The sequence below is a fragment of the Doryrhamphus excisus genome, chromosome 11 (assembly GCF_030265055.1).
Source record: "Doryrhamphus excisus isolate RoL2022-K1 chromosome 11, RoL_Dexc_1.0, whole genome shotgun sequence".
Classification (NCBI taxonomy): Eukaryota; Metazoa; Chordata; class Actinopteri; order Syngnathiformes; family Syngnathidae; genus Doryrhamphus; species Doryrhamphus excisus.
This window is the reverse complement of record NC_080476.1, coordinates 15,864,199-16,440,914: the sequence shown is the minus strand read 5'-3', so window position 1 is coordinate 16,440,914 and position 576,716 is coordinate 15,864,199. Positions and strand designations below refer to the sequence as shown.

Below are 576,716 nucleotides of genomic sequence, written 5' to 3'. Positions count from 1 at the left end.
AGTAATGTGCCGAGAAATGTGATTTTTCTTTGCGGTTTACAGACTTGTAAAAAAAGGCAGGAGTTCCAGAACCGGGCAACGTAGGAATTGTTCACTTCATTTGACTTCAAATCAACAAACTCACAAACATTTCACAGTCTTGCTTTTCATACATCACATTTGACTTGACACAAAAACGGCTTCAGTCCAAAAAAAAAGTGTTCTAGTTCCGGGGGAATCCAAGTTTCTGGATCTGTATGTCTTTTATGAAAATATAATAACAAGATCAGAAGGTTAGATGGAACAAGTTCTGGCCTCTGGTCAAATGTAAGACACATCACTTGGAAAAAGTATTGTTAGAATTCGGTCTCGGTGAAATACTCTGTTGCTTATATGTAAGCTTTTTTTCGGGACTTCATACATTGTGCAAAAGATCTGTAGTCGTGTCTACAAGGCCACCGGGTGTCATTCTGCTTGACAGCGCGCTCCCTTTGCATGTCCAGTGATGGCGTCTTGAAAATAGGTTCAGTTTTTCCACACAAAGAAACCAAACAGCACAAAAAAAAACAGCCTTGGATGTCAGAAATTTATGGCAAAAAGGAAAAAGCAACAAAAGTCTTTTCCAGCTCCCAACTTTTCTAAAATACAACACATTGCCAGAACATCTACGATATGTAAATAAATTGATCATAAAGTAGTTTGAAGACCAAAAAAAAAAAAACCCAAACATATTTACCCGGATATAAGACAGCCCTGAATATAATACTTTGTTCACACACTGCAGGTTATGATGCCCTTTTTTTGTCTTTCAATGTCAAATACGACTTATACAGTCCAACGTTATGCAAGTAAACCCCAATTCATGGTCTCAGTCTAATTTCAAGAATTTTGTCAACATTTTCTAAACCAAATTATTAAGTTACTACGTCTTTAAGTACCTTTTCCCAAGTCTCTGCAAAACAAGCCTTTCTTTCTGACATATAGGTTGGATATACAGTCCTAATATATTGTGGTTAGAATAGCAAAATATTGAAAGACATGTTATATTTAATATTCATAGACATCAGAGACATGACGTTAGATGACATGACCTTTCGCTCTGCATAGAGATTGGCTACAGAGCCAACATGCCATGGCTGAGATCGGGTGAAGACAAGGTTCTCCTCTGAGTCCGTGTGGAAGTGGTAACTTTTTGCCCTTCTTTGTCCTTCTTTCGGTTTGAACAAGTAAATTGGAGAGGCTAATGAGTTAGCTCTGTAGATTACGTACTGTGATTTATAGCCACATACGAAGGTTGTGTTTGAAAATGGTACTGTTTGCAATGACATGAAAAAAATCAAAGGAGCAAAAAAAAAAAAAAAAATTGAAATCGATCTGCTGTGTGAACTTGGCCAACCCCTCATTTTCAATACTTGTTTTTGGAAAAATATTTGTTTTAGACAAAATATTTCTTAGCTGGTGCCTGCTGTGTTGTTTGCTAACTTGCCAGCAACCTTTGACACACTTTCATTTCACTGATGAGTGGGAGTGCCAGGCAGAAAAGCTTTGACTTGCTTGCCGAGAAGTTGTTAAGTGTTTCTCAATACAAGACAACCAGTCTTTTTCAGACTTCTTTCTAAGGAATAAATAAAATTCTTAAATTTTTGTGTCATTCCGGTATGTGACGGATTGAAGAAATAAACATTTTAATCATTGAGACAATAAAAAATTCTCAATAATGATTTTTTTAATGATCCGACATGATGGTGGTATCCAGTCTAGAGCAGTGTTTTTCAACCTTTTTTGAGCCACGGCACGTTTTTTACCATTGGAAAAATCTTGTTGCACACCACTAACCAAAAATGTTCCAAAATGTCACCACGACCTCACACGTGCATCAATAAGTCTATCGGAGGAACAAGGTAGGTGTTGCCACACGGACCAATATTACATTGCTCTGCCAGTCTTTACACCACAGACACTCCACAGTAGCCACGTTTTTACATCACCACTTTTTCTCTTTCCGAATGACCTTTCGGGAAACAATGGTATCCATGGAAAGGAATATTCCAATCTCTTGTCTACATGCGCCGTGAAAATCAACCAGAATAGTCAATGGGTCATGCACGGTAAAACGTAAACATCAACATCACGTGATACCGACTTCCCCGAGTTTTTCTTTCACTTGTTGGAATAACTCCGTATTGCCAGTTTTTCGTCTGTCCAGTCTTGAAATTTAGTTTGAATCAAAAAAAACTTTGCTTAGTCCAGTGCCGATTGCTGGCCTCCATTTTTAAAACCGAAGAACGTCTGGATCTGCGTGTTACGTCATATCTGAGCATGCGCTGAAAGAACGCACCCGGGATCAATTTAAACAGGAAAAGATCAAATTCAATCTTGCTAATATTTTATAATTAAACTCAGGACATGTTTTATATAGATATATTTTTTCTTTTTTAATAAAACTGGACTTGTGAATAAAGTATAGAAGGGTTTAGATTCTGTTTCACAGATGCCGCTAATGCACACGAAAGCTGCTTGCCAACCGCCAATAAAAAACAGAAGAAGAAAAACACCACGAAGAAGAACGCACCCTGACAACTTTCCGTTTGAGCGGGTACAAGATACCTCAATCGGATTGGTTAAAGGAATATTCCATCCCTGTTCAATTCTTTCCGTTTGAGCAAATAAACCAAATGCAATTGGAATATTTGGGTCCATATATTCATGGCTATTGACATAATATTTGCAAATGATGATTAATAAATGTTAATTATAAAAAGTGATATTGGATAATTCCTCACGGCACACCTGACGGTTTCTCAAGGTACACTAGTGTGCCGCGGCACAGTGGTTGAAAATCACTGGTCTAGAGTATGGCTTTAATCCATTGGGGGGGTGTTAACACCCTTAAATCCTTTTCCTACCGGTATTTCATAACATCTTGCACAGTAAAACATCTATTTGATGGTCAAAATCAAGAGATTCTGCCTCGTTCAGTCGGTAATGTTGTCTTTATTGCACACGTTCATGATTTGGATGATTGTTCGGATGTTTTATGTAATGATTGTAGCAGCAGTATCCTGTCCTAAATGGCCATATTTAGGAATAGATTTCCTTTGTTTGCTTTTAGCTAACAAAATTATGTGAAAATGTGTCTTTTTTTTTGTTTTTATATATTTTTTCCCCCTCAATTTCTCAGTGAGAGATGGTATTGAGATGTAAAATGTTTTACCGATGCATAGCCATGGAGGAATTCTACGCTTTTGTTTTGTGCGTTAACGCAAATTGAACAACACTGCCTCACATTAAGCGCTGAGGAACAGCGTCTATACTGAGATTTGTTTTCTTGTTTATATTAACACCCTTGATGTTCCGTTCCTGGGATGTTGTCATTGGAGACTGTTTGTCATAAAACGTGCTGCATCGCCTGAAGCCACGATTGGCCTTCCTTTCACCTCCATTATAACACAAACTAATACCTGTAAAATGACTTTTTATGTAACCAGCTTGCCAAGGAATTAGTTCATAAAATACACAAATTGTGTTGCAAATGACAAATCATAGGAATGAAATGCATTTGTTTGATGGCGTGTGCTGCGCTGGTTGCCTATTTAGCTAGGTAGCATGGATAGATTCTAATATGTGCTGCATTTAGTCACGTCGAATGATCTTCATTTATTCATTCATTCATTTTCTACCACTTATCTTCACGAGGGTGCTGGAGCCTATCCCAGCTGTCTCCGGGTAAGAGGCGGGGTACACTCTGGACTGGTGGCCAGCCAATCACAGGGCACATATAGACAAACAACCATTCAGAATCACATTCATACCTATGGACCTCCAACGACCTTTGGAGTCGTTGGAGTAATTAACCTAGCGGTCGAGTGGTTAGCGCGCAGACCTCACAGCTAGGAGACCAGGGTTCAATTCCACCCTCGGCCATCTCTGTGTGGAGTTTGCATGTTCTCCCCGTGCAAGCGTGGGTTTTCTCCGGGTACTCCGGTTTCCTCCCACATTCCAAAAACATGCTAGGTTAATTAGTGACTCCAAATTGTCCATAGGTATAAATGTGAGGATTATTATTGTTATTATCATTATCATTATTATCATTATTGTTATAATCTTTATCATTATGACCATCATTATAATCATCATTAATATTACCATTTCCATCATTATAGTTAACAATTTTTGGATTTTATTTTTTAATCATTTAATTTTACGGACTTCATTGCTTCTCATAGAGTGCTGTATCATTCCATCTGTTGTTTTCTGAAATCCGCAGTATTTGTGCTTTTATTGTCAATTTATTAGTCCACTTTTTTTGTAACATTTACATATCATTTTCTGGATTGCATGTGTCTAATCATCTACTTAATCTATTTAATCAATCTAACTTAATCATCTATTGAGGAAATTTAAGCCGATAACAATAACTTTTGGCTTCTCAAGACCAATAACGATAAGTAATTATAGATGTAGTTTGTTGACTCCTAGTGGTAAGTACGACTCAAAGAAAGTTGGATTTGACAAATTGTAATTGAAGTACAAACCGCGTGGCTCAAATGGGCGTACTTGGCGACAAAAGCCGGTATCTTTAACACTAACAAAGGGGTTGGTTATCCACCAGCATTGGCTTTGGCCCTCTGGTTTCTGGCAAACATTTCCAATGCAGCGGCGATAGGAACAAGCCCTGGGCTTGGTTTGATGTGTTGACTTGAATTTTTTTTTGTACTCTTTATGGAATGTTTGCCGAGCATTTGGCTAAATGTCTTTAGTCCCACATGATTGACGACATGTTTGTTTACAACATCAGAGGAAGGCACAATAGCCGTTTGTAGCACGTCACTGAAAGCTTTTTTTTTTAATGTTATCGGGTATGATGTCATAATGCCTCACATCGGCCCGATAATTGGACATTGAAAAATTCAGCGTAACAATAGCATAGCTGACCTTGACCTTACAGTCTTTCCCAACTATGAGTTTTTCCTAGCTCTAATGACGACTTTTGTGATTCCAAGGCACGAGAAGGCTGCTGAGCATGACAAGTATGTTTTGTGGTAGATTGATGTGTTTGTGTTGTTGTTTTTTTTTTTTTGTATGTCGCCATGGAAGCTGGTTTCATTCAGAATGCATTTTTTGGTTTAAAGAAAAACAAGTTTGACAGCACTTCAATGCACGCTGACTGACAGTAAATGCATCATTCCCTCCCTTCCTTCCTTCCTTCCTTCCTAAATGTGCATTCGACACTCAAGGTATTCCGAATGAAAACAGCTTCTCATATCCGTTTGAGTATCAGTGAACTGTCAGCATATTCCAGCCTGACCGGAACACTATTTCAACCGGTTCATGTTTCATACATACAGTATACCACAGTAGTATATGTGATACAGTAGTTTAGGGGGGGGGGGGGGGGGTGTTTTATATTTCCCCATGCATCCTTGATGGAGCAACATAAAAAAACTACAATGATGAATGAGTCCTATATACAATAAATCTGGGTATTATGTACATATATAATACATTTAACATGGTTACATGTATGGTGTTTATTTACATGTGATACATTGCTAAGAGAAATCAAACCCAAGCTAAAAACACAAGTGATAATTACGGACCTTTTTGATAAATTTAAACATTATGGACAAAATAAGCATCCTTATTACACTAAAAGTCAGTAGGTATAAAAAATAAGTTTTATTTTCATTCAATAATTTGTATTAACATAGTATTGTCTTTTTTTAAAATAAGTATTTAATTTTGTGCTTTTTAAATATATTAAATGCTTTTCATAGGTTTTATTAAATCATTTCATTAAAGTAAGCCTGCGTATTTTATGCTAATGAGCTGTGTTTTATACATTTGACATATACGCTGTAAATCCGCTACGGTGCTAACATTACACTCACATCATGTTGGGTTAGCCTATTTGCTGGGGGGGCTTTACAATTCCCATACCTGCCGTTGACTAAAGGATAGTTGGCAGAGCTAGAGGCTTTATTTTAGAAGTGTAGCGAAGCCTGTTGTATACATGGGGTGGGCTCATCTAGTAAGGGGCAGCTCAAAGGCGATGTCGAAACACATGAAAGATCATAAACCTTGCAATCTACGTAAACTCCATCCTACTTTTTCAGCGTCACTCATTAGCGCCGATGACTTGGATGCTTATTTTCATCGGAGATCAACAATCTGACAAGAAAGACCGTAAACCTTGCAATCCTACGTAAACTCCAACCCTACCTTTCCAGTGTTACTCGTTAGCGCAGATAACTTGGATGCTTATTTTCATCGGAGTTTAACACTTCAACATGAAAGACCATAAACCTTGCAATCCTACGTAAACTCCATCCTACTTTTCTAGCGTTACTCGTTAGCGCAGATGACTTGGATGCTTTTTTTCATCGGAGTTCAACAATTCAACATGAAAGACCGTAAACCTTGCAATCCTATGCCGGCGACTGGACGCTTATTTTCATTGGAGTTCAACAATTCAACATCTGATCAAACTTACTTAAGATTTGTCCGATCAAAACACAATCACGACATATTAGCATCCACTTCACTACTTCCTGAATCTGCACTCTAAGCATCATGGGAACTGTAGTTCCTTTAGCCATCACTTAGCCTCATCATTGTTCAAAAAGTAGTCTGGAATTTTCAGTACTCGTTCCGTCGATAGGGGTTCTGGTCAGGTTCATTAATAACTGTAAACAAGAACCACATATCAGTGTTGCCACCGGAGCCCCTCATCAAGAACTATTGATCATCTTGTCAGTAGAGAACATCAGCGTATGCGCCGGTAACGCTAGCAAGGGTTGTATCTTGTCTAAAGTGTTGTTGTACAAATGTTTTAATGGCTTAATGAATCCACAGTCTTTATTTGAGCTGCTGATGATGTAATAAACACATGTAATATAAAGTGAAACATTTGTGTGGGTGCGCTCCATCAGAGCTTTTATTGAACTTGTGTATTTCTCTGTGATTTGACCATCAAAACCTTCACTTTATTGCCCATCTCGGAAATTGCTCTGCAGAAGCCAAAGCAATTCACAGCAATGTGATTCACTCGGGGGCGCCTTTTGCAGTAGAAACTCATATTGGAAAAGGGGTGGGGGTGGGGGGGGTGTGGGTATTCATTTGTGCGCTGATGAAATTGCAGCAATTCCATTCCTTCTGATGTAAGCAAATGCAAATAAATACAATCAAATAAAATAGTAACATGTACCCACGCGGCACTATTCATAGTAAGACCACCAAGGTTGACCTATAGGCCCCCATAGCTAACCACTTCACACAAAGGGGTGACAATAATTAAAAACCTGCATGCTGACAATTTGCTTTCTATTATTTTTCTGACAATTTCCCAAAATCTTAGATTGACTTGGAATTTTTCAAGCAACTCAATTCGCTTTACAAAACACCCAATAGCCACGTTTACATGAGTTTTTCTCTTTCCGAAAGACCTTTCCGAAAGCAATGGTATCCATGGAAAGGAATATTCCAATCACGTGTCTACATGCGCCGCTATAATCAACCAGAATGGTCAATGGGGCATGCCCAGTAAAACGTAAACATCAACATCACGTGATACCGACTTCCTTGAGTTTTTCTTTCACTTGTTGGAATAACTTCGTATTGCCAGTTTTTCCTTCGTCCAGTCTTGAAATTTAGTTTGGATCAAAAACGTCTCTCGAGCTGCGTGTTACGTCATATCTCAGCATTCGCTGAAAGAACGCACCCGGGAACAGGAAAAGATAAAGTTTAATCTTGCTAATATTTTATAATTAAACTCATTCATTCATTCATTTTCTACCGCTTTTCCTCACGAGGGTCGCGGGGGGTGCTGGAGCCTATCCCAGCTGTCTTCATTACTAACGGTACTAAATTCATCACACAGCAATTTAACAAAATATACTGTATGTAAATTTTCATCCATTTCTTATGCCGCTAATTCTCACTAGGGTTACGGCTATGCCGGAGCCTATCCCAACTTTTTGTACACCCTGGACTGGTGGCCAGCCAATCACAGGGCACATATAGACAAACAACCATTCACACTCACATTCATACCTATGGACAATTTGGAATCGCTAATTAACCTAGCATGTTTTTGGAATGTGGGAGGAAACCGGAGTACCCGGAGAAAACCCACGCATACACGGGGAGAACATGCAAACTCCACACAGAGATGGCCGAGGGTGGAATTGAACCCTGGTCTCCTAGCTGTGAGGTCAGCGCGCTAACCACTTGTCCACCGTGCAGCCCACATGTATTATATAGATATATATTTTCTTTTTTAATAAAACTGGACTTGTGAATGGCGTATAGAAGCGTATGGATTCGGTTCCATAGATGGCGCTAATGCACATGAAAGCTGCTTGCCAACCGCCAATAAACAACACAAGAAGAAAAACACCACAAAAAAGAACGCAGTCTGACAACTTTCCATTTGAGCGGGTACAAGATACCTCAATCGAATTGGGGAAAGGAATATTCCACCCCTGTGAATCTGATTATATATTCATTCGGAGTGGCACTTTTCTTTCGGAATGAGGTTAGATTCTTTCCGTTTGAGCAAATAACCCGAATGGAATTGGAATATTTGGGTCCATGTATACGTGGCTAATGTTGCCTGCTATTATTTTTCTTGGACAAATTCCCCCAAATCTCACATTGACTTGGAATATTTCAAGCAACTCAATTCGTTTTACAAAACACAAACTGTAACCAAAATTTGGTAGACAACTTTAGGGGCTGCCATCACAGACTTTTGTTGAATGATGACAAAACATTGTCGTCATAGTGGTTTGTTTTGTGTGTGTTGTTATTTTACATTTAAGCTAACTTTTGAGTTATTATTTAGTATAACTGCATTATAATTTACTTTAACTAATACAGATTATTGATTTAACAGTTTGTCCAAAAAATACTGTTACCCATGTGATTCTTTTTGCTGCTGCTTTTTGTGACGTGAGAGGAAATGATGATGCATTCGTGTGCTTTTCTGAGTAACACTCCAGCGTCAACATTAGCGAGTCGTTCTCCCGGTTCGTTCGTCTTCTCGCTTGCTTTGGTCCTCTGGTAAATTATTCAAAGAAGTGAATGGTTGAGCGAGATAACAGCACATATTGAAGAGAGTGGCTTGGAAGTAAATGCACACACATACGTTACATACATACGTTACGTCAATAAGAGAACAGTCTGGTTTTTAATGTTTCTCTCGAGCTTCGCCGTGTTGTAGCTGTTCAACCGACTGGTATAAAGGTGAGTGAGTGATTTTAATTATCTCCGTCTTTTGCCGTCACGAGGAAAATAAACGTGTAAACAGATCCTTTGGCCCTCGAGGGTGCGTTTGCAGTGTGCTCAGAGACGATATTTTCTCAACAAGTCCGCCTGCCACATGTACTTCCTCTCGGGAAACCTCTCAGGGATTTTGATCTTACGGAAGTCCTGAATGCACTTTTGCAGCTCTTCTTCTACCGTCAGCTTCTCTTTGGGCGGCCTCTTCTTGCACGCGTTGCTGTCACGCGAAGTCGACGTCAGCGTACGTAGAAGATCGCTTTTCCTTCGTTGCTCCGACTGCTGGAGCCTGGCGACCGGGCCCTTTTTCAGCGGCCTGTCCAGGGTTTGGACGTTAGCGTGAGGGTGTGGTTGGCGGCTGACGGGGCCGCAGATGACCGTCCCCTGCGGCGAGCTGGCCTCAGATTGGCTCTCCGAACTGGAGGTGGAGAGCTCGTTGAAAGACGTGCCGCTTTCGCCGTCGCCTTCGCCTTTGTGGTTCTTACAGCAGCAGTCGCAGGGAGGGGACGACCAACGTGATGGACCACCTGGAGACCCAAAAAGAAGACATTTAAATGTCTGCTATTATGCACACTGAACTTTCTAATGATATTCTAACAGTAGTATGTGGCCGATAAATGAAAAAGAAGACGATATGTTTGATAACGTGTCTGTTTTCCTCGTCTCTCGCCTCGAAACAGACAAGAAGAGAGTTCATTGTGTATTGGATCAGCACCTGGAAGCCCCATAGAACAATGGCGAACAGAGTGAGCCCTTCTGTCAGTCATACAGTCGTGGAGGGAAGTGGGGCCGCTAGCGTACACACACAGCAAATGAGTGTTGCAAGGTAAAGTATTAAAAGTTAGGAGGGAAAAAGATGTTTGCTAAGCCAAATTCCATAACCTCCGTGTGGGAATATTCTGGGCATATGAAGCCCATCGACACAAACGAGCTAATATGTCAAATGTATTCAAAAATGGTAGCAACATAAAGGGCAACAAATCAAACCCGGCCAGACCCAATTCACCCAAAAAAACAACACATCAAGACAATCACTGAGACAAACAACCATTCACACTCACATTCATACCTATGGACAATTTGGAGTCGCTAATTAACCTAGCATGTTTTTGCTAGGAAACCGGAATACCCGAAGAAAACCCACGAACGCACAGGGAGAACATGCAAACTCCACACAGAGATGGTCGAGGGTGGAATTGAACTCGGGTCTCCTAGCTGTGTGGCCTGCGCGCTAACCACTCGACCCGCCGTGCAGCCTCACTGAGACATTTGGTAAATAAAAATATAATAGCGCTAAATTGTGTGTAAGCACAGAAAGACATCGCAAAAGAAAAGCCAGTATTTCAAGAAATGCTGCAAACGTTGGAAAGCACAAATTTCCTGTGAGAAAACACACATCACAAACGGCAATATTATGATATAATGTAAAACTATTGATTTATTTACCAAATAAATCATTCATTCATTCATTCATTTTCTACCGCTTTTTCCTCACGAGGGTCGCGGGGGGTGCTGGAGCCTATCCCAGCTGTCTTTGGGCGAGAGGCGGGGTACACCCTGGACTGGTGGCCAGCCAATCACAGGGCACATATAGACAAACTACCATTCACTTTCACATTCATACCTATGGACAATTTGGAGTCGCTAATTAACCTAGCATGTTTTTGGAATGTGGGAGGAAACCGGAGTACCAGGAGAAAACCCAGACGCACGGGGAGAACATGCAAACTCCACACAGAGATGGTCAAGGGTGGAATTGAACTCGGGTTTCTTAGCTGTGTGGCCTGTGCGCTAACCACTCGACCGCCAGTGCAGCCTCACTGAGACATTTGGTTAATAAAAATGTAATAGCGCTAAATTGTGTGTAAGCACAGAAAGACATCGCAAAAGAAAAGCCAGCATTTCAAGAAATGCTGCAAACGTTGGAAAGCACGAATTTCCTGTGAGAAAACACACATCACAAACGGCAATATTATGATATAATGTAAAACTATTGATTTATTTACCAAATAAACCATTCATTCATTCATTCATTCATTTTCTACCGCTTTTTCCTCACGAGGGTCGCGGGGGGTGCTGGAGCCTATCCCAGCTGTCTTTGGGCGAGAGGCGGGGTACACCCTGGACTGGTGGCCAGCCAATCACAGGGCACATATAGACAAACAACCATTCACACTCACATTCATACCTACGGACAATTTGGAGTCGCTAATTAACCTAGCATGTTTTTGGAATGTGGGAGGAAACCGGAGTACCCGGAGAAAACCCACAAACGCACGGGGAGAACATGCAAACTCCACACAGAGATGGCCGAGGGTGGAATTGAACTCGGGTCTCCTAGCTGTGTGGCCTGCGCGCTAACATACATACATTTGGTAAATAAAAATGTAATAGCGCTAAATTGTGTATAAGCACAGAAAGACATCGCAAAAGAAAAGCCAGCATTTCAAGAAATGCTGCAAACGTTGGAAAGCACAAATTGCTTGTGAGAAAACACAAACGGCAATATTATGATATAATGTAAAACTATTGATTTATTTACCAAATAAATCACTGTTATATATATATATATATATATATATATATATATATATATATATATATATATATATATATATATATATATATATATATATATATATATATAATTTTCCAAAGTTTGAAAAGTTTCCAAAAATGTTGACAATATCGGTTTGTGGTCCAATAAACATTTCCAAATGCACCTGTATTATTTTGTTACACTTCCAGTCAAATTGTTTTTCATTGTAAACTTAAAACTTTACTCTTAAAAACTACAATTCTTGGAAGAGTTTTAGTTTTGCACAGCACACTTGCTCATCGAGAACCAGACAGCAAAAGAAAGTAAGAAAGCAGACAATGAGAAAACAGTCATTGCATCCTTCTCAAACAAAGTGACCCAAACATCAGGGAAAACTGGCTTTCTTCCAGTTTAATCATAGCAGGGTGCAGGCTGGCAAGCTTGTATTGTTGGTAAAATTGCAATCATGTATCTATGTTGTCATCGGAAATCTCTATAAAAACTGTAATACTAGCCTGTAAATGGAAGACATCATGGAGGTGGCTTCATTTTTACAAACCGAAGCACTTTTAGAAAAAAAAAACTCTTTTGCATTTTTCCGAGTTTTGCTTGAAAAATAAAATGTTTAATTGAAGAAACAGTCCCACGACACAGTAACTTTTATTAATGTTACGCATATTCAGTGGTTTGACTTTTATGGTAGAGAGAACACATCCATTTCCTTTTCGACTTGAAATTAGATATTGCAAAGTTTGTTATGAAGATAATTTTTAATGAACAAAGCACTCAAGAGTATGAACAATATGTGCTTTGCATAATTTAACCACTGCTGGGGTTGTGATAACATTTCAGAGGGGGTGTGAAATATGAGTGATACAATTACGATTGGACCTTTTTTTTATGTTTAAATGAATAATAAGTACTCTATCCTAAATGATAGGAGTGTAACTGTAAATGCACATATCATTTGGAACAAATATAATACATCCTTTGACGGGAGGTTTGTGATAGTGCCAAGGAGAAGCCAGTACTTGAAAACCCCCTTCCGTGGTTAAATTTTATTATCTGGTAATGGTAATGGTTTAATTCCATTTGAACATGCATCAGATTACAATTGAATGCATCACATAATCAGTTCAAAAAGCTTATTAAATCCTACCCCTCCATCTGGTACTTTTACAATCAGTAACTGTTACATTTGTTCACTTCCTGCTTTCCATAACACAGTTTAAGTTTAAAAAAAAAAAAAATTTACCTCGTACCGAAGTACTCATTCATATTGTCCAAATACAGTGGTCCAAATATTGTCCAAATACAAATACAGTGGTGCCTTGGTTAACACCATTAATCCGTTCCAGAACGTACGACTTTAACCAAAACAGACTCTAACCAAAGCAAACAATGTAAATCCAACTAATCCGTTCCAGACACCCAAAAACGACACTCTGAAACTGTAAAATTCTGAGCCTTTTGTGTGGTCTGTGTGTGTTATGTTGTGTATCTCCCTACAACTTTGATATATAAACAAACATGTCGTCTTGTTCTAAGAGTGGAACCAGCGGCCCACGTGTGTGATTATGGCGCCATAAAAACACAAGCAGGCAAACGTAAGCCAAGGCAAAATCTTTGCAAAGATTTTGGATGTTAACCAAAAAAAAATGTGCTAACCGGGGCGGATGTTAACCAAAGCATTGTAATATATGAATAAATAACATAACAAACCTGTTTTTGTCCCGTTTATCAGAATCTGTTTGTTTTTTTTAATTTTTAAATTTTGTAAATTTTTTGTCCCGTACCGAAATTCAAGGTGATATGACCATACAATGACATTATGATCTGTGATATATTAATATTAATAGTCCAAAAATTATGATACCATATCATGATATAGTAAAGGAAATATTGCACTATCATCGTTCACTCTGTGAAGTTGTGGAATTTTCCGTTTGTGAATTTTCTTGCAGGCCATTCATACTGTCTGTGAAACATTTGCAGCATTTCTTGAAATGAATTCTTTACCCCGCCTCTCGCCCGAAGACAGCTGGGATAGGCTCCAGCACCCCCCTCGACCCTCGTGAGGATAAGCGGTAGAAAATGAATGAATTCATGAAAAAAATGTCGCGACCATAAGCAGCGTCAATCCGAAAATCAACTCTGAACCCCCGACATCACTTCCTGTCCGTCCTCTCATCTGGCCACTAGGTGTCACTAATAACATGCACCAGACTTGACCACCAATGGTTATGGTTGGTTTATTCTTATATGATTATTTATCTCACAACAGGCACAGTAATAACATAATAATAATAATTATAGTCATCATAATAATGATACAGGCTACTGTTGAGGCCGTACCCGACGCCACTTCCTGTCCACAAATCGGGAAAATATTTATAATTAACAACCTTATTTATGTCTTAAATGGCTTAGTTTTTCTAATTATATCAACTTTATTGAGTAATATGAGTGTAAATGTGACTGTAGGGGTGTTATATTGTGTCTAGAAGGCTCTAGTAATTTTTACAAAGTCATAAACAGGTTTTATGAATTCTAACGCACTTCAAGCAGTTTTATCGTTTGCATTTTGTTGCCTCACTGTACTGAAAATGAACAGCGAGGTATGTACCAAACCATAATTATTATTGTTGAAAAATATTCCAATATGGGACAAGAGTTTTCCTTCCTTCTCAATCATAATTTACATTTTGACAACTGCTTGCTTCCAACTTTGTGGGAACATATTGAGGAAGGCTCTTTTCTTTTTCTTACACATGGTTGAATGAGTTTTTGACAAAGAGTCTTTTTCTGCATGGACCCCCCCCCCCCCCCCCCCTCAAAAAAAAAAAAAAAACACAGAAACTTTCCAAAATCTTGTCTCCCCAGCTGAGTGGATGCTGCATATTTTTGTTCTATCATTCATTCCCCGACTGTAAAATCATTGGGCGCTGTTCTCTCCCTGACGCATCCAAACACGGCTTTCCATGTTAATTAAACCGCAGCGATCAAAGGCGGCGGCAGCGCTCGCTGACTCTATTTAATTAGTACAGACAGTTACAAACAACCAGGAAGAACCTTAGCGAACATTTAAATATTATGAGATGAAGGCTGGGACACGCCCAATGAAAAACATGTCAGTCTTATAATAAACGACACATTAATTAATTGTATCGTGAAAGCAAAGTTCCATGAGTAGAGCGATGCCTGCTTTGTTTCGGATGTGTGATGTCCGTTCCGGCCCTCTGCTCGATGTACTGGACCCACGTAATTGCTCTTTGAAAAATGGGCTTTGGAAAAGTTAAAACTGCCAGGCGCCAATTTGCTTGTCCGGATGAAAATGAATAGGTTGGGATTTGCCACCCGTCGATAACAAACTTGATGAATGTCATTGTGATTAAGCTCGAGTGCAGAATGATTACACTCAGCTCTTTAGTTTAACTCTCGTCAATTCTGAACGTAAGGCTCGTGAGGTGGATTTCCCCATCAAAGCTTTAGTAGATTCTTGACAAATTGACTGGAAATAAATTCAATCTGAGACATTTGCAGGAGCGTTAAATCTAATCGGCGCTAACTGAGGTAGGTGAGAAAAAAAATCCAACTGAAAGTTTTATGCATCCCTGTGCTGCTACACGGGTGTAATTAGGACTCTCATCATCAGTATGCAGTGCTGATGCATCATCATAGCGCATCACGTCAGCGGTAAAACCAATTTACCCTGCTAATTGAAGTCAGGGGCGAACACACACCAAAAAAAAAAAGCATGTGAATGTCTGCAAGCTTTCTCCTCCGCTGTGTACACAGTACATTTATAATAACTGGCTAATTGAAGTGCAAATTAGGTGACTGTGTTTGCTTTAATTATTTACCTTTCGGGTTTCTCATTGCCCTGCAAGGTAAGATATCAGTTCAAATCAACAAAAAGCTACATTGATATTAATCATTAAATGTTCCACTATCTCCTCCAGCTCCTTTATAGCAACCCCTCAGGAAAATAGGAAGACAAATATTTACCATCGGGCTTTCCTCAAACTTTTAGAGAAGGACTTATAGAATGAAATTCCGGAATTTAGACAGTCTGCCGTTTAAGTCATTAACTTTGAAATATCCACCAGAAGAAACACGTTAATGTAATGACATGCTATACGTCCACTCGGTACCATCAAGTCGGGTTTCTGAGCTCCACGGCACCAACAGTGCCTCTGACAAAGTGTGTCCAACATTGAGTGCTGCACTGTTAAATTCATAATAACTGGCTAATTGAAGTGCAAATTAGGTGACTGTGTTTGTTTTGATTATTTACCTTTTGGGTTTCTCATTGCCCTGCAAGGTAAGATATCAGTTCAAATCAACAAAAAGCTACATTGATATTAATCATTAAATGACTCCGGAGAAATTTTGTTCCACTATCTTCTCCAGCTCCTTTCTAGCAACCCCTCAGGAAAATCGGAAAACAAATATTTACCATCGGGCTTTCCTTAAACTTTTAGAGAAGGACTTATGGAATGAAATTCCGGAATTTAGACAGTCTGCCGTCGAAGTCATTAACTTTGATATATCCGCCAAACTGCCAAATATCCACCAGAACAAACACGTTAATGTCAGACATGCTGTACGTCCACGCGGTACCATCAAGTCCGGTTTCTGAGCTCCACGGCACCAACAGTGCCTCTGACAAAGTGTGTCCGACATTGAGTGCTGCACTGTTGAATTCATACACTTTTCAATTAGACTTCATTTGTTTATTATCAACTCCTATACCCACTTTAGTAGAAAGTGAGGTTCGTTCATAGTTAGGAAGCACTTTGAGCGTGCGCCCAAGCCTTTGCCCCGGAGGTGGGCCATGGGTGGAATAAATTCAAACAAACCGTTTTGTCAGGAAACACAAATCCAAGGAAATACAGCTGGAATAGGTGCATATTCTGGAAGATCTAGAACAGGGGTCAGCAACCCGCGGCTCCAGAGCCGCATGTGGCTCTCCAGCCTCTTTGTTGCGGCTCCCTTTGCAATGCTTGAATATTTTTTAGCACCCGTGTGGTGAAAATGCACGTCTTTGTTATGAGTTTACAAAAATCCAACTTTGTGTGAGACCATGAATGCATCCTGACTGAGTTCTGACTGGTGACTGAATGAGCAGACAGGATGCTATCCAGTTCTCTCTGACAGGTTAACATGAAGGGAAATGAGTAATACTTTGAGTTATTAATTATTATTAATGAGTTATTTGACGATTCTAAAAAATAAATTAGAGCTCATTTAAAAACAAAAGTTTATCTCCAGTACTAGCAAGAGTACTCCAACTCGTCTTTTTTTTTCCCTCCAATGTTGTTTTAAACATACAACGTTTTGCGGCTCCAGGCTATTTTTCTTTAGTGGGCAAGTGGGTGAAATGGCTCTTTTCATAGTAAAGGTTGCCGACCCCTGATCTAGAATGTTTACTGTGCCGGTTAGTTCGTTAGTCAACAACTCAATGCTCAAGGATTAGCATAATAGGTCTCCGTTAAATAGCGTGCCTCCATACCGCCACTGAAATACAGCTGGAATAGGTGCATATTCTGGAAGATCTACAACTTTTACTGTGCGGGTTAGTTAGTTAGTCAACAACTCAATGCTCAAGGATCAGCATAATAGGTCCCCGTTAAATAGCGTGCCTCCATACCGCCACTAAAATAAGCCAAAGCTACTACAAAACAAAACATAAAGTATAAATGTCTCCTACACAGAAGATGGAGGTTTTACCTTCATCACAACATGGAAACCTGCAACTTGAAAAATGATTAAATGAAGCATAAAAAAAAGGCCAAGGAGGGGACCTTTGACAAACCCACACCAGTGAAAAGAAATTTCTGCATAGAAAATCACAGAGTCGGTGCTGCTTTGAGAATCTCAAGTGTTAAACATCATTTCATGCTGCATCGTGATGGTCAAATTATACTCTTAGCATGAAAAATACTTTCATTTTCATATCACTTAAATCAGTGTTTTTCAATGTTTTTTTGAGCCACGGCACGTTTTTTTTTTTACATTGGAAAAATCTTGTGGCACACCACTAACCAAAAATGTTACAAAATGTCCAAAATATTTTCTTGTTGTTCGAGTGGTTAGCGTGCAGACCTCACAGCTAGGAGACCAGGGTTCAATTCCACACTCGGCCATTTCTGTGTGGAGTTTGCATGTTCTCCCCGTGCATGCGTGGGTTTTCTCCGGGTACTCCGGTTTCCTCCCACATTCCAAAAACATGCTAGGTTAATTAGCGACTCCAAATTGTCCATAGGTATGAATGCGAGTGTGAATGGTTGTTTGTCTATATGTGCCCTGTGATTGGCTGGCGACCAGTCCAGGGTGTCCCCCGCCTCTCGCCCGAAGACAGCTGGGATAGGCTCCAGCACCCCCCGCGACCCTTGTGAGGAAAAGCGTTAGCAAATTAATGAATGAATGATGTCTTTAATCTACGATGGCATCAGGGAAAAACCACGGCACTTTATGTTTTAATGCAAGTTCATAGTAGAAATAAAGGGGGCCTATTATACTTTTTCCACTTTTCTGACCTATAAATGTAGTTAGAATGTCGTATTCTCGTGTTAAACCATGCCAAAGTTTCAGTTAATGAGGTTTACGCATTTGGAAGTGATGGCTCAAAATGCTGTGTTTCAAAAGGCGTGGTTAAACTGCCCCTTTGTGATGTCACAGAGGGGCGGATTTCCTTATATGATTCGTTATGAGTCATCAGCATTTTCTGCATGCATTTTAAAATGTTGATACTTATATGTTGGTATGAAACTTCTGTGTGTTTCCCAATGAACTCATCACCAGTACTGCTATTACAACATTGGTTCTGTTGCGGCTGCGCTGTGCTAATAATACACTCGCTAATAAATAATAAAATAATAATGTGGTTATAGGTACTTACGTTTTTTGGAAATAACAGCCTCTGTTCAATTATCTCCCTATCCTCGTTAAGGGAACAAATTGCCATAGCTATAATTAGTGTTTTTTTTTATGGTAATACAGTATTATATCAATTATATTATATCAATTCCACCTCTGTAGTTCTCAAGTCAAATCTTTCCCTGGTCATATTGTGACACAATGTGAATGATCCCATGCTTATGCAGTGTTGACAATGAGGCTTAAACAGACAGCTTGAGGCTTACATTTTTATCCATTATGCTTATTTCACTCCCACCCCCCAGCCCCCACCCCCACACTCACACATACCCCGTTTAAGCACGGTCACCTAATCCTTGCCGCCCTATGCAGCGCACAGTGACGTGAAGACTGAAAATAGGGAATTATTTTTGGCATGACGCAGAAAAAAAAAGCAAAGGCAGATGGTGGAAATGTATGCAGACTAGCAAAAAGCAGACGAGGCAAGCTTTAGACGGTCTAGAAACGTAAACAAAGCGCATTTCTGTCATATTGCCTGCAAGTTCTTATCCTAACCAATTCCGTTGGTGTCATCTTCATTCACGGCTCGTCAGACCTCTAAGCTAAAAGGCTAAAGTCATTTTCTCATGCTTGACAAGCAGCCGGGATGAAATGATGCTTCCCATCAAGACCACTGTTACTGTTCTTGGCGTCTTCTTGTTATGACAGACACATTGTTCTGATAAAACTGTTGCTGCGCCAAGAGCACAGGAGTCACCTTAGTGCTGGTTTTCCCTCCCAAAAACTGTAAAAAGGCAAGTAACATGGTAGGACTATTATAGATCTACTATGTTCCTTTCCGGCCCTTTGCATTGAGTTGTGGACACCTATAGAGCAGCTACACACAATAACCCGCACAGAAAGATTTCTAGATCTTCCGGATTCTGCACCTCTTTCTGCAGTGTCACACTCCCAAGCGCTCCCGAGGACTTCCTGATACATATAGGTCCATGTTTGCTGAGTGAAGGCAATCTGCATGCAGCCAGCCAATCACAGGGCACATATAGTCAAACACTCACATTGGCCAATTAACCTAGCATGTTTTTGGAATGTGGGAGGAAACCGGAGTACCCGGAGAAAACCCACGCATGCACGGGGAGAACATGCAAACTCCACACAGAGATAGCTGAGGGTGGAATCGAACCCTGCGCGCTTACCACTCGACCACCGCGCCGCCCCCACAGTAAAACAGTCATTTTATATTTCTTACAAAATTCTAAGGTCAATGGAACCAAATCATCAACTATCAAACTTACCACTTCCGAGTTGCGCAAAGAGATGAATGAGAAAAATGAATGGTCAAGTAGTGATGGATAGGAAGAGGATTTATCTGCTTTTTGGGGGGTATCATTTATCCCCGATCAACAAGGCGAGGTTGCGTGACAAAAATCAATCAAGAAGCCAATCATCCATATACTTCCACTGATGCACCCTAAGCAATCAATGCCGCCTTAGAGGAGAGCTGGAAGAAGGAAAGGTGTGCTCTGTATAGTGTATATATATATATATGTATATATATATATATATATATATATATATATATATGTGTGTGCATAAATAACATGACATAATGGAGTGCATCTTATAGTTTCCGTTGAACAGTGTGGTGTGAGTAAAAGTGATAAATGGAGGATTGATTCCTTCCAGATATAAAACTGGTCTTTGCAGTCGTTTTAGTGAGCCCATTCGGAAAAAAAGATGGAGCGCACACGGCGGATGTTACTGCTGAGATCAATACATCAGAGCCTGGAGCAGCTGTCAGGACGTATTGTGTGTTTGTTCGCATCTGTGTGTGTATGTGTGTGTGTGTGTGTGTGTGTGATATAACGTTTGACAGTCATTAGACTTCAATCAGGCCTCCTGCCAACCACACTGAGGGAAACAACATGAGCTCACATGAATCAGATACGTATGCACACTAAGAAAGATGGCGACCAAAGGGGGGGTGTGGGGGGGGGGGGGGGGGCAACAGTCTGACACCTCTGATGACAGGAACAGGAACCCTAACTGACGCCAGCCTCTTTCTACCAGCCCGGAGGCGTGCAGATAATAGTGGGTCGGCCAATGTCACATGCACACTGGGGGGTGGCTAGGGGCACACACACACACACACACACACACACACACGGGACACTTTATTAGGTACCCCTTCACAGTTAGAGATCAAACGTGTCCCTTATTTAGTCTTATATAGTCATTCAGCCAGCCAATCACAGGGCACATATAGACAAACAACCATTCACACTCACACCACTCGTCTAACCACTAGACCGCCGCGCAGCCCCCCGTCTTTCATCAGAAAAAAAAAGGTTTAGTCATCAGCAAAATAACATAGTTAAGTTTCAGGAAAATATCCATTCCTGACTAAAAAAATTAGAAAAATACAGACAAAATACAATACAAATACATTTCAAGCATTAGAGCCCTCTAAATTTGAAATAACACCCCCATAGTCACTTTTCCAATGACCATTCACACTCACATTCATACCTATGGACAATTTGGTGTCGCTAATTAACCTAGCGTGTTTTTGGAATGTGGGAGGAAACCGGAGTACCCGGAGAAAACCCACGCATGCATGGGGAGAACATGCAAACTCCACACAGAGATGGCCGAGGGTGGAATTGAACTTGGGTCTCCAAGCTGTGAGGTCTGCGTGCTAACCACTCCAGCCCATTGTAAGATATACTGAATGTAAATTTTCATCCATTTCTTATGCCGCTAATCCTCACTAGGGTTACGGCTATGCTGGAGCCTATCCCAACTTTTTGTACACCCCGGACTGGTCGCCAGCCAATCACAGGGCACATATAGACAAACAACCATTCACACTCACATTCATACCTATGGACAATTTGGAGTTGCTAATTAACCTAGCATGTTTTTGGAATGTGGGAGGAAACCGGAGTACCCGGAGAAAACCCACGCATGCACGGGGAGAATATGGATGATGGATGACACAGAGATGGGCGAGGGTGGAATCGAACCCTGATCCTCCTCGCTGTGAGGTCTGCGTGCTACCCACTCGCCCGCCGTGCCGCCCCACAGTAAAACAGTGATTTTATATTTCTTACAAAATTCTAAGGTCAATGGAACCAAATCATCAACCGGCAAACTTACGAGTTGTGCAAGGTACTATAGTCACATTTATACTCCTTTTATTTACAACATATTGCGCAACTGCAGGGTCTTGAGACACATGCTAACTCGCAAACGAGAGAGCTAGCGACCTAAAACGGTATTCTTCAAGTTATTTCCTTTAAACTTAAATAGCCCAAAACTTACAACTTCCACACGGATAGGGAGGATAACTATTAACAGTTATTTAACCTTTAACATGAACATTAATCAAACGTAATAATAATTTTTTCTGGGTACATGATACCATACAGCATCCATATCAAACTTGCGCGGGGCCGCACTAACATTAAACTTTTATATCATGGCGGGGGCCTCAAATTAGTGTCCTGCGGGCCACACTTGGCCCGTGGGCTGCATGTTTGAGACCCCTGCTGTAGCCCAACTTTCCAGAATGTGCCGTGACATGTTGACAGTTTTTATTCTTCCTTTCAACTCTTCTTCTGTATGAATGTGTGTGTTATTTGAAGCATCGTGTAGTGCTATGTGTATATACTGTACAAGGGGATGCTCGTGGGGATTTAGAAAGAAGTATAAATGTAAATGTGAAACTATTCATCTTGTACAGCCATAAGAAGCATAAGTAACTGGGAGTAGTGCTCAAGGAGCAAGATGAAGAGGGAATACTGACTGCAAAAATAAAATAGCTCCATATTAAAGAGTTCCTTGGGTATGTGCAGTAAGTGCGGAATAGCTTTAAGAAAATGTCCAATTATACATGAACCTGGTTTGCCCCGTCTCTAAATGTGCAGTGCAGTTTGAAACACTTCAAATATGGAGGCACTCAAAAACTTGTCTGGGACTTTATATCTGCAAAGGTGGAATTGAGGCATCTGGATTGGATCCCTCTGATTGGTAATCAAGACTCATTTTAGTTCTTTCTTTTACAGTCTGGCTCTCTTTTACTCCGATTATTCACGTTCCTTTTGCTCTCTCAATTCATCCATAATAGCTAGCAGCTAGGAGACCAGGGTTCAATTCCACCCTCGGCCATTTCTGTGTGGAGTTTGCATGTTCTCCCCCGTGCATGCATGGGTTTTCTCCGGGTACTCCGGTTTCCTCCCACATTCCAAAAACATGCTAGGTTAAGTTGCTGTGTGATGAATTTAGTGCTGTTAGTAATGTGTTCTTTGAATGGTGACACAGTGTGACCTCTTGAGATTTTCGATGGGTTGACAATTTTTGACTCCAATTTTTTTTACTTCAAATTGTCCATAGGTATGAATGTGAGTGTGAATGGTTGTTTGTCTATATGTGCCCTGTGATTGGCTGGCCACCAGTCCAGGGTGTGCCGCGCCTCTTCCTGCGCTCTTCCCCCAATGTTTCCAGTGACGGCCGCCGCCCTCCTCCCACCTACGCCCAACCCACCCACATGGGGCGGCACGGCGTTCAAGTGGTTAGCGTGCAGACCTCACACCTAGGAGACCAGGGTTCAATTCCACCCTCGGCCATCTCTGTGTGGAGTTTGCATGTTCTCCCCGTGCATGCGTGGGTTTTCTCCGGGTACTCCGGTTTCCTCCCACATTCCAAAAACATGCTAGGTTAATTGGCGACTCCAAATTGTCCATAGGTATGAATGTGAGTGTGAATGGTTGTTTGTCTATATGTGCCCTGTGATTGGCTGGCGTGTACCCAGGGTGTACCCCGCCTCTCAGCTGGGATAGGCTCCAGCACCCCCCGAATGAATGTAGAACAATCCTGACATGGATCAACATCAAATTGTACTACATAATAATGAGTTTTGTCATTAGGATTTATGCATTATTCATTTTGAAAATGCAGGAAAAATTCCAATCTTGCAAGCCTCTTGTTCCTCATAATCCTACCAAACAACTGCGTCCTCAGAGAAGGTAATGAGATGAAAATGACACCACATTCTAAGTGCTGAGTCAACTCGTAGGATGAGCAATGCATGCCGATTCATGTCAGCGCACACTGCGTAGTGTCACAGACCAACACTGCAAAGGCCACACATTGCACACTGGCTATTGATGACTTATCTGCAGTCAGCACAAACAAAACACAACGTAACAACCCGCGTGTCGCCATTATCACTCCCCTGCAGAGTGCTCGCCAACTCGCTATCTCTGCCCTTTTGTCACACGTATTATTATTCGCTTCTTGCACACAACAGCAAAATGGAATTAAGCTTAAAGAATACAGAAGATGTGCCACGGCGGCGTTGCTGACACGGATTCTTACACTCACATTGCATCGCATCTTGTTCTGCATCAATCATAAGGCACTCGTTGTGTCATGTGATCTCGCCAGCTTGAGGTCCTTAGAAGTAGTCCGAATAATCATCACTTGATTGATTAATCCCATCGAGAAGCAACTCGGGCAAAAATAATGCACTTAGCAAAGGCATCTACTAGCACCAGCATTGAAACAGGAGTTCAGAACATTTTTCCGTACCACCAAACTAATATTTAAAAAGATCGATGACATTCCCAACTAAATGTCCGATTTGTATTTAACCCAAAATGAAAAAATCACTCTTATGCATTATTTATTCCCAAAAATCTTTCAAAATTTACAAATTCAAATGTAAAAAATTTCCACCTTTTTTTGCATAAAAATGCCAAAATCCTAACAAATGTGTCATGTCTACTGAAAATGCTTTCCTGCCTTTAGTTTTCACTCAGAACACTGTGCAAAATCTAATCCACTGTAAAACATGTTCAAATCCAATGTCAAATTGGTCAAAGTAATTTGTCAAATCTCATGGGAATGCAAAATCCTAAAAATAAATTTAAAAATCTTATGAAAATGTATCCCCCCAAATTTTACAAAATGCATTCCACCTAATACATTCTAAATCCTAACAAAAATTGCACAAAATCCCGGTTGTATTCTATTTTTTTAGTGTGTGCAAAATCCTAGCTAAAATTTCACAAAATCTTCTAAAAATGTATGCTACTTAAATTCCCCCTAAAAATTAACAATATGCATTCCACCTATCGAAATGTTTTGGTGAAAATTGCATTCCCAGTTGTGTTCAATGTTTTTTGTGTTCAAAATCCTCAATAAAATTTTAAGGCTTTCCTGCCTTTAGTTTTCACTCAGAACACGGTGCAAAATCTAATCCACTGTAAAACATGTTCAAATCCAATGTCAAATTGGTCAAAGTAATTTGTCAAATCTCATGGGAATGCAAAATCCTAAAAATAAATTTAAAAATCTTATGAAATTGCATCACCCACCCTCTTCTATTTTTTTTTAGCAAAATTCCCCCCTAAAATGTACAAAATGCATTCCACTTATTAAATTGTTTTGGTGATGTTGCAAAATCCTCCATAAAATTGCATTCCCAGTTGTGCTCAACGTTTTTTGTGTGCAACATCCTACATAACATTTGTTCAAAATCTTATGAAATTGCATCCCACCCGCTTTTGTTTTTTTGCAAAATCCTGCCAAAATTTACAACATGAATTCCATCTATTTAATTTATTTTACGCTGTTGCAAAATCCTCAATAAAATTGCAGTAAATGTCTTACTTACTTACGCAGTTTTTAGCCTTGACTTGCTTGACTTGCTGAAAACTACTTTGGGTCCATCAGAATACCGGAAGAGTAGCCTAGTTTTTTTTCTCCCCCTTGAAGCTGTTATTGAAGTACCTTGTTCAAGTTAATTAAGACACCCATCTTGTGCCATGTAATGTACTTTAAATGAGGCTCTTTGCCGCATCTGCGTCAATTACGCTGTGACTGAGCTGACTGTGGCGACAAAGAGGCGTAATAAAGCAGTTGCTTGCTTTGATGAGCGATAACTCATCAAGAGGCAAATCCAGTGCTTTATTTTTTTACTTGAGATGATGGAGTCTTATGGAAATAATTCATATTTGCTCGGCGGCTGCTTCTCAAAAGGGTGGAATGAAATGCAGAGATGAATTTCACTGTACTGTGTATATACTGTATGTGATAAATAAAATCAAATTATTATTATGATAATATTATCACTTACTGTGATGGGCTGCACGGCGAGTGAGTGGTTAGTGCGCAGGCCTCACAGCTAGGAGATCCAAGTTCAATTCCACCCAGGAATTCTCCGGGTACTCCGGTTTCCTCCCACATTTCAAAAACATTCTAAGTTAATTGGCGACTCCAAATTGTTCATAGGTATGAAAACATTAATACAATAATAACTCAACAAGATTTACACCAAAAGCTGGTTTTCTGTCTTTTTTTAGTCGGGAGCTGATATTTTCCTGAAAGTTAGCTATGTTGTACTGCTGATTACTAAAGAATGGAAAAAGGTAGCTCCAAATGCTTTTTTTCTGATGAAAGATGGTAATCTAATCTATCTTTTGGTAGGTTCCATGTTTATATAATCATAGAACACAATATTTTGTGTGCTTTGAAAGATCAGCCAAAATGGAAGGTAGCTGTGAATTAATAAATAAATGATGTTTGCACATTTTTTTAAGATTGGATTATTTTTAAGATTGTTTTTCCCAATATTTTTATATTTATTTTATATACGTATATATATATATATATATATATATATATATATATATATATATATATATATATATATATATGTATATATATATATATTTCTTATAATATTAGTTATTTTTTATATTATTTTTTATATTTTATATTATTTTATATTCATTCATTCATTTTCTACCGCTTTTTTCTCACGAGGGTCGCGGGGGGTGCTATTCACCATATAAGGAAGTCCGCCCCTCTGTGACATCACAAAGGGGGCAGTTTAACCACGCCTTTTAAAACCGAGCGTTTTGAGTCTTCCCAAACTTCTTCTTCATTTTCTACTGCTTATCCTCACGAGGGTCGCTGGGGTGCTGGAGCCTATCCCAGCTGTCTTCGGACGAGAGGCGGGGTACACCCTGGACTGGTGGCCAGCCAATCACAGGGCACATATAGACAAACAACCATTCACACTCACATTCATACCTATGGACAATTTGGAGTCGCTAATTAACCTAGCATGTTTTTTTGGAATGTGGGAGGAAACCGGAGTACCCGGAGAAAACCCACGCATGCTAGCTGTGAGGTCTGCGCGCTAACCACTAGACCGCCATGCCGCCCCATTATTTTATATATTTTATATTTGTTATATATTATATTTATTATTTACATTATTGTTATATATTTATTTATATATATATATATATTTGTATATAATATATATATTATATATATATTTTTCCCGTTTCGTGGCCTATGCCTTCACTGTAGTTTTGATTTGAATTTACAATGGGTGTGTATTTTTGAAGAGTGGACTTGTACCATTTAGTGTCAATACCGCCTTCACTATTTACTCATTGATTGTACCGTTGAAGCCTCCATATTTTTCTTAATCTAATTTCAACCAGAGGCACTTTTTTTTTTTTACGTTAACAAGGCTATGCATTATTATATCAGATACACAGCACCGATACTTCATAAAAGGGTCCAAAGCAGTCCTTATGCAACCATAAGGATTCTCCAGTCAGGCTCCTGGCACTGATTTCCCTTGTGGAATATACCTGATGTACAGCTTCTAAAGGAAGTGTATTTCTTTTTCTTTCCTGTACTGCCATATCTGATCAGGCTCATCTATATCAGAAACAAACATGGTGGGGAGATGCATGGTGGGCGAGTGGGCTGATGGAATGATTTGATGACAGGCGGGGGGGGGGGGCATTGACTGACGCTCTTGTTGAAAGATGTCAGATCAATGCAGCCGTATCGGTGTGTTACTGTTATTTACCGTGGCCCCCCCTTTTTGAGCTTGTCCTCCTTTATCACTCATTCAATCGTGCTGTGTTTTTTTTTTTCCCTCAATATTATCTTGTGTGGGTTCTTTGTATTTCATTAAAGCGGTTAGCCTGTCGGTATGCTTCATATTCAAACTGGATTTTATACATCGTCTTGTATGGATTTGTCTCTCTCCAATGCAAAGGTGTGACATCTTGTTTTCCATTAAGCTGACATGTGAACCAGAGACTACTCACCTCCGAGCGCTTCACTGTGGAGCTTCTACTCCACTAAATCATTTCACCTGAAGTGACTCCTCACATTTCAGCAAGCGTTTTCATTTACAGTGGTGGTGAGCATCATGGTGCTGGGGCTGCATGATTGCCGTCGGATACTGGAGAGCTACGGTTCAGTGAGGGACTCGTGAATTTCAACATGTATCCGTAGTAGTTCCAGACTCCGATGTACTCCGATTCTTTATTCATAAAGTGAATATTTTCATAATTAGAGCACAGAAAAGCTATCTGTGACCTTCTAAATACAGTTTTTAAATACGATTAGAGCCCTCTAGACATGAAATAACATCCCTATAGTCACCTTTACACTTGCAATACCCACTATAGTAGAAATATTAAATGACATTTAAAGCATAAATACATTCCATTCTTTATTCATAAAGTGAATATTTTCATAATTAGAGCCTAGAAAAGCTTTCTGTGACCTTCTAAATACAGTTTTTAATACGATTAGAGCCCTCTAGACATGAAATAACATCCCTATAGTCACCTTTACACTTGCAATACCCACTATAGTAGAAATATTAAATGACATTTAAAGCATAAATACATTCCATTCTTTATTCATAAAGTGAATATTTTCATAATTAGAGCCTAGAAAAGCTTTCTGTGACCTTCTAAATACAGTTTTTAATACGATTAGAGCCCTCTAGACATGAAATAACATCCCTATAGTCACCTTTACACTTGCAATACCCACTATAGTAGAAATATTAAATGACATTTAAAGCATAAATACATTCCATTCTTTATTCATAAAGTGAATATTTTCATAATTAGAGCCTAGAAAAGCTTTCTGTGACCTTCTAAATACAGTTTTTAATACGATTAGAGCCCTCTAGACATGAAATAACATCCCTATAGTCACCTTTACACTCGCAATACCCACTATAGTAGAAATATTAAATGACATTTAAAGCATAAATACATTCCATTCTTTATTCATAAAGTGAATATTTTCATAATTAGAGCCCAGAAAAGCTTTCTGTGACCTTCTAAATACAGTTTTTAATACGATTAGAGCCCTCTAGACATGAAATAACATCCCTATAGTCACCTTTACACTCGCAATACCCACTATAGTAGATATATTAAATGACATTTAAAGCATAAATAAGTGTTGCTATAAATATGTTCCGCTGCTAGGATAGCAGAGTGGTAGATGGACAGGAAGTGATATCAGTGGTTCAGAGTTGAGTTTTAGCTTGCCATGGGTTACAGCCACAACAGTTATCCATGTTTTTGTAAAGGATTTTGACACCTATGGAGTGGAATACTACATATCATACAAATATCGTACAAATACTACATATCATTTAGCATCTTCTGAATACCTTATATGTATATTTATTTATTTTGTCCTTCTTTCGCTTCTATCTCTCTTTCTCGTTTAGATACTTGAGCTGTCACAAAACGTGAAAGTTATGCTTGAAATGTATCTTCTTTTTTTTTAGTTGGGAGCTGATATTTTCTTGAAACTTACCTTTGTTCTACTGCTGATTACTGAGAACGGAGAAAGGCAGAAACTTTAAACTTTAATTTTTCTAATTTTATGATGATCATTAATATTTATGCTACTAAAATGATGTAATTTTCCCTAATATTACAACATTATTCTTGTAAAATAATGATTTTTTTCTGTATTTTTTGTAAAATTACTGCAGTTTTTTTTGTTTTTTTTACTCTATCATGTTGGACATGGACATAGCTGACTACATGCAGTGTGAAGAACCCCGTGTTTAGTTGTTTAGATATTTGAGCTGTCACAAAAAGTGAAAGTTATGCTGGAAATGTATCTTTTTTTTAGTTGGGAGCTGATATTTTCCTGAAACTTACCTTTGTTCTACTGCTGATTACTGAGAACCTAGAAAGGCAGAAACAAACGTTGATCATTACCGGATTACCGTCTGGTAAAAAAAAAATATATATATATATATATTTTATATGTTTTATTTTTATTTTATTTTATATTATTTTATTTTTTTATATATATTTTAGTTCATTTATCCACTTTTATGTTTCAACATGCTTAATTTAGGCCAAAAAATACATAAAAAGTTCCTTGAATATGTTTTTTTTTCCCCCACTTTTTACTGATAATTCAATAATTCAACCACAAAACGGCTACAATTTATTCCTACATTTAAACAAATCACAATAGAGTGATTTTTGTTTGCACTGGAAATGTGATTTTGACATTGAAGCTGACGATTGGAGGCGACTTGAGAGCTATGCAATAATCCTCGATAGCCAAAACAACTCAACTCACACACCACAAATAGCTTTACAATCACTTTTTCCCCTACCTTCCTGCAGTCTGTTATGCATTTATATGACTGTTTTTTTTTTTGTTAAGGCACCAACACCTCTGTGGGGAAAATGGCAACATTTAGGCACTTATAGTTGTCTCGCTGCATCATTCATCAGCGGCTGCTCGTATACGTTTGTGTGTGTGTGTGTGTGTATGAAAAAAGGCTGCGTATCATAAAATAAGCATACATCACGTAATGTGATCGCTGTTTGAGGTAGAAAATGTGTGATGCCATATGGGGCGTTTGTCAGAAGTGTGGAAAAAAAATGGATAATTTATGGTGTCACAGCACCGATCTGTTTCGCTGTGTCGGATAGGATAGACTTTATTTATCCCACACTGGGGAAATTCCATGGTTGCAGTGTAACATTTGCATACAGTATGAAGGGTACAGTATAAACAAGACTCAATACAACAAATATAAAGAAATAAAAAAAAAACAATCACACATCAGAACGTGTATACTGCCCACCACAAAAAAGGACTCCCATGTCTACAATTGCGTGTTTTAAAGTTTAATGGAATGACCTGTGCTGGCCTTTTGCTGCTCGATGTTGTGCAGGGGTGTCAAATGGTTTGCCCGTTATGGATATCATCTTAGACCTCATCAGTAGGTGGGTGTTTTGTTTTGTTTTTCCTCTTCACAAGCTATGTGAAACGACTCCACGGCACATCCAACAGATGAAAGTCACAACTAACTGAAGCTGTGACGCTTAATGACACAAGGCGGAGAGAAAAGACGAGAAATTAATTAACCAAACACCTCGCAACAATTAACCTCCCCTCCCCACCATTTTTTTTTCTTTGGAAAAGAGGTTGAATATAAACAATTCTGATTTAATCCAACAATTAAAGGACAAATATGCCCCGAAAACACGCAGAAGATCTGAAGATCCAACTGCAGTCACGCGTGATGTTCACATACATGTGTGTTTTTTACATTTTTGGGGGGGGTTTGGGGTTGGCAAGGGTCAGGGTGAGGCAGCTGATTTTTTTTATTTTAAACCCGTATTGGTACTTGTATATTTGTTCTTGTATATTTCTTAGCTACCTTTTGAGTGTTAAGTTACTGTGTGATGAATTTAGCGTTCTTTGTAAGATGTGTGCAACAATATACAATTTTATGACTTGGGCATTTTCGGCTTATGTATGTACAAATCTCTGTAAATTTAGTGGGTGTGGCTTAAACACAGGTGCTTCTTCTATACCGGTCATTAATATTTATTTTATTTTTTTGTTTTGTTTTTATTTATTTATTATTTTTTTGTTTGTTTTTATTTTTTGTTATTATTTTTATTTTTTGTTTTTTGTTTGTTTGTTTTAATTAATAATTGATATTTAGTAATCAGTTGTATTAGTGTTACATTGGCATACGCAATAATAACTTTAGCATGTTACCTCATTGCTTCTGTGGTTGACTGAGCTGAAGTCAAGTTTTGTTCAACTCGGCGTATTTGTCCAGAAAATGCGGCTTGAAGTCCAACTTGTCCAACTTTTGAGCCCCTTGACGTTCCGCTTTTCTCCATCGTGATTCCAAGTGTCACACATCACAATTACTTCAGTGCAAAGTCATGCTCCGAGGCTCTGTCACGGCACATATGAACCACAAGTAGAGAGGCAGCATATGTGTGAGAGTAAGAGAGCGTGAGTGATTGCGTTGCTAGTAGCCGTGGCACACTTCTTTATCTCCACTCCTCCATCATGCAAAGTCCTTAATGAGGCCCAGGGGAAGTTGCTTCGGAGTTTCTCCACATCTTTACCGCTGCTCCACCAATAATAAAAAAAAAGCTTTTGCCTTCAAGCCTGCAACCACCTTTGAACTGCCAGCTGTCCAAAAACTCTCTCTGTCATCTTTATTGATGACGATTGCGGCCGATGTCTTCTGACGGGTTTGGTTCCCATCGGAGTTGTCCTGCATTGGTGGACGCTTCCTTGTCATGTACTATGCTCACTTTAACAAGTTGACAACTTACTCCCACAATACGGCATTGCTTTGAAGTTACAACGCCTCAAATGTCACATTATCATGTTTATGTAGCTTTTTCTTGAGCTTTTCGGAATACTTTCAAAGGCAAGATGTTTAGCACCGTTTGTGGTTTTGTTTTGGCCTGTTTCTACTTTCAGTTTTGTTCCCGTCTTGGCTTGATAGAACGTATCGAGCAGCTGCACAGACAAGTGGTTAGCGAGCAGGCCACACAGCTAGGAGACCAGAGTTTGATTCCACCCTCGGATATCTCTGTGTGGAGTTTGCATGTTCTCCCCGTCCGTGCATGCGTGGGTTTTCTCTCACATTCCAAATGTGGGTCAAATTTTTGAATTTTCAGGAATTTTCCATGTTGGCTGCACGGCGGTCGAGTGGTTAGCGCACAGGCCTCACAGCTAGGAAACCAGGGTTCAATTCCACCCTCGGACATCTCTGTGTGGAGTTTGCATGTTCTCCCCGTGCATGCGTGGGTTTTCTCCGGGTACTCCGGTTTCCTCCCACATTCCAAAAACATGCTAGGTTAATTAGCGACTCCAAATTGTCCATAGGTATGAATGTGAGTGTGAATGGTTGTTTGTCTATATGTGCCCTGTGATTGGCTGGCCACCAGTCCAGGGTATACCCTGCCTCTCGCCCGAAGACAGCTGGGATAGGCTCCAGCACCCCCCGACCCTCGTGAGGATAAACGGTAGAAAATTAATGAATGAATGAAAATTAAACCATACCGTTTTGGCAGAAAGCAAATTTTAAAAAAAAGCTGGAATAGGTGCAGATTCTGGAAGATCTAATAAGTTTTTTGTTCGGGTTATTGTGTGTAGCTCCTCTATAGGAGTCCACAACTCAATACAAACGTCGAAAAAACTACGCAATTCATATCAGAAAAGGAGTAGGAAGAAGCAGCGTGGGTTTTTTCCGGGTACTCCGGTTTCCTCCCACATTCCAAAAACATGCTAGGTTAATTGGCGACTCCAAATTGTCCATAGGTATGAATGTGAGTGTGAATGGTTGTTTGTCTATATGTGCCCTGTGATTGGCTGGCGACCAGTCCAGTGTATACCCCGCCTCTCGCCCAAAGACAGCTGGGATTGGCTCCAGCACCCTAGCGACCCTCGTGAAGATAAGCAGTAGAAAATGAAGAAGAAGTTTGGGAAGACTCAGGTTTTAAACGCTCGGTTTTAAAAGGCGTGGTTAAACTGCCCATTTGTGATGTCACAGACGGGCGGACTTCCTTATATGGTAAATAGTAAGGCCGCACTTTGGTCATGCGTAGAGGCGGGCCGTGGGTGGAATAAATGAAAACAGACCCATTTTGGCAGGGAGCACAAATCAAAGGAAATACAGCTGGAATAGGTGCAGATTCTGGAAAATCTAAAAGGTTATTGTGTGTAGCTGCTCTATAGGAGACCACAACTCAATACAAAAGGTTGAAAAATGAGCAAAATTGGTCCCTTTAAAAACTTGAGGCATACATTTTTGAGATTACCAAGGTTCTAATTGTATTTTTATGGAGCTAATGTAGTATCTTGCAAGAAAAAATATACTGCAATTTCTCGTTTCTGCACCAAATGTTCGCGGACACCATTTTTGTTCACTTAGCATTCACACAGCGATGAGGATGAAGAAAGAAATTAGTTTTGTACACACAACTGGGAAATCTACCGCAAATCCCCTGTTTTTTTTTTTGTTATTTCTAATTGTTAACAACGCGTATGTTGCCTTTTTTTTCCACATCGTATTCCCACTTATAGTCCCAAGCACAATTCCCCTACCATGCTTCATCCATCCAGCTGTCTGCAGGAGATACTACACCTGCTTGCTTAATCTTCTATTTGCTAGCTTTAGTCCAGGCCATTACCTCGGCAAACACTGACTGGGAGCACAATGCTAAAAAACGACAGTGTTTTCTGTCTGTATTACGGACTCTTATCACCACCTCTTGACCGTATCCACGGTAACAGCTGCTGGTGAAATGAACAACATTTGGAGTATTTCCCAAATGTCCATTTCATATGGAATACTGGGAGAGCTTTGTCAAATGTATTTTTTTTATTTTTTTTTTTATTTGTGCGCTGTCAGTTTAGAGGTATTCAGTGGAAGCCTGTTTTAGTCAATCAATGCCGCTAATTTCCACCGTGGCTTGCAATCATTCACCGCTTCTTACACACAATACGTTGATGAACTGCACAGTGGTGCCCGCTCGACTATAAAAAGGATCAAAATAAATAAATAAATAAACAAAACGACCTCCCGGAGAAATTAGCATTCAACACAAACCCCAGAAAATGAATACGCCAACTGTGGAGAATTGTGCAGGATTGAAAGAAATACCCATTTGATGCCCCCGCGGTGAGTGGTCTCAGTAGATTATTCTCCCTAAGAGGAGTCACAAAAAAAAAAAAAAAAAAAATGGCAACAATCAGTGATTTGAGAAGCTAGGGCAAGAACTTCATAAAGCCTCGTCATGCTCCAGCAAATAGCAGTAAGCAGCACAAATAAAGATGATGGATGCCCTCTTGCGTGGCACCAAATGGAAAAAAAAAAAACACGCACCACACGGAGAAGATGGAAAATAGCGCAGAGGCAGGGGAAGCATTTATGAACTTTATATAATGTTTTTTTTAATGTATCCAGGACTGCTGGTGTCAGCATAGAACGTACTCAAGTATCATGTGAAATGTCATAATTGCTATGAAAATAATGAAACAACAGCACCTCTGCTGGTTGCAGCCAAGTAGTGCATCCCATTTGTGCATTTTTTTTTATTTTTATGTATTTTCTGGACTCCGGAGTATAAGTCGCACATGGCCAAAAATGCATAATTAGGTATAAAAAACATACATAAGTCGCATTGGAGTATAAGTCGCATTTTTTGTGGGTAATTTATTTTATAAACTACTTGACCAAAACAGACATTACGTCATCTTGGAAGGCAAGTTCTAACATTAATAAAATAATATAGAACAGGCTGAATAGGTTTAATATATGCTAACACAATGGTTATTTAGCTACACAAAAAATAAACATGAACAGAAAAGGTATTTATTTATTATTTTTCATTTATAAGTCGCTCTGGAGTATAAGTTGCAGGAACAGCCAACCTAGGAAAAATAGTGTCACTTATAGTCCGGAAAATACGGTCATCTGTTCCACAAAATCAGAAAAAAAGTCTTGTTCCTACCTTTTTCTATTCTTTAGTCATCAGCAGTAGAACATAGTTTAGTAAACATCAATTTCAGCAAAAAAACTGCTTATTGTGAAATTATACGCTAGCCCTTTATTCTTTATTCATGTCACTTACAGTACAGCAGTACAAGCAAAATAGTACAATCATCCGTCCATACATATACAAATTACTATGCAGTGAGACAAGGATAAATGATACATCTAAAGCATGACTTTCACTTTCACACATATTTTGCCATATATGTATATTTAGCCAAAATGTCTTCACAACTATACCGCAACATAAACACAAAACAGTGGATGGTATTCATCATTGTGATGTTACCGCTTGTTTTCGCTCATCACTCGTGAAATTGCATTGCAAAATGGTACAGAAGAAATTATTATATGTTTATTTTATGGATAGTTCAGGTTGGATTATTATTATTTTTTTGTGCAATTGCGCATGTGTGCAGTTGAAATGGAACATTGGTTATAATGCCCATCACTAGTTTTTAACAGGACACACCCACCAAGCCATATTATTTATTATATATATAATATATATAATAATTATATTATATATATATATATATATATATATATATATATATATATATATATATATATATATATATATATATATATATATAATTTATTATATATTATAATAATATATATAATTTATTATATATTATAATAATATATATAATTTATTATAATATATATATATATATATATATATATATATATATATATATATATATATATATATATATATATATATATATATATATATATATATATATATATATATATATATATATATAAAGTCAAAGTGGATGTCTGTATATCTGTCAGTATAAAACCATGTGATGTCTCCCAGCCAATTAAAGGGAAAGGTAATAATTACGAATGCTCCATATAGAACAATGGCGTTAAAGGTGTGAGACCATGTAAACATATACATATGTTATATGTATGTGCATATGGGATTGTAATATTTGAGCAGCAACCATGACATATTGTGAGCTATTATGTGTAGTGTCATGGTAAAGAATCAGCAAATAGTATTGTAGTAGTATGTGGCGTCCACATACAAAAGAGTTTTCTCCCAGGCTGATGGATGAAATGTCCTGCCGAGGACATGAGGGGTTTGACATTGATAGAAAAAAAACACAAACACTCTTTCTTAACTCCTCCATCTTCTTGTTTTCTCACTTCAGCTCTGACTCTGACTCATCTTTTTGTCTCATTTTGGTCATCACACTTCTCGTTTCATTCTCACCTCTTTGGTGGATTCAAACTGTTCTGCACCAGCATAAAACTAAAAAAAAATATCTCTCCGATTCTCTCTCTCTCTGTCATTGCTGATGCTGCACTATGTCCTTGTTGGTGCTGCACTCCCGAGTGGCATCCTAGCTAACACACACACACACACACACACACAGATCCCCCTCATCCTTGCACAGATAAACAGATAAGGATGACAGGTGAAAATACAACACAAGATAAAACATTCTAACATAGTAAGTACGTTTCTCATTTCCATTCATTTGTCAGTTGCTACAGCTTGTGTTAGGTACTGTTATGTCCTCCATAGCAAATCATGGAATTACTGCGGAACCTCCTTTTGTTTATTCATTCATTCTAAAAGGTCAGACAAAAACTTCAATCCCAGGCAATTTTTCTCATCAGAAAAATGTAAGTCTCATTAATCTGTTCCAGACAACCAAAATTATTAACAAAACTACATTTAATAGAGAACAATTGTACTTTTCCATGCAGAAAACAATGTGACATAATAATAATATAACAATAATAATAATAATCGTTTAATAATTTATTATTATTATATAATAATAATTATATAATAATAATAATAATAATAATAAATAATAATAATTATAATAATAATTGTTTAATAATTTAATAATAATAGCAATAATAATAATGTTTAGTAATTTATAATAATAATAATAATAATTGTTTAATAATTTAATAATAATAATAATAAATTATTAAACTATTATTATTATTATTATTATTATTATTATTATGTCACATTGTTTTCTGCATGGAAAAGTACAATTGTTCTCTATGAAATGATAGATATTATATATACATATATATATATATATGTATATATAATTGTTGTTATTATTATAATATAAATTATATATATATAATTATATTCTTATTCTTATTATTGTAATTATAATAATAATATAATTACTATTAGTATATAATAATATAATATAATAATATGCAGTGAGACAAGGATAAATGATACATGATATATTTATATTATATATTTATTATACATTTATATATTTATATTATATTATTATTAACAATAATTAATAATAATAATAATAATAATAATAATTATTATTATTATTATTATTATTATTATTATTGTTATTGTTATTGTTATTGTTATTGTTATTGTTATTGTTATTGTTATTGTTATTGTTATTGTTATTGTTACTGTTACTGTTACTGTTGTTGTTGTTGTTGTTATTATTATGCATTATGGAGGGAACATATTGCTGGTGTGTGGTGTGTACTTCCCATACATCCAAGCATCTCGTTTCCTGATGGCAGCCATCCGTCAAATGCCATAAAAAAGCCAAATAAAATTCTTGTGTGGTATTCTCAGTTAATTCATTATGAATTTGGAAGTATTCTGTGACTTTAAAGGGATATTTTCCCCTTTTAAAATGTATTACTTTGTGACAGTATATTGAATCACAGAACCTCATATCATCTCATAAAGGATTCTGCTTTAAAACCGCCTGAAGCTCACATTGGTAATAAAAATTGTAGCAGCGAGACAAAAAAATAGCTTGAGGGAAAATGACGTTATTGTAGTAATTGTTGTAATTACAGAGTAGGCCCACATGATTTTAATACACTTTTTCCATCGCAGCCACGATGACTCATCCAACAACTTAGCAGCTCTTCATTGATATTTTTAGCTTCAACACCAAAGACACACAATTGTCCTCCATGACAACAATGTCTAATTATCCAATTTTTTTTTAATTTTATTAACATCACTCTTGGCAGTTTGGGATGTCCAAAAGTTACAAGTTAATTTATAATTCATGGCTATGACTATAATAACGAATAATGAATGTAGCATGCTCACTCCCTCTCTTATGAAGCTTCCAGGGGTAATCAAAATGAGAGCTGCTTCTTCCTACTTCTTTTCTGATATGAATTGCGTAGTTTTTTTGACCTTTGTATTGAGTTGTGGACTCCTATAGAGCAGCTAACCGGCACAAAAACTTCTTAGATCTTCCAGAATCTGCACCTATTCCAGCTTTTTTTTTTTTTTAAATTGCTTTCTGACAAAAACGGTAAGATTTAATTTTCATTCATTCATTCATTTTCTACCGCTTATCCTCACAAGGGTCATGGGGAGTGCTGGAGCCTATCCCAGCTGTCTTCAGGCGAGAGGCGGGGTACACCCTGGACTGGTGGCCAGCCAATCACAAGGCACATTTGACAAACAACCATTCACACTCACATTCATACCTATGGACAATTTGGAGTCGCTAATTAACCTAGCATGTTTTTGGAATGTGGGGGGAAACCGGAGTACCCGGAGAAACCCCACGCATGCACGGGGAGAACATGCAAACTCCACAGCTGGGATTGGTGGGATTGAACTCGGGTCTCCTAGCTGTGATGTCTGCGCGCTAACCACTCGACCGCCAACTCGCAAACTAGAGAGCTAGCGTCCTAAATGGTAAGTTATTTCCTTTAAACTTAAATAGCCAAAAACTTACCACTTCCACACGGATAGGGAGGATAACTATTAACAGTTATTTAACCTTTAACATGAACATTAATCAAATGTAATAATTTTTTCTGGGTACATGATACCATACAGCATCCATATCAAACTTGCGCAGGCCGCCCTAACAATAAACTTCCTCAAACTAGTGTCCTGCGGGCCACATTTGGCCCGCGGGCCGCGTGTTTGAGACCCCTGTCAATAAAATAATAAACCATAGTAACAACACTGACCTTAAACAACCCCAAACGTCTCTGGGTCCAGCTAGCTATTACGTTACGTTAACACTAAATGCCTCGATTAGACATCCCTGTAGAGAGCTTTACATGGCAGCTTTATATTTGGGGGGGGGGGGTGGGGGGTCTCATTATGACTCCATAAACCGTGCTACCTGTGAACCAGCTAAACACCCATAGGTGTCTGGTGTGCATAAATGCTTTGCAAACACACTCATAAAGTCAAAAATGGATGCGCTGCAGCTTTAAATGGACGCTAATTGCTCTGTGTTGATATTAATAATATATGTGTGTGCAATTGCAGCAAGTTCTCCTTAAGCTGCTGTAATTAAAACACGGAGTACGGTCGAGGTGGTGATGTTGACAGTTTGAAGTTGCGCGACCGTATTGAACCCGCCCTCCTCATAACCTTCACGCTTCCTTTTCTCAGCCTCCTCCTATATCTTCTTTTTACTTTCCATTACTCCCATAAGCCTATGCATCATCTCTTCTTAATTCCTCTACCACCGCTACGGATTATTTATTATAAATCACGTTGCACCAAAGAAGTGGAATTTACTTTAGTAAACCCTGAAGACCGTGGTGACACCTGAGCTTTTTATGCTTTTAAGTGTGAAACCCATGGAAGTCTTTGTGCATAGTGTAGACGCTGGAATATGGTACAAACAGGCCGAAAAATGAAAGTTTTATGATTTGAACAGCACTGGAATAAATACGTACATGCAATATTGAAACAAGACGATAAGTGAAGTAATCTGTTGGGATTGTAGAATGATGTAACATATTTAAATGTGTGATTCAGGATGGAGAAGAAGTCGTTTATCATTATACTGCATATTGCTACAGCATACTCTACTAATCCCTAATTGGGTAATTGGAAGAACACATAAACGTATTCAGCAAGCATTTTTGTTACGGGATATCTTCCCAAGGGATGATAGGGTGCACACGTTCAGGATAATACTGTTGAACTTGCTGTACTTTAGAGAAGACAGTACTGATTACAGAGTACAGCAGTACTGATTTAGTATTCACTGAAAATGAGTCAACACAGCCATTATTGTCTAAATAGCTGGCAAAGTCGTAAGATAAATGTGTATTGGTGCATGGTCTCAGGCTGCCTGAGTGCTGCCAGCATTGGGGAGCTGCGGTTCACAGAGGAGAAATATGAATTATAGCATTCTTATACTTCAGTGTTACCCGCCCTTTTTGTCTTGTGTACCATACATCCATCCATTCATCCATTTTTTATACCGCTTATCCTCATCAGGGTCACGGGGGTATGCTGGAGCCTATCCAAGCTGAGAGGCGGGGTACACCCATTTTTATTTTCATTTTCATTTTTATTTCTATAATAATAATAATTTATTATTATTATTATTATTTTATAATAATAATAATAATGATAATAATAATAATAATAATAATAATAATAACAATGATATTATTATTATTATATATTATTATATAATCATATAAATCACTAGTTTCCTGTGTGTATGCTAGTGGCCCCGCCTCTCTTCCTACCTGTTTGGAGGCAAGAGATAAGCAAAACAAACACACTTGCACATGGCAATATATGGAGGCCGGCAAGATTATGGAGTTGATTTTTTATTTATCATGCGATTCATTAATTAACAGGAACACCCCTACTCCTTTTTTTTTTTTTATAGAAGATTAAATAAAATGCTTGCTTGCAAGCCGAGTGAAGTTTAAAAAAGTAATTTCCGGTCCAACCTCACTCAGCAACTTTTCCTCAACCCCCTTAGTGTTTACAACCTTCATTTGAAAAAATCCTTTAGAATTGAGTTGAAAACCTCCCTGAAATTTTGCCGACTTGGAAGCAGCGGGGAAACTTGGGAATTAGCATAGCAAAGATGTCAATCAAAGATCCTTGTAACGGCATGACTCCATTTGAGAGTTGTCAGCTACTCTCAGATTTTTTTTTTTTTTATTATTTGTCGACGACAGCAACAGCTAGCCTGTGGGAGCAGAGATGGCTTTGAGGCCCTGCTCGGCGTCGTCGTCGTCGTCGTCACCTATCTGCACACGCACGTACCAACTGGTAGAGAATATGGATGGAATAGATTAAAACGGGACAGACAGTGAGAAATATGGAGCGTCTTTATGAGCCAAACGAGAGCATGGTCGCATATATAACAGCAGCCATTATGGTCATTAGTCTTTTACTCCAATCCACTTGGCTCACATTCCATCCACGCTATCGTGCCAGCCTTCACTAAAAGCCTGAAATAGCCTTCTTCTTAGATTATGCACGGGGACATAAATAGATGGCAGCGGGACAATTCCTTCACTGGTGCTGACACATCGGATGGTTTTCAAGACGGGAATCAATGAATTGGAACATTTATCAAACAAAAGTTCAAGAGAAAGTCAAATATTTTACAGTGAGACCATTTTTGGAATCTTAAAAATGTTTGATTGGACATTTCGACTGGACACGAGGAAGGCATCATTACAATTATTAGGAAAATGTCATTTTAGGTCAGTGGGTGCAGTAACCAGTACTTTCTAAAAATATTTTTTAAAAGCTACGGAAGATAATAAAATGGAAGAAAATAAGGTGTGAAAAACTAATAACTAATTACACAAGTTAAGAAAATTTTTTTTGCATAATTATACTTTTAATTATACTTTTCTATAAATGTGGTTAGAATGTTGTATCCTCGTGTTAAACAATGCCAAAGTTTCAGATAATGATGTTTTCATATTTGTAAGTGAGCCCTGGGATGGCTCAAAACGTTTGATTTCAAAGAGTTTTTTTCAACACCGGCTCCCTGTGATGTCACAGTGAGTCAGACTTCCTTATATGGGCGTTCCCGAATCCAAGCTGTAGAACTGCCCTCTCCCCACTCTGCTGGACTGTGAAGATTTCACCATGTTAGAATGGCACCGTTTTGGAAATACAGCTGGAATAGGTTTAGATTCTGGAGGATCTAGAAAGCTGCTAGAAAGCTGCTCTACAGGAGCTGTCGAAAGCTGTCGTAGCTGCTCTACAGGAGTCTACAACTCAATGCAAAGGGTTGAAAAATGAGCACAATAGGTCCCCTTTAATTCATGCACATCATGGCAAGCTAAGTCAGATAGAGGCACAGTGTAGCATCTCCACAGTCACACAGCCTGACTTGAACGCATCAACAGTAGTAGTAATTCCAACACCATTAATCATTTGCCATCCTTTGTAATTTTACTTTTTTTTTTACATGTCACTGAGAGCCTTTAAGGGCACCGTGTATTACGTGTATTGTTAGCTAGCTTATACTAACTTGTTTTGAATGGCCATATTTCACACATTATTGCAAGTGGTGATTAATCACAATTGATTAAGTTGATTAAAACATTTAATCATTTGCCATCCTTTGTAATTTTACTTTATTTTCTATTAATTAAATCTATTTAATTTAATTCGAATTGTTCAAATTATTTATTTCATTCAAATTATTGTTAGCTAGCTCATACTAACTTGTTTTGAATGGCCATATTTCACACATAATTGCAAGTGGTGATTCATCACAATTGATTAATTTGATTAAAATATTTAATCATTTGCCATCCTTTGTAATTTGACTTTATTTTCTATTAATTAAATATATTTAATTTCATTCAAATTGTTCAAATTATTGTTAACTAGCTCATACTAACTTGTTTTGAATGGCCATATTTCACACATAATTGCAAGTGGTGATTAATCACAATTGATTAATTTGATTCAAACATTTAATCATTTGCCATCCTTTGTAATTTGACTTTATTTTCTGTGAATTAAATCTATTTAATTTAATTCAAAGCTCCCTGAGTGATGATTTGGTGGTCAAGCTAACCTACTGGTGTGACGACGATGATGATGATGATGATGAACATACTGCGTAATTAGACAGAAGTCTCCTCACGTTCGTCTTCCCGTCTTTGAGTTTCCGACCTTGCAAGGTCAGCGTGATATTAATACATGTCACTGAGAGCCTTTAAGTACAAGCGAGGAATGTGTTGTTGCCGCAACACACAGCGAGGAAGGTTGAGCTTGATGGTGATGATGATGATGATGATGATGATGGTGAAGCTCGCTGTAAATGACACATGGTGTGGTGGAAAAAGATCGACCTTGGACTATTGTTTCCTTGGTTATCTCTCTTTCTTCCTGATCAGTATTCACTGCAGCTGAAAACAAACCCCTCGCTGATTGTGTGTATGTGTGTGTGTGTGTGTGTGTGCTGACTAAAAATGTACTGCAAATAATAACATAGCCCCTTTACGTTTTTGGCCTTTTATCCTAAGGCGGTCATATTCAGGATCAATTTTGAGAACATTTATGATACAAAAGAAAATATTTTTCCCATAAGACATCATGTAAATCCAATTTATCTGTTCCAGACATCAACAAATAGTCACAAAAGATATGATTTATATATTTAAATGTAACATTTAACACCATGTGTGCAATGTTTATATGTCATGCTTGAGCTGCTTGAAGGACATCGAGTGTACTGTTTAATCTATTGACCACATATTATTAAACTCACCTACTTAGTGTACTCGGTGTACTACCCATAAAGGTCCCAATGGACTGCACACCATTTAAAAAAAAAACCTATTTATAGATAAAAAAACGTATTGCTGCTGAAACTTGTTTTGTGCTGGCACACCATGTTATTTTGCCCTACTTCAAGCTCCTGCACTTTTACGTGTTTTCATCAAAGGAACTGTTTGCAACCGCCTGAAAAAGACACCGCCAGAGCTCAGCAAAGGGCTTCTGTGTGTGTTACCTGAAACGTAGTTTACATGCTCGGAGCAGGAATGGGGGCGGGATATAATGCTTGCAACGCATTTGAAAGTTAGCGCCCTTTAGGCAGCCACATAACAAATTGAAATAAATAAATGTAATTTTGGTACGGTGGTTGAGTGGTTAGCGCGCTGACCTCGCAGCTAGGAGGACTAGGGTTCGATTCCACCCTCGGCCATCTCTGTGTGGAGTTTGCATATTCTCCGGGTACTCCGGTTTCCTCCCACATTCCAAAAAACATGCTAGGTTAATTAGCGACTCCAAATTGTCCATAGGTATGAATGTGAGTGTGAATGGTTGTTTGTCTATATGTGCCCTGTGATTGGCTGGCCACCAGTCCAGGGTGTATCCCGCCTCTCGCCCAAACACATCTGGGATAGGCTCCAGCAACCCCCCCCCCCATGACCCTCGTGAGGATAAGCGGTAGAAAATGAATGAATTACTGTTTTGTGGTTGAATACAACCCCAAAATATATTAATATTAATAGTCCAAAAAATTATGATACCATATCATGATATAGTAAAGGAAATATTGCACTATCATCGTTCACTCTGTTGTGAAGTTGTGGAATTGCCGTTTGTGACACGTATTTTCTTGCAGGCCATTCATACTGTCTGTCAAACATTTGCAGCATTTCTTGAAAGGAATTCTTTATTATTAGACTATTAGCCACTGGTTAATTAGCGACTCCAAATTGTCCATAGGTACATAGGTATGAATGTGAGTGTGAATGGTTGTTTGTCTATATGTACCCTGTGATTGGCTGGCGACCAGTCCGGGGTGTACCCCGCCTCTCGCTCGAAGACAGCTGGGATAGGCTCCAGCACCCCCGCGACCCTTGTGAGGAAAAAGCGGTAGAAAATGAATGAATGAAGGATAAATGTAATTTTTAAAATAAATAGGATATTGACTGTATTTTTCAGTGTAGGCACTTATTCTTGTCAGGTACTTGCTTTGTGTGTGTGTGTAGGTATCTGTCTGTCAGTGTGATAGATTACTTGGTGAAGGCCAATCGACTGGCTGCATAAGACGGCGTAAACCTGCCACTTTGTGATCTTGTCTTCCCTCTTGAGTCATTTTCCGTATGTTCTCCTCTCTCCACAGCTTGGGTCCATACTCTCATCTCTCACATCCGGCGGACCTGCAGTCCAGCTGCTGGCACCACATCTCCCCCCCCCCCCATGCTACAGCTACATGCTACGGTACACCTGCAGGACATTTCTTCTCATTGTTCTCCCGATAATTGTGTCATTGCACACAGAACAACAGACTGAGTAGGTGTCCAGTATGTTAATATAACACATGAACAGTTATTCAGCTCCACAATAGCATAAATAACTGTAATAACTTGGAAATTCATTCATTCATTTTCTACCGCTTATCCTCACAAGGGTCGTGGGCGTGCTGGAGCCTACCCCAGCTGTCTTCGGGTGAGACTGGACTGGTCGCCAGCCAATCACAGGGCACATATGGACAAACAACCAGAGTACCCGGAGAAAACCCACGCATGCACGGCGAGAACATGCAAACTCCTCACAGAGATGCCCATGGGGGGAATTGAACCCGTATGTCATAAGCCTGCGCGCTAACCACTCCTCCAACATGCAGCCCACCTTTGAGGTTGAATAGGCTAAATTAACATAGCAGACGGCTTCACGGCAACTGAGTGGTTAGCACGCAGGCCTCACAGCAAAGAGACCCAAGTTCGATTCCACCCTCAGGCATCTCTGTGTGGAGTTTGCATGCTCTCCCCGTGCATGCGTGGGTTTTCTCCGGGTACTCCGGTTTCCTCCCACATTCCAAAAACATGCTAGGTTAATTAGCGACTCCAAATTGTCCATAGGTATGAATGTGAGTGTGAATGGTTGTTTGTCTATATGTGCCCTGTGATTGGCTGGCGACCAGTCCAGGGTGTACCCCGCCTCTCGCCCGAAGACAGCTGGGATAGGCTCCAGCACCCTCCTGTGACCCTTGTGATGATAAGCGGTAAAAAATGAATGAATGAATGAGCAAATTAATCATTTGAGTGTTAAGTTGCTGTGTGATGAATTTAGTGCTGTTAGTAATGTGTTCTTTGAAAGATGACACAGTGTGTCAGACCGTTGACCTCTTGAGATTTTCGATGGGTTAACATTATTTGGCTCCAAATTTTCCATAGGTATGAATGTGAGTGTGAATGGTTGTTTGTCTATATGTGCTCTGTGATTGGCTGGCGACCAGTCCAGAGTGTACCCCGCTTCTTGCCCAAAGACAGCTGGGATAGGCTCCAGCACCCCCCTGTGACCCTTGTGAGGATAAGCGGTAGAAAATGAATGAATGAATGAACAAATGAATCATTTGAGTGTTAAGTTGCTGTGTGATGAATTTAGTGTTGTTAGTAATGTGTTCTTTGAAAGATGACACAGTGTGTCAGACCATTGACCTCTATATGTGCCCTGTGATTGGCTGTCGACCAGTCCAGGGTGTACCCCCCCTCTCACCCGAAGACAGCTGGGATAGGCTCCAGCATCCCTGTGACCCTTGTGAGGATAAGCGGTATAGACAAACAACATATAGACAAACAACCATTCACACTCCAATTGGTGACAATTTGGAGTCGCTAATTAACCTAGCATGTTTTTGGAATGTGGGAGGAAACCGGAGTACCCGGAGAAAACCCACCCATGCACGGGGAGAACATGCAAACTCCACACAGAGATGCCCGAGGGTGGAATTGAACCCTGGTCTCCTAGCTGTGGGGTCTGCGCGCTAACCACTAGGCCGCCGTGCCGCCCAAAGGTCAACATGTAGTACAAAAAAACCACCTTATGTGTTCGTCCACTCTTGTAAGAGACGCCTCGTTTGTATCACTCCTCTACATCCTCTTTAAAAACAGCCCGTAACTCCTTGCTTGTAACCCCATGGCGGCTTTCATCATATCTCCTGTCAAAAACAACCACCTCCAACACCGGGACCACACATCAATGACAAACCTTCTTATCGATGGCCTAAAAAAAAAAAAACGAGCGGAGCAGGCCAGCACCAAGGACAGCTGCAACAGCAGGAGGCGGCGGTCATGGTGGTGGGTAGTGTCGCTGAGAGAAAAACGACAAATGTGTGACTGCCAGGATATCGACCCAGAGAAGGAGAGAAAGAGCGATAGAGTGTCCTGTGTGTCTGACATTTCTGGAGCTGCTGTTTTTTTGCCGTGTGGGGAGAGTTCAAATTGAAGAACATCATTTAGAACATTTGTCTTGGGGCATCTTGGGGGGTGCGGCTCTTACTTATTTGGACCAATAAAAGGGGACGCAGGGGTGATGGCTTGTGGCTCCGAAACAGCACAGGAGTGAATGAGGGAGTGAGAAAGAGATTCGTACTCTTTTCTACTTTGTCTGTGGGGCGCTTTGCTTTTCATGCACCAGTTGATCTTCATTCTAGTTCAGGGGTCTCAAACTCAATTTACTTGGGGGCCACTCGAGCTAGGGTCTGGGCGAGGCTGGGCCGTATCAGGTTTTACAAAAAAAAAAAACGTATTTATTAAAAACAGAAAAATGAACAAACTTTGCTTTGGTTCCGATTTTCTACAATAAAAGCTCTGATAAAACATTCCACTGTTCTCAAATATCTTACTTTTTATTTTTCTACACAAAATAAGATGAAAAATAAATAAACAAATCAAGAATAAAGAAAATCAATCAATCAGTAATAAATAAATAAATATAATAATAACAATAAAACAGCAAATAATAAAAACTTAAGAAACCACATATAGTTGGTGTGTAGACAAATTTTTTTTTCAGATTAAAATGAACAAAGCATTATTAGAGCCCTGTAGACATGACAAAACACGACTATAGTCACATTTATACTCTTTTTATTTACAACATATTGCACAACTGCAGGGTCTTGAGACACATGCTAACTCGCAAACTAGAGAGCTAGCGACCTAAACGGTAGCTTTCAAGTTATTTCCTTTAAACTTAAATAGCCAAATACTTACCACTTCCACACGGATAGGGAGGATAACTATTAACAGTTATTTAACCTTTAACATGAACATTAATCAAACGTAATAATTTTTTCTGGGTACATGATACCATACAGCATCCATATCAAACTTGCGCGGGCCGCACTAACATTAAACTTTCATATCAAGGCGGGGGCCTCAAACTAGTGTCCTGTGGGCCACATTTGGCCTGCGTTGAATTCACAGCTTTTGATTTTTGATTTCCGAGCAGACTTAATGCAGCAAATACGTCCGCAGACAACACATGGGTGCTGTTATGATTTTCAGTGTCACTGAATGCACCTCGCTATAGTCTAGCGCAGGGGGTCAGCAACCCACGGCTCCAGGTTGTGGAGGATTTCTGCTGTTTTTGCTGTGTGTTTGTTGCCGCAGTTTGGGTTTGCGTTGCTTTTGTGGCTTTTTTATTTTGTGATCAAACTACAGTATAACTTTATTTGGCTTGTTGGCTTCCTGTCGCGAGCGAGCCACGGTGGTTGAGTGGCGAGGAGGAGTGTTTTTTTTTTTTGGAGGTACACATGAAGCACATTGTTGCTTGTGTGGTGTGTGCTAGCATCTTCGGGTTTTCAGGGACTGAGATCAACGCTGGTACTTTCGGGATCTCCCTGCAAAGTCCCAAAAATCGCTGATCAGCGATTCAACGATTTGATGCAGTTGATTCAACAATCAACAATCGTCAAATTGTAAAAAAAAAAAAATGTCACATGATCAAGATTGTACCATTCTGACTTAATGCCACGACCCAAATATTTGTTGGAAAGTAACAATGGTAACCAAAAGTTACCAAATACTTTAGTTCTGAATGTTTACATAAGCTGAAATACCTGACGGCATTATTCCAACCATGTTCCTCAAAGGTTTCCTAAAATCAATGTTCAGTATAATTACCTGGAGGCATTCATGATGTATCATCGTTGCCGCCCTCATACTCGACTCCTAGCTGTTGTCTTTGTATCATCATTATGCAAACAATGTGCTGACAGTGATGAATAGCCACGCCGTGAAATTGCCCTCTCCCGATAAAGTTGATGTCCTGTTTTTAATTTTCACCCCCCCTCGCCCCCTCCTCTCTGCTTACATATGTGTGGCCTCAGCCGAGTAAAATATGCTCATGGAGACTGAGAGTTGAAAAGGTCATCTACGGACCTGGAAGAAACGTGGCGGAGTGCAGGACTGGCTGCTAAATGCCAGGCACCGGCTGGACGGGTGTTAGAACGCATGGCCGCGGGCGAGGTCACGAGGTGCGATTCAAGCATATCCATCACTTCATCGTCCGCCCGGGTAAAAGGCCACAAAGAACGCCGACAGGGCTTCTGAGGGTCACGTCAGCGCGCGCGTGCGAGAGAGAGAGAGAGAGACAGTGAAAGATGGACGGGAATGAAAGGAGATTGGGAATGTGATTGTGTTTTTTATGCTGGAGGAGTGATGGTGAAACATGTCGGAGATGATTGGGAGAGGCAGGATGAAGAGGGATGGTGGGAGATGTCTGTGATTAGAGCTCTCTATCAAGCTCACTGCAGCAGGAAGACAGGAATGACGTTCCATAAAGAGCATGAACAACTTGGGATGGGCTCTTGACTTGATTTACTTGATGGACGAGTTGAACAATCAATGCCTCAATTAATTATTTTCCTTTTTTAATCCAATGGAAAAACTCTGCATTGATAGCGTTGTAGTGGTTGCTAGTTAGAGAAGTTGTGCACTGGACGTCTAGTTGACAGTACGGCTTTTAGCTCGACAGTTACCACTCAGAATTCCAGGACAAAAAACACTGCTGAACAAAAACAACATTCCCAGCAAAACTATGATTTTCGCATAAGTGTCCTTTGGGAAAATACTCTGAGGTGTAACAGGACAAAAGTAAAATTTTTGGAATGTGTGTCCCATTACATCTGACGTAAAAAGCCCCGTGAAACACCCCATTTGAGAAAAAAAAAACCATCATACCAACAGTAAAATATGGTGGAGGTAGTGTGATGGTCTGGGGCTGTTCTGGTGTTTCTGAACAAATGACAAAATAGAACCACGCATTCTGCTGTTTACCAAAAAAATCCTAAAGGAGAATGTCCAAATATCTGTTCGTGACCTGAAGTGGTCATGACTCCACATAAGAAAGACACGGAGCAGGACAGAATTCCAAGACAAAAAACACTGCTGAACAAAAAGAACATTAAGGCTTGTCTCAATTTTGCCAGCAAAACTATGATTTTGGCATTAGTGTCCTTTGGGAAAATACTCTGAGGTGTAACAGGACAAAAGTAACATTTTTGGAATGTGTGTGTCCCATTACATATGACGTAAAAAGTAACACTGCATTTGAGAAAAAAAAAACATCATACCAACAGTAAAATATGGTGGAGGTAGTGTGATGGTCTGGGGCTTTTCTGGTGTTTCTGGACAAATGACAAAATGTAACTACACATTCTGCTGTTTACCAAAAAAATCTTAAAGGAGAATGTCCACATATCTGTTGGTGACCTGAATTCCAAGACAAAAAACACTGCTGAACAAAAACAACATTAATGTTTGTCTCAATTTTGCCAGCAAAACTATGATTTTCGCATGAGTGTACTTTCGGAAAATACTCTGAATACTCTGGAGTGTAACAGGACAAAAGTAAAATTTTTGGAACGTGTGTGTCCCATTACATCTGACGTAAAAAGTAACACCGCATTTGAGAAAAAAGACCATCATACCAACAGTAAAATATGGTGGAGGTAGTGTGATGGTCTGGGGCTGTTCTAGTGTTTCTGAACAAATGACAAAATGTAACCACACATTCTGCTGTTTACCAAAAAAATCTTAAAGGAGAATGTCCACATATCTGTTGGTGACCTGAATTCCAAGACAAAAAACACTGCTGAACAAAAACAACATTAAGGCTTGTCTCAATTTCCCAAGCAAAATGAAGATTTTCGCATGAGTGTCCTTTGGGAAAATACTGAGGTGTAACCGGACAAAAGTAACATTTTTGGAATGTGTGTGTCCCATTACATCTGACGTAAAAAGTAACACCGCATTTGAGAAAAAAACATCATACCAACAGTAAAATATGGTGGAGGTAGTATGATGGTCTGGGGTTGTTCTGGTGTTTCTGGACAAATGACAAAATGGAACCACGCATTCTGCTCTTTACCAAAAAAATCTTAAAGGAGAATGTCCAAATATCTGTTCGTGACCTGAAGTGGTCATGACTCCACATAAGAAAGACACTGAGTCGGACAGAATTCCAAGAAAAAAAATGTGTGTGTCCCATTACATCTGACGTAAAAAGTAACACCGCATTTGAGAAAAAAGAACATCATACCAACAGTAAAATATGGTGGAGGTAGTGTAGATACAAAGTATCTTTTATCTTTAGCTAGCAAAATTGAGCAAATACCTTCAGTGGCAAGACCTTAAAAATACTGGAAAATCCCTCCAAAGTGGCTGAATGATAACAATTCCTCCACAGTGCCGTCAGATATGCTTGATTGCAGTTGTTACTGTTAAGAGTGGCCCAACCAGTTATTAGGTTTGAGGGCAATCACTTCTTCACACGGGGCCATGTTGCTTTGGATGTGTTTAATTGTTTTGTCCTTGAATCATATTGAAATTTTCTTAATGATCTGAAACATTTTTTTTTTATTTTGAAACAGTTTCTTGTATCATGTAAATGGTCTGTCATCACTCATGTGGTAAAGAACGGAGACCCGTCGCCACACACCGTCACAATAAGAAGCGCAGATGACAACATCCCGACAGGATTTTAAGGGGGGAAGCAAAAACGCCTTGTCAAACATTGTTGTAGAAGCAAGAGGAAACAGGAAAGGACAGAAAGCCAAAGACGTAATTATGAAGCTAGAAAGCCAGCCAGGCAGAGATACGAAGCGAGGCGGTGAGAGGAGTAAAGATAGGCTAGCTGGGTGAGGGTTGGGGACGCAAGGGTCCGCTAAAGCGCTAAAGAGGCTGAGCGGGAAAAAGCAATTCAGAGCTCTGATCAGATTGCTATTGAATGTGCACGAATTAGACCTTGGCCTCCAAGTCGTCTTGGCGTGCAGATCTGTTTCTAACGGCCCACACAGAACATGCCAAAACCCAAAATCCAATGTGCACTGTGGTTCCGTCACAGTTTGAGACAACAACATGTGGATGTAAGGCAGGAAAATCACTAAATTAGGATCAATTACTGTTTTGGATATGGGAAGGAACGATCGTCTTGTTGTGTTTGTGTGCACACATAGGTACTGTTATGGTTTTCAGTGTCAGTGAATGCACTGGTAATGAATGGAATGGTAATGGTAATGGTATTATTTCATTTGAACATGCATCAGATTACAATTGAATGCATCACATAAACAGTTCACAATTCCACATGTCCAAAAGGAGTAGGAAGAAGCAAAGCTTATTAAATCCTACCCATCCATCTGGTACTTTAACAATCAGTAACTGTTACATTTGTTCACTTCCTGCTTTCCTAAGGGCAAATAATAAAAACTTAAGAAACCACATCTAGTTGGTGGGTAGACAAATTATTTTTTTCAGATTAAAATGAACAAAGCATTATTAGAGCCCTGTAGACATGACAAAACACGACTATAGTCACATTTATACTCTTTTTATTTACAACATATTGCGCAACTGCAGGGTGTTGAGACACATGCTAACTCGCAAGCTAGAGAGCTAGCGACCTAAACGGTAGCCTTCAAGTTATTTCCTTTAAACTTAAATAGCCAAAAACTTACCACTTCCACACGGATAGGGAGGATAACTATTAACAGTTATTTAACCTTTAACATGAACATTAATCAAACGTAATAATTTTTTCTGGGTACATGATACCATACAGCATCCATATCAAACATGCGCGGGCCGCACTAACATTCAACTTTCATATCAAGGCGGGGGCCTCAAACTAGTGTCCTGCGGGCCACATTTGGCCCGCGGGCCGCGTGTTTGAGACCCCAGTTCTAGTTCATACCCAAGGTGTTTGGGGGGGTTGAAATGGTAATGGTTTTATTTCATTTGAACATGCATCAGATTACAATTGAATGCATCACATAATCAGTTCACAGTTCCACATGTCCAAAAGGAGTAGGAAGAAGCAAAGCTTATTAAATCCTACCCCTCCATCTGGTACTTTTACAATCAGTAACTGTTACATTTGTTCACTTCCTGCTTTCCTAATATAGTTGGAGTCCTTGGTCCAGGACTCCAGTCTTAGGACTCCAGCCCTGAGTGTATAAAAGACCGGACGGGGAAGGGAAGGGTGCTTTTTTTGCAGCTGCGCTGTAATAAGACCTGCTTACTTGTAGGCATACAGGGACTGCAGATAAGCCTGGACGTCTGTATTAGGTATTGTTGTCAGGAATAAATAATCTGGTTCTCATTCTATAATTTGGTTCTTTAAGATTCCCTTATCCTCTATTCGAAACCCACTTAGAGTCCTCAGGGGGAGGATTTCTACAGTACTTTCGGGATCTCGCCGCAAAGTCCCAAAAATCGCCGTGTCGATTTGCGATCGACGGGTTGGCGATAGATTGTTACATCACAAGTTTCTGACACAGTTTAACACAACAATGGTGTTGCTGCTGTGGGAGATTATTGCGGATTATATTAATGTGGTTTGCCCATTTGTACTGCTTAGTGCTGCTGATAAGATGCTTGCTATTGAGTACAATGGTCATTGTTATCAATATTAGACAGGGATCCCAGCGTATTGTGTTGTTGTAAAGAGGCAATGCAAAGCGCTGTTGTTGCTTAACACAAAGAGTATTGTACAGGATTGACACTCAGCCCATGCAGGCAGGGAGACGAGAACATTTTCAAGGAAGGAGCCTTTGAATGATGTCGTTTTTTTTCCCGCCATTCTTGTTTAACCCCTTAAATCCTGGGATCGAGACGCTCGTTAGAAAAAGACATATGCAAATGAAATAATATGCATCAAAGTAAAAAGGAGACTTTGATGGTTGCCGTAAATGTCAACATGTACACATCTATTCTAATTCTGCTGGAGAGGAGTAAATGAAAAGGAAAGATACAGTACTTTAATGATAGTGGTAAACGGTGTTTGTAGTTTCATGACGTCATTATAATCAATACATCAATTAATTGCACTATTAATACAAACAAATTTGCTAATTTTGCCAGCCTCAATATATTGACGTGTGGTTTATTTTCCTATTTTACTTTCTCTCCACAAAACAGAATGGATGACAAGAGGGTTCACTCTGTGATTTTGTTTCTCGGCAATAATTTGTAAGAAAAATATTTGTTATTGTGACAGACCCATCTTCAATGTTTGCCCATTTCATTGCTTATGGTTTGAATTATCTTCCAGGCCTGTGGATATTCTATTCATCACAGGCAAAATCATCTGACACATTTGTAAGTTAAATAAAAGGCAAATAAAGTAAAGAATTTACGAAAAGTACATATAACGGCATTCTGTTTTATTATATTTTAAAAAATGTTTTTCGTTTCAATGCAGATCCAGTAGGTCTGAAGTTGGTAACCCATAACAAGATGGTGTTTCGAGTGTATGGTACTGGATCATGTCTACCAAGATTGAAGTGCAAACGGAACGCTCGTTGTGTTGAAGTTACAGATTCGTTTGTTTTGCTAAACGTTTCCACAATGAAAGTGTGATGATGCTCACCAGTCCGATTCATGGCAGAAATAAAAAACAATGGCATTGTAAAGAAAAATGGCATTATATGAAAAAAATGGAATTACCTTATTTTCCGGCCTATAAGTCGCTGCGGAGTATAAGTCTCACAAGGCCAAAAATGCATAATTAGGTCGACAAACAAACAACAAAAACAAAATAAACAAAAGGTGTCCAGTGTTTATGTAACATAAACACTTTTTTCATTTATAAGTCGCTCTGGAGTATAAGTGGCAGGAACAGCCAACCTAGGAAAAAAAAGTGCGACTTATAGTCCGGAAAATACGGTATTTGGACGGTAATGATTCTTTTTTCAGTTGATTACCGTATTTTCTGGACTATAAGTCGCTCCGGAGTATAAATCGCACAAGGCCAAAAATGCATAATTAGGTCGAAAAAATCATACATAAGTCGCACTGGAGTATAAGTCGCATTTTTTTGCTGGTAATTTATTTTACAAACTACTTGACCAAAACAGACGTTACGTCCTTGTGGAAGGCAAGTTCTAACATTAATAAAAAAAATCGAGAACAGACTGAATAGGTGTAAGATATGCTAACACAATGGTTATTCAGCTACACAAAAAATAAACACAAAAGTGCTTTTATTTATGTAACATAAACACTTTTTTCATTTATAAGTCGCTCTGGAGTATAAGTCGCAGGAACAGCCAACCTAGGGAAAAAAGTGCAAGTTATAGTACGGAAAATACGGAACATGTACTTTTCGAAAATAAAAGCACTTTTTTGTTTCTTTACTTTATTTGCCTTTTATTTAACGTACATTTTGCCTGACCCTGTATTCTCAGGGTATTGAATTTATAGCAACTAGACTCTTCAGGTTCAAGGCTTCATCAGTTCCTGCTCAAAGACTAGGTGAGACACACACCAGTCAGACTTGATAGGACAGCTGTAGACTGAGAACAGGAATGGTTTTGTGGTTTCAAATGGAGTGCCAACAATCGTCGTTTAGGTGGTATCGCTTTCATTAGCCGGGCTTTATTTTAAGATGTGTAGCAAAGCCTGATTTTTTTTTTTTTTTTTTAAACGAGGCTGCCCTCCCAAATTTACGGCTATTGCCTTTTATTTCCATGTCCCTCCTGCGTGGCATTGTCATAGCCTTTAGCCTTACCACTTATTAACTCTCATTCATACAGGAGCACTCTCCGCTTTCCCTTTGTGTTCCTCTACAACAAGTGGAGTGGACTGTGCTATTTTCACTGCTCCGGGCCTCTTGTCTATTTCTGCCCTTCCTCTTCTGTATCTGCCCATTTGCCTTTTTTCCTCCTGCGGCAAGAGCTGCTGTGATTCTGCCCTCTCTCTTGTTATTATTTCCTTTCAGTGTTTCGTCTTTATCTCTGTGGTTCTTTCTCCTTTTTGGTTGCATGTGTCTTTTAGTCCTTTTTCCCTTCCCTCGTGACTTGCTGTGGATGTCAGAGATCTTGTACTCATGCTACACTGTCAGCACATTAGCCATTTTCACTTTTTTCCACAGGTATGAGCAATGGGAGCAAGAGTTAGCCGCACAGCAAAGAAAGCTTTCTTCTATTAAACATACATCAAATAAATATGTAGCCTAACTCGGTGTACGTATGGTTCGCTTAGACAACTGTAAATAAAGAGTGCAGGAAGGATGTGAGCCGTATTTAAGTGTGTCTGGCTGCCTCATTAGACGCCACTGCCTGGGAGTCAAATGAGAGAAAAATTAGGTTGAAAAATGTTTTTATTCCAGCTATATGCAGTGGTGTGAAAACATGTTTGCAGCCCTTCCTGTTTTTTTTTTTTTTTTTGCATGTTTGCCCCACTTAAATGTTGCATTGAGTCTCAGGATTGGCCCACTCATCTTTGCAGAATTGTTGTCATTCAGCCACATTGGTCTATTTGAGCATAAACCGCCTTTATAAGGTTATTCATCTCAATAGGCTTCAGGCTAGGATTTTGACAAGGCCACTTTTTTCTTCAGCCAATCAGAAGTGGACTTACTGGTGTGTTGTGGATCTTTGTCCTGATGCAGAACCCAAGTTGGTTTCAACTCGAAGTCACCAAGAGATTTTTGTTAGACAGCAGAATTCATGGGTGCACCGGCCGTCGAGTGGTTAGCGGTTAGGGTGGTTAGGGTTCGATTCCACTCTCGGCCATCTCTGTGTGGAGTTTGCATGTTCTCCCCGTGCATGCGTGGGTTTTCTCCGGGTACTCCGGTTTCCTCCCACATTCCAAAAACATGCTAGGTTAATTAGCGACTCCAAATTGTCCATAGGTATGAATGTGAGTGTGAATGGTTGTTTGTCTATATGTGCCCTGTGATTGGCTGGCAACCAGTCCAGGGTGTACCCCGCCTCTCGCCCGAAGACAGCTGGGATAGGCTCCAGCACCCTCCTGTGACCCTCGTGAGGATAAGCGGTAGAAAATGAATGGCAGCACGGTGTATGAGTGGTTAGCGCGCAGACCTCACAGCTAGGAGGACCAGGGTTCAATTCCACCTTCGGCCATCTCTGTGTGGAGTTTGCATGTTCTCCCCGTGCATGCGTGGGTTTTCTCCGGGTACTCCGGTTTCCTCCCACATTCCAAAAACATGCTAGGTTAATTAGCGACTCCAAATTGTCCATAGGTATGAATGTGAGTGTGAATGGTTGTTTGCCTATATGTGCCAAGTGATTGGCTGGCGACCGGTCCAGGGAGTGCCCCGCCTCTCGCCCGAAGACAGCTGGGATAGGCTCCAGCACCCTCCTGTGACCCTTGTGAGGATAAGCGGTAGAAAATGAATGAATGAATGAACAAATTAATCATTTGAGTGTTAAGTTGCTGTGTGATGAATTTAGTGCTGTGAGTAATGTGTTCTTTGAAAGATGACAGTGTGTCAGACCGTTGACCTCTTGAGATTTTCGATGGGTTGACATTATTTGGCTCCAAATTGTCCATAGGTATGAATGTGAGTGTGAATGGTTGTTTGTCTATATGTGCCCTGTGATTGGCTGGCGACCAGTCCAGGGTGTACCCCGCCTCTTACCCGAAGACAGCTGGGATAGGCTCCAGCATCCCTGAGAAAATGAATGAATGGTTGCTTTTATCACAGCAAGTCTCCCAGGTCCTGAAACGGCAAATCAGCACCAGACCATCACACTACCTCCACTATATTTTACTGTTGGTAGCGACACTAACATTAACATGTATCCTGAAACACTGCAATGATGGCGGCAACAAGAGTGGTTTACGTAGCCAATACAGTATCGCTAGCTGACTAGCTGCTAGAAACCGGATGGGAAAGCACCAATAGGTACCCTAGAGTGGGAAACAATAACGACTAGAAGGGTATATAGCAACGTTAATTTCAAGAGTTTGTCTCTCTTCACATTGTGATGTTAATTTCCATCTTTATCTCCGTACTTCTCCCCATATGATGGTCTTTCTTCTTCCTCTTCATTATCTCAAAGCAGTTTTGTCGTCCCCCAAAGGCAGTGTACTCTGCAAAACAATCTAATCTTCTTTGATTAGCTATTGTTCTGGAAGAGCGCTACCACACTACGTTGTCGCGTCTGTAAAAAAAAAGCTGCTCCAACTTGAACCGTGGCCTTGAAAGCGTCCTTTAGCCCTTGACATAGCAGAAGCAATGCATTTTGGGTACTGGAGAATTCTCTCATGCACACATAAATGCCTGATGCAGAAAATGCAGCAGAAGCAAATTATGCAGTCGGACGGTCGTTTCCACTCCCATGGCCTCCGAAGCTTCCCTGGGGAATCAGGAAACATTTTTCCAGGATGGGATTTGTAATCCCTTTAGGAGGCTCCCAGGTGGACCTTGGGTTTCAAATCAGTTGGATGTGCCCGGAATATCTCCGGAGCGGACGTCCCACTGGCATCCTGATCACATGACTATGACTTTAAATTGGTTTTAATGCAAAGTGTTTCATGTGAAGCTCTAAGAATAGCTTTGGAAGAACTTTAGTGTGCACATTTTGCACTTATTCTTTCGAATTTTATATCTAAAGTCAAAACTATTGGCTGTTAAAAATGCACTTTATTATTTATTTTCTAAATGCGTGAATTTATTATTATGTAGTTGTAGTATGAATTTTATCTCAATGAGTTATTTATTTTTCTTATCTTGTTTACTCTATTTTCATTGCTTTCTCTGTATGTGTGTTTATTTTATCCTTTCACTTCTTGCTCCTCACGGACTTCCGTAGTTGGCCCCAGCTTTGGTAGCACTTCCTGTCTTTGCCACACAACATGGTTGGCATCGACGGGGGTAAGTTCAGTTAAAGAACTGCAGATAAAATGTGTCGTTTAGTTTAAGATTTGGTCATCTGTGTTGTGTATATTGTTTTTTATGTCGATATATTTGTAATTTCAAGTGGTTTTATGTTATTTTGATCGTTGGTTTTAGTAAAAAATGGCTTCTTTTTATTTACAATTCTTCGTTACATTAGGCCCGTAGTGGTTTTTGTTACAATTACTAATGACTAATTTATGTCCCGTCTGTGTAGGGTGCAGAAGTGGAGGAAAAAGAACTTTATTTTCATTCTTTTGTCCATCCAGGTATGTGTTTTTCATTTTTATAATCATAATACTTTTTCGCGTGTCATTAATTGCTCCTTCTCCTTCTCTTCCCCCACTCCGTTACTTATGTTGGCCACTAGTCGGCAGTGTTGTAAAACATTGTAAATATAAAATCTTGTGTTTTGTTTACCATTAAAACAAGTACTTCTCTACTATTTAACATCCATGCACGTTAAATAGTAGCCTGCAAAGCAAATTCTTAAGTCAGAAATCGCTGTGTAATTCTTCAAAACATGATATTAGCTGGCACTTCACTCATACGCATCACTACTTCCTGAAGCTGCTCAAAGCATCATGGGAAATGCAGTTTTCAGCTCAATTCAGCAACATTTTACAGAGCATAGAGAGATATAGAATCTACCAAAGTTCTCATGTCAGCAGTTTCAACTACCTCTAACAATTACTGCAAAACTGTACAGCAGGAACTTCACGTCACCTTTTTTTTTTTTTTTCTCCAAGCCCCAGAAATCGTCACCGACCTTGACTGTTCATTTGCCTGTTAAATCGAGAGTTTTGCTTTTTATGCTGGCGGCAAACTAGCTAGCTTATAGAAGTGCTGGCTCAGCAAAGAGCGGAGATGCGGCTCACGGGCCATAAAGTGGACAATCGCCTCGACCTGACTGAGCCTTACGGTGAGCTCCATTAAGCACACGGGATGTACAAAGCTGAGTGGCACAGCACCTGGATGCTTTTCACCTCGGAAAGTTTTTTTTTTTTTTTTATTAGAGGAAAAACTGAGATGGCATGAAAGTGTTTAACATCCCGTCATTTCAGCATTTTCACAACAAGTATTGCAGTTGGCTTCTGCTTTAACTGCCCTTTTATTTATGTGCAAGCTTTTGTGATGAGTTGTGTTGCTGTGTGCAGTCTTTCTCTGTTGCTAGCAGCTTTCTAATATTGTTTGGACTATTTTTCTGCCATTTTGAATCATGTCTCATTAGTGTTTTGGATGTATATTGTTCAAAATCTAGCCTGGATGCTGGTTATTTAGAGCCGGGGCCTCAAACTAGTGTCCTGCGGGCCACATTTGGCCCCTGGCCACATGTTTGATATTAGTGCGGCCCGCGCAAGTTTGATATGGATGCTGTATGGTATCATGTACCCAGAAAAAATTATTACGTTTGATTAATGTTCATGTTAAAGGTTAAATAACTGTTAATAGTTATCCTCCCTATCCGTGTGGAAGTGGTATTTAAGTGGCTATTTAACTTTAAAGGAAATAACTTGAAGGCTACCGTTTAGGTCGCTAGCTCTCTAGTTTGCGAGTTAGCATGTGTCTCAAGACCCTGCAGTTGCGCAATATGTTGTAAATAAAAAAAGAGTATAAATGTGACTATAGTCGTGTTTTGTCATGTCTACAGGGCTCTAATAATGCTTTGTTCATTTTAATCTGAAAAATATAATTTGTCTACCCACCAACTATATGTGGTTTCTTAATTTTTAATTATTTGCCGTTTTATTATTATTATATTTATTTATTACTGATTGATTGATTTTCTTTATTCCTGATCTTATTTTGTGTAGAAATATAAAAAGATATTTGAGAGCAGTGGAATTTTAAACTATAGAGCTAGCGACCTAAACGGTAGCCTTCAAGTTATTTCCTTTAAACTTAAATAGCCAAAAACTTACCACTTCCACACGGATAGGGAGGATAACTATTAACAGTTATTTAACCTTTAACATGAACATTAATCAAACGTAATAATTTTTTCTGGGTACATGATAGCATACAGCAAACTAGTGTCCTGCGGGCCACATTTGGGCCGCATGTTTGAGACCCCTGGTATAGAAGTTGTATGGCGATGTACGGTGTTCATGCAAAGCATGACAAAGTGCTAACTAGAAGTGTCATTGCACTCTTAGTAAGTGAAACCTGCTTGTGTTTTAATTATACATGGTTTATTCTTGGGTGTGTGTGAATCCTCTCTGAGGAACACCAAGGCTGTTATCCCTCCACAATCCAAAAAAAAAAAAAAAACAGCCGCCATTTATCCAGGAAATTAATTCTAATGTTCCTCCTCTTGTTTTGAGTCCTCCAGTCACCTCGGGGGAGTTCAGCAGGACCGTCGCATCAACCGAGCCGTGCTTCATCGGCATAATTATGGGCTGTTGTTGTTTGCTCAGGGGCACATCGAGAGGCACACGACAAACCACCTTCAGGCGGCACCCCCCGGCTCATGCGATATAAATGCAAACATTGGGAGACATTTTTGGAAGTGGATGGAAGTCTCATCATCACGTTTGAGTTTTGATTGACATTGTTTTGGAGGTAAAAATTCAATGTTAGTTATTTATTTAGCTAAATGAGAAAATAATTACCTGTATGTTAATTGTACTACTATAATTAAAACTAAATGAAAGCTAATCTAAACCCTATGAATAATCTGTAACTTTCATGCAACTGTATTTATGTTTGCGTGAGCTAACTCTTCTATTATTCTTATTCTATTAGTCTCATTTGTCAAAAAAAAAAGCAGAATCATCACCAAATTTGGTACACAGCTAGCCAAAGTTTGAGGAAAATTGGTTGAAAAACATGGCCGTCATCATGTATGGGAAGGAATGGGTGAGAATTATGGGTAAAAAAATTGCCCTTAATTCATGAGCTATTTAGGTAATGATTATACAACTCTTAGCATATATGTATGTGCTCTGTTCCAAAGCATTTTGACCTCTGGTGAGGATAAGCGGCATAGAAAACGGATGGATGGATGGATGGGTCCCACAGGGCAGTGATTTTCAACCACTGTGCCGCGGCACACTAGTGTACCTTGAGAAACCGTCAGGTGTGCCGTGAGGAATTATCCAATATCACTTTTTATAGTTAACATTGATTAATCATCATTTGCAAATATTATGTCAATAGCCATGAATATATGGACCCAAATATTCTAATTGCATTTGGTTTATTTGCTCAAACGTAAAGAATTGAACAGGGATGGAATATTCCTTTAACCAATCCAATTCAAAAATTTGTCAGGGTGCGTTCTTCTTCGTGGTGTTTTTCTTCTTCTGTTGTTTATTGGCGGTTGGCAAGCAGCTTTCGTGTGCATTAGCGCCATCTGTGAAACAGAATCTAAACCCTTCTATACTTTATTCACAAGTGCAGTTTTATTAAAAAAGAAAATATATATCTATATAAAACATGTCCTGAGTTTAATTATAAAATATTAGCAAGATTTAATTTGATCTTTTCCTGTTTAAATTGATCCCGGGTGCGTTCTTTCAGCGCATGCTCAGATATGACGTAACACGCAGATCCAGACGTTCTTCACTTTTAAAAATGGAGGCCAGCAATCGGCACTGGACTAAGCAAAGTTTGTTTTTCATTCAAACTAAATTTCAAGACTGGACAGACGAAAAACTGGCAACACGGAGTTATTCCAACAAGTGAAAGAAAAACTCGAAGACGCCGGTATCACGTGTTGTTGATGTTTACGTTTTACCGCACATGACCCATTGACTATTCTGTTTGATTTTCACGGCGCATGTAGACAAGAGATTGGAATATTCCTTTCCATGGATACCATTGTTTCCCGAAAGGTCATTCGGAAAGAGAAAAAGTGGTGATGTAAAAACGTGGCTACTGTGGAGTGTCTGTGGTGTAAAGACTGGCAGAGCAATGTAATATTGGTCCGTGTGGCAACACCTACCTTGTTCCTCCGATAGACTTATTGATGCACGTGTGAGGTCGTGGTGACATTTTGGAACATTTTTGGTTAGTAGTGTGCCACAAGATTTTTCCAATGTAAAAAAAACGTGCCGTGGCTCAAAAAAGGTTGAAAAACCCTGCCATAGGGGGCAGAAGAAAAACAAATGGCAGTTACAACAGCATAAAAACTACAAACGCAATAATCAGCTATTTTCTGCTTAAAGGTTCTAAAAAGGATGAATTAGAACGTGGCTAAAACCATTCAATAAGACTAATGTCCAACGTTTTCCAAGCTGTGACTTTTTTTGCATTAAAATAGTTTCATAATAATTCCAAGATAGTTGATAATGAGTTGAAAAAAATGATTTACAAGTGCCCGCAGCCTCCTGGGGGGGGAGGATTGACAGGCATGCACATTATGCCGTCTTTGGTGACAGCTCTTCTTGATGTTGTCAGGTTGTGCACTAAATCAAGCGGGACAGGATGATGACATAGGAAGGCGGCGGAGAGTAATGTACCTTAAAGGACATCCACCTTTCACCTTTGCTCCATTGTAGGTGTAATGCGCTTTGACACGGCTGCGGTGAAGTTATCATGATGAATAGGCTTCAGCAGTTATGACATCCACTGCCACACAAGACAGGCTTCACTACGCATCTTAAAAATAAAGCCTGGAACTCATCTATCCAACATGGGTGCGGTAAGTTTGCTTTGTTTTGCTTCATGGAATAGGCTAACATAGCATGATTATATGTCTCTCTCTCTATATATATATGTATGTATATATATGTATGTATGTATGTATGTGTATATATATGTATGTTTATATATGTATGTATATATATGTATGTATGTATATATATATGTATGTATGTATATGTATGTATGTATATATGTATGTATGTATATGTATGTATGTATATATGTGTGTATATATATGTATGTGTATATATGTATATGTATGTATATATGTGTGTATATATATATGTATATGCATGTATATATATGTATATGCATGTATATATATGTATATGCATGTATATATATATGTATATGTATATATATGTATGTATATATGTGTGTAAATATGTATGTATATGTATGTTTGTATATGTATGTAAATATGTATGTATGTGTATATATATATGTATGTATATATATATATATATATATGTATTTATTTATATATATGTATGTATATATATATGTATTTATTTATATATATGTATGTATATATATGTGTGTGTGTGTATATATATATATATGTATGTATATATATATATATATGTATGTATGTGTGTATATATATATATATATGTATGTATGTATATATATATATATATATATATATATATATATATATATATATATATATATATATATATATATGTGTATGTATATATATGTATGTATATATATGACTATAATGTTAGCAACTTTAGTAGTATTCCTCCTGTCCAATTTGTCAATGTTAAGTTATATGTATGTATGACGGGTGGCACTGGAGGAGGTCGTCCAGAAACCGTAAGGTTGGCGGTTTGATCCTCACTCCCTCAACCCAGTCACTGTTATTCTGCCCTTGGGCAAGACACTTCACCCACCTTTTCACCCAGCTACGCTTCCGTCAGTCTACCCCAGAGCAGCTGTAGCTATAGTTTATAGATTACCACCGCCAGTATGAGAAGTGAATGAATAATGACTTCCCTGAGAAACACTTAGTGGACATTGAAAAGTGCTAAATAAAATATAATCCATTATTAGCATTTGTATTATTCCGTGAGATATGCCATCTATTTTACGTTTTTTTTAACATTATTAGAGGACTCTAGACATGAAATCAAAACTGTCAAAAACACTGTCATCACCTTTATACATGTATTAGACATTCATTCATTCATTTTCTATGCCGGCCAATCACAGGGCACATATAGAAAAACAACATTGGAATTGAACTCTGGTCTCCTAGCTGTGAGGCCTGCACGTTAACCACTCGCTCGCCGTGCAGCCTAGCACATAATTATTCATACACATAATTATTATTGCTGGAGCCTATCCCAGCTGTCTTCAGGCGAGAGGCGGGGTAACACCCTGGACTGGTTGCCAGCCAATCACAGGGCACATATAGACAAACAACCATTCACACTCACATTCATACCTATGGACAATTTGGAGTCGCTGATTAACCTAGCATGTTAGCATGGTATCATGTACCCAGAAAAAATTATTATGTTTGATTAATGTTCATGTTAAAGATTAAATAACTGTTAATAGTTATCCTCCCTATCCGTGTGGAAGTGGTATTTAAGTGGCTATTTAAGTTTAAAGGAAATAACTTGAAGGCTACCGTTTAGGTCGCTAGCTCTCTAGTTTGCGAGTTAGCATGTGTCTCAAGACCCTGCAGTTGCGCAATATGTTGTAAATGAAAAAAAAAGTATAAATGTGACTATAGTCGTGTTTTGTCATGTCTACAGGGTTCTAATAATGCTTGGTTAATTTTAATCTGAAAAAAATAATTTTCAGTTTGAGACCCCTGCTGTAGCATGATCATCGGTGTTGCGCAATGTGGTGTAACAAAGAATAATAGTGGGAATTCAGAGGTCCTCAATAATTAATTGTAATTCTCCAAAGATCAGAATTTTCCTTTAGGGCCAGTGTTGTTAAATGATAATAACAATATATATAAATATTACTATCAAGTTGACTGGCATTTGGACCCCAGCCTTCTTGTCTTTACCCACTGAGCTATCCAACCAATTTACACTTGACACTTTACATACCTGCTTGGACAAAAACCTTCATACAGTCTTCATAATGAATGAATGAAATGAATGAGTGAGGGTATTTAAACCCTTTTAGTCAGCTCATAAAGTACTGTACTAGTGTAAAGCTTCTTATTATACAGACCGTATGCACACAGCAGTCCATTATGTTTGCAAACAAGCAGCAACGCCCTCTGCAATGCCAACATCTCGACAGCACAGTCCTCTGTGAGCGGCACTCAATAATTCATTACCCCGCGAATAGTAAATAGCGCTTGAGATGGGACGATAAAGGAGCACCGTCGACAAATCGTTGTTTCGGTGGGTGACAGAAGACAGTCGCTTGCTGCAAATTCTTTAAATCTAAATCATTAAACATTTTTTATGCTTCTGTTAAAAGTGTCGAAAAAAATGCTAATTTTGCTTTTACCATACCCCGTAAAAGCCTTTATTCCACTTGTGCTGCACATACTGTAGATCCCCCGCTACGTAATTTATGATAATATACTGTATGAACTTCACCTCGCAGCACAGGTTTGAAGACCGGATTGACTGTAGAAGCTTTTGCTCCACAGTCAAAAAAAAAAACATTTGAGTTTCACAGCAGACACCTACGTTCCATTTTTCACGCCGAACTAAATGTGAAATCTCAACGCTTTGCAAAAAACTGTGGAACTGTGAACTGATTATGTGATCACTCAATTGTAATCTGATGCATGTTCAAATGAAATAAAACCATTTCCATTACCAAAAACATTATCAGCACGGTTTGACATCAGGCATTATTGAGAACCGAGACTAACATTCCGATCCACCTGAAATCTTTGATTCTTATCAGCACGGTTTGACATCAGGCATTATTGAGAACCGGGGCTAACATTCCGATCGACCTGGAATCTTTGATTCTCCTAAATTCGGTGATTGACCAGCCCAAAAATGCTCTATAACACCACCGAAGAAGAAGCGTCAGGCAGTGTTTGTGTTCATCCATATCAACCATGGACAGAGTGCAATGGTGCTCAAAGTCCAGCATCATGCAAAGGACGGTGCACCATAAGTGTGCAGAGCAGTCACTAAAAATGCTTAACAAAAGTGTACATTTCACGAAGATGCATTAAATGTGCATTAGAAATACCACATACATCATAACATCATAACATGACTATTTTTTGGAATATTTGACATTATAAATGACCTCTAATACCTCTAATCACTCTATGAATGCGAAATATATCAATGAAAACCAAAACACAACAGGAAATATGAAGGGGAGAAACTGGCAACAATAAAAGACCACTCTGAAACATGCAATCCATTTTCTATGCCGCTTATCCTCACTAGGGCCGAGGGTATGCTGGAGCCTATCCCAGCTGTCTTTGGGGGGCGAGAGGCGGGGTACACCCTGGACTGGTGGCCAGCCAATCACAGGGCACATATAGACAAACAACCATTCACACTCACATTCATACCTATGGACAATTTGGAGTCGCTAATTAACCTAGCATGTTTTTTGAAATCTGGGAGGAAACCGGAGTACCCAGAGAAAACCCAGGGAGAACATGCAAACTCCACACAGAGATGGCCGAGGGTGGAATTGAACTTGGGTCTCCAAGCTGTGTGGGCTGCGTGCTAACCACTCCAGCCCATTGTAAGATATACTGTATGTAAATTTTCATCCCTTTCTTATGCCGCTAATCCTTACTAGGGTTACGGCTATGCTGGAGCCTATCCCAACTTTTTGTACACTCTGGACTGGTGGCCAGCCAATCACAGGGCACATATAGACAAACAACCATTCACACTCACATTCATACCTATGGACAATTTGGAGTCGCTAATTAACCTAGCATGTTTTTGGAATGTGGGAGGAAACCGGAGTACCCGGAGAAAACCCACGCATGCACGGGGAGAACATGCAAACTCCACACAGAGATTCCCAAGCGGAGAATCGAACCCAGTTCTCCTGACTGTGTGGCCAACATGCTAACCGAGGCACTGTTGATTCAGACTAACTTGCTCTGTAAATAAGCTAGGCAGCTAAGGCACTGAAACAGGAGTTCAAAACATTTACAGAGGGCTTCCCCCAACTAGGCGACGAATGAAATGATAATCAAATGTTTTAAAAAGTCAACTTTAAAAAATAAAAAATTTAAAAAAGTACATTAATGTGCCAGGATAACGTTGTCGGGCCGAAAACAAATAGATGAAAAGCCATTCCTGGTGGCCCCTAATAAGAAAAAAGCCATTATATATTTCCATGAGCCATCAAAGATGACTTTTTCCAGTCATTTCCTTTGGAGATAATTTCCCCTGGTGTTAATTTCCTCTGGAGTTGCCACATTAGTGCCCCTTGGTTTGTTAAGGGACATAAAGACTTCATTGGTGCTCGGCAAATGAAACGCCGCTGATATGCTCATGCACCGGGAAGCCATAACCCACCGTGGAATGAAATTAGGAGCCGTACGGCCATATGCTGCTTCAAGCTGCGTGAGTGACAATGGTGGGGTTCTAATGAGGAAACGAGAGTGATTTCAGACACGATCAAACCAGGGGAGGGAAGTTTCTTCTTCAAGTAGGAGTACTAATGGTCTGAGGACTGACCAGCTGTTTCATCAGTCACGCTAGCGTCAGGCTAAAAGTTTCTCTTTAAAGTTTTCAACACGCGCTTGCATTGAAAAGACCCGTGGGATTGGGTTTCTATAGATTGGCTGACAAGCTAAACGAGGATGCTTATATTAGTAGCACAGGACTCTTATCAGATTCCTAAAAATGCCACATCATTCCTGTTGTATAGAGCAGTGATTTTCAACCTTTTTTGAGCCATGGCATGTTTTTTACATTGGAAAAATGTTGTGGCACACCACTAACCAAAAATGTTCCAAAATGTCACCACGACCTCACACGTGCATCAATAAGTCTATCGGAGGAACAAGCTAGGTGTTGCCACACGGACCAATATTACATTGCTCTGCCAGTCTTTACACCACAGACACTCCACAGTAGCCACGTTTTTACATCACCACTTTTTCTCTTTCCGAATGACCTTTCGGGAAACAATGGTATCCATGGAAAGGAATATTCCAATCTCTTGTCTACATGCGCCGTGAAAATCAACCAGAATAGTCAATGGGTCATGCGCGGTAAAACGTAAACATCAACATCACGTGATACCGACTTTTTTCCGAAGTTTTTCTTTCACTTGTTGGAATAACTCCGTATTGCCAGTTTTTCGTCTGTCCAGTCTTGAAATTTTAATTTGAATCAAAAACAAACTTTGCTTAGTCCAGTGCCGATTGCTGGCCTCCATTTTTAAAAGTGAAGAACGTCTGGATCTGCGTGTTACGTCATATCTGAGCATGCGATGAAAGAACGCACTCGGGATCAATTTAAACAGGAAAAGATTAAATTCAATATTGCTAATATTTTATAATTAAACTCGGGACATGTTTTATATAGATATATATTTTCTTTTTTAATAAAACTGCACTTATATAAATAAAGTATAGAAGGGTTTAGATTCTGTTCCACAGATGGCGCTAATGCACACGAAAGCTGCTTGCCAACCGCCAATAAACAACAGAAGAAGAAAAACACCACGAAGAAGAACGCACCCTGACAACTTTCCGTTTGAGCGGGTACAAGATACCTCAATCGGATTGGTTAAAGGAATATTCCATCCCTGTTCAATTCTTTCCATTTGAGCAAGTAAACCAAATGCAATTGGAATATTTGGGTCCATATATTCATGGCTATTGACATAATATTTGCAAATGATGATTAATAAATGTTAATTATAAAAAGTGATACACCTGACGGTTTCTCAAGGTACACTAGTGTGCCGCGGCACAGTGGTTGAAAATCACTGGTATAGAGGATCTTTGACTAAAAAACAACAGAGTTAACTTGTTATACAGAACAGTGGTTCTCAACTAGTATGGCTGTGAGAACTAAATTGCTAAATTAGTCCCGTGAGGCGGATTTTGGTCAGTTTTTGTTGTGGTGGAAAATAGTTGCGGGTATGGTATGGTATGGTTGTCCATGGTGCTATATGACATGGATAGTTTCTGGACCGGTAATATGATCTGCAACCATTATAGCACCGCTGCTTAACACATGGGCGACATGGAGCCTGCGACCACCTCAGGAAGAATACACAGTCAAGAGTCAAAGATTACCACGAAACGGGCTGATGGACGGCGAGCACAGGAGCGAGTCGCCAAGGGCTTAAAGGGGGGGGCTTGTTGTTGACTCACGGGTAGCTTCACGACCTACCCCACCTTTTCTCCTCCCTGCACATTGCTGCTGTATCCTCCAGGGGCCCCGGGGGATTATGGGAATCTACACTACCTAGCTACACTAAGCTTCCTGGGGGAGAAGGTCAAGAGGAGGCAAGGAAAAAACAATCTTCTTTCCTTATGACCTAGTTGGCTTCTGTCATTTTTTTTTTCTTTTATGGCTGACTTTCTTGCAGTTGTTCCTTCACGTGAAACTGATGTGACCTTGCATGCTGAAATCAGTGGAAACACCAGTGGAAGATAATACTACAGTAAACCTCGGATATATCGGATTCAATTGTTCCCACTGGTTTTGTCCGATGTAAGCGAAATCCGTTATTTGCGTATACCGGAAAATGTCCGTTTTACGCATATATCAGATTTATATCCGGTATATGCATAAATCGGATTTTATCCGTTATAAAAAGGCACTTCCTTGACTATGTTTCCAATGTACCTGGACGCGCAGGCAACGCTGCAAATGACGTCGTATAGCGGCCTGTCACGATTCGGCGAATCGGAGCACCACAATGCGGCCATCCGATATATGCGAGGGAAATTTAATGGAAATGCATTGGAACGGGACTGGAGATTTTGTCCGAAATAGGCGAAATCCGTTCTAAAAAATCCGATATATGCAATGAATTTTTATTGGAAATGCATTACAGAAAAATCGGTTCTTTTTTATCTGTCTGTTGTGAGCGAATTTCCGATATATCCGAGTCCGATATATCCGAGGTTTACTGTAGACAGGGTGTACCTTCATAGTAAGCCCTAATATAGTCATAAATAGTCATACATAAAACAGATGCAATATGTGTACACTAGTCAAAGATCCTCTATGACAGAAACTCTGTTATCCTTCAGACCAACTACAAGAACAACAGGAACCTTATACTATTTTTTAACTGCAAAAAACATTAACCGTCAAAGATCATCTATTAAACAGAATGCTCTGCTATTCTTTGGAATCTGTGGCAAAATTATATATTTTATTTGGAACATTGGCAAGAAATGGCAACTTTATTATCAATATTGACAATATTCATTCATTCATTTTCTACCGCTTTTTCCTCACGAGGGTCGCGGGGGTGCTGGAGCCTATCCCAGCTGTCTTCGGGCGAGAGGTGGGGTACACCCTGGACTGGTGGCCAGCCAATCACAGGGCACATATAGACAAACAACCATTCACACTCACATTCATACCTATGGACAATTTGGAGTCGCCAATTAACCAGTGGCTAATAGTCTAAAAATAAAGAATTCATTTCAAGAAATGCTGCAAATGTTTGACAGACAGTATGAATGGCCTGCAATAAAATATGCGTCACAAACGGCAATTCTGCAAAAAAGTGCAATATTTGCTTACTATATCATGATATGGTATCATAATTTCATAACACAGTGATGGCCGAGGGTGGAATTTAACCCTGGTCTCCTAGCTGTGACGTCTGCGTGCTAACCACTCGTCTGCCGTGCCGCCCTATTGACAATATATGTCACTAAAATTATATAGTATAAGATGCCTAATATCTTGAAGAAAAGTTATCAGTTCACTTGTTGCATGCTAGTTATGTCGAAAAATAATCAATTGTTTGATGGCTTTGCTTTGCATCATGAACTCCACTATAGAAATGCGTGTTTTTCTACACTTCCGCTTTTAAATTATTTCATAATAAATTGGAAAAAATTGTTGTTGAAATCTTATGAAAATGTTGTCTTGACTTCGGCTGCGTTGTTTTTTGCATAATCATTTTCATTTCTTGCATATCGGTAATGTTTGATATTAAATGGTAAAAGTGTGTGCTTAATGAATGCTACATGCTAGAGTTCCATACTTTGCACTTTACTTTTATTCTCATACGGATGTTTGTGCCACATAGAAATGTGACGATTGTATCGTTAACAGTATTTTTTTTATTGGATTTTTATTGTTAATATCGGTAAGAAAGCCAATATTGAGCACTTATAATATACCACCAAGTGTTTGTTGCACCATTGCATTAATTTTTAAACAGAATGGCCCTCAGAGGACTTTATAGAAAATGAAATGGCCTCTGAGAGCATAAAAGCTTGGCTTTAAAAGTAGCAAGTATTGCTTGATAAAGTGCTACAATACAAGTAATATTTGGATTAGCGACACAAACAGCAGTAGTAGTATTCCTGCGGAGGATAATTGCATGCTTTTTGTAGCGGGAACCGCAGGAAGCTGTAGTCACCGCAGCCGTAGCATTAGCAAGAAGAAGAAGAAGAAGAGTGATGTTCCATGTTCTACTCTGGGAGCCTGAATAATGCACAGTTGTGGCGTGGAGCGTTAAAACTCCCCCCGCTGAGATGAGGCCAGGGGTAGCAGCTGTACCTATCAAGACTCTCCTCAGAGCTGTCATGGCCTGTCTGCTCCTTGCCTAATCACTTCCTACGGGCCTGCAGCGTGGGACCGCCACTGCTAATGTTGTCAGCCATTGCAGGGCCAGCGAGAGATCACACGCTTTGGTACCACATCGAGTATATACGTGCTAATTTAGCTACTGGGTCTGTATTAAATATAACATGCCTTTTTGGAAGGAACTGCATAGACTACTGGGGCCCTCTGGAAGTAATTCGAGTGAACTGACTCGAATATAAGACGACTGATCGACTCTTGCATTGCAATTTAATATCTCATTTCAATACTTTTTTGCCGAATTGCTGTTTGTGACATATTTTCTTGCAGGCCATTCATACTGTCTGTTAAACATTTGCAGCATTTCTTGAAATGAATTCTTTATTTTTAGACTATTAGCCACTGGTTAATTGGCGACTCCAAATTGTCCATAGGTATGAATGTGAGTGTGAATGGTTGTTTGTCTATACGTGCCCTGTGATTGGCTGGCGACCAGTCCAGGGTGTACCCTGCCTCTCGCCCGAAGACAGCTGGGATAGGCTCCAGCACCCCCCGTGACCCTCATAAGGAAAAGCGGTAGAAAATGAATGAATGAATCATAATATAGTAAAGGAAATATTGCACTCTTGCCGAATTGCCGTTTGTGACATATATTTTCTTGCAGGCCATTTATACTGTCTGTCAAACATTTGCAGCATTTCTTGAAATGAATTCTTTATTTTTAGACGATTAGCCACTGGTTAATTGGCGACTCCAAATTGTCCATAGGTATGAATGTGAGTGTGAATGGTTGTTTGTCTATATGTGCCCTGTGATTGGCTGGCCACCAGTCTAGGGTGTACACCGCCTCTCGCCTGAAGACAGCTGGGATAGGCTCCAGCACCCCCCACGACCCTCGTGAGGAAAGCGCTAGAAAATGAATGAATGAATGAATTTTATTTGTACAATAAAAAACAAGCGTGTCGCGAATGGCCCCCGGACCGCGCTTTGGATGCTCTTAGTTGAAGTCTCATATGGAGCATTTTTTGTATAGAAAATTTCCATCCCCATTTTCTATTGTGTTGAATAGTGGAATTTGAGACGTATGATTGACAGGAAGCAAAGAAGAAGGCATCAAAAATGAGATGAGGACATGAAAAAATGCAGAGCGCACATTAGAACGGTTGGAAGTAATGGACAGCTCAAAGGTCTCTGTCCTCCAGAAAACCCTTTTGGGAGTGTGACCAGTTATGCATTATTCCTGTCTTGCATCCAAACGCAGCATATTATATGTCAGAATAGAAATCAGCCCCGCTTTTTAAAGCGTCTTTGTGTCCCTCCATGCCCGTACCTATTTTGCTCGCCAGACATCTGGAGAAGCGGGCAGCGAAAAATGAAAGCGCCCGGTTAGATGTTCGTCCTTTTGATCTGCAAAAAAAAAAAACGTTTTTTCCTATGAATATGAAACAGGAGCGGCACTTCATTACGTCTGCTAAAAAGTAGCTCGCTCATTCTGCTTGCATTCCGAAATGACTTGCAAACGGGGACAGAATAGGAATTTTTTTTTGAATTAGCATAGCTGCTACTGCTGGAAATTGGGGCCCACAATGCCTGCTACTAACAGCGTGTGGCTGCCCAGTCAAACATAAAGAATAAATAAGCCTATTTGGTGTTCTCCACTTGTCAAAAGAAGATTTTAGGAATAAAAAAAGCCTGCAAAAGCTTATTCAAAACATCAACTGCATACATAGCAACAGTTTTCATATAAGGAGGACATTTATTAAAAACAAAAAAAATTAAAAAAACTACAAGAAAAGCTCTGATAAAACATTCCACTCTTCTCAAATATCTTACTTTTTATTTTTCTACACAAAATAAGATGAAAAATAAATAAATCAAGAATAAAGAAAATCAATCAATCAGTAATAAATAAATATAATAATAATAATAAAACAGCAAATAATAAAAACTTAAGAAACCACATATAGTTGGTGGGTAGACAAATTATTTTTTTCAGATTAAAATGAACAAAGCATTATTAGAGCCCTGTAGACATGACAAAACACGACTATAGTCACATTTATACTTTTTTTCATTTACAACATATGGCGCAACTGCAGGGTCTTGAGACACATGCTAACTCGCAAACTAGAGAGCTAGCAACCTAAACGGTAGCCTTCAAGTTATTTCCTTTAAACTTAAATAGCCAAAAACTTACCACTTCCACATGGATAGGGAGGATAACTATTAACAGTTATTTAACCTTTAACATGAACATTAATCAAACGTAATAAATTTTAACATTAAACTTTCATATCAAGGCGGGGGCCTCAAACTAGTGTCCTGCGGGCCACATTTGGCCCGCGGGCCGCGTGTTTCAGACCCCTGGTCTATAGAATGCCATGAATTATTCCTCTGGATTATTTTGCAGCTTTAATTAAGACTTAAGGGTCTCTTAAGGTTACGACCGCTTCTTCACCATCACTTGTTTTAGTTCTGTGCCTGATCTCGCTGTGGCTGCTAAAAAGTGGACGCCTGCCAACAGAGAAAGAAGAGCCAGAAGGATTTGCTAGAAAGGGAAAATGTTCTCATCCTGGATAAATTCAATGGCTGCAACACAGGATGGAAGTCAATGTAGTTCTATTGATTATCCCAACACAGGCTGAACTGTAATCCATATTGTGTAAGCCCATCAGTTTCATACAAAAATCACCATCTATAAGGAAAAGAACTAAGTGCATTGTGACGAGATTCCTTGTTTCTTAAGTTTATTGATCCATTTTAACGCCTGGTACCATATTGATAGCTTATTGATTATGAGTTAAATTTAAAGGGGAACTGCACTTTTTGGGGAATTTTGCCCATCATTCACGACCCTTGTGTGAAACATGAACACATATTTCTTTCCCTTTTCTGTGCATTCTAGTGCAAGAAAATTAGTTAATATGAGTTAGCTAACAATGGACGTCATGGGAAATACCTATTTTGACGCTAAAAAAAAATAGAAAACCTGTTTACAACCTTCTAAATATGTTTTTTCAACATTTTAGAGCTCTCGAGACCTGAAATAACACCCCTATAGTCATCTTTACACCTGTATTACACAACATAGTGACATTCATTCATTCATTCATTTTCTACCGCTTATTCTCATGAGGGTCGCGGGGAGTCCTGGAGCTTATCCCAGCTGTCCTCGGGCGAGAGGCGGGGTACACCCTGGACTGGTGACCAGCCAATCACAGGGCACATATAGACAAACAACCATTCACACTCACATGCTGACATCAAGCAAATTCCATGGCTTTGTACATCACTTTTTGGGGAATTTTGCCCATCATTCCCAATCCTTATGCGAAACATGAACACATATTTCTTTCCCTTTTCTGTGCACTCTAGTGCAAGAAAATGAGTTAATATGAGTTAGCTAACAATGGACGTCATGGGAAATGTGTATTTTGACGCTAAAAAAAATAACCTAGCTAACTCATATTAACTCGTTTTCTGGTCTTATAATGCACAGGGAGGGAAATATGTGGTCATGTTTCACATAAGAATTGGAATGATGGGCAAAATCCCCCCCCCCCCAAAAAAAAAACGTAGTTCCCATTTAAGAGCTGACATCAAGCAACTTCCATGGCTTCCTACATCAATAGCAATAGCATTTTACTGTCATAAAATTAAACTCGTATGAACTATTTTTATTGTCATTATTATATTTATTGAAATTGAAAATGTACCTTTAGTGGTGCCAGGCATTAAAATGGACAAGAAAATGAAGGGTTTTCCAATATTTTCTTTCTATAACTATATTATTATTACATATATTATTATATACATATTCTGGTCCAGCCCAAAAAGACACAATCAAGAACCAGCACCAACCCAAAAGGCCCAAGTCTGTGATCCAGTTGTCATGAAACTTGAAATAGAATCGGGTCAAACTCAAATGGACCAAGCTTAAATTTGACCATAAGGGACCGGACTCAACCCAAAAGGGACACAAAACTGTATCTGACCCAAAATAGCAAAACTTGTATCAATCACAACAGAACTACTGTAGGTCCTGAACGTCCCAAACTTGTGTTAATACAGAACCAGGTGAAATCCAAAAGAAACAAAGTCCAAATGCAAAACAAAACCCATAAAACCAAGCCATACAGTTACCAGGTCCAGCCCAAAAATACCAGTCTCAGCTTAGGTCACAGTATAACTGATGTGATACAAAACCAGTATTGACGCAAAAGTACTACACTTGGGCACCGTATACTCAAACACAAGTGCAGGCCAAAAGGACCAAAGTTGTTTTCGACATAACCAAGTAGCCCAATCACCATGACAACCAACCATGACAAAGCAGGACCCCCCTTTGTGTGGTGACTTACGGTAGAAGACGTATTCGGTGTAGCTGGACCAGACCTTATCCTCAGTGTGCTGACTGACAAACGAGGCCGTCACTGACGAGTTGCAGGCCACCATTTGGAAGCTGCACTCCGACAGCATGTCGAAGGCTCTCTCCAGGTGCTTGAACTTCAGGTAAAATCTAGAAGTGTAGCGATCCGGGGTCCTGTTTGGGTCCCGGCTTTCATTTAGGGTCTCACCGAAGACCTCTTTCGCTAGGGCAACACGTCCGCAAATAAGGATCCGTGGGACTCGACGGAACTTTGCGTCGCTCTGAGCTTCTCGGCTTGTCGTGCACGAGCCCCGGTAGCCCACCGTGATGAAGCCGCTCTTCCGGTCCGCTGGCACCAAAGACGGCGGCGGGCACACGCGAGGGTCGCTGTCTTCATAGTCACTTTGGAAGAAGTCATCCGGGCTGTGTTTCAGCTCATCGGGGCTCAGAAGCTTCACAAGGTCAGGGAGCTGGAAGTACTCTGCCTCCTTTTTGAGACGACCCTTCTCCGGGAAGTGGTCTGGGAGAACCACATTCTTATCACGGAGGTAGTCCAGCACGTAGCGGAACAAAAAGCCATCCCGGTCTATGAAATAACGACCTTTGAGGTCTCTGGCCAAGTCGTTAGAGGCGTCCTTTTTAGAGAACAACTTAGCCAGCAGCGAACTAGGAGTACCCACTAGAGTGGAATACCGAGTGTAGTAAACCTGGCCGCCCACATTTAGTTCCAGAACATCGGGGAAACTGTTTTGGACTGACGCCTGCTCTTTAGGGTTAGTCCTGCAGTTCACACTAAGCGCCATGCTGGGACGGAAGCTGCAAGGAAACCTTTGAGAAATATTATGTGAAGAAAATGGAGAGGCAAAAGTTCCCCGAAGATGCTGGCATCATCCATCAATCATCTTTCAGTCAAGGTGTCCGTTTAAAAAAAACATATTAAAGGGTTCTCTTGGTACCATCCTGGCCAGAACCAATAGAGGAACCCAGTTGCATTAAAAACAATAGAAAGAAAAACTCCATGTAAAAACTTAACATCCAGCTTCTTCCACCCTGTGTGGGGGCTTCCAGTGCAGAACTTGAACCCAGCCAGAACGCTTGTCAAATCACAGCAGACGTGTTATTAACCCTGCAGCTTCACAAAATCATATTTGTCATTATTAAATAACACAATTTAGAATTTAGTCAATTTGAAAGCAGAAGTAAGCCAACCTGCTTCCACCAAGGAGCTGTCCGCGGTTCTGATCCACCAGCCACCCGCCCCCCTCCCTTCCCTTCTCTTCTCTCAAACCTCCCCTCCCACCCGCTTGCACCGCCCCTTTCTTCCACAGAGCAGGGTGGTGTCCTCACTTTCATTCTATACGGACGTCACTCCGACTGACGTGCAAAAAAGGTGGAATTTGTTTCCCCTTTTTTTTCTATTATTCTAAATTATTCCCTTTACATACACATTGAATTTGCATTTATTTATTTTTCCACGCTGGCATAACCATTAATATTAATCTGGTACCTTAGTGTACCTTCGTAAATGTAATAAATTACAGTAAATAAACGTAACGTGGGTGAGCGTTCGCTTGGGAAAGTGAGCAACAGCGCCCTCCACTGTTCTTAAATATGAACACAAGCTCCACATCCAATGGTGCCAAAGCTGTTAGGATCAATTAAGTGACATTTTTTAATAGCAGCTGTTTGTCAGCATAAGCAATTAAATACTAATTGAAGGCAGTTTTACTGCACACACGTGAACACAATATTTGGTGTGTCTACTCAGAGCCAAATTCTTCATTTTTGAGTAGTATTAATACAATATTTTGGTTTCTTTTTTTGCAGGGTTGCAAAATACTATTATATTCATTCATTCATTTTCTACCGCTTTTCTTCACAAGGGGTGCTGGAGCCTATCCCAGCTGTCTTCAGGCGAGAGGCGGGGTACACCCTGGACTGGTGGCCAGCCAATCACAGGGCACATATAGACAAACAACCATTCACACTCACATTCATACCTATGGACAATTTATATTTATTTAAATTTTATTTATTTATTTATTTTATTTAATATTCCATTATGTGACAAAAAAATTAATTCATTCATTCATTCATTTTCTACCACTTATTATTTATAAATGGAATAATTTTAGAGTTCAAGCATAGAAAACCTGTTTACAATCTTATAAATATGTTTTTTCAACATTTTAAAGCTCTCAAGACCTGAAATAACACCCCTATAGTCATCTTTACATGTGTATTACACAACATAGTGACGTTCATTTATTCATTCATTTTCTACCACTTATTCTCATGAGGGTCGCGGGGGTCCTGGAGCCTATCCCAGCTGTCTTCGGGTGAGAGGCGGGGTACACCCTGGACTGGTCGCCAGCCAATCACAGGGCACATATAGACAAACAACCATTCACACTCACATTCATACCTATGGACAATTTGGAGTCGCTAATTAACCTAGCATGTTTTTTGGAATGTGGGAGGAAACCGGAGTACCCGGGGAAAACCCACGAACGCATGGGGAAAACATGCATGGCTGAGGGTGGAATTGAACCCTGGTCTCCTAGCTGTGAGGTCTAACCACTCGACCGCCGTGCCGCCTACTTATTATATTATATCATATAATTATTATATTTCTTGCACACGTGTGTACATGTTCGTCTAATGAGATTCAATACTATACAAACTTTGTATTTATTGCATTTATTTGCATTATTTCTATATTTCCATGTACTTTTGTATTATTTATTTAATGATGCAATCAAGCAGAGTTGGCATTGAGTGTTGGGGTAAAAATGGTGCAAAAAGTGAACAATAGATAAAGATTTGGTGCTGCGGCTGGCCGAGACCTGAGCAGTCACCCAGAAGTAGGCCACGTCAGTAGCTTCATCATAAATACATGGAGCCTCAGCACTGCTCTGCTTTACTGCTCTACTCTTGCACTGCACTCGCTGCTATTTAAAGAACACGCCAGGAAAACAGCAGTTAAACCTGTTAGGGTCAACAACATTCCTTCCAAGTCAGCACAAAAAAAAAAAACAATCTGATGTGGTTTTAGCTTGCAGTGATGTAAAACTGTACTAGGCTGGTCCACTTCTGATTCAATCCACTTTCTGAATTTTTCCCATTATTTTAGGAAATAATAGTGAAAAATACCCATTCTAGTATCGAGCCTTTCTTGAAAACATTTTTGAACACTTTCAACAACTTTTCATTTAGTTAAAGCGCTAAGTGCTACCATGCTAACTGTTAGCATGTTAGCATTTTGGATTTTTTTTTTTACTCCTGTGTAAAGGCCAATATAAACATGGCATGATGTTGGAATGCGTTCAGGACAGTCATGGTGCTTTTGATGCTAGCATGCTAACTGTTAGCATGTGAGCATGTTGGCTATTTTACTCATGTCTGAATTCAAATACGCACATGGCAAGAATTATGGACACTATAGAACTACCTTGGCACTTCCTACATTAAGTTCTATCTTGCTAGGTGCTGCCATGCTAACTGTTAGCATGTTAGCATTTTGGATTTTTGTTTTACTCCTGTGTAAAGGCCAATATAAACATGGCATGATGTTGGAATGCGTTCAGGAGAGTCATGGTGCTTTTGATGCTAGCATGCTAACTGTTAGCATGTGAGCATTTTGGCTATTTTACTCATGTCTGAATTCAAATACGCACATGGCAAGAATTATGGACACTATAGAACTGCCTTGGCACTTCCTACATTAAGTTCTATCTTGCTAGGTGCTGCCATGCTAACTGTTAGCATGTTAGCATTTGGGCTTTTTTTTACTCCTGTGTAAAGATGTATATGTATACACATGGTGCGATTTAGGAATGCTTTAGGACAGTATTGGCACTTTGGATGCTAGCATGTTAACTGTTAGCATGTTAGCTCATTTTGGCTATTTTACTCATGTCTGAATTCAAATACACACATGGCAAGAATTATGGACACTATAGAACTGCCTTGGCACTTCCTACATTAAGTTGTATCTTGCTAGGTGCTGCCATGCTAACTGTTAGCATGTTAGCATTTGGGCTTTTTTACTCCTGTGTAAAGGCGTATATGTATACACATGGTGCGAATGCTTTAGGACAGTCTTGGCACTTTGGATGCTAGCATGCTAACTGTTAGCATGTTAGCTCATTTTAGCTGATTTCCTCACATCTAAAGGCAAACAGACATGGCATGATGCAGGCATATCATATTTGGCATTTTTGCTATTGAGTGCCATTTGCTAGGTGCTAGCTTGCTTACTGTTAATTAATTCATTCGTATAGACTCAATAGCGCCACTGAACTTTTCAACTAATCATTTTTGTTATAATAACTGTTACAATTTGCTGTTATATATAACGGCAAACCGAAAGCAAACAAGTACCCACACTAGATGTGAATACTAGATCTCTGTATGGTGCCTGTTGAAGTTTGATGTGATTTAAGAAGATTTTTCCCCCCAAAAAATATTCTCTAATTTGAAACAGGTTCCAGCATATTCAAAGCATCTCTCTATATGAGTCAGTTCTACAGCACTACAAATATGAAACTCACTTTCCTATCGATGTCATGACAAATATACATGATGAAATATTAACTCCGCCGCATGTATTATTCAGCCAGAGATGCAAATCAGATCATTTATCATTTCTTTTTAGCGCCCGCCAGAAATCCACTTCACGAGCACATCAACCTTCCTGACATGCATCAAGTAGCTTCTCCATCATTTGCTTCCCTTCCAAGTGCATTGAAAACTATTAGTCTTCTTCCAGCTTTTTTTTTTCCTCCAGCGTCACTGTTGATTGGAATGAAGAGCTTACTCTGTCGTGACAGTCAGACTGAATGATGTCGGACTTCAAGTGAGGATTTGTATTTACTAAAACAACTTTGTGAATAACCAAAGCCTGGTAACTTTTAATGATGACATCCATCATATCTATACTGCAAGTTATATTAGTTTAGGGGGGTGTCAAACTCATTTTTCAAACACAGTTTTATTTGGTGTAATTATGACATTGTTGACAGTCCCTAACAGGACACCATCATATTAAAAAGGTTTGTAAAAATACCTACCATTTAAGTCAAATAATGATTATTAACAGTGTAAAAATAAGTTAACCACTTCATAGTATATATATATAGTATATATACAGAGAATCACTGACATGATGCCAGCTGGTCCTTTTGTGGCAGGGCTGAAATGCAGTGGAAATGTTAATTTTCATGACAAAGAGGGACTAATTTGTGTCATTCTCAAAAATGTTAGCTATCACTATAGATTTCCACTGTACAGCAAAAGCTTTACAGCAATGCCATGACATATTTTCCCATGGCGTCCGCCTTGTTTACATCAGCATTGGCGTCCATTTTTGTCTCCAAAAGCAGTCACACAATTGCTGATGTTATCTTTCTTTTGGCTTTCATGTTATGCACAACTCTGCTTGTTGCAGATTAGGTCCACTGTTGTGTCCATTTTGACCGAGCTTTTTAAGGGGGGGGGTCGCTATAGAAAGCTCCTTGTGCCATGATAAATAGAAAGCCAACAAGAGCCTTTAAAGCAGGGGTCTCAAACACACAACCCGCGGGCCAAATGTGGCCCGCAGGATACTAGTTTGAGGCCCCCGCCTTGATATGAAAGTTTAATGTTAGTGCGGCCCGCGCAAGTTTGATATGGATGCTGTATGGCAGAGGTAGGGAACCTATGGCTCGGGAGCCAGGTAGGGCTCTTTTGATGACACTATCTGGCTCTCAAGCATTTCTTACCACAATAAAAATGTATTTTTGCTAACATTTTAAAGTAAACATCACAGAAATCACTGTTAAAAATAATATTAAAAATCAAAACTTTCTTTTTAATTTGAATTTTAATCCGTCCATCTATTTTCTACTGCAATACGGCTGACCATATCTATCTTTCCTGATGATATTTTCCAGGTCAAACACCAAAACTCGATTATTATTGGATAATGCGGTAGTCTACCTCGGTCATTGAGATGTCAACATGTAAATGTAAACTTTCCTCCTTTAGTCAAATAGCTAAAGCTGCAGAACCAAGCCTTCTGACGAAGATGGCCAAAAGAATGAAATATACGGAGTACGGTGCAAAACCATGCCGCAGCAGAAGTTGCATTAATGGCAGCAAGTATTTGATTTATTATTGGACACTGCGCTGCTCACGAAAGTGTGCTGGCCACACCCCATTGGCGTGGGGTAGTGTGCCTGGTCTACATAATTAGAGCCCATTATATCTAAAACTGTTGGTCTTACATAAAAATGCACACATTTTATTGCATTCAATGTTTAAAAAAATGTATATGGCTCTCACAGATACACATTTTAAAATATCTGGCCTTCATGGCTCTCGTAGCCAAAAAGGTTCCCGACCCCTGCTGTATGGTATCATGTACCCAGAAAAAATTATTACCTTTGATTAATGTTCATGTTAAAGGTTAAATAACTGTTAATAGTTATCCTCCCTATCCGTGTGGAAGTGGTACTTTAAGTTAAGTAAGGTCTGCGCACTAACCACTCGTCCGCCGTGCCGCCTACTATTATATTATATCATATAATTATTATATTTCTTGCACACGTGTGCACATGTTCGTGTAATGAGATTCAATACTATACAAACTTTGCATTTATTTGCATTATTTCTATATTTCCATGTACTTTATATTATTGTACATTCATTCATTTTCTACCGCTTTTTCCTCACGAGGGTCGCGGGGGTGCTGGAGCCTATCCCAGCTGTCTTCGAGCGAGAGGTGGGGTACACCCTGGACTGGTGGCCGTCGTGTTTTGTCATGTCTACAGGGCTCTAATAATGCTTTGTTCATTTTAATCTGAAAAAAATAATTTGTCTACCCACCAACTATATGTGGTTTATGTGGTCAACTGTACTGTGTGTGTGTGTGCTTGCTAAGAAAAGTTAGACCTCCTAAGTATGAATGATCAGCTTGGATTGACAGGTTTATTATAGTAGTTTGCAGCATTCCATTTCCAGACTCCTTTGCCCCTTCCATAGCAAAAAAAAATGATGGGAATAACATAGTTTCTCATACTCTTGCTGCTTGTTTTATCATGGGAATAAGTCCATTTGCACACTCGTCACTCAGTCGCTGGCGCTGCTTGATTCATTCTGCACCATGTGGGCCTGAGGAAGCAGTTGGCCAGGCAAGTCAGTGGGTGTTAGTGGAATCTGACAGATTCACACTGGGGAGGAACAAGTGTTCATTTGTTGAAGACCAAAAAAAAAAAAAAAATGGAGATGTAGATGAGACAATACTTTTCTGATTCGTGCTGAATGATTCCCATATTAAATGTTATCACATACTACAGTATTAATTGTCCCTGTACCCTAGAAAGCGCCCATGAATGATACGTGAAAAGGCCAAAATGATACTGTGTCAAAGCCCAGGGCAGTGATACTGATAAAATATAGAGTTTTTAACCATGTCCAGTATCAGCCCCCCGTAGCTGTCCACTCAGAGCGCGCTGCTCTGGTATCGTGTCCGTGAAACAACCAATCGGAGAACAGCACACGAGTGCTTAGTGCCTAGTGCTTCTCCAGTCACCAAAAAACCCCAAACTTAATTAATGGAACTTTAATTGTCAGACATTGATAAGATAAGACTGTTGATAAAATATTATTGTTGAAATATTTTTTTGCAATTATTGTGTTTACACTGTTTAGATATAATACATGTAATAAACTGAACATTTTCTGGAAAACAAAATGGTCTTTTGATTAAATAGTACGTGATAATAAGCTCATGATTAAATAGTATGTGATAATAAGATCATCACATGGTTTGTCTGGTATCAGGCACAGTATCAATTTTCCAGAAAATGTTCAGTTTATTACATGTATTATATCTAAACAGTGTAAACACAATAATTGCAAAAATATTTCAACAATAATATTTTATCAACAGTCTTATCTTATCATTCATTCATTCATTCATTTTCTACCGCTTTTCCTCACGAGGGTCGCAGGGGGTGCTGGAGCCCATCCCAGCCGCCTTCGGGCGAGAGGCGGGGCACACCCCGGACTGGTCGCCAGCCAATCACAGGGCACACACAGACAAACAACCATTCACACTCACATTCATACCTATGGACAATTTGGAGTGGCCAATTAACCTAGCATGTTTTTGGAATGTGGGAGGAAACCGGAGTACCCGGAGAAAACCCACGCATGCACGGGGAGAACATGCAAACTCCACACAGAGATGGCCGAGGGTGGGAATTGAACCCTGGTCTCCTAGCTGTGAGGTCTGCGCATTAACCACCAGACCGCCGTGCCGCCCTTATCTTATCAATGTCTGACAATTAAAGTTCCATTAATTAAGTTTGGGCAGCAAAACAAACGCTGTGTGTTCACGCTTGTGCGCTAGTCTCTGATTGGTTGTTTCACGGGCACGATACCAGAGCAGCGCGCTCTGAGTGGACAGCTACGGGGGGCTGATACTGGACATGGTTAAAAACTCTATATTTTATCAGTATCACTGCCCTGGGCTTTGACACAGTATCATTTCGGCCTTTTCCCGTATCATTCATGGGCGCTGTCTAGGGTACAGGGACAATTAATACTGTAGTATGTGATAATATGATCATCACATGGTTTGTCTGGTATCAGGCCCGGTATCATGCCCCCAAGTGTCAGTATCAGCCCGAGACCGAAGGTCTGATTCTTTCAAATCAAAATTCAACTCTATGGTATAATAGATAATAATGATAATAAGCTCATGATTAAATAGTATGTGATAATAAGATCATCACATGGTTTGTCTGGTATCAGGCCCGGTATCATGACCCCACCTTCGGTCTCGGGCTGATACTGACACTTGGGGGCATGATACCTGTCCTGATACCAGACAAACCATGTGATACCCTATAAGTATATAACCCCACCCTCCAGTAAAAGTGGTGGTTGTATATGTGCTGAGTTTAATGGCGCCTTTGGATGCTTTTAAAATGGAAACGCATTAAAGTGAAGGCAGTGCTGCTGTGTGAGCTGCATTTCAAGACGCTTTTTATTGTTTTAATTTGCAGCGCATTTGCATGTTTGGGGTTTAATACAGAGGAGATGACTGAGGTTTTTTTTTTTCATTTCCACAACAAAGTACATTTACATCACTGATCACATGTCAGTGTTAGTTCACAAAGAAAACAGGTGACGTTCTTTTCTCTCGGAACCAAGTCGGAGTTGTGGCAGCCTGAAGGGTTGTTGACATTGTTGATTTGGCACAGCGAGCAGATGAGATGTTGCTTAGCAGCCTCTCTCCATTGTACCGATGGGGAAAGGCCGTTTGGGAACACAGTGGAAAGGCACATAGCTGGAGCTCGACATAACGACCATTACTGGTGCTCCTGAATAACACCATTAAATACCACATAAATAGATCAGTAGACTTGACAAATCATACCCATACTAAGATTACATTTGGATCCAAAATACAGCTGGGGATCTGGTTGAACATTTTTTTCAAGAAGATACAGTGGAACCAGCTTATCTCCAAACCCCTCCGACCAGGGACTGACGTTGACATATGCGGTTGTCGACATCGCTGAAACCGAAGCACATTTACTTGTGACTTTAGGAATGTTTGAATTGATTTTAAAGTTGCATACAACAGTGATTTTCAACCACTAGTGTACCTTGAGAAACCGTCAGGTGTGCCGTGAGGAATTATCCAATATCACTTTTTATAATTAACATTTATTAATCATCATTTGCAAATATTATGTCAATAGCCATGAATATATGGACCCAAATATTCCAATTGCATTTGGTTTATTTGCTCAAACGGAAAGAATTGAACAGGGATGGAATATTCCTTTAACCAATCCGATTGAGGTATCTTGTACCCGCTCAAACGGAAAGTTGTCAGGGTGCGTTCTTCTTCGTGGTGTTTTTCTTCTTCTGTTGTTTACCACTAACCAAAAATGTTCCAAAATGTCACCACGACCTCACACGTGCATCAATAAGTCTATCGGAGGAACAAGGTAGGTGTTGCCACACGGACCAATATTACATTGCTCTGCCAGTCTTTACACCACAGACACTCCACAGTAGCCACGTTTTTACATCACCACTTTTTCTCTTTCCGAATGTCCTTTCGGGAAACAATGGTATCCATGGAAAGGAATATTCCAATCTCTTGTCTACATGCGCCGTGAAAATCAACCAAAATAGTCAATAGGGCATGCCCAGTAAAACGTAAACATCAACATCACATGATACCGGCTTCCCCGAGTTTTTCTTTCACTTGTTGGAATAACTCCGTATTGCCAGTTTTTCGTCTGTCCAGTCTTGAAATTTAGTTTGAATCAAAAACAAACTTTGCTTAGTCCAGTGCCGATTGCTGGCCTCCATTTTTAAAAGTGAAGAACGTCTGGATCTGCGTGTTACGTCATATCTGAGCATGCGCTGAAAAAACGCACCCGGGATAAATTTAAACAGGAAAATATCAAATTCAATCTTGCTAATATTTTATCATTAAACTCAGGACATGTTTTATATAGATATATATTTTCTTTTTTAATAAAACTGGACTTGTGAATAAAGTATAGAAGGGTTTAGATTCGGTTTCACAGATGGCGCTAATGCACACGAAAGCTGCTTGCCAACCGCCAATAAACAACAGAAGAAGAAAAACACCACGAAGAAGAACGCACCCTGACAACTTTCCGTTTGAGCGGGTACAAGATACCTCAATCGGATTGGTTAAAGGAATATTCCATCCCTGTTCAATTCTTTCCGTTTGAGCAAATAAACCAAATGCAATTGGAATATTTGGGTCCATATATTCATGGCTATTGACATAATATTTGCAAATGATGATTAATCAATGTTAACTATAAAAAGTGATATTGGATAATTCCTCACGGCACACATGACGGTTTCTCAAGGTACACTAGTGTGCCTCTCTTCTTAAAGTAATACTTCATTCTGTTTTTTAATGTTGCCTTCATTGATTCAAGCTCCTCACAGTGACCAAGGATCGTTTCTCCGGGTGTGAAGGAGAAGAAAAGCGAACATGTAGCCAGTTTGACGTGATGCATTTTGAAGGTACATAATTAAACGTGCACTAGGTCTCCCTCGCCCCTGTCATCCATAATCTCATCACAAAGAAGACTGACTTTTATAAGGCTTCCATGCACACACTGTCCTGTCTCTAAAGATGTTTTGTGTGTTTAAATGTCCTTTTTTTTTTTTTTACTTTATCACCAACAAATCTCTCAATGATGAGAAATAAACCATGTTGGAAATGAAAATTCACACTCCCTTTCGGCGCTTGGCCTCAAGGAAGTGTCCTTATTCATGGCTGCCATAAAAGAAGGAATTTATATCTGCTTTGATGACAACTTTAATAATCCGCCATTGCTGCGCCGCCTCCGCACAGTCTAAGTAAAATGGGTCTGTCACTTTTTTTTGCGCTGCCGCCTTGTGAAGGGAAGGTAACAAGGTCAAAGTCTGTTCTCAAAGGAGTTGACATCATTCATTCTCATAAAGACACCATGAGTTGGAAATAAATAGTGCGGGTTCAAACACAAATAAAAAAAAAGCTTGGTTGACACAGTAAAGCAGATGACAATATGTTTTGTTCTTGTGGTTATTTGCTGTAGCGTAGAACTCAACTCCACACAGAGATGGCCGAGGGTGGGGAAAGACAAAATAAGAAGCCAAAAAGTTACCGCTTCCACACAAAATAGGAGGAGAACTCATTCATTTATTTTTTACCGCTTATCCTCACGAGGGTCGCGGGGGGTGCTGGAGCCTATCCCAGCTGTCTTCGGGCGAGAGGCCGGGTACACCCTGGACTGGTGGCCAGCCAATCACAGGGCACATATAGACAAACAACCATTCACACTCACATTCATACCTATGGACAATTTGGAGTCGCTAATTAACCTAGCATGTTTTTATGGAATGTGGGAGGAAACCGGAGTACCCGGAGAAAACCCACGCATGCACGGGGAGAACATGCAAACTCCACACAGAGATGGCCGAGGGTGGAATTGAACCCTGGTCTCCTAGCTGTGAGGTCTGCGCGCTAACCACTAGACCGCCATGCCGCCCTCAATTCTATCATTGCCCGCTAATTCTGGTAAATATTTGTCGTTTTCTAAGTGGTGGTGAGACCAGCCATGTTTTTTGATCTAGAGGAGTGATTTTCAACCACTGTGCCGCGGCACACTAGTGTAGCTTGAGAAACCGTCAGGTGTGCCGTGAGGAATTATCCAATATCACTTTTTATAATTAACATTTATTAATCATCATTTGCAAATATTATGTCAATAGCCATGAATATATGGACCCAAATATTCCAATTGCATTTGGTTTATTTGCTCAAACGGAAAGAATTGAACAGGGATGGAATATTCCTTTAACCAATCCGATTGAGGTATCTTGTACCCGCTCAAACGGAAAGTTGTCAGGGTGCGTTCTTCTTCGTGGTGTTTTTCTTCTTCTGTTGTTTATTGGCGGTTGGCAAGCAGCTTTCGTGTGCATTAGCGCCATCTGTGAAACAGAATCTAAACCCTTCTATACTTTATTCACAAGTCCAGTTTTATTAAAAAAGAAAATATATATCTATATAAAACATGTCCCGAGTTTAATTATAAAATATTAGCAAGATTGAATTTGATCTTTTCCTGTTTAAATTGATCCCGGGTGCGTTCTTTCAGCGCATGCTCAGATATGACGTAACACGCAGATCCAGACGTTCTTCACTTTTAAAAATGGAGGCCAGCAATCGGCACTGGACTAAGCAAAGTTTGTTTTTGATTCAAACTAAATTTCAAGACTGGACAGACGAAAAACTGGCAATACGGAGTTATTCCAACAAGTGAAATAAAAACTCGGGGAAGTCGGTATCACGTGATGTTGATGTTTACGTTTTACTGCACATGACCCATTGACTATTCTGGTTGATTTTCACGGCGCATGTAGACAAGAGATTGGAATATTCCTTTCCATGGATACCATTGTTTCCCGAAAGGTCATTCGGAAAGAGAAAAAGTGGTGATGTAAAAACGTGGCTACTGTGGAGTGTCTGTGGTGTAAAGACTGGCAGAGCAATGTAATATTGGGCCGTGTGGCAACACCTACCTTGTTCCTCCGATAGACTTATTGATGCACGTGTGAGGTCGTGGTGACATTTTGGAACATTTTTGGTTAGTGGTGTAACACAAGATTTTTCCAATGTAAAAAAAAACGTGCCATGGCTCAAAAAAGGTTGAAAAACACTGATCTAGAGACAGTGCCACTGAGGAAAAGACAGGAAGCAGAACTGGAGGTAGCAGAGATGAGGATGCTGAGATTCTCATTGGGAGTGACCAGGATGGATAGGATCAGGAAGGAGTACATCAGAGGGACAGTTCATGTCAGAGGCCTTGGAGTGGCCAGAGTGAGATGGTTGCGACATGTCCAGAGGAGAGATAGTGAATATATTGGTAGAAGGATGCTGCGTTTAGAGTTGCCAGGTAGAAGACCAAAGAGGAGGTTTATGGATGTAGTGAAGGAGGACATGAGGGTAGTTTGTATGAGAGAGACAGATGCAGAAGACAGGGTTGGATGGAGGCGACCCCTGAAGGGAAAAGCCCAAAGAGACAGAAGAATTTTTCATTTTTAAGTACCGGGACGTCTTGGCTTCTCTGCTTCGGCTGCTGACACGATCCGACCTCAGATAAGCGGAAGAAGATGAATGGATGGATGGATTGATTGAAAAAAAAGCACTGAAGCCCTTTGAGAATGGTTGCTAGGGCAGACGTTGCAATAAAAAAATTGCTTATTAGCACTTCTATACGCAAGCAAATTGACCATGGAATGACTGTTGATGCCAGAATCAATCCAAATTGATCCTTGCGTCAAATAAGGCAAAGAAGATGGCATGGATTGTAATTTAAAGATGTTGATCCTACATTATAGAAAGCCAACTCCCGAGATGCCAACATAATACGGAACGATCATCGACTTTCCTTCACGTCATCTCCGATAACAAATGAGTCCAACATTAAACCGCTGAGCTGAAACTAATGCGAGTCAAAAGAGCAAACAAGCTGCTTTTCTTGCGTCGATAGAGAAACGACAAATTTCATTCATTCAAAAAAACATGTTTATTTTATTGATACTCTTTATTGGTAGGGATAGAAACTTCATTGCAGACATGCGGGTCCCGATCAAAAGTACATTAGAAAAAAACATCATTGTTGTCCATGGTAATGGTAAGTACATTATTAAACGTTCCAATGTTTCCAGAAACAACCTGTGTCACCATTATGGGGCACCTATTATGCGTTTTCCCTTTTTCTGACCTATAAATGTACTTAGAATGTTGTATTCTTGTGTTAAACCATGCCAAAATTTCAGATAATGAGCCTTGCGCATTTGGAAGTGAGCCCTGAAAGAAGTTTAGAAAGCTCAAAACGCTGTGTTTCAGAAGGCGTGGTAAAACTGCCCATTTGTGATGTCACAGAGGGACTTCCTTATATGGTTCATAGTTAAGAAGCACTTTGGCCGGTTATTAAAATCACAGCCACTAGGGGGCATATTAATATGGTGCTTTGGGATTGCTATGTGCTCATTTAATAAATAATAACTGTGTGGCCAACATTGTAACCACTCAACCACTGTGCAGTCCCTAATTTAATACATCTTTTTTTTATTGTGCGCCTCATTCGAGACATAAGAATGACAAAATTTTTACACGTTTATGAATATAAATATAAATATAAATATAAATATAAATATAAATATAAATATAAATATAAATATAAATATAAATATAAATATAAATATAAATATAAATATAAATATAAATATAAATATAAATATAAATATAAATATAAATTCATTTTCTACCGCTTTTCCTCATGAGGGTTATAAATATAAATAAATATAAATATAAATATAAATATAAATATAAATATAAATATAAATATAAATATAAATATAAATATAAATATAAATATAAATATAAATATAAATATAAATATAAATATAAATATAAATTCATTCATTCATTTTCTACCGCTTTTCCTCATGAGGGTTATGAATATAAATATAAATATAAATACACTCGGGGGTTCCGTCCCAGACCCATCAGTGAATGGTGAAAATCCAGGATTTTTGACACATGGTTCGCTTCTACACATCCAAACCCTTCTGCTAGCCTGACGTTGGCATTTTCCTCCGATTTTGCATCACCATTTGCAATAAAAGTGATCTTTATTACTGAATTATAAGTTTTCGATCCAGCTACAGGATCCTCTCTGCAGTTGCCATTCATGGGCCAGGACGGGAGCTAAAATGCTAAATGACTGTGATGCTGCAAGGTATCTAGGGATTGCTATGATGTGCTGTGATGCAGTCCTATCAAAGGACTGCAAGGACTGGGAGTGTAATTAGAGGAATTAAAAAGGATGTAACCGTATAAATGTACTCAAGGAATATGAGCACATTGGTCTCCACTTAAGTAAAACTGTTTGATCCTTTTTGCTTTTTTTTCCTCTTCATTTGATCTGAGCTAGGCGGGGAGAGAAATTTTAATTGAGGGTATATGGTAGGCTGCAATAAAAGAAATTTTATATTTAAATCCACTCATCCGGTCAGGCGGCGACAGCAGGATTACAGCAGCGCTGCTGCAAAAGAAGGCAATTATGAAAATACAAGGCCCAAAATTCAATTACCCTCTGCAGTACTTTCATTTTTTTTTTTTTTTTTTGGTTATTAAGAGTATTAAGAATACATAAGGCGGGCTCCTCGAGTGTGAGAGATGATTAAAAGCGTGACCAAAGATGAGAGGCATACAACTGTAATGGTGGGTAAATGTTCTTTTGTCCCCCTTTTTTGGCTGAAGTCAGGTGATGGGGCAAAGGAGTCAAATGTTATTGCTCCCTTCAGGCCGCACTTACTGTATTGTAGGAAGAAATAGAAGGGTGATGGTCTCCTTTCGCAGAGTGATTAACCTTTATGCTATGAGGTCATCATATGGCCATGCCTGGGTTCGGTCACTTTAACCAAAAAACGGGTTAAAAAAATGCCAAAAGACACCAAAAGCTCATCTCATGCAATCTTGTAGGTGTATAATAATACAAGACTTGAGGACAAACTAATAAAGAATTAATTTGTCAATTGTATACACAGTATAGTGTTAATTTTTTCATATTTTTTCTTAATTTTATATATTTTACACTAATTGTAGCGCCTACTGTTGCATTCATAGATCATACTGTTTATAATTTATATACAATCTGCAATAGCCATACTCTAGTCACTTCATTGCAATACTGTACATATTACTGTTATTATATATTGTCACATCCATACTGCGCATACTGTTTATAATCTGCAATAGCCATATTATAGTCATTTATATCCCTGTATACATATCCTCACTGTATTATAGTCATAGCCTGTTATAGTTTGTACATAGATCTGTCCATTTTTCTACATTTACTTACTACTAAGGTACTTATAAAATTGCACTTCTGGTTGGATGCTAACTGAATTTTGTTGCCCTGTACCAGTGACATGAGCAATAACAATAAAGTTGAATCTAATCTAATCTAATCTACTGTACAGCTCGCTGGTTATGAAAGATATTCAGAATGTAGTGTAACATCACCTTTTGCCTCTAGAGGTCGCTAACGGATTTCACAAAAATATACTTTCGGTCTAAAAGCGTCACTTCCGGTAGGGAGTTCTTTCTCTCCTGACACGTAGCAGCAGTTTCTGAGTTGGCAGCTTCCTAGCTACTGTTGTCAAACATCAGAGGTTGGTATTTTGATGTTTCTTCACACTCGTATGCTTTTGCACGAGTTGCTTAAACTGAAAGCGAAAGGTGACATTGACGTTTAGCAGGCGGAAGTGCTTTCTCTTTAACTTGCAGCGCGCTTAAGCTAGCCAACTGCTAGCTAGCTAAGTTAACGGTACGCGAGCTACACAAGGATAAACAGTTTTTTTTATGTTCTAGTTTGGAATTAGCTGAAACTGAGTGAATGTACCAGAGCTGGTACGCTAGTTTATAGACCAATGCGGATAATACACGAGAAAATAGCAGTTGTGTCCAGTTAACAGTAGGAAAATAATAGCTATAATACAGTTAGCATATGTGACTCGGAGCTGGGCGTTTTGAAACTACATTTGACTTTATCTTTATGCCTACTATTAAAAGTATCCACGTCCAAAATGAGCGAGATTTTTATCTTGGCTAGTTCCAAATACAATGCGATTAATTTAAACTCACAGCCTTAGAAAGAATTCGAAATAACAGTCACTACAAATTCCCTTAACTCATTTTATGTCAGCCATTTTTAAAAGCTATATTTTTGATGATTTTCGAATGAGTTAATTCTGATGTGTTATTGCGTGCATGAGCCATATTTGTGGTAATATGCGATTAAAAAGAGAGAAAAAACTACTTGTGTTAAAAATGTGCTACTCTGCCCCATCCTATTTGACAGTGAGAGATGTCGGGGTTTGACAACCTCAACACAGACTTCTACCAGTCCAGTTACAGTGTCGATGACCAAAACCAGGCTGGCTATGGATACAGTAATGAAAACCCTTATAACAAGTACGTGACAAAAGTCACTAATTACTAATTAATTGTCCCGCTGTTAAGTCCCCCCCCCTCCATTTCAATTATGTTTGCTCCACAGGCAATATAGCCAGTATGACTATTCCCAGCAAATGGGCTACCCCTCCCCCGGAATGATGCAGCCCCAGCAGCCATACACAGGACAGATCTTCCAGCCCACACACACCTACACCCCGTCCTCATCACAGTCCATGTATAGCAGCAGCTTTGATGATGAGCCGCCGCTACTGGAAGGTATTTCGAGCCAAAGAGCCTCAATTGCGTTCAGAAGCAGTTCTTACATGATTTGTTTTTTCTGTGTTTTAGAATTAGGCATCAACTTTGACCACATCTGGCAGAAAACATTGACGGTCCTGCATCCTCTCAAGGCAGCAGACGGCAGCATCATGAACGAGACGGACTTAGCTGGCCCGATGGTCTTTTGTTTGGCCTTTGGTGCAACACTCCTTTTGGTGAATCAACCCTCGGATTTCTATCATTCATATCAACAAGGCTATTTTAAATAAGCCATGCCTTTTTGAAGCAGTGGAGGCAGTGTGGATTTTATTTCTATGTAGCAGTGTGTTCTACCTGCACAGTAAGAAAGCATAGCAAGTGCAGGAAAAAAAAAAGTTTATGCAATACAGATTGGTCGATTTTGACAAGACAAACAAGGTGTGAAAATTACAACTTTTTACAGGTAGTGCAACATAACGCCGTTATATGCCCCTTTTTTTGTTGTTGTTTGCGCCTGAAACGTACTCTTCTTGTATGAACTTAAAACACATTTTTATCTCATCTAGTCGACAGAGCATCAAAACTGTCAACAAAAAAGGTACACTTGATTTGATTTTGGATAGATGGTACTTGTATTTTGGTGCACATAAGAATTAGACTATGCATAGGTAATGTTATTTTTGTTTTAATTGGACCCGTTGACGGGCGGCACGGCGGTCGAGTGGTTAGTGCTCAGACCTCGGTGTACCCAGCCTCTCGCCCGAAGACAGCTGGGATAGGCTCCAGCACCCCCGCGACCCTCGTGAGGAAAAAGCGGTAGAAAATGAATGAATGGACCCGTTGACCACCATGCCCCACAATGTCTTCAGTTTGTGGAGCTGCTTATAGCAAGAGCTTAGTGTAAGGCTGTTAACGCTTCCTGCAAAAGTGGAACCAAGCCCACGCCTGCAGAGGCCATGCAATGCAGTGTTGTATAGTAATGGAGCGTGTGGATACTTAACAATTGATAAAGTTTTAGTAATTAGTTATTTCTTGAATTCAATAGTGTTTCAAGAATTGTCTTCAGTGAAGGTAAACGTAACCTTAAATGTTCATTCATCACTTATAAAACTATAATTGTAAAACAAAAAAATGTGTTATGGCTTCCTGGAATGGATTAATTAAATTTACTTTCATTTAAAATTGGTTCAGTTGTTTTGGTTAGAGTCAGACTTAATGGTACGCATGAGTTCCGCTAACCAAGGTCTGCCCTGCTGTCATGCTTTAATTTGTTTTCTCTTCCTCCGCAGTCCGGTAAGATCCAGTTTGGCTACGTGTACGGCATCAGCGCAATCGGCTGCCTAGGCATGTACTGCCTGCTCAATCTCATGAGCATGACTGGCGTGTCCTTCGGCTGCGTGGCCAGCGTGCTGGGGTACTGCCTCCTTCCCATGATCCTCCTGTCCAGCTTCGGAGTCATCCTCTCGTTACAGTGAGAGCCCAGTTGCAGAATCAGATATGATCACCCACGGGTTTTTTTCCCCCCCCTAACTCCATCTTGGCTTGCTCGTCCTCCTCAGGGGCATGATGGGAATCATCCTGACGGCGGCCATCATCGGCTGGTGCAGTTTATCGGCATCGAAGATCTTTATCTCTGCATTGGCCATGGACGGGCAGCAGCTCCTGGTTGCATACCCATGCGCACTTCTCTACGGCGTCTTCGCTCTCATCTCTGTCTTCTAGAGAAAGCGTTTCACGCAGGTTTGACATAACGGTTCCTCGCTTTTTCCTGTGATTGCCGTGTAATTAGGCGTCTGTGCCATGATTACCTAATTACACCATTTATAGTCACAGGACTTTAAGATTTTCTTTTGTTCGTTTTCTTTTTACCATCCGCTAACTGTCTCCACATTCCACTGGGACGATCTGCAGCGTTTTGTTTTTTTTTTTGCCCATTTTTGTCTTCCTACATGGAGCCAGAAGTGCACAAGAATGAAATGTGGGACCTTCCTCAATTGAAACAGCATAAGCTTAACATTTGAGCCAGTGGGAGACGCTGTGGACTGTGCAAGTGCGAGAACTTGCGGAAACTTCACAGGACCTCTGAACCCCCGGAAGACAATCTGGACGTCCGAGGCGCTTCTCGAGATTTACTTCATTTGCATTTCTCAAAAACAAACAAACAAAAAAAATCCAGTTTGTGCAAAAGCTTTTCTTTCAAAAGGCATCTAACTCCATTTTGCACAATTGATTTCTTCAAACACGCCTCTCAAAAAGATCTTCTATTTGTTCATCAATGTTTATTTTAGCGTCCACAACACTTTTGTATACTTGGATGTGTCCCGTGTTGTTCGTGTCAATGTGGTTTTTAAGGGGTACACTCATGCACACGTGCTGTATGTTTAATAAATAAGAGACTGAGAAAAGTGACATAGCTTCTTCATATGTGTGGCACACAACCCTAATTTGACCCAAACCTACTTAAATATATGCGTTTCTCATATTAAAACCAGAGTACATCATAAGACTTGTATATGTCTGACTGTACTTGCCTGAATTAGTCCTTAATAGCTATAATTGTTTTTGGTAAAGTGTTGCACACCCATTTAATTTCACCATAGGTATTGATTGGAATAATAAGCAACAAGTGGTGTGTTAATGGTCTTTTACAGTCCTCGTAAATCACACAAACATGGCATGCGCACGTGTCCCTTAATGCATCTTACCCACCTCCTAGTTATAAATAATTCAGCAATAAACAAGCACTCTTTCATTCCCTTAAGAACAACACCATGGGGATGTTTAGTATTTGGAGCATACAGAAGCATCACACATTATACTGTGTAATGTTTTGTAACGTTTTAGTGTGGATGTATATTTGCCTTTTTTCAGCATTTTATTTAAGTTTTTCAAGGCCTGCATTGCTTCTGGGGGGAGAACTTTTCAATCACGGTAAGTGTACATTGTTTTGCAACATTAAGGAAAGTCATTATTCAAATGACATGGAGATGTTTGGTTTGTGTAGGTTAAGGATCCAATCGTTAAGAGACAGACTGAGTGGAGCTTCACTACATTCACTTGCAGCAAGATGGCGGTGTTGAGTGATAAAAGTATGTGTGACTCCCCTTGACTGGGTAAGTAAATGTCAATACATGCTTTCGACTTTAAATGATTTAAATAATTAGTTTCATGTTCATTCATTTTCTACACAAAATAAGATGAAAAATAAACAAATCAAGAATAAAGAAAATCAATCAGTAATAAATAAATATAACAATGAAACAGCAAATAATAAAAACTTAAGAAACCACATATAGTTGGTGGGTAGGCAAATTATTTTTTTCAGATTAAAATGAACAAAGCATTATTAGAGCCCTGTAGACATGACAAAACACGACTATAGTCACATTTATACTCTTTTTATTTACAACATATTGCGCAACTGCAGGGTCTTGAGACACATGCTAACTCGCAAACTAGAGAGCTAGCGACCTAAACGGTACCCTTCAAGTTATTTTCTTTAAACTTAAATAGCCAAAGACTTACCACTTCCACACGAATAGGGAGGATAACTATTAACAGTTATTTAACCTTTAACATGAACATTAATCAAACGTAATAATTTTTTCTGGGTACATGATACCATACAGCATCCATATCAAACTTGCGCGGGCCGCACTAACATTAAACTTTCATATCAAGGCGGGGGCCTCAAACTAGTGTCCTGCGGGCCACATTTGTCCCGCGGGCCGCGTGTTTGAGACCACTGCCCTAAACGTTTGCATGAACACAAAAGCAACAGTTGACTACTTAAAAACAAATAAAAAGGAACTTTGGTGACTCAGTTAAAGAACGTCATCAGCATTAAAAATCAGTAGTTAGAGGCCCGACATCACCTTAATGTGAGTGCAAACAGCAGCTGGATGGAAGGGGAGGGGAGGACAGATGTTTCCTTTGTGCTCTCCATTTAAAAAAAAAAAAAAAAGCCTGGCAGCACTGTTGCCGGTTAGCTTGTTATCTTTGAGTTGACAGGTCGAAAATGCGACAATTGGTATTCAGTGCAAGGCAGCAACAAGCGTTGTCTCTCCTAATGCAGCCACAAACGCCAACAACATATGAATATTCACGCCAGAGGCAGCACAGCACTGAGTGTGATTTGGCTCTCCACTTCATTAGGCTAATTGCCACACGCCGCCCTCCTACACCTGCACTGCACTTCACTGTGGACTCTTCTAATATCTAATCCAGGACCGAATGAACAAAGGCAAACATGGCGAGGGACGTGTGAGTGCACGCATGCATGAGCACAGGTTGATATTGGATGCATAGGCCTCTCGGCCGCATATTCACTTTCCTGTATACATCCAAGGACATAACATATACTGTATATGCAACATCCAATACAAGGATATAGCACTACATCATACTAACAACCTTGCCTTCTAGGTGACAATTAAATAATTATACTTCATACACTCAGCTTGCCAAACGTCACCCATATAATGTCAACCAACTATAGAAGTGCTTGTCCGTGCAGTACTTCCTCCACTCTGCAGTAGTGATGTGTGGCTCAATACTGTGATACTTCCGATGCTGAAAGGTCTTCATGCTGGATGCTGGAGCCTATCCCAGCTGTCTTTGGGCGAGAGGCGGGGTACACCCTGGACTGGTGGCCAGCCAAACACAGGGCACATATAGACAAACAACCATTCACACTCACATTCATACCTATGGACAATTTGGAGTCGCCAATTAACCTAGCATGTTTTTGGAATGTTGGAGGACCCGGAGAAAACCCACGCATGCACGGGGAGAACATGCAAACTCCACACAGAGATGGCCGAGGGTGGAATTGAACTTGGGTCTCCAAGCTGTGTGGGCTGTGTGCTAACCACTCCAGCCCATTGTAAGATATACTGTATGTACATTTTCATCCATTTCTTATGCCGCTAATCCTCACTAGGGTTACGGCTATGCTGGAGCCTATCCCAACTTTTTGTACACCCTGGACTGGTGGCCAGCCAATCACAGGGCACATATAGACAAACAACCATTCACACTCACATTCATACCTATGGACTATTTGGAGTCGCCAATTAACCTAGCATGTTTTTTGGAATGCCGAGGGTGGAATTGAACCCTTGTCTCCTAGCTGTGAGGTCTGCGCGCTAACCACTAGACCACCGTGCCGCCCGTCCAGGTGTTGCTGTTCTGGAGTTTTTTCCCTAGTTGCAATTGGAGATTAAAGTTGTTATATTTTTAGAACAATTTGTTACGAGAATAAAGTTATATTTTTTTCAATTTAAAAAGCCAGAATGTAATGAGTACATGAGTCTCACATATTGAGAGTAATCTTATTTCTTCAAGAGAAAAGGCATATATTACCAGAATAAAGTGGTCCGAGTCCCAACGCCAACCCTGTCATAAATATACATTAAAAACCCATAAATGACCACATGTACATAACACCGGTATTTTCTAGTAATGATTTAACTATCCCCAAGACGATCGGAAAAGAAATGATTCAAAATCTCATTGTGCATCACAGCATAAGAATAACATAATGATTGAATTCATGAACTATTCAACAACAGGTTAGATAAATTCATAAATAAGAACAAATTATTCACAGACAGTAAATAGCTTAGCACAGCTAATATAACTGAAATAACGGAGGAAATTACCAACGCCATATTTCATACAGAGTGTTCAGTTGAGGCAATTATGGATTTGACAACAGCATTCAATCACAATTAATCACGCTATCTTAATTAAACTAGAAAGGTATGGAATCAGAGGGTTAGTCTCAAAATGGGTAAAAAGCTACCTAGCAAACAGGAAGCAATATGAGAAGCGAAAATATGTATCTGCATGTTTAAATGTATATCATGTGGCGTGCCCCAAGGATCACTATTGCGGCAAAACTTTTTGGTATTATTAATAATAATCATAATAATTATTAGCTAGTAAAGCAATATATATTTTTTGTAATCATTGTAATCAAACACAATGTAATTTCTTTATTTGCGTCAACAAGATACATACAAGAAGAAGAAAAAAAGGGAAAAAAAGAATAAAAAATAAAAAATAAAAAATAAAAAATAAAATATAAAATATAAAATATAAAATATAAAATATAAAATATAAAATATAAAATATAAAATATAAAATAATAATAATAATAATAATAATAATAATAATAATAATAATAATAATAATAATATTATAATAATAATAATAATTAATAATAATAATAATATTATAATAATAATAATAAGAATAAATAAATAAAAAAAGAATGATTATTTAACATTGCAAAGTAGCCCACTCTACCACTATAAAGACCTCTGTGCTGTCTCTCCAAGGAAAGACTAGAGGCAAAGGAAAAGCAGAACGTTCTTTGCGGTCTTAACTCTTCACCAAAGAGCCATGGAAAATATCACGGTGGCGTTTGAAAGGCCAGGAAAAGACAGGAAGCGTAAATGACAGAGAAGTAAATCACAAAGTCTTTTTTTTTTCAACAGAGTATAAGCGGTGAATGGTTCCGTCTGTGTTTTTCTCATCATGCCGCCACTGCAGGTCTAAATACCTTTAGAAACCTGTTGGTTTGGTTCTGATTGGGTCCACGTTGTGTTCACTGTCACTGCTGCTTTAAAACATCCCTTAACATGTCATAACAACCAATACAGATAACATATCCTTGCATCCGGCTGTGTTACAATACTTTTGAACTAAAGTCATCATTTTAAAAGAATACATTTTTCAAGAAGAAAGTTTAAATACCTCGTGACCAGGCCAGAATGTACCCCACCTCTTGCCACAAAAAAGACTTTTTGTGCAGAGTGATTAAAGCCCAGGTCACAAACGGGGGGGAAAATAATGTGACATAGTCAGGATACTTTCAGGGTATCCAGGTATTCATCTCTCAGCGTTCATGTAGACGTTCCCAAGTGTTGTATTTGCTCTAAAGCCCCCTAGAGCTACCTTGTAATCATATATATTATCTTACAGGGGATATACTGTAACCATAACTACAGCATTTTAAAAACATGGAGGCACCAGAGTGGCACGTTGCACGCAATCAGTATTATGGCCCATGAGCTTCTCAATAGGCCCTTTACACATATCAGAAAAATACTTTATTATTGAAATTATTGAATTATTGAAATGTCCAAAATAACAATAAGGGTTGTCACAAGACCCTCAGTTGACGAGACGATACGATACACAAGATTGGGTGTCCAATTTTTAAGAAAAGTACAAATAATAAATATGATATCGCAATATACTAGGGCAGGGGTCTCAAACTCAATTTACTTGAGGGCCACTGGAGCTCGGGTCTGGGTGAGACTGGGCCGCATCGGGTTTGCCAAAAAAAAAAAAAACGCATTTATTAAAAACAAAAAAATGTAAAGAACTTTGCTTTGGTTCCAATTTTCTACAAGAAAAGCTCTGATAAAACATTCCACTGTTCTCAAATATCTTACTTTTTATTTTTCTACACAAAATAAGATGAAAAATAAATAAACAAATCAAAAATAAAGAAAATCAATCAGTAATAAATAAATATAATAATAATAAGAAAACGGCAAATAATAAAAACTTAAGAAACCACATATAGTTGGTGGGTAGACAAATTATTTTTTCAGATTAAAATGAACAAAGCATTATTCGAGCCCTGTAGACATGACAAAACACGACTATAGTCACATTTATACTCTTTTTATTTACAACATATTGCGCAACTGCAGGGTCTTGGTCATGCTAACTCGCAAACTAGAGAGCTAGCGACCTAAACAGTAGCCTTCAAGTTATTTCCTTTAAACTTAAATAGCCAAAAACTTACCACTTCCACACGGATAGGGAGGATAACTATTAACAGTTATTTAACCTTTAACATGAACATTAATCAAACGTAATAATTTTTCTGGGTACATGATACCATACAGCATCCATATCAAACTTGCGCGGGCCGCACTAACATTAAACTTTCATATCAAGGCGGGGGCCTCAAAATAGTGTCCTGCGGGCCACATTTGTCACGCGGGCCGCATGTTTTAGACCCCTGTACTGATTTCAGTATAATAATGTGAGATCGATATCAGTATCAGATTTTTTCCCAATCATGAAAAACGATATTTAAAAAAAATGCCGTATACAACACATATGTGTTCATTCCACCACAGGAGATATGTCATATTACACGTATCGGTATCGGAAATTGAGAGTTGGCCAATATCGGCATATCGGTTTTCAGCAAAAAAAAAAAAAAAGCCAAAATCGGACGTCCTTACAATATAATTTCTACTGCGTTACACACTGTGTGCCACCCACAAAGACAAAGTGTATAAAACTGTACGCCACTGTATGTCAGGAGACAAGAAAAAACATACACGCATACACATGGCAATACATTGAAGCGGCAAAATTAGCAACTTCATTTTTATTTATCATTTTTCTGAGCGAGAAATTTTGTCACGTTTTATTCTTGTGAGATCTTGTGATGCCCCTAAAAATAATAATATTTGTATTTGATATATTCTTACTATGAACCATCTGTGGCTGAATTGTGTTGCGCCTTCATCATAATAACTGTGTTCAAATTGGAGAAGGCAATGGAACATTGTCACTGGCTGCATGCTGATTGCACATTTAAACACCGTGGCTTAAATGAGTGCAAATTGACACGTCTAATTGATCTTCCTAGATAAACAAGCTCCATATTAGTGCAACAATTAGGCTCTTAATGAAGCCCTTGATTTTGGATGTCTTCCCAATGTCATAGCTGATCAAGCAAAGGGACAGATCAAGAAGACATAGATGTCTCTGTACAAAGTGCGTATGAGGAACACTGCGGTTTTATTTGTTCATTCTTCAGTTGTTAGCAGGGATTTAATCACCGTTACATTTATAAAATGGCAACACATAAGGACACGGAAGGCAGAATCGTGTACCATTGTACCACCATGGAGCTTCATGGAGCTTTTTGGTTTTATTGATGCAGCTTTTATTGCTGTTAACGGGGCTGAAATAATTAAACCTACCAGATATCACCACAGGAGTCTATGCAGGTAGGCGGGGCTGTGCCATGCTCTAAATCAGGGGTCTCAAACACGCGGCCCGCGGGCCAAATGTGGCCCGCAGGACACTAGTTTGAGGCCCCCGCCTTGATATGAAAGTTTAATGTTAGTGCGGCCCACGCAAGTTTGATATGGATGCTGTATGGTATCATGTACCCAGAAAAAATTATTACGTTTGATTAATGTTCATGTTAAAGGTTAAATAACTGTTAATAGTTATCCTCCCTATCCGTGTGGAAGTGGTAAGTTTTTGGCTATTTAAGTTTAAAGGAAATAACTTGAAGGCTACCGTTTAGGTCGCTAGCTCTCTAGTTTGCGAGTTAGCATGTGTCTCAAGACCCCGCAGTTGCGCAATATGTTGTAAATAAAAAGAGTATAAATGTGACTATAGTCGTGTTTTGTCATGTCTACAGGGCTCTAATAATGCTTTGTTCATTTTAATCTGAAAAAAATAATTTGTCTACCCACCGACTATATGTGGTTTCTTAAGTTTTTATTATTTGCCGTTTTATTATTATTATATTTATTTATTTATTACTGATTGATTGATTTACTTTATTTTTCATCTTATCTTGTGTAGAAAAATAAAAAGTAAGATATTTGAGAACAGTGGAATGTTTTATCAGAGCTACCCAGTTTCACCCAGACCCGAGCTCCAGTGGCCCCCAAGTAAACTGAGTTTGAGACCCCTGCTCTACATGTACAGTATGTGCTTTTTATTTTAATTCATGTCTCAAAACAGGATGGAACAACAGCAGTTTCACAAAAACTGTCTTACATAAATAAATTACATTGTAAGATTTGATTTAATGCTTATCATGCACAAAATAACCAAACTATATTTTTCAACATACGTTTTATCTTACAGAGTGCTAATATCATCACACTGCAACTTAACACTCAAAAGTGAGCTAAGAAATATACAAGCACCAGTATGAGTTTTAAATTAATCCAATAATTTTGTATCGTCCCAGCAAAACATTCATTGGTTATTGCTGCCGGGGGAACTGCGTTGATGTCAGCCTCCTGCTGAGCTCATCTGGCTCCTTCTGGTGGACAGAGGCAGCATTTAAACTGCTATAAAAACCACGGAAAGTGCGATGAAGTGTCATTTGGAGATGGTACATCATCGTCAACATCATCATCGCGGTTTACTGGTTTTCCGTTGGGCGTGTGCACAAAATGTTGTAATTGGGCAAATACTTCTGTCAACACTTACTTTTAAGTGACACACACACACACAGCTAATGATATGCATTGGAGAGCAAACACGTCTATTTACACATGTAGAAATAGCCTGGTTTTATTTAATCAAAATATATTCTAATTATTGATAAATTCTCATAAATTGAATTAGTCCGTCACTGGTGTTTTTAGCATTAAAGCACATAAAACATCCTTCCCTGACTTCCCAAAGCTATAATTTAATAATGAAAAAAATATGAATGAAGAAGCAATATACTGTAGATCTCAAGCAGGGTGTCTCTATCTTGTGGAGATGAAGGCCGAATCTTATGACTCACAATTTTTTGTTGTTGTCACGCCACATGCAAACTCACTCCCACGTCATCATCACTCCTCTTGAAGGCTTCCGCACTTCACTCTCTTAAAATGCCTCCGCTTCACGTCAGATGCGTAAAAAGATCTGATGACGGGATTCTGTGTTGCTGAGGGAATACACACAACGTTATTCCTCATGATGTAACATTATGTTTATGACTGATGATTGATTGATGATTGGCTTCTTGTTTATACCATCTGGCGGCACGGCTCAAGTGGTAGAGTTGTTGTCTAATCAGTAGGTAAATATGCTAACAGTATACAAGTGAAAGACCATTCACCTAAAATTTACAGGTCAATTTCAGCACTGTTCACAGAGAACAGCGACACGGCAAAAAAAAAAAAAAAAAGCCAGCAAAAAGACAATGGAAGTGCGAAAGGGGTTAGAGCAGGGGTCTCAAACATGCGGCCCGCGTGACAAATGTGGCCCGCAGGACACTAGTTTGAGGCCCCCGCCTTGATATGAAAGTTTAATGTTAGTGCGGCCCACGCAAGTTTGATATGGATGCTGTATGGTATCATGTACCCAGAAAAAAATTATTACGTTTGATTAATGTTCATGTTAAAGGTTAAATAACTGTTAATAGTTATCCTCCCTATCCGTGTGGAAGTGGTAAGTTTTTGGCTATTTAAGTTTAAAGGAAATAACTTGAAAGCTACCGTTTAGGTCGCTAGCTCTCTAGTTTGCGAGTTAGCATGTGTCTCAAGACCCTGTAGTTGTGCAATATGTTGTAAATAAAAAGAGTATAAATGTGACTATAGTCGTGTTTTGTCATGTCTACAGGGCTCTAATAATGCTTTGTTCATTTTAATCTGAAAAATCTAAATCTAAAGTCTACCCACCAACTATATGTGGTTTCTTAAGTTTTTATTTGCTGTTTTATTATTATTATTATATTTATTTATTACTGATTGATTGATTTTCTTTATTCTTGATTTGTTTATTTATTTTTCATCTTATTTTGTGTAGAAAAATAAAAATTAAGATATTTGAGTTAACAGTGGAATGTTTTATCAGAGCTTTTATTGTAGAAAATCGGAACCAAAGCACTGAAAAAGTTTGTATGTTTTTCTGTTTTTAATAAATGCGTTTGTTTTGTTTTTTTTGGAAAACCTAATGCGGCCCAGCCTTGCCCAGACTTTAGCTCCAGTGGCCCCCAGGTAAATTGAGTTTGAGACCCCTGGGTTAGAGCTATAACCGATGGGGGGATGCTGCCCCACGGTCACCATTTGAATTTGCAAAGCTCTGCTGAAATATGACAAAGGTTAACGTGTGTTTTGGTGACAGCAACAAACCTGAGTCCTTAGCAACCACTTCTCACACGGACGGTTGATGCCGAAAAGGTCGCAAACGCAGCGAGTATCCATGGCGACAGCTTCCCCAATAGAAAAATGATCCTCGTCTATAGCTAGATAAGCACGCACGCACCATTTTTTTAGTAAATAGTCAGCACTTTATAATAAATACACATGGAAGAGGGGGGGGTGTCGTTTGTGACAGTCTATGATGTTGTTGTTGATCACCGTCACAGAGTCTCATTACAGGCAAGCTGAGTCACCATGGTTACAGTTCGCCGTCCGCATTGCAAAAAGCGACATAGATCCAGGATGAGCACATACCGTATATACTACACGCTAATTTTAGCAGTTAGATTAATTAGACGTTAGACAAATGTCACGCAAACAAAACAAACACACGCATGTTAATTAAATATCTTCTATTTTGCAGGAACAGGCAGTGGCTGACTCGTTCGTTACCTTATCCCCAATTATTTCTTGCATAAATGCAATGGGATCTCTTTCATGTCAGATGCTTGTGTGAGGGAGTGAGTCACCTCGCTAAATAGAACATCTGTGCGCTGGGCATTCATGGGTGCAAACAACAGCTGGCCTAAACAACATAAATACACACGCAAAAGGCGAGAGGCGGGCTAATCAGGGCTAATCATTAATTAATGGTAACGGTCATGGCAATGGTTTGGTTTCTTTCAACTGTGCAAGACGGTTTATATAGCATGACATCATGTTTACACTCGCACGCTTCAACATGGCCGAAGTGGAGTAGGAAGTGGCAGATTTTAGTTTCGTTTTTCAAGGGGCTGCACGGTTGACTAGTGGTTAGCGTGCAGACCTCACAACTTGGAGACCAGGGTTCAATTCCACCCTTGGCCATCTCTGTGTGGAGTTTGCACGGTCTCCCCGTGCATGCGTGGGTTTTCTCCCACATTCCAAAAACATGCTAGGTTAATTGGCGACTCCAAATTGTCCATAGGTATGAATGTGAGTGTGAATGGTTGTTTGTCTATATGTGCCCTGTGATTGGCTGGCCACCAGTCCAGAATGTACAAAAAGCTGGGATAGGCTCCAGCATAGCCGAAACCCTAGTGAGGATTAGCGGCATAAGAAATGGATGAATATTTACATACAATCCCTGGATTATTGCGGTCTTATTATTAGAAGGACCTTAGCACCTTCCGTTTTGGGCTGCACGGTGGACGAGCGGTTAGCATGCAGGCCTCACAGCTAGGAAATCCGAGTTCAATTCCAGCCTCGGCCATCTCTGTGTGGAGTTTGCATGCGTGCGTTTTCTCCGGGTACTCCGGTTTCCTCCCACATTCCAAAAAACATGCTAGGTTAATTAGCGACTCCAAATTGTCCATAGGTATGAATGTGAGTGTGAATGGTTGTTTGTCTATATGTGCCCTGTGATTGGCTGGCCACCAGTCCAAGCGGTAGAAAATGAATGAATGAAACTGTCTTAACATTGCACAGTGAATCGATGATTACCAGGTACAGTCTGGATAAAACTAACATAAATAAACCAAAAAAATGTAAATAAAGTAATGAATTTGCCTTCACTTCTTATAGTGACTGGATAGATAGAAGACGGATGGATTTCCACCAAAATCTTGCCTTGGTTTTCAGACGCTTACTTGGTTATTGTACAGTATTACACGTAACTAAGTGTTGTATTTTAGTATTTGGTACGTCGATTCATTACCATCATTGCTTGTTATTCACTCATTAATCATTATTCTGATTTTTGGTATCCAACCTGTCTCAGATGGAAGTAAGCTGGGATAGGCTCCAGCTTACCTGTGACCCTAATGAGGAAAAGCATTGATTGGATTAATGGATTTTGGGATGAATTGGATTTTTCTTATTAAAATGCATTGGGGGCGGCACGGCGGTTTAGTGGTTAGCGTGCAGACCTCACAACTAGGAGACCAGGGTTCAATTCCACCCTCAGCCATCTCTGTATGGAGTTTGCATTTTCTCCCCGTGCAGGCGTGGGTTTTCTCCGGATACTCCGATTTCCTCCCACATTCCAAAAACATGCTAGGTTAATTAATTGGTGACTCCAAATTGTCCATAGGTATGAATGTGAGTGTGAATGGTTGTTTGTCTATATGTGCCCTGTGATTGGCTGGCCACCAGTCCAGGGTGTACCCCGCCTCTCGCCCCAAAGACAGCTGGGATCGGCTCCAGCACCCCCCGCGACCCTCATGAGGAAAAAGCGGTAGAAATTGTTGAATTTGGGATTTGACAAGCAGCATGTTTATTTTTTTACACAACATGTGGAACATATTCTTTTCTAGAGTCCAAAGTAACTTTTACTGATTCGACTCGGGGATTTCCAAAAGTAGCCACGCACACACACAGAGTATAATTACAAGGGTTTGTCGTCACGTCAAACACATAATTTTCTTTTGTTTAGTAAGCTACTTCAATGCCAAAGCACAATGTTTACTTTCATTTCTATTTCTTTATCACACATAAAATCATCCACATTATAGGCCACATCATTCGATGAACCTTCTCAATCTAATGTGATTCAAAAATATATAATAATTTTTTTACAATTACCAAAGGTTGGATGAATGCGTGTATGAAACCGCACAATTAAAATATTGAAAGATAAGTTACATGTAGTGTTCTGTTCATTTAGCATCAGCAATGTTACACTAACCATGCAATAAACCGTGCAATAATTTGTGGCTTGATCAACATGTACACAGCTCTATATAATGCATATAACTTTTTGATTTGTATTACCTTGTTTTTGTCTGCAGTCTGACATGACGTAGTGAAAAAAAGTTATCCTCCCATTCCTTGTGGAAGTGGTACTTTTCGGGCTTCTTACTTTGTCCTTCTTCCCCACTCACTACCAAACCTATTTAATGGTTTTGATGGTAATCAGTGCGAATCAAGTTGTGTAAACAAAGCTACCCGTATTGTCGGAGTCTGTCTATGTATGTCAGATGAATGCTAGATTTGCTGTCCTTTACACTGTAGAAATCAATATACATAAACAGATACTTTATTAATCTCCATGAAAATCGTCCAATGCTAAATTCACAAACATTTTCAATATCATGTCTGTGCCTCCCACAAATAAACATGTTCATAATTTTTGAGAATATAACGTCATTTTAGTAAAATGACAGATGATGCGCTACAAATACGCAAGTCTTAGATGTCAATGTCTCGAAGTAACGTTACTACTAGATACTTGTGGTGAAACCACAACAGGGAAACCGTTTCTTTACTCATCACCACTTTTTTTTTCCCACCCAAATGTTGAGAAGAGCAGTACCAGATGTCTGTAAGCACAGCACACACACACAAACACACATCTTGTATTTTCCCATTGGCTCTTCCATTTACTCCGGATGTCATCCGCCAGTGGCTGTTTGGACCGGATGCACAAACCTGCATGGTTACACACAACTATATAAAATGTACACTGAGATCGTAGTGCTCCATAGTTCTGTTATAGGAAAACAAAAAGGAGGGCAGCAAGGTGGTCTAGTGTTTAGCGCGCAGACCTCACAGCTAGGAGACCAGGGTTCAATTCCACCCTCGGCCATCTCTGTGTGGAGTTTGCATGTTCTCCCCGTGCATGCGTGGGTTTCCTCCCACATTCCAAAAACATGCTAGGTTAATTAGCGACTCCAAATTGTCCATAGGTATGAATGTGAGTGTGAATGGTTGTTTGTCTATATGTGCCCTGTGATTGGCTGGCGTGTGGCAGCTCAATGAAAGGATTATGCGCCGGCAACGGGCAATTTATTGTTCTGAACCATCAAATAGGTTTGGTAGTGAGTGGGGAAGAAGGACAAAGTAAGAAGCCCGAAAAGTACCACTTCCACATGGAATGGGAGGATAACTTTTTTTCACTACGTCATGTCGGACTGCAGACAAAAACAAGGTAATACAAATCTAAAAGTTATATACATTATGTAGAGCTGTGTACATGTTGATCAAGCCACAAACGAGTTATTGCACGGTTTATTGCATGGCGACCAGTCCAGGGTGTACCCCACCTCTCGCCCAAAGACAGCTGGGATAGGCTCCAGCACCCCCGCACGACCCTCGTGAGGAAAAGCGGTAGAAAATGAACGAATGAATGAATGAATGAAAACAAAAAGGAGAATGGCACACTGAGATGCCCAAACGGGGAATCGAACCCAGGTCTTCCCGATATCCTGACTGTGTGGCCAACATGCTAACAAAGTTAACTTTGTATTGTCATGATTTGGACTGCACAGTGCACAGCAACATATACAACACATAGTTTGACAGGGGACACAAAAATGAAACAAAACGTACATTTAAGATTTGCGATTAAAATATGTGATGTTGATTGGCATGACATTATAGACAATACATTTTTGAATGATAAAAGTATAATAAAATCACTAAAACCACCAGCAAAATACAGCATTTGAGCAATCCAAATTGCAGGTGGAACGACTTGACTTTTATTTATCCGTGTTTGTGAGGCTAATGTCCTCTAAAACCCCCATTGGCCGCTAATAGATCAGATGTCTCTGTCGGCCATTGAATCCAAAGGTCAGTGCGGTCGGTTAATTTTAAAGGTTAGCTTCGTGTTTTTTCGATTTCTATGGCGCACACATGCAAGTCATGACTGTCTTGCTTTGCTGGGGTTTTGTCATTGGTTCAATATAAAATAGCATCAATAAAGTTAGAATAAAGAGGTAGAATTTTCTTTCCTAAAATTACAAACTTTTTCAACTTCTTCAGCTTTTCCAGTATCAATTAGTACTTTATTCTTTATTTTCATTTTAATTCCAATTTAATTTTAATTCCAATTCCAAATTAATTTAATAATTAATATATTAATAATAATTAAATATATATATAATATAAATAAATAATAGATTATATATATATTATTATTATATCTTCTTATATATATATATATATATATATATATATATATATATATATATATATATATATATCTTAATATATTTAAAATATATATATAATAAATAAAAAATATTTAATTAATGAATATTAAATATAATAATTAAAAATTACATTAAAATTAAATTCAATATTAATACAAAAAATAATTAATTCCAAATTCCAATAAAAACTCCAATATTTTTCTCAAAACTGAAACTGACGTGGGCCCGGTGGACGATTCATTAGCATGTTGGGCACACACTCATGAGATCGGAAAGACCTGGGTTCAAATCTCTGTGTGGAGTTTGCATGTTCTCCTCGTGCATGCGTGGGTTTTCTCCGGGTACTCCGGTTTCCTCCCACATTCCAAAAAAAAACTTGCTAGATAAATTAGCGACTCCAAATTGTCCATAGGTATGAATGTGAGTGTGAATGGTTGTTTGTCTATATGTGCCCTGTGATTGGCTGGCCACCAGTCCAGGGTGTACCCCGCCTCTCGCCCCAAGACAGCTGGGATAGGCTCCAGCATACCCGCGACCCTTGTGAGGATAAGCGGTATAGAAAATGTATGGATGATTTTGTGGCTTTTTTTTTCATGTAAATTCCAGCTTTTTCTTAAAATATTACAATGTCATTCTTGCAAAATTACAACTTTATTTATGACATGACATTTTTTAATATTACAACTTTATTCCAAATTATTATTCCAATTTTTGTCAATTTATGAATTTTTGAAACATCCCAACTTTTTTTTTTATTCAAATTTGACAACTTTATGCTTGTAATATTACTACTCCATTCTTGTAAAATTACAACTTTATTATTGTGAAGTTACAACGTCATTCTTCAACTGTTACTTCTTTTTTTCCCTAAAATATTACAGCATTCTTCTTGTTAAATTACAGCTTTATTCGTGTAAAATTACAACTTTATTATTGTGAAGTTACAACGTCATTCTTCAAGTGTTACTTCTTTTTTACCTAAAATATTACAGCATTCTTCTTGTTAAATTACAGCTTTATTCCTGAAATATTATAACTTTATTCGTGTAAAATTACAACTTTATTATTGTGAAGTTACAACATCATTCTTCAACTGTTACTTGTTTTTTTCCTAAAATATTACAGCATTATTCCTGAAATATTATAACTTTATTCGTGTGAAATTACAACTTTTTTTTCAATTACAACTTGTTTTTTTTTTACACTCTTATAAGATTAGAGCTTTTCACATTATGGCTGTATTGTTTTGAGAGTAATGTGTATTTTCCGTTAATAGCTTTCTTCTGGCTTTTGATTGGCTAGAACAAACAATGGGGTTGGTTAGAGATTTAAAAAAGACCAGAATATGGAATAGCTTTGTTTTAAACAAAATATATATGCCTGGATTTAAGCCACATGATAATAATTATAGTTGATATTTGGGTATATAGGTACCTAATGTAACTAGATGATTATATATTCATGACAAACAGAGTGATGCAGTGTTACGCAAGCACACCATAACATATGTACTGTATGTAATCCGTCCATGCCGTCCTGTGCCTTAGTGGTAAATAGGACCATCCCTGGCTATCATCGCCCTCACCGTGTTCCCTGCGATGTTTTGAGAACAACGTGGTGGGTTTTTTTTCTCGGGCCCTTGGGGAGCTCCGGCTCCTCTCCAGCTACGCTTACCTTTTTAATGAGACATCTACATGCACGCCACATACTCTATGCTCCCTCTAATCGAATGACTCGCATGGAGGTCCACATACCCAACAACCCTGTCCAAGACCACCGCCAACTCCCCCCCCGCTCTCCTCTCCATGCCTGTTCTTTTCCTCCATCTTCTTCTCGCTATTGCTAGCTCAGATGTGGGCAAATGAATGGTGCTTGGGTCATATACAGACCAGCAGAATCGAAGCCGAGATGTCATAGTACATCTTGGAATTCATCTTTCCCTCTTTGAACCGCAGCTCCCCAGTGCGGGTAGCACTCATGCAGCCCCGGACCGTGAGGCTACTACAACACAAGACACAATTGTCTTGCTACTCACTTGTGTAAGCCAGTTGTTGAGACAATAATGGCGACTTCTTGCTGAAATATGAGATACTCGAGTGGTTAGCGCGCAGACCTCACAGCTAGGAGACCAGGGTTCAATTCCACCCTCGGCAATCTCTGTGTGGAATTTGCATGTTCTCCCCCGTGCATGCGTGGGTTTTCTCCGGGTACTCCGGTTTCCTCCCACATTCCAAAAACATGCTAGGTTAATTAGCGGCTCCAAATTGTCCATAGGTATGAATGTGAGTGTGAATGGTTGTTTGTCTATATGTGCCCTGTGATTGGCTGGCCACCAGTCCAGGGTGTACCCCGCCTCTCGTCCGAAGATAGCTGGGATAGGTACCTCGCCCGGATGTGGGGTACCGGGGCCTCACCCTGGAGCCAGGCCCGGGGGGAGGGGCTTGCAGGCGAGCGCCTGGTGGTCGGGCCTTCACCCGTGGAGCCCGGCCGGGCCCAGCCCGAAGAAGCCACACGGGATCTCCCCCCTCGTATACCCACCACCTACGGGGGCAAGCATAAGGGTCCGGTGCATTGGGTGTTGGGTGGCGGTCAGGTCAAGGGCGGGTGCGTAGGCGACCTGGTCTTCGGCGGGCAAATCTGGTTGAGTTTCCTCCGTAGGGTAGCCGGACTCAGCCATCCGGGAGGGGCTCAGAGTAGAGGAGTCAGTTGAGGTGGCTCGGGCATCTAGTCCGGATGCCTCCCTGGTGAGGTGTTATGGGCATGCCCAGCCAGGAAAAGGCCCCCGGGGCAGACCTAGGACACGCTGGAGGGACTATGTCCTCCCGGTGGAGCTGGAGGAGGTGGCCGGGGACCGGAAAGTCTGGGCTTCCCTACTAAGACTGCTGCCCCCTGCGACCCGGACCCGGATAAGCGGAGGAAAATGGATGGATAGTGTAGTACAGTACAGTACAGTACTGGAGTAAAACTCTATTCTTCAATCCCAAAGTTATGCTGGCAGTCCTTGGCGTATGGTCATGAATATGATCATTTCTGGCGTGGGTTAAATCCACGTGTTTCCTTTTAAAATCACAGGAAACAGGAACAGCCGATTCTAATCACTTAATTTCACGCTACTTTGTGGTCTTCTTTTGTAAGCACAGTGACCCCACAAGCTATATAAAGAAAAAAAAGAAAGAGAGAGTTTTTTTTGATAGTTTATTAAGTGTTTTTCAAAGCTCGAAGGAGTGGGCTACAGCGGATTCCACAGTGGACGACGAGGAAGACACGTTTTGACAGATTCCTCAGCAGCAAGGCAAGAAGGGGCGTTCACCCGCAAGTGTCAAATTAGACGGATGCGTCAAGTTAATATTGTACACCGACTCTCACAGGAAACCTGTTGAACGACGAAAAAAAGAAAGAAAAAAAACGTTAAAACTCATCGACTGCAACTTTACGCTTAATTAGTTATGTTGTATGTTTTGAAAGTGTACCAATAAGGAACGCTGTATTTTTAAAAATACCGGCAAGCCGCGCAGAGTTGAAACACTTCCGGTGGTTGCTTTTGCTTTGAAAAGCACTAAACGGAAGTGCTTATATATTCCTCCAGGACCTTGACACTACTAAACTAACTGTCCGCCCAGCTTGGCGGAGTTTGCAGCATAGTGCTGCCGAGCTGGTCGTCGCCCTTATATAACTTTAATGCCTCCAGCTTGCATGACGCATTGGCGACATTTATTCAAACGAAGAATCCGTCGACAGTTTTTTAAAATTCACACTAGCATATAAACGAGTACTTTTCTGTGAGTGTTTTTATACGCGCGTTTCCTTTAATGATTTACACCTCTTGAGTGGGGGAAAGTGGAGCAGGCGAGACACGGGAGGCTTCGACTCGGATCTGCTTCCTCCTCCTCCGTCGACATTGTTTACTTTAGTTGCTAAATAGTTAGCTCTCAGTCGGATTATTTATTCGAGCATAGGAGAAACATTGTGGTGTCGTCAACTGGACGGTATGTTTTTTTTTTATTTTTTTTTTTAAATCTGTCTGGACTTTGTGTTTGTGACTCATTTTGACTGGAGATGACTTAAACGACAAAGGTGGCATCTTCTTCTAAAACAACAGGTAAGATTCACTTTCTATTAATGCATTCACTTTGTAATGGCGCTGATTGTTATACACATCTGAGGAAGCCTGGAAATGACCTATTTGTGTGTTGTTTGGGAGTTAAAAAGCAATAGCATCCTTGTCAAGAAAAGGGCGATAAAGTGCAGTTAATCCAGGCAGCCAACAGGTTGCACTAATGTCGCGCTCTCTTTTAGGAAAAAATGCAAAAAAAAAGCTTGGAAAACACGACGTTTCCATCTTAAAACATTCCAATCTGTGACATGCTTTTTTTTTGCGTTTCAAAGTGCACGAATGCATGTCTTGAGAGGAGGTGTCTTGCATTAAGTACGTTAAGTGCAGTGCATGAGTGCTCACAACTTACTTATACTCGCATTGCTACACTGAATAAAAAAACAAAACAAAACAAAGATAATAATGCAGAGTTTTGATAGAGAACGTCATAAGGAAATATTATACAAATATTGTTTGTTTTTGTAGTTTCCAGTGGCCTAGAAGTGCATCATACTGAAAGCATATTTTGGTTGCCTTAGTAATAAACCACATAAAAGAGGTGGAAATATTAGGAACTTCATGTTTTCCAATGTCTTTACTCTACTGTTTTTGCATTATTGTTGATGAAAATTCTATTTTTTGTGTAATATTGCTTGATTTGATATATTTAATGAAATGAAATGTAAATTGTACATCATTAGGTACACCATCACAACCCAAAAATACTGTAAATGTCATTTACATTGGTGTAGAGCTGCATTGGATCACACTGACAGCTGTTTCCATTATGCATTATGTATATATGATTAAATGTACATTGATTAGTTTAGTATGAATTATATTAAATATATGTATTATAATGATAAATAGGATAAATACAATTCTCATGTTTAGAATATGTACAAAAAATGATAAAGCCAACCAAAATGTGTTTATATTTTTACAAATAAGACACATGAATAATTGTAATAATATATTATATTAATATATAATATTCTATTTGTTGTTATTACAAATAGTAGACATGATTACAAATTAGAAATGTCCAAATTTTAGGAAATTAAACATTTGGAACTGTTTTCAATGTAGTGGTAAAGTGGAAAAAGTAACATTCTTTTTCAAAAATATATTCTTATTATTCATTTTATTAAATATTATACACTTTCTAATTCAGGGGTCTCAAAGATGCGGCCCGCGGGCCATATGTGGCCCGCAGGACACTACTTTGAGGCCCCCGCTTTGATATGAAAGTTTAATGTTAGTGCGGCCCGCGCAAGTTTGATATGGATGCTGTATGGTATCATGTACCCAGAAAAAATTATTACGTTTGATTAATGTTCATGTTAAAGGTTAAATAACTGTTAATAGTTATCCTCCCTATCCGTGTGGAAGTGGTAAGTTTTTGGCTATTTAAGTTTAAAGGAAATAACTTGAAGGCTACCGTTTAGGTCGCTAGCTCTCTAGTTTGCGAGTTAGCGTGTGTCTCAAGACCCTGCAGTTGCGCAATATGTTGTAAATAAAAAGAGTATAAATGTGACTATAGTCGTGTTTTGTCATGTCTACAGGGCTCTAATAATGCTTTGTTCATTTTAATCTGAAAAAAATAATTTGTTTACCCACCAACTATATGTGGTTTCTTAATTTTTAATTATTTGCTGTTTTATTATTATTATTATTATTATATTTATTTATTACTGATTGATTGATTTTCTTTATTCTTGTTCTTATTTTGTGTAGAAAAATAAAAAGTAAGATATTTGAGAACAGTGGAATGTTTTATCAGAGCTTTTCTTGTAGAAAATTGGAACCAAAGCAAAGTTTATTCATTTTTCTGTTTTTAATAAATGCGTTTTTTTTTTTTGGAAAACCTGATGCGGCCCAGTCTCAACCAGACCCTAGCTCCAGTGGCCCCCAGGTAAATTGAATTTGAGACCCCTGTTCTAATTAATATCTTCACCCCTTATGTCCGGTAGTTAATTAAGCCAATCCTAACTATATGATAAAATAATTCAGAGTTTTTTGTTCCTGATTGTGTATGAAGTGTCCTATACATTTTTTTTTATTATTATGAAACATGAGTTTTTCTCAAGTTTGGCTCATTTGAGCATCATAACAACAACAGCAGTATCAGTGCAACAAACGGCTGTTCTTATAGTTCCAAAAGTCCCACATGTGACAGGCCCTTAAGGTACAATTGCATGCAAATATTTGCCCTCCTACAAAGCAGGTGCCCTCTGGCTATGGTTGTATCTTATGGGCTTTTTGTTGGTCTCATTTTGCACTTTCTTGCGAGTGAAGACAGTGTGTGGCCCCGAGGGCCCGTGTGGGGGTTAATTTGCATTGACAGGAGAACGCGGTGGACGTGTTTTAGCACAGAAACTCACTTCAAAGGCAGAAATAACATTAGCAGACAATTACACTTATTTATGTCCTGCAGTCGTCAACGTCTGTCTTTGTTTAATTCAGGTCAGAGTGATGTGTGTGTGTGTGTGTGTCATTTGTGAGCATTTGTGGGCGTTCTTAAAGAGAGGAAATTGCCTGTTTGATGCTGTTGATGTTTCGTCAATGATAGGTAGATAAGAAGCTAAGATAAGAAGTAATGCATCTTTGTTGTAGTCACTTCTGACATCTCCAGATGTGGGGTGTGTTCACACTTGTCATTTTTGATCCGGTTACAACGAAATCTGTTTGCTCTGCCAATATGGTTACATTGGTTACATGTAAAAAAACACAGACCTTAATCCAGGACTGGATCAAACAGGCAGGCCAAGACCACCTGAGGGGATGCCTTTTGGACTCCATCTGACCGCCTCCAAAAATCGGAATCTATGTCTTTTAAATGCGAACAAACCCGACATCTATACATCCATTTTTTAACCGCTTATCCTCACAAGGGTCGCGGGGGGTTGCTTGAGCCTATCCCAGCTGTCTTGTACACCCTGGACTGGTGGCCAGCCAATCACAGGGCACATATAGACAAACAACCATTCACACTCACATTCATACCTATGGACAATTTGGTGTCGCTAATTAACCTAGCATGTTTTTGGAATGTGGGAGGAAACCGAAATACCCGGAGAAAACCCACGCATGCACGGGGGAGAACATGCAAACTCCACACAGAGATGGCCGAGTGTGGAATTGAACCCTGGTCTCCTTGCTGTGAGGTCTGCGCGCTAACCACTCGCCCCATATTATGTGTTTTTTAACAAAAATAAATAAATAAAGAACACTAAGAAACCTAATCAGCAAACTGAAAGACAGTCTGGTCCCGATGTGCTAACTTTGCTAGCCAGTGTGTTAATTTGAATAATTTGCTAAACGCTGTATATCGGGTGTAGGATGTCATGTCGATGGCGAGATGATGAGTTCAGCACTTGGCCTGGTTGAATCCAAATAGTACACTCCATTTTGCCTCACAGGCCACATATAGACAAACAACCATTCACACTCACATTCATACCTATGGACAATTTGGAGTCGCCAATTAACCTAGCATGTTTTTGGAATGTGGGAGGAAACCGGAGTACCCGGAGAAAACCCACGCATGCACGGGGAGAACATGCTAACTCCACACAGAGATGGCTGAGAGTGGAATTGAACCGTGGTCTCCTTGCTGTGAGGTTTGCGCGCTAACCACTCGACCACCGTGCCACCCCATATTAAGTGTTTTTGAACTCCATTTTGCCTCGGTTGCTTTTGAAGACACAATGCAGCTCGAATTTTCCACTTCATCCCGACTAATGTCATATCCTCTTTCTTTCCATGTGCCGGGAATCAACCCTCGAAGAATAACAAAATGGATCGGGGTGGACCGAATTGCAATGGTAATCCAGACGGCCGCCTGTCATTTGCAGAGTCTGGAGTATGCGGAGATGGGGGTAACGTGACCCCTGCCATAGCCCCACATGGACGGGGTGGAGCCAAAGACCAGGTGGAGCTAGGAAGTCTTTTTGACTCCCATCCGCAGGTCATGTGCGAAGGGTCTGATATGAAACCGGGTAAAATGATCAGACTCGAGAAACAGGATATCGGTGTGTTCAACATCGAGGATGACTTGGCGCTCCTGAATCAGAATATTGCAGAACTGGACAACACGTCCACGTCTGTCCTCCCACTGCCAGACCTTTTCCCCCAGCACATCAAACAGGAAGGCGACTTCTCATTGGATAAAGAATTGGGTCCCTGCGGCGGACACGCAGGTGCTACTTCCTGTGAATTGACAGGGACTCGCCTGATTGAGGAGAGCGAACTTTGGAAAGACCTGGACCTTTCCGGATCCCTGCCGGAGATCGGCGAGTTTGATTTGGGTTCGGAAGTAGCTCACTTGGATAACATCCTGCACGATAGCAGCATCGTCGGCGGACCCATCGGAGGTTTACCAAAAGTAACAAAACCGCCCGTGAATAACGGCAGGAGCTGTCAAGACTCGAACGACGCAAGCCAGCAACAACAGCACGCCGTCCTCCACCATCCTCACCAGCAACATCACCTTCTACAGCTTCACCATCAACCATCACTTCTGTCCAGCGTCGTCATCAAGGAAGAACATCAAGACAACGCATTCGTACACAATCCCGGTGCGGTCAAGTCGGAGAAGCAGGAACGGCTTCCCTTCTGCCAGTCTCAGTGTCTCCAAGGCAGCATGGGGTCACTCCACACCGAGGCCCCGTTGTCCTCGTCCATGGACTCGATTCCTGACTACTGCTACAGAACCAACCCGACCCCCAGCATCATAGACCGAAAGCCCTTTGGCATGTACTCAAACCCAACCCCGGTCGGAGAGAGCTGGATGCGAGGGGATGGGTATGGCAAGGTCCAGGTGGTTCCGAGGGCCAATGACGGACTCTCCACCACGACTGCTTTGACCTCGTACCCTCTCAGCTTCTCAGGGTAGGTAACATTTTTCGTATATTTGAAGTCGCTGTATTGCTGTTGGTTTCAGAACCGGCTTTGTCTTTGGTGAGCTTGACCGGGAATCTGTTTTGCTGGATTTTTGTTGCTCTTTTCAATTCGACTCAAACCTAGATCAAATCTACTTTCAGACCCAACTGAAAATTTCCTAAAATTATGTGTAAGAATCTGATTGATTGATCTCAGTTGATGTTTAAATACAGATTCCGAATCACATCTGGGTTAAATTAAAGTTAAAATTTAAATTTGGATCAGATCTGGATTAAAGTCGGTTCAGATGCAAGGAAAAATTGAAAAAATCTGAACCTGTTGAACATGTTCAGTGTTTTTAATGATTTCGTTGTGTGTTTTTAATGAATTTGGTTTCTGACTAATTGGGTGAAAATATGACAGAAATGCAAACATAACAATAAATGAGGTTTTCCGTAATACATTTAAAAATGTGTTGACTGTAGAATTTGATCTGGATCAAATTTGGTTTTGAATCACAAATATGAAAACAAATATGGACAGTGATGGAGCACCAGTCAAAAGTTTGAATATTTGTATATTTGAAGTCGCTCTATTGCTGTTGGTTTCAGAACCGGCTTTGTCTTTGGTGAGCTGGACCGGGAATCTGTTTGCTGGATTTTTGTCGTTCTTTTCGATTTGACTCAAACCTAGATCAAATCTACTTTCAGACCCAACTGAAAATTTCCTAAAATTAGATGTAAGAATCTGATTGATTGATCTCAGTTGATGTTTAAATACAGATTCCACATCTGGGTTATTGGATTTTCTGTCAGAAAATTTAAATTGTGAAAAACAGAATCTGTATCAGATCCATTTGAATTTTAAATCCATTTTTTAAACACAGCCCAAAACCAAATTTAATCTCGATCTGATCCACATTCCACGTCTAAAAGGAATTTTAATTTTTATCATAGAAAATCCAATTGAACAGGTTCAGATTTTTCAATTTTTCCTTGCATCTGAACCGACTTTAATCCAGATCTGATCCACATTCCACATCTAAAAGGAATTTTAATTTTTATCATAGAAAATCCAATTGAACAGGTTCAGATTTTTCAATTTTTCCTTGCATCTGAACCGACTTTAATCCAGATCTGATCCAAATTCCAAATTCTAAATATATATATGTAACATATATATACATATATATATGTAACACTCGACATATATATACATAACGTATATAAATTTCAATCTCTCAAATGTGAATATTGTTTCATTTTCTTCATCATCTGTGAAAATAGAATAAATTTTTGCTTCCTCTCTGGTATGTTGTGGACCAAACCATAACTGTTTGTAATTGGTTTATATTGATTAGGTCTGTGTACGGCCTCGCCAATAACTCTATTAATAGAACGTTAGTTGCAGCCCGAATCAAACCACTATGAATTTGGTTTCTGAATTTGACAGTCACGCTACAGTACAATGGGAATGTGTCACCACACAGGAAGTGGCCGCTTGGTTGTTTTATAGTGTAGAGTCCTGTGGGAAAGTGGCTTTTCTTGCAGCACATGGAGAATGCTTGACTTTCCGGAACAAGTGAAGTTTTGAAGGAAGGGAAATTTATATTTTACTTTTATGAGCTCTTACGAAAGGGTCAGATGTGAAGGTGTTTCTGTTCAGCTCACTTTGTAAACAAGTGGATCATAAGCAGAGGTCTGGGTTCTTATCTTCCCACTAGTGCAGGGGTCTCAAACTCAATTTATTTGGGGGCCACTGGAGCTAGGGTCTGGGTGAAACTGGGCCGCATCAGGTTTCCCCCCCCCAAAAAAAAAAAAACACATTTATTAAAAACAATAAATGTGTTTGGTTCCAATTTTCTACAATAAAAGCTCTGATAAAACATTCCACTGTTCTCAAATATCTTAATTTTTATTTTTCTACACAAAATAAGATGAAAAATAAACAAATCAAGAATGAAGAAAATCAATCAATCAGTAATAAATAAATATATTAATAATAATAAAACCCCAAATAATAAAAACATAAGAAACCACATATAGTTGGTGGGTAGACAAATTATTTTTTTCAGATTAAAATGAACAAAGCATTATTAGAGCCCTGTAGACATGACAAAACACGACTATAGTCACATTTATACTCTTTTTTTATTTACAACATATTGCGCAACTGCAGGGTCTCGAGACACAGGCTAACTCGCAAACTAGAGAGCTAGCGACCTAAACGGTAGCCTTCAAGTTATTTCCTTTCAACTTAAATAGCCAAAAACTTACCACTTCCACACGGATAGGGAGGATAACTATTAACAGTTATTTAACCTTTAACATGAACATGAATCAAACGTAATAATTTTTTCTGGGTACATGATACCATACAGCATCCATATCAAACTTGCGCGGGCCGCACTGACATTAAACTTTCTTATCAAGGCGGGAGCCTCAAACTAGTGTCCACATAGGGCCACATGTTTGAGACCCCTGCCCTAGCGCATTCCTGTTTGCCGCTGTCATTCAATGTCTCCTTAGTTGCATTTCATGCTTGAAGAGAACAAGCGACTTGATTGTTACGTCTGTATCTTGAAACTCCCACTAGTTCCCGGAGTCCCATGGGGTGTTTTTAAACGCAAATAGGGAATGCAATAAAAGGCCTAACATGAGTTAAATGTACATCCTCTAGCTGTGGATCTACAGTATATGTGTACAGAGACGCTGTGGGGGCCACCTGTGGTGATATATATTTTGGTGTGTCTCTCCACTGTCCCTTTTCTACTCGCCTTATGCGCCCCTTGAAAGCTTTGCTCTCCTTTTGCTGCAGTTAGTATGAAATAAAGTTTGCTTCTGCATTCAAGCGTATGTTTTATAAACGGTGAGCCTCATAGCACCGCCGTACATCTACAAATAGTATTCTTACATTGTGCAGTGATATTTGTCAAAGTGTACTGGAATTGCAAGTTAAAGGCGCCATCTCCACATAACATAATATTTGGTAAGACTGTTTCCACACCTCTGTGGGCGTTGCTGTTGAAATGGCATGTTAGTAAAGTTAATATCTGCTTTTGTTCCTGAGTGGGGAAAAAAAAGAGGCATCCGTTAGAGTGATGGCTTTTACATGTTTGTTGTTATATTGTTATCATGATTACCACAACAGTTATTTTCTCCTTGAAAAATAACATTGATACTAATTTCCTGTGTTAGACGTGTGCTTGATTGTTGAAATATTTATGTATATATATATGTATATGTATATATATATATATATGTATGTATGTGTGTGTGTATATGTGTGTGTGTGTATATATATACATGTATATAATATATGTATGTATATGTGTATATATGTGTATATATATATGTGTGTGTGTGTATATAATATATGTATGTATATGTGTATACATATGTATGTATATGTATGTGTGTATATATATATATATATATATGCATGTGTGTATATACTACATAAAAATATACATAAAAATACATACATATATTACATAAAAATATTACATTGAGTTTCGAATTTGGGAGAAAACTTTAATTTTCTTGCAAACATTAGCTCGCACTCTTTGCTACGTAAGACATGAAAGCCCCGTCTCTCAACCACAACAGGAAGCGAAAAACCCCCGTCCCTTGCGCCCACCCCTCCGGGTGGCAACCCCTCCCCTATCGATTGTTCCGGGGTGAATTATGTCCCGGTAACCCTACCACTACAACATAAAATATTGCATAAAAATATGTAAAATATTACATAAAAATATACATACATACAGAGCCAGGCAAAATGTGGAAACTTTTTTTTTTCCATTTTTCTATATATATATATATATATATTTTTTTTTGTTTGTTTTTCTACAGTGTGCCGCATTTTGGACACCCTTGATATATGCAGCATGTACCTTGTGATTGCCTGGTTACCATTGCAGGGCGTCTCCTCTCTCACCCACTTAATAGCTTTCCCCGGTGTTGGACGTATTGCTATGAGAGCTTCTCCACTGACAAGCATTCAATGTTTCAAAGGTCTTTTTTGCAATTTGCTCTTTCGCCTCATTCCTCTGAAAAAAACTGGAACTGTATTCTGCACGCTACATTACAATTCATGCATGGCTAAAGTGATTGTTGCAACTTAAGTGTGTCCAAATTTGGTATTGTTGTTAAAAAAAAGGCTGTGCACATGGAACTGGAACTCTGTTCTTTTCAGCAGCCAAGATTGTATTTTATATTTTATGTTCAGTTTGCGTTGACAGAGCTCAGACATGGCTGGGGGGTGGGGGGTGGGGGTTAAAAACCTCAGCTCCCACAATTAAGAGACACAATTACAGGTCATTATATTTTTCTTAACACCTATTTACACACAGCTTACACTATTTTGGATTTCAGACTGGTGGCCTAAAGGCTTGTGTGTGCAGGCTCCACCCAGGCTACAGTAAATGTACATATTATGTCATCTAATCCACACTCCAACATTTCACTTCATTGGGCCAAAGAGAGAAAGTTACAACATTGTAACATTTGTAAACAATGGCTGCCACCCAAACAACTCAATTAAATACTAGTAGCAGAGCATCAAATCATCAGTATTGGTGCCATCCAGTATGCATTAGCGCCATCTATGAAACAGAATCTAAACCCTTCTATACTTTATTCACAAGTGCAGTTTTATTAAAAAAGAAAATATATATCTATATAAAACATGTCCCAAGTTTAATTATAAAATATTAGCAAGATTGAATTTGATCTTTTCCTGTTTAAATTGATCCCGGGTGCGTTCAGTGTGTTCAGATATGACGTAACACGCAGATCCAGACGTTCTTCACTTTTAAAAATGGAGGCCAGTGAATCGGCATTGGACTAAGCAAAGTTTGTTTTTGATTCAAACTAAATTTCAAGACTGGACAAACGAAAAACTGACAATACGGAGTTATTCCAACAAATGAAAGAAAAACTTCGGAAAAAAGTCGGTATCAACGTGATGTTGATGTTTACGTTTTACTGCGCATGACCCATTGATTATTCTGGTTGATTTTCACGGCGCATGTAGACAAGAGATTGGAATATTCCTTTCCATGGATACCATTGTTTCCCGAAAGGTCATTCGGAAAGAGAAAAAGTGGTGATGTAAAAATGTGGCTACTGTGGAGTGTCTGTGGTGTAAAGACTGGCAGAGCAATGTAATATTGGTCCGTGTGGCAACACCTACCTTGTTCCTCCGATAGACTTATTGATGCACGTGTGAGGTCGTGGTGACATTTTGGAACATTTTTGGTTAGTGGTGTGCCACAAGATTTTTCCAATGTAAAAAAACATGCCTTGGCTGAAAAAAGGTTGAAAATCACTGAATTAGACGATGTTGGCAGGGATGCCATGATAGATGTTTTGGTAGTCAAACGATCGCTGATTGGTTGATCGCGAACAAGAACGGGTGTGGGTAAAACTCGGACTGTGGACTACGGACCGCGGTCTAAATAAACGATTCTGATTGGTCCATTTCAAGATTTGCAAGGATTGGTTTGCAAATTACCACCGTGTTTTACCAACACCCAACAAGAACCGCTTTAAAAAAAAAAAAAACTCTTGGCAGTATGGCATGCAAAGTGCACTTGCCCGACGGGAATGGATTTACTTGCCCGAATTTTGTTTTAACTTGCCCCGGGCCATCGGTACATCGTTATTGTCGAGCCCTGCGGATGTCATACAGCATCCATCTTACATTGACTTTAGTCAATTACAGCCTTAACGCCGTACCTTCTGGCTGCCCCTCATCTCACAATACAGCTTTTCTCTAAACAAGAAACATCACATTTGAATCTTGTGACACCCCCTTACAGTATGATATTGATGAAAACGGCTATGAAGTTGGTGTGTCGAGACAAACGGAGCACTACTTAGGAAATACTTTTGCATTGTGTGTGTGTGTGTGTGTGTGTGTGTGTGTGTGTAAAAGAATATGATGTGTTGAGACTTGTTTTGATGAAAGCGCTGATTGCTTCCTGGTGATAATCTGCCTCTCGTCAGAAACCAGTAGCATACTTTAATAGTGATTGTACTGATGAGCATTCATTAAAAGCAACCTTTCTTTAATCTCATATTTCCCATGTCGTATTCAGCATTTGTTCCTTCTTAACTGTGGTTTTATTACTTCCAGAATAGGTATTAATTAATTAATTAATTTCCATGTCAGTGTACATTTTTCCTTAACTCATTAGCAAGTTATGCAAGAATCATCATGAGAAAACTGAAGGATAGGCGGTGTCGTTATTGTTCGCTAATGATTACCAGACATTCTCTCTAGTCTATTCATCACATGCAACAACGTGACTTTTAAGGAGTGGGACAGTGTGACACAAATGTTAGCAACACTAGCAATAGCTACGTTAGCTCACATATTCACAACAACATCACAACATGATTTAAATGTAGACCTCTCACCTCAAGTCATTGATAGTTGATAGTTGCTCTGGGCTTTATTTTAAGATGTGTAACGAAGCCTGCTTTTGTGTGGCCGCTTGTGCACGGGCTTATTGGAATTGAACCTTTTTTTTTTTTTTACTGATCTTTAATAACAATATATTTACAACTATAATTACAATTCACTTTCCCTGCACGCCTCCATGCTTGCTTTACCACTTCCTCCATACTGTGGAGGACTTTAATACATGGAAAAGAGCCATGTCAAGCTCTTATAAAATGCACTTCTGCCACCTTGTGGTCATTTTTACGGCTTCAAACTGCACTGAACATGAGCTCTTTTGTTGTGTACTTGCATCATCACCTCTATAATACGTTTTTTGGATTGGGCAGTCAGTTTGAAAAATATATATACAAGTACGTCTTTGGTAGCGAATGAGTATGAGGACTTTATTCTGCTGACTTCCACATTGGCGTGGAAACACGAGGCGGAAAACATGAGTTCAATTACTGGATACAAATTATTGCCCGAGGGCCCTTTTCATAATGAATTACACATGAAAGGAAATGGCTTTTAGAAAATGTATTGCTATACAAATATTTTCATATTTAACATTTGTCTTCATGTTAGCAAGGTTGCATTGACTGTCGGCGAGGTCACTTGATCACTGTGCCTCCTGCCTACTTTGTGCTGACCCTTTCCTTAAAATAGCTATGCCCTCGTGTCTGCACCTCGTTTATTTCCGTCATGGCTACCGCTAAGGCTAGGCTACTATTTTTAAACACGGCGCAGCTCGGGGATGAAAATACTTAACCGGGGTGTGCTAAATTTATGAAAACGCATTTGTCACTGAATATCAATCTTAATACACTTAACTCATAATATGCAATTGTATACTGGTTTTGTTGACATTTTTTTGAACATATTTCCCAAATAATAGAAGAAACCTTTACAGTTTTTGTGTGCCAAACATGCTCAACAGGTTAACCGATTACCGCATGTCAGTATCATTGTGTCACTTTCACTTAATGATGGCGACGAATAGAAACCAGGCTGTGTGAGAATGAGAGAGACTCTGAAGTGGGACACTCGTCGTCCTTAGACACTCTGAAAATAGTTTCCTGTTTTATACTGAGAGTCTCCTGTATTTAAAGTATAGTCCCACTGAATATATTGTATGATGACCTCTCTTTATAAAGTTTTTTTGATAGGCTGAACTAACAATAAGAGTACTTCCTGTTCTTCGTACTTCTTTTCGTCCCCCTTTAAAACCAAAACGGCCAACTGGAACAGTCGCCATATCTGTGGTGACATAGCAGTGCCACTCGGTGGAAACTCGGCATCCGAAGCCCCCCGTCTGTATTGCTTTCAAATAATCAGACACGGAAGCCACAGCCGGTCGACTTCCTCTCCGCTTCCTTCAATCTCTTGGGTTGAGAATAGCGTCACGCTTTGGCCGCTGGCCCAGCGCTGCTTTGTGTAGTGAGCATTCAAGTCCAGACAGCTAGATTAGCTCTGGTTACATGACGGTATGCTCCTTCACTCTATGACCCCGAAGGCCTCCATTGCCTCGCAGTGCTGCTCTCATGCTAATTTGTGTAGTGAAAATGGGATGTCATGTGGAAGCAGCAAGGATTTTAATGCTTTTGCGTCGTCATTTTTTTTTGCACTCGCCGTGCATTTTGACCCTCGATTCGGCTTCTACACTACGCATTTTGTTGAATTTGACCTGTTTGTTTACTTTTGAATTCAGTTTGTGAAGCCTGGATTGCGAATAACCATGTTTTTATTGGTACAGAGGCATTGTAGTGCTTCTGTCCGTATAATCTTGTGACTGCAATAATAATGTAAAAGTTTTAGCCCTACAATTAATGGGGTACGACTGTGGAATGATTTGGAGGCAGAATTGAAACAATGTCTAAATATAAAACTATTTAAATATAAGTATAAATTAAGTATAGTGGAACGTATAGTGAAGGGTAATAATAATGGTTGTTATGTTAACAGGATGTAAATATATAAAACAGAGCCTGGTCATGTGTTGGCATCAAGGAAATGGACTGAAACGGAATTGTGGAATTGTGGAATTGTGGCAGTGAGATCTTTACTTTTACTAGTCAAGCAATTACAATGTTTTTGTAGTAGTAAGACTCAAATGTGATTATTTAATTTGAGGTATTTTAAAGAATATTTTTGTTTTTTCTCTCACATTTATTTTTTAATCTCACTGAAACAATACCGTAACATTGATGTTTTTTTTATATCCATGTTAGTTTGTGATGACTGGTGTGGTGACTGTATAGTTGGAGTGGTTTTATTCTTTTTTTTCTTTTGTACTGGACTATGTACGATACGATGACTAGTAATGAACTGGTTGCTCTTGGCACGTAGTTGGGTGCCTCAAGCTGGGTGAGGGTGGTTGGATGTGGGGTTTTCATTCTTGTAGACAAGGAATAATATATGTTTTGATGAGATGAGGTTGGAATCTGGGTGGTTAGGTGGGGGTGGGACTAGATAAGTCTTGACTTCTTCCCATTCCTTTTCGAACATGTGTACGTTTATATATACATAGGTATTTTTATTTGGGTTGATTTATGTTTGGTTTGCTGTGCTTTGGATGATAAAGAAGGAAAAAAAATGTATGTTTTGCAGTGCCTTTTGTGTGTGTACACATACCAGGTTATTACGTCATGTCGCTGTTTTGTGTAATCCAAAACAAAACACTATTAATTACCTGGGATACGCCTGTTTTTTGTGGTAGATTGAAGTTTGAGCTTCATTTTTTGAGAAAATTACACTTCAACGGCACATCTTATGATTCTTCAGCTCAGTGTGTATGTTGTTCCTGTTGTTTTCCGCCTGATCTATTCTGCTGATTGTGTGTCTCACCGAATATTACAGTAATATTACTGACAACTAGTGGCCAATTTAGGTGTAATGATTTTTATGCTTCCATCCATTTTCCGGTTCCGGGTCACAGAAGCAGCGGTCTCGGTCCTCGGCCAACTCTTCCAGTTCCACTGGAGTACACCAAAGCATTACTAAACTAGCTGTGAGACATAATCCCCTTCTCTCATCTGGGCATGCCTGGAACACCTCACCGGGGAGGCGTTCAGGAAGCATCCGGCTCCTCTTGATGTGATGGAGGCGTCCTTGAAAATGCTTCATTTAAAATAGCAAAATATATTTACAATTTGCTTCAATATGACTAATTATGGGCATGATTTATTTATTATAAATATTTTTGAAAAACTGTGATAGTCAAGCAGTGAAATTCGAACCGCAAAGTATTATAGCTTATCAATAACTATTTTTAGAACCTGCAAGAGCCAATAAAAATGAACCCAGGTTTCATTTTGGACACCCCATAAACAATTAATACATATTTTTAGGTTATATAATATAATTTATTGATATACTTGTGTGAGAGTAAAAAACAGGATAACTAGTTCTACAGCAAACCGGGCTTCAATTCAGCCAGGTCCTAAGTCTGTCTGGATCTTATCACCCGACCTTTGCCCTCCTCATTTCTGTTTGCTTGCTGCTATAAAAGTCTCCCTCGCTCTAAAACTACTGTAATTTTCCTTCCCGCCACACCTTTTTTTTTTTTTTTTTTTAATCAAACATAGTTTCCTCTTTGGCAACTGTTGTAATTTCCACGGCTTCTTATGCAAGACTCAGCTTTCTTTGTCTTCTCTGTTCGGTAAAAAAAAAAAAAAAAATCATGTTATTGTTTCACCGCTGCGGATTGAAAATTCCCCTACGAGATTTATCTTTGCCATATTTAAACCATTGACCTCTTTTCAGATTTTGGAGCAGCTATCATGACACACTAGGTGATTTATTACCGTAGTATTGAAGATGAATTCATTACGAGAGAATATCTGACTATCATTGTGTTGATTTTATGACTTGTTTTTGTGCTCTCAAATACACCATGCAGGTATAATTTTCTTTAAAAAAGATGGAATAACGCGGCACAGCGGTCTAGTGGTTAGCACGCAGACCTCACAGCTAGGAGACCAGGGTTCAATTCCACCCTCGGCCTTCTCTGTGTGGAGTTTGCATGTTCTTCCCGTGCATGCGTGGGTTTTCTCCGGGTACTCCGGATTCCTCCCACATTCCAAAAACATGCTAGGTTAATTGGCGACTCCAAATTGTGAGTGTGAATGGTTGTTTGTCTATATGGGCCCTGTGATTGGCTGGCGACCAGTCCAGGGTGTACACCGCCTCTCGCCCAAAGACAGCTGGGATAGGCTCCAGCACCCCCCCGCGACCCTCGTGAGGAAAAGCGGTAGAAAATGAATGAATGAATGTAGATGGAATGACTGCGTTTGAGTGTTTTTTGAAGGCTAATACTGTTAATGTGACTAATGTATGCTTTATGCGACTATGCTGATGTGAGTCACTTGTACAAGTGTGGACTTTGTTGTTTGTGTCCCAACAAGACTCCCGTGACTATACCTCATCTTCTGCACACTCACAGCAACAGCAAGTAACTCCTTCCGGGTCATTTGTAATATTTGATTTTCCACTTGTTAGATTATTGATGAATTCACAGCAGACACACTCGAGCGTTGCCAGCACTGAACACTTATTTGTTGCCTTCCTTCTTCCTCCTCCGAGGACTGTATTTTTAGCCTCTAACATGTTATTACGCTGAAAACAGTCACTGAGTTCATTTTGAGAAAATCAAAAGCAATTTGAAATTAAGTGGTAGGTGTCCCGAGGTAGATGTGCAGTGGACTAATCTTCTTTTTCTTTTCTATTTCGCCTTTTTCCACTACAGGGGTCGCCACAGCAAATCAACCGTCACACCAACACACACCAACTACCCTCATGTCCTCCTTCACTTACCATCCATAAACCTCCTCTTTGGTTTTCTTCTATGCCTCCTACCTGGCAGCATCCTTCTATCAATATATTCACTATCTCTTCTCTGGACATGTCCCAAACCATCTCAGTCTGGCCTCTCTGACTTTATATTCGAGGCCTCTAACATGTAATGTCCCTCTTGTACCTGATCCTATCCATCCTGGTCACTCCCAATGAGAAGCTCAGCATCCTCAGCTCTGCTACCTCCAGTTCTGCTTTCTGTCCTTTCCTCAGTGGCACTGTCTCTAGACCAAACAACATGGTACCTGATCCTATCCATCCTGGTCACTCCCAATGAGAAGCTCAGCATCCTCATCTCTGCTACCTCCAGTTCTGCTTTCTGTCCTTTCCTCAGTGGCACTGTCTCTAGACCAAACAACATGGTACCTGATCCTATCCATCCTGGTCACTCCCAATGAGAAGCTCAGCATCCTCATCTCTGCTACCTCCAGTTCTGCTTTCTGTCCTTTCCTCAGTGGCACTGTCTCTAGACCAAACAACATGGTACCTGATCCTATCCATCCTGGTCACTCCCAATGAGAAGCTCAGCATCCTCATCTCTGCTACCTCCAGTTCTGCTTTCTGTCCTTTCCTCAGTAGCACTGTCTCCAGATCAAACAACATGGCTGGTCTCACCACAGTTTTGTATACCTTTCCTTTCATTTTAGCTGAAACTATTTTCGCTGATCCTATCCATCCTGGTCACTCCCAATGAGAAGCTCAGCATCCTCATCTCTGCTAACTCCAGTTCTGCTTTCTGTCCTTTCCTCAGGGACACTGTCTCTAGACCAAGCAACATGGCTGGTCTCACCACAGTTTTTATACCTTTCCTTTCATTTTAGCTGAAACTCTTCTATCACACATCACTCCTGACCTTTTTCTCCACCTGTTCCATACTGCCCTGCACACGCTTCTTCACCTCCTTTTCACAATCGCCATTGTTCTGAATTATTAAAATTAACCACCTTCTGTATCTCTTCTCCCCGTAACCTCACTCTTCCACTCGGGTCCCTCTCATTCACACACATATAATCTGTCTTGCTGCGGCTAATCTTCATTCCTCTTCTTTCCAGGGCAAACCCCCCACTCTTCTAGCATCTTCTCCACCTGTTCCCTACTCTCGCTACAAATCACTCAATCATTGTCAATCACACTCATGCTATTAGGTGTAAAAAAGTCCATTGTCCTGCTTAATAGCAGCTGATAATTGGATTCACACCCAGATAAAAGGACAGAAAGTACGCATGTTCAGGTCAAGTGTGTTACACTTTTTCACAGTTCAAGCAATTCAAAACAGTTTCGACGGGTTGGACTTTTTATGCGGCAAGAAAATTCAAGCCAAAATGGTTGACAGCAAAGCAATAGTTGCCTATATTGCGTGAGGAGGCATATTATTTTATGGTATTTGTAGATCAGGGGTCTCAAACTCAATTTACCTGGGGGCCACTGGAGCTAGGGTCTGGGCAAGGCTGGGCCACATCAGGTTTTCCAAAAAAAAAACAACGCATTTATTAAAAACAGAAAAATATACAAACTTTTTCAGTGCTTTGGTTCCGATTTTCTACAATAAAAGCTCTTATAAAACATTCCACTGTTCTCAAATATCTTAATTATTTTTCTGCACAAAATAAGATGAAAAATAAATAAACAAATCAAGAATAAAGAAAATCAATCAATCAGTAATAAATAAATATAATAATAATAATAAAACGGCAAATAATAAAAACCTAAGAAACCAAATATAGTTGGTGGTTAGACAAATGATTTTTTTCAGATTAAAATGGACAAAGCATTATTAGAGCCCTGTAGACATGACAAAACACGACTATAGTCACATTTATACTTTTTTTATTTACAACATATTGCGCAACTGCAGTGTCTTGAGACACATGCTAACTCGCAAACTAGAGAGCTAGCGACCTAAACGGTAGCCTTCAAGTTATTTCCTTTAAACTTAAATAGCCAAAAACTTACCACTTCCACACGGATAGGGAGGATAACTATTAACAGTTATTTAACCTTTAACATGAACATTAATCAAACGTAATAATTTTTTCTGGGTACATAATACCATACAGCATACGTATCAAACTTTAAACTTTCATATCAAGGCGGGGGGTCTCAAACTAGTGTCCTGCGGGCCACATTTGGCCCGCGGGCCGCAGGTTTGAGACCGCTGCTGTAGATTGTTGCAAATTAAACTACATGTCAGAAAGAAATGCAACCCTAAATGTGACTTTATCAAGCAGCTGGCCAAGAAATGATTGTGGGTTTTCTTGCTTCCAGTGAGCTGGCTGTCTGCAGTAAAATAAAAACACTGTGAGAGAGCGACAGCCGCGCTTAGTCACGCTGTTCTCTTAGCGCCGTTGCCATGGCATTGAACTCCAGGGTCAGTTTATTCTCCATTTTCTCAAAGTCTGATACATTCTGATGCATCATTCTGGGATGAAAGTAAACGTACCACAAATCTGAGATGGAAGATTGGCAGTGGAGTGATGGTATTTTCATGCTGGAAAACAAAAATACAAAAAACGCCTACTCGGGCTCGCAAAGCTTTTTCCTAGACAGCGTAGGTCCTATTACTGGGTCGTAAAGAGAAATTACGAAATGCTGTTCAAATCTTAGGTTGTAAAGGAGAGAAACATTTCTGTCTAAAAACGGTCCCAGTAATCACTCAAAATTGGTCACTTTCACTTTCAAAAGTCCTCTGCAATCAACCCTCATTTATCGTGGTAAATCGGTTTCAGACCCGAACATGAATAAGTCCGCTAAATTTCCACTGAGTAGTATTCCTAAATTAGAAATACAAACAATTTACCACCTTCTAAATCATTAGAGCACTCTAGACACGAAACAGCACCCCTATAGTCACCTTTACATTCATATTACCTAGGCCGGTTACGATAACAAATTTATCCGATATCCCATAATTTTGATTTTTTTTTTTAAGATCATTCAAAGATCATTGTATTATGTCATGTCACGTTTGAGCCACTAGATGGTACTCAGGTGTAGTATACCTGTGTGAGGAATACCATATGAGCCACACAACAGATAATACACTACCAACGTATAATGCAGAATATTAACCAACTACTATTTGAGCTCTAACCATGTGCTTTCCAGCCTTGTTTTTACAAAAAACTGTACAGCAGAGGGGCGACACGGCGGTCTAGTGGTTAGCGCGCAGACCTCACAGCTAGGAGACCAGGGTTCAATTCCACCCTCGGCCATCTCTGTGTGGAGTTTGCATGTTCTCCCCGTGCATGTGTGGGTTTTCTCCCACATTCCAAAAACATGCTAGGTTAATTGGCGACTCCAAATTGTCCATAGGTATGAATGTGAGTGTGAATGGTTGTTTGTCTATATGTGCCCTGTGATTGGCTGGCGACCAGTCCCGGGTGTACCCCGCCTCTCACCCGAAGACAGCTGGGATAGGCTCCAGCACCCCCCGCAACCCTTGTTAGGAAAAAGCGGTAGAAAATGAATGAATGAATGTACAGCAAAGCACTCTGGGAAGCAGGGAGTACTCCCAAATTGATAAATGCAAAGTAGTATCATCAGAGAAAATACATAAGTAAGTCCTAAATAAGTATCGACTCACGTTGGCATTGGGAGTTCCTTTTTTTTACTTCCTGTGGTGGCTACTGTCTTATCAATGGATCATTACTGACACCTTGTGACCAGTGTAGAATACTACATATCATCGTATCTTTGAATTCGTCTTATGAATGCCTTATATTTGTATTTTTGTTAATTTAACAATGTTATGCCTGAAAATGCTTAAGCTCATTCGTTTTAAAGTGACAGACACATAAAATGGCATGTTCTGAGTCGGGCTTACTGAAATGGATTTCAAACTGTCTAAATATCAGCTTCAAGGCGAGATATACGCTTCCAATACATTAATGTGGGACTACTGTAAAATGTCTGAAAAATACTATAACGTTGCACCATTAAGACAGTACTTTTCAAGGTTGTCGGTGTTAATTAATAACGATCTGCTGCTTCACACGTTTACATTTTCTCATTCACATTGTGACATTATTGTTTGAACTTAAAGGGAAAGAACAAAAAAATTGGCAACTAATGGTTTTGTTTACCTCCATGAAAGCGCTGCTGCGGATGTTGTTTTTTTTTTCCTGCACGCTTGGCCGGCGGGGAGGAAATTTGTGGCGATTCAGTGTTGCTAATATTACCCCGTTGCACCAAAACATTCAGGGAAGCTGTTAAGAGACAGAACAGATAATTTCGCCGACCTCGTCATATGCTGTTTTGTCGTATCTTGGCTAGAAATGGGAGCAGAGCGCAATGAACCGCATCACCCCTGCGTAGCTCACGTGTTTCTACCATTCACGCCTTTTGCTCTTCAAAGATGCCAAAACCGGGATAAAACGCTATATCCATCCTACCAAGTGCGTGTTTGTGTGTGTGTGTGTGTGTGTGTGGTTCTACCTTATTATATAGCATAAGCTTTTATAAGGATTTTTTTTTAAATCTTTCAAAGATTCCACTGTGGAGGAAAAAAAAGGCTGCAGGCAACTTGGATCAAAACCAAGACACATAAAAAGTTATATAAATTGTAAAATGCATTCCTGGATCATGTGTACTGAACTGGAAGTAAATTTTTAGTAATTTGACCTGGACGGTGCTGAATTGGCTAGCATGTAGGCTACGCAGTCAGGAGATCGGGAAGAGCTGGGTTCGATTCTCCCGTGCATGTGTGGTGGGTTTTCTCCGGATACATTCCAAAAACATGCTAGGTTAATTGGCAACTCCAAATTTTCCATAGGTAGGAATGTGAGTGTGAATGGTTGTTTGTCTATATGTGCCCTGTGATTAGCTGGCGACCAGTTCAGGGTGTACCCTGCCTCTCGCCCAAAGACAGCTGGGATAGGCTCCAGCACCCCCGCGACCCTCGTGAGGATAAAGCAGTAGAAAATGAATGAATGAATGAATGAGGAATGTGAGTGTGAATGGTTGTTTGTCTATATGTGCCCTGTGATTGGCTGGCGACCAATCCAGAGTGTACCCCGCCTCTTACCCGGAGACAGCTGGCATAGGCTCCAGCACCCTCGTGAAGATAAGCGGTATAAAATGAATGAATGAATAAGTGAAGATCATTCGACGTGACTAAATGCTAACAGCACATATTAGAATCTATCCATGCTACCTAGATAGGCAACCAGCGCATGATAAATGCAATGCATTTCATTCCTATGGTTTGTCATTTGCAACACAATTTGTGTATTTTATGAACTATATCCTAGGATATATCGGGAATTCGCTCACAACGGACAGATAAAAAAGAACCAATTTTTCTGTAATGCATTTCCAATAAAAATTCATTGCATATATCGGATTTTTTATAACGGATTTCGCCTATTTCGTACAAAATCTCCAGTCCCGTTCCAATGCATTTCCATTAAATTTCCCTCGCATACATCGGATGGCCGCATCGTGGCGCTCCGATTCGCCGAATCGTGACAGGCTGCTATACGACATCATTTGCAGCGTTTGCAGCGTTGCCTGCGCGTCCAGGTACATTGGAAACATAGTCAAGGAAGTGCCTTTTTATAACGGATAAAATCCGATTTACGCATATACCGGATATAAATCCGATATATGCGTAAAATGGACATTTTCCGGTATACGCATATAACGGATTTGGCTTATATTGGACAAAACCAGTGGGAACAATTGAATCCGATATATCCGAGGTTTACTGTATAAAGGAAGGCCAATCGTGGCTTCAGGCGATGCAGCACGTTTTATGACAAACAGTCTCCAATGACAACATCCCGGGAACGGAACATCAAGGGTGTTAATATAAACAAGAAAACAAATCTCAGTATAGACGCTGACTAAGAGTCCTCCTCATGCCTAAAGACAGCTGGGATAGGCTCCATCACAGCAGCGACCCAGCGAGTTAGGATAACCGACATAGAAAATGGATGGATGAACTTTGCCGCACACAAAAAATGACCAAAAATCATTAATTTCAAGACATGAAGGTAGCTATAAAGGTTAAAAACTCATTAAAATGTATTTTCACAGACTGCGGTCCAATGTGACCGTAGCTCTCTCTTACTAAATAACGCGAGAAACACATCAGCAGTGTTCCATTCACAATCTCACATTAGCAAAATGTGCTAAAGTCAGAATGATACCAAATATAGGACGTTATGCTTCATGGTTCGACACTTGTCATGTTCCTGTCCGGCATGACTGGATGCTAAATGACAGTGCATCCATGAAAGACTGTTTAACTAATGTCCTTGTCCACTCCACGCTGTAGGTCAGGTTGCACCGCTACTGTTGTGCAATTGTTTATTTTATTGTGATGAATGCACTTGGACCTTTGACTGTCAAAAAAAAAAAAAAAAAAAAGAAGCAAAAAAACAATTTGAATGTGTTGAGTTGACTAACCCAGGTTTCGGTTTTGTGGTCAGTGGGTTTATGTCTACTGTCATGCCTAATTTAGAAATGAATTTTTATTTTTTAATTTGTGTCGTCAGGGTTCAATTCCACCCTCGGCCATCTCTGTGCGGAGTTTGCATGTTCTCCGCCGTGCATGCGTGGGTTTTCTCCGGGTACTCCGGTTTCCTCCCACATTCCAAAAAAAACATGCTAGGTTAATTAGCGACTCCAAATTGTCCATAGGTATGAATGTGAGTGTGAATGGTTGTTTGTCTATATGTGCCCTGTGATTGGCTGGCCACCAGTCCAGGGTGTACCCCGCCTCTCTCTCGCCCGAAGACAGCTGGGATAGGCTCCAGCACCCCCTGCGACCCTCGTGAGGAAAAAGCGGTAGACAATGAATGAATGAATTTGGGTCGTGCGGTGTCCTAGTGGTTAGCATTTTGGCCCCAGATCTGGGTTTGATCCCCAGATCTCTGTTGGGTATCTCTGGTTTTCTATGGGTACTCCAGCTTTTTCCCACATTACAGAAACATGAATGCTCGGTTAATTGGCGACTCCAAATTGTCCGTAGGTATGAATGTGAGTGTGAATGGTTGTTTGTCTATATGTCAATCAGGGATGTCCTTCTGCAAATTAACAGCATTAAAACAGTTCATATCGGTATCGGTTTTTCTGTCAATCATGATTATCAGTGTGCGAGTATTGACGTGCTCCATATACTAACAACAAGCTTCCTATCTCAGTATGTAGTCTTTGGTTTGTGAATACTCAATTTGCAATGAAAGCGTTGCTTACTATATGTGGGCGGGCCTTTCATACTTCTAATCAAATATGTCCAAGTCATGTTGCGTTCATGCGTGATGTGGTGAATGAGCACAATTATGGTGTCAAAACAGCGGCAATATTTAGGCACATAAAAACCACAGTCCACGGTCTGCATGCTCGCGGTCATTTTTTGGGGCCTTCTACGTGCTCGTCTGTGCTGAGCTTTGGCACTCAGACGGCCCTGCAACCTCCCCTCCCTTTTCATTGGTCAATTTCAACATCTGATGTCTTCAGGTGAGAGCCAATCCAAGGCAGAGGAGGGTGGGTTATCACCGTCTCCTTTATTTATTTATTCACTTGAATATCGGCACTGTATTGACATCAGTTTATCATTTCACTGTGATCTGTATTAGACTAGAGTTTCATACTTTGCACTTTGTTCTGATACGGATGTTTGATGTTTGAGTTCAATTTTTGACTTTTGGTCATGATTTTTTTTCATGACTATTTGGCATCACAGTAAAATAAGCATAATGTGGTCATTCATTGCACGAGACTTGACTTTGGTTTGGGTGAAGAGCTATATCGATATCGGAATCGGTAATGCCAATATCAGTATATAGAACAGTGATTTTCAACCACTGTGCCGCGGCACACTAGTGTACCTTGAGAAACCGTCAGGTGTGCCGTGAGGAATTATCCAATATCACTTTTTATAATTAACATTTATTAATCATCATTTGCAAATATTATGTCAATAGCCATGAATATATGGACCCAAATATTCCAATTGCATTTGGTTTATTTGCTCAAACGGAAAGAATTGAACAGGGATGGAATATTCCTTTAACCAATCCGATTGAGGTATCTTGTACCCGCTCAAACGGAAAGTTGTCAGGGTGCGTTCTTCTTCGTGGTGTTTTTCTTCTTCTGTTGTTTATTGGCGGTTGGCAAGCAGCTTTCGTGTGCATTAGCGCCATCTGTGAAACAGAATCTAAACCCTTCTATACTTTATTCACAAGTGCAGTTTTATTAAAAAATAATATATATATCTATATAAAACATGTTGTGAGTTTAATTATAAAATATTAGCAAGATTTAATTTGATCTTTTCCTGTTTAAATTGATCCCGGGTGCGTTCTTTCAGCGCATGCTCAGATATGACGTAACACGCAGATCCAGACGTTCTTCACTTTTAAAAATGGAGGCCAGCAATCGGCACTGGACTAAGCAAAGTTTGTTTTTGATTCAAACTAAATTTCAAGACTGGACAGACGAAAAACTGGCAATACGGAGTTATTCCAACAAGTGAAAGAAAAACTCGGGGAAGCCGGTATCACGTGATGTTGATGTTTACGTTTTACTACGCATGACCCATTGACTATTCTGGTTGATTTTCACGGCGCATGTAGACAAGAGATTGGAATATTCCTTTCCATGGATACCATTGTTTCCCGAAAGGCCATTCGGAAAGAGAAAAAGTGGTGATGTAAAAACGTGGCTACTGTGGAGTGTCTGTGGTGTAAAGACTGGCAGAGCAATGTAATATTGGTCCGTGTGGCAACACCTACCTTGTTCCTCCGATAGACTTATTGATGCACGTGTGAGGTCGTGGTGACATTTTGGAACATTTTTGGTTAGTGGTGTGCCACAAGATTTTTCCAATGTAAAAAAATGTGCCGTGGCTCAAAAATGCTTGAAAATCACTGATATAGATATATTATTAAGAATGCCAACATTGAGCATGTTTATTTCAAATGTTGCCTCCTATTTTTCAATCAACCACTTGAACTTGGACTGAAACAATTCCCAAAGGTGCTCCATTAGACTCCTGAGCACAAAACCTTTGGAGGGCCCTAATCCTATTTTCTAACGGTATTTTTACCTCAGCCAACTAAGGTCATGTTTTCATCGCAGTTTGTTAGTGAGCAGGATTATGCAAAGACTACTTAATCTGGATGGGATTTAAAAAAAATACCAACTATAAATTGTGAGCATGTGTAGCCATTTTCTTTCATTCATCAGTAAATTATACAGGTATTCAGGTATTTACAAGGGATGCTCCGACCAGGGTTTTATTCTTCCAATACTGATCAACCGGGAATGAAATCTACCAATACCGATCATATGGACCATACAGAGAACGAGACACCTTCTCTAAGGAGACTCTAGATATGAGAGTGAAAATGGCCGGTCATTTCATCTGATCAATTATTTTTGGGGTTACTTGCTCAATCTTTGTCTGCACGGTGAATTAGTGGTTAGCATGTTAGTTACACAGTCAGGAGACCAGGGTTCGAATCGTTTGTGGAGATGCTTGTTCTCCACCTTGTTATCTCCGGTTTGCATGTTAGGTTAATTGGCAACTCCAAATTGTCCATAGGTATGAATGTGGGTGTGAATGGTTGTTTGTCTATATGTGCCCTGTGATTGGCTGGCGACCAGTCTAGGGTGTACCCCGCCTTACGCCCGAAGACAGCTGGGATAGGCTCCAGCACCCCCCGCGACCCTCGTGAGGAAAAAGCGGTAGAAAATGAATGAATGAATGTTTGTCCATATGTGCTTTGTCTATCTGGTGAGACAACCGGAAAGACAACTGGGATAGGCTCCAGCATATAAGTGGCATAGAAAATGGATGAATGAACTACCACCAGTGAGATCGTTTTCATGGCATGTGTTGGCAGTTAAGTTCCGCATGGTAGACTTACAGTCAAGGCATAAAATTTGTTTGGCAAAAACGTCTGCATTTCACAGGGCGTATAACATGTCAGCGCTCGCTCGCTCTTACTTGTGCACCAGGAACTTCTCTTCACCAAATATTTGAACGTTTGAAGTCCGAGCCACACTTTAGTGCTTGTGCTCTCATTGCTTCTCTGCTACTGGTACAGTAGCTATTCTATCTTGTCATCTATTTACATACCTTTTAAACAAGCATTTTTTTTTATTCCTAACGAAGACCAGCAGTAGATTCCTAAAACTTGTTATGTAGAACAAGAGTCGCTCAACCACTTGGCCATGGACCAGTACCGGTACATGGCTGCAGGAAACAGGTTTGTTAGATTAGAAGTTTTCATTCATTCTTTTTCTACCGCTTTTTCCTCACGAGGGTCTCGTGGGGAGGGGGGGTGCTGGAGCCTATCCCAGCTGTCTTTGGGCGAGAGGCGGGGTACACCCTGGACTGGTGGCCAGCCAATCACAGGGCACATATAGACAAACAACCATTCACACTCACATTCATACCTATGGACAATTTGGAGTCGCTAATTAACCTAGCATGTTTTTGGAATGTGGGAGGAAACCGCAGTAGATTATAAGTTTTGACTTACTAAATTAAATTAAATTGATGATTTTAGCATTTTTGCTTTTTTCTGTTTTCTGAAATGATATTCTTACAATGCACGGGCCAGTAGAAAAACAGCCAAAAATGGCACCACTACTTTAGCATTTTTTGCTGTTGCTTCCTATAAACCGCCGAAGACTTCTTTTGTATAGAGGATCTTTGACAAGAATTTCTGGAGTTGTCTATTCCTAAAAACGAAGGATCGGCCGATGTATCGGGCCGATATTTGCGTTTTTTCCTTGAATCGGTATCGGCCGATACACGCGTGGATTCACCAATATATTTTCCTCCGCATCATTTACAGTCAGGCAAGACTTTCACAAAGAAGATCTTTCACTACAGTAGCAGTAGCAGTGGATTCCTACCATCAGAGGAATACTACTGTAATTCAAAGGATCTGTGATTTTTGCAGCAGGTCCTTAAAAAACAGCAGTACGCTCCTGTCATAAATAGGATCTTTGATGAGCATTGATTGTCACATCAACACAACAATCCCTTTATACAGTGTTTTTGCAATGAATGATCAAAACAGTAGGGTACTCCTGTCATATATGGGATCTTTGACTGACGTTTTTTTTTCCGAGTACAATCTATGTCAAATCTGTCTGTGTATATTCATTAGTCAGCCTGGGTCATCACTGCTGACGTTAATTACAAATACTCCCGCCCCCACCCGTGTATGTACACTATGTTACTTTCCACCCTCATTCAGCATGTCGATTGACTTTACTGACAACAGTCAGTCTTTAGCACACGAACACTTCCTGGTCTGCCTCATTTACTCCATAAACTTCCATGGCGGTCGGGTGCACATATCCCGTGTCACGTCCTGCTGTTTTTACTGACATCCTACTCCTTCTCCTGACTGGCTGCTATGTTGAAACCAATGTAGGCCAAACCGTGGACCTCGCTTGTCTTTTTGTGTAGGCCTCGTAGCAGGTGTCCAAGTGTTGCATTGACTCACATCATGTCGTGACACACGATGCTGTTTTTTTTTTATTTTTTATACAAGGTATTTAAAATGCGGAATGTTTATTTAATTCGTATGAGATGTTTATGGCCGTCATGAATATTAATTTCAGATGCCATGGGATTCCTGCCTTGTGTGCAAAGAAAGTCAGCAAAAACACCACCACCACCATCGTGACAGCATTTTTATATTTATGGTGTTGCAACTTGAAACTCGGCAGCACGGCGGTCGAGTGGTTAGCGCCGCAGACCTCACAGTTAGGAGACCAGGGTTCAATTCCACCCTCGGCCATCTCTGTGTGGAGTTTGCATGTTCTCCCCCGTGCATGCGTGGGTTTTCTCCGGGTACTCCGGTTTCCTCCCACATTCCAAAAACATGCTAGGTTAATTAGCGTCTCCAAATTGTCCATAGGTATGAATGTGAGTGTGAATGGTTGTTTGTCTATATGTGCCCTGGGATTGGCTGGCAACCAGTCCAGGGTGTACCCCGCGACCCTCATGAGGAAAAAGCGGTATAAAATGAATGAATGAATGAACTTGAAACTCCTCTCATATAGAAGATCTTTGATTCGTGTCACTAGTGTCCATATAGAGGATCTTCGACTCGTTCTTTCTTTCAGTGGGACATTTTTCTTTTGGTCGGGCATTCTTCCTTGGTCCACACATGATAAATGGTAGGATTTTGCGACACTGGAGTGTGTGTGTGTGTGTGTATGTAGGGTACTAAATGAAAAGTAAATGAAAGCTAATAAGGACACTGGGGGAAATGGATGCAGTGCGCCTCAGGCCTCAGCTATCCATCTGATTTAAAACACACAATGTGTCAGCAGCAAATTGGATCTGGCTGGAGCAAGAAGGTTGCCTGACACACACAAACATGCACTCAAACAAGCACACACACACACACACTAATGCCGCATGTCAAAAGTCCATTTTTATTGAAATGTATGCAGAAAACCTGAGGAAGTAAATTCATATCAGTGGACATAGATGTAGTTGTCACAACGTCCACACCCACTGTAGTTCTTTCTGGCTTTACCAGACCAGTTTTTCCATTGCAGATTTACATCAATCCTAGAGCCTAGACCTAAATCCAACTGAAATTCAGGACTTACAACCCTTCCCCCCCGTTATAATTCATAGTGGTTTTTTTAAATGATGTGGTGTTTAACAGACGGAGGTTGTGCAGACATTTATGCTAACAATTTTTATCAAATTTGTCAGTCCCCTAAAGGTGTCCAAAATGTGTCCCGGGGCCCATTTACGACTCGTGGCCCTTTTTTCATTTGCACATTCTAAAAATACAATTGAACAAGAAAAGTCATATTACGGAAATAATAACAAAATATAAAGTCATCCTATTAAGAGGAAAATATAGAATAAAAATTATAGAAATATCTAAATATTAAAGATGAAAATATGTATTTTTTATATGAGGACCAGACAAACCGATTTTTAAATTTTATGTTTCCTTTTAACAGATTCGTTGAAAAGGGAATTATACGTTATAATTCATAGTGGGTTTTTTTTTAAATGATGTGGCGTTTAACAGACAGAGGTAGTGCAGACATTTATGCTAACAATTTTTATCAAATTTGTCAGTCCCCTAAAGGTGTCCAAAGTGTGTCCCGGGGGCCATTTACGACTTGTGGCCCTTTTTTCTTTTGCACATTCTAAAAATACAATTGAACAAGAAAAGTCATATTACGGAAATAATAACGAAATATTAGGAGACTAAAGTCATCCTATTAAGAGGAAAATATAGAATAAAAATTATAGAAATATAGAAATATTAACAATGAAAATATGTATTTTTTATATGAGGACCAGACAAACCGATTTTTAAATTTTATGTTTCCTTTTAACAGATTTGTTGAAAAGGGAATTGTACGTTATAATTCATAGTGTTTTTTTAAAATGATGTGGCGTTTAACAGACGGAGGTTGTGCAGACATTTTGCTAACAATTTTTATCAAATTTGTGTGTCCAAAGTGTGTCCCGGGGGCCATTTATGACTCGTGGCCCTTTTTTTTTGCACATTCTAAAAATACAAGTCATTTAACGGAAATAATAACGAAATATTAGGAGACTAAAGTCATCCTATTAAGAGGAAAATATAGAATATAAATTATAGAAATATTAAAGATGAAAATTATGTATTTTTTTACTTGAGGACCTGACAAACCGAAGAATTAAGTTACATTGGGTAAGTTACAATAAGATCATAGCAATAAGCTGTATTACATATGTGAATACAAGAAAAAAAATGTACAAGAAGACAGTTGGAAAAAGTAAAATAAAGACAACAAAAAAGGAAAATTAAGCAAAAAAAGTGCAACATTCATACTAATAATACACTTTGTCACCAATAACGCATAACTGAAACGCAGGCACTTTTTTTTTTTAATATAAAAAAAAATGTCTGCATCTCTACATGGGTTGGTGTAAACAATGTGAAAGTATGCGGCCCTTAATGGATAGAGCACATTCTGCTGTTGAGAAATTTGAAGTAAACTCAAAAAGTATACACAGATTTTGTTTGTATGGTGTCGTGTGGCTTGATTTCGGATATTTTTAAAACAAAATATCACCTTTGTTACAAAAATGTACCTTCCCATTTTACCTTTACTCTGTTTCCTCTGGATAAAATAAAAGTAGATTAGATGTAAAATGGCCATCTAACCAGTACCATTGAACTTCTAGTATGCTTGTATCGATTAAAAATAGATTGTGTGGTTGACACCTCTCATCCCGACTCTCCGTGTGGTTTCTTTCCATCGTTTTCTATAAAGCACCGCATTCCGATAGAGCATAAAGTCACTTCCCTGGAGGGCTTTAATCATGTGACTTCAAGCCTTTTTCTGTGTGTGGTTCTCTGCTTGCCACATGACTGAAAGCATAATACTATAGGAAAGCTTACATAATATACACTCCATGATACTACAGTGGCAATCTCCTACAATATGTACTTTCTGATATTGTTATCATTTGCTTAATTGTCCACAGTATCTTCAATATCGGAAAATGATGATATTGATGATCGGAAAGATGATATTATGCAACCTTCGAAGATCGGATCAGGACATCTCTTATGATTAGTAGTACCCTAGTAGTACCATAGTAATAACATAGCGTCCAGTCCATTCATACAATTAATATACGATCTTATGTACCAGTCGTATTTACCTCTGCAAAGGTCTGAAAAGTCCACCATTCATTCATTCATTTTCTACCGCTTTTTTTCCTCACGAGGGTCACGGGGGTGCTGGAGCCTATCCCAGCTGTCTTCGGGCGAGAGAGCAGGGTACACCCTGGACTGGTGGCCAGCCAATCACTGGGCACATATAGACAAACAACCATTCACACTCACATTCATACCTATGGACAATTTGGAGTCGCCAATTAACCTAGCATGTTTTTGGAATGTGGGAGGAAACCGGAGTACCCGGAGAAAACCCCCCAAAAAAGGTTTAGTCATCAGCAAAATAACATAGCTAAGTTTCAGGAAAATATCCGTTCCTGACTAAAAAAAATGGAGAAAAATACATTACATTACAAATACATTTCAAGCATTAGAGCCCTCTAAATTTGAAATAACACCCCTATAGTCACTTTACCAACATTCATACCTATGGACAATTTGGAGTCGCTAATTAACCTAGCATGTTTTTGGAATGTGGGAGGAAACCGGAGTACCCGGAGAAAACCCACGCATGCACGGGGAGAACATGCAAACTCCACACAGAGATGGCCGAGGGTGGAATTGAACCCTGGTCTCCTAGCTGTGAGACGCGCTAAGCACTAGACCGCCGTGCCGCCCGAAAAGCCCGAAAAGACCATTGACCCCAATAATCCCACTAAGGCTAATGTTAAAGTTAGCCAAAGCGGCCCGCGGTTAGCGCTTATGAGCGTGATGAGGAAAATTATGCAGAATAGACAAAAATCATTGCATAAATGTACGAAATCGCTAACCAAAATGTTTAAAATCAAATAGAAATATTATTACTTTACCGCTTTATTGCCAATGTTGCTGAGCTCGGAAGTTCCTAGCCTTCTGCCAAACCGAGAGTTCAAATCCTCCGCAAATTTTTCCTCACGGGCGTCCTAATTGTTACTCAGCTCTGCAACAATGGACTCGAGAAGACTGACATCAGCTTTTATATGCCTAACAGCAATTTCAATTAAAGGACTCTGTAGTGACCGAGATAATTGACCTTAGTGAGCATCCTTGATAAGTACCACTACTTATCAAGAGGACTCATAAAGACTTATAAGGAGAACATTTTACACCTCTTCAGTTGGAAGAGATGAGTCATACTGTTCGTCAAACCACATTTAGAAGCTAATTTACAGAATCAAGGTTGTTTTTCTTTTCTTTTCCTTTTTAGTTTGCATGTTGCCACGGGACCTTGTCCATAAGCACTCGCAGCTTGTGTGTGTGATGATGCAAAAGTGAAAAACCTATTAAAAAAAGGGGGAAAAAAAACTCTCTCGTAAAGAACTATATTGGTTATGAGTATAACTGCAAAAATGCTAACAGTTGACAGCCTAACATATAACCCAAAAGCCTATTGAGGTAATAAAGATGCTAACATCTATCGTGTCAAACGTTCATTGAAGTTAGGAACTACCCTTTAAAGTCACAGAAACCACATATAGTTGGTGGGTAGACAAATTATTTTTTTCAGATTAAAATGAACAAAGCCTTATTAGAGCCCTGTAGACATGACAAAACACGACTATAGTCACATTTATACTCTTTTTATTTACAACATATTGCGCAACTGCATGGTATGAGACACATGCTAACTCACAAACTAGAGAGCTAGCGACCTAAACGGTAGCCTTCAAGTTATTTCCTTTAAACTTAAATAGCCAAAAACTTACCACTTCCACACGGATAGGGAGGATAACTATTAACAGTTATTAACCTTGAACATTAATCAAACGTAATAATTTTTTCTGGGTACATGATACCATACAGCATCCATATCAAACTTGCGCGGGCCGCACTAACATTAAATTTTCATATCAAGGCGGGGGCCTCAAACTAGTGTCCTACGGGCCACGCTTGGCCTGCGGGCCGCGTGTTTGAGACCGCTGTGTTAAGTGCTATCTGGAAAATGCTAGCAAGCCAACAACTCATATGCTAACATTGTAAAAACCTAATGTGAGTTATAAAAGGCTCACATGCCAACAGTTGTCATGTTTGTGTGTTTATATTATGTGCTATTTCAGAATCCTATTGATGTTGATAAAATGCTAACATATCAAGAGCTAGGATGCTAGCGAAGCTGTGTGGGATACATTTAAGCGCCGTCTACAAAATGCTAACAAGCAGTTAGCTGATCTGCTAACTTGTTAAAAAACTAAAGACTATGGTAGCCACGATCTTGAAAACCTAATGTGCCACATTAAAGGCTCATATGCTAATAGTTGTCGGTTATATTACGTACTCTCAGAATTCTATTGATGTAAACAAAATGCTAACATGTCAACAGCAAGAATGCTAATTAATGTATGGGGGCTACTTTATTAAATACGATAGGGGAGATAAAATTGTTGAAATGCTGAGTTTAAGGCCTAAAAGTGTCCGAAAAAAATGCTAACATGCCAGTGTTTGCTATGCTTGTTGGATTAAGTCATGCTAGGTCGTTAGCTAACAGTATCAGAACAGTAACCGTAGCACCAACACAACATAAAAGTCCTCCAATCAGATTTTTTACCACTGTAAAAGCAGATCTAGGATCGCCCTGGCAACCGCTGTCCTCGATACAAGCAGTTGATGCAAGTTAGCATTACCCCATATTGTTGCTTTAATGAGACGTACAAGAAAACACTATGGGTGAACGTGTCCAGAATGATTCCAAAAGTGTCACATCACGGGAGCACAAAGGAGTCCAGTGGTGCGAAATGATGCTTGAAGTGACAGCGAGTAAGATGAAAGGGTGGGCCCTGGGGGAAGTCAAGGCTGGGGGTCCGGACAAGAGGGGACCGTCACACAATCACATGATGGCCTCTGAAACAAGGGACGCTTTATGTCCTCTACTCAGTGACTCCAAAGATCACATCTACACAAACACAGGGGGGGGGGGGAAAAACCCTGTGCTTGTCTCCGGGTAGGTGAGTTGGATAATCCTATGAATCGCCTGACCTCCTCCATACACCCTGTCACCCCATTGGCTGATGGGGGGAGGAGGCGGAGGAAGGAAGGAGGCGGGATGGCAGCACTAATATTATTATGTAACCTTGACAGATGGGAGTGGAGTGTTGTGATGCAGAAAGAGGAAGTGCAAGCAGGGAAAGACAGGAAGAGAAAAAAAAGGTGAAATGATGGCTCATATTTCCTGATTGAGCATAAACAAACTATATCTGTACATGAAGGCGTCGTGGCATTGAAACATCCAAATGTCATGCATGGGACTTTTAGGAAATACATCAACGGGCCATGAAATAAACCAATAAAAATGTCAAGAAATTATTTTTATTTTATTTTTATTTTTATTTTTATTTTTATTTTTATTTTTATTTTTATTTTTATTTTTATTTTTATTTTTATTTTTATTTTTATTTTTATTTTTATTTTTATTTTTATTTTTATTTTTATTTTTATAAACTATTTGAAATATAATCGCGCCTTTACTGGAGATTAGCATTCCAGTTAACTGACAGGTGGTCTGCTCTGCGATTGGCTAGCGACCAGTCCAGCGTTTACCCCCCCCCCCCCCCCCCCCCCCCCTCTCGGATGGCGTCATCTGGAATAGGCTCCAACACGCCCCCCGCGACCCTAGTGAGGATAAGCGGCATAGAATTGATGGATGGACGGATGACAGGTGGTTGTTCCACAATGTTGTGTACATCCATGTTTATGTTCCATCATCCATCTTTACTCATACTGTAAATCAGGGGTCTCAAACTCAAATTTGCCTGGGGGCCACTGGAGCTAGGGTCTGGGCAAGGCTGGGCAGCATCAGGTTTTACAAAAAAAAAAAAAAAAAACGCATTTATTAAAAACAGAAAAATATACAAACTTTTTCATTGCTTTGGTTCCGATTTTCTACAATAAAAGCTCTGATAAAACATTCCACTGTTCTCAAATATCTTAATTTTTATTTTTCTGCACAAAATAAGATGAAAAATAAATAAACAAATCAAGAATAAAGACAATCAGTAATAAATAAATATAATAATAATAATAAAACGACAAATAATAAAAACTTAAGAAACCACATATAGTTGGTGCGTAGACAAATTATTTTTTTCAGATTAAAATGAACAAAGCATTATTAGAGCCCTGTAGACATGACAAAACACGACTATAGTCACATTTATACTCTTTTTATTTACAACATATTGCGCAACTGCAGGGTCTTGAGACACATGCTAACTCGCAAACTAGAGAGCTAGCGACCTAAACGGTAGCCTTCAAGTTATTTCCTTTGAACTTAAATAGCCACTTAAATACCACTTCCACACGGATAGGGAGGATAACTATTAACAGTTATTTAACCTTTAACATGAACATGAATCAAACGTAATAATTTTTTCTGGGTACATGATACCATACAGCATCCATATCAAACTTGCGCGGGCCGCACTAACATTAAACTTTCATATCAAGGCGGGGGCCTCAAACTAGTGTCCTGCGGGCCACATTTGGCCCGCGGGCCGCATGTTTGACACCCCTGCTGTCAATAAACACCCCATTGGCTACTTTTATAAGAGCGTTCAATGCTTCACATGGATGATTGTGTCCATTAGTGTTTCAACATTTCAGCAGACTTGATACGTATATGTTTACTGCTGTCCACAGCATGTGCTTGTATTTGTTAACATGTGAAAGCCTGACTGGTGTGTCTGTGTGTGTTTAAGTATTTGACAGATGGAGTGCATAGAAGGAGTTCATACAGTTCAGAACAGGCTTCTCCTAATGAGGCTTGATCCCTCATCCAGTTAGTTTCTAGAGCTGTGGGAGGGTGAGTGATAGCGGCGCACGTACGTACGGTATATCTAACACCACCCCGTTGGCTTTTTATGACAGTTTGCACGTGTGGATGCATATATTCATTTTCTATCTTGCTGGAGCCTATACAAGATGAGTATTTCTATGTGTTTTTGTGTACAAACGGCACATAAGTTCCACCCATATTCCGTGAAAACTGGCCAACAAGCATTTTATACGTCATTAAATAAATACAAATACTGTACATAAAGCAACCATTTCATAAATACATTTGTATTGAAGTGAATCAATCAATTAAATAAATTAGTTCAACATTTCTGATTTTTTCCAGTTAAGTTTATTTTATCCCATTTTATTCATTCATTCATTCATTCTCTACCGCTTTTTCCTCACAAGGGTCGCGGGGGTGCTGGAGCCTATCCCAGCAGTCTTTGGGCGAGAGGCGGGGTACACCCTGGACTGGTGGCCAGCCAATCACAGGACGATGAGACAAAAGGAGGGACTTTAGTTTATATTCCTTTTATGACGAACAAAACAACAAAGACTTTTGGACAGCAAATTAAAGACAACATAACGTCTCCTCCTACTGGTGTATGTGGGACTGACAGGAAGAAAAGCTCTGACTTGCTTGGGAAGAAGTCGTACCTGCTGGTTTGCAAATATAAATCCATCCATTCTCTATCCTGCTTATCTTCACCAGGGTCATAGGGGTATGCTGGAGCCTATCCCAGCTGACTTCGGGCGAGAGAGCGGGGTACACCCTGGACTGGTCGCCAGCCAATCACAGGGCACATATAGACAAACAACCATTCACACTCACATTCATACCTATGGACAATTTGGAGTCGCTAATTAACCTAGCATGTTTTTGGAATGTGGGAGGAAACCGGAGAAAACCCACGCATGCACGGGAAGAACATGCAAACTCCACACAGAGATGGCCGAGGGTGGAATTGAACCCTGGTCTCCTAGCTGTGGGGTCTGTGCGCTAACCACTGCCGTGCCGCCCTATCCCATTTTAATTAATCATAATAATGTTTGTAATTCATTATGAAATAAGAAAAAAAATAATCTGTGTATGCTGCATACATATACATACGTATATATATGTGTGTATATATATGTAAGTATATATATATATATATATATATAGATATTGTAAGTGTAAATGTGAGATACATTAATGTAACATAGTATGCATGTCTGAAATAAATTAAGAAGAAGAAGAAAAAAAAAAGGCATAAATAAATGTAAGCCGCTATTGCCAGATCGCTTCGGCATCTGGTCGGCTTTTTCATCTCAGCATGTCGTGCTCTCCTTTCCCGACTCTCAGAACTGAACCTCCTGCTCCCTCCCCTACACCACCCCTCCTCTGTGTTTACACAATCTCCCCAGGATTTGTATATTGTCAGATTCCTGGCATCCCAATCGTCCTTTCCCCCCCCCTTGGCGCCTGGCTGCATACCCTTGGAGGGATCCTTAGCGACTTGGCTCTTAAGCTAACCTTCTTAATTGGGTCTCTTCCAAGGTGCAATACCGAGGCCTCAGTTTAATGTGTTGTAAGCCACACTTGGCCGTGTCCTTCCTTCGGGGGTTACCGTGAGGTGTTATGTGCATATGCATGTACCTGGAGGCCATTCTTGTTTGGGGAGACGTTCGGTTGACAGGTTAGCTGAATATTGATTCAAACCTACTCTAACACGATATGTATAGTATAATGAATGCTGAATAATGGAGCTGCATGCAAAATCGTTATGACGCTCAGCAACATAGACAAGAGCCAAGCTACTGTGGAAGCCGTCCCTTTCATAGTTGACAGGAATGTGTGACATTGACATAATAGCTTTTCATGCAACGTACAGTAGCTCCTACCTGACATACTTTCTGTATATGCTGGCACTTTGCCAACAATATGCCGAGTTCAGCTCGCTTCTAAATATAGGATGGAATTGTGTATGTGTGTGTGGGGGGGGATTCTGAAGGTCCTTGTTGCACAATTGGAGATTTAGCTTAGCCTGTGCAGACATTTAGTGAATTTCCATTATTTCTTATGGGGAAAAATGGATTTGGTTAGTGTCCGTTTCGGTTAGAGTCTGCCTTTCTGTAACAAATTAATGACGCTAACTGAGGTTCCACTATAGTACACAATTTAATGCCGTCTGCTGGTTTGAATACTTATGCTACATTTTTATATTTTACCAGCTTCAATTCCATGAAAAGCTTCTACAATATACTGCTGTCTCACATTTTCGTATGTTTTTTTTTTTTTTTTTTTTGCTGTCATACTCAGAATCAGAATCAGAAAAGGGTTTATTGCCAGGTATGATCAAACACATACTGGGAATTTGTTTTGGTGAAGTAGGTGCAGACACATCTATTAAAAAAAGAATGAAAAATACAAAATATACAGAATAAACAGTAAAAAAATATATGTACACAGTCTGTTTTTTCGTGTATTATTCCGGAAGTGCAGTCTTTTTCCAAAACTGGGCGTTAATGTAACGCATATAGTGAAAATATACTCCTATTCCGTGTGGAAGTGGTATATTTTTTTGTTTCTTACTTTGTCCTTCTTCTCTACTCCGTTTGAAACCCTTTTTTTAAAGGGGAACTGCAAACTTTATGCAAACATGAATGCATATATCTTTCTCTTTTCTATGCATTATAACACGGGAAAACTAGTTAATATGAGCTAGTTAACAACGCACTTCATTGGGATTTTGACTATGAACACAGACTGTGTACATATATTTATACTGTTATTCTGTATATTTTGTATTTTCATATTTTGTATTTCATATTTTGTATTTTTCATTCTTTTTTAATAGATGTGTATGCACCTACTATACCAAAACAAATTCCTAGTATGTGTTTGATCATACATGGCAATAAACCTTTTCTGATTCTGATTCTGATTCTGATGAAGGCTTCTAAAATTGATTTACAAAACAATGGTAGCCGAAAGCAAAGAATAACAGGCGTGTAAATGTGACTATAGGGGTGCTATTTCATGTGAGCAGGGCTTTAATAAGTAATTAACTGGTTTTCTATGCTGCAACTATGAAAGTGTTATATTATTCATAGCACAGCAATGGGCATCAATGTCATTCATTCATTCATTTTCTACCGCTTTTCCTCATGAGGGTCGCAGGGGGTGCTGGAGCCTATCCCAGCTGTCTTGGGGCGAGAGGCGGGGTACACCCTGGACTGGTGGCCAGCCAATCACAGGGCATCACTGTATCTCTTTGCAGTCAAAATGCCATCAATAAACTTCAACCTGTTCCACATTTATTTCCACACTTTCAAAAGTCATACTGTATATTCTTTCTCTTCCAGATCATCACCTAGAGCGGCAGCAGTGTCCAACAGTTCTGTGGTGGTGCAGGGCCAGTCCAAACCCAATGGACAGGCCCACAAGGTGTGTTTGGTGTGCTCGGACGAAGCCTCCGGATGCCACTACGGGGTGGTAACCTGTGGCAGCTGCAAGGTGTTCTTCAAGAGGGCCGTGGAAGGTTAGTGTTTTATTCTGATAACACAACACGCGCCATGTTTACATCGAGTGTTACGGTTTGGTTCACGGCTTGGGGGGGCAAAAATGTCCCACTTGTAGTGTGTCCCACTCTATAACACACTTTAGTGAATAGTAAAACACCCAGTGTAGTAGTTAGCACTTTTTATTCTGTGAATTAGAAATTGACTTAACTGATTAATCGATTGGCGGCACGGCGGTCTAGTGGTTAGCGTGCAGACCTCACAGCTAGGAGACCAGGGTTCAATTCCACCCTCGGCCATCTCTGTGTGGAGTTTGCATGTTCTCCCCGTGCATGCGTGGGTTTTCTCCGGGTACTCCGGTTTCCTCCCACATTCCAAAAACATGCTAGGTTAATTAGCGACTCCAAATTGTCCATAGGTATGAATGTGAGTGTGAATGGTTGTTTGTCTATATGTGCCCTGTGATTGGCTGGCGACCAGTCCAGGGTGTACCCCGCCTGAAGACAGCTGGGATAGGCTCCAGCACCCCCGCGACCCTCATGAGGAAAAGCGGTAGAAAATGAATGAATGAATGAATGATTAATCGATTAATTTTCCCATAATTGATCAAGCCTCATTCCTAAGTGGAATTTGTTTCACAATCCGAACTGAAGTTTACCACCGAATGGAAACATGGCGTCTTCGGTGATTGTATGTATGGTCTGAGGGCGAGGCATCGAACTTGTCCCTTGGTCATGCATGTTTAGTGGCGGAATATGTGACCTCAGCAGGTTGTGACCTATGTGGGGGGGCCTTAAGCCTCCATGATCCAGCACCTCCACCTGACAGGACAAACATCACATACTTTTTAGCTGTGCTAGCTTGCATATAGCTGTGGTTTTCAGCTTTGGTCCATGAAGTTTTTGCATGACTACACATTTTCTCTTTTGTCGTCTTTTGGCTGCACGAAAAAAAAACATCACTAAAGAAATGTCTTTGTTTCCACACACCTTAACTAGGCCGCATTACTGCAACTCAACTTGAAGGCCTTTTTTTTTTTTTTTTTTTTTTTTTTACTTTTCTCAGAATGTTATATCTGTTATTTTTTGTTTGTTTGTTTTTCTCCTCCCGCCCCCGCTCTCAAACAACCCACCTCCGCTCTCCATTTTGTGGTCGTTGTCTCATTGCTGAAGGATGGAGAGCACGACAAAAGACAGATGGTAAATAAAAGCACCTTTAATAATGCTAATCATGCTGCTGATAATCACAATATGATGCTCTTTATGATCATTTGTCCCTGTAACTCTGCTTGTCATCATGCTCAGCCTCTTCTTCTTCTTCTTCTTCTTCTTCTTCTTCTTCTACTACTAATGCATGCAATTGTTCATTCAAGCCTTCAAATGATGTGTGAGGGATTTTTACACTCTTTGCTTTTGATTTGGAATGAACCACTTGGTCATTCGGACAGGATTCCGAACATGTGGCTGCTTGACTACCATGTTCAAATTTCCCAACAATTGTCTCATAGGAAACACATTAAAGGGAATAAATTCATTCCAGATCATATCCAGATTATAAAACCAGTTACAAAACTACACATATTACTGCGATACTGTCGCTTAGAGACCTTTTAGAAGTACTGCCAGGGTTTAATTAGCAAGATAGCGTCTTCTGAGAGATGCCGTAGACCAGGGGTCTCAAACTCAATTTACTTGGGGGCCACTGGAGCTCGGGTCTGGGTGAGACTGGGCCGCATCAGGTTTTCCAAAAAAAAAAAAAAACGCATTTATTAAAATTTTTATCCAATTTTCTACAATAAAAGCTCTGATAAAACATTCCACTGTTCTCAAATATCTTACTTTTTATTTTTCTACACAAAATAAGATGAAAAATAAACAAATCAAGAATAAAGAAAATCAATCAATTGGTAATAAATAAATAAATATAATAATCATAATAAAAGGGCAAATAATAAAAACTTAAAAAAACACATATAGTTGGTGGGTAGACAAATTATTTTTTTCAGATTAAAATGAACAAAGCATTATTAGAGCCCTGTAGACATGACAAAACACGACTATAGTCACATTTATACTTTTTTTATTTACAACATATTGCGCAACTGCAGGGTCTTGAGACACATGCTAACTCGCAAACTAGAGAGCTAGCGACCTAAACGGTAGCCTTCAAGTTATTTCCTTTAAACTTAAATAGCCACTTAAATACCACTTCCACACGGATAGGGAGGATAACTATTAACAGTTATTTAACCTTTAACATGAACATTAATCAAACGTAATAATTTTTTCTGGGTACATGATACCATACAGCATCCATATCAAACTTGCGCGGGCCGCACTAACATTAAACTTTCATATCAAGGCGGGGGCCTCAAACTAGTGTCCTGCGGGCCACATTTGGCTCGCGGGCCGCGTGTTTGCAAAGGTAAAACTTTTCATTTTAAGTCACGATGCAGAAATGGCACCGGGGAACGATCCACTCATCACACTGCAGAGTCCATACGCTCTCTAATCTATGTATTATTTATGTTTCTGTAGCAAATATGCAGAGATGTTGATTATGTAAGCAGCGGGTCCTTTCGCTTGTACTCGGGGGTTAAGAGATTTAGTGTGCGAGTTTTCCTTCATATTTAATGTGCCGGTGGTGTTGTGGGCCCTGTTAAGTAGACGTAGCGGAGCAGAGAGTATTGGACTGACTAACTGAGCTTCAGCTGCTACTTTTTGACACCACAGATGGCGGTTTTACGCCATTGGTGTTTTTTGCGATGACTTCCTGCAAAATCACAGAGTTTATGTAGATTGGATGTGGTTGTTTTGTACGGACAGTTTTGTGACTGTCAAGTGATTTATTGTAGTCATGTCATGTCAGAAGCAAACAAACACGTGAAAACATGATGAGCTATTTTTGTTTGGAGATATTTTTGTTTGCAGCCAGAAGCCAATCAGAACGTGAACTATGGCATCGCTACTTTGAATTATAATACAGTAATATGAAAGTGGCAGTGTGCAATGTATTATTGTAAACTTTTTTTTTTTGTCATTAAGTTGTATGACATCCCCATTAACAGTGACTTACGCCCCCCCCACCCCGCCACTTAAAGGGGAACTGCACTGTTTTCGAACTTGACTTATGTGAAACATGAACGCATATTTTTGTCAGTTTTCGGCGCATTCCGGCGCGAGAAAACAGGTTAATATGCGCTAGCTAGCAAAGGACATCATGGGGAAAACATTCATTTTCTTTTTATTTACAACATATTGTGCAACTGCAGGGTTTTGAGACACATGCTAACTTGCAAACTAGAGAGCTAGCGACCTAAACGGTAGCCTTCAAGTTATTTCCTTTAAACTTAAATACCACTTCCACACAGATAGGGAGGATAACTATTAACAGTTATTTAACCTTTAACATGGGGAAAACATTCATTCATTCATTCATTTTCTACCGTTTTTCCTCACGAGGGTCGCGGGGGTGCTGGAGCCTATCCCAGCTGTCTTCGGGCGTGAGGCGGGGTACACCCTGGACTGGTCGCCGGCCAATCACAGGGAACATATAGACAAACAACCATTCACACTCACATTCATACCTATGGACAATTTGGAGTCGCCAATTAACCTAGCATGTTTTTGGAATGTGGGAGGAAACCGGAGTACCCGGAGAAAACCCACGCATGTACGGGGAGAACATGCAAACTCCACACAGAGATGGCCGAGGGTGGGGAAAGACAAAATAAGAAGCCAAAAAGTTACCGCTTCCACACAAAATAGGAGGAGAACTCATTCATTAATATTTTTACCGCTTATCCTCACGAGGGTCGCGGGGGGTGCTGGAGCCTATCCCAGCTGTCTTCGAGCGTGAGGCGGGGTACACCCTGGACTGGCGGCCAGCCAATCACAGGGCACATATAGACAAACAACCATTCACACTCACATTCATACCTATGGACAATTTGGAGTCGCCAATTAACCTAGCATGTTTTTGGAATGTGGGAGGAAACCGGAGTACCCGGAGAAAACCCACGCATGCACGGGGAGAACATGCAAACTCCACACAGAGATGGCTGAGGGTGGGGAAAGAAAAAATAAGAAGCCAAAAAGTTACCGCTTCCACACAAAATAGGAGGAGAACCCATTCATTCATTTTTTTCCGCTTATCCTCACGAGGGTCGCGGGGGTGCTGGAGCCTATCCCAGCTGTCTTCGGGCGTGAGGCGGGGTACACCCTGGACTGGTGGCCAGGGGAGAACATGCAAACTCCACACAGAGATGGCCGAGGGTGGAATTGAACCCTGGTCTCCTAGCTGTGAGGTCTGTGCGGCGCTAACCACTATTCCACTGTGCCGCCCTGGGGAAAAATAAAAAATAAAAAAACATGTTCCAGTTACATAACTGACATGTATATCAACCAAGCTACAGTGATATTATTATTATTATTGAAACAGCTGACATGAAAAATTATTTTTATCTTTAGCGAGCTAACACGACGCCTCGCTAAACGCTCGTCTCAGCATCATGCACAGACGGAGGAGTAGATACCTCGCTCTCAATTTCACTACAAAGATGCTCGTTTTCCGTTAGCATTTTTTTTTTTTTACCTGAGGACTGGATTGTGAAAAAAAATAGTGCAGAAATCATTGCTGCGTGCAGTGGCCTGTCCATTGTTGTATATACAATGTATGAAGTGCCACCATGCAGTTATAACGTCTTCATATGCACGCGAAAAAATCCCCCCCCCCCCCATCAAGCAAAGCCTAATAATTTTAAGAGGAAGCCCTTTTCGGGAATACATTGTTTTGGGATGACGGCAAAAAATAAAATCCATTAGTCGAGCTTGTGACTCTTCCAGTAAATCCATTGAGGCTCCATACATTTATACACGGTACTCGGAGTAGCAGGCTCAGGAGGACTCCATTGTGTCATTCACAGTCCATGGAGTCTTCTGTCTGATGCTGACCCAGATAGAGATTCATGTGACGCTCACACAAGGACGACATGTGCATTAAAAACATTTCTCAAAACAAAGCACATTATGATGCATTCATAATGCTGTCCATAAAGCGTAAAGGTATTAAACATGCTAATCCTTATAATGTCATAAATGTTTATATGCCTTTATTTAAGGTGGTTTTAAGTCTATGGAGCTCATGGATGCATCAAGTAGTGAAAGTGGACATGATGATCACGTGTTGTTTTACAATTGAATGCAGCACTTTGTCACCATTGTTATGCAGTACTAAAAGGGCAGAGAGGTAGTGAGGTCGATACCAAACTATCGATTCCTGACATAATGATAACACATCTTAATGCTGTATGATGGATTCTATGAAAATGTTGATATTTTGATACTCCAGTCCTTTGAGGCGACTGCAGTCATTGTACTTAATTAGAACGATAGAACTTTTAAAATCGACCAGATACATGAGATGTATGGTATCAGCTTTAAATAGTATTTATATAGTATACTTTAGTATTTTTTTTTCTCGTTGACTTGTGGATTCCTATGTTTTTCACCAAAATCAAGCTCGCTAAAACGGCGTGAATATTTTAAGTGTTACAGCATAGAACACCTGTTTACGACCTTGTAAACATGTGTTTAACATTATTAGAGCCCCCTAGACATGATATAACACCCCTATAATTAACTTTCAAGTCAAATTACTCGATAAAATATTTAAGAATAAAAAGAACTGCTCAGATGGAACTGAGAGGAGCTCAGAGAGGGAAGGAGAGGAAGTGATTCAAAGTTCAGTTTCACCCTTGGCTTGAGTTACAGTCTCAACAGTGTTTTTTTTACGACTAATTGGCTGCATTCAATTATTATTTTTTTTCAATTTATATATTTTGAAAAAGAAAGAGGGTTGGCACGGCGGTCTAGTGGTTAGCGCGCAGACCTCACAGCTAGGAGACCAGGGTTCAATTCCACCCTCGGCAGCCATCTCTGTGTGGAGTTTGCATGTTCTCCCCGTGCATGCTCCGGTTTCCTCCCACATTCCAAAAACATGCTAGGTTAATTGACTCCACTCCAAATTGTCCATAGGTATGAATGTGAGTGTGAATGGTTGTTTGCAGTCCAGGGTGTACCCCGCCTCTCGCCCAAAGACAGCTGGGATAGGCTCCAGCAACCCCCGCGACCCTCGTGAGGAAAAAGGGGGTAGAAAATGAATGAATGAGTTCTCCTCCTATTTTGTGTGGAAGCGGTAACTTTTTGGCTTCTTATTTTGTCTTTCCCCACCCTCGGCCATCTCTGTGTGGAGTTTGCATGTTCTCCCCGTGCATGCGTGGGTTTTCTCCGGGTACTCCGGTTTCCTCCCACATTCCAAAAACATGCTAGGTTAATTGGCAACTCCAAATTGTCCATAAGTATGAATGTGAGTGTGAATGGTTGTTTGTCTATATATATATAATCTTTAGTTTTTGCACTGTATTAAATTTTATTGACACACTTATTATTATTACAGATAAACACCAATCCCTCTATTCTGTTTTCTCTCTCTCTAACATTCTCTGTCTCTCTATCTTGCTCAAGGCAGACAGTCGCACCCAGGTTTTCCTCCCTGACAGGGTTTTTATTTCCTTTTCTTCTGTGCTTGCTCATGTAGGGTTTATTGGGTTGTCATACAAGTATGAGGAATGCTGACCTTATATCTATGAAATCATGTACGGTTGAGAGGGAGTGGGTTCATTATGTCTGATTTTCAGCTGAAGTATGATCAACAATCACATACAAGCTCGTTCTGACAACTGCAGTACCAAGAGGTGGTTTGTGGCTGTGTGCCCCCCCCCCAATGTCAATACTGCTACACATCGCTTTTTCTGTGTTTTTAAAATAGGTCAGCACAACTACCTATGTGCCGGGAGGAACGACTGCATCATCGATAAGATCCGCAGGAAGAACTGTCCGGCCTGCCGCTTCCGCAAATGCCTTCAAGCTGGAATGAATTTAGACGGTAAGCAAATAGAGCCAACTAACTCGTAGCTTAGTCCTACAAAATTCTCCCATCAAATTCCTCACCTCCAAAGTGGATCACAATTTGTGTGAATGAAGTGAATAAATTAACTCCAAGCAGGATTTATTATATCTCATTGCCAGGAAGAGTGAGTTGCAGGAAGAAAAGCTCTGACTTGTTTTGGGAGAAGTTGTTTGATGCCACCCATTGGTTTACATGCTCTGGACCAGGGACGCCCCAAACTTTCATCATCTCTTTTTGGTTGAATTTTATTTCTACACTATTCTGCAGGCCACAAATGCCCCCCAGGCTGCACCTTGGACACCCCTTCTCTAGACCTCTGGATCTCTTGGTCTCAAATATTCATTCATTCATTCATTTTCTACCGCTTATCCTCACGAGGGTCGCGGGGGTGCTGGAGCCTATCCCAGCTGTCTTTGGGCGAGAGGCGGGGTACACCCTGGACTGGTCGCCAGCCAGCCAATCACAGGGCACATATAGACAAACAACCATTCACACTCACATTCATACCTATGGACAATTTGGAGTCGCTAATTAACCTAGCATGTTTTTGGAATGTGGGAGGAAACCGGAGTACCCGGAAAAAAACCCACGCATGCACGGGGAGAACATGCAAACTCCACACAGAGATGACCGAGGGTGGAATTGAACCCTGGTCTCCTAGCTGTGAGGTCTGCGTGCTAACCACTAGACCGCCGTGCCGCCATCTCAAATATTAGTCCAAAAATATTGAAAACGATGAAGATTAGATTACCTTCTCACTGCATGTAGTCAGCCATGGCATGTCCGACATGACCTAAATCTCCTACTGCTTCTACTCCACTTCTGTGTGGAAGTGGTAAAGTTCTGGCTTTTTACTTCTTCCTCACTACGTTTGAAATTCGTTCTTAAATGTATCCATTTTCTATACCGCTTATCCTCACTAGGGTCACAGGCGTGCTGGAGCCTATCCCAGCTGTCTTCGGGCGAGAGGCGGGGTACACCCTGGAATGGTGACCAGCCAATCACAGGGCACATATAGACAAACAACCATTCACACTCACAGGGAACAAATTTAGAATAAGTAAATTACAGATGCTAACTAGTTAGCTTGGTAGCTTGCATATTTAGAATGTCATAAACAGGTTTTTATTATGCTCTAACTATGACAATATTTAATTTATTAATATTGAATGCTTCTTGGCGGAAATGTCCTTATCGCGGTCAGGTCTGGAATCAATTAATCGCAACAAACAAACAAGGAACGACTGTATCGTATCGGTGAAATGCAACAGAGAGCATCTCTATAATTCAGTGGGAGCTGAGTGGGGACTGAAGACGGGGACTTGAACACATATCGGGGTTAGCATGGACACACATTTACACTCTTTTCCACCTTTAATTTCCACTCCTGGCGTTTCCATGGCAACTAAGAGCTACACTTACAGCACTGCTGTCCATCAAATCCCTTGACTGAGTTATTTTCTTTTCTCCGACGCTCGCCACAGTGATTGCATGTAATCTCTGACAAGTCCCGATGGATCAGCCAAGGAATGACACAACACATCTGTCTAAATAAAAACATCAGTGTTGTCCTCATTAACCTACATAGATATCCACTGAGTGGTACTGCTGTGTGGACATTCACACAGAACTAAAGGAAGACGCTTTATTGAAGACGTATTTATACACATTTTACATTATTTTTGCGCTAGAAGCAAAAAAGAGGTGATGATGCAACAACAGAATAAAAGAGAATCGGCCATCTCTGTGTGGAGTTTGCATGTCCTCCCCGTGCATGCGTGGGTTTCCTCCGGGTACTCCGGTTTCCTCCCACATTCCAAAAACATGCTAGGTTAATTGGCCACTCCAAATTGTCCATAGGTATGAATGTGAGTGTGAATGGTTGTTTGTCTATACAGTGAAGAAAATAAGTATTTGAACACCCTGCTATTTTGCTATTTCTCCCACTTAGAAATCATGGAGGGGTCTGAAATTTTCATCGTAGGTGCATGTCCACTGTGAGAGAGATAAACTAAAAAGAAAAATCCAGAAATCACAATGCATGATTTTTTAACAATTTATTTGTGTGATACAGCTGCAAATAAGTATTTGAACACCTGTGTATCATCTAGAATTCTGACCCTGAAAGACCTGTTAGTCTGCCCATTAGAAGTCCACCTGCACTCCATGTATCATCCTGAATCAGATGCACCTGTTTGAGGTCGTTAGCTGCATAAAGACACCTGTCCACCCCATACAATCAGTAAGACTTTAACTTGTAACATGGCGAAGACCAAAGAGCTGTCCAAAGACACCAGAGACAAAATTGTACACCTCCACAAGGCTGGAAAGGGCTACGGAGCAATTACCAAGCAGCTTGGTGAAAAAAGGTCCACTGTTGGAGCTATCATTAGAAAATGGAAGAAGCTAAACATGACGGTCAATCTCAATCGGAGTGGAGCCCCATGCAAGATATCACCTCGTGGGGTCTCAATGATTCTAAGAAAGGTGAGGAATCAGCCCAGAACTACACGACAGGACTTGGTCAATGACCTGAAAAGAGCTGGGACCACCGTTTCCAAGGTTACTGTAGGTAATACACTAAGACGTCATGATGTGAAATCATGCATGGCACGAAAGGTTCCCCTGCTTAAACCAGCACATGTCAAGGCCCGTCTTAAGTTTGCATATGACCATTTGGATGATACAGAGGAGTCATGGGAGAAAGTTTTATGGTCAGATGAGACCAAAATAGAACTTTTTGGTCATAATTCCAATAAGCGTGTTTGGAGGAAGAAGAATGAAGAGTACAATCCGAAGAACACCATCCCTACTGTGAAGCATGGGGGTGGTAGCATCATGCTTTGGGGGTGTTTTTCTGCACATGGGACAGGACGAGTGCACTGCATTAAAGAGAGGATGACTGGGGCCGTGTATTGTGAGATTTTGGGGAACAACCTCCTTCCCTCTGTCAGAGCATTGAAGATGGGTCGTGGCTGGGTCTTCCAACACGACAACGACCCGAAGCACACAGCCAGGAAAACCAAGGAGTGGCTCCGTAAGAAGCATATCAAGGTTCTAGCATGGCCCAGCCAGTCTCCAGACCTGAACCCAATCGAAAATCTTTGGAGGGAGCTCAAACTCCGTGTTTCTCAGCGACAGCCCAGAAACCTGACTGATCTAGAGAAGATCTGTGTGGAGGAGTGGGCCAAGATCCCTCCTGCAGTGTGTGCAAACCTGGTGAAAAACTACAGGAAACGTTTGACCTCTGTAATAGCAAACAAAGGCTACTGTACCAAATATTAACATTCATTTTCTCAGGTGTTCAAATACTTATTAGCAGCTGTATCACACAAATAAATTGTTAAAAAAATCATGCATTGTGATTTCTGGATTTTTCTTTTTAGTTTATCTCTCTCACAGTGGACATGCACCTACGATGAAAATTTCAGACCCCTCCATGATTTCTAAGTGGGAGAAATAGCAAAATAGCAGGGTGTTCAAATACTTATTTTCTTCACTGTATGTGCCCTGTGATTGGCTGGCGACCAGTCCAGGGTGTACCCCGCCTCTCGCCCGAAGACAGCTGGGATAGGCTCCAGCACCCCCCGCGACCCTCGTGAGGAAAAAGCGGTAGAAAATGAATGAATGAATTAATGAATGTTCGGTGCACCGGCGGTCGAGTTGTTAGCGCGCAGACCTCACAGCTAGGAGGACCAGGGTTCGATTCCACTCTCGGCCATCTCTGTGTGGAGTTTGCATGTTCTCCCCGTGCATGCGTGGGTTTCCTCCCACATTCCAAAAACATGCTAGGTTAATTGCCGACTCCAAATTGTCCATAGGTATGAATGTGAGTGTGAATGGTTGTTTGTCTATATGTGCCCTGTGATTGGCTGGCGACCAGTCCAGGGTGTACACACCCGAAGTCAGCTGGGATAGGCTCCAGCATACCCCTACGACCCTTGTGAGGATAAGTTGGATAGAGAATGGATGGATTTATATTTGCAAACCAGCAGCTACGACTTTTTCCCAAGCAAATCAGAGCTTTTCTTCCTGTCAGTCCCACATGCACCAGTAGGAGGAGATGTTATGTTGTCTTTAATTTGCTGTCCAAAAGTCTTTGTTATTTTGTTCTTTAAACTAAAGTCCTTCCTTTTGTCTCACCAGCAAGGAAAAACAAGAAGTTGATGAAAACGATGAAAACAAAGGAGGGCCCTCCATTACCGCCGGAGCACGTCCCCTCCATGCAGGTGGCGGTCATCCCCGCCTGCATGCCCCAACTGACACCCTCCATGCTGTCGGTGCTCAAGGCGATCGAGCCCGAGATCATTTACTCGGGCTACGATGGCACCCTGCCTGACACGTCGTCACGCCTCATGTCCACGCTCAACAAGCTCGGCGGACAGCAGGTCATCTCTGCGGTCAAGTGGGCAAAGTCGCTGCCAGGTAATGACAAGCCCGCTTCACCCTTGCTTGGCATTTCATTTGATGCTCGACTATAGAGCTTGTGGTCGCGTTCACAGCTTGTCATTGACACCGAAGGAGGACAGCCTGGCCACAAAAGTCAGTTATTTATTTACATGGCGGACGGACAAACAACTTGGACTCCAAAGGGAGCTGTTGTATAAGGCAAGGAACCATATACGTATGTGGGAAGTTAAATAATAATAATAATAATAATAATAATAATAATAATAATAATAATAATAATAATAATACATTTTATTTGTATAGCGCTTTTCAAAATACTCAAAGACACTTTACAGAAGAATTGAGTTGAGGTGAGGAGGCGGGCAGCACAGAGTTCTGAATATATTGTAGTTTGTTGAGGGTTTAGATCAGGGGTCTCAAACATGCGGCCCGCAAACGTGGGGGAAAATAATGTGACATAGTCAGGATACTTGCAGGGTATCCAGGTATTCATCTCTCAGCGTTCATGTAGACCAGGGGTCTCAAACACGCGGCCCGCGTTCCAAATGTGGCCCGCAGGACACTGGTTTGAGGCCCCCTGCCTTGATATGAAAGTTTAATGCGGCCCGCGCAAGTTTGATATGGATGCTGTATGGTATCATGTACCCAGAAAAAAAATATTACGTTTGATTAATGTTCATGTTAAAGGTTAAATAACTGTTAATAGTTATCCTCCCTATCCGTGTGGAAGTGGTAAGTTTTTGGCTATTTAAGTTTAAAGGAAATAACTTGAAGGCTACCGTTTAGGTCGCTAGCTCTCTAGTTTGCAAGTTAGCATGTGTCTCAAGACCCTGCAGTTGCGCAATATGTTGTAAATAAAAAGAGTGTAAATGTGACTATAGTCGTGTTTTGTCATGTCTACAGGGCTCTAATAATGCTTTGTTCATTTTAATCTGAAAAAAATAATTTGTCTACCCACCAACTATATGTGGTTTCTTAAGTTATTATTATTTGCTGTTTTATTATTATTATTATATTTATTTATTACTGATTTTCAGTAATAAATGGGTGGGGTCCAGGTTGAACTGTTGACGATTGCTGAGGTATGATTGAATGATTGATTGTTAAGCTGAAACAGAAGCCACATGCGCTGTAGGTCTTCGCCATCATCATCATTACAAACATCATCAAACATTAGAAACTGCTTGTTTGCCCCCCCCGCAGATACTAAAAGGTGCTTCAATTGGCGCTTTGGCCATGCGAGACGGAACACCGGCAGGATGATTAGCTTTGAAGAGGCACTTGACATGTACGGTGCGACTGTTAGCTCATCATGTAAAAACGCTAAAGGACACATGAAGGCTCCTTTTTATGCAGATGACCGCTTATTGAAAGGAGGCATTCTAAAATGTAGCAATCCAAAACGGGCCAATAAGAGCAGGTGATGGCGACATGCTTTTTTGAGATGCGTGACATTGTCAGAATCACAGCATGAGTCATGAGGGAGAATGAGAATGAGAGATCGAGCTTGAGAAAATGCCCAAAAACATGACAACACAGAAGCGTTGTGAATCGAAAGCGCTGCTTCGTGATCATGAGAAAGAAAAGCACATGACCTGCTAATCTCTGCAAAAATCTCTCTCGGGGTTATTCCCGCTTTGATTGGCGAGACAATAACTTCGGATCATATTTCTTTGACGTAGAAAAACTCAAATCAGCCCCATGGTTTCCCCATGTAACTCCAGATTTTTGTTCTTTGCATTTCCTTGTTTTTTTTTGTGTGTGTGTGACTGTGCTTTGTCCCAGCTGGCATCTTTCCACAGTGATAGCGAAGGCCGACTCGTAGTGGGTGGGGGTGGGGGGGCTCTTACATAACACAGCTACCCTTTGAAACAAATGACTCAATTTGATACCGACTTATATTTGTATGTGTGTGTGCCAAAGGTTGAGTTAAAGTACATTTTTATTTCATGAATGTTTATGTTTTTGCAAGAAATTATACACTAAAGTGTTCGAATGCTGTAAAAAAGTTATGTTAGATGTTAAATATTGATATTTTCATTGACATTTTCACCAAAATGTCTAAAATGATTCATTATTTTAGTTTTTGTACAATGTAAAAATACTAGGGAAATTAAATATAATTGATTTTTCAGTCCTCTTTAACAAACACAGCAGTTGAAGATACATACTAAATGCTAACCATTGATATTTTCATTGTTATTTTCACCAAATTGTCTAAAATTATTCATTATTTCTCACTATACGCATATAAAATTGTACATGTGTACTAGCAGGATGATGTAGAAGTTTGCGTTCCCTCACATTTGATTAAGATTAGAAGTATGAATGTTTTTCTACAATGTAAAAATACTAGGGAAATTAAATATAATCGATTAAAATACTGATAAACTGGATAATATGCAAGTTTTCTTCAAACAGCAGTTGAAGACACATACTAAATGCTAACCATTGATATTTTCACTGTTATTTTCACCAAATTGTCTAAAATGATTCATTATTTGTCACTATATGCATATAAAATTGTACATGTGTACTAGCAGGATGATGTAGAAGTTTGCATTCCCTCACATTTGATTAAGATTAGAATTATGAATGTTTTTCTACAATGTAAAAATACTACGGAAATTAAATATAATCTATTAAAATATTGGATAATTTGCAAGTTTTTTTCAGTCCTCTTTAAAAAACACAGCAGTTGAAGCCACATACTAAATAAATAAATAATAATAAATAAATGCTAACCACTAATGACGCTTCACGCCATTCTGTGGCGTTAATGAAAACGACATTCCTACAGTCCCACATCGTAATAGCACGATGCATAGATCGTGGAACGATGGTGTTAAATTGATTAGAGCCATTAAGTGGATGTCGGAATTTAAGACTTGCTATTTGTCCTCTCCAGGCTTCCGTAACCTGCACTTAGATGACCAGATGACGTTGCTGCAGTGCTCCTGGCTCTTCCTCATGTCCTTCAGTCTGGGCTGGAGGTCCTATGAGCAGTGCAACGGGAGAGTGCTCTGCTTCGCGCCCGACCTCGTCATCAATCAGTATGTCTTCTAATAATATTTGATTAACCAAGTCTCAGGCCGCAACATTAGGTACAGTTAACACAACCACATCGAAGAAAAAAAACCACCTGATCCACTTCAGCGGTGCAAAGAGTGGAAATAAAAAAGAAAAGAAAAACACCAATCTATGTTGTTGGCACGAGGAGTCACAATAGAACCTCAACGACCTCTGAAGAGAGAACTATTGATCTTGGAAGTAGAAAATGATGCAGCTGTGGCTTTCGTGGAAATTAGCTTATTTTCTTCCAGTTTGTCTTTCTCCTGCAGCACTTCTCTCCTGCTGGGCAGCGGAGTTGTTGCAAATTGGAAAAACAAGATGAATGAATGAACAGCTTCCCTTTTGTGCTTTCCTCATCACTAGGGGGGTGGAGTCACAAGCTCAGTTCCCATGATTAGGGACCTATGAAAAATGACATTTTTACCATTTTGAATTCAGCATACTTTTTGTGACAGTAAATAAAATGCGGCTCCAGGCCTGATCCAGCATGGCTTGCTGCAAAAAAAAAAAAAGTTAGACCCCCCAAACTTAGACCCTTTTCCTTGTTGGAGCTAGTGTGAACCTACAACAGGGATTTCAATCTTGCGGAATCTTGTGGTCAGCCTCTCTATATATATTCATTCATTCATTTTCTACCGCTTTTCCTGGAGCCTATCCCAGCTGTCTTCGGGCGAGAGACGGGGTACACCCTGGAATGGTCGCCAGCCAATCACAGGGCACATATAGACAAACAACCATTCACACTCACATTCATACCTATGGACAATTTGGAGTCAAAAACTGTCAAAGAGGTCAACAGTCTGACACACTGTGTCATCTTTCAAACAACACATTAACAGCACTAAATTCATAACACAGCAACTTAACACTCAAATGATTCATTCATTTTCTACCGCTTATCCTCACGCGGGGGGTGCTGGAGCCTATCCCAGCTGTCTTCGGGCGAGAGGCGGGGTACACCCTGGAATGGTGGCCAGCCAATCACAGGGCACATATAGACAAACAACCATTCACACTCACATTCATACCTATGGACAATTTGGAGTCGCTAATTAACCTAGCATGTTTTTGGAATGTGGGAGGAAACCGGAGTACCCGGAGAAAACCCACGCATGCACGGGGGCGAACATGCAATCTCCACACAGAGATGACCGAGGGTGGAATTGAACCCTGGTCTCCTAGCTGTGAGGTCTGCGCGCTAACCACTCAATATATAGTGCTACAAAATCCTCAATGCCCACGCTTGGTGGTTAAAGGAGACCTATTATGCTCATTTTCAACCCTTTTGTATTGAGTTTTGGTTTCCTATAGAGCAGCTAGCAGCTACACACAACAACCCGTACAGAAAACCTTTTTAGATTTTCCAGAATCTGCACCTATTCAGCTATATCCTCTGATTTGTGCTTCCTTCCAAAATGGTTTGTTTTAATTTATTCCAACTACGGCCTGCCGCCGGGCATGCCCACTCCACTGTGATTGGTCACATATAAGGAAATCCTCCACTTTGTGACATCACAAAGGGGGCAGTTTTACCACGCCTTTTGAAACTGAGTGTTTTGAGCCATCCCAAAACTTTTTTCAAGGGCTCATTTCCAAATGCGCAGACCTCATTATCTGAAACTTTGGAATGGTTTAACACGAGAACAGAACATTCTAACTACATTTATAGATCAGAAAAGTGGAAAAACACAACAGGGTGTAAAACCGCGCACACACAGCCTCTCTGGCATTGACAATGTAGGAGTTTTTCCGCCAACTTTCGCTGGTGTTTCAGGTCAGAGTTGCATTATTGAAATATCTCTCACCATGTGACCTCACTTCCTCAGAGAGCGCATGAAGCTGCCCTTCATGACGGAGCAGTGCGAGCAGATGCTGAAGATCTGCAACGAGTTTGTGCGTCTGGAGGTGTCCTACGATGAATATCTGTGCATGAAGGTGCTGCTGCTGCTCAGCACAGGTAATTGCACTTTAAAGCACACGCTTCTACATCAAAGGTGGTCTTAAATAGTCTAAAATTATACATTAAGTGAGCAACAGCCCTCCCGAGTGAATCTTCCCCCCTTTTCCGCCTCACTGGGGATGATTGACAGGCTTAAAGATGCACTTAGAAAAAGGCAAAGAAAGCGCTGCACAGGGAAATGACATTTCCACCATGGTGACTGGCAGCATTTCAGCTATTTTTATTCTGTATTCCTTCAGGGAGGGAAAAATGATCAGGTCAGGACAACTTTGGTTGGAGCTCTTGAATGTTTTTTTTTTTTTTTTACTGCAGGCAAAATTGGATTCACGATGAGCAACTTTATTTTCAACAGGCTTAATATGAATTCAATGAATTTTCAACTCTTTACTTGATTGATGACGTGGAATTAAGGTCAAATATTAATTGAAAGTATTGTATATACCTTTTTACATCCATTATACTCAAAACAGTCTGGCTCACGGTTTCAGATTAGATAGAAGGCTAAAATCATCACACTGTAACTTAACACTCAAAATGTAGCAAAGAAATAAATAGAGAAATAAATCAACTATTTTCACCTTTTCCCATCATGCATTTCTTCCCAGCACATCAGTTCATTGTCCTCGGCAGCAGGGGAACTGCAATGATTCATTGAGTTTCCTGCGTCCACCAGGGGGAGCCCATGAGCTAACTGTTCTACTGGGTAAAAATGCATGATGGGAAAACGTTAAAATAGTTTTTTATTTTAAATTTGTATCGGTACTTAAATATATACTTAAATATATTTCTGAGGTGCCCTTTGTAAGCTGCTGTGTGATGATTTTAGCCTCATGACCTGCTGTGATTTCTGCTCATTGTGAGTCCCTGTTCAAAATACTACTGTATTTATTTTTTTACTCTGAGGAAAAAAATACATTTTAGTAGTTTTTGAGATAAATTATTTTTGTTTAATTTTTTAAGCCATACATTTATTTTTTTATTATTTCTTTTTTATTTTTTCATTCATTCATTCATTTTCTACCGCTTTTTCCTCACGAGGGACGCGGGGGGTGCTGGAGCCTATCCCAGCTGTCTTTGGGCGAGAGGCGGGGGACACCCTGGACTGGTGGCCAGCCAATCACAGGGCACATATAGACAAACAACCATTCACATTCATACCTATGGACAATTTGGAGTCGCCAATTAACCTAGCATGTTTTTGGAATGTGGGAGGAAACCGGAGTACCCGGAGAAAACCCACGCATGCACGGGGAGAACATGCAAACTCCACACAGAGATGGCCGAGGGTGGGTTAAAATAGTTTTTATTTTAAATTTGAATCTGTACTTTTGAAATATATTTCTGAGGTAACTTTTGTAAGCTGCTGTGTGATGATTTTAGCCTCATGACCTGCTGTGATTTCTGCTCATTGTGAGTCCTTGTTCAAAATACTACTGTATTTATTTTTTACTCTGAGGAAAAAAATACATTTTAGTACTTTTTGAGATAAATTATTTTTGTTTAATTTTTTAAGCCATACATTTATTTTTTAATCTATTTTTTATGTATATATTATTTTTTTGTAACATTATAAATTAAGCCACTTTACAAGTTATATAATGCATTTTTTGTAATTTTAATTATGAGAACTGTCATTTTACAGGAAAGCACAAAAAGTGGTATTCCTTTCAAACCAAAATAAGCTCATATTTGAAACCCTCCACTAACTAACTATCCTTGTTGTGTGCGTTCCCAAAGTTCCTAAAGATGGCCTGAAGAGTCAGGCGGTGTTTGACGAGATCAGGATGACGTACATCAAGGAATTAGGAAAAGCCATCGTGAAGCGAGAGGAGAACACCAGTCAGAACTGGCAACGCTTCTACCAGCTAACTAAGCTACTGGACTCCATGCAAGAGGTACATTTTGTCATGTTGCTGTTGCAACTAGACTCACTACCATGTTATGATTTATAAAATTATATATACATAATTATCTAATTTATTTACAAAGGTGGTTACAAATAACGATTATTAGTATTATTATATCATATTATGCATTCATGGATTTGCTACTAATTATTATGAGAAACAAGTCAAGTGGTGATGATTGAAATTTATTAATAATGTCAATAAAGTTTTAAAGTCGTTTAAAAGTTAGGTTGGTAGTATGTTGATGACTGTATTGACCCGAATATAAGACGCCAAAAAATGTTTTTTCAAGAAAATATGCTCCTATAGCTGCATTTCTTACTAGTGTGTGTGTGTGTGTGAGTGACTGGAAGAAAAGCTTGACTCTCTTTGGGGAGACCTCAGTTTGAGTACCTGCTTCATTAAGGCGTAATGTTAAAATGCACACATAATTACAACCATATTGTGACAGTAATGCCTTATTTTGAAACTTCTAATTCCTGTTTTTTTCAGAGTTCCTTGAACTATGCACCTGCATAGAAAGCAACATTGAGTATTTACTAATGTGTGTGTTTCCGTGTTGCAGATCGTGGAGGGGCTGCTCCAGATTTGCTTCTACACGTTTGTGAATAAAACCCTGAGTGTGGAATTCCCAGAGATGCTGGTGGAGATCATCACCAACCAGATACCAAAAGTCAAAGACGGGAGCGTCAAGCAGCTCCTTTTTCATCAGAAGTGACCGCCTTAAAATTCTATAGCCATGCCTTAAAAAAAAAAAAAAAAAAAAAAAAACACACACACACACAAATCCTGACTGTCTTTTTGCTAAAGTGTGTGTGTGGGCTTAATTATTATTATTATTATTATTGGCATTGGATGGACCTCACAGCGTCAGAAGCCCCGCCTCCTCATCTACTCTCAGGTTTGCGAGGACTTCAGAGAACAGATTTTGCCTCCTCCTTCCATCCTCCTGCGACTTAATGCTGTTTATATCACGCTTTCACCTTGAGACATCCTCAAATGTCTTTGCCCCAAACCCCCCCCCCCCCCCCAACCCCCAAATCCATGCCAACTGTTTGTCCCCTCGTGCCGCCTAACCCTCGGAATGTAGTCATTTCCATGTGAGTTTCTACACACCTATACCACCTAAATGACAAAGTACACCCCCCCATATAAAGACAATATTGTCCACTGATTGTATGCACATTGTCCATTTAGCATTTAGCAACAACAGCATGTATGTGACAAGGGGAACGAGTGCCTTTCAGCTTGCTAAGCTCCTCAGATGTTTGTTTTGGTTCTTTTAAGTACACAATATTGCTACTAGTTTGATTACCAGAAAGAGGAATCACAGCTTTTGCAACCTTAACAGATTTTTTTTTTGATGAAAAACACAATTTTAAGAAAAAAAAACAAACAACAACAACAACAAAAAAGTTGTGATGTTGCCAGAGTAATGCAATTTTACGAGAAAAAGTATGTTGAAATTTTAGGGAAGGGAAAAAATATTTGTGCTTACATAACCAAATAAAAAGGGCGCTCTTAGTGCAGTATTTATAAATGACCGTAATTTTCCGCTTCTTTTTTCTCAGTGAGGACACGTTAGCTAAAATGGAAAATCACGACAAGCTTGTCAACCCATCGGAAATTGTTGGAGGTTATTACTCAATATAAAAGTCTGACTCACTCTGTAATCCTAAAAAAAGAAGACTAAAATCATCACACAGCAACTTAATATCATATCCAAAAACCAATACAGGTTTTGAAAAAAAACAACTATTTTAATGGCTTCAACTGGCTCTGGTGGATTGAATAAATATTATATATTCCTTAGCTACCTTCTGAGTGTTAAGTTGCTGTGTGACGACTTTATAAATCATGATTGGCTCCATTTAAATAAAGAGCTACCTGGTCCTCACGGTCTCGTTATTACTCAATATAAAAGTCTGACTCACTCTAATCCTAAAAAAAGAAGACTAAAATCATCACACAGCAACTTAATATCCTATCCAAGCACTAATACAGGTTTTGGGAAAAAAACAACAACTATTTTAATGGCTTCAACTGCCTCTGTCCACCAGGAGGCTGGCTCTGGTGGATTGAATAAATATTGTATATTCCTTAGCTACCTTCTGAGTGTTAAGTTCCTGTGTGACGACTTCATAAATCATGATTGGCTCCATTTAAATAAAAAGCTACCTGCGCTTGCCACAATATGTCTTTTTATGACGTGTGGTTTATGTATATGTAGGTACAAATCTGTTTTTCCCTCTAAGAAATTACGTGAAAAAGTGGCTGTGCAGGCAAATACAAGTACAAGTACGCAAAGGATGCAGTTTGATCCCGGGGTAAATGTTGAATTTGACATAAAAAAAAAATGTTAAATCTTCCCCAGCATCCATCTTTATTTCATAATGTGTGAACCAGTTAAAAGACACATATGAACAGATATTGTATGTACTGTAATATTTTTTTATTTCATTTGGTACAGTGTAAAAAGAAGAAAAAAAATGTTGAAAACCCCATGAAGCTCTATTCTATATTACAGGTACAAAGCTCAGGCTCGGTCACTGCAGGTTTGACATCATGAATGGCTTCTTCTTTCAAATGTGTGTTGACGCAGTAGCGGCCATTAGCTTCAGGGTGCTCTTCATGATGAGATTGTCACACCAGCTTCAAAAGTACTGCAGGTAAACTGATGGTAGCCTCTCCTAGCTCTTTTACTTCAGATGCATAACACAACTTGTATTTTTGCAAAGGACAGAAAATGTATTTTTATTGCCCCTATGCAGGCTCTTCTAGGTACATTTTTTTGCATACGAAAAAAAAAAAAATACAGTGCCTGATGAAACTGTGCTACAAATAAGCCCCTCCTCCCTTTGCTTACTTTAATGTGGAACACATTGATTTCAGTGCTCCAAGCTCCGAATGGCAGTTAACAGAGCAGGTAGTGAGTGTTACCATGGCGACTGGTCATTTGTGTGTGTGTGTGTGAGACTTGGAACTCACAGCACAGCAGGCCTCTTGACACACACATACACTAGGTGAAAGGTTGGGAATATTTGTGTTTGGCAGATTGGGACGATGCCGGTAGCTTTTATGCTTTTATGCTAAATTGTGAGACACACAAACACCAGACCCGATCACAACAAGCACAACAATCCCTCTGGGCTGTTGCTGCAATAACCCACACTAAGCTAAAATCGAACTCTGAACCCTCGACATCACTTCCTGTCTGCCCGCCACGCCACCCCACTTAGGAAAAACATTTCTATCCACACGCACAAATTTTTATTTATCTTTTAAGTTGTTTATCTACTCTTGATTCTGTCTACTATATTGGGCAATATAAAATGTGTCTATAGGGGTGCTATTTCATGTGTAGAGGTCTCTAATAATAATATTAAAAACCATATTTAAAAGTCCGTAAAACGATTTTCACTTATCACAGTTGTGATAAGCACAACCAATTAGTAGTGATAAACGAGGGATTACTGTATTGCTAATTAATTAATTAATGAAAGAAAAAAATTGTAATATAAGAGTTCAGATATTTTACGTGAAAAATGTCGGCGTTTTACAGGGTAAAACGTTGAACAAAAATTAATTTGTGACTTTAAAAAAGCGTTAAAATAACAAAACATGAAGTAGTAATTGTAAGAACAATTGACAAAGGTCGAATTTGTGATTTCTTATTAATGTATGAAAAATATTCAGATTTTATGAGGAAAAAGTCGTAATTTCAAGAGCTAAATTGTAACTTGAAACGGTAAAGGTATTTCATACCATTACATAATATTACAGTGTTCCATGTGAAATCCATATATGAGTTTTAAGGCTGTAAAACCCATCCACTTTATACTTTTTATACACTTTTCTCAGACAGGAAATAACATTTTTCGCAATTTTTGTCTTATTTAAACACTTTCAAAAAAGTTCAAACCTTCGTTTCAATTTTAATCATCAACCTCCAGGTCGGACACAAGAAATTATTAAGTCGCTCAGGCATATTTTTCCACTCCTATGGCCTTGCCTTTTCTTCCTGAAGCCGTTCCACTGTGCTGTAGGATTTCTGTATCCTTGTTAAACTATATTACTGCAGTACTCCTGTTGGTGTCCACATCCTTTCAATTGAAAGGTCATTGACAAGGGAGCAAGGAGACACGGCAGGATGTCACAAAGGAGATTGATTGGCAGAAACAATGGGCGGTGCAAACAGACGGCAAAGGGAAGTAGGAGATTTCACAATGCAATTCTTCTTAAACGGCCAGTAGCAGTGAAAAAAAATTCTGCAAAAAGGTGAACCGCGATAGAGCGAGGGAACACTGTGAAGATGAAAATAAAGTTTTACAATATTATACTCACAGCAAAACAAGGAGAACGTCACACTTAAAGTCAACCCTGCAACGAGACCCACCCAGCTGTGGGATTGCAGTCCAACTCCAGCTGTTTTGTAAATTTATTTCATCCCAAAAAAATTGTTTCTTACAAATGAGACATCGTTTAAAAGGGTAAGAATGTGGCTTTTCAGCGGTATAAAATGTATTAGCAAAAAGACATTTTACAACCCAGAAAAAAAAACACACATTTCCCAACTTTAGCCACCATTTTAGGCATTTTCAGCCAAATACAGAGAGCCATAGTACACATTTTTGGTGATTGTTCAATAGAATAAGAATAATATATTTTAAGAGGAGATATTTTAGAGAGTAAATATTTGATCCCACACCGGGGGAGGGCTTAGTCTGTGAATGGGAGGTGGGGGGTGCCGATCAAATGTTGTGGTTTTATCAAGAGTGACCAAATAAAAAAATATGACAGACGTGTTCAGTTACATTTTTAGTAGCATCTCTATTTTATTTTCTTATCTTTTTTTTTTTTAACGTCCAAGCTTTGGCTTTCTTCTATATTTGCTGAGAGGATAAACTGGTCACTTTAAAAAAAGAAAAATATTTTAAAAAAGGAAGGACTCCACGTGTAAATCTAGCAGAGCCGGATGAAACTCCACCACACTGAAAAAAAAAAAAAACTGTTGTATGAAATCTATTTTGTATAATAAAATAAAATGTTATCTTTAAAGATTTTTAAGGGCGGATCAAGTTTGGCTTAGTCTTGTTTGGTTCATTTTAATGTCATCTGATGTAAAGACAAACACAATGTATGTTTGTTTGGAGCGGGGAGGGTAACAAAAAAAAAATCTCTAACTTGTGGATTACACCTCCTCTGTCGTCCTTGTCGATATTTTGGCCTCTTTGATTCAATGTTGAATTATCTGTTCTTGTTGTTTGGTTGACTGGGAAGAAGTGATTTGAGTTGAGGCGTATTACACAATAAAGTCAACTGTTTTTTCCAACCATCGCTCTTTGTCAGTGACTGGATGTTTTAACAAGTACTTCAAATCAGGGTGAGGAGCTCCGTCATCCGTCATTTTATACACTTGCTCATGATTCACTTTCCTGTCAAAAATGAAAATGGAAACCTCACACACACTCAACAGGGGACCCAGAAGCATCCAAAAATGGCATAAAATGCCAGATTTTGAATTTGGAGATTTTTGACAAAAAACATAAGTTAGTATGTCGTTTTTTTCATTTTTTTCAACTTGCTTTTAAAGCACTTTTCTGTCAAAAATAAAAGTGGAAACCTCACACACACTCAACAGGGGACCCAGAAGCATCCAAAAATGGCATAGAATGCCAGATTTTGAATTTGGTGATTTTGTCGTTTTTTTCATTTTTTTCCAACTTGCTTTTAAAGCACTTTTCTGGTCAAAAAAAAAAAGGGGGAAACCTCACACACACTCAACAGGGGACCCAGAAGCCTCCAAAAATGGCATAGAATGCCAGATTTTGAATTTGGTGATTTTTGACAAAAAACGTAAGGGGTTGGTATGTCGTTTTTTTTTTTCATTTTTTTCCAACTTGCTTTTAAAGCACTTTTCTGTCAAAAATAAAACTGGAAACCTCACACACACTCAACAGGCGACCCAAAAGCATCCAAAAATGGCATAAAATTCCAGATTTTGAATTTGGTGATTTTTGACAAAAAACGTAAGGGGTTAGTATGTTATTTTTTCTCACTTTTTCAACTTGCTTCTAATGCTCTTTTCTGTCAAAAATAAAAGTGGAAACCTCACACACACTCAAAAGGGGCCCCAGAAGCATCCAGAAATGGCATAGAATGCCAGATTTTGAATTTGGTGATTTTTGACATAAAACGTAAGGGGTTAGTATGTCGTTTTTTTTTTTTTTCATTTTTTTCAACTTGCTTTTAAAGCACTTTTCTGTCAAAAATAAAAGTGGAAACCTCACACACACTCAACAGGGGACCCAGAAGCATCCAAAAATGGCATAAAATGCCAGATTTAGAATTTGGTGATTTTTGACAAAAAACGTAAGGGGTTAGTATGTCGGGGTTTTTTTTTTCATTTTTTTCAACTTGCTTTTAAAGCACTTTTCTGTCAAAAATAAAAGTGGAAACCTCACACACACTCAACAGGGGACCCAGAAGCATCCAAAAATGGCATAAAATAACAGATTTTGAATTTGGTCATTTTTGACAAAAAAGTAAGGGGTTAGTATGTCGTTTTTTTTCATTTTTTTCAACTTGCTTTTAAAGCACTTTTCTGGTCAAAAAAACAGGGGAAACCTCACACACACTCAACAGGGGACCTAGAAGCATCCAAAAATAGCATAAAATGCCAGATTTTGAATTTGGTGATTTTTGACAAAAAACGTAATGGGTTAGTATGTAGTTTTTTGTTTTTTTTTTTCATTTTTTTCAACTTGCTTTTAAAGCACTTTTCTGTCAAAAATAAAAGTGGAAACCTCACACACACTCAACAGGGGACCCAGAAGCATCCAAAAATGGCATAAAATGCCAGATTTAGAATTTGGTGATTTTTGACAAAAAACGTAAGGGGTTAGTATGTCGTTTTTTTTTTTTTTTTTCATTTTTTTCAACTTGCTTCTAATGCTCTTTTCTGTCAAAAATAAAAGTGGAAACCTCACACACACTCAAAAGGGGCCCCAGAAGCATCCAGAAATGGCATAGAATGCCAGATTTTGAATTTGGTGATTTTTGACAAAAAACGTAAGGGGTTAGTATGTCGGGGTTTTTTTTTTTCATTTTTTTCAACTTGCTTTTAAAGCACTTTTCTGTCAAAAATAAAAGTGGAAACCTCACACACACTCAACAGGGGACCCAGAAGCATCCAAAAATGGCATAAAATAACAGATTTTGAATTTGGTCATTTTTGACAAAAAAGTAAGGGGTTAGTATGTCGTTTTTTTTCATTTTTTTCAACTTGCTTTTAAAGCACTTTTCTGGTCAAAAAAACAGGGGAAACCTCACACACACTCAACAGGGGACCTAGAAGCATCCAAAAATAGCATAAAATGCCAGATTTTGAATTTGGTGATTTTTGACAAAAAACGTAATGGGTTAGTATGTAGTTTTTTGTTTTTTTTTTCATTTTTTTCAACTTGCTTTTAAAGCACTTTTCTGTCAAAAATAAAAGTGGAAACCTCACACACACTCAACAGGGGACCCAGAAGCATCCAAAAATGGCATAAAATGCCAGATTTAGAATTTGGTGATTTTTGACAAAAAACGTAAGGGGTTAGTATGTCGTTTTTTTTTTTTTTTTTCATTTTTTTCAACTTGCTTTTAAAGCACTTTTCTGTCAAAAATAAAAGTGGAAACCTCACACACACTCAACAGGGGACCCAGAAGCATCCACAAATGGCATAAAATAACAGATTTTGAATTTGGTCATTTTTGACAAAAAAGTAAGGGGTTAGTATGTCGTTTTTTCTCACTTTTTCAACTTGCTTCTAATGCTCTTTTCTGTCAAAAATAAAAGTGGAAACCTCACACACACTCAACAGGGGCCCCAGAAGCATCCACAAATGGCATAGAAACCAGATTTTGAATTTGGTGATTTTTGACAAAAAACGTAAGGGGTTAGTATGTCGTTTTTTCATTTTTTTCAACTTGCTTTTAAAGCACTTCTCTGGTCAAAAAAACAGGGGAAACCTCACACACACTCAACAGGGGCCCCAGAAGCATCCAAAATTGGCATAAAATGCCAGATTTTGAATTTGGTGATTTTTGACAAAAAACGTAAGGGGTTAGTATGTCGTTTTTTTCATTTTTTTCAACTTGCTTTTAAAGCACTTTTCTGTCAAAAATAAAAGTGGAAACCTCACACACACTCAACAGGGGACCCAGAAGCATCCAAAAATGGCATAAAATGCCAGATTTAGAATTTGGTGATTTTTGACAAAAAACGTAAGGGGTTAGTATGTCGTATTTTTCATTTTTTTCAACTTGCTTTTAAAGCACTTTTCTGTCAAAAATAAAAGTGGAAACCTCACACACACTCAACAGGGGACCCAGAAGCATCCAAAAATGGCATAAAATGCCAGATTTAGAATTTGGTGATTTTTGACAAAAAACGTAAGGGGTTAGTATGTCGGTTTTTTTTTTTTCATTTTTTTCAACTTGCTTTTAAAGCACTTTTCTGTCAAAAATAAAAGTGGAAACCTCACACACACTCAACAGGGGACCCAGAAGCATCCAAAAATGGCATAAAATAACAGATTTTGAATTTGGTCATTTTTGACAAAAAAGTAAGGGGTTAGTATGTCGTTTTTTCTCACTTTTTCAACTTGCTTCTAATGCTCTTTTCTGTCAAAAATAAAAGTGGAAACCTCACACACACTCAACAGGGGCCCCAGAAGCATCCAGAAATGGCATAGAAACCAGATTTTGAATTTGGTGATTTTTGACAAAAAACGTAAGGGGTTAGTATGTCGTTTTTTTTCATTTTTTTCAACTTGCTTTTAAAGCACTTTTCTGGTCAAAAAAACAGGGGAAACCTCACACACACTCAACAGGGGACCCAGAAGCATCCAAAAATAGCATAAAATGCCAGATTTTGAATTTGGTGATTTTTGACAAAAAACGTAATGGGTTAGTATGTCGTTTTTTGTTTTTTTTTTCATTTTTTTCAACTTGCTTTTAAAGCACTTTTCTGTCAAAAATAAAAGTGGAAACCTCACACACACTCAACAGGGGACCCAGAAGCATCCAAAAATGGCATAAAATGCCAGATTTAGAATTTGGTCATTTTGACAAAAAAACGTAAGGGGTTAGTATGTCGGTTTTTTCTCATGTTTTCAACTTGCTTCTAATGCTCTTTTCTGTCAAAAATAAAAGTGGAAACCTCACACACACTCAAAAGGGGCCCCAGAAGCATCCAGAAATGGCATAGAATGCCAGATTTTGAATTTGGTGATTTTTGACAAAAAACGTAAGGGGTTAGTATGTCGTTTTTTTTTTTTCATTTTTTTCAACTTGCTTTTAAAGCACTTTTCTGTCAAAAATAAAAGTGGAAACCTCACACACACTCAACAGGGGACCCAGAAGCATCCAAAAATGGCATAAAATAACAGATTTTGAATTTGGTCATTTTTGACAAAAAAGTAAGGGGTTAGTATGTCGTTTTTTTCTCACTTTTTCAACTTGCTTCTAATGCTCTTTTCTGTCAAAAATAAAAGTGGAAACCTCACACACACTCAACAGGGGCCCCAGAAGCATCCAGAAATGGCATAGAAACCAGATTTTGAATTTGGTGATTTTTGACAAAAAACGTAAGGGGTTAGTATGTCGTTTTTTTTCATTTTTTTCAACTTGCTTTTAAAGCACTTTTCTGGTCAAAAAAACAGGGGAAACCTCACACACACTCAACAGGGGACCCAGAAGCATCCAAAAATGGCATAAAATGCCAGATTTAGAATTTGGTGATTTTTGACAAAAAACGTAAGGGGTTAGTATGTCGTTTTTTTTTTTTTTTCATTTTTTTCAACTTGCTTTTAAAGCACTTTTCTGTCAAAAATAAAAGTGGAAACCTCACACACACTCAACAGGGGCCCCAGAAGCATCCACAAATGGCATAGAAACCAGATTTTGAATTTGGTGATTTTTGACAAAAAACGTAAGGGGTTAGTATGTCGTTTTTTCATTTTTTTCAACTTGCTTTTAAAGCACTTCTCTGGTCAAAAAAACAGGGGAAACCTCACACACACTCAACAGGGGCCCCAGAAGCATCCAAAATTGGCATAAAATGCCAGATTTTGAATTTGGTGATTTTTGACAAAAAACGTAAGGGGTTAGTATGTCGTTTTTTTCATTTTTTTCAACTTGCTTTTAAAGCACTTTTCTGTCAAAAATAAAAGTGGAAACCTCACACACACTCAACAGGGGACCCAGAAGCATCCAAAAATGGCATAAAATGCCAGATTTAGAATTTGGTGATTTTTGACAAAAAACGTAAGGGGTTAGTATGTCGGGTTTTTTTTTTTTTTCATTTTTTTCAACTTGCTTTTAAAGCACTTTTCTGTCAAAAATAAAAGTGGAAACCTCACACACACTCAACAGGGGACCCAGAAGCATCCAAAAATGGCATAAAATAACAGATTTTGAATTTGGTCATTTTTGACAAAAAAGTAAGGGGTTAGTATGTCCTTTTTTCTCACTTTTTCAACTTGCTTCTAATGCTCTTTTCTGTCAAAAATAAAAGTGGAAACCTCACACACACTCAACAGGGGACCCAGAAGCATCCAAAAATGGCATAAAATGCCAGATTTAGAATTTGGTCATTTTGACAAAAAAACGTAAGGGGTTAGTATGTCGGTTTTTTCTCATGTTTTCAACTTGCTTCTAATGCTCTTTTCTGTCAAAAATAAAAGTGGAAACCTCACACACACTCAAAAGGGGCCCCAGAAGCATCCAGAAATGGCATAGAATGCCAGATTTTGAATTTGGTGATTTTTGACAAAAAACGTAAGGGGTTAGTATGTCGTTTTTTTTTTTTCATTTTTTTCAACTTGCTTTTAAAGCACTTTTCTGTCAAAAATAAAAGTGGAAACCTCACACACACTCAACAGGGGACCCAGAAGCATCCAAAAATGGCATAAAATGCCAGATTTAGAATTTGGTGATTTTTGACAAAAAACGTAAGGGGTTGGTATGTCGGGTTTTTTTTTTTCATTTTTTTCAACTTGCTTTTAAAGCACTTTTCTGTCAAAAATAAAAGTGGAAACCTCACACACACTCAACAGGGGACCCAGAAGCATCCAAAAATGGCATAAAATAACAGATTTTGAATTTGGTCATTTTTGACAAAAAAGTAAGGGGTTAGTATGTCGTTTTTTCTCACTTTTTCAACTTGCTTCTAATGCTCTTTTCTGTCAAAAATAAAAGTGGAAACCTCACACACACTCAACAGGGGCCCCAGAAGCATCCAGAAATGGCATAGAAACCAGATTTTGTATTTGGTGATTTTTGACAAAAAACGTAAGGGGTTAGTATGTCGTTTTTTTCATTTTTTTCAACTTGCTTTTAAAGCACTTTTCTGGTCAAAAAAACAGGGGAATCCTCACACACACTCAACAGGGGACCCAGAAGCATCCAAAGATAGCATAAAATGCCAGATTTTGAATTTGGTGATTTTTGACAAAAAACGTAATGGGTTAGTATGTCGTTTTTTGTTTTTTTTTTCATTTTTTTCAACTTGCTTTTAAAGCACTTTTCTGTCAAAAATAAAAGTGGAAACCTCACACACACTCAACAGGGGACCCAGAAGCATCCAAAATTGGCATAAAATGCCAGATTTTGAATTTGGTGATTTTTGACAAAAAAGTAAGGGGTTAGTATGTCGTATTTTTCATTTTTTTCAACTTGCTTTTAAAGCACTTTTCTGTCAAAAATAAAAGTGGAAACCTCACACACACTCAACAGGGGACCCAGAAGCATCCAAAAATGGCATAAAATGCCAGATTTTGAATTTGGTGATTTTTGACAAAAAACGTAAGGGGTTAGTATGTCGTTTTTTTTTTTCCATTTTTTTCAACTTGCTTTTAAAGCACTTTTCTGTGAAAAATAAAAGTGGAAACCTCACACACACTCAACAGGGGACCCAGAAGCATCCAAAATTGGCATAAAATGCCAGATTTTGAATTTGGTGATTTTTGACAAAAAACGTAAAGGGTTAGTATGTCGTTTTTTCATTTTTTTCAACTTGCTTTTAAAGCACTTCTCTGGTCAAAAAAACAGGGGAAACCTCACACACACTCAACAGGGGCCCCAGAAGCATCCAAAATTGGCATAAAATGCCAGATTTTGAATTTGGTGATTTTTGACAAAAAACGTAAGGGGTTAGTATGTCGTATTTTTCATTTTTTTCAACTTGCTTTTAAAGCACTTTTCTGTCAAAAATAAAAGTGGAAACCTCACACACACTCAACAGGGGACCCAGAAGCATCCAAAAATGGCATAAAATGCCAGATTTAGAATTTGGTGATTTTTGACAAAAAACGTAAGGGGTTAGTATGTCGTTTTTTTTTTCATTTTTTTCAACTTGCTTTTAAAGCACTTTTCTGTCAAACATAAAAGTGAAAACCTCACACACACTCAACAGGGGACCCAGAAGCATCCAAAATTGGCATAAAATGCCAGATTTTGAATTTGGTGATTTTTGACAAAAAACGTAAAGGGTTAGTATGTCGTTTTTTCATTTTTTTCAACTTGCTTTTAAAGCACTTCTCTGGTCAAAAAAACAGGGGAAACCTCACACACACTCAACAGGGGCCCCAGAAGCATCCAAAAATGGCATAAAATAACAGATTTTGAATTTGGTGATTTTTGACAAAAAAGTAAGGGGTTAGTATGTCGTATTTTTTATTTTTTTCAACTTGCTTTTAAAGCACTTTTCTGTCAAAAATAAAAGTGGAAACCTCACACACACTCAACAGGGGACCCAGAAGCATCCAAAAATGGCATAAAATGCCAGATTTAGAATTTGGTCATTTTTGACAAAAAACGTAAAGGGTTAGTATGTCGTTTTTTCATTTTTTTCAACTTGCTTTTAAAGCACTTCTCTTGTCAAAAAAACAGGGGAAACCTCACACACACTCAACAGGGGCCCCAGAAGCATCCAAAAATGGCATAAAATAACAGATTTTGAATTTGGTGATTTTTGACAAAAAACGTAAGGGGTTAGTATGTCGTTTTTTTTTTTTTCATTTTTTTCAACTTGCTTTTAAAGCACTTTTCTGTCAAAAATAAAAGTGGAAACCTCACACACACTCAAAAGGGGCCCCAGAAGCATCCAGAAATGGCATAGAATGCCAGATTTTGAATTTGGTGATTTTTGACAAAAAACGTAAGGGGTTAGTATGTCGTTTTTTTTCATTTTTTTCAACTTGCTTTTAAAGCACTTTTCTGGTCAAAAAAACAGGGGAAACCTCACACACACTCAACAGGGGACCCAGAAGCATCCAAAAATGGCATAAAATGCCAGATTTAGAATTTGGTGATTTTTGACAAAAAACGTAAGGGGTTAGTATGTCGTTTTTTTTTTTTCATTTTTTTCAACTTGCTTTTAAAGCACTTTTCTGTCAAAAATAAAAGTGGAAACCTCACACACACTCAACAGGGGACCCAGAAGCATCCAAAAATGGCATAAAATGCCAGATTTAGAATTTGGTGATTTTTGACAAAAAACGTAAGGGGTTGGTATGTCGGGTTTTTTTTTTTTCATTTTTTTCAACTTGCTTTTAAAGCACTTTTCTGTCAAAAATAAAAGTGGAAACCTCACACACACTCAACAGGGGACCCAGAAGCATCCAAAAATGGCATAAAATAACAGATTTTGAATTTGGTCATTTTTGACAAAAAAGTAAGGGGTTAGTATGTCGTTTTTTCTCACTTTTTCAACTTGCTTCTAATGCTCTTTTCTGTCAAAAATAAAAGTGGAAACCTCACACACACTCAACAGGGGCCCCAGAAGCATCCAGAAATGGCATAGAAACCAGATTTTGTATTTGGTGATTTTTGACAAAAAACGTAAGGGGTTAGTATGTCGTTTTTTTCATTTTTTTCAACTTGCTTTTAAAGCACTTTTCTGGTCAAAAAAACAGGGGAATCCTCACACACACTCAACAGGGGACCCAGAAGCATCCAAAGATAGCATAAAATGCCAGATTTTGAATTTGGTGATTTTTGACAAAAAACGTAATGGGTTAGTATGTCGTTTTTTGTTTTTTTTTTCATTTTTTTCAACTTGCTTTTAAAGCACTTTTCTGTCAAAAATAAAAGTGGAAACCTCACACACACTCAACAGGGGACCCAGAAGCATCCAAAATTGGCATAAAATGCCAGATTTTGAATTTGGTGATTTTTGACAAAAAAGTAAGGGGTTAGTATGTCGTATTTTTCATTTTTTTCAACTTGCTTTTAAAGCACTTTTCTGTCAAAAATAAAAGTGGAAACCTCACACACACTCAACAGGGGACCCAGAAGCATCCAAAAATGGCATAAAATGCCAGATTTTGAATTTGGTGATTTTTGACAAAAAACGTAAGGGGTTAGTATGTCGTTTTTTTTTTTCCATTTTTTTCAACTTGCTTTTAAAGCACTTTTCTGTGAAAAATAAAAGTGGAAACCTCACACACACTCAACAGGGGACCCAGAAGCATCCAAAATTGGCATAAAATGCCAGATTTTGAATTTGGTGATTTTTGACAAAAAACGTAAAGGGTTAGTATGTCGTTTTTTCATTTTTTTCAACTTGCTTTTAAAGCACTTCTCTGGTCAAAAAAACAGGGGAAACCTCACACACACTCAACAGGGGCCCCAGAAGCATCCAAAATTGGCATAAAATGCCAGATTTTGAATTTGGTGATTTTTGACAAAAAACGTAAGGGGTTAGTATGTCGTATTTTTCATTTTTTTCAACTTGCTTTTAAAGCACTTTTCTGTCAAAAATAAAAGTGGAAACCTCACACACACTCAACAGGGGACCCAGAAGCATCCAAAATTGGCATAAAATGCCAGATTTTGAATTTGGTGATTTTTGACAAAAAACGTAAAGGGTTAGTATGTCGTTTTTTCATTTTTTTCAACTTGCTTTTAAAGCACTTCTCTGGTCAAAAAAACAGGGGAAACCTCACACACACTCAACAGGGGCCCCAGAAGCATCCAAAAATGGCATAAAATAACAGATTTTGAATTTGGTGATTTTTGACAAAAAAGTAAGGGGTTAGTATGTCGTATTTTTTATTTTTTTCAACTTGCTTTTAAAGCACTTTTCTGTCAAAAATAAAAGTGGAAACCTCACACACACTCAACAGGGGACCCAGAAGCATCCAAAAATGGCATAAAATGCCAGATTTAGAATTTGGTCATTTTTGACAAAAAACGTAAAGGGTTAGTATGTCGTTTTTTCATTTTTTTCAACTTGCTTTTAAAGCACTTCTCTTGTCAAAAAAACAGGGGAAACCTCACACACACTCAACAGGGGCCCCAGAAGCATCCAAAAATGGCATAAAATAACAGATTTAGAATTTGGTGATTTTTGACAAAAAACATAAGGGGTTAGTATGTCGTTTTTTTTTTTTCATTTTTTTCAACTTGCTTTTAAAGCACTTTTCTGTCAAAAATAAAAGTGGAAACCTCACACACACTCAACAGGGGCCCCAGAAGCATCCAGAAATGGCATAGAATGCCAGATTTTGAATTTGGTGATTTTTGACAAAAAACGTAAGGGGTTAGTATGTCGTTTTTTTTCATTTTTTTCAACTTGCTTTTAAAGCACTTTTCTGGTCAAAAAAACAGGGGAAACCTCACACACACTCAACAGGGGCCCCAGAAGCATCCAAAAATGGCATAAAATAACAGATTTTGAATTTGGTGATTTTTGGCAAAAAACGTAAGGGGTTAGTATGTCGTTTTTTTCATTTTTTTCAACTTGCTTTTAAAGCACTTTTCTGTCAAAAATAAAAGTGGAAACCTCACACACACTCAACAGGGGACCCAGAAGCATCCAAAATTGGCATAAAATGCCAGATTTTGAATTTGGTGATTTTTGACAACAAACGTAAAGGGTTAGTATGTCGTTTTTTCATTTTTTTCAACTTGCTTTTAAAGCACTTCTCTGGTCAAAACAACAGGGGAAACCTCACACACACTCAACAGGGGCCCCAGAAGCATCCAAAAATGGCATAAAATAACAGATTTTGAATTTGGTGATTTTTGACAAAAAAGTAAGGGGTTAGTATGTCGTATTTTTCATTTTTTTCAACTTGCTTTTAAAGCACTTTTCTGTCAAAAATAAAACTGGAAACCTCACACACACTCAACAGGGGACCCAGAAGCATCCAAAAATGGCATAAAATGCCAGATTTAGAATTTGGTGATTTTTGACAAAAAACGTAAGGGGTTAGTATGTCGTTTTTTTTTTTTTTTCATTTTTTTCAACTTGCTTTTAAAGCACTTTTTTGTCAAAAATAAAAGTGGAAACCTCACACACACTCAACAGGGGACCCAGAAGCATCCAAAAATGGCATAAAATAACAGATTTTGAATTTAGTCATTTTTGACAAAAAAGTAAGGGGTTAGTATGTCGTTTTTTCTCACTTTTTCAACTTGCTTCTAATGCTCTTTTCTGTCAAAAATAAAAGTGGAAACCTCACACACACTCAACAGGGGCCCCAGAAGCATCCAGAAATGGCATAGAATGCCAGATTTTGAATTTGGTGATTTTTGACAAAAAACGTAAGGGGTTAGTATGTCGTTTTTTTTTTTTTTCATTTTTTTCAACTTGCTTTTAAAGCACTTTTCTGTCAAAAATAAAAGTGGAAACCTCACACACACTCAACAGGGGACCCAGAAGCATGCAAAAATGGCATAAAATGCCAGATTTCGAATTTGGTGATTTTTGACAAAAAACGTAAGGGGTTAGTATGTCGGTTTTTTCTCACTTTTTCAACTTGCTTCTAATGCTCTTTTCTGTCAAAAATAAAAGTGGAAACATCACACACACTCAACAGGGGACCCAGAAGCATCCAAAAATGGCATAAAATAACAGATTTTGAATTTGGTCATTTTTGACAAAAAAGTAAGGGGTTAGTATGTCGTTTTTTCTCACTTTTTCAACTTGCTTCTAATGCTCTTTTCTGTCAAAAATAAAAGTGGAAACCTCACACACACTCAAGAGGGGACCCAGAAGCATCCAAAAATGGAATAAAATGCCAGATTTTGAATTTGGTGATTTTTGACAAGAAACGTTTTTTTCATTTTTTTCAACTTGCTTTTAAAGCACTTTTCTGGTCAAAAAACAGTGGAAACCTCACACACACTCAACAGGGGACCCAGAAGCATCCAAAAATGGCATAAAATGCCAGATTTAGAATTTGGTCATTTTTGACAAAAAACGTGAGGGGTTAGTATGTTTTTGTTTTTTTTTCCATTTTATTCAACTTGCTTTTAAAGCACTTTTCTGTCAAAAATAAAAGTGGAAACCTCACACACACTCAACAGGGGACCCAGAAGCATCAAAAAATGGCATAAAATGCCAGATTTTGAATTTGGTGATTTTTGACAAAAAACGTAAGGGTTTGGTTGGTATGTCGTTTTTTTTTTCATTTTTTCAACTTGCTTTTAAAGCACTTTTGTATCAAAAATAAAAGTGGAAACCTCACACACACTCAACAGGGGACACTGGAGCATCCAAAAATGGCATAAAATGCCAGTGTTTGAATTTGGTGATTTTGTGAAAAAAAAAGGTATAAAAAAGGGAATGTGGAAATGATGCTTGGCAGGCCGGATGTGGCGGGTAAGTCGCAGTTTCTAAACAGTACTTCTGAAGGATTTGAACATTTCAAGCCTCTGACTTAAGACTTGACTCGACCTTTCACTTGAGACCTACAAAACCCTGACTGTCGGTAATAAGCGTGAGCAACAATTAAAAAAAGATCCAGAATCCAAAAAGCTCCAGCAACATTAATCTTTAATTCTGCAAAATTCCAACAAAACCTCTCAGATGATTTTTTTTAAGGCTGTAAATAAACAAAACACATCAAAGATGGAGTAAAGAAAGTTAATATGCAAAGAATAGAAATAGAAAAAGGGTGTGTTTATTAAAAATTAGCATATAAAGTCAAATAAAACACCTCCCTTCAGATTACATCTTCAAGAATGTCTCATAAATAAAAAGTAGTCTCGTTTCACATTGACATTTCGTGTTTAGGCTCCTGGTTGAAAACCTGGGAGGGCAAAGGTCAGGTTCATACGGCAACGTGGCAGAGCAGCTCGGATTTCTTTATTCGGGACATTTGACACAGAATTCAAAGTTAACTTCATATATTCTTAGCGTTATGGAAGGATGTCTGTGACAATAATAATAATTAACAATAACAAATAGCTTATTAGTAGTATTGTGCTGTAAATGTGTTCATTGTATGTCAATATATTTGAAAAGGACATGTATTTTTTTAGGAATATTTATTGTGTGTAAAATTACAAGTTGTAAAAGTAAAACATGCACATATGACTATTAATTATTATTATTTTCATTTTGTCACAGAAAACCTTTCAAACAGAAATTATTAAAAAAAAAAATGAACTACCCCCTTTCACACAGCAGAGATGATTGCTTCCAATCCTTAAAAAAAAAAAAAAAAAGACGCTTGTTTGAAAAAATTGATGACCTCCTGCTGCTCTGCCATGCGCCAGCGCCCTTTGTCACACAGCAAGGAGGGGGCGGTTGGGGGGGGGGGTGGCACTGGATATTGCCCAATTTCTGAGAGAAGATCTTGATCAACAGTGCAGTTTCAAGAAGACAGGAAGGAGGAAGAACAAGCTGACGTAAAGTATATCACCCCCCCCCAAACACACACACACACACACACACACACACACATTCCAGGCTTATGACATCTTCACAAAGACTTGGGAAGCCATCCAAACTAATCCAATAACAGCTGGAACCAAAGAGGATCCTTTTTGTTTGCTTTTTTTTTTTTTCCACTTTCAGTGCAACACCAGGATGCCGTTCCACTCCATCCAGTCCCAGCCAAAGTCAAATCCCACTAATAGATAAGGTCTTTTGGGGGTATGCCTCCTTTTGCAGTCCAGTTTTGCGTCTTAATCCAGTCCAGTGTGGTCCCTGCACTATAAAAACTCCACATAGTTTTCCGGTATGAGTCCTATTCGACCATCCAACGTTCCTTCCAGCCAGCCCGGCTCTCTGGAGGTGTGAACTAAAGAGTCAGAAGAAGAAAAGTATGGAAGTTACAAGAAATCAAGTGAAGAAGAAGAACGAGGCGTGACTCACCGTTGTCAAAGATGGTGCCCGCGATGAAGGACAGTTCGGAGTCGTGCTCCGCCTTGCACGCGTACAGCGCTCGAGCTCTCTTGCCTGAGCTACTGCACACAATGACAGCAAGAATGAATGTTAGCGAACGCTACTACTAAGCATTAGTGTTGGAAGGTAAGGTTCCACTGGTTCCAATTAGGATTCAATAGAAAACCTGTTTAAATGCAGTTTTGACCATTATTAGAGACCTATAGACATGAAATAGCACCCCTATAGTTCTCAGTACTCCCAGGTCAACTTCAGTATCCCAGGTCGACTTCCACATTATGATGTTGTTATAACCCAGGGGTCTCAAACATGCGGCCCGCGGGCCAAATGTGGCCCGCAGGACACTAGTTTGAGGCCCCCGGCTTGATATGAAAGTTTAATGTTAGTGCGGCCCGCGCAAGTTTGATATGGATGCTGTATGGTATCATGTACCCAGAAAAAATTATTACGTTTGATTAATGTTCATGTTAAAGGTTAAATAACTGTTAATAGTTATCCTCCCTATCCGTGTGGAAGTGGTAAGTTTTTGGCTTTTTTTTTTAAGTTTAAAGGAAATAACTCGGAGGCTACCGTTTAGGTCGCTAGCTTTTTAGTTTGCGAGTTAGCATGTGTCTCAAAGACCCTGCAGTTGCGCAATATGTTGTAAATAAGAGTATAAATGTGACTATAGTCGTGTTTTGTCATGTCTACAGGGCTCTAATAATGCTTTGTTCATTTTAATCTGAAAAAAATAATTTGTCTACCCACCAACTATATGTGGTTTCTTAAGTTTTTATTATTTGCCGTTTTATTATTATTTTTATTATATTTATTTATTACTGATTGATTGATTTTCATTATTCTTGATTTTTTTGTTTATTTTTCATCTTATTTTGTGCAGAAAAATAAAAATTAAGATATTTGAGAACAGTGGAATGTTTTATCAGAGCTTTTATTGTAGAAAATCGGAACCAAAGCACTGAAAAAGTTTGTATATTTTTCAGTTTTTAATAAATAAAAAAATAATAAATAAATAAAAAATAATACATAACATTTTTTTTTTTTTTGGAAAACCTGATGCGGCCCAGCCTTGCCCAGACCCTAGCTCCAGTGCCCCCCAGGTAAATTGAGTTTGAGACCCCAGTTATAACCCAATTGACTGTTCTACACCACGATCATCGTAAACCAACCTGATTGGGGAGGAGTCACTAGAGGCTGAGGATATAGGTTGAGGACTGGACGGCGCCGAGAACATGGGCCAGGAAGGAGAACGTGGTGAGTTTGGACTGGAGGATGATGCACTATGGATAAGTGGATATTATTACAAACAGTCCTACACTGTTAGAGTTACCATAAGGAAATACAGACTTCCTTACCAGGCTGGTATACTGCAACGACTTTTGGGGTTCAACCTGAAAACACAAAACAACAAAGTGGTAATCTCATACGGAATCATTTTCAAATCAAAATTTGTTATTGTTACAAATGTGGCTACTAGCTTCCTTATTCTTGAACAGATTTCCTTTCAGGTGAAGACAATTTTCAGAGCTGATTGGATCAAAGTGATGTCCTATCTGCTTTACTGACAAGACTATCAGTCAACTTGCAGAGTGGAACACGCCCACACGTACCGCCATCACACTTCCACTTCATTTGCCGCGTTGACCATATTAGCGGGCTGCCATTTGCCCCTAATGACAGCATGTATAGGATAAGGAATGGAAACAAGCCTCACAGGGAGAATGAATCATGTTTTTATCCACGCGACTGGCAACCACGTTTTCTTTACTGCAGCCATGCTGCTGTATTTTCATAGCTTTCCCCAATATTTATTCATTTTCTACCGCTTATCCTCACAAGGGTTGTGGGGGTATGCTGGAACCTATCCCAGCTGTCTTTGGGACGGGCGAGAGGCATGGTACACCCTGGATTGGTTGCCAGCCAATCACAGGGCACATATAGACAAACAACCATTCACACTCACATTCATACCTATGGACAATTTCTCCTAGCTGTGAGGTCTGTGCGCTAACCAGTAATAAAATTATTTTTCATATTGAAAAAATGTAATAAAAATAAGTAAACCAATAGAAATCAAAATACATCTAAATTGATATTTTAAGTATTTTTTTTAATTATTATATATATAAAGTCAGTGTTTTTTGTAGATTTATTTTTTGGCAATATTCATTAATTCATTCATTCATTTTCTACCGCTTATCCTCACGATGGTCGCGGGGGGTGCTGGAGCCTATCCCAGCTGTCTTCGGGCGAGAGGCGGGGTACACCCTGGACTGGTGGCCAGCCAATCATAGGACACATATAGACAAACAACCATTCACACTCACATTCATACCTATGGACAATTTGGAGTCGCTAATTAACCTAGCATGTTTTTTTTGGATTGTGGGAGGAAACCGGAGTACCCGGAGAAAACCCACGCATGCACGGGGAGAACATGCAAACTCCACACAGAGATGCCCAACGGAGATTCGAACTCCCGATCTCCTGACTGTGTGGCCAACATGCTAACCACTCATCCACCGTGCGGCCCCATTATTAAGCATATTAATTCATTTATTTTCTACTGCTTATCTCACGAGGGTCGTGGGGGTATGCTGGAACCTATCCCAGCTGTCTTTGGGACAGGCGAGAGGCGGGGTACACCCTGGATTGGTGGACAGCCAATCACAGGGCACATATAGACAAACAACCATTCACACTCACATTCATACCTATGGACAATTTGGAGTCGCTAATTAACCTAGCATGTTTTTGGAATGTGGGAGGAAACCGGAGTACCCGTAGAAAACTCCACACAGAGATGGCAGAATTGAACTCGGGTCTCTTAGCTGTGAGGCCTGCGCGCTAACCACTCGTCCACCGTGCAGCCTTTTCGCAATATATGTGCAGAAATTCTTTGGTTATGCAAAAATATTTGGATCTTCGAAGATGAAGATGTACTGCCAAATTCTCCGAAATGGGCAACAGCTCTGGTGGACACCCCTGCAGTCTGTGTGATATCTGTGGCATTGTGCTATGTGGAAAAAATTACATTTTGGAGAGGCCTTTTATTGGGGCCAGCCTAAGGCACACTATAACAATAACAATGCTGTCTAATACTGATATGCCTCACGTAGAAGGACTATCTCCGCACAGGAGAAGTGATGTGCTTCTCTTCAACTTTCAAACAAGGACAAGCAGCGTTTTTTTGTCTGTGTTGCCCATAATTTCAAGTGGGAACACAAATCCACATTCATGACATGTGTATCGTGGCCCCCCGGTCCCATAAAGGAACTCATTCAACAGATATTGCATTTAGGGGGCTGCCGGTCACTGAACGGAAGTCTATCTTTTCTTATCTCCCACTTCTGGAAAAATCTAATCTTTGGTCTTTGATGGTTGCGGTTTAAAGAACAATATCAAGACACACCTACGATGTTTTGATAACAGCTGGAGGCAAAAGAACACATTAGAACCTGCTGACTCTGAAGTTGGTTTCATTGAAAACATCTTGTTACTATGGAGATTCTTTTAGTTTTACTTTTAATTTTGGTTTGGTTTGGCTTTATCATTGTCTGAACTTTCTTTTTTTTTTTCTTCTTAAATGGCATAAAAAAAAAAACAAGCTGCCCCGGGTGAGAACAGAAAACCACAGCATTTTTTCAGCAGTTCAGAAGAGTTCATTTCATAAATCCGTCCAAGCATCTGATACACTGCATAAAAGCATAAAAGCATAAAAGCATAAAAGCTGTAGTTTCCCTCTATTTTCTCTTTTATGTCTTGATGTAGCTTATGTAAAACACCCCACTGGCAAGAAAAACACGGTTCTTCCTTCAAAGAGTTAACATTTTGCAGGGAAAATATTAAGAAACTAGTCATTTTATAAAGTAAATTAAAAAAAAGCAAATGCTTAAATGTCTCTGAGTTAATTAGCATTGCTTTAGTATTGTTAAAAAATAAATACAGTACAATAATAATAATAATAATAGCAAGAAAAACATGTTTCTTCCTTCAAAAAGTTTACATTTTGCAGGGAAAATATTAAGAAACTAGTCATTTTATAAAGTAAATTAAAAAAAGCAAATGCTTAAATGTCTCTGAGTTAATTAGCATTGCTTTAGTATTGTTAAAAAATAAATACAGTACAATAATAATAATAATAATAGCAAGAAAAACATGTTTCTTCCTTCAAAAAGTTAACATTTTGCAGGGAAAATATTAAGAAACTAGTTATTTTATAAAGTAAATTAAAAAAAGGAAATGCTTAAAAGTCTCTGAGTTAATTAGCATTGCTTTAGTATTGTTAAAAAATGAATACAGTACAATAATAATAATAATAATAGCAAGAAAAACACGTTTCTTCCTTCAAAAAGTTAACATTTTGCAGGGAAAATATTAAGAAACTAGTTATTTTATAAAGTAAATTAAAAAAAGCAAATGCTTAAAAGTCTCTGAGTTAATTAGCATTGCTTTAGTATTGTTAAAAAATGAATACAGTACAATAAAATAAAAATAAAAATAAAAATAAAAATAAAAATAAAAATAAAATAAAAATAAAAATAAAAATAAAAATAAAAATAAAAATAAAAATAAAAATAAAAATAAAAATAAAAATAAAAATAAAAATAAAAATAAAAATAAAAATAAAAATAAAAATAAAAAATCATAGCAATCCCCAATTACCATGCTAATTCGCCTAATATTAATAATCATTTGGGTTCCTGAACTAGCAACCCACAAAGTAGTGCTGAGCAAAAAAGCAAATGCTTAAATGTCTCTGAGTTAATTAGCACTGCTGTGCTGTAGTATTGTTAAAAAAAATAATACAGTACAAAAATAAAAATAAAAATAAAAATAAAAATAAAAATAAAAATAAAAATAAAAATAAAAATAAAAATAAAAATAAAAATAAAAATAAAAATAAAAATAAAAATAAAAATAAAAATAAAAATAAAAATAAAAATAAAAATAAAAATAAAAATAAAAATAAAAATAAAAATAAAAATAAAAATAAAAATAAAAATAAAAATAAATCATAGCAATCCCCAATTACCATGCTAATTCGCCTAATATTAATAATCAGTTGGGTTCCTGAACTAGCAACCCACAAAGTAGTGCTGAGCTCAAACCTTCAAACTTCAGTCATTATTTCTGCGGCACTCACAGTGAGCTGGGCCGGATCTGCCGAGCGCTGTGTTCTCCGTCGTTGCTGATCAGGCTGTGTCTGGGCGTCCGACCTTGGCTGCTGCTGCCGCTGCTGCTGCTGCCGCCGCTGCTGCTGCTGTTGCAGTTGCCGGTCGATAAGACAGCCGGCTGTTGTTCGCCCGCCGCAGTGATTACAAAACTGTCCCTCTTCTCACCTTCCCCGGCCAACACGGAGTTATTATCTGTGAGTCAGAAAAAGGTGTGTATCAGGTTTGCTATATTTTGGTTTTATTGTAGAGCAGCTACATTCTGGAGCTAAAATGTGAGTCTGTCTGTAAAAATCAGAAATAAACTAGTTTGAGCCTAATTCCGTTTACATTACTATCGATAGGAGAATCCGTTTTGAAACTGGAACAACTTGTCGACCAGAGTAAAGAAGGTTCCAAGTTTGATCTTGTAAGTCAAATTTTCACACGTTGTACTGACTCAGACCAAATGTTATCCAGTTCTGATCTAGATTGAGCAATATGATCTTTATATTCATGGAATTTTTAGGTGAGGCTGCACGGTGGGCGAGTGGTTAGCGCGCAGACCTCACAGCTAGGAGACCCAAATTCACTCCGGTTTCCTCCCACATTCCAAAAACATGCTCGGTTAATTGGCGACTCCAAATTGTCCATAGGTATGAATGTGAGTGTGAATGGTTGTTTGTCTATATGTGCCCTGTGATTGGCTGGCCACTAGTCCAGGGTGTACTCCGCCTCTCGCCCGAAGACAGCTGGGATAGGCTCCAGCAACCCCTGCGACCCTCGTGAGGATAAGCGGTAGAAAATGAATTAATGAATATTGCCAAAAAATAAATCTACAAAAAACACTGACATTACATATATAATAATTTTTAAAAACACTTAAAATATCAATTTAGAGGTATTTTGATTTCTATTAATTTACTTATTTTTATTACATTTTTTCAATATGAAAAATAATTTTATTACTGGCTGCACGGCGTACGAGTGGTTAGCACGCAGGCCTCACAGCTTGGAGAAATTGTCCATAGTTATGAATGTGAGTGTGAATGGTTGTTTGTCTATATGTGCCCTGTGATTGGCTGGCCACCAGTCCAGGGTGTACCCCGCCTCTCGCCCGAATGCAAAAAAGTAGGAAATGACTCATCCAGCTCACCTTTGAGGGAATGTGTTGGTGTCTGGAAGAGCGTGAGAGGTCGTTCGCTGCAGGACGGAGCTTTACTGTCGGTGCTCCTCCTCCTTGAAAGGTTGGCCTGCATGTTGGTTGAACCTCCAGAAGAAGTCGGCACGTCCTTGAATATCTGCATGACGTTTGAAGATGCTGTCAATCTCTGTGGTCTTTTAGTATTGTGCACATGTATTACGTGTGACTGCGTGTGACTGTGTACACGGTGTGCAATCCACTTGTGTGGTTTAGTTTGTGTCTTTCAGCAGAGAAGCAAGACGTGCGCGCAATGCTGTGTCTTATTTGTTGCTTTGTGTCGTTGCTATGGCAACACCTGTAAGCAGAACCTCGAAGCAGGAGAGAACAGCGCTACGACACTTGCATCGACTGAACAAAAGCCTTTACTAGAAATGTTGTTATAAAGGGCTTGTTTTCTTGCAAAACTACATAAAAAAACACGTCAAAGGATATAAGACGACCCTGATTGTAAGACGACCCCTATTTTAGAAAACATGTTTTTTAATCATGGTTTCAATATCAATGAAATAAGTGATAGATTTCACTAAAAATAATTTCATAATTCTTAACTATTTTCCAATGTGTGTGTGTGTGTGTGTGAGTGACAGGAAGAAAAGCTCAGATTCTCTTGGGGAGAAATGAATCTCACCACCAATCTTACCCTCTCATGATGCTCAATGAGGATCTCCACTACGATGTTCTGGAACTTGATGTCCATTATGGCCGCCACCGTCTCCTCCTGGGGGCGGAGGAGAGTTGGGCCAAAAACCACGCCCAGATTGGCGACCGTCATCAGGTTCTGCTGGTGGTGATTGGCCACACTGTTGAAAATATCATATTTTTATTAAGGCCTGTTATTGGGGTTTGTGGGATAATTAGCATGATATTATATCACTGAAGTATATGGGGCATATTTGGAACACAAATATGAACGCATGTGATAAACACATTCACCATGCTGCCAACATCACATAATGCCTGTTATAAATAGACTATTCTCTCTGAATGGCCTACAGCAGGGGTCTCAAACTCAGGAGCTCGGGTCCAAAAAAAAACCCCCAAAAAACGCATTTATTAAAAACAAAAAAATTAAAAAAAACTTCGCTTTGGTTCCAATTTTCTACAAGAAAAGCTCGGATAAAACATTCCACTGTTCTCAAATATCTTACTTTTTATTTTTCTTCGCAAAATAAGATGAAAAATAAATAAACAAATCAAGAATAAAGAAAATCAATCAGTAATAAATAAATATAATAATAATAATAAAACGGCAAATAATAAAAACATAAGAAACCACATATAGTTGGTGGGTAGACAAATTATTTTTTTCAGATTAAAATGAACAAAGCATTATTAGAGCCCTGTAGACATGACAAAACACGACTATAGTCACATTTATACTCTTTTTATTTACAACATATTGCGCAACTGCAGGGTCTTGAGACACATGCTAACTTGCAAACTAGAGAGCTAGCGACCTAAACGGTAGCCTTCAAGTTATTTCCTTTAAACTTAAATAGCCAAAAACTTACCACTTCCACACGGATAGGGAGGATAACTATTAACAGTTATTTAACCTTTAACATTAAACTTTCATATCAAGGCGGGGGCCTCAAACTAGTGTCCTGCGGGCCACATTTGGCCCGCGGGCCGCATGTTTGGGAACCCTGGCCTACAGTATTGAACACAGCAATGGCTTTGTGTTTGAATCCATTTTTTTTTTTTTCCACCTACTTGGATAGATGTTTGGTGAGCATCTCCAACATCTGCCTGTTCTTCTCAGGCAACCGGTGCACCAAAGCATGGATCTCTTTCACTCTGGCTTCTGGGTTGTCCAACTCTGGAAAACACATGGGCGGGAGAATAAATAATAAATACTCGGAATGGAAGTTGAGATCTTTTCTTGCTGTCCAAGTGAACACAGCATGAGGATGTGTCCACTACTCGAACACTTAGAAGTGTCTACCTATAAATACCATTGGCATAACAGCTGTGGCTGTAGGCGACCTCCTGATGTATATTTGATTACCTCTACAATCATATCATATCTCCCTCTCTGTGTGCTTTAAAATGTTGGTTAGGCTCCTCGTATATATTTACGATGTTGTTTTTTGACAATGAACTCATCACTGGTACTAATGCTAAATTACGTCCATATCGCTATTACAACATCGGTTCTCTTGCTGGTGAGCAATGTACTTATAGTATTAATATGGTTTTCTGGTTTCTCATGCACTGAAGTCATTATTAAAATCAATTTACATGAAAACTTACATATAATGAGCTGGAATGAACTACTGTGATACTTTGGTTCAACCCGATGGTCCTCAAGTCTGCATGGAGCTCCTGTTAAATAATGTGTACTCTCTTGTGTGCGTCTTTGACAATATTTGTTAACAAAGTCCATGAAAAGGCGGCCAAATCGAGAGACAGACTAGCTGCTGTTTTATAACGTCTTTCTAAATGACCCACTTATTTCTGACCTTTTTTTTCCACTACAGCAAGCAGCCCAACGCATATTAGGGAAGTCATAAAACACTGTGAGGTGGAATGATCCGCCTTTGGTTTTTGTTGGAAATGAGGTATGAAAGTCAACTGTCGATGATTTTAACATGAGGGAACATGAGAAATGCAGAATACTTTTTTACTTTTTTTAAGCGAAGGTCATATAAGTCGATTCCCATCGAGAGTGAGGCAACAAGCCGCTGTTCCTAAAGTCACGATTTGGCGGCAAGATCAACACGTCTTCTGTAGATCTTGTGTGTGAACATTAGCACAGAGTTTGTTTGGCTGTGGATCTGTCGTGATGGCAAAGGATAACGTCATAACTGCCCACAAACGTCATAAACCACAAACTTAATACAAATCTGCAGCTTTGAATGTAATAATCCCGCAAATGTAATAAATTTCCCACAAACGTAATAAAATTTGCCCACTGCAAACGTAATACTCAATTTATTTCTGAAATGATCACATTTTGTTTGTGGGCGTACATGTGCGTTTTAGTTACAGTATATTATTGTATGTGTGATTTTGTGTGTATATGTGTAAGAAATAATCAAAATAATAAAATATAATAATGATAATAATCACAATTATGTTATCTTTTTTATTTAAAATAAATTATAATTCAATAATTAAAGATTCCTATAATGTGTTCAAATGATACTCTTTGAATAGACATCTTCGTTGATGGTGAAAGTGTATTATGTATATCAGGGGTCTCAAACACACGGTCCGCGGGCCAAATGTGGCCCGTAGGACACTAGTTTGAGGCCCCCGCCTTGATATGAAAGTTTAATGTTAAGTGCGGCCCGCGCAAGTTTGATATGGATGCTGTATGGTATCATGTACCCAGAAAAAATTATTACGTTTGATTAATGTTCATGTTAAAGGTTAAATAACTGTTAATAGTTATCCTCCCTATCCGCGTGGAAGTGGTAAGTTTTTGGCTACTTAAGTTTAAAGGAAAGAACTTGAAGGCTACCGTTTAGGTCGCTAGCTCTCTAGTTTGCGAGTTAGCATGTTAGCATGTGTTTTGTCATGTCTACAGGGCTCTAATAATGCTTTGTTCATTTTAATCTGAAAAAAATAATTTGTCTACCCACCAACTATATGTGGTTTCTTGAGTTTTTATTATTTGCCATTTTATTATTATTATTATATTTATTTATTACTGATTGATTAATTTTCTTTATTCTTGATTTGTTTATTTATTTTTCATCTTATTTTGTGTAGAAAAAAAAAATTAAGATATTTTGTTCTGATAATGTTTTATCAGAGCTTTTCTTGTAGAAAATTGGAACCAAAGCGAAGTTTTAAAAAATTTTTTTGTTTTTAATAAATGCGTTTTTTTTTTTTTTGCAAAACCTGATGCGGCCCAGTCTCACCCAGACCCGAACTCCAGTGGCTCCTAAGTAAATTGAGTTTGAGACCCCTGATGTATATTGAATGTGTATTTATAGAACTGTTTTATGCATGTCAAAATGATAAGAAACTAGAAAAACGTGTTTTGCGTGAACAGTTTTAGTTTTCTGGAAGCGGATTAACTCGGTTGGCATCGGTTTTCGGTGAAAGTGGGACCTTCTGTAACAAATGTCCCAATACTTTTGCAACACAGCACACCTCTGGCAAGTATCCAGGTGGCTCCACCCATTTTTTCCCCACCAGCTCTCTCTTCTGCTCCATTGGACTGTTTCACCTTTTTAGCTGGCTGCCCATTGCTGACATTGAAACGCAGTTAAGCGTGGCCCGTGTGAAACTCGAGGAGGAGAAGAAAGAAGCCAGATGTGGGCCTGTGGGCTGAGTGGGGAGTGGATGTAAAACAGGAGGAGGAGCCAAGGCTGAGAGTTCACCCCAGGATACCTATCCGGATATGACTTGCTAGTGAAAATAAAATATATACGGCTATACGTTGGGAGTGGAAAAAAAAGCGCCCTTGAACACCACAGCATGAATGTAAACAAAATCAGACACAATACCAGAAGTTTCACTTTAGCCGAGTTAAAAATGTATTTAAAAAATCTGCTGGCAGCCACATTTACAAATGGAATGATTGCTACAAAACCCCTAAAAAGTAAGATTGTTTGGCGTTGTTTCACTATGAACACCCGCCAGCACTTTTTTTTTTTTCTCCCCCATTGCCGGAGACGCTCTGTCATTTCCTGGACTCCCTTTCTCTTGGTAGCTTAGAGCAACTTTAGCCACAGAAAAAACGGGAAAACAAGTCACTGACTTTTTCATTCATTCATTCATTCATTCATTCATTTTCGACCACTTTTTCCTCACGAGGGTCACAGGGGGTGCTGGAGCCTATCCCAGCTGTCTTTTGGCGGGGTACACCCAGGACTGGTTGCCATTCAATGACAGGGCACATATAGACAAACAACCATTCACACTCACATTCATACCTATGGACAATTTGGAGTCGCCAATTAACCTAGCATGTTTTTGGAATTTTTGGGAGGAAACTGGAGTACCCGGAGAAAACCCACGCTTGCACGGGGAGAACATGCAAACTCCACACAGAGAGGGTGGAATTGAACCCTGGTCTCCTAGCTGTGAGGTCTGCGCGCTAACCACTAGACCGCCCCCACCTGAGCTTTTTGAAGAATAAAAACACATTTTACGATACTTAACATAGACATTATATCATGACTGATCTTCTATAGCTATATGAACGTGGAAGCGACCAACACAGAGATTAGACTCTTGTCTTTCATCAGGAAAAAAAAGACCTCTATAGATCTATAGACTCCTTTCTACCTGTTTCCGTTCTTTAGTAATCAGCAGTAGAACATAGGTAAGTTTCAGGAAAATATCAGTTCCTGACTAAAATAAAACACTTCAAGCATAACTTTCACTTTGACACTTTTTTTTTTTTTTTGCTTTTGTGACAGCTCAAATATCTAAACAACTATAAAAAGTAAGTAAATAAATACGTCTTTGGTATTGAAAGAGTCCAGATGTGTAGTGAAGCCTCTCTTTTCTTTTGGTAAGTGTATAGTACACATCAGCCTCGTCTAGGTACTAGAAAGGATGAAACCCTGCACACGTTGACGTGCCTCTTAAATGAACTCAAGTACAAATATACGGGATTCAGAATACATACAGTACTATACTCACACATTCAAACACAAAGGCCTGTGTCCAAAGACTGACTGTGTATGTGTAATTATAATGTACATAAAGTACACAAGTATTACGACTATATAAGTATGTAGTAAGCATGCCAAGTCAAACAAACTTAGACTTGGGGTATGTGCGTCCGTGTTGCCAGTGAGTGTCTCGCTCACATGAAACTTTACAAAAACAGTCAGCCAAAGTCGCTTATAATAATCAAACATGGCGTGTGTGAGTCTCTTACTATATCTTATGTCTTATTTTCTGTTCCTATATTAGGTAATATGAGTGTAGCGTTGACTATAGGGGTGTTATTTCACGTCTAGAGGGCTCTAATAATGTTAAAATGCATATTTAGAAGGTCATAAACATGTTTTCTATGCTCTAACTGCAAACATTTTTGATATATGAATGTGGTACCATACCGGAAGGGTACAATGAAGTTCTTTTTGTGTGTATTATTTTTATTATTATTAACAAAACTGAATGTACATATACAATGGGCCCTCCAAAGTCAAAGACCCCAAAAGTAGTAAACGTGAGAGTTCAATCAGAATTTAGCGTCAAATATGCGTCAAATTAAATTAAATTAAATTTAAAAAAATTAAATTAAAATAAATTTAATTTAATTTAATCTAGAAATATAGAAATATAGAAATATAGAAATATAGAAATATTAGAAATATTTATTTCCCATGGGAAAGTATGTCAAGGTACACTTAAAGACAAATTAAATTAAATTAAATTAAATTAAATTAAATTAAATTAAATTAAATTAAATTAAATTAAATTAATTTAATTTGTCTTTAAGTGTACCTTGACATACTCTCCCATGGGAAATAAATATTTTGAATAGTTGAACTCAGTGGGTTCTGGTCCATTGTAAAATAAGATGTACAGGTAGTTCACCTTATAGCAAACTGACTCAAGTACACAACACTGATGACAGAGTGACATTTAAGCCTGTGAAGGATGAACACTCACTGGCAGCCTTGATGAAGCTCCTCTGGTACTGATATGTCATGAGAGGGCCGGGGAGCATCCTTCAAAAAAAAAAAACAACAAAGAAAAAAAAAAGTGGAGAATGTCAGGTGAAATTGAAGAATGAGATAAAGGCAGAGACGTGCTGGTCTGAAAAGATGGCGATGCTAATATTAACAAGCTGACATTAAATCTGACATTTGACTGTTGTCTTATATAAGTCAATAACATAGATTGCATATTGCGAGAAGATATATTCTTCCTATACTAAATTTAAAGCAGCCTTGTTGGACCTCTTACACGGGCCCTTTTGACGCCTACCTGAGATAGTGCTTGATAGCGCTGGTGATGGTCTTAATCTCCCACTCTGGGTTCTCTAGCTCCACATCAGCACACGTTTTTGGATCTGGCAGACAAACAAACACAAACAGCATTACAATTGGAGGCTGTCATTTCATTTTAATGATGATGATTTATTCATTTGGAGAGCATGAGACAGCGGTCATTTAATAATGAGTACATTGCAAAACAGCAGCAACAGAACCGATGTTGTTATTGCCATAAGGTGTAAGTTGCTGAGGCAACATTAAACAGTACGGTCAGTTTAATATGCATGGGTTTTACACAAACAGGGCTCTACATTAAAAACAAAAATTACCTGCCCATGGGGAATCCTTAAGGTGAGAACTACTTGCCCGAACTTGCCCCATGTAAAATGAAAAGACCGCCATAATGATATCATCTAATTTTTGTGGCATCACATGAGAATCTCAAATAAAGATGAAATGATTATCATTTCTTGTGGTTGTTTTCCTACATAGATCATGACGTTGCATGGAAATCTGGATTGTCAAGAGACTTCTAGGCACTTTGCCTTGATAAATAAAAGTACATTTGTGATTGAATAAACATTGTGCTTAAAAAAAAAATTGTGTAGATGTAAGTTAACATGGCATGCCATACTACCTTACACATGGTAGTCGTAGTAAGCAGTGATATTTATAAGTTGTGCACCACAATGAAACATTATTGAATAGACACATTTGTGTACTAGTAAAGTGTTTTTAATCCAGAAAAAAAGCTCAATGGTCAAACAATAATTTGTGAAGCAAAGGCGAGAAAAATACAGAGAAATGGAAGCGCTAGATTTTGTAGCTTGTGCAAAATCAGCACTTTGGTATTGGATCTAATCGGTGGTGTTTTATTGTGAAAAATTCAAATTGTCACAGCAATGTGATTCACTCACCTGTGCCATCATTTGATTTGCTGCCGCTAATAAAATACTTGTTTAGGAGGCACTGTTTCATCACTTTTTGCTGTTTTTTTTTCAGAAGTTGTTGAAGAATTAGACCATGTTGGCAGGGCCGCCATGATAGATGTTTTCCTAGTGAAACCATCGCTGATTGGTTGATCGTGAACAAGAACGGGTCTGGGTAAAACGCGGGCCGCGGTCTAAATAAACGATTCTGATTGGTCCATTTCAAGATTTGCAAGGATTGTTTTGCAAATTACCACTGGAATTACGCAGTCCGTGTTTTACCAACACCCAACAAGAACCGCTTTTAAAAAAAACTCTTGGCAGTATGGCATTCCAAAGTGCACTTGCCCGACGGGAATATCACTGATTGGATGTACTTGCCCCAATTTTGTTTTAACTTGCCCCGGGCCATCGGTACATCATTATTGTCGAGCCCTGACAAATAGCTTGCACAACACAGCGGCAACAGAACCAATGTTGTGATCACCATGAGGTGCAAGCTGATGAGGCAGCATTCAACAGCATGGTCAGTTTAACACAAACAGCTGAGTAGCCATATTTAAAGCGCATGCAGAGGTAGATAAAGCCACTGGGTGCTGACCACAATTAAGCAAGCTTCAATGGTACATTTGAAATGTAATCACTAATGACTGATGGACCACCAACAGTTGGAGGAAGACTTCTTCATACACTTTCAATAAAAAGGTTCGATGTTGATGAGTTGTGGTGTGTAGTTGTGTTTTAATGTTCACACACAAACAGGCAAAAAGAAGACACCATTGTGTATGAAAGTGGGTGTTCTTTGCGCTTACCCATAGCGAGGTTCAATAGTTTCTGAACGCGGGAGCTGACGCCGACGATTCGATACAAGCCCTGCTCGTCGATACCTGGGAGAGGAGTGAAAAGAATTCTAAAAGCGAGCATAAAAGCATTTTACTCAACATATTTCACAAGAATACACAGTCGAGGTCCACGCTGGATTTACTGGAATATCAGTTTGTATTCCTTCTGCAAAAACTCCAATAGCTGCATTAGACTGGGGGCTCAATGCCATACCAATGTAAAGCTATTCTATAGGCTGTGTTGCTTATAGCATGGGTTGTACTCTACCTCGAGTCTCCACTGCATAAATGAATTTTTTCATCACGTTGAACCCGATCACATCCAGCTGGGCCACTAGTGAAGAGAAAACCAGGGCAGGGAAAAAGAGAGGGCAGTGAATACCAACAACAATTATACAATCTATAGGCTCCCTATAGCTCCCTATGGCTTCCCTTCTTCGCTTCCTCATTCGGCTCCTCAGTAACTACTGTATTTTTGTCTACTTTATCGTAAAGTAAAAATATTATTTATGAAAACATTATAGCACATTGACATATTATTTAATTAATATTATTTAATATTGAATTTGTATTAGTACACTATCTTGCTATGTGTCACCATGCTAACTGTTAGCATGTTGGAATTTTGGCTATTTTAGTCCTGTTGTAAGGCCTATATATACATGGTATGATGTAGGAATGCTAACTGTTAGCATGCTAGCATTTTAGCTGTATACCTGTTAGCATTTTAGATGTATTCCTCACATCGAAAGATTGGAATGCTTTCTTGGTACTTTTGGTACTAGCATGCTAACCGTTAGCATTTTAGCTGCATTCCTCACGTCTAAAGGCCTATATATACATGGTATGATGTAGGAATGCTAACTGTTAGCATGCTAGCATTTTAGCTGTATACCTGTTAGCATTTTAGCTGTATTCCTCACATCTAAAGGCCTATATGTACATGGCATGATATAGTAATGCTTTCTTGTCACTTTTGGTGCTAGCATGCTAACCATTAGCATTTTAGCTGTATTCCTCACGTCTAAAAGCCTATATATACGTGGTATGATGTAGGAATGCTTTTGTGGCACTTTTGGTGCTAGCATGCTAACTGTTAGCACCTGCTAACTGTTAGCTAACTGTTAGCATGCTAGCATTTTAGCTGTATACCTGTTAGCATTTTAGATTTATTCCTCGCATCTAAAGGCCAATGTATACATGGCATGATATAGGAATGCTTTTTGGCACTTTTGGTGCTAGCATGCTAACTGTTAGCATGTTAGCATTTTTCCTGTATTCCTCACGTCTAAAGGCCTATATATACATGGCATGATGTAGGAATGCCTTCTTGGCACTTTTGGTGCTAGCATGCTAATTGTTAGCAGGTTTATATTATTGTTTTATTGTATTGTATTATTGTACAGTTTTCTTTATCTATTGTGTTGTATTATGTATTATTCATTTTTTATGTTTTAAATAAAAAAATACATTAAACTAATTAAAAGTTAAATTTTTTGTAGGGTCTCACTTTAAGTACAAGGTACACAAAAACACAGTCGTTACTGAGGAACTAATGAAGAACGAATGAAGAACTAAAAATATGGAGTAATGTTTTCACATATTACAACAACAACAACATTAAAAGTCAAATTAAGGATATACAAGGAAAGTTAGAAAGGTTCTTACTTCCTTCTGTGTGGTTGTCCCTATTGAGATTGTACACCTACAAAAAGAACATAAATCATCTTTAGAGATTTCAAAAATATATATAATAATGGATGCAGCGAGATTTCACCATTCCACTTCTGAAGCTTTAAATTCTACGACATCAATTTAGCTAATTTTAACTTAAAATGCACTAATGCACTCACTAGGGTTTAGATAATGCAAAAAAAAAAAGGTAAAGCCATTAATGCCACTTTCTTTTATTGCTGGCAGTCTTTTTAACTTCAGTTGCCATGGAAATGGAAAGGTTCTGGTGTACACACATCACTGAGTGGCTACAAATACTGTAGTAGTTGTTTTAACCAGGCATGGTAAATCCTGTCAACTGCTGTACGTGCGATACATAATGTGTTTTTTTTTTTACTCCATAAAATGTTCATTTTAGGATGTTCATTCAAGGGATGTTTCGTCCCGCTATATCTCATCTCAATATCTGCGTCATATAAAAACACACTGGTAACCTTGGCAACGTACCGGCTCTCTCCCATCCATGGCCTCCATCCACAACCTGCGGTCTTCCTCGGATAAAGCTTGCATGGTGATCATTCCCGGCCTTTAAACACCAAATTCAAATGGATTAGCACAAATAATATTAAACAAAATATCATTCAACTCAATCATATCTAAGCAATGGCCAACGTGACAGCAAAGTCTCTCACCAGACCTCAAAACAATCAGATTGTCACCACCCCCTTGTGTCTATTTGGTGTAATTACACTCTCACCTGTCCACAGCTTCCACGTCAAAGCAGAACCGTTTTTCAATTGAGTCTGTCTTCCTCCTGGTGCAGGACTTAAGGATGAAGGTCTCTTCTTCACCCTGAAGAACAGAAGACTCAGAAATTGGTGCTTTACCAATGTGAACCCACAAAAACAGTTTCAAAATAAATTCATCTCCAAAACCTAGGAATTGTCACAACTTACTTTATATTTGTACATCTATTTTAGACGTCATAAAATATACATACAGTGGGTATCAGTGGGCTACTGTGGGTATCTGCTTGCTAAAATCAATTTGTGCATGGAAGTTCCACTGTTTGTCGCAGGAACATTCCACTTTTGGAAGTTTTCTGTGACTTCCCAGCTTAATTTTTAGAGTCGCCAATTAACCTAGCATGTTTTTGGAATGTGGGAGGAAACCGGAGTACCCGGAGAAAACCCACGCATGCACAGGGAGAACATGCAAACTCCACACAGAGATGGCCGAGGGTGGGTAATAAAAAAAAACAAACATGACACTTAGCTTAGCACACAGCTTAAATGATATTGATAGTGTTCCTTAGGTTAAAAATTAGTTGAGCCTTGCCTTGAGCGTCAACTAAATAAACCTTCCCAACAAGGCTTCTGGGATTTGAACCTTTTACACCAGGGGTCTCAAACTCAATTTACTTGGGGGCCACTGGAGCTCGGGTCTGGGTGAGACTGGGCCGCATCAGGTTTTACCAAAAAAAAAAAAAAACAAGAAAAAACGCATTTATTAAAAACAAAAAAATTAAAAAAAACTTCGCTTTGGTTCCGATTTTCTACAAGAAAAGTTCTGATAAAACATTCCACTGTTCTCATATATCTTACTTTTTATTTTTCTACACAAAATAAGATGAAAAATAAATAAACAAATCAAGAATAAATAAAAGCAATCAATCAAAAGTAATAAATAAATAAATGAATATAAATAAATAAATAAATAATAATCATGAAACGGCAAATAATAAAAAATTAAGAAACCACATATTGGTGGGTAGGCAAATTATTTTTTTCAGATTAAAATGAACAAAGCTTTATTAGAGCCCTGTAGACATGACAAAACACGACTATAGTCACATTTATACTCTTTTTATTTACAACATATTGCGCAACTGCAGGGTCTTGAGACACATGCTAACTTGCAAACTAGAGAGCTAGCGACCTAAACGGTAGCCTTCAAGTTATTTCCTTTAAACTTAAATAGCCAAAAAACTTACCACTTCCACACGGATAGGGAGGATAACTATTAACAGTTATTTAACCTTTAGCATGAACATTAATCAAACGTAATAATTTTTTCTGGGTACATGATACCATACAGCATCCATATCAAACTTGCGCGGGCCGCGCTAACATTAAACTTTCATATAAAGGTGGGGGACTCAAACTAGTGTCCTGCGGGCCACATATGGCCCGTGGGCCGTGTGTTTGAGACCCCTGTTTTACACAGTCCTATCTTTCTGAATCTTTCCACACACTGTTCTTCAGAAATCAGGCCTAAACATGCTTCAGCTGCGTCTCATCCGGTGCGTGGGTGAAAACCGACCACAGTTTGGAATCATGCCCCGCACGTACTGTACATACTGTACAGTATTTATGTTCTTTCAAGGCTGCTGTTTTGGATGATTGTCGCTTTTGAATGGGTCTCTACAGGTATGTGTGTACACCACACCACACCGCGCTGCATGAGTCAAAGTTTGACATTTTACTGCGGATGAGTCGACGCTTTTGCTTGTGATGCTGTGGTATTGTGACATGCACGGAAGAGGAAAAAAAAAAACCTTACTCACCATTTTTCCACCTGATTTGGGGTCAAATAGAACCATAGTGACACGCTTTGGCTCCCGATGGTACGTACAGTAGTACTTGACCCAGCTTGACACAAATGAACCTGAAGGGAAAAACATTGTGTTTAAAAGCGGGAAAGTGGGCAGGAAATCAAACAATTTGTGGACAAATATCCTGTCAGATTATGTTAGAAGAAGTACAGTATATGACTTCGGACTACAACTGTATGTATTTGTGTGTGTGTTGGTACGTACGCTTCTCCTGCACAAAGAGGTATCCCTCCATTGTGTGTTGGCTGATGCTCTTATGTTCATGTGGATTCTCCTTCATCTTCCTCATCAGACACTCCACCTCGGATCGAGTGCTCTCAAAACGATTCCTCGTCTGTGGAATACAAAAGAGAATGAAATGAGCATAGCGTATTTGTTGTTGGATGTTTCATACAACCATTCACACTCACATTCATACTTATGGGCAATTTGGAGTCGCTAATTGACCTAGCATGTTTTTTTGGAATGTGGGAGGAAACCGGAGTACTCGGAGAAACTGTTCCATGTTTATACAGTCATAAATAGACATAGACATTTCTTTATTGTCATTGCACAATAACACAGCAGTGAAATTGTCAACGAAATGTCGTTGTCTGGCTCCCGTGTAATAATAAATAATAAATAATAGATTGGTCATATATCTCATCTCGTTTCATATTATATACATACTGTATTGTATATAACTCTGGGAAAAACTGTGGATTTTGTTAATACTTGGGTTGTTTATATTTATTTTTCTATGTTGTGTATTTTGTACTGCTTAACTGACTCTGTACTCTTGCTGCTATGTAAAACAAATTTCCCCACTGAGGGACAAATAAAGGCATATCTTAATAAATAATAAATAATAAATAATAAATAATAAATAATAAATAATAAATAATAAATAATAAATAATAAATAATAAATAATAAATAATAAATAATAAATAATAAATAATAAATAATAAATAGGTGGCACGGTGGTCGAGTGGTTAGCGCGCAGACCTCACAGCTAGGAGGACCAGGGTTCGATTCCACCCTCGGCCATGTCTGTGTGGAGTTTGCATGTTCTCCCCGTGCATGCGTGGGTTTTCTCCCACATTCCAAAAACATGCTAGGTTAATTAGCGACTCCAAATTGTCCATAGGTATGAATGTGAGTGTGAATGGTTGTTTGTCTATATGTGCCCTGTGATTGGCTGGCGACCAGTCCAGGGTGTACCCCGCCTCTCGCCCGAAGATAGCTGGGATAGGCTCCAGCACCCCCGCGACCCTCGTGAGGAAAAGCGGTAGAAAATGAATGAATGAATGAAAAAATAAAAAATAAAAAATAAAAAATAAAAAATAAAAAATAAAAAATAAAAAATAAAAAATAAAAAATAAAAAATAAAAAATAAAAAATAAAAAATAAAAAATAAAAAATAAAAAATAAAAAATAAAAAATAAAAAATAAAAAATGTGGAGAATAAATAGATTACATCAAATATGAACAACAATATACAGCGTAAAGTAATTTGTATAAATAATTCAAATAATTTAGAATAAATAACAATAATTCATTATGTGTGCTTTGAAAGATCAGCCAAAATCTAAAATGGCCGATTCTGGAGAGGTTGTTTTTGGAAAATGGCTGGCAATTAAAAAGGGGAAAACATAAAGCAGGCGGCAAAGGGAAAAGATAAACAATAAATGACCCCGTGCCATACATGCCAAAAGAGCAAAACCTTCTACATTTTTCTAGATGCATGGGAGACCTTACGTTTTGTATGCTGATCGTGAGGTCCGTCTTGAAGTGGTTGAAGTCCTTTGCTAGCTCGTAGCCGTGGTGATAGTAGGTGAAGAGGCCTTGAAGGAAGGCCAGCAGCTGAGGGAGCAACAAACATGGACAACCTTGATGCATCATGTACCCATTTTTGTTTTGCAAAGTGACACCCACAGTTGAGCACCAAAAGTTTGGACATACTTGTTGACGCTATTGAGTAATAAAGTGTACAAAATGAAGATTCTTACCGGCTCCACAAAGTCAAACATCTTCCTCTCTTGGACCTCCTGCACTTTGAAGACATACTCCAAAGAGACCTCATAGAAATGCTGCCGGACATGATCGACCTGGTTGTCCGCCTGCAAAAAGTATAAATAAATATTAGTACCCTTAAAATATCAGCTACCACGCAACATTTTACCTCATGCAGATGGGACTCTTTCTTTCTTGCTGAAAGACTCAGGTGCTTCTCGAGTACTGCACAGTACTTCTCCGTCTCTTTGTCGTATTTTTTCTTGGCTTCCTGAAACAGAAGATAAACAGTCTGACATGATGTGACCTCACACACGGCAAACTCTTTGTCAACTTAGCTCCGTGTGTGATTGAAACAAAGTCGCAGCCGCATCTTTACAAAAGCGGAATTTGTACAGGGAGGTGTACCTAAAGTTGTGGCCAGAGAGTTTAGTGACTAAAAAAGTGGCAGATTCTGCAATCCTGAGGAAGAGCGTAAGATACATTTGGATGGGCTGCTATGTGATTTACTACGCTTTGCTCCTCGGGGGAACACAGCTGCCTATTAAATAATGACTGTGTCATGAATGCTGCCTTTAACTGACGGATGGATGATAAAGTCTACAGACACCAGAATGTAAGAGAACATATCATACAGTATTGCAGTATTGCATTTTACAATATCATGAAATCTGCAGGCTGCATGGCGGTCGTGTGGTTAGCGCGCAGACCTCACAGCTAGGAGACCAGGGTTCAATTCATTCCACTCTCAGCCATCTCTGTGTGGAGTTTGCATGTTCTCCCCGTGCATGCGTGGGTTTTCTCCGGGTACTCCGGTTTCCTCCCACATTCCAAAAAACATGCTAGGTTAATTAGCGACTCCAAATTGTCCATAGGTATGAATGTGAGTGTGAATGGTTGTTTGTCTATATGTGCCCTGTGATTGGTTGGCGACCAGTCCAGGGTGTACCCCGCCTCTCGCCCGAAGACAGCTGGGATAGGCTCCAGCACCCCCGCGACCGTCGTGAGGATAAGCGGTAGAAAATTAATGAATTAATGAATGAAATCTGCACCTCCAAGTCCAAGTCTCCGAGTCTATGGTTCATCTCCCAACTAGAGGACTTTAAGTACCTCCGGGTCTTGAGAGGAGCCAGATGAGGTGGCTCCTGGACGCCTCGTTGGGGAGGTGTTAAGGGCACCTCAAGGGTACATCCTGTACATTCTATTTGCTGGCTCGGATATACATTATTGTCCACGGAAACAAAATACAAAAATCCCTAGGTCAAGCCAAGTCAAAGCAATAAAATGACGCCATGCAATTAAAACATGTATTGTATCCCAAGTCGATTTAACAGGAGGAAGAAGAGGCTCGGACAACAGCTGGAGAACACATTACTACTATGGAGATAATCATATATAATGAAAGGCAGACTAAGATTAAAGAGTTGTCATTTAGTTAAAATGAAATGGGATTGAATTTGCTGTACTTCCAAAATCAGGCAACAGGGGGCAATGTCTTCCTAGACTGACTTCATTACTCCTCCAATTACTGGAGTATGCTGACTAAACACAGGGATATAAAGGCTAGAAAAAAGCTGAGTTATTTGGTTTAGTTGTTAAGGGGAGGTGGATATTTCCTTTAAAAATATATTTGGACACCAGCACTTTTTCCTGAAAAAACAACAGGTATACGTATAAGGTATAAGGTATAGCCAAGTGAGCCTAACTCAATAAATACACCACAGGTGTCCAAATACTTTTGTCCAATATTTGTGAGAGATGATCACCACTTACTATGTTGGTACAGTCGTTCCTAATTTATCGGTGTTCATTGCCCTGCTGGGAAAAACCACCATAGACCAGCATACCAGCACAAAAACAAACATATGCTGGTCTATGCTTGTCGCTAGTCTATACTGTTTTTTTCCATCAGGGTGGTTCCAAACTGGACAGCAATAAGTAATAAATATTTTAGTAGTTATGGCACAGAAAATCTAATAATTCAACCCATCATGGCTCATAATAACGCGTTTAAAATGTGATTCACATGTTCTGCTGCTATTAAAGAGGCTGCTGTTGGGTGAACAGCTCATTTAGAGCTGTTAATACATACAAATATATATATTTAATATAATATTGTATCCAGTCATTTGGGTTTTTGTTCATTAAATGCAGTAGAACGGCATATTTCTACTTTTAAATGGCGATTAATCCAAAAACAGATTAATTTGATTCCATTTTTTTTTTATCATCAGCCCTACTTTTTACATTAGCACGGCGGCTAATGATGTTAAAATGTGATAGAAATCTAATGAATTCACCTTGATGCAAAATAGTAAATATGTTTAGCATCAAATGCATCCATTCATGCTGCAAAGGTCGGTGGGGGTGGGGTGGTGGGCGGGAAGAGGCGTTATAGAGCAAGGTGAGAAGTGTGCCAGGCAAAGATGTCACTTCTTTTCGGGCTAAACTCGGATTAGCGTTCACAGAGATTACGTGCGATGGCTTCTTAATCTGACCGCTGACGTCGCAATCAAAAGAGGGTGCTGTCTAACCGTATACGCTATATGAGGAACCCCCTGCGGTGACTCTTCTGGGTCACATTGCTAATGAGCATAGAAGAGTAACTGAAATAGGGGGCGGGGGGGTATGAAACATGTTTCTGCAAAGGCAAAGCAGAGCACCATTAAAAATAGCTAATTGTCAGTGCCAATCCTGTGTAATGTTTTAGAGGACACAATGATGTATACTTACTAGGGATCGACTGATATGGTTTTTTTGGGGGGCCGATGCCGATACCGATTTTTTTCCATCACCCTTAGCCGATGGCCGATTTTGCTTGGGCCGATATTTGTGGCCAATACTGCTTTTGATCCCTCAATTTACATGAAATAAATGACCATGATAACAAATATTCCAGGTCTTATGTTTAAACAAATATGTATTATTATTATGTATTATTATATGTAAACACTGAACACAGTAGGATTCAGCTTTCTTAAACACACATTTAAACGGCATTATCAACTTTAAAAGGAATAAATATTCAACCATGTGCAAAACATTTCTGTCGTAGTTTAAATTTACGCTCCTCCGCAGCGTGTGTTGCGGGGTCCTCTGCGATGCCTGGCTGTAAATCATGCGGTGGAAAAATACATCGGCGAACCCACGCGCGTATCAGCCGATACCGATACTACGAAAAAACGCAAATATTGGCCCGATATATCGGCCGGCCGATGTATCGGTCGATCCTTAATACTTACTATGACAGGATGTCACCAATGAACAATTATAAATATACTAATCATTAAATAGATGAACAAAAATTAATGAAAAAAATAAAATAATGAATAATACACACAAATAAACATAATATCTTATCTATAATTGTAAATAGTTAATAATATCTTGTATCTGTATGTTATTTCTTTTCAATTAAATAATGGCCATATGCATATTCTCTTTACTAGGTCATAGTCAACTAAAAAATATAAATAATTTATTAATAAATAAAAAAAATATAACAACAGTGATGGTGCGATATTCAAACTGCACAGTGGGCGAGGGACTGTATATATTTGTTTACATACATATAAAACGAACAATTATAAATATACTAATCATTAAATAGATGAACAAAAATTAATGAAACAAAATAAAATAATGAATAATGCACACAAATAAACATAATATCTTATCTATAATTGTAAATAATTCATAATATCTTTTGGACCAGCTCATGAAAAATTGCACCACACGGCATTTAATTATATAAAAGTCATTTTCCTGCCCCCAAGTGAGTGTAAAATAACCTAAATTGCATTTTGTTATGTAAAAAAAACAACAACAGTGATGGTGCGATATTCAAACTGCACAGTGGCGAGGGACTGTATATATTTGTTTACATATATATAAAATGAACAATTACAAATATACTAATCACCAGGGATCCCCACCCACCACCACCACCGCCATCATCATCATGGAATTACTGGGTTACTATGACAACATTGTGTTGTTATTTCATCTCCTAAGCAGGTCATGTTGTGATGCTTTCATTGAGACCACTGGAGGTCGGATGGGTATCTTATTCATATGGGCTATAATCCTACACGTTTTCTAATTCTCTTTACTTACATTTAAATTTTGTGGTGGGTATCGAAGGCCACAGTAAACTCCTGCTTACTACAGTAAACCTCGGATATATCGGAAATTCGCTCACAACGGACAGATAAAAAAGAACCGATTTTTCTGTAATGCATTTCCAATAAAAATTCATTGCATATATCGGATTTTTTATAACGGATTTCGCCTATTTCGGACAAAATCTCCAGTCCCGTTCCAATGCATTTCCATTAAATTTCCCTCGCATATATCGGATGGCCGCATCGTGGCGCTCCGATTCGCCGAATCGTGACAGGCCGCTATACGACGTCATTTGCAGCGTTTGCAGCGTTGCCTGCGTGTCCAGGTACATTGGAAACATAGTCAAGGAAGTGCCTTTTTATAACGGATAAAATCCGATTTACGCATATACCGGATATAAATCCGATATATGCGTAAAACGGACATTTTCCGGTATACGCATATAACGGATTTCGCTTATATCGGACAAAACCAGTGGGAACAATTGAATCCGATATATCCGAGGTTTACTGTACCACCTTACATAACAATATTAGCAAAAGCGGATGTCAGGTCAGGTTTCCAACAGCGGAAAAGACTAAAAGGGTGTTTTATTGATTTGTTGATGAATGAGATGGACGCTGATGTACAGTACAAGTGTGCGTGTAGCAGCAGTAAATGTTATTGATGGGGGGGAAAAAAGGCCTCACTGTCTTACCTTAGCGGCACTGATCTGCTCTTTCCTGAACCTCTCCAGAGGCATAATGAGCACATCGTTGGCGTTCTCAATCTGAGGACACACACCGTGCAAAAAGCAAGCATGCAAATCATGCGGCAAAACCAATGAATAAGCACGCATCGTCTGTATTCGTCGAATTGGGGTGACCTACCATCCGTGTCCTCTCGTCTTCCAGGTTTTGTAGAACTGCTGCAAACTCCTGGAGAGATTTAGCTTTGGGGTGAAAAGGAAAGAGGGATAGAATTAATGAAATTTGCAAACACCAAAACCTGTTAACGACCTTCTAAATGTGTTTTAACATTACTAGAGCCTTCTAGACATGAAGTAACACCCCTATAGTCACCAACAGTATACACTCAGCATTTGGGACCAAGGAAAAAATACAGTATAAGTCTATCTGTGCAGTGTTGGCACACGCACACGGCTATGGTGCGTTCAAGGACCGTCAAACAAAATGGGATATGGAAAAACATGTAATAAACATGCAAAAAGAGTGGGATTTGGAGCTGTATGTTATTTCTTTTCAATTAAATAATGGCCATATGCATATTCTCTGACTATTACTAGGCCGTAGTCAACTAAAAAATTGAAATTATTTATTAATAAATTAAAAAAAAAACAACAACAGCAATATTCAAACTGCAGTGGCGAGGGACTGTATATATTTGTTTACATACATATAAAACAAACAATTATAAATATACTAATCATTAAATAGATGAACAAAAATCAATGAAACAAAATAAAATAATGAATAATACACACAAATAAACATAATATCTTATCTATAATTGTAAATAATTCATAATATCTTTTGGACCAGCTGTATGTTATTTCTTTTCAATTAAATAATGGCCATATGCATATTCTCTGACTATTACTAGGCCATAGTCAACTAAAAAATATAAATAACTTATTAATAAATTAAAAAACCACAACACCAGTGATGGTGCGATATTCAAACTGCACAGTGGCGAGGGACTGTATATATTTGTTTACATACATATAAAATTAACAATTATAAATATACTAATCATTAAATGGATGAACAAAAATTAATGAAAAATAAAATAATGAATAATACACACAAATAAACATAATATCTTATCTATAGTTGTAAATAATGAATAATATCTTTTGGACCAGTTCATGAAAAATTGCACCACACGGCATTTAATTATATAAAAGTCATTTTCCTGCCCCAAAGTGAGTGTAAAATAACTTAAATTGCATTTTGTGATAATAACATTAATTTTGAGGTGTGATAAAATAATTGTTTATAAAAGAGAAGGCACACTAACTTTTTTTTTAAGTGAAGGCCTGCAAGCTGTTGAGGGAAGATACTGCAGCTAGAGATAGTCAAACAACAACAGTGTATGGTTGCGCACACACACACACACAGGGTGTGGTGACTAGTGCTTGCATGTTTCCACAGACACCAAAAGCGACCTTGGTGAGTTCATGAAATGACTAATTATGTCATTCTTCAGCAAAACAATAGCATTGACATTCATGTTTGTCAGAGTTGGATCCAACTCAGCCGGTTTTTCCAGATTTTCATTCTAAAGAATCAAATAAGTCAGGAATTTTGACTGTTTGGATACAACAACTGTACAAGTGTACAGTGTTAGAACCCACCTATGCATATCTCATCATCCGTCTCGGCATCCCCGATGCACTGGAATTTAAAATCATTCAGAGAGTCGGCAAACTTCCTCTTGGCCGTGGACAGACCTGGAACAACGGAGAAGAAAAGGGACAAGTTAGGATGAATTGGCATGGAAGACGGCCCTTAATGATCCAGACTAACTTTTTTTTTTTTTACTCTGCTTGCACAGTGGCCCCTAACTTAAAGTTGTAGGGTTGCTAGCTTCTGCGAAAAAAATTAAAAAGGTACACCTTGTTGGCTGGAAAGGGGGGGGGGGGTTGTTACCTTTAATTGTGTAATTTGATGTCTGTAATATTAAATACTAGAAAGTGGTGAAAAAAATGGTTATTTTGGGTACAATAGAAGAGAAGCTACGGAGAGATGTTTCATATTTATAAGATTCTGCTCATTCAGCACTTTTCTAACATCAAAAACACAACATTATAATAACATTTTTCCACATACGAAGCAAACTCTTTGACCATGTGTTCACTGCACATACAGGAAGTGAAAACATTTGAGTGGTCAAAGGTCACAGATGTTGAACCTGAGATAGGACCTGCTGACCATGCATCCCATTAAGATGTGTGATTGGACTCGTGTGCAAGTTGTTCCACACCAAACTCATCTAAATATGCTTTTATTGACATTGGTTGGTGCACTGGGGAACAGAGGAGAACCTTCCCCAAATTGTTCCCTACAAGACGCAAGGATCCAATTATTGAAAGTCTTGCTAAGATGAGGAGTTCAAAATTGGGTGTCTATATTTCATTCATAATTCCAAATGATAGAGTCAATGCCTACCGTATAAAGATAGCAGCATGCTAGATATGTTATGGTTTTAATATTGTTTGTTCTTTTTAGGCTTCCCTTCCATAAAAAGTCAAGACGAGGTCACCTTCACTGCAGTGCTTTCCTGTTGCCAGTCACATGACAGGAAGTTGTTGCAGGCCAGGATGCTCCTGTGTGTTGCCGCAACGCTTTTTAGACCAGGGGTCTCAAACACGCGGCCCGCGGGCCAAATGTGGCCCGCAGGACACTAGTTTGAGGCCCCCGCCTTGATATGAAAGTTTAATGTTAGTGCGGCCCGCGCAAGTTTGATATGGATGCTGTATGGTATCATGTACCCAGAAAAAATTATTATGTTTGATTAATGTTCATGTTGAAGGTTAAATAACTGTTAATAGTTATCCTCCCTATCCGTGTGGAAGTGGTAAGTTTTTGGCTCTTTACGTTTAAAGGAAATAACTTGGAGGCTACCGTTTAGGTCGCTAGCTCTCTAGTTTGCGAGTTAGCATGTGTCTCAAGACCCTGCAGTTGCGCAATACGTTGTAAATAAAAAGAGTATAAATGTGACTATAGTCGTGTTTTGTCATGTCTACAGGGCTCTAATAATGCTTTGTTCATTTTAATCTGAAAAAAATAATTTGTCTACCCACCAACTATATGTGGTTTCTTAAGTTATTATTTGCCGTTTTATTATTATTATTATTATATTTATTACTGATTGATTGATTTTCTTTATTCTTGATTTGTTTATTTATTTTTCATCTTATTTTGTGCAGAAAAATAAAAAGTAAGATATTTGAGAACAGCGGAATGTTTTATCAGAGCTTTTATTGTAGAAAATCGGAACCAAAGCACTGAAAAAGGTGGGTTCAAGTAAATGCTGTTCAATAAATATCCTTTATCTAATTTTCATATGACTCTACACTAAACATTGATGAATACACTCATGCTAACACCACATGAGAGATGCCCTGCCTGGTCCAGCAATTATAGCGCACTCAACGAGGTGATATATGAGTCCAATGGAAAGAACACTCATGCCTCCTCATTTCAAGCTAGTGTATACTATGTTTATTTTCCCATCAGGTTATTACATATTGTTGCTTTAAAGCTCTTGAGCAAATGATGCTTTCCTGTACATCTGTTGTTTCCTGTTTTGCCAACAAATTGTCATGAAACCTATTGACAGGTTAGAGCAGGGGTCAGGATAGAAGCCATTAAAATTATGGTTTCATTACTTTTTTAGCAGGAAATATAAAAGTCCCCCGCTCCCCTTTTAGTGCCTTTTTGTGAAGTTCAGTTCTCACGTTCTGCTTAGCTGCTGGGGCTAGCAAATGAAATCTACCATTGTCCTCATGGAAGGGTTATGTTGGTGTGATTGTGTGTATAAGTGAGGGTCTGTGCTACACTGCCTTGTTAAAAAAAAAAAAAAGTTTCTATTCACATACTGCAGAGTTGGAGCCACTGTTGGACATCCTGTTGATGTCAGAATGTCACACAGACCCATTCTTTTGACTTCTGGTGTGTGTGTGTGTGTTAATACACACGGTTGTACAGTGTACAGTGTGTAATTGTGTTGCCTTCTTTGTCTGTGTGTGTGTGTGTGAGCAGGACACCTCATTCCACTCACTCAAATGTCCTTCACATGTCATTGCTGACAAATGGGGCTGCCATGTTCACGGCTGTGATTATATGGATACCACCGGGGGTGCTAAATTAAAACTAAATAAAATTAAAAACTGCTATAAATTATAATTTTAAGTGAAATTTTAATTAAAGAAATGTTTAAAACAATGTAAGTTTTTACAAATGGGGCTGCCATGTTCACGGCTGTGATTATGGATACCACCGGGGGTGCTAAATGAAAACTAAATAAAATTTAAAACTGCTATAAATTATAATTTTAAGTGAAATTTTAATTGAAGAAATGTTTAAAACAATGTAAGTTTTTCAGTACCTCATTACGCTGCATGTCAAAACAACAAGTTCACTGTTTTTTTTTTCCATCGCCATTGAGTGATGCAATCAAGATCTCAGAGGGAGCACAACAAAGTCGTAATTCACGGTGTTGGTAACAAATGGAGATGAACATGCTGATGTTGTGGAATAGTACTTATACAGTGCTCTCACTGTATACATCAACAACACAGTAATTATACACTTACAGGCCAAAACATTAGGCAAGAGACAAAAAAAATAACAAATTCTACCTTTATAAAGATAATGCTCATTTTTGACGGACAAGGGATACTCATTTAGCAGACGTAAGGTAGACATAAAGAAAAAAAAGGTACTTTCTGCTCTTGTGGCGCTGAGAGGAGCTGTCACTGACAGGAAACAGAAGATGAAGCAGTTAAGAGATAGCGGCCAAAAAAAAAAAAAAAGCAAGCTTTTGGGGGACTGGAGTGAGGAAGATGTATTGTGTTTCTCAGTTATTACATCAGCCTTGCAAGAGGTCGCCCAAATGTCCTTACCTGAAATACGGCGGGAAAAGTTCAAGTTGAGGTCAACAGCCTTTGACACAGATATTACAACTCTCTTTTTTTTATTTTTTTTAATGTTAATACAGGTTGCTCATGAAGACAATAACCAAAAGAATAATTCACTTTGGTTAAAATGGACCTATAATACTCATGTTCTGCCCTTTGTATTGAGTTATGGACTCCTATAGAGCAGCTACACACAATAACCCGCACAGAAAGCTTTCTAGAGCTCACAGAATCTGCACCTATTCCAGCTTTTTTTCCTTGTATTTCCAAAATGGTCTTTTTTAATTTATTCCACCCACGCGCCGCCTCCAGGCACGCCCATCCGCGTGTTTGAGACCCCTGGTTTAAACCATAGTTCATTCTGAAAATTCCCAAAGAATGTGACTGATGAAATATGGGCCGTTTTTGTGAAGCACCGCCTTGGTCTAATCAGGTTAGGAGGTGAAAAGGTCACCCTTGGTTTCATCTATTCTGCCCAGTCAGCTTTATGGGAGTCGGCTGGGTCGTTGCACATCGACAAACAAACAACAGTCTTCTTGTGACCACAGTGGAGACTAACATGTCATCAATGATGATCCTGTTACACAGCCATAAGTCAAGAACTTCATCTGGCTATAATGTGATGCAGAAACACAGCTGGAGAACAGCAGAATGACTCGGAAATGTTTACTTTATTCCCTCATTCTAGTATGGCTGTGCCAAGGTTAAAGGTGCATGACAAGAGCGCCTGTTTAGCCTGTGATATATTATGGCATGGCAGGTGTTACCCACATGGTATAAAAGGATGCATTTCAGAAAGAAGAGGTCACTTTAATAAATTACTGTGCCGCAAGAGAAACCTTATCCATGCCCTCCGAGCACATCGTAAGCTTTAGTTGGCTCAAGACGCAATAAAATCACTTTAGGAGCTGAGAAAGCAAAGAAATGAGGAGCGGGAGAGGGGAAATTTTTTACTTCATCACCTTCCAGAGTTGAAAATGGTGCAATAAATATGTCATCAAGACTAGTTGCCGCCAAACACACACGTATATACACACGCAGCAGAAACAGCTGAGCGACAATTTATCAGCCGAGCCGTCAACAGAACATCCACTCTAATGTTGTTTACTAGAACATCTGGAATTTTGGCTTGCAACAGAATCACAGTTTTTATAGGGCAATGACGAAAACTATCATGGTTATATATCATCATATTATACACGCTATCATTACTATGTGTGAGTAAGTCAATAATAACTGGGAGGCATAATCGGGAATGGTTGAATGTCAGACCTGAAAGAAACTGCAGTACATTACATTTTATGGAACGCAGTAGCAGCTCATGCCATGTTACTTTAATACTCACAAAAGTAAGTACGCCATTTCAGTAAGCATTTTATTATATCTTCCCAAGAGACCATACCATAGTAGGTAAACGTGGATATATTTTGGAGTTGTCCGTGCACAGCTGGTATGTCAGTATATATAGGATTTAATATCCAATGAAAAATATTTGACAACGCAAATGAGTACCAAAATAGTTGTCACGAGTCAAGCATGTGGTAGCAGTTTGAATTGGGGTTGCATGAGTGCTGCCAGGACTGGGTAACTGTGGTTCTGGTTGAAGGCTCCAAGTTAGCTTTAGGGTGTATAGAAAACTATGATTCCCACATTAACTAGCCAGTAAAAAGTTGGAACTGCACTGCATCTGCGACTACATTTTCCTTAACCACAAGCATGAGCATTAAAGTTGCAACATTCATTCATTTTCTACCGCTTATCCTCATGAGGGTCGCTGGGGGGTGCTGGAGCCTATCCCAGCTGTCTTTGGGTGTGAGGCGGGGTACACCCTGGACTGGTGGCCAGCCAATCACAGGGCACATATAGACAAACAACCATTCACACTCACATTCATACCTATGGACAATTTGGAGTCAAAAAAATTGGAGTCAAAAATTGTCAACCCATCGAAAATATCAAGAGGTCAACAGTCTGACACACTTTATCATCATTCAAAGAACACATTACTAACAGCACTAAATTCATCACACAGCAACTTAACACTCAAATGATTCATTCATATATTCATTCATTTTCTACCGCTTATTCTCACAAGGGTCGCAGGGGGTGCTGGAGCCTATCCCAGCTGTCTTCGGGCGAGAGGCAGGGTACACCCTGGACTGGTCGCCAGCCAATCACAGGGCGCATGTAGACAAACAACCATTCACACTCACATTCATACCTATGGACAATTTTGGAGTCGCCAATTAACCTAGCATGTTTTTGGAATGTGGGAGGAAACCGGAGTACCCGGAGAAAACCCACGCATTCATAGGGAGAACATGCAAACTCCGCACAGAGATGGCCGAGAATGGAATTGAACTTGGGTCTCCTGGCTGTGTGGCCTACATGCACACCACTCACCCACCATGCAGCCATGTGCAAGTTGTATCAGAAATCAACTATAAGAGGTCAATTACTGTGCATGTCTATTGCATTTGTCATGACACGATTCGGCTACAGTTATTAAATAACAAACAAAATGAGGTAATGGGACTTTTCCTCTGAGCCCATCTTCAATCACATGTGGAACCGAATTAAAAGGAATAAAGATGCATTTTAACGTTTAACCATGACAAGTAAATTTGGAGCATGTGGCTTTAAAAATGGTTGTATTTTTTATATTGACAATAACAATGGTGTGAAAACTGTTTGGTAGTTGTGGGTGTGTTAAACCATGATAGTAGAAAAACAGAAAAACAGAACAGACAGTATGACCAAACAGAAGCACAAAAATGTCCCACATTTGGATTCACTTATAAACGTAAACAGAGGCCAACACATGACACAGCATGTCGGTTGACAAAGCAAATCTAACACACACACAATGGAAACACTCCTTTTATCTGTGCAGCAGATGGCTCCCATCACATCTGGGTGGAAAGTGAGCAGGTTGCTATGATTTGTTATTGTTGCATTTGCTTCATCAAGAAAGAACAATCTACATTTGGAGCGCGCACACACCACAGAGAAGAATGAATGTCATACTTTGGTTACCCTCAACTCAATAAATGGCGGTCACAAACCAACACAACCCGATTGAACAATGAGCATAAAAAGCTGGAAAACAAAAAGTGGCCATAAATGACAAAAAAGTCCTAAATAGAATGAACTGGGGGCAGGAATTGTGTCAAAAACAGGCGGAAGCTGGAGAGGTAGTGAGTTACACCAAGTGAGGGACAGGGGTGGTGGGGGGGTCATGCATCCAAAACAAACCTGGGAGGCCACCACAAATGTCACAGGGGATTTATGGCTCTTGCTCCTGTGAGAGTTTTACTGTTTCTCCAAGGTTAAAAATGTTCAAGTCAAGCGACACTGGATGCCTCTGGGAAATTTGTTCCGCCTATTTACTGTGTTGATTTTCTGAAAAAAAATAGTATGAGACAACAAGAAATACTCACTTCTCTTATGCTGTGGTTGAAAAATATTGTCCCTACCCCACAAGTTTATACATAACACCAAAACAGGAAACAAGCTATCATGTTGCTGTATGAAAGTACACACAGCTGCATAATGTAGAATATTTAGCACGCTTTGGTGAGTCCGGTATAATAGTTATATAAATGTTAGCTCTACTAGCTTTAACGTGGTACTTTTGCAAGAAGCTATGTACATTCCACTCCGTATTGTACTGAGCAGCAAAGACAGAGAGAGGGAGCCAGAGGGGCCCAAAAGGGAGGCTGACGTCATTGCAGAGCCCCCATAGGCACCAATGAATGCACTGCTCAGATGCAGTGCATTATGGGAAAACGTTGTTTGTTTTTTACTCGTATTGGTATATGTTTGTATATTTATTAGGTGTACTTTTTATGTGTTAAGTGTGAGTTTAGCGGTCTTTTCAAGATCAGACTGTTATATTGATATCCAATGAACTGAGAGCAGGGGTCTCAAACTCAATTTACTTGGGGGCCACTGGAGCTAGGGTCTGGGCGAGACTGGGCCGCATCAGGTTTTCCAAAAAAAAAACAAAAAAAAACACATTTATTAAAAACTGAAAAATGAATAAACTTTGCTTTGGTTTCGATTTTCTACAAGAAAAGCTCTGATAAAATATTCCACTGTTCTCAAATATCTTACTTTTTATTTTTCTACACAAAATAAGATAAAAAAATAAATAAACAAATCAAGAATAAAGAAAATCAATCAATCAGTAATAAATAAATAATAATAATAATAATAATAATAATAATAATAATAATAATAATAATAATAATAATAATAATAATAATAATAATAATAATAATAATAATAATAATAATAATAATAATAATAATAATAATAATAATAATAATAATAAAACAGCAAATAATAAAAACTTAAGAAACCACATGTAGTTGGTGGGTAGACAATTTTTTTTTTTTCAGATTAAAATGAACAAAGCATTATTAGAGCCCTGTAGACATGACAAAACACGACTATGGTCACATTTATACTCTTTTTATTTACAACATATTGCGCAACTGCAGGGTCTTGAGACACATGCTAACTCGCAAACTAGAGAGCTAGCGACCTAAACGGTAGCCTTCAAGTTATTTCCTTTAAACTTAAAAAGCCAAAAGCTTACCACTTCCACACGGATAGGGAGGATAACTATTAACAGTTATTTAACCTTTAACATGAACATTAATCAAACGTAATAATTTTTTCTGGGTACATGATACCATACAGCATCCATATCAAACTTGAGCGGGCCGCACTAAAATTAAACTTTCATATCAAGGCGGGGGCCTCAAACTAGTGTCCTGCGGGCCACATTTGGCCCGCGGGCCGCGTGTTTGAGACCCCTGAGCTAGAGAGTTCACTGATTTGGCTCCCGTCAAAGAAAGAGCTACTACTACTATCATTAGTAGTACTTCTGAAGTAAAAAAAAACTTAGCCACAAATTAGCTGCACCGCTGTAAAAGCTGCAGTGTTCTAAGTTTAAGAAAAAAGTAGTATATTATACACCGGGAATTAAGGTAATGATTCATTTCTCAAGGCAAAGCAAGTATATATAGTGGACTTGAGCCGTGTTTGGGACTTATGAACTATGTCATTGAGTATAGCAAATAGACATTATCTGCAGTGGGAGTGAATGGGGGGAAAAAAACATTGTACATCATTGAGGCTTTTATGTTCTCCCTCCTCTTGTCCCAGGCCAAATAACTCTGGTATCCTAGCAACGGGCACAAAGAGGCCATGACACCACAAGTAAGAAGGAAGTTTGCTTTCTGTGGCTCATTTTTTTCTTTTTCTGTTTATGTTATGTAAATACAATCTACATTGGTCTACACATTTCTCTTTGTTTTCTATCAACTTGTGTGTCGTTTGTTTCCACACTATCACCACACCCCCCGCTCCCTGCCCTGATCTATTCTCTTTAGCCCCCTTCGACCTCACTCTCCCGCCCTCATTTTGGAATTTTCTGCCACGCCTGCTGCTGACACAGCCAACGCAGACAACAAGGGAGGGTTTTCCTTTTTTTTCCTCTCTCTTCTCTTTTAGAAAAGAGAAGCCTATGGGGTAAAATCGGCCCGCGGACCGCCAGCTGCCTCTGGAAAGATCCACAGCAGGAATGCGGGATGATCTCACTTGGCCTTCAAGTGAACGACCATGTGCCAAAAAGTGGCCTACAAGTGATCTTGTCATTTTGAGAAAAATTACCAAGAAAAATATCCATGATGTAAAACATCATCAGTTGAAATAAAGTTTATAGTGCTTTACATGTCAATATCTTTTGTCAACGGCGGCACAGTGGTTGAGTGGTTAGTGCGCAGACCTCACAGCTAGGAGACCAGGGTTCAATTCCACACTCGGCCATCTCTGTGTGGAGTTTGCATGTTCTCCCCGTGCATGCGTGGGTTTTCTCCGGGTACTCCGGTTTCCTCCCACATTCCAAAAACATGCTAGGTTAATTGGCCACTCCAAATTGTCCATAGGTATGAATGTGAGTGTGAATGGTTGTTTGTCTATATGTGCCCTGTGATTGGCTGGCCACCAGTCCAGGGTGTACCCCGCCTCTCGCCCGAAGACACCCTTGTGAGGAAAAAGCGGTAGAAAATGAATGAATGAATGAATCTTTGGTCAACATCAATCCCATGCCAAGTCTCAAAAGCTGCTCAAATGTTCCGGTATGGATGGGCTAATTTTCCAAAATCGACCATATTTGAAGAAGAAGGTATTCTGGACAGTTCCGCGATGTAAAATTATGAATGTTTTTAGTTTTTACTGAATGATATGGGCAGAGCACGGTGCTAAAGTTTGATGATTCTACATGATACGGCTCAGAGCTGCATCATACTTTTGATAAAGGTTGCACACACATTGCAGATCCATAAATATTATTGTCCATTCATACATTCATTCATTTTCTACCGCTTAACCTCATAAGGGTCGCATGGGTGCTGGAGCCTATCCCAGCTGTCTTCGGGCGAGAGGCGGTGTACACCCTGGACTGGTGGCCAGCCAATCACAGGGCACATATAGACAAACAACCATTCACACTCAACCTAGCATGTTTTTGGAATGTGGGAGGAAACTGTAGTACCCGGAGAAAACCCACACATGCACAGGGAGAACATGCAAACTCCACACAGAGATAGCCGAGGGTGGAATCGAACTCGGGTCTCCTAGCTGTGAGGCCTGCACGCTAACCAGTCTTCCGCCATGCAGCAGATTATTGTCCATATTAAATCAAAATTATGTGGAACAGTACTTCTCCTAGGGGACCTTTTACATGCTATATATCCTCATAATGCAGATTGGCTCATTTTCATGTTGTCCCATATAGTCATAGCCTGCTAAGGTCCCACTCAGTTGTACACATTACCAGCATCCATGGCATAGTGTCACAGAGAGAAGCGAGTGAGAGCGTGGAAACCACAATAACCAGATTAGAGCCAGTCTCCAAAATAGCCTCCATCCACTTCCTCCCCATCACCCAACATAAGCCTGAACGCTGTCCCAGACAGCGCGCACAAAAAATACAGCAAAACGATTCAAATAACTGGTGGCGACACTGAATCCCTGTAAAGTACACAGTGCTGACTGACCAGATTAAATGTGAGGGAGGCAATTGGCAGCGGTTGGTTCACAGCGCTAACACAGGATCATGTTTGATGGAGAAGCTTCACAACAAACAGCACTGTGGCTGAAACTAATAGTGAGACATATAATTCATTAGGAATTTGACCAGACACTACAATGATAATTCAATACTGTCAACATTCCATTCATTCATTCATTTTCATTCAAAGAACACATTACTAACAGCACTAAATTCATCACACAGCAACTTAACACTCAAATGATTCATTCATACATTCATTCTTTTTCTACCGCTTATCCTCACAAGGGTTGCAGGGGGTGCTGGAGCCTATCCCAGCTGTCTTCAGGCGAGAGGCGGGGTACACCCTGGACTGGTCGCCAGCCAATCACAGGGCACATATAGACAAACAACCATTCACACTCACATTCATACCTATGGACAATTTGGAGTCAAACAAATTGGAGTCAAAAATTGTCAACCCATCGAAAATCTCAAGAGGTCAACAGTCTGACACACTGTGTCATCATTCAAAGAACACATTACTAACAGCACTAAATTCATCACACAGCAACTTAACACTCAAATGATTCATTCATTCATTCATTTTTTACCGCTTTTCCTCACAAGGGTCACTGGGGGTGCTGGAGCCTATCCCAGCTGTCTTCGGGCGAGAGGCGGGGTACACCCTGGACTGGTGGCCAGCCAATCACAGGGCACATATAGACAAACAACAATTCACACTCACATTCATACCTATGGACAATTTGGAGTCGCTAATTAACCTAGCATGTTTTTGGAATGTGGGAGGAAACCGGAGTACCCGGAGAAAACGTACGCATGCACGGGGAGAACATGCAAACTCCACACACAGATTTCAACTAAATCAAATTAAATCATCTATATTAGATTCAATTAGTGATCTGACACGTCTAACAAAACCACAGCCTGTCTGCATATTTGTTTTTACTGATCACAAGTTGGTGACCTGCAGTTCCACTAAATACTCTGCAATAAAACACTCAAAATTGGTTACATCTGCTGTTATGTCTGTGGCGTTGCACACTTCTAAAGAGTTCAGACTTGCACTTGGCAATTTTAGTTATTTTTTTTTTTTGGATGCAATATGAATCTGATGTGCCAGGTTCAAACAGGCCTTGATGGATTATCTGTGAAAAGTCGAGTGTTTTTAAGTGTTTTGTCTATACGTACATTCATTTATTTGTGGCGACCTGCCATGAATAACATTCACTGCTACCTTTTTTTTATTATATTTTTTAGCCCTCCTATTTAACCCTCCCTTACAGTATAATAAGACTGTGTAGCTTCTCAATGCAACCCAATACAGTAGATTACATTGTAACTACGTATTAATAAACCTCATACACAGAAACCTGAACTGACTTGGTTGTAGACATAGGCCAGTATAAGATTCTGACAGTATGATAAACAAAATATCACCTGACCTACTCTCCAAGACATATTCATATGTACTTTAAAACAAGACTAACACCAAGAGGTGATGATGTAACTCCACGATAGATGAGATCTTGTTTGGTGAAGTTTAAACAGCCACAAGAAACACGGTCTGCATTTTGCCTTGGAAAAAAAAGAGTGCTATGCAGCGGAAACCATGAAATCATACAAACCAAAAAGCTCTAGAGCAGGGGTCTCAAACTCGCGGCCCGCGGACCAAATGTGGCCCGCAAGACGCTAGTTTGAGGCCCCCACCTTGATACCAAAGTTTAATGTTGAAATGACAGCTCAAAGCTGTGTACACACCGGACATAATTAACATGATTTTGCCCCGCCCCATACTGTTACCCTACCCTGTTACCCCGCCCTGTTTTGCTTTGGATTAGCAATGAAGCTAAAGGCTTATGACGCTGGGTTACAAATAAATGCAGGAAATGATTTGGAATCAAACGGAAAATACACGTCAAGATAAAGCATCTCATCAAACATGTTGTTAAAGTTACGACGCTGCTCCCAGATGGAACTGAGTACGATGCTAACTTGCTAATTGGGTCAAATGATTAAGTTTCATTAATGTTCACGTTAAAGGTTAAATAACTGTTAATACTGTACATTTGTATCTGAAAAAAATAATTTTTCTACCAACTGTATGTGGTTTCTTACGTTTTTCTTATTTGCTGTTTTATTATTATTTTACTTATTTATTACTGATTGATTGATTTATTGTCTTTATTCTTAATTTGTTTATTTATTTTTTTATCTTAGTTTGTGTATAGAAAAATAAAAATTTGAGAACAGTGGAATGTTTTATCAGATATTTTGGTGTGGAAAAACTGAACCAAAGTACTGAAAAAGTGTAGGGTATAGCAGAAGCAAAAGCATTGAAGATAATTTTTTATTGATTTTTTTTCCAGTTTTTAATAAATGCGTTTTGTTTTTTGTTTTTTTAAAACCTGATGCGGCCCGGCTTCACCCAGAACCTAGCTCCGGTGGCCCCCAGGTAAATTGAGTTTGAGACCCCTGCTCTAGAGTTTTTGAAAATGTCCAAGCTCACCAGTTTTGCATCATAGCCAATTATGTAAATGAGACAATGACATCTCCCCACCTTCCCGCAACCTAACACCACAAGTAGATTGCTGTACCGTGGGAGACACAGAAACCCTCACTCCAAACTTGAATAAACCTTTATTGTAATGTCGGCCAGCAGGCAGCCCAAGCCCCACCATAGCTGACTGAAAACGTCTGTACAGTTCTCAGAAGTTATCAGAGAAGACAAAAGGAAGAAGGACTGTCACCTTGTGAATCGATTTACAAGACACAAGAAAGAAGGCGCAAAAGCTGTAAAACTTGGAAACTTGGAAGAAAAGTTGCCTGTCTTAGGGACTCCTGACAGCATGGAAGACAAAAAGACATATTTTTTTTTCAGCTTGGCCGACACAACGGCCGTGGTAGAAAGGAATGTGACATCCTGTTCCACTTTTTCATGTCTTTAAATAGCTCAATATAATGACAAGTAAAGTGATGAACACTGTCAGTGAAATAAAAGCACATGTGAGAATGTGAGCACTCTTTCATGACCCTAGTTTGATGTACGGGTGCGGCATTCAAAGTCCAACACGATCCAATTCGTTCTGTGATACGAGCTGACTTCCAATATGTCCTACAATAAATAATGTAACATAAATGCATCAGTTCCAGACTGCAACTGTGGCTTCATAAAACCGGTATTAAACTGTATCAGCAATGGTTTGAGTAATATTTTAACATTGTTAACTGCACCTAAAAAGGATTGCATAATAAAATGTAATAAAACTAAAATACACTAACATGACTGACCCTGACACCAACACATTCAAAAAGCCAAAGAAAAACTGAGCTGAAGGCAAAATGAAAAATGAAAAATGAAAAACACTGGCATTAACAGATGCGGCTGGAGGAAACCTCCATGTGTCATTTTGGCAGTCACTACATTACATATGCTCATCATCCAGCAGCTTTATCTGCCTCTACGTGTGCTTCAAAATGTTAAAGCTGGCTAAGCAGTTTGCTCCTTGTCGTGATAACAACATTGGTTTGTTTACTGCCATGTTGTGTGATATATTATTTCATAAATCGCGGCGCATGGGCCAAATGTGACCCGCAGGACACTAGTTTGAGGCCCCCGCCTTGATATGAAAGTTTAATGCTAGTGCGGCCCTCGCAAGTTTGATATGGATGCTGTATGGTATCATGTACCCAGAAAAAATGATTACGTTTGATTAATGTTCATGTTAAAGGTTAAATAACTGTTAATAGTTATCCTCCCTATCCGTGTGGAAGTGGTAAGTTTTTGGCTATTTAGGTTTAAAGGAAATAACTTGAAGGCTACCGTTTAGGTTGCTAGCTCTCTAGTTAGCATGTGTCTCAAGACCCTGCAGTTGCGCAATATGTTGTAAATAAAAAGAGTATAAATGTGACTATAGTCGTGTTTTGTCATGTCTACAGGGCTCTAATAATGCTTTGTTCATTTTAATCTGAAAAAAATAATTTGTCTACGCACCAACTATATGTGGTTTCTTAAGTTTATTATTATTATTATTATTATATTTATTTATTTATTTATTCCTGATTGATTTTCTTTATTCTTGATTTGTTTATTTATTTTTCATCTTATTTTGTGTAGAAAAATAAAAAGTAAGTATTTGAGAACAGTGGAATGTTTTATCAGAGCTTTTCTTGTAGAAAATCGGAACCAAAGCAAAGTTTATTCATTTTTTTGTTTTTAATAAATGCGTTTTTTGTTTTTTGTTTGGAAAACCTGATGCGGCCCAGTCTCACCCAGAGCCTAGCTCCAGTGGCCCCAAAGTAAATTGAGTTTGAGACCCCTGGTCTAGAAACAGTGCCACTGAGGAAAAGACAGGAAGCAGAACTGGAGGTAGCAGAGATGAGGATGCTGAGGTTCTCATTGGGAGTGACCAGGATGGATAGGATCAGGAACAAGTACATCAGAGGGACATTACATGTTAGAGGTCTTGGAGATAAAGTCAGAGAGACCAGACTGAGATGGTTTGGGACATGTCCAGAGGAGAGATAGTGAATATATTGGTAGAAGGATGCTGCGTTTAGAGCTGCCAGGTTGGAGACCAAAGAGGAGGTTTATGAGGGTAGTTGGTGTGTGATAGAGACAGATGCAGAAGACAGGGTTGGATGGAGATTGATTTGCTGTGACAATCCCTGAAGGGAAAAGCCCAAATAGAAAGAAGAAGAAAATATATAATGCGTTTGGAACTATCGGCATCTCTTTAATTATTGGCCACTTTAAACACCGCATTGTCTTTGAACATCGAATAACCATCCCGGCTATGATTAGAGAAGTAAGGATAAGCGTACAATATGAGCATTTTTTTTGCTCCCTTGTCACTTTCTTTGTCCTTGGGAAGTATGAAAACTGGAAGTCCTAAAACAAGAACAGGATGAGGAAGTAAATCCCACATCCCAACATTAACACAGAATGGGAACACTGCTGAAACAAAGGCAGAGGATATAAACAGTACTTGTTGACGGGTAGCTAATTAATTGGCTAACATAAAAACTGCAAATGGTGACTTCTGTGTGCGTGCATTCACTGCAATACATGGAAATCACGCGGTGGCCTAAAAGCCAGCAGTACAGTATCTGCTGACTGCACACTGGCAAGGCATCAGTTTCCAATGCCATCTGACATTTGCCAGTCTGCCTAGCAACCCACCAGACGGAAACTGGACATGGGTTGATATTACTAAATTAGCAATATAACTACACTGTATCATACTTGTTGGGATGTTTTGAGGTTAGATTTGGCACTTGTTTCCCTTGCGTCTACACAGTCAATTCCACAGCAAATGTGTGCCTCAGCATGTGTGTGTTCACGCTTGTGTGCACACTCATGCATGCATGAGAACGGGCTGTCTTCGACACCTGCTGCAGCTCCAAGCGAAGAGCGACAAAGCTGTCGAGAAGCACAGTTGACTGTATAAAGATATTCATGCTCAGCTATGAGAGCGCTGTCTAGAAATATTCATTCAACTATGTTCTATTACAATGGCAACAAAGAATAGTGCACAAGAGCCCAACAGGAGCCGATTAAACTACTATTAATTAGCTGGTTTTATTACTACATCAAATTTATGACATGTACAGCCCCCTCCTCTAATTCATGCTCTCAGAGGGAGGCTCAAAGCTGCCCTGAAGGCACCATCGCACGCCTCGTTAGGATGCAGTCACCACACACAAGCGTATTGTACAAGACTATGCTGCATAGTCTATCTCCCTATAGCGCCATTAGCTGTAACTGTGTCACTTTAAATCACTGCAACCCCCGGGGCATCTGGACCAGGAGCTGCTGCTCGCTGGCTCAAGTCTGTGCAATGGAGGTCCTTTCAGAAAAAAACAGGAGATACAAAGTCCAGCATGCGTCAGGAAACCCTGAGTGGGACATGTTAGCAGTACAACTTAGTGAAAGATGGTAATTAATTTAACAAAGACAGGGCTCTACATTAAAAACAAAAATGACTTGCCCATGGGGGATCCTTAAAATGAGAACTACTTGCCCGAACTTGCCCCATGTCAAATGAAAAGACCGCCATAATGATATCATCTAATTTTTGTGGCATCACATGAGAATCTCAAATAAAGATGAAATTATTATCATTTCTTGTGGTTGTTTTCCTACATAGATCATGACGTTAAATAAATATGATAAATATGATATGATATGATATAATATGATATGATAAATATGATAAATAAAAGTACATTCTTGATTGAATAAACATTGTGCTTATTAAATAATAAATGACAACACAAATTATTGGGTGATTCAATGTGATTCACTCACCTGTGCCATCATTTGATTTCCTGCCGCTAATATAATACTTGTTTAGGAGGCACTGGTTCATCACTTTTTAGTGTTTTCCTTCAGAAGTTGTAGACCAAGTTGTAGAATTAGACCATGTTGGCAGGGACGCCATGATAGATGTTTTCCTAGTCAAACGATCGCTGATTGGTTGATCGCGAACAAGAACGGGTATGGGTAAAACACGGACCGCGGTCTAAATAAACGATTCTGATTGGTCCGTTTCAAGATTTGCAAGGATTGGTTTGCAAATTACCACCGGAATTACGCAGTCCGTGTTTTACCAACACCCAACAATGAATGGTCAGAACTGGGTCAAACCTAACCATTCTATACTAGAATAGGAGAAGACTGTACTGCAATATTGGGACTAGTACCCCACGGAAAGTATGCAGATACTGTAAATAACTTGGGGTTGGTTTGGGAATTGTCTTAGGATTTGGTTTATGGTCAGAGTTTTGCGTTTGGTTTGGGGAAGGGATTGGGTTTTGGATTTGTGAAATGGTTAAGGTGGCAGGGATCGGGTTATGGTTAGGTTTGAGGTTACAGTTCGAGGTACGTCTTGACTAAGGGGACGGTTTTGGAGTTCGGCTTGGGGAGAACAGTCAGGAATTAGTTGAGGGTTTGCCATCTAGATTGGATTAGATTTAGGGTAATGGTTTAGGTTGTGGTTAAGGTTTTGTTGGTTTTTACGGTCTGGGAGGGTGGGTTTTAGGTTAGGGTTTGTTTAAAGTCTTTGGCTCGGGTTTAGGACCAGGTTTTAGGTTAGGGTTTAGTGGTCAGCAACCTTGAGCATCTAAAGAGCCACTTTATCACCAAATAGAAACTCAGTTGGGAGCCACTAAACCAGTATGACCACGAAACTGAAGGTCATGATAAATATATAATTTCCTTAAGCGAACTGTCCTGTTCCTTTTCTGTCTCAAGAGCTGCGACTCAAGAGCTGTGGGTTGCAAACCCCTGGTCTAAAAAGTTGGGAAAATGATATTTTGACATTTGACATTCTAGCCTATCCCACTTAGTACTGGGTGAGATATACCCTGGACAGATGGAATTATAACCATAAAGTACTTGGTGGAAAGTGGTTTTAACACCTCAAGAGAGACTGGCCTCATCTACCGGAGTACAGGTGCTCTGCACACAAACAGACAAATGTGGCCATTTTATCTTAGTAGTTCTTGCAGTATCTCAAATATCAACCTCAATCATGCAGAGCCAAAAAGAAACCGACATTTGATGGTCCATTGAGCTCACTGCCAAATCTTGACAAATGGTCATCACTGCTCTGTTTCCATCACTATTTTTCATAACTATTAATCCTTTTTGGCTTTTTGGCCATGACCACATTCTCACGTGAGTTTAACGCCAGCAAAGGCATTAAAACCACAAAACTCATAAGTTATGTTCCAGCTCTGGAATGGTTTATCAAAAACAACCTGATAAATTCCAAGGGGGGAAATATATATATGCAAATCATTCATTTATATGAATAAATAATAGCACAAACCTCCCCCTACACATTATTAAAGGACCCCCCAGCCCCCGTACTCCATCAAAGCAATGCTGCTTTGCCCACCCCCCAACATCACCACACACTTCCACCAGATTACACCATTAAAACTGAGCTGTCTGGATTTACATCACCACCCTGAAATGAACCCTGCATGAACGTACATATATTTATGTGTGTGTGTGTGTGTGTGAATGTGAGGGGGTGTGATAAGGCAAAGTAGATGGTGTGGTAAAATGGGGATTAAATATTCTTAGCAGGCGTTATTTTAGGAGCAGGCGGGACAAAACGGATGGACACACACACACACGCATACACACAATGTAGGCCTCCATGCCAGTGGGTTGCGGTTTGTTTGGGTTGGCCTCTGGCAGCAGCGGGGACGCGTCTTCCCTTCAAGCCCACCCGGCGGGCACGTGCTCAGTCTGATTTAGTCACAGTCAAACGCGTGTTATTTGCTACCACTACCAACACAAAGCCTGTCAAGGGGAGAAAATAAGCAAAAACACTTCAACACTTATAAATACTTATATTACTGCTGTCCAATGAAAAACATGCATGTCCATGTTTTTTTCCACAAAATATACAACATAAACAACCCATTGACACTAATTTAAGGCAGCATTAAGGTCTTACATTCTTTGTCTAGAGATGTATACACGTAATTCAACAAATGGTGTCCAAACTTCTCCAAGCTTTTCTTCTGGTTGTTCACACACGCTCGCGACATTTTTTTATTTAAAGTGTCTCAAAGGTTGTTAGCAAGTTAGCAAACAACATTGGAGTTACAGTGAGTTACAGTGAGTTACAGTGATCAATGCCGCACTTAGCAAACAATTGTCAAGAAGCTTCAGAGTCAGAGGCTTTTCGCCCTCCCACTCACACAGACCAATGACCTGAATCACATTGAGCGTGCCGCAAAGGTTATAAGCAAGTTAGCAAAAAACAGAGAGGCTAAATTTTAAATAATGGTGATCAACGAACCAGTTATAAGAAACCGAATCAGAGCTTTTCTTCCTGTCACTCACACAAACGAATGACTCGACCCACTTGAATGTCTCAAAGGTTGTTAGCAAACAACAGAGGAGTTACAGTGAGCAATGACGCAGTTAGCAAACAATTGGCGAGAAGCTTCAGAGTCAGAGCTTTTCGCCCTGCCACTCACACAGATGAGTGACCTGAATCAATTTGAACGTGTCTTGAAGGTTTTAAGCAAGTTAGCAAAAAAAAAACAGTGAGGCTAATTTTAGGATAATGGTGATCAACAAACTAGTTTTAAGAAACCGAATCAGAGCTTTTCTTCCTGTCACTCACACAAACGAATGACTCGACCCACTTGAAAAAAGTGTCTGAAGGTTGTTAGCAAACAACAGAGGGGTTACAGTGAACAATGACGCAGTTAGCAAACAAGTGGCGAGAAGCTTCAGAGTCAGAGCTTTTCGCCCTGCCACTCACACAGACCAGTGACCTGAATCAATTTGAATGTGTCTTGAAGGTTTTAAGCAAGTTAGCAAAAAGAAAACAGAGAGGCTAAATTTAAGATAATGGTGATCAACGAACCAGTTATAAGAAACCGAATCAGAGCTTTTCTTCCTGTCACTCACACAAACGAATGACTCGACCCACTTGAATGTCTCAAAGGTTGTTAGCAAACAACAGAGGAGTTACAGTGAGCAATGACGCAGTTAGCAAACAATTGGCGAGAAGCTTCAGAGTCAGAGCTTTTCGCCCTGCCACTCACACAGATGAGTGACCTGAATCAATTTGAACGTGTCTTGAAGGTTTTAAGCAAGTTAGCAAAAAAAAAACAGAGAGGCTAAATTTAAGATAATGGTGATCAACGAACCAGTTATAAGAAACCGAATCAGAGCTTTTCACTCAATGCTAATATTAAGATCATGGTGGCCAAAGAAGCAGAGACAGCCAACAACTTTCGGGAAGGTAAAACGCGAGTTGAGCTTTTCTCCCTGTCACTCACACACAAACACAAAAGTGTCTCAAAGTTGTTAGCATGTTAGCAAACCAAGGGGTTATGATGCTCACCAATGAAGAAGTCATTCACACAACTGTCAATGAACGTTTGGACACACCTTCTAAAAATCCAAAATGTGGTTGTAATCGTTTGTTTTTTCACTGACTTGGGTTGAACTTTTGTTACCATTAAGAGCGAGTTTAAGATTGTACACTTTAGTTACCACGGCGATAAGTCGTGAAAGCATTTTTTTGCTGAATTGTAGCATAAAGATCCTGCAAAATTGCCATAAAAGAAAACCGTTCCCACGCAAATTTGAAGCATTTTAAAGTCCATGTCAAAGCGGCTCTACTTTGATGTGGATGGAAAATGATTATTATTGTTTGCATGTGAGTACTTGTTGTGCAGTATTTGTGTTCCATCCAAGCCCCACCTGCAGAGCTTTCATGGGAATGTATGCAGGTTAGAGATACTCTTGTTGCAAGTCTGGGCAATCAGCTCTCAAACTGGCCTGAGGTTTTCTTTCCTTGCATGCAGATGAGAGCCGCACCTTCTCGCTTCTTCACTGGAGGCTGAGAGTTTTCTCATTTTCTCTTTGCACCTGCGGGCTTTGACGGGCAAGGCAGCAAAATCAAAGGGTGAGAGGGGCCAGATAAATCACCTTGGCTTCCTCTGCTGTCTTTTTACAAGCTGTAGTATAAAGTAAGCGAGTCTACTCATAGTCGTGAACGCAAGGTGAACGCATGCGTGTCAAAGTGTGACTCGCCCATGCTGGAGCCTATCCCAGCTGTCTTTGGCAGAAAAGCGGGGTACACCCTGGACTGGTCGCCAGCCAATCACAGGGCACATATAGACAAACAACCATTCACACTCACATTCATACCTATGGACAATTTGGAGTCGCCAATTAACCAGTTGCTAATAGTCTAAAAATAAAGAATTCATTTCAAGAAATGCTGCAAATGTTTGACAGACAGTATGAATGGCCTGCAAGAAAATACGTGTCACAAACGGCAATTCCACAACTTCACAGCGTGAACGATGATTGAGTGCAATATTTCCTTTACTATATCATGATATGGTATCATCATTTTTGGATAATTACTATTAATATATTTTGTGGCCGTATTCAACCACAAAACAGTAATTCATTCATTCATTCATTTTCTATTGCTTATCCTCACGAGGGTGGCAGGGGGTGCTGGAGCCTATCCCAGCTGTCTTCGGGCGAGAGGCGGGGTACACCCTGGACTGGTGGCCAGCCAATCACAGGGCACATATAGACAAACAACCATTCACACTCACATTCATACCTATGGACAATTTGGAGTCGCCAATTAACCTAGCGTGTTTTTGGAATGTGGGAGGAAACCGAGAAAACCCACGCATGCACAAGGAGAACATGCAAACTCCACACAGAGATGGCCGAGGGTGGAATCGAACTCGGGTCTCCTAGCTGTGAGGCCTGCGTGCTGACCACTTGCATACCGTGTAGCCCTATCGTAAATCAGTCATGTATAAAATTATCCAGAAAACAAAGTCTTGTGACACTTTGACAACATACGGATGGAAGGTAAAACCAAACACATATGCTCATGCACTTTGCAGTAACCTTTGACCCTACCAGTGGTTAAAAAAAAAAAACTCACACAAATGGCAAACATAAATAGACAGAAAGTGGAAGCAAAGGGAAAAGCATGTCGTGTACATATAATCCTTTTACCAGGTTCTCTGTTGTCTCACTTGTGGTAAAACGCAGAAACGGCTGAAAATACTATCATGTTAGTAAAGTACACTAAGTACACTCATTTTGCCAACCACCAATTTAACAAGAAGCACCTGCAATAAAAGTGCAGCTGAATGTTTTTTATGACCAAACTGTAGCCATCAGCTGACTAGGGACCACCAATTAAAAATGAGTAAAGTGCTGACGTCGCTATATGGTTGCTGTGGTAACAAGGTAGGCATGATTAGCTATGTGCACTGAAATGAGAGCATGTGGAAGTGGCTGAGTCACTGTCACAGCACTAGGTTTTTGGAATTGAATATGAGCACACAAACTGAAATATTTACTAACAAGATGATATAACGGCGAGATGTCCCCAAGGACTTATTTGTCCATTTTTGGCTTCTCTTTTGCTCATAAATTTAGTTGTGCAACTAAAAAAAATAATTCAATAAAATAATTTTTTTATTATAATTTTTTAATCTCTAAGGTCACCAGGCCAAATGTGTATATACAGTCATGGAAAACAATATTAGACCAGCCTTGTTTATTCAGTTTATTGATCAATTTTAATGCCTGATGAATTTGTTTGGACAGATATAATGATGAAAAGTTGATATCCAGCAACTTCCAATGTTTTTTTTAGAATACATCATCAGCATTGTACTGCCAAAAAAATAAACTATTATGAGCTATTTCTGTTGTCATCATTATATTTGTCCAAATAAAGGTACCTTTAGTTAATATTTTTTCCCATGACTGTATAGTCACTCATTTTGTATGTATTTTTCATAATAAAAACAGTGGCATCACTGAATCAAATTGGCATTTAGAGGGTTAAAATCATACAATTATTATGTTTGTTTTATTTTTTTTATTAGAATTCAAGGTGACTGAGAGATCTAAGCAAATAAAGTTGAAAAAAAATACAAATCTGTTATGTTTTTATAGTAGTTTTTGGGACCCCAGTTTAAGTGGATGAAGCATACTCAAACTCAATGCACATCAGGAATCAAACCGAGAACACAAGCATAATACCACTACACCAACGTCACAGGAGGTATCATACCACATTTAAATAATTGATCATGCAACCAAACACCTATGAGTGCCTTTTTTGCAGCAATAATATCAATTAAGGAAATATGTGCAAGTCTTTCTATTGATGCTGGTCATTTTAAATCATTTTTTATTCTTCTTTTGGGAATAAATCACCATTCAGAATTGGTTATTTTCTTCCACTATTATTTGCATGTGCACCAGAATGAGCTCATTTCATCACATTATGTGTGTGTGTGTGTGTGTGTGTGTGTGTGTGTGTGTGTGTGTGTGTGTGTGTGTGTGTGTTCACAAATACAAGGCAACAATAGCACCAGCTCAGGGCTTAGTAGTGCCCTATTTTCTTTCTCCTGCAGAGTACGTCACATAGAGGAAGACCACCAACCCCCCACTGCAGTGACGACACACACACACACACGTGAAAAACACATGCATGCCTACAGTGACTGCACATTTTTATTATAATAAATGCACATACAGTGGGAAGAAAATTTAAGATCTTGCTTGAAATTTGGAATATTACTCTTTAAACCCACACACACACACACATACTGTAGATACACACACACACACACACACAAACACCCTTTCCTTTTCTTTCCTCCACAGCAACCTAGATTCCTTACTCCCTCAAAGGATGAAAAATAAATCCATGTTATCCTTGTATTCTTTCTTACATTTGCCCCACAGGGTGTACTATTTTGCTGGGGAGCACCTTTAAAAAAAAAAGACTCCTTCCAGCCGCCATAATTAACAATTGGGTATGGTGCAGTGTGCATGAGTGTGCAAGGCCCTCATCCATCACCACGGATGACAGTTGCACTACTCATTGGTTGCTATTAGCCTCCATATAACTCACCAACTAGCTCAGTGGGTGGCTGCTGAGAAACAAAGGTCTAAAAGTCCAGAGGGAAGGTGAGAGGTGGTGCACGAGGAGTGCAACAAGGGCACAGAATTCCCCACCTCCTTCTTTCTTACCTTGGTCATTTACACTCAAGTCAACCGTGCTCAGAAGTTCTTAAAAGGTTCAGTCTGAAGTCAAGAGTACGGACCAACAAGGCAAAGCCATTATCAAGACAGTGTTAATGGCCGGCTGGAGGGCTGTTTTTAAACTGGCCCGCAAGCAAAGGTGCACAAGTGCCGCAAAAATGTGTGCACAGAAACGCTGTATGCTGTAATTGAGGTTCTTGTAATTAAAGGTCCTGGTGTATACATTTCGCAAATGTCAACTATTCTGACAGTAGCTTCAACTCTTGAAGAAAAATGTGGTAGAACAAGTAGCTGGTTTGTATGCTGACCAATGAGCCTCACAAAAAAAACAAGTTGCACCACCCTGGGACTCGAACCCAGGTCACTACACCAATGACGGAGGTGGTACACAGTGGAAGAGTATAGTCCCTAAATGGGCCTAAATGCTGTATTTATTCTTATTCTGTCTGTTATATTAGATAGTACCAGTGTAAAACTGACTATAGGGGTGTTAGTTAATGTCTAGCCCAGGGGTCTCAAACTCAATTTACCTGGGGGCCACTGGAGCTAGGGTCTGGGCAAGGCTGGGTCGCATCAGATTTTCAAAAAAAAAAAAAACGCTTTTATTAAAAACAGAAAAATATACAAACTTTTTCAGTGCTTTGTTCTCAAATATCTTAATTTTTATTTTTCTGCACAAAATAAGATGAAAAATAAATAAACAAATCAAGAATAAAGAAAATCAATCAGTAATAAATAAATATAATAATAATAATAAAACGGCAAATAATACAAACTTAAGAAACCACATATAGTTGGTGGGTAGACAAATTATTTTTTTCAGATTAAAATGAAAGTTATTTCCTTTTAACTTAAATAGCCAAAAACTTACCACTTCCACACGGATAGGGAGGATAACTATTAACAGTTATTTAACCTTTAACATGAACATTAATCAAACGTAATATTTTTTTCTGGGTACATGATACCATACAGCATCCATATCAAACTTGCGCGGGCTGCACTAACATTAAACTTTCATATCAAGGCGGGGGCCTCAAACTTAGTGTCCTGCGGGCCACATTTGGCCCGCGGGCCGCGTGTTTCAGACACCTGGTCTAGAGGGCTCTAATAATATTTTTAAAAACTCCTGACAAAGGTTGTAAAAAGGTTTTCTTTGCTCTAACTACAAACATATTTGATGTATTTCCTACTTCACAGATATTCATTTATCACGATCAGGTATGGAACCAATTAACCACAATAAACATTATTATCCATCTTAAGGCGTTGTTCCATTTACTTCACTGAGGGTCAACACACACACACAGCCTTAGCACTCATAAGAAAGGCCTTAGGAATGCACTCTAGTCATATTTACAACATGTGTGCATGAATGTGCACGGCATTACAAACACGTGCAGTCCCAGATGAAGACAAAGCAGCACTGACCTAGATTGGGTCCAGAAAACACAATTTAAAGATGTAGTGGCAATAAAGTATGTGGAAAAGCTAAGACTGAGGCTACTATGTAATCCCATGGTGGGAAATGATACACAACATGTTTGCTGACCCTGCCAGAGAAACAGAAAAGCCACAATGGCCGCTCGTTCTGGATTTTCCAGATCTCACCGATGAACAAACAGGAAAGAAAGAACACAGCTGGAAAGTTCAGTTTTATGTTTTTGAATGGAGTGAGGTTCCCCTTGGATAGCAAAGTTAGCATGTTGACACCACCTTTGTTAGTAAGTAAGCTGTTAAAACCATGTGGGATTCACAATATAAACATGCATGACATTTACACTGCTCTACAAATTGACAAGTCGACATAGAAATCCACTTCGAAGAGCAATTAGCAGCTCGTTTGGAGCTCAAACTCTATTGACATCTGACAGAAACTCAGGCTTTCTACACTCTCCCGCACATACCAAGCACTCATGAACATCTGATATCCAGAGCCGATGTCTCCGTGGAGGAGAAGCTGATGGGAACGCATACAGTACACGCCGACAGCTCGTCAAAGAGACACAGCGATCGCTCGCATTCTGACACCTTCGATGCTTGCAAGAGCACTTAAGACAAACTCCCACACTCACATGAGCGGACACTGTGGCATCCCATCTGCCTTATAATGTACTCTCACTGGCCACAACATGACATACAGTCCAAAGACTGCACCTTCTGACTGTAATAGGAAGCCCCCAAGAAGAGAGAACCTGTGGTTAGAAATATTCAAATACTCTATACACCTACAGCAGAAACTAGTATTGGGTTTGAGTGTAGTTAGCAATCATGATATGTATTTTGTACATGATATCATGCTCATTCTTCAACATGAAGCGCTTGAGCTCTGAACCTCAGGTTTCTACCAGAAGACGAAGAACCCTTGATCCATGATGTTGTGCTTATTTTTCTGCACAACAATCACAGTGTAACATCTACATTAATTGGTTGGATTTTGTCTTTGAATGTTAAGATGTTAGCTCTGAACCTCAGGTTTCTACCAGAAGACAAATAACCCTTATCCAAATGAGTGTATTATGTGTATCAACTGTGGGAAGTTGGTGGGAAGCTTGGATGTGCCCCTGAACATAAAGACGTTTATAGCTTTGAGCCTCAAGTTTCTTCATAATTGGTAGCAAGAATTGAGAAAACATCCCCCCCCCCCCCCGACTTGCAAAGCTAGCATACCAAACGATACCAACGGTATATGTTGTATTGTATATGTAATATGATGTTGTGCTTATTTTTCTTCACAACAATTGCAGTGTAACATCTACATTAATTGGTTGGATTTTGTCTTTGAATGTTAAGATGTTAGCTCTGAACCTCAGGTTTCTACCAGAAGACGAAGAACCCTTATTCAAATAAGTGTCTTATGTGTATCAACTGTGTGAAGTTGGTGGGAAGCTTGGGTGTGCCCCTGAACATAAAGACGTTTATAGCTTTGAGCCTCAAGTTTCTTCAGAATTGGTAGCAAGAATTGAGAAACACCCCCCCCACCCCCCCACCCCACCCCCGACTGGCAAAGCTAGCATACCAAACGATACCAACGGTATATGTTGTATATGTTGTATTGTATATGTAATATGATGTTGTGCTTATTTTTCTTCACAACAATCGCAGTGTAACATCTACATTAATTGGTTGGATTTTGTCTTTGAATGTTAACATGTTAGCTCTGAACCTCAGGTTTCGACTAGAAGACAAAGAACCCTTATCCAAATGAGTGTATTATGTGTATCAACTGTGGGAAGTTGGTGGGAAGCTTGGATGTGCCCCTGAACATAAAGACGTTTATAAGCTTAGAGCCTCAAGTTTCTCCAGAATTGGTAGCAAAATTTCAGAGAATTGAGAAACATCCCCCCTGACTGGCAAAGCTAGCATACCAAGCGACACCAACAGATTATCTGCTTTTATATGATGTTGTGCTTATTTTTCTTCACAACAATCGCAGTGTAACATCTACATTATTTGGTTGGATTTTGTCTTTGAATGTTAAGATGTTAGCGCTGAGCCTCAGATACGTCCACTGTCTTACTGTTTGTGCTTCCTGTTTGTTTGTTTTTACTTAATAAAAGTTCTATTATAATGTAGTTCAGTATATGAACTTGCCTACACAACTGCCGGACATTGAATGTGAAGAGGTTTAGCTCTGAGCCTCAGGTTTTTTTTTAGTATTACCTACATTATTGACATATTTGTAGAAAAAAACAGCACTTGTGGATTGGATGGTGTACCTAATATTGTGCTAATGAATGTAAACACCACCTGCCCACAAAGTAATGAGGATGTAAATGATTCATGGCTTCTAACTACGATCATCACTTACTTTTCAGGGCCTGGATGAGCGCTTTGCCGTCCTTGATGAGCTCCTTTATGAACTTGTTGGTCTTGTCCAGCTCCAGTTCGTGGGATTTGAGTCTCTCCCTGAACTGTGGACTATCCAGGTAGCAGTCGCTGAACTCCAGGGCGGGCAGTCCCATCTTCATTTGCTTGGTGAGGCCGGCTAGAAAAGCTCAGAGCGATGGGGACCGGGAGGAACAAGGAGGAGTGATCCCTTGCCGTGGGCTTGCTATAGGGGCTGCTGGGAGTGATGTAAAATCCGATTAAACAACGTGGCGAGGGGAATGTTATCCAATGAGGTGGGGGGGGAGCCTACCTGCATAACCTTTTATCTCCCAAGATAATATCCGAAACGATTCAAGATCCTTGAGAGTCCAACATCCAGTGAAAGAACATGCAAAAGTTAAGTTTCTGTTTGGCAAAATAGAGTCCAGATGCTCATGTAAACCGGTGGTGCATTCCTCCTCTCGACCGAGTCATTTTGGACCGGACAGTCCGATAGAGGCGACGAGGGCGGGGAGGGAGGCTGCCACTAACACGACAAGACTGGGACCCGTCAATGTGGAGAAGTGCTCCTTGCAGGCTTTGCTTCAACACATCGCGGTCAACCTACCGCTACGCTGCAAATCGTTTGATTGACGTCTCTCGTGTCCAATCGGATAGCTTTGACAAGCTGGCGGAGGAGGGTTGCTTGTGACAAGAGATGCAAAGCATGTGAAGAACGCTCACTCTGATTGCATTTTTCTAGTATTTCCGCAATTATACTGTTATAATAATATATATTAACTTTTCTCAACAGCCTATTTTAGCCTGGTGTTTGTCAGAATGACAAAAGTATATGCTACAATTCGCGACATATGGCTATACAGTGTAATATAAAGAACTATTCAAAAGTCAACTCGATCAAACGAGAGCTTTGACTCATCATCCTCATGACGATCATCATTCTAGACCAGGGGTTTTTAAAGAGGATAATAAGGATGGGGGGCTTCCCGAGCCCCTACTCTCGACTGCTGACTTTCTTTATTCACTCAATGTATGTTTTGCTGAACAGTTTTTTTTTGTACGTTTTTCTTAATTTTTCTTAAGCTGTACCATCCCTGAATACTGTGTCCTTGTCACTGTCACATGGTTGAAGGCCTCCTCAACTATTCTGGGCTTTAAAATAACATTATTTCATTCCCTAAATATAAAACACTAAACAGTATTTTTCTCTTTGAAAAGGACTAACATTTTATTGTTTGCCCCCAACGTCCATTCTGTCTGAAACAGTAAACATCGGGTCTATTTTTGTCATTGTTGCTAAATAACAATTGCAATCAAAACAACCACAAGTAAGTAACAATATTATATACTCGGTTTGTTACGATGCACAGTACCAAACAATAATCATCCATTTCATGGTAATTCCAGCTTCTTATGCAGAGACAATCTCTGCCCACAGTGGGAAATCCACTTGTTATGGGAAGGCAATGATGACGTCATAATAGCCAAAGCTAACAGGTTCGGTCTTGAGCGTCTTTACAGCTATGTGGCACCATCTATTGGCAATAAGACGACAAAACGCTTTTAATATTATTCATTCCGTAACAGTGACACACACGGATTTACGGCATAAATTACTGAAATTGAAAAAAAAAGTATTTTACTTTTGAGTGGTTATTTCGGCTTCTGGTCGATAAATTGGGGATAAAGGAAGAGCTTTGCTCACCTACACAGAGAGGATGTCTATCTGGTGTGTCAATCAATATTGTTACATTTGTCACTAAGCGATGCTTGATCGGTTCTTAGCATGTTCGAGACCTACGTAATACTCTGAAACATAATGTGCTGTATCTATTTTTTTAATGAACATCAATGTTGGATAACCACGCTTCATATATGTAATATATTGGGTGACTATTACATATAAAAGATGTCGCTAGCATAGCAGGCTAATAAGCTAATAGCGTCTTTATTCACCAAGTGTGACCCTACGTAAAAACCGACGCAATACACGTACCGCATGCGCAGATGTGCCACAGTCATAAACGTCATATCCGGTTAAGTATAAGATACGTGCATTAATAAATACAAATACAATAAACCATAAACATGAAAACACGAAGGACTGTGATATTTGAATGTTAACAACTATAATCAAACAGCAATACTGTATTAATATGGAGGATTTTATTCAAAAAAATAGAAATACAATTCATCCAAACATATCTTGCTAGCAAATGCCTGTCTGTATTTTTTCAGTGGCGTAAAAACATTTAACAAAAGCAAAAAATGCCAAAAAAAAATAGATCCATTGCAACAAACCTATATAAAAGTGGACCTTCAATACAATACATATATTAATATGTATTGTTTTTTTTATTTCTCCCTTTATTGTAGTGTTTACAGTTACACAAGATAAGTATTAGCTTAGTATCTATTTGTAGCAAATGACTGGCGTTGCATTCTTGCACCGACTTCCCACCCTTTTTGACGATTTTCAAGCACCTCTTAGTTAGAATGATGACTAAGCACGAGAAAGGACGTGAGGTGAGTTACGCATTAAGCACCAACATTTATTTTCGGACTAATGAAACTAATCCTCCTACACTGATATCCGATATGATCACAGCAGCTGTTGATGGGATTCTGCTCCAAAGTATGCAGTGATAAAGGCATTGGTGGTGTTCTGGGGGGGAGGAATTGTGGGAAATGGAGTCAAAGTCCTAGTGCCAAATGGTTCTATTGTGACTGCTCACCAAGGGCAGAAAGAATGTGGCAGCACCCAGTCAGACAGGCGGCGCTGCACTGGCCTGCTTGAGTCACGCCATGTCGGAGTGCCTCTCTCTCTTCTGCCGTGGTCATTTTTAGTCTTTGACGTGGACTTGTTAAACTGAGCGCTTGCAACCTAAGAAGAAGGTGAGGTGTCCACTCCAGACGCTTCATTTCTGTCATGTAGAAGGACTATTAGGAATATTATTACAATGCTGGCTCACCTGGAGCTCCATTGTGTAACTTTCTCACAGGTAGGACATATGTATTTGCATGGATGTGGTGCTTTTGTTAGCTTGTGCTAATTTGTATCAAATTAAAACACAGGTTTTTAAAAGCTCAGCCGCTTTAAAATACACAATACTCATAATGGGACTCGACAAAGTGGACGTAAGTAGAAAATAAGTAGACCCTGATGCTTCAAGCTCCAAGACCGGATGTTGTTCAAAATCAGCAGTCACCAAGTGGCAACTGACCTTTGACCTAAGCTACCAGAAGTAGGATTCTCGGGTTATAGCTATCACAAAACACAGCAAAAAATAAAAATAAAAAAATAAAACATACCTACTATAACTCAGAAGTTTTTTTTTTGGAGCCAAAGGAATTGAACATTTCCAAAGAACTGACTTTTGGTTAGGATATTATCCAAAATTGATAGAACTCATGAACATTTTGAGGAAGATTGGCTTGAAAAAAAACACACCCTGTTTAACTCATTAACTCATTCAATCCCAGCCATTGTTCAAAAGACAACACCTCCATTACCGGCCATTTTAGATGATTTGGACTGACTTTTCAAGGCACGCAGAATACTTGTGTTCTGTGGCTATAGCAACATGGAACCTACCAAAAGAAAGATTAGACTCTCATCTTACGTCACAAAAAAAAAAAAACACTTTTCTGTTCTTTAGGAAGAACATAGCTTAGTTTCAGGGAAATATCAGTACCCAACTAAAAGGGGGAAAACCAACTTTTTGTGAAAAGATAAATTTTAAGTATAATCTCCACTTTAGGGCGGCACAGCGGTTGAGTGGTTAGCGTGCAGACCTCACAGCTAGGACACCAGAGTTCAATTCCACCCTCGGCCATCTCTGTGTGGAGTTTGCATGTTCTCCCCGTGCATGCGTGGGTTTTCTCCGGGTACTCCGGTTTCCTCCCACATTCCAAAAACATGCTAGGTTAATTAGCGACTCCAAATTGTCCATAGGTATGAATGTGAGTGTGAATGGTTGTTTGTCTATATGTGCCCTGTGATTGGCTGGCCACCAGTCCAGGGTGTACCCCACCTCTCGCCCAAAGACAGCTGGGATAGGCTCCAGCCCCCCACGCGACCCTCGTGAGGAAAAGCGGTAGAAAATGAATGAATGAATGAATTACTGTTTTGTGGTTGAATACGGCCACAAAATATATTAATATTAATAGTCCAAAAATTATGATACCATATCATGATATAGTAAAGGAAATATTGCACTCAATCATTGTTCACTCTGTGAAGTTGTGGAATTGCCGTTTGTGACATGTATTTTCTTGCAGGCCATTCATACTATCTGTCAAACATTTGCAGCATTTCTTGAAATGAATTCTTTATTTTTAGACTATTAGCCACTGGTTAATTGGCGACTCCAAATTGTCCATAGGTATGAATGTGAGTATGAATGGTTGTTTGTCTATATGTGCCCTGTGATTGGCTGGCCACCAGTCCAGGGTGTACCCTGCCTCTCGCCCAAAGACAGCTGGGATAGGCTCCAGCACCCCCGCGACCCTCGTGAGGAAAAGCGGTAGAAAATGAATGAATGAACTATACTACTATGTTATTCAATGGGAAGATGTGTCAAAACCTTTGACATGCATTATGAGTCAAAAGTTTGTAGACACTTTCTAATGTTATTCAATGAAAAGATGTGTCAGAACTTTTGACTGCTAGCTGGAAAAGTAAATGGAGTGTAATGCCTTGTCATGTTTGCTCAGAATTTAAAAAAAAAAGATAGAAAAAGATTGCACAACGTTACAACATTTTCACTTTGTGGTGTCGTGTCTGGCCCTTTTAACTAACTTTATGTGAAAGTTACATCACTCCCATCTGGAACTGTTCTATTTGTTTAGTTATTTATTTATCTGGGGAATGTTCATCCAGGAGGGCAAAAAAGGAGGGAGACGCTAACCCAAAGAGGCAGGGGAGAGTACTGCTGCATAAAAAAAGGAGGTGTTTATCCTAACTTCCTGTTTTGTCTCAAACGCGCCCCCAGGTGACATGAGCGCCGTTGGAGGGTGTGCGTCTACTCTGGCAACATCTCAGCCGCAGGAGCACCACTGTGTCTCAACTGAGCCACGAAGCTTGGAAAGGATGTCTGACAAGGACGTGATAGCGCTGCCTAAACCTTCTCTCGACATGTCCAGGCAAGGGACCCGGACCCTGACGAGGCTGTACTGTAGGAGTGGAGGGCACCAACTGAGGATCTTGCCTGATGGGAGTGTGAATGGAGGCAGGCAGGACAATGACCCCTATGGTAACGTTCATTATTTGTTATGTATTTGTATTGTTAGGTAGTTATATCTGTACTAACGTACACTAATTGCCCATGGGACACACTTTAGACATCCCTATTTTAGGTGTCCCAATACTTTTTCCATAAAAGTGAGTTTGTGACAGTACATATCGGAATGTTTTCCTCAATGAATCCGCATTGCGGCTCTAGACTATGATGTCATCACAATTATTTATTTCGACAATAATAATGGTGTTGATTTACTTCCAGTGTGAGTATTAATTTTTCCAAATTGTTGCGTCAAAGTAGATTTTCCCTAGAAAACGAGTCATTCGGCAACTTCAATCAATCAAACTTTATTTGTAGAGCACTTTTCATACATAGAATGTAGCACAAAGTGCTTTACATGTTTAAAAAAAGAGAAAGACAACAACAAGACACATATACACACACACACTCGCACAGACACACACACACAAAAAGTTTGTTTGCCTGAGTACAGAGGAACCAGTTCAGGAAGCACTCCCATCTGCGCTGGGGGCTGCCCACAACCCAGGCCATGATGCCGCAACTCAGGGGGGGGCCACCACACAACAGGTAGGCAGGGGACCAGCAGCGCTGCAGTGGGGCACCGCCACAGAGCTCCCAGCCACCCCAAGTCGGTAAGCCCCCACGAGAGGAGACACCCCAGCCCCCAAGGACAGCCCCCCAGCGCAGAGAGCCCCCACTGAGGAAAAATATAAGAAATATAAAAACATAAAATAAGATTATAGAAAGTATATATAGAAATAAACGTTCATTCATTTTGTAAAATAAAGAATTCATTTCAAGAAATGCTGCAAATGTTTCACAGACAGTATGAATGGCCTGCAAGAAAATACGTTTCACAAACGGCAATTCCACAACTTCACAGAGTGAACAATATTTCCTTTACTACATCATGATATGGTATATGGGGGGTGCTGGAGCCTATCCAAGATGTCTTTGGGCGAGAGGCGGGGTACACCCTGGACTGGTCGCCAGCCAATCACAGGGCACATACAGACAAACAACCATTCACACTCACATTCATACCTATGGACAATTTGGAGTCGCTAATTAACCTAGCATGTTTTTGGAATGTGCGAGGAAACCGGAGTACCCGGAGAAATCCCACGCATACACGAGGGTGGAATTGAACCCTGGTCTCCTAGCTGTGAGGTCTGCGCACTAACCACTAGACCGCCGTGCCGCCCTAGATATAAACATAAAAGATAAAAAAGACATAAAAATGAAATATATAAGAACATTAATAAAAAACTAAAATAAGCATGTATAAAACTATAAAAACATTTGGTTAAGATCCAAAATAAAAGGTATAGGGTATAAAATAATCATTAGATAAAAGTCAAGTTCAAAAGTTAAAAAAAGAGTATAATAGGATCAAGAGTTAAAAGCTAAATTAAATGAGTGGGTCTTTTAAAAATGTCATATGTCATATGTCAAATATTCTACCTGTTGTGCAGACATCCTGAGGCTGAAGGCTGTGAGTGCCGGAGTGGTGGTGGTGACAGGTGAAAACACGGGAAGGTACCTGGCCATGAACACTAAAGGGAGCCTCTATGGATCAGTAAGTCAAACAAAGTGTTGACTTCTTATCTTTTTGCAAAAGTTGTCACACTCCAATATTTCAGATCATCAAACTCATTTAAATATTAGTCAGTGCCAACACAACTGAACTCATAATGCACTTTTTAAAGAGGATCTATTATGCTTTTTTCCACTTTTCGGACCTATAATTGTAGTCCTAAGTGTAGTTTTTAGATTGGCATGGCTCAAAACGCTCGGTTTCAGACGGGGGTTCGAAAACTGGCGATTTGTGATGTCACAGATTGGCTGGCTTCCTTATATGGGCATGTGCTGTAGGCCAGATATGAAGTGTTTCTTTGTGTGTAAGAGAAAGCTACATTTGTTTACAATTCTTTACGGGGGTAAAACATCAGACACACATGGTTGGAGTTTGTGATTCCCTACCAGAAAAAGAAGAATATTTTAATATGTTAATGTTGTTGAAGCGCAACACCTTTTCAATGTCACTTGATCACAAGATCTTTAAGAAAATACTTTTTGGAAGGTGTGTGTCCCATTACATCTAACGTAAAAGTAAGGCCGACTTGCTGTGGTGAATGGAACCATGAATTCTGCCGTCTACCAAAAAAATCCTGAAGGAGAATGTCCGTGGACTAGTCCAAATCCTGACATGAACCCTATTGAGATGCTATGGCATGACGGTAAAGCCTCCAATGTGACTGAATGACAACAATTCTGCAAAGATGAGTGGGCCAGAAATCCTCCACAGTGCTATAAGACAGGGATTTTCAACCACTGTGCCGCGGCACACTAGTGTACCTTGAGAAACCGTCAGGTGTGCCGTGAGGAATTATCCAATATCACTTTTTATAATTAACATTTATTATCATCATTTGCAAATATTATGTCAATAGCCATGAATATATGGACCCAAATATTCCAATTGCATTTGGTTTATTTGCTCAAACGGAAAAACTGCGTTCTTCTTCGTGGTGTTTTTCTTCTTCTGTTGTTTATTGGCGGTTGGCAAGCAGCTTTCGTGTGCATTATCGTGTGCATTATCCGTGGAACAGAATCTAAACCCTTCTATGCTTTATTCACAAGTACAGATTTATTAAAAAAATATATACGTATATCTATATAAAACATGTCCTGAGTTTAATTGTAAAATATTAGCAAAATTGAATTTGATCTTTTCCTGTTTAAATTGATCCCGGGTGCGTTCTTTCAGCGCATGCTCAGATATGACGTAACACACAGATCCAGATGTTCTTCACTTTTAAAAATGGAGGCCAGCAATCGGCACTGGACTAAGCAAAGTTTGTTTATGATTCAAACTAAATTTCAAGACTGGACAGACGAAAAACTGGCAATACGGAGTTATTCCAACAAGTGAAAGAAAAACTCGAAGAAGCCGGTATCACGTGATGTTGATGTTTACGTTTTACCGCGCATGACCCATTGACTATTCTGTTTGATTTTCACGGCGCATGTAGACAAGAGATTGGAATATTCCTTTCCATGGATACCATTGTTTCCCGAAAGGTCATTCGGAAAGAGAAAAAGTGGTGATGTAAAAACGTGGCTACTGTGGAGTGTCTGTGGTGTAAAGACTGGCAGAGCAATGTAATATTGGTCCGTGTGGCAACACCTACCTTGTTCCTCCGATAGACTTATTGATGCACGTGTGAGGTCGTGGTGACATTTTGGAACATTTTTGGTTAGTGGTGTGCCACAAGATTTTTCCAATGTAAAAAAACATGCCGTGGCTCAAAAAAAGGTTGAAAAACACTGCTTTACAAGACAAGTACCAATACGAGTTTATATATTTTTTCAGCTCTCTTTTGAGTGTTAAGTTGCTGTGTGATGGTCACACAGTAACTCAGACTGTTATATTGAGTAATGACCTCTTGCGATTTCTGATGGGTTGTGAGTAGACTCGTTTGCAATATGTTATGTATACCGCAATATATATTTTTTTGATGATGTGGACATAGTCCATAACCGCTCATATATGTACAAATCTGTTTTCCTTGTGCATCTTCAACACTCGTGTCTAATCCACCGGAAATTAGGCTAATTAGATGTAACCAATGTGATCCAATTATTATCCAATCAGTGTCAGGAAGAGAACTACTGTATTATGATCATCATAACATACATGAAGAAGTTGGCCCGCCATTTATGTTTTCCACAAACGTCCAGCAGATATTATGTCTAATTCCAGGCATGTAATTAGCGTGTAGCCAGGGTGGCCTGTCTGGGTCACTACATGAAAGTGTGTTTTGTGTGTGTAGTGTGTAGTGTGTAATAGGTGATGTTAGCCAGCAGTAGATGGACTTACCTTGTTCCTCCGATAGACTTATTGATGCACGTGTGAGGTCGTGGTGACATTTTGGAACATTTTTTGGTTAGTGGTGTGCCACAAGATTTTTCCAATGTAAAAAAAAACGTGCCATGGCTCAAAAAGGTTGAAAAACACTGCTATAATAGACTCATTGTAAGTTATCACAAATCCTTGATTGCAGTTGTTGCCTTGCAGGTTATTAGGTCTATCACTTTTTCACTCAGGGCCATGTAGGTTTGGATGTTGGATGTCGTTGACTAATATTTAAATGTATTTGGTGATATGTGTACATAGTACAGTACATAAACTAGTATGACACCAACAGGATGCTATTTTCTAAGTTCATACTAAGTCATCCATTTCTGTATACACTGTGAGTAACTTGATGACAAGTATAGTAATAATCGCTGATGTTTATCCTCCCTGTCTGGTGATTGCAGCTCACCCTCAACGATGAGTGTTACTTTCACGAGAAATACGAGGAGAACAATTACAACACGTACTGCTCCAAGAAATACAACTGGTACGTGGCGCTGAAGAGGAACGGCAAACCTAAACTGGGACCGAACACCGACCAGGGTCAGAAGGCCATCCTGTTCTTGCCCTTGTCGGCGGACGCGAGCAATGACGTCAATGACGGCGGCGTGTGTGTCTGCTCGCCGCCCATGTTCCACGGAAAAGACCCTCAGGATCAGCCAGATAAAGAGTCAACATAAGATAAATTCAATGTATTTTCACAGTCATGTTTCTTTTTAACCCACAAAAATAAGTCAAAACACAGCAGAAGTGGTACAATTTGGACGTATTTGTGGTCCTTTTGCACAAAATGTGATGATAACCACAGAACCATTACTTGAACTAAAGCAGACACAGGAAAGGTCCTGGCGACTTAGTACAAATAACAATCATACATTGTTTTGACCCAAGCAAAAAGTAATGTGAATAGCATTTAGCATTATGGCTAACGATGGCTAAAATATATGTAAAATATATGTTAGTTTGATTTTCTTATGTAGTGCTTAACTTCACATTCTGCTTCTTACGACAACTTCAAACAAAATGTGGTTTTACTGCTTTTGTGTTAGTTAACAATATACCCACTCTTCAATGGTTCAAAATACAGCATTACTGTAAGTGTACAGCTGCTACATACAGCTGCTTCTTCTGTATTCGTTTCAACACAACAGAGCATAATTATACAATAATAATGATATTACAATAATATTTTATGATATACAGATCTGCAACATTTATTTAAAAGTGTTCAAAAGGCTCCAAAAAGAATCGTGAATAGTACTTTACTGTGACATTATAAAAATGTGTTTTATTTATAATATTAATTCGTGACTAATAAAAGTTTACACGTTTATTTTTTTCCACTGTACACGTTTTTATTTAACTTATATTGTGCTGTAGTGTAGTATTTGAATACATTAATAAAATCTATGCGAGTGCAGCGAGTTTCCTGTTTTTTTCTCTGACCACCAGAGGGCAGCATTGCCTTAGCTTAAATTGCCAAGTGCCCCATTTCAACCTGTTACGAAACTTCTAACTTTATCTTTTATACTCGTGAAAAGATTTACACTAATATGTTGTTTGCGGTGGTGAACACACAATCACACATAATACACGCAGTAGTACCACACACTTAAGCTATGTAGGTAAAAATGAAACCGATGCAAACAGGACAAACACACTTTAAGGTTTTATGCAGCTTTAAGGATCAGCTCGTGAAAGATGGCTTCTTTGATCTGTTTTTGTACACAATATATCATATCATATATAATATCGGTCATGTAAACTTATTACAGATGATTGCATGCTAAGAGACAAAGCAAGTGACCTCTGTTCACCCCTGCTAGGAATTCTTCACAGCGCTTTTTGGAAGCACAGCCTTTTTTCATCGAATCCACACTTAATGTGGAACAGCTGAAAGAGAACACGGCCTCAAACTGCCAGGAAAAAGACTGAGGAGGAAATGCTGTGACGTTGTTTAGAGATGGTTGGAGGTTAGATGCACTTTAGCATATAACATATGTATATATATATAAAACATATATATAAATTTGTCATAGATATTTTATACAAGTACATGCAGTTTGTTGGATTTGATTATACACATAAGGCACCTTAAGTACTTTACAATGAAGTGAACCCCTACTAGGGCTGCATGGTGGTCTAGTGGTTACCGTGCAGGCCTCACAGCTAGGAGACCAGGGTCCAATTCCACCCTCGCCCATGTCTGTGCGGAGTTTGCATGTTCTCCCCGTGCATGCGTGGGTTTTTTCCGGGTACTCCGGTTTCCTCCCACATTCCCAAAAAAACATGCTAGGTTAATTAGCGACTCCAAATTGTCCATAGATATGAATGTGAGTGTGAATGGTTGTTTGTCTATATGTGCTCTGTGATTGGCTGGCGACCAGTCCAGGGTGTACCCCGCCTCTCGCTCGAAGACAGCTGGGATAGGCTCCAGCATCCTCGCCCGCGACCCTCGTGAGGATAAGCGGTAGAAAATGAATGAATCATTTGAGTGTTAAGGTGCTGTGCGATGAATTTAGTGCTGTTAGTAATGTGTTCTTTGAAAGATGACACAGTGTGTCAGACTGTTGACCTCTTTGACAATTTTTTACTCCAATTTTTTTGACTCCAAATTGTCCATAGGTATGAATGTGAGTGTGAATGGTTGTTTGTCTATATGTGCCCTGTGATTGGCTGGTGACCAGTCCAGGGTGTACCCCGCCTCTCGCCTGAAAACAGCTGGGATAGGCTCCAGCACCCCCCCCCCACGACCCTCGTGAGGATAAGCGGTAGAAAATGAATGAATGAATGAATGAATGAATTACTGTTTTGTGGTTGAACATGGCCACAAAATATATTAATATTAATATAGCCACACACCGATGGTGGTAAACTACACCTGTAGGCACAGCTGCCCTGATGGAAACACCTATTCATACACTATTGTGGGCAGCACCGGAGGAGAAGTGGACACATCAACAGTCACTGGCATCGAACCGCCAACCTTCCAGTATCTGGATGACCTTTTCTACCTCCTGAGCCAATAATTATGAATGTGGACATTTGATATGATTAGCCAACAAGTACAAGGTGAATCCATCCTATATGAGGACACTGTGCCGACATGCTGCTGTTGGTTGACAAACATTGACTGTTATGCAACCTGTGACCTCTCCCTTAGAAGACAGGGCCCCAACACACACACACACACACACACACAAATGTAGGTTGGCCGTTGGCCTGTGGGTCTGTGCAGGGCAGGAAGGGAATCATACACTGTAAACTGAACAAGGGCCGACTTCCTCTGGGAGTCCCGTAGCCTGACGGCAGCCAAGAACCAGGCAACTGCAACCACTCTAACAGACACGCACATGCATGCACACACACACACACACACACACACACACACACACACACACACACACACAAAGACATTCTCTCATCTGTTACTGCTCTCTCTTTCCTCATTTCCATCTTTCTTTATTCGTCCTTCCTGTCTGTCTGTCTGTCTGTCTCGCTGCTTTCTCAAACATCCGTCTGTCTTTTTGCTTTGCTCCTTTTTGGTCCTCTCAGCAATCCACTACCAAATCTTTGCACCTGTCTACTTGGGTTGCGGGCGTGCTGGAGCCTATCCCAGCTGTCTTCAGGCGAGAGGCGGGGTACACCCTGGACTGGTGGCCAGCCAATCACAGGGCACATATAGACAAACAACCATTCACACTCACATTCGTACCTATGGACAATTTGGAGTCGCTAATTAACCTAGCATGTTTTTGGAATGTGGGAGGAAACCGGAGTACCCGGAGAAAACCCACGCATGCACGGGGAGAACATGCAAACTCTGGGATTGAACCCTGGTCTCCTAGCTGTGAGGTCTGCGCGCTAACCCCTAGACCACCGTGCCGCCCCCAAGTATGAACATCCATCCATCCATTTTCTACCGCTTATCCTCACGAGGGTCACGGTGGGTGCTGGAGTCTATCCCGGCTGTCATCGGGCGAGAGGCGGAGTACACCCTGTACTGGGCCAATCACAGGGCACATTTAGACAAACAACCATTCACACTTACATTCATACCTATGGACAATTTGGAGTCGCTAATTAACCTAGCATGTTTTTGGAATGTGGGAGTACCCGGAGAAAACCCACGTATGCACGGGGAGAACATGCAAACTCCACACAGAGATGGCCGAGGGTGGAATCGAACTCGGGTCTCCTAGCTGTGAGGCCTGTGCGCTAACCACTTTATTACCATTCAGTCGATAGTGTCAATTTAAAGGAAAACACAACTGTATTAATTAAGCATTCAAATTTAGTGCCTTCACTTGACGCTGACCTATTATTAACCAGAACAATATACATTTTAAAGCAAATTTGACATATTCTTAGCCCAAATTAAGCATTTTCAAACGTAAAAATGATGATGCATTCAAAGACATATGTAATGTCAGTAATGTGACATTAATGAGACAATAGCCACAGTCCGGAAAACTCTCCCAATGCTAACATGTGAGTCTATGTTGAATCTCATTGCTGTCTAATATGTCTTATTTACTGTTATTGTATGTACTATGTACTATGTACTATGTACTATGTTCTCTGCCCTGGCTACACAAATATTCACCTATCACTGCCAGGTCTGGTGATAAATGAGGGATGACTGTATTGCCCAACACAGCAGCAAAAGAACCGATGTTGTAACAGCGGTAAGAAGTAAACACCTCAGCCAGTATGAATACCGTGAATGAGTTCCTTGAACACAACATGTGTATTTAACATGTATGACCGTGCATAAAGTTATTCTGCTTGATTGTTTTTCTATTTAGGTATACTATTTTTATATTATTAATATATTTTTTATATTATATTATTTTTTTCTATATTTTTAAAGGGGTGGACACACTTTGTACTTTGTAGGAATCTTACGTCTTGTGTTCCTTTTTTTTTATTTTTATCACCTTGGCTGTTCCACTGCGTCACCCCCAGAGGTCAACAGACAATGGGCCACTTGAAAAGGCCACTTTGCATCAGACATTCCGCTTTACAATTATAGCTGCTCCTCTAGTCTACACACACACACACACACACACACACACACTCATAAGAGGAGGATGTGGCCTAAAAGAGTCAGGAAGTGGAGCAGTGACACATTCAGGGCCACAAGTCAAACAGTGCGGCCTATCTGGGGATGCCTGGAATGAGAGCTATTGGCCTTAAAATAGTCATCCACACTGTTTGTTTAGTGATCTATGTTTCCCTTCTACTTCCTTTTTTATTTTCATCTTCTGAATGACAGGAAGAGGAAAAGGAAGAGGAAGAGATAAGAGGTTAAACCTGGACCTTTCTTTCTTTTTTTTCACCTTATAAAGGAGACTACAAGACAGAGTGGACTATGTGTCAGGGCTTTGCTGACGTCATCATGAGGCCAAAGTAGGACTTTATTCCATGGAAAGAGAATCACATCCTTCCCCCAAAGAGGGGTCACGGTCGGAATTGTGTTTTACAAGATGACAGATCTGTCTTGTATGTTACGTTATGTAAACGCATCTTGCCAACACATCAACTGTTATGAACAAGTTAGACGGCTATGGTTAATATAATAATATATTATTATTATATCATAATATAATAATAAAAATATATATTATATAATAATATATAATAAAATATATAATAATATAATAATAATTGCATTATTATTATATATATAATAATATAAAATAAAAATATAAAATATAAAATAAATTAATATAAAATTGTAAAAAAAATTGTGATAAAATCACTATAAGCAGTCAGGGGGTGTGTCTGGCCCCTGCTTGAAACACAAGAAAAATAAAATAATGATTGATTATATACAATATACAATATAAAAATATGTTTTCAACTTTTTTTTCAAATTTTGTTCAAAAAGTAATACTAGAAATACATGAACATAAAAAATAGTATAATATAAACAATATTAGTTAAGTACATTGTAAGTAAGTAATTATGGTGTAACTGTAATGAATAATATATCATAATTCTAAAATATTACAATATTTTAAATAATATAATTAGTATTATAATAATTATATTAATTATTATATTAACAATATATAGTTCCAAAACTACTTATATAATACTACTTATGATACAATATATCATCTAAAATATGAAGTGTTATATAAAAATCCATTGCTGTTTTTATGTGATGTAAAATATTGCATTAAATATAATGCTATATATAATAATTCTAATTATGATAATTATAATAATTACAATAATCCCCAAATAGTTCTTCTTCTATGGGTCAGATTGTTTTTTATTTGGATAATAATAATAATAATAATATTGTAATAATAATAATAATTATATAATATATTATATAATAATTATAATAATATTATATATAATAATAATATAATAATTATATTAATAATTATTATTATTATTATTATTGTTATTGTTATTATTATTTATGATGAGTATTACCGTCGTTGCTGTTTTCAGCAGCAAGGATTATATCATTTTATTTATGAGTACATTTTTATTTTATAATACTATATTATATATACACTATACTATACGACACAACACAATACTATACCATACTATACAATACTACAATATATATACTATAATACAACTAATGATATTACTACCACTAGTAATATCAATGCAATGCAAAAATGATACTATTCATAATAATTGGTTATTTTTTGGTTATGGGCTGGGATTTGATGGTCCAAGTCCATCTCTTAATTGATAACTGATGATCATGTGTCCCAAGACTTTGAATCCATACAATGCTGCCATGTTTACTATTTTAGCCGAGCCAACATGTTTAACACACACCAGCCTCCCAATCAAGACATAAAGGGTTAGCAAAGCTGCTCTTCATCAGTAAATGGAAGCACAATGGAGACGTGAATCTGCTCTCGGTTGTTTTTGGCCCTTTTGCTTTGTTTTGCTTTGTTCAGCCAGCGCTTGGCTCACATGCTTGCATGTCCATTTGATGCCACTGTGGAATGGCAGCGGTGCCTGAATGAGTGCCATGTGCGCAAAGTCAAACATCTGGTTCACTCTAAAGCAGGGGTTTTCAAACTGGGGACGCGCCTCCTAGGGGGCGGCCCGGCACTAACATGAACACGCTTCATTGTTAACCCTTCAAGAAAATATTCAGTTTTGAGATATTATTTCTAAAGGTTGTAGCTTGAACGGTAATAGATAAGCGGCAATTATCATTAGCAAATGGCAAGAGGAGCGACCATACTTTGACCTCTGATTTAGTATGTATGTTGAGTGCATGCTTGAGCAGCCATACTGTGAACCTTTGATTTTGTGGATTATTTGGGGTTTTTCTATTCATTTCTATTATAAAAGGTGGCAGTTATCATTAGTAAGTGGCAGGAGGAGGGACTGCATTCATTATATGACATTTGCGTCGCGTACCCAACCATACTGTGAGCTTCTGAGTGTTATTTTATGCCTTTCCATTAATTTCTATATAAAAGGTGGCAGTTATCATTAGTAAGTGGCAGGAGGAGGGATTGCATTCATTATATGACATTTGCGTACCGAACCATACTGTGAGCTTCTGTGTATTATTTTACGTCTTTCCATTAATTTCTATTATAAAAGGTGGCAGTTATCATTAGTAGGTGGCAGGAGGAGGGATTGCATTCATTATATGACATGTATGTTGAGTGCATGCTTGAACAACCATACTGTGAACCTTTGATTTAGTGGATTATTTTAAGTTTTCTATTCATTTCTATTATAAAAGATGGCAGTTATCATTAGTAAGTGGCCGGAGGAGGGATTGCATTCATTATATGACATGTATGTTGAGTGCATGCTTGAACAACCATACTGTGAACCTTTGATTTAGTGGATTATTTTGGGTTTTTCTATTCATTTCTATTATAAAAGATGGCAGTTATCATTAGTAAGTGGCCGGAGGAGGGATTGCATTCATTATATGACATGTATGTTGAGTGCATGCTTGAACAACCATACTGTGAACCTTTGATTTAGTGGATTATTTTGGGTTTTTCTATTCATTTCTATTATAAAAGATGGCAGTTATCATTATTAAGTGGCCGGAGGAGGGATTGCATTCATTATATGACATGTATGTTGAGTGCATGCTTGAACAACCATACTGTGAACCTTTGATTTAGTGGATTATTTGGGGTTTTTCTATTCATTTCTATTATAAAAGGTGGCAGTTATCATTAGTAGGTGGCAGGAGGAGGGATTGCATTCATTATATGACATGTATGTTGAGTTCATGCTTGAACAACCATACTGTGAACCTTTGATTTAGTGGATTATTTGGGGTTTTCTATTCATTTATATTATAAAAGGTGGCAGTTATCATTAGTAGGTGTCAGGAGGAGGGATTGCACGCATTATATGACGCGTGTTGTGTGCACAACCATATTTCTGCTTCTGTGGATTATTTTACGTATTTCCATTCATTTCAATTATGAAAGGTGGCAGTTATCACTCGTAAGTGTATGGAGGAGGGATGGCACGCATTATATGACGTGTGTTGTGTTTACAACCATATTTCTGCTTCTGTGGATTATTTTACGTCTTTCCATTCATTTCAATTATGAAAGGTGGCAGTTATCGTTAATAGAGCTAATGAAAAATGAGCTGCGGCAGCACTTTGGACACCCGTGGTGTAGGTGGTGTGCGCGCCCATGCGTGATGGAAAGTGGGAGCTTTAACTTGACCTCCTTTGCAAATGTATTTAAAAAAAAGCAACATAAGGAAAACACGGGGTTCTGGTTGTTTTGAAATTCCACAAGTTTTCCACTGCACAAGCCGGACGGCCCGAGCAGAGCAAACCAGCTTAAAACAACTCGGAGTTTGTCCTTTAAAGTGAAGCATCCATGCCGAACACGGCTTTATTCTTGTTGGAGGGGACAGCTCCACATGATGGCGCTTCAAAGTGCAGCTCCGAGGCTCGGGACTGCAGCGCCAGCATGCTATTATGTTTGATTTATAAGGGAACCGCTCCGGGCACACTCTCAATGTTATTTTACGGCTTCATGCTGCTTCCACCGTCCCCCCCCCCTTCGCCACCCCCGGGGGCTGAGGGTACAGGCGGGTCTTACATGGACAACAGGAGGAGGAAATCTGCCCCCTTTCTTTTTTTTGTCCCAGGGATTTAGTTATTTTCAGACTCCATGTTCCAGTATGTTCTGTAATTTGACTAAAAATGAATGCCACAAACTTCCGCTCAAATGAAATAACACGTCTTGTGCCGTAACACAGCAGTGGGACCGTCGCCCACTCACTGAAACCACAAAGAAAACAGCACAGTCTTCCTATTATTTATCATTTTAGACACATATCACACACTTTTGATGGGCGATAACATAACAAGTGAAGACTATGTATCTGCTATTTGTTGTTCCCTAATTAGAGGACTACATTTCCCATGAGCACCCATGACAACTTCACGCAAATGCATAGAGTTGGTAGCTATTACCTTAAATCAGTCGTCTCAAACACGCGGCCCGCGGGCCAAATTTGAGGCCCCCGCCTTGATATGAAAGTTTAATGTTAGTGCGGCCCGCGTAAGTTTGATATGGATGCTGTATGGTATCATGTACCCAGAAAAAATTATTACATTTGATTAATGTTCATGTTAAAGGTTAAATAACTGTAAATAGTTATCCTCCCTATCCGTGTGGAAGTGGTAGGTTTTTGGTTATGTAAGTTTAAAGGAAATAACTTGAAGGCTACCGTTTAAGTCGCTAGCTCTCTAGTTTGCGAGTTAGCATGTGTCTCAAGACCCTGCAGTTGCGCAATATGTTGTAAATAAAAAGAGTATAAATGTGACTATAGTCGTGTTTCATCATGTCTACAGGGCTCTAATAATGCTTTGTTCATTTTAATCTGAAAAAAATAATTTGTCTACCCACCAACTATATGTGGTTTCTTAAGTTTTTATTATTTGCCGTTTTATTATTATTATTATTATATTTATTTATTACTGATTGATTTTCTTTATTCTTGATTTGTTTATTTATTTTTCATCTTATTTTGTGCAGAAAAATAAAAAGTAAGATATTTGAGAACAGTGGAATGTTTTATCAGAGCTTTTCTTGTATAGAAAATCGAAACCAAAGCAAAGTTTATTCATTTTTCTGTTTTTAATAAATGCATTTTTTTTTGTTTTTTTTGGAAAACCTGATGCGGCCCAGTCTCGCCCAGACCCTAGCTCCAGTGGCCCCCAGGTAAATTGAGTTTGAGACCCCTGCCGTAAATAAACACTATATTGTTGAAATAGTAAATATTAAGTACCCGGAGTAACCATTAAATAAATGATTTAGAATGAAAATTGATTCATCTTATCCTCACTAGGGTCATGGGGGTATGCTGGGCAAGAGGCGGGGTCCCCACCTGGACTGGTGGCCAGCCAATCACAGGGCACATATAGACAAACTCTCACATTCTAACCTATGGACAATTTAGAGTCGCCAACCTAACATGCATGTATTTGGAATGTTCATACAGAGATGCCCAAGCGGGGATTCGAACCCAAGTTTCTTGACGTCCTGTGTGGCCAACATGCTAACCACTCATATTTGTAAAGTTGCGATTTGTTTCTTGCATTATTGCAATGATACTCTCCTGATATTTTTCATATTTCAACCTTCTTCTCACACAATTACGGCTTTATCGTTGTAGCATTCATATTTCAACTTAATACTTGGAATATTCTGATGTTTTTTCTTGTAATATTTATCATAAAAACACTTGTTACAACACACACACAACAGTCACTGTTATGGCCAAAATGGCCCAGGCACACAGTGTACAGTTACTCACATCCCCAGGAAGCGGAGGTATGACATCACCTTATCATCTCCTGTGGGCCCATGGGAAGACTGGAGGGTGAGGGGGGGTGCTTGCTGTGAGAGAGGGAGGAGGGAAGGGATGGAAAAAAAAAGATAGGAGAGAATAAGATGATGACATCACATCACTTCCTGTGACACACACACACACACACACAAGCTGTGGCTGTCACTCACACTCACATACACACACTCTGTTAACATGGCGTGCGTTAGAAACAGACCTTCACCGCGGTGGGTGTTTTTAATTCCGTTAGGCCGACTCTCGGAAAAAGAGGTCAGGCTGAGGAAATATACGCTGTGCTGGCGTTTTTATTATGCACACATGAGCGACGCTCATTTCTTAGCGGGAGTGACACGCCATCAGACAATACACGTATTCAAAATCGGTCCTTTGTAAAGACAATCATGCATAGAGGTCACGGAGGTTATTCTTTTATTGTAAGTTGCAGTCGGGATCCTACATTTTCCTCACGAGGGTCGCGGGGGGTGTTGGAGCCTATCCCAGCTGTCTTTGGGCGAGAGGCTGCGTACACCCTGGACTGGTGGCCAGCCAATCACAGGGCACATATAGACAAACAACCATTCACACTCACATTCATACCTATGGACAATTTGGAGTTGCTAATTAACCTAGCATGTTTTTGGAATGTGGGAGGAAACCGGAGTACCCGGAGAAAACCCACGCATGCACGGGGGAGAACATGCAAACTCCACACAGAGATGGCCGAGGGTGGAATTGAACCCTGGTCTCCTAGCTGTGAGGTCTGCGCGCTAATGATATCGGTCATCAAATGATTTTTTTAAAATCTTTGTTAAATATTGAGGCTTATAGCATTTAGCTCAGGGGTCTCAAACACGTGGCCTGCGGGCCAAATGTGGCCCGCAGGAAACTAGTCTGAGGCCCCCGCCTTGATATGAAAGTTTAATGTTAGTGCGGCCCGCGCAAGTTTGATATGGATGCTGTATGGTATCATGTACCCAGAAAAAATTATTACGTTTGATTAATGTTCATGTTAAAGGTTAAATAACTGTTGGGTAACTATGTTGGGTAATATGAGTGAGAAGATGACTATAGGGGTGTTATTTCATGTGTAGGGCTCTAATAATGGTAAAAATAAACAGGACTGAATCCTACTTTTGGCTGTGCGATTTCTGGCATTTTCCAAATTGTTGCGGGTTTTCTTTTTTGGTTCATGACGAACGTAGCGCATAAAACTCAACTCTGAATCCCCGACATCACTTCCTGTACAGATGTCCGGAAGACATTTATTCAACCACACACAAGCAAAATTCTTATTTATGTCTAAAATGGCTTATTTTCTCAGATTATATCTGCTATGTTGGGTAATATGAGGGAAAAGATGACTATAGGGGTGTTATTTCATGTGTAGGGCTCTAATAATGGTAAAAATGACAAAACACGACTATAGTCACATTTATACTCTTTTTATTTACAACATATTGCGCAACTGCAGGGTCTTGAGACACATGCTAACTCGCAAACTAGAGAGCTAGCGACCTAAACGGTAGCCTTCAAGTTATTTCCTTTAAACTTAAATAGCCAAAAACTTACCACTTCCACACGGATAGGGAGGATAACTATTAACAGTTATTTAACCTTTAACATGAACATTAATCAAACGTAATAATTTTTTCTGGGTACATGATACCATACAGCATCCATATCAAACTTGCGCGGGCCGCACTAACATTAAACTTTCATATCAAGGCGGGGGCCTCAAACTAGTGTCCTGCGGGCCACATTTGGCCTGTAAAAAAAAAAAGAATGAAATGTTTACACGACATAAGCTGAATCAAAGTAAATAATCAAAGTTAAAAAATAAAAAAAAACTTGTCAAAAGTCCTTGAATGACAAATGCACTTCTGTATTACTATTTATGAGCCGCCCACGTTGTGTAACAAAAAGCTATACACGTCACACACACAAAACAAAGAGCAGAAAATAACTCTTATTCACGTCACTTGGGGTGGAAATAGAAATACAGTACATGTTCACAGGAAAATTCATCAGCCGGAGTGAATTGTGTTTCAATGACAATTGCGTGTTTGCTGGCTGGGGGGGAAACAATGGGAGGAAATGAGGATGTTTGAGTGTTGAGTCAGTCACACTCTCGCTGGTCACGCTGGCTGGGAAATGACTGACAGACCGTAATACACTCATACTGGATGCAGCTATTGATAAGCTGTTGATAACATTAGGATATTTATACAAGTGACTATGTAAATTGGGAATCCTTGACACAGGATGGAGAACTTCAATGATCGGAAAATACGCCTTCACTAGGGTCAGGATTCCGACTTCTTATTCAAATCCGATTTTCAATTCCGATGTTTTTAAGAGGCAGTGTCGTAAAAGTTTGCATGGTTTACATTAAGGGTCTTAAACATGCGGCCCATGGACACTAGTTTGAGGCCCCCGCCTTGATATGAAAGTTTAATGTTTTCGGGCGAGAGGCGGGGTACACCCTGGACTGGTGGCCAGCCAATCACAGGGCACATATAGACAAACAACCATTCACACTCACATTCATACCTATGGATAATTTGGAGTCGCTAATTCACGTAGCATGTTTTTGGAACGTGGGAGGAAACCGGAGTACCTGGAAAAAACCCACACATGCACGGGGGAGAACATGCAAACTCCGAGGCCGAGGGTGGAATTGAACCCTGGTCTCCTAGCTGTGAGGTCTGCGCGCTAACCACTCGACCGCCGTGCCGCCGCACATCAAATTAATTTTTTAAAATCTTAGTTAAATATTGAGGTTTATAGCATTTAGCTCAGGGGTCTCAAACGCGCGGCCCACGGGCCAAATGTGGCCCGCAGGACACTAGTTTGAGGCCCCCGCCTTGATATGAAAGTTTAATGTTAGTGCGGCCCGCGCAAGTTTGATATGGATGCTGTATGGTATCATGTACCCAGAAAAAATTATTACGTTTGATTAATGTTCATGTTAAAGGTTAAATAACTGTTAATAGTTATCCTCCCTATCCGTGTGGAAGTGGTAAGTTTTTGGCTATTTAAGTTTAAAGGAAATAACTTGAAGGCTACCGTTTAGGTCGCTAGCTCTCTAGTTTGCGAGTTAGCATGTGTCTCAAGACCATGCGGTTGCGCAATATGTTGTAAATAAAAAGAGTATAAATGTGACTATAGTCGTGTTTTGTCATGTCTACAGGGCTCTAATAATGCTTTGTTCATTTTAATCTGAAAAAAATAATTTGTCTACCCACCAACTATATGTGGTTTCTTAAGTTTTTATTATTTGCCGTTTAGTGGCACTATATCACTGCAGCACTCAAGTACGAAAACACACACCGGCACCAGGTAGCCTGTGTGTCTGCACAGGAAGTGACATGAAACAAGCTGGATGTGTTATTTCATATCACAATAAAGCTGTGAAAGGAAGCCTATGTTTCTTCCCACAGCATACAATTGTTGATGTATAGGAACATATGCATCAATGCACACATCATAAAGAGTCATCAGAGGTCACAAGGGCGCAGGACAGGAAGGCGCTAGCGCACTTCCAAAACGTAGCACTGGGAAAATAAGCAACATGTTCCAAAAAGACATCTTTATTGGAGCTAAGTTGAATTTCCGTGTTTCTTGTTTCTTCTTGCCGGAATGTTGTCTAAATAAAGATTATTTCTGGACATTTTAAGTGCATTCTAAAGATTCTGAGTGCATTCCAAATATTTGGGCCCATTCATGTGGTCCGTCAGAATGTTCTGAGGATGCTAAGAAAATTTAAGGTGGATTCAAAGTGGAAAAATTTGGGATACCAAGGGATATCCGATGTAAGCTTTGTGGACCAAAACCGATATACCGATATCCCAATATTGTCAAATTCTCAATTTCCGATACCAATATCAGCCAACACCGATATGACAAATGTACCGATAATGATCAAAATCGCATTTTTATGCTGATATCGGTCCGATAATTATTGGTACCGATAATCATTGGTATTACATTTTTATGCTGATATCGGTCCAATAATTATTGGTACAGATTGGTACTGATAATTATTGATCTCACATTTTTATGATGATATCGGTACACCCTGGACTGGTGGCCAGCCAATCATAGGGCACATATAGACAACCATTCACACTCACATTCATACCTATGGACAATTTGGAGTAAAAAAAATTGGAGTAAAAAATTGTCAACCCATCGAAAATCTCAAGAGGTCACACTGTGTCACCATTCAAAGAACACATTACTAACTGCACTAAATTCATAGCAACTTAACCTAGCATGTTTTTGGAATGTGGGAGGAAACCGGAGTACCCGGAGAAAACCCATGCATGCACGGGGAGAACATGCTATCTCCACACAGAGATGGCCGAGGGTGGAATTGAATCCTGGTCTCCTAGCTGTGAGGTCTGCGCGCTAACCACTAGACCACCGTGCCGCCCCTACAAAGGAAACCTATCCTATCCTATAAATTCCTTGCTTTTGAGCCTTGGTTGAGTGTAAGGAGATTGTGTAAAAACATCCAAGGTTGAATCACCGTTTCTGGGAGACATAATCCTATTTCCAGTGACAGCTATTGACTGAGACATGTCATCCACACTCGGCATCACAACGTGTCACCAGGCTATAAATGGATGCATGTCTATTTATAGCATCGTCGGATCGGATGGTGGGCGGGCGGAAAGCACTGGCCGCCTGACACAGTGAAGCATGTTTCCCGATAAGGATGGATGGATGGATGGATGGGGGGCGGAGGTGGCTCATAAATCTCTCAGAGTGTTCTTGACCCCAAAATGTACACTACCCTAATTACCAGGAATGACCCAAACTGCACATAGTGTACAGTAGAAAATTGAATATTCAATAAGACGACGCTAAAGAGGGTGTGTATTTATCTGCGTGTGTGTGGAAGAGAGGGGGGAGATTATGTCAGTGTTTAGCTAAATATAGCTTTGTTTCCCTGGTAACACCTGAAGATCATAGTAATAGTGTTAGCGTGTTAGCTCCATGGGCATTTTTCTCAATGAATGAAAACACACACACTGATGAATGAATATTACATTATTTCATTTCTAGTCTTAGGGGGGCTCTCTCTTCAAGCAATGCCAGCTCCCAAAAATGCATAAATCAAACATGGGGGGGGGGGGGGGGGGATAGGGAGGATAACTATTAACAGTTATTTAACCTTTAACATGAACATTAATCAAACATAATATTTTTTTCTGGGTACATGATACCATACAGCATCCATATCAAACTTGCGCGGGCCGCACTAACATTAAACTTTCATATCAAGGTGGGGCCCTCAAACCTCAAATCCATGTGGAAGTGGTAAGTTTTTGGCTATTTAAGTTTAAAGGAAAGAACTTGAAGGCTACCGTTTAGGTTGCTAGCTCTCTAGTTTGCGAGTTAGCATGTGTCTCATTTTTCTGTTTTTAATAAATGCGTTTTTGTTTTTTTGTTTTTTGGAAAACGTGATGCGGCCCAGCCTCACTCAGACCCTAGCTCCAATGGCCCCCAGGTAAATTGAGTTTGAGACCCCTGATTTAAAGTGTGTTTTAATTGGTACTTGGGCTTTTGTCACAGGCGCTAATGTAATGTGGAGCTTTATAGACTTTATGGATCAGGCCCACAAAAAAGCATAGAATCTGGATATCAGTTTGAACACTTGGGTTCTACTGACCAACTGACTGGCGGTGGGATGGAAGCTGGTGGAGCAAATGAAAAATACGAGGGGAATAGACGAATGGAAAGGAAAGCGGTGGTGTGGGGGGGGGGGTGGCAAATCAAGCAGTCGTACGTCCGTCCGGTGATCATTTTACAGGCTGAGAGGAAGTGTTCCTGGAGAGGGAAAGGAGCCAGACAAATGAGTGAATGAGAGCTAAGTGGGTGGTAGCACTGTGGCCCATTAAAGCCCTGCAAGCCTACACGCCATAATCACAGGTACATGGATGGTGGACAGGCAAACAGGAACTTCATCTTCAGTGAAGTCGGAAAAATTGAACCGTAAAGTAGTGAGGGACGACTGTAATTGGATTATTTTGTTGATACTGTGGGCGGCACGGCGGTCGAGTGGTTAGCGTGCAGACCTCACAGCTAGGAGACCAGGGTTCAATTCCAATTCTCTCAGCTATCTCTGTGTGGAGTTTGCATGTTCTCCCCGTGCATGCGTGGGTTTTCTCCGGGTACTCCAGTTTCCTCCCACATTCCAAAAACATGCTAAGTTAATTAGCGATTCCAAATTGTCCATAGGTATGAATGTGAGTGTGAATGGTTGTTTGTCTATATGTGCCCTGTGATTGGCTGGCCACCAGTCCAGGGTGTACCCCGCCTCCCGCGCAAAGACAGCTGGGATAGGCTCCAGCACCCCCGCGACCCTCATGAGGAAAAAGCCGGAGAAAATGAATGAATGTTGATACTGTTTCATTGTCAGGCTGCACAGTGGTCGAGTGGTTAGTGCACTGGCCACGCAGCTTGGAGACTCGAGTTCAATCCCACCGTTGGCCAATTCGGTGTGGAGTTTGCATGTTCTCCCCATGCATGCCTCGGTTTTCTCCGGGTACTCCGGTTTCCTCCCACATTCCAAAAACATGCTAGGTTAATTGGCGACTCCAAATTGTCCATAGGTATGAATGTGAGTGTGAATGGTTGTTTGTCTATATGTGCTCTGTGATTAGCTCGCAACCAATCCAGGGTGTACCCCGGCTTTCGCCCGAAGACAGCTGGGATAGGCTCCAGCACCCCCCGTGACCCTCGTGAGGATAGTCTGTAGAAAATGAATAAGTGAATGTTTCATTGTATTAAATTTTCTACGCCGCTGATCCTCACTTGGGTCGCGGGTATGCCGGAGCCTATCCCAGCTATCTTTGGGTACACCCTGGACTGGTGTCCAGCCAATCACAGGGCACATATAGACAAACAACCATTCACACTCACATTCATACCTATGGACAATTTTTCTTCCCGATTTCCTGACTGTGCTAACCATGCTAATCACTCATGTGGCCATTGTGTTAAATATTGTTCACAAATAAAGGTTGATATATATATGGGTATCAGCAATAGTAGCTCAGTACTTACTTAGTATCAGACCATATCAGACCGATACTACCATTTGTAGTATCGGTGGAGTCCAAAGTTCTCGTAACGTTCAGTTGCTTTTTTTTAGTAGAATAAGCTGCAGGACAATAAAAAATAAAACACAAGCTGCGAGACGCAAATGGCCCCCAGGCCGGACTTTGAACACCCCTGTTTTTGGGATGCTTTAATTCATCCCCAGTGATGGTTTTTCCGGGAAATCTTGGGAGCATTGAACACTCTTGGCTTCCTTTGCCCAGATCCTTCAACATCAGTCTCTGTAATAATAACCAGGACACTGATTGTGTACTATTAAAGTAAATAATAATATTTCCATGTGCTCACATGAAAAATGTCAGTGTGCGCTTTGAGCACATTTGTTGGAGAATTCCAAGATTCGAGAGCCAGCACGATCTATCATATAAAGGCAGATGGTGCGGCCCAGAGGTGACTGTACAATATGAACAGGAAGTAAGACCAATATGACCCAGATGGTCATTTATGGACTAATCTCTCACCCGGCACCTTTTGCATATTTGCACAAGGGGGACATTGCATCCAGATCCAAAAGTCACTTATCTTCCGTTTTTCCACTTGCATGTCTTTTGTTCTCTGTCAGCCATTGGCGTATTTTCAGATTTCTTCACTTCTTTGGAAGTCTCAGAAGACATGATGTCTAATCCAGCTACGATACAAAGTTCAACATCAGACCACGGCCAATGAGGTGTGCTGAAGATGACAGGGAGAGTCAAGGCTCAAGGCTCAAGGCTAACTCTGATGTGGCTTCCACTGTGCGGTGTATAGGTTGGATCGCTTTAATTGGACATGTAGACCTGATCAAAATCTTATGACCGGTTTTAATATGAGCTACAATATGCAAAAGCAAGAAGGGGGAGTGTGACAAAATTATTGAAAACAACAATTCAACTCTGATAATTATTGGTACTGATCATTATTGATGTCGTGTTTTTATGCTGATATCGGTCTGATAATTATTGGTACCGATAATTATTAGTATTACATTTTTATGCTGATATCGGTCCAATAATTATTGAACCAATATCATCTCCGGTACTCCGGTTTCCTCCCACATTCCAAAAACATGCTAGGTTAATTGGCGACTCCAAATTCTGGGACAATTTTGGTACTCCGGTTTCCTCCCACATTCCAAAAACATGCTAGGTCAATTGGCGACTCCAAATTCTGGGACAATTTTGGTACTCCGGTTTCCTCCCACATTCCAAAAACATGCTAGGTTAATTGGCGACTCCAAATTCTGGGACAATTTTGGAGTTATTAACCTTTTTTACCGAATTAACCTAGCATGTTTTTGGAATGTGGGAGGAAACCGGAGTACCCGGAGAAAACTCCACACAGAGATGGCCGAGGGTGGGATTGAACCTGGGTCTCCTAGCTGTGAGGTCTGCGCGCTACCCACACAACCGCCGTGCAGCCTCTACCAAAGACATATTTATATTTTTTTGTTGAGAACTGAAACTTTCCTATGTTCTTCTGCTGATTACTCGCAAACTAGAGAGCTAGCGACCTAAACGGTAGCCTTCAAGTTATTTCCTTTCAACTTAAATAGCCAAAAACTTACCACTTCCACACGGATAGGGAGGATAACTATTAACAGTTATTTAACCTTTAACATGAACATTAATCAAACGTAATAATTTTTTCTGGGTACATGATACCATACAGCATCCATATCAAACTTGCGCGGGCCGCACTAACATTACACTTTCATGTCTAAAAAGCCCAAGAACACAATATTCAGATTGCCTTGAAAAATCTGTCAAAATCATAAAAAAAAAAAATGTCCGGTGCTGAGACGCATGGCTTTTTAAAAATGGCTGGGATTGAATGAGTTAAAGAGTCACACAGGAGGCCGTCAATTCCACTCCTTTATCATGTGAGGAACCATACTTTTTCTCTTTTGGAAACGATGGAGTAAGGGACTGATTTCAGCTGACATTATTTGCGACTTTGGGTCTGCTTATTGGCAACAGGGACCATGAACCTCCAAAAAAAAAAACGTCCCAAATCACATTTACAAGCCTTGCAAAGTGTATCTGAATCCATTTGTATCGCTGCCTGTCAGCGCTCTGATGCATGTTTGTGTGTGTGTGTGTGTGTATGTGTGTGTGTTGTGGGGTCCTGCAAGGCCCCTGGTATCCAGCAGAGGAATGCAGCGGTCTCTTGAAAAGTAGTTATCAACTAATGAGAATTCCACTCAAAGCAGGAAGGAAGGGCTTAGAATGCGTGTCCCTCAGCGAATTGGAGCGAATGTTAATCACAATGCCTTTAAGTGTGCACACACACACACACACACACATGTGCTAGCATGCAGGGCACACAGGGAATCGGGAGCATGCAGAGATCTGCAGAGGCTGACACATGAATGGATGGATGGGAAGAGGAAGGACGAGGATGTTTTGTAAAAACTCGTGTTGTCTTCGTGGTTTGGAACTAATTGGTTTCAGATGAAAATCAGCGCACGCAAACTTGAGAAGACCCTAATGTGTTGTTTTTCGTCTTCTTGGCTCACCACTCGTCCCCTTTCTGTCCTTCCTTCTGCTCTCCCGATTCCTCCTGGCTCTGCCTGGCCTCCTGATCGTTTAATGAAGTGCTACATGGAGGTCAATGGGATTGCATGGAACGGGACGAGCTTGCATTTTGTCAGTGGTCATTGAAATGTATGTGAAAAAAAATATGAGGACACCCCCTATGGTGTCCCCTATGTGTTGTGGTCAAAATGTTTTGGAGGACATTACAGCATTTTTCCAATACCATTAAAAATTGTCTAATCCAGGGGTCTCAAACTCAATTTACTTGGGGGCCACTGGAGCTAGGTTCTGGGCGAGGCTGGGCCGCATCAGGTTTTCAAAAAAAAAAATGCATTTATTAAAAACAGAAAAATGAATAAATTTGCTTTGGTTTCGATTTTCTACAAGAAAAGCTCTGATAAAACATTCCACTGTTCTCAAATATCTTACTTTTTATTTTTCTACACAAAATAAGATGAAAAATAAATAAACAAATCAAGAAGAAAGAAAATCAATCAATCGGTAATAAATAAATATAATAATAATAATAATAAAACGGCAAATAATAAAAACTTAAGAAACCACATATAGTTGGTGGGTAGACAAATTATTTTTTTCAGATTAAAATTAACAAAGCGTTATTAGAGCCCTGTAGACATGACAAAACACGACTATAGTCACATTTATACTCTTTTTATTTACAACATATTGCGCAACTGCAGGGTCTTGAGACACATGCTAACTCGCAAACTAGAGAGCTAGTGACCTAAACGGTAGCCTTCAAGTTATTTCCTTTAAACTTAAATAGCCAAAAACGTACCACTTCCACACGGATAGGGAGGATAACTATTAACAGTTATTTAACCTTTAACATGAACATTAATCAAACGTAATAATTTTTTCTGGGTACATGATACCATACAGCATCCATATCAAACTTGCGCGGGCCGCACTAACATTAAACTTTCATATCAAGGCGGGGGCCTCAAACTAGTGTCCTGCGGGCCACATTTAACAGTCTGACTCACTGTGTCATTGTACAGACAGCGCTAAGCTCATCACACGGCAACTTAACACTCAAAAGACTGAATGAATGTCTTTGGTCGCGAATTAGTTCATCAGAAGAAGCAGAGAAAAATCTATCAACACTCTTGCTTCTTTAGTCCATGTGTGTGTACCGCTTCACAGAGGACAGCTTTGCAATAAAGAAAAGCAGGCTTTGCTACACATCTCAAAAATAAGCTCCAGACGTAAGCGGTGTTAAGTTAAAACTTGTCAACCCATTGGAAATGGCGGGTGGTCGTGACTCAATATAACAGTCTGACTCACGGTGTCATGATACAGACAGCGCTAAGCTCATCACACGGCAACTTAACACTCAAAAGCTACAGTTAAATATATAATCATATCCCAATATGAGTTTAAAAGTTTACAAATGCATTTATAAATGACAAATGGATGGAACTTATTGTTGTCTTCTGAAGGACACCAGGCCTCCGGAGAACTCCTGTCCCTCAGGAAGAGCACTGAACCCCCCATCACTACCTCCCTCCCCACCGTCATCCTTCTGTTTTTTCATAACCTATTATTTATGTCTGACAGACCTCCTCCAGACAAATGGCTGCCATATGGAGAAAAAGGTAGAGGAGAGGAAGGAAGGGAATGAAAACTCTCTCTGCTTCTGGAGAATTCCTTTCGGTTGCTTTTTAGACCTTTGAGGCGCCGCGCGAGCTATGTCAGGATGACCGACTGGTTTGCTTCAGTGGGACACCCGGAGAGAACCCAATGGAGAGATCCGTGATGTCTTCTTGTGAAGAGCTATGGCTCTTATGGGCTGTCAAGTACTCTGAGAACAGAACATGATACTGCATACGTATGTCATATATCATCACATATTCTGTACACGTCCACAATGAGTCTACATGCATTGAATCTTACTGGGAGGTGCTCATATTATGCCACTCTTATGCTGCTAAATAGTATATACTGTATGTAGTAGAGGGCGGCACGGTGGTCTAGTGGTTAGTGCGCAGACCTCACAGCTAGGAGACCAGGGTTCAATTCCACCCTCGGCCATCTCTGTGTGGAGTTTGCATGTCCTCCGGGTACTCCGGTTTCCTCCCACATTCCAAAAACATGCTAGGTTAATTAGCGACTCCAAATTGTCCATAGGTATGAATGCGAGTGTGAATGGTTGTTTGTCTATATGTGCCCTGTGATTGGCTGGCGACCAGTCCAGGGTGTATCCCGCCTCTTGCCCGAAGACAGCTGGGATAGGCTCCAGCACCCCCTGCGACCCTCGTGAGGATAAGCGGTAGAAAATGAATGAATGTATGAATGAATCATTTGAGTGTTAAGTTGCTGTGTGATGAATTTAGTGCTGTTAGTAATGTGTTCTTTGAATCGTGACACAGCGTGTCACACTGTTGACCTCTTGAGATTTTTGATGGGTTGACAATTTTTGACTCCAATTTGTCCATAGGTATGAATGTGAGTGTGAATGGTTGTTTGTCTATATGTGCCCTGTGATTGGCTGGCGACCAGTCCAGGGTGTACCCCGCCTCTTGCCCGAAGACAGCTGGGATAGGCTCCAGCACCCCCACGACGCTCATGAGGAAAAAGCGGTAGAAAATGAATGAATGTTGATACTGTTTCATTGTCAAGCTGCACAGTGGTCAAGTGGTTAGTGCACAGGCCACGCAGCTAGGAGACTCGAGTACAATCCCACTTTTGGCCATTTCTGCGACCCTCATGAGGAAAAAGCAGTAGAAAATGAAAGAATGAATGAACAAATCAACTGGGTGGCACGGTGGTCGAGTGGTTAGCACGCAGACCTCACAGCTAGGAGACCAGGGTTCAATTCCACCCTCGGCCATCTCTGTGTGGAGTTTGCATGTTCTCCCCGTGCATGTGTGGGTTTTCTCCAGGTACTCCGGTTTCCTCCCACATTCCAAAAACATGCTAGGCTAATTGGCAACTCCAAATTGTCCATAGGTATGAAGGCAGTCTGTATCATCTCAAGCGTCTGTAGAAAAGTAGTATGACCTAGAACTCTTTTTCAAATAGATATTACTATCCTGGATTCCTTCCCATGAATATGATTTTTTCTTTCCTGTTTATCCTTCCTCAAGCCTCTCTAGAGTCAACTCTTCCTGTCCAGAATTAAAGTGTCTCTCATGTTTGGTCCCTGAGGGAGCAGCTGGCCAGCTAATCCCCCACTGGGCCTTCTTCTTCTCCTCCTCCTCCTCCTCCTCTTCTTCTCACCGCCCCCTTCCTGAATCTCCCTTCCTTCCTTCCTTCCTTCCTCCATCTCTTGTGTAATAGCTCCCTTGTTCCCGCTGGCTGGACAAAACAGCACCTTTGTGGCCTCTTTTGCCTTTCTGCCCAGCTCTCTGAGGCACCACCACCACCACCACCACCACCCACATCTCACCATGGTCTCTCCCTATAGCTCAGAAGCATCAAACACTGGAAGCAGGAACAGGGAAATTGTAAACAGCAGGATTTTGGAGCCTGGAGGCCGAGGCTAAGTCCAGGCCAGGGTCCGCATCCAGCAGAGCAGAGAGGCAGGTCTTTGTTACGGAAGGGGAGGAGGGGGGGTTAGTTATTAGTGAGGTGTGGGGTAGGTTGCCACCTCCAACACCCTACCTATACACACACACACACTAATTAACAGCAGTTGACACACTCATAAAATGAAGCAAATGTCCACTTCCTGTTCTTATGGGCAAGATCTAGTAAGTCTACAGCCAGGGTATTTTTTACTTAATTATTAACAAAACATACTTAAAACATTTAAAATAAGAAATAATATTCAGTAACATTCATTAATTCATTCATTTTCTACCGCTTTTTCCTCGCGGGGGTGCTGGAGCCTATCCCAGCTGTCTTCGGGCGAGAGGCGGGGTACACCTTGGACTGGTGGCCAGCCAATCACAGGGCACATATAGACAAACAACCATTCACACTCACATTCATACCTATGGACAATTTGGAGTCGCCAATTAACCAGTGGCTAATAGTCTAAAAATGAAGAATTCATTTCAAGAAATGCTGCAAATGGGTGACAGACAGTATGAATGGCCTGCAAGAAAATCCGTCTTCAACCACAAAACAGTAATTCATTCATTTTCTACCGCTTATTCTCACGAGTCACAAGGGGGGTTATGCTGGAGCCTATCCCAGCTGTCTTCAGGCGAGAGGCGGGGTACACCCTGGACTGGTGGCCAGCCAATCACAGGGCACATATAGACAAACAACCATTCACACTCACATTCATACCTACTTTCTAGTTATTATTATTATTATTTTACTTCCACTTTACAGTTTGAGTCTACAAAGAAGTACAGCACCATCGCCATCTTGGCTTTGCAACAGAAGAGGAGGTACTAACTAAGTAAATATGAAAAAGCAGATAAATAACAGAAACACAACACCAAACCAGTGATCAGCCATTGTATCGCTTTTGTAGGTGTGGACAGTATTGGTATTATACTGTACACAATATACTGTATATACTGTAGTATAAAAGGTGTTGAAATAAGACAAGCAGTGCCATTTTGCCATTTTCAAACCTTCTTCTCCTCGTCTCCGAAGTGCTGAGCTGTGCTGGAAGTATTTCTCATTGAGAAAGCAGCTAACGACTTGAGCAGAAAGATGCTTCAAACAGTCCACCGCCTCCACCGTCTCCATCGTGGCCAGAGGTTGGCAGATGTTCTGAGCTGCCTGTCAGTCGTTTGGCATCGAGGTCTGTAGAAGTAGATCAAGCATCTTTTTTAGTAGCACGACGAGATGCTAACGACGGGATGTTCTGACATTTAAGTTACAGTCATTGGTCCAAAAACAAGTTTTTTTTTTTGTTTTTTTTTGGGGGGGGGCATGATGTGTTTTTCCCATCATGTTTTATTCATTCATTCATTCATTCATCTCACAAGGGTTGCGGGGGTGCTGGAGCCTATCCCAGCTGTCTTCGGGCGAGAGGCGGGGTACATCCTGGACTGGTGGCCAGCCAATCACAGGGCACATATAGACAAACAACCATTCACACTCACATTCATACCTATGGACAATTTGGAGTCGCTAATTAACCTAGCATGTTTTTTTTGGAATGTGGGAGGAAACCGGAGTACCCGGAGAAAACCCACACATGCACGGGGAGAACATGCAAACTCCACACAGAGATGGCCGAGGGTGGAATCGAACCATCATGTTTTATTCATTGAGAAATTAAGGGAACTGTAGGAAACTGTAAGAAATATTCAATGATTAGCATCAAAATGTAAACAATATTTTTTTGGTCCGTGCCTCTCTCGTTTACATTGGTAGCAGATACGATGTTTTGTGGCAGATTTGAACATTTGAACATTATATACGGACGGCGTCACGGCGGTCTCCATCCGTGGAACACGCACACAACAATGGTTGGTTGAGAGGTCTGACTTTTTTGTTTGTTTGTTTGTTTGTTTGTTAATGATGCAAATGTATTACTCTTTTGAATGCATATCGTTTTGAGAAGCCAAACTCTACTTATGTGAACTCTACTCATTGGATTGAAACAAAAGGGGGTAAGTAACCCTTGATGCACTACACTGCTGATGGAGATGTCATACAACTTCACTATCCCTTTAACTCAGTTTCAATTTTGCCCTCATTCTCCTCTTGGGTAAAGACAGGAAAAGGGTAAACGAATTGAAAGTGGCCCCCTCACGTCCTTGAATTTTTCTTTGTATGCAGTCCCCGGTGGACAAGGTTTGGACCCTCCTGCACCAAAAAAAAACTAGTACACATCCATCTCAGGTCCACCTGTTGAAGCCATGATTCTAGTTCACTCCAAACATCTGCTTTCCGGGACGCAAAGGGTCATAATAACACAACGTTTTGACACATTGGCTGCCTTGCAAAACGAACTGAAAGTCATCAAGACCGGCTTTTCCGTTTCTCATTCCTGCCAAAGCAGCACAACTCTGAGGTGATGAGAAAACCTCTCTCTTCGAGGAAGTCAGTATCCCTTCGCTTCCACTTTCAAGTCCACACTTAAATGTGCAAATTTCATCGAATAAATCTGCATTATGACACTATGATTAGCGACTTGCGTTTGTATGGATGTCATGTAAGACGATATTCAAACAGTAGCAGCTAAGAGTCTCATCCCGCAGGTTTACAAGCGGATCTTGTTTGCACCCCCAAGTTTTTACAGCATGGCTTGGGTTTCTACCGGGTATTCCAACACTGAGAAGATCTTTGTTCCATTGTGAACTGCGAGCAATAAGAGGCTCTTGGAAAAACTGGAACCTGACTATTCTCCCAGGATCCTGGAGAATGAGTAGGAGAAAGAGGAGGTAATCCAAGGGGTCTGACAGAAACTGAATAAACTACTGTATGATATGTTGCAACTCGGAAATTTTCAGTACCATAAAAGCCAGTAGGAGCTTATCAGTGGGGGTTCGGTATCAGTGCCTACGTGCATTGCCTCCAGTTAAACTAATCAATAGGCTGCTGGGTCAACCCAGTAGAAGAAGAATGGAGATGTTTCTGACAGGAATTAAAATAAAAGCATCAGAATAGTAGGAAATGTGGAAAATATATATATATACGTATATATTTTTTTTTTTTTGAGAATCAGACTGTTTTGTTTTAAGTTGTTGCGGATGTTATCTCAACTAATCAGGTGATTATGTGCAGAATATTGGTGCCATAAACTCATAAATACGTACAGTAAACCTCGGATATATCGGATTCAATTGTTCCCACTGGTTTTGTCCGATATAAGCGAGATCCGTTATATGCGTATACCGGAAAATGTCCGTTTTACGCATATATCGGATTTATATCCGGTATATGCGTAAATCGGATTTTATCCGTTATAAAAAGGCACTTCCTTGACTATGTTTCCAATGTACCTGGACGCGCAGGCAACGCTGCAAATGACGTCGTATAGCAGCCTGTCACGATTCGGCGAATCGGAGCGCCACAATGCGGCCATCCGATATATGCGAGGGAAATTTAATGGAAATGCATTGGAACGGGACTGGAGATTTTGTCCGAAATAGGCGAAATCCGTTATAAAAAATCCGATATATGCAATGAATTTTTATTGGAAATGCATTACAGAAAAATCGGTTCTTTTTTATCTCTCCTTTGTGAGCGAATTTCCGATATATCCGAGGTTTACTGTATTATCAGGATCTCTATAGTGTTTCAATTCAGGAGTGCCTGGATAAATTTCCGTCCCAATTTCCGTCCATCCAAATATCACTAAAATTAGTACACACCTCATATATTAGTAAGCAATTCATTATAGTATTTTTAGTTATGATCAGTTTATGTTTTTGCCCGTGTTTATCTTGTTTGTGTTCAAAATAACTTAAAAGGTTCTTAATGGATTTGGATGAAATTTTCAGGAATTGTCAGAAATTGGATATGGAAGAATTACATGATTACATTGTGGTGGTGACCATGATCACCGTCTGTATCCAGGATTCTTCAACATTGCCAGATTGGACCATTTTCGGCATAAAAACGAAAACGGAAAAAAAAATACAGCAACAATATGTTTTAACAAGGATACAAAAACACTTCAGCGAAGAGGCAGATGGGTGAAATACGCACCAGTCACTTAAGTTTCCAACAGGTTTCCGCAAACTTCGACAAAAGTTCGACAAAATATCAAAGACTGATCCAAGAAATACAAAGTTATTATTTTGGTGTAAATATCAATATCCAGATAATAATGGACTAATTCCAAATACTATGATCCGGAATCAAAGGAAGACAACAAATGATACTATAAACATGCAACAAACACCAGTATCTATCGCCAGGACATGTGGAATCTGGAGTGTGTTTTAAAAAAAAAAAACAACACTCATCCACTTTCCATTGTTTCCTACGCCATAGGAAATAAGGACTTATAGGAAACACTGTTTTTAATATGTGACTTTCGCTGTAGTTCCTGTGTCAGTTTTAAGCTGCAAGACCACACCAGCTTTTGGTCAAAAAGGCCCCTACACACATGGAGAACAAAGTGGGAGCATCGTCAGGGTCAAGGATGCGAAACAGATTTGTTGGGCGAGCTGCCTGCGCTGACATCATCACCATCACCATCACCATCACCATCATCATCATCATAAGGCCTGTTAAACTAGTTTGATCATGAATCCGTTTTCTTGCTGAGTGATTCTTCCACTCTTTGATGTTAACTTGTGTGAGTGTTTTTTTGCGGGATATTCCTTCAAGTTCAAGTTGGGTTAAGGTGAGGATTAAAGGATTGAGGAGATGAATGGAGGGCAGCACGGTGGACGAGTGGTTAGCATGCAGACCTCACAGCTAGGAGACCAGGGTTCAATTCCACCCTCGGCCATCTCTGTGTGGAGTTTGCATGTTTTCCCCCGTGCATGCGTGTACTCCGGTTTCCTCCCACATTCCAAAAACATGCTAGGTTAATTAGCGACTCCAAATTCGTCCATAGGTATGAATGTGAGTGTGAATGGTTGTTTGTCTATATGTGCCCTGTGATTGGCTGGCGACCAGTCCAGGGTGTACCCCGCCTCTCGCCCGAAGACAGCTGGGATAGGCTCCAGCACCCCCTGCGACCCTCGTGAGGATAAGCGATAGAAAATGAATGAATGTATGAATGAATCATTTGAGTGTTAAGTTGCTGTGTGATGAATTTAGTGATGTTAGTAATGTGTGCTTTGAATGGTGACACATTGTGTCAGACTGTTGACCTCTTGAGATTTTCGATGGGTTGACAATTTTTGACTCCAATTTTTTTGACTCCAAATTGTCCATGGGTATGAATGTGAGTGTGAATGGTTGTTTGTCTATATGTGCCCTGTGATTGGCTGGCCACCAGTCCAGGGTGTATCCCACCTCCCACCACGCCCCGAGACCCTCATGAGGATAAAGCGGTAGAAAATGAATGAATGTTGATACTGTTTCATTGTCAGGCTGCACAGTGGACACGTGGTTAGTGCACAGGCCACGCAGCTAGGAGACTCAAGTTCAATCCCACCTTTGGCCATTTCTGTGTGGAGTTTGCATGTTCTCCCCGTGCATGCGTGGGTTATCTCCGGGTACTCCGGTTTCCTCCCACATACCAAAAACATGCTAGGTTAATTAGTGACTGTCCATATTGTCCATAGGTATGAATGTGAGTGTGAATGGTTGTTTGTCTATATGTGCCCTGTGATTGGCTGGCGACCAGTCCAGGGTGTACCCCGCCTTTCGCCCGAAGGCAGCTGGGATAGGCTCCAGCACCCCCCGTGACCCTCGTGAGGAAAAGCGGTAGAAAATAAATGAACGAATGAAATGAATGGGGGGCAATGTAATGTGTTCGGAAGTGATGGCAGCCCATCTGCACGTGTGTGTGTGTGTGTGTGTGTGTGTGTGTGTGTGTGTGTGTGTCTAAATAAGGGATGTAAATCACCCTGTGCAAAGTGATCACTGTGAAAACATCCTGTAGGCATGCTGTGAACCCAACACACACACACACACACACAAATACAAGAGCTATGACGGAAAGTCAAACAAAAGCAAAAACATCTCATCTTTCAGTTGCATTTTTCGTTGTGTTTTTGCAACGCTACATGACTCGTTTCCATCTTCTTCCACTCTGAAACTGCCATGTCATGATGCAGCAGGCAACCCAAGAGGGTTCCTCCACTACACGGCTAAATATAACACACGAAGAAACATCTGTGATAACAAAGCTTTGCAAAATCATGCACACGAGCATGATGCAAACTACTGTACACAGCGCAATCCAACGAGGGGTAAGGAACCTATGGCTCCGCAAGCCAGATGTGGAACTTTTGATGACTGCATCTGGCACTGAAAACATGACAGTAATCTCATTGTTAAAAATAACATTCAAAATTATAATATTATAATTATAATAGGGCGGCACGGCGATCTAGTGGTTAGCGCGTTAGACCTCACAGCTAGGAGACCAGGGTTCAATTCCACCCTCGGCCATCTCTGTGTGGAGTTTGCATGTTCTCCCCCGTGCATGCGTGGGTTTTTCTCCGGGTACTCCGGTTTCCTCCCACATTCCAAAAACATGCTAGGTTAATTGGCGACTCCAAATAGGTATCCATAGGTATGAATGTGAGAATGAATGAATCATTTGAGTGTTAAGTTGCTGTGTAATGAATTTAGTGCTGTTAGTAATGTGTTCTTTGAAAGATGACACAGTGTGTAAGACCGTTTAGTTATTTTAGCTATCTGATTGGATAGGGGATCTTACTAGATTAATATTAAAAACCACTCAGTATGATGCGGTTATATACCAAATACTAATGAACCACAACTGTTGTGTCATTTGAAATATGTCCTTCTTATTTAAAAGGCAGGTTTTATTGCTGTCTGTGATGTCCTAAAAATAGTCGAGTGCTTTGATGGCTGTCAAAGAGCAATCAAGTCATGGGTCAATGGGTCACATAGCAACAGGTTGCCAAAGGCCACGCTGCATGGCAGCGCCCCAGAAAGAAAGAAAGAAAGCAGCAGGGGAACGACAAATGCTGATCGCTTGACCGCCCCTCGTGTCGATGGTGCCATCTCAGACTGTCGCCACCTTGAGTGACACACATCAGTTGTCCCTCGCCACATTGCGATTTGAATTTCACGGCAATCGCCGTGATCCTTGAGACTTTATACTTGGATTTTTAAATGTGAAGTTGGTGATTCATGCAAACGGGGAAATAATTTGTCTTGCTGACTGTACTGCAACTTTTCCAAATGACTTTATATCACCAGTCAAACCAGACGAAGCAAGCAGACAAAAATAAAAACACTGTCAGTGATTGATGCACGATCATGCCTCGATCGTGTGAAATGCATCGTGTAAGTTACGAAACAAGTTTAAGATCGCAAGGTGCATACTGCAACGTATTGAGACGGGTGTAATATTTTAGCATGCTTATGTCTGCCATACATGCAGACGAAGCAAACAGACAAAAGAGTCAGTGACTGATGCACGATCGTGCCTCGATCGTGTGAGTTACGAAACAAGTTTAAGATTGCAAGGTGCATACTGCAACGTATTGAGACGGGTGTAATATTTTAGCATGCTTTTGTTAGCCATACATGCAGACGAAGCAAACAGACAAAAGTGTCAGTGATTGATGCACGATCGTGCCTCGATCGTGTGAAAGTTACGAAACAAGTTTAAGATTGCAAGCTGCATACTGCAACGTATTGAGATGGGTGTAATATTTTAGCATGCTTATGTCAGTCATACATGCAGACGAAGCAAGCAGACAAAAATAAAAACACTCAGTGATTGATGCACGATCGTGCCTCGATCGTGTGAAATGCATCGTGTAAGTTACGAAGCAAGTTTAAGATTGCAAGGTGCATACTGCAACGTATTGAGACGGGTGTAATATTTTAGCATGCTTATGTCAGCCATACATGCAGAATGTCTGTGACTGATGCACGATCGTGCCTCGATCGTGTGAAATACATCGTGTAAGTTACGAAACAAGTTTAAGATTGCAAGGTGCATATTGCAACGTATTGAGACGGGTGTAATATTTTAGCATGCTTATGTCAGCCATACATGCAGAATGTTTGATGCCGCTCTTGTGCAAGTGTACCTAATGTTATGGCAACTTGTTGTCTGCCAATGTCTATGTACTGCTAACTGAAAATTTACAAAATTCTTATATTGTAAGTAGCAGGCCTGACAAAAACACATAATAAAAAAAAGTGGTCTTGCTAACCAAAATGAGTTGTTGAGTGTCTTTAAATTCTTTAAACAAGAATACGGATAATGGCGAGATGTACTCATTTGATACTTGTATCTGGCAAAATTGCATTATCTGTTAATCCAAGTATCCGGCTCATTCCTAGTAAATACAATTAGAGGGAATTCAGAAAACACTTAGCATTCAAAGTGTGAATGATATGTAGTATTCTACACTGGTCATTAGCTGTCAGTAAGGGTACGAAAATACAAAAAAATTAATTTGACATAATAAAAAGATATATAAATTATTTGAAAATAAATTAACAAAAAATTGACAAAAATTAAATATAAAACAATTAATTAAAAAGAAAAAAAAAATTCATGCGAGGTTAATTGGCGACTCCAAATTGTCCATAAGTATGAATGTGACCCTAATGAGGATAAGCGGCATAGAAAATGGATGGATGGACGTCTGGATAGGTTTGTGCGTACAGCTATGCAGAGCTTCATTAAATGTTGATGAAGGTGGCGGTGGGGGGGGTTGGGGGGGGGGGGCGCAGTGTGAGAATGAGGCATAGGTAGGTGGCACGGCAGTAGGTAGGTGGCTGGCGGTTAGGCTTCTGTTAGCAGGAGGATGCTGGAAGTGAAGCGAGGAGGTGACTGACACTTAGGATAGAGACCACTGGCAGGGGGTGCTAGGAGGTGGTGGGCGGGGGGAAGAATGGCGGCAGGATGCGGGTGTGGTGTGTGTACGCGTGTGGGTGTGATCCACTTAGGGCAATGCATGGTCCCCAGTCAATGTTTTTTCAGGTGTCCACACCCCCACCAGTCAACTTGTAGGCCCTGGAGGAAGAAGTGGCAGCTCATTAGCCTGATCAAAGACACAACTTCAACACACACACACACACACACACACACACAAACACACACAATGTTTACCAGGTAAATCCCATGCTAATCTGCCTTATAGGCAAAATGTGAGGGCCTCAATTAAAGGAAATGAAGGTGTGCAAGTGATGAAGGGTGGAGTGGATAAAAGAGAGCAAAGGTTTTCAGGTCATCGTAAACTGAATTGAAAACACTGAGGGGGGGGGGGTCTGTTTTCACGTCAAAACAAATATATCTTTTGTCTCATACTCCTGAATGACGACATAAATACAATAATTTGAATGCTACAACAAATAAAAAAATGTAATTCACCAAAATAAAGCCATTAAATGCTGTAAATAATAGAAAACTACTAATAAATAAATAAAAATCATGAGGAAAAAGCGGTAGAAAATGAACGAATGAATGAAATATAGGGAAATACCAAGAGCATATATTGAGGGGGGTCTGTTTTCGCGTCAAAACAAATATATCTTTTGTCTCATACTCCTGAATGACGACATAAATACAAGAATTCGAATGTTACAACAAATAAAAAATGTAATTCACCAAAATAAAGCCATTAAATGCTGTAAATACTAGAAAACTACTAATAAATAAATTAAAATCGTGAGGAAAAAGCGGTAGAAAATGAACGAATTAATGAAATATAGGGAAATACCAAGAGTATATATCGGGGGGGGGGGGGGGGGGTCTGTTTTCACGTCAAAAAAAAAATATCTTTTGTCTCATACTCCTGAATGACAACATAAATACAATAATTTGAATACTACAACAAATAAAAAATGTAATTCACCAAAATAAAGCCATTAAATGCTGTAAATACTAGAAAACTACTAATAAATAAATTTAAATATAGGGAAATACCAAGAGGATATATTGGGAGGGGGTCTGTTTTCGCGTCAAAACAAATATATCTTTTGTGTCATACTCCTGAATGAAAACATAAATACAAGAATTTGAATGCTACAACAAATAAAAAAATGTAATTCACCAAAATAAAGCCATTAAATGCTGTAAATACTAGAAAACTACTAATAAATAAATTAAAATATAGGGAAATACCAAGAGTATATATCGGGGGGGGGGGGCTGTTTTCGCGTCAAAAAAAATATATCTTTTGTCTCATACTCCTGAATGACAACATAAATACAATAATTTGAATACTACAACAAATAAAAAATGTAATTCACCAAAATAAAGCCATTAAATGCTGTAAATACTAGAAAACTACTAATAAATAAATTAAAATCGTGAGGAAAAAGCGGTAGAAAATGAACGAATTAATGAAATATAGGGAAATACCAAGAGGATATATTGGGGGGGGGGGGGTCTGTTTTCACGTCAAAACAAATATATCGTTTGTCTCGTACTCCTGAATGACGACATAAATACAATAATTTGAATGCTACAACAAATAAAAAATGTAATTCACCAAAATAAAGCCATTAAATGCTGTAAATACTAGAAAACTACTAATAAATAAATTAAAATATAGGGAAATACCAAGAAGATATATTGAATAATTGATTAAAAAAAAAAGAGTAAAATGAAGTATCCGCATTCATGATGTATAACAATTATAATAAATGTGTGATAGCTACTGTTATGAGTCATATTGGGATGGATGAAACGGGACTGAGAGGTGCGAGAGTCGCACGTTTGACAGTTTACACGTGTAGACGTGTGACTTCTTCATCCGAATATAATAATAACAATTACCGCTAACTGAGCTCCCGGAGCTGGAATGAATCATCCGAGTGAAAATTGTCATGTCAAAAATAGCTCCAAGTCATTTATTTTTCGCGTACTGAATCAGAGCGCTGATTCATATCCTGGAGTGGTCGGGAGCCTTACTTGTTTTTGCTTAGGACGGAAATTGGCCCACCTCATCGTCCGTCACAACAAAAAAAGAGGCGCTGAGTCAAATCGTCACGTTTGATGCCACATCCTCATAAGTCACGCTGTCCTATTGTGTTCATCACTGTAAAGTGGATCAAGTGACGTTGTACTTACATCCTATTTTATACATTATGGGTTGTCATGGCGGACTCACAATCATGTTTTTGCTTGTCGGGTTAATGCATTTTCATGTTCATCGGACTCTATGACACATTGGAGTTGACACATAAAAAATGCCATTTGATGCCAAATGGTCATTTTCTGACCTACAAATGTACTTGGAATGTTGCATTTCCGTGTTAAACGAGGCCAAAGTGTCAGATTTTGATGTTTGCTAATTCGGAAGTGAATAATAAAAGAAGTTTGAGATGGCGAAAACCGCTCGGTTTCAAAAAGGCGTGGTTAAACTGTATCTTTGTGACATCACAGAGGGTCCTTATATGGTTCATAATTAGGGAAAAGGAGGTTACGCATTGAAGATACATTTTAATGCAAGAACACGCATGCGGGTGAATGCGTTTGCATGCACACAGAGCTCAGTTGTAAAATTTGAAAATTGTTTATAGTTTATAGTTTATGGTGTTACATTTGAGAGAAAAAAAAATGATTTTCATGTTAAGTTGTGGCGTCAAACAAACGAAAAAAGAGAAAAAAAACGAAAAAACAAAAAAAGTTGAACTTTTTTGAAGTGACTGGCGTGTATTTCAATATCTTCGCTGAAGTGTTTTTGTACCCTTGTTAAAACATGTTGCTGTCGCCCCATGTTGTGGCATCATTCTTTAGATATTTGGCTAAATATATATGGCTAAGTTTGTTTCAAAGTGAATGCTTGAAATTTCATGCTTGAAATTTATCTTTTCACAAAAAGGGTTTTTTCTCCCTTTTTTATTGAAAAGTAATATTTTGCTGAAACGTACCAATGTTCTACTGCCGATTACTAAACAAACGAAAAAAGAGGAAAAAAAATGAAAAGAAAAAAAAACAAAAAAGTTAAACTTTTTTTAAGTGACTTGTGACTGATTTCAATCATATGCCTCTTTGCTGTAGTGTTTTTGTACCCTTGTTAAAACATGTTGCTGTTGCCCCATGTTCCTCCTCCTCCTTCAAACCAAAAAATCCTCAAAAGTTAAAAAGTTACAAAGAACGAAAAGAAAAAGAACAAAAAAAGTTGACTGGTGCGTATTTCAATCATATGCCTTTTCGCTGTAGTGTTTTTGTACCCTTGTTAAAACATGTCACCCCATGTTCCTCCTCCTCCTTCAAACCAAGATTCATTTATTACCAAAGTTGTTCTTGTCATCTGTCCCACCACACCTGCCACCCACACACTCTGACGGGGGTGTCTTCTGAAAAACGTCATTTAGTTAAGAAAATATAGTTTTCTCTCGTTTGCACAAAATGCTTAAAATTGCCACAAATGTGTTAAGAACACACACAATCTTTACTTGCGTAGACTCTATCAAACATAATATAAAAAATGATATTGTTTTGGCGTCTACGTCACGGTCTAAACGGGGGAAGCGCCCCCCCGCTGGGCGAAGAGGGCGGAGGGGAAGTAAAGGAGAGCTCCGGTGGAAGTTGACCCCTGACCTTCCTTCAGAGGAGCGACAGGACTCCCAACTGCACTCTGACCCTCGAAGGGGATGAGGGGGGGGCAACCAATCGGTGAAGCGTGACCTGCCAGGAGGGGGGCGTGGCCTGGCGGACCCTCGACAGCTCTCGCATTCTGGGCATTCCAAAGTGTCGCAGTGAGCACATATCATCCAGGCACCCCGGGTGGAACGAGGGGAATATTTAAAAAATAATAATAATGGGATGCTTTGGAGCCTTGGCGTGCCGTATAGAGTCCGTGTGCTGCAGGTTTGTTACACCATCCAAATATAATCACTCATAAATACACAATAGAGACATTTGACGTCAAGCTCTCTTGCTCGGTGTGCTTAGTTTGGCCCACTCGTGCGCTTTAACGTGTGTTTTTTTGCGGTTGTACTTTATGCTATTTATGCTATTTGTGCGTATGACAAGCCTCAGACGGACGTTAATGTGTTTTTTATTTTTCCTCCCCCCCCCCCCCCCCGTGTGTGGTTTGCGCTCCAAGTGGCACAGGCCGCAACCCATCTACTGCTGGCTAACATCACCTATTACACACTACACACACACACACACAAAAACACACTTTCATGTAGTGACCCAGACAGGCCACCCTCGCTACACGCTAATTACATGCCTGGAATTAGACATAATATCTGCTGGACGTTTGTGGAAAACATAAATGGCGGGCCAACTTCTTCATGTATGTTATGATGATCATAATACAGTAGTTCTCTTCCTGACACTGATTGGATAATAATTGGATCACATTGGTTACATCTAATTAGCCAAATTTCCGGTGGATTAGACACGAGTGTTGAAGATGCACAAGGAAAACAGATTTGTACATATATGAGCGGTTATGGACTATGTCCAAATCGTCAAAAAACATATTGCGGTATATATAACATATTGCACACGAGTCTACTCACAACCCATCAGAAATCGCAAGAGGTCATTACTCAATATAACAGTCTGAGTTACTGTGTGATCATCACACAGCAACTTAACACTCAAAAAAGAGCTGAAAAAAATATAAACTCGTATTGGTACTTGTCTTGTACCGCTTTTCCTCACGAGGGTCGCGGGGGTGCTGGAGCCTATCCCAGCTCTCTTCGGGCGAGAGGCGGGGTACACCCTTGACTGGTCGCCAGCCAATCACAGGGCACATATAGACAAACAACCATTCACACTCACATTCATACCTATGGACAATTTGGAGTCACCAATTAACCTAGCACGTTTTTGGAATGTGGGAGGAAACCGGAGTACCCGGAAAAAAAACCCACGCATGCACGGGGAAAACATGCAAACTCCACACAGAGATGGTGGAAAGGGTGGAATTGAACCCTGGTCTCCTAGCTGTGAGGTCTGCGTGCTAACCACGAGACCGCTGTGCTGCACATTGCAGTATTTGTCTTATTTTGCACATAGTGTTTTATTGTGAAATACATCCAGTCGTTACACATTAGTTTGAAGGAAAATCAGTTTGCAAATAATAAGCACTTTTACTCAGATCTGCACCAAAATATGAAGATCTCATCAATTTCTTCATAAGAAATACTAACTTTAAAACACAACCTAATTGTCTGTGTCTTAGGAGTTCATACCCATTACAATGCTTGTTTATACGCCATGACAGTCCAGAGCACTCAGTAGCATTAAAGCTGAGGGCATCACTGCAGTCAAGTCTAGAGGCGGATTTCCAGCACCGGGCCAGGTAGCTATTTAACTCCTCAAATATTGACTTCCTTCCTCATTGACCAGCCTGCTTGGGACGGAGGTGTGTTTGTATGCTTTGGAGTGTAAAAAAAAAAGGGGGGGGTGTGGGTGGTAAGCTGCATGTACCGCCTGAGTGTCTAGAGCCATCAAAATAAAGTGCTACATGGCTCAAAGCCTGCCCCCTAAGGTACTATAATTGGATTTTATTCACTTAAAAGTACTCTCACAAACCACAGTTAAATTGAAATGAATAATATGGTTATTTACTCAGGCATAAAGGAGGCAAAACTCCTTTAAAGTTGTCAACGTTGGAGTTGAACCAGAATTTTTCCAAGTCAATAAAACTCTGATTTTTTGCCTTCTGCTGCACATAAAATGGGTACCGGTAATGACACAGATGAGGTGTGACGATAACCATAGAACCAGAAATGGCACATACAAATACAATACAGGGCGGCACGGTGGTCTAGTAGTTAGCGTGCAGATCTCACAGCTAGGAGACCAGGGTTCAATTCCACCCTCGGCCATCTCTGTGTGGAGTTTGCATGTTCTCCCCCCGTGCATGCGTGGGTTTTCTCCGGGTACTCCGGTTTCCTCCCACATTCCAAAAACATGCTAGGTTAATTAGCGACTCCAAATTGTCCATAGGTATGAATGTGAGTGTGAATGGTTGTTTGTCTGTATGTGCCCTGTGATTGGCTGGCGACCAGTCCGGGGTGTACCTCGCCTCACGGCGGAAGACTCCAGCACCCCCACGACCCTCGTGAGGATAAGTGGTAGAAAATGAATGAATGAATGAATCATTTGAGTGTTAAGTTGCTGTGTGATGAATTTAGTGCTGTGTTAGTAATGTGTTCTTTGAAAGATGACACAGTGTGTCAGACCGTAGGCTCCAGCACCCCCCTGTGACCCTTGTGAGGAAAAGCGGTAGAAAATGAATGAATGAATGAAAGGTTTCACACCTTTCGAGTTCATCCGATAAAAATGGGAGCAGTGTTGCGACGTAAGACAATTAAATGTACTACAGTGTTTTATTTGGATGCGTCAATGAATCCCAACTGACAGATTCTTCCATTGCGTGTCCACACCAAAACAGGAAGTTCAAGAGTCAGGGGGTCAGCGACAGAGCAGCACCCCCCCTGCAGCTGACACGCCGTTTTCATGTGAGAGCTTTTCGGGCGGGTACATGCTTGTCAACATGGAGGTCACGGACCGGAAAATATAGTCCGCCTGACCCCCGGGGGGCGGGGCGGACACATGTTTCCAGGCTATGGGTTGTATTGTATTCATTTCTACCGCTTTTCCTCAAGAGGGTCATGGGGGTGCTGGAGCCTATCCCAAGTGCAGCTGCCAGCCAATCACAGGGCACATATAGACAAACAACCATTCACACTCACATTCATACCTATGGACAATTTGGAGTCGCTAATTAACCTAGCATGTTTTTGGAATGTGGGAGGAAACCGGAGTACCCGGAGAAAACCCACGCATGCACGGGGAGAACATGCAAACTCCACACAGAGATGGCCAAGCGTGGAATCGGACTCGAGGCTCCTAAATGTGAGGCCTGCACGCTAACCACTCAACCATCGTGCAGCCACATACACATATTTTGGCTAAATATATCTATATTTGTGTCAAAGTGAAAGATATTGTTGAAATGTAGCCATTTTCCTCCATTTTCCAATCGGTTGGTTTGGTTTATTTTATTGAAACGTACCTATGTTCTATTCCTGATTACTACAGAACGGAAAAAGGCAAGAATTGGACTCAGGATGCACTCTGTGTCCCTTCACTAAGCTTGAGAAAGGCTAATGGAGAGAACACTGTGATTATACCTCGCCTCAGACACAGGCCTGACCAAAAAGGTAGAATAAGATTGCTAAATGTTGCCTTACAACACAAATATTTACAGGAAGTAAGCTCTGCCAACTTGCAAGGTCAGTAAATAAAGTGATCTTTTGTGTGTGTGTGTGTGTGTTTTCAAACAGGCATGTGCTTTTTAATTGCTACTTTAGTGCGGAACATTTTGTACTTTAAACTTGGTATGACATTTTCAATGACTGTTTTGGACATGCATGGTCCTGGGATTTATTTGGGGAAAAAATAAAATAAAGAAAGGATGAGCAAGAAAAGCCATGCATAAACAAGAAGGAAGTTATGTGTAGACCAGGGGTCTCAAACTCAATTTACTTGGGGGGCCACTGGAGCTAAGGTCTGGGTGAGACTGGGCCGCATCAGGTTTTCCAAAAAAAAAAAAAAAAAAACGCATTTATTAAAAACAAAAATGTTTTAAAAAGGTCGCTTTGGTTCCAATTTTCTACAAGAAAAACTCCACTGTTCTCAAATATCATACTTTTTATTTTTCTACACAAAATAAGATGAAAAATAAATAAACAAATCAAGAATAAACAAATCAAGAATAAAGAAAATCAATCAATTAGTAATAAATAAATAAAATAATAATAATAAAACAGCAAATAATAAAAACTTAAGAAACCACATATAGTTGGTGGGTAGACAAATTTTTTTTTTTCAGATTAAAATGAACAAAGCATTATTAGAGCCCTGTAGACATGACAAAACATGACTATAGTCACATTTATACTCTTTTTATTTACAACATATTGCGCAACTGCAGGGTCTTGAGACACATGCTAACTCGCAAACTAGAGCGCTAGCGACCTAAACGGTAGCCTTCAAGTTTATTTCCTTTAAACTTAAATCGCCAAAAACTTACCACTTCCACACGGATAGGGAGGATAACTATTAACAGTTATTTAACCTTTAACATGAACATTAATCAAACGTAATAATATTTTCTGGGTACATGATACCATACAGCAGGGGTGGGCAAACTACGGCCCGGGGGCCACATGCGGCCCACCAAGCGTTTGAATCCGGCCCGCCAGTTGCTTTCTAAGTAACTTCAACTTTTAACATACAAACTGGCAACATGACTTGCAAGTCGGATGTCTGATTTAGTCAAAAATAAACAACAAAACTGTCAAATTAAATGACATAGTTTGATGTGGTGTGATGTTTAAAGTGCTCCTAAAAAAGGGACATGAGAACATACAACTGATATAGGATAACACTTTTACAGATAAAATTAGACAAATAATTCAAGGAAAATGATAAGCATAAAATAGTGTGTGTGTGTTAAATATATGTTCTGGCCCCCCAGACAATTTTGTTAACTCAATGCGGCCCTCGAGTCCAAATATTTGCCCACCCCTGCCATACAGCATCCATACCATACCATCCATATCAAACTTGTGCGGGCCGCACTAACATTAAACTTTCATATCAAGGCGGGGGCCTCAAACTAGTGTCCTGTGGGCCACATTTGAGACCCCTGGTGTAGACGCTAACTTGACAGTGTTGCCATCGTGAAGAACAAAAGACAGCTAAGAGGTGGTGTGAATTGCAGTCTAAAGTCCTTAGAAAAACTTAATGGGCCTGAGAGATGCGTATTGCCGATGACTTAACCTGCAATAGGAAGCTTTTGATGAATGTGCTCGTTTGCATTTAAGCACTAAAGACACCTAACAAGGGAAATGACCCACATGTTGTTTTGGGAGTCTGACAAAACACCTTTTGATGAGTGGAATTAGTGATGCCTTTTAGACGTTGTAATTTGATTGAGACTGTGTGTGTGTGTGTGTGTCGTCGTCTGCGTTGAAAATTTTTAGACACAGGAAGTTATGCTTCCCGTATTGGATCGTGGACAGAAAAAAAAAACGTCATAGAAAGCTTGTTCCAAGAGCAGATGGAGCTGTCCGTTATAACCTAAAAACTCACAGCAGTGGGGAGCAGATGTGGCCGGAAGGGGTGGTGGTGGTGGGGGTGAGGGGGGGGGGGGGGGGGAGACTGGCGTCTAGGGATGGGAGACCCCGAGGTCCCCCCCACCCCCCGCCCCTTGTGCGTGCATAGAACGCCTGGATGATCACATCAACATTGAAAGGAGAACTCCATGTCAGTCGCTCATGCAGCTGCACTGGTTATATGATGTCATCGCTTTGCTGCATCTGTCTCCTTTCTGTCATCTTTATTCTTTTAAAATTACCACTTTTTTTTTTTGCCACTCCGGTTTCCTCCCACATTCCAAAAAAAAACAATCTAGGTTAATTAGCGACTCCAAATTGTCCATAGGTATGAATGTGAGTGTGAATGGTTGTTTGTCTATATGTGCCCTGTGATTGGCTGGCTGGCGACCAGTCCAGGGTATACCCCGCCTCTCACCTGAAGACACATTCAGGTGACAAATTTCTCACATTTTTATGTTGATATAGGGCCGATTATCGGACATACCTAATATTCATATGTAAGAAAATGACGGGAAAACAAGTACTAAAATAGATCTATCTAGTACAGGGGTCTCAAACACGCGGCCCGCGGGCCAAATGTGGCCCGCAGGACACTAGTTTGAGGCCCCCCGCCTTGATATGAAAGTTTAATGTTAGTGCGGCCCGCGCAAGTTTGATATGGATGCTGTATGGTATCATGTACCCAGAAAAAATTATTACGTTTGATTAATGTTCATGTTAAAGGTTAAATAACTGTTAATAGTTATCCTCCCTATCCGTGTGGAAGTGGTAGGTTTTTGGCTATTTAATTATTATTATTATTCAATTTGGAGGTGTTCTTGTTACCATGGTGATGTATACACAGTGATAACCTTTGACTGGTTAAAAGCCTCTATATATCTGAAGGAGAGGGAAAGGCAGCACAGGAGAGGGAGGGGGTTGCAGCAAGGAGAAACTCACACACACACACACACACACACACACACACACAAGGATGTCAAAAGAGAAAAGGAAATTCACACTCATTTCCTCCGTGTGGTTTCGTACAAATCAACAACATCCTGTCCTTTTGTGAATCCTGCCTGCCCTCATGCTGGTTTGCCCCCCCACAACCACACACACACACACCCCTCCTCCCACCCTAACACACACACTAAAACCTCCTCCCACTCTTTGTATATGTGTCTTTTCACACTCAGCCTCGGTTATAAGAAGTAAGAACATGCAGTTCCAAGTGTGTGTTCTGCTTTTAACGTGAAAAACGCCACACGACAATACAGTATTGCATTGAGGATTTCACGAACAAAAGAAAAAACCCCACTTCCGGGAGTCCAGCCGCCATTATATGCACCGAGAGCGACATGCATGGATAAATAAATTAAGGGGATTTAAACGGCGTGGGACTCTTTATGTAAATCAGACCTGACATTGCCCTTGTGACCACAAAACACACACACACACACACACACACACACAACCCTCTCCCTCCGTCGCCATTTCTCCCCATTCATAAAAAAACGAAACCTTACCAATGCGCATGCGCATTTCCAGTAGGAATCCTCCCCATTCATAAAAATGTAACCTCCCGAGTCTCAGTCCCTCCCATTCACAAAAAAAACCCCAACCGAGACATCTGCGCAACTCTTCCTCACCCTCCCATTCATAAAAACTCAACGCCCTCCCCCTTTTTTCCCTTTTTTTTTTTTGGAGGCGATTGCAACATCACATCCAAAAGCTGCTCGTCCACAACCGCAGTCGCCTTTTTACGCACCACGGAGCTTGGAGGATAGACCTCTCTCTCTCTCTTTCTCTCTCTCGCTCTGCTACATTTATCCTCCTTTATTTCTGTATTCCCTTCTTTATTGGACTTAACACTTTTGTGGGAGCTACTCAGCACACGACTGGGACTAATACAGTAAATATAGATGACGTGTTGCGCAACAACGATGATGACGTTTTTACCCTGAATGCATCGTAAGTACGCTTTTCCTTTAAGAAAAATCTAACAAGATTGTTGGTTGCGATGCTTCGTTTTTTGCTAGTCTTTTGCAACAAATTTACCCCCCCCCACACACTTACGCCTCCAAGCGCAGTCGTGTTTGCACTTGGAGTCAATATTTAACCACCGTTGAAGCAAAAGTTGAGGGCGTAGGAAAGGGGAAGTTGTGAAGCTTCCAAGCGGAATTAAATACCCATAAATAACAAACAAGGCAGCGTATTACTCTTTTTTTTTAAATGCTTTGGCGCCTTTGATTTGATTTAATCGCTATTCTGTGCTGTTTTCCCCCCCTCACTGTTTGGGAAAGAACATTCATTACTGACGGTTAAATATACATTTGATGCTTTTTTTTAGGCGTCATTTTTTATGCAAACCTGGCAACCGGATCTGGCAACCTACCTGTCCCCCAACCCGATCAAGGTTATTACATTCTGTCGTCATTTGCATACATTACATGCCTTTTTTTAAAACAACTATTTGAATATGTATGTATACAATATATATATATATATATATATATATATATATATATATATATATATATATATATATATATATATATATATATAAGACAAGACAACGTCCGCCTCCGGTTTTTATGACTCAGTCCATTCATATATCGAAGGAAAGGAGGGGAGGGGGGGAGTTGCGTGCGCACACACATACACACACAAGCACATGAAGCTCACGCACGCACAGTTCCGGCTTATAATGATCCAGATTTGATCACAGTGCCAAAGCATTAGTGCAACAACAGGTTTTTTGTCCTTGCACAATCCCTGATAGGGAAAAAAAATGTGCACATATTTTTTTTATCCTATTAAAAATCACTAATAATTGCACGGAATGTGATTTAATCAATCATGAAAATATGTTTTAGTTTGAATGCTTTATGAAGAGAATAAGCATGCTTGGTTGCAAAAAAAAAAGGGATCATCATCATCATCATCATGACTGCTGCAGCGCTTTGAGTCATGCTTGCAACAAGCCAGTTGCAGCCAAGCAGCGTTCATTCACATGGAAAAGCTGCAACTGCAATTGATAAAAAAAATACAAAAATATATTCTATTTGAAGCATTCGGAGGGATTATTTTCACAAGTAATGCCCGGATAGTGATGACTAAGAGGTTGAAATGATTCTTTTTGTGTCTTTTCTTGTACTTTGTTTGTATCTTGGGAGTCTTTTGCATGCAAATCCAGCTCTGTGTTGCTTCCTGGTCTTTGGAAGCCAGGCTAAAGAAAGCCCAAAACATACATTGTTCTAATGTCAGAGTTAGAACACAAGGAGCGACCCATGAGAGAAATACTAAAATATTCCAGTTTGCATGAAGTAAACCAGAGATACTGCAACCGAGAGTTTGAAATACCCAAATGGAACAAAAAGTAAAGGGTTTCCAAATGTAGGTTTAGGACCCTAAATGGGTCGCACGCGACGACAAAAAATAAGTGTCTTGAATTTGCAATTGAATGAATCTTTAAATCAGGGGTCTCAAACAAGCGGCCCGCGGGCAAAATGTGGCCCGCAGGACACTACTTTGAGGCCCCCGCCTTGATATGAAAGTTTAATGTCCGCGCAAGTTTGATATGGATGCTGTATGGTATCATGTACCCAGAAAAAAATTATTATGTTTGATTAATGTTCATGTTAAAGGTTAAATAACTGTTACTAGTTATCCTCCCTATCCGTGTGGAAGTGGTATTTAAGTGGCTATTTAAGTTTAAAGGAAATAACTTGAAGTCTACCGTTTAGGTCGCTAGCTCTCTAGTTTGCGAGTTAGCATGTGTCTCAAGACCCTGCAGTTGCGCAATATGTTGTAAATAAAAAAAAGTATAAATGTGACTATAGTCGTGTTTTGTCATGTCTACAGGGCTCTAATAATGCTTTGTTCATTTTAATCAGAAAAAAAATAATTTGTCTACCCACCAACTATATGTGGTTTCTTAAGTTTTTATTATTTGCTGTTTTATTATTATTATTATATTTATTTATTACTGATTGATTGATTTTGTTTAGTCTTGATTTGTTTATTTATTTTTCATCTTATTTTTGGACAAAACAGTGGAATGTTTTATCAGAGCTTTTATTGTAGAAAATCGGAACCAAAGCACTGAAAAAGTTTGTATCTTTTTTTAATAAATGCGTTTTTTGGGTTTTTTTGGAAAACCTGATGCGGCCCAGCCTTGCCCAGACCCTAGCTCCAGTGGCCCCCAGGTAAATTGAGTTTGAGACCCCTGCTTTAAATCATCGATTTAGTGAGCTTCCCCTTAGGGAATAATAATAATAATAATAATAATAATAATAATAATACAACAGTGGCCTCCGCTACGCAACCCAAAAACTGACTTTTGGAGTATATTTTGTGGAGTTTTCAACTCGCACCTTGCCTTTGTTTGCTTCGCAGGTTCAAAAGTTCTGTTTTTATTTATTTTTCTCATTGCCATGCCTCCCTTGAAGTGTCAGCAATACGTGTTTTTTTGGCTCATTTTGAAGAAATCATATTCCAAATTTGGGTCTTGGGTTGAAAAAGTTGAGGGCAAACATGCCAATGTGCCACCTAGTGGCATAGGAATGAAATGACAATAACGAGAGTCGCGCAATTGCTTTTCAGTTCATAATCTTCTTGTAGTAATAGTCCAAATATTTGTGTTTTTGGAGCAAGTCGTTGACGATTCACCCAAAATGAGTCGTTCAGATTAGAGAATGAGAAAAATATTCCTATGAACAAGTTCTAAGTGTCCTTTATATTTCTTCACAGTTGTACTAAATGCTGCTTTAGAGTGACCAGTGCCAGGCACCAGCCTACAGATGGAGTCCAGGGTCCCCCACCACATCCCCGGAGTGTCCTCCTCCATCATATCCCAGCCCCTGCTGGACAGTCGAGTGCCCTACGGCCGCCTGCAGCACCCCCTCACCATCTACCCCATCGATCAGATCAAGTCCTCGCACGCGGAGAACGACTACATCGACAGCCCCGCCATCGTCTCCCAGCAGCCCCCGAGTCAGAAGACGTCGAGCAGAAGGAGCAACTGTCACGGTCACGAGGGGTTCGTGGGCGCCAACCACAATAACCATCACAATCACCAGCACCAGGGTAGGTGCGAGCCTCACCACGACACCACCACGCACCCTTGGATCTCCTTCAGCGGGAGGCCCAGCTCAATCAGCAGCAGTAGCAGCACGTCATCGGACCAGAGGCTGCTGGACCACGCGGCGCCCACACCAACCGTGGACCACCACCCAAACCTGCACCCTCACCAGGGCCTCGTGAACACAATCGCCACTCGAACTCCAGGCTGCTTGGCTCTCTCTGAACCTAAAGTCCTCACCACCTCCTCCTGTAACTCCTCGTCTAAATTGCTGGACGTCAAGTCTGGGAAACTTCCTTCAGGAGGCCAGCAGGGGTCGACCCCGATCCCGTCGTCCCCAGCTGAGAAGAAGCACCTCCTCCTCTGCGAACACTGCAGCAAGTGCCGATGCACCGAGTGCACCCTTCCGCGGACCCTGCCCTCCTGCTGGGTGTGCAACCAGGAGTGCCTGTGCTCCGCTCAGAGCCTGGTGGACGCAGCCACCTGCATGTGCCTGGTCAAGGGGATCTTCTACCACTGCACCGAGGACGAGGACGACGAGGGCTCGTGCGCGGATAAGCCCTGCTCCTGCTCGCAGGCCAACTGCTGTGCACGCTGGTCCTTCATGGCCGCCCTCTCGGTCGTCCTGCCTTGTCTGGTGTGCTACCTGCCGGCTACCGGTTTGGCGAAATTGGGACAGAAGTGCTACGACAATGTCAGCAGGCCCGGTTGCCGGTGCAAGAACTTGCAAGTTGGCGTCCCGGCGTGTAAAAACGGAGGCGTGGAAGCAAAAGCGGGGACACTTGAGAAGCAACCGCAACTGGGGTCATGATACCCAGAACTTCCTGTCAGGTGTTGCGAAAGAGAAACTGGACCGCACCACAGTACTTGTTCAATCTCTAGGGAACCCTTAACCAACCACAATAATCTGCCGGAAGATGTAAAACAAAAAAAAGGTACTTATAATATCTTCGTAACCTGACAACAGAAGGGTCGGCAAGTTCTCGATGTTCTCTGGTTCCACCCTGGTTCCGGAGTTGGGCTTGTTCTGAGACGACGACTGATACCGACACAAAAAAATCAGCTCGTTTTGTGACTAACCGTAAAACCGGTTTGTAGGGATAATATATCAAATATATAAGTTAAACTACAGATGCTAAATATCTATACACCACTCCCCCCCCCATAAGCACAGCCCCCGCCAACCTGATTATGAACACCTATAGTTGAAATATGCTAGCTTGGTAATGCTAATAATCCATCCAAACAAGTGAGACTAATTCGTTCTCAATCTGACGGTTGATTCTGGATCGATTCCGACGTAGTGCATGTCATGATGACCTGCATGCTACACTGTGCTAGAAGTAAGTCAATATGTTGTAGAGAAATGTGTTTTTTTTTTTAAACACCAACAAAAAAAAAAAAAATACAAAAAAAAAAAAATGAAACGCAAACCTTCTCAGGGACTGTCCTCTTTAGAATCTGCTGCGTTCATAAGTAAAGAAGTCGGAAATGTTCAAGGTATGAACTCAATTGGGTTGAAGGCAATCGTAAAAAAAATGAAAAAAAAAAACATGGCTGAACTCGTAATTGAATCCCAGTAAAGTTGGATGACTTTTTTTCGGAAAATTTCCTACTTCTCAAACTGCCGACGAACTCAATCTATTTCCTCTTTGCACAGAAATTCGGGGGCGAAGAGGCGACAGTAACAATAAAAACTCATACGAGGTTTAAGCTAGCCTTTTTTTTTTTACCTCGGATACGAGGCAGGGTTTAAGTGTTAAAGTGCGGAGTCTTGCCTTAGCCCCTTGCACAATTTTTTTTAGGTTGACGCTAGCCCCCCTTAAAGATCGTAATAAAGCACAGTATCAAGGTAGTATATGCGCTGCTTTTTTTTAGAGCGTCTTCGTCGTCATCATTAGAGCTGCGTTTTATTCCGAAAAAAAGTCTTATTTTCGTGGCTTGCATGAGGACTTTTTTTTTTCTTTTTCCGGCCATCTCTGTGTGGAGTTTGCATGTTCTCCCCGTGCATGCGTGGGTTTTCTCCGGGTACTTCCTCCCACATTCCAAAAACATGCTAGGTTAATTAGCGACTCCAAATTGTCCATAGGTATGAATGTGAGTGTGAATGGTTGTTTGTCTATATGTGCCCTGTGATTGGCTGGCGACCAGTCCAGGGTGTACCCCGCCTCTCGCCCCAAAGACAGCTGGGATAGGCTCCAGTATCCCCCCGCGACCCTTGTGAGGAAAAGCGGTAGAAAATGAATGAATTAATGAATTACTGTTTTGTGGTTGAATACGGATTTTCTTGCAGGCCATTCATACTGTGTCAAACATTTGCAGCATTTCTTGAAATGAATTCTTTATTTTTAGACTATTAGCCACTGGTTAATTGGCGACTCCAAATTGTCCATAGGTATGAATGTGAGTGTGAATGGTTGTTTGTCTATATGTGCCCTGTGATTGGCTGGCCACCAGTCCGGAGTGTACCAGGCTGACCACAACATTCCGCAAGATTGAAATCCCTGTTGTAGTCTCACACTAGCTCCAACAAGGAAAAGGGTCTAAGTTTGGGGGTCTAACTTTTTTTTTTTTTTTTTGCCAAAGGAAGCAAACTTACAATAGTACGTAGTCACAATCCGAAGAGGTTGATTGTGGTTTTTCTCCCCCAAAAATAACCGAAAAAAGCATGCTGCCCTTTAATACCGAAGGCCTTTTGTGTTTGTAGTGTTGTAGTTTGGACGGGGGGACGGGTTCTGTCTTTGTTGCTCCATGTTCACCTTCAAGTTCCGCTAACATTTGTCTGATTACACACTGTCTTTATAGCATTAATTGAATGTAAATGGGAATAATGGAAACAGTGGTGCCAAAAAAAAAAAAAACAGAAGATCAGCCAAGCTTGTATGAGCAAAATATATATTTAGTAATAGATGCTATGCAGGTTCTTATTTGCTGTAAATACTTTCAAAACATTTGTGTTCTTTAGAGGAGAACATGTCCTTGAAAGGTTGCATGGTACACTATAATAACTACCGTTTAAAAGAGAATATATTAGATATCTATTTTTGAGTGTAACGAGGGGGAAGCACTTGATTTGAAATAAAAATAGTGTGCCCGGTAATAAAAAAAAATCTATTTAAAAAGTCTTACTAGCAGGCTAAGCTAAATTCCCTTCCACTGTGGATTCACTGAGTGCACAGAAGGGAACACAATCCACCCGTGTCCGGAATCGACCCATTTCCTGCCGCTGTGTTTCTTTTTTTTTTTTTTCCTCGCTCTTGACTGACAAACACAGCTGCCGTGCATACATTTTGTGTCACGGCTCAAGGTTGTGTCGCCCGCCTGTTTCGCCTCGTCCGATGCCGGTTTTTCAGTCTTTTTTTCTCCACTTTGCTTTTTTCCTTTTCCACGTGCTTAGTGTAGCATAATCCTCAACAGTTCCGTGATTGTTTTTTTTATTTTTCTCTTTCTCTGCAAATGCTGTGACCGTCTGCACACTCACCACCACCAGTATCGCTCACTTGACGTTCTATCCTCAAATCCCATTTTAGCTGAATGACGCTACTCCATGCCTTTGCAAATGTTTTGGGGAGCGAATGAATCTGTGCTTTTTTTTTTTCTTTGTTTTTAGATATAACGGAAAGGAAAAAAAGCTCTCATATAAAAGTTTCCCTTTATAGATATATTTATTTTGAAGTTCTATTTTATATAGTATTTATTTAGATTGCCAACTTTCTGTTTGTGAAGAAAGCCTATGTTGAAATGGAATGTACAACGACAATGGAAATATATATATTGTTAAATATAAGTCGCTGATGTGTTGTGTCTTTTGTGACTGGGTCCTTCGTATAACACGCAACATGAACACAGAACTTACATACTTACGTAGATTTATTTATTTTTTTAAATATCTACTATTTTTTTTATTAAAAATTAATTTTAATTTTATTTTTTTTAAATATCTACTATTTTTTTAAATTAAAAATTTATTTTAATTTTATTTTTTTTTTAATATTTAAATTTTTAAATATTAAATTTTTTTTTTTTTAAATATTTAAATACCTATACTAAGTAAAGAGCTTTGATTGATTGACAAGCTAGCTTTCTTAACTTGACAATAGCCTACCATGCAAATAAATATAAGATAATATAAGATAAGATATAGATAAGATATATAAGATAATATAAGATATGCCATTATTCGTCCCTCAGTGGGGAAATTAAATATAATTAAATATATATATAGGCTACACTGGAGAGGCTAATTAGCTAGCTAAAATGTATAAACTACATACTTATCATGGATAGATAGCTAGCTAAAATATGTATACTAAATAGATATGATAGATAGATGATATATAGTAACTAATAGTGTACTAAAACTAATAATGTATACAATATAATATATATGCAAAGTATGTTTAGCCCTATGTCGATCAGTCCTAGCCAGGAAGCTAAAAGCCCTAAGCTAAACTCGCAGATATGCGCTATGCTAACTACTATACATCAAAAAAACAGTAACATTGAAGTATTTAGTATATGTAGAGAAACAGGCCAACTGTAAACATGTAAATGTAAAAAATAAAAATATATGCTAAGTAGCTACCATTTCAAGGTAACTATATGGCTAAAAATAGATAGTAGCTACAGTAGATAGCATTAGGTAAGCTAATTGGCTAATTAGATCGCTCTTGCTACAATATATACATTATATATACAGTCATTTATTCACAAAGGGTGCTGGAGCCTATCCCAGCTGTCTTCGGGCGAGAGGCGGGGTACACCCTGGACTGGTTGGGCCAGCCAATCACAGGGCACATATAGACAAACAACCATTCACACTCACAAAGGACAACTACTGAATGTGCTCAGTGGTGACTATTGATCATCGCGATGCTAGCTTATTGAAAATATAGCTTGTTAAGCTACACAGTTGCTAAGTACCAAATAAATAGTGTTGCTAAAATGTAATTTAATTTAATTTAGAAAAAATAACTTTGACTACAGGGCAGCACAGCGGTCGAGTGGTTAGCGCGCAGACCTCACGGCTCGGAGACCAGGGTTCAATTCCACCCTCGGCCATCTCTGTGTGGAGTTTGCATGTTCTCTCCGTGCATGCGTGGGTTTTCTCCAGGTACTCCGGTTTCCTCCCACATTCCAAAAACATGCTAGGTTAATTAGCGACTCCAAATTGTCCATAGGTATGAATGTGAGTGTGAATGGTCGTTGGTAAAGTGACTATGGGGGTGTTATTTCAAATTTAGAGGGCTCTAATGCTTGAAATGTATTCGTAAGCCGGTTTTCTCAATTCCTTTAGTCAGGAACGGATATTTTCTTGAAACTTAGCTATGTTATTTTGCTGATTACTAAACCTTCTTTTTTCCTCCCACATTCCAAAAAAACATGCTAGGTTAATTAGCGACTCCTAATTGTCCATAGGTATGAATGTGAGTGTGAATGGTTGTTTGTCTATATGTGCCCTGTGATTGGCTAGCGACCAGTCCAGGGTGTACCCCGCTTCTCGCCCGAAGACAGCTGGGATAGGCTCCAGCACCCCCACGACCCTCGTGAGGATAAGTGGTAGAAAATGAATGAATGAATCATTTGAGTGTTAAGTTGCTGTGTGATGAATTTAGTGCTGTTAATGTGTGGAATTGCTGTTTGTGACACGTATTTTCTTGCAGGCCATTCATACTGTCTGTCAAACATTTGCAGCATTTCTTGAAATGAATTCTTTATTTTTAGACTATTAGCCACTGGTTAATTAGCGACTCCAAATTGTCCATAGGTATGAATGTGAGTGTGAATGGTTGTTTGTCTATATTTGCCCTGTGATTGGCTGGCGACCAGTCCAGGGTGTACCCCGCCTCTTGCCCGAAGACAGCTGGGATAGGCTCCAGCACCCAATGAATGAATGAATGAATGAACTTTGACTACAAGCTAGAAGCGCTACACGTAGATGTGCCTGGATCGTTCCGTGTGGAAAGGACCCCAAGTTCCTGAGTCCCATACTTCTTATGTGTGTGTGTGTGTGTGTGTGTGTGTGTATGAATGGATCTCACTTTATAAAACAGTGGCAGGCCCACTAAGGCCAAATAAAGCTCGCACTGAATGGGGAGCGTTACATAAGTCTCAGGAAATGGTTGTCAGGCTTCCCGCGGACCACGACGCTCGCTAAGTTGTTGTGTCGAGCACACAGGGTTGCTTTGTGACAATCTGGATGTGTCACATTCTTTTCACGCTAAAACTTCCTGCAATCACCTGCGAGGCTTGTTACCTGAGGCTGCACTCCCCCACCCCCCCCAAATCCCCACCAACACTTAGGTGTTTCCTGGGTGTTTACCTGAGCGCACCTGGACGGGATGGGAAGGGATGTGTGAGATGAGGCAAGGAAGCCTGAGAAGAAAAAGATAAAGTCCAACACCGAGAAAGAACGAGAGGCCCTGCAGGCAAAACCATGTCTGCTCTGACTGGAAGATCACACTGCCTCCTGTTTACCTGCACGCCTCTGTCAGCACACACACACACCTGAATTTTGACTTCCTTCACACCTACACTACCATCTACCCACACACCCCTGGCCTGTATACATATCAACACAGGAAGCTCAAGGCAGCAGAAGAAGACACTGTTTATTATCAGCAACATTCTATCCAACTAGTCATCAAATAACTAAATCTACTAATGTTTTGCTTGGAAATTCTACCAAAAACTATTTTTTTTAGCAGTCCACCATGTGGTTGGACTTCTTCTGAATGCATGCAGAGCTCTACATTAAAAACAAAAAATTACTTGCCCATGGGGAATCCTTAAGGTGAGAACTACTTGCCCGAACTTGCCCCATGTAAAATGAAAAGACCGCCATAATGATATCATCTAATTTTTGTGGCATCACATTCATTCATTCATTCATTTTCTACCGCTTTTTCCTCACGAGGGTCGCGGGGGGCGGGGGGTGCTGAAGCCTATCCAATCACAGGGCACATATAGACAAACAACCATTCACACTCACATTCATACCTATGGAAAATTTGGAGTCGCCAATTAACCAGTGGCTAATAGTTTAAAAATAAAGAATTCATTTCAAGAAATGCTGCAAATGTTTGACAGACAGTATGAATGGCCTGCAAGAAAATCCGTATTCAACCACAAAACAGTAATTCATTCATTCATTCATTCATTTTCTACCGCTTATTCTCACAAGGGTCACGAGGGGGGGGGGGGGTGGTGGTGCTGGAGCCTATCCCAGCTGTCTTCGGGCGAGAGGCGGGGTACACCCTGGACTGGTGGCCAGCCAATCACAGGGCACATATAGACAAACAACCATTCACACTCACATTCACACCTATGGACAATTTGGAGTCGCTAATAAACCTAGCATGTTTTTTTGGAATGTGGGAGGAAACCGGAGTACCCGGAGCAAACCCACGCATGCACAGGGAGAACATGCAAACTCCACACAGAGATGGCCGAGGGTGGGTGACATCACATGAGAATCTCAAATAAAGATGATCAAAATGATTATCAATTGTGGAGATGTATGTATATTAACATGGCATGCCGTACTACCTTACACATGGTAGTCGTACTAAGCAGTGATGTTTATAAGTTGTGCACCACAATGAAACATTTCAAGGCAGGGGCCTCAAACTAGCGTCCTTTGGGCCACATTTGGCCCGTGGGCCACCAGTTTGAGACCCCTGACTTACAGTAAGACAGAAAAAGGGGAGATTCTAATGTGTAAAATGGTTATTATTTATTTTTTATTATTTATGATTTTTATTCATGATTTTTATTTATTATTTTCATTTATTATTTTCATTTATTATTTAGGATTTTTATTTAGCATTTATCATTTATCATTTTTCATTTTTCATTTTTCATTTTTTATTTTTTATTACACGGGAGCCAGGCAACGACATTTCGTTGGCAATTTCACTGCTGTGTTATTGTGCAATGACTATAAAGAAAATCTATGTCGAGTCTATGTCTATTTTGTCCCAGTAAGCATCTGTGTGTAAAATGTAAATGCACATATGTACTTTTTCCTGCAAGTGGAACCTTGTGATGTCCACACCTGTGGAATGCACGCATGTTGTTTGCCTTTACAAATACACAGACACGGACGCATGCACTCACACATAGTATCTGCTATGCTTCCGCTCCCCACCCCTCCTCTTCTTCCCTCAGTGGAATTCAAAAGTAAAATGAAACCGAGTGTGACAGGACGGCTTCAGCTGCAGGAAAAACACACATTTCAACACTCGGGGCTGCTGGGACAGTTGGAGGAGAACAGGGAGCAGTGGAGGTGTGGGTGTGCAGCATGCGGCCTCAGTCAAATAAATGGGACGGTGGAACGTGTACTGCGGGGGTCTCAAACACGCGGCCCGCGGGCCAAATGTGGCCCGCAGGACACTAAATTTGAGGCCCCCGCCTTGATATGAAAGTTTAATGTCAGTGCGGCCCGCGCAAGTTTGATATGGATGCTGTATGGTATCATGTACCCAGAAAAAAGTATTACGTTTGATTAATGTTCATGTTAAAGGTTAAATAACTGTTAATAGTTATCCTCCCTATCCGTGTGGAAGTGGTAAGTTTTTGGCTATTTAAGTTTAAAGGAAATAACTTGAAGGCTACCGTTTAGGTCGCTAGCTCTCTAGTTTGCGAGTTAGCATGTGTCTCAAGACCCTGCAGTTGCGCAATATGTTGTAAATAAAAAGAGTATAAATGTGACTATAGTCGTGTTTTGTCATGTCTACAGGGCTCTAATAATGCTTTGTTCATTTTAATCTGAAAAAAATAATTTGTCTACCCACCAACTATATGTTGTTTCTTAAGTTTTTATTATTTGCCGTTTTATTATTATTATTATATTTATTTATTACTGATTGATTTTCTTTATTCTTGATTTGTTTATTTATTATTTTATTATTTTTTTTTAGTTTGTTATTATTTGAAGAAATATCACAAAGCTCGAGGCCAATATGTTGTATTGTGAATAAATTTATAGAAATAAATTCATATTCATATCACACTTGGAGCTCCTAAGTGCATTCTACTGTAAGGTAAACAAAAAACTGATGACCTCAATAAGCGTGTTGTTTACGATTAGGGGTTAAATGGAGTTATACTGAAAACTGGTATGAATCCTTGTGACATAATTGCAGCAAAACATGGCGACCACCGAAAACGACAACCTAAAATAAATACAGAGATTTCAATATGTTTGTTAGTAGTAACTTATATTAATAATAATCATCATCATGAAACCTATTTTTATTGCAGTTTTCTACATACTGACAGACGTTAGAAGAACCAAATACGTTACACATATGGAGTTAAATATTTCCCACTTCACAGCTCAAGTGTCACTTTGAAGCTAAGGTGAATACGGAAGAAAAAAAAAAAAGAAAATAAGCACCCCAGAAAAGACAGATTAGCTGCCATTTTTTTTCCCATCCAGGCTTGCTTGCCTTCTCCCATGCAAGTCATGCAAGGCAGTCAGCATGTCCACCATGGAGTCAGTCAACCCAGGCAGCAAAACAAGCCAAGCGCTCCGCTTCTTTTCAGCAGGGCCACTGGCACGGGACCAAGTCATGCCACCAAACAAAGAGCTAGTGTCTTGCATCACTTCCCCTCAGAGAGGCCATCCAGGCCACAGCGGCTCTTATCACCAGGCACTGCCAGTCCGCGGCCAGGCCTCCAGCACAGTGGCCTCTTTTTGCAAACGTTCCCACATTAGGTATCACCGTTAAACTGCTGTGCTAATGTCATATGTACTACTAATGTAGTACTAATGTACCCGAAGAAGCGTAGTATGGAAAAGGAACCCGGATTTGAAACTCACAACACCATACAGTATTACCCAAATACCTCATTTATTATGGTAATTGGTTCCAGACATGACTGTTACAAGCGAATTAGGAGCAAAGTATGATTCCTTATTTATACATAGAAATAGGTTTTTATCCATTAAAAAAACATTTTATGTGGAAAAAAAATGTCAGTTGATTAAAATATTTGATCGTGATTAATCACATTTGTCCACAGTTAACTCACAATTAATCACAGATAGAAATAGGTTTTTATCCATAATAAGTAAGGATAAGCAGCATGGTGAATGAAAGGTTGCTTCGTTAGTGAGCTGGACTCAGAGATTAATTTAGACATTTATGTGAAAAAAAATGTCAGTTGATTAAAATATTTGATTGTGATTAATCACATTTGTCCACAGTTAACTCACAATTAATCACAGATAGAAATACGTTTTTATCCATAATAAGTAAGGATAAGCAGCATGATTAATGAAAGGTTGCTTAGTTAAAGAGCTGAACTCAGAGATTAATTTAGCCATTTTATGTGAAAAAATGTCAGTTGATAAATATATTTGATTGAGATTAATCACATTCGTCCACAGTTAACTCACAATTAATCACGTTTAATCACAGATAGAAATAGGTTTTTATCCATAATAAGTACGGATAAGCAGCATGATTAATGAAAGGTTGCTTCGTTAGTGAGCTGGACTCAGATTAATTTAGCCATTTTATGTGGAAAAAATGGCTGCTGATTAAAATATTTGATCGTGATTAATCACATTTGTCCTCAGTTAACTCACAATTAATCACATTTAATCACAGATAAAATCGCAGTTAAAACAAAATTGGGGCAAGTAAATCCAATCAGTGATATTCCCGTCGGGCAAGTGCACTTTGGCATTCCATACTGCCAAGAGTTTTTTTTTTTTTTAAGCGGTTCTTGTTGGGTGTTGGTAAAACACGGACTGCGTAATTCCGGTGCTTCACAAATTATTGTTTTGACCATTGAGCATTTTTTTCTGGATTAAAAACTAGAACACAAATATGTCTATTCAATAATGTTTCATTGTGGTGCACAACTTCTAAATATCACTGCTTACTACGACTACCATGTGTAAGGTAGTACGGCATGCCATGTTAACTTACATCTACACAATTTGATGTATTTAATCATGATCTATGTAGAAAAACAACCACAAGAAATGATAATCATTTAATCTTTTTAGATCCTATTATTTTCTTATAGCGATAGTTAAGCAGTGAAAGTCTGGAATCTTAATGGGCAGCTTTGCTCCTCAGTCTTGATAAGTATTCCGACGGTGTAGTTTGATACTTCCTTCCATGCCACAACCTCTATATATGTGTGTGTGTGTGATGGTTACGTGTCTGTTTTCAACAGGCCCCTTGACTGCCTAAGGGGGGGTGGGGGGTGGGGGGGTGGACATGTGCAGGGAAACAGTTGCATTCCTTTCAGATCGTCCCCTCACACACACACACACACACACACACACACACACACACACATCTTTGCTTCATTCACATCTATTCACGATAGTGCATACGAAACACACTAACGCTCTCCTCCTTCTCTCTCTGTTTCTCAACAACCCCCCCCCCCTCCTCCCCGTCCCACAAAAAAAAAACCCAAACCAACCAAACTTGGCTTCCGACCCCGGAGCATTGCCACGCCCACTTGGCGGCAGCCTGCAGTGCATTCCTGCTGAGAGCATTGTCAAAGCCAAGCACTTCCTCTGGATGTGGGCCAGCGTCGACACAATAACATTGCAAACATTCATCCCCTGGCTCTTACACTTCATGAATGACACCACACACACACACACACACTCACACACTCACATATACAAAACTGTATTGCAAAACACTGTTTGCAAACCCTTCTTTGACTCACACTTGGTGCAAAATAAAAAGGGGTCTGGAAGCTTCTCAGGACCTCTCTACCTAAATCCGGCAGTCCTCAGGCCTAATTCAGCCCATAAATCAGGGGTTTCAAACTCAATTTACTTGGGGGCCACTGGAGCTAGGGTCTGGGCGAGACTGGACCGCATCAGGTTTTCAAAAAAAAAAAAAAAAACATTTTATTAAAAACAGAAAAATTAATAAACTTTGCTTTGGTTTCGATTTTCTACAAGAAAAGCTCTGATAAAACATTCCACTGTTCTCAGATATCTTAATTTTTATTTTTCTGCACAAAATAAGATGAAAAATAAATAAACAAATCAAGAATAAAGAAAATCAATCAATCAGTAATAAATAAATACATCTAATAATAATAAAAGGGCAAATAATAAAAACTTAAGAAACCACATATAGTTGGTGCGTACACAAATTATTTTTTTCAGATTCAAATGAACAAAGCATTATTAGAGCCCTGTAGACATGACAAAACACGACTATAGTCACATTTATACTCTTTTTATTTACAACATATTGCGCAACTGCAGGGTCTTGAGACACATGCTAACTCGCAAACTAGAGAGCTAGCGACCTAAACGGTAGCCTTCAAGTTCTTTCCTTTAAAATTAAGTAGCCAAAAACTTACCACTTCCACACGGATAGGGAGGATAACTATTAACAGTTATTTAACCTTTAACATGAACATTAATCAAACGTAATAATTTTTTCTGGGTACATGATACCATACAGCATCCATATCAAACTTGCGCAGGCCGCACTAACATTAAACTTTCATATCAAGGCGGGGGCCTCAAACTAGTGTCCTGCGGGCCACATTTGGCCCGCGGGACGCGTGTTTGAGACCCCTGCTCTACAGTTATTCACTGTGCATCATGATTTTGTTCAGGGGCGGGTTTCCAACAAGGGGAGTCAGAATATGTAGCACATATTAGTGGCATGTCTGATATGTGTGGTCAGGCCCACAAAGCCCCTCTGGCTCTGGAGTATTGATTATTGATTGATTATACATTATAAGGCTTTCCAACCTTCTTGAGTCTAGGAATCAGCTCATTTGTGTCAGACATCTGATGGACTGGTGAAAGCCAGAGCTGCGTTCCGGACCTTGTAGTAATCTAATGCTCATGTCATCTACCAATACATTAATACTGAAGGTTCTGAGAAGTACTGGTTTGAGTGATGAAGCGCTGGACGTCAGAGAGCAAGATACCTAAGTAATCTAAGTAAGATACCGGAACTCTTAGTACGCTGTTTTGCAATCTAGCCTTACCGGGGAGACGCATGACCTTTTATGAACAAAGAACACATGACAGGATCTTGAGAGGAAGCGAAAAGGTCAGCTAACAGGAACATGAAAAGCAAAATGGAATCATGGTGGGACATGCCATGATGTGCCCCCCCCCTCCACTCACCCCAAATACCCACCACTCTCACATATCTGAGGAAACGTGACTTGACCCTTTCCCTCCTCACCTATAGGACGCTGGTGTTCGGAGACGCTGTGTTGTTGTTGTGTGTTGCCATGGCGATTTTCCTTGTTGCTTACGATATTGAATAAACAGATGTATGTTAACAGCGAGGGGGCGAGTGTTGGGGGGGGGGGGGGGCATTCCGAGCTCGCAAAGAAGATGTGACCATGTGAAATTTACAAGTTTTCCCAAGAGCCTCGTCAAAGCAAGATAGCGTGCTGGCACGTTGGAAGGGGAGCAACAGATGTGAGCACATCGCCGCCGTCTTCCGTTACGTTGTGTCGTAACGGAAATATAATAATAATAATAAAACAGCAAATAATAAAAACTTAAGAAACCACATATAGTTGGTGGGTAGACAAATTATTTTTTTCAGATTAAAATGAACAAAGCATTATTAGAGCCCTGTAGACATGACAAAACACGACTATAGTCACATTTATACTCTTTTTATTTACAACATATTGCGCAACTGCAGGGTCTTGAGACACATGCTAACTCGCAAACCAGAGAGCTAGCGACCTAAACGGTAGCCTTCAAGTTATTTCCTTTAAACTTAAAAAGCCAAAAACTTACCACTTCCACACGGATAGGGAGAATAACTATTAACAGTTATTTAACTTTTAACATGAACATTAATCAATCGTAATAATTTTTTCTGGGTACATGATACCATACAGCATCCATATCAAACTTGCGCGGGCCACACTAACATTAAACTTTCATATCAAGGCGGGGGCCTCAAACTAGTGTCCTGCGGGCCATATTTGGCCCGCGGGCCGCGTGTTTGAGACCCCTGCATTACACACACACATTGGTATTATGAATTGAGATGCATGCTTGTGTTGTTGTGCAGATTCAGGAAGAAGTGAATTGTAGTAGAAAAGCACACAGCTAATGCCATCCGACACGTATCCGACACAACTGTACGGATATACGCGAGTGAGAACGTCCATATTGGTTTCCGCCATGTGTGCATGCAGCAGGTTGTTTATAGCGTGATGAAGCAGTGTCTCGGCATGTGTACATATCCGCAAGGAAAACGTTCCCATAAAGCGCCTGTTTCCAGTCTGATGTGGATATATTTACCTCTCTTTCCACCATCTGTCCATCTTTAAGCCTGGAAAGTGTGACTTGGGTGTTGGGTGGGTGGGTGGGTGGGGGGGGGGGGGGGGGGTGTTAGCATGGAGGCATTGCTAAAGCTTGAGGGGAGTATCTCCTAACATTTTGTATGCCTCGCACCTCCAGACTAAACTCTCCATATGTTCTCACCGTTGTCATTGTACAACAGAACTGAAACACTATTCTTATAATTTATGTCAATTTTATTCATTTATCCTTCATCTTGTAGAAAATCAAAACCAAAGCAAAGCTTATTCATTTTTCTGGTTTTTTTTTCGTTTTTTTTTTTTAATTATTATATATGTAATGTCAGTGTTTTTTGTACTTTTTTTTAGCAATATTCATTAATTTATTCAGTCATTTTCTACCACTTATCCTCACAAGGGTCACGGGGGTGCTGGAGCCTATCCCAGCTGTCTGGTTGCCAGCCAATCACAGGATCAATCATAGACAAACAACCATTCACACTCACATTCATACCTATGGACAATTTAGTCGCCAATTAACCTAGCATGTTCTTTGGAATGTGGGAGGAAACTGGAGTACCCGGAGAAAACCCACGCATGCACGGGGAGAACATGCAAACTCCATACAGAGATGCCCGAGGGTGGAATCGAACCCGGGTCTCCTAGCTGTGTGGCCTGCACGCTGGCAGCCTGTTAATATTATATGTAATTATTTCTTTTGAGTACAGTAAAAATGTGCATATTCCAGACCTAGTGGCAAAAGGTGATTAATTGTGATTAATTAATTTAATCGACGATTAACTGCATTAAGATTTTTAAGCATTTGACAGCCTTAGTTGTAATATTGTGAGAATATAGCAAAACAAAACAAAATTAGTTGGTGGAAAAAGTGATAATATTACGAGAATAAAGTCAAAATATATGGGAATAAAGCCATAATTATGAGAACAAAATGTACAAGAAGACAAGAGAAATACTTGAGGGGGGAGAAGGGGGTGAACGATTGAGAAAAATTGAGGCACCTGCTCAGCGACCTCGGTCCAAACAAAGGCGCCTCTGTCCCGTAATGACATGCTGGACTTCCTGTGTCTATTGGGTCCAACTGAACAAATTAGCCATTCTATTCTATTCAAACACGCATTCAATTAGTTTTTTTTCTTTTAGATATTTGGCGTTCTTTCCCTTCGGGGTTAAAAACTTAGAAAGATAAACACGATACCAGCATCACCTTGGAAACAGCTGAAGGTCACAAAGACGACTACTGTAGTCATCAAGTCGTACACGGGATAAAAATAGAAGTTTCTTGCATAAAATGTTTCTATTTCTATCACAACGGTTGTTTGCCTGCACATTTTTATCAAACAGGTCAAATGTAAGAAAACATCAACGTAAAAATCCTACAAAGTTGCACGCTGGCCCTCATGCATAGATAGAAAAACCACACATCATAAACAGCAGTGTCAGAAGAAGAAGAAGAAGAAGATGGCTCCACAAATGAGCGCCCCTCTGAGCCAATTCACCATCCACAAACCAAAAAGTGGATGTGGCCAAACTGTGAAATGACTGCAGAGCCAAACCACAAGGAAGTAAAAGTAAGGGGGTATAATTATGGTAAAGATGGTAAAATAATTGTCTAAATTAGTGTTTCAGAAAAAAAAAAGTTAAGCAATAAATAAAAACCTGTGGACCACCAACAGCAGGGGTTCTCAACTGGACACATTTTCCACCAGGTCGGCCCGAATATCACCTTCATCTTTATTCTACTTCAATACACATACTGATACTGTAAAGTACTTTTCAGAGCATGACTAGCATGCTAGCATACATGTAATACAGATATCATCAATGTTATATTATCATTATTAGACAGATGGTCAATAAATTCAGGTGTCATCAGTTGACCCCTGTAAGGTAGTAGTGGGCAAAACCGTTCATTTCAGTCAACCGGATCATTCTGGTTCATTCAGTAAAAAGATCCGTTCATTTCGGTCAATTGGTGGTTCATATCATAGACCCGGTCAGCCGTGTCGAGTCAGTCCGTTCACTCATGTTCACATGTGCAGTGCCGTGTCGGTTGACGAATCTCTCGATCTCGGTCTTTCAGTCAGCTAACCCCACCCACCCACAAACACACATGGGGGTCAAACATTGGAGTCAGAACTGTGATAGCACAGGTAATGGTTTTATTTCATTTGAACATGCATCAGATTACAATTGAATGCATCACATAATCAGTTCACAGTTCCACATGTCCAAAAGGAGTAGGAAGAAGCAAAGCTTATTAAATCCTACCCCTCCATCTGGTACTTTTACAATCAGTAACTGTTACATTTGTTCACTTCCTGCTTTCCATAATACAGTTTAAGGTTGTTTTGTTTTTGTTTTGTTTTTTTAAATAATGTACCTTGTACCGAAGTACGAGGTGAACATGCAAACTCCACACAGAGATAGCCGAGGGTGGAATCGAACTCGGGTTTCCTAGCTGTGAGGCCTGCGTGCTAATCACTATTCATTCATTTAATTCATTAATTTTCTACCGCTTATTCTCACGAGGGTCACGGGGGTGATGGAGCCTATCCCAGCTGTCGGGATTCGGGCGTGAGGCGGGGTACACCACGGACTGGTGGCCAGCCAATCACAGGGCACATATAGACAAACAACCATTCACACTCACATTCATACCTATGGACAATTTGGTGTCGCTAATTAACCTAGCATGTTTTTGGAATGTGGGAGGAAACCGGAATACCCGGAGAAAACCCACGCATGCACGGGGAGAACATGCAAAATTTTTTATTTTATTTTTTTGGAAAACCTGATGCGGTCCAGCCTTGCCCAGACCCTAGCTCCAGTGGCCCCCAGGTAAAATGAGTTTGAGACCCCTGTACTAGACTGTGTGTGTGTGTGTGTGTGTCCTCTGGCTCCATTGCCCAGCAGACACACACACACACACACACTATCCTGCTCACTCCATAACAAACAGCAAGAGCCAGGGGGGCCCCCGAGGCTTCCTGTGTCCTAAACACAGGCAGCAAATAAACACAATCACATTCATTCACATGTACTACCTAAATAACTTTCTAGTATTTCTTAACAATTTCTCTTCTGTGAAAATCCACTATTTCTGTCAAAATTCCATCACTCTATCACTTTATATTTTTCTATTATCCACCACATAACAACAACAACAACAACTTTTTGTAAGCAGTACCACGAGAACAATGCGTCCTGAGCCTGTTGTGATTAGGAGTAATCTAACCCAGTAAGAGCAGGGTTAGAGAAGTGGAATAAGGGGGAGGGGGGGTGGGGGTGTAGAATTTGGGAGCAGGGTCGTTTGAGTAATTTACACCAGGAAGTAATTATGTAAATTCTAAAGCCGGGTCCTTCCAGTTTACAGGCCGGCTATAAAGCAACTGTCATGTCTGGCTGGCAATAAACATTATTTATTTCTTTGTTTATTAATGCTTCCATTGCTACTCGCCCCCCCCCCCCCCCCCCGAAACATTACTGTGTTGCTTTTTTGAAACAAAAAAAAAAAAGTAGTTTAAAACCCACAAGATTAATGCGGAAATGCTGTAAAGTCTCAAAACATAAATCAAATAAATAAAAAAGCGGGTTGTGTTAGTTATTTTTATGAACACAAATCCTTCATGTGGTTTTGTTACATGTGGTTTTTATGTGTTTCGGAATGGAAAAGTTTGGTTTCAAAGTGGCTTCTAAGCACATTCGAATGACCACAAGACAAAGAAAGTGAAATTGTGTGTTTACATGCACTTTTCGGTGCGTTGGAATCATTTGGGAGGAGTTATCTTCTGTGTTTGTCTTGTTGTGGTTGTTTGCGAGACACAAAATAAAAAGCAGACCGGTTTTAGAGACATAGTCTCTCCAATATTTCCTGGGTCCTCCCCGAGGCCTCCTACTGGTCATCCCAGAGACACAATCTTGCAGCCACCCAACCGGATCGTCTCAACGCCCAGGCTGCACCTAGAAATTCTGTCCATAAAAGTAATGAACAGAATCGGTGAAATAATGGCTGCACAGTGGACGAGTGGTTAGTGCGCAGGCCTCACGGCTAGGAGACCCGAGTTCAATTCCACGCATGTTCTCCCCGTGTAATGCGTGGGTTTTCTCCAGGTACTCCGGTTTCCTCCCACATTCCAAAAACATGCTAGGTTAATTGACGACTCCAAATTGTCCATAGGTATGAATGTGAGTGTGAATGGTTGTTTGTCTATATGTGCCCTGTGATTGGCTGGCGACCAGTCCAGGGTGTACCCCGCCTCTCGCCTGAAGACGGCTGGGATAGGCTCCAGCACCCCCTTGTGACGCTCATGAGGATTATTGGTAGAAAATGAATGAATTAATTACTGTTTTGTGGTTGAATATGTCCACAAAATATATTAATAGTCCAAAAATTATGATACCATATCATGATATAATAAAGGAAATATTGCACTATCACTGTTCACTTGTGAAGTTGTGGAATTGCCGTTTTTGACCAGTATTTTCTTGCAGGTCATTCATACTGTCTGTCAAACATTTGCAGCATTTCTTGAAATTAATTCTTTATTTCTACACTATTAGCCACTGGTTAATTGGTGACTCCAAATTGTCCATAGGTATGAATGTTAGTGTGAATGGTTGTTTGTCTATATGTGTGCCCTGTGATTGGCTGCCCAAAAACAGCTGGGATAGGCTCCAGCACCCCCACGACCCTCGTGAGAATAAGGGGTAGAAAACGAATGAATGAATGAATGAATGTGTGAACTACAAATAACACGGTTTTACCTGTTTATCTTACCAAATATGGCAGCTATAACGAAAATGCTGCATAGCATGGTCAACAACTATTACCTCGTGTTCCATAGTCTCCCAAAAAGTAACAGAAATGAAAAAAGTGGGAGGGCACAGTTTTGTAAAACAATGACGCAAACTAGAAACAAAGTTAAGAGCTAGGTATTTACTCCCATGTTTCTTCAACAGATAAGCGCTTACAAGAAATCCCAAAAGTCACGTGAGGTCAAAGCGTGGGGGGGTCCGATGGGAAACGATATGTTTTCAAGCTCCAGAGCAATATTTGGGGTGTCTTTTCCCTGATAGTGAGTACCTTGTCACAACATCTGCACAGCACCGTTGTTGCCAATAAGTCCAGAGAGTCCCGGCAGATTGTTTTCCACTGACAGGGAGGCGGAATTCCTCAATGACATGTTGTATCCCATCCTAACTGTAACATCCTCCCCACAGGGTAAATAAAAAGCTCTACATCAGTGTGTGTGTGTGTGTGTGTCTAAGAGAGAGTGTGATGTTGTGTTTCTGTGTTTGTGTGGCATCACTGTTGAGAACATTAATTAAGTATCCATCATTTTTTTATGTAAAAAGTACACCCTGGACTGGTGGCCAGCCAATCACAGGGCACATATAGACAAACAACCATTCACACTCACATTCATACCTATGGACAATTTGGAGTCGCTAATTAACCTAGCATGTTTTTAGAATGTGGGAGGAAACCGGAGTACCCGGAGAAAACCCACAAATGCACGGGAAGAACATGCAAACTCCACACAGAGATGGCAGAGGGTGGAATTGAATCCTGGTCTCCTAGCTGTGAGGTCTGCGCGCTAACCACTCGCCCGCCGTGCCGGCCACATGTAATTCAGATATCCTCAAATTTTTATAATTATTCAACAAATGGTCAATGGCAATTTGTCGCCATTTTATAATTTGCAGACATTTTGTTTGTCAAACAATGCGCAATCAATGTTATCAACCCATTGGAAATGACAGGAGGTCATTACTCACTATAGACAGTCTGACTCACGGTTTGGTCTTACAAAACAACCAATTAAACTCATCACACCGCAACTTAACACACATGAAGAGTTAGCTAACCAATATATACAGTCATGATCATTATGATATGGCCTCCTCCGAAGAAATAAGCTGAACCCTAGGTATGAATGTGAGTGTGAATGGCACATATAGACAAACAACCATTCACACTCACACCACTAGTCTAACCACTAGACCGCCATGCAGCCCCCGTCTTTCATCAGAAAAAAAGGTTTAGTAATCAGCAAAATAACATAGCTAAGTTTCAGGAAAATATCTGTTCCTGACTAAAAAAAAATGAGAAAAATACATTACATTACAATACAAATACATTTCAAGCATGAAATAACACCCCCATAGTCACTTTACCAACAACCATTCACACTCACATTCATACCTATGGACAATTTGGCTTGAATGAATGGTTGTTGGTAAAGTGACTATGGGGTTGTTATTTCAAATTTAGAGGGCTCTAATGCTTGAAATGTATTTGTATTGTAATGTATTTTTCTAATTTTTTTTAGTCAGGAACGGATATTTTCCTGAAACTTAGCTATGTTATTTTGCTGATTACTAAACCTTTTTTTTTCCTGATGAAAGACGGGGGGGCTGCACAGCGGTCTAGTGGTTAGACTAGTGATGTGAGTGTGAATGGTTGTTTGTCTATATGTGCCCTGTGATTGGCTGACAAATTTAGTTTTTAGAAAAGTTAAGTAAGACCCAGAAAGGAAATGGGAAAGGGGGCATGGGTATTTGGGCTTGTATGCGTGTACGCACAGTGCAGATAGACCTTCGTGTTTATTTAGTTGGAGGTGACAGCAGGAAGGAAGGCAGGTTAACGAGCTGCCGGCTCCAGGCACTAAGAGGCACATGGTGATTACGCAACCCCAGTCAACTCCTCTCATACACACACACACACACACACACACACACACACACACTGATGATGAACTCACCTGGGTGAGGAAACAGGCACCCTTGCAAGTTATATGCGAGCACATTTTTACGGCTCTTACACTAGCATTTACCTCATTGACATAGAATAGAGGTATGGTGGCTGTGACTTCACATTAACTCGGAACACTTCCCTTCCCTGTGGTCACACCCGCTGGGTGGCAAGCTAACCAGGCCCCCGTGTGGTGGAGGGTTCAGTCATGCTTGTGTGCCACAAAAACACATAAACCACATCTAAAAGCCGGATGGGGGGGTGGACAGATCATCAGCCTCATCGCCAGTCCATACAACTTTATAGTATAATGGATTCTTGCCTACTTGGAATTCGCATTTTCGCACAATTTTCGGTCAACGCATTTTTTGTTTTGTTTTAGAAAAATAGTTGAATTTTTTTCTGCACTACATGTCTCATTCACCCCAAGTCAGTAAAATGTAGAAATACACAATAATACACTGGTATACTATATATATATATATATATATATATATATATATATATATATATATATATATATAAAGTATACAGCTCACAATTTTTACATCTTTATGGCTCAATGCTTGTCGGGGGGGGGGGGGGGGGGCACGACTTGCTTATATTGAATATGTCCACAAAATATATTAATATTAATAGTCCAAAGCCACTAGCCACTGGAGCTAGGGTCTGGGCGAGACTGGGCCACATCAGGTTTTCCAAAAAAAAACGCATTTATTAAAAACAGAAAAATGAATAAACTTTGCTTTGGTTTCGATTTTCTACAAGAAAACTCTGATAAAACATTCCACTGTTCTCAAATATACTTTTTATTTTTCTACACAAAATAAGATGAAAAATAAATAACAAATCAAGAATAAAGAAAATCAATCAATCAGTAATAAATAAGTAAATAATAAAAATAATAAAAACTTAAACCACATATAGTTGGTGGGTAGACAAAATTATTTTTTTCAGATTAAAATGAACAAAGCATTATTAGAGCCCTGTAGACATGACAAAACACGACTATAGTCACATTTATACTTTTTTTATTCACAACATATTGCGCAACTGCAGGGTCTTGGGACGCATGCTAACTCGCAAACGAGAGAGCTAGCGACCTAAACGGTAGCCTTCAAGTTATTTCCTTTAAACTTTAAATAGCCAAAAACTTACCACTTCCACACGGATAGGGAGGATAACTATTAACAGTTATTTAACCTTTAACATGAACATTAATCAAACGTAATAATTTTTTCTGGGTACATGATATCATACAGCATCCATATCAAACTTGCGCGGGGTCGCACTAACATTAAACTTTCATATCAAGGGGGCCTCAAACTGGTGTCCTGCCGGCCACATTTGGCACGCGGGCCGCGTGTTTGAGACCCCTGTCCTATAGACTTGGTGATGTTTTCCAACATGCCGTGACTTGAAAAAAAGGTTGAAAAACACTGCATTATACTTCTACTCCAAATGTGGTCCCAGTGATTGAGCCTGAACCACATGTGTACACCATCATGGCTGCCAGGTGCAGCATCAGCATTGTGGTTTGGTATGTCTTGGAGCATCCAATAAGCGTATGTGCGTGTGTGTATGTGGCAGTGATGGTCATCCATGCAGAAAGGACCCCCCACATCATCCATTAACACAGTCTCACCTTTGACCTACGCCCCCCCCACCTCCGTTACATGCATACTCCGCCGAAAGGCCCGGCATGCAAAACAAGACAACAGAAATGATTCCAGGCAGTTTACATAACAGACCTCTATTTGTAAAGTGATGTGCAAAAGAGCTTGTTTTGCATGTGTTAGAATTAATAAATGCGTACAATTGAAGACCGCCTGCTATTTAGCGGTGAGGCCAGAGGAAGTCATTCCATGGGACACTGATCATTTTGGTCAGAATGCCGGCCTATAAATACTGTTCATTCCGCCTTCCTCTCCATGAGCCAGCCCTCCATCACGGCCCGTAAATGAAAAACTGGTGTGCAGCATGAAAACAAAAGCAAAAAGGCATGCTGGGATTTGTTTTTAACCTTTTTTTTTTTTTTTTTTTTTTTTTAAGAATAGCTAACTATCCAGTCTTTCCCCCCACATGTGTGCACATGCATAAACAGCTTCATGCAATCGTTTGTTAGGAAATAGCTGATTGCTGTGGTATGATATACGGCTAGTATATGTGCAAAGTTTTTTTTCTGTCAACAAAACCCCTGACGTATGTCGTTTTTTTTTTCCAGATTTTTCAACTTGCTGCTAATGCACTTTTAAGGTCGAAAAAACACAGAAAACCTCACACACAACAGGGGCACCAGGAGGACCCAAAAAGGGCATAAAATGAGAGTGTAAAATTTTGTGATATTTGACAAAAAACGTATGTCGTTTTTTCAGATTTTTCAACATGCTGCTCATGCACTTTTCTGGCAAAAAAAAAAACACTGGAAACCTCACACACACTCAACAGGGGCCCCAGGAGGACCCAAAAAGGGCATAAAATGAGAGTGTAAAATTTTGTGATATTTGACAAAAAACGTATGTCGTTTTTTTCAGATTTTTCAACTTGCTACTATTGCACTTTTCTGGTAGAAAAAACACGGGAAACCTCACACACAATCAACAGGGGCCTGAGAAGCATCCAAAAACGGCATGAAATGCCAGTGTTAAAATTTTGTGATTTTTGACAAAAACGTAAGGGGTTAATGTCGTTTTTTTCAGATTTTTCAACTTGCTTTTAAAGCACTTTTCTGGTAGAAAAAACACGGGAAACCTCACACACAGGATCCAAAAGGGGCATAAAATGCAAGTGTAAAATTTTGTTATTTTTGACAAAATTGTAAGGGTATGTGGTTTTTTTCAGATTTTTCAACTTGCTGCTATTGCACTTTTCTGGTACAAAAAACATGGGAAACCTCACACACACTCAACAGGGGCCCCAGGAGGACCCAAAAAGGGCATAAAATGCGAGTGTAAAATTTTGTGATTTTTGACAAAAAACGTAAGTATGTCGTTTTTTTCAGATTTTTCAACTTGCTGCTAATGCACTTTTAAGGTCGAAAAAAACAGGGAAAACCGCGGGCCGCGAGTTTGAGACCCCTGCATTATTGTGTCAGGTGTAAGTAAACGTATTTATATTTTGTAGCGCATTTAACCCCCCCCCCCCTTACAGTACGTCAACTGTGCTTAGTCGCTATCTTTTCTCTCAATCAACCCCCGGTTTCGTCCTGGGATTTTATTCCCCCCCACCCCCCACGCCCCCCACCCGCAGGCAACATCGGAACTCTCTGTTTACCCATCCCATAATAAGGCTCACTCAAGCTCAGGACATCTTGATTAGGTTCTGTTGAGCGTCTGGTTCTCATTTAGCGTGGAGGATGGACTCAGGAAGAGGAAGAGGACTCATCGAGAGGTCAGTGGAAACAAAATCAAAGCAAGGCTTTGGAATCGGAGACCAGGTCAGCTAATGAACTATATATATATATATATATATATATATACATATATATATAAAACTATATATATATATACATGAAGGTTATGGAGGGAGAAAAGTTCATCGGAATTGCTTCTGATTTGGTACAAGCCCATATGAGATGACCTTATCTTGTTTATACAAGACGAGTTTACCTCAGTTCCCCTTCGATGCCGATAACGGGCTGTCCTGGGAAAAGTTGACATAGTTTGACAGAAACTGGATGGAATACCGCTGAGAGAACAGCACTGGAAAGCTTGGATGCGATGCAATGCAATGCAAACAAGCAAGATAGTATGACCCGTGTACAAGCGGGGAACTTGGGACGCACTGAAAAGGAAACAATATAGCAGTATTATGAGAACAAAGTAGACCTGGGTTCAATTCCACCCTCGGCCATCTCTGTGTGGAGTTTGCATGTTCTCCCCGTGCATGCGTGGGTTTTCTCCGGGTACTCCGGTTTCCTCCCACATTCCAAAAAAAAAAATACATGCTAGGTTAGTTGGCAACTCCAAATTGTCCATAGGTATGAATGTGAGTGTGAATGGTTGTTTGTCTATATGTGCCCTGTGATTGGCTGGCCACCAGTCCAGAGTGTACCCCGCCTCTCGCCCGAAGACAGCTGGGATAGGCTCCAGCACCCCCGCGACACTTGTGAGGATAAGCGGTAGAAAATGAATGAATGAATTACTGTTTTGTGGTTGAATACGGCCACAAAATATATTAATATTAATAGTCCAAAAATTATGATACCATATCATGATATCGTAAAGGAAATATTGCACTATCATGGTTCACTCTGTGAAGTTGTGGAATTGCTGTTTGTGACATCTATTTTCTTGCAGGCCATTCATACCATCTGTAAAACATTTGCAGCATTTCTTGAAATAAATTATTTTTAGACTATTAGCCGCTGGTTAATTGGCGACTACAAATTGTCCATAGGTATGAATGTGAGTGTGAATGGTTGTTTGTCTATATGTGCCCTGTGATTGGCTGGCGACCAGTCCAGAGTGTACCCTGCCTCTCGCCCGAAGACAGCTGGGATAGGCTCCAGCACCCCCCGCGGCCCTCGTGAGGAAAAAGCGGTAGAAAATGAATGAATGAATGAATGAGAACAAAGTTGTAGTAGTACCAGAAAAAAAGTAGGAACTGTACATGGACATGACACTATCATTCCCAGCAAATGACACACCCAATCGCAAAATATATACAGTTACTTTTCAAAATACAGAGATACTGCAAATGCTCTCACGGTATTTATGTGTGGAAAGTGTGCATAGCCAAATATGCAACACACACACACACATATACAGCACCTCAGAGTAGAGTTCATGTAAGAGATACGACACGCAAGAGTCAACAGTCAGTGTAGATAACCTGCTGATAGCGTGTTCACTCGCTTCCGCCGCCCTTTTTGTTTACCTAATGATCCCGTGGATCCTGTGGTGTTTGTGTGCAGGGACGCATTGCATGACATACAGTATGACTTGCGCAACACTCAACTCTGAGTCATTGTGTTCACATCCGACAACCTAATTTACGGAAAAAAATGGAAAGTCAGAGATTGACTGAAATACTGTATATCCTCCAATCATCTATTCAATTGGAAACTGACAGTGTATATTCAAAACAAGCAAACGCTGGAGAAAAAACCCGGAGAAAACCCACGCATGCACGGGGAGAACATGCAAACTCCACACAGAGATGGCTGAGGGTGGAATTGAACCCAGGTCTCCTAGCTGTGAGGTCTGCGCGCCAACCACGACACGGTCAGCTACTGTATGTGAAGGGGTAGTTGGCTTTTTGACTGAGTGGCTCCTTAAGTAGATGACTTGTTGGCTGTGGAATGCAGCAGGTGGTTCGGAATCTGAGTGGACTTTGCTTGTGAGAATGTACGCACGTATCTGGAGTGCCTGTATTTTTTTCCCATGGCTGAAGCCAGGTGGAGTGTTTTATTTATTTATTTTTTTTCGCCATGTCGTCCTTCAGATTGCATCCCTAATCTTGTCTTGTTTCGCATTCCTGATTTCCCCTTGCTTGTTTGTGAATCTCCTACTCGGGTGACTTCGCAGAGAGTGAAATCCAACAATGTGCAGTCCCTCTGGGCTCTGTCCTTAGCCCAATACAGTTTTCAATGAAACTATTAAAACATACTATGAACATAAATGTGTTTTTGAGAAAAATAAGATATTTAACAAAAAGGGGGAAATTACTTTAATAGAATTACATAAGATGTTGTAATTTGGGGGTTGGGGTGGCTTGGCTTTTTCGGAAGGTGATGGTGTGCTCTGGTTTCGTCCCGGGATCTGGCCTGTCACCACTTAGATGAACCATTTTTTGACTGTTTTCTAGGGTACAAACACCATCTAATATTCTGGTCAATATCTATAATTGTTTACTTCTGGGTTCTTGCTGGATTTTTGGGGCGTGTTTTAGATGTTCTGCTGAATTGATCACTTGAACATACATGTAATACGTGCCTGCTCTTTAGCCGGCCCGTCCGCCACCCACACTTCCGAGGAGCCGGGACAGGACAAGAGCAGAGGAAGAGGTCATTATGGAGGAAGCCCGGGAGTCTTAAAGCCATTATATGCCCCTCAGAGAGAGGCAGTCGGCGTACCACGGCTGACTGAAGCGCTTCAAAGCAGGGGATGGATTGGGGGGGGGGGGGGGGGGGTTGCTAAGTCACTTCCACCAGCCTTGCATGTTCAAGGGGAAGTGAGGAGTTTACAGGGTGACACGGGGGTCACGGGAGGAGACACACAGGGGGCGTTTGGATGAGCAAATCTGATTATCTTGGATTTGTTTTGATTGGACATGTAGATTTGTCCAAGCGTGACTAAACAGGAGGCTTTAGAAATGTTTTTTTTTATTTCCAGGGATGGCCATTTTGTTGTTATCTGCTGGCGATGTCATTCTGTTGGCGACTGTGGTTACACATATATATGCATTCAAGTTTCCTCTTTGACAGAAATTACATTAGTATATGGATTAGTAATACTACCCCGTGTAGTCTCCTGTGGCCATTCATTATTACAGATTTCTGTCCTTTGCTTAAATGTGCATTTTGCTTTGCTTTAGCTGTCAATTGTTTTACTGTTTAAGCTTTTCGACTCCGTTATTAGCTTAAAAACAGGTACAGTCAAACTTCAATTTTCGTACACCCCGGTTTCTGTATGATTCAGTACCCAAACAAAGCACCCTACACATTGTTGGCACACTGTCTGTGTATTTTGTATTGAGTACAACTGCTAAATAACCCACCATGGGGCCAAGGAAAGTTGGCAATTTGATCAAATTTGCCATAATGAAGAGGAAGTTCATCCATTCTTTACGTTTAATTATTTTGCATTGTTTTTCACACTATAATTATTATTTAATATGATTATTTATTTATTATTTGTACAAAAATATGAACAAATAATACATGATTATTTATTTATTATTTGTACAAAATATGAACAAATAATACATATGTACAAAAATATGAACAAATACATGATTATTTATTTATTATTTGTACAAAAATATGAACAAATAATACAAGATTATTTATTTATTATTTGTACAAAAATATGAACAAATAATACATATTAAATAATAATTATAGTGTGAAAAACAATGCAAAAATAATTAAACATAAAGAATGGATGAACTTCCTCTTCATTATGGCAAATTTGATCAAATTGCCAACTTTCTTTGGCCCCATGGTGGGTTATTTAGCAGTTGCACTCAATACAAAATACACGGACAGTGTGCCAACAATGCGTAGGGTGCTTTGTTTGCATACTCGACTTGAACGAAAACTGAATAATATGTATTATTTGTTCATATTTTTGTACAAATAATAAATAAATAATCATAATAATATATATATATATATAATAATCATATTAAAAATAATAAACAAATCATATTTTGGGGTATCTGGAACAGATTTACATTATCTTAGGCTTACTATATGGTATAAATTACAGAAATACGTAATTCTCCATAGCTACAATGAGAGCATATCTAATTGTTATCTAAATCGAAATAAGTGTGCGCATCTTCAGCAAAACTGAACAATTGTTCTAAATGAAACATGCAATGAAAAAAAAAAATAGGACTGGGCTAAGGACAGAACCCTGGGGAATCCCATATTAGGACTCAAGTGGCAGCAAGTGTGTTTGCAGTGTGTAGATTTTTTTTGTAACTCATGAAGTCCATTAAAATAGCAAAAGAAGCCTGAGTAGTAAAACACAAATTGGGGCGAAGGACAGAACCTTGAGGCACTCCACAGCACTGCTTTAATCCAATACAAGGCGAGTATGATTGTAGATGACATGCTATCTGAAGGCCACTTTATTCTCTCATCTGTTTTTCCATCCCTCACTCTTTTCTTCACGCTACCGCCTTCTCCTTCCTCTTTCCTTTCGTTACTCGTGGCCCTGGCCGCCTCCTCCTCCTCTCTCCAACACCTGTGCCCCTGCGGAGGAGGAGTTTCCGGAGAGGAGGAAGCCCCCGGGGGCAGCGAGGCACCTCACAGATGGTTAGCAAATTACACCTTCATTACCTCTCCACTACGCTTCCTCTGGTCAGCGCCTTCACAATGACTCGCTGTTCCTGTCACATCTGCCAGCATGTTGGCCTGTGGCAATTAAAAGGAAGTAATAATAACCCCCCCCCCCACGGTTGTTTGTTTGTCGCTGAGCCTATTATACAATACGACTCTATCATTTGGACATGTATAAAGATGATAGAATCTTCTGTTTTCAAATCTATAACCTTGAGGTTTACTCACTGCACAAATAGATGATAATCTAATAACGACAAATTCAATGTGGAGAACCAATGTTCTACTCAGTTAACATCTTTGAACATGATCTTATCCCTTTACAGCAGGGGTCTCAAACACGCAGACACTAGTTTGAGGCCCTCGCCTTGATATGAAAGTTTGATATGGATGCTGTATGGTATCATGTACCCAGAAAAAATTATTACGTTTGATTCATGTTCATGTTAAAGGTTAAATAACTGTTAATAGTTATCCTCCCTATCCGTGTGGAAGTGGTAAGTTTTTGGCCTATTTAAGTTTAAAGGAAATAACTTGAAGGCTACCGTTTAGGTCGCTAGCTCTCTAGTTTGCGAGTTAGCATGTGTCTCAAGACCCTGCAGTTGCGCAATATGTTGTAAATAAAAAGAGTATAAATGTGACTATAGTCGTGTTTTGTCATGTCTACAGGGCTCTAATAATGCTTTGTTCATTTTAATAATTTGTCTACCCACCAACTATATGTGGTTTCTTAAGTTTTTATTATTTGCCGTTTTATTATTATTATTATTATATTTATTTATTACTGATTGATTGATTTTCTTTATTCTTGATTTGTTTATTTATTTTTCATCTAATTTTGTGCAGAAAAATAAAAAATAAGATATTTGAGAACAGTGGAATGTTTTATCAGAGCTTTTATTGTAGAAAATCTGAACCAAAAGCACTGAAAAAGTTTGTATATTTTTCTGTTTTTAATAAATGCGTTGTTTTTTTTTGGGGGGGGGGAAACCTGATGTGGCCCAGCCTTGCCCAGACCCTAGCTCCACTGGCCCCCAGGTAAATTGAGTTTGAGACCCCTGCTTTACAGCCCTGATATGCCATTTAAAAACAAAATCACATCTTGGTTTCCTTCCCCTTGAGAAATAAATGAAGTGAAAGCAGAAACACTGGATACAATGGCAGGTGTAGTACCGTAAACTAGTGTTGTATGGTTCAGTACTGAAATACTGAATTACAATACCAGCTCAAATTGATGTGATTTTTTAAAATTTTGTTTAAAATAGATAAAATGCATAAAATGGTTAAAGTAAATTAACATTTTCACACATTTATCGCGTGAAAATGCTCATTTTGTTTATTGTTTATCCATACTTGATCGCAATAAGTGAATTTCTGCAATTTAATATGAACAAATTGAGTATTTTCATAGTTACGGCATCAAAAAAAAACATTTTAAACATCATTTAGAGCCCCCTAGACATGAAATAACACCCAAATATATCACTTCTCCATGTGTATTACTCAATATAGTATATATAATCATAGAAGATAAGACATATACATAAATGACAGCGTGTTTCCAGGGGTGGCTATTGTCTCATCAATGTGTTGTAATGGCAGCTTCAAATGGCATTAGCCAATATAATGTAGTAGACATAATAAGAGTAAATAGCTGGACCTTCTGGAATGAATTAATGACGCTAAACAAAGTTCCACTGTAGTAGTAAACATGCTTAAAGATGAAGAATATTTCATTCTGTAAAGCACTGCTATACAAATAAAGTTGATTTGATTTGAATATAACTTACCAAATGTTGAAAAACAATCCTTTCCGTGAGTGTTACATGACACAAACGTTAGCAAAACAAGCTGTGAAGGTTCGTACATCCAGGAGAAAGTCATAGTACTAAATAGAACGTTATTAATTAGGCAAAAAGTCCTCATTTTAATTTCACACCTGTTGCTGCTATCGCAGGAAGTGAAGCAGATCACATGACAGGGGAATCAGGAAGTGTACTCAATCCAGGGGAGAAGAGGTGGTTGCCGTTCAAATTGAATACTTTGAGCTAAGAATTGCTTAATTGTAAGGTTTTTTTAATTAATATATATCTCAAATTAGAATTCTCATGAGTTGAGGTACAGTATATTTTAATTAATTTATGTGAAGTTTTAGTTAGAATGGGATATTACACCCACACCAGAAAATGGTACAGTCCAACTTTTGGGACCCTATAGGTCAGAGGTAGGGAACCTATGGCTCGGGAGCCAGGTAGGGCTCTTTTGATGACTGTATCTGGCTCTCAAGCATTTCTTACCACAATAAAAATGCATTTTTGCTAACATTTTAAAGTAAACCATCACAGAAATGACTGTTAAAAATAATATTAAAAATCAACAACTTTCTTATGCATTTTAATTCGTCCATCTATATTCTGCTGCAATACGGCCAACCTTTCCTGATGATATTTTCCAGGTCAAACACCAAAACTTGATTATTACTGGGTAATGCTGTAGTCTACCTCGGTCATTGAGATGTCAAAAAAACATGTAAATGTAAACTTTCCTCCTTTAGTCAAATAGCTAAAGCTGCAGAACCAAGCCTTCTGGTGAAGATGGCCAAAAGAATGAAATACGTGTACTGAATACGGTTCAAAACTATGCAGCAGCAGAAGTTGCATTAATGGCAGCAAGTGTGCTGGCCACACCCCATTGGCGTGGGGTAGTGTGCCTGGTCTACATAATTAGAGCCCATTATATCTAAAACTGTTGGTCTTACATAAAAATGCACACATTTTATTGCATTCAATGTTTAAAAAAATGTATATGGCTCTCACAGATACACATTTTAAAATATCTGGCCTTCATGGCTCTCTTAGTCAAAAAGGTTCCCGACCCCTGCTATAGGTTGTCCCTCTCCACAACACGATTTAAACATTGCGCCCTCACTCAATTGTATTTTTAATTAATTAAATTAGTTTAATTAATTAATTATTTTTTTAAATATGCATATTAATGGGGACCTATTATGTTTGTTCCACTTTTCTGAGCTATAAATGTACTTAGAATGTTGTATTCTCGTGTTAAACAATGGCAACATTTGCACATTTGCGCGGCGGTCTAGTGGTTAGACTAGTGGTGTGAGTGTGAATGGTTGTTTGTCTATATGTGTCATGTGATGGGCTGGCGACCAATCTAGGGTGTGCCCTGCCTCTCACCCTAAGACAGCTGGGATAGGCTCCAACACCCCCCGCGACCCTTTTTGTACTCAAAAGCGGTAGAAAATGAATGAATGAATGATTGGAAATGTGTTATTTTGGCATATGATCTTTTTATGTACGCCTTTATTCTGGTGTACCTAATGAGGTGTCCAAAGAAAAAGCGAAAAACAAGAGCAGCAGAAGAAGCATGGGGAGAAATTCCAAAAACATGCTAGGTTAATTGGCGACTCCAAATTGTCCATAGGTATGAATGTGAGTGTGAATGGTTGTTTGGTAAAGTGACTATGGGGGTGTTATTTCAAATTTAGAGGGCTCTAATGCTTGAAATGTATTGTAATGTAATGTATTTTTTTTTTAGTCAGGAACGGATATTTTCCTGAAACTTGGCTATGTTATTTTGCTGATTACTAAACCTTTTTTTCTGATGAAAGACGGGGGGCTGCACGGCGATCTAGTGGTTAGCATGCAGACCTCACAGCTAGGAGACCAGGGTTCAATTCCACCCTTGACTTTGCATGTTCTCCCCGTGCATGCGTGGGTTTTCTACGGGTACTCCGGTTTCCTCCCACATTCCAAAAACATGCTAGGTTAATTGCCGACTCCAAATTGTCCATAGGTATGAATGTGAGTGTGAATGGTCGTTGGTGAAGTGACGATGGGGGTGTTATTTCAAATTTAGAGGGCTCTAATGCTTGAAATGTATTTGTACTGTAATGTAATGCATTTTTCTCAATTTTTTAGTCAGGAACGGATATTTTCCTGAAACTTAGCTGTCATTTTGCTGATTACTAAAACCTGCGCGCGCGGCGGTCTAGTGGGTTATTTTGGCATATGATCTTTTTATGTACGCCTTTATTCTGGTGTACCTAATGAGGTGTCCAAAGAAAAAGCGAAACAGAAGAAGCAATTGTGGCCACAAGTCATCCACTGCAGCAGCATCAGGAGTGACAACGAAGAGAGAAGAGCGAGTGTGAGTCATACACAAAGCCCCTCCCCTCATCCCCCCCCCCCCGTCGTCGTCCATGTAGCCAGGTTACGTCCACCCTGACTCATTCATTCGTCGCTGCGCAGTCTTACGCCCACTTTTGCTTAAGTGGCTGCTGTGGGCCTTCATTCACAAAAGACACTCTCCATTCACAAAAAAAAAAAAAAAACGTGTCTTTCTACATCATGTGTATATGCACAGGGATGGACGCCCATGCATGATGGACCACTTCCTTATTTGGTGGTTCTTTCAGCCAAGGCCACCCACACTAGTAGCCACTGACTGACACACTAAATCAAACGGTCTGATGTGTGTGTGTGTTGATTTTTACCCACTTCCTCCTGGAGCTGCATCTTCATCCTCTCTGGTTAGCTCATCTCGAGACAGTCTGCTTCCCAGGCAGCTAATTATAGGCCACCTCCGTGTAGCCGTCATGCTGGGGCCCGGATGTGATTGTGTACTCTGTGTGCACACATTTGCGTTTTAAAATCATACATGTTATATGTCGTTTTTTTTTTCTCACCCATTTTTTTTTTGTGTTGCTCTCCAATAGATGCGTTTTGTGGACGCATACACAAGCCCAACCCCTCCCACACTGTACTGCAGCTCTGACTCATACAAGGTGGAGGCTGAGACAACCAGGGGTCTGATGACTGGCAAGGAGCGTGCACGCGCACACACGCGCACACACACACACACACACACATGCAACATATGTCCGTGGCTTCATATGTATGGACATCAAAAGAAAAATAACAATAATAATAAAGCACTGTAAGTAACACTCCAAGAGTAAAAAGAAGTTAGCTAATGCAGTCAATGATCGGTGGCAGCCCGCCACTGATACATTGGGACCGCCACAGATAAATTTGGCAATCAATTTAGCGATAGGGCTGCACGGCGGTCGAGTGGTTAGCGCGCAGACCTCACAGCTAGGAGACCAGGGTTCAATTCCACCCTTAAAAAAAAATCTTAATGCAGTTAATCATGGATTAAATTAATTAATCACGATTAATCACCTTTAGCCACTAGGTCTGGAATATGCACATTTTTACTGTACTCAACAGAAATAATTACATATAATATTAACACGGCGGACGAGGCCAACATGCAGGCCACACAGCTACGAACCTAGGTTCGATTCCACCCTTGGGCATCTCTGTGTGGCGTTTGCATGTTCTCCCCCGTGCATGCGTGAGTTTTCTCCGGGTACTCCGGTTTCCTCCCACATTCCAAAAACATGCTAGGTTAATTGGCGACTCCAAATTGTCCATAGGTATGAATGTGAGTGTGAATGGTTGTTGGTAAAGTGACTATGGGGGTGTTATTTCAAATTTAGAGGGCTCTAATGCTTGAAATGTATTTGTATTGTAATGTAATGTATTTTTCTCAATTTTTTAGTCAGGAACAGATATTTTCCTGAAACTTAGCTATGTTATTTTGCTGATTACTAAACCTTTTTTTTCTGATGAAAGACGGGGGGCTGCGCGGCGGTCTAATGGTTAGCGTGCAGACCTCACAGCTGGGAGACCAGGGTTCCTGCCCTGTGATTGGCTGGCCACCAGTCCAGGGTGTACCCCGCCTCTCGCCCGAAGACAGCTGGGATAGGCTCCAGCACCCCCGCGACTCTTGTGAGGAAAAAGCGGTAGAAAATGAATGAATGAATTTAGCAATACATTTTTTTTTACATTAAACGTTAGGTTGTCCTCGTTCAAAAACACATTCCAACTCGCGATGTAGCTTGTCGCTACAACAACGTACTGCAGATGGCATCGTAACACTGCTTCTTAACTCATTCGCTAGCTCCCAAAGATCTTTTGTTGTTTACGCGAGAGTCACAAAGAGGTGATGATGCAACTCTACAACAGAAGAGCTCATGTTTTGTTGGCTCTGTTGTTTGCTATGCACTACGAGCAGCGGCTGTCTCGTAAGTCCCTGCAGTGATCCTGTAGCCTCTGCTTTAGCACAATACAGCGGAAACAAATGACTATAGGGGTGTTATTTCACCTCTACAGGGCTCTAATAATGTTAAAAATGGTATTTAGAAAGGCATGAAGAAGGTTTCTAGGCTCTAACTATGAAGTGTATTGCTACTAATAATATCTACATATACTAAAACACTCTTAATTTTAAAGATGAAGCAACTTGTGAGGTTTTGGTTCTTACTGGAAATAAAAAAACAAGTTTAAAGTTTGAAGCTTTATGGTTTGTTCGACTTTGTTTTGGTTGTTAACACTCATTCAAGTGACAAAGTTAACTACTAAAACTGTTATTGTAATGCTACATGTATTTGGCTACAAGTGAAAAAATAAGCTAGGCTTTGTTCACCTTTTGAGACCAAAATTTCAGAGGGATTAAGTTCTTGGAACTAAATCTCCTGAGAATTTTTGCATCTGAAAACGTGTTTTGATTTTTTTGATGTCATTGACGGCAAAGAGGAAAAGTGTGATGATAACCATAGAACCTAAGTACTGGTTTATACGCATATTTTATGTGTTTATGTGGTATCCCATGTGCATTAATGTTTACGTATGATGACAATGGCCATAAATGGCATATTAAAAACATATTTGGCTTCATAATAAAGGTTGTGTTTGCCTGAGGAGGAAGCACAGCTGAGCTTGTTCTCATAAAGACAAGATGAAAGCCAGCAGTGGAAACGTTTCCCTTCCTGTTTTTTTTTTTTGTCTTGTCATAAGATGGAACACATTTGGACCATCTTGAAAAGAAGATGCTGATGGCTTCCTGTGTGACCTAGCAAGCGCTGATGACTAGCTCACCTGTATTACATCATTGCGGAGAGAAGAGAGGGGGGGGGGTGAGACTCCGCCTCCCCCTTCCTCCCTTCTCGCTGTCTCCTCCATCATGCGCCCTCCCTCCCTCCCTCCCCATCCTGGCGGTATGAGTCACAGACAGGTCCCTTGATACACTGCAGAAGCGTCATGTGACGTAGCCACCACCGCTCATTCATTCATTCATTCATTCATTCAGCAATTCTCCATTCATAAAAAAAAAAATCTAGCTCTTATCAAGTATATTGAAATAACATAAATATCCTTAGTGTATAGCAATGAGTGTGCTGCCGCACTTAGAAGGTTTTATTGTTGCCATGGTGACATCATGGTAGGTATGCAGCATGCATGGACTGAATGCCAACGGATTTGAGGGTAACTGAGCTGTCACACAGTAATAATATTACGTCTCAAATGTAATGTTATTGTGGCATTCAGCATGCTTTGCAGTGTTACATAACACACTCCGTAGGTACACGTGCACCGTGAAAATATTCATTCAACTATAGTATGATATATTGTAAATTTTCCTAATATTGCAACACCACTATAGTAAAATTAGGACATTTTTCCATACTCATTTATTCATTCATTTTCTACCGCTTATCCTCACGAGGGTCGCGGGGGGTGCTGGAGTCTATCCCAGCTGTCTTCAGGCAAGAGACGGGGTACACCCTGGACTGGTGGCCAGCCAATCACAGGGCACATATAGACAAACAACCATTCACACTCACATTCATACCTATGGACAATTTGGAATCGCCAATTAACCAGTGGCTAATAGTGTAAAAATAAAGAATTTATTTCAAGAAATGCTGCAAATGTTTTACAGATAGTATGAATGGCCTGCAAGAAAATAGATGTCACAAACAGCAATTCCACAACTTCACAGAGTGAACGATGATAGTACAATATTTCCTTTATGATATCATGATATGGTATCATAATTTTTGGACTATTAATATATTTAATATTTATTAATAATTATATTATAATTATATTATAATATTTATTAATATAATACAATTATATTTATACATACCTACGGACAATTTGGAGTCGCTAATTAACCTAGCATGTTTTTGGAATGTGGGAGGAAACCGGAGTACCCGGAGAAAACCCACGCATGCACGGGGAGAACATGCAAACTCCACACAGAGATGGCCGAGGGTGGAATTGAACTCGGGTCTCCTAGCTGTGTGGCCTGCGTGCTAACCACTCATCCTTTTTTCTGTAATTTTGATTCTTGAGGTAACAATTAATATTTTCGACTTTGTTTGTTTTTTCTTTCGGGTTTTTCCCTGAGTACCGGGTTGCCACAGCGTGTCTTTTAGGTCTTTGATTTTTGGCTTGAGCCCTTTATTTATTCTGGATGCCCTTCCTGATGAATATTGATAATGCTTACTAGTGGCGATTCGAACCTCCTAAGTCCAGATCAATAAAAAAATATATGTGTATATATATGAAATGGTTGTTTGTCTATTGGCTGGCCACCAGTCCAGGGTGTATCCCGTCTCTCGCCCGAAGACAGCTGGGATAGGCTCCAGCACCCCCGTGAACCTCATGAGGAAAAGCGGTAGAAAATGAATGAATATATATATATGAAACAAAATAGAAATAAAGGCAGATTGTATTGGGTTATACTGTGTACTTGTACCTAATGAAGTGTCCAGTGAGGGTACCCAATGGCGGTCAAAAGGATCATTAGATGTATACAATGTAACGCAATGATGTTAAAAGCACATTGCAGCTTTATTGTTGGTTTTTGTGAATGAACCGCATTCAAGTTCACCCTGGGGGGAGGGGATGGGAGGGGGGATACGGGGGACGTACCGTATGAATCACCACAACAAAGTGTTGGATGGGGGGGGTGCAGCGGACGGGGCGGGGGGAGGTTTGGTGATGTCATTGATGATGGTGGGGGAGTCAGTCGTGAGTCAACGACAAGTCGAAGAAGAGGAGGAAGAGGAGGGAGGGAGGGAGAGCACATGGGAAGGTGCATGGTGGCGCACCTGCTGTGTCTGAGCCGCGCTAACAGGCCGCACCGTGCATGACTCACCACCGCTTTATACACACACACACACACACACAGGCGTAGCATCATTTAAATGAGACACCTAAAACACATGACGTGCAATGGAGGGGAGGGGTCAGGATGACTCACGCATCAATGATAAGTCCCTCCCCCATCACCACACACAGGAAGCACATATCATTTGGATGCAGCTAACGTCCTCTCCTCATTTTACACACAATTTATGTCGGATAAATCTATATTACCACTTATATTCATCAGTAATGACATTTATTCAATAAAACTTAAATTTGCCTCATTTTCATACTTACCATAAATCAATAAAATTGCTTCTGGTAATGTCACACATTTGTGCAAGGATTTGTTGCTAGGCAGAAATGATGAGACTCAAGCACAGCTCTCCTTATAGGCCAATGACAAAACAGCTGTATAAACTCATACCAGTTAAACAATCAAAGATGTTGTGTATTACGCTGTAGGAATTTAATTTTCAACCAATGCCATTTTTTACATCATATAACTAACACTGAATAATATAACTAAATAAAAGTAAAAAAAATTAAGAATTATTCACCAAAAGATGACATCTGACGCTTTTACTCTCACGCTAACTTCCATTTCTGGTTCTGTGGTTATCTTCACCTCCATCAGCTGTGACATTACACAAAAAAAGAAAAAAAAAAACACTCGTTAACACCAAAAATAAGCATCATTTCCCACTTTTAATTCCCAAAGCGGTTTTGTGTTCTACACAAAAGAGCATGCCGAGTTGCTCCGTTTCAATATTTTCACTGATTGCTAAAATAACAGCAACTCATACAAACTGACTGATCAATCATAACGAGGCTAATTAAAGAGGTTAAAAGCAATAGCTCATGATTTTTATATTGTGTGAGCTCACCCGCGCACACGTCTCTATGTACAAATGATCTGGCCGTATATTTTACAAACAACACTGCCCTCTGGTGGCACTGGGCAGTGCATGCCAAGCGTATGCAATGACAGTAAATAAGGCAGAATACATCACTTCAGAAATCAGCAATCAGCACTTTTACAAGTCAACAATAACAAGGATTGTTTTGTAGATTTTACACCAAAAAGAGGACAAAAGAAGAAGCGTCCTCGTCGTGTCAAGCAGAGGAATGAATGTTACATTTCTGGGGGTGGGGTGGGGTGGGGTGGGGTGGGGGGGGGGTGTTGAAACGGTAGGATTTTAAGCTCAGTAGATGAAAAGGACTCGGGTGCGGGGCATCGTGGAGAAGGTGTCGGCCAGCTTGCGGATTCTGGTGTAGTTGATGAAGCCTCGGAGGAAGAGCAAGAAGCCTGGGGGTAAGAGACAAAATAGGATGAAAACAATCCATTTATTGTCTTAAAAGGGCAACTTTTTCATTGGTAAAGGGATGTTCAGCTGGAAATTACACACACACACACACACACACACAATATATATATATATATATATATATATATATATATATATATATATATATATATATATATATATATATATATATATATATATATATATATATATATATATATATATATATATATATATATATATATATATATATATATATATATATTTTTTTTTTTTTCCCCGTCATAAAGTCTTTTTTGTCAAAAATAAAATATATATATATTTTTTTTGTGTGTGTGTAATTTTTGTGTGTGTGTGTGTGTGTGTATATATATATATATATTCCCCCATCATAAAGTCTTTTTTTGTCAAAAAAAATATATATTTTGTGTGTGTGTGTGTAATTTGTGTGTGTGTATATATATATATATATATATTTTTTTTCCCCGTCATTAAGTCTTTTTTGTAAAAAAATAAATATATATCTATATATTTTTTTTGTGTGTGTGTAATTCTTGTGTGTCAATATATATATATTTTTTTTTTTTTTCTCCCCTGTCATAAAGTCTTTTTTTGTCAAACGAAAACTACTCCCAAAAAGTTGGGAATATTTGTATGCTGTTAATACCGTGCCAAAACCTCAAACACACAGTACCGGTTTCACTCCCTAATGATTCACAAGCAAACTTGGTGTGGTTTGCAAATACAAAACATCATTCACAAAATAATGCATTATGCTTTGCAAACAAATACATCCTGTTTTAGAAAAAAAAAGTACAGCATGCTTTAAAAAAACAAATACAACTTTCTTCCATTGCAAAAAATATCCTTCAAATTCAAACTAAAATCTTTCAAGGAGAAAAAAAAAATTCTACAACTACAAAAACCTGTCACATGACCTTTGCCAATCATTTTCATGTGTTTTTTGTTTTTATTGTGATCGTTAGTGTTATCGTTTTTTTCGTGATGCTTACACTAAGGATACCTTCAGTGTATATTTATGAATAAAATTAAAAATATACATTTCCAACTGATATATGGAATACCTAAAGAAATAATGACTTTGCATCATGCTGGTCTGATACAGGACAATAGTAATACATACTTACCCAACACTAGGAACACCCACCAAAGCCAGTACTGACCATCAAAGTAACCAGGAAAGTATGTGGAGAACTACAAACACAACAGGCACATGAAAATGGCCGGTTAGAGCAAATATGGACTTTGAGTATTACGCACAGAGCAGCCAACCACTACAGAAGATACACAAATGTTTGTGCACGCATAAAATAACACACACTTGTGTGTGTGTGTGTGTGTGTGTGTATGCATACCCTGACAATGAGGACCCATTTGATCAGGGACAGACCAAAGCCAGAAACAGCCCCATAGCGGCCAGCCGCGGAGGTTGTCAAACAGAAGGACAAGAAGAAACCGATCCAGTTGAACAGGAATGCCACTGAAAAAAAGAAAAAAAAAACAATAAGCATTATGGACCAAAAAACAACATATCCATAAGTTTAAGGTACCATCGTCTGGTGAAGGAAAGGCCTGAAAGTGTAAAGTAATGATTAACAAAGAAAAACAAAAGTCTATTTTCAAAAAAAGTTAATTTAAAGCTGATTTTGAAGTGGATATTTTATGGGACTCTATTCTTAACACAAATCCATAAAACGACAATAAATAAATTGTATGATGTACTTCAATGTACCTTTGTTATGAATCTTGGAAATAAACAAAAAAACTGGGGATCGCAATAGATGAAAATATGAGCTGGAAACCTCATATTACTAATATACAACATAAGGTGGCCAGAAATATTTCAGTATTGAACAAAGCAAAACTTGTTCTCAATCAGAAATCACTCCACACTCTTTATTGCTCTCTGGTTTGACCATATCTTACTTATTGTGTGGAAATATGGGCTAATACAAAAGCAATCTTCACTCGCTAAATGTACTGCAAAAAAGGTCAGTAGGGATAATTCATAATGCCGCCTACAGAGAAAATACTAACTCCTTATTTCTGAAAACACAAATACTTAAACTTGCTGATGTAGTTAATTTCCAAACAGCTAAAATAATGCATAAGGCTAAAAACAACCAATTAGCTAAAAATGTCATCCAATACTTCTCTACAAGAGAGGAGAAATATGATCTCAGGGAAGAACTACATTTGAAACACTTATATGCTAGGACTACGTTAAAAAGCCATAGCATTTCAGTATGTGGAATCCAACTATGGAATGGATTGAGTAAGGAAATCAAACAATGCACAACGATGAGCCAATTCAAGAAACAATACAAGCAGTTGATGTTTGCTACATACAAGGATGAAGAGTCTTGAACCAGTCATGATGTGCTATATATATATATATCACTATATTGACACTTACTATGGTACCCATTATGTCATTGGATGGTCATATCACCTCATACTTCGGTACAAGGTGCATTATTAAAAAAAAAAAAAAAAAAAAACAACCTTAAATTGTATTATGGAAAGCAGGAAGTGAACAAATATAACAGTTACTGATTGTAAAAGTACCAGATAGAGGGGTAGGATTTAATAAGCTTTGCTTCTTCCTACTCCTTTTGGACATGTGGAACTGGGAACTGATTATGTGATGCATTCAATTGTAATCTGATGCATGTTCAAATGAAATAAAACCATTACCATTACCAGTACTAAACCAATACCATTTTTGGATGCGAGTCTGGGTGTTGGAAAAAATAAAACCAAATGCAATTAGAATGGGATAAGTTAAGATAATAATTTACTTAATTTACATTTACTTAAGTAATTTTGGCCTTACTGAAGAAAGTGAGCATGAAGATGCCGTCGTTGCCTATCCTCAGCTGATCAGCATCTTCAAAATCGTCCCTGGCCACAAAGTCTTCATCCTTTCAGGAAAAAAAAGTGGAGAAAAAAAGAAATTTTAACTATATAAACATCAGCTGCTAAAATAATAAAAGCCATCTCGTACAAGGTAAATCGTATACAAGTACGACAACACACAAGCCACAAAAGAACCTAGTGAGCACATTGAATGGTCATCACAATGTCAAAAAGCCCGACGAGAACAACTTGCAAAGCAGATCAATAGAAAACACACATACAGTGTTACGTATATAGTATGTAGGGTGACATATGGAGGCACATACACTAAAACTAGAGGCAAAATACTATGCAGTACTGATCACAGACACGCACATTCTCCCAAGTTACCTCCAGTGAACTGCGAATTACATCGTCAAACGTCTCCAGACGCTCCCTGTGCTGAGGCTGCGGCGGCCGAGCGCCAAACGGCAGAGAAACACAACACCAAGCGATGAAAAACAGAGCGCCCAGCCACCACCCCCCTCATTACACACAGTGACCACTAGAGGTCACCGGTGGTTACTTCCGCTACATACAGTATCCAAAGCAAATGGTAGCTTTCCTTAACAGTTTGGTTCCGTTTGTATATAAGCTGATTCAGACAATGCTTCCTGCGCAACAGGAAGTCTTCAAGAGACAGCGGGTGACTCACTCTTGCGGTTACCAAGGGAACGGTAGTCTCAGCTTTGGTCCGCTCCGCTTCATCGTAGGAAGGTAGTGTGGTCGCCACGTTGTAGGACGGCGGCTTGGGGAAATTCCCGTCTTCCTTGTAGTCAAAGTAGGCTGAAGTATTAAAAATATCAATTAAAGTCAGATAAATCAATGTTTTGATATACCGTAAATTCCGGACTATACGCCGCTACTTTTTTCCCCAAAACTTTCAACCCTGCGGCTTATTCAGTGATGCGGCCAATTTATGTAATTTTTCTCGGCCAATTTATGTAACTTTTCTAACGGCCGCCAGGGGGCTCTCGGGTAGAAAAGGTAAGATTAAGACCGGTGGAATATATGCGTCAAGGAAGACTGCAACTTCTTGTCTTGTGTATAAATTAAATTAGCGTGAACATACCCTCATCGTGGAAAATGCAAAAAGAAAGGCATATGACGTAGCTTTCAAGCTAAAAGCAATCGAGCTGTCCGATAAAGAAGAAAACCTGCTGCATGTAAACTTGGCATAAACGAATCGATGGTGAGACGCTGGAAAACGGCAGCGGGGAACGAACTTGGAACAATGTAAAAAAGACGAAAAAAGCTTTCAGAGGTAATAAAAGCAGGTGGCCGCTATTGTGTTGCTGGCGTGTTGTTACCATGTTGCTACCGTTTTACTGCTGCGTCACAGGCACCGTTTGTGAAGAAAGTGATATTATTATTATTATTGTTAAGTTATATTATTAAAACTTTGAAAACTCTCTCTGTGTACCGTCTTTCTTTGTAAATATGTTTACACGTTTTAATGTGGGCACATGCGGCTTATATATGTACAAAAATCGGTTTTCCTCTAAAAATGTAGTGGGTGGGGCTTATAATCAGGTACGCTCTGTAGTCCGGAAATTACGGTAAATTTTAAGGGCACCACACAAACAGTGGTCACTCTATTTTCATATGTATGCTCTTCACGCACTTTGTTGTGAAATATTACTATGTGGGCACTCAGTTAAAACATTGATGCACCCCTGCTTTATGCAGTGAACAGATGGTATCTGTAAAGCTGACCTTCATGGTACAGTTTAAAAAAAAAAAAGTGCTGCCTTGTGGAACTTTTTCCTATTCCTTCACGGACATGTTGTACATGACGTTCGTCAATGTAAAGTGATAATCAATGAATAAAACAATAAACCATATTGAGCAACTTTCCTTGCGGTCTTACCAGCATTGTCCTCTGTGATGCTGCTATATGGAGGTGGGGCGTCAGCAGCTACCTGTGAAGTCCCATCAGCATCATCCACATTGGGAAGCTGGAAAAAAAAAAGACATGACTAATCGAAGAAGGAACATCGTAGTAACTTCCTGGTTTATTGGTCATGAATGGTCAATATTAAACATGTGTGATCCATACGACTCAGTGTATTTCTACACTGCAACTATTATATTTAACATATTCAATACTTCTTGGGACTTAATTCATCAAAAATGTGCAATGAATGGCCACTCTTACGTTATGCTTGCCATGTAGCCAACAAGCAAAGGCTAGGCTAGGCTAGTTGAACTAGCCTACAGTTTGAGTTGCATTTACTAACACGTTAAAAAAAAACATTTTAGCTAGCTGGTTTATCTGGCCGCCATTTTATACATTACACATATCAACACTTTCACAGCTTGAAGCGGGAAGTGGAGCTAGGAAGTTAGCATGCTAACTTAGGCTGCCACGTCCAGAGGTTACAACCATGTAAATATATAATACTGTTGTATTATATATTGGGACGCGTTATACGATATACGAGAGTGTCAATGCGCCTTTATGTAAGTTAATTAGCGCCGAACAAACAAAAAAAAGTGTTGCCCATCGTAACCGTGTGCAATGTTAAGTACTTAGCGTCAGGTGGCCATTAGAGGTGTGGAAAGAATATACAATACCTGCTGATATCTGGCGCTCGGCTCAGCCATTCCGACTTGAACGGCTTTTAAAAGAAGCAACAATAGAGAAGCGAGACAACGCTCAAGACGCCAGCTTGAAGAAAATTATGTAACAGTGGAAACTGTCAAGTCAACCCCCGTCACTGAACGTTTGCTTTTACGTGCACGGCATGTATTAGTCAAGGTAGCGAAAGCGAAGGTAGACTACTTCCGGTTTTGGTGCTTGAGTAAACTAAAAGTTGTCTGGAATTACATCACAGATTACAATATTTGACACAATTCAAAATACATATTATGATACAATCTAAACGATTTGAACACCTTATTGTTCAGTTGTTACGGAAAGATGCATTGTCATAACACACAATGTTTATTTTATTTTGAAATAACTCGGATGCGTATTTCTTTTTCCTTTTACTTGACGCTCATGAAGCCTTGTCATTGACGTCACCCGTCACAACAAACCCCCCACGCCCCCTTCGGAACAGCGATAAAGATGCTTGCAGATTATTAAAAAGCCTGTGGGTTTCGTGTTCCCTCCCTTTGGAACCTAAAATGAATGAATGAATTTGAAAGTACTTGATTAAATGTGCAAATATAAGAAAAAACATGCATGTAATGAGGTATTGTAAGGTTTTATTGCATCTTCATGTAAAATAAAAAGACAACAACAGTACCTGTACATTTTTTGCATGCAAGCTCAAGCTATAAATTGACATTCTTAGGTGTTGTTCTGGTACTTAAGGAGCACAGGGTAAGTGGTCCCTATGTGCTTTTGGTTGTAGTGGTGGCAGACAATCTCCACGTCATAGAAACTGAACTGGACTTTGACACGCTCGTTGGGCGAGGTGAGGAAACACAGAGTGTACAGGGCGAACTCAAACTCTGGACTGACGCCGATGAAGATGCTGCCCTTGGGCTTGATGCCGTTCTTCCAGCTGAACTGCAGAGCCAAAATGTGCTTGTTCTCATCGGGCTGTAGGAAAGGTAAACACAGAGGTTTGGTGGGTGTAAATATGCATACCGCATAATTTGGCCAAATGTGGCCCGCAGGACACTAGTTTGAGACCCCCGCCTTGAAAGTTTAATGTTAGTGCGGCCCGTGCAAGTTTGATATGGATGCTGTATGGTATCATGTACCCAGAAAAAATTATTACGTTTGATTCATGTTCATGTTAAAGGTTAAATAACTGTTAATAGTTATCCTCCCTATCCGTGTGGAAGTGGTAAGTTTTTGGCTATTTAAGTTTAAAGGAAATAACTTGAAGGCTACCGTTTAGGTCGCTAGCTCTCTAGTTTGCGAGTTAGCATGTGTCACAAGACCCTGCAGTTGCGCAATATGTTGTAAATAAAAACAGTATAAATGTGACTATAGTCGTGTTTTGTCATGTCTACAGGGCTCACAAAGGTTGAGAGGTGGGCTACACCCTGGACTGGTGGCCAGCCAATCACAGGGCACATATAGACAAACAACCATTCACACTCACATTCGTACCTATGGACAATTTGGAGTTGCTAATTAACCTAGCATGTTTTTGGAATGTGGGAGGAAACCGGAGTGACTAATGTTTACATTTTTTGATCATTTCAAACATTCAGTGTGACAAACATGCAACAAAAAAAATCAGAAATCAGAAACACTTTATACATGTAGGACGTTGACAATTGCCTTCAACACAACAGGAAGTGAGTCTTCACACCCGTGTCTCGGTATTATTGAATCCGTATTCACCCGAGTGGAGTTTACAGAGTACAGTACCTGCGGTGAGTTTGCATTGACGCTGTATCCTTTATAGTCGATGTGTCCCAGCTTCTCTTGCAGGTAGAGCTGGATCCAGTTGTGAAAGCCAATAACCGTTCTTCCTCCTCTGGTTTCTCCAACAAAGACGTGTTCAAACCCTGAGGAGTCCGGCCTGGCCGATAGAGGGCAGAAAAATTATCCTTTTGTAATTTGATTGTGTTGGGGCAGCACGGCGGTCGAGTGGTTAGCGCGCAGACCTCACAGCTAGGAGACCAGGGTTCAATTCCACCCTCGGCCATCTCTGTGTGGAGTTTGCATGTTCTCCCCGTGCATGCGTGGGTTTTCTCCGGGTACTGAATAAATTAATGAATATTGCCAAAAAATAAATGTATAAAAACACTGACATTACATATATAATAATTTTAAAAAATACTTAAAATATTAATTTAGATGTATTTTGATTTCTATTCGTTTACTTATTTTTATTATATTTTTTAAATATGAAAAATAATTTTATTACTGGGCTCCTCCCACATTCCAAAAACATGCTGGGTTAATTGGCGACTCCAAATTGTCCATAGGTGTGAATGTGAGTGTGAATGGTTGTTTGTCTATATGTGCCTTGTGATTGGCTGGCCACTAGTCCAGGGTGTACACCGCCTCTTGCCCAAATCCCGTGAACTGGGATAGGCTCCAGCACCCCCCTCAACCTTCGTGAGGATAAGCGGTAGAAAATGAATGAATAAATTAATGAATATTACCAAAAAATAAATGTATAAAAACACTGACATTACATATATACTAATTAAAAAAAATACTTAAAATATTAATTTAGATGTATTTTGATTTCTATTAGTTTACTTATTTTTATTACATTTTTTAAATATGAAAAATAACTTTATTACTGGGCTCCTCCCACATTCCAAAACATGCTAGGCTAATTGGCGACTTCAAATTGTCCATAGGTATGAATGTGAATGTGAATGGTTGTTTGTCTATATGTGCCCTGTGATTGGCTGGTGACCAGTTCAGGGTGTACCCCGCCTCTCACTAGAAGACAGCTGGGATAGGCTCCAGCACCCCCGCGACCCTCGTGAGGAAAAAGCGGTAGAAAATGAATTAATGAATGAATTTGATTGTGGTCAGCTTCCAGCATCTACCTCTGCATGCGCTGTAGAATGTTGCTAGCGCTTGTGCTAGCGGTTTGCTGTTGCCGCCGTGTTGTGAGAGTACAAAACACTGGTTCATGGAGACAGTTACATTTTCCTACCTCTGGTTCCCACCATGGCTTACAGTTGCCATGGTGGTGCAAGATTCCACTTAGTGAAACAACATGATATATTTCTGGGTGCTGTGCCAGATTGCACCCACCTGCTGGATCCTCTCCTTGCATAGAGTTCAAACCAGATCCTGTAGAGCTGCTCCTTAAACTGCGTCATATCTTGTGGAGAGAGCTTCTTCTCTACGAGGTATTTATGAGCTATCTGAAAGAAATTACATCAGAGTTACAACGCTGGTTTGTAACATAGAAGAGACATGATCCCGACTCTGTACCTTCATAGTGGGAGTTTGAACAATGGAGTCCAGGAATTTGTGGTTCTCTGCCACTTCCTCTGGAGTCACAATTTCTGGCTCTCCGGTGTCACTCTCATAGTTATCCAACAAGGAGATAAAGGCTGCGGATGGAAAAAAAAACAAAAAACTCACTCACAAATTGCAAGAGTGCTATGAATAAATCAAACCTCGACAAATGAAGGCAGAATATTTAAAATGAGTGGTGACCAAAAATAGAACAGGCTATGTTTTACAATAAGGTACAAAAATACAGTGGCTACGCAAGAACCAATGAGGAACTCATGACTGAGAGACATACATTTAGAATAGTTGCTGAGCAACTACTGAAGAACTAATGAGTAGAGTAGTTACAGAGGAACAAAGGACCTTGGCACATATTTTGAGTAGTTACTGAGGAACTACTACATAATTAATAAGGAATTAAGGACAGACACATACATTTGTAGTACTGGCCGAGGAACTACTGAATAACTAATTATTAGAGTCGTTTATTATAGTCGTCAAATTTAGAGTAGTTACTGAGATCTACTAAAGAACCAACAAGTAACTAATGAGTAGAGTAGTTACTGAGGAACTAAGGCACATGCATTTAGAGTAGTTCCTAAGGAACACCTGACTGAGACACAAATTTAGAGTAGTTACTGAGGATCCACTAAAGAACTAACAAGTAACTAATGGGTAGAGTAGTTACCAAGGAACTAATGCACATACATTTAGAGTAGTTACTGAGGATCTACTAAAGAACTAACAAGTAACTAATGGGTAGAGTAGTTACCGAGGAACTAATGCATACATTTAGAGTAGTTGCTAAGGAACAACTGACTGAGACACATATTTAGAGTAGTTACTGAGATCTACTAAAGAACCAACAAGTAACTAATGAGTAGAGTAGTGACAGAGGAACTAAGGCACATACATTTAGAGTAGTTGCTAGGGAACAAATGACTGAGATACAAATGTAAAGCAGTTACTGAGGAGCTACTAAAGAACTAACAAGTGACTAATGGGTAGAGTAGTTACCGAGGAACAAAGGCACATACATTTAGAGTAGTTGCTAGGGAACAAATGACTGAGGCACAAATGTAAAGTAGTTACTGAGGAGCTACTAAAGAACCAACAAGTGACTAATTAGTAAAGTAGTTACTAAGGAACAAAGGCACATACATTTAGAGTAGTTGCCAGGGAATTCATGACAGACTCAAATTTAGAGTACTTACCGATGAACTAATACAGAAATAATGAAGAATTAATCCCAGACATGTACATTTGAGTAAAGTAGTTACTGAGGAACTAAGGCACATACATTTAGAGTAGTTGCTAAGGAACACCTGACTGAGACACAAATTTAGAGTAGTTACTGAGGATCTACTAAAGAACCAACAAGTAACTAATGAGTAGAGTAGTTACAGAGGAACCAAGGCACATAAATTTAGAGTAGTTGCAAGGGAACAAATGACTGAGACACACATTTAGAGTAGTTACTGATATCTACTAAAGAACCAACAAGTGACTAATTAGTAGAGTAGTTACAGAGGAACCAAGGCACATACATTTAGAGTAGTTGCTAGGGAACAAATGACTGAGACACACATTTAGAGTAGTTACTGATATCTACTAAAGAACCAACAAGTGACTAATTAGTAGAGTAGTTACAGAGGAACTAAGGCACATGCATTTAGAGTAGTTGCTAAGGAACACCTGACAGACACAAATTTAGAGTAGTTACTGAGGATCTACTAAAGAACCAACAAGTGACTAATGGGTAGAGTAGTTACCGAGGAACTAAGGCACATGCATTTAGAGTAGCTGCTAAGGAACACCTGACTGAGACACAAATTTAGAGTAGTTACTGAGGATCTACTAAAGAACCAACAAGTAACTAATGAGAAGAGTAGTTACCAAGGAACTAAGGCACATGCATTTAGAGTAGTTGTTAGGGAACAAATGACTGAGACACAAATGTAAAGTAGTTACTGAGGATCTACTAAAGAACTAACAAGTAACTAATGAGTAGAGTAGTTACCGAGGAACTAAGGCACATGCATTTAGAGTAGTTGCTAGGGAACACCTGACTGAGACACAAATTTAGAATAGTTACTGATATCTACTAAAGAACCAACACGTGACTAATTAGTAGAGTAGTTACAGAGGAACTAAGGCACATACATTTAGAGTAGTTGCTAGGGAACAAATTTAGAGAGTAGTTACTGAGGATCTACTAAAGAACTAGCGAGGAATTAATAACAGACATACATTTAGAGTAGTTGCTGAAGAACTAATGGGGAACTAATGAGTAGAGTAGTTACCTACCACGTTTAAGCTCCAAAAGTGTTCAAATTTCATAAAATTCAAAGTGTAACTTTCAACTTTTCAACTTGTTGAAAGATAAGAAGGAAGGAAGGAATGAATGAAGGAAGGAAGGCCTTCAAAGCACATCTCAACACTTCCTGGTCATGTGACAGAAGGAGAGCGCAGCATGCTTCACATGCACCCTGGTGAACTCTGTGTGCTCTGTGCTTACACAACATGCTACCGTTCGTCATAAGGAGATTAGGGGTGGATCAAAAAAAGCTTTGCTGTGACGAGGAGGCGGAGTTAAAAGGGGGCGGGGGGTCAACACTGGTGCATCTTGTACAGTGTCTATTTTAGCAGCTATTGCGATGACGCTAACGTACACGTAATGAGAGAAACCTCTAGAACAGGGGTCTCAAACTCGCGGCCCGCGGGCCAAATGCGGCCCGCAGGACGCTAGTTTGAGGCCCCCGCCGAGTTTGATATGGATGCCATATGGTTTCATGAACCCAGAAATGACAGCTTAAAGCTGTGTGCACACACTGCACACAATTGACGCAATTTTGCCCTGCCCATACGCAAGCGAACGAGCCCGCCTGTTTTGCTTTTTCTCTCATCATCCATGACTGAGATCAAAACACTGAAAAGCCTGATGCGGCCCAGCCTCACCCAGACCCTAGCTCCAGTGGCCCCCAAGTAAATTGACTTTGAGATCCCTGCTCTAGAAAACATCACTACGTGGCAGTATCAGGGTGGGCTGATCTGACAAATCCTTAAGTAAAATTTATCAAATGTAGAATTGTACAAAAGTAGCAAGCATCTGTTGAAATGCGATGGAAAAATCAGCACCCGGAACACAGAGGTAGGTTTGATAGCAAGGTGTGTGTAAAGCTTCCAATAATGCCTTGCACACTGCCGCTTCCATATTAACTGTATTATCATTCAAAGTAGTGATGCCATAGTTCACAGACTGATTGGCAACGTGAAATCTCATCACATTTTCATTTCCCACAATTAGGTTTTTTACATTAAAAACAACAAATAAATAAATCACTCACCTAAAAAAGTCTCCTTTTGGAAAATATTCTCGTCCACAAATTTAAAGAGAGGATATCCTGCTCCATCGTTGTTGTCGTCATTGATGGCCATGTTGTCTCCAGCTTTGCCCTACAAACAATCACATAGTGTAAACAAGACAAAGACAAATGGAAAAACCAAGTGGATATGTTGCCGCCTCTGAGCAGGCTTTGATACACCTCTTAAAATATGTATATAAAATAATAGTTTTTCTTCAATGAATAGGCTAGCACAGGGGTCTCAAACACGCGGACACTAGTTTGAGGCCCCCGCCTTGATATGAAAGTTTAATGTTAGTGCGGCCCGCGCAAGTTTGATATGGATGCTGTATGGTAACATGTACCCAGAAAAAATTATTACGTTTGATTCATGTTCATGTTAAAGGTTAAATAACTGTTAATAGTTATCCTCCCTATCCGTGTGGAAGTGGTAAGTTTTTGGCTATTTAAGTTTAAAGGAAATAACTTGAAGGTTACCGTTTAGGTCGCTAGCTCTCTAGTTTGCGAGTTAGCATGTGTCTCAAGACCCTGCAGTTGCGCAATATGTTGTAAATAAAAAGAGGATAAATGTGACTATAGTCGTGTTTTGTCATGTCTACAGGGCTCTAATAATGCTTTGTTCATTTTAATCTGAAAAAAATAATTTGTCTACCCACCAACTATATGTGGTTTCTTAAGGAGTAGAGTTTATGTAGTACTGAAGTCCTACATAATCTGATATACACTTGTCCATTTATTATTTTAGTCACTGTTTAGTGCCCATTGCCTCTACTGTAGCTAACATTAGCTAGCTACAGTTTGCTAATGACAGTTAGCTAATAGCTGAGGAAGCCCAACATCAACAACAGTAATATAGAGAAGACAGTATTACTGATGCCTCATAATTATTGAGAGTAGTACTGTAGTCCTACATAATCTGATATACACTTGTCCATTTATTATTTTTAGTCACTGTTTAGTGCTCATTGGCTCTACTGTAGCTAACATTAGCTACAGTTTGCTAATGACAGTTGGCTAATAGCTGAGCAAGCCTAACATCAACAACAGTAATATAGAGTAATGTTAGTAGTGTTAAGTTGCTGTGTGATGAGTTTAAAGTTTGTAAGAAGAAACTGTGAGTATATTGTGTTTATATTATATATAGTATATTGAGTAACGGGCGGAACGGCTGTCAAGTGGTTAGCGTGCAGACCTCACAGCTAGGAGACCAGGGTTCAATTCCACCCTTGGCCATCTCTGTGTGGAGTTTGCATGTTCTCCCCGTGCATGCATGGGTTTTCTCCGGGTACTCCGGTTTCCTCCCACATTCCGAAAACATGCTAGGTTAATTGGAGACTCCAAATTGTCCATAGGTATGAATGTGAGTGTGATTGGCTGGCCACCAGTCCAGGGTGTACCCCGCCTCTCGCCCGAAGACAGCTGGGATAGGCTCCAACCCCCCACGTGACCCTAGTGAAGATAAGTGGTAGTAAAATGAATGAACGAGTCATTTGAGTGTTAAGTTGGTGTGTGATGAATTTAGTGCTGTTAGTAATGTGAGGAAAAGCGGTAGAAAATGAATGAATGAATGAATGAATAGTGCCCAGTAGCTTCTTGGAGCCACGCCATGAGGGAACCAACACAGCTCATTAGCATTAAAGCTACAAACACTCACTAGTAGCGTGTTTCCAGTAGTGCTTTCTAATAACCCTTTCCAATTCCAACATTCAAGGTTTGATTTCGATTAAAAGTGCGTGGCGCACCTGCAGAGAGATCCTGTAGTCCTTCCCGGGTCGTAGTCTGTTGACGTCGTTGTCCCATAGTTCCTGCACCATGGCCGACAGCTCTCGTTCAGTCTGAATCATGATACGGCCGCTCGGCTTTCTCTTCTCCCGCTTAAGAGACGACGGAGCTACAGGCGCGCTTCTCAGATACGGAATTGTTAAAAATAAAACGTTTGTTGTATACCTGTGAAGAAAAAAACGCAATGAATATTATTATTGAACAAATGAAAGGTGGCTCATACATTCTCCGATAGAGATGTACCTAAACACTAAATAAACCACTCCACATCCACGATACTTATAGGTTATCATGATACTGGGTCTGATACCAGACAAACCATGTGATGATCTTATTATCACATACTATTTAATCATGAGCTTATTATCACGTACTATTTAATCAAAAGACCATTTTGTTTCCAGAAAATGTTCAGTTTATTACATGTATTATATCTAAACAGTGTAAACACAATAATTGCAAAAAAATATTTCAACAATAATATTTTATCAACAGTCTTATCTTATCAATGTCTGACAATTAAAAGTTCCATTAATCAAGTTTGGGTTTTTTGGTGACTGGAGAAGCACTAGGCACTAAGCACTCGTGAGCTGTTCTCTGATTGGTTGTTTCACGGGCACGATACCAGAGCAGCGCGGTCTGAGTGGACAGCTACGGGGGGCTGATACTGGACATGGTTAAAAACTCTATATTTTATCAGTATCACTGCCCTGGGCTTTGAGGCAGTATCATTTCGGCCTTTTCCCGTATCATTCATGGGCGCTTTCTAGGGTTCAGGGACAATTAATACTGTAGCATGTGATAATGATAAAATATAGAGTTTTTAACCATGTCCAGTATCAACTCCCGTAGCTGTCCACTCAGAGCGCGCTGCTCTGGTATCGTGCCCCGTGAAACAACCAATCAGAGAACAGCGCACGAGCGTGAACACACAGCGTTTGTTTTGCTGCCGTCTGTGCTCTGTCAACATGTCAGCGGTTGACACTCCCGGCGAAAGACAAATAGGGAAAATATCAAACATAATATTAGAAATGGAATGTTTTATCACCATTAATGAGGAGGACATTCTTGAAATGATCGAAAAAACTAAAAATGCAAATACAGTAAACCTCGGATATATCGGATTCAATTGTTCCCACTGGTTTTGTCCGATATAAGCGAAATCCGTTATATGCGTATACCGGAAAATGTCCGTTTTACGCATATATTGGATTTATATCCGGTATATGCGTAAATCTGATTTTATCCGTTATAAAAAGGCACTTCCTTGACTATGTTTCCAATGTACCTGGACTGGGCAATGAAAAGAGACGTAAGGTAATGAGAATTTAACTTTATTGGACTCTGAGCATAACAAATTGTTAATTAAGCTAGGCCCTGTTACGCCCGTCAGGCCTACGTTATTTCCAATAGTGAGGTTAAGATCTCATTCACTGCTGTGCTAGTATTATTGACGTCACTCACTTTTATATTTGTCCTAAATCTGGAGCCAGGAGAAAGACAATAGCCAGTGACATCAACAAGATTAGCATAACGATGCGGCCATTCGATATATGCGAGGGAAATTTAATGGTTTGGAACGGGACTGGAGATTTTGTCCGAAATAGGCGAAATCCGTTATAAAAAATCCGATATATGCAATGAATTTTTATTGGAAATGCATTACAGAAAAATCGGTTCTTTTTTATCTGTCCGTTGTGAGCGAATTTCCGATATATCCGATTCCGATATATCCGAGGTTTACTGTACAAGTCGGAAAACCAAGAGCGACCTCAAGCTTTTTTCTGAATGGTTCATCAACTGCAAGAACGAACGAAGACTGGTAGAAAGTATTCCCCCCGCCTGAGTTAGACAAATACGTGTCTATGTTTATTTTATCAATCGGAAAAGAAAATGGGAATGAATACGAGCCTGATTCTCTCAAAATCAAAATTCAACTCTCTGTTACGTTTACATAATGGAAAAACGAAAGCTAAACTTCCTGTGTTTACACTGTTTAGGTATAATACATGTAATAAACTGGAAACAAAATGGTCTTTTGATTAAATAGTATGTGATAATAAGATCATCACATGGTTTGGTCTGGTATCAGGCCAGGTATCATGCACCCAAGTGTCAGTATCAGCCCGAGACCGAAGGTTATAACTTATAATTACGGACTGATGACTCCCTCATGACCCTTTGATTCCCTGCTGGGTGGCATCCCATGATCCATCACTGACCTCTCTCCCGTGGGGAGCGCTGTCCTGCTTCACAGAGGACGACAGAAGACCGGGTGATGGTCCAAAGGCGCCGTTGATCCTGGTGATGCTGGTGATGATTCCCTGTGGTTAGTGAGAGTAGGTGTCTTTAGGGCAGTCAGTCAGCCTGTGTGGAGAAAGACAGGGGCTGGACAAGAGGGGCGGGGGGGACAGGAGAGAGGGGGGCCATTTTAAAGGGTTATCCCCTGTCAGCAACTCTAGCCAAAAGGGATTACACAATGTTGTCGTCTCTTTTCAATCTCAGGCTAAAAACGTGCGCCTCTTTTGTTTCTTTAGTATTTCATTGTTTCTCCCGCTGGTGTCACACGGCACCGCTACCTGGATTACAACCTAAATATGGGTCACGCCGCAGGTTACAAGACGCCTCTGTGCAAGAGAGGAGGGCCCCGGGTACGTTCTCGTAAAGCTACACAATCGTGTCATCGTGGGTCATCAAATCGTCCGTTTGGGTGACTGGCCCTTTTAGATGCACTAACAAATGATAAATTAATGTTTGGTTAAAGTACTATATGTTCTTAATAATATACATTTTACATCAGGGGTCTCAAACACACGGCCCGCAGGCCAAATGTGGCCCGCAGGACACTAGTTTGAGGCCCCGGCCTTGAGTTGAATGTTAGTGCGGTCCGCGCAAGTTTGATATGGATGCTGTATGGTATCATGTACCCAGAAAAAATTATTACGTTTGATTAATGTTCATGTTAAAGGTTAAATAACTGTTAATAGTTAGTACCTATCCTAGTACCTATCCGTGTGGAAGTGGTAAGTTTTTGGGCTATTTAAGTTTAAAGGAAATAACTTGAAGGCTACTGTTTAGGTCGCTAGCTCTCTAGTTTGCGAGTTAGCATGTGTCTCAAGACCCTGCAGTTGCGCAATATGTTGTATTTAGTATTTATAGTTTTTATTATTTGCCGTTTTATTAATAGTTTTAAATTAAAAGTTAAATTAAAATTAGTTAAATTAAAAGTTAAATTAAATTAAAAATACATTTACAAGTTGCACATAAATAATAAGCTTACAAGAAAAAAAGTCGTAAATTCTCAATGACAATAAGTTGCATATTTATGAGAATCCTGTTGTAAATTTAGCACAAAAAGTAAAAACATTCTGCCTTTTTTCCCGTAAATTTAGAACTTTATTTTCAAAATTATTTTAAAAGTCATGAATTTATGAGGACTAAAAGTTGTAAATTTACCAGGAAAAAATTAATAAATTCCCGAGAATAAAAGTCGTAAACTTAAGAGAAAAAAAAGTCATACGACAAAAAGTCGTACATTTACAACAATGTCGAAAAATTTCCAAGAAAAAAAGTCATACACCTACAAGTAAGAAACGTAATACCTAAGTCCCCCCTTTTCATAGCTGTCTCAGGCTATGTCTGCTATGACGGAGTATTAAAGTAAGTAATCAGACATAATTTACAAGAAAAAAAATCATATTACGAGGCAATGACAATGACTCACGCTGCATGATTTGAATGGCAGGTGGGAACATTTATTTTGTAGCACAACACGGGTTCTTCTGACAAGTTAGGCGATCCCCTGTGCATTTGAATGAACGACTGCGGCGGCAGCGTCATGATCACAAAAAAGCTAGCGTCTTCTATTCAAATCAAAACAGCATACAAAAATATTGTGTTATGTAAATGATGATAATTCTATGGCTCCTCTTTGGATTGTAGCTTTTGGCATTGTTACACAACAAAAACACAGACCCTGAGGAACCCCTTTCATTATTATTATTTTTTTAACAATTTTAACATTCATTCATTTTCTACCGCTTTTTCCTCACGAGGGTTGTGGGGGTGCTGGAGCCTATCCCAGCTGTCTTCGGGCCACTCTGGACTGGTGGCCAGCCAATCACAGTCCACATGTAGACAAACAACCATTCACACTCACATTCATACCTATGGACAATTTGGAGTCGCTAATTAACCTAGCATGTTTTTGGAATGTGGGAGGAAACCGGAGTACCCGGAGAAAACCCACACATGCACGGGGAGACCATGCAAACTCCACACAGAGATGGCCGAGGGTGGAATTGAACCCTGGGCTCCTAGCTGTGAGGTGTGCGTGCTAACCACTCGACCACCGTGCCACCCAGTAATAAAATTATTTTTCATATTTAAAAAATTTAATAAAAATATGTAAACTAAGAGAAATCAAAATACATCTAAATTAATATTTTAAGTAATTTTTTGAATTATTATATATGTAATGTCAGTGTTTTTGTACATTTATTTTTTGGCAATATTCATTAATTTATTCATTCATTTTCTACCGCTTATACTCACGAAGATTGAGTGGGGGGTGCTGGAGCCAATCCCAGCTGTCGGGATTTGGGCGAGAGGCGGTGTACACCCGGTACTGGTGGCCAGCCAATCACAGGACACATATAGACAAACAATCATTCACACTCACTATATGTGGTTTCTTAAGTTTTTATTATTTGCTGTTTTATTATTATTCTATTTATTTATTACTGATTGATTGATTTTCTTTATTCTTGATTTGTTTATTTTTCATCTTATTTTGTGTAGAAAAATAAAAAGTAAGATATTTGAGAACATTGGAATGTTTTATCAGCGCTTTTATTGTTGAAAATCGGAACTAAAGCACTGAAAAGGTTTGTATATTTTTCTGTTTTTAATAAATGCGTTTTTTTTTTTTGGAAAACCTGACGCAGCCCAGTCTCACCCAGATCCTAGCTCCAGTGGCCCCCCAAGTAAATTGATTTTGAGACCCCTGATTTAAATGCTATGATTACATTACCAATCCAGGGTGTACCCCGCCTCTCGCCAGCTGGCATAGGCTCCATCATACCCGAAACCCGAGTGAGGATAAGTAGCACGGAAAAAGGATTAACAATTGATATGAATTGATATTTGAGTAATGTCAAACCTCCTGTGCTGTCCCCGGGGGCCCAGGGTCCATGTGGTTTTTTACGTAATAGCGTGGTTGCCAAAGCTAAGGTAACACCATTAGAATTAAAATCTTACCTTTACAAAGACTATACGTAAGTGTATGAAATATGTGTACGTCATCGCGGCCTGACTGTGATGTCATTGCGGCGTCGCGGCACGATGCATAGGGTGACAGTCAATGATGAAAAGTGGACTGTGCCCGGGGAGATAAAGTGCATTGAGGCGGACCGGAAAGCAGAGAATCAGTCCTCTTCGTCGCTCCATAAGGCATCGTCGTCGTCCAGATCCACGCCATGGAAAAGTCTAGAAAGAAAACACAGCATCTCCGTGTCGGTCGGTAAGAAAAACAACGTAGGCGTGTTGACTCTGAAGAGGAAGGGATGACTCACTGGTTATAGCAGGGTGAATGTGGGTTGTTAAAGTGACTGTACGGGTTGGCTTTGTTGAGGAGGCCCAGACACAGCCAACAGAAGTAATGGCGGCACGAGGTACACGTCATTTTGTTACAGCCGTCCACCTTCTGAACGTACATGTGACAAAAGGCGTCAGAACAGAAGCATCCTTTTCAAAATGCGATACCTGTAGTAACATGGTACGGTCAGCAGGGGGAGCCCACCTGTATGTTGGTGCCGCAATGAGGGCAGCATTTACAGTTCTCGTTCAGCCAGTCCCTGCTGAAGGACTCCTCCACCGCCTTCTGGATCACTCTCTTCCCGTAACGTTGCTCCATAAACCTTTTGCCCTCGGTGGTGGCAGATAGGTAGTCGTCTCTGAGGTTGCGAAGTTCCTCTGTTGCACGGGACACGGGGGAAAAAACAAGAAAATGGCGCGAGAGCTACCATTAATGTAAGATCAGAGGTGGAGACGCCAAATCAGAAGCTAGTTATTTTGGGAATAATATTATCTTAGGGCGGCACAGTGGTCGAGTGGTTAGCGCGCAGACCTCACAGCTAGTAGACCAGGGTTCAATTCCACCCTCGGCCATCTCTGTGTGGAGTTTGCATGTTCTCCCCGTGCATGCGTGGGTTTTCTCCGGGTACTCCGGTTTCCTCCCACATTCCAAAAACATGCTAGGTTAATTAGCGACTCCAAATTGTCCATAGGTATGAATGTGAGTGTGAATGGTTGTTTGTCTATATGTGCCCTGTGATTGGCTGGCCACCAGTCCGGGGTGTACACCGCCTCTCACCCGAATCAAAAAATGTTGCAGTAAATTAAGTTTGTTCACGCAAAAAAGAACTACAGTTCCTATGCTGCTTAGTAAACCGATTCAGAAAGCAGTGATGCTAATACCACGTTTTGATCTGACAAATCCTAAGTAAATTTGATCGAGTGTGTTCACACACAAACACTTAGTTCCGCATACGGCACTCGGTGGGAAAAAATTTGGACACCCCCTGCTTTAAAGGGGACATATTATGCTCATTGTTTGACCCTTTGTGTTGAGTTGTGGTCTCCTATAGAGCAGCTACACACAATAACCCGCACAGAAAACTTTTGAGATTTTCCAGAATCTGCACCTATTCACTGCATTTCCTTTGATTTGTGCTTCCTGCCAAAACGGTCTGTTTTCATTTATTCCTCCAGGCATGCCCACTTTGCACGCTTAAGTGCTTCCTAACTACGACCCATATAAGGAAGTCTGCCCCTCTGTGACATCATAAAGGGGTAGTTTTGTCACACCTTTCGAAACCGAGCATTTTGAGACATCAATCAAAGCCCACGGGTTATTTTGTACAAGCATGTTTTGCAGACAAAGATGAAAGTTACCTGCAGGGATCTTACAGTGGGACACCCCGTGATAGCCCATCTTGCACAGTGTACAGAAGGCATACTGGCAGGCAGAGCAGATGCCCATGGTGGTGTCTGGCTCCACCATCACCGCCGTGCCGCAGGAGTGGCGGGGACAGTAAACAACATCCGCCATGAGGTCCAGACTGGATTGGAGCAGCAGACGGTCGTAGCGAGCAAACAGCTCCTCGTCCACTAGCTGCTTAACCTGAAAGATGGGGGACGTGTACATTGTGTTTGGGGAAATAGATTATACAACAGTCTTACCTGCATAGGTGCGGCTATTGATGTGCACTTGGGCTCGGGGCAATTAAGGCACTGTACGTTGCCGTCACGGATTTGAATCTGGAAGTATTCCGTCATGCAGGCTTTGCAGTAGACATGCTGGCACTCCTTGAAGCACATGCTGTCGGCTCCCCGTTTCTCCACGAAGCATATCCCGCAGCAGAACACGGTGCAGTCGAACACCCTCTGACGTTGCGCCTCGTCAAAGTCCAGCAGCTGAGGTAGGAGGTCCACGCGCATGTCCGCCGACACGATGGCCCGGGGGTCCAGGTGGAAGGACGCCGTGGGTTGCTCTCTTTTCATCTCTGAGTTTTCGGAAAGGTTTCCAACCTGTGTCACATCTGGGTAGAATTGCAAAAAAAAAAAAAAAGAATAGAGGAACACAATTTTTTTCTTGTGACAGATTTTAACATTCTCAACTGTGTATTAAAAACAAACAAAAAAAAATAAAACAGTTAATGTATATAAATCCCACAATATGAATTATTCTCCACTCTCACGGCTGCATTCATCAGTGTAGCTGCTATATTTAGCTCCTGCTAGCTAAGTAGCAGCTAGTGACCTTAGTAGTAGGTTAACGTAAAATACTACATACATTTTTCTCAGAATTTCTGACACATTGGGATTAAAAAAATCAAAACAGGAATATGAATGAATCCAACTGTTTTAACAGCTTAGCTAGATTTTGAGCGGGATAGATGCTAATGCTGATGTTTATCTTGGGCTACAAATGCTGAGCGTAGTCCACATTTTACAGGCCAATGTTCCTTTTGAACAAGATTCTTACAAGTCTAATTTGTATATATATATATATATATATACACATATATATACCTCACAGTTAGGCTGCTAACTTTTAGCCTATGCATGCTAACTAACAGCTAGTAGCATGATTTTTTTAACACTTTGGGACTAAAAAATGAATAAGACAGGGAATAAGAGATTTCCAACATTATGTGCTACATTTAAACCGGTCATGGTAGATGCTAATGCTAAAAGAGTGTGCTTTTTGAACGAGATGTTTGAAAGTATATTATATATGTATATATCAGTATGTGTCATTTGAAAAACAGTTAATGTATACAAATCCCACAATATAAATAAAAAAAAAAACCCAAAAAAACATTCTCAACTGTCAAAAAAAAGAGTGTAAAATACATTAAATAAAACTAAAGGTGACTATAGGGGTGTTAGTTCATGTCTAGAGGGCTCTAATAATGTTAAAAACCGTATTTAGATGGTCATAAACAGGTTTTCTAGGCTCGAACGCAAAAGAAGGAACCCTACTTCACGAAAATTCTCTTCTCACAGTCAATTAAATGAAATCAATTATAACGTCACCTAGTGGGGTTTTATTGATATTGATATTGATATTGGAATGTGTCCAGTAGCAGTGGGAGCACAATTTTTCATACATTCGCCATATGGAGACAAATTTAAAACGGCATGACTTTGAAAAAAAGCGACTAAATTTTTGAATCGTATGAGTTTTTAGAGACGCATATTGAGAATTTCAGTAAAGTATTCGTACTTGTGGCTGCATGATCAGCTTTCCTCGCCTTACTTCCTTCCCGGATGACCAAGAGAGGAGACTGGATGCCCAGGAAGTCCAGAGCCTCCTCGCTGAGGAACTGAATCCACGTGAAAAGAACAACGCAGCCTCGGTTGTCCTCCCATAGTTCGTCCAGGCGTCTGCACAAAGAGCTCATCTGCCGAGGTAAAAAAGCAGCGATAAACGAGAAAGTGCAAAGAGACCCGATGGAATTTCTTTGCCTCACACCTGTCCTCTCGTCATCCATTTAGAGCTGAGTGTGAATATTGGTGGATTTGTGGATGGATAGTCTTCTGGAAGCTCAAAATTGAGAACCAAAGGAGGCAGGAAGCTGATTTTACATTCTGTTTGAGTCTCTCCTGCAAAACATTCAGTATTGATCATTTATTTTCTTACAAGGTATTGTGGACAATTTTTGACATTTTGCCCCCATTATATATATATATATATATATACCTTTGACAACAACTTTGAAATCAGGAAGGAGCTTCACACAGGCCTGGAACTCCCCCCCTTGAGTACAGTCTGCCCGGTGGAACTCCTCTTCATAAATACTTGCTAAAGCAAGTAGCTCATCCTCCTGGTCTGCCTTGTCCTGAGACATTTACATTCCTGGTCAAATAATAATAATAACAACAAGTCAGACAGAATCACTATTCTTGTGCAAAGACAACTGACGCAATGTCGCCAGGACGTCATTACGTCAATTCGCCAGGTAAATACCACATTACTTTTTTTTAACGTCAGGTGTTCTGCATATTTAAAGTTACTCTAATTAACCGCTCACCTAAATAATAAGTGTGGCTTGATGGGGGAAAAAAGGTTAAAAAGAACAAATGTCATTTGACAACTAGCTGGCTAGTTAGTTAGGTAGCTAGCTAGCTAGCTCGCGTCAACAGTGAGTGGCTAAGCTAGACTGTTTTCGCTTGTCATAATGGAAGCACGGTCATTCTACCATAAGTAGGAAAAAGACTAAACAATGCAGTAAAAAAGGCTACATTGAAATATAAATAAATATAATCAAAAAGTACTTCTCTTGCCTTATGAGAACCAATCGCTATAGACTCCTGCTTCGTGTGGATTGCATTACTGTAGTGATGGGTAGTTTGCGAACGATCCTTTTTGTGTAAATGAAACGGATATTTGTTATTTTTAGTGGTGTGTGTGTGTGTGTGTGTGTGGTAATGTCAATCTGTTCCACGTTGAAGACATAAAGATACTTAAATAATAAACATTTCATGCAATTATATATTGTTTTACATTAGAAATTCATTATTTTGGTGTTATGCTGTGATTGGCTGGCGACCAGTCCAGGGTGTACTCGCCCAGATTTCAACCTTGATGACGATTAAACGTCACAGAAATTGAATTGAGTTAATATATTTTGGTAATAAAACGACTTCAGCAGCATAAAATATCCGAGGAGCCATTTGGGTCCGAAAGTGCCGGCTCTATAAGCGAGTCGAGCCAAAAGAACCGGCTCCTTTAAAAGAGCTAAGATTCCCATTGTTACCTAACTTGTGCTTGTCACAGCGACACCAGCCGACTGGAGGATTGTATCGCAGGTTACCAAGTGGATTTATCAACACATTTGTGTGCTTTGCTATTGTTTTGCAATTTCAAATAAAAAAAAATGCCTCTACTTCACTTCGAACACTTACTTCCACCTACAGTTCATTTGATTTCACTTTTATTTATTTTTACTGTATTTAAAGTGAAGAAAAACAAAGCTCTTGCAAGAAATGTCTCCATATAGCACTTGTTTTGTAGTCCTTGAGATTTATTTATTTTTCTTCTTAACGGATGATGATGATGATGACGTGGCAACATTGCAGCACCTGAAAGGTGATTTCCTGGACCATAATTCACGATATGATGCAGAAAAAAAATGCCAATACCAGTGAATGAATCAACCAATGCCATACAATGGAAAAAACCTGCATGAGCATAAGCTGAAGAACATAGTACAAACACAAATAAGTTCCTTAGAATCTAAATACAAAAAAAACATCCAGTAGTAGTGGATTCAAATGCAAACATGATATAGAAACTCTGGAACAATTCTTCAACAATTCCACATTCTTTGCAACAGTATTTATACCCAGAAAGATGTTCTGCAAACATATTTATGAACCCTGTGTGACTATTATGCTGTGGGAGTATTCATTAATAAACACACAGAAGAACTAATCTGTAATTATTAAGAAATAAACGAATAGTAGTTGACAGAACGAAACAATGAGTAGTATTGACAAGTGATGCTGACTCTTTGCGTCTTTTGCTGCTGGCTCCTCAAGACTGATCTCAGAACAGTGACGTTTGGATGCCAAAACAAATTAGTCAATGTCCATTTCAGGAGGCTTGTTTGTTGACGTTTTCTGCTCAGTGCCTGCAGGTGGGTTTTTGTCTGAGTCGGGGGACTGGTTCTCTGTTCCCTCCTGTCCGTTGGCGGGCCCGTTTTCGGACTTCTCCTTTGGTGGCTCAGCTTTGGGCTTGGGCTTTGACAAGGCGGGGTTGCATGCCGTGTAAAGTTCCTATGTGGAGAGAATGAGGATGCGGTAAAGGTAAATAGAATCACAATAGCAACAGCCGTATATTGCAGGTTTGAATTATCGCCCAACAGGCACAATGACACCTAATAAAAAAACAGACTACTGCTGCTGCAGAAAACATCAGCAAGCTAAAACAATGAACCCGACCAAAAAAATAAAAATAAAAAAGAAAATTTTAAATAGAATAAAAATATTAATAAATATTAATTATATTAAATATATATATATATATATATATATATATATATATATATATATATATATATATATATATATATATATATATATATATATATATATATATATATATATATATATATATAATATCTTCAATGCTTCTGCTATACCCTCCACTTTTTCAGTGCTTTGGTTCTTTGCAAAAGCTCTGATAAAACATTAAATTAATAAATAATAAATTAATAATAAATTATTCTGAATTAATTTTTAGTCATTATTAAATACATGTTTAATGTTAATTTTTATTTTTTTTACACAAAATAAGATGGAAAAATAAATAAGCAAATCAAAAAACAAATGAAACAAGTGAAACAAATTAACAAATTAATTTTTATGTATTATTAAGTTATTAAATTAATGTTTAATGTTAATTTTTATTTTTTGACACAAAAATAAGATGGAAAAATAAATAAGCAAATCAAAAAACAAATGAAACAAATGAACAAATTAATTTTTATTTATTATTAAATTATTAAATAATGTTTAATGTTAATTTTTTACTTTTTGACACAAAATAAGATGGAAAAAGAAAGAAACAAATCAAAAAACAAATGAAACAAATGAACAAATTGATTTGCATTTATTATTAAATTATTAAATAAATGTTTAATGTTAATTTTTATTTTTTTACACAAAATAAGATGGAAAAATAAATAAGCAAATCAAAAAACAAATGAACAAATTAATTTTTATTGATTATTAAATTATTAAATAAATGTTTAATGTTAATTTTTATTTTTTGACACAAAATAAGATGGAAAAATAAATAAGCAAATCAAAAAACAAATGAAACAAATGAACAAATACATTTTTATTTATTATTAAATAATTAAATAAATGTTTAATGTTAATTTTTATTTTTTGACACAAAATAAGATGGAAAAATAAATAAGCAAATCCAAAAAACAAATGAACAAATTATTTTTTATTTATTATTAAATTATTAAATAAATGTTTAATGTTAATTTTTATTTTTTGACACAAAATAAGATGGAAAAATAAATAAGCAAATCAAAAAACAAATTAAACAAATTAAACTTTCATATCAAGGCGGGGGCCTAAAACTAGCGTCCCGCGGGCCGTCAGTTTGAGACCCCTGCTTTACATAGTTAAAACATGACTTAAAACACTGCCTGTACAGATAATAATGGATTTATGACAGCGAGAGTTTCAAATGACGTGTGGACGTATGGAATCTCAGTACCTTGGACTTTGCCTGGATCTCCTTCACTCGGACCACAGGGTCCAGCGCGAGGTCCTGATTGTTCTGCAGGTTCATCTTGCCATTCAGCCACGCCATGGCGTCGTTCACCTGCTTCTCCACCCGAGTCACCTCCAGCTCGTCCAAATGGTCATACTGCTCGTCCTGTTTTGGACGATACCACTCATTGAAGAGACATAAAGACAAGGCCCTTCGCCTATGAAGGTGAGTTACCTTTGCCTTGTAGGCGGCAGTGATCTTCATGTACATTTGGATTTGTCTGCCGAGTTCTTCAAATGCTTTCGGCCTCTCCTCGGCTTCTGTGGCTCTCTCAACAATAGGCTGCCCGATTTTCTGCACACAAGTTAAAGCATTTTCATTATTCATCGAGTAGTGCGGTTTCTGGGCAACAGGTCCCACAGCACCGCTATTGGCGTGAATCGTTTATAGAGCCACCTTCAGTTCTGCAAGTTTGTCGATGTAAACTTGCTTCTGTTGGTCCTCTCCGTCCTCATACAACCAAGTCTCCGTGTCCTCCAGCTTCAAGGAGAAGGCATCACGATCCTGCAGGCACAAAGCAGAAAAGGCTATAAAACAGGGGTCTCAAACTCAATTTACCTGGGGGCCACTGGAGCTAGGGTCTGGGCAAGGCTGGGCCGCATCAGGTTTTCCAAAAAAAACCCAACACATTTATTAAAAACAGAAAAATATACAAACTTTTTCAGTGCTTTGGTTCTGATTTTCTACAATAAAAGCTCTGATAAAACATTCCACTGTTCTCAAATATCTTAATTTTTATTTTTCTGCACAAAATAAGATGAAAAATAAATAAACAAATCAAGAATAAAGAAAATCAATTAATCAGTAATAAATAAATATAATAATAATAATAAAACGGCAAATAATAAAAACTTAAGAAACCACATATAGTTGGTGGGTAGACAAATTATTTTTTTCAGATTAAAATGAACAAAGCATTATTAGAGCCCTGTAGACATGACAAAACACGACTATAGTCACATTTATACTTTTTTTTTATTTACAACATATTGCGCAACTGCAGGGTCTTGAGACACATGCTAACTCGCAAACTAGAGAGCTAGCGACCTAAACGGTAGCCTTCAAGTATATTTCCTTTAAACTTAAATAGCCAAAAACTTACCACTTCCACACGGATAGGGAGGATAACTATTAACAGTTATTTAACCTTTAACATGAACATTAATCAAACGTAATAATTTTTTCTGGGTACATGATACCATACAGCATCCATATCAAACTTGCGCGGGCCGCACTGACATTAAACTTTCATATCAAGGCGGGGGCCTCAAACTAGTGTCCTGCGGGCCACATTTGGCCCGCGGGCCATGTGTTTGAGACCCCTGGTTTAAATAAATAAGCTTATACGCTGAACATAAAATAATTTATACTAACTTCCCTCAATGTATGAACCAATATAGTAATGTTTTGCTACCCCCATTTGGCTACATGACCGTACGTGTTCCTAATTATAATGCACAGCTCTAAATGTATGCGTTACACTTAACAGTCATTGTGTGCTAAAGAAAGTTGGAGTGATCATTTGGGGAATGATTATTTGAACATTGGCCACATTTGGCCCGCGGGCCGCGTGTTTGAGACCCCTGCTATAAAAGAATGGACGAAAAGTCAACAAGGACTTGGGTGTATGTGCGTGCTCACCGCTTCGTTGACAAACTTTTCCAAGGAGCCATATAATTTGTCCCTCATTTCGTACACATATTCCTCCACGTTGTTCTTGGAGTCGTTGCGCTCCTTCTCCAGCTTATCCTGCATAATCATCTTCCCCTGCAGGAGCAGAGAAGTGTAGATTTTAGAGCAATGTTTCTTTGTTTGGTGTTGAAAATGGGCAGCAGCTGGCTCAGGCTTCCAGTGCGAGTGCATGCTCGACATGCCTGCTGCTTTCAGACACATTACCTCATTCTCCACAAATGTATTTAGCACATCGCTGGGCAGCTGCCAGTACAAATTGCTCTCGATGGGCAGCTCCACCGTTTTTGTTTTCACTTTTGGCTTCTTGGCCTGCGGTGGCTGGTCATTCTTCTTCTCCTGCTTGCCATCCTCTGTCGCTGTCTGAAATTGGGAGGGGGAAACCTTTTAAATCGGATAAATTCATACGGTAACCAGAAGTGTGATGGCGTTATAATATCAGGGACAGTTTTTTTGGCCACAGATAAAACTACAAGTTTGGAGGAAGCATACAGTTTAAACATAATGTTTCATTGGCGACTCTGAGAATGTAAAACTAATGTCAAATATGAGCCAGCTTTACTTGTTCAGACAAGGTAGAAAACATTCAAATTTCACCTCCATCTCTTCTGTGTCACATTTCTTGTCTGCGCCAGGATCTGGTTTTTGATCCTCCTGGTCAACTTGCATTTTGTTCTGGCGGGACAACAAAACAAACGTGATCAAACAGTTAAATGCCATAAACGCTGTAATTGTAGACGGGGTGTGAAGTACAAGCAGGAGGGTGAGTGGAGAGAGAGATATGAAAGATTAAACTTTTAATCTTTTAACAATGACATTGCATGAGGAAGTGGAAAGGAAAATGTACCTCTCATAGACCACATGGTCGTTAACCAAGACAGGAGCAATAGAACCAGTGTTGTAGTGTTGGTAAGTGCAAGAGGAAGTACATAATGATACTTCCAAGCAGCTACTGCCATCTTGTGGTGTTCATAAAAACACAAGGAGGTTGCCTACAGCCACGACATGTTTTTTTTTAACCTGCACTACATGACTGCAGCATAACAGAAGTGAGTATTTAAAGCAGGGGTCTCAAACATGCGGCCCGCAGGACACTAGTTTGAGGCCCCCGCCTTGATATGAAAGTTTAATGTTAGTGCGGCCCGCGCAAGTTTGATATGGATGCTGTATGGTATCATGTACCCAGAAAAAATTATTACGTTTGATTCATGTTCATGTTAAAGGTTAAATAACTGTTAATAGTTATCCTCCCGATCCGTGTGGAAGTGGTAAGTTTTTGGCTTTAAGTTTAAAGGAAATAACTTGAAGGCTACCGTTTAGGTCGCTAGCTCTCTAGTTTGCGAGTTAGCATGTGTCTCAAGACCCTGCAGTTGCGCAATATGTTGTAAATAAAAAGAGTATAAATGTGACTATAGTCGTGTTTTGTCATGTCTACAGGGCTCTAATAATGCTTTGTTAATTTTAATAATTTGTCTACCCACCAACTATATGTGGTTTCTTAAGTTTTTATTATTTGCCGTTTTGTTATTATTATTATATTTATTTATTTATTACTGATTGATGATTTTCTTTATTCTTGATTTGCTTATTTATTTTTCATCTTATTTTGTGTAGAAAAATAAAAAGTAAGATATATGAGAACAGTGGAATGTTTTATCAGAGCTTTTCTTGTAGAAAATTGGAACCAAAGCAAAGTTTTTTTTAATTTTTTTGTTTTTAATTAAAACCTGATGCGGCCCAGTCTCACCCAGACCCTTGCTCCAGTGGCCCCCAAGTAAATTGAGTTTGAGACCCCTGATTTAAAGTATGCTACACCAAGTACATGCATAATTGTGCTTTGTGTTCTTCTGACATTGACACTTCTCCCAAATACTGTGAGCCACCACTTTGACCCTTCAGGGGGTATGGTGGTGGCAATATTGTAGCGTTAGAGAAACACACAGGGAACTGCCAAATTCCATAGTGATGACACAACTGCCAGTGCCAGTCAAGGTGTGGCTAAAGACACACCCGAAAATGATCCCTCATGCAAAAAAAAAAAAAAAACACAAACCCCACATACAGTACCTCCTCTTCCTTCACAGCCTGGTCAGTCTCCATCGGCTCCTCGCCATCCACCGTTTTCATAACCTCTACCAGCGAGGCACTCGATACACTGAACACACCGTGAAGGTTGACTCTAACTTTAACCTTGACTTTTGCGCTTTCACCTGATGTCTGAGCGACCACATTCTGGACAAGGAACTGTCCTGGAAGGGGGTCAAAAGAAAATGGTTAGTTAAAATGTTGCTTTAATGTTGCCACACACGGCCCCCGGGCCACAGGCTGCCCATCCCACTCCATTTCAGCAATAGAATTGAATAGCGTACATTTTACGGAATATGCTGCCAGTTTCAAACCCTGCTGTTGTTTCTGTGCACAAACAGCAAACATCAACCTATGTCACCAAGTCGTGTACCTATGGAGGTGTTGGGATAGGGCAGCTCCTTGGGGTTGTTGTAGTACGCTTCAAGGACGAAGGGTTCTTTCCGGTAGAAAGTCAACACTTTGGAGAAGGGAGATGCGTGGTTCCTCGGGAAAACCTCACAATCACTGTTAGGACAAGCCAGGAAGATGTCAGGGGGATAGGAACACAGTAACAGGATGGAGACAACCACAATGTAACATGTTTATATTTTTTTATTAAACATCACATTGCCTCATGTGCATTTCAACACGTCTCTTCTCCATATTTAGTCAACATACTTATTTCTTAAACGTCGAACCCAAGAACATAATCCACATCTCCCTATAGCAGTCGCTCTTTCTTTGGCAGAAGCCAATCACAAGCCATCAGTGGACTCGCAACGAGTTTGTCAAGTCATTGGAAATCACATACATACCAGTATAACATCATAACTATATGACTCACTTTGTCATCTTTCAAAGAACATTTTACTAAACTTATTGGATCTCGCTGGAGGTCATTATATACCCGAAAACTAGTAGAACAACACAACAGTGTCAGTGTCATCTTTCAAAGGACAAGGAACATATGATTTATCACACAGCAACTTTACACTCAAGAGGTGTACACGAGAGAAAAAAACACTTGCATGTACCAATATGAGTTTAAAATGAATAAACACATAATTGGGACGCTGCAATGACGTCAGCCTCCCTCTGGACTCCCGGTCCTCTGGCAGACAGAGGCAGCACTGCGGAATCACAAATACCTTGTAGGGAAACTTTAAAATGGTTATTTTCATTTGAAACTCATATTGGTACACGTTTCTAGATTTCGGAGGTATAACTAGTGTTAAGTTGCTGTGTGATGAGTTTGTAAGAAGAAACCGTGAGTATATTGTATATATATTATATATAGTATATTGAGTAACGGGCGGCACAGCGGTCGAGTGGTTAGCGCGCAGACCTCACAGCTAGGAGACCAAGGTTCAATTCCACCCTCGGCCATCTCTGTGTGGAGTTTGCATGTTCTCCCCGTACATGCGTGGGTTTTTACTCCGGTTTCCTCCCACATTCCAAAAACAAATGCCTTGTAGGAAAACTTTTAAATGGTTGTTTTCATTTGAAACTCATATTGGTACACGTTTCTAGATTTCGGAGGTATAACTATTTAGTGTTAAGTTGCTGTGTGATGAGTTTAAAGTTTGTAAGAAGAAACCGTGAGTATATTGTATATATATATTATATATAGTATATTGAGTAACGGGCGGCACGGCTGTTGAGTGGTTAGCGCGCAGACCTCACAGCTAGGAGACCAGGGTTCAATTCCACCCTCGGCCATCTCTGTGTGGAGTTTGCATGTTCTCCCCGTGCATGCGTGGGTTTTTATTCCGGTTTCCTCCCACATTCTAAAAACAAATGCCTTGTAGGAAAACTTTGATTTGAAACACATATTGGTACACGTTTCTAGATTTCGGAGGTATAACTATTTAGTGTTAAGTTGCTGTGTGATGAGTTGAAAGTTTGTAAGAAGAAACCGTGAGTATATTGTATATATATTATGTATAGTATATTGAGTAACGGGCGGCACGGCTCTCGAGTAGTTAGCACGCAGACCTCACAGCTAGGAGACCAGGGTTCAATTCCACCCTCGGCCATCTCTGTGTGGAGTTTGCATGTTCTCCCCGTACATGCGTGGGTTTTTACTCCGGTTTCCTCCCACATTCCAAAAACAAATGCCTTGTAGGAAAACTTTTAAATGGTTATTTTCATTTGAAACTCATATTGGTACACGTTTCTATATTTCGGAGGTATAACTATTTAGTGTTAAGTTGCTGTGTGATGAGTTTAAAGTTTGTAAGACGAAACTTTGAGTATATTGTATATATGTTATATATAGTATATTGAGTAACGGGTGGCACGGCGGTTGAGTGGTTAGCGCGCAGACTTCACAGCTAGGAGACCAGGGTTTGCATGTTTGCATGTTCTCCCCGTGCATGCGTGGGTTTTCTCCGGGTACTCCGGTTTCCTCCCACATTCCAAAAAAAACAATGCTAGGTTAATTGGCGACTCCAAATTGTCCATAAGTATGAATGTGAGTGTGAATGGTTGTTTGTCTACATGTGCCCTGTGATTGGCTGGCCACCAGTCCGGGGTGTACCCTGCCTCTCACCCGAAGACAGCTGGGATAGGCTCCAGCACCCCCGCGACCCTCGTGAGGATAAGCGGTAGAAAATGAATGAATATTGAGTAACCTCCTGCAATTTCCAATGACTTGAGAAGCTTGTCATGAGTTTTCATAGGAAACGTGCAGCTTATAATAATTCATTTTGTCATAAAAAAAATGTAATCGAGAAAATCTGGTGAAGAACAATTCTCCCAGAATAAATAAAATGATACAAAAACACTACAATGGCATTTTTCACTGTTGCTTTTTTGGATAAAAGTCGGCGGCATACAATGAGGGATGATACAAACTGGCAAATTTGGAGTATAAGAGTTTCCCACAATGCCAGAAGTTTAACACCCTCTGTGTTGGAAGTAATTGTTGTTTCTGTCCAACAAGTATTTTATACATCACACCAAGTAAATATGCTAGATATAGCTAACACCAGATAGATATGTTAGCACATATCTAATTGTGTGATTGCTGAAAAAGTGTACACATTTACGGCGACATCCTGCTTTGTTGGTTTCAGTGTCAAAGGCACAAGTGGAAAAAATGCTGGATCCACCAACTTTGTGTAACGTGTGGAAGAATCACCTGCATACCTCAATCCTTCCTCTGCTCCTGAGTTCCATTTAATAGAGATGCTGTAAGGGACGACATCTGTGATGGAGAACTCTCTGACTTTGAAGGCCGGAGACAAGATTGCACACTGCGTGGAGGAGTGCGAACATTTGCAGAACACAGCGTTATCCACCAGGTAAGCACGACAGAAAGAGACCACTTTCCGCCGTGCTGACAATGTGTGCCGTTTACCTGCAGTGCACAGCCTCTGGCCACCGCCTCGTCTGCATTCAAAGTGGTGCTCAGTTCCTTGCCGAAGAACTTGCTGATTCGCTCTTTGATGGCAGGGATTCTGGAGGCGCCACCTACTATCTCAACCGCGTAGACATCTTCTTTCCTCAGCTCTGGGCACGGAAAGACGGGCATGGTTACATTTCTACTTTATAATTCTTCAGATGCTGCATAAGCATAGAGTTGACACAGGATATTCCGGCCGCCATTAAATATGGTATGCACTCACTCGCTTGTTCCATGACGCTGCGGAGGGGGCCCTCCACTTTGTCCAGCAGCCCTGCACACATCTCCTCAAACTGGCCTCTGTGGACACAGGAATAAAAGTCATTTATGAGTAACAGTGCAATTTCCGAAGTAGCACAAAAGTTACTTTTCATCTCACCTGTTGAGCTTACTGGACACGTCGATGTCGTTCATGAAGCACTCGATGTTGAGAGGCAAGTCAGAGGAATTGGCGCTCATCAGCTTCTTGAGCTTCTCGCACTCCTGGTAGAGACGCACCAGCGCGCGGGGCTTGGACCTCACGTCCAACTTGTACTTCTTGGCAAAGTCCTCGCAGAAGTGGCTGACCAGGATGTTGTCAAAGTCCTTCCCGCCCAGCTCGGAATCAAACGCTGTCGCCAGGACCTGTAAAGAAACACTTGAGGGTTAGTGACCAAATTATAAAGCTGCTAAGGTAGACCAGCTACGAGCACTGAAGCCAAAAGACAAAGCCAAAAGAGCCAAAAAACACTACATGCACGATATTACAGTAAACCTCGGATATATCGGATTCAATTGTTCCCACTGGTTTTGTCCGATATAAGCGAAATCCATTATATGCGTATACCGGAAAATGTCCGTTTTACGCATATATCGGATTTATATCCGGTATATGCGTAAATCGGATTTTATCCGTTATAAAAAGGCACTTCCTTGACTATGTTTACAATGTACCTGGACGCGCAGGCAACGCTGCAAACGCTGCAAATGACGTCGTATAGCGGCCTGTCACGATTCGGCAAATTGGAGCGCCACGATGCGACCATCCGATACATGCGAGGGAAATTTAATGGAAATGCATTGGAACGGGACTGGAGATTTTGTCCGAAATAGGCGAAATCCGTTATAAAAAATCCCATATATGCAATGAATTTTTATTGGAAATGCATTACAGAAAAATTGGTTCTTTTTTATCTGTCCGTTGTGAGCGAATTTCCGATATATCCGAGGTTTACTGTAATACATTTTATTATAATAATACATTTTATTTGTATAGCGCTTTTCAAAATACTCAAAGACACTTTACAGAAGAATTAAGTTGAATAAAGCAAGTAAACAGAATAGAAGACACACCAAAATACAACATTCATTGGTTAATACACAGTTAAAACATGGGTAAAAGCGGGGCGGGGCACAGCAGTCAGATATAAAAAGTTAGACATTAAAAACAGATTTAAAGAGGTGGGTTTTGAGTTGTTTTTTTGAAGGTGGGAAGGTCAGGGCAAGCACGGAGTGAATGGGGGCAAAGAGTTGTTTTCATAAGGCCTTACCTTAAGCTTTCCCGTGTTGAAGGCACAAACTGACACCTGGTAACCAGAGTGGCCCACATCAACAAACACAACAATCCTGGGCTTCTCTTCCGGAGCCGGTAGGTCTTGCTTGTAGATGCCATAAGCCAGAGTCACTGCAATATACAGACATGGTGTTAGCCTGGGCTTACGACTCCAATATTCTATGCCTCGATTGCAATAGCAGCAACACAAAAAAATACATTAGTAAACAACAAAACAATTAATTGTGGAGGGTTAGGACGAAACAAGTCACTGCTAGTTTTAGCAGTGACTGCTTGTTTTTGGGAAAGCATAAATAAATCAATGTGTCACAGCATGTCAGTGGTACTTTGCTTGTCACGCAAGAGTGATAAAAACGCAACCACAGTGAGTAAAACTCACCACTAATGCTTCAGTAACATACTATAAGGATCAGTGTTTCCCATACATTCATTTATTTATTTGTGTCTAATGAATTTTCACCACCAAATGTGGAAAAAAATAAAACACTTAACTTTAAAAGATGAACATTTAAGTGCAATGCTTGGGTAAATCTCTGCTAAATCTGCTATTTCAATGACATTATCATTTAAGTACCACAAACATTCATCATAACTATGTAAAAATGTCACAATAAAGTCACAAAAAGCCAAAAAAAAAAAAACTAAATTTATCCTTGTGAGGTATGACAAAGTTAGTGCCACCTTTTCATGAAAAGATGACTGTGAATCTGAGCTGTCCTGGGTGGAGGAGGGGGGGGCATAATTAGTGGTATATATTGTGTGTCCACGTACCGGCTGTGGTCTCATTCATTAGTCGTAGACAGTTGAGGCCAGCGATCTGGGCGGCGTCCATGACAGACCTTCTCTCTGCATCGGTGAAAAAGCAGGGAACCTGTGGAGGTGTTGAAACACAAAGTATGCAAATATTGGAAGCAAATGCCGTTCTAATGGCAACCATCTAAAAGGAGAGGTACAAAAAAAATGTATACGTAGATACAAAGATGAATGCAAGGCAAAAATAAGTCACTTTTCAAGCAGTTTTAAAAGCCATGAAAACAGCCCCACATGTTGGCAGTGGCGCATTTGGTAAGAGTTTGGCATGGATCTTGCACAGGAGGACCTGGTAGAGCATGGAGGAGTGTAGCTTGCAGAACGTTATGCATTGTCGGGAAATTTTAACGCGTGCATATGCACAGTTTAGTCCCAAATGTGAAACTTGGAAATAGTTCATGCTGTTAGATTTGCAAGCAATTGTTATTTGGACGTAAAACAACTCTATTTCTATTGTTTATTTTATGGTATAGTTGTTTAGATATTTGAGCTGTCACGAAAAAAAAAGGTTCTCCTGCCATTTTGTGTTAAGAATTATATTTTTGCTGAAATTATTATTATTATTTTTTTTTTTTTTTGTTGTGAAGTGACATTTTGCTGAATATTCCCTACATTCTAAAGCTGATTACTAAGGAACGGGAAAAGGTAGAAACATTTTTTTTTCCCTGATGAAAGAACACAATATTGTGCATGCCATGAAAAATCTGTCAAAATCATCTAAAATAGTACTGAAGGGCTTCAATGAGAGGTAAATAGCCTTTAGAACACATACATGCAATTACGTAATACAAGGTACAAGCACTATATCAGTATTGCTTACAGAGATGACGCAATCAGCCACTGGTTTCTTCAGGTCGCTCTCGGCCGTCTCCTTCAGTTTGGTCAGCAGCATGCCAGCAACCTGCTCAACGCTGAACACCTTTTCCTCCTCCATGTACATCACCTGCCATTACATCAAATGCCTCAGTTTGTGAACATTGCCGTTCGTCAACATGGATAGCACTGACCACCACCAAGGCTGGTCATCCAAATAACATGCTGTAAAGCAGGGGTCTCAAGCACGCGGCCCGCAGGACACTAGTTTGAGGCCCCCGCCTTGATATGAAAGTTTAATGTTAGTGCGGCCCGCGCAAGTTTGATATGGATGCTGTACGGTATCATGTACCCAGAAAAAATTATTACGTTTGATTAATGTTCATGTTAAAGGTTAAATAACTGTTAATAGTTATCCTCCCTATCCGTGTGGAAGTGGTAAGTTTTTGGCTATTTAAGTTTAAAGGAAATAACTTGAAGGCTACTGTTTAGGTGGCTAGCTCTCTAGTTTGCGAGTTAGCATGTGTCTCAAGACCCTGCAGTTGCGCAATATGTTGTAAATAAAAAAAAGTATAAATGTGACTATAGTCGTGTTTTGTCATGTCTACAGGGCTCTAATAATGCTTTGTTCATTTTAATCTGAAAAAAATAATTTGTCTACCCACCAACTATATGTGGTTTCTTAAGTTTTTATTATTTGCCGTTTTATTATTATCATTATATTTATTTATTACTGATTGATTTTCTTTATTCTTGATTTGTGTATTTATTTTTCATCTTATTTTGTGCAGAAAAATAAAAATTAAGATATTTGAGAACAGTTGAATGTTTTATCAGAGCTTTTATTGTAGAAAATCGGAACCAAAGCACTGAAAAAGTTTGTATATTTTTCTGTTTTTAATAAATGCGGGGTTTTTTTTTTGGGGGGGGGGGGGGCTGATGCGGCCCAGCCTTGCCCAGACCCTAGCTCCAGTGGCCCCCTGGTAAATTGAGTTTGAGACCCCTGCTGTAAAGGGTCTCAGTGGGTCTAATCTAACTGTTGCGATTTTACGATTTTAGGTGATGATTATCACTATGCTTGTTTTTCTTTACTGTGTTCATTATTAAAAAGGCTGGTCTCACCTTAATACCAGTGGACCCAGAGGGCATCTGTGCAAGGTCGTACACCAGGTTCGCCTTGGCCGACTGAACATAGGGTTCGGCAAAGGCGCGGCCATGGAATCGCTTGAAGCCCTGCACCGTGTTCTTGCAGTTAGTCACCACCTGTTCACGAGGGGATGATGGACAAACACTATTAAGTCACGCCCCTTTGCCATTAAACTCCATGTACCGTTGGATGCATTTGATCGAGGCACCTGGCTCTTTGCAGCAGCTCCTATGGCTCGATTCCGTGGTCCAAATGAGACAAACGACCTGTAAAGACATAAAAAAAAAACAAATGCTCAGCTATAATCTAATCATAACTGCTTCATTTTGACGTGGTGATGTGAAAATGACACGCTTCAAAGCCCGAACCTCACCTAAGCACACACTTTAACTGATCTCGCACTCATATCTTAAAATGTTTCAGGTTTAACACTTGTAGCGGTCAACAGTCATCCATCACAAGTCATGGGTTACACTGATGAGTGCACTTGTGTCCCGCCGGGCTAGGGTCTAAACATGCTTGTCATCACAGACAAACACAAATGTCAAACGCAAGTGTTGCGTGCGATGTCAAAGAGCGGTCAATGTGGCCGGTTACTCAGGAAATCAGGTCGACAGGTGCTGGTCCAAATCTGATATGTTTTTCTTTTGTGTGTAGCAAAAGACATGAGTGATTTCCTAATCAAGTTGGCACAATTTAAATAAATATAAACAATGTTTCCCAATGTACAATGGTGTAGGGGTAGATGATGTCATTGTCTAATTTGCATAATTGACAATGACATATTTGCATGTAATTCTAATGGATGCAGTAGCAATGCATCCAAAGGAACGACAAAATAAAATACACAAAGACTCCAAAAGTAGCTTTTGACAGCAACTCAGCTGTCATCTTAAAATATATATTTAAAATAACAATAATGCAGTTTGCTCAAATTTGTTTATTATAATATAATAATATAGAATGCTGACACACACACAATGTTAACTAAATTAACATTCTCATCTGTTAAGAAAGGATAACTAATACAGTGCGGCTCCTCGTAATTGATGAATAAAGTGAAATATCTGCCAATTTTTTTTTTCAAAATGATTAAAAGAAAAGCATAATATTTGAAATAAATTAGAACAGAAAGTATTGCTAGAATATTCCAACAAGCATGGCCTGCTGTCGTCATCTTTGCAGCACAGCGCATCGTTTGGTTGTCAAGGCATCCCGGTTGGCCGGTGCTTAAGCCATAAAGGCGGTTACCATTATGAATAAAGCGAACACACACCGCCCCGCGTGTGATCGCCGAGACACAAATCGAGCCTCCATATTGTACAGTTAATAAAAAACTATGATCTCTTAGCTAACAAGCTAGCTCAAGTGTCCACCGCGGTTGCTAGGGTGAACAGGCTCCAAGTTGTGGCTACATTCTCCATAGTTCCGCGTTCACACAGAAATAAACACAAACGTTCTTATAAACTTAAGAGGCAGTTAAACTACAAGAAACGTTACATTACACACAATATAAGTTTAGCTAACAGCAGCAAGCCGCTGGTTTCACGTGCACTGTGACAGCAACGAGAATGTGCTATAAATAAAAAATGGACTCCTGTGAGAATTAACAAAAATATAACAAAGTAAAAGTGTACTTACGGTGTGCTTCTATCGCTGAACTCGTTGGCCACCGTCTCAATCCCACCTGCTCGGGCTACAGCGACATAGCAGCTTTGAAAGCCCAAGTCAAATCCCACCACAGACATCTTCCAAGCTCAGTCTTCAGCCTAACTTCCGTACACTTGGGCTTTACGACAACACAACACGCAGCGGTAACAGAATGCTGAAAAAGTCACGTAAAGTTAATATTAAGGTGACGTTAAGTTGGACTGTGGTTACTTGTAGTCATAATCCTCACCGTTGACCGGTGTCTCCGATCAGCGCTTTGCTGGATGCAGCCTCAATGTGTTCTGCCTGACTTCTCGTCGCCAAGTATCGTGAGATCTCGGTCCTTTCCAGCTATAGAACAGTACATTCTGGACCTTTCCATGTGGTAGGCGTGGCTATGGTCTGTACTATTCTACGCATTTCTAGAAATGTATTTTTAAAAGGATGTATTAGAATTTTATATCTACTTTAAAATGAAAAAGCTTTCATCCATCAACTTAAAAAAACTGAACATAAAAACAGCAACATATTCACAAACCAACACATACGTGTGTATACCTTTAAATATAATATGTACAAGCTATTCAGTATTGAGCACTTGCTACCACACACTGGTCGAGATCGCCAACATTTTCCACAAATGAACAGCATTCGGTGTATTTATTGTATCCATGTGCTTTTATGTGATAGGTACCATGAACCAAGTCATTATTATATTGTAATCACGAAAATCAAAATAATCAACAATCAAAGTTACATGTATGCAAGCTAAAGCCATCAAGTGCAGTAAATATATGAATATATTGACCATAGAGGGCGCTAAAGACTCTAGCGGCTCGTAATATATTACAATTATTCCCTTATCAACGAAGAAGAAAAGTAAACTCAAACATGGCGACTCCCATGCATCGAATAATAGCCAGGCGGCAAGCGTGAGTATTATACAAAAGACTAGCACACCTTAGGCAATTTCACAGTTTTACCTTTTTGTTAGTATTTTATTGCGCGTAGGTTTACATTTGTACGCACTTAATGTGGTTTAGGTGAGTTTATTTGCGATCGCTACCACCGAGCGCAACCGATACAAAATTGCGCACATCAATACAAAATAATTGCATTTTCCTAACATCATAAACAATAATGTGAACACAAAAAATAAATGTATTTTTTAGTTTTGTGCTCCAGTGTTTCTTGTGGTATTAAAATGTAATCAAACAAAGTACGGTATATGTTCCGTGCCATACTGGTAGAAGGCAATTGGGTGCATTTATGTAAAGTTGGCTACATTATGAACACATTTGTGTGTATAATACAAAATCAAATAAATTTTCGGTGAGTTTGAAATGAGCATATCTTAGTTTAATCTAAAATAAGCTATAATATGAGGAAAAAGCGGTAGAAAATGAATGAATGAATGAATACAGTATCGACAGACAGCAAGGAAATGTATTAATTAAGGTGTCTTCTGTCAATCTTTCTTTGTTGTTGCTTTTAGGGAGGCAAATAAACAACATGTCCGTTGCCAGAAGTGTTTGGAGATGGGTCACTGGACGTACGAATGTACCGGGAAGCGGAAATATGTGCACCGACCATCAAGGACGGTAGAAATGAAAAAGAAGCTCAAGGAAATTGAAAATCAACCCAGGAGCATCACAGGGTAAGGCACAAAAGGCTGGATTGTCTACACATTTAGCCTTTCTTTACGATATGCTGGACTATGTTCAGGATGAACCTAATAAATAAATGAAATAAAAATGCTTTCATGCATCCCCCCCTACAGACCGGGACAACAAAGCTCCAGTGAGAAGAAAACTAAGAAGTAAGTTATTCTTCATGAGCAACATGAAAGGCACAAAATGTTAGACACTTAGATTAGATTAGATTCAACGTTATTGTTATTGCTCATGTCACTGGTACAGGGCAACAAAACGTAGTTAGCATCCAACCAGAAGTGCAATTTTATAAGTACCTTAGTAGTAAGTAAATGTAGAAAAAAAAAATGGACAGATCTATGTAAAAAAAAAAATTATAACTATAACAGGCTATGACTATAATACAGTGAGGATATGTACAGGAATATAAATGACTATAATATGGCTATTGTAGATTATACAGATTATAAACAGTATGGATGTGACAATATATAATAACAGTAATATGTACAGTACTGCAATGAAGTGACTAGCGTATGGTTATTGCAGATTATATAAATTTTAAACAGTATGATCTATGAATGCAACAAGATATTACAGTAATATGTACAATAGTGCAATATGTACAATAGTGCAATGAAGTGATATGACTTACGAATATGATGCATTTCTCCCCAAATTGAACTGAATTATTCTAGTAGCTAAGAATATAAACAGGAGCTGCTAATTTGTGGTAAGTCACATTGTGACTTACTGCTTCCTTTTGCGATACGGAAGTAGCAATTAATCACCAACAGAGATCAAATAATCCCATATTACCATAGAATAGGCCTGCCGTGATAATAAATTAATCGAATGATTAAAAAAAAAAAACAGGTTGATAATTATGACTGCCTCAATATATTGACATGTGCAGGCTGGATGATGAGAACATTCACGCTGCATCTGCATTGGTTCTAGTGGAAACAACAAAGACAATGAGTGCTCATCTCATTCAGCCTCTTTGGAGTCGCTAATTAACCTAGCATGTTTTTGGAATGTGGGAGGAAACCGGAGTACCCGGAGAAAACCCACGCATGCACGGGGGAGAACATGCAAACTCCACACAAAGATGGCCCAGGGTGGAATCGAACCTTGGTCCTCCTAGCTGTGAGGTCTATGCGCTAACCACTCGAACGCCGTGCCGCCCTATTGCTAAATTGATTGCCGAATTTATCTGTGGCGGTCCCAATGTATGTGTAGACATGACAAAACACGACTATAGTCACATTTATACTCTTTTTATTTACAACATATTGCGCAACTGCAGGGTCTTGAGACACATGCTAACTCGCAAACCAGAGAGCTAGCGACCTAAACGGTAGCCTTCAAGTTATTTCCTTTCAACTTAAATAGCCAAAAACTTACCACTTCCACACGGATAGGGAGTATAACTATTAACAGTTATTTAACCTTTAACATGAACATTAATCAAACGTAATATTTTTTTCTGGGTACATGATACCATACAGCATCCATATCAAACTTGCGCGGGCCGCACAAACATTAAACTTTCATATCAAGGCGGGGGCCTCAAACTAGTGTCAGGCCGCGTGTTTGAGTCCCCTGGATTAGATCCAATACCAGATCCAATACCTACAAAAAGTGCTGCTTTTGCACAAGCTACAAAATTGTATATTGTGTATTTTTCTCACCTTTGCTTCACAAATTATTGTTAGACCATTGAGCATTTTTTTTCTGGATTAAAAACACTGTTTTTAATGTAGAGCCCTGAAAGTATTGTCCCTTGGGAAGAAAACTTGTGATACAATTATGTGAAACTCACTCGAATGAGATACTGTAATTGTAATTTATACTGTTTTATATTGACTTTGTGTTTCCTTTGTGTTGCGCTCTCAGGGCGAAAGACGCCAGCGGGAGCAGCAGCAATTCAGACAGCTCCTCCAGTGACTCATCATCAGACAGCACCGACTCCTCCAGCTCCTCCTCGGATGACAGCGACGACGGCGGCAGCAGTGACAGCGGCGATGACAGCTCATCCTCCTCCTCCTCCTCCTCCTCTTCTTCCTCTACCTCCACCACCTCCTCATCATCATCCTCGGACAGCTCAGAGTCTGGAAGCGATTCAGATCAAGGACCTCCAAAGAAGAAGAAAAAGAAGAAATGAATTTGTAATAAATGTGCCGTATCGCTGGTTTATATTTTAGCAGTTCACATTCCTGCATTTAGTAAACGCTGTTGAGATGCTTTGTACAGTTTTGTTAGGACAAAAAAAAAAAAAAGCAGATTTTCGATGACATTTTCTTTTTAAGTTTGTTCATCCTGCTCAGGGGAGCTGTTGAGGAGTATACTGTGCTATTAGGTCTGGACTAAAGTATATTTTTCCTTTGTACAGCTCACAGCCTCAACATGTCATGGAAATATGTTAATATGCAAGCCATTAAACGGACTGAATAAAAGTTTGAGGTGTCTTAGTGTGAAACCTAAGTTTTGGTTTAAACTGTAAAACAGGGGTCTCAAACTCAATTTACCTGGGGGGCCACTGGAGCTAGGGTCTGGGCGAGGCTGGGCCGCATCAGGTTTTCCAAAAAAAAAACAAAAAACGCATTTATTAAAAACAGAAAAATGAATAAACTTTGCTTTGGTTCCGATTTTCTACAATAAAAGCTCTGATAAAACATTCCACTGTTCTCAAATATCTTAATTTTTATTTTTCTACACAAAATAAGATGAAAAATAAACAAATCAAGAATAAAGCAAATCAATCAGTAATTAAGTATAATAATAATAAAACGGCAAATAATAAAAACTTAAGAAACCACATATAGTTGGTGGGTAGACAAATTATTTTTTTCAGATTAAAATGAACAAAGCATTATTAGAGCCCTGTAGACATGACAAAACACGACTATAGTCACATTTATACTTTTTTATTTACAACATATTGCGCAACTGCAGGGTCTTGAGACACATGCTAACTCCCAAACTAGAGAGCTAGCGACCTAAACAGTAGCCTCCAAGTTATTTCCTTTAAACTTAAAAAGCCCAAAACTTACCACTTCCACACGGATAGGGATGATAACTATTAACAGTTATTTAACCTTTAACATGAACATTAATCAAATGTAATAATTTTTTTTCTGGGTACATGATACCATACAGCATCCATATCAAACTTGCGCGGGCCGCACTAACATTAAACTTTCATATCAAGGCGGGGGGCCTCAAACTAGTGTCCTGCGGGCCACATTTGGCCCGCGGGCCGCGTGTTTGAGACCCCTGCTCTAAAAGGTTTTGTGCAGATACTTATAAATATAATATAATATAAAAATATTTCTGGATTAACTTTCGCTAAATGTAGCAAAGCAATTCATATTTTGAAGGTTATTGAATGGCCTTTCGATTGCTGCCACTAGGGGCGCTAAAATCCCAAACGTGTGCTCATGCTGCTTCATCAACAAAGCAGGAAGCAGCGGCGTTTGTGGCGGAAAAATACCAAATAAATGAAATAAACTTTCAAACGCATTACCTAGGATGTACCAAAGATGATTGACATGCTGATCTTAAGGTACATGCTACATGCAAGACACAAAGTCATAAACGAAAGTTGTTAAACGTGATGTCAACTGTTTAAATCTAATAATACCCGTAAATTAAACAACGGGCTTGAAGAAAATTAGATGTAATTTCTTCAAAATATGTTTGTAAGTCGTAAGTATGACAATGTACGCCGAGCCCGGAACGTCATACTTGAGCAATTTATGCGTCACTGCTTAGTGGCATTTTAAATTGGAATTATCAACATCGATAATAAGCAGCAGTTGTCGCTGTGTGAATCGTTTTGCGATGGTGATGTAATAATAAACTAAATCAAACAGTTTAATATAAGTAGCCTATTGGGTATTTATGCAAAATGCATTTATGCACTTTTCTGTATAAAATACCTCTTCTTCAGGGTTATTTTCGGTGAGTGATACTTTATCCGATGGTCTTGAATGCAACGCAAGCTCTCTGTCCTCCATGCATCCATTCCTGTCTGTTGGTACCTGCTGACTACTGAACTTAGCTAGCAGCCTTTTACCTTAGGAGGCACTTCTTTCCTGGAATAACAACATGAACCAACGTCCCAAAATGATTTTAACTCGGTTTTCACTCGATATGTCACGGCTAATTTAGGAAAATATGGGGACCGTCTGTTCGGCTTCAGTGTTTTAGCTGTTAGGGCTGTTTTTTTTTTGCTGGGTCCATTTTGCGTGTAATTGGAAGTGGAAAAGACAAAGAAAAGAGCTTCCCAATAGCTAGAATGGTTTGGGCCTAAAAAGAAGACAAGAGGTAAGAATGCCTTATGTCACAAAATGGTGTTTTCTGTCATTTAATGATTCACAGTGATTGTAGGACATTTTCAGCGAGTGTTAATAAAAGCATCTGCGGGAATGTTGAATGTTTTGCGAGCTTGCTAGCCCGTTAGCTTCGCCCCTGGAGGCTACTAGCATTATGCTAAAGCCGAGATGCAGGTATGTAGGTAGCGCATTAGCATCCGGCTAAATGTTTGGACAGTCTTGCATCTAAATAAAACCGTTTAACATTTTAAATATACGTTATTTGTGCACTTTTCCTTTGCGAACGAGGCAAGCGTCAACTGTGTTTTTTTGCGCCTGCAATGAATGTTTGCTAACAGGTCACAACGTCTAATGTTTTGTATTTTTTCTGTCAGAAACAAGATAATATTATGTAGCCATTATAAGGGATTATGCTTCAATGCGTTTACACTACATAGACTCACCCGTTAAAAGTGCCCTCAATTTAAGTTTTCGAAATGTTTTTTAAAATGCTCCCAGTAATGTTTACCACTTTGTTTCCGGTCTGTTTCCTTGTCTTTTTGTTGTTCAATTAGTAAATAACTAAAACATAAGCAACTAGCAACAGGACAGCTGATGTCTAATTCAGGAAGTAGGTTTTTTTTTGGGGGGGTGGGGTGTATGTACAAGTGTTGTGAACACACACAGTTGCATTGACACTGATCAATATCAAGTACGATATTCTTGATCGTTTAGGAAAAGGCAGGGAAACCAACTTGTTTATCTTTGTTGACACCTGCTAGTGGGTTGTGTGTGTGTGTGTGTGTTTTTTTTTTTGGGGGGGGGGGGGGTTGTTGGGTGTAAGTGGTCATGAACTCTTTAATGATAGGCAGCTGTGTACTGGTGTAAGAACCGGCAATCAGATAAAATAACATATAGTGAGAAATCCCCCATTTTTTCACGTTCATGCTGTTTGTTGCAAGGGACGACTTGTCCTGTATTTGTGATGGTCATTGAACGCACCATCTAAATTTCTCCCATGCTGCACATTATTTCCCGGAGGACTGGAGCACACGTCTTGTACTGGAATACACAGTACGGCAGGGGTCTCAAACTCAATTTACTTGGGGGGCCACTGGAGCTCGGGTCTGGGTGAGACTGGGCCGCATCAGGTTAAAAAAACAAAACGCATTTATTAAAAACAAAAAAATAAAAAAAAACTTTGCTTTGGTTCCAATTTTCTACAAGAAAAGCTCTGATAAAACATGCCCTGTAGACATGACAAAACACGACTATAGTCACATTTATACTCTCTTTATTTACAACATATTGCGCAACTGCAGGGTCTTGAGACACATGCTAACTCGCAAACTAGAGAGCTAGCGACCTAAACGGTAGCCTTCAAGTTATTTCCTTTAAACTTAAATCGCCAAAAACTTACCACTTCCACACAGATAGGGAGGATAACTGTTAACAGTTATTTAACCTTTAACATGAACATTAATCAAACGTAATAATTTTTTCTGGGTACATGATACCATACAGCATCCATATCAAACTTGCGCGGGCCGCACTAACATTAAACTTTCATATCAAGGCGGGGGCCTCAAACTAGTGTCCTGTGGGCCACATTTGGCCCGCGGGCCGCGTGTTTGAGACCCCTGCAGTACGGACAATGTAAATGTTGTCGCTGCTGCTGTTGTTGTTGACAGAACTAGCATAAGTATGTGTATCTGTCAACTTTTATCGATCCAGGAGGCTGCTACCGTCTATCTGGTCACATCGATTTATCGTTTACAACCCTAGCTGTTGCCAACATCAATAAAAATCAATAAAAAATGTCAATAATAAAAATGGGCACCCTATGATAGTGTCTCGGCACGTTTCTAAAGGCAAGTTACAATACCAAAAATGTGAGCTAGTCATCATTTGATGACATGTAGCGTTTTGGGAAAATGGTCAGTCTAAATGTGAGTCGACTTCATGCACGTCATGCTTGAAGTCAAGTGTAAAAAGAAGTTAACCGCTGTGTCATAAAGCTCAGCTAAAGCTGCTTAGATTTGATGATGGACTCTGTTTAAGTCTGTTTAACTTCCCACGTGTCACACTGAACTGTGATAAACTGTAAGTGTATAAAGAAGTTAACCACTGTATAAGTAAGCTAAGCTAAAGGTTGATGATGCATGGCGTTTCAGGAAACACACAGCTGAAGCTAAAGGCGAGTCATCTGGACATTTTGCGTGATTTAAGCATTCTTAATTGTCCATATAGCTGCTTTTTTTTCGTGGAATAATCCGAATCTTATAATTCGAGTAAATTGATTCTCGGTAAGCGATTGATCCCAGAGCAGAGGTGGGCACAAAATTTGGCGAGGGGGGGCCATTAAGCGGAACAACATACTTGCTCACGGTGCAACAAAACGAAAACGCAACACATCCACAATAGGTTAACGCATCACTTAAATCAAACAACTGTTATTTCCAAATGTCCGTAATAAATAATTAACAATAAAAACATTATCAAACATACCAAGAGTGTGCTAACTCCTCCTTGTTTACTTCCGTGACGACCTCCTCAGCATATTTTGCTAGCAAGCAAAAATGTGACAAAACACGACTGTAGATATTTGTATGCTCACATGTCATGCAAACATTCTCAACCGTAATAGAAGTGTAAAATGAGGTTGGACACTGGGTAATAAAACCAAGCTTAAAACCGATGCATCATAAAACTACATGCCCATTGATGACGTAGTGTTCAAGTGGAGATGTCTGAAGTCCAAAAAGGAGCCGTATGAAAAGTTGCTCACCGTCGATGGTTTATAGTAGTTAAAGAAGAGGGAAGGGGCCCGTCGCTAAAGGCAAGTTGATGTCGCTTGTCAAGCTTTTTCTAAACTGCAAGCATTCTAAACTGTCATAGTACAAAAATAAGTTGACCCACGTGTAACAAAACGACAATAAAAGTGGTTGTCCTAATGATACATCGAGGGAATTATTATTATTCTGAGAACTAGTTGTCCTTTGACACGGAGGGTTGTGGAACAGGATTTGATTATGACCTTTTATGAGGTATATGGTTTATGGAGGGGATGGGGGGGGGTCACGTTTTTAGCTGTCAAAACAACTTCAGGTGTGATGGACACGCTGACAAAAGAGATTAGCCATTACGCTCCCCTCTGTGGAGATATCATGAAAAATCCAAGGACAAAAAAGCCAACACTTCCCTAAAGTTTTGATATAATTTTTAACTGTATGACTACTATGACATTTTGTGTCTCAATGTCGATGTATACATAAATGTATAAGTAAGCATTTCAAATAGGTGAATTGAATAGGAATTTGGACGGAGAGCAAAGAAACACATGTTGACAGACAGCTAAGCCATCAATCAGGTTTTTCCTCACCGTCATACCACAAACATTCAGTGACATTTGCTTTTGGTTTGATTACATAATTCAAGCCACGGGCAAAGTCATGTGTGTTTTTTTAACGTCAACCTTATCCTATACACTGTAGTTAGCATGACCTCTAAGAATTGCAAAATGAGGCTTTTCTGTAACCCTGCCTCAAGCAAAACGACGACAAATAATATTTATCTTCAGAATAATCTAGTCTTGGGTTGGGGATGTGCTAGTTGAATTTGTGTAATAAGATAACAACATCTTCTTATTATAATAGCACAATCATCCCTCGCTGTATCGTGATTTTTCAGAAATTCATTAATAAATGATAAGACATAAGACAAGTATATATAAGTACTGTATGTAGTACTCTGGCTATCTCCTTCATTATCTTATCGTCAGACTGCATGGAGTCACCCAGGGCATGTCCGACAACCTGATAGAGTGAAAAAAAGTTCTCCTCCCATTATGTGTGGAAGTGGTCATACTGTACAATACTGCTAATACTGCACGCTAAACTATGATGTTACCCAAAAGCAACATTTTGACAATAGAAAGTCATTATAAATGGCAGAAAACAAGGAACTTGTGTATCCGTGTATAATGTTTAGCATGGATGTTGTACTTCTTCAGATAGCTAAGTCGCTGTGACTTAATCAACCAGTGATGCACCGTCAGGGGAGGCCGGAGGAGGAAGAAAGTCATGTGCAAAACAGGGGGCGAGGGGGGGTGATTCCTACCCCCGCACCGTCCTTTTTAGCAAGCTCAAAAACGGAGAGGCTTTGAGTGACGCAGTTTTTCTTGGGAATGAAGATAATTGAGGGTTTGTGTATGTGTGTCATGTTCCGCTAGCACTCGAGCCACAATGCTTAGGCAGAATAATGTGTCATTTGTGTCAGAGCAGCGAGAAAGGCTTCTTTTTAAACTGGAGCTCAGCTAATATTACGGTAGTAGTCGTGGTTCATGTGGACATTGTTACAGACTGTGTTGTGATACCGATAATCTGTCTTTTGACAGATACAAATGATAATAATGTAGATGTGTTAGTTATACTGTGTGTGTGTATCAGTACGCACATTCCTAACATCATTGTTTCTAGTTGATATTGTGATGCAAAATGGTCACATGACCTGTCAACACACGTCGGCGCCCTGCTGTTCGAATAATGTGACACCCGCTGAGACGGTGGTGCCTTCAAGTAGCTCTTGCCTCGCAAGAATGAGCGTGTGTACTCTAAGAATATGCCAATTAATACTGTTATGACTTGAAGTTACAGTATTGACATAAATACAGTAGACTAATTTCTTGTCACAAATTTGTTTCAGAAGGTCAGATGAAAACCGAGGCAATAATGTTAATCCAATTAATCCATTCCAGACAAGACCTATAACAGAAAATACATAATAAAGAGAATAATTGTGGTTCTACATCCTGAAAATGGTGCAAAAATAATTAGAAATGATTACGAATAACGATGGAACTTATTGTTGATGCGGATTTCCATAGTGTTTCTTTAACAAATTGCTAGCACCGATATTTTTTTGGTCCCATGGCAGGTTATTTAGCATTCTCACACAGGTCAGCAACATGTGGGGCTTTGTTGGGCAAACAGATTCGTTGAAGTGCAATATCGTATGAAAACCGGTCCAGTGGTTAGCGCACAGACCTCACAGCTAGGAGACCAGGGTTCAATTCCACCCTCTGCCATCTCTGTGTGGAGTTTGCATTTTCTCCCCGTGCATGCGTGGGTTTTCTCCGGGTACTCCGGTTTCCTCCCACATTCCAAAAACATGCTAGGTTAATTAGCAACTCCAAATTGTCCATAGGTATGAATGTGAGTGTGAATGGTTGTTTGTCTATGTGTGCCTTGTGATTGGCTGGCGACTAGTCCAGGGTGTACCCCACCTCTCGCCTGAAGACAGCTGGGATAGGCTCCAGCACCTCCGCGACCCTCGTGAGGAGAAAGCGGGAGAAAATGAATGAATGAATGAAAAACTGGGGACAACAAAAGACGATCCCTCATGTTCAAGTCCATTTCTTTTGCCGTGTCTGTGAAATAATTGGTTGATTGCAATGATAAAAAGTTCACCATGACCTTATCTGAAGGTTAGCATCACAACTCCTCCCTTGTTGTGTGCGAAACAACATTTTGAGGTCACTGATGAGTGTGAGTGACGGGAAGAAAAGCTCTTATCGATCTTATTTGTATGACAACATGTCATTTCTTTTTCCCCAAAGGTTGCGCTGTCCCAATTTCATCATTCGCATGAATTAAATGACATATCTTGATACTGACTTATTAAGTTAGGGGTTTTATCTTGGCCCGCACCCCCCAGGAAGTACTTTGTGCTTAATTATGCTAACAAACAAGCAATGAAAACAACCCTCTTACGGTTAGTAACAACGATTACCTTTCGCTAAAGGCTATTTTTATTGACTTCAAGTGGGGTTTGCGTGACCGAGTAGTGTGCTTGTCATGGCTGTATATGGGGGTCTTGTTGGTTCTCCTAGCCAAACAGCTGTTTATATGAGGCAGGCCTGCAGCTATTCAATGGACCCTCCTGTGGAATGCATGCAGTCAGCAGGTTTGCTTCAACAATACCAGTGGCGCTAATGCGGCTTCTACCTACACATTCCACTGTACGTGCTGATAGTATATAAAAATATAACATCACAGATTGTGTCGTTCAAAGGAATGAACACGGCTCTGTCTATTCATTGACCTTTTGTACACGTTTTAAGAAGATCTATTAACAAATAGAATGGAAAATCACAAAGCGGTCATTATGTGCTTTCCAAGCAGCGCATTATTCCATTTGTCCAACACGCACTTCTACTATATGACTGTAAGTGGCATATACTGTATAATTGATGTGCTGAAAATAACTGACCACTTAATCCAAGTATGACCTTTAAATAGAGAGAGAGAGAGAGCGAGAGAGACAGCGAAGGAAGGTGCGTTTTTTCCCCCCTGCCATGTGGGAATGGTGCAGTACTTCTAAGAAAAGCTGCAGTCATAACCAAATACTATCTTTTCTCATCGGTTGTGACAATACGTCACAGTCGGTTTGACTCAAGACTTCCAGTCCAGAAGTCACAGTTGTATTGTTTGTTTTCATTTATCTTTTAAAACAATAAATAAATATTGATACATGGTTGCATCAACATTTTCATGAGTTTGGTTCCCTGAGATGAACCGCAATTCTGCTGAAGCGTTTGAACCGTCACACATCACTCAATATGGCAAAGTAATTCTATTTGTAGTCCTGTGTACTTCCAAAGAAGTTCATTTTTGTGTTTACTCTTTATCATACTCTGATGACACATTTATCATGTGTCATCACCCTATCATAGCTGATGAAAACGTCAACCATTTCTTACAAGTCGAGTGCCTAGGAAATAAGCGCACTGTCACTTTAAGAGGCTGCACGGGTGCTTAACCCCTGTGCTAGGGGTACAGTGGGGGAGGGACGGAGGGCAGGGCACTTGTTGACGGAAAGACTGGCCCTGGTTGGCTCGGCCTCCCTGTGAGGAGTGACATCACACGGAGGAGAGGCCTCGCGGTGTAAAATAACATGTCCTTATATGGCGCAAGAGTGGACTATTCCATTTTGAGACCAGAGGTAGGCTCCGCTCCCTTCCTCCCAACTACTTGCTTCGCCTCTTTTTGTACTTGATGTTCTCACTATTTGACCTGCATGCTGACTGCAAGGCTTACTTACTTTTATGATGGAGTCAGAGGCTATATTGACATCTTAAAGATATGTTGTATGTTTTTAGTTTAGTAAAACATTACACACAGTATGGTACACAGTGTTTTTACATAATAAAAACATAACCACTGCTGTCAGTTACTGTTATTGAGGGAAAAAGTTATTGGTAGTTCTTGTCACTTTTGGAGTGTTTCATATATATTATATATATAAATATTATACCACCAGGAAAGACAAGTTTACATGAACACGATCAGAAGTCCAGCAAGTCTAGATGGCAACATTAACAATTGTTATCAAATTTGCATTTTGATAAATTTTGAGAAGAAAACATGTTGAATAATAAAAAAAAAATCAACATTCACAATGACAAACTCAATTAAATATGGTGTTATATCCATTCAAATGTACTAGCTGGCGCTAGCGATTCTTAGGGGTGTCAACGTGAACCCACTATGACTGATAATAAACGTTAAAAAAACGCACAGTAAGTGCTGAACGCCCACTATAAACTGGCACTCCTACCTACCTTGGTGTTCCACATGTGGCTGTATTAATTCTACAATTGATCAAAGTTACTTAATATTTGTCAGATCAAAACACGACTGCTGTACTGCAGATACTATTTCGGAAATTCACTTAAAAATTCGGATTATGTGCACTCCAGCCAGCAGAGGCGCTGTTGAGTCAGTCGCAACTAGCCAGCTGTATAAAGAACAAATATCTTACTTTTTATTTTTCTACACAAAATAAGATGAAAAATAAATAAACAAATCAAGAATAAAGAAAATCAATCTATCAGTAATAAATAAATAACTATAATAATAAAACGGCAAATAATAAAAACTTAAGAAAGTTTGTTGGTGGGTAGACAAATTATTTTTTCCAGATTAAAATGAACAAAGCATTATTAGAGCCCTGTAGACATGACAAAACACGACTATAGTCACATTTATACTCTTTTTATTTACAACATACTGCGCAACTGCAGGGTCTTGAGACACATGCTAACTCGCAAACTAGAGAGCTTGCGACCTAAACGGTAGCCTCCAAGTTATTTCCTTTAAACTTAAAAAGTCATAAACTTACCACTTCCACACGGATAGGGAGGATAACTATTAACAGTTATTTAACCTTTAACATGAACATGAATCAAAAGTAATAATTTTTTCTGGGTACATGATACCATACAGCATCCATATCAAACTTGCGCGGGCCGCACTAACATTAAACTTTCATATCAAGGTGGGGGCCTCAAACTAGTGTCCTGCGAGCCACATTTGGCCCGCGGGCCGCGTGTTTGAGACCCCTGCTTTAAAACGTGTGACCCCGAAATGCAGTTGTCATTTAAACAAAGGACTTCTCAATCTGTTTTATATTAAAACAATGTCTTGTGTAAGCAGCCTGTTCAACTGGAACACATTATAGAAACTTACTCTAAATTGCTGCTTTTTAAAAGTACATGAGCACCAAGTTCTTTACACTGCATTGTTCACCAGCCCACATAGCATGTGACCACCCCCGCCGCTTGCCACCATGGTACGTCCCGAGAAGAGCAGTCGCCTCCCCTCCTGAAGTCAGATTTGTCTCCTGTCTAAGGAAATGCACTGTACCTAAAAGGTGTACCGTAAAGTTGTTTGGGGGCTGTATGTCCCATAGATACAGATGAAGACGTAGACGGGTGTTGATTTGAAGGAGGGTGGTGACACACGTTTTTTAGGCTGACAAGCCATCACAGGAATACTTGTGAATCGCTTGTGAACACTTCTACTTCCAATGTCTCACTGTTTGGGGCCATGGCCTTTCAGTCAGGGTAAGAAACTTCTATCTCTATTTGACCGGTATAAGGCATTTCTTTAGAAGCCAATCCTTCTCAGGTAGCCTTTTTTAGAACAGAAGTGACAGTGACACAGAAGAAGCTGTATTCACTTAACCATCAGTTTGGCATCTTTTGTGAAAATATCCACTCCTGTAAGAGACGTGACCTGGCTCCTACGCGGCTTGGGACAGATGAGCTGATTAATTTAGGAACAGAGTGAACTGGCTTTTCAGCTCAAGCAGACTTTGACCTTTTCAACACACTGGAGAGTGATTACAATAAAATGGAGCCGGCCACTTGTGTAATATATTAAACACACCGTTTGCAAGAAATGGTGCTTGCTTAGTCGCTTTTCTTGACTACTTTTGTTGTCTGGATGCTGTTGTACAAGTGTAAGACGTTATTGTGTACAACTTGTGGACATTCCCTTCCGCTATGCTGATGTAAACATGATGTCTTATAAACAGACTTCCTCTGCTGAGAAACAGTTTGCACTGTGATTATTTTCTTTTGCTCTGCCGCAAACTTCACTTCCAGTCCGTCATATTGCACAGAAACGGGCTAACAATTCTCAAAAAATGTCACGTTTCAGTATTATAAATCATTTTGTCCACTTGTATCGGCTTGTCCTTGCTTTGCTCTAGGGCAGTGATTTTCAACCACACATATAGACAAACAACCATTCACACTCACATTCATACCTATGGACAATTTGGAGTCGCCAATTAACCTAGCATGTTTTTGAAATGTGGGAGGAAACCGGAGCCTGTGCGGAAGCAGTTCCACATATTTTAAGGTTTTATGCTCAAACAGTTTCTCCAACAAGCAAACACTTTCTCGGAAATGCATAAACAACTGAAAACTGAACAATACCACACTCATGAGCATCTTAACCAAAATCATATTTTAAATCAGGGGTCTCAAACACGCGGCCCGCGGGCCAAATGTGGCCCGCAGGACACTAGTTTGAGGCCCCCGCCTTGATATGAAAGTTTAATGTTAGTGCGGCCCGCGCAAGTTTGATATGGATGCTGTATGGTATCATGTACCCAGAAAAAATTATTACGTTTGATTAATGTTCATGTTAAAGGTTAAATAACTGTTAATAGTTATCCTCCCTATCCGTGTGGAAGTGGTAAGTTTTTGGCTATTTAAGTTTAAAGGAAATAACTTGAAGGCTACCGTTTAGGTCGCTAGCTCTCTAGTTTGCGAGTTAGCATGTGTCTCAAGGCCCTGCAGTTGCGCAATATGTTGTAAATAAAAAGAGTATAAATGTGACTATAGTCGTGTTTTGTCATGTCTACAGGGCTCTAATAATGCTTCGTTCATTTTAATTTGAAAAAAATAATTTGTCTACCCACCAACTATATGTGGTTTCTTAAGTTTTTATTCTTTGCTGTTTTATTATTATTATATTTATTTATTACTGATTGATTGATTTTCTTTATTCTTGATTTATTTATTTTTCATCTTATTTTGTGTAGAAAAATAAAAAGTAAGATATATTTGAGAACAGTGGAATGTTTTATCAGAGCTTTTATTGTAGAAAATCGGAACCAAAGCACTGTTTGTTTGTTTTTTTGGAAAACTTGATACGGCCCAGCCTTGCCCAGACCCTAGCACCAGTGGCCCCCGGGTAAATTGAGTTTGAGACCCCTGTTTTAAATACTCAACGTCCATTTGGGTTGCAAAATTCTACTTGTGGGCCTCTGCTAGTCACATTAAATATACAAATCGCTGGAAAAAATGCGAGCAAACTCGATGTTCGGTACTTGCACACGTGTAGTCAACTAGTTTCAGTCTTCAAAATGCAGATGCCATGTAAACAAGCAGTGAAAACATTGTTGTCTTTTTTGACACATGCGAAGAAATGTTGACGAAAACCTATTCGGTGCCATTGTTTTTATATATAAAGGCATTCCTGAACAGACTTGTGGTTCACATCACCATATAAACTTGCTCTAGCCCCAATTTAGATCCTGGCACTCCTCCTTGTTTATTAAAACAAGACACATACACTGCTAGTAAACACACACCAATGTACAGGCAAAGCAACTTTATTATTTTGCGCTATAGCTCCTAAATACAAACAAGTATCGTAGAAACCATAACTGGGATAATTCACCCTCTACTTCCGCTGACTTTCTTGACAATAGTGTTGTATGACAGGGTGTTACCCCCTGCCTAACTAATAAAAACCCACAGAGCGGGTCAATTAAGCGGGCCGAATGGACTTGAGCAGTGTTTACAAAGGGATTGTGAGCCCCCGGGGGGCGGTTTGATTGTTAAGTACTACGCCAACAGTGGCCCGTTCACACATTCAGCTGCAAACTGACTTTGACAGGCTTATTTTCATGTATACATATGTTACATCTGCATACTTGTTGGTTTTCTCAGTTTTATCTCTTGCTGCTGCTCTACTCTTGTTTACACAGCTTCACCTGTCACTAAAGTGGACACGACTGTACACTGTGTTTTCAGGAAAAACACTAGTACTCCCAGTACCTTTAAATTAACTCTTTAAATACCAAAGACATATTTACAAGTTTTAATAATCCCAGACGGTCGATGCCAAAAACATTTAGGGTTGGGCGATATTTTCTATGTAACGGTATAGATTCTTCCAATGATGAGAAAATGACATACCGGTATAAATGATCAAACATAGACAAGCCGAGTTGATGACATCGTGCCGCGGTGGATATATAGCAGGGGTCTCAAACATGCGGCCCGTGGGCCAAATGTGGCCCGCAGGACAGTAGTTTGAGGCCCCCGCCTTGATATAAAAGTTTACTGTTAGTGCGGCCTGCGCAAGTATGATATGGATGCTGTATGGTATCATGTACCCAGAAAAAATTATTACGTTTGATTAATGTTCATGTTAAAGGTTAAATAACTGTTAATAGTTATCCTCCCTATCCGTGTGGAAGTGGTAAGTTTTTGGCTTTTTAAGTTTAAAGGAAATAACTTGGAGGCTACTGTTTAGGTCGCTAGCTCTCTAGTTTGGGAGTTAGCATGTGTCTCAAGACCCTGCAGTTGCGCAATATGTTGTAAATAAAAAGAGTATAGCATATATTAATATATGATATCATTATGGCAGTCCTTTCATTTTACATGGGGCAAGTTCGGGCAAGTAGTTCTCACCTTAAGGATTCCCCATGAACAAGTAATTTTTTGTTTTTAAATGTAGAACCCTGCTAAAGCTTTGAAACAAAAAGAAAAAGCGTAAAAATCAGCCAGGCGTGTCACCTCTTGGCTTTAAGTCAACGCCGCTTGAGCTCAACCAAGAGCAACAAAGATTTCACGTCTGTTGACAAGAGCACGCATGTACAGTTCAGACCTCTCCCGTTAACACAACATGCAGGGATTACTTCAACTGTTGCTACACGCGGCTTGTCGGGAGAAAAGGAAACAGATTTGAAGCGATTTCAGGGACCGAGATCAACACCAAGATCCCAAGAGGTGTATTCATAATAACAGAAAAAAAAAGCTGCACTTTTCAAGTGGAGAACCGTGTAGCCAAATTGTGACTCATTTATCTGTGCCTGACTCAAATTCACAACTGAAACACTTCAACTGGGGCACATGTCATCGGCGAGATGCATACGAAATGAGTCAGGATGGCGATTTACAAGCAGGCTTCATTCAAGCAGAGCCGAGTTAGGCAAAAAAAAAAGCCCCATAACCACCACACTTGTAATTAGTGCTCATTTAAATCGTGGTGTAAATGACAGTGATTTAGGTTTATTTCTCCATGTCCAAACATCCATCAACACAAAGCGTGTTGATGTTTTATGATGGCTGACTTCAAATGAGTGATTGACTCCATCAGTAAAATCTCTGATCCTTTCTGCTGCCAGGATGTTCTTTTTAAGTCATTCAATAGCAGCCCTTTTACAAGGTACACAGAATATTGTGTTCTATGGCTTTATAAACATGGAAGAGAGATTAGACTCTTGTCTTTCATCAAAAAAAAAAAGGTTTGATTATACTTTTTGCCGTTCTAAGTACCGCTCAAATGTTTGGGATCACTTGCTACTTTTTTTTTTTTACAAAGAAAAATACATTTTCAAATGTTTTAACTTAATCAGATGATTTTGAAAGAAAGATCTACATTTTTGCATAGAGGCCTACGATCAACAACTGTCAGTCCTCTGCATCAATCTCCTGGTATGGCTGCTAATCCAAGTTCGTCATTTTATAAGGCTAATAGATGATTAGAAAAGCCATCTAAAAATCTAAACTACAACTAAAATCTCTTACCATGCTGTTAACTACTCACTTCAGAGAGCAGCACAAACTGGGTCCAACAAGGACAGAAAAACGCTGCACAACTGTGCAAGAAGACAAATATCTGAGAGTGTGTAGTTTAGGACAAAGACGCCTCACAGGTCGTCACCTGGCAGCTGCACTAAATAGTACCCGTCAAACACGAGTGTCAGGAATAAAAAAAAGTAATAAAAAATCAAGAATAAAGAAAATCAATCAATCAGTAATAAATAAATATAATTATAATAAAACAGCAAATAATTAAAAATTAAGAAACCACACATAGTTGGTGGGTAGACATTAAAATGAACAAAGCGTTATTAGAGCCCTGTAGACACGACAAACCACAACTATAGTCACATTTATACTCTTTTTATTTACAACATATTGCGCAACTGCAGGGTCTTGAGACACATGCTAACTCACAAACTAGAGAGCTGGCGACCTAAACGGTAGCCTTCAAGTTATTTCCTTTAAACTTAAATAGCCAAAAACTTACCACTTCCACACGGATAGGGAGGATAACTATTAACAGTTATTTAACCTTTTAACATGAACAGGAATCAAACGTAATAATTTTTTCTGGGTACATGATACCATACAGCATCCATATCAAACTTGCGCGGGCCGCACTAACATTAAACTTTCATATCAAGGCGGGGGGCCTCAAACTAGTGTCCTGCGGGCCGCATGTTTGAGACCCCTGATGTAGACCATGTTGGCAGGGATGCCATGATAGATGTTTTCGTAGTCAAATGATCGCGAACAAGAACGGATGTGAGTAAAACGCGGACTGTGGACCACAGACCGCATCTAAATAAACGATTCTGATTGGTCCATTTCAAGATTTGCAAGGATTGGTTTGCAATTTTACCAACACCCAACAAGAACCGCTTTTAAAAACTCTTGGCAGTATGGCATGCCAAAGTGCACTTGCCCGACGGGAATATCACTGATTGAATTTACTTGCCCCGGGCCATCGGTACATCGTTATTGTCCATCCCTGCTTAGGCGTATTTATGGCAGTTTTGTTATTTCTCCCTGGTGTGAATTGAAAAATCCCAACACCGAGAGGCTTTTTAAATTTTTTTTTTTTTACTTTTTTTCTCTTTTTTTTCTTTTATATTTGGACCCATATTGTGGTCAGAATACATGTGGAAGTGTTTGTTGTCACTCCAGTCTCCTCGCTGTTAAGTGGTGCTGCATGACAGCACTTTGATCGCGCTAATGAGGGCCCAGTATGCTTTTATGGCTCACTTGTTCTCCAGAGTAACAGAAAAAGAACTCTTAATTGTCTGCCGTTGGAGAAATTCTATTTGTAGTGGAACATCTGCCCCAAAAAGCTGTACAACTTAGAGTCCAACCAAGCTTTGTTAGAAAGATATGTCTTGAAAATAATAATAATAATAGTAATAATTCGATTCCACCCTCGGCCATCTCTGTGTGGAGTTTGCATGTTGTCCCCGTGCATGTGTGGGTTTTCTCCGGGTACTCCGGTTTCCTCCCACATTCCAAAAAAACATGCTAGGTTAATTAGCGACTCCAAATTGTCCATAGGTATGAATGTGAGTGTGAATGATTGTTTGTCGATATGTGCCCTGTGATTGGCTGGCGACCAGTCCAGGGTGTGCCCCGCCTCTCGCCCGAAGACAGCACTCCCGCGAAAAAGCGGTAATGAATGAATGAATGAATGAATGAATGAATGAATGAATAATCATTATGCATATGTGATGGCAAAGAGGAAAACTATGATGATAGCCATAGAACCGCAGCAGAGCAGGAAATACTCTAGATCAGGGGTGGGTAAACTGCAGCCCATGGGCCACATCAGACCCGCCAAACGTAAAAAAAAAACACCCTAACCGTCAACGTGACTTGTGGTGTTATTGTCGCATGCTTGAGTCACCAAAACCTTCAGATGCAAAAAAAAAATGTATAAAAAAAGCCATCCAAACAACACACACAACCTGCCCACTGCACCATACAAACAAATACCCATACCAGAAAAAACACCCATATATTCCTGCTGCATGGCATGCTAGGAAGCTTGTGGTACTTGTGGTACTTTTGCCGCATTTTTGCGAGATTGCGAAAACGTCAGAGAAAATGTCAGAGAAGTAAACAAGTAAACATTGAAACTCAATGTTTTATTCTTCATAGTTCATATTGTTGTTGCAGCTGGATTACCCGGCATACCTTGCAGGCATTTGGTAAATAATAGTTTAAAGTTATGTGTTATGTTTAGTGCTTAGTTGTCAAGTTATGTGATGCGTTAAACTTGCGATGGATGTGTTGTGATTTCGTTTTGTTGCACCGTTCTTCTGCTTGATGCCACTTATATATATATATAGACGCCCCCTCCGTAAAAAATTTTGAACCAAATGTTGCCGGCGAGTCAAAAAAGTTGCCCCACCCCTGGTCTAGTGCCTAAGTGTCGTCCATTCGGGACAGATACACAATTACTTGTGTAGACAGAACTACCACAAAATGTGACCACAGGTGTCTTTTTTAGCAATGGCGTCTACAAACTGAGCATCTGCTTGCAGTCATTGGAGGCGACTGCAGCGTCTAGACTAGTCTAAGCCTATTAGACTACTTTCTCCATACGCCATGATGCACGGGCAGCATTAGCCGACTATCCTATATGGGCTTCAACGTAAACTGTAGCTCTACGCAGAAAGCAGATAACACCTGGTGTCTAACAACGACTTAGCACTTGACAATGTTTTTTGCCCTAAGAGTACATCTTAAAATGTACGGTACTACACAATACCGAGGAGCCTTGGTTTTCACATACCCAGGTTTTCCTTTTCCCCACAAATATTTCTTTATTTTTGTACACTGTTATCACATGGTTATTTTATAGTTGGGACACTATAGACCAGGGGTCTCAAACACGCAGCCCGCGGGCCAAATGTGGCCCGCAGGACACTAGTTTGAGGCCCCCGCCTTGATATGAAAGTTTAATGTTAGTGCGGCCCGCGCAAGTTTGATATGGATGCTGTATGGTATCATGTACCCAGAAAAAATTATTACGTTTGATTCATGTTCATGTTAAAGGTTAAATAACTGTTAATAGTTATCCTCCCTATCCGTGTGGAAGTGGTAAGTTTTTGGCTATTTTAAGTTTAAAGGAAATAACTTGGAGGCTACCGTTTAGGTTGCTAGCGCTCTAGTTTGCGAGTTAGCATGTGTCTCAAGACCCTGCAGTTGCGCAATATGTTGTAAATAAAAAGAGTATAAATGTGACTATAGTCGTGTTTTGTCTACAGGGCTCTAATAATGCTTTGTTCATTTTAATCTGAAAAAAATAATTTGTCTACCCACCAACTATATGTGGTTTCTTAAGTTTTTATTATTTGCCGTTTTATTATTATTATTTTATTTATTTATGACTGATTGATTGATTTTCTTTATTCTTGATTTGTTTATTTATTTTTCATCTTATTTTGTTTAGAAAAATAAAAAGTAAGATATTTGAGAACAGTGGAATGTTTTATCAGAGCTTTTATTGTAGAAAATTGGAACCAAAGCGAAGTGTTTTTTAATTTTTTTGTTTTTAATAAATGCGTTTTTTTGGAAAACCTGATGCGGCCCAGTCTCACCCAGGCTCCAGCACCCCCCGCGACCCTCGTGAGGAAAAGCGGTAGAAAATGAATGAATGAATGTTAAATTCATTTTATTTTATTAGTTGGTTATTTGTATTGTGTTAATATTTTGGGTTAATGGACTGAATTCATTGAATTTACATTATTTCTTATAAGAAAAAAATATTCAATTTTTGTACCTTTCTGTGTTCACCTGACCTTTTTGGAAGATATTGACAAAAACCGAGGTTCCACTCGACATTGACATGTTTGTTGATATTGTCTTGTCCCGTGCTTCCAGCAACATGAACCGTGAGGACCGGAATGTGCTCCGAATGAAAGAAAGAGAAAGGAGAAATCAAGAAATCCAGCAGGGAGGAGGCGAGGCCTTTCCAGCAAATTCCCCTCTTTTCCCAGAGCCTTACAAAGTGGTAAGCTTATTCATAGTCAATCAGTGGCATGGCACCGAGTCAGAAATGCACATTTTTCAGATGCGAGAGATGACAGGATTTTTGTTTGTGTGTGTGTGTTCAACTGACGGGGACCGTTAACCTTTGAACCCTACTTGCTTTGGACGTTTTTGTGGAAGTGTGTTATTACCAAGCCACATTTTATTACAAAGCCAAAAACGGAAAAAAACGATACACACCCCCCCCCCCCCCTTGCGTTTTTTGTCAAAAATCGCAAAATTCAAACTCTGGCATTTTATGCAATTTTTGGGTGCTTCTGGGGCCCCTGTTGAGTGTGTGTGAGGTTTCCACTGTGTTTTTGAAAAACTGAAAAAAACGATACACCCCCCTTATGTTTTTTGTCAAAAATCGCAAAATTCAAACTCTGACATTTTATGCCATTTTTGGGTGCTTCTGGGGCCCCTGTTGAGTGTGTGTGAGGTTTCCACTTTTATTTTGAACAGAAAAGTGCATTAGAAGCAAGTTGAAAAAAATGAAAAAAACTGAAAAAAACGATAACCCCCTAAAAGTGACATCCATAAATGGGGAGTTGCGTCATCAGCTCTTCATGCATCCTGTGCAAAAAAACAAACGGAAAATGCTAATCGTAAATAAGTTTGTGGGATTTGGCGTTCGGGTTTATAAAAATGTATGATTACATCTTTGGTATTGAATGAGTTAAAGTACAAAACCCTATACCAGGCGTCTCAAACACGAGTTTGAGACCCCTGCCCTATACAGTGTGAACAGACCACACTTCCTGCCATGGCCCCCCTCATGTTGAGGCACACAAGAAGTAGATGTAGGCCAGCCAGCTCCGGCCTGGACTGTAAAGACATTAAATAAGATTTGCTCTTCCCGCACTGATCTAATCTTTACCACTAACCCGATTTTCACGGAGCTAAGTAGCTCTTCTCCCTGAGCTGGAAGCTAGTCGTTCGGGCAACATTGAGGAATGTGTGCCGGGGTGATAGAAAGGGGACTGGAGGTGAGTGAGTGATGGATGAGTGTTTTTAAGCCCTCATCGCGGAAGGTAAAAATTTGGAGGAGGTGTTTTGGGGTTTGCTTTAGCATGCTGGGCCCAAATCTACGTGCGTAAAGCCAGTTTGTTTAAACGTTGATTTTCTACGATTTCTATCGCTCGCCTCCTGCCTGTCATCTTACATAACATTTGCTGCATGACTTCCCCCCCCCCCGTCATGCCCCACTAAGTGGATATGTGCTGTGTTGTATGTGGAAAGGCTACATGTGCACACCATTGCATCTGTTGGCTTCTTATCGCTAGTGTGTGTGTTTCTTTTTCCAGTACAGTACAATAGTGACGCCAACTACCGACCACAAAGCAAATTTTTGGAGTTTTGTTTTTTTTTATAATACTTGCCGAATAAAGAGGATTCAGATTTGGATTAATTAGTAACTTGGAAAAATAATTACATTTATGTTTGGCAAATTGACATTCAGAAACATCCCAACATTGCCTAGCAGCAGATCTGACCTTCATTCGTGTTTACATTTCACACAGCAACATGTCATACCTCATTCAGTAATGAAATTAACTATAGTTTGAATTTTGTGATTTTTGACAAAAAACTGTAGGGGGGGGTTATCGTTTTTTAATTTTTTTCAACTTGCTTTTAAAGCACTTTTCTGTCAAAAATAAAAGTGGAAACCTCACACACACTCAACAGGGGACCCAGAAGCATCCAAAAATGGCATAAAATGCCAGATTTTGAATTTGGTGATTTTTGACAAACAACGTAAGGGCGGCGGGTGTATTGTTTTTTTCAACTTGTATCATTTTTTTTCAGTTTTTTTCAACTTGCTTCTAATGTATTTTTCTGGTCAAAAACATAAAATGCCAGAGTTTGAATTTTGCGATTTTTGACAAAAACGTAGGGGGGGGGTGTGTATCGTTTTTTCAGTTTTTTTCAACTTGCTTCTAATGCACTTTTCTGGTCAAAAACACAGTGGAAACCTCACACACACTCAACAGGGGCCCCAGAAGCACCCAAAAATAAAACCTCAGTGGAGCACATATAAGACATTTGGAGGAGGAAGTTGGTGTGTCGTTGGTTTGTCGTCCTCCCGCACCAAAGTTCCTTCCTGGCTCCGTTTTTTTATGTGAATACCCAAGTACTAGAAACAACAGAAAATAGGTCTTGGGTGGTTTGAGAAGTATCCGTGGTAATTACTTACACATCACATGTGTTAAGCAGGGCCGTGTTGGCAGGGGAGGTTGCGGAGTCGATGTTATGACCGAGCAAGTAAGTGATTTCCTGCTTCAGATAGCGGCTTGTGTTTCCTCCTGTGTAAATCTGTCTTAACAAAATAACGATCTGAGGCTAAATGTGAAACTGGATAGGCCATGCGCCCCCCCTCCAAAACATGCTCCCTGGTAGCAGGTCAGCAAAACCACGGTGGGAGCTTTACATCTGGCTTTGATCAATACTCACTGGTGTGTTGGACTTGACCACAAGCTTACTTTGACTGTATTGTTATGTTGTCAGCGACATGGGTTGATGACGCTCGCTGGATGGGACCTAATCAGCATTTTAGGTCTTTATTGGTGTTTTATATTGGCAAAAGCAGGTACCAGGGTTCGACAATAACGATGTACCGATGGCCCGGGGCAAGTTAAAACAAAATTCGAGCAAGTAAACCCAATCAGCACTTTGGCATGCCATACTGCCAATAATTTTTTTTAAAGCGGTTCTTGTTGGGTGTTGGTAAAATCCGGTGGTAATTTGCCAACCAATCCTTGCAAATCTTGAAACGGACCAATCAGAATCGTTTATTTAGACCACGGTCTGCGTTTTACCCACACCCGTTCTTGTTCGCGATCAACCAATCAGCGATGGTTTGACTATGAAAACATCTATCATGGCATTGTGAAACGAATGAATGATGCTAACCAACGTTCTACTGTATTATGTCTTAGTAGTTGGGCAGTAGTCGTCATAGTAGTAGTCTGTTGCGGTTCCTCGTACGCAGAGCCAATACAATATGGGTGAAAAAAATCCACTATTATCTCTCATTGGTCGAGAAAATTCATAATTTCATCCCCACATGCTTATTTGTTTTAAGCAATCATGACTGGAGATGACCAAAACAAGCATTAATTCCCCATGGGCAACATAATTTTTGTTTTTAATGTAGAGCCCCTGGGTACTAGCTTGTACTTTACTAGAAGCCCAGCATGCTGTCACTACAACATTTGGATACATGGATAGATAAGACAACAACCAGGGGTGTCCATGATATTGACATCAGATATGGGCCATTATCACATACTACAGTATTAATTGTCCCTGTACCCTAGAAAGCGCCCATGAATGATACGTGAAAAGGCCGAAATGATACTGCCTCAAAGCCCAGGGCAGTGATACTGATAAAATATAGAGTTTTTAACCATGTTCAGTATCAGCCCCCCGTAGCTGTCCACTCAGAGCGCGCTGCTCTGGTATCGTGTCCGTGAAACAACCAATCAGAGAACAGCTCACGAGTGCTTAGTGCCTAGTGCTTCTCCAGTTACCAAAAAAACCCAAACTTGATTAATGGAACTTTTAATTGTCAGACATTGATAAGATAAGACTGTTGATAAAATATTATTGTTGAAATATTTTTGCAATTGTTGTGTTTACACTGTTTAGATATAATACAGTAAACCTCGGATATATCGGATTCAATTGTTCCCACTGGTTTTGTCCGATATAAGCGAAATCCATTATATGCGTATACCGGAAAATGTCCGTTTTACGCATATATCGGATTTATATCCGGTATATGCGTAAATCGGATTTTATCCGTTATAAAAAGGCACTTCCTTGACTATGTTTCCAATGTACCTGGACGCGCAGGCAACGCTGCAAATGACGTCGTATAGCGGCCTGTCACGATTCGGCGAATCGGAGCGCCACGATGCGGCCATCCGATATATGCGAGGGAAATTTAATGGAAATGCATTGGAACGGGACTGGAGATTTTGTCCGAAATAGGTGAAATCCGTTATAAAAAATCTGATATATGCAATGAATTTTTATTGGAAATGCATTACAGAAAAATTGGTTCTTTTTTATCTGTCCGTTGTGAGCGAATTTCCGATATATCCGAGTCCGATATATCCGAGGTTTACTGTATATGTAATAAACTGAAAATTTTCTGGAAAAAAAATGGTATTTTGATGAAATAGTACGTGATAATAAGATCATCACATGGTTTGTCTGGTATCAGGCCCTGTATCATGCCCCCGCGTGCTCGATCTTCGGTCTCGGGCTGATACTGACACTTGGGGGCATGATACCTGGCCTGATACCAGACAAACCATGTGATAACCTATAAATATCAGATATGTACTTTAGGTGTGTCATTATGTGTGTGATTTTTGTCTCCCGTATTGCTCTTATTTACAAAATTCTAGCTTCATTGATTCCTTGATTAATTTGTCCACACTGACTGTTTTGTCTTTTGTTTCTTTTTCTCCCATACTCCACTCTGCCCCGCCTCTTCCTTCCCCGACTGCAGTCCAGCAAAGAAGATAAACTGTCCAGCCGTATTCAGAGCATGCTGGGCAATTACGACGAGATGAAAGAACCAATTGGTGACACCCTTCCGAAGCTCAGCACCAAACCAACGAACAGCTCATCTTCCTCGGAGGAGAAATCAGGCCCGACTTTGTTTGCCGGCGACCAGCGAGGAAGCGGCAGCAGCCAGAGCAGCAAGTGGACTCCTGTCGGCCCCGCATCAGGAGCCTCCTCATCCCAGTCTCAGAAACGCTCCGGACTCCAGGGGGGCCACAGTAGCCAGAGGGGCAACGGCGGTAGCAGCGGCAGCGGCAGCAGCAGTAGCCAAAGACACGGCGGAGAGGTGCGGGAAAAGAAGTCGAGTAAACACGGCGGAGGGTCCGATCACTCAAAGTCGCACACATCGAGTCCGGCGAAGGGCTCGCTGAGCTCCTCCGGCGTCAACAGCCACTCGCGGAGCTCGTTGGCCGCCGAGCAGCACCACAGCAAGGAACGCTACAGGTCCAAGTCCCCCCGGGACCGAGAGGCCAACTGGGACTCGCCCTCGCGGCTTCACACCGCCTTCCCCAGCGGACAGCACTCAAATCAGGCCTTCCCCCCGTCGCTCATGTCCAAACCGGGCTCCATGCTTCAGAAGCCCACGGCCTATGTGAGGCCTATGGACGGCCAGGAGACAGCGGAAGCCAAGAGCTCACAAGCGGAGAGCTACAGCGGACAGTCGCACAGCAACAACATGGGGGAGATGAAGTCTAATGGCAAGGCATCGCTGACCAAACTTAAGATCCCCTCGCAGCCTGTAGAGGTACGACTTTTTATCAAATCAACTTTATTTGTATAGCACTTTTCCTGCAAAGACATGCAACACAAAGTGCTTTACAGAATTAAACAATTACCACAATTAAAAGGAAAAACAAATACGAAGAAAGCCCCTCCCTTCCACCCTCCATAATAGACACACACACCCACACACACACACCTTTGGGGCCATCCACACTGGGACGAGCCGCAGGTCGTGCCATCGGGGGACCAGCACCCGGGCCCCCCGACCCCGACAGATGGGCGGACCCCCACATTAAAGGGAGGAACCCCCAGCCGGCCGGGTCGAAGGGAGACTACCTAAAGGTAGTCTTCCAAGTTATTTACTTTAAACTTAAATCGCCAAAAACGTACCACTTCCACACGGATAGGGAGGATAAATATTAACAGTTATTTAACCTTTAACATGAACATGAATCAAAGGTAATAATTTTTTCCGGGTACATGATACCGTACAGCATCCATATCAAACTTGCGCGGGCCTCACTAACATGAAACTTTCATATCAAGGCGGGGGCCTCAAACTAGTGTCCTGCGAGCCACATTTGGTCTGCGGGCCGCGTGTTTGAGACCCCTGATTTATATAATACGGCGACTCCAAATTGTCCATAGGTATGAATGTGATATGTGATAATGTGAAAATTAACAAAGCATTCTTAGAGCCCTGTAGACATGACAAAACACGACTATAGTCACATTTATACTTTTTTTATTCACAACATATTGCGCAACTGCAGGATCTTGAGACACATGCTAACTCTCAAACTAGAGAGCTAGCGACCTAAACGGTAGCCTTCAAGTTATTTTCCTTTAAACTTAAATAGCCAAAAACTTACCACTTCCACACGGATAGGGAGGATAACTATTAACAGTTATTTAACCTTTAACATGAACATTAATCAAACGTAATCATTTTTTCTGGGTACATGATACCATACAGCATCCATATCAAACTTGCGCGGGCCGCACTAACATTAAACTTTCATATCAAGGCGGGGGCCTCAAACTAGTGTCCTGCGGGCCACATTTGGCCTGCGGGCCGCGTGTTTGAGACCCCTGATTTATATAATACGGCGACTCCAAATTGTCCATAGGTATGAATGTGAGTGCGAATGGTTGTTTGTCTATATGTGCCCTGTGATTGGCTGGCGACCAGTCCAGGGTGTACCCCGCCTCTCGCCCCGGGACAGCTGGGATAGGCTCCAGCACCCCTGCGACCCATTCATTCATTCAAAAAATGAATGAATGAATGAATGCTTTGTATGCAAATGTATGTTTGTATCTCGCTAAAAGCTATAGCCACATGTCTGAAAATGCCCCACTGACTTTCCGTATATTCCAAACCTGTTCCACTTTCCACAACTCCCTAGCTAAACTCGACGTGTGGTGGAATGCTTTACTGCTGTAAAAAGGAAAACTCAAGTGTATTGTGTCTTGTTTTTTAGGGATCCGGGGATGCCAACTGCGTGGATGAGATTCTGAAGGTGTGTATGTTACCGGTGGTTAGTATTTCTGTGAAAGTATTCAGCGTCTTCAGCCTTGCGTCAAGAGTGTTTCACAAAGCCTGCACCTTATTTTTCCCCTCTGCCTGCGTGCGTCTCAGGAAATGACTCAGTCCTGGCCCCCTCCATTGACAGCCATCCACACCCCCTGCAAGACGGAGCCCTCCAAGTTTCCGTTCCCCACCAAGGTCAGCATTGCCCAGCAGCTGCCTTTTTATTCAGTGTGTCGAGATGCACTTTTTCTAAGGTTCTAATCATCGATGCTTTGTTTCTGTAGTTAACTGATAAGACCTATGTTCTGGCTAGTCAGTGAATGTTACATGAAACAGAATAATCGCAAAGGACTAATACTGATGTTTCTTTTTTTTTTTTTTTCTACCACAGGATTCTCACTCCTTTGCAAGTGAGTAAGACACCCGATTCCCAGTCTCTGCTATATAGACATGCAGACATACATTCCACCAAAGTTGCAACCTCCCTGAGGCCCACCAAAATACATCATGGATTGCCGTCACATTGATATACGTATAATGTACATCAGGGGTCTCAAACTTGCGGCCCGTCAAAAATCACAAAATTTTAACACTGGCATTTTATGCCATTTTTGGGTACTCCTTGGGCCCCTGTTGAGTGTGTGTGAGGTTTCCAGTGTTTTTTCTACCAAAAAAGTGCAATAGCAGCAAGTTGAAAAATCTGAAAAAAAAAAAAAAAAAAAAACGACATCAGTGGTCTCAAACTCGCGGCCCGCGGGCCAAATGTAGCCCGCAAGACGCTAGTTTGAGGCCCCCACCTTGATACCAAAGTTTAATGTTGAAATGACAGCTCAAAGCTGTGTGCACACCGGACACAATTAACATGATTTTGCCCCGCCCCATACTGTTACCCTACCCTTGTTACCCCGCCCTGTTTTGCTTTGGATTAGCAATGAAGCTAAAGGCTTATGACGCTGGGTTACAAATAAATGCAGGAAATGATTTGGAATAAAACGGAAAATACACGTCAAGATAAAGCATCTCATCAAACATGTTGTTAAAGTTACGAGGCCGCTCCCAGATGGAACTGAGTATGATGCTAACTTGTTAATTGGGTCAAATTATTAGGTTTCATTAATGTTCATGTTAAAGGTTAAATAACTGTTAATACTGTACATTTGAATCTTGCAACCTAAACGGTAGCCTCCAAGTTATTTCCTTTAAACTTAAATAGCCAAAAACTTACCACTTCCACACGGATAGGGAGGATAACTATTAACAGTTATTTAACCTTTAACAGCATCCATATCAAACTTGCGCGGGCCGCACTAACATTAAACTTTCATATCAAGGCGGGGGCCTCAAGCTAGTGTCCTGCGGGCCACATTTGGCCCGCGGGCCGCTGTTTGAGACCCCCTGATTTATATAATACGGCGACTCCTAATTGTCCATAGGTATGAATGTGAGTGTGAATGGTTGTTTGTCTGTGTGGTTAGCCACATTTGGCCCGCGTGTTTGAGACCCCTGCTCTAATGTGTTGCTAATGCGTTTATTTACACTCTCCTAACTTCCACGTTTGTTTTACAGAGCGAGGCGGTTCTTCCAAGAGCTCAAGCAGCCACCAGTCCAAAGCTTGTGATGACCAGCCAACGTACGCATTTTCAATTTGACCTCATTTATAGCGTGACCGCTCCCGAGAATTCTTATTAAACTGCAACATTCTCGTATCTCAGTATGCTGGAAGATGACTTGAAGCTCAGCAGCAGTGAAGACAGTGATGGAGAGCAGGACTCTGCCAAGAACATCTCGAGAAACAAATCAGAAAGGTTAGACCTTTTTTTGGAAAGTCACTCAAACCTATGAAACAGACATCGAATCAGCGTTTTTGTGATTTATTACATATCTGAACTTGGCCCAGTCACCTTTTGCGATATATTAATGTCGTTTTTTTTCCATGGCAGCAATAACAGCGAAGGACCTGAGCAGTCCAGAGATGATTCCAGTAGTCACAGCGGCTCAGAGAGTAGCTCGGGTTCGGACAGTGAGAGCGAGAGCAGCACAACGGACAGTGAGGCCAATGAACCGCCAAGGCCTGCTTCTCCTGAGGTAAAAAAAATGACTCCATAGTAACTTTATATGTTAAATTGGACCCGCTTGCGTTGACCCGGTATGAACACAGACTCATTTAGGATGCTGGTTGACTTCCATTCATTCATTCATTTTTACTGCTTTTCCTCACGAGGGTCGCAGGGGTGCTGGAGCCTATTCCGGCTGTCTTCGGGCGAGAGGCGGGGTACACCCTGGACTGGTCACCAGCCAATCACAGGGCACATATAGACAAACAACCATTCACACTCACATTCATACATATGGACAATTTGGAGTCCTAGCAATTAACCTAGCATGTTTTTGGAATGTGGGAGGAAACCGGAGTACCCGGAGAAAACCCACGCATGCACGGGGAGAACATGCAAACTCCACACAGAGATGGCCAAGGGTGGGGAAAGACAAAATAAGAAGCCAATAAGAAGTTACCACTTCCACACAAAATAGGAGGAGAACTCATTCATTCATTCATTCATTCATTCATTCATTCATTTTTTACTGCTTATCCTCACGAGGGTCGCGGGTGGTGCTGGAGCCTATCCCAGCTGTCTTCAAGCGAGAGGCAGGGTACACCCTGGACTGGTGGCCAGCCAATCACAGGGCACATATAGACAAACAACCATTCACACTCGCATTCATACCTATGGACAATTTGGAGTCGCCAATTAACCTAGCATGTTTTTGGAATGTGGGAGGAAACCGGAGTACCCGGAGAAAACCCACGCATGCACGGGTAGAACATGCAAACTCCACACAGAGATGACCGAGGGTGGAATTGAACCCTGGTCTCCTAGCTGTGAGGTCTGCGCGCTAACCACTAGACCACCGTGCCGCGGTTGACTTCCATATTGCTTAAAATTTGAAAGAAAATTGTATTTTTTTAATATTTTTTATCAGGCCCAGTATCATGCCCCCGCGTGCCAGTATCGACCTTCGGTCTCGGGCTGATACTGACACTTGGAGGCATGATACCTGGCCTGATACCAGACAAACCATGTGATAACCTATAATTATCACATACTACAGTATTAATTGGCCCTGTACCCTAGAAACCGCACATGAATGATACGGGAAAAGGCCGAAATGATACTGTGTCAAAGCCCAGGGCAGTGATACTGATAAAATATAGAGTATCAGTTATCACCTTCGGTCTCTGGCTGATACTGACACTTGGGGGCATGATACCTGGCCTGATACCAGACAAACCATGTGATAACCTATAAGTATCGGCCGCAAAATCGGCCATCGGCTGAGGGTGATGGAAAAAAATCGGTATCGGCATCGGCATCGGCCCCCCAAAAAAAACCATATCGGTCGATCCCTACTTATGACGCTGAAAATTCCAATGAAAAATATGTGATCTACTTTCTTTTAGCCTGAACAACCAATGGCCAACAAGTGGCAGCTGGACAACTGGTTCAAGAAGGCTAAGCAGTTCTCTCCAGCGTCACCATTGGACAACAACAACGTCCAAACCAAGAGCAAAAAAGAGAGCAGGGATAACAGCTCAGGTCGAGGCTATGGAAGTCAGGGCGGGGGATCGAAGGATTCCTCAACACCGGCACCAAGCAGAGATCTTCGGGCAGCTCAAAAAGGTGGCGAGAGTACCCGCGGTCGGCAGAAATCTCCTGCTCAGAGTGAAAGCAGCACCGGTAACCGGAGGCCCGTTGGGAAGAAACAACCTAAAAAGTCCGAAAAACCCCCAGTGGTGGAGGAGCCTAAAGGAGGCCTCAGGGTGGAAAGCGAACCAGCTCCCGAGATCCCGCCGCACCGGCCCAAAGCCGCCACCAAGGGTTCCAGAAAACCGAGCATCAAAAAGGAACCGAAATCCTCTCCGCGGCCTACCACAGCCGCCACCGCTGCCGCTGCTGCCACCGTGGACAAGCGCAAGTCCAAAACCGGCTCCAAGTCGTCTCGTGAGAAGTCTCGAGAGTTTGTCACAAACTCGTCGTCGTCGGACTCGGAAGGAAACGACAGCATCCCGTCTTCATCGCAGACGCCAAAATACACTGAGAGCATCAGGACGCCTGTGTGCGTGTTCTCCCCAATGGAGGAGAAGGAGCTCCTGTCTCCTTTAAGTGACCCGGAGGAGCGCTACATCATGAGGCAGCCTCCGCAGCAGGTTTTAATAGTCAAGATAGGTCAGTAAAGCCCCCAAAAAATATTACAATAACAGTATTTTTCTGTAAGTAAACTAAGCTGTACCTTTCCAATCCCATCTCCTGTAGATCTCAGCTTGTTATCCAGGATCCCCGGTCGGCCATACAAGGAACCCGCTGAGATAAAAGTGGAGCGGGACGACTCCCAAGACAGAGACGGCAAGGACTTCAGCAAGCAGAGCTCTGAAAAGAGCTCAAGCAAAGCCAAGAGGAAGCACAAGGTTTTGAAGGACTATATTTAGTGTAGCATTCATAACAGTACTGCTGTAATATCCAACTCATACTTTGTATGATCTTTTATAGAATGATGAAGAAGGCACCAAACCAGACAGCAAGCGAAGCAAGTTGGAGGAGAAGTCTCAATCGCACCATAAAAGCAGCAGTAAAGAGTAAGTACCTGATCGAAATCTTACACCCGGCTTTCACTTTAGGTCAGGGGTCTCAAACTCAATTTACCTTGGGGCCACTGGAGCTAGGGTCTGGGCAAGGCTGGGCCGCATCAGGTTTTCAAAAAAAAAAAACAAAAAAAAAAAAACGCATTTATTAAAAACTGAAAAATATACAAACTTTTTCAGTGCTTTGGTTCCGATTTTCTACAATAAAAGCTCTGATAAAACATTCCACTGTTCTCAAATATCTTTTTTTTTTCTGCACAAAATAAGATTAAAAATAAATAAACAAATCAAGAATAAAGAAAATAAATCACTAATAAATAAATATAATAATAATAAAACGGCAAATAATAAAAACTTAAGAAACCACATATAGTTGGTGGGTAGACAAATTATTTTTTTCAGATTAAAATGAACAAAGCATTATTAGAGCCCTGTAGACATGACAAAACACGACTATAGTCACATTTATACTTTTTTTTTATTTACAACATATTGCGCAACTGCAGGGTCTTGAGACACATGCTAACTTGCAAACTAGAGAGCTAGCGACCTAAACGGTAGCTTTCAAGTTTATTTCCTTTAAACTTAAATAGCCAAAAACTTACCACTTCCACACGGATAGGGAGGATAACTATTAACAGTTATTTAACCTTTAACATGAACATTAATCAAACGTAATAATTTTTTCTGGGTACATGATACCATACAGCATCCATATCAAACTTGCGCGGGCCGCTCTAACATTAAACTTTCATATCAAGGCGGGGGCCTCAAACTAGTGTCCTGCGGGCGGAGTGTCGAATTTGGGAGAAAACTTTATTTTTCTTGCAAACATTAACTTGCACTCTTTGCTACGTAAAGACATGAAAGCCCCGTCTCTCAACCACAACAGGAAGCGGAAAACCCCCGTCCCTTGCGCCCACCCCTTCGCTATCGATCGTTCCGGGGGGGGTGAATTATGTCCCGGTAACCTACCACTACAGGTTCTATTTTTCTTCTGACATATACATCATACGGCGGTGCTGTTATTTAACCCCAAAACACAATAACATATTTTTTGTTGCTTGCGTGTCCAACAACACGGAACATATGTCCTCAGTTGTATGTTATGTGCCAACAGATCCAAGAGGTCTTTGGAGAAGAAAGAGGAGCCGGTCCCCTCTCCGTCTATGGCGGGTCTCCAGCGCACGCCCAAAGCGGAGCATCCGAGTCGGAAGAGGACCGCCAGCCAATCGTCCACGTCGCTCTCCAGCGGGGCGGGGAGCGGCAAGGAAGGCGGCGGCCACAGCACCAAGAGCACCTCCACATCCAAGCACAGAAAAGGCGAGGACAAGGGACGCAGCAATCGGGACGGCAAGGTGCGTCATGGAGACGGCATTCCGCTTCTCTTTCTTCTCCGACCGAGACTCCATCCTCTCTTTTCTTGCCGTTTCTGCAGGAGAAATCCTCAAAGGGTTGCGATAACCAGCTGGCCGTGCCGCCGCTTTCCACCGACGGCTCCAAATCTCACAGATCCAAGCTGCCTTTTGAGGATAGGTAAGCCATGTTATCCTAAAAGCGATGCTTTTTGGACTAGAGCCAGGCTATGAGATGTCATTATGCTTTGGCAAGTAAACAACATTGCATCCGTATTCTACTTTATTTATTTAAGGTTATTTCAAAACAATCCTACATGTGTAATGTTTTTTTTTTTTCGATGTTTATTTCAGGGCTCATTCAGCAGATCACTACTTGCAAGAAGCCAAGAAACTTAAACACAACGCGGACGCACTGGTAAGAGCTTGACACATTTATTCACATGTCATGGTATACCATCATTTCCACACCATAGATCAGTGATTTTCAACCTTTTTTGAGTCACGGCACATTTTTTTTACAAAACCTTGTTACACACCACTAACCAAAAATGTTCCAAAATGTCACCACGACCTCACACGTGCATCAATAAGTCTATCGGAGGAACAAGGTAGGTGTTGCCACACGGACCAATATTACATTGCTCTGCCAGTCTTTACACCACAGACACTCCACAGTAGCCACGTTTTTACATCACCACTTTTTCTCTTTCCGAATGGCCTTTCGGGAAACAATGGTATCCATGGAAAGGAATATTCCAATCTCTTGTCTACATGCGCCGTGAAAATCAACCAGAATAATCAATGGGTCATGCGTAGTAAAACGTAAACATCAACATCACGTGATACCGACTTTTTTCCGAAGTTTTTCTTTCACTTGTTGGAATAACTCCATATTGCCAATTTTTCGTCTGTCCAGTCTTGAAATTTAGTTTGAATCAAAAACAAACTTTGCTTAGTCCAGTGCCGATTGCTGGCGTCCATTTTTAAAAGTGAAGAACGTCTGGATCTGCGTGTTACGTCATATCTGAGCATGCGCTGAAAGAACGCACCCGGGATCAATTTAAACAGGAAAAGATCAAATTCAATCTTGCTAATATTTTATAATTAAACTCGGGACATGTTTTATATAGATATATATTTTCTTTTTTAATAAAACTGCACTTGTATAGAAGGGTTTAGATTCTGTTCCACAGATGGCGCTAATGCACACAAAAGCTGCTTGCCAACCGCCAATAAACAACAGAAGAAGAAAAACACCACGAAGAAGAACGCACCCTGACAAATTTCCGTTTGAGCGGGTACAAGATACCTCAATCGGATTGGTTAAAGGAATATTCCATCCCTGTTCAATTCTTTCCGTTTGAGCAAATAAACCAAATGCAATTGGAATATTTGGGTCCATATATTCATGGCTATTGACATAATATTTGCAAATGATGATTAATAAATGTTAATTATAAAAAGTGATATTGGATAATTCCTCACGGCACACCTGACTGGTCCTCAAGGTACACTAGTGTGCCGCGGCACAGTGGTTGAACCCTGAAGTCGTCTTGACAAGAATCATATTTGAACGGCATCATAATTCCTTCATCACACACTTTGTCAGCCTCTCTCTCTCTCTCTCTTTCGTGGTCACTCACAAATTATCCATTTAGCATAAGCTATCCTCTTCATTCCATCCAGCCTTTTGAAACCTGTTCATGTCCAATTGTTTGCATGGTCTGCTCAGCTGGACCGTTTTGAGAAGGCCATCTACTACCTGGATGCGGTGGTGTCATTCATTGAATGCGGCAACGCCCTTGAGAAGAGCGCCCAGGAGGCCAAGTCTCCCTTTCCCATGTACGCCGAAACGGTGGAGCTTATCAAGTAAGAAAGGAAGAAAACAAGACGGGAATAGCTCGGTGTTCTCGTAGCTAATATGTGTTTTGTCTTCACGCTCAGGTACACAATGAAGTTAAAGAGCTACATGGCCCCAGATGCGACACCAGCAGATAAGCGTGTAGCAGTTCTTTGGTAAGTGTTCTGACTCAAGGTACCTTCACAAAGTCATGGGTTGCCTATTTAATGGACGAGATGATAAGCAAAGATTGTAACAAGACAAAATGAATGTTTGTTTTTGTACACCTACTGTATACTATAAAAGGAATGCTGCAAAAACACAAAGTTTTTTGCTGTAAACCAAGGGTCTCAAACTTAATTTACCTGGGGGCCACTGGAGCTCGGGTCTGGTCATAACTAGGCCGCATCAGGTTTTCCAAAAAAACGCATTTATTAAAAACAGAAAAATATACAAACTTTTTCAGTGCTTTGGTTCCGATTTTCTACAATAAAAGCTCTGATAAAACATTCCACTGTTCTCAAATATCTTAATTTTTATTTTTCTGCACAAAATAAGATGAAAAATAAATAAACAAATCAAAAATATAGAAAATCAATCAGTAATAAATAAATATAATACTAATAATAAAACGGCAAATCATAAAAACTTAAGAAACCACATATAGTTGGTGGGTAGACAAATTATTTTTTTTCAGATTAAAATGAACAAAGCATTATTAGAGCCCTGTAGACATGACAAAACACGACTATAGTCACATTTATACAACTGCAGGCTCTTGAGACACATGCTAACTCGCAAACTAGAGCGCTAGCGACCTAAACAGTAGCCTTCAAGTTATTTCCTTTAAACTTAAATAGCCAAAAACTTACCACTTCCACACGGATAGGGAGGATAACTATTAACAGTTATTTAACCTTTAACATGAACATGAATCAAACGTAATAATTTTTTCTGGGTACATGATACCATACAGCATCCATATCAAACACTAACATTAAACTTTCATATCAAGGCGGGGACTTCAAACTAGTGTCCTGCGGGCCACATTTGGCCCGCGGGCCGCGTGTTTTGAGACCCCTGCTGTAAACAGTAAAGACTTATGGTCTGATATCCAATGGGTTCACTTTTTTTGTGATGCCAACTAGAAATTGCACTTTAGTAAAGTGAAAGGACCTGACTGTTTAGTATAGCACAAAAAAAAAATACATTGCTACCGTACACAGCGTGTAGCAATAAGAATAATAATAACAATAATAACAATAATAGCATTTTTCTGTGGAATGAAAAATGCATTGCAAATTACATTGATTATGAAATTGCTGGTGTTCATAGCATACAGCTTGCAGCATAACTTCAAATGTCACAATACTAATGGGGATGTCGTACAACTCCAGAACTTTAAAATATGGCTAGGAACAAACATTATATGCAACAATTGAACAATTTACACGTTTTTTTTTTTTTTCTGCCCAGCCTCAGATGCCAGTCTCTACTCCATCTACGGTTGTTCAAGCTGAGGAAAGACAGCGCTCTGAAATACTCCAAAACACTTACAGAACAGTTAAAGGTACTTTGTTTTCACTGGAAACCTGAACTACTCCTCTTTTTGAAAGGATTTGCTAAATGTTTGTTTCTCTTCCTCTGTTGACCAGAACTCTCTGAGTAACACCCAGGCTCCCTCTCCTGGCATGGGAAAGTATGTCACACTGTCTGTTTGAAAATGTCAGAAAATGGCTAATATCTTTTTTTTTTTAAGATTTTTTAAAAAATCTTTGTTTCTTTTCCTCCGTACAGCAAAGCAGCGGGAATGCCCTCGCCGGTGTCCCCTAAACTATCACCGGGCACGGCCGGGGGCTACTCATCAGTGAGCAGCAGCAGCAGCGCCAGCTCATCCGTGACCATACCTCAACGTATCCACCAGATGGCCGCCAGCTACGTGCAGGTCACCTCCAACTTCCTCTATGCCACCGAGGTGTGGGACCAGGCGGAGCAGCTGTCAAAGGAGCAGAAAGGTAAGCCCCCTTACACACTTTATATCAGGGGTCTCAAACTCAATTTACCTGGGGGCCAAAGGAGCTAGGGTCTGGGCTAGGCTGGGCCGCATCAGGTTTTCCAAAAAAAAACCCCAAAAAACAAATCAAGAATAAAGAAAATCAATCAATCAGTAATAACTAAATATAATAATAATAAAACGGCAAATAATAAAAACTTAAGAAACCACATATAGTTGGTGGGTAGACAAATTATTTTTTCAGATTAAAATGAACAAAGCATTATTAGAGCCCTGTAGACATGACAAAACACGACTATAGTCACATTTATATTATTATTTACAACATATTGCGCAACTGCAGGGTCTTGAGACACATGCTAACTCGCAAACTAGAGAGCTAGCGACCTAAACGGTAGCCTTCAAGTTATTTCCTTTAAACTTAAATAGACAAAAACTTACCACTTCCACACGGATAGGGAGGATAACTATTAACAGTTATTTAACCTTTAACATGAACATTAATCAAACGTAATATTTTTTTCTGGGTACATGATACCATATAGCATCCATATCAAACTTGCGCGGGCCGCACTAACATTAAACTTTCATATCAAGGCGGGGGCCTCAAACTATTTTCCGGGCCGCGTGTTTATAAGTGCTTTATATTATTTCACTTTTTTTATGGAGATTCCCCCATAATACCAGCATGACAGCCGATGGGGAAAAAAAATCGGTATCGGCATCAGCCCCCCAAAAAAACATATCGACGATCCCGAATGCCTTTCACACAGAACTCCGCAATAATGCTATATTGCTTTGTCCATTTACACTGCAAGACAGTACCTCCTAATTTAGACAAATAGATACGTCAATAAAACTGAATATTTGGTGTCATCCTACCCATGTCACTGCTCTGATTGTACAACAGGAAAATTGCAGGCTTAATTTTGGCACCGCAATTTTTTGTCGGGGGTGTTTCTACAGAATAAAAAGGTAGAATTACACCACCTCTTACAGGCAGTGTGAAATAGTTTCTTGTCAAACGGTCACATGATTGTTATCTCAAAGGCAACAGGTAAGTCAGTGTCCTTGGTGGTGTAAACGGTGCATGGGTGTGGGTTTGATTGACAGGCACTGCTATACATGTAGGAATGAAAGGGCTAAATGAACAGTTTTACACCACACGAGATGATCTTCTATCGTTGTTTTTGTCAGACTTTTTCCAGGAGCTGGACAAAGTGATGGGTCCTCTCATCTTCAACACCAGCAGCATGACAGACCTGGTGCGTTACACCCGCCAGGGCCTCCATTGGCTGCGTCTGGACGCCAAGCTTGTTCCCTAGCGAGGGCTTTTTTTAATTTTTATTTTATTTTTTAAAAATCCTCCTACACACACAAACACACCTCAGCGACACGGCCCACCTCTGGTCTTCTTCTTATATGCGGGGACACACACACACGCGCGTGTTGATGAACCTCTTACACATATCTGCAAAGTGTGTGTCCTTTTTTTTTTATCTACACCAGCTTGCCAGAAACTGAGCAAATTGGAACATCTCAAAACCGCCGACTGCACCACCCGGGGGAGAAGCTCACCATTTTTTTTCCCACATATCCACATCTTCATAGATTTGTCCTTGAAAGCTCTAGAAGATTTATTTATTATTTATTCCCTGGGCTTCAGTTAACAGGCTACTTTATGTTCCCCCCCCTCCCACACCCACCCATGAAACACCAAAGGTGCTTTAGAATTTTTTAAATGAAGGTTTCTCCTTATGGTTTTTGTGCCTTCTATGTGAGATACAGGAAAACAAAGCAGTCCCTCCGCAGACGATATCTTTACATGTCATGGTCGACCTGTTTTTTAAAACACACCGTCTGGCGCTGAGCTTCCGCACATCAACTTTCAAGTCACCCGAAAATGAGTTTAAGGGCTACTGTGCACTTGATTTTTTTTTTTTTTTTTTTTTTAGCATTAAATATCACGTTTTTAAACAAATTCCATGAAACCACATAAATGATCACTTGTAATGGAGCAGAGTGGCCTCTAGGGGTCACCATTGAGGCCTTTTTTTTTTTTTTGCCTCTTAATAAGATTTATTGCCTGTTTGAGGCACAGGAAGTTGGCGGTTCTTCCCTTAAAAATGTTTAAAAAAAAAAAAAGTCACTTCCGTAACAGTGTTGGCTTGTTTTTTTTAACCTCTTGTTTCCCCAGAGTGTATTTTTATAAGTCACAGCAGGGAGTGTTTTAAGCGACGTAAGGTGGTATCCACAAATACAATACCCTTATTTACAAAAAGGGGTGTACAAAAGCGAGACCCCCCCCCCCCCCCTGGTAGAAAAAAAACAATTTGAACGTGCTGTAAGTCACCTCTTTTATCAGCAGTATTGCATTCATAGAATAAAGTAAGAGTATATATATATTTCAAATAATAGATCAAATCAAAATAGATTTATTTATCTATACTAGGCACCAAGTTTAAAACCGTTTGCCAGGTTTTTTTAATATAAAACGGGGAATTGTTTCTATTTAAAACAATGCAAATCATAATTGTGCTCGTTAAGACAAGAGTAGAAATAAAAGGAAGGTGAACAGAGATTAATTGTGTTCCGTTTTAATTTAATCACACTCATTAATACTATATGGCTACAACCAGCAGAGGCACTGAATGGTAGCATTGTTCCGCTCAATACGCATTCTGGCATGGAAACAGGAGTTTAGAACATTCACAAAGAGCATATTTTTTTAAAATAATGTCGCAATTAGTGATGAGTTACATGGAATTACACTATAATCAAACCAATGTAATGTTTTTTTTTTTTTATTTAATTGTCGAGTGGTTAGCGCGCAGACCTCAGAGCTAGGAGACCAGGGTTCAATTCCACCCTCGGCCATCTCTGTGTGGAGTTTGCATGTTCTCCCCGTGCATGTGTGGGTTTTCTCCGGGGACTCCGGTTTCCTCCCACATTCCAAAAACATGCTAGGTTAATTGGCGACTCCAAATTGTCCATAGGTATGAATGTGAGTGTGAATGGTTGTTTGTCTATATGTGCCCTGTGATTGGCTGGCCACCAGTACCGGGTGTACACCGCCTCTCGCCCAAATCCCGACAGCTGGGATAGGCTCCCTCAACCTTCGTGAGGATAAGCGGTAGAAAATGAATGAATAAATTAATGAATATTGCCAAAAAATTACTTAAAATATTAATTTAGATGTATTTTGATTTCTATTAGTTTACATATTTTTATTACATTTTTTTAAATATGAAAAATAATTTTATTACTGGGCGGCACGGCGGTCGAGTGGTTAGCGCGCAGACCTCACAGCTAGGAGACCAGGGTTCAATTCCACCTTCTGTGTGGAGTTTGCATGTTCTCCCCGTGCATGTGTGGGTTTTCTCCGGGTACTCCGGTTTCTTCCCACATTCCAAAAAACATGCTAGGTTAATTAGCGACTCCAAATTGTCCATAGGTATGAATGTGAGTGTGAATAGTTGTTTGTCTATATGTGCCCTGTGATTGGCTGGCCACCAGTCCAGGGTGTACCCCGCCTCTCGCCTAAAGACAGCTGGGATAGGCTCCAGCAGCCCCCGCGATCCTCGTGAGGATAAAGCAGTAGAAAATGAATGAATGAATGAATGAATTTAATTGTGACATCCTGGTCATTATTAATGAATATTAGGACGATATCGGCAAAACTAAATTAACTAATGTTTGATTAGATTATGACTTCCTATACAACTTTGTCTTAAATGGATTCCCATAGTGCAATTTTTTTTTTTGTTTTTCTTGTCATTGTGACCCTAGTATTCCTAATTGACAGGAAAAGCCTGTCACTTTAAGGACTAATCCCGCCTTGTAGCTCTTATTCTCCATCTCATTGGTCACCTCTCTGGTGTAGCTCTGTTGACCTCATCGCTGTTCTCACCCTTCACCGGCTCCTCGTCCTCCCATCTTAGGAGGACCAAACTGTTTTTCCTCTTACACTTGAAAAAGACAAAAAAAAAAAGAAGTTATTTTTCAACTATGCAGGATTTTTATTTTTTTTTTTATCAAAGAGCATCAATTTCGGTGGATTTTATGTTCTATTTTTTAGGTGATTATTTTTTTTTAATTATTATTTAAAAGAAACTCAAATGCCTTTTTTTGCAATGTAGTATACTGGTTTAATACATATACATACATATGTGTTTGTACGTATGTGTAGTATATATACAAGTGCATACATAAATACACACACACACACACACAGTGGTGTGAACATGTTTGCCCCCTTCCTGATTTATTGTTTTTTGCATGTTTGTCACAATTTCAGGTAATTAAATAAATTTAAATATTAGTCAATAACACAACTGAACATAAAATTCAGATTTTAATTTATTTAAAAAAATAAAATAAAAAAGTGATTGCCATCTAAACCTAGTAACCGGTGGGGACACCCTTAGCAGCAAAAACCGTGGAGGAATTTTGCCCCCCTCCCAGCAGGACTTTGACTAGGCCACTCCAAAGTCTTCATTTTGAGGTGGACTTGCTGGTGTGTTTTGGATCATTGTCCCAGAACTGCAGAACCCAAGTTGGTTTCAGTTTCAGGTCACCAAACACATGGCCGGACGTTCTCCATCAGGATTCATGGTTCTATTTATCACAGCAAGTCTTCCAGGTCCTGAAGTAACAAAACACGCCCCAGACCACCACACTACCACCACCATATTGTGCTGTTTGGATCATCAAGATGTTTAGTTGCTTTTGTTCAGCAGTGGTTTTTGTCTTGGGACTCTGGACCCTGCCTAGTGCCTTTCTGATAGTGGAGCCATGAACACTGACCTTGACTGAAACCTGCAGTTCGTTTCATATTGTTGTGGGGTCTTTTGTGACCTCTTGGATGAGTCGCGCCTGCACTCTTGGGGTCGTTTTGGTTAGCCGGACACTCCTGGGAAGATTCACAACTGTTCAATGTTTTCGCCATTTGTGGATAATAGCTCTCATTGTCGTTTGCTGGAGTCCCAAAGCTTTAGAACCTTTTCTTTTCTCTACTGGTAGAACTCAATCAATTTCAGTTAGGTTATGTTTTAACAAGGTTAGCAGTCACTTTTTCACACTTTTTTTTTTTGCCATTTGTGGATAATAGCTCTCACCGTGGTTTGCTGGAGTCCCAAAGCTTTAGAACCTTTTCTATACTGGTAGAACTCAATCAATTTCAGTTAAGTGATGTTTTAACAAGGTTGGCAGTCACTTTTTCCACACTTTTTTTTTTTTTGCCATTTGTGGATAATAGCTCTCACCGTGGTTTGCTGGAGTCCCAAAGCTTTAGAACCTTTTCTATACTGGTAGAACTCAATCAATTTCAGTTAAGTGATGTTTTAACAAGGTTGGCAGTCACTTTTTCACACTTTTTTTTTGTTTTTCTTCTTAAATCATGAAAGGTTTCATTTAAAAACTGAATTTATTGAACATTTAAGTCTGATAAAAAAGGTAAATCAGAAATGGGGCAAACAATTTCACACCACTTTATGTATATATACAGTATATGTATGTATGTGTGTGTGTAAATAGATGTGTTTTATAAGAAAAAAACACAGATGGTTTGTGCCATTCTGTGCCTAAAAAGCTGGAGGCCACTTTTTTTCTCATTTGGGAGGGAAAAAAATAAAAAATAAAAATAACTCACCGGGGTTTTGCTTATTTGCCAGGCCAGCTAATGTGTTCATACACTGGTACACTTTGTAAGTACAGCTCCTATATGGATGTATAAACTCAAGCAACATTTTTAACACGTTTTATTTATTTTTATTCACCCACCCCTGTTTTTTTTTTTTTTTTTTTACCTAGCATTTAATGAAAGATGTAAATGTATGGGGGTAATTCTTAATGAGATTTCATTGTAAGTAGCAATTAATATTGAATGAATCCAGGGTAATTTCTTGTTTTTTTTGTTTTTTTTTTTCCAGTAGGAAGATGTTAACAGTTGCATGTTTCTATTTAAAATGTATAAAGTGTACATATAACATTTCTTTTAAAAGGGTGAATTTCTACTACCGGCTGACAATTTTTATTGAAATTGAATATCTGCTGTATATATATATTTGTGAGATACTTTTATGCACATTTTTTTTTCTCGTTCTCTCTTTTCTCGGAACTGTTACAGATGATTAATTGTCTTTAATTGTCTTTTCTTGTTGTGATGTACACTTTTGTCTTCTGCTTCAGCACCGCCATCATTATTGTCGTCTATGTATTTGTAAGGGGAAGTGTTTTTTCCTTTTTCCACCCCGTGTACATTGTCGATTGTATGGGTGATAATTACTATGGACATTGTGTACCAGAGTACTTAATACCCTATTTTATTGAATCGGTCACATCTGTTTCTTAAATTGACCCCCTCCAAAAAAAAAGGTATTTCCCTACACGGCTGTGGCAATTTTTACAGTATCTTATAGCCTACATGATAAGTACTATTAGTTTTAAGATGAAATAGACGCTCTATATAAATGATGGATGCAATATGACGAATTCAAAAGGTACACGTTTGATCTTCAAACTTTTAGGTCATGTAATTTAAAAAAAAGCATTCTTGTGAAGTGAGTATTAATTGTGACTAATGAGAGTCTGTCCTGAATATTCTTTGTATTTTTTGTCGTAATGAGAATAAAATATATATGATTTATGTTTATGACTGGCTCGTGTCAGATTTATTTTTAGCAGTGAACACACATGTAGCAAAGAGTGGGGGAACCTGCAGCCTGTGTCCACAAACAAAAGATATAGTGCAGGGGTCTCAAACTCAGGTTCCCCCCCCCAAAAAAAATGCATTTATTAAAAACAGAAAAATTAATAAACTTTGCTTTGGTTTTGATTTTCTACAAGAAAAGCTCTGGTAAAACATTCCACTGTTCTCAAATATCTTAATTTTTATTTTTCTGCACAAAATAAGATGAAAAATAAATAAACAAATCAAGAATAAAGAAAATCAATCAGTAATAAATAAATATAATAATAATAATAAAAGGGTAAATAATAAAAACTTTAAAGCATTATTAGAGCCCTGTAGACATGACAAAACACGGCTATAGTCACATTTATACTCTTTTTATTTACAACATATTGCGCAACTGCAGGGTCTTGAGACACATGCTAACTCGCAAACTAGAGAGCTAGCGACCTAAACGGTAGCCTTCAAGTTATTTCCTTTAAACTTAAATAGCCAAAAACTTACCACTTCCACACGGATAGGGAGGTTAACTATTAACAGTTATTTAACCTTTAACATGAACATAAATCAAACATAAAAATTTTTTCTGGGTACATGATACCATACAGCATCCATATCAAACTTGCGCGGGCCGCACTGACATTAAACTTTCATATCAAGGCGGGGGGCCTCAAACTAGTATCCTGCGGGCCACATTTGGCCCGCGGGCCGCGTGTTTGAGACCCTGTATCACCACTATACTATAGTGTGATATCCTGCACACACACAGCCTCTTAGGAATGATTAGCACTTTTCAATCCGCACTAGCTAGAATGAACTCATTGTTGGACATTAGTATTGTCGCTAAATATATAAGCTTTATATACCGATTTTTTGTCGAAATTGACCAATCATTTTGCCGTCAATGCATACAGCAAATGTTTGTTGTGGTTTGGTTGACCGTCACATCACTGACGTCATTCACTTTTGGAGAAAGTATATCCTTTCACTTGTTCCGCCCTTTGACCAATAAGGTTGCGGTTGTACTCCAATAACCCCGCCTCTTGTCACTTCTGATTGGCTACGTCCGTGCTCCATTACCCTTCATCCGCTTGTCCCTTCTCGAGAGAGCAAGGTAACGCTACTTCTGAGGGGAAGGGAAAGCTTATTATTGTTTATCACCGACTGGAGACAACGTAACGACATAAAAGGTGAATCTTTTTTTGTTATTTTCTTTCGAGTCAAACGAGGGAGTACAAGAAGGGAAGCGGAGAAGTGGACGCCGAGCAACAGGTACGTGAAGGGGCCGCAGGTGCGTTTGCTGTCTCGAGTTTCGGTTGTCAAACTGTCAACACGTTGCCACCTCATTCTGCCTTTATTTAACCTTTATTATTTTTATTCAAAATAACTACATAACAGTTATATAGACCTGCATATTAGTAATGATTTAAACATATTTCCTTTCGGGATTTCTAAACATTGACTACTGCGATGTAAGCTTACGTCAAATAACTGCATGCTTTATCATGAGCTAACTGTACACAGCAACACTATATTTTTACCTTTTTTTAAAGTGTATTCTATACATTATTTCATCTTCATTGGTTGCTATAACGTGACAATGCTGACGTTTAAGTCATTTAACCTTAATCCAGCGATTCATAATTTTTAGTCGTAAATTTGGAGACACCTTCCGGTGCTATTGAATAGGAGTTTGTATCCACACTTTTGACTGTATGTATTACATCATTTTTTTGTTCCCAGTACAAAAAAAACGAATCGTGACGGGTTTATATGACCACACTGGCTGTGTCATTAGCAGTTTTTAAAAATAAGGGATAATTTTGTAACCTTAATATTGAACATTGCTATTATTTTGCTTCTGGAATGTACCAATATTAGTCCTGTGGGGTCCATTAGGCCAGTGATTTTCAACAACTGTGCCGCGGCACACAAGTGTGCCGTGAGGAATTATTCAATATTACTTTTTAAATTAACATTTATTAATATTTTTCTACAAATATTATGTAATTGTCGCGTGTCATTGGTGTAAAGACTGGCAGAGCAATGTAATATTCGTCCGTGTGGCAACACGTAGCTGATTGCCTCGTTCCTCTAATAGACTTAGTGATGCACGTGAGAGGTAGCGGTGACATTTTGTAACATTGTTGGTTAAATTCGTATGCGGATCAAAAGATCTGCTGTGGCGAGTCCGTAATGTGTGCCGTGAGAAATTATTCAATATTACTTTTTTAATTAACATGTATTAATAATTTTCTACAAATATTATGTCATTGTCGCGTGTTATTGGTGTAAAGACTGGCAGAGCAATGTAATATTCGTCCGTGTGGCAACACGTAGCTGATTGCCTCGTTCCTCTAATAGACTTAGTAAGAGGTAGTGGTGACATTTTGTAACATTGTTGGTTAAATTAGTATGCGGATCAAAAGGATCTGCTGTGGTGAGTCCGTAATCAGGAAAAAAGCTAAAAGAAGCAAATAACGTTGGTTATTGGTGTGCCGCAAAATTTTTCCAACATAACAAATGAAAAAAAGGTTGAAAAACACTGCATTAGGCTATTGTAGTACCTTTCAGGACATAAAGACACTTCAGTGTATGCCTAATATAATACCTTGTTGTTCATCTGTTATTGTGAGACCAACTCGGTGTGCTTCCTTCACCTCATCTCCTTGTTTCAAATTGAGCTGTGGGGCTTGAATTATGCACCGGGGAGGCCTTTCAACCTAATGACGGGGACTATGTTTTATTTAAAGTGGGAACAAAAGGCACCGTGGCTAGTGAATGGGTAGCTTTGGGGGGGCAGGGGGGGGGAAACCAGACACTGGTGTTTTGTTCTTGGGGGCCTGAAACGTAAGCACTCATGTGGTGGGTGTCTCCCATCGTTCAATATGGTGGGAGCAGGACCAGCACACTGGCCTCACTGTTCCAACCCTTTGCGGGGAGGCTACTCGGACCACTGACCTGGACCGACCTGGACGCCGCCGTACTGCCAAGTCAGCTCAAAGAAGTTACATGTAGATGATATGTCCATAAATATATAATAATAATAACGCTTCGGTGTTGATTGACACGAAACACTAATAATAATAATAAAGGCCTAGCTCTTGTAGCCTGCTATTGCTGCTGAGGTTGGACACAGTAAGACGGTCATTCGACATTTTTGGAATGATCCTGGAGCTTCAGTTGGTGCAGGGTTGTCAAACGGTGGTCTTTAAACTACTTAAAAAAAACTCAGTATGATCTAAATCTGCAATGGGTAAATTCTAGCTACTGGTTTTTAAGATTTTGATCAGCTTTGTATATATTGTATATTATGTTATAATTATATATTTATAATTAAATAATAATAAATAATATAATAAATATAATAATAATTAAAAATAAAATAAAAATATAATATATGATCTATATGATATATGATCATATATCATATGATATATTATATTATAATTATATATTTATAATTAAATATTATTATAATTAAATAATAATAAATAATATAATAAATATAATAATTACAAAATAAAATTAAAATATAATAATAACATTTAATAATAAATAATATTTATAATTTCTGATTGTAGGAAAAAAATAGTATATCTTTCTTGTTTTTTGATGCCATTTGTTTCTTCAAGTTGACCTCATTATTGCAATCCCATTGTTTTGTTGAACAACTTTTAACCTATTTTGAATGATCGTGCAATACTGGATGTTTGCTAATCGAGCCAAACCGAGCAAATGCGGGCCTGAAACATGTTTACTTTTTAATTTTTTTAATTTATTTTTAAGACAGCTGCATCGGGTGACGTTTGTATGTTTACTGGGAAGATAAATGAAGAAAGGAAGGTGGAAACAAAAAGATGGTCCAACACAAATAGAAGGGAAGGGCAGAGCAATGAGACACAAAAGCCATCAGTCATACATACTTAAGCACGCCTCGGGTGTTGAAACACGATCTGTGTCTTTCTTTTTGTCAGCGTATGGTATTATTGATAATGTGCTCAGTGATTGTATTGTTCAGCAAGAAAGTAAAATTGCTAAAAAGGTAGTAGCAAACTAAAAAAAAAACATCATATACAGTGTTTGTTCATTTGCCTATGCATATGCTAGCTAGGCTACTTTCTTGTTTCGCAGCGGATGATAAAAGATAGCAGGATTGTACTGTTTTTGATTATGCTGACGGAAGCATGATATCGTTGTTACCCGATGTCATAAAAAGTAAATTAATTTCTAATTTGACGTTTTTGTGTTTTTCCCTGGGTTTGCTTATTTGCAAATCACTTCAGAGTTGCATCGTGAAAGTAAAGTGAAAAATCTGTTTGTCTTTGTCCGGTCGTTACTTGCTAGTCAATTTCCTGATTTGTTACGTAACATTTTGATGTCAACTCAACAATATCTTTAAAGACTTGCGACTCAACTCAGAAGTTGACATAAATGACATCGGAACTTGACTCAAGATGCTTCAGATTTTCAGTGAATGTGTTGAGTAATTTCAAGTATTCAAGTACCGTCATCGTTTTTGTGTCATTTCCAGCAAGACAACATATTTTCCCATTTGAATCTGTGTCACTGAATGCGTCCTTTAAAGTCCAATCAGTTTTAAGAACAAAAAAACAAACGTACAAAATTACAGTTCTGTGCACTGGTATGTCAACACTTTTTTTTTCTGTGACTAAGTGGGTACTTTGCAAAGTGATTTTAGTGCGTTAGCGAGCTGTGTTGAGTGGAAAGCCAGACTTGCGTGTTTAGCGGAGGTAGCTGTATCACCATGGTAACCTCTGCTCATAGTCTGACCGGGGACCAGATCATGTCCAGACGTTCATCTTAAAACATGCTTTGAAAGTGTCACTGCTTCACTTAATTCCGAGATGGTGTCGCCATTTATTGACAACCTACGAGGTTCCCGAGGGGACGTGTAGAAACAAAATTGGAAAAAAAGGAGCATTCTATAAGAAAGCTAGATTTTCAGCCAAGGGAATACGCTAGATATGCTCACGCTATTAATAATTCATGTTAGCAGATTTAATTGTCACAGGAGTCCTCGCCTGAGTACTCATCCAGTTAGTGTTCATTCGAATAAACACTCAGACCTTAACCAACTGTTAATATGTCAAAGTTTTTTTTAATTTAGCTGCATAACTTAAGTTAATTAGTATAATAATCAGTGTTAAATTGCGCATTCTAACAAAAGTTAAACATTTTGAGACGCCATATTTATTATGTTTGTCTGGCCCTTTAGCTCGTTAGCTAGTTGATTGAGAAAGATTGAGGTCATTAGGAATAAATGAAGCAACCCTAGAGGTGAAAAAATTCCATTCTGACTCATAAAATCCTTTAAACAAAGTCATGGAGTGACATATTTCTGCTTCGCAGGTTACTTCCTGGTTCAGTCATGTTAATGTAAGGTGACAGGAACATTTGTTTATTCGTCAGCCTCATTTTTGACCCAGTTTTCTATTTCACTGAAATAGTTTTTTTTTGTAGTTTTTACTGAGTTGTCATTTCAAACTGCAACATCAACAAACACACACAAGCTTCTGTTAAACAGCGGAAACTTAACTCTTACAGTGTTCTTGTTTTGACACGGCGTGTTGACATTCTTGTCGTGACCTTTCACACAGAGCTTCCCTACCGCGAGGATGAACCGACTGGTTTGGCTTCAATGGGGTTAGAGTTTAAGTTCAAGCGGGTTCAACGCCGCATTCTGCAGCCGTAATGATTTTTTTTTTGTCAGACAAACATCATCATCATCATGTGGCCAACCGAAAAGGAATGCACGAGCTTTTGCACGTCAGCGCTGCTAATTAATTTGTGATCAATTTGTAATGTGTCATTTAAAGTCAGGTGAAGTGTGACCTCAACTGGCGGCATGTGGGCCAAACCTAAAATACAGTCATAGAGCAGGGGTCTCAAAAACTCAATTTACCTGGGGGCCACTGGAGCTAGGGTCTGGGCTAGGCTGGGCCGCATCAGGTTTTCCAAAAAAAAAAACGCATTTATTAAAAACAGAAAAATGTATAAACTTTGCTTTGGTTTTGATTTTCGACAAGAAAAGCTCTGATAAAACATTCCACTGTTCTCAAATATCTTACTTTTTATTTTTCTGCACAAAATAAGATGAAAAATAAATAAACAAATCAAGAATAAAGAAAATCAATCAATCAGTAATAAAGAAATATAATAATAATAATAAAACGGCAAATAATAAAAACTTAAAAAATTAACAAAGCATTATTAGAGCCCTGTAGACATGACAAAACACGACTATAGTCACATTTATACTCTTTTTATTTACAACATATTGCGCAACTCCAGGGTCTTGAGACACATGCTAACTCGCAAACTAGAGAGCTAGTGACCTAAACGGTAGCCTCCAAGTTATTTCCTTTAAACTTAAATAGCCAAAAACTTACCACTTCCACACGGATAGGGAGGATAACTATTAACAGTTATTTAACCTTTAACATGAACATTAATCAAACGTAATAATTTTTTCTGGGTACATGATACCATACAGCATCCATATCAAACTTGCGCGGGCCGCACTAACATTAAACTTTCATATCAAGGCGGGGGGCCTCAAACTTAGTGTCCTGCGGGCCACATTTGGCCCGCCGGCCGCGTGTTTGAGACCTAGTTTAGATTCTGTTTCACAAATGGCGGTAATGTTTTAAATCTGCACTCTATGGTACATACTGTGAGTACATAGTATGTAGTCAATGAAGTACCCGATAGAGGTATGATACTGTATGATACAGCGTTTTTCTTGCTGTATTTGAATTAAGGCCATCAACAATCCATTCCAATCAGATTGTGGCTGCAAATTAGTGAGCAAAAGCTGACCAAAGTCCATCGAGCATGCGAGGTGTAAATGTTCAGACTCGCAAACCCGATGATGTCAGCACGCTCCTTGGAAACAAACGTCCTTGTTGGAAAGGTTTGTAAAATGTCTCCGGGTCCGTTTGCGTTGTGTGTGTGACATCATTTTAGGGACTTTTAAGCGCATGAAGGTGTGTGAGATAGATGTTGGTATCAGGAAGCTGGAGAGTTTAAGGGGTAATAATTCTCTTTAAGGGACGATTAATAAGTGATAAGGAGTAGTTAAGGCAAAATGGCATGTTGTTGTGATAGCACACTATAATTATAATTATACACTTTGTTCTCATTCTAATTCAGTTAAGAACTACATGACCTCGGTTTAAAACAGACTAGTTTGAGCTCTCTGAAAATGCTATGTTAAGGCCTAACATTGAACTGATACTAAGCTAATTTAGTCAATCCCAAATTATTAATTATTTAATTCATTCATTTTCTACTGCTTATCCTCACGAGGGTCGCGCAGGGGTGCTGGAGCCTATCCCAGCTGTCTTCAGGCGAGATGCTGGGTACTCCCTGGACTGGTCGCTAGCCAATCACAGGGCACAATTCGCCAATTAACCTAGCATTTTTTTTTTGGAATGTGGGAGGAAACCGGAGTACCCGGAGAAAACCCACGCATGCACGGGGAGAACATGCAAACTCCACACAGAGATGGCTGAAGGTGGGATTGAACTCGGGTCTCCTAGCTGTGAGGTCTGCGCGCTAACCACTTGACCGCCGTGCAGCCCAATCCCAAATTATAATTTTTTAAAGTATTATTATTATTATTATTATGGGGCGGCACGGCGATCTAGTGGTTAGCGTGCAGACCTCACAGCTAGGAGACAAGGGTTCAATTCCACCCTCGGCCATCTCTGTGTGGAGTTTGCATGTTCTCCCCGTGCATGCGTGGGTTTTCTCCGGGTACTCCGGTTTCCTCCCACATTCCAAAAACATGCTAGGTTAATTAGCGACTCCAAATTGTCCATAGGTATGAATGTGAGTGTGAATGGTTGTTTGTCTATATGTGCCCTGTGATTGGCTGGCAACCAGCCCACCTCTCGCCTGAAGACAGCTGGGATAGGCTCCAGCACCCCCGCGACCCTCGTGAGGAAAAGCGGCAGAAAATGAATGAATATTATTATTATTATTAATTATTATTATTATTATAAGTACTTTTTCAAGCCAATGAAAATGACCTAAAACATTTTGGCACTTGGATGATGATGCTAGAGTCTGACTGCCTTTAATGTAACTCTCTGTCCCGTGTATATTCTTGTATCATTTGTATCAGCCTGTCACTACTAGACTGTGACTTATTGTCAGACCCTCCCTCTATTGTCCGATAGATCCTGTCCCCATGTATCGGATAGACATGATAGAGACAAATGGCGGTCACTCAAGCCCCCTGCCACTAAAAAACTGCCATCCCCCTCACCATCCTCCATTGTGTATGGTTATGTGTGTGTGTGTGTTGTAGTTATCTGACAGCACCACACCTACACTTTTGTTCCGAGCAGTCAGACTGTCACTGTGATACTCCGGCGTCTCATGTCAATGAGTGTTTGTATGTGTCCATTTTTAGGAACTACTTTCCCCATAGGAAATACTTCAGGGCTCTACATTAAAACCAAAAAATGACTTCCCGTCGGGCAAGTGCACTTTGGCATGCCATACTGCCAAGAGTTTTTTTTTTTAAAGCGGTTCTTGTTGGGTGTTGGTAAAACACGGACTGCGTAATTCTGGTGGTAATTTACGCAGAAGGTTAAATAAGGTTAAATAACTGTTAATAGTTCTCCTGTTATTTATTTTTCATCTTATTTTGTGTAGAAAAATAAAAAGTAAGATATTTGAGAACAGTGGAATGTTTTATCAGAGCTTTTCTTGTAGAAAATTGGAACCAAGGCGAAGTTTTTTAAATTTTTTTGTTTTTAATAAATGCGTTTTTTGGTTGTTGTTTTTTTAGAAAACCTGATGCAGCCCAGTCTCACCCAGACCCGAGCTCCAGTGGCCCCCAAGTAAATTGAGTTTGAGACCCCTGCTCTTGACAATCCAGATTTCCATACAACGTCATGATCTATGTAGGAAAACAACCACAAGAAAATGATAATCATTTAATCTTTATTTGAGATTCTCATGTGATGCCACAAAAATTAGATGATATCAATATGGCAGTCTTTTCATTTTACATGGGGCAAGTTCGGGCAAGTAGTTCTCACCTTAAGGATTCCCCATTTGGCAAGTCATTTCTTTTTAATGTAGAGCCCTGTTATTATATTTTTTTTAATTCCCCAAAAAGTGCAGTTCCCCTTTAAGAACCAAAGACTCCCTGAAGGACTCTTTTTATGATTGTTTCTACATCATCATGATCCCATTTTCACAAAGCTTGACATACTTAACTCACAGAATAAATATTGATTTTAGGGATTCGAATATCACCTGCCAAGACGAAAATGGGTCAAATCAAACATTGTCCATACTAAAAAAAAAAAAAAATGCCCTACTTAGTAGTCCACATTTTTGTTGACTTGAGCAGCAGTCATGTTGATGATTCTCAAATAAACTGACTTCCCCGCCGCCCGCCGGTTATGTTTCACCACTCCAGGGCAGTGACATATCTGCATATCTGGACTGCTGTTTCATGCATATTAAAGCATGAAAAAAGCATTATTAGAGGGTTAGTTTACTTTCTCACGAAGGCATTTTAGCAAAGCCGTGACCTACGTTCTCATTCTTTTTTTTTGTTTTTATAGACTTTTTGTTCTGCTGTAGACATGATGTCACTAAGTGTTGCAATTGTAACATTTCACCGTGTGAATGACTCTTTTACTTTTGGGAGTATTGGCGTCTGACAGCTTTATCCTTTGTAGGAAGCATTTGCATGACAGTGTCATTTAATAAGAAAGTATATTATATTATCAGTCAGTCAGTTTTATTGCTCAACCTTTGTACAAATCAGTCCGATAAGGTGTCGCAGTCGTAAAAAAACCTCACCGGGCTCCTGATTATCTGGCATTTGTTTTGGTACAATGAAGCATTATATCTTTTATTGTGTTGTGTAACTGGTATTGAAGCCAACACTCGTGATGACATAACAGAGACTTTCTTACTCGTCAATGGTTGTTCGTCTATATATCTGCCCTGCGACCAGTCCCGGGTCACGCCCAAAGTCAGCTGGGATAGGCTCCAAAATTCCCCCTCTGGGGGCCACTGGAGCTAGGGTCTGGGCGAGACTGGGCCGCATCAGGTTTTACAAAAAAAACAAAACAAAACGCATTTATTAAAAACAGAAAAGTGAATAAACTTTGCTTTGGTTTCGATTTTCTACAAAAAAAACTCTGATAAAACATTCCACTGTTCTCAAATATCTTACTTTTTATTTTTCTGCACAAAATAAGATGAAAAATAAATAAACAAATCAAGAATAAAGAAAATCAATCAATCAGTAATAAATAAATATAATAATAATAATAATAATAATAATAATAATAAAACGGCAAATAAGAAACCACATATAGTTGGTGGGTAGACAAATTATTTTTTTCAGATTAAAATGAACAAAGCATTATTAGAGCCCTGTAGACATGACAAAACACGACTATAGTCACATTTATACTCTTTTTATTTACAACATATTGCGCAACTGCAGGGTCTTGAGATACATGCTAACTCGCAAACTAGAGAGCTAGCGACCTAAACGGTAGCCTTCAAGTTATTTCCTTTCAACTTAAATAGCCAAAAACTTACCACTTCCACACGGATAGGGAGGATAACTATTAACAGTTATTTAACCTTTAACATGAACATTAATCAAACATAATAATTTTTTCTGGGTACATGATACCATACAGCATCCATATCAAATGTTAGTGCGCGGGCCGCACTAACATTAAACTTTCATATCAAGGCGGGGGGCCTCAAACTAGTGTCCTGTGGGCCACATTTGGCCCGCTGGCCGCGTGTTTGAGACCCCTGAACCAACATCGATTCTGCAGGTTGCAACGAAGTAGTATGCTCCGTTTTTGCGTCAAACAGTGTAAATACAGTCAGTCCCTCTCCGCAGGCTATTTACTCTAAAATAAAGTCAACCACAGTCAATCACTTAAAACGTCTTTATTTGATGTTCTGTTTGTACGACACGTGTTCAGAAGCTACCGGTTATGTAAGTGAATCGCTGGCTGTACGGAGCCTCATCGTTATTTTCCAGCGAGCATACGGCACAGTCAATAGGGAGAAGAGCTGCATGCAAATTTCACTTATGTAACCTGACCTGTGCGGCAATATCGGCGCTTTTCAGTTGCCTGAGCACACAGCAGGTGAGTGTACCTGATAAGGAGATGGACAGCGTGATGGTTCCTGTTCAAACAGTTGGACCATAAGGGATATGGAACCGTGGCTGTACGTTCAATAGCACTACACTCCACCCTTCCATTTTCACATTCATATCATCAGCTTTTGTATGCTACTTGTTTCTATCCGGTATACACACACAACGATGCTACTTCAGGTTTCATGATTATTAGCGGGATATTACATATATTTACATTACCGCTGCATATTATTATCTATGCCAGGGGTCTCAAACACGCGGCCCGCGGGCCAAATGTGGCCCGCAGGACACTAGTTTGAGGCCCCCGCCTTGATATGAAAGTTTAATGTTAGTGCGGCCCGCGCAAGTTTGATATGGATGCTGTATGGTAACATGTACCCAGAATAAATTATTACGTTTGATTAATGTTCATGTTAAAGGTTAAATAACTGTTAATAGTTATCCTCCCTATCCGTGTGGAAGTGGTAAGTTTTTGGCTTTTTAAGTTTAAAGTAAATAACTTGGAGGCTACCGTTTAGGTCGCTAGCTCTCCAGTTTGCGAGTTAGCATGTGTCACAAGACCCTGCAGTTGCGCAATATGTTGTAAATAAAAAAAGTATAAATGTGACTATAGTCGTGTTTTGTCATGTCTACAGGGCTCTAATAATGCTTTGTTCATTTTAATCTGAAAAAAATAATTTGTCTACCCACCAACTATATGTGGTTTCTTAGGTTTTTATTATTTGCCGTTTTATTATTATTATTATATTTATTTATTACTAATTGATTGATTTCCTTCATTCTTGATTTGTTTATTCATTTTTTATCTTATTTTGTGTAGAAAAATAAAAAGTAAGATATATGAGAACTGTGGAATGTTTTATCAGCGCTTTTCTTGTAGAACAGGGGTCTCAAAAACGCGGCCCGCGAGCCAAATGTGGCCCGCAGGACAATAGTTTGAGGCCCCCGCCTTGATATGAAAGTTTAATGTTCGTGCGGCCCGCGCATGTTTGATATGGATGCTGTATGGTATCATGTACCCAGAAAAAATTATTACGTTTGATTAATGTTCATGTTAAAGGTTAAATAACTGTTAATAGTTATCCTCCCTATCCGTGTGGAAGTGGAAGTTTTTGGCTTTTTAAGTTTAAAGGAAATAACTTGGAGGCTACTGTTTCGGTCGCTAGCTCTCTAGTTTGTGAGTTAGCAGTGGCCCCCGGTTAATTGAGTTTGAGACCCCTGTAGTAAGCAGTGGCGCATCACATCAGATTTCAGTACCATTCATTGATTGACGCTAATACGGTAAAACGTTTGTCTTTCTGGCCCTGCAGCAGCAACACAAGAACAATAGAGGTTGTTTTCTTCCTTTTCCAGTCACATATTCTCTCCTAATGGAGCTTTTTCCCACCTTTGAGCTGGAGGCGGGTCAGTTACTGTTGTTTTTTTAGTCCTGCTGGTTTTGTCCTCGGTCTCCTGCTGAGCCGTCTCTTCTTCTTTTTTGTCTGCCGTTTTGTTCTCAAGCTGTGTAGTTATTGGTCACGTACAATATGGTTTTTTTTTGTGAAGCAGCTCGTCTCGTGCGCTCTACAAAGTTGCCATAACTATTTGGGTCTAGTCAAACAGGTGAGATTGGGTGTGTCTTTCATCACTTTTGCATCGCAGCAAAATGCTTGTGGCTTTCACACAAGTACGCTTGCTAGGGTGTTGTCTCTGGAGGGACTTGCACAAATGCTTCATGAGTTTTGTTAAAGGAACGCTGCTGGATGATGGTTTGCCTTTAGTTGGATTGAATTGATACTCTACCAATTTGCATTATGGAGGTTGAAGAAACTATTATACTTTGCACACAGTGGTCCAGCCACACGAAACCCGTTAGTGATAAGAGACAGTCGGAAGTCCGAGGAGTCCAAAAATAATATGTACGGTAGTAATTCTACACTTGATCAACACGGTTCAAAGCATGAGAAATGGGTATGGAACTGTAAAAAAAACAACAACAAAAAACGTTATAATTCACATGTGCTGCACGGTGGTCGAGTGGTTAGTGCGCAGACCTCACAGCTAGGTGACCCAAGTTCAATCCATCTCTGTGTGGAGTTTGCATGTTCTCCCCGTGCATGTGTGGGTTTTCTCCGGGTACTCCGGTTTCCTTCCACATTCCAAAAACATGCTAGGTTAATTAGCGACTCCAAATTGTCCATAGGTATGAATGTGAGTGTGAATGGTTGTTTGTCTATATGTGCCCTGTGATTGGCTGGCCTCCAGTCCGGGGTGTACCCCGCCTCTCGCCCGGAGACAGCTGGGATAGGCTCCAGCACCCCCGTGACCCTCGTGAAGATAAGCGGTAGAAAATGAATTAATAATTCACATCATGAAAACATTATTATTGAGTCCATTGGAATTAATTCATTTAATCACTTTATTTAATCACTGAGTCCATTGGAATTAATTGATTTAATCACTTTACACTTCATTCATTCATTTTCTACCGCTTATCCTTGTGAGGGTCGCGGGGTGAGAGGCGGGGTACACCCTGGACTGGTCGCCAGCCAATCACAGGGCACATATAGACAAACAACCATTCACACTCACATTCATACCCATGGACAATTTGGAGTCGCCAATTAACCTAGCATGTTTTTGTAATGTGGGCGGAAACCGGAGTACCCGGAGAAAACCCACACATTCACGGGGAGAACATGCAAACTCCACACAGAGATGGCAGAGGGTGGGGAAAGACAAAATAAGAAGCCAAAAAGTTACCACTTCCACACAAAATAGGAGAACTCATTCATTCATTCATTTTTTACCGCTTATCCTCACGAGGGTCGCGGGAGGTGCTGGAGCCTATCCCAGCTAGAGGAAACCGGAGTACCCGGAGAAAACCCACATGGACCCACACGGCCCCTGATGGCCGAGGGTGGAATCGAACTCGGGTCTCCTAGCAACCCACTTTACACTTTGTTAGTTTGCTTGTATTTTGTATTTTGTGAGGGTCAACAAACACACCCGTGATAGTATTCAATAAAAAGTAAAAGTGATGCCCTGCAGCCCTCTCCTATTGTATTCTGGTCTGAAGGAATTCCTACAGTATCCATTTAAAGTCGGCGTGACAAGATCATATTGCAAAACCGCCCCCGTGAAGTCCATAATGCAAAAGTAATTGTCTGCTGAGAAGTCATTTGGAGTTTATCCTGGGCACAGGTCTTGCTAATCCGGGAAGGCATGATGTACCGCACTGCAGATGCTGGTTAATAGTTGACCAGTCAGGGTGCAGAAGTCTTGAATATGTCAGGTATGATTGCTCTACCATGGAGGTTGGTGAATGTTCAATATTGTCACGTTGTGCGGGCAGGAATGTCGAGCTTATTAGAGTGTGACAGCTTGTTTTTGGTCAGATTTTAGGCGGCGGCATGAGCACTGCCCAGCAACATGAGGCCCACGGCTTCTCTCACATCCTTAAGGACTTAGGACTCCTTCTTGAACTGCCTTTTGAAGCATCTGCAACCTCAACCATCCAACTCCACCTTTTCAAAAGCCATTTTGTTTAGAGGTAGATAATAGAGATGTTGTCCATCATGTCCTGTGGAAGACTGAAGTGGTGTGATGATCCGTGGTATTCATGTCCATAGATCAGGGGTCTCAAACTCAATTTACTTGGGGGCCACTGGAGCTCGGGTCTGGGTGAGACTGGGCTGCATCAGGTTTTCAGAAAAACGCATTTATTAAAAACAAAAAAAATTGAAAAACTTCGCTTTGGTTCCAATTTTCTACAAGAAAAGAGCTAGCGACCTAAACGGTAGCCTTCAAGTGATTTCCTTTAAACTTAAATAGGCAAAAACTTACCACTTCCACACGGATAGGGAGGATAACTATTAACAGTTATTTAACCTTTAACATGAACATTAATCAAACCTAATATTTTTTTCTGGGTACATGATACCATACAGCATCCATATCAAACTTGGGCCTCAAACTAATGTCCTGCGGGCCACATTTGGCCCGCGGGCCACGTGTTTGAGACCCCTGTTCTACAAGAAAAGCTCTGATAAAACATTCCACTGTTCTCAAATATCTTACTTTTTATTTTTCTACACAAAATAAGATGAAAATAAATAAACAAATCAAGAATAAAGAAAATCAAATCAATAATAAATAAATAAATATAATAATAATAATAATAAAATAAAAGAAACCACATATAGTTGGTGGGTAGACAAATTATTTTTTTTTCAGATTAAAATGAACAAAGCATTATTAGAGCCCTGTAGACATGACAAAACACGACTATAGTCACATTTATACTTTTTATTTACAACATATTGCGCAACTGCAGGGTCTTGAGACACATGCTAACTCGCAAACTGGAGAGCTAGCGACCTAAACGATAGCCTTCAAGTTATTTCCTTTTAAACTTAAATAGCCAAAAACTTACCACTTCCACACGGATAGGGAGGATAACTATTAACAGTTATTTAACCTTTAACATGAACATGAATCAAACGTAATAATTTTTTCTGGGTACATGATATCATACAGCATCCATATCAAACTTGCGCGGGCCGCACTAACATTAAACTTTCATATCAAGGCGGGGGCCTCAAACTAGTGTCCTGCGGGCCACATTTTTGAGACCCCTGCCATAGATTGACGCTCCATGTCTTTCTCTGCACACCTTGCTTGAGTCTCATTGCTGCACGATAAAGGCCATTGTGAAGCAAAGACTTTGACCTCCTCAAGCTTCTCCCCCACCCCATCTAATCCATTGTTCATTCCTCTCTCTCTCGCCGTTAGCCTCTGTGTCGCTCTTTGCATTCGCTGCTTTTGTCAATCTAATCCTCATTAAGGAAATGTGTCCTTCCAAGACACATTCCCTGACTGTGCAGGATTTTTTGTGTGTGCGAAGCACATGGTCGTTATACATTCTTATGGCTCTTAAGCCTAATTCTAGCCTAACCTCTTCCATGATGTGGTACTACTCGAGCTCAGTTGCCAGGAAGAACATGGTCATGAGGTTGTTCAATGTTCATGTCGTGATCCCCAATTATGGATCACATGTTGGAAGTATAAATGATTGCCGATTGTTTTACCACAACTAAGGCACCTGCTGGAGATATTACAGAAAAATACTTTGCTGCATAAACTTAGCTTGGGACTTAGCAAACTAATTGTCCTCAAGACATAGACCATTAGTGTACTGCTGTGGACAAACCTCGGTCTGTGGGCCATATCCAGCCCATTATGCCTTTCCATCCGTCCCGACAACATTCCTAAATATTAACATAATTGAACAAGTAAACTGATATAAATAAATATTATATAAATATAATATAAATATATATTAATAAATATTATCAAAATAATGTCGGCCAGTCCAGGGTGTACCCCGCCTCTCGCCCAAAGACAACTGGGATAGGCTCCAGCACCCCCGCGACCCTTGTGAAGATAAGCAGTAGAAAATGACCGAATGTCAAAATATTAAGAGAAAGAAGTTGTCATAATATAATCACGAAAATAATGTCATTTTGGTAGCATAAAGTTGAAATATGAAAGAAAAATTACTATTTTATTAAAGGGGACCAATTATGCTAATTTTTCAGGCCTTTGTATTGAGTTGTGGTCTCCTATAGAGCAGTTACACACGATAACCAGCACAGAAAGCTTTCTAGTTCTTCCAGAATCTGCACCCATTCAGCTATATTTCTATGGATGTTGTGCTTCTTGCGATTTTGTGCTTCTGTTTTAATGTATTCCACCCACAGCCCCGCCTCCAGGCCTTCCCACTCCACTGTGGTTGGTCACACTCCCGAGTGCTTAGAAGGACTTCCGATTTGTGCCGCTAGCTGCGAAGCCAACTTGATAGGAGTTGATAAACGGCAATGCCCAACCCTAGTATTTTTACCACAACTACGGCACCTGTTGGAGATATTAAGATATGCCTTTATTCGTCCCTCGGTGGGGAAATTTGTAAAAAAAAATTGTAAAGAAAGCTTTCTAGTTCTTCCAGAATCTGCACCCATTCAGCTGCATTTCAATGGATTTTGCACTTCTTGTGAAAACGATCCGTTTTAATGTATTAAAAGGCACTCCCACTCCACTGTGGTTGGTCACACTCCCGAGTGCTTCGAAGGACTTCCGATTTGTGCCGCTAGCTGCGAAGCTAACTTGATAGGAGTTGATAAACGGCAATGCCCAACCCTAGTACCATGTGACTTCATGCTGTACGAATGGTGTGAATGTTACAAAACATCAACTGACAACAAAATATTTTTTTGTAGAAAGCATGAAAGTATGATGTTTTGATGGTAGGGCAGTTTTAACAGAAAAAACACCAACTTCTCGAATGGATGGCACTGACGATAACAAAGAGTGGAATGTCATAGGCGTTAGTTAATGACTCTCTTAATGACTTGTCATTGGGTGTTTCCAAATGAAAATAATTAGAGATTGTTTTTTTCTTTTTCTTGTGAAAAAGTTTTTTTTGTGGTTTGTTTAAGGGGGGTGGAGGCCTCCAGAGGTCACCCATGCACTCAACCCCCCCTCCCCTTATGCTACCCTCCTTTCCTCCTCCCTTCTGCCTTGGCCAGTCTCCATGTGCCGGGCTCAGGACCTTGGGAGTGAATGGCGCCCGGGCTGTGTTGCGTCTTTGAAGCTAGCCAGGAATGTGAGGCCTCTTTTCTCTCTCTCTCTTTTGCTCTCTCTCTCTTTCTCTCTCTGTTGTTCAAGCAGCCGGCAGCGTGAACAGCTATCGGCGGCACTGGTGAAATATTCCCTCCGTTGAGCTCATTGTGCACCACCGGAGAGCCGGACGTCATCAGCCAAGCCAATGGCTGGCTCTCACTAAGGCAGGTCTCGGAGGGAGGGGTCGGTTTTTTGGGGGAGAAAGGGGGCTTGAAGGGAAATCTTCACTCTAATATCGTTGCTCTCCTGGATACTTGGCGCTGGCCGCCCTTTTGGAAGAAAGATGTCCTGAAACGAGAAAAGTTGTTGTTTATATGACGCCATATTGTCCCATCCGATGGAAGCTGTGGCCTAAGAGTCAAGAGTTTTAGGGTGAGTGGTTGTGTTGTTTTATTCCACCGATGCTCCATTCATGATTTTTGTCGTCACTTTTGATGCACTTTCTCTGGTTTTTTTTTGTGTGTGTTTTTTTCCCCCCTCGTGTTGTCATTGTTACACCGCACTTGTGTCGTCTTGTTGTGGTTTGCATGTGAGGGTATTTGTCTGGACCGGTCACCCTCTGCGTCACCCCCCCCCCCCCGCCTCCCCTGCCTGGCTCCCTGTACATTTTGTCACCGGTTGTCCCCTCTATCACTTCCACTTGAGCGCTTCCCCTGTTTCGGGAGCCCCATTCTGTGTTTTTCTCCTGCAGATAGAAACACACACAGATCAGAAGGCCCTTCAATAAAACACATGAAATCCTCTTTAATACTGTAATTTGAATGGCTTTTGTTCAGGTTGGTTTTGTGTATATGCAAAACCAGCACCAATGATTTTCTTTGAGTTTTTTTTTTTTTTTTTTTTTTTTGCTTGGCCAGCATTTTTATTTTTTTTTAGGTTGCCAAGTTTGAGCAACCAACAAACCAAAAATGAGGGGTTCCCAAGTAGGAAAATTTGAGTTTATTTTGTAGACATCATGCTCATAGTTTTCTGTGTTTTAAAATACACTTGGGTACCCCATGGGGTGTCCTAATTTTTACTTGACAGTAAATTACATTTAAAATACATTCTCAAACTCGTGAGACCGTGAGATGCTAGTTTGAGGCCCCCCGCCTTGATATGAAAGTTGGATTTGTTTAATTTGTTTTTTGATTTGCTTATTAATTTTTCCATCTTATTTTGTGTTGAAAAATTAACATTAAACATTTATTTAATAATGTAATCATAAATAAAAAATAATTTGTTCATTTGTTTCATTTGTTTTTTGATTTGGTTATTTATTTTTCCATCTCATTTTGTGTCGAAAAAAAAATAGCATTAAACATTTATTTAATAATTTAATAATAAATAATAATTTATTATAATTTAATGTTTTATCAGAGCTTTTGCAAAGAACCAAAGCACTGAAAAAGTGGAGGGTATAGCAGAAGCATTGAAGACTATTATATTATATATATATTTTTATATTTAATATAATTAATATTTATTAATATTTTTATTATATTTTATTTGTATATATATATATATATATATATATATTTATTTATTTATTTATTTTTTTACCTGATGCGGCCCAGCCTCACCCAGACCCTAGCTCCAGTGACCCCCAGGTAAATTGAGTTTGGGACCCCTGTCTTAAAGAGTGTGTTGAGCTGTGTGAGAAATTTCAAGTCAGTCTACAGGACATACACACTCGTGTGCACATTTCGTTCAGCAAAATGTCATCGCCGAGGCCTGTCTTCATCTCAAGTTGACGGACCTGTTGTCTTGTTGTTGTTGTTTTACTGGCATCAGAGTTGAGTGACAGGTACACTGCTTCACTGTAATGACAGGGCATGGTAGAGAACAGCTGTTAAGAGTCCGACATAAACCCAATCATTAACCTCCATAGGTTACGTCGACAAAGTTTTTATCACAATAAGATATATTTGCACTGTAATGCGCTCACTGTTTTTTGTAGAGTTCTTGCCCAATTCCAAAGTAAAAAAAAAAAAAAAATCCGGTCGGGTCTCACAAGGTAACGCTGTCTTTTATAATGAGGTATTATGTGTCACATGAATGATCTTCCCACTCGGTGTCGTTCCACAGAATTCTTTACATTTTTACACGTGTGTGCATGCATGTGTGTGTGTGTTGCAATGTGTACCATCGACCTCAAGGCCTAATTAGAGGACTGCTTGGTGCAAGATGGCAGGCAGGCCCCCTGAAACAGGTGCTTAACTACAAAACTACAAAACTGCTGTGAGACACGGGCAAATTAAAGAGGAGTGAATATGTTTTCGGGACAGTAGAACAAGTACTTACAGATCATGATCTTTTTCATGCACAAAATATCACACCGTCCCCAATTCCCTGTTTCAGGATAATCATTGGTTTGTGTTTTTTCTCCTGCAGGAACCTCCCCAGCAAACAACTCCCAGAGGATTTGAATAAGTCAGAACGAGGTGATAAAATGACCTAATTAGCGACCTGTGCTCCGCACAACCTGGTGCAAATGCGGTGGCGGCACTTTTCCTCCTCGTACCCACACGGCAGATCCACACGTCAGTAAAACCGCCCCCATTGCTCCGCTATTCCATGGATTCCTATAACTTTCACTTTGAGAGAATGAGCAACGTGGACCTGCATCCTCTGAGCCTTCCTGTTGTCAGTCGGCTCTCCCCAGCCAAGTCCAACAGCAGCATTGTGGAACAGTTTTCCCACCACCAACACGGCAAAGGAGATTCCGCCTACAGTTCCTTCTCTGGTGGCTCCACCGCCCCAGACTACCCGCCTTCACTTCTCCCAGATGACCTACACTCCGGCTCTTTCAGCCACTATGCTGACCTTAAGTATATAAAATCCATTTACCATCCCGGTCACCTGCATTCTAACTCCAAGACCATGGATCAGTTCTATCGCTCTATGGAGGTCATCTCGCAGAACTATCGCAATAATACCCATCACCAGAATGGCAAAGATGGTTTCCATACCAACAACAAAACAATATCAGAAGTAGGTTTGCCTCTCAGGGCTCCATCACAAGAAGATCACGCTCCTGTTGGTCCTCCTCCAGTCCCAACAAGACAGCACAGTTTCATAGCCGCTAAAAACTTAGAAAACAACAAGGCGGATATTCCAACCCAGCAGCAACCGCCCAGACTCCATAATCGACTCCACCAGACAGCTAAACCAGAATTGAGCACCTCTGTCATCACTTCTGAACCTGTGTATTCAGATCCCACGCCAAGCTCCTACTTCCACATTCCCTCTTATAAACAGACCAGAGTGTCAGTGAACACACCCACACCGTTCACCACTGAGCAGCAGAAGTCCACAAACCTTCTCAGACGACTCCCTCCTCAAGGCCTAAGCCAACCTGAGCACCTGAAGCTCAGGCAGCTATCAAGCGGTAGCGCATCCAGCGGAGATGAACGTGCCCGTTTTGAAAATCCTCGCAAAAGGTTGCATTCCGCTCAAGACTGGCTCGGTTCGGAGCCAGCCCGACCCTGTGGTCCTCAGAATCCTGGTCAGACAGGCTTCATCAACAGCAGTATCCATCATAAGGGTCAGTTCTACTTTGTCACAGGAGTGTGTAAACAGTCTGAAGCCAGAACGAGAGCATATTCTGCATCTGTGAGTGAAGCGGTGAGTGAATGCTCTCCCATGTTGGAAAGACGTCAACCACAAGAACGGGAACGATGCCACAGCACAATGGAAAACTTATTCATACCCTTAAAACAGGTCCCGGATGAAATAGGCAATCCGAGTAAGGACCTCATTCCCAGAAGTTCAGATCAGGAGAATCACATACCCGCCTCTTTCTCGGCCCGGTCTTCAAGGAGTTTCGATCCCTTGGAAGAAATCGACACGGAAAGTAACGAGATTGGCCGCCACACTGCCAACAACCCGATATTCTACTGCGGACCGGAGAAAAACGGATCCTCGCGTTCAACTTCACAAACAAAAGAAGTTCCATCGCTTATCAGCAATGAAACATCCAACCACTCCAAAAGAGACGAACAGGTCAAAAGGGGTAAAAGACAGCCGTTGACCGATGTTGCCAGTGATAGAATAAACAAAGAGACCACGCCTCTTCTCTACCACCTCACTGGGGCTAACCGGACCGCTTTACAGCAAAAAAAGGACGCAGAGTCCAATCTAAAAGACAAAGAAACTGTCCTGAAACAAACAGGTCTTCGAGATCCATCAATGGACAATGAAAGTCTCACCCAAGGAGGCGCAACCAAGGACGATAACTCCTGTAACACCCTGGACGACGGCTTTAAAAAGTACTACAAAGAGAAGCTAAAGGATGCTCAGTCTAAAGTCCTGAAGGAGACATCGTTCAAAAGAAGGGACCTGCAACTGGTACAACACCGCTTCCGGCCGAAATTGCCAACTTCGGGGATTCACTCTTTCTCCTCATCACAAGATTCCGAGACTTCCACGGATACTCTCACTCCGTCTGTGGCCTCCGAGGGCACGCAAAGAGGAAGCATCGTGGAAGAGAGTCCTAAGGAAATGAACGCAGAAAACACAGAAAGAGAACACTGGAGGCCGGCAAATGTCGCTCAGCCTCAAGTGGCGTCACGCAACGGGGGCCGAAAGCGACTGACTCCGGAGCAGAAGAAGATGTGCTACTCTGAACCGGGGAAACTCAACCAGCTCGGTAGCACACCCAGTCACTCTTCTTGTCGCTCCTTCAGCAACGAAAGCGAAAGTCTGTTTCTCGTAGAAGGTGACGGGCAGCAGGATCACACGCAACCAGGAGAACAGGGACTGGTTGCAGCACGAAGGAAGATGTTTGAGCCTCGCGGTCGGGCCCTCTCGGCCTCAAGCGCCTCAAAGACGAACCTGAAGCATCTGCAGCACAAGGCACTTGTGGAGTACATGGAGCGCAAGACCGGGCAGAAAGTGGCAGAACCCCAGCAACCGTCTGGTCCTCAGCTACCAGTACCCCCCAGACAGAGGCACTCTTTGGGCGAGAAACCTTTCGATTGGGGTCCCAGGCCTTTATCAGCAGGTACTGAGTGCAAGAACCCGAAGAAGAAACCGAACAGACCCCACTCTGCAGGACGCATACTTGATTCCTCAGCCAGCTCCGTCAGGTAGGAACTTATTTTCATTTTTTTTGTGTGATTCATAAGATTTTACTCACTATATCAGTGATTTTCAACCACTAGTGTACCTTGAGAAACCGTCAGGTGTGCCGTGAGGAATTATCCAATATCACTTTTTATAATTAACATTTATTAATCATCATTTGCAAATATTATGTCAATAGTCATGAATACATGGACCCAAATATTCCAATTGCATTTGGTTTATTTGCTCAAACGGAAAGAATTGAACAGGGATGGAATATTCCTTTAACCAATCCGATTGAGGTATCTTGTACCCGCTCAAACGGAAATTTGTTAGACTGCGTTCTTCTTCGTGGTGTTTTTCTTCTTCTGTTGCTTATTGGCGGTTAGCAAGCAGCTTTCGTGTGCATTAGTGCCATCTCTGGAACAGAATCTAAACCCTTCTATACTTTATTCACAAGTCCAGTTTTATTAAAAAAGAAAATATATATCTATATAAAACATGTCCCGAGTTTAATTATAAAATATTAGCAAGATTGAATTTGATCTTTTCCTGTTTTAAATTGATCCCGGGTGCGTTCGTTTAGCGCATGCTCAGATATGACGTAACACGCAGATCCAGACGTTCTTCACTTTTAAAAATGGAGGCCAGCAATCGGCACTGGACTAAGCAAAGTTTGTTTTTGATTCAAACTAAATTTCAAGACTGGACAGATGAATACGGCAATACGGAGTTATTCCAAAAAGTGAAAGAAAAACTTCGGAAAAAAGTCGGTATCACGTGATGTTGATGTTTACGTTTTACCGCGCATGACATCATTGACTATTCTGGTTGATTTTCACGGCGCATGTAGACAAGAGATTGGAATATTCCTTTCCATGGATACCATTGTTTCCCGAAAGGTCATTCGGAAAGAGAAAAAGTGGTGATGTAAAAACGTGGCTACTGTGGAGTGTCTGTGGTGTAAAGACTGGCAGAGCAATGTAATATTGGTCCGTGTGGCAACACCTACCTTGTTCCTCCGATAGACTTATTGATGCACGTGTGAGGTCGTGGTGACATTTTGGAACATTTTTGGTTAGTGGTGTGCCACAAGATTTATGTAAAAAAACTGCGGTGGCTCAAAAAAGGTTGAAAAACACTGACTATATGGTTATTTGGTTTTTTTTTAGGTATGCACAGTTTTTGCCAGCGCAATCCTGTTCAAGCCCATCTGCAGGGCAATCAAACCAACTGCGATGGAGGGACAGACAAAGCCCATCCAATGGGATGTCTGCCTCAGTGGAGAGTCTCTTGGACCAACCAGAACAGCCTACAGTTTTCAGGAACAGATCCACATCCACACCACATTCATTTCAGGTAGAGAAGGTCATATGGATCTATATTTTTTTACCAATTCTACCAATTCATACAATATTATCAAAGTCATGATAGAAGTTCAATTTGCAGGCACCAGACGATGAAAATGATCCTGTGCCAGTCAATTCCGCCGAAACCTGCAGGTATGAACCAGATTTGCTGTATAACCGGGTCATTTCTATCGTTTTTAGGTCAACAAAAAATATGTTTTCAATGCAATAATTGAAGGAGTTCAGTTTTTTTTATTCAAAATGTTACTTCTAGTTTGCAGAAGAATCCGAGCACCGCAGTGCAGTCAACCCCTGAAGCCCAGCAGTCTATCCGTGTGGTAGCTCATAGGGGGAAGTCCATGGAAGAACTGGGCACATCCAAGTTAACAAGGCTCTCGGCTCTCAGTAAGAGTTCTGAGCAGCTGGATCAAGACGGAGACATCAGGAACATTTCATTCTTCTCTGAGGCCAGGAAGAAAGAACCAGACACCGCTAACCAAGGACAGTTAAAGAAACCATCCATTTTGAAGCAGAACTCTGACCCATCCCCAGGAGATGAAGAGAATACCGGACCTAAAGCCGCTACAGGACTAATCACCTTGAGTGGATCCCATTCTCCGACTAGTTTCCCCTCTCAGGGTCAGTCAGTTTCTCCTGGATCTCACAGCCCCGCCTCCGAGTCTTCTAACCTTCATTTCCCTCGAGCACAAGACGCCTGTGAGAGGGAGGTCAAGTCCGCCTCCAGGTGAGAATCTCCTAACCGTACCCAAAAGTACAGTTCACTTGGGCTGTACTTCAAGCTGTGATTCATATTCTCTCTTGCAGAAGAGTCCAGAGTTCCTCTGATTCAGAGCGGCGACCTTCAGTGGAGGAACCGGGCCAAGATGTTCCCCCGCTTGACTCCCACCACGAAGTGTCCCTGAGCTGCGGCGTAACCACAGATCCATCCTTATGGATCCCACCTCCAGAGGAGCAGCAGCCCAAAGAAGATGTGCAGACTCCAGACAGTGAATTTGAGGACCTGGTCCTTTTGCTCCCTCCTGCACAAACAAACGAAACCTCCGTCTGTGATTCAGATGTCAGTGTGAACGAAGCGGCGGTCACGGAAAAGAATCCCAAAACTCAAGATGAGGACCCTAGAGAGAATGAGGAAACGACGAGTTCGGAGAGGCCTGACAAGAGGCCAACGTGGGAGGAGCTTGTAGCGGCTGTGGTCAAAGCTGACCAATCGCTGGCCTCTGTCTTCTATCCTTTAGCCAATCGTAAGACTGCGCTGATGCTGATGGAGCAGCTTCTGTCGGAGGACACGCTGCTAATGGAGGAGCACTACAAGAAGAAACAGGAGCAGCAGAGAGGGAGGTCAGTGTCTGCCTACATTAAAACACCACTGATAATATACAGTATATAAACATATTACAACGATACAACAATATTTATATCAGGGGTCTCAAACTCAATTTACCTGGGGGCCACTGGAGCTAGGGTCTGGGCAAGGGTGGGCCGCATCAGGTTTTCCAAAAAAAAAAAACGCATTTATTAAAAACAGAAAAATATACAAACTTTTTCAGTGCTTTGGTTCAAATATCAAATATCTGAATTTTTATTTTTCTGCACAAAATAAGATGAAAAATAAATCAAGAATAAAGAAAATCAATCAGTGATAAATAAATATAATAATAATAATAAAAGGGCAAATAATAAAAACTTAAGAAACCACATATAGTTGGTGGGTAGACAAATTATTTTTTTGAGATTAAAATGAACAAAGCATTATTAGAGCCCTGTAGACATGACAAAACACGACTATAGTCACATTTATACTCTTTTTATTTACAACATATTGCACAACTGCAGGGTCTTGTGACACATGCTAACTCGCAAACTAGAGAGCTAGCGACCTAAACGGTAACCTTCAAGTTATTTCCTTTAAACTTAAATAGCCAAAAACTTACCACTTCCACACGGATAGGGAGGATAACTATTAACAGTTATTTAACCTTTAACATGAACATTAATCAAACGTAATATTTTTTTCTGGGTACATGATACCATACAGCATCCGTATCAAACTTGCGCGGGCCGCACTAACATTAAACTTTCATATCAAGGCGGGGGGCCTCAAACTAATGTCCTGCGGGACACATTTGGCCCGCGGGCCGCGTGTTTGAGACGCCTGATTTATATAATACGGCGACTCCATATTGTCCATAGGTATGAATGTGAGTGTGAATGGTTGTTTGTCTATATGTGCCCTGTGATTGGCTGGCCACCAGTCCAGGGTGTACAAGACAGCTGGGATAGGCTCCAGCATACCCCTGCGACCCTCGTGAGGATAAGCGGTAGAAAATGAATGAACATATGTAATACTGTGTAATCCGACACTTTTACCTGGCACAATATTAGACACACCTGCAGAACTACTGTACTACTGCAACCACAATATAGACTAATATTACAATATAAGTACCACCATTTCAAAGCGATATTATTTGTTTAGGTGATACAGCTGTTATTTAACATTGTGCTGGTCTACCTAATGCTATAGCTTGTATGCATGTGTGTGTGTGTGTGTGTGTGTGTTTATGTGTACAGGCCCATAAACGGAGAGAATAATTGGCCTACTAATGAGATTTTTTCCAGTTTACTGTTTCACTGTGACACACAATACAGGTTTGTCATGGCCAAAGAAGGTGTTGTGTTACCTTGTGTTGCATCACATGCTCACACACACACACACACACACACACACTTGCATATCTGCTTACTGCTGTGCCTGCACTCATGTTTCTGTTACCGTAAGCACACACACCAACCAGCGACAGTTTAAACTCAATATAACTTTTACAGATAGGGATGATGATTGCATGCTGTTTGATCTCTATTCATTATTTTTCCATGCAGCTGTGAGACCATTGGAGATGCTGAACAACCCCCACTTCCACCTGACGGCCATCAACCTCCAAGCAGCGAGTCCCACAGCCAAGATGACTTCTCAGAGAAGAAGGTAATCATCTCCAGTTTAAAAAGTAGAAGCGCTGTAGAGCTAAAATGTCAACATCATAATTTTGTCCTCCACAGGGCTTATTAGCGTCCTACATCGAGGAGCGTCTGCGTTCGCTGGAGGACACGCGGCGTGCCCTCCAGGCCGAGATCCAGCAGAACGTATCCCACGGCGAGGCACTGGAGGTGCTGGTACGCGAACGATGTGTACCCCTGGAGCTCGAGAGGTACAACCTGTTCATCGGAGACCTGGAGAGGGTGGTCAACCTGCTTTTGTGTCTCTCCGCCCGGCTGGCGAGGGTCCAGAATGCCTTGAGCACGGTGGATCAGGACACGGACGCGGAGGAGAAGGTGAGGACGTTTACGTTTGGGGGCTTGACTAGAAAACGGATGGATATATGTTTACTATATTGGGTAATATGAGTTTATATGTGACTATAGGGGTGTTAGTTCATGTTTAGAAGACTCTAATTTTGTTAAAAAAAAAGATGGTAAACAGGTCCTGTGATTGGCTGGCGACCAGTCCAGGGTGTACCCCGCCTTTCGCCTAATACAGCTGGGATAGGCTTCAGAATGCTCTTGCGACCCGAGTGAAGATAAGCGGCATAGAAAACGGATGGATGTATGTTTACTATATTGGGTAATATGAGTTTATAGGTGACTATAGGGGTGTTAGTTCATGTTTAGAAGGCTCTAATTTTGTTAAAAATTTCAGCACCCCCCCCCGCGACCCTTGTGAGGAAAAGCGGTAGAAAATGAATGAATGACTGCTTTCCAATTCACGAGGCTACACTGTTCTGTACTGTGTGTGTGTGTGTGTGTATGCTACCGGTCCCCGCCTCCACCCACAAAGACTGCCAAAACGGCATGAACGTTTTATCGAGGCCTCCAAAATGATCATTTTCATTTTGTTGTGTGTTTAATTAATTCATTTATTTGACTTTTTTTTTTTCTGCACGAGAAACCTTGTCACGTTTTAAATCTCGCGAGATCTTGTGACACCCCCTTAATGTTCACACATTCCAACTCCCGTCTTTTAATCCCTTTCAGTTGCTCACACGTGCACGTTAATCCTGCACGAGCTCACCGAATCTCTCGGTGCGCCCGATTGAGCACGAGGAGAGGTGCGCCGCTGTTCTCATGCCGTCAGCCATGGACGCTCTCTCTCTTTCTCTGTCGTGTTGACTTTGGAACAGCAAACATGCCTGCGAGGTGAACGCTGGCTTTAGTTTCTCACCGTACGGAATGCCAAAAATGCTTCAGTCTTATCTGTTGACGAACCTTTAATGCTTTCTGGAACGGCGCTTTATATACAGTAATGACACCTGGCGGTATCTTATCCATACAATTATACTGTCTTTCATTCTAACGGTTCTTTAAACATTGCGTGACGTGTCAAAGGTCAACAACACATCCCAGTGTGTTCAGTTTTTATGTCCGTGCACATGCCTGCGTGCATTCTAGGGCCTTCATTGTGAGTGTGTGGTTGGAGGCTTTTCTTGCTGGGATCATCAACAATACTGTTTACACTCCCTCACCGAAACTCCCTGTTGACTGGTTTCGATGACAGTTGGAACTACCCTGCCCTCTGTTGATACAAGGGAACACTGCACCTCCCCTACAGACACGCTCCCTCATTAAACATTCGTATTCATTTCTGTGGCTATGCAGAGCATAAAAAAAGAGCATAAAAAATTACAAAAAAATATACATCCAGGGCTCCATTAACTCTATCTCCCCTAAAATGTACAATAATTGGGTTTTTACTCTGGCGGTTGCCACTTTTCTGACCTATAAAAGTAGTTTAGAATGTTCTAGTCTCGTGTTAAACGAAGTTTGCACATTTACAAGTGAGCTCTGAAAGAAGTTTGGGAAGACTCAAAAGGCTGTGTTTCAAAAAGGTGTGGTTAAAACTGCCCCATTGTGATGTCACAAGGTTGCAGACTCATAGTTAGGAAATACAGCTGAATAGGTGCAGATTCTGAAAGATCTAAAGAGGGTTATTGTGTGTAGCTGCTCTATAGGAGATCACAACTGAGGGTTGAAAATGATCGCACTGATGATATGCAAGCAAACAGTTTTTTTTTTAGGCTTTCTATAGATTTCTATAATGCAAGTTGGCTGTTATCATTAATAACTGGTGGGAGGAGGGATCACAATACTGTTTACACTCTCTCACAGAAACTCCCTGTTCACTGGTTTCGATGACAGTTGGAACTACCCTGCCCTCTGTTGATACAAGGGAACACTGCACCTCCCCTACAGACACGCTCCCTCATTAAACATTAATATTAATTTCTGTGGCTATGCAGAGCATAAAAAAATTACAAAATAAAATACATCCAGGGATCCATTAACTCTATCTACCCCTAAAATGTATAATAATTGGGTTTTTGTTTACACAGAAAAACAACTGCTTTGTTTTAAAGTTTTAAAATTCAACTTTATTGACTTGGTGTGTTTTTTCAAGTCGTGCTTCAAGTGTGTACTCTGGCGGTTGCCACATTTCTGACCTATAAAAGTAGTTTAGAATGTTGTAGTCTCGTGTTAAAACAAAGTTTGTGCATTTAGAAGTGAGCTCTGAAAGAAGTTTGGGAAGACTCAAAAGGCTGTGTTTCAAAAGGTGTGGTTAAAACTGCCCCTTTGTGATGTCACAAAGTTGCAGACTCCCTTATATGGTTCATACTTTTGGGCGTTACCAATCACAGTGGAGTGGGGTTGCCCGGAGGCGGGCCGTGGGTGGAATAAATTAAAACAGACAATTTTTGCAGGGGGCGGTCGAGTGGTTAGTGCGCAGACCTCACAGCTAGGAGACCAGGGTTCAATTCCACCCTCGGCCATCTCTGTGTGGAGTTTGCATGTTCTCCCCGTGCATGCGTGGGTTTTCTCCGGGTACTCCGGTTTCCTCCCACATTCCAAAAACATGCTAGGTTAATTAGCGACTCCAAATTGTCCATAGGTATGAATGTGAGTGTGAATGGTTGTTTGTCTATATGTGCCCTGTGATTGGCTGGCGACCAGTCCAGGGTGTACCCCGCCTCTCGCCTGAAGACAGCTGGGATAGGCTCCAGCACCCCCAGCGACCCCCGTGAGGAAAAAGTGGTAGAAAATGAATGAATGAATGAATGAATTTTGGCAGGAAGCACAAATCAAAGGAAATACAGCTGAATAGGTGCAGATTCTGAAAGATCTAAAGAGGGTTATTGTGTGTAGCTGCTCTATAGGAGATCACAACTCAATACAAAGGGTTGAAAATGATCACACTGATGATATGCAAGCAGGCTTTATATAGATTTCTATAATGCAAGTTGGCTGTTATCGTTAATAACTGGTGGGAGGAGGGATCACACTACTTATGTACGACAGAAACAAAACCAAAAAAATGTGTTCAGATGATCTGATTAAATCCAAATCCTCATCTGTGTCCCTTGTCTACCTCAGCAATCTCTGGACAGTCGCTACCGCCTGCTGTGCAAACAACGCGAGGACGCCAAAGACCTGAAGGACAACCTGGACCGCAGGGAGAGCCTGGTGTCCACCTTCCTGTCTCGCCAGCTGTCCGGAGAGCAGCTGCTGGACTACCGGCGCTTCGTGCAGACCAAGGCCTCGCTGCTCATACGGCAGAAGGACCTGGAGGAGAAGCAGAGGTTGGGGGAGGAACAGCTGGACGCCCTCAACAAGAGCCTCTGAGGGGGGCGGGGACCCTCTTTGGACCTAAGGTTGGAAGTGGTCCAGCTAATATGCCCGGTCTTCTACAGACCGGTCCATAGTCGCTAAAAGCCCCCCTTGGGGAGAACACATCCTGCCACTTTTCAACCCCCTGTGCCTTGACTTCCGTGTTGACGTTGCAGCTCCTTGCGTGTCCACAAGGAGGAGCTGTTCAGCTTTAAGATTGTATTGAATGGAGTCACAAGGCACTAAAAACCAAAAGGAAAGCACTTTGTCATAATAATAATAAATAATAATAATAACAATACATAAATGCACATTTCTTTAGGAAAAAAATCATCTTTACTCCATCCAGATATTTCACTTATTTTGAAATATTTTATTGTGGTTAATTCTAAACACTATTTGCAGGTGACATTAAAGACAAAAAACAAAATAATTAACAAAAAAAATACACATAATACTTGAAATAGTTCTTTATTTAATTTCTCAATAGATGACACATTTTAAAACAATTCCTCTTTTTTTTTTTTTACTTCCTTTTACTCGAATGTCATAGCCGACGCATCAGATTTGTACAAGTGATGTTGATCAACATCAAAATGTGTGTGTGTGTGTGTGTGTGTGTGTGTAGAGGTTAGAATCCTCTTTGCTGTGGTATTTTTTAATGTTTCATGGTTTAATCACATTTGGCTTAAAAAAAAACAAAAACATCCAATGTGTGGTGTGGACTGTTTTGTACAGTATATTTATGTATTCAATAGCATCATGTGTTTTAAAAAAAACTGTTTTGGTCTTGGAGGACGCACAAAGACTCTTCGTCTTTTGCAGGAATCCCAAAACATTTTTGAGAAAGACACAAAAAGACAATGTTAGTTTGGATCGCGTACGTCCTTGACGCAATTTTCCTCAAGGAAAGAGAGACAAATCAGACATTTTGATGATGTCACTTCTTTTCTTTTTTTCTGCTGAGTCACATGTGCCTGTTTGGAGTTGTAAATTCCGCCCTGTTGGCCTGACTGTCAATAAATTAAGAACACTCACCTGTCCTCCCCACGTGACAACCTTTTATTACATCGACTTTTATTCATTTCTGTTTAATTTGGCTCCCCCCCCCCCCCCTTTAGGCAGAAGTCCGAATCCAAAACATCCAACAATAACACCTACTGTCTAATGCAGGGGTCTCAAATTCAATTTACCTGGGGGCCACTGGAGCTAGGGTCTGGGCAAGGCTGGGCCGCATCAGGTTTTCCAAAAAAAAAAAAAACGTATTTATTAAAAACATAAAAATATACAAACTTTTTCAGTGTTTTGGTTCCGATTTTCTACAATAAAAGCTCTGATAAAACATTCCACTGTTCTCAAATATCTTACTTTTTATTTTTCTGCACAAAATAAGATGAAAAATAAATAAACAAATCAAGAATAAAGAAAATCAATCAGTAATAAATAAATATAATAATAATAATAAAACACCAAATAATAAAAACTTAAGAAACCACATATAGTTGGTGGGTAGACAAATGATTTTTTTCAGATTAAAATGAACAAAGCATTATTAGAGCCCTGTAGACATGACAAAACACGACTATAGTCACATTTATACTCTTTTTATTTACAACATATTGCGCAACTGCAGAGTCTTGAGACACATGCTAACTCGCAAACTAGAGCGCTAGCGACCTAAACGGTAGCCTTCAAGTTATTTCCTTTCAACTTAAATAGCCAAAAACTTACCACTTCCACACGGATAGGGAGGATAACTATTAACAGTTATTTAACCTTTAACATGAACATTAATCAAACGTAATAATTTTTTCTGGGTACATGATACCATACAGCATCCATATCAAACTTGCGCGGGCCGCACTAACATTAAACTTTCATATCAAGGCAGGGGCCTCAAACTAGTGTTCTGCGGGCCACATTTGGCCCGCGGGCTGCGTGTTTGAGACCCCTGGTCTAGCGGAAGCAACATTTCAACAAGATGTGTTACGGTATTGTCGTGTGTATCCTATCAATTGAAGATTCCTACGACAGTGAAGGCAGCATGCGTGCAATACAGGGACGTCAACACAAGTGACATCTTTGTCTCCCTAATTGCACACCAAATGGGTAGCGTGTCACTCTGAAGAACACGGACAAAAGAGTGGCGAGGAGGAACAACCATGGCCTGAGCACACAGAAACGCCACAATTATAAACTACAATTAATAATTCTATAAGACAAAAAACACAATTTCACTGTTTGTTTTTTTCATTTTACTGTATACATTTACTGACCAGTCCGCTAGCAGATTAGCTTAACCTCTTACCTAGTACAGGTCCTGTGGTGAGTATTTTAATTGTATAACTGCAATGGTCTGAATATATTATTATCCCTAAAGGACATTTATAGCCAAGATAATCTTTGTGGGCTTTTTATTTTTTGCCAGGAGGAAGTACAGGAAGTGTGTAGTTTTTTCGCTTAGCATGGTTGTTTTAAGACCATAGTGACTCATTAGCACCCCCTAGTGGCACACACTGGTCTCACAACACATTTAAGGATAGGACAAATACACGTATATTATGGATAATTAATCAATAATAATAATGCTAACATTCACTATTATATTATATTAGTAATGTACCAATGTAACTATTCTTAACTACAATTTATTTACAGTAATTCAGTCAACTTTTAACAAAGAATATCAGACGAAAATACTGGAATAATGGCTGACTTAAAGGGCCAGCGGACCAAAAAAAATACACAAAATAGTGACAAACAACAACTTCTTTAAATAATATCTTGTGCATAATGACAGGCAAGAACACACACACACACAAGGGGGTAGGCGGGGTTACTAAAATAATGTGTTGATGTTGACATGCCATTGGTACACACATATTTAATTTTAGTGTACTAATACTACAATAAGATACATCGCCATGGTGATATTTTACCCAATTATTTATTGGGTGATATCCAATTTATTGTTCATACGGTTGCATTTGGACTACCCAGCATGCCTTGTGGCCATTTGAAAATAAGAATTATGTGTCGTACTCTACTTTCCTGTAGCGGTGTGAATGTTTGTATGACTTGTGATTGACAGGTAACCACAAGTCATCTGGAATAAACTGCAGAAATGCCATATTTTCATGTTCTCCATGATTTGCTTCATGTATCGATGAATAACTGCAAAATATTCAAATTAAACATTTAAATGTTGGGAAGCTTTTATTGACTATATATATAGCAGCTCATTTATTGAAACATTTAGCTTGATATTTAAGATACCATCTGTGATAGTACTGAGGTGCAATTCACATGATGGGCGGTAGGGGAGTAATGTTTGCATTATGAGTTGCAAGCCAGCCTGGGATTGGGAGCGAAGAAGAGAGACGGAATGTTGGAGATAGTAAAAGATATGGAGTGCATCTGTCTGGAAGAAATAATAATAATTAGGGCTGTAAAAATAACGCGTTAACGGCGGTAACTAACTTATTTCAGTATGCCTTTAACGATTTTCAAGATCAGTTCATCTGGAGCAAATACATATTTGGTTTTACTCATTAAATACAGTAAAATTGGCATATTTCAGACATAGGTGGTTATAGTAATTAGTTAAATATGTGAGTAATCTGATTACATTCTATAATCATTTGACAGCCCTAGTAATAGTAATACTATTACAATAAACTAATTACGATTAGTTATTACTAACGAATAGTAACATTACAATACTCAACACGAACGGCTAAACTATTAAAAAACATGTTACCAACATTTTAAAAAGTATGTAATAATATTGTTTTAATGAAGTAAAAATACGTGTATAAATAAGTTGTTTTTCAAATGAGAAAGCAGCCACTGAAGTATTTTCCGCCCTCTGCCGGCCAACACGTTTCACTGCAGTATCGAGTTCCTGGTTCACGCTCTCGGCGACTGGAGCACCACGCAGCATCAACTTTTTAACAATGCAAGTAGTTGGGTGTTAGCTTCTCAAAAAAATACTTTAAGCGAGCACAGCGTTCATATATATACTATTAGTGGCACACATCTTTGCCGGGGAATGATTGTGTAGACTTGTGCAGGTTTCGCTCAGTAGACTACCGAGCTAAGCTAGCAGACTCGCTAGCTAGCTTAGCTACATTGCGATTCAAAATGACTAACTCCTGCGCTGCAGCCAACTGTGATTACGAGCAAGATGGACCCGACCACGGCACTCCACTTTTCAGCTTTCCCTCGGACCCGGAGCGGTAAGAACATTTTTTATTGCCGGGTTAAATGTGCATGTGGTAGCGAGCTCGCCATAGGAACATGTTAGCTCTCAGATGCTAGCACTGCTAGCTCAACATGATGTCAGTGACACAACTCAGTTGAAAATGGCGCAGACTCGCCACACTCCAGAAACAAGTCATTGACTGGTCCGAACTAGGAAACTAACATTAACTCGATTTATTGTTCGAATCCTTATATCGCGGTGTTTGACTCCGTAATAAAAAAAAAACAATACAGACCGTAATTGTAAACTTTTGCTTTAGTAAATAATATATCTATAAACGACACCTAGCGTCCCTGCGCGGTAACTTAGCTTAGCATAGCTATCACCTTGTTGAACAACTTTTAAACTGAGTTAAGAATTTCATCTTATAAATATATTAATGTTTTTTTAAATGTGATATGGAAGAATAAAACGGGATGGAAATTAAGCTGTTACAGCTGGGTTGTCCAAAGTGCGGCCCGGGGCCATTTTTGTGCCGCACCTTTTTTTTTTTTTTTGCTTAATTGTCTCTGGGAATATTGTTATAATTCATTTGTTAATAATGACCTGGACGGGGAAAATGATAGAAAAAAATAAATTTAATGTTTTAATTTGCTTTGTTTTCAGCTGCAAACAATGGTTGGTTAACTGTTGCCGTGAAGATCTGGCGTCACAAGCTCCGGAGGAACTGCACAAACTGTACAAAGTTTGTGCAAAACACTTTGAGCCCTCGATGATCTCCCAAGAGGTAAAAAGAGGCAAAGTTTTTAAATCAGAGTTGTTTTCATATTTTTTTTTATCATGTTTCCAAAGTGTCAGATTCCGATTTGTTGTTTTCCCAGATTTCCTGCGCTTGTGTCTTAAGCGAAGATGCTGTTCCGACAATATTTGACTTTACTACGCCTACAAATAATGACTCGACGTGCAGCAGGAAACGTGCAGGAAGCCCTGTAAGTGTGGCAGCCATCATTGCATTTATTCTAATAGTTTAGTCAAAAATAACCGTTTCGTAATTTTGTTCCATTTAGGCGGAAGAGGAACCCGCTGTGAAAAAGTGTCCCGGAGGTAATATTCATTGCATTATTGGAGTAAAGTATTACCGGGTGTAGTATTACTCACTTCTGTGCTGTTTCTCATCAGATAATACAGCAACACCAAAACCGACTGATGAACTAGAAGCTACTGTTGATGCCAGCCTAACGCCCGAAGAACCGAAAGAGGATCCCGGCGTCTCGAAAGCTAAAGACACTCTCACCGCTTATTTCAAGGAGATTCTAGCGCTGACTGGATTCAGCATCAACGGCGCCAATATCAACACCGACGAACCCACCGGCGAATCCCGTCAACATTCGCTGAAGAAATTATGCGCAGAGAAAATCGACAAACAGGAAATCCTCCAGTTCAGCGAGAACCTAATGAGAGCGGAGATCCAAAACACACTGAGACACGCCCGGTTCTTCTCTATCATGCTCCAAGATGTGACTAATATAGACGGGAGAGAGCAGATCCCGATTTTTATTCGATCCGTCACCGAGGTTGGGCTCCCGCAAAAACACCTCGTTGGATTCTTGCCTTGTGACTTGAACGCGGAAAATCTGTTTAACTTTCTTTTATCGGAATTGAGAGAAAAATGGGGTTTAGGGATGGAGCACTGCAGAGGACTTTCGTATCTGGTGACCGGACGCATGTGTCAAACTATGCGAGATCTCACTTGTAAGATTTTACTGGAGTTTCCGCAAGTGGTTTTATCGCCAAGTGACCCGTATGCTTTCAATATATGGATTATACGCTGCATGCCCGTACCCACGATTCAAAATATTATCGACACTGTAGAAGAGGTAGCCTCGTTACTCAGGGCAACACCGGAGTTGTACAAAAGACTAGAAGGAAAGATTCAAATGATGTACGGGCACATGAAAGGAGAAGTGGACCGAATCAAAGCGATTCTAAGCGTCAACTGGGAATACGGCACCGACGCTTTCCAAACCATGTTAGATATTCTGGAACCTTTCCTCAACTGCATCAACGAGATGATCGCCAAGGTGGACGAAGACACCGCCGAACAGGTCGCCAAACTCAAACCGGTGTTGAAAAATTTCAATTTCATTATGACTTTAGTCGTTCTAAAAAACACGCTCTGCTGTGTTAGCATACTCAACTCCAGCCTCAAGGGAATCATTAGCATGAGTAGCACCCTGCAGTACACAATTTCCAATGCCTTAAAGCTGGTAAGCAAGTACCAACAGGAGATTGCGGTATTCAACAAAAAATGGCTTGCGGACGCGGTCGGTCGTGCCAAGAAGCTCGGCGTCGAAGTGATAAAACCGGAATTGGACCAAGGAGACTCAAAAGACACCCCGCTGGAGGACTTCTACAGAGAAACCCTCGCCCGGCCTATCTTGCAGTACTTAGTCGCCGAAGTCAACCGAGTGTTCAGTATCGAGATGGTGAGAATTCTCCGATGGCTCTCTCTAGTGCCTTCCTACATGGCCGACCACAGTTTCAGCATTCGTCGGGACAAAGTGGCGGACGCAAATTTGAACAATCTTGCCAGACCCGACACATTCTACGAAGAACTCGGTTGCTGGGAAGTGAAATGGCGGCACGCAAGCAAACGAAGAATCCTGCCGACTACGGTGTTCGCTACTCTGAAGATACCGGACATCGGATTTTATCCAAACGTTCAGAGCTTGTTGAGAGTCTTGGGTACCGTTCCGTGCATCAACGCCGAGGCGGATGTTTACGGACAGTACAACATGGTACTGGAGCGATGCCACGCGTATCTGAAAGCCACGCCGGAGGACCAAAGACACTGCAGTTCGGCGTACATCTACGTCAACCAGGATGTGCATTTCAGCGTGGAACAAATGGTGGACTCGTACGTCCAGAAGCATCCAGAAATACTGAAGATCTTACAGATTGTGAGTAGTAGATTGGAATTATCATAATTGTAATATTCAATGATAAATTAAGTGAATTATTTTTTTATTGCAGGATGAAGAAACCCGGAATAAGACCAGCGATGGTAAGCTAATTTATGAAACGATGATTAAATTCGATTATTTTCTGTACGTTTATTTAAATTTATGTTGCAGTGACAAGCCAAGAAAACCATTCCGAAAAAGACACTGAAGACGAATTAAGACTGCAGCTAATAAACATGGAGATGGATGCCGAGAGGCTTGTAGAGATGAAGTGCGCCGAAACGGACAGAGAAGCGTTAAAGTCCGCCCTGCAGGCCGCGGTGACCGCCGCGTACAACAGCCAAAGCTGGCAGCAAAGCGAGCTATCCGCCGCTCAGGACGGAGAAGTCGAATACGTCACCAAATCCGAAATGAACGAAGTCCTCACCGTGTGTGAAAATGCCGTCAAAGAGGGAATTCTCACCGAAGTCGGGAATTCGTTCTTTTCCTTGTTCATTGACCGTGTGGTGAAATTTGCCGGGGAGGACTATCTTCCGCTTTTTCTTCGATTTGTTGACAGTTTCGATGTCATGCGTATGGAGTTGTTGGGATTCTTGGAAGCGTCTCTGGATTGCGACGTGATGGTGCAACGGCTTTTGGCGATAGTCACGGAAGAGTGGCGTCTTGATTTGAATAACTGCCGAGGTCAAGCGTACCTCGGATCCGGGAACGTTTCTTACAAACTAAAAGCGTTCGCTTGCAAAGTACAGGAAAAGTACCCGCTCGCTATTAGCACGCACTGTTCTTGCTACTCGTTCAATACGTGGTGGTCAAAATCGACCCCGGTGCCCATTATTAAAAGAGCGCTTGATACATTCGAAGACGTGGTGATGTTTTTCGGAAGCAGGAGTGCTCTAGAAAAACAGATCGACCACGTAATCGCCTACGGTCTTCGGGAGAGCTACGAAAAGGTCCAAGAACTGCAAGGCACGTTCTGCTCCCTGTGGCACGAAAAACACGATTCTTACGAAGTCTTTGTACAAATTCTAGAGCCGCTTGTCGAGTGTCTAGAAAAAGTCAAAAGCAGCCCGCAGAGATGGAAAGCGTCAATTTCCGAACAAGCTGGGATCCTTCTAAACAAAGTGATGAAATTTGACTTCATCATCGCGATGGTGGTCCTAAAGAACACGTCGTCTTTTACCAGAGAGTTGAGCGCCGGTCTCCAGAAGGATCATTTCAGCGCCGCGTTCCAGTTGTGTCAAATCACCGGAATCGTTGCTACGTTGAACAGAATCAAAACAAGTTTGAAAGTGTTTCACCAGAATTGGTTCGACGAGGCTTGTGCAATTGCGCATAGTCTAAGGGTGCCCGTTGAAGTGCCTGAAAAGTATTTACCCAGGGACAACATGATCAAGCCGCTGGGTTTTTACAGAGATAGCTTAAGCGTGCCGCTCGTCGATAACCTCATCAATGCGGTGAAGGATCATTTTTCCGAGGATCACAAAGAAGCTCTCAATTTCCTGTCCTTGGTTCCTTGCTTGGTGACGGTGAGCTACATGTTTGAGAGCTTAAAGTCAAAGCCGCCTCTCTACAGCAGCGATCTTCCCGATGCCGACAACTTTTTCACTGAACTCTGCTGTTGGAGAGTAACATGGAAAACCAAAGTCGCATCCGTGACTATTCCCAAATCAATATTCCACACATTGCGTCTGCCGGTCATGCAGTACTTCGGCAACATCAACGCTCTCCTGAGGATTATGTCCGTCTTACCCAGCACCGCCCTTGAGGACTGTGGCGTTGTCATGCGACACAAGAAGTTCCAAGAGTACTTGAGGAACACTAATCCCAAAGACCGGTCCCCGTGTTTGGCTGTGCTACAGGTGGGCACAGATTTCAGCCGAGACCTGGATCGCATGGTGAGCCAGTGTTTGAAGGTGACGCCACAAGCCCTGGAGGGTATCTGTTTGGTGAGTACTACTAGTACACCCAATAGATTCAACTGTGTTGTTATGATCTTGTAAATATCCATACACACAATATTCCATGTACATGTTCATCAGCATATATTATATCAGCCAATATTGTTGCACAAGAACTCCATTAAGCTGCATAGACAAGTTTTTATAGGATTTATTGTTCCTTCCTCGCTAACCCCTTATGTTTTTTACGTTTACGTTTTACGTCAAAAATCACAAAATTCAAACTCTGGCATTTTATTCCCTTTTTGGGTGCTTCTCAGGCCCCTGTTGAGTGTGTGTGAGGTTTCAGAAAAGTGCATTAGCAGCAAGTTGAAAAAATCTGAAAAAAACGGCATACTAACCCCTTATCTTTTTGTCAAAAATCACAAAATTCAAACACTGGCATTTTATGCCCGACCAAAACAAATCCTACAATCTAAGCCATGATAGATAGATAGATAGATAGATAGATAGATAGATAGATAGATAGATAGATAGATAGATAGATAGATAGATAGATAGATAGATAGATAGATAGATAGATAGATAGATAGATAGACTTCCTTTATTGTCATTGCACAATAACACAGCAGTGAAATTGCCAACAAAATGTTGTCTGGCTCCCGTATAATAATAAATAATAATGTGGAGAATAAATAGATGACATCAAATATGAACAATGTACAGCGTAAACAGTAATTGGTACAAATAATTTAAAGCTGTGCGTGTGGGCAGGTAGAGGAGCGTACACAATAACCATTTCATATTCCACTAGGGTGCATTTACCTCATATGACCTCATATGTTGGGGATGACATTGGTCCGTATTTCATTTTTAATAACGGCCACTTGACCCTGATTTGGAATATGCAAATCATGAAAGAGTTGTATGCACATTCAAAAGTTTTTCATGATATTTACTATCATCTGACTAATACAATAATGCGATTTCTACAGTGTTCATTCATTCATTTTCTACTGCTTAACCTCACGAGGTGTCGCAGCGGGGGTGCTGGAGCCTATCCCAGCTGTTTTCGGGCGAGAGGCCGGGTACACCCTGGACTGATCGCCAGCCAATCACAGGGCAAACATATAGACAAACAACCATTCACACTCACATTCATACCTATGGACAATTTGGAGTCAAAAAAATTGGAGTCAAAAATTGTCAGAGGTCAACAGTCTGACACACTGTGTCATCTTTCAAAGAACACATTACTAACAGCACTAAATTCATAACACAGCAACTTAACACTCAATTGATTCATTCATACATTCATTCATTTTTGTACCGCTTATCCTCACGCGGGTCGCGGGCGGTGCTGGAGAGGCGGGGTACACCCTGGACTGGTGGCCAGCCAATCACAGGGCACATATCGACAAACAACCGTTCACACTCACATTCATACCTATGGACAATTTAGAGTCGCTAATTAACCTAGCATGTTTTTGGAATGTGGGAGGAAACCGGAGTACCGGGAGAAAACGGGGAGAAACTCCACACAAAGATGGCCGAGGGTGGGATTGAACTCGGGTTTCCTAGCTGTGAGGTCTGCGCACTAACCACTCGTCCGCCGTCTTAACATTTAAAAATATTAACTCTTGGGTAGATCATAATTGCTTTGTTTGATTGATGATAACTCACATATGCTAAATACGTGTAACATATGATTGTTTATATGCTTTGACAGGATAAGGAATCCAAAACCTTCACCAGGAATTCCGACAACAACATGGAAGGTACGGTCTTTTTTGAGAAATAACAATAGTAATGACTCTAAAATGTGCTCCCTATTTCTTTCAAATGCAGTCGATGAGTCCATCAAGGAGGAAAACGACAATGACGAAATTCAACAGTGTTCGGACATAAAAGAAGGCCCGCAAGTAACGGATGACAATTGCCATGTTGGAGATAACCGTGAAAGTCTGGCCACCGTTTTTCGACTCGCTGCGCTTCTGGGAAAAAAGAACACCAGCATCACGTCTCTTTCTGAAGAGGAACGAGAGTATTTCACTCAGGAGCTCAACATGTGCCACTGGTTCAAGAAGAAGGACGACAACAAATCCGCGCCATCGATAAGCGAAGCGGAAATTGTCAAGTTACTCGCGGAGGGAATGAGAGACGCGGTACAGAAAGAGATCGCCGATTCGCCGTTCTTCTCGCTTATTACCGACAGACCTGTAAAAATCGGCGACGAGACTCACGTACCCGTTTTTGTCAGGTACGTTCGAGAATCTTCTCCGAAAGTCGAGCTGATGGGCTACTTGTTATATGAAGAAAACTGCGACATCGATACTCAAGCAAAGAAGCTAGCTAAAGTCATCACGGAGGACTGGGGATTACCGATGTCCCGCTGTCGAGGTCAAGCGTTCATGCACTTGGGTTCCGGGTACGAAAGTCTTCGGAAAATGTCTTTGGATTTCCTGAAGAGTTACCCGCTATGCGTCGTGACGCCGAGCGAGTCCTGCGGCCTCGCCAGTTGGCTGGTCGGAATCCGGCCTTGCTCTTTTGTAGCAAAAGTACTCGATATCACAGAAGACCTGCTAATGTTCTTTGATCGATCCCCGTCTCTGGAACGAAAGTTGGCGCAGGCGCAGGATGGGCTTTTGAACATGCCGAGGGAGGCCTTGGAGGAAATTCCCGAGACGTGTTGCTCGAGATGGAAAAGACGAGAGGACTACTTCGACATTCTCGCCGACACGTTGGAGGACATCCTCAGTTGTTTGGATGCCGTCGGTTCCACCGTCAAAGGCGCCATGTCGGTGCACGCACAAGTTCTTGCAGCTGCTTTAAGAACCATGGATTTCATAGTCACCCTCGTGATCCTCAAGAACGCTTGCGCTCCTCTTAGTAGCTGTAGCGTCGTATTCCGCTGCGGAAACCCTGCCGATATTCTTTGCGAAGTGGAGAAGATCCCGGCGATCATCGAGAACCTCAATAAAATGTTGGAAAACATCAGCGCCGTCCACGCCGCTTGGTTCGAACAGGCGTTCCAGTTAGCTACCAAGCTAGCACCCGAGCAGGTCGGCTTTCATCAGGAGACCAGTGACTACGATTCCTCGGAAGTACACTACAAAGAGAACCTCAGTATTCCGCTTCTCGGAAAACTCATCGATGAACTGAAGTACAGTTTCTCGGATAGCCACTTGAAGGGACTGTCCATCCTGTCCTTGCTACCGTCCTGCAACCCGCAACCGGTTTCCCCAGAGAACCCGGACAAGCCTTTCAGCTGCTACTTAACCGATCTTCCGGAAGCGGACACACTGGAGCAGGAACTCAACGCCTGGGCCGCCGTATGGGGAGACAAAGACCAGGACGTCTCTCCTCCGACGTCCATCGCCGAAACATTAGTTCACCCGGAATCAAAGAACCACCCACGAGTTAGCTTACTGCTTCGGCTCGTCGCCGTGCTCCCCAGCGTCGGAATCGAATGCGACCTGATGAAGACCACTTTGAATTCCATGAGAGATCTGATAAGGAATACCGTCTGCAAAGGGAACAGGACGGTTCGAGTGATGCTGCGCTCTCACGACGCAACACTGCGGAGGCTGCCCGAAGTCGTCGCCAAGTGTATCGAGGTTGATGCGGACAGCAGTCCACGTCTTTCACAGGTACTTTAGTTTTTCCAGGTCTTTGGTTTTTTGGAGTCAACACCAGTAAGCACTGCTTTATGTCTGTTGGTTTTGTAGGTCTTGGAGACTTTACGGGGACTACATTTGGACAGGGGTAAGTTTGATTCCCCAGTCTCACCATTGGGAATTCCGTGTTTTATCGTATATTTGAAACCGGAAAATACAGGTTTCCGTATCTAATGTCTAATTTGTCATTAGGGAGCGTCAACCAAGAAGGTTCAAACCAGGAGACACCCTCAGAACCAGAAGCGACCGGCGGTCCTACAGACGCAGATACTGAAGTGGTCCCGGAACCCGGTCCAGGACCGAGACAACCAGTGTCCTTTTACGAGCCGCAGATCCGTGAAGAAATCATCAAGGAACTCTGGGATTCTCAGTTCTTCACGATCATCACGGAGCAGTACGTTGACATCAGCGGCGAGGTTTACGTCCCGCTGTGCATCAGGTACTTGAACAAGGACGACATCCAATGTGAAGAAACGCTGGCTTTCATTCCTCTTGTCGGAGACTCCGCCGTCCTCTCCGAGTCTATCGAGACGGCGTTGTCGGAAAAATGGGGCCTCAACATGGCGTACTGCCGAGGACAGACGCTGCTGAGCGTCGGCGAAGTCGGAGCGCAAATGAGAGCCGTGAGCTCGGCGCTCGCCGAGAAGTACCCTCAAGTCGTGAGAACCGTCAGCTCCAGTTTGTCCTTCAATTCGTGGCTGGCGAAGTCCTCGCCGACGGAAGCAGCCGCAGACGCAACGGTCCGGATCGACCAAATCCTACACTGGCTAACCGCCGACGCGGAGCGGCAAAATAAACTGGAAGAGATGATCCTCCTGGTTTTCCAGCACAACGAAGCCAAGGGGAACGAGCTGAGGGACAAGCTCACAAAGACGTGGGAGAAGAGTCACGACATGCATAAAGTCATGGCGGACATCATCGAAGCCGTCCTGCTCTGCTTAAGCCAACTCAAACATCACGGAGACGTTTCGGACCGGCGACAAGCGTCGCGGTTTTTTGACACCATCACGAACTTTGAGTTCATCCTGTCCTTGGTGGTTCTCAGACACGTTCTCGGCGCCACCAAGAAGCTGAGTCAGTCCCTGCAGGGAAAACCCTTGGACATGTTGCTCGCCGTGAACAGTTTGCCCGATGTCACCGCGTCTCTCAGGGAATTGAAGACAGACATGGACGCGCGGCACAAAGCGTGGTTCGACGAAGCCGTGGCGCTCGCGGCTAAACTCCACATCCCGATGTTGCATTCGGTTCTCTTGGAACCTTTGAGCGATTTCTACAAACGTGCGCTCAGTTTAAAATTTGTCGAGCACTCGTTACTCGAAATCGACGAGCTCTTCACCGAAAAGGTCCTGGATACGTTGAGGTGTCTGGAGATTGTGCCTTACGCAATGTCCAAAGTCCAAACCAGCACCCTCGGCGGTCTCGTGCTGCGCCTGTACAAGGAAGACCTCCCCGACGAGGCCTCCCTCGACAACGAGATCAACACGTGGAAGGAGAAGTGGTTGGACCCCCTGGCGGGTTACCTTCCCACCACCGTGCTCGATGCCCTCAAAACATCACAGATCAGAAGCTTCAGCAACATCGAGACTCTGCTCCGACTTCAGGTCATTTTGCCCTTTTCAAGACGGGAGAGTAATTTCAAGCAAGGAAAGAGAAGCTTACAGGAATTTCTACAGCAGGAAAAAAGATCTTTCGCCGAGCTCCATCCTCTGTGAAGCTGCAAGGTCTTCCATCATGGAGAAGGTGGTGATTTCCCACCACATTTGAGTTCCGTAATCAACATTTCTATGTACATTATTGATTATGAATTTCTTTTCCATTTGTTGATAGTCTACAAACCGAGTTTTTTTTTTTTTTTATATATTTCCCCTTTTCTGTAGTTTGTACAGTCGTACTGGTCAGTGGGGACCAACATGGCGTAAACAAAAGTCAGGTGAAAGAAAAGCAATGTTTCATTGATGGTTATCAATGCTGGTGTGCCTTGATCTAACAAAAATATTTCCTAAAAAAAAAAAAATGTCCCATTAGTGTCGTCATTACCAAAAATTGACATGGCTGGCATCAGTATCACCTTTTTATGACTTCTTTTACTACGAAACGTCACCCTTTTTACCTTTTTCTTGTGCACACATTGAAAATGCTTTGTTGCGTCATGTTCTGATGGGTTGCCATGTCTTCGGTCACATTTGCTGTAAACCTAGCTTTTAAAGAATGTCTCCTTGATATGGAAAATCTTCTATATATATTTGTCAAAAAAAGTAATAAAAGTTGTCCAAAAAGAGCCATTGTGGTGTTTGTTTGTTTGTACTGGAATTAGACGCAAGGGGGCGCTGTGAGACTGCAGTTGCATTAGCTCAATCGGTGGGAATCTGCTAATGAGTAAGCTTTTGAGATTTTTGCTCTTTTTGGCGTATCCATGTGGAAACTTTTTTTAAATATATATTTCACGCGTGGTTGTATTAAATTATTCATAAGCTAACATAATATACCTTAGAAGAAATAAGCAACCGGAACTAAATATGCACCGGAAATACTACGGCAAACCCCTTGAGACGCTCTGCTCTTAGCGGAAGTGACGCCTGAGACACCAGGCCCATTAGAGACAGTTATGCTAATCCGGCAAAACAGTGAACAGATAAAAAAAAACAATAATTGTGAATACATTTAAAGCAATAAACTTAATAAATTGTTGACAGCATACTTGTATCAATGATTGTCTTGGGTGGTTTAAATTAATTGTTCGAATGTAGCACCAAGTTAACCACAGTCGTAAGGTAATTAGCTTAAATAGACTACTAATATGGCGGACAAGGTACGCAAGCGCAGTAGCTGATGTTGACATATTTGGTTGCCACAGTGACGAAGGAGGGAACAGGAATGAGAATAAAAGCACCAACATATTGTTGACTGCCAGTCGTGTCAGTCTGAATATATAATGTAATTATATGCATTTCATCCATATCTGGTAACAATTTTGTAACATATGTATGACTTTATTCTCATGAATTTCCGTCCTTTTCTCATAACTGTTTTCTGGTAAATTTACAACTTTATTCTCATAAATGCAGCATGTTAAAATGGGATGTTCTGCAGGAATACACACACACACACACACACACACACATATATATATATATATATATATATATATATATATATATATATATATATATATATATATATATATATATATATATATATATATATATATATAGCCAGGACAGAGTCTTCCTCTGTTCTCCAGCCTCCATTGAAGGACCACATGACCTGTTCCATCTGTCGCTTGAAAGGCTTCTCTCCTCAAAAGCACACAACATAAGAAGGAATTCGAAACAAATGCCGTATAAAAGACCGGTCTTTGTGGGTTCGATCTTGCTTTGTGTTTTCTCTTTGGCGTTCCCCGCCGTGTGCTTCAGCAGACACTAAAGGAAAATGTTATTTGTAGCCCTCACTCGTTCTTCTTGAGGCCTAATTTGACCCCATTTTACCACCTCTGTTCTTTCAAATTACATATAATTTGAAAAATGAAAATTATTATATTTAAAAGTGAATAAATTAAATAAAAAGAAAATACATTGAATATAAACAATATATACAAAATAATTTGATTATATGAAGAAAAAAATACATATACTTAATATATTAAAGTTAATCATTTAAATAAGAACATGTTTATGGGGCTGCACAGTGTTCGAGTGGTTAGACCTCACAGCTAGGAGACCAGAGTTCAATCCCACTCTCGGCCATTTCTGTGTGGAGTTTGCATGTTTTTCTCCGGGTACCCCGGTTTCCTCCCACATTCCAAAAAACATGCTAGGTTAATTAGCGACTCCAAATTGTCCATAGGTATGAATGTGAGTGTGAATGCTTGTTTGTCTATATGTGCCCTGTGATTGGCTGGCAACCGGTCCGGGGTGTACCCCGCCTCTCGCCCAAAGACAGCTGGGGTAGGTTCCAGCACCCTAATGAATGAATCTACCTCAGGTTTGAAAGAAGATCTATAGAAATCTGGTGCAACAATTGCACAAAATAGACTTTTATAGCATTAAATACCTGCAAAAAGAAACCAGTGAAAAGTAATGGACACCAAATGGCTGAGCACAGAGCAAACAGCACAGAGCAAACAACATACAGCATGGCCATCTTGCTTGCTGTTTGCGTCTTATATGCCAGCTCCACCTGATTGGCAATTAGATCCCCACCTGGGATGCATCTTCCCAGGTGTGTCACATTCCTAATTACATACATCAAATCAACAGTTTCTGAAAATCCAGATTTTTTTTCCAGACTTTAGAAACACAGTCTGCAGATCCCTTTTTTCACTGACTGACTTTGAAGGTGTCGTCCCCTGTTATGTTCCTCGGAAGGTTGAGATGTGAGGAAAATCAAAGGTTTGTGTGTTGACCTCAGCTCAGGAATGAAGAGTCTGAGTGTAAAAAATCTCTCTGAACGCAAGCCCCCCCCCGTCCTGCCGGGAGCGCCACACCACCGCCCACACACGTAACAATCTGTGCCCGTTCGCAGTTGACTGTCACGTCGAGACGCATGTGTGGACCCACCACAGAGAGCTGGAACCCACACTCGCTGGACACAACATGAGGTACAATGTAGCACCTTTATGAAGATACATATCATAGTACCGTTATTTACCTGAAGTCCTTCATGTTAGCAAACAAGCTCACTTTGCTAAGTGAACGTTTCCCACAGCTCACTAATAGCGTGACGCAAAACCGACAACGCAAACACTGAATCCACAGAGCAAAAGCCACCGAAAACGGTCGCGGTTTTGTTTGTTCCGTGAATGCAACATACGTTAAAAGTCACACCGACGTACGTTGGGTTTTGTTTAGAATTCAGAACAGCACCCGAAGTACACATGGACCACTTGGATATATTTTGAATAAGGAAAGATGCTAACACCGATCAATAGATGTTGTGTAATAGGTGACAAAGCAAATGAGGGAATGATCCGCTTAGTCTTTCAGTGGAAAAAGGCAGTGATAGTAATCAGCCGCTCACCCTGGAGATGATGCTCGCTCTGCTTTGGATGACGCCTGTTGGATGACGTCTGTGATGGAAAGAAGCCTCCTCAGATGTCAGGCTGTCCGGCTCACGGCCAATTTGCAAGTTGTCAGAATCTTAGGATGCAAGAAAATATGGGTTTGGAAAAATATCAAATTTCAGGAAAAGTGGGAACGAGGACAGCATGAATGTTTTGACGGAGATTAAAGTTTTATTGTAGGAATGGTTTGAATCCGTTGAAAAATGCGGAACTAGTAAAAATTTTTAGGATGGAAAAAGGGAATTTGTGTTTGGAAAAGTGGAATTTCAGGAAAAGTGGGAATTTTCAGGATGTTGACGTTAGCTTGAATGTTTTGCTGTAGGAAGGGTTTGAATTAGTTGAAAAATTTGCAAGTAGTCAGAATCTTAGGTTGCAAGAAAATATGGGTTTGGAAAAATATAAAATTTCAGGAAAAGTGGGAACGGGATGAATGAACAGCATGAATATTTTGACTGAGATAAATATTTTCTTCAAGAAAATATTCGATTTGTTTGCGAGAATCAAATGGAATTTCTGGTTGGTCAATGTGGAATTTTTGGGAAAATAATACATAGTCAAAGTAGTTTAGGAATTTCGGGAAAAGTGGTAATTTGTTGAAAATAGCTTGTTGTTGTTTTACTGAGGTAAATGCTTTGTTGAAGGTGTGGTTTGGTGGAGAAAACGTGCAAGTAGTAAAATTCATAGGATGAAAGACAAATAGTGGTTGGAAAATATGGAATCTCGGGAAAAGCGGGAACTTCGTGGATGTTGCACTTAGAATGCCGGAATGTTATGACTGAAATTAGTGTTTTGTTGTGGGAATGGTTGAAATCAGTGGAGAAATGTGGAAGTTGTAAAAATTCTAAGAGAATTTGGGTTTTGGAAATGCGGAATTTTATGGAAAGTGGGAATTATGGGGATGTAGAAAATGTACAGTCTGAGTATCCTGCATGAGATGAACATTTTGACCATGGAGTAGTTTGGATCATTTGAGAGTACAAATTCTTTGTCTTAGGAAAATGTGTAAGTTCGGGAATTGTGGGAATTCTGAAAAATGTGTTTTTTTTAGCTAGCCATGCTGTGTTGATGAAAATAGTAAAAAGTAGTTATTGGTCATGATCACGATTGATTGATTACAAAAGCGATTGACTATCATCATACATTCTGAAAGGATTATGTCTCACCAGTGAAACTGGACAAGGTGATCGGGTACCAGGAAGTCTGGACTTCCCTACTGGGACTGCTGCCCAGTGACCTGAACGTGGATTGGATGGATAGCTAGTCTATCTGCATGCATGTTTTAGTAGAGAATATAGTCACTCCTTTGTTATGCTAATACTGGTGTGCCATCAAAGTGGGCTGGGAGTACTTCAGAGTACTTTCGGACAGAATCACTCTACTCACCTCTCACTGTTACCTCCCTCTCTCTCTCTCTCTCCCTCTCCCTCTCTCTCTCTCATACACCCTCATGCACCCTCTCACACTCATAACACGCTGCAGGCTTTGGAGACACACTTTCATTCCTCCGTTGATAAATCCATGAATCCATACATCCATCCATCCATACAGTACCTGTCTGGAGCTTTCCTTCTCTCTCGTGTTGGATTTACGGACTCATCTTGTTGAAAGGAAATCAGACCACTTTCATTATTCGGATATTGTCGTATTTCTTTCCAATTGTTGTTCGAATCAACCTGGAGAGGAGAGCAGCGACAAAAAGGTGAGCTTGTTTTAAGAACAATCAACCATCATAAAACGATGCGTTCACGTCCGTAAAAGGATAATTATTCGAAATAAATGTGGTTTATGTTGTGTAATTTAAACATTAAATTTTGAATCGGTAATTTACTACACACTTATATCACATGATTACGGAATATTTAGCACTATTTTCACCTAATTTCCATGAATTTACAAATCTTAACGCACACTACTCTAATTTGTGTGCTATTTGATGTATACGCTGATAGTCGCGTTAACTGAAGGCTATTAGGACATTACCTTAACTTTTTAGCCTTCTCACTGAAGATTACTTATCTTATCTTATCATCTTGTGTCGGCATGCTGCTGCAGATTATTCCCGATATGGTGTGTGTTGCTTTTAATGCTTAGTGAAGTCAAAGCAACATGAGGCTGGAAAGATAAACGCACCATTTGCTGACTAACGCAACATGCTCACTGCATACAAAACAAGTATTTATTTATATTACGCATTAAATATTTGACTTGATTTAGCCCGCAATACTTTGCTGACAATGTTTGTAATTCTATTATTATTATTATTATTTGAATGATTATTTTAAAAAAATATGTGTTATTTTATTGATTATATTGTCTGATATTATTGTGAAATTTTTCACTGTGTTGATACAACTTTCTTTTTTGTTTGTCTAAAACCTCTAAAGTCATGATGAACAACAACTTGAAAAAAACAAAAAAAAAACAAAAAAAAAACCTTAAACTGTATTATGGAAAGCAGGAAGTGAACAAATGTAACAGTTACCGATTGTAAAAGTACCAGGTAGGATTTAATAAGCTTTGCTTCTTCCTACTCCTTTTGGACATGTGGAACTGTGAACTGATTATGTGATGCATTCAATTGTAATCTGATGCATGTTCAAATGAAATAACACCATTACCAACTTAAAGGCAAAAAAAAGTCACAAAAGTGTGAACGGTATCGGTATTGGCGATTTGGATCGATACCAAGATGGGTAGTGTAGTATTGCCCACGTCTGATCCTGAGGAAAGATTTTGGAGTGGTTGTCATGTGACAGTCAGGTGGCTATCCCGGGATATAGCTCCCCCCCCAAAAAAATTTTAAAGCCTTTTTAGTACAATTAAGTTGCTCCTACTGCATTTTTTCTCATTAATTAATAGCTTTTTTATTTGCTTTAAAATTAAAATTAAAGGCACTAAATTCAAGGATTTTTAGTGAGTAAATGTATTTTGCTTCAATTCAAAGTACATTTGTGCGACGTGAATAATAGTATTTTTGAAAAAAAAAACATCACAAATGTTCAAAAAATTCCATGTTTCCCTGGAATTCCACATTTCCAGTCCCGAAAAATCCCATTTAAACGAATGAAATGATGGCTTTCACTTCAGCGTTCATCTGCAATTTCCACACAAATGTTCTCGTCTCCTTGAAGATGATTTAACAGCCGCCACCGACTCATTGCTCTTCTTCCGACAGGCTTTATTTGACGAGGCGAGCTCCCAAACATCTCTTTGTATTTCTGACTGCCCGTCCAACCATGAGGAGGTACTGTCGCGTCCGGCCTCTCGCCGTGCTCGCCGCTCTGCTGCTGTCTCAGGTCTGTTCCGGCATCAAGTGGCTGTAAGTATCCTGTCTCCCGTTTCCTGCTTCAGACGAGGCCGTGAAATGACACAATGTTGCGCGGCACGTTTCTAAGATTTTTTTTGTGTTTTTTGTTCTGTGCTCAAGTATCCCATGAAAGGGATGGTAGATTACCCGGCAGGTTCTCCTGCTATGAGAGGAAACCTCTTTAATAACTTGGAGATACTCAGCCAGCATGGTTCCATGATATCGGATCATAATAATAACAGTAATACCTTTAGAAAAGCAAAAACCGGCTTGGCGGAGGAGGTTTGTTGGCTTGCGTTGTGTATCCTTGTAAGGTTACATGTGTGAGAACAAAGCACTAAATGCACATCTGGATGCTTGACATGAACCACTGGCCTTATAGTGAAGTTATGACTTGGAAAGCTTTGAGCCGTATCAATTAAAGGGTCGTTCATACGGGAAACAGACTAAAAAGGGTGTCGTTTTGGCCCAAACGTGTCTTCTAATAGAGGGGGTGTCCAAAGTGCAACAGTGCAGATGTTTTTTTATTGGGCCAAAGCACCAAAAAATGTAACTTAACCAGCAAAAATGGAAAATATGCAGTAATTTTACGAGAATAAAGTCAAAATATTGAGAGAAAATTTGCAATCCAACAAGGAAAAGTCATATATACTATGTAGTCATCATTATAGTAAAAATGTTTTAAAAAGGCATGATTTTTTAGTCGTAACATTACGAAAACAAAGTTATTTTTGGAAAATTAGGTTGCAGAAAAAGTGGCAATGTTATAATATGATGAAAATGAAGTCGTAATTACGAGACGGAAATTTACAAGAAGTTGAAAAATACATTTAAAAGAAAAACAAGAAAAACGAAAAAAACTGCAGTAATATTATGAGAATAAAGTCAAAATGTGATGAGAAAAAAATCGTATTGTAACGCGAAAAAAATGTCACAATTTTATTAGCTTAAACCAATGCTTCTCAAATAGTGGGGCGGGCCCCCCCTAATGGGGGCATGACAGAAAATAATTGAGAAGCACTGACTTCAACTAAGACCATTTTAGTACTATAGAATTGAAATATTAAAGAAAAAAAATTGTTGTAATTTTTGGAAAATTAGGTTGCGGAAAAAGTGGCAATACTATAATATGATGGAAATGAAGTCGTAATTACGAGACGGAAATTTACAAGAAAAAAGTTGAAATAGTTGGAAAATACATTTAAAATAAACAACAAAAACGGAAAAAACTGCAGTAATATTACGAGAATAAAGTCAAAATGTGATGAGAAAAAAATCGTATTGTAACACAAAAAAATTTTTATTAGCTTAAACCAATGCTTCTCAAATAGTGGGGCGGGCCCCCCCTGATGGGGGAGGGCATGACAGAAAATAATAATTGAGAAGCCCTGACTTAAAGTAAGATCTTTTTAGTGCTATGGAGTTGAAATATTAAAGAAAAAAATTATTGTAATTTTCGGAAAATTAAGTTGTGGAAAAAGTTATACGGGGAGCATGGGGAATGAAGTAAAAAAAATACAAAATACACATAAATGCACACACCCACGCATACCATGTGCGCGGCATTGCCGCCCGTTTCGCCTCCATTACACTTCACCAACTTCCCGTTATAGTAGATTAAAAATATTCTCCGATCGCTTATGCTAGGCAGTGTTTCCCATACAGTCATTTATTTTTGGAGGCACAGGTGGATTTGAGGTGTCGGTATGCATCGTAACTCGTTCCAAATCCCCACGCTGTTCACATTAAAAGCAAAAAGAAAATGTTTCTTGTACTTAGCATTTACACTACTTAGTAACGCGATAAAAGTGGCCACGAAAGGTGAAGTATTTTCCGCGTTTGTGGATCTCCAGACATGCAGGCCACCTCCACAAGCCTGGGGAGTGTGCAAAACGACTGCAGCCTAGGCTTTGATTAGCCGGAGTCACGACTGCACACTCTTCCGTCGTTTAGTACAGCAAGACAAGGAAAATCTCACAACCACTTCTTCGCTGTAACAATGATTGAGGGAACCAGCCAAGAATATGTCACATATATTTTATGTATCTGCTGCTCATTTTCTTTTGGGATTTTCAACAAGATAAGATGGTTCTTTGCTGTGATGGACGACCAGCTTACTGTAACTCCCTGCCTGAATTCCCACAGTGGACACAAAAACAGCAACCGTCACTACGACATATTAATACTCGCTCTGTTGTTGTCCGCCCCGCCCCGCAGAGCCCTATCGCACACACCCAAGACATTACACATCAACCAGACCCAACACTGTAAGCTGCTGCCCGGCCTGGTGTCCTCCCAAGCTCAGCTGTGCCGCAGCAACATGGAGCTCATGCAAACCATCGTCCAAGCGGCCCGAGACGTCAAGAAAACATGTCAAAAGACCTTTGCTGATATGCGCTGGAACTGCTCCTCCATTGACATTCCCGTTGATGCCTCAAAGTATCGTCCGGACCTCGACCGAGGTAAGGTGCATTCGAATACGATTTATACGGAACGGCTGTGGTTCCGTATAAATTTACTCTGCCAAGAATGTGGGCGAGAGGTATTGTTTTGATTACGAGTCCGTTAGCAGATGATGCAAACTAACGCCAGTCTTTTGCTTCCCCATGTCCGTTTTTTTTTATTTTTATATCGGACGAGGCACAACAGAAGTAGCTCACTCATAAACACATTATAACACACCAGAGAATAAGAAGACGCAGCAGGAGGGATCTCTGTTTTTGACATAGAAACTTTTTCTGTATATTTAGCGAACAATCAGACTCCTCTAGATGCAGAATCCCTTGCTTCAGAAAAAATCGTATTGTAACACGAAAAAAAATCACAATTTTATTAGCTTAAACTAATGCTTCTCGAATAGTGGGGTGGGCCCAGAAAAAAAAGAAAACGAGAAAACAATTGAGAAGCACTGACTTCAACTAAGATCATTTTAGTACTATAGAGTTGAAATATTAAATAATTTTTTTTTGTTGTAATTTTTTGTAAAAAATTTACAAGAAAAAAGTCGAAATAGTTGGAAAATACATTTGCAGCACTGACTTCAACTAAGATCATTTTAGTACTATAGAGTTGCAATATCAAAGAAAAAATTGTTGTAATTTTTTGAAAATTAGATTGTTGAAAAAGTATATATTATGGGGAATGAAGTCAATTAAGTAATTACGAGAGGGAAATTTACAAGAAGTTGGAAAATACATTTAAAAGAAAAACAACAACAGAAATGGAAAAAACTGCAGTCATTTTATGAGAATAAAGTCAAACTGTGCAAAAATCGTATTGTAAATAGCTTAAAATTAGCTTAAACCAGTGCTTCTCGAATAGTGGGACGGGCCTCAGAGAATAAGAAGACGCAGCAGAAGGGATCTCTGTTTCCGACATAGAAATTTTCTCTGTATATTTAGCGAACAATCAGACTCCTCTTGATGCAGAATCCCTTGCTTCAAAAACCGTTAATAAAATAACTTCAATGCTTCAAGACTGACAGTAATTTAAAAATAGCATTACAAATCCTAATGCCGGCTCCAGCTTTGATGGTAAAGGTAAAAAAATATATATATATAATTTGGAAACATCCAGCGGGCCGGATTAAAAAGCTCAATCGGCTCTGGTCTAGGGATGCTTTTGATCCAACCAGCTTATGGTCGTTGATGCGTTCTCACCAGACTTCTCGTTCTTCCATGCATCATCAGCAATTGCATCAGTGCTCACATGTGCTGTGACGGACCGTGTTTGATAGATCTATTTTGGAATGGCAAGAGTGAAATATTGCCGCTATGAAGACGGACTATGTCTGTTTTGATTTGTTATGCTTTTGTCTTTTGAAGTGTTATCCTGTCATGGGAATCAGTTCCAAGTAACATAACAGCACACACCTGCTTGCCAATCTGCTTGCCAGTGCAGACGTAATGTCAGCTTCATATGAATATCCGTCTTTTTTTTTAAAGATTGTACTGCTGAGGTTTGCGTAGTATTTGTCACAGATTCGTGAAACATTCTCTAAATGTCGGTTCTGGTCCTGTCCTTCACCAGGAACAAGAGAAACTGCGTTCGTGTATGCCTTGTCTGCTGCCACCATCAGCCACACCATCGCCAGAGCGTGCACCTCTGGAGATTTGCGACTGTGCTCGTGCGGTCCAATTCCGGCTGAGATCCCCGAGCCCGGCTATCGCTGGGGGGGCTGCGCTGACAACCTGCACTACGGTTTAATGATGGGCTCCAAGTTTGCGGACGCTCCCATGAAGATGAAACGTGCAGGGTCTCACGCCAACAAACTGATGCATCTTCACAATAGCGAAGTGGGGAGACAAGTAAGTAAAAAACACATAAACACGGACTTAAAAACTTAGAACTATGATCCCTATCTAAGTGTTATTTTCTATGTTGCCAGGTGCTAAGACAGGCATTGGTGATGAAGTGTAAATGTCATGGCGTATCCGGTTCCTGCTCCATAAGAACCTGCTGGAGAGGCCTGCAGGATCTTAGAGAGATCGCTATGGACCTGAAGACCAAGTACCTGTCGGCAACTAAGGTGGTGCACCGACCCATGGGGACACGAAAACAGTTGGTACCCAAAGACATTGACATCCGACCTGTGAGAGAGAACGAGCTTGTCTACCTGCAGAGCTCCCCGGACTTCTGCACCAAAAACGAAAAACAGGGTTCTGTTGGCACACAAGACAGGTGAGAATCCCTTTCATGTGGCTTTTAGAGCGTGACTTTGAGTCTGAGTGTTGCTGGCTACCAAAACGGAGACTCTGTACTGTAGGTTTTTTTTCTTCGCCTTGATGGTACCAATGTGGCGGAGTACCTCAAAGTAACAAGACTTTGGTTGCCCCAATTTTTTTGCGCTTTCTTGGGGTGCCAGCGACAGAGAATTGTCACTTGAGTTCAGGCGCCAATCCCCTACGTATGTACTACGTAGCCTGGGCAAGGTGTTTGGAGGACGAGCACCCACTCGCCACGTAGTTGGCGAATCCAAGGGAATGACAAGTGTCGATACAGCTCGGGCAGTTGTGTTGCCAGACCGCCTTCGGGACTCAGTTTCCTGATTTTCTGTCTGGGTTTACTCCCATAGCCTTTCCCAAAAAATGTTTACCGCAAGGCAGTGGTGGTTTTGGAATCAGAGATTCCTTCTCCTAGATGGGTTGTCATCCCAGACTGACGAGCCCCATCTGCCCGAAGCGACTGGTTTTAAGGCGCCAGCCTTTTGCCCTTTTCTTGTCAGTAGAAACCGTCTCACCGCACATATACTAGACAAACAACCATTCACACTCACATTTAAAACTATGGACAATTTGGAGTCGCCAATTAACCTAGCATGTTTTTGCAATGTGGGAGGAAACCGGAGTACCCGGAGAAAACCCACGCATGCACTGGGAGAACATGCAAACTCCACACAGAGATACTCCAGGGTGGAATCGAACTCCGGTCTCCTAGCTGTGAGGTCTGTGCGCTTAAGCTGTGGCTTAAATTAGACAGAATCGAAGAGTTATAGTCGGTCTCTGCGGAAGTTATGTCGCACTACCTTCTGTTTTTAACACCCGGCTCGCTCATCGCCGTTCCTAAACCTCCTGCTAGCTTGATGTTGATGTTCTCTTCAGAGTTTGGCTAAACATTTGCGATAAAAGTGCCTTTACAAATCTTAACCATACAGTATCAAACTGAACTGAAATGAGCCAGGCTTAAATACCCGCCGCTTCCTGTTGATGTACTGCGAGCTCAATTCCATCACTTGTTAAACACTTGTGGCTTATCATGGCTGCTTTACAATGCCTGACCCACACGGCGGCAAATAGGAAATGAGCAATCCTGATTGTCGGGCTTGTCCACAATGTTGACGTTAGGAAAGTCATGTCCCGCCTGGTGGTACAGTTTAGTTAGTGGGCTGGGTGATAACAACCAGAATACTCTGCTTGTCTGAGCATGTGTCACTGAAGAAGGCTACTGTGACCGGGGTCCTTGTCCCTTTATCTGAAACAATGACTAATGCGCTTATTCTTGGGACCGGGAGAACTCCAGCTGATATCGTCTCAAGGGGCGCGCACAGATTTGGAAGCATTTAAAGGTTTTCCGAAAGATAACGGTTAGCCTACACTATTTTGTAGTAAGTGTGCGAGACTGGTGTGGTGAGAACTTAGCAGGCAGCAAAGAGTCATTTTGGCTGAGGGTTTTACTCATGCTGAGATCTGGCTAAGCGGTATCGGAGGAAAAAATATGCAGCGTTATCTTGCAGACTTATTGAATTCTCCAATTTTCTTTCAACACACTGTGGGTAAGGACATGCCTTATCTCCAGACTCGATTCATTCGTCATGGACTGAACGACAACACCAGAGGCGCATTTTGACAATAACAAGTGCAGTTGCGGGAGTTTCTTCACAAATATAAAAAGATTATGTTTCATCTTGTTTGACCACAAATTGCGTGCGAATGCTGGAAGATGCTGTCCTTCAGCCAAAGTGCAGAAGAAAGAGTTAAGGGGGGGTCCAAACCTTTATACAGAACACAGAGAACAATTTACAGATGCAGATTGGGTTTGGTGGTTGGGTGCTCGGGGTCAATGTGGGTCAATATTATATTTTAAGGGACCGTCCACAAACAAATGTTTTGTATTTTATCGTTTCGGCCTGTAGTAGAAGAAGTAGAAGTAATTAATAATAATAATAATAATAATACATTTTATTTGTATAGCGCTTTTCAGAGTACTCAAAGACACTTTACAGTAGAGAAAAATAAATGGTAATGGTAATGGTTTTATTTCATTTGAACATGCATCAGATTACAATTGAATGCATCACATAATCAGTTCACAGTTCCACATGTCCAAAAGGAGTAGGAAGAAGCAACGCTTATTAAATCCTACCTCTCCATCTGGTACTTTTACAATCAGTAACTGTTACATTTGTTCACTTCCTGCTTTCCTAATATAGTTAACGTTTTTTTTTTTTATTATTATTTTTTAAATTTGTATTTTGTCACGTACCGAAGTACGAAGTGATATGACCATACAATGACATAATGGGTACCATAGTAAGTGTCAATATAGGGATATATATATATATATAGCACATCATGACTGGTTCAAGACTCTTCATCCTTGTATGTAGCAAACATCAACTGCTTGTATTGTTTCTTGAATTGGCTCATCGTTGTGCATTGTTTGAGGTCCTTACTCAATCCATTCCATAGTTTGATTCCACATACTGAAATGCTATGGCTTTTTAACGTAGTCCTAGCATATAAGTGTTCAGCAGTGAGGTATAAAAAGTTAGACATTAAAAACTGATTTAAAAAGGTGGGTTTTGAGTTGGGGCAAGGACGGAGTGAATGTCTCCCCAGGTTCGGAGCCTGGTCTTTTTTTCACTAAGTCATAAGTCCAGACAAGCTAGCCACAACTGAATTATTTGCATTGCATTCCTTGTTTTTGTATAGGTTGGTGTGGCACGTGATTCCGTTTGTCCAGTGATCCGTTCCCGTCTGGATGCAACTATTTACTAATCTGGCATAGTGTGGACGCACATTTTTTTAACCCCCACCCAAAAAACTGCGGACGTTTCGGTGAAGATTTTTGAACATTAGAAATGTCAACCATCATATGGATGTCATATCAGGTATCATTCAAGTACTTTACAGATAAACAGCAGACATGCTTCATGTCAAGGACACTCACTGGCTGCAATTTTTGCATCCTGATATCGTTGCAACCGCATGAGCATTCAACGTTAGTGCTTTTGACAAATCTCTGAGCCGTGACGTTGGCACACACAACACGATGCGTCAATCATGATCATGTGGTTGTCTTATTTTAAACCTGTAAAAGTTTGAAAATATCCCCCAGTTTGCCATGTATCACCGCTCATTTGTCACTCACTCTCAGCCACTTGAGGACGGGCTTTATCTGTCTTTACACTTGAATTGACCTTCTGTCTACATTGTTAGGTTTGACATTCACAAGACCCGAAAGCTATCGATACTCCTTTTATAGTCAGTGCTTTATGTAGAGGGAGTAACATGGAGGCAAATTAGGTATGGTGATTAGACTTGAAGACTTCCACTTGACACCTATAGCACAACAGGTTTGGCTAGTGCGAACACACTAATCCGTGCCCAAGCATGGTCCACTTTTGGACCATTGACGCGATTGCAAGAGGTAGGCCACGGTGCGATTCCATACACACACACACACACACACACACACACACACACACACACACACACATGCATGCAATATCATCACAGAATAACTGCAATGCCATTGCTCCTTGCAGAATCTTAATGATAACCTGACATAATTCATAATGGAAATTATATTCATTCATTCATTTTCTACTGCTTTTCCTCACGAGGGTCGCGGGGGTGCTGGAGCCTATCCCAGCTGTCTTCGGGTGAGAGGCGGGGTACACCCTCAAAATCAAAAATCTCAAGAGGTCAACGGTCTGTGTCATCTTTCAAAGACCACATTACTAACAGCACTAAATTCATCACACAGCAACTTAACACTCGAATGATTCATTCATTCATTCATTTTCTACCACTTATCCTCACAAGGGTCGCGGGGGTGCTGGAGCCTATCCCAGCTGTCTTTGGGCGAGAGGCGGGGTACACCCCGGACTGGTGGCCAGTCAATCGCAGGGCACATATAGACAAACAACTCAATTCACACTCATTCACATTCATACCTATGGACAATTTGGAGTCGCCAATTAACCTAGCATGTTTTTGGAATGTGGGAGGAAATCGGAGTACCCGGAGAAAACCCACGCATGCACGGGGAGAACATGCAAACTCCACACAGAGATGGCCGAGGGTAGAATTGAACCCTGTTCTCCTAGCTGTGAGGTCTGCGCGCTAACCACTCGACCGCCATGCCGCCCGGGAAATTATATTGAAAATTCAAAATAATCCAAAAGTCAAACTAGTCATGGTGTGCTAGCATTAAATGACACATCTTTGCAAAACAAAGATGTGTCATTTAATGAATGTGATCAATGCTCTTGCAAATAATTAATGACAACCGCCACCTCGCACAAAATAAATAATCTACCCCCCTCCCTGCCCTAGCCCCCACCGGCTAGCATCTGTGCTATGACCCGTTGACTTGTCCCATCGCCTCTATTCTGCTTTTTGCCTGCAATTTCTCGACTTTTCTGGATTATTTCCAGTTTCATTTTTGAGTCGTTCTGATTATTTCTACTGTGACTTTTGGATTATTTTGAGTGCTTCTATTTTATATGCTGTTTATTTGAGACTAAAACGTGACACGACTTCTTGTTCAGAAATTGTGGGCACTAGGCCTGGAAAGATAATAAAAATAAATGAATCATACAATAAATGAAAATAAATTGGATCATTTTGCCGACCTCGATATATTGCCATGTGGATATGTGTCTGTTTTCCTTGTCTCCCGTCTCCAATTTTTTTTTTTTTACTTTTCAGTGAAAAATCCCCTCAGTAACACAACACAGGCTTACCACATCATGCCTGGAAATTTTTCCAAATTTTCTGAAAATTTATTTCAAATTAACAGGTCTGTCCAGGCACCGTACTATGTTTGGCCTAATGTAGATCTTGAGGTCTTGTCCTCATCAGTTCATAAGGACCGACGCCCTGGATTACGACTCAGTTTACGGACAACTGTACAGAACTATACCCAAGTCTAAACTATACAACAGTGTGTGGGTGTTTCTGTTTCCCAGCTCCCACAAATATAATAAAGCCGTCTTTCACTATTAATGACTGTCGTTCTTCCTCCATCCGTCACTCCTGCGGCCGCCATTTACTTTGCTCCATCTCACCATGCTGGTCGTTAACACTCCGCCGTCATAAAACGGAGGCGTAATGTGGAAAGGGCAAACGTAAGAGAGGGGGCCGGCCTGCGTATTCAGCGTGATTTATGGCGGGGCTATTCACGGCCCATTCAAAGACAGCCATCCAAAAGCATGAGCTCAAGACATCGACAAAAGAAAATGAGAGAACGATGAGGGCGCGTTGGTCGGTCGAGAATATTTAAAGAGCCATTGTTAGCGCTTTTTAGGCTGGGAGTCCGAAACATTCCGAATGGAGGCATTATATCTTTTGTGGGAAGTCAAACTGGAAACAGCTTGTCTTTCAAAGAAAGGCGCTCACTCGATCTTCTAACTTTATTTATGCTAATTGCAGGCAGTGTAACAAAACCTCGCTGGGCAGCGACAGCTGTGACCTGATGTGCTGCGGCCGTGGCTACAACCCGTACAGCGAGAAGTTGGTGGAACGCTGCCATTGCAAGTACCACTGGTGTTGCTACGTCACTTGCAGGAAGTGCGAGAGGATCGTGGAGAGATACGTCTGCAAATGAGTGGACCTCACCAAACCGCATTGGAACCAAAGCACTACAAAAAACCAAGAAGGCAAACTAGCCTTCAGCTTTAGCATGTGTATTTCACCGTGACATGGTCTAAGTTTTTTGTCATCATCACTTTAGTAGCCAATCTCCAAACTGCCTGTCTGGTTTCCACCGGACTTGGAGAGTGACGACAGTTTATGTGAAGACCACCGTCCTCCTGGGTAGTTGCTTTCTCTTGTTAATGACCATGAATTCCCCCAACGGGGATGAGGGAAGTCTATTTTATTGTAGCTCTAATAAAAAGTAATAATATTGGATTTTTATGCTGGAGGAGAAGGATGGTCTCCCTTCTGGACAGAGACTTATGTTTGGCTTCATTCCTCGCAAATGGAAGGGATTTGTTGGACTCGCGGGACTTTTTTTTTTTTTTTTTTTTTGGTACAGTTGACACTTTTTCCTTCTGCATGAACGGACCGGAGAGGAAAAGGAAACATAAAGGGAACTTAAAGTACTTTTTCAAACACTTTGGACTGACATGGTCCTGCATGTTTCTCCACATGTATGACTTGACTTTATCCCTGTGGACTGAAAGGAGAGCATAAAGGACTTGCAGATTTATCATCCTTGCAGCCAGTTCAAATTGTATTCTATTTTTAGAGCATATGAACGAATGGATTTTGTTAAACCACTTTTGTGTGGATGTACATACTCTTATTTTGTATACTGGAATAAAGATGAGTATTTATAAAATGATTCAATGGTTATTACATTGCCTTTACATCATTTATTTATTTTTATTTTACTTACTCCTTAAGCATAAGAGTTTATTTTGCGTGTATGTGTGGTCTAAATAAACAGGAAGAGGAAAAGTAAGTGGATATTCTAAGCCAGGGGTCTCAAACACGCGGCCCGTGGGCCAAATGTGGCCCGCAGGACACTAGTTTGAGGCCCCCGCCTTGATATGAAAGTTTAATGTTAGTGCTGCCGGCGCAAATTTGATATGGATGCTGTATGGTATCATGTAGCCAGAAAAAAATATTACGTTTGATTAATGTTCATGTTAAAGGTTAAATAACTGTTAATAGTTATCCTCCCTATCCGTGTGGAAGTGGTAAGTTTTTGCCTTTTTAAGTTTAAAGGAAATACCTTGGAGGCTACCGTTTAGGTCGCTAGCTCTCTAGTTTGCGAGTTAGCATGTGTCTCAAGACCCTGCAGTTGCGCAATATGTTGTAAATAAAAAGAGTATAAATGTGACTATAGTCGTGTTTTGTCATGTCTACAGGGCTCTAATAATGCTTTGTTAATTTTAATCTGAAAAAAATAATTTGTCTACCCACCAACTATATGTGGTTTCTTAATTTTTAATTATTTGCTGTTTTATTATTATTATATTTATTTATTACTGATTGATTGATTTTCTTTATTCTTGATCTTATTTTGTGTAGAAACATAAAAATGAAGATATTTGAGAACAGTGGAATGTTTTAGCAGAGCTTTTCTTGTAGAAAATCGGAACCAAAGCAAAGTTTATTAATTTTTCTGTTTTTAATAAATGTGTTTTTTTTTTTTTTTGGTAAAACCTGATGCGGCCCAGCCTCGCCCAGACCCTAGCTCCAGTGGCCCCCAGGTAAATTGAGACCCCTGTTCTAAGCACTTAATGTAATTCTTAATGCAGATTTGCTGCATTTAAAGGGGACCTTTTGTGCTTTTTCCACTTTATTGACCGATAAATGTAATTAAAATTGTATATTCTCGTGTTAAAAGTTTGGATTTGCTCTGAACGCTCGGTTTCAAAGGACGTTCTAACACTGGCCGTTTGTGATGTCACAGAGTGCCCGGCTTCCTTATATGGGCGTTTCGCTGTAGGCCAGATAAGCTCTCTGCCCTCCCACTAGCTTCTCTGTTTACAGTGTTAGCAATGTCCGTCGTGAAGTGTGTCTTCTGGTGTTAAGGAAAGCTAAATAAACGAGGCAAACATCAGGCAGAAGCGGTGGGAGTTCCTGATTCCCTACCGGTAATTTAACATCCAAATGCGTCCACTGTTGCAAGAGCATACTTTCTAGATACACTCACTGAGGCAGACCCACAGAACGTCGGAAACAAAGTCCTGACTTGTTGGAGGGAACAATGTGCGGTGTTGTGCGCTGCACATATGTTAGCCTCTGACCAGATTGTGTTAGTTAAAGTGGTTCTCATGAATTTGTGCTGACAGAAATAGCTGTGAAAGACTCGGAGAGCCTCGCTGCAGGGTCACATGATGCATACACAACAGTGAGTGACACACACACACACACTGGAGTTCGATACTACTTGACCCTAGCAGGTCTACACACACAAAACCTCAAAAACACCTTGATACTAAAACATCCGTCAGAGACGTGGCTGTGATGATACATCTGCTTGTAAGAACATATTATTTGCATTTTTTACCAAGCACAAAGCGTGACAGTTTTGTTTTAACCTGTTTTAAAAGTACAAATATTGTGTCTTATTAGCATTTTTACTTTTGAGACAAATATGTCACATTAGGCTTTCCATTGCAATTTTAAGGCTACGTTCCTAGCTTGTTTTACATTAATTCATTAAAAAAATACAGTTAAAAATGTTGAATTGTAGTATTATTGTAGTATTTAAAACCCTACTAGAGCATTAGAATTGTAAAATGATTTAAAATGTACTTGACTGACAAGAAAATGATTTTGAAAATGAGCTAGCTTACCTTACACACTGCCATCTTGAGGAAACCATATCCTTGGATAAGATGTTTTCCTCGCTTGTTTTCTAGGAATTCATTGAATAAATATAGCATGAAAAGTTGAATTGTAACATCTGAATTGTAAATAATTACAATAGGTAAATTGCTTTAAAAAAGTTGCTTTAATAGAATTAAAGTAAGCTTTTCGAAGTGAGCTAGCTTACCTGACACACTGCCATCTTGAAGAAGCCATATCCTTGGATTGTCACATTTCACTCCAAGATGTTTTCTCGCTTGTTTTCTAGGAATTCATTGAATAAATATAGCATGAAAACTTGAATTGTAACATCTGACACCCTATTAAATAATCACAATAGGCACATTTCTTTTAAAAAATGCTTTAATGGCATTAAAGTAAGCTTTTGGAAGTGAGCTAGCTTACCTGACACACTGCCATTTTGGGGAATGGTAACCATTCCAAGATGCTTTCTAGCTTGTTTTCAATGAATTCATTGAATAAATATAGCATGAACAGTTTAATTGTAACATCTGTCACCCTATTACCGCATTAGAATTGTTAATTGGCTTTAAAATAAGCTTTAATGTCAGAAAATGAAGCTTTTGGAAGTGAGCTATCTTACCTGACACACTGCCATTTTGGGGAAGCCATATCCTATATTGCAACCATTCCAAGATGTTTTCTAGCTTATTTTCTATGAATTCAAAGAATAAATAGAGTAAGAACAGTTTAATTGTAACATCTTACACCCGATAACCGCATTAGAATTGGTAAATGACTTTAAAATGAGCTTTAATGGCATAAAATGGAAGTGAGCTAGCTTACCTGATACACTGCCATTTTGGGGAAGCCATATCCTATATTGCAACAATTCAAAGATGTTTTCTAGCTTGTTTTCGATTAATTCATTGAATAAATATAGCATGAACAGTTTAATTGTAACATCTGACACCCGATAACCGCATTAGAATTGTTAAATGACTTTAAAATTAGCTTTAATGGCATAAAATGGAAGTGAGCTAGCTTACCTGACACACTGCCATTTTGAGGAAGCCATATCCTACATGGCAACCATTCCAAGATGTTTTCTAGCTTATTTTCTACAAATTCATTGAATAAATGGAGTAAGAACAGTTCAATTGTAACATCTGACACCCTATAACCGCATTAGAAATGTTAAATAGCTTTAAAATGAGCTTTAATGGCATAAAATGAAGCTTTTGGAAGTGAGCTAGCTTACCTGACACACTGCCATTTTGGGGAAGCCATATCCTATTTGGCAACCATTCAAAGATGTTTTCTAACTTGTTTTCTATGAATTCACTGACTAAATATAGCATGAACAGTTTAATTGTAACATCTGACATCCTATAACCGCATTAGAATTGTTAAATGGCTTTAAAATGAGCTTTAATGGCATAAAATGCCATTTATAAGGGATAGTGGTCACATAGTCACATGACCATGAGATGACAACTACTCCAAAAAGTTTCCTAAATCCCCGGCTTGATTAGAGTGTCAAAAATAAACATTTTTATGGTCATTACCTCAATTACAATTACTTCTCACTTTTATGTAAAACAGTATTTTAAATGAAAATGATTGTGACAGTTGACCATGTAAAGACCTCAACAGATGGATGCATTTACTGTCTATGGGAAAATCGGTTCCCATTGACGACCAGATAACTTGAACCCTATCCAAGATGTACACAAACCTCAGGAATGCTTCAACAAGGAACCAAACAAGATGCACGGAGTAAGTGAACAATAAAGTCTAAGAGGTCTTACTGCGTATGCGAAAAAGATGCCGTGGATGTTCTAAAAGCAGAAACAGATCTTGTGGTTTGGGGGCAGGGCGGATCTGCTTGTGTGCAGGTGAGTGGGGGTCTGAGAAGTCTGCACACAGGCATGTCCGTCGACAGCCTCAAGGACTCTTCAGTCGCTGGCATGCCTCACTTTGGCAGATGGAGAGAATAGGTTCGTGTTTGCGTCGTTTGTGTGTCTGTCACTGAGTGCTGCACGACAAGTCATGTGACGCCCCACCTGTTGATTGAGGTCATGCACACTATCTGAGAACCAAGATATACAGGTGGCTCCTTGGACTTTTTTTTTTTGTTGGTGGAAATGGTCCGTTTTAGTGTTCCCAAAGAGGAGACCCAGTGGACAGTTACGTTTATTAAATTGTAATGGTAATGGTTTTATTTCATTTGAACATGCATCAGATTACAATTGAATGCATCACATAATCAGTTCACAGTTCCACATGTCACGATGTGGGCGTCACCCTCTTGTGACAGCTCCTTTAGTTTCCTTCCTTGCCTCTGTTCCGGTTTTCATGCCCTTATTTTGGTAACTACTTCCTGTCTTGTTCCCTCTCTGACTTATTTCACACACCTGTCTCTAATTTCCACACTCCCTATTTAGTTCAGGTGTGTGCTCTTTCGTTTGTGGCTTCATTGTCTTTGTGTTTGGTTTGCCTGGAGTTGCTGTCTACATAGCTTAAGCGCCATTAAATTCCTTTTACCTACATTTTTGGTCCTGCTCTCTGCATCCTGGGGTCGCATCGCTAAGCTCGCAAGCCCACTCGTGACACCACATGTCCAAAAGGAGTAGGAAGAAGCAAAGCTTATTAAATCCTACCCCTCCATCTGGTACTTTTACAATCAGTAACTGTTACATTTGTTCACTTCCTGCTTTCCATAATACAGTTTAAGGTTTGTTTGTTTTTTTACCGAAGTACGAGATACATTGGAAATGTAAATTAGAAATGTAAATTGTGAAATGGAAGAGGTTGTTAAAACATCGCCTGTGCAAAGTAACAAATGCTACGGATTAAATCACCTTTTCCGACAGTGGTTTTTGAGAGCCAAGCGCCATAGTTCTCCCGATATTGGGATATTTTTCACTGAAAATTTTTTTTTGATCAGTCTTCAATATTTTGTAGAACCTGTTAGAAACTTGTCCTGTAATTTTTTTCAAAGTGATTTGACTTTTTTTTTGTGGAGTTATATGCACAAACGCAGAAAATTGTCCTATCTCGCAATGTTAAAGAATATTTTGTAGAACCTGTTAGAAACTTGTCCTGTATTTTTCCCCCCATATTGGGATTCACTGAAAAATATTTTTTTGATTAGTCTTTAATGTTTTGTAGAATCCGTTAGAAATTGTCCTGTATTTTTTTTCAAAGTGATTTGACTTTTTTTTTGAGGAGTTATATGCGCAAATGCAGAAAATTGTCCTATCTCACAATGTTAAAGAATATTTTGTAGAACCTGTTAGAAACTTGTCCTGTATTTTTTTTCCCATATTGGGATTCACTGAAAAATATTTTTTTGATCAGTCTTTAATATTTTGTAGAACCTATTAGAAACTTGTACTGTATTTTTTTCCAGGTGATTTGACTTTTTTGTGGAGTTATATGCACAAATGCAGAAAATGGTCCTCACAATGTTACAGAATCCTTTAAAAAATTCCTGGATCTAGAAAATCAAAAATTCAAAGATCAAAATTTAATCAGTTTTTTTAAGATCGCATTTCTGGCAACTTGTGAACATTTCACCCAAATCCATTCTGGACTTTTCAATTTATTTTGAACATAAACAAACAGATAAACCAAGCAAAATCATAACCTCTGTAGATCAGACAAAAAAACGGAGACGCATAAAAAAAGCGATTCTAAATACAATTAAGAAGTTTCCAAAAATTATTAACCAAAATTAATTTTTCTCATTTACTATTGCTGCAAACTTCCCATATATCCTGGCGAGATCGAATTCAATACTGTTTCTGACTTTCGTTATCAAATTGCTGGCACTCGCAACTTTCTTTGCCCCCATTGCATCGGGCAAACGGATAAGTTCACCACGTTAATATTGTACAAAAACCAAGGCAAAAAATTTTGACGAATCATACAAAAACTAGCGTGTACAAAAACTGTGGGCAAAATTGACTCTAAATTCAAACAATTCCAAGCTCAACCAGCCTCTTAGAATGGTTTATTACACTTTTTTGGCAGTTCCAGTCACGTCTGAGTCAACAGTTTAGGAATCAAGCTTATGTAAATGTTTAAATGAAGTGAAACAATTCTGTGTATCCGCCAGCTCTAAAAGTATGACACTAGATTGATTTCACCACGCCCCCAAAAGATTAAGTCGGACCTGTTTTAATAGTCAAACCTGGTCAGGTGACCGTTTGAGCAACCATTGTTATCATAAGCCGTGCAACTATTCATTTCACCTCCAGCTAACCCTTTCCGAAGTAGCTCTCGGACACAGTCCACACAATAACACCATATTTCATGCTAAGGACGGCTTGTGTAAACACACTGCGATCATGGTGTTCACATTAATTTGGTCCGCATTCCTTCATTTTTTTTTTGTGCGACAACTCAAAGCTTGAACTGAGCGGAAGAGCAGCTAAGTCATTAAGACATGAATGGGCTGCCCTTTTTCCCGGGATGGAGTAAATTACAGCTGTAAAACGACCCTCATTGTTGGAGAGGACATTAATGTCCAGAACAAAGATAAAACAAGAAAAAACGTAAAATAAAATGGAAGTAATGATTTTTCTACTGTGGAAAATATATATTTTAAACCCCTGCGATAACGTTTGTGCTAGCAATGCTAATGTTAGGATACTAACACCCAGTATAATAGTGCTAAATGTTTATATGTCTCTAGCCATGTTAATTCATTCATTCATTTTCTTCCGCCATGAAAAAAAAATACGCTAGCATGCTAACATTCCAATAGTTTGGATGATGCACAGAAATAACTGAATGTTGATATGGGGCTTGGTAATACCCAGCATAATACTATGTATGTGTTTACCCATGAAAGTAGCAAAAAAAATGCTAGTGTGATAACGTTTGTTGCTAGCAATGCTAATGTTAGGATGCTAACACACAGTATAATAATACTAAATGTTTATATGTCAAAACAAAACGCTAGCATGCTAACATTAGCGTTCATGGCTTTATACAGAGATAAACTCAGAGATAAAAAAAAATCTGAATTAAATTAAATTTCCTCACTGTGTGATTTTGTATCTCTGCATGGTTGGTGTGACCTCTTGTTCTGCGACAATAGCATAGTTACAGAGAAGAACAAAAAGGATGTGAGTGGCCAGCAGTGAAAGTATCAGGGGTTAATGTCAGCCCGGACAATATAATGCCAATTGCCTTTGTGCAGGGTGTGCTCGAGATAACTTGCTGTGAAAGAGAGAGACAAAGAATTTGGCTGGAGTAGTAAAGGCTTTCAGATTTACTGACCCGTACTGTAAATGGACTTTTGTCAACCCCACCCCCACCCCTCGCCCTCAAGCCTTTAAATAGGACCCGGGCAGTATGTGCTAGTAATGGCCATTTTTTTTGTTGTTTTGTTTTTGTATGTGTGTGTTCTTAAACATGTTGCTAGGAGATATTGATAATTAAAACTATGCACCTTTCGAACACTACAAAAACACTAGCAGTAGTTTACAGTGTACACGGAAACTAATTAGGCGACATATCTCTGAGAGAATGTGAAGTATTGTTATTATTCACCTATTTGGAATATCAACAAAGCTGAACTTTGGGGTCAGGTTCTGTGTCAGTTTTTATTTGCTAATAAAATGTTCTCAGGTCTCGTTTATTGATTGTTAAACAGGCAAACAATGTCTTGACAAGAAGCTTTCTGAGTCATTCCAGCAATCACTTTTTTTTTAGTTTGCATGTCGTTTTTTGGCGTCACGGTCATTTATCACAGTCAGGTTGCAGAAAATGTGGAATTTCACGATTGGAATTTTTGGAATGTCAAACATAGAATGAGATGAATGTTCTGATGATGGAATGGGTCGAGAATGGGCCGAGTAGTTAAGCATTAGAAAATGTAGCGGAATAAGAACACTAAATAGTATTTTGGTGCAGACTAACAATGAACCAAACATCATGTGACATGTTTAAAAATATACAGTTGTTCCGCAAATTTCTCCTGAATATTTTTCATAGAGCATAGAAAAGCTGTTTATGACCTTCTAAACCTGTTTTTTTTTAACATTATTAGAGCTTTGTAGACATGAAATAACATCCCTATAGTCACGTTTACATTTGTATGCCAATTTGGGCATAAATAACATAAGCATTGATGTTACCATTGACAGCGTACTTCCTGGTGGCTACTGTCTCACCTAGAGACCAGTCTACCAGTGTTTATAGTTGCAATACGTTAGCATTGAGAGCGTACTTTGTGGTGGCCACAGTCTCACCTAGAGACAAGTTTATCAGCATTTATAGGCAAAATACGTTAGCATTGACAGCGTACTTCCTGGTGCCTACTGTCTCACCTAGAGACCAGTGTACCAGGGTTTGTAGTTGAAATACGTTAGCATTGACAGCGTACTTCCTGGTGGCTACTGTCTCACCTAGAGACCAGTGAACCTGTGTTTATAGGCAAAATACGTTAGCATTGACAGCGTACTTCCTGGTGGCTACTGTCCCACATACTTCCTGGTGGCTACTGTCTCACCTAGAGACCAGTGTACCAGTGTTTATAGTCGAAATACGTTAGCATTGACAGCGTACTTCCTGGTGACTACTGTCTCACCTAGAGACCAGTGTACCAGTGGTTGTAGTCGAAATACGTTAGCATTGACAGCGTACTTCCTGGTGGCTACTGCCTCATGTACTTCCTGGTGGCTACTGTCTCACCTAGAGACCAGTGTACCAGTGTTTTCGTCGAAATACGACCAGTGTACCAGTGTTTATAGTCGAAATATGTTAGCATTGACAGCGTACTTCCTGGTGGCTACTGTCTCACCTAAAGACCAGTGTACCAGTGTTTATAGTAGAAATACTTTATACTCCTCACTGCCACCTGCACCAATGAGTACTTCTTTGTCTGAATGGTTTCATTATTTAGGTCCTTTAAAACCCTTAAAAATAATCACCATCTAACATAAGATGAGGGATCATCACCATATATGAAATCGACCATGGAAGGCAACGGGGCGAGCGGCATAGAATTCACTTGAATAAAAGAAATAGAGAGCTAAGTACGCTGGGAAAAGTAAACAGAGGACTGGAGTAATCAGCGGTCCGCTCGCTCCGTGGAGGAGTCAACAAAGCCGGAGAGAAAAACAAGCTGAGAAAGGATAAAGAGGGTAGCGGGATGGCTGGATTCATATGAAGATCAGTGAAATGAACGTGTGTTTACACGGTGTCTGGCTGAGTTCAACTATGTCAACACCAGAGTGTAATTCAAAGACAGAATAAAACCACCAAAGTACTTCAGGAACATATTTGGAAGGTGGTGGACTTATATGTCAGTGGACGTGACCAAGAAGATAGGAGTCTGATGATCTGATAAGTGGAGTGGGACCACACATCACTTCAGGGAGGGGTGTCCAAACTTTTTCCAGCAAGATCCACATGCAGAAAAATCTAATAATGCAGGTTTTTTTTAAGTGTTTAATACCGTGGGCCAATAATAAACAAGTCACAGGCCTCAATTTGGGCACCCCTGACCTGAGGCATCATCATTTGCTTCTGTCTTTCATCACTCTGATTGCATGTGATCTTGTACTGGAACTGTCAGTCGCTCTTCACTTCAATTATCCAAGGCCACATTTTGAATTGAGTCAATCAATCAATCAATTTATTTATCTAGCGCCAAATCACAATATACAAAATGTACAAGCTGGTTCAGACAGTCACATTAAAGAGTTTATTGCGTTTGTTTGTTGCATTGAAATGTTCTTACACTCTTACACTCTGAAAAACCTGCTTGTGAGGTTTTGGTGACACTGTGCGCCTGTCAGCCAATTTATCACTGTGCCGGGTGCGCTTCGCCTGCGCCGAGTGATACAACCAGGTTGGAGTTGACAAGCTTTCGGATTATCTTCAATGCACTGTTTTGTCACAAAATTCTCACTGAGCTAATCTGAATATGTGGACACCTCCCCCCTGTCACGGCCATCTCGCCGCAGCCCAGTCTACTAAATTACCAAATTCACTCAAAATGATCAGAGAAGCTCATTTTCAAAACGTTTGTTTGTTGCATTGAAATGTGTCTTACACTCTGAAAAACCTGCTTTTGAGGTTTTGGTGACCTGTGTGCACTGTGCGTCTGTCAGCCAATTTATCACTGTGCCGGGTGCGCTTCGCCTGCGCCGAGTGATACAACCAGGTTGGAGTTGACAAGCTTTTGGATTATCTTCAATGCACTGTTTTGTCACAAAATTCTCACTGAGCTAATCTGAATATGAGAACACCTTCACCCTTGCTGCGCCGCCACGCCCATCTCGGCGCAGCCCAGTCTACTAAATTACCAAATTCACTCAAAATGATCGGAGAAGCTCGTTTTCAAAACGTCAACAGAAATGGAGAACATTGTCTATTTACGTCTGGAACACAACTTCTTCTTACGATGGCAACTCATCCCATTAAAATGATGAAGAGCCATGTTCCCAAAGATTTAATACAATTCAAATCCCCATCAAAAACAGTTACAAACATTTTTTAATGCTTTTGGATGAGTTTTCCAGATTTACAATCTCATCATAAGTTACAGATGTTTGTTATGAATGCATTGTCTGAGAACAAATACCATGCATTTTACAAGATCCACTAGATCAAAATTGGGAAACATCAACTCCGGTGTCCCACTCTGTCTTAATTTGCCGATTAGAGATTAGAACACAAACCAGGATTTGCATTCCTTTGCTCCACGTTGACCACATTTTGGAAAATAAATGTTATTATTGGACATTTGCCCATACGGTTAAATGTGAGAATTATTTCCTGTGTTTCTTTTCATGAGCGTGCGATGACTATTCAGCCTTGTTCCACTATTTGGATAACCCAGACAACTCAGGTTGAGCATTGGAACATGCCCACAAGCTCGGGCTCAAGTGCGAAAATAGTTTCTCCACTTCCTTCCACAGCTGCAGACGGACAGCCGAGATACTTTCAGCTAGCTCACATCCCGCAGTTTGATTGAAGGCCCTCTCAAGTCGTTGCCGTCCGTATTGCAGCGGATTCATCTGTGTTCTGAAAAACGGTTGATATTCACAGGCATATTTGTTTCAGTCTCTACACCGTAAGACTCATTTTGACTGGTAGCCAGATGACCTCGCTCTAATGGGTTCCATATTTGTCAGGCTGACTGAGGTAATACTGTATATTTGATAGGAGTTTAAAGGCGAGGCGCAAACAGCAAAGTCGTTACGTGCGATTAGCACTGTTTGTAGAGCTTAAGTGATTTGGCACTTGCACAATTGATTACACAATCGGAATATATATTGTATATATTTGCATATTTGTAAAATTACCTTTCCATCCTGGACCACCATCAAATGGCGAAAATTGGTACTCGCCACTAATGAATGAATGATGATCAATGAACAGATGGAATCGGCGTCATGGTGGTGACGTTACAGTCGATGCTGGTTTATCGTGATTAACTGGTTCCAGACCTAACAGCGATAAATTAAATCCAATGTAAATAAATTGAATATTTTGGTAGTTAGAGAATAGAAAACCTTTGCTTTGTGTGAAAGGGGTAGTCCATGATTTTTTAATAATTTCTGTTTGAAAGGTTTTCTGTGATAAAATAATAATAATAATAATAATAATAATAATAATAATAATAATAATAATAATAATAATAATAATAATAATAATAATAATAATAATAATAATAATAATAATACTCATATGTGCATATGTTTTACTTTTACAACTTGTAATTTTACACACAATAAATATTCCTAAAAAAAACATGTCTTTTTCAAATATATTGACATACAATGAACACATTTACAGCACAATACTACTAATAAGCTATTTGTTATTGTTAATTATTATTATTGTCACAGACATCCTTCCATAACGCTAAGAATATATGAAGTTAACTTTGAATTCTGTGTCAAATGTCCCGAATAAAGAAATCCGAGCTGCTCTGCCACGTTGCCGTATGAACCTGACCTTTGCCCTCCCAGGTTTTCAACCAGGAGCCTAAACACGAAATGTCAATGTGAAACGAGACTACTTTTTATTTATGAGACATTCTTGAAGATGTAATCTGAAGGGAGGTGTTTTATTTGACTTTGTATGCTAATTTTTAATAAACACGGCCTTTTTCTATTTCTATTCTTTGCATATTAACTTTCTTTATTCCATCTTTGATGTGTTTTGTTTATTTACAGCCTTAAAAAAAAATTATCTGAGAGATTTTGTTGGAATTTTGCAGAATTAAAGATTAATGTTGCTGGAGCTTTTTGGATTCTGGATCTTTTTTAAGGTTTAAGATCTTCTTCTCAGGTGAAAGGGCGAGTCAAGTCTTAAGTCAGAGGCTTGAAATGTTCAAATCCTTCAGAAGCACTGTTTAGAAACTGCGACTTACCCGCCACATCAGTTTTTTTTCACAAATCACCAAATTCAAACACTGGCATTTTATGCTGTTTTGGGATGCTTCTGGGTCCCTTGTTGAGTGTGTGTGAGGTTTCCACTGTTATTTTTGACAGAAAAGTTATTTTAAAGCAAGTTGGAAAAAAAAAAACAACATTTTTGTCAAAAATCACCAAATTCAAAATCTGGCATTTTATGCCATTTTTGGATGCTTCTGGGTCCCCTGTTGAGTGTGTGTGAGGTTTCCACTTTTATTTTTGACAGAAAAGTGCTTTAAAAGCAAGTTGAAAAAAATGAAAAAAACGACATACTTACGTTTTTTGTCAAAAATCACCAAATTCAAAATCTGGCATTTTATGCCATTTTTGGATGCTTGTGGGTCCCCTGTTGAGTGTGTGTGAGGTTTCCACTTTTATTTTTGACAGAAAAGTGCTTTAAAAGCAAGTTGAAAAAAAACGACATACTAACCCCTTACGTTTTTTGTCAAAAATCACCAAATTCAAAATCTGGCATTTTATGCCATTTTTGGATGCTTCTGGGTCCCCTGTTGAGTGTGTGTGAGGTTTCCCCTGTTTTTTGACCAGAAAGGTGCTTTAAAAGCAAGTTGAAAAAAAAGAAAAAAAAAAAAACGACATACTAACCCCTTACGTTTTTTGTCAAAAATCACCGCCATAAAACAATGGCATTTTGTGCCATTTTTGGATGCTTCTGGGTCCCTTGTTGAGTGTGTGTGAGGTTTCCACTTTTATTTTTGACAGAAAAGTGCTTTAAAAGCAAGTTGAAAAAAAATGAAAAAAACGACATACCCTTACGTTTTTTGTCAAAAATAACCAAATTCAAAATCTGGCATTTTATGCCATTTTTGGATGCTTCCTGGTCCCCTGTTGAGTGTGTGTGAGGTTTCCACTTTTATTTTTGACAGAAAAGTGCTTTAAAAGCAAGTTGAAAAAAAAATGAAAAAAACGACATACCCTTACGTTTTTTGTCAAAAATCACCAAATTCAAAATCTGGCATTTTATGCCATTTTTGGATGCTTCTGGGTCCCCTGTTGAGTGTGTGTGATGTTTCCACTTTTATTTTTGACAGAAAAGTGCTTTAAAAGCAAGTTGAAAAAATGAAAAAAACGACATACTAACCCCTTACGTTTTTTGTCAAAAATCACCAAATTCAAAATCTGGCATTTTATGCCATTTTTGGATGCTTCTGGGTCCCCTGTTGAGTGTGTGAGGTTTCCACTTTTATTTTTGACCAGAAAAGTGCTTTAAAACCAAGTTGAAAAAAATGAAAAAAAAAACGACATACTAACCCCTTACGTTTTTTGTCAAAAATCACCAAATTCAAAATCTGGCATTTTATGCCATTTTTGGATGCTTCTGGGTCCCCTGTTGAGTGTGTGTGAGGTTTCCCCTGTTTTTTGACCAGAAAGGTGCTTTAAAAGCAAGTTGAAAAAAATGAAAAAAAAAAAAACGACATACTAACCCCTTACGTTTTTTGTCAAAAATCACCAAATTCAAAATCTGGCATTTTATGCCATTTTTGGATGCTTCTGGGTCCCCTGTTGAGTGTGTGTGATGTTTCCACTTTTATTTTTGACAGAAAAGTGCTTTAAAAGCAAGTGGAAAAAATTAAAAAAACGACATACTAACCCCTTACGTTTTTTGTCAAAAATAACCAAATTCAAAATCTGGCATTTTATGCCATTTTTGGATGCTTCTGGGTCCCCTGTTGAGTGTGTGTAATGTTTCCACTTTTATTTTTGACAGAAAAGTGCTTTAAAAGCAAGTTGAAAAAAATGAAAAAAACGACATACTAACCCCTTACGTTTTTTGTCAAAAATCACCAAATTCAAACACTGGCATTTTATGCTGTTTTGGGATGCTTCTGGGTCCCTTGTTGAGTGTGTGTGAGGTTTCCACTGTTATTTTTGACAGAAAAGTTCTTTTAAAGCAAGTTGGAAAAAAAAAAACGACATTTTTGTCAAAAATCACCAAATTCAAAATCTGGCATTTTATGCCATTTTTGGATGCTTCTGGGTCCCCTGTTGAGTGTGTGTGAGGTTTCCACTTTTATTTTTGACAGAAAAGTGCTTTAAAAGCAAGTTGAAAAAAATGAAAAAAACGACATACTTACGTTTTTTGTCAAAAATCACCAAATTCAAAATCTGGCATTTTATGCCATTTTTGGATGCTTCTGGGTCCCCTGTTGAGTGTGTGTGAGGTTTCCACTTTTATTTTTGACAGAAAAGTGCTTTAAAAGCAAGTTGAAAAAAATGAAAAAAAAAAAAAAACGACATACTAACCCCTTACGTTTTTTGTCAAAAATCACCAAATTCAAAATCTGGCATTTCATGCCATTTTTGGATGCTTCTGGGTCCCCTGTTGAGTGTGTGTGAGGTTTCCACTTTTATTTTTGACAGAAAAGTGCTTTAAAAGCAAGTTGAAAAAAAACGACATACTAACCCCTTACGTTTTTTGTCAAAAATCACCAAATTCAAAATCTGGCATTTTATGCCATTTTTGGATGCTTCTGGGTCCCCTGTTGAGTGTGTGTGAGGTTTCCCCTGTTTTTTGACCAGAAAGGTGCTTTAAAAGCAAGTTGAAAAAAAAGAAAAAAAAAAAAACGACATACTAACCCCTTACGTTTTTTGTCAAAAATCACCGCCATAAAACAATGGCATTTTGTGCCATTTTTGGATGCTTCTGGATCCCCTGTTGAGTGTGTGTGAGGTTTCCACTTTTATTTTTGACAGAAAAGTGCTTTAAAAGCAAGTTGAAAAAATGAAAAAAACGACATACTAACCCCTTACGTTTTTTGTCAAAAATCACCAAATTCAAAATCTGCCATTTTATGCCATTTTTGGATGCTTCTGGGTCCCCTGTTGAGTGTGTGAGGTTTCCACTTTTATTTTTGACCAGAAAAGTGCTTTAAAAGCAAGTTGAAAAAATGAAAAAAACGACATACTAACCCCTTACGTTTTTTGTCAAAAAGCACCAAATTCAAAATCTGGCATTTTATGCCATTTTTGGATGCTTCTGGGTCCCCTGTTGAGTGTGTGTGAGGTTTCTATGTTTGTTTTTGACAGAAAAGTGCTTTAAAAGCAAGTTGAAAAAAAAATGAAAAAAAACGACATACCCTTACGTTTTTTGTCAAAAATCACCAAATTCAAAATCTGGCATTTTATGCCATTTTTGGATGCTTCTGGGTCCCCTGTTGAGTGTGTGTGATGTTTCCACTTTTATTTTTGACCAGAAAAGTGCTTTAAAACCAAGTTGAAAAAAATGAAAAAAAAAACGACATACTAACCCCTTACGTTTTTTGTCAAAAATCACCAAATTCAAAATCTGGCATTTTATGCCATTTTTGGATGCTTCTGGGTCCCCTGTTGAGTGTGTGTGAGGTTTCCACTTTTATTTTTGACAGAAAAGTGCTTTAAAAGCAAGTTGAAAAAAATGAAAAAACGACATACTAACCCCTTACGTTTTTTGTCAAAAATCACCAAATTCAAAATCTGGCATTTTATGCCATTTTTGGATGCTTCTGGGTCCCCTGTTGAGTGTGTGTGAGGTTTCCACTTTTATTTTTGACCAGAAAAGTGCTTTAAAAGCAAGTTGAAAAAAATGAAAAAAAAAAACGACATACTAACCCCTTACGTTTTTTGTCAAAAATCACCAAATTCAAAATCTGGCATTTTATGCCATTTTTGGATGCTTCTGGGTCCCCTGTTGAGTGTGTGTGATGTTTCCACTTTTATTTTTGACAGAAAAGTGCTTTAAAAGCAAGTGGAAAAAATGAAAAAAACGACATACTAACCCCTTACGTTTTTTGTCAAAAATAACCAAATTCAAAATCTGGCATTTTATGCCATTTTTGGATGCTTCTGGGTCCCCTGTTGAGTGTGTGTAATGTTTCCACTTTTATTTTTGACAGAAAAGTGCTTTAAAAGCAAGTTGAAAAAAATGAAAAAAAAAAACGACATACTAACCCCTTACGATTTTTGTCAAAAATCACCAAATTCAAAATCTGGCATTTTATGCCATTTCTGGATGCTTCTGGGTCCCCTGTTGAGTGTGTGTGAGGTTTCTATGTTTGTTTTTGACAGAAAAGTGCTTTAAAAGCAAGTTGAAAAAAATGAAAAAAACGACATACTAACCCCTTACGTTTTTTGTCAAAAATCACCAAATTCAAAATCTGGCATTTTATGCCATTTTTGGATGCTTCTGGGTCCCCTGTTGAGTGTGTGTGAGGTTTCCACTTTTATTTTTGACCAGAAAAGTGCTTTAAAAACAAGTTGAAAAAAATGAAAAAAAAACCCGACATACTTACGTTTTTTGTCAAAAATCACGAAATTCAAAATCTGGCATTTTATGCCATTTCTGGATGCTTCTGGGTCCCCTGTTGAGTGTGTGTGAGGTTTCTATGTTTGTTTTTGACAGAAAAGTGCTTTAAAAGCAAGTTGAAAAAAATGAAAAAAACGACATACTAACCCCTTACGTTTTTTGTCAAAAATCACCAAATTCAAAATCTGGCATTTCATGCCATTTTTGGATGCTTCTGGGTCCCCTGTTGAGTGTGTGTGAGGTTTCCACTTTTATTTTTGACCAGAAAAGTGCTTTAAAAACAAGTTGAAAAAAATGAAAAAAAAAAACCGACATACTAACCCCTTACGTTTTTTGTCAAAAATCACCAAATTCAAAATCTGGCATTTTATGCCATTTTTGGAGGCTTCTGGATCCCCTGTTGAGTGTGTGTGAGGTTTCTATGTTTATTTTTGACAGAAAAGTGCTTTAAAAGCAAGTTGAAAAAATGAAAAAAACGACATACTTACGTTTTTTGTCAAAAATCACCAAATTCAAAATCTGGCATTTTATGCCATTTCTGGATGCTTCTGGGTCCCCTGTTGAGTGTGTGTGAGGTTTCTATGTTTATTTTTGACAGAAAAGTGCTTTAAAAGCAAGTTGAAAAAATGAAAAAAACGACATACTAACCCCTTACGTTTTTTGTCAAAAATCACCAAATTCAAAATCTGGCATTTTATGCCATTTTTGGATGCTTCTGGGTCCCCTGTTGAGTGTGTGTGAGGTTTCCACTTTTATTTTTGACCAGAAAAGTGCTTTAAAAGCAAGTTGAAAAAAATGAAAAAAAAAAAAAAAACGACATACTAACCCCTTACGTTTTTTGTCAAAAATCACCAAATTCAAAATCTGGCATTTTATGCCATTTTTGGATGCTTCTGGGTCCCCTGTTGAGTGTGTGTGATGTTTCCACTTTTATTTTTGACAGAAAAGTGCTTTAAAAGCAAGTTGAAAAAATGAAAACAACGACATACTAACCCCTTACGTTTTTTGTCAAAAATCACCAAATTCAAAATCTGGCATTTTATGCCATTTTTGGATGCTTCTGGGTCCCCTGTTGAGTGTGTGTGAGGTTTCTATGTTTGTTTTTGACAGAAAAGTGCTTTAAAAGCAAGTTGAAAAAAATGAAAAAAACGACATACTAACCCCTTACGTTTTTTGTCAAAAATCACCGCCGTCAAACAATGGCATTTTATGCCATTTTTGGATGCTTCTGGGTCCCCTGTTGAGTGTGTGTGAGGTTTCCACTTTTATTTTTGACAGAAAAGTGCTTTAAAAGCAAGTTGAAAAAAAACGACATACTAACCCCTTACGTTTTTTGTCAAAAATCACCAAATTCAAAATCTGGCATTTTATGCCATTTTTGGATGCTTCTGGGTCCCCTGTTGAGTGTGTGTGAGGTTTCCCCTGTTTTTTGACCAGAAAGGTGCTTTAAAAGCAAGTTGAAAAAAATGAAAAAAAAAAAAAACGACATACTAACCCCTTACGTTTTTTGTCAAAAATCACCGCCGTCAAACAATGGCATTTTATGCCATTTTTGGATGCTTCTGGGTCCCCTGTTTAGTGTGTGTGAGGTTTCCACTTTTATTTTTGACAGAAAAGTGCTTTAAAAGCAAGTTGAAAAAAAATGAAAAAAACGACATACCCTTACGTTTTTTGTCAAAAATCACCAAATTCAAAATCTGGCATTTTATGCCATTTTTGGATGCTTCTGGGTCCCCTGTTGAGTGTGTGTGAGGTTTCCACTTTTATTTTTGACAGAAAAGTTCTTTAAAAGCAAGTTGAAAAAAAATGAAAAAAAACGACATACCCTTACGTTTTTTGTCAAAAATCACCAAATTCAAAATCTGGCATTTTATGCCATTTTTGGATGCTTCTGGGTCCCCTGTTGAGTGTGTGTGAGGTTTCCACTTTTATATTTGACAGAAAAGTGCTTTAAAGGCAAGTTGAAAAAAATGGGGAAAAAAACGACATACTAACCCCTTACGTTTTTTGTCAAAAATCACCAAATTCAAAATCTGGCATTTTATGCCATTTTTGGATGCTTCTGGGTCCCCTGTTGAGTGTGTGTGATGTTTCCACTTTTATTTTTGACAGAAAAGTGCTTTAAAAGCAAGTTGAAAAAATGAAAAAAACGACATACTAACCCCTTACGTTTTTTGTCAAAAATCACCAAATTCAAAATCTGGCATTTTATGCCATTTTTGGATGCTTCTGGGTCCCCTGTTGAGTGTGTGTGAGGTTTCCACTTTTATTTTTGACAGAAAAGTTCTTTAAAAGCAAGTTGAAAAAAAATGAAAAAAAACGACATACCCTTACGTTTTTTGTCAAAAATCACCAAATTCAAAATCTGGCATTTTATGCCATTTTTGGATGCTTCTGGGTCCCCTGTTGAGTGTGTGTGAGGTTTCCACTTTTATATTTGACAGAAAAGTGCTTTAAAGGCAAGTTGAAAAAAATGGGGGAAAAAACGACATACTAACCCCTTACGTTTTTTGTCAAAAATCACCAAATTCAAAATCTGGCATTTTATACCATTTTTGGATGCTCCTGGGTCCCCTGTTGAGTGTGTGTGAGGTTTCCCTTGTTTTTTTGAAAATGTGACTTTTTTTTACCATTATTAGAGCCCTCTAGACATGAAATAACACCCCTATAGTCACCTTTATTATACTTTTACCATTCTTTGTTCATGCCACAAATACTCAGGGTACGGGGTCACTGCAGGGACACAAGAGACGGCCACCACCGCAACAGACGTTTATTATTGACGTTTTTTTTGCATGACTTTCTGGCTAATACGGTTGTTCTGCTACAGGTCCACGGGGCTTCATAAGACCGATGCAATATAATCTTGCACCCATCATCACCTGGTCCTCGTTATAGAGAACGCAGAAACAAGATCATCTTTGACACGGATAACAGCGTAAAAAGTGCAAAGAAAAAAACCCAAAAAAACCTCTCCTAGCGCTTGTGTGTGATGGTTCGCTGTGCATCATAAACACATTCCATCATGCTAACCACATTTGGAACATGTAAGACGAGGATTCAGTGTGTATTGTCTGGCAACACAAAAAACAAATGTCAGTTTGCTTTCTCTGTCTCTGGTGCAGTGAATGATTTTCAACATTCATGTAGTTATTTCTAAATATGTATGCCATATTTATATAATCAGGTTACATAAATTCATGACGTCGCCGCTTGTGCAAAATACAAACGTGCTATTAGGTCTTATTTAAAAGACAAATTGACAATGTAACTCACTACCAGACCTTATAGATTACATCTTTTACATTCTTTAGTAATCAGGGGTAGAACATACTGGAGGTACGTTTCAGGAAAATATCAGTTCCTGACTAAAAAAAAAAAAACACTTTTATTGTGACAGCTCAAATATCGAAACATCAAAGTAATAATTTATTCATTCATTTATTTTCTACTGCTTATCCTCACGAGGGTCGCGGGCGGTGCTGGAGCCTATCCTAGCTGTCTTCGGGCGAGGGGTGGGGTACACCCTGGACTGGTCGCCAGCCAATCACAGGGCACATATAGACAAGCAACCATTCACACTCACATTCATACCTATGGACAATTTGGAGTCACCAATTAACCAGTGGCTAATAGTCTAAAAATAAAGAATTAATTTCAAGAAATGCTGTAAATGTTTGACAGACAGTATGAATGGCCTGCAAGAAAATACGTGTCACAAACGGCAATTCCACAACTTCACAGAGTGCACAAGAACAACATGGACTGGTCACCAGCCAATCACAGGGCACATATAGACAAACAACCATTCACACTCACATTCATACCTATGGACAATTTGGAGTCGCTAATTAACCTAGCATGTTTTTGGAATGTGGGAGGAAACCGGAGTACCCGGAGAAAACATGCAAACTCCACACAGAGATGGCTGTGGGTGGAATTGAACTCGGGTCTCCTAGCTGTGAGGTCCGCGTGCTCACCACTCGACCGCCGTGCAGCCGCAACATTGTTATATTGAATAAAAAAAATCAACAAATTCAGCCTGTAAAAAAATAATAGCTCCCTTTTCATGTGCTACTGGGCACATAACAAAAAAATACTAAATAATATTAGCTTCTTAATTTATGTTTTAGCATTGTGTTTTTTTTTACTGTACAGTAATTGTTATTTCCGAGAGTATAAGAGGACGACTGCTCCAAGCAGCGAGGCGTGACGGGTTAAAGCAATGAACACATCCTGATGGTCCACATTGTGGTTATTCTGCCTGTGGATCCTTTCTCTCCTCATTATCCCTGCTGCCCCTCTCATGGCCCTTTTTCCAGCGCTTTATAAATAGTCCTCTCCTAATATTTACTTCCCACTTTCAAGCCCGGGCAAAGCGGGAGCGGCACATTCTGTGGCTCCGGCCGAGAGCAGGCGGCAGTAACTGATGCCCTCATTAATTCTGCAGAGGGAAACAAACATTTGTCCTTTCAGGGCCTTGTGTGACTTTGTGGAGGGGCTCGGCTGACTGACAGCGGCGGTCTTGCTGGGCGGGTTTGTATTATCAACCAGTTTGTGCAGGAGTGAGCATTAACACACAAGAAAAATCCTGTGAAGGGCAAGACAATATGTATCGTTTTGCTGTTTTACGGTCACATATGTATATATATCTTTTTTTATATTGTCTACTGGTACTAATATGCTCATGAGACAATGTGGAACTGCATGTCTTCAACAGGAGTATACAACACACTCTACTGGTAGCAGTAGTCAATGCAATAACAGACACAATGGTAGAATTAATACACCACAAGGATGCAGAACACACAAAAAAAGCTGAATTCCGAATCTACAAAACAGTGAAAGGTGAACCACGATAATTTTTTTCACTGTCCAACTTGTTAAGAATTAAAAGAATTAACAGAACAACGATACAACTAATACACCACAAGGATGCAGAACACACACAAAAAGCTTGATAAGAATCAAGTTCAGTCGTGAGTTTCTAGTACTACACTTTGCAGTCCCTCCCACCCATCAGCGTGTGAGACGTTGGTTAAATGAAAATGAAGTTCTATGACGCACTATTTCCTCTCGCCGGTCCCTTTCCCTCCTTCTTTTTGGCCACGGTGGTGAAACCAAAGTCTTTGCCTTGTATCGTTTTGTCACATATATATTTTTTATATTGTCTACTGGTACTAATATGCTCATGAGACAATGTGGAACTGCATGTCTTCAACAGGAGTATACAACACACTCTACTGGTAGCAGTAGTCAATGCAATAACAGACACAATGGTAGAATTAATACACCACAAGGATGCAGAACACACAAAAAAAGCTGAATTCCGAATCTACAAAACAGTGAAAGGTGAACCGCGATCATTTTTTTTCACTGTCCAGCTTGTTAAGGATTAAGAGAATCAACAAAACAACGATACAACTAATACACCACAAGGATGCAGAACACACAAAAAAGCTTGTTAAGAATCAAGTTCAGTCGTGAGTTTCTAGTACTACACTTTGCAGTCCCTCCCACCCATCAGCGTGTGAGACGTTGGTTAAATGAAGATGAAGTTCTATGATGCACTATTTCCTCTCGCCGGTCCCTTTTCCCTCCTTCTTTTTGTCCACGGTGGTGAAACCAAAGTCTTTGCCTTGTATCGTTTTGTCGCATATATATTTTATATTGTCTACTGGTACTAATATGCTCATGATACAACGTGGAACTGCATGTCTTCAACAGGAGCATACAACACCCTCTACTGGTCGCAGTAGTCAATGCAATAACAGACACAATGATACCACTAATACACCACAAGGATGCAGAACACAATTTTTTTTCACTGTGAGCCACATGTGAACACTATTGCAGGAAATTGTCCAGCTTGTTAAGAATTAAGTGGCGTTCTATGACGCACTATTTCCTCTCGCCGGTCCCTTTCCCTCCACGGTGGTGAAACCAAAGTCTTTGCCTTGTATCGTTTTGCTGTTTCACGGTCACATATATATATATTTTTTATAATGTCTACTGGTACTAATATGCTCATGATACAATGTGGAATCGCATGTCTTCAACAGGAGTATACAACACCCTCTACTGGTAGCAGTAGTCAATGCAATAACAGAACAACGGTACAACTAATACACCACAAGGATGCAGAACACACAAAAAAAGCTTGTTAAGAATCAAGTTCAGTCGTGAGTTTCTAGTACTACACTTTGCAGTCCCTCCCACCCATCAGCGTGTGAGACGTTGGTTAAATGAAGATGAAGTTCTATGATGCACTATTTCCTCTCGCCGGTCCCTTTTCCCTCCACGGTGGTGAAACCAAAGTCTTTGCCTTGAAGATTTGATCGCTGTGCATTCCAACATAAATAGATTCTCCAAAGATTTGGACTCGGTGCTTATTCCACGATGCGTGCACCACAATTCACAGCTGTCAGCAGCCATTACCCCGACAGAGATTCCAGTGGCAGATACCTGGCTTGTTGCAAAACATCTCTGACGACAGCGTTTGAGGACACACGCATTGGCATTTATGAGTCCAATATGTTGGAACTTTACAAAATGACGTTTTGGAACTTCTCCATCAGGAACCTCTTGTCACGTACTTATAGAGGTGCAACGGCAGGCCACCTTACTTCCTAAGTACGTTTGACAGAAAGGACACAGAACACTTCACAGTGATGGACGGCCTCCTTAGTGTGGAGGCCCTCGCATCACATCTCATCTCTTCAGCCTGCCAACTGGGGATTAGCGCTACCACCTCGCCTGCTGACCATCTCATCCCCTCCCCAACCTTGCCGTAACCTCTGAAGCTCCCTGCCGCAGTCCTGCCGCCCGATTGTTAGCCCCGAGCATTCCCCGGTGGGTCACATGGCAGCCGATGTTGGCTCGGGCCGAGAGACTGGAGTATCAGCGCAATGCGGACATTCCAGAGTGGCGGGCGTTTTGTTGGAGGGATTTCCTGGTGGCTTTCATGCCGGCGTGGTTCATTTATTTGCTGCTGAGCAATCACGGGCTGGGACTGAAAACAAAGAAATAAACATCAAATGGTAAAAACAGGGTTCAGTGGTTAGCGCACAGACCTCACAGCTAGGAGACCAGGGTTCAATTCCACCCTCTGCCATCTCTGTGTGGAGTTTGCATGTTCTCCCCGTGCATGCGTGGGTTTTCTCCAGGTACTCCGGTTTCCTGACCACATTCCAAAAACATGCTAGGTTAATTAGCGACTCCAAATTGTCCATAGGTATGAATGTGAGTGTGAATGGTTGTTTGTCTATATGTGCCCTGTGATTGGCTGGCCACCAGTCCAGGCAGACCTCACAGCTAGGAGACCAGGGCTCAATTCCACCCTCGGCCATCGACCATGCATGCGTGGGTTTCCTCCCACATTCCAAAAACATGCCAGGTTAATTCATTCATACTGTCTGTCAAACATTTGCAGCATTTCTTGAAATTAATTCTTTATTTTTAGACTATTAGCCACTGGTTAATTGGCGACTCCAAATTGTCCATAGGTATGAATGTGAGTGTGAATGGTTGTTTGTCTATATGTGCCCTGTGATTGGCTGGCCACCAGTCCAGGGTGTACCCCGCCTCTTGCCTGAAGACAGCTGGGATAGGCTCCAGCACCGCCCACGACCCTCGTGAAGATAAGTGGTAGAAAATGAATGAATGGTAAAAACAGTTTTGACGTTTTGATTCTGGGTCCAAAACTGGGTCGTGGGGGGGGGGGCAGTTTTCCGTGGGTTACAAAAATTAAGAACCTAATGACCCAATGTCTGTGAATGCATCTGGTGTTCTGGTTTGTGCTAGTCACTTCCCATATGCTGCCACAAGGTGTGTGACATGTTTATGGTCAGCTTAATTTGGGAGTTAACGTCCATCGTCCGTTTGTCGACACACAGCTGCAGATATCTGCTGGAGAAATTTCTGCAATTTGAGGGATTACGTTGATTTGAGAAGAACTGGTTTGGAGCAAAGATCATGGAAAGCAGCAGAAAGGACTCTTGCCTTCAGGCTTCTGGAACATTCCCTTTCCTTATCAGTTCCATTGTCTAAAGTCGTGCTGCACTTCAACCACACCAGGGCCAGATTATCTTTAAATTAGATCATGTTTAACTCAGATTAAATCAACTCACTTTCTCAACAAGGTGCAGCTGCGTGTCCGGCTGGATTTCGCTTTTTTGCTTTTTGAAGAGACTTTGATGAGGACTGTGGCATAAATCCCGAATCCGTCATCCTCTCTATATTTCACAGACATGCCTTTCCATCCATCTCAGAAGCTGTGTCAGACTTTTAATCCGTGCCTCTGGGGGCGGCGTGTCGGCATGAGAGGTGTTTCAAAGAATGGAACTTGTTAAAGGTCTGAAATGTGCGTGTTTGCTTCTTGCGGTCACTCTTTCTTTACTGTGGTCAAGGTCGGAGCCCAGATGCCAGTCAAAGAGCTGATCAACATGGAGATCATCAGAAATGCATTAGAAGACCTTGAAATTCTGGTCTCTATCCATGTGCGTGATCGGTCACAGTCTTCAGTACCTCGTTCTTCTCAGTCGCTAAAGACCACACAGCGTTTGCCAAGTGAGTATGCACGGCGGTGAAGCGGTACGAGTACTCGTAATCAGATTTTTTGGTACAAAACATTGAGTTCTGTACAAAGGAATATCGATTTCTCACATTGTCGACATTCAGTGAGGGGTAGAACGTGTTTATCACGTCATGTGGCTACTCGTTAAACAAATACAGTTGGGCCTCGGGTTTTGTTACTACTGTAATTTCTTTAAGGAGTAACCAGGAATAACTTCTAAACATCTTCAATTGTTTGTGATCTCTGTTTCGTTAGCTTCCGTGATTTTTTTCTTTCTTTGACTTGGTGATGCAGATTTCACGTACATGCTGTCCAGACTAGATATCAGCCAAATATCGGCGTATTTTTTTTGTCATAAACAACTGGACTAGTTTGTTTATTAACAAAATCTGAAGCAAAATTTGTAAATTCAAACCAAATTATTGTGTGGAAATATGGGGTAATAACTATAAAAGCAATCTTCACTCGCTAAATGTACTGCAAAAAAGGTCAGTAAGGATAATTCATAATGCCGCCTACAGAGAACATACTAACTCTAACATGCTAACAAGCAGTTGATGTTTGCTAAATACAAGGATGATGAGTCTTGAACCAGTCATGATGTGCTATATATATATATATATATATATATACATACGTATATATATATCACTATATTGACACTTACTATGGTACACATTATGTCAGTGGATGGTCATATCATCTTGTACTTCGGTATGTGACAAAAAATAAATAATAATAAAACTAAAGTAAAGTAAAGTAATGTAAAAAATTAAATTATATTAGAAAGCAGGAAGTGAACAAATGTAACAGTTACTGATTGTAAAAGTACCAGATGGAGGGGTAGGATTTAATAAGCTTTGCTTCTTCCTACTCCTTTTGGACATGTGGAACTGTGAACTGATTATGTGATGCATTCAATTGTAATCTGATGCATGTTCAAAAGAAAATAAACCATTACCATTACCAACTATAAACAACTATATGAATAAAAATGATTATTAAATAAAATAACAGCAAAAACCTAGGAAGTGATCATTGGTGATAATATGCCGTGAACAATAAGGAAATGGTCGTGTTTCGAAAATCCCAGTTTGATTGCACAACGCACCCCAGCTAGCGGGAGTCATGGTTAGCGATAGTGCCAAGGAAAGGTTTCTTCCATTGTTAAGGTCTCCTGTTTGGGAACACTTGGTCGTCCTGGTGAAAAACGTAAACAGACAAAGACAATTGTTCGAATTGAAGAGATAGGGAATTGGACCAATAAGCAACATTGATTTCCAAAAATTACAATAATCATTCACACTGTTGCACTTATCTGCATTGTTGCACTTTCTTAAAAATACACCTTGTAAACTATTCGAAATTGGCCTACTAGCAGCTTGCAGGTTTTTATGTTCGATTAACCCTTAGATGCACGAGTGACTGGACCCTACACTCTTCCATAAGTGGGTCAAAAATGACCCATACTAGAATCAATGCCTTTTTATGCCAATTTTGCCATTTTGGTTAGGAATAATCACTTGTATGATAATTAGTATATGATTTAGGACCATACAAGAATGATTTCATGTTGGAAATATCTTCATTTTTCACTTTTTTCCATCTTTGAACCCATTTTTGACCCACTTATGGAAGGTTGGGGTAGTAACACAAAAAGAAAAATGTCTTAAAATGTATAGAAGTTAAGTTAAAAATGTGAACAACATGTTTTTTGAGGAATACCTGGAATATGAAATGAAAAAAATTTTCATTACAAAGATATTTCAAGAAAACAACCTGACCGGGTCATTTTTGACCCATATATGGAAGGTTGGGGTAGTAACACAAAAACAAAAATTTCTTAAAATGTATTAAAGTTAAGTTAAAAATGTGAATGGCATGATATCAAAAACACGTCTTTTGATGAATACGTGGAATATGAAATGATAAAAGAAATTTCATTACAAAAATATTTCAAAAAAACAACCTGACCGGGTCATTTTTTGACCCACTTATGCATCTAAGGGTTTAAAAAAAAGAACTCATTAAAGCAGTTTACACAAAAGCTAAGCAGTTTAGTCTTTGGGATTTTGTTCCTTTTCAGCACCCAGAACAACAAAATCAAGACCTTGTAACAACCTAAGCTAGAATCAAACAACTGCAAGTTCCAAAAAATCCTCGTGAGTAGAAAAGAAGGTGAAAAATATCCTGTGGGAAAATATTCATCAGCTTTTCTTTGCTATAAAACATTTTAAATAGAGATCACACAATAACAATAACACATACATGCCGGAAAGATGCAGGAAATGCACGATTTGACACTTTGACAGTTGTTTGGAGCGATAGTAGAAGTTATCCGTCTGTGTCCATGAATCAGTGAAGATGCTCTGACCCTGTAAGATGAAAGGACCCCATGAGATGGTTCCCACATGAGCGACTCTTCCCCGGCATTTTGCTTTAATCATGGTTGGCCCCGGACCAGAGGAACTACTTAATGTCTGCGTTAAGTGTGTGACAAGCTCTGTCTCTTACCTGTTTTTACATGATTGGTGGGTCTGTTTGGAACCTTCATGCAATTATTGCTACATAAAAGTTAGCTTTGCAGCACAGCGGCAGTGTTTGGTACATTTGACCAACAGCCTGGAGGTGCTGGGCTGGGTTCGGACATCTTGATGTGGAGTTTTGCATGGTGACTCTTAACCAAACACACGTTTGGTTAATTGCCCATAGGTCCCTACGTGGGGTACATAAGTATTTAACCCCTTGATGTCTAAGAAAGTTTACCCTTTTTCAATGATATGAGCTGTTATGTTTTTTTATGGTATTACAACAAGAAATAAAATACAGAAAAATAATAAAAGTTATAAATTATTTGTGATTGATTGACGAAAATAAATACACTCCAAAAGCACCACAGAACAACTCCCAATGCCAACTCATTATGTGGAGAAAAACACAAAAAAGGCTTTTCCATTCCAACTTCCTAGAAGTAGCTCCTGAACTCCCTCTAGGGGCCCAACACCCATTGGCTAATGAACTGATCTTCTGGGAATAATGCATTTTGGGAAAAAAATCCAAATATTTCAAAACTTGTATTGGTATTTGTCTTGTATATTTCTTAGCTAACCTTTGAGTATGATGATTTTTAGCCTTCTATCTCAAATGTCAGTGTGATTTCCGTTGGGTCGACTAGCTTGTTCTTCTTCTTCACTGACTTGCGAACTATAGGTAATGTCACGAATATGAATAAATTAGCCACGGCGTTCAAAGTTTAAGAAAAACTAGCAGTTTAATAATAATTAATAAATGTAATGAAATGGAATTAGCCACTGGCTATAATCTTGCATATTAACTTGTATTGGTATTTGTCTTGTATATTTCTTAGCTACCCTTTGATTGCGATGATTTTAGACTTCTATCTCAGATGTCATTGCAATTTCCGTTGGGTCAACAAGCTTCAGATTGATTGGCTCCCGCTACAGAAAGAGTGACTGTTTCTTCACTGACTCGCAAACTATAAGTAATGTCACGAACATGAATAAATTAGCCACAGCGTTCAGGGTTTAAAAAAAAAACTAGCGGTTTAATAATAATTAATAAATGTAATAATTGAAAAAATTGCTAAATTCGAAACGCAAAGTGGCGATCGAGCGATGGCTGCATGCTATTTTTTTTTTTTTACTATTTTTACGTTTCATTCTTGTCTTCTTTTATGTCCAATGTTATTTTTATTTTTACTGTACTGGACTAAAAATTGAGATTAGCCACTGGCTATAATCTTGCATATTTACTTGTATTGATATTTGTCTTGTATATTTCTTAGCTACCCTTTGAGTTTTTAGCCTTTTATCTCAGATGTCATTGCGATTTCCGTTCGATAAATTAGCCACAGCGTTCAAAATTTCAGAAAAACTTTTGGTTTAATAATAATTAATTTAATAATTGAAAAAGCTGCTAAATTTGAAACGCGAAGTGGCGATCGAGGGATTGCTGCATGCTTATTGTTTTACTATTTTATTTTATGTTCAATGCTATTTTTATTTTTACTGTACTGGACTAAAAATGGAAATTAGCCACTGGCTATAATCTTGCATATTTACTTGTATTGGTATTTGTCTTGTATATTTCTTAGCTACCCTTTGATTGCGATTATTTTAGCCTTTTATCTCAGATGTCATTGAGATTTCCGTTGGGTCGATTTATTTTATTTTTGCTATTTTTATTTTTACTGTACTGGACTAAAATTGGAAATTAGCCACTGACCATAATCTTACATATTTACATGAAAATGTTAATTAATATTCACCGTCCTAATCTATAAATCTACAAGACTATTGTATTTTTGTTTGCAGTACATACTGAAGACAGTATAATCCCAACCCTAAATTTCGGAAAAGCAACAAAAGAAAACTTGGCTTCCTCGACAGTGGTTTGTACAGTCCAGTTGATTTTTTTTTTTTTAAGATAATATTCAAATCCCTTGTGTCTATTTTCAGGCCTGGCTGGCCTTAACATGCCTGATGAAATCATACAGAAGTTGAAGCCAAAAGCAGAACTGGAGACCATCTCTGGGTATTGAAGTGGCACTGATCCGTATAAGGGCCATATCAAGTCATAAAGCTGGACTCCATTCCAAAGGTACTCCTCAATTACCACCTCCTGAGCTGCATCTGCCACTCAAAGATCCCAATGAGTCGGCACCTGGGTTTTCCGACGAGAAATAAAATACCAAGGACTCAAACCGGCGGACTTCCTCTTTGTCCACATGCCTGAGCAATGTGTCAAAGCAACCATGGCCGGGCCACATGATTTGTCTGCACCTTTGACTCCTTTGGCTTTGACTCCGCTCCAACCAGGACGTCAAAAACGTTACTTCACAAATCAAAATCCCGATATTCCCAATCATTGAGTGAGTGAGTGAGTTTTTATGATGGATCGGACGTCTTTTTCCTGTCCTGTCCGTGTGTTGGCTTATCTTTGTGCTTGGCCTGGGATTTTCTCTGCTGTGCTCTACTGACCTTGCTTTGTCCTTGTTATTTCCCACAATCCCCGGCTTCTGCAGATGGACTGGCCTCCGACTTGCCTCTATGAGGCCGCAGTCATTTCCTGTGTGCCCCCCTTTTTCCGACTGATTCTAATCCCTGTGGTTGCACGCCGCCTGTCAGCAGAAACCTTATTGTTCACGGCCAATTATCACCAATGAGCACTTCCTAGGTTTTTGCTGTTATTTTATTTAATAATCATTTTTATTCATATAGTTGTTTATAGTTGGTAATGGTAATGGTTTTATTTCATTTGAACATGCATCAGATTACAATTGAATGCATCACATAATCAGTTCACAGTTCCAAATGTCCAAAAGGAGTAGGAAGAAGCAAAGCTTATTAAATCCTACCCCTCCATACTTTTACAATCAGTAACTGTTACATTTGTTCACTTCCTGCTTTCCAAATATATATATATTTTTAATTAAATACAATTTAATAAATTTATTTATTTTTGTCATGTACCAAAGTACGAGGTGATATAGCCATACAGTGACATAATTGGTACCATAGTAACTGTCAATACAGTGATATTATAGTATAGTATAGTGTTATTATTTTTTAAATATTCCAAAAAATGTTTAAAGATAAAAAAAATTCAATTAAATTTGTAAATATTTATTTATTTATTTATTGTCACATATGATATGACCATACAATGACATAATGGGTACCATAGTAAGTGTCAACATAGTGATATTATAGAATAGTATAGTGTTATTATTTTTTAAATAAAAAAAAATTCAAAAATATAAAAAATATATATATTTTTAAATTTATTATTATTTTTTGTCATGTATGATATGACCATACAATGACATAATGTGTACCATAGTAACTGTCAACATAGTGATATTATAGTATAGTATAGTGTTATTATTTATTTAATTAAAAAAAAATTCTAAAATATAAAAAAAAAATAAATTTATTTTTTTAATTTATTCTTATTTTTTTGTCATGTATGATATAACCATACAATGAGATAAGGGGTACCATAGTAACTGTCAATATAGTGATATATATATATATATATATATATATATATATATATATATATATATATATATAGTGATATATATATATATCACATGATGACTGGTTCAAGACTCAAGCTTTTGGATTATTTTGACTCTTTGTATTTTATTTCAATTATGAATTGTTAGTTTACCATTAAGATAGTCTTAGAGTCATTCTACTGTGTGATTTTGTGCACGGACTTGACTACCTAGACTAGCTCTAGGTAAGAAGGGAATTGTGCTATGCTCTAGATTAGCATAGCATGGGTGGAAGCTTCATCTTGCTGGCAGCTCAAAGCACTTCTAGTGTCTTATAAACAGTCAATTATGTCAAGATCTTTCAGATCACACAGTAGACGAGAGAAATCACATTTAATAGCACGGTATCTCAGTCTTTGAACGCTTCTACCTGCAAAGAATTTATGATTCGCAACATCTGGGCCAAAACCGAAAAAGGGTGAAACAGCAGCTTTGTTTGTCTGTGGGGAATTTACAGAGTCAGAACTCACAGCAGAGACTTGTTTTACAGTGCAGGTCTGAATCTTATTGCACAAGAATTATTTTATCTGGCAAGTTTAATTTCCACTCTGCATGACCTCTTTATTAAGGTGAACATCTGCAAGTTATAGTTACTTCAAACTGTAGATTGTAGAATCTCTAATGCAGTCAAACATCGGGTTCTGAATGTACTTTTCGGTTTACGATGGAAATCTTTGACTTCCGGACTTCTGTTGAACTCCAATTTCTAAATTTGTGGGTGTAGGAGTTGATAATAAATGAATAAACCCTTTGGAGAGCTCCTTGAAAAGGGGTTAGGAGCTACTGGTTGGAGACCACTGACTTAACATGTATGAAGTCAAAGAGTACCGTATTTTCTGGACTATAAGTCGCTCAGTTTTTTTCAGTTTTTTCATTTATAAGTCGCTCTGGAGTATAAGTCGCAGGAACAGCCAACCTATGAAAAAAATTGCGACTTATAATCCGGAAAATACGGTATTTGGACGGTAACAATTTTTTTTTCAGTCGATTACTGTATTTTCTGGACTATAAGTCGCTCCGGAGTATAAGTCGCACAAGGGCAAAAATGCATAATTAGATAGAAAAAAAACATACATAAGTCGACTGGAATATAAGTCACATTTTTTGCAAACTACTTGACCAAAACAGACATTACGTCCTCTTGGAAGGCAACTTCTAACATGAATAAAAGAATAGAAAACAGGCCGAATAGGTGTAAGATATGCTAACACAATGGTTATTCAGCTACACAAAAAATAAACATGAACACAAAAGGTGTCCAGTGTTGATGGAACATAAACACTTTTTTCATTTATAAGTCGCAGGAACAGCCAACTGATGAAAAAAAAGTGCGACTTATAGTCCGGAAAATACGGTCTTTGGACGGTTCTTTTGGACGATTTTTTTTTCAGTCAATTACTGTATTTTCTGGACTATAAGTCGCTCCGGAGTACAAGTCGCACAAGGCAAAAAATGCATAATTAGATAGAAAAAAAAACATACATAAGTCGCTCTGAAGTATAAGTCACAGGAACAGCCAACCTATGAAAAAAAGTGCGACTTATAGTCCGGAAAAAATACCGTAATAACGTAGTTCCATATTTACTGCTTGCAGACAAGCTACATCGGTATTGGAAATGTGGTCATTACACGTTTTTTTCTGGACAGCCCATGTTACACACCAATTGGCATCGGGCTTCAGCGACAGTTTCTGCAACTCCAACCACTTCTGCCTGATGCTCGCCTCTTTAGGCAAGTTAGCCTTCCTTCAAACCTGAACAAATATTTCTGGGAAGCTGTTTTTTCGTGCTAACACGGTGAAATCAGAGTAGTGAAAGCTTATACCCGGACATGCCCATATAAGGAAGGTCAGTGAACCGATGTGAGAAAAAAACTTTCTAAAACCGAGCATTCAGAGTCATCCCAAACTCATTTCAGGGCTCACTTCCAAATGTGTAATCCTCATTATCTGAAATTTTGGCATCGTTTAGCAACATTCTAACATGTTGTACGTCGGAAAAGTGCTAAAAGCCATTTAACGCAAAATGATGATTGATATAAAACAAGCTAATTGGAGACAAACGCACCACGTCAGGCTTTCCATAGCAATTTCAAGGCGCTTGAAAACATTTGAGCCCACTAACAAAGAGCTGTGGGATATTTGGTTTCTCTTGAAACCCCAACCCCGGTCATTGATGAGGACCTGAGATGTTGCCCCCACCGGGGAACAAAAGACTTTTTATTGGAGTCTGTCCCTGCAGGGAGTTTCTGGCCTTTCCACAAGCTCTTAGAGTTCTCCTTGTCGCTCCCTCCTGTAGTGGCGGGATTACAGGGTGAAGGCCCATCTGCTCTACTGTAGCAAGCTGTGGAGGTCAGGCTGACCCCTGCCCCCCAGTGACATTCCTGAGTAACTGTGAGTGTGTATGTCACTGCAAGATAGTAACGGTGCGAGTCCCAGGACTGACGTGACCCAATGAGAACAACGTTGCTAGCCTTACAGGATCGAAATCCTTAACAGCAGAGTGTGTTATTAATGGTTTTCTTTGTAACTGTCCCAACTCCCTTGACATCATTAACCGGATCCTCTTTTGTAATTCTGGGCTGGTGCCTCACCTTTCTCACAACAATCCTTACCCCACCAGGATGGAGCTATGAAATCTTCCATGACCTCTTTATTAAAGTGAACATCTGCAAGTTATAGTTACTTCAAACTGTAGATTGTAGAATCTAAAATACAGTCAAACATCGGGTTCTGAATGTACGTTCCGGTTTACAATGGAAATCTTTCACTTCCGGAATTCTGCCGAACTCCACTTTCTAAATTTGTGGGTGTAGGAGTTGATAATAAATGAATAAACCCTTTGGAGAGCTCATTGATGGTTTTCTTTGTAACTGTCCCAACTCCCTTGACATCATTAACCGGATGCTCTTTTGTAATTCTGAGCTGGTGCCTCACCTTTGAATAGACAACAGGCTGAATAGGTGTAAGATATGCTAACACAATGGTTATTCAGCTACATAATAAATAAACATGAACAGAAAAGGAGTCCAGTGTTTATGTAACAAACTGTTTTTTTCATTTATAAGTCGCTCTGGAGTATAAGTCGCAGGAACAACCAACCTATGAAAAAAAGTGCGACTTACAGTCTGGAAAATACGGTAATAACTTAGGTACGTATTTACTGCTTGCAGACAATCTTGGCACAACATCGGCAGTGGAAATGTGGTCAGTACGCGTTTTTTCGGGACGACCCATGTTACACACCAATTGGCAACAGGCTTCAGCGACAGTTTCTGCAACTCCAACCACTTCTGCCTGATGCTCGCCTCTTTAGGCAAAAACAGACATTACGTCCTCTTGGAAGGCAACATGTAAGATATGCTAACACAATGGTTATTCAGCTACACAAAAAATAAACATGAACAGAAAAGGTGTCCAGTCCTTATGTAACATCAACAGTTTTTTAATTTATCAGTCGTTTTGGAGTATAAGTCGAAGGAACAGCCAACCTACGAAAAAAAGTGTGACTTATAGTCCGGAAAATCTTTGTAACTGTCCCAACTCCCTTGACATCATTAACCGGATCCTCTTTTGTAATTCTGGGCTGGTGCCTCACCTTTCTCAGAACCATCCTTACCCCACCAGGACGGAGCTATGACATCTTGCATGGAACGTCAGAGCGTCAGTAATGGTCTTTTTCTCTACAAGCGTCTTCTTGATGGTCCGTTCCAGTCTTATGCAGATCTGCAATCCTGTCCCTGAGGTCCTTTGACTGCGCTACCGTTTCTGTGACAGGTGTCTTTTATCCGCACAATGAGTCGAGGACTACGTTCCTAAAGGGACAGGACTAATTTGGGCATTCCACGATTTCTTAGTACAATTACTAATTTAGTCCGCTATGCCGTCAGTTCAAACCGTCTCGTGTTTTTCCACTAATCGAATGACATATTATTAGGACAATTGTTGGCTTATGCAAGCCAGAACACCCAGAATTCACAGTTAGTAGTAATTTGTTTAACTTCTTCTAATCAGAGTAAAGTCCAACGTGCCAAAAAGTCGTCATTCACCAAACAAAGATGTCCTGAAAATGTAAGCATCTGTCACTGGACTAAATCCACCAGGTCTTTAAGCAGGTCTGTGGCTTCCCTTTGGTTTTTGATTGGCTTTGTCACTCGCTCCCATTCAGCTATTTTTTAATTTCTGCTAAATATTACGATGTTCTGTAAGAACCGTGCATTACAGAATATTGATATCCGTTTTAAGAGTCTACTCATTTTGCTATGAGTCTTTTTTTTTTTTTAACTTGTTCCACAACCTCATTACCCCGGAAAGGTCTCTGCACAACCCCTGCACCAGACAGACAGCTCAAACATTTCAGTAATCTCTAACCTTGAGAGCGTGTGTGTTTTCCACATCCTACATGTCATCCAAAGTTTCGTGCCGTCCAAACTGACAAGTCAAAATACACCATATCCCACATGGATTTGAACATTTGTTTCCAGACTACGCTGCAGCTAGGCGGTCTTATGCTGGATTTCATATTCCTCATATTGTTCGGAATTGTCCCATTTTCACACCGTGTCTCTTATTCAAACATTCCACAAGGTATGATGGGATTGTGGGGGAGGATGTCACATTGTCGGTCAGGGGAGACCGCTAGAATTTAGCTCACATACTCTCGCTGCTGAAAGGTGTCCTACGAAAACTTTTATTTAACACTTTAGAAATCAGAGCAATTTGTGTTATCGTCATTTGTTCCCGCCATTTCTGTGGAAATACCACAGAAAAAGTGGGATGCATGCAATGGTAAAAGCCTGATAGCGATATCTACCTAGCTTTTTTTTTAAAGAGTTCATTCAAGACATATAGTAAGTTTAATTGTAATATTTGACACCCTATTAAAGCATTACGATTGTTAAAAGGCTTTAAAATAAGCTTTAATTGTAATACAGAAGCTTTTGACAATGAGCTAGCTTAGCTGACACACTGCCGTTTTGGGGAAGTGTGCATTAAATTTGTAGCTTTTTTCTGTGAATTCGTTGAAGAAATAAAGTTAAGAGTTTAAATGTAACATTTTAGACTAATAAAGCTTGAAAATGATTAAATGGCTTTAAAATAAGCTTTAATGGCAAAAAAAGAACTTTTGGCAATGAGGTAGCTTAGCTGACACACTGCCATTTCGGGGAAGTCATATCTTGGGAGAGTTGATAGTTGTTTTGTAGCTTGTTTTCTGTTAATTTATTTAAGAAATATCGTCAAAATAGTTTAAATGCAACCGTTGACACTCTAATAAAGCATTCAAATTATGAAATGGCTTTAAAATAAGCTCTACAGGCAAAAAAGGGGCTTTTGGCAATGAGCTAGCTTAGCTGACACACTGTCGTTTCGGGGAAGTCATATCTTGAGAGAGTTGATAGTTGTTTTGTAGCTTTTTTTCTGTTAATTTATTGAAGAAATACAGTTACAATAGTTTAAATGTAACATTTTAAACTCTTAATAAAAATTGAAAATGTTGAAATGGCTTTAAAATAAGCTTTAATGGCAAAAAAAGAACTTTTGGCAATGAGCTAGCTTAACTTTCACACTGGTGTTTCGAGGAAGTCATATCCTGGGAGATTTGATAGTTGTTTTGTCGCTTTTTTCCTGTGAATTTATTGAAGAAATATCGTTAAAAGATTTTAAATGTAACTCTAACAAAGCCTGAAAATGATTAAATGGCTTTAAAATAAGCTTAAATGGCAAAAATGACAATGAGCTAGCTTAGCTTAGTTATATCTTGGGATAGTTGATAGTTGTTCTGTAGCTCGTTTTCTATGAATTCATTGACGAAATGTAGTTAAGTCAAGCAAAAACCTGTATTGAACATATTTTGACTTCAATCAGTCAGTTTCCGATCAGTATTGGGTGATTTTTGTAAAATGTGCCGATAAATGCCATTCAAAACTGATCACAAAAACGGCAACACAAAACCCTGATCAAAGTATTCCTAATTTTAAAACATTTAACTAGTTTTTCAATATTTTGGACTAATCATAAGCCAAAGTCAACCATGAAACAGGACGTATATCAGTTCCATGGACTTGTTGTTACTCAGAGGTCCTGGTCCTGGTTCTTTGTTGTGTGGGTCTCTGGGAGTGGAATTGTTGCTGTTGGAGGCCCCGAGGCAGGTACATACTCTTTGTGTTTGAGAAGTACATTTGCAGCTCCTAATTGTATGCCCTGAATGACAAGTCGCAAATCACCCGACTGGGAGGATGTCAGTTTGCGTGATGTATCAGGCCTTGTCCACACGGGAACGTTCTTGGAATTTTTTTTTTTTCGACAGGTTGAAAAAAAATAATGTCCACACTGAGTCTTGTTAGTAAATAACGTTAGTAAACTTATTTTAGTCGCTTGTATCTGTGATCTTGTTCTTCTGATCGCTATTCAAAGCTTTGACTTTGCACTTCCCTATTGCCAACTGCAGGCAGGGATCGGACCGCCAAGTTCCTTGGCCTCTCCCACTGGTGGTGAGTCCGTGGGAAGACGTCCCGCCCCCCAGTCAGTGTCAGTCCGAGTATTATTATCTTAAGGCAGGATTTCTGATACAACTAAAATTGACAAAGAATCTAAAATGGAAGTGAACCAATTCCGAGGAATGGACTATTGCCAATTGTAGCTTAGTACCAATTCATCTTATGAAAAACTGGTGAAAAGAGAATTGTCATAGCAACCACCCGCTTCCTGAAAGCACAATGTCGCTTCATCATACTCCGGTATTTACTCCTAGGTTCATCAAAGTCAAAAGCCGGACTTTTTACTTTTCTTTTCAGACGCCATTGCTTTCTTCTGTCGCATTGACAAAGTGTCCACTTTGTTTGAGAGCAGAGAAGTGCAAAACGAGGGCAAGGCATGTCACGTCCCGAGCAGGGGATGTGAGGAGCCCGTTACATAATAGGAGGCTCCCTGCGCTCGGACACATTTGTGAAGATGTAGTTGATGAAGACCTTTGGCCATGGCAGGACTTTGGTTTGAGGTCATTGTGTGGACACATGCTGCCAAGAGCTGAATGGCAACCCCCCGCCCTCCTCTTGAGACACGAGGTCAGGGGTCAGCTACATCAATACAGCCTCCCGACCTCCCTCCTCGACCCCTGGAGCACCTCGTGTCTCTTTAGTATCTTCACCATCAGGACACGAGGCGCAGCGGAGTTCCATGTGCTACAGGTGTCATTTACAGAAAGACGGATGATGATGAGCAGACGGGTCGAGGAGCTCCGTGGATTTGGCACGTTGGTGTTTCGCAGTGGCGGTGACCCTCAGCAGGGGTGGGCCTGCCTTACCTTTGAAGCCCCAGGGGGGACAGAGTATAAGTTGGGCTTTATTGCAGGGAAATGGATGGGGCAGGTACCTGCTGTGGTCTGTTGTTTGCCTTAAAAGAGTCTTATCAGCTTGGGCACAATCCGTGCTCTCAGCTACTGCGAATGACATTTGGAAACCACTGCCGTCAGTCCCAAAGAAGCACGGACGGTTACAATGGAATCCAAATGACGCCGAATGAGAAAACGGCATGGCGTTATTTTGTCCCTTTGACATGTTGTTAGTAAGCCCTCAAAAAGACATGCCTCCCTACGGTGTCATTCATCCCTCCTCTTTACTTCGGCTTTACAGATTCAATGCAGCAACTACATGACCAATCTGACCACTTTCTGTTGCTTGATTTTAGTACGACTTGACAACCATAAAACAACTTCTTATTTTTATCTTTGTCACCCGAAAATTACAAAAAAAAAATTCCCCGCAACATTAGAAAACATGAATTGGAAGCTAACTTGTTAGCTCGTTAGCATGCTATGCGTAAAGCTGTGACGTTCTCTTGTGTCCCTGCAGTGATCCCCTAGCCTGAGCATTAGCAATGTAGTCAAATCAAAGAATAACAGGGGTGTAAAGATGACTGTAGGGGTGTTATTTCATGTCTACAGGGCTCTAATAGTGTTTAAAAATGCATTTAGACAGGCATAACATAACATAACAACATAACATAACAACATAGCATAGCATAGCATAGAATAGCATATTATAACATAACATAACGGCATAACATAACAGCATAGCATAACAGCATAGAATAACAGCATAGCATAGCATAGCATAACATAGCATCGCACCACATAACACAATATAATGTTTTGGGTTGCACGGTGATCTAGTGGTTAGCCCGCAGACCTCACAGCTAGGAGAACAGGGTTCAATTCCACTCTCGGCCATCTCTGTGTGGAGTTTGCATGTTCTCCCTGTGTGTTTTCTCCGGGTACTCCGGTTTCCTCCCACATTCCAAAAACATGCTAGGTTAATTAGCGACTCCAAATTGTCCATAGGTACGAATGTGAGTGTGAATGGTTGTTTGTCTATATGTGCCCTGTGATTGGCTGGCCACCAGTCCAGGGTGTACCCCGCCTCTCGCCCGAAGACAGCTGGGATAGGCTCCAGCACCCCCGCGACCCTTATGAGGATAAGCAGTAAAAAATGAATGAATGAATTAACGTGCCTGTTATTGGCTAATTCCAACCTGCAATAAAAGCCTGTTGTTCCGACAATCAAATAAAATCAATAAAAACTGCTTGAGCAAAAGTGGTCATGTGATGCATTTTAAATACAGAAATATTACAATCTGCCACATCAAAACGAAATATGAGCACTGAAATGTCGAAATGAGGCAAGCAGTCCGAGCTTGTATAAGCGGTACAAAATGAACGAATGAATAACAATGTTTTCTATGCTTTAACTAAAAAAAAATACTGAATTTATTAATATTGACTCTTATTTTGTTGGGGATTTAGAACCAATTAAATAAAACTAAAAATAATAAGTAATGAAAGGAATCTCAGTTTATACTTAAAATCCCCACTCCTTGCTAATAAAAACTAAAAGAGCAATGTTGTAAAGCTTTTATTAGAAGCTGCACCGGCAACTGACATTTGATCTCAGTCTGTCAATTTATTGTCGTAAACTTTATTTTTCCTCAAGTTAACAACACATTTATAAGAACAAGTAATGTGAGTAATGCTTGACAATAAATGAAGGTTCAATTGTGATGTTTGGAATAATAAATAGTGTGCGTATGGTTGGCTGTGTTCTTGAGTGCAACATCTGATCTGAATGAAGGCTTCATTATGCTAGAGCGACACGGCGCTTACGCAAGCCACCCGTGTAGCTTGATATGCACCACCCAAAAAAAAAAAAAAAATCGAATCAATTGTGTAATTCCTATGATTGTTAATTTTTTGTGTATTCTTGCAGAGTATTTATTTACTGCACTAGCACCCATAATGAAAATCACTGAGGGAATCTTGTATTCATTAACTAGCCTTAAAGATGCCAGCTGGACTCGCATCTGTTCCATATGAAGGCACAAGCTGCCAGTTTACTCAGTCATAGCTCTTTAAATGACATCTTCCGTATCCAAACCACAACAAGGCTGCAAACACACACAACAATCAATCGCAGTAATTTCATTTTCTTGCAGCTTGCATGCGATAAACAGCTGTCAATCAATTGTACTAAACCAGGAACAGCGGCGAAACTTCTCAACCAAAATGACCCCGAGAACGAGGCCACGACTCATCCAAGAGGTCACAAAAGACCCCACAACAAAAATATTTGTCACTGTTCATGACTCCATCATAGGAAAGACACTGAGCGTAAACAGACAGTAAAATATGGTGGTGGTAGTATGATGGTCCGAGGCTGTTTTGCTCCTTGAAGACTTGCTGTGATAAAAAGAACCATGAATTCTGCTGTTTAATGAAGATAAAATTAAGTTCACAAACATGAATAAAAAATTATTATTATTTATTCTAAATTATTTAAATTATTTGTACAAATTACTGTAAAAAAAATCTCCGCATTATTGTTTATTATTTATTATTATAAAAGCCAGGCAACGACATTTAGTTGGAAATTTCACTGCTGTGTTATTGTGCAATGACAATAAAGAAAGTTTAGTCTAGTCTAAAAAAATGAAAGAAAATCCTTAAGTACGATGAAAGACATTTTTTACATAAGCTGCATAATTCATATTTTAAAAAAGTATTTTGACTCGATAATAACAACATGACAGGGATGCTGCAGGCTTAATGTATGCTAACTCAGGCTTACTGTAGCGTAACCCGAATGTGCAAATGTTTTTCATTTACCGTGTCCTCACCATATACGTATATATATATATAGCAAACACAGCAAACAGGTTATATTAAAGTTATGACGGTACAATGACACCATTATGCTCCGCTTTCACTTTCCCTACCACACACATGTACAAGGAGATGTACAGTATGAGCCATGCAGTCTTTTCCATTAATGCTGCTACTGTGGAGGGACTGAAAATAAAAGTCAGCTCTTTCTCCCCGGACTGTTATATTAACCACAGATCTTTCTAAATGCTGTATAAATGTTTTGACACTGTGGGAAGACCAAAAGGCTTCCTCTTTTTTTTTTAATAAAGTTGAAAGAAACCATCAAAAAATACATGAGAACATAAGCGTCTGATGGGAAATAAATGGATGCTAGTGATGCTAGTGATATGGAATGGTAATGGTTTAATTTCATTTGAACATGCATCAGATTACAATTGAATGCATCACATAATCAGTTCACAGTTCCACATGTCCAAAAGGACTAGGAAGAAGCAAAGCTTATTAAATCCTACCCCTCCATCTGGTGCTTTTACAATCAGTCACTGTTACATTTGTTCACTTCCTGCTTTCCTAATATAATTTTTATTTTATTTTATTTTTTAATTTATTTTATTTATTTTGATTTTTTAAATTAAAAAAATTGTCACACACCGAAGTATGTTTACAATCAGTAACTGTTACATTTGTTCACTTCCTGCTTTCCTAATATAAATTTTATTTTTTAAATTATTTTATTATTTTTTTAATAAAAAAAAGTCACTCACCGAAGTACGTTTACAATCAGTAACTGTTACATTTGCTCACTTCCTGCTTTCCTAATATAATTTTTATTTTTGTTATTTTGTTTTATTTTTTTACTTTATTTTATTAATTTTATTTATTTTTTAAGTTTTTGTCACGTACCGAAGTACGATTACAATCAGTAAGTGTTACATTTGTTCACTTCCTGCTTTCCTAATATAAATGTTATTTTTGTTATTTTGTTTTATTTTTTAATTTATTTTATTTTTTAATAAAAAAAAAAATGTCACGTACCGAAATACGATTACAATCAGTAACTGTTACATTTGTTCACTTCCTGCTTTCCTAATATAATTTTTATTTCCGGATTTACTGTATCTTACCGGGATGCATTCCCACTTGGAAGTTAATATCAAATCAGAAATGGCGGTAAATTCCTCCTGGATCTTGTTTGCCAATGACTGCCCTTTGATGGTGGTGGAGCAACAACATTTGAGTATGCGTCTCTATCCAGCCGATCTATTTTTGGGTTAAGCTGGAGCCTATCCCAGCTGACATAATTCCATGAAAACAGATACAATAACAACAACAAATCCTTGCTCAAACTTTAAGTAAAAGTAGTTTTTAGTATGTGATGTCGTTTTAAAAAATGTTTTCCGTATGAAACAAGAAATTGGATTAGTATGGTGTCTTTCTGCACAGGTCCAAGTCTAAATATAAGCGTTGCGGCAGAGTACACAGCCTTGCGAACCTTGTTTTTCTGGTTAAAGTCTGTCAGTTGATGGTTGTTTATGGCGCCATGGACCTGCGCGGTGGATAATTAATAATAGTCTGATTCATCCCCTTCCAAATGTACGCGTCTGCTCCCCAGGAGGACACAGCACAGCTTAGGCCCCCAGAAGTCCCTCTTGATTTCCAGTTCTAAAGGCTCTGTGGGTTTCCTCCAGGAACACAGAACTCCCTGACGGGTTCACATGACTTATGTCATAGTATTTGGCTTTTTGTCAGGGTTAAACAATCGATCTTTTGATGCAAAGTACCATCTTCATGATATTTAAAAAAAAAATACATCTTCACACTACTTTATGTTAATTAGATTATTTAATCATTAATCTCAACAGCAGAATCATACTGCCAGTTTCAACAATATCACACAATAACGTTGCTTATCAATTGAATTTTTACACTTTATGTCTCTCAAGCGGCAGTGTGTAGCTTTAGACACTTTAAATTGTAATTAAATTGTAATTGTAATATCCAGGCTAGAATCAGAAAATCCAGATTTCGGCTCTGGGAGTGAGAAGGAAACAGGCGAGGCAATTTGAAGTTGTGGTGGTACCATATATTATAAAGTGAAAAAAAACAGAACAATACAAATTCACAACACTAAATTTACAAATACATTTCAATGAGCTCAATTTACAAAACACATTCATCTCATATACAGTAAACCTCGGATATATCGGACTCGGATATATCGGAAATTTGCTCACAACGGACAGATAAAAAAGAACCAATTTTTCTGTAATGCATTTCCAATAAAAATTCATTGCATATATCGGATTTTTTATCACGGATTTCGCCTATTTCTGACAAAATCTCCAGTCCCGTTCCAATGTATTTCCATTAAATTTCCCTCACATATATCGGATGGCCGCATCGTGGCGCTCCGATTCGCCGAATGGTGACAGGCCGCTATATGACGTCATTTGCAGCGTTGCCTGCGCGTCCAGGTACATTGGAAACATAGTCAAGGAAGTGCCTTTTTATAACGGATAAAATCCGATTTACGCATATACCGGATATAAATCCAATATATGCGTAAAACGGACATTTTCCGGTATACGCCTATAACGGATTTCGCTTATATCGGACAAAACCAGTGGGAACAATTGAATCCAATATATCCGAGGTTTACTGTACTGAGAGTCCCAAAACATACAACTGTCCAATGGCCCAGTAATCGAGTGTCCAGAGGGTCAGGAGTGAAGTTTTTTTATGAAGGCCAAAGAGCGACAAAAGGAAAAGGACGGCTGCAAAGCCTCCTACCAGCCAGGTCAGAGCAGAAGCAGGTGGATGACAGCTCATCAATTAATCTGGGCTTCAAGCTTCCAGGCTTGTTGCCTCAATGCAGGGTTCCTAGCTTGCCATCGAAACCTGGCCTATGTAGAATAGGACCAGCATACATCAATTTTATGTGCACACATTCTAATTACATATATCAGTGATTTTCAACCACTGTGCCGCGGCACACTAGTGTACCTTGAGAAACCGTCAGGTGTGCCGTGAGGAATTATCCAATATCACTTTTTATAATTAACATTTATTAATCATCATTTGCAAATATTATGTCTATAGCCATTATGTCAATACAGTAAACCTCGGACATATCGGATTTAATTGTTCCCATTGGTTTTGTCCGATATAAGCGAAATCCGTTATATGCGTATACCGCAAAATGTCCGTTTTACGCATATATCGGATTTATATCCGGTATATGCGTAAATCGGATTTTATCCGTTATAAAAAGGCACTTCCTTGACTATGTTTCCAATGTACCTGGACGCGCAGGCAACGCTGCAAATGACGTCGTATAGCGTCCTGTCACGATTCGGCGAATCGGAGCGCCACGATGCGGCCATCCGATATATGCGAGGGAAATTTAATGGAAATGCATTGGAACGGGACTGGAGATTTTGTCCGAAATAGGCGAAATCCGTTATAAAAAATCTGATATATGCAATGAATTTTTATTGGAAATGCATTACAGAAAAATTGGTTCTTTTTTATCTGTCCGTTGTGAGCGAATTTCCGATATATCCGAGTCCGATATATCCGAGGTTGACTGCAGTATACATGGACCCAAATATTCCAATTGCATTTGGTTTATTTGCTCAAACGGAAAGAATTGAACAGGGATGGAATATTCCTTTAACCAATCCGATTGAGGTATCTTGTACCCGCTCAAACGGAAATTTGTCAGGGTGCGTTCTTCTTCGTGGTGTTTTTCTTCTTCTGTTGTTTATTGGCGGTTGGTAAGCAGCTTTCGTATGCATTAGCGCCATCTGTGGAACAGAATCTAAACACTTCTATGCTTTATTCACAAGTGCAGTTTTATTAAAAAAAGAAAATATATATCTATATAAAACATGTCCTGAGTTTAATTATAAAATATTAGCAAGATTGAATTTGATCTTTTCCTGTTTAAATTGATCCCGGGTGCGTTCTTTCAGCGCATGCTCAGATATGACGTAACACGCAGATCCAGACGTTCTTCACTTTTAAAAATGGAGGCCAGCAATCGGCACTGGACTAAGCAAAGTTTGTTTTTGATTCAAACTAAATTTCAAGACTGGACAGACGAAAAACAGGCAATACGGAGTTATTCCAACAAGTGAAAGAAAAACTCGGGGAAGCCGGTATCACGTGATGTTGATGTTTACGTTTTACCGCACATGACCCATTGACTATTCTGGTTGATTTTCACGGCGCATGTAGACAAGAGATTGGAATATTCCTTTCCATGGATACCATTGTTTCCCGAAAGGTCATTCGGAAAGAGAAAAAGTGGTGATGTAAAAACGTGGCTACTGTGGAGTGTCTGTGGTGTAAAGACTGGCAGAGCAATGTAATATTGGTCCGTGTGGCAACACCTACCTTGTTCCTCCGATAGACTTATTGATGCACGTGTGAGGTCGTGGTGACATTTTGGAACATTTTTGGTTAGCGGTGTGCCACGAGATTTTTCCAATGTAAAAAAAACGTGCCGTGGCTCAAAAAAGGTTGAAAATCACTGACATATATAATACAAGTCGTATCATAACTTCAATTGAACAATATATTATTTATAATAAATAATTGCACTTATGGTATTATTCATTATAATCAAACTAGTATCAATCTTACAATCCAATTAATCAATTGAGAGAACAGGCTGACATACAAAGGTACTAATAAACTAATGCTAATGCCGTTTAGCAATGAAATGCCAACACTCACCAATTCCATAGATGTGATCGAACACTGCTCTTTTTAGTTCAGCGTTGCGCCGGTGGACGGCCCCTATATTCATATGTATATATATTCATCATGCATGTAAAATGTTTAGACTTTCTCCATGTATAAACTTCAACAACGAAAACTTTTAAATACCTGCTGCGATTCTCCACATGCGTCCCTCACCGCTACCGGTGTGTAGTCCCTTCCGGACTATAATATATGCGTCACTGATTGGCGGCGCACCGTCACGTGATTTGGTGAGACACCGTCACGTGACCTAATGACGTTGCACCCGGAAACAGTGTACGCACGGTAAATTTAATTAATATTTATATAGATTTATTTTCCATCTTAAATTAATATTTATATATTATTTATTTTCTATCTGGGTTACAAGTACGTCAAAGAAAAGGAAAACAATCAACACGGATGTGAAAATTAAAATGCTAAATTAGGAAACCTGGGTTCAATCCCAGGTTTGCATGTTCTCCCCGCGCATGCGTGGGGTTTTATACATTTTTTTATGTGTGGCTCATATTAAATAGTTAGTAAAATGCACAAAATAATACAGCAATCCCTTGTTTATCGCGGTTAATTGGTTGCAGACGTGACCGTGATAAGCAAATTTTCCACATAATAAGATTCCTTATTCAAATGAAATATTTTTGGACTTAGAAAACATGCTTACAACCTTATAAATAATGTTTTTTAACATTAGTAAAGGGCTGCACGGCGGTCGAGTGGTTAGCGCACAGACATCACAGCTAGGAGACAAGAGTTCAATCCCGCGCATGCGTGGGTTTTCCGGGTACTCCGGTTTCCTCCCACATTCCAAAAACATGCTAGGTTGATTAGCGACTCCAAATTGTCCATAGGTATGAATGTGAGTGTGAATGGTTGTTTGTCTATATGTGCCCTGTGATTGGCTGGCGACCAGTACCCCGCCTCTCACCCGAAGACAGCTGGGATAGGCTCCAGCACCCACTCGTGACACTCGTGAGGATAAGCAATAGAAAATGAATGAGTGAATTACTGTTTTGTGGTTAAATACGGCCACAAAATATATTAATATTAATAGTCCAAAAATTATGATACCATATCATGATATAGTAAAGGAAATATTGCATATTATCATTGTTCACTCTGTGAAGTTGTGGAATTGTCGTTTGTGACGCGTATTTTCTTGCAGGCCATTCATACTGTCTGTCAAACATTTGCAGCATTTCTTGAAATGAATTCTTTATTTTTAGACTATTAGCCACTGGTTAATTGGCGACTCCAAATTGTCCATAGTTATTAATGTGAGTGTGAATGGTTGTTTGTCTATATGTGCCCTGTGATTGGCTGGCCACCAGTCCAGGGTGTACCCCGCCTCTCGCTCAAAGACAGCTGGGATAGGCTCCAGCACCCACCCGTGACCCTCGTGAGGATAAGTGGTAGAAAATGAATGAATGAATTACTGTTTTGTGGTTGAATACGGCCACAAAATATATTAATATTAATAGTCCAAAAATTATGATACCATATAATGATATAGTAAAGGAAATATTTCACTATCATCGTTCACTCTGTGAAGTTGTGGAATTGCTGTTTGTGACATGTATTTTCTAGCAGGCCATTCATACTGTCTGTCAAACATTTGCAGCATTTCTTGAAATGAATTCTTTATTTTTAGACTATTAGCCACTGGTTAATTAGCGACTCCAAATTGTCCATAGGTATGAATGTGAGTGTGAATGGTTGTTTGTCTATATGTGCCCTGTGATTGGCTGGCCACCAGTCCAGGGTGTACCCTGCCTCTTGCCCGAAGACAGCTTCCCTATATGTTTTCCTAAAATCCATGAATGGGATGTGTTTCTATTTGTTTTGACATTAAAATATTCTGTACCATCCTGTAAGAATGGCTACTGATGAGACAGGGTGCTGATGTGTTCTCCTAGTTTGTCTGTGAGGACATGGACAGATGTTTGGATAAAGAACGTAAGCATTGACAGCCCAAACAAGGCCTTTCTGTGTTCAGCGGGCGGAGACAGTAGATGCTTCCCAAACCGTTCCCATATGGAGCCCGGCTTGTGAATTTTTCAATTTTGACCCAGTAGTTTGGGGTTAATAGAGTTTCAGGTTTAATACCGTGCACTTCAAGTTCAACTTTTACTGTTGAACGGAAAATGAGGTACTGAAATGTCACCAGTCGCAATATAAACTAAAAGGATACGAGGACATAATTAAAGACCGGCACACACGAACCTTGACCAATGACAGTCGTTTTTCTAGAGCTAATGGAGCTTGAGATGACTTTTTCTGTTTCCTGCTGCTCATCCCTGAAAGGCCATCGGACATTCACTGATACCTCTCTAAGATCTCAAGGAAAATAGACAAGTTGAGGTGTTCCGGGCATGCACAGCCAGGGGGGAAAATCCACGGGCTGACCTAGGACACGCTGGAGGGATTATGTCTCACAGCTGGCCTGGGAACGCCTTGGTGTCCTCGTGTTGGAACTGTGGACCGGGAAGTCTGGACTTCCCTACTGAGACGGCTGCCTTCGCAACCCGGATAGGCGGACGGATGGACGGAATGTTCAAATGAGAAACATCTCAGTCTGACGGTTTTCAGAAACTGGACTGATGGTTTCAAGTATGCCAGAAATTAACGTTAATAACAGCTAGAGAAGACAACTTGCGGGTCATGCTGAAGAGTTCCAGAGCTGGAAATGCTGTACGGAAAAGTGTTGACAATTCATTGGGTGGCCCACGCTGGTTTATGAATGTGAATACCATATTTTCCGGACTATAAGTCGCTCTAGAATATAAATCGCACAAGCCAAAAATGCATCATTGGGTAGAAAAAAACACAAATACATAAGTCGCATTTTTTGCGGGTAATTTATTTTCCAAACTACTTGACCAAAACAGACATTATGAAGTTCTAACAATAAAATAATAGAGAACAGGCTGAATAGGTGTAAGATATGCTAACACAATGGTTATTCAGCTACACAAAAAATAAACATGAACAGAAACGGTGTCTAGTTTTTTCATTTATAAGTCGCTCTGGAGTATAAGTCGCAGGAACAGCCAACCTAGGGAAAAAAGTGCGACTTATAGTCCGGAAAATACAGTATTTGGATGATAACGATTATTATTTCAGTCGATAACCATGTTTTCTGGACTATAAGTCGCTCCAGAGTATAAGTCGCACAAGGCCAAAAATGCATACTTAGGTAGAAAAAAAACCTTACATAAGTCACATTTTTTGCGAGTAATTTATTTTCCAAACTACTTGACCAAAACAGACATTATGTCCTCTCGGAAAGCAAGTTCTAACTTTAATAAAAAAAAAATAGAGAACAGGCTGAATAGGTGTAAGATATGCTAACACAATGGTTATTCAGCTACACAAAAAATAAACATGAACAGAAACGGTGTCCAGTTTTTTCATTTATAAGTCGCTCTGGAGTATAAGTCGCAGGAACAGCCAACCTATGAAAAAAAGTGTGAGTTATAGTCCGGAAAATACGGTATTTGTTTGGCACTAAATGACACTAAAGCGCTTTGGTATCTTGACAGTCACTATTATTATTATTATTCCATTCTATTATTGTGATTGTTATTCATGCTAATGAGTCAGTTCTATTTTTTGTCACATTATTTTTTGGTTGTTTCTGTTTACAGATAACAACATAACATAACATAACAACAGGTTGTTCACCTGTTAGCCATTTTTCCTGTGGAATGAGACAATCTTTGGGGGGTTGATATGTGATGGTGCAAACCATGAGACCCCCCTTCATCATTGTCCTTAAAGGAACGCCCCTTCTTTTTGACATGCAAATGAACTGGATTGAGGTGATGCCATGTGTTTGGAATGTTGACAATAGACGGCCTGACTGTTTTCGTTTCAGAATGGTTTGAATCCATCACAAATCATATTAATGTGAAAACTGTTCATTTATTTTCAATGGGATTTTTAAGATAGATATCCGTCAGGTCCTGAATGAGTTGAACATGGAAAAAATGAGATGCAAATTTTCCGAGCACACACTTAACACTCAACACGCATACAAATACTCACACAAAAGAGCAAGCCAGCATTAAACGGAGAGTTTAAATGAAATGCTTGAGGGCACTCTTTAAACTTGGCGTTCAATGTTGCAGGAAAGACCCCCGCGAAGACACTTGGGGGCTTGGACGCCTTCCTGGCAAAAAACATACCTCACAACCATTAGGCTGATTCAACTGCACCAATGTTTAATGATAATATCTCTCATTTATCACCACATACGGCGCCAATCACGACGTATTAGACCCCGTAAATAAATGTAATACCTAAGATTAATCGTTTTTAATAACTTCAAAATGACTATTTCCGAAAAGACATATGGGACCAATAGAAACCAATTTTATTTCCAATTTCAGTTCCAATCACAGTTGGCTGCAATGCAAGTTCGGAAAAAAAAAACAGATCAGAGTTCTTCCTCAAAAATATTGTTTTCCCCCATCTTCAGTGTTGCCTTCAATGACCTCTTAGATCAGGGGTCTCAAACAAGCGGGCCTTGATATGAAAGTTTAATGGTAGTGCGGCCCGCGCAAGTTTCATATGGATGCTGTATGGTATCATGTACCCAGAAAAAATTATTACGTTTGATTAATGTTCATGTTAAAGGTTAAATAACTGTTAATAGTTATCCTCCCTATCCGTGTGGAAGTGGTAAGTTTTTGGCTATTTAAGTTTAAAAGGAAATAACTTGAAGGCTACCGTTTAGGTCGCTAGCTCTCTAGTTTGCGAGTTAGCATGTGTCTCAAGACCCTGCAGTTGCGCAATATGTTGTAAATAAAAAGAGTATAAATGTGACTATAGTCGTGTTTTGTCATGTCTACAGGGCTCTAATAATGCTTTGTTCATTTTAATCTGAAAAAAATAATTTGTCTACCCACCAACTATATGTGGTTTCTTAGGTTTTTATTATTTGCTGTTTTATTGTTATTATTATATTTATTTATTACTGATTGATTGATTTTCTTTATTCTTGATTTGTTTATTTATTTTTCATCTTATTTTGTGAAGAAAAATACAAAGTAAGATATTTGAGAACAGTGGAATGTTTTATCAGAGCTTTTATTGTAGAAAATCGGAACCAAAATACTGAAAAAGTTTGTATATTTTTCTGTTTTTAATAAATGCGGTTTTTTTGGGGGGGGGGCTGATGCGGCCCAGCCTTGCCCAGACCCGAGCTCCAGTGGCCCCCAGGTAAATTGAGTTTGAGACCCCTGTCTTAGATAAAGAGTGCAAACTCCATGCTGTCCTCAACTGTTTGTAATCAGACAGCAGGCTAAAACTAGGCTTAGTCTAAGCAATACTTGGTGATACATGTTTGATAAGTATATCAAAATAAAGTGGAGGCTTTGTAAATAAAGATGCGTGTGTTTCGTTGTACGAAATTTCGCCATTTCAGTGCTAGTTTTTTGTTTTGATGTGACAGATTGTAATATTTCAGTTTTTAAAAAGCATCACATGACCACTTTTGCTCAAGACAGCACCTAAAACCCGACTTGATTGTCGGAACAACAGGCTTTTATTGCAGGTTGGAATTAGACAATAACAGGCACATTCATTCATAAATGACATAAACAACCATTCCAGTCTAATAACTGAAATATATTATTAGATATTACACCAATTTGTTTTGTCACTTCCAATATAACAGAAAGCTACGTTTTGTTGTGTAACCATAAATGTATTCATAACCACATTTTTTCAGTACAGAACCATCAGAACTAATATTTCCATATGGTACACGTTAAGTGTGTATGGTGTTATGTGTCTACTTGGTAAACAAATACAGTCCAGCCTTTGGATAGATAGATAGACACTGCTAAGGAGAAGCCAGAGCTTGAAAACCCTTTTCTGTTGTCAAAGTCTCCTATTTTGGGAACAACCACTTGGCATTCCCAGATAAAAACAAGCGTATTATTCTTATTTTTCTTGTTATCCTCTTAGTAAGCAACCAGTAGTACAACTCCAAAGGAGTCAATGCCTCACCAGCTGTGAAGAGCACGTCACTGCTGACATTGGAATGGCGACTCCGCACTAGGTGGTATTTACGTGGTTATGATGTTGGAACACACGCATAAACACCCACTCCCAAGGACACCGAAGTCGAAGCGCTGTGTGATAATTGGAGGTCATTTCAGTGGCAGCTGGCCCGAATGTAGCGCAAGGCTTCAGCCACGGGGGGATCACACATAAGGCTCTCATTAATCTGCAAATGTGGAGAATGTTGAGCAAAATATTGCATATGCCATAAGGATGCCTAAACAGAGTCTTCCGTAACACGTGCGGTATGTCATAGAAGCTCGCTTGCTAATGCTTCTTTGCTTTTTTGGTCAGCTGAAGCGTCGCAGAAAAAAAAAAAATTCTCGGATGGCAACTTCACAGTTTGTTATTGTGTCAGAAACTTCAGGAAGTGCTCTGACTTTGCTCTGTGGGATGATCAAGGTCAACCGTAGGCCACGTTGCTGAGGAGATCACCTATTATACACACATCCTCTTGGTTATTTAAATGTGGTCCCAATCCATGGAGTGAATAAACATAAATCCCATCTGGTGTGTAACCCGTTATGGGGAGTATAGATCTCTCCGAGACAAATAATGGCCTTCCAAGTGGAGTGTCAAAGCCTATAAAAGAGGAATGCCTTTTCAACAGGTCATCCATTGGCTCTTGGTTTTATAGTCCTCTTCCTGTTCCATGTTTTCACAGGCACTTTCTTTCCCTCTACGTTGCACCTCCATTGTGCGCACTGCCCAACAAAAAAACAAAAAACGTTAACGTTCATGTTTGGGCCGCAAACTGCAATTACTAAAAATCGAGGGTTTCGTTCTTTTAGTTGAAAGGTGGTGAGAAAATGGTGCTTTCAAAGGAAGCGTTTTATTGCACCTTTTCTATCGAAACAAAAGTTCCTGGTAACGCTATTATTTATTTATTATTTATCGTGCTTAATTGGTTCCGGAATTCCTTATTTATATTAAGGAAAATAATCGTAGTTAGGGCAACTAGTCCAGGGTGTACCCCACCGCCTCTCGCCCCAAGACAGCTGGGATAGGCTCCAGCACCCCCGTGACCTTTGTGAGGATAAGCGGTAGAAAATGAATGAATTAATTAATGAATATTGCCAAAAAATAAATCTCCAAAAAAACGCTGACATTATATATATAATAATTTTTAAAATTACTTAAAATACTAATTTAGATGTATTTTGATTTCTATTAGTTGATATATTTTTATTAATTTTTTTAAATATGAAAAATAATTTTATTACTGGTCTGCACAGCGGGCGAGTGGTTAGCGCACAGACCTCACAGCTAGGAGACCCTAGTTCAATCCCACCCTCAATTCCATCTCTGTGTGGAGTTTGCATGTTCTCCCCGTGCATGCGTGGGTTTTCTCCGGGTACTCCGGTTTCCTCCCACATTCCAAAAACATGCTAGGTTAATTGGCGACTCCAAATTGTCCATAGGTATGAATGTGAGTGTGAATGGTTGTATGTCTATATGTGCCCTGTGATTGGCTGGCGACCAGTCCAGGCTGTGCCCTGCCTCTCGCCCGAAGACAGCTGGAATCCCATCCCCCCGCAACCCTTGTGAGGATAAGCAGTAGAAAATGAATGAAAGAATGGTATTCCTAATCCCAAATTATGTGCATACAAACACAGTGAGTCTTTTACCATGGGCAAGACCAAAGAGCTCTCAGGATTGTAGACCTGCACAAGACTGGACTACAAGACAAAGCTAACAGGCACAGGCACTATGCAAGATCTCCCTCTATGAGGGACCAGTCCAGAGTTACATGGTTGGGTCATGATGTCAAGGGAGTTGGGAGCACAGTCAGCAAAAAAAAGCATTAGTCTATATGTGCCCTGTGATTGGCTGGCCACTTCTCTTGCCTGAAGAGAGCTGGGATAGGCTCCAGCACCCCCTGCGACCCTTGTGAGGATAAGCGGTAGAAAATGAATAAATGAATTAATGAATATTGCCAAAAAATAAATGTACAAAAAGCACTGACATTATATATATAATAATTTTAAAAATTACTTAAAATATTATTTTAGATGTATTTTGATTTCTATTAGTTTACATATTTTTATTACATTTTTTAAATATGAAAAATAATTTAATTACTGGGATGCACGGCGGGCGAGTGGTTGTTTGTCTATATGTGCCCTGTGATTGGCTGGCCACCAGTCCAGGGTGTACTCCGCCTCTCGCCTGGAGACAGCTGGGGTAGGCTCCAGCACCCCCGCGACCCTTCTGAGGATTAGCAGTAGAAAATGAATGAACGAATGAATCAGTTATTAGACTGTGCCAAGGGCAAATCCTACACAGTTTATATTGTATGATATTTTTAGTCTTGCATGCCCCCCCTCCTTTTCATTAGTTGTAGTTTGTCCCTACTTTGGGAGGGGCCAAGAAGAAGAATATCAAGAAACATCCAGTGAAGGAAATCTGTCAGAGTGCAGCGTGTCTAAAAGACAGAGGTGGTCTTCATTAATCCACTTTTTGTGTTTTTTTCTATCTGTGTGTGGGGGGGGGGGGGGTATTTTTAGAGCAGACGCAGACCGCTTCATTCAACAGCTGCGCCCCACCTGGGGGTGAGTGCGTGCATGTGTGTTTGTATGAGAGAGAATCCTGTTATTAGTTCATGATCACCTTCCCAGCTTGGCAGCCAACGACGGCTGTGTGGAGTGTGAAGGCTGGCCAAGCCGCACACACACACACACACACACACTTCATATGTGGCGTCCTTGTTTACGCCCCACGGTTTCATCCTCAGATGTATATAGATTACGGAGCGGGTCGGTGGGGGCTGTCTGCTTTGGGGTGTAGTGTTGGAAGTCAGATATATTGCCTGTACAGTTCCACCTGGGAGAGTAGAGAAGCTCAGAAAGTTGATACTCCTCCCTGATGTATGATCTGATACTGCATGTTTTTACTTTTGCAGAGATTTGACACTACGGTGCATGCATACCTGCCGACATTTGCATTTGGTAATGGTCATTTTAGTTTTATTTAATTTTATTTAGTTTTATTTCATTTGAACATGCATCGGATTACAATTGAATGCATCACATAATCAGTTCACAGTTCCACATGTCCAAAAGGAGTAGGAAGAAGCAAAGTTTATTAAATCCTACCCCTCCATCTGGTACTTTTACAATCAGTAACTATTCTATTTGTTCACTTCCTGCTTTCCTAATATAGTTCAAGGTTTTTTTTTGTTTTTTTTTTAAATTTTTTTCAATTTTATTTTTGTAATGTACCGAAGTACGAGGTGATATGACCATACAATGACATTTGAAAATACGGGAAATACCCCCCCTCCCCACTCCCTCATGTTACAACATGTAGTCCAGAAATTTTGTTAGTTTCTGAAGAAATTTTGAGGTCGTTCAATTGTGATGCAAAGAAGACGACTTTAATGGTTTTAATTTACCAGGAGGATAATGACAGTGATTAATGATTAATTATTTTTTATGTTAGGCTACTGTTTAACTAGCCATGTTTGTAAAAAAATATTGTATTTAATTACATAGAGATTTGACACGACAGTGCATGCATACCTGCCGACATTTGCATTTGAAAATAAGGGACCCCCCCCCTGTTACAACATGTAGACTAGAAATTTTGGTCGTTCTCTATTAACTCAAGCGAAAGGAAATAGCAATAAGGAAAGATAGTGAAAGAGACTGACAACGGGTGTGATGAAGAAATTTTGAGGTCGTTCAATTGTGATGCTGAAGAAGACGACTTTAATGGTTTTAATTTACCAGGAGGAGAATGACAGTGATTAATGATTAATTAATTTTTACGTTAGACTAATGTTTAACTAGCCATGCTCGGGAAAAAGTATTTTATTTAATTACAAGTTTCTAAAATTGTTTTCCTGTGAACTAAATATCCCAGGATTGTTTTTGAGGATTTTTTTTGGGGGGGATAAAAGAACAAGAAACTATTTTTAAAAATACTAAAAATATGGGCGTTTCCCAATGAAAACACAAAGGTTGACAGGCATGAGGCTAAAGGAGGGCTAAAGGAGGCTATTTTCTCGAAAAGTTCCAACAACATGGCTCCCTGCAGCCCCCTCTGTGATGAGATCCTAGCTAGCGCCAATCACGAGGGTAGAGCTGAATTCCTGTCTGGAGATGCCAGAAGTTGTTAGTGTGAGCAGCAGTGATCACTCAAATAGGGAGGGGATATGGAGTGGATTATTCTATACCTCGCTATAACACCATAAAGAGGCCATAACATTCATTGGTCCGCAATCTTCACATCAACTTTTGGGTTCTTTTGGGAATATTTCTTAACTTCTAAAGCCCTCTGTGGCTACCAGGTCTACATGGATAATCTGATGGTTACTGTTGATGTGAACGACTCACTAAAACGTAGGGATATTGGACTTTCGGGTGAAATTTCACAATGAAGATGAAATGCACTATGACTTTTATGTGTGAACATAATTAGTTTATTTGTACTTTTTGCACAACTTGCTGTTCTCTAACAAGTTTGACACGAAAAGCCAAATATGCCAAAAATATTTTGATTATGTTTGTCGGATTAGTATTGAAGGCCGTGTCCACTACTGAAAATAATAATAATAATAATAATAATAATATATATATACGTATATATATATATATATATATATATATATATATATATATGTAAAGGTAAGTCAGAATTATGAGATAAAAAGACAAAATTATGACATTAAAAGTCATAATTTTTTGATAAATAGTCAAAATTGCAAGATTTAAAAAAATCCTGAGATGAAAAGTCCAAATCATGCTGTATCTGATAATTTTGACTTTCTCATTTTGACTTTTTATTTCGTAATGTCGATTTTGTATCTCATAATTATGAATTTCAAAGTCAGAATTTTGAGATACAAAATCGAAAAAAATCTAAATTATGAGATGTTTTTTCAAATAGGCAAAATCATACTTGGATCTCATAATCATGAATTTTTGGTCATTATTATGACTATCTCATACTTTGGATTAGGCTTTTAATTTTGACCATTAATATCCTTAAATATGACTTTTTGTCTCATAGGTTTAACTTTCGCTCATAATTTTGACTTTTTATCTCATAATGTTGACTTTAATTATAACTTCATCTCCTATTTTAGATTTTTTTAATCTCATAATTTTGACACTCTTATAATTTGTATTTTTCCAATGACTTTTATGACTTTTTTGTATCTTTTTGTATCTCATAATTCTTAATAATATGATCTCATCATTTTGAGTTTTATTTTCATAATTATGACTTTCTAGCTTATTTCAATTTATCTCATAATTATGACTTTTGATCTCATGACTGTGACCTATAGAATAGAATATAGAATAGAATAGAATAGTGTTTTGTTTTATGAAATCATTCCTTTATATATTTTTTATTTATTCTGGTCACAGACAGGTCACTTGTTTTCGACATTTAAGTACTTGTGGTATTATTATTATTATTATTAACTTCAGTTTTTGAGCATTTTGCTGATGTTCTACCGGTTACGTGTACATATTCCATGTTATTTACTGATGTAAGTGTCAGTCACATAGCATTTACCACAGCAACACAAACGCAACCACGTCGTTTTAAACTTCTATTCCACTTCCTGTCACATATTTCATCTTTGCGTTTTGGTCATGGCGTGATAGAATGCGTGGCGTGTCTCTGTCAATAGTCTGATAAGTGACAGTTTGCCATTGCTAACTCTTAAATCAGCTGAAATTCACATTCAGTTAAAGTTACAGCAGCAGATGGAAAAAACGGCACAAAAGTGCGTTCGGCGATCATTCCCCTTGTAACTTGTAACGTTTTATACGGTCACCCGGCCACGGAATATATGCAAACATATGCTGCTTTTATTCTGGTAAAACAGATCCCGGGGAAACCAGCAGAATGGGATCTTATGGTTTATATTTCATCTGGGTTTATTTCAAGACTTTTCCATTGAAAGTTTTTTTTTTTTTTTTAGGGGGGGGGGTTGTTTGTGACTGTTTTTCCATTCTAAAAACTGCACGCAACACCTCTTTGCTGCCACCCTGACGGCTGATTTATGACCATACGGATGCGGAGGAGTGGGGGGGGGGGGGGGGCGGATGGCGTCGGGTGCAAGCGGGGTTGCTGTTACACCGCAGCTTCTTTGCGGTTTTGCATTGTTGCCGTCCCGCGCTGACGTCATTTGACATTCATACCAACCTCGTAGCCTGCAAATTGGCTGATCTCGTTACTGTACAGCCTGGTAGGACACGGAAGATGAAATTCTCAGCTGTGTAAGAGTTTAATAGATGTTATTTATCTCTGCAGCCAAAGGGAACTCCCATGCGGGTACGAGGCATTCAGGGTTAATCTGAAATCCTCCCTATTCTTCCACACGTAGGATGATTTATACCTCGGACTTAAATAGCAGCACATGTGTCCAGCATCGAGCATGGATGAAGACTGTTGCTTCTTGAAGTTGTGCGAGTTATTTATTAAGAGTCCAAAGACGTGACAAAGAATTTTTGACCTGATACCTTCGGTCAAGTCTACAGAGCGTGCAATTGTGTATCAGTTATTGTGAACCTCAAAGCAGAGGTCGGCAGTCAAGTTATCGCCCCGTACTTCAGTACGAGGTGCATTATTAAAAAAACAAAAAAAAAACAAAAAAAACAAAAAAAACCCTTAAACTGTATTATGGAAAGCAGGAATTGAAATAAAATACAAAGAGTCAAAATAATCCAAAAGCTTGAGTCTTGAACCAGTCATGATGTGATATATATATACGTATATATATACATATCACTATATTGACAGTTACTATGGTACCCATTATGTCATTGGATGGTCATATCATACATGACAAAAACTAATAATAATAAATTTAAAAATAAATTACATTTTTTCAAAATCTTTTTGAACATTTTAAAAAAATGTCAAAAAATAATAATAACACTATACAATACTATAATATCACTATGTTGACAGTTACTATGGTACCCATTATGTCATTGTATGGTCATATCATACATGACAAATAATAATAATAATAATAATAAATTGAAAAAAAAATGTTTTAATCTTTTTGAAAAAAAATTTAAAATGTAAAAAATAATAATAACACTATACTATACTATAATATCACTATGTTGACAGTTACTATGGTACCCATTATGTCATTGTATGGTCATATCATACATGACAAAAAAATAAATAATAAATTTAAAAAATAAATAATTTTTTTTAATCTTTTTGAAAAAAAATTTAAAATGTAAAAAATAATAATAACACTATACTATACTATAATATCACTATGTTGACAGTTACTATGGTACCCATTATGTCATTGCATGGTCATATCATACATGACAATAAATAAATATATAAATTACAAAATTTAATTTAATTTTTTTTAATCTTTAATTTTTTTTTAATATTTAAAAAATAATAATAACACTATACTATACTATAATATCACTGCATTGACAGTTACTATGTACCAATTATGTCATTGTATGGCTATATCACCTCGTACTTCGGTATGTGACAAAAATGAATAAATAAATAAAATAACAAAATTTAAAAAATTAACTATATTAGGAAAGCAGGAAGTGAACAAATGTAACAGTTACTGATTGTAAAAGTACCAGATGGAGGGGTAGGATTTAATAAACTTTGCTTCTTCCTACTCCTTTTGGACATGTGGAACTGTGAACTGATTATGTGATGCATTCAATTGCAATCTGATGCATGTTCAAATGAAATTAAACCATTACCATTACCAAGTACCGACAGATGGCGACCTGTCATTCCAGCAAGCATCACAACTTAAAGAGTGAAAACCAAGCAAGCATTATTCAGTCATCAGATCTCCGCCATTCAATCGGAGAAGAAGCCGAAGTTGACCCGAGGTTAAAAATCTGTAAGAGGCATTAAGGCAAACAGCATTCTGGATGTCCAAAGCCTTGTCAAAGCTTCAAATACACCATTGTCCCCATTCAAGGTGTGTTATCACCCCCCCCCCCCACCTTTTTTTTTCACTATTGTTCCTTTCTATCCCCTTTAACAACTTGGCTTCTATTCTTAGCGCCATTGTAGCTGAGATTACAGTGACATGCTGGCTATTGTTGCTGCAGAGGAGTTACGCCACTCGACGCCACAGGAAAACCGCAGTTGTTGCAGGTGGCGTTACATGCGGCGGGATGAAATTACTGCCGGTTTGCTGAATGATGAAATCATCCTTGATCACATTCTAAGGGCAATAGTAGAAAATATTTTATGCTTTAAATCCTTCATATTTGACTGTTGGTCATGTTTACCGTTTATCTGCCTCAAAACGGCACTCGATCAATTTTGGTTACATTCACCCACAAGTCTTGTCCGAGTCGGTCGGGTCTTAATCCATACCAACAAAATGTGGTACTAATGCTTTTCTTGCTGACTGTGCTCCCAACTCCCTTGACATCATGAACCAGCCTTGTAACTCTGGACTGGTCCCTCATAGAGGGAGATCTTGCATAAAGCTCCAGAGTGAGTCCCGTTGACTGTTGTCTTGTATTTCCTCTATTTATTAATTATTCCACCAATAGTGGTCTCTTTGTCACTAAGCTTCTTGTTCATGGTCTTGTAGTCCAGTCTTGTGCAGGTCTACAATCTTGTCCCTGAGAGCTCTTTCCAATCAGAGGGCACATATAGACAAACAACCATTCACACTCACATTCATACCTATGGACAATTTGGAGTCGCCAATTAACCTAGCATGTTTTTGGAATGTGGGAGGAAACCGGAGTACCCGGAGAAAACCCATGCATGCACGGGGAGAACATGCTTGATGCCATAGAGGTCAATTTTGGTCACATTGACATGGTCGGGTCTTAATCCATTCCAACAAAGTGTGATACTAATGCTATTCTTATTAACTGTGCTCCCAACTCCCTTGACATCATGACCCAGCCATGTATCTCTGGACTGGTCCTTCATAGAGGGAGATCTTGCATAGTGCCTGTGACTGTTAGCTTGATCTTGTAGTCCAGTCTTGTGCAGGTCTACAATCCTGAGAGCTCTTTGGTCTTGCCCATGGTAAAAGACTCATTGTGTTTGTATGTACATAATTTGGGATTAGGAATACCATTCTTTCATTCATTTTCTACTGCTTATCCTCACAAGGGTCACGGGGCAAGGGGGCGGGGGGGCATCCCAGCTGTCTTCGGGCGAGAGGCGGGGCATACCCTGGACTGGTGGCCAGCCAATCACAGGGCACATATAGACAAACAACCATTCACACTCACATTCATACCTATGGACAATTTGGAGTCGCCAATTAACCTAGCATGTTTTTGGAATGTGGGAGGAAACCGGAGTACCCGGAGAAAACCCACGCATGCACGGGGAGAACATGCAAACTCCACACAGAGATGGTCGAGGGTGCCACTTGATGCCATAGAGGTCCATTTTGGTTACATTCACCTAAGCCTTGTCCGAGTCGGTCGGGTCTTAATCCATTCCAACAAAATGTGATAGTAATGCTTTTCTTGCTGACTGTGCTCCCAACTCCCTTGACATCATGAACCAGCCATGTAACTCTGGACTGGTCCCTCATAGAGGGAGATCTTGCATAGTGCCTGTGACTGTTAGCTTGGTCTTGTAGTCCAGTCCTATGGACAATTTGGAGTCGCCAATTAACCTAGCATGTTTTTGGAATGTGGGAGGAAACCGGAGTACCCGGAAAAAACCCACGCATGCACAGGGAGAACATGCAAACTCCACTTGATGCCATAGAGGTCAATTTTGGTTACATTCACCTAAGCCTTGTCTGAGTTGGTCGGGTCTTAATCCATTCCAACAAAATGTGATACTAATGCTTTTCTTGCTGACTGTGCTCCCAACTCCCTTGACATCATGAACCAGCTCCTCTATTGTAAATCTTGCATAGAGCTCCATAGTGAGTCCGATTGACTGTTAGCTTGTATTTCCTCTATTTATTAATAACTGTACCAATAGTGGTCTCTTGGGGATGGTAAGTCCAGTCCAGTCTTGTGCAGATCTTTGGTCTTGCCCATGGTAAAAGACTCACTGTGTTTGTATCCATATAAATCGAAATTAGGAGTACTAGTCATACAAGAGGTGGAATGAGCCGGAATACCATTCATTCATTCATTCATTCATTTTCTACCGCTTTTTCCTCACGCTTTTTCCGCACATATAGACAAACAACCATTCACACTCACATTCATACCTATGGACAATTTTTAGTTGCCAATTAACCTCCATGGTAAGTCCAGTCCAGTCTTGTGCAGCTCTTTGGTCTTGTCCATGGTAAAAGACTCACTGTGTTTGTATCCATATAAATTGAAATTAGGAGTACTAGTCATACAAGAGGTGGAATGAACCGGAATACTATCAGAGTGGAAAATTCCTGGTTTATTCCCGCATATTTAAATGCATTCATAACTGCATTCCAAATATTTGGGCCCTTTCCAAAAATGTCCTGCAAATCACATACAAACTAATTTATCACATTTGCGTCTATCTTTGTTGCAATAATAAATAACTATTTCCCTTCTATAGCTCAATGCATATAAGTAAATCAATATTTAACATTGTGTCTGTGTTCAGTATTTTTCTTTTTCTTCATTGAGAGATCCTGTGGTATTTAATCAGTCAGCGCTACCATTGTATGGGACCCCAGAGATTAGGAGACAGAAATATGGAGCCCAACAGCAGCTGCGTCCGTCACCCCTCGTTTGTCTGACACTTGGGAAGAAAGAGACACATTAAACCATGAAAGTGTGAAAGTGGATAAAACTTGTTGACTTCTCGAGCCGCTTTGTGACAGATTTAACGACAAGCAAGGGTGCCACACATGGCAGCAAGATGTAAACAGAGCACAGGAACGAGAACGAAAAAGCTTCCTATTCAGGATGTACTATGTATGCTCTAGCGCAGGGGTGTTCGAAATGTTTTCCACCTTACATCATAAATCATTTTCCGATCTTCTTTTTGTAATGTGATTACATCATTAGCATAATATTTAAACTTGAATATTTAATATAATAACGTTTACCCAAACAAATTTTCTATTTAGTTTATTTATTTTTTATATAATATTACATCAATTTTTTTTTTTACTAATGCGAATGTATTATGAGTTATTATTTTATTTTAGGGAGTTTTTTAATATGACTTACACTCTGGACTATAAGTCCCACAAGGTCAAAAATGCATAATTAGGTGGAAAAACATACATAAGTCGCACTGGTGTATAAGTCGCATTTTTTGCGGGTAATTTATTTTAACTACTTGACCAAAACAGACATTACGTCCTCTTAAAAGGCAAGTTCTAATATTAATATAATAATAGAGAACAGACTGAATAGGTGTAAGATATGCTAAAACAATGGTTATTCAGCTACACAAAAAATAAACACAAAAGGTGTCCAGTGTTTATGGAACATAAACACTTTTTTCATTTATAAGTCGCTCTGGAGTATAAGTCGCAGGAACAGCCAACCTATTAAAAAAAGTGCGACTTATAGTCCGGAAAATACGGTATTTGGACGGTAACGATTCTTTTTTCAGTCGATTACTGTATTTTCTGGACTATAAGTCGCTCCGGAGTAGAAGTCGCACAAGGCCAAAAATGCATATTTAGGTCGAAAAATACATACATAAGTCGCTCTGGAGTATAAGTCGCATTTTTTGCGGGTAATTTATTTTAACTACTACTTGACCAAAACAGACATTACGTCCTCTTGGAAGGCAAGTTCTAACATGAATAAAAGAATAGAGAACAGGCTGAATAGGTGTAAGATATGCTAACACAATGGTTATTCAGCTACACAAAAAATAACCATGAGTTATTATCATACATTTTAGGGAGTTTTTTTTTTGTTAAAATATGACTTACAGGATTTTTTTTCCATTTCTGCTGTTTTTTCTTTTTTTCAACTTCCTGTAAATTTTCTTATCATTATAATGACTTTATTCCCATTTTTTGTATTTTGATCTTACCCTTGTAATATAATTTTCCGCAACCTAATTTTTCCAAAAAATCATCTTCATTTATTGTTTCTGAAATTATTCAGACTTCCAAAAGTTAATGTATTTTTTTCTTGAATATTTAAACTTTAGCCCCCAAAAGTGCTGGGTTTTTTTTTGCCCTCATAATAATCTAATGTAATTCTCGTAAAATTACGACTTTTTTCATTGAATGAGCTCAGAGTTGGAGCATATAGCAGCTTGACAAATACAGTCAACTGTTAGCTATCCAAACTTCCTGATTGTTTTGACAATTTTGCTGTATTGTGGATATTAGCCGTCCACTTTTCTCATATCTGTTTTATTTCCACATGTCACAGTTACTGTGCTGAGGTGTCATTTCCCCACCCAAAAAGTTGTGCTTCATCATTACCAGCTGCGATTACTTCATATCCACTGGCTTACTGTATGTTGTTCGGACTTTACTGTAGTGATACCGGGATTTTTATCCCATTTCAGATCAACATTTGTAATAAAAGCCATTGTTGTAAAATTAGTCGATGACATTCACCATTCAGTTGCCATTGTTTGCTCGCACTTTAAAGTCGGAAATGTATATGTAACAGTGCTTTGGACGCCAAACAAAGTTTTGTTTGAATGATGAAATCATCCTTGATCACATTCTAAGGGCAATAACAGTAAATATTTTATGCTTTAAAACCTTCATATTTGACTGTCATGTTTTACCGTTTATCTGCCTCAAAACGGCACTCGATCAATTTTGGTTACATTCACCTAAGCCTTGTCCGAGTCGGTCGGGTCTTAATCCATACCAACAAAATGTGATACTAATGCTTTTTTTTTGCTGACTGTGCTCCCAACTCCCTTGACATCATGACCCAACCATGTATCTCTGGACTGGTCCTTCATAGAGGGAGATCTTGCATAGTGCCTGTGACTGTTAGCTTGATCTTGTAGTCCAGTCTTGTGCAGATCTACAATCCTGAGAGCTCTTTGTTTTGCGTCTTCACACACAACCGTGAACCGTGGTGCGTTCAAGGACTGTCAAAGAAAGTGCGAAAAAAAGTTGGTTTTAATGCAATTTTTTAATTTTGCATGCAAACATAGTGCTTATGAGACATCTGTCAGTTGTGTTATGTTTTATGCCGACCGAGTGGGGCCCTTGGCAAGGCAGGAGAAGGAGTCGGTATGCGGATTCCTGAGGAGGCAGCCGGGCGAGCAGAAGCAGCTCAACATCAGCAGTGCAGATGAGATGGATTAGATGGAGAACAGAGGACAAGCCTCGTTACACACATGAGGGATGAGGGCAGTACGCTGGCTTTAAAAGTCCTGAGGGTCCGCTGCGCTGATTTGGAGATGTCTCCTTCAAAGTCCTCGTATCTCCTATCTGACTAATATTGACTTTGCCAGATTCATATCTCTATCTTCTGATGTTCTCTGGCAGCCTTAGTTTGTCAACTTTGACCTCCGTTTCCCGCCACTTCTTATTGGAGGCACATGTGGATACATTATCAGAATTGGCCGTCGTTCCTCGGAGGAAACACGGCAAGCTTTGGTTGTGCTTGTTGCTGCGTCGAGGAGATGGAAATGCTTCAGATGGAGCAGTTTATTGCACAAAAATTAAATATTTCCTGAATTTAAAAAAAACATCATGCACTAGATACCCACTTATGACAAATCCTGAGTAATTGATATCCTGATAAAAATTTATTTTTGGCACCGATTTTGAGACACAGGTCCCTCCCGCACACCAAAGTACAGTTCGTTTGCCATTTGTGGCCCGTGGCATTTTCTAAAAATTTAAAAAATCTGCAGTAATTTTACAAAGATTATGTCAAAATATTTAGTGGTTGTGGTTCTCAACCAAGGATTTTTTCAATTATTTTATACATAGACTTTCTTTATTGTCATTGCACAATAACACAGCAGTGAAATTGCCAACGAAATGTTGTTGCCTGGCTCCGGTGTAATAATAATAATATATTAATATAATATAATAATGAAATAATTATAATAAAAAATAAAAAATGAAAAATTAAAAATAATGTGGAGAATAAATAGATTACATAAATATGAACAACAATGTACAGCATAAACAGTAATTTGTATATTCATTAATTCATTCATTTTCTACTGCTGTTTTCCTCACAAGGGTCCCGGGGGGTGCTGGAGCCTATCCCAGCTGTCTTGGAGCGAAAGGCGGGGTACACCCTGGACTGGTGGCCAGCCAATCACAGGGCACATATAGACAAACAACCATTCACACTCACATTCATACCTATGGACAATTTGGAGACGCCAATTAACCAGTGGCTAATAGTCTAAAAATAAAGAAAGAATTAATTTCAAGAAATGCTGCAAATGTTTGACAGACAGTATGAACGGCCTGCAAGAAAATACGTGTCACAAACGGCAATTTCACAACTTCACAGAGTGAACAAGATGCAATTTCCTTTCCTTTATCATGATATGGTATCATAATTTTTGCATTAATATTTTGCATTTAATTATTTAATTAATATTAATATATTTTGTGGCCATATTCAACCACAAAACAGTAATTCATTCATTAATTTTCTACCACTTATTCTCACGAGGGTCACGGGGGGGTTGCTGGAGCCTATCCCAGCTGTCTTCAGCCAAGAGGCGGGGTACACTCTGGACTGGTGGCCAGCCAATCACAGGGCACATATAGACAAACAACCATTCACACTCACATTCATACCTATGGACAATTTGGAGTCGCTAATTAACCTAGCATGTTTTTGGAATGTGGGAAAAAAAAACGGAATAAACCCACACATGCATGGGGAGAACATGCAAACTCCACACAGAGATAGCCAACGGTGGAATTGAATCCCGGTCTCCTTGCTGTGAGGTCTTACGCACTAATCACACGACCGCCGTGCAGCCCGTCGCCACGTTTTATTAGTCATAAATATTGAAAGACAAATTATACAGTATGTAGTATTCAGGTGTTTAGGTGTCAGTAATGTTACAATGATAAGACATTACCTTACATTACATTACCTTAACACTGCATGTCCAGAATGATAGAATGAAAAATGTTTTTTTTTCCCCCAAATAATGATGAAAATGGTCGATGCAGCAAATGCATCAAGATGCAAAAAAAAAATCTTCTTGCAGTATCCATCCATAATATTACTGTACCTACCATAAATATGACAGAATATTCATTATACACAGAGATGGCCGAGGGTGGAATTGAACCCTAACATTTTGTAACATTTTTGGTTAGTTAAGATTTTTCCAATGTAAAAAACGTGCCATGGCTCAAAAAAGGTTGAAAATCACTGGTATAAGTGTCATGTTCTTATCAAATAAGGAAAAAATTTACCATGAACAATGTACCACCACACATCTTTGACATGAATTCGTAGTATTTTACACAAAAACATCACCTGTTCGACTTCTCATGGGTTCATTTTATTATTATTTTGTATTTGTTTCAGTATGGCATTAATGAGAAATATGAGTCAATTTCATCTCCCAAATGGTTTATTATGTGTGACATGAACTGCGGGGGTACGGTCCCTGAAAAGGAGCTTTGTAGCAGCTGCATGGCACACTGTGCTCCAAGCTGCCATTCGGCCATTTATAACCTGAAAGTAGACTTTTGGGTTAGCCGCAAGGGTGAAGCATGTTTTCTCTGTGTGCTCTCCCTTGACGTCGCACGCTGTTATATGTATCACTTGTTGAAATATGCTTCCTCTCCACGTGCTTTTTTTCATCTTGTGCAGGTTCGAAACCTCCGTGTTCCCTGACTCGGGCTAATATTGTTGTGGAAACTTCTCCATTAAATGCTTGAGAGGGAATGTTTTTACACTGTCGGCATTAACATGAACATTTTATCTCATCCTTTGCTTCCTCATTGTCGGTGATAAGCAAGAGACCAGCCGAGCCCGCGAGCACTTCTATTCGTCAACATTAAACAAGGAAACTGCTCTTTTTCCACTACATCATCATGGAAATACACACACTACCATCACCATGTTTATACACAGTATCCCTAAAGTAAAAATGCATATACTGTGGTTTTTTTAATAGACAAACAACCATTCACACTCACATTCATACCTATGGACAATTTGGAGTCACCAATTAACCAGTTGCTAATAGTCTAAAAATAAAGAATTCATTTCAAGAAATGCTGCAAATGTTTGACAGACAGTATGAATGGCCTGCAAGAAAATACGTGTCACAAACAGCAATTCCACAACTTCACAGAGTGAACAAGATGCAATATTTCCTTTACTATATCATGATATGGTATTATAATTTTTGGACTATTAATATTAATATATTTTGTGACCATATTCAACCACAAAACAGTAATTCATGAATTTGTTCATTCATTTTCTACCTCTTATCCTGACGTATCCCAGCTGTCTTCAGGCGAGAGGCGGGGTACACCCTGGACTGGTGGCCAGCCAATCACAGGGCACATATAGACAAACAACCATACACACTCACATTCATACCTATGGACAATTTGGAGTCACCAATTAACCAGTGGCTAATAGTCTAAAAATAAAGAATTCATTTCAAGAAATGCTGCAAATGTTTGACAGACAGTATGAATGGCCTGCAAGAAAATATGTGTCACAAACGGCAATTCCACAACTTCACAGAGTGAACGACGATAATATTTCCTTTACTATATCATGATATGGTATCATAATTGTTGGACTATTAATTTTTGGACTTTTTTGGACCACAAAACAGTAATTCATTCATTCATTTTCTACCACTTATTCTCACGAGGGTCACGGGGGGGGGGGGGGGGGTGCTGGAGCCTATCCCAGCTGTCTTCGGGCGAGAGGCGGGGTACACCCTGGACTGGTGGCCAGCCAATCACAGGGCACATATAGACAAACAACCATTCACACTCACATTCATACCTATGGACAATTTGGAGTCGCCAATTAACCAGTGGCTAATAGTCTAAAAATAAAGAATTCATGCAAAGAAATGCTGCAAATGTTTGACAGACAGTATTAATCACAAACAGCAATTCCACAACTTCACAGAGTGAACAAGATGCAATATTTCCTTTACTATATCATGATATGGTATTATAATTTTTGGACTATTAATATTAATATATTTTGTGGCCATATTCAACCACAAAACAGTAATTTGTTCATTCATTTTCTACCTCTTATCCTGACGTATAATTGACCCATGGTTGTTTTTTGATTATTTGTGATTTGTGTCAGTGGAGAGTTTCATATAGCATCATATAGCATCATTAAAATCCTTAAAATTGTTCTTCCTTTAGTTTAACTGCAATAATATCGTCTTGTACTGTGTGTGTAGTTTTTTTGTAAGACTTTGAATCTGTGTCTGATTTCAGTGTAAATCCTGTAATAACGGTCATGTTAATACCCGGACAATGGCGAGGCCGGTATCTGTTTCAAGGGACATCAATGGACAAAACGAGAGATCTGCGAATCGTCTCAAATCTCCTTATTGACAGAGACAAGCCAAAAATCGCTTGGCCATGAAACAATAGATGTGGTTCCACGAGAAAAAAAAAATGCTTCTATTGCACTTAATAAATGCAGCACACATGCAAAATTACGCTAGTCAGAACCAATAAGAATTTAAAAGCAATTGTGTTGTGCAGAGCACCGCTCTGCGGGTGTTTTTTTTTTTTGTCACTTGGTTTAATTTCCATCACTCCAAGATGGAAAGTTCATGCCTAAGAATTTACCCGCAATTAAATGAGCTTCATTTGAGCGTGTTACATTTGCGCAAACTTTCTAAACTTGGAAAAATGTTGCTGCGTTAAATCAAACCGTGAATCAAACTGCCAGAAATGCGGGGGAAACTCGTCCAATATGTTGGTGGTTCCAAGGTCTTAATGTTGCTACTTTTACTGTAGCTTAATTGTAGTTAAATAGCTACTTTAAAGTCAACGACAACCACAATGGTATTTCTGGCCAGTTTAGCAATTTTTTACGACGTAATGAAAAACTGCTCTGTTGTTTTGTAATAATCCGTTTGACAGCTTTTTGGACGGAAAATCGAATACGGCGCTGTGAAGACTTTCATTAAAAAACAGAAAGTTCAATATTCATGGAATGTTAACCCAGAATAAAAAACTTATCCTCTTCAGTGGAGGTTAGTTCCCGAAGGTCCGAACGCTTGTGGCTGCCAACAAGGCTGCAAAGTTCTAAGACCTGTCATGTGTCTCTCGGTTCTGTTGAGAAACCGGACCTGGAGGCACCTCTGGAATAACAAGGAAAAAACCTACAGCAAAAATAATCCTCCCTATACACAATAGGGGAGTATGTGGACTTTGTCTGCGGAGTAGCTCTGAAAAATATGTGATAAGAACCCTGCCCTCTTTATCGTAAAAAATAAAGGATATAGGTCTTAGACTTAGACCAGACTATCCAGTGGACTTCCTGGCAGCCGAGGTCCTCTGGCAGCATTCAACACACATCTCGAGCAAGGAACACAAACCATAACCGATGTACTGAGCAGTCTTTGCGATTAGAAGCACAACAAAACACTGTCGCCGTGGTGACCACTGGGCCTATCTTAGTGAAACAATCCTGTATTGGGGTTTTATGATTTTTTATGAATTTGCACATTTAACGTGTCGGACGACAGATTGCAAGCAGACGTTTTATGGTCATAATATTCTGAGCCTCGGATATAAAAGTCATGCTTCATGTTTGTTGTCATTCACCTGGTAAAAGGAAATGAGTTTGGACATGAAGATGAGAAAATGACTCAGGCTTGTTATACGCAAGTCAAAATAATTTTTTTCGATAATGGTGACTGATGTCTAATTTGTTCCAGGTTAATCGAAAACAGTCAAAATATAACATTGGGTCAACTTAACTGGTGTGTCGTCTTTTTTATCATCCATAATCAATTTCGTGGTTGACTATGACCGTTTATTCATTCATTTGTTTGTTTTCTACTGCTTATTGCTAACGAGTGTCACGGCCGTGCTGGAAACTATCCCACCCTGGAATGGTCGCCAGCCAATCACAGGGCACATATAGACAAACAACCATTCACACTCACATTCATACCTACGTATGGACACAATTTGGAGTCGCTAATTAACCTAGCATGTTTTTGGAATGTGGGAGGAAACCGGAGTACCCGGAAAACCTACGCATACACGGGGAGAACATGTAAACTCCACACAGAAATAGCCAATAGTGGAATTGAACCCCGGTCTCCTAGCTGTGAGGTCTGGGCGCTAACCACACGACCGCCGTGCAGCCCGTCACTACGTTTTATTAGTCATAAATATTGAAAGACAAATTATACAGTATGTAGTATTCAGGTGTTTAGGTGTCAGTAATGTTACAATGATAAGACATTACCTTACATTACATTACCTTAACACTGCATGTCCGGAATGATAGAATGAATTTTTTTTCCACATAATGATGAAGATAGTCGATGCAGCAAATGCATTAAGATGCAAAAAAAATCTTCTTGCAGTATCCATCCATAATATTACTGTACCTACCATAAATATGACAAAATATTCATTATACTGTACAGTATTTATTATACCGTGATCCACTAAAAAGGACATTGCATTAAAACGGCTTTATATCCGAGTATTAGTATCCGACTATTCATATTTCAAAGCTTGTATATATACAAAAAATATATACTAAAAAAATATATAATATATATATAAAAATATATATAAATATAATAAAAATATTTTTTATTATATAAAATAAAAATAAAATCTCTCTGACCGTCATTCACATGACATTTTGATTCAAATGAAGAAAAAATGGAAGGAAAAAGTACTGTCATAGTTTGGGAAAACCTTCAAACTCTTCTGCCATGGACGAAAAAAAAATGGCGCAGAAATTCCCAAAGGGTCTTATGAGTTCATCAACACTTACGTTGTATTAAAGAAACATTACATACTGGAGATTTCAAAATGAGTTAAAGTTGGATTCATGAAGTCCCTAAATGCTGTGTCAGAAACACTTTGTCACATGTCAGTAATTATTGTTGTTCATGCACATTTGAAGCTTCTTGGAGACCAAAGCTGCAATAGAAGCGTTCATGCTGATCTTATTAAAAGTAAAAATATGAGCTGGAAACCTCATATTACAAATATACAACATAAGGTGGCCAGAAATATTTCAGTAAAAAAAACAAACAAAAAAAACCTTAAACTGTATTATGGAAAGCAGGAAGTGAACAAATGTAACAGTTAGTGATTGTAAAAGTACCAGATGGAGGGGTATGCTTTAATAAGCTTTGCTTCTTCCTACTCCTTTTGGACATGTGGAACTGTGAACTGATTATGTGATGCATTCAATTGTAATCTGATGCGTGTTCAGATGAAATTAAACCGTTGTACTTTGTTTTTTTGTTCATTTATTTTGTTCCAAAAAATCCGTAATTTACCGTAACGTACGTAAACCGAAGCGATTCTTCCTGTAATTCATGTAAATCCCGTTCAGGGTTTTAGAACCAATTCAAAACAGACGTTATCTCAAAGTACTATACACGTTAAGCAGGTCTCGAACATTAAAGAGAACTAACTGAACCCCAACATTTGGCAACAAAGGCAAGGAAAAACTCGAACTCGAAAAACCTCGAACAAAGCCCAGTCGTACTAAATGTGTTTGTTTCTTATAGACGTTTCTCCATTGAGGACACCTAAGATGTACCCATGAAGGGTTTTGGCTCCGGATTCGGTAAGGCAGCTATTCTCCACCCTAAGTCTGCACTCATGAGACCAGTGATGCAGTTCTTGGCACGACTGAAGGGTGAGAAAACCGAGCCAGGCATTCTGTCTACGAACCCTAATAGCTTTGACGTCATTCTGCTGGTTCTCTAATCTGCTCCTAAACAGGTTCTCTTCATGCCTTCAGCTACTTATTTTTACTTTGGTGACTTCATTCCCAGATTACGGCAATTAAAGTTAGAGACAACGAGATCTTACCAGGAGGGATCGTTCCAAAAGAGGGCCATCAAAGGGTGCTAGGTGCCCTAATTGCGTTTGCGAGACAGCATAATTGTTATGCTGTCTCTCCCTTTTTGCAACGCCCCTTACAATGTGCAAGCCAACCAAGCAGGTCTTTAAAAAAAAATACTTGCAGGTATAGTTGCGGGTCACACACTGGGGAAGGTCAACATCACTTTTCTTTTTGTACTGTCTCTCCCTTTTTTGCAACGTCCCTTACAATGTGCAAGCCAACCACGCAGGTCTTTTTTTTTTTTAATTAAACATTAAAAATACTTGCAGGTATAGTTGCGGGTCACACACTGGGGAAGGTCAACATCACTTTTCTTTTTGTACTGTCTCTCCCTTTTTTGCAACGTCCCTTACAATGTGCAAGCCAACCACGCAGGTCTTTTTTTTTTTTAATTAAACATTAAAAATACTTGCAGGTATAGTTGCGGGTCACACACTGAGGAAGGTCAACATCACTTTTCTTATTTTTGTGCTGTCTCTCCCTTTTTTGCAACGCTCCTTACAATGTGCAAGCCAACCACGCAGGTCTTTTTAAAAAAAAAATTAATTAAAAAAAATACTTGCAAGTATAGTTGCGGGTCACACACTGGGGAAGGTCAACATCACTTTTCTTTTTGTACTGTCTCTCCCTTTTTTGCAACGTCCCTTACAATGTGCAAGCCAACCACGCAGGTCTTTTTTTTTTTAATTAAACATTAAAAATACTTGCAGGTATAGTTGCGGGTCACACACACACTGAGGAAGGTCAACATCACTTTTCTTATTTTTGTGCTGTCTCTCCCTTTTTTGCAACGCTCCTTACAATGTGCAAGCCAACCACGCAGGTCTTTTAAAAAAAAAATTAATTAAAAAAAATACTTGCAAGTATAGTTGCGGGTCACACACTGAGGTAGGTCAACATCACTTTTCTATTTTTTATGCTGTCTCTCCCTTTTTTGCAACACCCCTTATAATGTGCAAGCCAACCACGCAGGTCTTTTTTTAAAAAATAATTAATTAAAAAAATACTTGCAAGTATAGTTGCGGGTCACACACTGAGGAAGGTCAACATCACTTTTCTTCTTTTTGTGCTGTCTCTCCCTTTTTTGCAACGCCCCTTACAATGTGCAAGCGAACCACGCAGGTCTTTAAAAAAAATTAAAAAATAAAAATAAATACTTGCAGGTATAGTTGCGGGTCACACACTGAGGAAGGTCAACATCACTTTTCTTCTTTTTGTGCTGTCTCCCTTTTTTGCAACACCCCTTACAATGTGCAAGCGAACCACGCAGGTCTTTAAAAAAATACTTGCAGGTATAGTTGCGGGTCACACACTGAGGAAGGTCAACATCACTTTTCTATTTTTTATGCTGTCTCTCCCTTTTTTGCAACACCCCTTATAATGTGCAAGCCAACCACGCAGGTCTTTTTTTAAAAAAGTAATGAATTTAAAAAGTACTTGCAAGTATAGTTGCGGGTCACACACTGAGGAAGGTCAACATCACTTTTCTTCTTTTTTTGCTGTCTCTCCCTTTTTTGCAACGCCCCTTACAATGTGCAAGCCAACCATGCAGGTCGTTTTATGAACACTGTGCGTTCATAGTTTGTGTCTGTTTCTTCTGCCTTTTCCTGGACCGCCTTGATACCAGACCCCTCACGCTTGTAGTATCTGCTAACTATTTGAATCAACTTTTTTTTTTTTGCACAACCATGGTCCAAAACCGAGCTGGATCATCACAAGGACATTCCTCTACTTTCTGATGAGCCAGCAGGCACAAGTAAATCTTTAGGTGGGGTGTCTTCCATTTATAAAACGTGCTTGGCCTGAAGCCACTCCTTGGATATCTCACCTCCGCTAGCTACCTCTTTCCCGTTCTGACAATGAACTTCAGATGTATGGAATTGATTCTGGGGATCTGAAGACCTGGATGCACCTGTGACACGCAAGACGAGACAATTACACACAACAAGTTACTTAGTGAGAAAAGTCAATGAAGCAACCTTGGAAAAGTCAGTGAAACAACCTTGAGGATCCGCCGCCCCCGCCGCCCCCGCCGCCCCTGCCGCCCCTGCCGCCCACCCCCCAAAACGCTGCTATTTCAGTGATAGTGGCCATGTGTGTATCATTATCAGACAGCGAAGGTATGATTGTTGGAGTACATACAGTTAGGTCCATAAATATTTTCACAGAGACATATGTTTTTCTAATTTCTGTACCGTACCAACCACACTGAATATGCCGTTTAATTCAGTGGGTTGCATTTTTTTTTTCAACATAACGTACAAATCGAATCTTTCCTATGATGCACGGCGATGGTTTTACTTATTGTTCGATGTTGTTGGCTGCAGGCGGACTCTCGTCATGGTCCATTGTGTATTTGGTGAGGATTCCCCACCTCGTTAGTACAGTATGTCAGGTGTCAATTACGTCATTCGTGCGCTTCATAGTAATTATAGAACATCATGAAGTCCTCAAGCATAAATTGACAACACAATTGTCACATGAGTGTGGTGACATCATTGAGCTTCAGTTCAGCGTATTTATTCCTGTGATTTATGGCAGGAAATGACTGAAAAGGATAAGCGAATTGTGCCTGGGTCGACTTTGGTGGGATAGCACGATATTTTAACAAGCGGAAACCGAAGGATAGAATGACTATAACACAATCATAATAGAAATATCATAAAAAGTCAAAATCCACAGCGTGTCATTTAATTCATGCAATCCACTTGCAAGAAATTAATGGCAATGGGCACCTTGCATGAAATATAAGACTGGAAATAATCCACAGATTCAGGGACGTTGCAAAAAACAGTAGGCGAGAAGTGACGGAACAAGTATCGTAAACGGGTCATAGCATAAATGATCAGTGTGAATGCAGGCCAGGAGAGAAAGAAAGAAAGAAAACCACATGAACAATTAAAAAGAGTATTCAAACATCATACTAAAGAACAATGAGCGAAAACGACCATAAATTAATAAACACGTGCAATGTAGCTATGACTTATTTAAGACAACAAAGCTGTTGCTGAAGTGCTTTGTTCTGCTCCTCGGGGCCCGAAGCTTCCAAACAGATGGAAGATGTTTCAACTACGAGGCTCAGTCTTTTTCTGTCCCTTCCCAAGGCACACTTCCAAACCTTGACGCCAAACAAAAAACAAAGAAAAAGAAGAGACATGGAATAAGTCGCTTTTCCTGAAGGACCGATGGTGCCATTCCTAAAAGTCCTCTGTCCTAAAATAGTTCCGTTCCTAATAGTTTTCTCTCCTAAAATAGTCACGTTCGTAAAAGTGCTCTGTCCTAAAATAGTCCCATTCCTAAAAGTCCTCTCTCCTGAAAACAGTCCCGTTCCTAAAAGTTCTCTGTCCTGAAAATAGTCCCATTCCTAAAAGCCCCTTGTCCGGAAAATAGTCCCATTACTAAAAGTCATCTCTCCTGAAAATAGTCCCATTCCTAAAAGTCCTCTGTCCTGAAAATAGTCCCATTCCTAAAAGTCCTCTGTCCCGAAAATAGTCCCATTCCTAAAGGTCCTCTGTCCCGAAAATAGTCCCATTCCTAAAAGTCCTCTGTCCTGAAAATAGTCCCATTGCTAAAAGTCCTCTGCCCTGAAAATAGCCCCATTAGGAATAGGCCCATTCCTAAAATTCCTCTGTCCTGAAAATAGTCCCATTCCTTAAGGTCCTGTGTCCTGAAAATAGTCCCATTCCTAAAAGTCATGTGTCCTGAAAATAGTCCCATTCCTAAAAGTCCTCTGTCCTGAAAACAGTCCCACTCCTAAAAGTCCTCTGTCCTGAAAACAGTCCCACTCCTAAAAGTCTTCTGTCCTAAAATCGTCCCATTCCTAAAAGTCCTCCGTCCTAAAATAGTTCCATTCCTAAAGGTCCTCTGTCCTGAAAATAGTCCCATTCCTAAAAGTCCTCTGTCCTGAAAATAGTCCCATTCCTAAAAGTCCTCTGTCCTGAAAATAGTCCCATTCCTAAAAGTGCTCTGACACATATTTATGTCGATGAAACCCGCCCGGTTGAGCCAGCCCCGTGTGCCTCCTAGGCTCGAACCAGGATCCACAGCATGAGAGCCATCAAGCTAAAAGCCCGTCCACCTGATGTCTAGCGCGACTCTTACTGTAAGAGCGACTCTCAGGGCGCCAGGAAGTGAGGTCCAAATAGTCCTCTTTGGAGCTGGAGCTCAGTGCCAAGTGCAGAATTGGGCCAAAGTGAGCGGATAGATCCAAAACTGGACATTGAGTGATTGGACAGCGGACTTGTGGTGTCTCCCTTTACACTTGCAAACTTGTCCCCAGACGCCCGTTCGGTCCAACCATGAAACAGGTTGCGTCACTGCGTGGACTCCCAACTGGCTAATGACTGACAAAGTACTTTTGAGCTCCACCGTGTGATGCTTGCCAAGGCTGACACTTGACTCCGTCTCAATTTCGTCCCCATTAGACTGAAATGTGGGGCGTTCATTGTCAATGTCGATCCGGGCTGTAATAAATAAGATCATGTCGGTTTTATACTAGGACTGTTTGACCCTCGACCCCCACCGTAGTTTGATTGAAGCAAGGTGGAACAAAAATGGAGTATTTAGATTGGTAAAGTTAGCTTCAAAGTCCCGGCAGATGGCTCTACTAGCAAGTTATTTGTATGTACTGTGTACTGTGTTTGACTGGAGCAGTGCAGGTATTGTTTTTATTGTCATAAATAGCGATAACTTGGCATAAGAGTGGCCCAACTAACCTTTGGTTCTCACATTTAACGTTAGCGATTTAGCATGGAACTACCACAATAATCCATATTAGCATTCAAAGTCAGCAAATCTTTATGCAATCCCACATGGTATTAGCATTCGGGAGAAAGTATGAGGTGAAAGAAAAAAGGGTAAAATAATTCCAAATATATCCATACAGGCATCTTCGCATCGGAGAATGATGCGTCGGTGCATTCGATGACCATCGAAAAAGTAGGACAAATCGCAATAAACATACAAAAACTGTGGAAATAGTTAAAGTATTGTAATAAAAATAATATTTATTGTAATATAATGATTCATTTCTATGTATTTCAATGTGTTTTAAGAGGGAAATGAAATGACAGTAGGTTTGCAATTTGGATGAAATGTTTTCCGACTATTGTCCTGTGTTTTAGGTATTTTCATTTGTACATTTCCTCCACAAACATTTAGAATTTAAAACCAGTATCGTAAATAAACAAATGACACAAATAAACAACTGTTTCTGCCACTGATAGAAAGTTGAAATCATGAAATAAAAAGTTGAAATAACCAGATAAAAAGTCAAAACAACAAGATAAGTCCAAATTACGAGATAAAAAGTCAAAATTATGAAATAAAGTCGAAATAAGATAAAAAGTCGCAATTACGAGATAGAAAGTCGAAATTACGAGATAAGAAAGTTGAAATTATGAGATAGAACGTCATAATGAGATAAGAAGTGGAAATAATAATAGCTTTGTAAAAGAGTCACAGCAGCAGCTCTTCTCTCCTGTTCACACATAGATTGTGAGTACATTGTGGAGTACTTTAAGTGATAAAATACTTCATTTGCTGGTGAATTCACGTTGAATTGTACCAAGCAAATACACATTGGAAACAATTTTGATGCATCGAAATAATAAAAAGGGATTTGGCTGTTAACAACTCCATAGCCATTTTTCCAAGTGACAAAGATGACGCGGTTGGTATCTCATAAATTTCGACTTTTTATCTAAAAATTTCATAATTTAAATTTACCATTGGGATAATTTTATTTTTTTTTTTCAGTGGTGGAAACAGGCTTAATAAAATGATCCACCAAAAATATTAGCAGAAATGTGAGGGATTTCATGGTAATCGTCCATACAGTACATGTCCTGTGATTGGTTGCTTGCTTGCCAGTCCAGGTTGTAATGAACTAGAACCCTGAACAAGATAACAGCTTCAAGGATGAAGAGAGTGCTTTTAGAAGAATTCGACAACACAAGGCTCCCAAGGTGTCCCCCAGCCCAGGTGAAGGCAGTTGGCCTGATTACCAACTAATCAGGTCCTGCAGTCACCTGGAGAGAGAGAGAGAGGGAGAGAGAGAGAGAGAGAGAGCAAAGCAGAGCACACAGAGAGAGAGAGAGAGTACAAAATGGCGGCAGGGGCCCACAATTTAATATCAATAAAGTCATCCAATACTTGCGTTCCATCACAACTTGTGCTTTTTCGATGGAGCTTGAAATGTTATTTGTAATTCCGAATTTGAGGCATGAAACGACGTTTGCATCGACCATCGACTTTTTTCAGAATTCCGTAACTTGACCCAGTCATTCCGTCCATGAAAGCACCGTGATGCAAGCTCCAGCACGACCCCCCCCCAGCAATAAATTAGTCACATGTCAAGAAAAACAGCTTCTCTTTGATAACTTTGAACTGAGCTGTGAATGGAAAGTGGAAGAACATGTGTTTTACATCGGAGGTCATAATCACGATTTGGTACATAACGCCATCGGCCATCGCCATTTTTTTTTTTTTTTTTTTAGGACAGTACAACGATGCTAACTAAATAGGGGATGTCCAATTTTTTTGGCATTTTTTGGCATCTTGTTTAAGCTAGGAGTCCACCCGGCCGGCGCCAGTTGGTGCCAGTTTGCGCTAAAAATTATGTGATTGGCACATAGTGGTGCCGAATTAATGTTTGCTCAGCATGTTGCCATGTTGCTGTTATTCGGCGGCACAGCAAGCCTCTACGCGCCAATCACATAATTTTTGGACTCCTAGCATCATTGGCGCAACTTGGCTCGCGCCATTACATTCCAGTGGATTCCAATAGGCGGATTGTTTGTGACATTTGGTTCCAATTGGTGGACACTTCGCGGCAATTGCTTGATCCTAGTGGCGCAACAAAGATTTGAAACATTTTGATGCAGCCATCTTGTTTATGCTAGGAGTCCACTCGGCCGGCGCCAGTTGGTGCCAGTTCGCGCTAAAAACTATGTGGCGCCGAATTAATGTTCGCTCGGCATATTGCCATCGGCGTCACAGTGAGCCACTACGCGCCAATCACATAATTTTTGGACTCCGAGCATCATTGACGCAACTTGGCTCGCGCCATTACATTCCAGTGGATTCCAATAGGCGAATTGTTTGTGACATTTGGTTCCAATTGGTGGACACTTTGTGGCAATTGCTTGATCCTAGTGGTGCAACAAAGATTTTAAACATTTTGATGCAGCCATCTTGTTTATGCTAGGAGTCCACTCGGCCGGCGCCAGTTTGCGCTAAAAATTATGTGATTGGCGCGTAGTGACGCCGAATTAATGTTCGCTTGGCATGTTGCCGTTATTCGGCGGCATAGCAAGCCCCTACGCGCCAATCACATAATTTTTGGACTCCTAGCATCATTGGCGCAACTTGGCTCGCGCCATTACATTCCAGTGGATTCCAATAGGCGGATTGTTTGTGACATTTGGTTCCACTTGGTGGACACTTCATGGCAATTGCTTGATCCTAGTGGCGCAACAAAGATTTGAAACATTTTGATGCAGCCATCTTGTTTATGCTAGGAGTCCACTCGGCCGGCGCCAGTTGGTGCCAGTTTGCTCTAAAAATTATGTGATTGGCCTGTAGTGGCGCCGAATTAATGTTCGCTCGGCATGTCGCCATATTGCCGTCATTCGGCGCCACAGCGAGCCACTACGCAATCACATAATCTTTGGCACCAACTGGCGCCGGCCCAGTGGACTCCTAGCATCATTGGCGCAACTTGGCTCGTGCCATTACATTCCAGTGGATTCCAATAGGCGGATTGTTTGTGACATTTGGTTCCACTTGGTGGACACTTTGCTTGATTGAGACAATTGCTTGATGCTAGCGTGATGCTAGTGGCGCAACAAAGATTTTCTTGCCGCCAAACTCAATTTTTACGGGCCACCACGAGCCAGTTGGGGGGCAGTTTGAGCCGCTGCACACCTTATTGGTGACACTAGGCGCCACAGCAAATTGCGTTGGCGCGGACTTGCGTTGGCCCAGTGGACTCTTAGCATTACATGCTAACTAGCATCTTCATTACATACACAGAAATGGCCAGAGTACGTAGGGATACGGCATGAAACGAATATAACGCAAAGTCATTTGTGAGGTCTGATTTTTGTGACGCAAATGTACTCTTTTGAATGAATATTGTTTTGATAAGCAAACTCAGTACTTGGTAACCAGGGCAACCACCCGGAAGTCGAACCAGACCGAGTCTCCGTTGATGTACTACACTCCTGAAGGGGATGTTCGGGAGTTACGGTAAATAGCCCGGTTAGCCTGGTTGTCATGCTAGCGCCAATGGCTTTGCGCTAACATTTGCGTGTCAGCACAGCAGAACAAAGTGTGCTTGACAACAAACAAAGACGTCAGTGACGTATACAAACATGTATGCGTTGCACTTTCTAACAGAGGTACCAGTATGAAGTACTGTACAGTACAATACAGTACATTTCAGATAATTTTCTGCCCATTTTTCATCCAAAAAAATCTTCTGTATTACAATAAATCAAAACAAATAGTAGGTAGGGCACATTGCAACAAGACAAGCAAACACCACTTTCATTGGACTGTCTTTAATAAGTCTTTAATAAGAAAAGTATACCCATACAAAAGTATATGTACAGTGAGTTATGGTAATCGTGGTACATGGTTCAGTAAACTGTCAACTTCGAATGAAATGTGGGCTTCTAGTGCAGGATCTTTGTCCCGTTCAACAATATTCATTTGTTTTAACTTAGGGGGGGCTAAAACTTTGTGTTTTTAATTATTATTATTTTTAAACAAAACCGATATAAGGGACATAAATAATAGAAATATGTTTTTGAATACCAGTGCAAGAAAGCATTGTGACGCTTAATAGCATTTTAATTAATTTGCAGTAGCGCCTGAGATATTCCAACAGACATAATCATCTTTATGGTCTACTACATTATGGTTTACTAAATATGAGAATAGCATTTTTAAAAAGCAAAAAAAAGGACAGTAAGCGACAAAGAATTGCACCGTATCCCTGCCAGTCCCGGAGTCTCAGGGTCTACTGGTCTCCAGTTTCCGCCTCCCTTTGTGCTGGGACCGTCCTAACATGAACGACTCCCACTCCAGACATGCACGCAAAATAAAGCCCCTCCACACACAACCGCCGCCACTTCCATGCAAGGCTTGGCTAGCATCTGAACATTAGCATGTACAATCACGTAGCGGGATGAGAATTTGATGGAATTTCCTTGATCCGCTACACGGAAAATCATCTGAAAAGAATCATTAATATTTAGAATGGTGGAATTGTGTCTTCGTGGATGAAGCTCAAACCCGCTTCAAGACACGATTAATCAATTATCGGCACGTACATTTGTTGATGAGTGATCAGTAATACGATAACGATAACGATACAGTATGTGCCAATCACATAAGAGGAGGGGTGTAACGGTACGATTAGTTGTAGATTTTCGCGACAGAACATTTGCTTTAGTACCGACACCCTTATTAGAGCCCTCTGGAAATGACCTAACACCCCTATAGTCAACTTTATACTTTTATCCCCCAATATAGTAGACGAAATTAGAGTAAATAAGCCGTTTAAGACAGAAATAAGACTCGTGTTCAGTTTTTGCTTGGCTTGGCTCACGGCCGCATTAATTCAAACCTGCAATAAAAGCTGGTGCTTGTGTGTCTCATTACATTACAGTAACATTAGACATCTAGTGACCAGTGTAGGAATTCATTATATTCGTAATTTACTCAATTTAACTAATTTTATGCTTGAAAGTACTTAACCTATTTGCTACCAAGGACATATTATATGTATTTTACAATAGCAGAGATTGTGTTTACTTCAGTTTTAAGCCACGGTAAACATGGCCACAAGGTGGCAGCAGTGCATTTTTAGAAGAGCTAGCCATGCAACCAGGAAGTCAAAAAGCATTAAAGGGAAATGTGAAATAGTTCAAGGTGTTATATTTGTAAATTTTTGTGTTTATGTTGTGGCATAGTCGTTTTTGGCTAAATTTGTGTCAAAGTGAATCATCATCTTTTCACAAAATGCTGTTTTTTTTTTAGTTGGGAACTGATATTTTCCTGAAACTTACCTTATGTTCTACTGATGATTAATAAAGAACGGGAAAAAGCTACTTGTTTTTTTTTTTTTTTAGTTGGGAACTGATATTTTCCTGAAACTTACCTTATGTTCTACTGCTGATTAATAAAGAACGGGAAAAAGCTACTTTATGATTCTGATGAAAGATGAGAGTACCGTATTTTCTGGACTATAAGTCGCTCTGGAGTATAAGTCGCACAAAGCCAAAAATGCATTAGGTAAA

At 39.8% G+C, this 576,716-nt stretch overlaps 15 protein-coding genes and 3 long non-coding RNA genes across 36 annotated transcripts in view; 10 read left to right on the top strand and 8 right to left on the bottom strand.

The window, feature by feature from the left end:
* LOC131137851 (uncharacterized) overlaps positions 1-45,533 on the top strand; it is an 83,464-nt gene extending 37,931 nt beyond the window's left edge. Inside the window, exon 3 of the long non-coding RNA XR_009131987.1 lies at positions 45,266-45,533. This is a non-coding gene — a long non-coding RNA (uncharacterized LOC131137851). The remainder of the gene's footprint in view (positions 1-45,265) is intronic.
* kctd16b (potassium channel tetramerization domain containing 16b) overlaps positions 1-78,051 on the bottom strand; it is a 78,313-nt gene extending 262 nt beyond the window's left edge. The window contains exons 1-3 of the mRNA XM_058086218.1: positions 78,016-78,051; positions 76,799-77,938; positions 1-9,788 (exon numbers count right to left, since the gene is read on the bottom strand). The exon at positions 1-9,788 is cut by the window's left edge and continues 262 nt beyond it. Of these exons, the coding sequence (XP_057942201.1) occupies positions 9,325-9,788; positions 76,799-77,609 (1,275 nt within the window). The 5' untranslated portion in view covers positions 77,610-77,938; positions 78,016-78,051 and the 3' untranslated portion in view covers positions 1-9,324. The remainder of the gene's footprint in view (positions 9,789-76,798; positions 77,939-78,015) is intronic.
* A 15,382-nt stretch (positions 78,052-93,433) lies between these two features.
* yipf5 (Yip1 domain family, member 5) lies at positions 93,434-97,061 on the top strand. Of its 2 annotated transcripts, none has more exons than XM_058087030.1 (6): positions 93,434-93,588; positions 94,278-94,390; positions 94,476-94,648; positions 94,721-94,866; positions 95,920-96,101; positions 96,190-97,060. In XM_058087030.1, exons 2-6 carry the CDS (start codon positions 94,284-94,286, stop codon positions 96,350-96,352), a joined length of 771 nt encoding a protein of 256 aa, XP_057943013.1. In that variant the 5' UTR covers positions 93,434-93,588; positions 94,278-94,283; the 3' UTR covers positions 96,353-97,060. The 2 variants fall into 2 exon arrangements, with proteins under 2 accessions (XP_057943013.1, XP_057943015.1); XM_058087032.1 differs by lacking the exon at positions 93,434-93,588 and adding an exon at positions 93,799-93,826 and having other exon boundaries at positions 96,190-97,061.
* An 18,016-nt stretch (positions 97,062-115,077) lies between these two features.
* Positions 115,078-178,329, top strand: LOC131137773 (glucocorticoid receptor-like). 3 transcript variants are annotated; one of them, XM_058086031.1, is made up of 11 exons: positions 115,078-115,566; positions 117,443-117,475; positions 119,351-120,453; positions 154,521-154,696; positions 155,849-155,875; positions 161,505-161,621; positions 165,792-166,070; positions 168,964-169,108; positions 170,954-171,084; positions 172,825-172,982; positions 173,560-178,329. In XM_058086031.1, exons 3-11 carry the CDS (start codon positions 119,360-119,362, stop codon positions 173,710-173,712), a joined length of 2,280 nt encoding a protein of 759 aa, XP_057942014.1. In that variant the 5' UTR covers positions 115,078-115,566; positions 117,443-117,475; positions 119,351-119,359; the 3' UTR covers positions 173,713-178,329. The 3 variants fall into 3 exon arrangements, with proteins under 3 accessions (XP_057942014.1, XP_057942013.1, XP_057942015.1); XM_058086030.1 differs by lacking the exon at positions 117,443-117,475; XM_058086032.1 differs by lacking the exons at positions 117,443-117,475; positions 155,849-155,875.
* Positions 178,330-190,809: 12,480 nt separating this feature from the next.
* Positions 190,810-248,373, bottom strand: LOC131138138 (rho GTPase-activating protein 26-like). 2 transcript variants are annotated; one of them, XM_058086801.1, is made up of 25 exons: positions 248,084-248,373; positions 247,754-248,008; positions 219,986-220,081; positions 218,499-218,560; positions 218,327-218,398; positions 213,674-213,775; positions 213,501-213,611; positions 213,250-213,354; positions 211,715-211,844; positions 211,463-211,563; positions 209,654-209,748; positions 209,404-209,482; positions 208,891-208,927; positions 207,491-207,556; positions 207,193-207,267; positions 205,444-205,528; positions 205,126-205,184; positions 200,254-200,359; positions 199,181-199,340; positions 198,493-198,637; positions 197,330-197,552; positions 193,539-193,574; positions 193,353-193,463; positions 192,154-192,245; positions 190,810-192,079 (listed from the first exon to the last, which is right to left on the bottom strand). In XM_058086801.1, the coding sequence occupies exons 2-25, from the start codon at positions 247,911-247,913 to the stop codon at positions 191,991-191,993; spliced, it is 2,397 nt and encodes a 798-aa protein (XP_057942784.1). In that variant the 5' UTR covers positions 247,914-248,008; positions 248,084-248,373; the 3' UTR covers positions 190,810-191,990. The 2 variants fall into 2 exon arrangements, with proteins under 2 accessions (XP_057942784.1, XP_057942785.1); XM_058086802.1 differs by having other exon boundaries at positions 247,754-248,005.
* Positions 248,374-249,318: 945 nt separating this feature from the next.
* Positions 249,319-258,327, top strand: LOC131138139 (putative fibroblast growth factor 1). Of its 5 annotated transcripts, none has more exons than XM_058086805.1 (4): positions 249,319-249,502; positions 252,768-253,028; positions 254,513-254,616; positions 257,364-258,327. In XM_058086805.1, exons 2-4 carry the CDS (start codon positions 252,773-252,775, stop codon positions 257,637-257,639), a joined length of 636 nt encoding a protein of 211 aa, XP_057942788.1. In that variant the 5' UTR covers positions 249,319-249,502; positions 252,768-252,772; the 3' UTR covers positions 257,640-258,327. The 5 variants fall into 5 exon arrangements, with proteins under 5 accessions (XP_057942788.1, XP_057942790.1, XP_057942789.1 ...); XM_058086807.1 differs by lacking the exon at positions 249,319-249,502 and adding an exon at positions 250,190-250,299; XM_058086806.1 differs by lacking the exon at positions 249,319-249,502 and adding an exon at positions 250,393-250,775.
* Positions 258,328-267,774: 9,447 nt separating this feature from the next.
* On the bottom strand, positions 267,775-337,338 carry LOC131138702 (uncharacterized). The gene is made up of 3 exons (XR_009132125.1): positions 334,976-337,338; positions 281,999-282,173; positions 267,775-267,854 (listed from the first exon to the last, which is right to left on the bottom strand). It is a non-coding gene; the product is annotated as an uncharacterized LOC131138702 (long non-coding RNA).
* On the top strand, positions 300,720-307,937 carry spry4 (sprouty homolog 4 (Drosophila)). Its single transcript, XM_058087864.1, has 2 exons — positions 300,720-300,998; positions 303,780-307,937. Exon 2 carries the CDS (start codon positions 303,830-303,832, stop codon positions 304,919-304,921), a length of 1,092 nt encoding a protein of 363 aa, XP_057943847.1. The 5' UTR covers positions 300,720-300,998; positions 303,780-303,829; the 3' UTR covers positions 304,922-307,937.
* Positions 337,339-341,350: 4,012 nt separating the features above from the next.
* Positions 341,351-349,197, bottom strand: ndfip1l (Nedd4 family interacting protein 1, like). Of its 2 annotated transcripts, XM_058088049.1 has the most exons (8): positions 349,015-349,197; positions 348,308-348,395; positions 347,093-347,223; positions 346,789-346,845; positions 346,376-346,463; positions 344,895-345,019; positions 344,667-344,733; positions 341,351-343,520 (listed from the first exon to the last, which is right to left on the bottom strand). In XM_058088049.1, exons 1-8 carry the CDS (start codon positions 349,042-349,044, stop codon positions 343,417-343,419), a joined length of 690 nt encoding a protein of 229 aa, XP_057944032.1. In that variant the 5' UTR covers positions 349,045-349,197; the 3' UTR covers positions 341,351-343,416. The 2 variants fall into 2 exon arrangements, with proteins under 2 accessions (XP_057944032.1, XP_057944033.1); XM_058088050.1 differs by lacking the exon at positions 346,789-346,845 and having other exon boundaries at positions 341,771-343,520.
* Positions 349,198-349,641: 444 nt separating this feature from the next.
* Positions 349,642-360,690, bottom strand: endou2 (endonuclease, polyU-specific 2). Of its 2 annotated transcripts, XM_058087145.1 has the most exons (7): positions 359,703-360,690; positions 357,441-357,645; positions 355,681-355,789; positions 352,310-352,431; positions 352,127-352,239; positions 350,774-350,927; positions 349,642-349,990 (listed from the first exon to the last, which is right to left on the bottom strand). In XM_058087145.1, the coding sequence occupies exons 2-7, from the start codon at positions 357,540-357,542 to the stop codon at positions 349,736-349,738; spliced, it is 855 nt and encodes a 284-aa protein (XP_057943128.1). In that variant the 5' UTR covers positions 357,543-357,645; positions 359,703-360,690; the 3' UTR covers positions 349,642-349,735. The 2 variants fall into 2 exon arrangements, with proteins under 2 accessions (XP_057943128.1, XP_057943129.1); XM_058087146.1 differs by lacking the exons at positions 357,441-357,645; positions 359,703-360,690 and adding an exon at positions 356,355-356,988.
* Positions 360,691-361,229: 539 nt separating this feature from the next.
* On the bottom strand, positions 361,230-367,453 carry rnf14 (ring finger protein 14). Of its 2 annotated transcripts, none has more exons than XM_058087141.1 (9): positions 367,080-367,212; positions 366,749-366,904; positions 366,521-366,651; positions 366,272-366,449; positions 364,723-365,081; positions 364,435-364,663; positions 363,281-363,453; positions 363,054-363,184; positions 361,230-362,967 (listed from the first exon to the last, which is right to left on the bottom strand). In XM_058087141.1, the coding sequence occupies exons 2-9, from the start codon at positions 366,894-366,896 to the stop codon at positions 362,907-362,909; spliced, it is 1,410 nt and encodes a 469-aa protein (XP_057943124.1). In that variant the 5' UTR covers positions 366,897-366,904; positions 367,080-367,212; the 3' UTR covers positions 361,230-362,906. The 2 variants fall into 2 exon arrangements, with proteins under 2 accessions (XP_057943124.1, XP_057943125.1); XM_058087142.1 differs by lacking the exon at positions 367,080-367,212 and adding an exon at positions 367,333-367,453 and having other exon boundaries at positions 361,232-362,967.
* Positions 367,454-368,051: 598 nt separating this feature from the next.
* On the bottom strand, positions 368,052-383,859 carry hspa4a (heat shock protein 4a). The gene is made up of 20 exons (XM_058087140.1): positions 383,727-383,859; positions 383,468-383,651; positions 382,035-382,092; positions 381,802-381,942; positions 380,687-380,809; positions 379,828-379,927; positions 379,034-379,167; positions 377,884-378,128; positions 377,728-377,804; positions 377,460-377,611; positions 377,249-377,355; positions 374,490-374,623; positions 374,099-374,280; positions 372,629-372,706; positions 372,239-372,394; positions 371,984-372,109; positions 370,739-370,846; positions 370,517-370,636; positions 370,286-370,447; positions 368,052-368,826 (listed from the first exon to the last, which is right to left on the bottom strand). The coding sequence occupies exons 2-20, from the start codon at positions 383,572-383,574 to the stop codon at positions 368,629-368,631; spliced, it is 2,508 nt and encodes an 835-aa protein (XP_057943123.1). The 5' UTR covers positions 383,575-383,651; positions 383,727-383,859; the 3' UTR covers positions 368,052-368,628.
* A 424-nt stretch (positions 383,860-384,283) lies between these two features.
* On the top strand, positions 384,284-387,799 carry zcchc10 (zinc finger, CCHC domain containing 10). Of its 2 annotated transcripts, XM_058087147.1 has the most exons (4): positions 384,284-384,408; positions 384,972-385,133; positions 385,257-385,295; positions 387,028-387,788. In XM_058087147.1, the coding sequence occupies exons 1-4, from the start codon at positions 384,368-384,370 to the stop codon at positions 387,293-387,295; spliced, it is 510 nt and encodes a 169-aa protein (XP_057943130.1). In that variant the 5' UTR covers positions 384,284-384,367; the 3' UTR covers positions 387,296-387,788. The 2 variants fall into 2 exon arrangements, with proteins under 2 accessions (XP_057943130.1, XP_057943132.1); XM_058087149.1 differs by lacking the exon at positions 385,257-385,295 and having other exon boundaries at positions 387,028-387,799.
* Positions 387,800-389,156: 1,357 nt separating this feature from the next.
* aff4 (AF4/FMR2 family, member 4) lies at positions 389,157-429,997 on the top strand. Of its 2 annotated transcripts, none has more exons than XM_058087139.1 (21): positions 389,157-389,460; positions 406,516-406,645; positions 411,185-411,985; positions 413,445-413,483; positions 413,603-413,689; positions 413,886-413,904; positions 415,061-415,124; positions 415,207-415,299; positions 415,435-415,579; positions 416,955-417,720; positions 417,808-417,959; positions 418,042-418,127; positions 419,254-419,491; positions 419,572-419,669; positions 419,843-419,906; positions 421,224-421,360; positions 421,436-421,507; positions 422,808-422,901; positions 422,987-423,030; positions 423,129-423,346; positions 424,543-429,997. In XM_058087139.1, the coding sequence occupies exons 2-21, from the start codon at positions 406,520-406,522 to the stop codon at positions 424,668-424,670; spliced, it is 3,471 nt and encodes a 1,156-aa protein (XP_057943122.1). In that variant the 5' UTR covers positions 389,157-389,460; positions 406,516-406,519; the 3' UTR covers positions 424,671-429,997. The 2 variants fall into 2 exon arrangements, with proteins under 2 accessions (XP_057943122.1, XP_057943121.1); XM_058087138.1 differs by lacking the exon at positions 389,157-389,460 and adding an exon at positions 397,868-398,352.
* Positions 429,998-431,113: 1,116 nt separating this feature from the next.
* shroom1 (shroom family member 1) lies at positions 431,114-461,991 on the top strand. 5 transcript variants are annotated; one of them, XM_058087137.1, is made up of 9 exons: positions 431,114-431,308; positions 450,258-452,953; positions 454,103-454,289; positions 454,380-454,432; positions 454,554-455,024; positions 455,105-455,638; positions 457,181-457,283; positions 457,358-457,630; positions 460,721-461,991. In XM_058087137.1, the coding sequence occupies exons 2-9, from the start codon at positions 450,441-450,443 to the stop codon at positions 460,967-460,969; spliced, it is 4,383 nt and encodes a 1,460-aa protein (XP_057943120.1). In that variant the 5' UTR covers positions 431,114-431,308; positions 450,258-450,440; the 3' UTR covers positions 460,970-461,991. The 5 variants fall into 5 exon arrangements, with proteins under 5 accessions (XP_057943120.1, XP_057943115.1, XP_057943119.1 ...); XM_058087132.1 differs by having other exon boundaries at positions 454,365-454,432; XM_058087136.1 differs by having other exon boundaries at positions 431,114-431,327; positions 454,365-454,432.
* Positions 461,992-464,804: 2,813 nt separating this feature from the next.
* Positions 464,805-475,989, top strand: si:dkey-250d21.1 (uncharacterized). The gene is made up of 11 exons (XM_058087131.1): positions 464,805-465,192; positions 465,825-465,945; positions 466,040-466,147; positions 466,226-466,262; positions 466,338-468,118; positions 468,192-468,222; positions 468,293-470,067; positions 471,749-471,797; positions 471,868-473,669; positions 473,748-473,784; positions 473,889-475,989. Exons 1-11 carry the CDS (start codon positions 465,098-465,100, stop codon positions 475,406-475,408), a joined length of 7,356 nt encoding a protein of 2,451 aa, XP_057943114.1. The 5' UTR covers positions 464,805-465,097; the 3' UTR covers positions 475,409-475,989.
* Positions 475,990-477,966: 1,977 nt separating this feature from the next.
* wnt11 (wingless-type MMTV integration site family, member 11) lies at positions 477,967-493,155 on the top strand. 2 transcript variants are annotated; one of them, XM_058087143.1, is made up of 7 exons: positions 477,967-478,084; positions 478,218-478,293; positions 481,931-482,074; positions 484,280-484,524; positions 486,092-486,369; positions 486,450-486,742; positions 492,220-493,155. In XM_058087143.1, exons 2-7 carry the CDS (start codon positions 478,289-478,291, stop codon positions 492,392-492,394), a joined length of 1,140 nt encoding a protein of 379 aa, XP_057943126.1. In that variant the 5' UTR covers positions 477,967-478,084; positions 478,218-478,288; the 3' UTR covers positions 492,395-493,155. The 2 variants fall into 2 exon arrangements, with proteins under 2 accessions (XP_057943126.1, XP_057943127.1); XM_058087144.1 differs by lacking the exons at positions 477,967-478,084; positions 478,218-478,293 and adding an exon at positions 480,201-480,454.
* Positions 493,156-536,984: 43,829 nt separating this feature from the next.
* LOC131138516 (uncharacterized) lies at positions 536,985-539,593 on the bottom strand. Its single transcript, XR_009132100.1, has 3 exons — positions 539,525-539,593; positions 539,372-539,434; positions 536,985-537,534 (listed from the first exon to the last, which is right to left on the bottom strand). It is a non-coding gene; the product is annotated as an uncharacterized LOC131138516 (long non-coding RNA).
* Positions 539,594-576,716: the final 37,123 nt, after the last annotated feature.

What these genes read in the sequence shown, in the direction of transcription:
- yipf5 (XM_058087032.1), top strand. Translation starts at nt 94,284, where the DNA reads ATGTCGGGGTTTGACAACCTCAACACAGACTTCTACCAGTCCAGTTAC. An exon ending in TTGGTGCAACACTCCTTTTG is followed by an intron (nt 94,867 to 95,919) that starts GTGAATCAACCC and finishes CTTCCTCCGCAG; the next exon opens with TCCGGTAAGATCCAGTTTGG. An exon ending in GGAGTCATCCTCTCGTTACA is followed by an intron (nt 96,102 to 96,189) that starts GTGAGAGCCCAG and finishes CGTCCTCCTCAG; the next exon opens with GGGCATGATGGGAATCATCC.
- LOC131137773 (XM_058086030.1), top strand. Translation starts at nt 119,360, where the DNA reads ATGGATCGGGGTGGACCGAATTGCAATGGTAATCCAGACGGCCGCCTG. An exon ending in AGCTGGAATGAATTTAGACG is followed by an intron (nt 161,622 to 165,791) that starts GTAAGCAAATAG and finishes TTGTCTCACCAG; the next exon opens with CAAGGAAAAACAAGAAGTTG. An exon ending in GCTGCTGCTGCTCAGCACAG is followed by an intron (nt 171,085 to 172,824) that starts GTAATTGCACTT and finishes GCGTTCCCAAAG; the next exon opens with TTCCTAAAGATGGCCTGAAG.
- LOC131138138 (XM_058086801.1), bottom strand. Translation starts at nt 247,913, where the DNA reads ATGAAGATGGGACTGCCCGCCCTGGAGTTCAGCGACTGCTACCTGGAT. An exon ending in CAGATCCGGCCCAGCTCACT is followed by an intron (nt 193,575 to 197,329) that starts GTGAGTGCCGCA and finishes TTGTGTTTTCAG; the next exon opens with GTTGAACCCCAAAAGTCGTT. An exon ending in AGTGACTCCTCCCCAATCAG is followed by an intron (nt 192,246 to 193,352) that starts GTTGGTTTACGA and finishes CATTGTGTGCAG; the next exon opens with TAGCTCAGGCAAGAGAGCTC.
- LOC131138139 (XM_058086805.1), top strand. Translation starts at nt 252,773, where the DNA reads ATGAGCGCCGTTGGAGGGTGTGCGTCTACTCTGGCAACATCTCAGCCG. An exon ending in GCAGGACAATGACCCCTATG is followed by an intron (nt 253,029 to 254,512) that starts GTAACGTTCATT and finishes CCTGTTGTGCAG; the next exon opens with ACATCCTGAGGCTGAAGGCT. An exon ending in AAGGGAGCCTCTATGGATCA is followed by an intron (nt 254,617 to 257,363) that starts GTAAGTCAAACA and finishes TGGTGATTGCAG; the next exon opens with CTCACCCTCAACGATGAGTG.
- spry4 (XM_058087864.1), top strand. Translation starts at nt 303,830, where the DNA reads ATGGAGTCCAGGGTCCCCCACCACATCCCCGGAGTGTCCTCCTCCATC.
- ndfip1l (XM_058088049.1), bottom strand. Translation starts at nt 349,044, where the DNA reads ATGGCTGAGCCGAGCGCCAGATATCAGCAG. An exon ending in AATGGGTCCTCATTGTCAGG is followed by an intron (nt 344,734 to 344,894) that starts GTATGCATACAC and finishes TTGTGTTTGTAG; the next exon opens with TTCTCCACATACTTTCCTGG. An exon ending in GTGGGTGTTCCTAGTGTTGG is followed by an intron (nt 343,521 to 344,666) that starts GTAAGTATGTAT and finishes TCTTACCCCCAG; the next exon opens with GCTTCTTGCTCTTCCTCCGA.
- endou2 (XM_058087145.1), bottom strand. Translation starts at nt 357,542, where the DNA reads ATGATTCAGACTGAACGAGAGCTGTCGGCCATGGTGCAGGAACTATGG. An exon ending in GCAAGGAGAGGATCCAGCAG is followed by an intron (nt 350,928 to 352,126) that starts GTGGGTGCAATC and finishes TCTATCGGCCAG; the next exon opens with GCCGGACTCCTCAGGGTTTG. An exon ending in TCAATGCAAACTCACCGCAG is followed by an intron (nt 349,991 to 350,773) that starts GTACTGTACTCT and finishes CCTTTCCTACAG; the next exon opens with CCCGATGAGAACAAGCACAT.
- rnf14 (XM_058087142.1), bottom strand. Translation starts at nt 366,896, where the DNA reads ATGTCTCAGGACAAGGCAGACCAGGAGGATGAGCTACTTGCTTTAGCA. An exon ending in AATGGATGACGAGAGGACAG is followed by an intron (nt 366,450 to 366,520) that starts GTGTGAGGCAAA and finishes TTACCTCGGCAG; the next exon opens with ATGAGCTCTTTGTGCAGACG. An exon ending in CATTCACCCTGCTATAACCA is followed by an intron (nt 362,968 to 363,053) that starts GTGAGTCATCCC and finishes TTTTCTTTCTAG; the next exon opens with ACTTTTCCATGGCGTGGATC.
- hspa4a (XM_058087140.1), bottom strand. Translation starts at nt 383,574, where the DNA reads ATGTCTGTGGTGGGATTTGACTTGGGCTTTCAAAGCTGCTATGTCGCT. An exon ending in CTATCCCAACACCTCCATAG is followed by an intron (nt 374,281 to 374,489) that starts GTACACGACTTG and finishes ACCCCCTTCCAG; the next exon opens with GACAGTTCCTTGTCCAGAAT. An exon ending in ACAAACTTGCAGAACTGAAG is followed by an intron (nt 370,637 to 370,738) that starts GTGGCTCTATAA and finishes ACTTGTGTGCAG; the next exon opens with AAAATCGGGCAGCCTATTGT.
- zcchc10 (XM_058087147.1), top strand. Translation starts at nt 384,368, where the DNA reads ATGGCGACTCCCATGCATCGAATAATAGCCAGGCGGCAAGC. An exon ending in CAACCCAGGAGCATCACAGG is followed by an intron (nt 385,134 to 385,256) that starts GTAAGGCACAAA and finishes CCCCCCCTACAG; the next exon opens with ACCGGGACAACAAAGCTCCA. An exon ending in AGTGAGAAGAAAACTAAGAA is followed by an intron (nt 385,296 to 387,027) that starts GTAAGTTATTCT and finishes TTGCGCTCTCAG; the next exon opens with GGCGAAAGACGCCAGCGGGA.
- aff4 (XM_058087138.1), top strand. An exon ending in AAGCTGCCTTTTGAGGATAG is followed by an intron (nt 419,670 to 419,842) that starts GTAAGCCATGTT and finishes TGTTTATTTCAG; the next exon opens with GGCTCATTCAGCAGATCACT. An exon ending in CCCTCTCCTGGCATGGGAAA is followed by an intron (nt 423,031 to 423,128) that starts GTATGTCACACT and finishes TCCTCCGTACAG; the next exon opens with CAAAGCAGCGGGAATGCCCT.
- shroom1 (XM_058087132.1), top strand. Translation starts at nt 450,441, where the DNA reads ATGGATTCCTATAACTTTCACTTTGAGAGAATGAGCAACGTGGACCTG. An exon ending in GAGGTCAAGTCCGCCTCCAG is followed by an intron (nt 455,025 to 455,104) that starts GTGAGAATCTCC and finishes TCTCTCTTGCAG; the next exon opens with AAGAGTCCAGAGTTCCTCTG. An exon ending in ACACGGACGCGGAGGAGAAG is followed by an intron (nt 457,631 to 460,720) that starts GTGAGGACGTTT and finishes TGTCTACCTCAG; the next exon opens with CAATCTCTGGACAGTCGCTA.
- si:dkey-250d21.1 (XM_058087131.1), top strand. Translation starts at nt 465,098, where the DNA reads ATGACTAACTCCTGCGCTGCAGCCAACTGTGATTACGAGCAAGATGGA. An exon ending in CCTCGATGATCTCCCAAGAG is followed by an intron (nt 465,946 to 466,039) that starts GTAAAAAGAGGC and finishes TTGTTTTCCCAG; the next exon opens with ATTTCCTGCGCTTGTGTCTT. An exon ending in GGAAACGTGCAGGAAGCCCT is followed by an intron (nt 466,148 to 466,225) that starts GTAAGTGTGGCA and finishes TGTTCCATTTAG; the next exon opens with GCGGAAGAGGAACCCGCTGT.
- wnt11 (XM_058087143.1), top strand. An exon ending in TGTTCCGGCATCAAGTGGCT is followed by an intron (nt 482,075 to 484,279) that starts GTAAGTATCCTG and finishes CCCGCCCCGCAG; the next exon opens with AGCCCTATCGCACACACCCA. An exon ending in TCTGTTGGCACACAAGACAG is followed by an intron (nt 486,743 to 492,219) that starts GTGAGAATCCCT and finishes TGCTAATTGCAG; the next exon opens with GCAGTGTAACAAAACCTCGC.